At 32.5% G+C, this 576,716-nt stretch overlaps 50 protein-coding genes and 7 long non-coding RNA genes across 70 annotated transcripts; 25 read left to right on the forward strand and 32 right to left on the reverse strand.

Annotated features, from left to right (window-relative positions):
* Positions 1-5,243: 5,243 nt before the first annotated feature.
* On the forward strand, positions 5,244-86,814 carry LOC130447882 (uncharacterized). The gene is made up of 3 exons (XR_008910284.1): positions 5,244-5,343; positions 52,462-52,487; positions 86,791-86,814. It is a non-coding gene; the product is annotated as an uncharacterized LOC130447882 (long non-coding RNA).
* A 57,431-nt stretch (positions 86,815-144,245) lies between these two features.
* Positions 144,246-210,688, forward strand: LOC130447816 (uncharacterized). Its single transcript, XM_056784847.1, has 6 exons — positions 144,246-144,576; positions 153,218-153,419; positions 204,341-204,677; positions 205,316-205,706; positions 209,819-210,093; positions 210,158-210,688. Exons 1-6 carry the CDS (start codon positions 144,246-144,248, stop codon positions 210,686-210,688), a joined length of 2,067 nt encoding a protein of 688 aa, XP_056640825.1.
* A 4,156-nt stretch (positions 210,689-214,844) lies between these two features.
* On the forward strand, positions 214,845-225,160 carry LOC130447817 (odorant receptor 46a-like). The gene is made up of 6 exons (XM_056784848.1): positions 214,845-215,192; positions 216,464-216,843; positions 217,598-217,697; positions 217,797-217,901; positions 224,566-224,718; positions 224,864-225,160. The coding sequence occupies exons 1-6, from the start codon at positions 214,875-214,877 to the stop codon at positions 224,921-224,923; spliced, it is 1,116 nt and encodes a 371-aa protein (XP_056640826.1). The 5' UTR covers positions 214,845-214,874; the 3' UTR covers positions 224,924-225,160.
* Positions 220,857-239,175, reverse strand: LOC130448157 (pescadillo homolog). 2 transcript variants are annotated; one of them, XM_056785397.1, is made up of 6 exons: positions 239,095-239,175; positions 224,112-224,287; positions 223,593-224,056; positions 222,854-223,537; positions 221,518-221,815; positions 220,885-221,461 (listed from the first exon to the last, which is right to left on the reverse strand). In XM_056785397.1, exons 2-6 carry the CDS (start codon positions 224,133-224,135, stop codon positions 221,171-221,173), a joined length of 1,761 nt encoding a protein of 586 aa, XP_056641375.1. In that variant the 5' UTR covers positions 224,136-224,287; positions 239,095-239,175; the 3' UTR covers positions 220,885-221,170. The 2 variants fall into 2 exon arrangements, with proteins under 2 accessions (XP_056641373.1, XP_056641375.1); XM_056785395.1 differs by lacking the exon at positions 239,095-239,175 and having other exon boundaries at positions 220,857-221,461; positions 224,112-224,266.
* LOC130448159 (protein TSSC4) lies at positions 225,185-226,201 on the reverse strand. The gene has a single exon (XM_056785399.1). The coding sequence runs from the start codon at positions 226,146-226,148 to the stop codon at positions 225,492-225,494; it is 657 nt and encodes a 218-aa protein (XP_056641377.1). The 5' UTR covers positions 226,149-226,201; the 3' UTR covers positions 225,185-225,491.
* On the forward strand, positions 226,927-235,247 carry LOC130448156 (RNA exonuclease 5). Its single transcript, XM_056785394.1, has 6 exons — positions 226,927-227,155; positions 227,394-227,612; positions 228,930-229,408; positions 229,462-229,809; positions 232,284-232,554; positions 234,483-235,247. Exons 2-6 carry the CDS (start codon positions 227,419-227,421, stop codon positions 235,108-235,110), a joined length of 1,920 nt encoding a protein of 639 aa, XP_056641372.1. The 5' UTR covers positions 226,927-227,155; positions 227,394-227,418; the 3' UTR covers positions 235,111-235,247.
* Positions 238,278-251,677, forward strand: LOC130448158 (synaptotagmin-11). Its single transcript, XM_056785398.1, has 8 exons — positions 238,278-238,477; positions 239,895-240,145; positions 240,234-240,475; positions 241,582-241,781; positions 243,020-243,192; positions 243,256-243,412; positions 244,264-244,424; positions 247,125-251,677. Exons 1-8 carry the CDS (start codon positions 238,438-238,440, stop codon positions 247,242-247,244), a joined length of 1,344 nt encoding a protein of 447 aa, XP_056641376.1. The 5' UTR covers positions 238,278-238,437; the 3' UTR covers positions 247,245-251,677.
* A 635-nt stretch (positions 251,678-252,312) lies between these two features.
* On the forward strand, positions 252,313-255,188 carry LOC130447335 (gastrula zinc finger protein XlCGF57.1-like). Its single transcript, XM_056784100.1, has 2 exons — positions 252,313-253,163; positions 253,380-255,188. Exons 1-2 carry the CDS (start codon positions 252,896-252,898, stop codon positions 255,077-255,079), a joined length of 1,968 nt encoding a protein of 655 aa, XP_056640078.1. The 5' UTR covers positions 252,313-252,895; the 3' UTR covers positions 255,080-255,188.
* Positions 255,189-256,112: 924 nt separating this feature from the next.
* Positions 256,113-259,134, forward strand: LOC130447515 (zinc finger protein ZFP2-like). The gene is made up of 2 exons (XM_056784381.1): positions 256,113-256,600; positions 257,359-259,134. Exons 1-2 carry the CDS (start codon positions 256,306-256,308, stop codon positions 259,011-259,013), a joined length of 1,950 nt encoding a protein of 649 aa, XP_056640359.1. The 5' UTR covers positions 256,113-256,305; the 3' UTR covers positions 259,014-259,134.
* A 1,368-nt stretch (positions 259,135-260,502) lies between these two features.
* Positions 260,503-261,481, reverse strand: LOC130447818 (zinc finger protein-like). Its single transcript, XM_056784849.1, has 2 exons — positions 260,778-261,481; positions 260,503-260,533 (listed from the first exon to the last, which is right to left on the reverse strand). The coding sequence occupies exons 1-2, from the start codon at positions 261,479-261,481 to the stop codon at positions 260,503-260,505; spliced, it is 735 nt and encodes a 244-aa protein (XP_056640827.1).
* Positions 261,482-261,753: 272 nt separating this feature from the next.
* Positions 261,754-264,531, forward strand: LOC130447517 (zinc finger protein OZF-like). The gene is made up of 2 exons (XM_056784383.1): positions 261,754-262,050; positions 262,688-264,531. The coding sequence occupies exons 1-2, from the start codon at positions 261,888-261,890 to the stop codon at positions 264,127-264,129; spliced, it is 1,605 nt and encodes a 534-aa protein (XP_056640361.1). The 5' UTR covers positions 261,754-261,887; the 3' UTR covers positions 264,130-264,531.
* A 1,138-nt stretch (positions 264,532-265,669) lies between these two features.
* Positions 265,670-270,188, reverse strand: LOC130447819 (zinc finger protein 665-like). The gene is made up of 5 exons (XM_056784851.1): positions 269,824-270,188; positions 268,473-269,513; positions 267,671-267,684; positions 267,030-267,288; positions 265,670-266,655 (listed from the first exon to the last, which is right to left on the reverse strand). The coding sequence occupies exons 1-5, from the start codon at positions 270,083-270,085 to the stop codon at positions 265,670-265,672; spliced, it is 2,562 nt and encodes an 853-aa protein (XP_056640829.1). The 5' UTR covers positions 270,086-270,188.
* Positions 270,189-270,481: 293 nt separating this feature from the next.
* Positions 270,482-272,642, forward strand: LOC130447520 (zinc finger protein 664-like). The gene is made up of 2 exons (XM_056784385.1): positions 270,482-270,894; positions 271,240-272,642. Exons 1-2 carry the CDS (start codon positions 270,636-270,638, stop codon positions 272,259-272,261), a joined length of 1,281 nt encoding a protein of 426 aa, XP_056640363.1. The 5' UTR covers positions 270,482-270,635; the 3' UTR covers positions 272,262-272,642.
* A 1,036-nt stretch (positions 272,643-273,678) lies between these two features.
* Positions 273,679-275,567, forward strand: LOC130447519 (zinc finger protein OZF-like). Its single transcript, XM_056784384.1, has 2 exons — positions 273,679-274,037; positions 274,150-275,567. The coding sequence occupies exons 1-2, from the start codon at positions 273,761-273,763 to the stop codon at positions 275,448-275,450; spliced, it is 1,578 nt and encodes a 525-aa protein (XP_056640362.1). The 5' UTR covers positions 273,679-273,760; the 3' UTR covers positions 275,451-275,567.
* Positions 275,568-276,472: 905 nt separating this feature from the next.
* LOC130447516 (zinc finger protein OZF-like) lies at positions 276,473-281,311 on the forward strand. The gene is made up of 2 exons (XM_056784382.1): positions 276,473-276,830; positions 277,006-281,311. Exons 1-2 carry the CDS (start codon positions 276,548-276,550, stop codon positions 278,343-278,345), a joined length of 1,623 nt encoding a protein of 540 aa, XP_056640360.1. The 5' UTR covers positions 276,473-276,547; the 3' UTR covers positions 278,346-281,311.
* Positions 281,312-282,024: 713 nt separating this feature from the next.
* Positions 282,025-284,877, forward strand: LOC130447521 (gastrula zinc finger protein XlCGF57.1-like). Its single transcript, XM_056784386.1, has one exon. It carries the CDS (start codon positions 282,202-282,204, stop codon positions 284,017-284,019), a length of 1,818 nt encoding a protein of 605 aa, XP_056640364.1. The 5' UTR covers positions 282,025-282,201; the 3' UTR covers positions 284,020-284,877.
* A 783-nt stretch (positions 284,878-285,660) lies between these two features.
* On the forward strand, positions 285,661-287,475 carry LOC130447522 (zinc finger protein OZF-like). The gene has a single exon (XM_056784388.1). The coding sequence runs from the start codon at positions 285,744-285,746 to the stop codon at positions 287,409-287,411; it is 1,668 nt and encodes a 555-aa protein (XP_056640366.1). The 5' UTR covers positions 285,661-285,743; the 3' UTR covers positions 287,412-287,475.
* A 925-nt stretch (positions 287,476-288,400) lies between these two features.
* On the forward strand, positions 288,401-300,137 carry LOC130447820 (zinc finger protein 808-like). Its single transcript, XM_056784852.1, has 5 exons — positions 288,401-288,743; positions 288,828-290,285; positions 295,903-296,090; positions 297,480-297,780; positions 298,435-300,137. Exons 1-5 carry the CDS (start codon positions 288,482-288,484, stop codon positions 300,135-300,137), a joined length of 3,912 nt encoding a protein of 1,303 aa, XP_056640830.1. The 5' UTR covers positions 288,401-288,481.
* On the reverse strand, positions 290,330-294,618 carry LOC130447540 (zinc finger protein OZF-like). Of its 2 annotated transcripts, XR_008910258.1 has the most exons (3): positions 294,189-294,581; positions 291,721-293,184; positions 290,330-290,781 (listed from the first exon to the last, which is right to left on the reverse strand). XR_008910258.1 is itself a non-coding variant. In XM_056784414.1 (2 exons), exons 1-2 carry the CDS (start codon positions 294,475-294,477, stop codon positions 292,058-292,060), a joined length of 1,416 nt encoding a protein of 471 aa, XP_056640392.1. In that variant the 5' UTR covers positions 294,478-294,618; the 3' UTR covers positions 290,330-292,057. The 2 variants fall into 2 exon arrangements, 1 of the variants encoding a protein (XP_056640392.1); XM_056784414.1 differs by having other exon boundaries at positions 290,330-293,184; positions 294,189-294,618.
* Positions 300,138-300,975: 838 nt separating the features above from the next.
* On the forward strand, positions 300,976-302,987 carry LOC130447546 (zinc finger protein 239-like). The gene is made up of 2 exons (XM_056784422.1): positions 300,976-301,390; positions 301,807-302,987. The coding sequence occupies exons 1-2, from the start codon at positions 301,105-301,107 to the stop codon at positions 302,685-302,687; spliced, it is 1,167 nt and encodes a 388-aa protein (XP_056640400.1). The 5' UTR covers positions 300,976-301,104; the 3' UTR covers positions 302,688-302,987.
* Positions 302,988-303,648: 661 nt separating this feature from the next.
* On the forward strand, positions 303,649-313,793 carry LOC130447821 (zinc finger protein 62 homolog). The gene is made up of 6 exons (XM_056784853.1): positions 303,649-304,310; positions 304,744-306,206; positions 306,534-306,864; positions 307,774-308,724; positions 310,447-310,815; positions 312,029-313,793. The coding sequence occupies exons 1-6, from the start codon at positions 304,028-304,030 to the stop codon at positions 313,336-313,338; spliced, it is 4,707 nt and encodes a 1,568-aa protein (XP_056640831.1). The 5' UTR covers positions 303,649-304,027; the 3' UTR covers positions 313,339-313,793.
* Positions 313,794-315,399: 1,606 nt separating this feature from the next.
* On the reverse strand, positions 315,400-320,737 carry LOC130447523 (zinc finger protein 271-like). The gene is made up of 2 exons (XM_056784389.1): positions 320,156-320,737; positions 315,400-317,936 (listed from the first exon to the last, which is right to left on the reverse strand). The coding sequence occupies exons 1-2, from the start codon at positions 320,595-320,597 to the stop codon at positions 316,012-316,014; spliced, it is 2,367 nt and encodes a 788-aa protein (XP_056640367.1). The 5' UTR covers positions 320,598-320,737; the 3' UTR covers positions 315,400-316,011.
* A 413-nt stretch (positions 320,738-321,150) lies between these two features.
* On the reverse strand, positions 321,151-329,030 carry LOC130447541 (zinc finger protein 501-like). Of its 2 annotated transcripts, XM_056784415.1 has the most exons (3): positions 326,848-326,921; positions 323,358-323,751; positions 321,151-323,093 (listed from the first exon to the last, which is right to left on the reverse strand). In XM_056784415.1, exons 2-3 carry the CDS (start codon positions 323,710-323,712, stop codon positions 322,033-322,035), a joined length of 1,416 nt encoding a protein of 471 aa, XP_056640393.1. In that variant the 5' UTR covers positions 323,713-323,751; positions 326,848-326,921; the 3' UTR covers positions 321,151-322,032. The 2 variants fall into 2 exon arrangements, with proteins under 2 accessions (XP_056640393.1, XP_056640394.1); XM_056784416.1 differs by lacking the exons at positions 321,151-323,093; positions 323,358-323,751 and adding an exon at positions 324,783-326,354 and having other exon boundaries at positions 326,848-329,030.
* A 366-nt stretch (positions 329,031-329,396) lies between these two features.
* LOC130447822 (zinc finger protein 62-like) lies at positions 329,397-339,494 on the reverse strand. Its single transcript, XM_056784854.1, has 4 exons — positions 338,601-339,494; positions 335,950-338,195; positions 333,765-334,164; positions 329,397-330,937 (listed from the first exon to the last, which is right to left on the reverse strand). Exons 1-4 carry the CDS (start codon positions 339,028-339,030, stop codon positions 329,397-329,399), a joined length of 4,617 nt encoding a protein of 1,538 aa, XP_056640832.1. The 5' UTR covers positions 339,031-339,494.
* Positions 339,495-340,247: 753 nt separating this feature from the next.
* Positions 340,248-347,240, reverse strand: LOC130447823 (zinc finger protein 62 homolog). Its single transcript, XM_056784855.1, has 4 exons — positions 346,546-347,240; positions 344,082-345,485; positions 342,752-343,111; positions 340,248-342,163 (listed from the first exon to the last, which is right to left on the reverse strand). The coding sequence occupies exons 1-4, from the start codon at positions 346,898-346,900 to the stop codon at positions 340,248-340,250; spliced, it is 4,035 nt and encodes a 1,344-aa protein (XP_056640833.1). The 5' UTR covers positions 346,901-347,240.
* A 309-nt stretch (positions 347,241-347,549) lies between these two features.
* On the reverse strand, positions 347,550-350,604 carry LOC130447537 (zinc finger protein OZF-like). The gene is made up of 2 exons (XM_056784409.1): positions 350,246-350,604; positions 347,550-349,755 (listed from the first exon to the last, which is right to left on the reverse strand). Exons 1-2 carry the CDS (start codon positions 350,520-350,522, stop codon positions 348,482-348,484), a joined length of 1,551 nt encoding a protein of 516 aa, XP_056640387.1. The 5' UTR covers positions 350,523-350,604; the 3' UTR covers positions 347,550-348,481.
* Positions 350,598-354,058, reverse strand: LOC130447536 (zinc finger protein OZF-like). The gene is made up of 2 exons (XM_056784407.1): positions 353,425-354,058; positions 350,598-352,849 (listed from the first exon to the last, which is right to left on the reverse strand). The coding sequence occupies exons 1-2, from the start codon at positions 353,759-353,761 to the stop codon at positions 351,627-351,629; spliced, it is 1,560 nt and encodes a 519-aa protein (XP_056640385.1). The 5' UTR covers positions 353,762-354,058; the 3' UTR covers positions 350,598-351,626.
* LOC130447549 (uncharacterized) lies at positions 351,117-356,400 on the forward strand. The gene is made up of 3 exons (XR_008910260.1): positions 351,117-351,389; positions 354,415-354,520; positions 356,164-356,400. It is a non-coding gene; the product is annotated as an uncharacterized LOC130447549 (long non-coding RNA).
* LOC130447531 (gastrula zinc finger protein XlCGF57.1-like) lies at positions 354,314-357,440 on the reverse strand. The gene is made up of 3 exons (XM_056784401.1): positions 357,327-357,440; positions 356,676-357,256; positions 354,314-355,791 (listed from the first exon to the last, which is right to left on the reverse strand). Exons 2-3 carry the CDS (start codon positions 357,016-357,018, stop codon positions 354,419-354,421), a joined length of 1,716 nt encoding a protein of 571 aa, XP_056640379.1. The 5' UTR covers positions 357,019-357,256; positions 357,327-357,440; the 3' UTR covers positions 354,314-354,418.
* Positions 357,285-361,198, reverse strand: LOC130447527 (zinc finger protein OZF-like). Of its 2 annotated transcripts, XM_056784394.1 has the most exons (3): positions 360,615-361,198; positions 360,500-360,546; positions 357,297-359,469 (listed from the first exon to the last, which is right to left on the reverse strand). In XM_056784394.1, exons 1-3 carry the CDS (start codon positions 360,620-360,622, stop codon positions 357,839-357,841), a joined length of 1,686 nt encoding a protein of 561 aa, XP_056640372.1. In that variant the 5' UTR covers positions 360,623-361,198; the 3' UTR covers positions 357,297-357,838. The 2 variants fall into 2 exon arrangements, with proteins under 2 accessions (XP_056640371.1, XP_056640372.1); XM_056784393.1 differs by having other exon boundaries at positions 357,285-359,469; positions 360,500-361,198.
* Positions 361,199-361,494: 296 nt separating this feature from the next.
* Positions 361,495-366,448, forward strand: LOC130447524 (zinc finger protein 271-like). The gene is made up of 2 exons (XM_056784390.1): positions 361,495-362,466; positions 362,685-366,448. The coding sequence occupies exons 1-2, from the start codon at positions 362,163-362,165 to the stop codon at positions 364,583-364,585; spliced, it is 2,205 nt and encodes a 734-aa protein (XP_056640368.1). The 5' UTR covers positions 361,495-362,162; the 3' UTR covers positions 364,586-366,448.
* Positions 366,449-367,669: 1,221 nt separating this feature from the next.
* Positions 367,670-369,214, forward strand: LOC130447550 (uncharacterized). The gene is made up of 2 exons (XR_008910261.1): positions 367,670-367,860; positions 368,894-369,214. It is a non-coding gene; the product is annotated as an uncharacterized LOC130447550 (long non-coding RNA).
* LOC130447535 (zinc finger protein OZF-like) lies at positions 369,072-374,742 on the reverse strand. Of its 2 annotated transcripts, XM_056784405.1 has the most exons (4): positions 374,462-374,742; positions 374,247-374,402; positions 370,609-370,890; positions 369,072-370,202 (listed from the first exon to the last, which is right to left on the reverse strand). In XM_056784405.1, exons 1-4 carry the CDS (start codon positions 374,637-374,639, stop codon positions 369,244-369,246), a joined length of 1,575 nt encoding a protein of 524 aa, XP_056640383.1. In that variant the 5' UTR covers positions 374,640-374,742; the 3' UTR covers positions 369,072-369,243. The 2 variants fall into 2 exon arrangements, with proteins under 2 accessions (XP_056640383.1, XP_056640384.1); XM_056784406.1 differs by lacking the exons at positions 369,072-370,202; positions 370,609-370,890 and adding an exon at positions 371,159-373,595 and having other exon boundaries at positions 374,462-374,721.
* A 538-nt stretch (positions 374,743-375,280) lies between these two features.
* LOC130447526 (zinc finger protein 260-like) lies at positions 375,281-378,080 on the reverse strand. Its single transcript, XM_056784392.1, has 3 exons — positions 377,812-378,080; positions 377,603-377,752; positions 375,281-377,361 (listed from the first exon to the last, which is right to left on the reverse strand). Exons 1-3 carry the CDS (start codon positions 377,987-377,989, stop codon positions 375,650-375,652), a joined length of 2,040 nt encoding a protein of 679 aa, XP_056640370.1. The 5' UTR covers positions 377,990-378,080; the 3' UTR covers positions 375,281-375,649.
* Positions 378,081-378,376: 296 nt separating this feature from the next.
* Positions 378,377-381,130, reverse strand: LOC130447529 (zinc finger protein OZF-like). Of its 2 annotated transcripts, none has more exons than XM_056784398.1 (3): positions 380,798-381,130; positions 380,573-380,728; positions 378,377-380,104 (listed from the first exon to the last, which is right to left on the reverse strand). In XM_056784398.1, the coding sequence occupies exons 1-3, from the start codon at positions 380,973-380,975 to the stop codon at positions 378,579-378,581; spliced, it is 1,860 nt and encodes a 619-aa protein (XP_056640376.1). In that variant the 5' UTR covers positions 380,976-381,130; the 3' UTR covers positions 378,377-378,578. The 2 variants fall into 2 exon arrangements, with proteins under 2 accessions (XP_056640376.1, XP_056640377.1); XM_056784399.1 differs by having other exon boundaries at positions 380,573-380,757; positions 380,798-380,841.
* Positions 381,131-381,810: 680 nt separating this feature from the next.
* LOC130447538 (gastrula zinc finger protein XlCGF28.1-like) lies at positions 381,811-387,605 on the reverse strand. Of its 3 annotated transcripts, XM_056784411.1 has the most exons (4): positions 387,119-387,227; positions 384,539-384,947; positions 384,314-384,469; positions 381,811-383,851 (listed from the first exon to the last, which is right to left on the reverse strand). In XM_056784411.1, the coding sequence occupies exons 2-4, from the start codon at positions 384,714-384,716 to the stop codon at positions 382,815-382,817; spliced, it is 1,371 nt and encodes a 456-aa protein (XP_056640389.1). In that variant the 5' UTR covers positions 384,717-384,947; positions 387,119-387,227; the 3' UTR covers positions 381,811-382,814. The 3 variants fall into 3 exon arrangements, with proteins under 3 accessions (XP_056640389.1, XP_056640390.1, XP_056640388.1); XM_056784412.1 differs by lacking the exons at positions 381,811-383,851; positions 384,314-384,469 and adding an exon at positions 387,339-387,558 and having other exon boundaries at positions 384,722-384,947; positions 387,119-387,271; XM_056784410.1 differs by lacking the exons at positions 381,811-383,851; positions 384,314-384,469; positions 384,539-384,947 and adding exons at positions 385,303-386,785; positions 387,339-387,605 and having other exon boundaries at positions 387,119-387,271.
* Positions 387,606-388,325: 720 nt separating this feature from the next.
* On the reverse strand, positions 388,326-390,700 carry LOC130447543 (gastrula zinc finger protein xLCGF3.1-like). 2 transcript variants are annotated; one of them, XM_056784417.1, is made up of 3 exons: positions 390,404-390,618; positions 390,182-390,334; positions 388,326-389,599 (listed from the first exon to the last, which is right to left on the reverse strand). In XM_056784417.1, the coding sequence occupies exons 1-3, from the start codon at positions 390,546-390,548 to the stop codon at positions 388,566-388,568; spliced, it is 1,332 nt and encodes a 443-aa protein (XP_056640395.1). In that variant the 5' UTR covers positions 390,549-390,618; the 3' UTR covers positions 388,326-388,565. The 2 variants fall into 2 exon arrangements, with proteins under 2 accessions (XP_056640395.1, XP_056640396.1); XM_056784418.1 differs by lacking the exon at positions 390,182-390,334 and having other exon boundaries at positions 390,404-390,700.
* A 671-nt stretch (positions 390,701-391,371) lies between these two features.
* On the reverse strand, positions 391,372-416,517 carry LOC130447824 (uncharacterized). Its single transcript, XM_056784856.1, has 16 exons — positions 416,105-416,517; positions 413,808-415,193; positions 412,475-412,780; positions 410,563-412,146; positions 409,203-409,511; positions 407,468-408,788; positions 406,092-406,276; positions 405,436-405,561; positions 405,035-405,311; positions 397,882-398,060; positions 397,735-397,815; positions 397,563-397,682; positions 397,400-397,477; positions 396,659-396,704; positions 393,396-393,658; positions 391,372-393,056 (listed from the first exon to the last, which is right to left on the reverse strand). The coding sequence occupies exons 1-16, from the start codon at positions 416,400-416,402 to the stop codon at positions 391,372-391,374; spliced, it is 8,244 nt and encodes a 2,747-aa protein (XP_056640834.1). The 5' UTR covers positions 416,403-416,517.
* On the reverse strand, positions 394,192-407,226 carry LOC130447534 (uncharacterized). The gene is made up of 9 exons (XM_056784404.1): positions 406,455-407,226; positions 406,092-406,276; positions 405,939-406,016; positions 405,436-405,561; positions 405,228-405,311; positions 397,563-397,682; positions 397,400-397,477; positions 395,926-396,234; positions 394,192-395,253 (listed from the first exon to the last, which is right to left on the reverse strand). The coding sequence occupies exons 1-9, from the start codon at positions 406,631-406,633 to the stop codon at positions 394,757-394,759; spliced, it is 1,656 nt and encodes a 551-aa protein (XP_056640382.1). The 5' UTR covers positions 406,634-407,226; the 3' UTR covers positions 394,192-394,756.
* Positions 397,801-400,946, reverse strand: LOC130447548 (uncharacterized). The gene is made up of 3 exons (XR_008910259.1): positions 400,530-400,946; positions 398,399-400,346; positions 397,801-397,815 (listed from the first exon to the last, which is right to left on the reverse strand). It is a non-coding gene; the product is annotated as an uncharacterized LOC130447548 (long non-coding RNA).
* On the forward strand, positions 400,355-403,053 carry LOC130447547 (uncharacterized). 2 transcript variants are annotated; one of them, XM_056784423.1, is made up of 3 exons: positions 400,355-401,621; positions 401,796-401,980; positions 402,817-403,053. In XM_056784423.1, the coding sequence occupies exons 1-3, from the start codon at positions 401,443-401,445 to the stop codon at positions 402,873-402,875; spliced, it is 423 nt and encodes a 140-aa protein (XP_056640401.1). In that variant the 5' UTR covers positions 400,355-401,442; the 3' UTR covers positions 402,876-403,053. The 2 variants fall into 2 exon arrangements, with proteins under 2 accessions (XP_056640401.1, XP_056640402.1); XM_056784424.1 differs by having other exon boundaries at positions 401,443-401,621; positions 402,072-403,053.
* Positions 416,518-416,946: 429 nt separating the features above from the next.
* On the reverse strand, positions 416,947-422,380 carry LOC130447528 (zinc finger protein OZF-like). 2 transcript variants are annotated; one of them, XM_056784397.1, is made up of 2 exons: positions 421,790-422,380; positions 416,947-419,057 (listed from the first exon to the last, which is right to left on the reverse strand). In XM_056784397.1, the coding sequence occupies exons 1-2, from the start codon at positions 422,091-422,093 to the stop codon at positions 417,754-417,756; spliced, it is 1,608 nt and encodes a 535-aa protein (XP_056640375.1). In that variant the 5' UTR covers positions 422,094-422,380; the 3' UTR covers positions 416,947-417,753. The 2 variants fall into 2 exon arrangements, with proteins under 2 accessions (XP_056640375.1, XP_056640374.1); XM_056784396.1 differs by having other exon boundaries at positions 417,374-421,038; positions 421,790-422,230.
* Positions 422,381-422,733: 353 nt separating this feature from the next.
* LOC130447551 (uncharacterized) lies at positions 422,734-423,408 on the forward strand. Its single transcript, XR_008910262.1, has 2 exons — positions 422,734-422,787; positions 422,844-423,408. It is a non-coding gene; the product is annotated as an uncharacterized LOC130447551 (long non-coding RNA).
* Positions 423,409-423,568: 160 nt separating this feature from the next.
* On the reverse strand, positions 423,569-427,944 carry LOC130447532 (gastrula zinc finger protein XlCGF57.1-like). Of its 2 annotated transcripts, none has more exons than XM_056784403.1 (3): positions 427,642-427,944; positions 425,897-426,312; positions 423,569-425,417 (listed from the first exon to the last, which is right to left on the reverse strand). In XM_056784403.1, the coding sequence occupies exons 2-3, from the start codon at positions 426,198-426,200 to the stop codon at positions 424,006-424,008; spliced, it is 1,716 nt and encodes a 571-aa protein (XP_056640381.1). In that variant the 5' UTR covers positions 426,201-426,312; positions 427,642-427,944; the 3' UTR covers positions 423,569-424,005. The 2 variants fall into 2 exon arrangements, with proteins under 2 accessions (XP_056640381.1, XP_056640380.1); XM_056784402.1 differs by having other exon boundaries at positions 425,897-426,205; positions 427,642-427,840.
* A 400-nt stretch (positions 427,945-428,344) lies between these two features.
* LOC130447539 (zinc finger protein 112-like) lies at positions 428,345-432,236 on the reverse strand. Its single transcript, XM_056784413.1, has 2 exons — positions 431,435-432,236; positions 428,345-429,733 (listed from the first exon to the last, which is right to left on the reverse strand). Exons 1-2 carry the CDS (start codon positions 431,706-431,708, stop codon positions 428,559-428,561), a joined length of 1,449 nt encoding a protein of 482 aa, XP_056640391.1. The 5' UTR covers positions 431,709-432,236; the 3' UTR covers positions 428,345-428,558.
* LOC130447544 (gastrula zinc finger protein XlCGF52.1-like) lies at positions 432,164-436,515 on the reverse strand. The gene is made up of 2 exons (XM_056784419.1): positions 435,842-436,515; positions 432,164-434,996 (listed from the first exon to the last, which is right to left on the reverse strand). The coding sequence occupies exons 1-2, from the start codon at positions 436,101-436,103 to the stop codon at positions 433,957-433,959; spliced, it is 1,302 nt and encodes a 433-aa protein (XP_056640397.1). The 5' UTR covers positions 436,104-436,515; the 3' UTR covers positions 432,164-433,956.
* Positions 436,516-438,027: 1,512 nt separating this feature from the next.
* LOC130447545 (zinc finger protein 611-like) lies at positions 438,028-439,917 on the reverse strand. The gene is made up of 2 exons (XM_056784421.1): positions 439,399-439,917; positions 438,028-439,135 (listed from the first exon to the last, which is right to left on the reverse strand). The coding sequence occupies exons 1-2, from the start codon at positions 439,706-439,708 to the stop codon at positions 438,165-438,167; spliced, it is 1,281 nt and encodes a 426-aa protein (XP_056640399.1). The 5' UTR covers positions 439,709-439,917; the 3' UTR covers positions 438,028-438,164.
* A 604-nt stretch (positions 439,918-440,521) lies between these two features.
* On the reverse strand, positions 440,522-443,612 carry LOC130447530 (zinc finger protein 883-like). Its single transcript, XM_056784400.1, has 3 exons — positions 443,467-443,612; positions 442,944-443,264; positions 440,522-442,504 (listed from the first exon to the last, which is right to left on the reverse strand). The coding sequence occupies exons 2-3, from the start codon at positions 443,251-443,253 to the stop codon at positions 440,997-440,999; spliced, it is 1,818 nt and encodes a 605-aa protein (XP_056640378.1). The 5' UTR covers positions 443,254-443,264; positions 443,467-443,612; the 3' UTR covers positions 440,522-440,996.
* A 2,556-nt stretch (positions 443,613-446,168) lies between these two features.
* On the reverse strand, positions 446,169-461,007 carry LOC130447825 (uncharacterized). The gene is made up of 7 exons (XM_056784858.1): positions 460,854-461,007; positions 460,070-460,619; positions 458,551-459,762; positions 454,829-455,035; positions 452,898-453,282; positions 449,636-449,919; positions 446,169-448,431 (listed from the first exon to the last, which is right to left on the reverse strand). The coding sequence occupies exons 2-7, from the start codon at positions 460,461-460,463 to the stop codon at positions 446,567-446,569; spliced, it is 4,347 nt and encodes a 1,448-aa protein (XP_056640836.1). The 5' UTR covers positions 460,464-460,619; positions 460,854-461,007; the 3' UTR covers positions 446,169-446,566.
* Positions 450,265-455,674, forward strand: LOC130447525 (zinc finger protein 260-like). The gene is made up of 2 exons (XM_056784391.1): positions 450,265-450,673; positions 451,812-455,674. Exons 1-2 carry the CDS (start codon positions 450,373-450,375, stop codon positions 453,554-453,556), a joined length of 2,046 nt encoding a protein of 681 aa, XP_056640369.1. The 5' UTR covers positions 450,265-450,372; the 3' UTR covers positions 453,557-455,674.
* Positions 461,008-461,725: 718 nt separating the features above from the next.
* Positions 461,726-465,817, reverse strand: LOC130447552 (gastrula zinc finger protein XlCGF57.1-like). The gene is made up of 3 exons (XM_056784427.1): positions 465,636-465,817; positions 464,723-465,196; positions 461,726-463,639 (listed from the first exon to the last, which is right to left on the reverse strand). Exons 2-3 carry the CDS (start codon positions 465,114-465,116, stop codon positions 462,171-462,173), a joined length of 1,863 nt encoding a protein of 620 aa, XP_056640405.1. The 5' UTR covers positions 465,117-465,196; positions 465,636-465,817; the 3' UTR covers positions 461,726-462,170.
* Positions 465,818-466,360: 543 nt separating this feature from the next.
* LOC130447553 (uncharacterized) lies at positions 466,361-469,589 on the forward strand. Of its 2 annotated transcripts, XM_056784429.1 has the most exons (4): positions 466,361-466,983; positions 467,735-468,002; positions 468,164-468,611; positions 469,255-469,589. In XM_056784429.1, the coding sequence occupies exons 2-3, from the start codon at positions 467,736-467,738 to the stop codon at positions 468,605-468,607; spliced, it is 711 nt and encodes a 236-aa protein (XP_056640407.1). In that variant the 5' UTR covers positions 466,361-466,983; position 467,735; the 3' UTR covers positions 468,608-468,611; positions 469,255-469,589. The 2 variants fall into 2 exon arrangements, with proteins under 2 accessions (XP_056640407.1, XP_056640406.1); XM_056784428.1 differs by having other exon boundaries at positions 466,786-466,983; positions 468,164-469,392.
* Positions 469,590-469,813: 224 nt separating this feature from the next.
* On the reverse strand, positions 469,814-474,081 carry LOC130447554 (uncharacterized). Its single transcript, XR_008910263.1, has 3 exons — positions 474,063-474,081; positions 471,816-472,026; positions 469,814-469,850 (listed from the first exon to the last, which is right to left on the reverse strand). It is a non-coding gene; the product is annotated as an uncharacterized LOC130447554 (long non-coding RNA).
* A 2,835-nt stretch (positions 474,082-476,916) lies between these two features.
* Positions 476,917-505,779, reverse strand: LOC130447555 (acyl-CoA Delta-9 desaturase-like). The gene is made up of 5 exons (XM_056784430.1): positions 505,092-505,779; positions 491,690-491,913; positions 485,941-486,071; positions 485,494-485,882; positions 476,917-480,004 (listed from the first exon to the last, which is right to left on the reverse strand). Exons 2-5 carry the CDS (start codon positions 491,901-491,903, stop codon positions 479,686-479,688), a joined length of 1,053 nt encoding a protein of 350 aa, XP_056640408.1. The 5' UTR covers positions 491,904-491,913; positions 505,092-505,779; the 3' UTR covers positions 476,917-479,685.
* A 21,227-nt stretch (positions 505,780-527,006) lies between these two features.
* Positions 527,007-543,193, forward strand: LOC130447556 (stearoyl-CoA desaturase 5-like). Its single transcript, XM_056784431.1, has 6 exons — positions 527,007-527,062; positions 532,261-532,714; positions 537,451-537,581; positions 538,027-538,232; positions 538,871-539,056; positions 542,787-543,193. Exons 2-6 carry the CDS (start codon positions 532,321-532,323, stop codon positions 543,088-543,090), a joined length of 1,221 nt encoding a protein of 406 aa, XP_056640409.1. The 5' UTR covers positions 527,007-527,062; positions 532,261-532,320; the 3' UTR covers positions 543,091-543,193.
* LOC130447557 (uncharacterized) lies at positions 542,772-545,537 on the reverse strand. The gene is made up of 3 exons (XR_008910264.1): positions 545,191-545,537; positions 544,997-545,117; positions 542,772-544,518 (listed from the first exon to the last, which is right to left on the reverse strand). It is a non-coding gene; the product is annotated as an uncharacterized LOC130447557 (long non-coding RNA).
* Positions 545,538-555,731: 10,194 nt separating this feature from the next.
* LOC130447558 (acyl-CoA Delta(11) desaturase-like) lies at positions 555,732-576,670 on the forward strand. Its single transcript, XM_056784432.1, has 5 exons — positions 555,732-555,789; positions 557,707-557,936; positions 559,563-559,899; positions 572,180-572,362; positions 576,169-576,670. Exons 2-5 carry the CDS (start codon positions 557,711-557,713, stop codon positions 576,551-576,553), a joined length of 1,131 nt encoding a protein of 376 aa, XP_056640410.1. The 5' UTR covers positions 555,732-555,789; positions 557,707-557,710; the 3' UTR covers positions 576,554-576,670.
* Positions 576,671-576,716: the final 46 nt, after the last annotated feature.

A 576,716-nucleotide genomic window follows, 5' to 3' on the forward strand; every position in this document is an offset into this window, starting at 1 on the left:
TGGAAGAAACAACAATCATCCACCTCCAAATCCTCCTCTAGAGGTTCATGGTTCAGTTCAATCGTGAAGCACAGATCGATGAAAGAAACAACAATCATCCACCTCCAAATCCTCCTCTAGAGGTTCATGGTTCAGTTCAATCGTGAAGCACAGATCGATGGAAGAAACAACAATCATCCACCTCCAAATCCTCCTCTAGAGGTTCATGGTTCAGTTCAATCGTGAAGCACAGATCGATGAAAGAAACAACAATCATCCACCTCCAAATCCTCCTCTAGAGGTTCATGGTTCAGTTCAATCGTGAAGCACAGGTCGATGAAAGAAGCAACAATCATCCACCTCCAAATCCTCCTCTAGAGGTTCATGGTTCAGTTCAATCGTGAAGCACAGATTGATAAAAGAAGCAACAATCATCCACCTCCAAATCCTCCTCTAGAGGTTCATGGTTCAGTTCAATCGTGAAGCACAGATCGATGGAAGAAACAACAATCATCCACCTCCAAATCCTCCTCTAGAGGTTCATGGTTCAGTTCAATCGTGAAGCACAGATCGATGAAAGAAACAACAATCATCCACCTCCAAATCCTCCTCTAGAGGTTCATGGTTCAGTTCAATCGTGAAGCACAGATCGATGGAAGAAACAACAATCATCCACCTCCAAATCCTCCTCTAGAGGTTCATGGTTCAGTTCAATCGTGAAGCACAGATCGATGAAAGAAACAACAATCATCCACCTCCAAATCCTCCTCTAGAGGTTCATGGTTCAGTTCAATCGTGAAGCACAGATTGATAAAAGAAGCAACAATCATCCACCTCCAAATCCTCCTCTAGAGGTTCATGGTTCAGTTCAATCGTGAAGCACAGATCGATGAAAGAAGCAACAATCATCCACCTCCAAATCCTCCTCTAGAGGTTCATGGTTCAGTTCAATCGTGAAGCACAGATTGATAAAAGAAGCAACAATCATCCACCTCCAAATCCTCCTCTAGAGGTTCATGGTTCAGTTCAATCGTGAAGCACAGATCGATGAAAGAAGCAACAATCATCCACCTCCAAATCCTCCTCCAGAGGTTCATGGTTCAGTTCAATGGTGAAGCACAGATTGATAAAAGAAGCAACAATCATCCACCTCCAAATCCTCCTCCAGAGGTTCATGGTTCAGTTCAATCGTGAAGCACAGATCGATGAAAGAAACAACAATCATCTTGTTCATTATCATTGCTCTTTATCGGTTTTTATGCGAGACACCCTGTATAATTTATTTAACGTCCATTTATTCAAAACCAAGTTCGAATACTGCTAGTTTCGGTTCGAAATGTTTAACAAGAAAAATATTTTCTGTTTATTTATAATTAAAACAGTTGCACAGACGTATGTCGAAAAAAATTAGAAAACGAGTTTTAACATGTTCTCATTTAAATATTTCAACAATTTGGGAAGTGTATTCCATAGGATATGCACAATTAAAGCGGCATTAAATATTCAACTAAATAAAAAAGAGTCTGATTAGTTTACTTCGCCATTAAAATCTTTTTCTAAATCGAACTTTTTTAAACGTTTGACGCGGAAAAAAATTAATTGAAAATTAGTTTTTTTTCCAAGTTTTGTAGCGTATTCCTTATAAATAATATCCGGGGAAGATGGCGGCGTTTGTTGTTAAAACAACAATTATACAGAGCGTCTCGTAAATAATATCCCCCATCGTATTCTGAAGTTTAGTTAAGTGATTGTTAAACGAAAGGTATGGCAACCATGTCCAATCACACTATCCAGTATCTTAACCAATCCGTGTCTCCAAATCGATCACAAAGTCAGGAATCTACTTTGGAAATGGAAAATAGTTATCCAAGTTATGGATAGTCAATTTGGGCTGGTGGTTTGAGTCACTACCAAACGCCGTTGAGGAAAATGGAGTACAAAACACCTCCAAGAAGCAAAAGATGACATGACAATGAGCAAAACATCAAATATTTAGAGATGGGAAGGGATCTGAATAGCTGCAACCAATTAATAATGACGAAAGACCAAAACACAAGTAATATAGATTTGATAGAGTCGAGGAGTTCGAGTACCTGGCAGAGTGACAGACACAAACGAAGGAGGTGACACCAGGGAAGACAGTTCTACCACCAACGGTGGACGAAGACATTTAGATGGAAAGATCCTTGTTGGAAGGAGATGTAACCAAAAGAAAAAGAGGCATCCAGAGAAAAAACAACGGATAGAAGCATGTAGAAACGATTTAGAAAGAATAGGGATAGAGTATTGGAGTGAAGCAGCCATGGATAAAAACCTAGTGCCTACAAGACTCGTTGAGTTGTTTATTATTATTTGGTTGAAGACTAATACTAAAGGTGAATCCATATCTAATGTCCTGACGACTTTTCTGAGGAAAAATCTGTTCTATTCGTTGACAACAGATGGAGCTCCTGTCGTGGTTGACTCAGACACGCGAATTTCCACAGTTTTCAAACTTTAAAATGTCTTGTTGAAGATTATTCAGATTTGCGTTCAATATTTGATGTGTATGGGTGTCAAAATTTTTGGCTACAGGTTGGAATATCCAAAAAACTCCTGGACCGTGGGAAATCGTCAAATTTTGTCGAAAAAAGGTTGAAAGGAGTAAATTTGATATCAAAAAACGGGGAAATTCCTCACAAAAAATGTTATTAATTTTGATTATTTATATAAGGCGGTACATCCTGTATAAATACGTTATAGATTCCGGAATATTGTGAATAAAAGATTAGGATGAAGCAATTTGAAACAATGATGATAATTATCGATGAATTTGTAATATCGTAATAACTGTTATGAAACGTTTTCTCATACATCAAACAGTAAAAACATTCTGTCTTATAAACCTGAATAACATTTTAAAAGAAAAAAAACGAAAGGTGAGAAAACCAGACTCTATTTTGAAATTAGTACCAGTTGTTGTTCAAACTCGTAACGCGACTTGTAACTGTTTCACAATTTATGTCAATCTGTGACACTTTTAATGAAGATTGTACTTGGAGTAGTTGGAACTGTGGAAAACCATAAAAAGGTCATAGGAAAAGAGAAAGTGACGTTTCAATAATTTAGCGAACGATAAAATTAAAATATAAAATCAGAACTAAGAAACGGAATTGAGCAATAGAAAAATAACCAAAGCATAATATGAAATGTTTTATAGAGAATTTGAAAAATTATCAAACAACATCGATTATCTGAATAATTCGCTCAAAAATACGAGTTTCGCTGCTTAAGTTTCGATATACGGCAACACCGTTGCGAATATGTCAAATCTGTCATTACTAAGTTTGACATTTGACATTTGACAGCAGCGTGTCGATAAACTCGCTTCGATTTTCGGTGATGAAGCAACATTTTGAACTACCGCGACTTTCCGAATTCAATCGTCGAAAGGTTGTTGGTATTGAGCTGGAAAACATCGATGCTGTACCTAACCTGATATTGCAAGATCCTCTTTTAATATACCGCGAGACTGAGACTGTTTACCATCACTTCTCGACCTTTTCGAAAAGAGGAATACCATTCATACACTCTAGTTTCGAGGAGACGAAAATTTTGGGTCAATAACATCTCTTTTTGGATCAAGGTTAGATACTTTAAGTCTTGTTCTGAATCTTCAGTCACTTCTCGCGTTTCTCTGAGCTCTGGTTGGACAGAACAGACTAGATCATGTTCAGCGCGCTAGCCTCTTCTCGCTGATTCTTGAATGTTCAGGGCACTAGCCTCTTCTCGTTGATTCTAACATGTTTAGCGCACTAGCCTCTTCTCACTGATTCTAGTCTTTCTAGCCTCTTCTCGCTGATTCTTGAATGTTCAGGGCACTAGCCTCTTCTCGTTGATTCTAACATCTTTAGCGCACTAGCCTCTTCTCACTGATTCTAGTCTTTCTAGCCTCTTCTCGCTGATTCTTGGATGTTCAGGGCACTAGCCTCTTCTCGTTGATTCTAACATCTTTAGCGCACTAGCCTCTTCTCATTGATTTTAGTCTTTTTAGCCTCTTCTCGCTGATTCAAGTCTTTCTAACCTCTTTCCGCTGATTCCAGCATATTTTAACATGTTTAGCGCACTAGCCTCTTCTTACTGATTTTGGTCTTTTTAGCCTCTTTCCACTAATTCCACCATGTTTAGCGCACTAGCCTCATATCACCGATTTTTGTCTTTTTAGCCTCTTCTCGCTGATTCTGGCATATTCAGCACACTAGCCTCATATCACTTATTCTAGCATGTTTAGCGCAATAGCCTCATATCATTGATTCTAACATGTTTAGCGCACTAGCCTCTTCTCACTGATTTTGGTCTTTTTAGCCTCTTTCCACTAATTCCAGCATGTTTAGCGCACTAGCCTCATATCACTGATTTTGGTCTTTTTAGCCTCTTCTCGCTGATTCTAGTCTTTTTAGCCTCTCCTTGCTGATTCTGGCATATTCAGCGCACTACCCTCATATCACTGATTCTAGCATGTTTAGCGCAATAGCCTCATATCATTGATTCTAACATGTTTAGCGCACTAGCCTCTTCTCACCGATTTTGGTCTTTTTAGCCTCTTCTCGCGTTTTTATGAGCTCTTGCTAGACAGAGTAGAGTGACTCGTGATTGCAGGGGTGTCGCCTCAGTCGCTTTTTTGCTAACGATTGTCGAATATTTTGTGATTATTAAGAAAAGGTACAGGTGATGAGTGTCGTGTGAATTGAATACCAAGTACTCCAGATTTAACTCCAACTGATTCTCTTCTGTAAGGAGGCATTTTGAGTATGTAGAAAATGTTTTGCAACTTCAGATATTCTACGGAAAAAGATAAATATTGTGTTGGACGTCATTAAATAAATAAAACTTTCACGTAACGAATCTTCTTGAAAATACTTTTAGTATATAAATATGGGATTTAATCGTTTACCGTGTTAATTTCGTTGATATTATCAAAAATGCGATTTTGATGGATCATTATCACATATATTAAAAAATAACCGTACGAAAATACTGAAAAATCTAACGGGACTTGGATGCGGCGCTAAAAATTTTTGTAAATCAATAAATTTGATCGGTAATCCACCTGCTCTCGAACTCCGGACACTCGGTGGTGGTAAACCCCACTACTACTCGGTACTTCTTGTACGCGGTACTCGCGAAGACGAAAAGAAGCAGTTCGTCGTACCGTCCAGCATTTCTGTTGTGGTCGTGACCGTGAAAGGAAGGCCAAGGACATTCGGGCCCAGTGTCAGTGTCATCTCATCGCCATCTCGCTTCACGATCTTCACAAACTACTTCTCGTAGGTTGTATTATCGCGGAAAAGGTAGTTGTCGATATTGAGCAGCTCTTTCCTGAAGGTAGGTCAGTTCTTATAATATTTTTTTTATTCGGGACCTCGTCCTTTACATCCTTATTTATTTCTCTTATTTGTTTTTAAAGATACGATTTTATTTATTTAATTTTGTCGTTGTTAATCAGTTTTTGATGGAGGATTGGGATTTTTGGCTCTAAACTTATGGAATTATTGTAATATATTTGAATTTATATATGGAGTGGCGTCGAAAAATTTTGATAGTTTATTAAAAACATTCTATTGAGGAATATAAATGATTCAAAATATTGAATAATTGTCTTAGACGTAGAACGAATTTTGGGGGCGAATTGAAAACGTTCAAAAATATTTAAAAAATAAAGTAAATTACTTGAAAACATTTTTTTAAATTTTTTTTAATTTTTATCTCTACTCAAGACCGACAATTTCGAAAATATGGTTTTCGTGAAAAAAATTATTTATAATTATGTTTAATCAATTTTTTGAAACAGAGTTTGAAATATATGGAAAATATTTTAATTATTATGCAGTAGTTATGAAAATTTCAATTTTATCGGAATTAATAGTATATAGAATAGTAAAAATATCTAAAAATGCTGAAAATTATAAAAATCATCAAATCATTTGATATTCGTGACTTATAAGTCATTTTTGAGAATCCTACGGAGAAAAATGTTGATAAAAACGATTTTAAATATTAAATATTCATTTTTTTGTATGTGGAACGAATTGTTGTGTGAAAAAACCCTTTTAAAATATCTGAAAAATACAGAAAATTATTGAAAAACATTTTTTCAACATTTTTTTGAATAGTAACTTCCACTCAAGATTTTATAATTCAGAAGTAATTTTAGGAAAATATTATCTCAATAAAAAATGATTTATAATTATATTTATTCAATTTTTAAAAACAGAGATTGAAATATATAAAAAATAATTAAAATATTTCAATTATTATGCAGTAATTATGAAAATTCCAATTTTACTGAAATTAATATTGTAAAAATATCTAAAAATGCTGAAAATTATAAAAATTATCAAATCTTTTAAGATTCGTGACTTCTAAGTCGTTTTTGAGAATCCTACGAAGAAAAATATTGATAAAAACGATTTTAAATATTAAATATTCATCTTTTTGTATGTATAACGAATTTTCGTGTAGAAAACCCGTTTGAAAATGTCTAAAAAATAAACAAAATTATCGAAAAACATTTTCTTAATATTTTTTCTTTAAAGTAACTTCCACTCAAGATTTTGTAATTCACAATTAATTTTAGGAAAATTAGGTATTAATAAAAAATGATTTATAATTATATTTTTCAAATTTTTGGAAACAGAGTTTGAAATAATAAAAAATAATTAAAATATTTCAATTATTACGCAGTAATTATGAAAATGTCAAGTTTATCGGAATTAATATTGTAAAAATGAAGAAAATTATAAAAATTATCAAATCTTTTAATATTCGTGACTTACAAATTATTTTTGAGAATCCTACGAAGAAAAATTTTGATAAAAATTAATTAAAATATTGAGTATTCAATTTTTTGAACATGAAATGGTTTGAGATGTAAAAAAATGTTCAAAATTATCAAAAAATGAATTGAATTGTTCAAAATCATTTAATTTATTTCTAGTGATAATAAGTTCCATGTAAACCTAGTAATTTAGATGTAATATTTTAAAAATATAGCATATGCAGAGATAATTGTGTATATAGAGTTTTTAGAAATGAACAGAGTTTGAAATATTTGAACAAATTTAAAAAATATCCTAAAATTATCGAAAAATATAAAAAATTGTTAAAAATTATCAAAATAATTGAACCATTCTATCACGTTGACCAATAATTTAGTTTTGAAATTCTGACGTCTGGAAATTTTGAAAAAAATTATTTAAAATCTTTAAAACACAATTGGAACGAATTTAAGCGCGAGATTTTTTTTAAATACCAAAAATATATAAAAAAGAGTTTGAAATATATGGAAAAATTCAAAAAATATCCCAAAATTATCGAAAAATATAAAAAATTGTTAAAAACTATCAAAATAATTGAACCATTCTATCACGTTGACCAATAACTTATTTTTGAAAATCTAACGTCAGGAAATTTTGAAAAAAATGATTTAAAAACCTTAAAAATCAACTTTTTGTACATGGAACGAATTCAAACACTTATTTCATCATTTCTTCACTTCAAATACATCAATTTTTGACAAAATATCAAAAAATTTCGTTGTAATTATATCTATTTATAAACAATGAATGCAACCTTCTAATATCCGATATTAAATAAATACGTAATTAAATTTTTTGTTATAGAAAAAAATATCCGCAAATGTCATTTCTTGTTTTACTTGTTTAGAAATATACCAGTTTCTACATCTTCCAATATTATCCAAGAATCACAAACCAGTTTAATTTCAATCGAATCGCACAAAAATTCCAAAACTTTCTTAAGTATTTTCAAGAAGAATCGTTCCATGAAGGTTGTATATACGAGGACTGGCTATTAAATAACGAGACTGCTCGCCTAGAGGGCGCCATAGACAAGAGACACAAATTCTCTATGTCGTGAGCGTGTTTTTGAGTATTTTAAGCGCTTCAGTAAATGCCGAGAAAGCATTTAAACCGATAACATTCGTCAAAAAAACCATTACAATCATTTAAATGATTTTCTATACTCACTCTAACGTTTTAGTGGTGGGATTGTGGCAAAATTTGACACCAAACTCTACTAATATATTTCCAATATATTCGAATATCTATATATTTATCATTAGACAATTAATTAGATACTAATGTCGAGATTTGAATGTTGTTGTTTCTTTTAAAGAGTCCCCACAAGCTCAACTGTCCTCTTTCAATGAACTATCTTTCACTTTTCTCAAATATTTCATCTCTGTAGCGTGTACTTTACATTTTTGTTGCGTGCTGATTTAGCACCCAATTAAGATTGCTTCCATATCATTTCTATTACAGTTTACCTTAAGTCTCTGAAGACGGTAATTTAGTTATCGAAACGGGCGTCAGGTAATGAAATTGTGAATGTTGAAGTTCGCTAAAAATTTGAAAAATTCCGACTTACTTTTGTCGTGTTTCTATTTCTGAATTGAAATGTAGAATAATTTTTATAAAACACTTTTTCGTAATCAGTCTCGTTATTTAATAACCAGACCTCGTATATAAATTAATTCATGCAACGCCCAATGGAAATGTTTATAGAATGTAATAAATGAATTACATAACCTTAAACTAATCTCTCTTCGGATTAGAAACTACACGCACAAATATCGATTTTATCAAAAAAAAAAATAATTAAAAATAGTTCTGGATCTATTCTTTATTGTATGCATTAAATTTACGGTACACGATCCTAATGGGGACCTACATCATAGATGATTGATTCCGGGTGTTCTTTGAAGACTTGAGTCCCATCAAGGGATCAAATCACGTACTTTATTTGTATCGATGTGATTCTAACGATCTTATAGAAAATTATAACCTTTCATGAGATTTTTCAGTGTTTAAGATTAACATTTAGATGTCTCGATATTCAGGCGTTCGTTTTGATGTTTTAATACAACGAATATGGTCAACCATCATTTATTCACCTTCAATTATAAATAAATGATCAAATCTTTTGATATTAGTGACTTATAAGTTATTTTTGAGAATCCTACAAAGAAAAATTTTGATAAAAATTAATTAAAATATTAAATCTTCAACTTTTTGTATGTATAACGAATTTTCGTGTAGAAAAACCGTTTGAAAATGTCAAAAAAATACAGAAAATTATCGAAAAACATTTTTTTAAATTTTTTTTTTCTTTAAAGTAACTTCCACTCAAGATTTTATAATTCGAAAGTAATTTTAGGAAAATATTGGCTCAATAAAAAATGATTTATAATTATATTTTTCAAAATTTTTGGAACCAGGGTTTGAAATAATAAAAAATAATTAAAATATTTCATTTATTACGCAGTAATTATGAAAATTTCAAGTTTATCGGAATTAATATTGTAAAAATGTGTAAAAATGATGAAAATTATAAAAATTATCAAATCTTTTAAGATTCGTGACTTATAAGTCATTTTTGAGAATCCCACGAAGAAAAATTTTGATAAAAATTAATTACAATATTAAATCTGCAACTTTTAGTATGTATAACGAATTTTCGTTTAGAAAACCCGTTTCAAAATGTCTAAAAAATACACAAAATTATCGAAAAACATTTTTTTTTAATATTTTTTCTTTAAAGTAACTTTCACTCAAGATTTTATAATTCGAAAGTAATTTTAGGAAAATATTGGCTCAATAAAAAATGATTTATAATTATATTTATTCAATTTTTGGAAACAGAGTTTGAAATATGTGAATAATAATAAAAATATTTTAATTATTATGCAGTAATTATAAAAATTCCAATTTTATCGGAATTAATATTGTAAAAATATTTAAAAATGCTGTAAATTATAAAAATTATGAAATTCGTGACTCATAAGTAATTTTTGAGAATCCTACGAAGAAAAATTTTGATAAAAATTAATCAAAATATTAAATATTCAACTTTTTGTATGTATAACGAATTTTCTTGTAGAAAAACCGTTTGAAAATGTCAAAAAAATACAGAAAATTATCGAAAAACATTTTTTTAAATTTTTTTTTCTTTAAAGTAACTTCCACTCAAGATTTTATAATTCGAAAGTAATTTTAGGAAAATATTGGCTCAATAAAAAATGATTTATAATTATATTTATTCAATTTTTGGAAACAGAGTTTGAAATATGTGAATAATAATAAAAATATTTTAATTATTATGCAGTAATTATAAAAATTCCAATTTTATCGAAATTAATATTGTAAAAATATTTAAAAATGCTGTAAATTATATAAATTATGAAATTCGTGACCCATAAGTAATTTTTGAGAATCCTACGAAGAAAAATTTTGATAAAAATTAATCAAAATATTAAATATTCAACTTTTTGTATGTATAACGAATTTTCTTGTAGAAACACCGTTTGAAAATGTCAAAAAAATACAGAAAATTATCGAAAAACATTTTTTAAAATTTTTTTTTTCTTTAAAGTAACTTCCACTCAAGATTTTATAATTCGAAAGTAATTTTAGGAAAATATTGGCTCAATAAAAAATGATTTATAATTATATTTATTCAATTTTTGAAAACAGAGTTTGAAATATGTGAATAATAATAAAAATATTTTAATTATTATGCAGTAATTATAAAAATTCCAATTTTATCGGAATTAATATTGTAAAAATATTTAAAAATGCTGTAAATTATAAAAATTATGAAATTCGTGACCCATAAGTAATTTTTGAGAATCCTACGAAGAAAAATTTTGATAAAAATTAATCAAAATATTAAATATTCAACTTTTTGTATGTATAACGAATTTTCTTGTAGAAACACCGTTTGAAAATGTCAAAAAAATACAGAAAATTATCGAAAAACATTTTTTAAAATTTTTTTTTTCTTTAAAGTAACTTCCACTCAAGATTTTATAATTCGAAAGTAATTTTAGGAAAATATTGGCTCAATAAAAAATGATTTATAATTATATTTATTCAATTTTTGAAAACAGAGTTTGAAATATGTGAATAATAATAAAAATATTTTAATTATTATGCAGTAATTATAAAAATTCCAATTTTATCGGAATTAATATTGTAAAAATATTTAAAAATGCTGTAAATTATAAAAATTATGAAATTCGTGACCCATAAGTAATTTTTGAGAATCCTACGAAGAAAAATTTTGATAAAAATTGATCAAAATATTAAATATTCAACTTTTTGTATGTATAACGAATTTTCGTGTAGAAAAACCGTTTGAAAATGTCTAAAAAATACAGAAAATTATCGAAAAACATTTTTTTTAATTTTTTTTTCTTTAAAGTAACTTCCACTCAAGATTTTGTAATTCACAATCAATTTTAGGAAAATTAGGTATTAATAAAAAATGTTTTATAATTATATTTTTCAAATTTTTAGAAACAGAGTTTGAAATATATAAAAAATAATTAAAATATTTTAATTATTAAGCAGTAATTATGAAAATTTCAATTTTATCGGAATTAATATTGTAAAAATGTGTAAAAATGATGAAAATTATAAAAATTATTAAATCTTTTAATATTCGTGACCTATAAATCATTTTTGAAAATTAATAAAAATAATTTAAAATATTAAATATTAAATTTTTTATATATATAACGAATTTCCGTGTAAAAAAACCGTTTGAAGATATCTAAAAAATACAGAAAATTATCGAAAAACATTTTTCTCAATTTTTTTCAATATTAAAAGTTTTGTCATAATAATTTCCAAGACAGATACAATATCTTGTGTGTAAATTAACTCACCCCCACCCCGATACGAACGTATCTTCTCGGTTCACCAAATTTTTGTTTTAAATTAATATGACTGTGAAGAATCATAACCTTAATTTCATTGTATGCATTAAGATTCACGGTACACGATCCTAATGGCGACTCACATCATAGATTATTGACCCCTTTGGACATTTGAGTCCCATCAAGGGCTTTGTACTTGAGCTGAAGAGTGACAGATAATTGCAAAAAACGAAATAAATGATGTTTCATCTACGTTTTGGTAGAAAATTTGGTTTGTTTTATTTCGCTGACAGATTTGAGTAAAACTGGATGTCTAGAAATGCAATTGATCGATTTGAGAAATGAATTTTTGTGGGGTGAGCTGAAAATCAAGGGAAAATAGATGGAAGTGCCCAAATAGGTTACTTAGAACTTTGTCCTAGCATTAATTTTCGATAATTTGAAAAAATGACGATTGAAATTTTAATCAAATATTATGAGTAACAGTATTGGTCGGCGACGACGAAATTTCGGGAAAAAAAACACCGAAATCAAATTGAAATCTTATGAAGTAAGTTACCGATCGAATTTAACCGAGTGAAACATTTCTAATACCACATTTTTTATAACGGATCCACTTAATTGGTCCTAAAATATTTTACGGCGTTTTATTAAGGAAACGAGCGATACATCGCTGGAAAATTACTATGGTCAACTATATAAATCAAAAAAAACAAAAAAGTTTTCGGTGTCGTTGCCACTAACTGTCATCGTTTGTTTTCATCTTTTTATCAAAGATTTAATCTCTCGCGCTACTTACAAGAGACAAAGTTCACAACAACAATGAGAAATATAGTAAAAATAGATTATAGTCCATTCATCTCAGTATTTAATTCGGTCGTAGTTTTAAAAAATGCTCTAGGTCTCGATAAAGACTGGAAAGAATTAGAAAAATGAGAAATGCTATTGAAAGTTTCATGTTAAAGATAAAAATCTTCATTGTCGACTGGTAAATATACGAGGAAAGTTCAAGAAGTACCTGATACGACGAAGAAAACACTGCACGCTTTTTCCAACGATGTTCAATGAGTTTTCGTTGTTGGAAAATCTTCGACCACAACAGAAAATAATCCTACGGGGTAAATTTGACGAATAGGGTAGCAATTCAAACTTAAATTCATTAATTTTGAGCTGGTGCATTGTCTTGATGTAACGGCACCATCTTCTCAGCCAAAACTGGTAGTTTTTGTTTGATTTTTTCGCTCAAACGTTGTATTAAGTTCATTCCAATATAATCAATGGAGAACGCTTCCTTTTGCACGCGTAGCGTCTGCACGGAGCGATCGGAGGTTGAAAAAAAACCGCCACTCGTAAATTTTAACATAAAACAATTTTTAAACGCGAATAACTCGAAAACTAAGAAGAATTCGTAAAAATCTGCCCGAACAAAAAATGTAGAGCTTAAAATTTTGTACAAAAAAGATCTTAAGTCATTTTTTCGCTGGAGCTACTATTCCTGAGTGAATCTCCCATCAGTTCGCGAATTCCTTGGCCCCCTTCATCATTACGGCCATAATTAAACTTTCGATACCATTCACGTACAATATCGTCCCTCATGAAGTTTTTCCAATACACACGACTTATTTTCCGATGGATTTCTGTAGTACTATGATCTTCAGCTGTAGAAAACATGTTTATGTGGTTGTAGCACAACGCCGACTGACGCCTGAATGTCAATAATGACGGAATGTGTAGTGCGAGAGCTTCGCAGTCTTCTACAACGCATGAACGCTTTCTTTTACATGCGGAGCGTCTGTACGGAGCGATCGGAGGTTGAAAAAAAACCACCTCTCGTAAATTTCAACATAAAAAAATTTTTAAACGCGAATAACTCAAAAACTAAGAAGAATTCGTAAAAATCTGCCCGAACAAAAAATGTAGAGCACAAAATTTTCTACAAAAAATATCCCTAGTCATTTTTTCATTAGAGCTACTATTTCTAAGTAAATCTTCCATCAGCTCGCGAATTCCTTGTCTCCCTTCATCATTACGGCCATATTTAAACTTTCAACGCCTTTCAAGCACAATACAATCACCCATGAAATTCTCCCCATACACACGACAAATTCTCCGCTGGATTTCTGCAGTACTATGATCTTTAGCCTGTAGAAAACATGTTTACGTGGCTGTAGCACAACGCCGTCTGACACCTGAATGTCAATAATGGCGGAATGTGTAGTGCGAGAACTTCGAAATCTTCTATAATGCATGAACGCTTTCTTTTGCATGCGTAGCGTCTGCACGGAGCAATCGGAGGTTGAAAAAAAACCGCCACTAGTAAATTTTAACATAAAACAATTTTTAAACGCGAATAACTCGAAAACTAAGAAGAATTCGAAAAAAATTGTCCTAACAAAAAATGTAGTGCGTAAAATTTTCTACAAAAAATATCTTCAGTCATTTTTTCGTTGGAGCTACTATTCCTGAGTAAATTTTTTCCATTTTTCCATTTAGATTGAGGCACCTCATAAACTTTCGATTTGAACGCATTCTTCAGGTATAGAAACATTAACCACGCATTTTATTCTTCATCTGCGCGAACAAGAAGGAATCGTTGGGTACCAAGCAAGAATTGAAAATCGGATAATGCATCAAATCGATGTTTAAATCGTTTTTGTTCGAATCGATTTGTCACGGCTCGATTTGTCGCGGTGGAGAATGAGTTTTTGGTATCGCTGATTTAGTCGAAAACTTCTGGTAAACATTCATTCAATCGATTGGCAACCATTCGATTCGAAGCGCGAATAACTTTCGTAGGATTCGGCACTAATCGACTCGAGCTTTTTCAAACGATTTTCTCGTTAGGCAAACAAATCTTTTTAGCAGCATGCAATATCGAATGTTGAACTAATGCGTTGGTATACCTCAATCTCATGGTATGTCACATGACGATCTTTTGGGTTGAAAAACGAAGAGAAGTTGCGGTACTAAAACATCTGCTTGTGTAACTAATCGATTATCTCGATTAATTCCTAACGATACACCCTATATACTAAAACGTAAATTACGTAAGCCATCCGAGGTCGTATTAAAACCCTGTTTAATGATTTTAATCTCGGTCACTATCTCTTGGTACTTATACATAAGAGTTTGCGAGTACCGTACAGTACAGACATAGGTCCGTTGGTTTTTACTAAATAATTACATACTGGCCTGTCGTGTCCCGTCCATAGATAAAACGACGATTTATTAACGACCGATTGTCGAACATGAAGATGAATTTTTATCAATTTAACGCCCATTACGTGGGAAAACAATCGCCCCATCGATTGTAATATTAATTCGGCAAATAAATTGATAGATGGTGCTTGAAAAGTTGTTTAACCCTTTGATTATTTGATTATCTAACAAGTTCAACTACACACTTTTTGTACAAAAAAATGAGTTAAAACTCGCATTTTGACACACGGATAATATTCGTATGATAAGTTTTTATAAAACGATCATTTTATTAGCAAAAGATCGAGACATTTGTCATATCTGTGGGCAAGCTTCTCAAATTTAAATTTTAATATGTAACAAACCTTGAAACTTTTTAAAATTCCGTAAACAAAGCAGTAATAGTGAATCTGCGGTTTATTTTAGCACAACGCCGACTGACGCCTGAATCTCACGCACGGAGCGATCGGAGGTTGAAAAAAAAAACGCCAGTCGTAAATTTTAACATAAAACAATTTTTAAACGCGAATAACTCGAAAACTAAGAAGAATTCGAAAAAAAGTGTCTGAACAAAAAATGTAGAGCACAAAATTTTCTACAAAAAAGATCTGCGGTCATTTTTTTATTAGAGCTACTATTTCCGAGAAAATCTCCCATCAGCTCGCGAATTCCTTGTCCCCCTTCATCATTACGGCCATATTTAAACTTTCGATACCATTCACGTACAATATCGTCCTTCATGAAGTTTTCTCCATACACATGACTCATTCTCCGATGGATTTTTGCAGTACTATGACCTTCAGCCTGTAGAAAACATGTTTACGTGGCAGTAGCACAACGCCGACTGACGCCTGAATGTCAATAATGACGGAATGTGTAGTGCGAGAGCTTCGCAGTCTTCTACAATGCATGAACGCTTTCTTTTGCACGCGTAGCGTCTGCACGGAGCGATCGGAGGTTGAAAAAAAACCGCCACTCGTACATTTTAACATAAAACAATTTTTAAACGCGAATAACTCGAAAACTAAGAATAATTCGAAAAAAACTGCTCGAACAAAAAATGTAGAGCGTAAAATTTTCTACAAAAAAGATCTTCAGTCATTTTTTCGTTGGAGTTACTATTCCTGAGTAAATCTCCCATCAGTTCGCGAATTCCTTGGCCCCCTTCATCATTACGGCCCTATTTAAGCTTTCGACGCCTTTCAAGCACAATACAATCACTCATGAAGATTTCCACATAAACACGTCAAATTCTCCAATGGATTTCTGCAGTACTATGACTTTTAGACTGTAGAAAACATGTTTACGTGGCAGTAGCACAACGCCGACTGACGCCTGATTGTCAATAATGACGGAATGTGTAGTGCGAGAGCTTCGCAGTCTTCTACAATGCATGAACGCTTTCTTTTGCCCGCGTAGCGTCTGCACGGAGCGATCGGAGGTTGAAAAAAAAACCGCCACTCGTAAATTTTAACATAATACAATTTTTAAACGCGAATAACTCGAAAACTAAGAAGAATTCGAAAAAAAGTGTCTGAACAAAAAATGTAGAGCGTAAAATTTTCTACAAAAAAGATCTACAGTCATTTTTTCATTAGAGCTACTATTCCTGAGTAAATCTCACATCTGCGAATTGAAGTACACATGGAAACTGCTCTAACTTTTGGAAAACCACTTCGTTTCAAAAAAATCATAATACATCATGATGGTTATGATCTCTATTTTGTACTAGCATAATTTTCGACTCGGGAAATTTCCGAAAATCTCCTAAACGAAGAGGATTTTTGGCCACATAAGCACCTGGAGTCGAATTTAACTTTATGAATGACAATCCAAGGTCGCGAATTATCAGAATCGTCGCAAGATTACATTGCAAAAGACGGTTATGGAGTGACCAGTATACAATCCTGACCTAAATCCGATAGTTCATCCATCTGTCGAGCTAAAAAGAAGAATTTGAACCACCACAAACCACCACTCAAAGTTTACGTGTCTTGGTAGCTGATTTCACAGACTTTGCTTCTCCAACAGAAAGAATCTGGATGAATTGACGTTGAGACACCTCTGCATGTCGAATACGTCTTGTAGATACTGTTCTAAGCGGGATTGCGTCGGATAGCTCAGAAATATCGATACAACAAAATCAGATCATCGATCTTTCTCCTTTGCTTTAAGCCATCGTTGTTTTTGATCAACTATAGATTTGGTCAACTTTAGACCGTCTATAAATTGAATTGGTCTACTTCTACAGTACCGTGGACAACTCAAAATATTCAGAATAGCCCCAGTAGGAGAATTTTCGTTTTATTTTTAATCGGAAGAAGTTAACAGCATCATTGAATGAATCCCGATGATGTTGCCGAATGAAATTGGTAAATCCTTGGATTAGATCCTCGAAAACTGTTGATTAGAAGTAGCTACTGAGTTGCTTCGACTGTTGAGTTGCTTTACTACGAAAATAGATAATTTTCTCCATCAGTTTCGTTGAAAATAAGAATTAACATTTCAATTAGCCGAAGGTTGAAGCACCCAATAAACAAACATACATGCATCAGTCATTGACATCGAGGAACTGTTGTTTTCAAATTAGCATGTGTGCGAACCAAAATCCGTTTGTCGAGAAAAGAATTCTCGCTACATAATTTATGCGGTGAATATTCATTTCATTACGTTTTTAATTATCACGTACAACGATTCAATTTTCTCAATGTTATTAACGATGGCCGACAACTTAGCTTCACACCAACAACGAAACGTCTTGTTTCCATTTCATCTCTAGGTCTTCATTTTCCCTTTTGATCCAACAAATCTCTTTTTTTAGTGACCAGTTGTGGTAAATTCGACCAAACAGCAACGACGTAACCTTTTGGTATCGTAAATTCATCCGGGGAAATCGCTAAAAGACATTTTCGGTCGAATAATGAACGATGTTACGTACACGCCCCTCAATAAATACGAAAAATGACGTACGAGATATTATGATGTTTAAAAAGAGTTATTACCGATTGTTTTCCAGAAATAAGTCGCGTGATTGATCTGTTGAAGCGTAAAATCTAAAGAAATTTCCTACTCAAACTTCGGTAGTTTATAGAATCGCGTTGTGTTTTTATTTGATAATTAGACGTGTTTTAATACCTTCTGTAAGTATTTCCAATGAATAATTTATGATAATTTTCTTCGGAATGTCTCTTTATGGCGAATAGTTTGCAGTTTACACTGCTTGGATCTCGGTTGATGTAAAATTTTGATTAGACTCAAAATACGCAGTCATCATGAATTAATAACGCCCTAGGGACACAAACATTAAAAAGTATGTTCCAAACAAAACCAAGAACAATCTACGAATAGTAAAAGGAGTTTTATCGAGGTACTGTCACCTCATAGGACTCCTGAAGACGCTAGACCTAGCGACGTGCAGGTTTTGTAGCACAGAGGACTAAACAAGCTCCAAGCACAATCTTCCGAAGCGCGAAACACGAAGAAACTACACTTGGGGGCGTATGAAATAGAAGACGAAGATCTATGGCAATTGGAACCACCACACATTCTAGATTTTTTAAGATAACTTGTAAAAACTGGATTCCTAACTATCGCTGCAAAGAATGGAGAGGTTCATCATCAATTCTGTTAACAAACGGTTTGGTTAACAAACAGAACTGTAGATACAAATCCTCACTCAGTATCTTGGTGTTTATTTATTGAAGAAACAGTTGGTGGTGGGGTTTATCCAGCTCCAACAAGAGCTCCATGCCATTTGCACCTACAGTTATCCAAGGTTTTACCCAATATCTGGATTGGAAGATTTGGATCGATGGAATGACCGCCTAGATCTCCAGATTTGACTCCCTTATTTGATTGTTTAAAATCTAAAGCATATATAGATAAACCAGACATCAACCAGAACGAACGCTGATCTGCAGCTCATATACAAAATAATTTTTTCTGATGAAACGTTTAACAAACAGAACTGGAGATATTGGAATAGATAAAATCCTCACTGGATGCTTGAAGCTTAAACTCAATATCTTGGCTCTTATTTGTTGAAGGGACAGTTAATGGTGAGGTTTATCCAGCTCAAACAAGAGCCTCAACCAATTTTGAACCTACAGTTATCCAAGGTTTTACCCAATAGCTGGATTGGAAGATTTGGATCGATGGAATGACCGCCTAGATCTCCAGATTTGACTCCTTTATTCAATTAATTGAAATCTAAAGTATATTTCGATGAACCAGAAAGAATTGGTGATTTAAATTTAGTTGAATTAACTGAAGGAATCAACAAAATAATTCCTGAGGTCAGACAAAATTCCAAAATCGCCTCGGTTATCTAGCACCAAAATCAAAAAACTTTCTATTGCTGAATAGAGGATCAAAATCCCTTTCCAACAAGGTACCACACGATCTTTTTTTATTTATAATTTTCGAGGATAATATTTCGATAGTTTGAATTGTGAATTTGAGTATAAAAACCGATCTGCTTGAGATGTTTTTCACATAACCTCAAAATTGAATTTATTCCATCGTATAAATGAACAATTAGTATTTCTACGAGCATTTTGTGTTTGAAGAGTGTCCATTATTACTAGCAAACTCATTAAATATGATCATCTTGATGAGTTTGTTAAGAAATAAACAAATTTCGTTGAAGTCGATGCCATATCATTAAGAAGCCTCGTAATGATTTTCTGACTATTACTAGGGACGAAATGAGGTAATAAATGACCAGGATGGTTTCTTGTAATTAAAATTTTGAAATTACAATAATTGAGTACATAATTGAAAAAAAAAACGTCAGTTTATAGTTTCGTTATTTGGTTACTACAAATAGTTACAAAATCTTTTTTTTTTCAATTTCTATTATCGGTGGAATGTCGAGGATTATAGGACTACAAATCTTCCTTGCGGAAATCTGTTTTATGTGGATATCGACAAGAAATTATCGATAAAAACAACTTTTTCAAAATTAAAATTACTGAAAACTATCGTTTTCTATTTATGAAATTCAACGGTGCCACCTAGTGGGAATAATTATGTATTCCACGATGTTTTTGACAAATTTCGATTGTTTATATTGATCCTCGGCTACGAGAAAAAATCATTGGGTGCCAAACAAGGACTGTACGCTGGATGAATCATCAATTCCATGTTTTGGCTGTTCAAAAACGTTTTTAATTGAACTGATTTGTGATAGTTCGCATTGTGGTGGTGAAGAATGACTCATCTGGTATTCCATAGAGTTTATTGACATTTTATAACCACACAGAACAATAAAAAGAGGTTTGGTTAGGCCAAAAACCGTGTATCATATGATTTTTTCCAAAAAGTATCTGGTAAATATTCTTTAGAAAAGAATTTCTCGAAAATAGACAAATTTTTGTGGTCTAGATGCTGAGGATAACCCCGAAATAAATCAACACACACCAAAATTCGAGTTATTGACCTTTTATAACCACACAGAACAATAAAAAGAGGTTTGGACAAGCCAAAAACCGTGTATCATATGATTTTTTCCAAAAAGTATCTGATAAATATTCTTTAGAAAAGAATTTCTCGAAAATAGACAAATTTTTGTGGTCTAGATGCTGAGGATCACCCCGAAATAAATCAACACACACCAAAATTCGAGTTATTGACCTTTTATAACCACACAGAACAATAAAAAGAGGTTTGGTTAGGCCAAAAACCGTGTATCATATGATTTTTTCCAAAAAGTATCTGATAAATATTCTTTAGAAAAGAATTTCTCGAAAATAGACAAATTTTTGTGGTCTAGATGATGAGGATCACCCCGAAATAAATCAACACACACCAAAATTCGAGTTATTGACCTTTTATAACCACACAGAACAATAAAAAGAGGTTTGGACAAGCCAAAAACCGTGTATCATATGATTTTTTCCAAAAAGTATCTGGTAAATATTCTTTAGAAAAGAATTTCTCGAAAATAGACAAATTTTTGTGGTCTAGATGCTGAGGATCACCCCGAAATAAATCAACACACACCAAAATTCGAGCTATTGACCTTTTATAACCACACAGAACAATAAAAAGAGGTTTGGACAAGCCAAAAACCGTGTATCATATGATTTTTTCCAAAAAGTATCTGGTAAATATTCTTTAGAAAAGAATTTCTCGAAAATAGACAAATTTTTGTGGTCTAGATGCTGAGGATCACCCCGAAATAAATCAACACACACCAAAATTCGAGTTATTGACCTTTTATAACCACACAGAACAATAAAAAGAGGTTTGGACAAGCCAAAAACCGTGTATCATATGATTTTTTCCAAAAAGTATCTGGTAAATATTCTTTAGAAAAGAATTTCTCGAAAATAGACAAATTTTTGTGGTCTAGATGCTGAGGATCACCCCGAAATAAATCAACACACACCAAAATTCGAGCTATTGACCTTTTATAACCACACAGAACAATAAAAAGAGGTTTGGACAAGCCAAAAACCGTGTATCATATGATTTTTTCTAAAAGTATCTGGTAAATATTCTTTAGAAAAGAATTTCTCGAAAATAGACAAATTTTTGTGGTCTAGATGCTGAGGATCACCCCGAAATAAATCAAAGCACACCAAAATTCGAGCTATTGACCTTTTATAACCACACAGAACAATAAAAAGAGGTTTGGACAAGCCAAAAACCGTGTATCATATGATTTTTTCCAAAAAGTATCTGGTAAATATTCTTTAGAAAAGAATTTCTCGAAAATAGACAAATTTTTGTGGTCTAGATGCTGAGGATCACCCCGAAATAAATCAAAGCACACCAAAATTCGAGCTATTGACCTTTTATAACCACACAGAACAATAAAAAGAGGTTTGGACAAGCCAAAAACCGTGTATCATATGATTTTTTCCAAAAAGTATCTGGTAAATATTCTTTAGAAAAGAATTTCTCGAAAATAGACAAATTTTTGTGGTCTAGATGCTGAGGATAACCCCGAAATAAATCAAAGCACACCAAAATTCGAGCTATTGACCTTTTATAACCACACAGAACAATAAAAAGAGGTTTGGACAAGCCAAAAACCGTGTATCATATGATTTTTTCCAAAAAGTATCTGGTAAATATTCTTTAGAAAAGAATTTCTCGAAAATAGACAAATTTTTGTGGTCTAGATGCTGAGGATCACCCCGAAATAAATCAAAGCAAACCAAAATTCGAGTTATTGACCTTTTATAACCACACAGAACAATAAAAAGAGGTTTGGACAAGCCAAAAACCGTGTATCATATGATTTTTTCCAAAAAGTATCTGATAAATATTCTTTAGAAAAGAATTTCTCGAAAATAGACAAATTTTTGTGGTCTAGATGCTGAGGATCACCCCGAAATAAATCAAAGCACACCAAAATTCGAGCTATTGACCTTTTATAACCACACAGAACAATAAAAAGAGGTTTGGACAAGCCAAAAACCGTGTATCATATGATTTTTTCCAAAAAGTATCTGATAAATATTCTTTAGAAAAGAATTTCTCGAAAATAGACAAATTTTTGTGGTCTAGATGCTGAGGATCACCCCGAAATAAATCAAAGCACACCAAAATTCGAGCTATTGACCTTTTATAACCACACAGAACAATAAAAAGAGGTTTGGACAAGCCAAAAACCGTGTATCATATGATTTTTTCCAAAAAGTATCTGGTAAATATTCTTTAGAAAAGAATTTCTCGAAAATAGACAAATTTTTGTGGTCTAGATGCTGAGGATCACCCCGAAATAAATCAAAGCACACCAAAATTCGAGCTATTGACCTTTTATAACCACACAGAACAATGAAAAGAGGTTTGGACAAGCCAAAAACCGTGTATCATATGATTTTTTCCAAAAAGTATCTGATAAATATTCTTTAGAAAAGAATTTCTCGAAAATAGACAAATTTTTGTGGTCTAGATGCTGAGGATCACCCCGAAATAAATCAAAGCACACCAAAATTCGAGCTATTGACCTTTTATAACCACACAGAACAATAAAAAGAGGTTTGGACAAGCCAAAAACCGTGTATCATATGATTTTTTCCAAAAAGTATCTGGTAAATATTCTTTAGAAAAGAATTTCTCGAAAATAGACAAATTTTTGTGGTCTAGATGCTGAGGATCACCCCGAAATAAATCAACACACACCAAAATTCGAGTTATTGACCTTTTATAACCACACAGAACAATAAAAAGAGGTTTGGACAAGCCAAAAACCGTGTATCATATGATTTTTTCCAAAAAGTATCTGGTAAATATTCTTTAGAAAAGAATTTCTCGAAAATAGACAAATTTTTGTGGTCTAGATGCTGAGGATCACCCCGAAATAAATCAACACACACCAAAATTCGAGTTATTGACCTTTTATAACCACACAGAACAATAAAAAGAGGTTTGGACAAGCCAAAAACCGTGTATCATATGATTTTTTCCAAAAAGTATCTGGTAAATATTCTTTAGAAAAGAATTTCTCGAAAATAGACAAATTTTTGTGGTCTAGATGCTGAGGATCACCCCGAAATAAATCAACACACACCAAAATTCGAGTTATTGACCTTTTATAACCACACAGAACAATAAAAAGAGGTTTGGACAAGCCAAAAACCGTGTATCATATGATTTTTTCCAAAAAGTATCTGATAAATATTCTTTAGAAAAGAATTTCTCGAAAATAGACAAATTTTTGTGGTCTAGATGCTGAGGATCACCCCGAAATAAATCAACACACACCAAAATTCGAGTTATTGACCTTTTATAACCACACAGAACAATAAAAAGAGGTTTGGACAAGCCAAAAACCGTGTATCATATGATTTTTTCCAAAAAGTATCTGGTAAATATTCTTTAGAAAAGAATTTCTCGAAAATAGACAAATTTTTGTGGTCTAGATGCTGAGGATCACCCCGAAATAAATCAACACACACCAAAATTCGAGTTATTGACCTTTTATAACCACACAGAACAATAAAAAGAGGTTTGGACAAGCCAAAAACCGTGTATCATATGATTTTTTCCAAAAAGTATCTGGTAAATATTCTTTAGAAAAGAATTTCTCGAAAATAGACAAATTTTTGTGGTCTAGATGCTGAGGATCACCCCGAAATAAATCAACACACACCAAAATTCGAGCTATTGACCTTTTATAACCACACAGAACAATAAAAAGAGGTTTGGACAAGCCAAAAACCGTGTATCATATGATTTTTTCTAAAAGTATCTGGTAAATATTCTTTAGAAAAGAATTTCTCGAAAATAGACAAATTTTTGTGGTCTAGATGCTGAGGATCACCCCGAAATAAATCAACACACACCAAAATTCGAGTTATTGACCTTTTATAACCACACAGAACAATAAAAAGAGGTTTGGACAAGCCAAAAACCGTGTATCATATGATTTTTTCCAAAAAGTATCTGGTAAATATTCTTTAGAAAAGAATTTCTCGAAAATAGACAAATTTTTGTGGTCTAGATGCTGAGGATCACCCCGAAATAAATCAACACACACCAAAATTCGAGTTATTGACCTTTTATAACCACACAGAACAATAAAAAGAGGTTTGGACAAGCCAAAAACCGTGTATCATATGATTTTTTCCAAAAAGTATCTGGTAAATATTCTTTAGAAAAGAATTTCTCGAAAATAGACAAATTTTTGTGGTCTAGATGCTGAGGATCACCCCGAAATAAATCAACACACACCAAAATTCGAGTTATTGACCTTTTATAACCACACAGAACAATAAAAAGAGGTTTGGACAAGCCAAAAACCGTGTATCATATGATTTTTTCTAAAAGTATCTGGTAAATATTCTTTAGAAAAGAATTTCTCGAAAATAGACAAATTTTTGTGGTCTAGATGCTGAGGATCACCCCGAAATAAATCAAAGCACACCAAAATTCGAGCTATTGACCTTTTATAACCACACAGAACAATAAAAAGAGGTTTGGACAAGCCAAAAACCGTGTATCATATGATTTTTTCCAAAAAGTATCTGGTAAATATTCTTTAGAAAAGAATTTCTCGAAAATAGACAAATTTTTGTGGTCTAGATGCTGAGGATAACCCCGAAATAAATCAAAGCACACCAAAATTCGAGCTATTGACCTTTTATAACCACACAGAACAATAAAAAGAGGTTTGGACAAGCCAAAAACCGTGTATCATATGATTTTTTCCAAAAAGTATCTGGTAAATATTCTTTAGAAAAGAATTTCTCGAAAATAGACAAATTTTTGTGGTCTAGATGCTGAGGATCACCCCGAAATAAATCAAAGCACACCAAAATTCGAGCTATTGACCTTTTATAACCACACAGAACAATAAAAAGAGGTTTGGACAAGCCAAAAACCGTGTATCATATGATTTTTTCCAAAAAGTATCTGGTAAATATTCTTTAGAAAAGAATTTCTCGAAAATAGACAAATTTTTGTGGTCTAGATGCTGAGGATCACCCCGAAATAAATCAAAGCACACCAAAATTCGAGCTATTGACCTTTTATAACCACACAGAACAATAAAAAGAGGTTTGGACAAGCCAAAAACCGTGTATCATATGATTTTTTCCAAAAAGTATCTGGTAAATATTCTTTAGAAAAGAATTTCTCGAAAATAGACAAATTTTTGTGGTCTAGATGCTGAGGATCACCCCGAAATAAATCAAAGCACACCAAAATTCGAGCTATTGACCTTTTATAACCACACAGAACAATAAAAAGAGGTTTGGACAAGCCAAAAACCGTGTATCATATGATTTTTTCCAAAAAGTATCTGATAAATATTCTTTAGAAAAGAATTTCTCGAAAATAGACAAATTTTTGTGGTCTAGATGCTGAGGATCACCCCGAAATAAATCAAAGCACACCAAAATTCGAGCTATTGACCTTTTATAACCACACAGAACAATAAAAAGAGGTTTGGACAAGCCAAAAACCGTGTATCATATGATTTTTTCCAAAAAGTATCTGATAAATATTCTTTAGAAAAGAATTTCTCGAAAATAGACAAATTTTTGTGGTCTAGATGCTGAGGATCACCCCGAAATAAATCAAAGCACACCAAAATTCGAGCTATTGACCTTTTATAACCACACAGAACAATAAAAAGAGGTTTGGACAAGCCAAAAACCGTGTATCATATGATTTTTTCCAAAAAGTATCTGATAAATATTCTTTAGAAAAGAATTTCTCGAAAATAGACAAATTTTTGTGGTCTAGATGCTGAGGATCACCCCGAAATAAATCAAAGCACACCAAAATTCGAGCTATTGACCTTTTATAACCACACAGAACAATAAAAAGAGGTTTGGACAAGCCAAAAACCGTGTATCATATGATTTTTTCCAAAAAGTATCTGATAAATATTCTTTAGAAAAGAATTTCTCGAAAATAGACAAATTTTTGTGGTCTAGATGCTGAGGATCACCCCGAAATAAATCAACACACACCAAAATTCGAGTTATTGACCTTTTATAACCACACAGAACAATAAAAAGAGGTTTGGACAAGCCAAAAACCGTGTATCATATGATTTTTTCCAAAAAGTATCTGGTAAATATTCTTTAGAAAAGAATTTCTCGAAAATAGACAAATTTTTGTGGTCTAGATGCTGAGGATCACCCCGAAATAAATCAACACACACCAAAATTCGAGTTATTGACCTTTTATAACCACACAGAACAATAAAAAGAGGTTTGGACAAGCCAAAAACCGTGTATCATATGATTTTTTCCAAAAAGTATCTGGTAAATATTCTTTAGAAAAGAATTTCTCGAAAATAGACAAATTTTTGTGGTCTAGATGCTGAGGATCACCCCGAAATAAATCAAAGCAAACCAAAATTCGAGCTATTGACCTTTTATAACCACACAGAACAATAAAAAGAGGTTTGGACAAGCCAAAAACCGTGTATCATATGATTTTTTCCAAAAAGTATCTGGTAAATATTCTTTAGAAAAGAATTTCTCGAAAATAGACAAATTTTTGTGGTCTAGATGCTGAGGATCACCCCGAAATAAATCAACACACACCAAAATTCGAGCTATTGACCTTTTATAACCACACAGAACAATAAAAAGAGGTTTGGACAAGCCAAAAACCGTGTATCATATGATTTTTTCTAAAAGTATCTGGTAAATATTCTTTAGAAAAGAATTTCTCGAAAATAGACAAATTTTTGTGGTCTAGATGCTGAGGATCACCCCGAAATAAATCAAAGCACACCAAAATTCGAGCTATTGACCTTTTATAACCACACAGAACAATAAAAAGAGGTTTGGACAAGCCAAAAACCGTGTATCATATGATTTTTTCCAAAAAGTATCTGGTAAATATTCTTTAGAAAAGAATTTCTCGAAAATAGACAAATTTTTGTGGTCTAGATGCTGAGGATAACCCCGAAATAAATCAAAGCACACCAAAATTCGAGCTATTGACCTTTTATAACCACACAGAACAATAAAAAGAGGTTTGGACAAGCCAAAAACCGTGTATCATATGATTTTTTCCAAAAAGTATCTGGTAAATATTCTTTAGAAAAGAATTTCTCGAAAATAGACAAATTTTTGTGGTCTAGATGCTGAGGATCACCCCGAAATAAATCAAAGCAAACCAAAATTCGAGTTATTGACCTTTTATAACCACACAGAACAATAAAAAGAGGTTTGGACAAGCCAAAAACCGTGTATCATATGATTTTTTCCAAAAAGTATCTGATAAATATTCTTTAGAAAAGAATTTCTCGAAAATAGACAAATTTTTGTGGTCTAGATGCTGAGGATCACCCCGAAATAAATCAAAGCACACCAAAATTCGAGCTATTGACCTTTTATAACCACACAGAACAATAAAAAGAGGTTTGGACAAGCCAAAAACCGTGTATCATATGATTTTTTCCAAAAAGTATCTGGTAAATATTCTTTAGAAAAGAATTTCTCGAAAATAGACAAATTTTTGTGGTCTAGATGCTGAGGATCACCCCGAAATAAATCAAAGCACACCAAAATTCGAGCTATTGACCTTTTATAACCACACAGAACAATAAAAAGAGGTTTGGACAAGCCAAAAACCGTGTATCATATGATTTTTTCCAAAAAGTATCTGATAAATATTCTTTAGAAAAGAATTTCTCGAAAATAGACAAATTTTTGTGGTCTAGATGCTGAGGATCACCCCGAAATAAATCAAAGCACACCAAAATTCGAGCTATTGACCTTTTATAACCACACAGAACAATAAAAAGAGGTTTGGACAAGCCAAAAACCGTGTATCATATGATTTTTTCCAAAAAGTATCTGGTAAATATTCTTTAGAAAAGAATTTCTCGAAAATAGACAAATTTTTGTGGTCTAGATGCTGAGGATCACCCCGAAATAAATCAAAGCAAACCAAAATTCGAGTTATTGACCTTTTATAACCACACAGAACAATAAAAAGAGGTTTGGACAAGCCAAAAACCGTGTATCATATGATTTTTTCCAAAAAGTATCTGATAAATATTCTTTAGAAAAGAATTTCTCGAAAATAGACAAATTTTTGTGGTCTAGATGCTGAGGATCACCCCGAAATAAATCAAAGCACACCAAAATTCGAGCTATTGACCTTTTATAACCACACAGAACAATAAAAAGAGGTTTGGACAAGCCAAAAACCGTGTATCATATGATTTTTTCCAAAAAGTATCTGATAAATATTCTTTAGAAAAGAATTTCTCGAAAATAGACAAATTTTTGTGGTCTAGATGCTGAGGATCACCCCGAAATAAATCAACACACACCAAAATTCGAGTTATTGACCTTTTATAACCACACAGAACAATAAAAAGAGGTTTGGACAAGCCAAAAACCGTGTATCATATGATTTTTTCTAAAAAGTATCTGGTAAATATTCTTTAGAAAAGAATTTCTCGAAAATAGACAAATTTTTGTGGTCTAGATGCTGAGGATCACCCCGAAATAAATCAACACACACCAAAATTCGAGTTATTGACCTTTTATAACCACACAGAACAATAAAAAGAGGTTTGGACAAGCCAAAAACCGTGTATCATATGATTTTTTCCAAAAAGTATCTGGTAAATATTCTTTAGAAAAGAATTTCTCGAAAATAGACAAATTTTTGTGGTCTAGATGCTGAGGATCACCCCGAAATAAATCAAAGCACACCAAAATTCGAGCTATTGACCTTTTATAACCACACAGAACAATAAAAAGAGGTTTGGACAAGCCAAAAACCGTGTATCATATGATTTTTTCCAAAAAGTATCTGGTAAATATTCTTTAGAAAAGAATTTCTCGAAAATAGACAAATTTTTGTGGTCTAGATGCTGAGGATCACCCCGAAATAAATCAAAGCAAACCAAAATTCGAGTTATTGACCTTTTATAACCACACAGAATAATAAAAAGAGGTTTGGACAAGCCGAAAACCGTGTATCATATGATTTTTTTCCAAAAAGTATCTGATAAATATTCTTTAGAAAAGAATTTCTCGAAAATAGACAAATTTTTGTGGTCTAGATGCTGAGGATCACCCCGAAATAAATCAAAGCACACCAAAATTCGAGTTATTGACCTTTTATAACCACACAGAACAATAAAAAGAGGTTTGGACAAGCCAAAAACCGTGTATCATATGATTTTTTCCAAAAAGTATCTGGTAAATATTCTTTAGAAAAGAATTTCTCGAAAATAGACAAATTTTTGTGGTCTAGATGCTGAGGATAACCCCGAAATAAATCAAAGCACACCAAAATTCGAGTTATTGACCTTTTATAACCACACAGAACAATAAAAAGAGGTTTGGTTAGGCCAAAAACTGTGTATCATATGATTTTTTCCAAAAAGTATCTGATAAATATTCTTTAGAAAAGAATTTCTCGAAAATAGACAAATTTTTTGTGGTCTAGATGATGAGGATCACCCCGAAATAAATCAACACACACCAAAATTCGAGTTATTGACCTTTTATAACCACACAGAACAATAAAAAGAGGTTTGGACAAGCCAAAAACTGTGTATCATATGATTTTTTCCAAAAAGTATCTGATAAATATTCTTTAGAAAAGAATTTCTCGAAAATAGACAAATTTTTGTGGTCTAGATGCTGAGGATAACCCCGAAATAAATCAAAGCACACCAAAATTCGAGCTATTGACCTTTTATAACCACACAGAACAATAAAAAGAGGTTTGGACAAGCCAAAAACCGTGAATCATATGATTTTTTCCAAAAAGTATCTGGTAAATATTCTTTAGAAAAGAATTTCTCGAAAATAGACAAATTTTTGTGGTCTAGATGATGAGGATCACCCCGAAATAAATCAACACACACCAAAATTCGAGTTATTGACCTTTTATAACCACACAGAACAATAAAAAGAGGTTTGGACAAGCCAAAAACCGTGTATCATATGATTTTTTCCAAAAAGTATCTGATAAATATTCTTTAGAAAAGAATTTCTCGAAAATAGACAAATTTTTGTGGTCTAGATGCTGAGGATAACCCCGAAATAAATCAAAGCACACCAAAATTCGAGCTATTGACCTTTTATAACCACACAGAACAATAAAAAGAGGTTTGGACAAGCCAAAAACCGTGAATCATATGATTTTTTCCAAAAAGTATCTGGTAAATATTCTTTAGAAAAGAATTTCTCGAAAATAGACAAATTTTTGTGGTCTAGATGCTGAGGATAACCCCGAAATAAATCAAAGCACACCAAAATTCGAGCTATTGACCTTTTATAACCACACAGAACAATAAAAAGAGGTTTGGACAAGCCAAAAACCGTGAATCATATGATTTTTTCCAAAAAGTATCTGATAAATATTCTTTAGAAAAGAATTTCTCGAAAATAGACAAATTTTTGTGGTCTAGATGCTGAGGATCACCCCGAAATAAATCAACACACACCAAAATTCGAGTTATTGACCTTTTATAACCACACAGAACAATAAAAAGAGGTTTGGACAAGCCAAAAACCGTGTATCATATGATTTTTTCCAAAAAGTATCTGGTAAATATTCTTTAGAAAAGAATTTCTCGAAAATAGACAAATTTTTGTGGTCTAGATGCTGAGGATCACCCCGAAATAAATCAACACACACCAAAATTCGAGTTATTGACCTTTTATAACCACACAGAACAATAAAAAGAGGTTTGGTTAGGCCAAAAACTGTGTATCATATGATTTTTTCCAAAAAGTATCTGATAAATATTCTTTAGAAAAGAATTTCTCGAAAATAGACAAATTTTTGTGGTCTAGATGATGAGGATAACCCCGAAATAAATCAAAGCACACCAAAATTCGAGCTATTGACCTTTTATAACCACACAGAACAATAAAAAGAGGTTTGGACAAGCCAAAAACTGTGTATCATATGATTTTTTCCAAAAACTATCTGGTAAATATTGTTTAGAAAAGAATTTCTCGAAAATAGACAAATTTTTGTGGTCTAGATGCTGAGGATCACCCCGAAATAAATCAAAGCACACCAAAATTCGAGTTATTGACCTTTTATAACCACACAGAACAATAAAAAGAGGTTTGGACAAGCCAAAAACCGTGTATCATATGATTTTTTCCAAAAAGTATCTGATAAATATTCTTTAGAAAAGAATTTCTCGAAAATAGACAAATTTTTGTGGTCTAGATGATGAGGATCACCCCGAAATAAATCAAAGCACACTAAAATTCGAGCTATTGATCTTTTATAACCACACAGAACAAACAAAAGGTTTGGACAGGCCAAAAACCGTGGATCAAGAAGTGGTATCATGAGATTTATTTATATAACCCCGAAATAAATCAAAGCACACCAAAATAAATAGGTTTCCTTTGGAAAAAGAATTTAAGGTAGTTATTTGCTGATAATACAACCCCAAAAATAAATTCTAGTATTTTTTCCATGCTACAATAGATAACAGTTAAAGTTTCAAAAACCATAGACAAATGAAACGATGATTACGATCCGATCAACTCGATCAGTTTCAGAACAACTTGATGACAGTTTCCGAAAAGACTTTTAGGGCTTAGTGGTAGATAAAAAAAATTTTAAACTGTGAAATAACATCAAATTAAGGAGTCCAAATAAGTAATATACATGATTGAAGTTTTTAACTATTACGTACTAAATATATACGTAGTTTATTTACGTGTCAGTTAGGTAATTTTTTTTTCGGTCAGTAATTACTTTCTTCAAGAATACTAACTAATTAACAAACAAATTATACGGGACGGACTTGAAATTCAGTTTTAAATGAATAATGAATAAGTTTATAACCTCTAAACGGATCAGATCATAGATTAATGATAATTAGACATTTGACAGCTTTAATTGTCGTGCTGGAGAATGATTCGTCTTCTGTGATTGGTGTAACTGGTTTTTTAAACACTCCAGGCAAACGAATGTTGATTTACTATTCAGAATTTGACCGTTCTACGTTGCTCGATGTTTAATTTTGGGTTTATATGTATAGATCTATGATTCTGGTACTTGTCTTTTGTCTAACCATGTTTTGGTAATTTAGATAAACTCTATTCAACGTTTCGATTGTTTATCGATTAATTCGGTCTATAAACATCCTGTTCGCCATATAAAATCCATTGTTTTGACTATTAATTCACGTTCAGAATTAGATAAGGGCTCAATACTTTACAATACAAAAAAATGCACAATCATTTAGCAATCGATATTATCTTTTCCAGCTTTCCGTGATAATTTGAGAGGTTTATTTAATGGGAAGTGTTTTCTACTGTGTAAACGACTTGTTCCAAGTATTTACTACATTTTTGTTAGCGTTTTTCCTCCAGTTATCACAAGATTTTCCTTCCAAACATCCCCAAACTATCACGAAACTTCTTCCCACTGTTTATGTATCAAATTTTTATGTTCTTTAGCCCATAAAAGATTGTGGTGTGGGCAAAATATTTCGAAACAATCTCCAAATAGAATATTCAAATGAAACAGTGTAAAAACAAGGAAATAGTTTTCATTCTAAAGCGTATCAAACACAAACAAACCTCCGAACATTATTTAGTAAAGTGAATAGACAATAAATTAGGTGCACCCTGTAGAGAATCGTGTATTGAGCTACCAGTCTACAATGGGATATAACCTTTGACCCTAATAGAATCTACCATTAACTTATGGAAGTTTACAGGATGGCTTATACACATTTACCAAATATTTAATGCTTAATACTGAAGATTAGATCTAAACTCGCTTTAAGGCTTAGTTTAAACTGTGATTTAACAGTTTTCGAGGGTAAATTCTTCAATTTTGAATGAATTTTCAATTGAACTCCACTTTTTTTGAAATCTGCAACTCAAATGCAGGATTTCAAGCTTATACACCACAAATTGTGTTAATTTACACGTTTAAACAAGCCTCGTGGACGACAAGGCTGCCGGGCAAGTTTCGACGTGTTGTACCGAATATAGAAGAGTTCAACAGTCGATGAAATTATTAAAATATTATCTGTCTATAGTGATGAGAAGTCTAGACAATATTTCAGTTTTTTATTATCGAAACCAATGTTTTCATGCACCACAGCCCAACGTAGACTATCTTCCAGTCTCCCTTGGACTCCTGGTGGACCATATTTTACTTTTTTTGAAATATACAGCTCAATAAACGTTCGTATTGATTTTACTGAATAATCAAACGAATCCATGCAGGATTTTAAGTTTTTACACCACAAATTGTGTTAATTTACACGTTTAAACAAGCCTCGTGGACGACAAGGCTGCCGGGCAAGTTTCGACGTGTTGTACTGAATATGGAAGAGTTCAACAGTCGATGAAATTATTAAAATATTATCTGTCTATATTGAGGAGAAGTCTAGACAATATTTCAGTTATTTATTATCGAAACCAATGTTTTCATGCACCACAGCCCAACGTAGACTATCTTCCAGTCTTCCTTGGACTCCTGGTGGACCATATTTTACTTTTTTTGAAATATACAGCTCAATAAACGTTCGTATTGATTTTACTGAATAATCAAACGAATCCATGCAGGATTTTAAGTTTTTACACCACAAATTGTGTTAATTTACACGTTTAAACAAGCCTCGTGGACGACAAGGCTGCCAGGCAAGTTTCGACGTGTTGTACTGAATATAGAAGAGTTCAACAGTCGATGAAATTATTAAAATATTATCTGTCTATAGTGATGAGAAGTCTAGACAATATTTCAGTTATTTATTATCGAAACTAGAGTTTTCATGTACCATCGCACGACGTAGACCTTCTTCGAGTCTGCCTTGGACTCCTGGTGGACCACACTTTACTTTTTTTGAAATATACAGCTCAATAAACGTTCGTATTGATTTTACTGAATAATCAAACGAATCCATGCAGGATTTTAAGTTTTTACACCACAAATTGTGTTAATTTACACGTTTAAACAAGCCTCGTGGACGACAAGGCTGCCGGGCAAGTTTCGACGTGTTGTACTGAATATGGAAGAGTTCAACAGTCGATGAAATTATTAAAATATTATCTGTCTATAGTGATGAGAAGTCTAGACAATATTTCAGTTATTTATTATCGAAACTAGAGTTTTCATGTACCATCGCACGACGTAGACCTTCTTCGAGTCTGCCTTGGACTCCTGGTGGACCACACTTTACTTTTTTTGAAATATACAGCTCAATAAACGTTCGTATTGATTTTACTGAATAATCAAACGAATCCATGCAGGATTTTAAGTTTTTACACCACAAATTGTGTTAATTTACACGTTTAAACAAGCCTCGTGGACGACAAGGCTGCCGGGCAAGTTTCGACGTGTTGTACTGAATATGGAAGAGTTCAACAGTCGATGAAATTATTAAAATATTATCTGTCTATATTGAGGAGAAGTCTAGACAATATTTCAGTTTTTTATTATCGAAACCAATGTTTTCATGCACCACAGCCCAACGTAGACTATCTTCCAGTCTCCCTTGGACTCCTGGTGGACCATATTTTACTTTTTTTGAAATATACAGCTCAATAAACGTTCGTATTGATTTTACTGAATAATCAAACGAATCCATGCAGGATTTTAAGTTTTTACACCACAAATTGTGGATTAATTGAACAAAGTTCTTCGTGGAGAGTCAATAGAAAGATTTAGTCACTAAACTTTTGGAATTGTGATAAAAATAAGACTGAAGATTGTTATCTGTTACTATCTGTTGCCTTTGGAAGCTGAATTCAAGAAGCTGATGCTGTAATATCATCATCAAATCTTTGTACAGCTGTCATCCAGCTGGGAACCATCCTCTTGATGTCGTCTTCTTCTAAGGGTCTACTTAGGATTCATGGAAAACTCCTGGGTTTCCATTGAAACTGAATTTTGTTTTTGATGTGTTTGTATGGTGTTTTGATTGCTCTAATTGGCTTAGAGATGGTGAATGTTTTTTCCACCACGCTTTTCAGTACTATCTGGATAATGTGGAAGATCTAGAATCGCTTCTAGTACAGCTGCAGCTCGTATTAAGTATCTAATGACGATTTCCGTTATTTTTAAACAAACGAATTTGTTATAACGATTGATTTACACAAATCCTAGTTGAAAACATGTAAAAAAAACGACATTGATATCGGATTCCGATGAAGAAGGCACTTTACGCTCAACCCGTAACCGTTCGACGTGTCTTGTTCTATTTATCCTACGATTCGACACGCACAAAGTGGATTAAATATACAAGGAAAGCGCGGAGCGACTGCGAAGAAATAAAAACCGAGCTGTTATTCGACAAATGCCATGTTTCGGTTGTTTTAGTACGCATCAGTGCTTTAACGTTATTCGATGTGGTTCGTAACCGACTATTAGTCGAACTAGTGAGAGAACCTACTGGAATTTTTAAATCTAATCAAGACAAATTGTTTACAATGATATAAAGATTTCGTATCGCGTTTGAAGTTTGAAAAACTCGTTGTTAAATTTCATTTTGTTCAAATATTATCGAAAACTTAAACAGAGTGTGCCATGGAATACGGATAAAAGCTACTAGAGGAGGAACGAGTAGGTAGAATAGATTTAAATAAAAAGGAACCGAATTACTCGCCATGTATAACTTGAAATAAGTAAAAATATTTTCTCGTAGTAGTAATAATATACTTTGAAGTTATAAGTTGAGTTTACTCTTTAAGAAAAAAGACATTCAATGGATATATTCGGAGAATCACATTTTTAAACTAACAAGAAACTATTCAAGAAGCTCTAATACAATATTAGATTTTGTGGTTATCTTTATAGCAATACTACTTGCTTTTTATCTCTTTATAAGTACTAAACGACCACAGTATATTCCAGATCTTAGTAGCATATATAATTTTCTAGTGGAAAAACCTTGTTTCCAAGCTGGCGACACCCAAAGAATGCTCCAGTTGAACGATCAAAGACATTACACTTGAGATGTCTTTCCATTCTTAGTACTAGCCTCAGTCAGTCCATTTCAATATTATAATTTATCAAAATTGACTAATTTTAATATTTGGTTTGATCTAGTGGAAGAGCCTTGTTTTAAAACCTAAGAAATTCAATAGCTCTAGATTAGAACTAGAGCTGGTACGACCTAAGACGATGCAAAAGCAATTAGTACTGAAAATACCACGTTTATGAATACTGAATGAACTGGAAGAGCCTCGTTTTAAAGCTATCAATGTCTAGTTAAGTCTCCAAGTCTAGGTTAGAGCTAGAGCTAGTACGATCAAAGACAATGCATAGAGAAATTAGGACTAATAATGCCTTGCCTCTAATTTTTGACTATATCTAGTGGAAGAGCCAGGTTTCAAAGCCATCGATGTCTAGTTAAGTCTCCAAGTCTAGGTTAGAGCTAGAGCTAGTACGATCAAAGACAATGCATAGAGAAATTAGGATTAATAATGCCTTGCCTCGAATTTTTGACTATATCTAGTGGAAGAGCCAGGTTTCAAAGCCATCGATGTCTAGTTAAGTCTCCAAGTCTAGGTTAGAGCTAGAGCTAGTACGATCAAAGACAATGCATAGAGAAATTAGGACTAATAATGCCTTGCCTCTAATTTTTGACTAGATCTAGTGGAAGAGCCTGATTTCTAAGCCATCGATGTCTAGTTAAGTCTCCAAATCTAGGTTAGAGCTAGAGCTAGTACGATCAAAGACAATGCATAGAGAAAATAGGATTAATAATGTCTTGCCTCTAATTTTTGACTAGATCTAGTGGAAGAGCCTGATTTCTAAGCCATCGATGTCTAGTTAAGTCTCCAAATCTAGGTTAGAGCTAGAGCTAGTACGATCAAAGACAATGCAAAGGGAAAATAGGATTAATAATGTCTTGCCTCTAATTTTTGACTAGATCTAGTGGAAGAGCCTGATTTCTAAGCCATCGATGTCTAGTTAAGTCTCCAAATCTAGGTTAGAGCTAGAGCTAGTACGATCAAAGACAATGCAAAGGGAAAATAGGATTAATAATGTCTTGCCTCTAATTTTTGACTAGATCTAGTGGAAGAGCCTGATTTCTAAGCCATCGATGTCTAGTTAAGTCTCCAAATCTAGGTTAGAGCTAGAGCTAGTACGATCAAAGACAATGCATAGAGAAAATAGGATTAATAATGTCTTGCCTCTAATTTTTGACTAGATCTAGTGGAAGAGCCTGATTTCTAAGCCATCGATGTCTAGTTAAGTCTCCAAATCTAGGTTAGAGCTAGAGCTAGTACGATCAAAGACAATGCAAAGGGAAAATAGGATTAATAATGTCTTGCCTCTAATTTTTGACTAGATCTAGTGGAAGAGCCTGATTTCTAAGCCATCGATGTCTAGTTAAGTCTCCAAATCTAGGTTAGAGCTAGAGCTAGTACGATCAAAGACGATGCAAAGGGATAATAGGATTAATAATGTCTTGCCTCGAATTTATGACTAGATCTAGTGGAAGAGCCTGGTTTCAAAGCCATCGATGTCTAGTTAAGTCTCCAAGTCTAGCTTAGAGCTAGAGCTAGTACGATCAAAGACGATGCAAAGGGAAAATAGGATTAATAATGTCTTGCCTCTAATTTTTGACTAGATCTAGTGGAAGAGCCTGATTTCTAAGCCATCGATGTCTAGTTAAGTCTCCAAATCTAGGTTAGAGCTAGAGCTAGTACGATCAAAGACGATGCAAAGGGAAAATAGGATTAATAATGTCTTGCCTCGAATTTTTGACTAGATCTAGTGGAAGAGCCTGATTTCTAAGCCATCGATGTCTAGTTAAGTCTCCAAATCTAGGTTAGAGCTAGAGCTAGTACGATCAAAGACGATGCAAAGGGATAATAGGATTAATAATGTCTTGCCTCGAATTTATGACTAGATCTAGTGGAAGAGCCTGGTTTCAAAGCCATCGATGTCTAGTTAAGTCTCCAAGTCTAGCTTAGAGCTAGAGCTAGTACGATCAAAGACGATGCAAAGGGATAATAGGATTAATAATGTCTTGCCTCTAATTTTTGACTAGATCTAGTGGAAGAGCCTGATTTCAAAGCCTTCGATGTCTAGTTAAGTCTCCAAGTCTAGCTTAGAGCTAGAGCTAGTACGATCAAAGACGATGCAAAGGGAAAATAGGATTAATAATGTCTTGCCTCTAATTTTTGACTAGATCTAGTGGAAGAGCCTGATTTCTAAGCCATCGATGTCTAGTTAAGTCTCCAAATCTAGGTTAGAGCTAGAGCTAGTACGATCAAAGACGATGCAAAGGGATAATAGGATTAATAATGTCTTGCCTCGAATTTATGACTAGATCTAGTGGAAGAGCCTGATTTCTAAGCCATCGATGTCTAGTTAAGTCTCCAAATCTAGGTTAGAGCTAGAGCTAGTACGATCAAAGACGATGCAAAGGGAAAATAGGATTAATAATGTCTTGCCTCTAATTTTTGACTAGATCTAGTGGAAGAGCCTGATTTCAAAGCCTTCGATGTCTAGTTAAGTCTCCAAGTCTAGCTTAGAGCTAGAGCTAGTACGATCAAAGACGATGCAAAGGGATAATAGGATTAATAATGTCTTGCCTCTAATTTTTGACTAGATCTAGTGGAAGAGCCTGATTTCTAAGCCATCGATGTCTAGTTAAGTCTCCAAATCTAGGTTAGAGCTAGAGCTAGTACGATCAAAGACGATGCAAAGGGAAAATAGGATTAATAATGTCTTGCCTCGAATTTTTGACTAGATCTAGTGGAAGAGCCTGATTTCTAAGCCATCGATGTCTAGTTAAGTCTCCAAATCTAGGTTAGAGCTAGAGCTAGTACGATCAAAGACGATGCAAAGGGATAATAGGATTAATAACGTCTTGCCTCGAATTTATGACTAGATCTAGTGGAAGAGCCTGGTTTCAAAGCCATCGATGTCTAGTTAAGTCTCCAAGTCTAGCTTAGAGCTAGAGCTAGTACGATCAAAGACGATGCAAAGGGAAAATAGGATTAATAATGTCTTGCCTCTAATTTTTGACTAGATCTAGTGGAAGAGCCTGATTTCTAAGCCATCGATGTCTAGTTAAGTCTCCAAATCTAGGTTAGAGCTAGAGCTAGTACGATCAAAGACGATGCAAAGGGATAATAGGATTAATAATGTCTTGCCTCGAATTTATGACTAGATCTAGTGGAAGAGCCTGATTTCTAAGCCATCGATGTCTAGTTAAGTCTCCAAATCTAGGTTAGAGCTAGAGCTAGTACGATCAAAGACGATGCAAAGGGAAAATAGGATTAATAATGTCTTGCCTCGAATTTTTGACTAGATCTAGTGGAAGAGCCTGATTTCTAAGCCATCGATGTCTAGTTAAGTCTCCAAATCTAGGTTAGAGCTAGAGCTAGTACGATCAAAGACAATGCATAGAGAAATTAGGATTAATAATGCCTTGCCTCGAATTTTTGACTAGATCTAGTGGAAGAGCCTGATTTCTAAGCCATCGATGTCTAGTTAAGTCTCCAAATCTAGGTTAGAGCTAGAGCTAGTACGATCAAAGACAATGCATAGAGAAATTAGGATTAATAATGCCTTGCCTCGAATTTTTGACTAGATCTAGTGGAAGAGCCTGATTTCTAAGCCATCGATGTCTAGTTAAGTCTCCAAATCTAGGTTAGGGCTAGAGCTAGTACGATCAAAGACAATGCATAGAGAAATTAGGATTAATAATGCCTTGCCTCGAATTTTTGACTAGATCTAGTGGAAGAGCCTGATTTCTAAGCCATCGATGTCTAGTTAAGTCTCCAAATCTAGGTTAGAGCTAGAGCTAGTACGATCAAAGACAATGCATAGAGAAATTAGGATTAATAATGCCTTGCCTCTAATTTTTGACTAGATCTAGTGGAAGAGCCTGATTTCTAAGCCATCGATGTCTAGTTAAGTCTCCAAATCTAGGTTAGAGCTAGAGCTAGTACGATCAAAGACAATGCATAGAGAAATTAGGATTAATAATGCCTTGCCTCTAATTTTTGACTAGATCTAGTGGAAGAGCCTGATTTCTAAGCCATCGATGTCTAGTTAAGTCTCCAAATCTAGGTTAGAGCTAGAGCTAGTACGATCAAAGACAATGCATAGAGAAATTAGGATTAATAATGCCTTGCCTCGAATTTTTGACTAGATCTAGTGGAAGAGCCTGATTTCTAAGCCATCGATGTCGACTATGGGAATCAATTTTGAAATATAACTTTTTCTCGATTTTGGGTAACAAATTTCGGGTCTCAAATGGAGTCTTAAGACCTCAAAATCAGATAACAAGGTCTGGATTTTTTCCCAGCTTGGAAACATCTAGGTTTTGCCTAGATTTATTATGATGAACAAAAAGTTATAAATTCAACTTTCAGCTACTCGAATAAAATGCGCTGCCCATCAACATTTTCCTTGATAAATTCTGTTCGCATTGCAGTTCGAATATTTTCCTTTTCATACACATACAACGCCACTTACTCTAAAAGTAATTACAATCGTTTCCGTACGTTCTTCCAGTTTAATTATTCACAGCGGTTTTCTATTGTGTCAAGTTACATTTTATTCATAATTTTTTTGTTGTTTATATCTCATTTGCTGTGGTTAGTTTGAAAAGAAATGAGTATGGGCGTGTCGCAAGGTAGTATGTTGATTTCTACACACAAAAAAACAACATTGGAAAACGAATTGTATCAATAAATGGTTTAAATAAACAACTTTTTCGATATTAGAACTGACAAAACTCTAAATAAATATATCTCGAACGCATTGATTCATTGTCAGATAAATCGGACACTCACTGATGTTCAAATCCTACGAGAGCTCAAAGAAACGCGTGGAATGGCTGTCAGTGACTGGGCGGTCTGAAGAAGGCAAAGAAAACTACCCCAAAGCTTAAAAGGCCGGCTGCTGGCCCCAGGAAGCTACAGATTTCTTCTGGCAGCGACTTGAATCTGGAAGCAAAACACGGAACGAGTAGGTAGAATAGATTTAAATAAAAAGGAACTGCGATCTAGCATAGAAAAAAACCGGATTTATATTTTCTGTGACAATATTATGTCATAGGATCCCTCGTTTTTGAGTGTGTTTGACGAAATGGTTCTACACTCTTATCTGGAGGACAGGGGCGGCTCATATCCAATCGTTAACGATCCGTAACTTTTACAGGGACAATTTGTACAATCGATGAAATTTATAGTTTAAAATTTCCGTTAATTATTCAATAACTGAAACTTTTTCTTTCTGTTGGTTTGAATACTATTAAAAACAACTCTCAGGTATACGATAAACGGTTATATACGAGGGATATCTGCAGTTTATCTCGCGTTAAGTACGTACTAAATCACGTTTTGATTATTTTTTTGAAATTTTATCATATTGTGGATAGAAAATGATTTTCTTCGCTAGTAAATTTGTTTTATTACTCTATTCCCAGATTACTTAGTATTTTTATCGATTTTTCAAAATATTTATAGCGATTATCTCGATTTTTATGATGTACCTGAACGTATTTTCTTTGGAGAATGAGTAGGTGGAAAAGATTTTTCTAAATTGGTGAAACATCCAACAATTTCCGTTAATTTTTCAATAACTGAAACTTTTTCTTTCCGTTGGTTTGAATACTATTAAAAACAACTTCCTGGTATACGATAAAAGGTTATATACGAGGGATATCTGCAGTTTATCTCGCGTTAAGTACGTACTAAATCACGTTTTGATTATTTTTTTGAAATTTTATCATATTGTGGATAGAAAATGATTTTCTTCGCTAGTAAATTTGTTTCATTACTCTATTCCCAGATTACTTAGTATTTTTATCGATTTTTCAAAATATTTATAGCGATTATCTCGATTTTTATGATGTACCTGAACGTATTTTCTTTGGAGAATGAGTAGGTGGAAAAGATTTTTCTAAATTGGTGAAACATCCAACAATTTCCGTTAATTTTTCAATAACTGAAACTTTTTCTTTCCGTTGGTTTGAATACTATTAAAAACAACTTCCTGGTATACGATAAAAGGTTATATACGAGGGATATTTGAAGTTTATCTCGCGTTAAGTACGTACTAAATCACGTTTTGATTATTTTTTGAGATTTTATCATATTGTGGATAGAAAATGATTTTCTTCGCTAGTAAATATGTTTTATTACTGTATTCCCAGGTTTCTTAGTATTTTTATCGATTTTTCAAAATATTTATAGCGATTTTCTCGATTTTTATGATGTACCTGAACGTATTTTCTTTGGAGAATGAGTAGGTGGAAAAGATTTTTCTAAATTGGTGAAACATCCAACAATTTCCGTTAATTTTTCAATAACTGAAACTTTTTCTTTCCGTTGGTTTGAATACTATTAAAAACAACTCTCAGGTATACGATAAACGGTTATATACGAGGGATATCTGCAGTTTATCTCGCGTTAAGTACGTACTAAATCACGTTTTGATTATTTTTTTGAAATTTTATCATATTGTGGATAGAAAATGATTTTCTTCATTAGTAAATTTGTTTTATTACTCTATTCCCAGATTACTTAGTATTTTTATCGATTTTTCAAAATATTTATAGCGATTTTCTCGATTTTTATGATGTACCTGAACGTATTTTCTTTGGAGAATGAGTAGGTGGAAAAGATTTTTCTAAATTGGTGAAACATCCAACAATTTCCGTTAATTTTTCAATAACTGAAACTTTTTCTTTCCGTTGGTTTGAATACTATTAAAAACAACTTCCTGGTATACGATAAAAGGTTATATACGAGGGATATCTGCAGTTTATCTCGCGTTAAGTACGTACTAAATCACGTTTTGATTATTTTTTTGAAATTTTATCATATTGTGGATAGAAAATGATTTTCTTCGCTAGTAAATTTGTTTCATTACTCTATTCCCAGATTACTTAGTATTTTTATCGATTTTTCAAAATATTTATAGCGATTATCTCGATTTTTATGATGTACCTGAACGTATTTTCTTTGGAGAATGAGTAGGTGGAAAAGATTTTTCTAAATTGGTGAAACATCCAACAATTTCCGTTAATTTTTCAATAACTGAAACTTTTTCTTTCCGTTGGTTTGAATACTATTAAAAACAACTTCCTGGTATACGATAAAAGGTTATATACGAGGGATATTTGAAGTTTATCTCGCGTTAAGTACGTACTAAATCACGTTTTGATTATTTTTTGAGATTTTATCATATTGTGGATAGAAAATGATTTTCTTCGCTAGTAAATATGTTTTATTACTGTATTCCCAGGTTTCTTAGTATTTTTATCGATTTTTCAAAATATTTATAGCGATTTTCTCGATTTTTATGATGTACCTGAACGTATTTTCTTTGGAGAATGAGTAGGTGGAAAAGATTTTTCTAAATTGGTGAAACATCCAACAATTTCCGTTAATTTTTCAATAACTGAAACTTTTTCTTTCCGTTGGTTTGAATACTATTAAAAACAACTCTCAGGTATACGATAAACGGTTATATACGAGGGATATCTGCAGTTTATCTCGCGTTAAGTACGTACTAAATCACGTTTTGATTATTTTTTTGAAATTTTATCATATTGTGGATAGAAAATGATTTTCTTCATTAGTAAATTTGTTTTATTACTCTATTCCCAGATTACTTAGTATTTTTATCGATTTTTCAAAATATTTATAGCGATTTTCTCGATTTTTATGATGTACCTGAACGTATTTTCTTTGGAGAATGAGTAGGTGGAAAAGATTTTTCTAAATTGGTGAAACATCCAACAATTTCCGTTAATTTTTCAATAACTGAAACTTTTTCTTTCCGTTGGTTTGAATACTATTAAAAACAACTCTCAGGTATACGATAAACGGTTATATACGAGGGATATCTGCAGTTTATCTCGCGTTAAGTACGTACTAAATCACGTTTTGATTATTTTTTTGAAATTTTATCATATTGTGGATAGAAAATGATTTTCTTCATTAGTAAATTTGTTTTATTACTCTATTCCCAGATTACTTAGTATTTTTATCGATTTTTCAAAATATTTATAGCGATTTTCTCGATTTTTATGATGTACCTGAACGTATTTTCTTTGGAGAATGAGTAGGTGGAAAAGATTTTTCTAAATTGGTGAAACATCCAACAATTTCCGTTAATTTTTCAATAACTGAAACTTTTTCTTTCCGTTGGTTTGAATATTATTAAAAACAACTCTCAGGTATACGATAAACGGTTATATACGAGGGATATCTGCAGTTTATCTCGCGTTAAGTACGTACTAAATCACGTTTTGATTATTTTTTTGAAATTTTATCATATTGTGGATAGAAAATGATTTTCTTCGCTAGTAAATTTGTTTTATTACTCTATTCCCAGATTACTTAGTATTTTTATCGATTTTTCAAAATATTTATAGCGATTTTCTCGATTTTTATGATGTACCTGAACGTATTTTCTTTGGAGAATGAGTAGGTGGAAAAGATTTTTCTAAATTGGTAAAACATCCAACAATTTCCGTTAATTTTTCAATAACTGAAACTTTTTCTTTCCGTTGGTTTGAATACTATTAAAAACAACTTCCTGGTATACGATAAAAGGTTATATACGAGGGATATTTGAAGTTTATCTCGCGTTAAGTACGTACTAAATCACGTTTTGATTATTTTTTGAGATTTTATCATATTGTGGATAGAAAATGATTTTCTTCATTAGTAAATTTGTTTTATTACTCTATTCCCAGATTACTTAGTATTTTTATCGATTTTTCAAAATATTTATAGCGATTTTCTCGATTTTTATGATGTACCTGAACGTATTTTCTTTGGAGAATGAGTAGGTGGAAAAGATTTTTCTAAATTGGTGAAACATCCAACAATTTCCGTTAATTTTTCAATAACTGAAACTTTTTCTTTCCGTTGGTTTGAATATTATTAAAAACAACTCTCAGGTATACGATAAACGGTTATATACGAGGGATATTTGAAGTTTATCTCGCGTTAAGTACGTACTAAATCACGTTTTGATTATTTTTTGAGATTTTATCATATTGTGGATAGAAAATGATTTTCTTCATTAGTAAATTTGTTTTATTACTCTATTCCCAGATTACTTAGTATTTTTATCGATTTTTCAAAATATTTATAGCGATTTTCTCGATTTTTATGATGTACCTGAACGTATTTTCTTTGGAGAATGAGTAGGTGGAAAAGATTTTTCTAAATTGGTGAAACATCCAACAAATTCCGTTAATTTTTCAATAACTGAAACTTTTTCTTTCCGTTGGTTTGAATACTATCAAAAACAACTTCCTGGTATACGATAAAAATTTATATACGAGGGATATTTCAATATTCTATCAATCATAAAAACTAAATAGTCTCAATAATAAGTGATTGAGATTCGATACAGTATTTTGGAGGTTTAACAATACAAGTTATGAACTTAAGATATCGAATTGGTAATCTGGACATCCTGTATTCTTCTTGGAATTTCAATAATCGACGTTTGCATTTATTACTATGCTAAGCGAACAATAAAATCGGAATTCAATATGCACGATTTCGTCGTCTATGGTTTTCAGTCATACCATAACATCTCGTTCCATTTTTCTTACATTCTTTTACGTTAGATAACTTAATAAATTATACGACTACCGATCTACGAGGACGGTTCCAGAAGTACCTCGTCCAACAAAGAAACCATAAAAATTTTGGAAAAAAATTAACCGCCGACATCTGACCACTGAGAAGTTTTATCAAGCCTGGGAACAGAAAATAATCCGAGGGGTTAAATCTGGTGTACGAAGTGGCGATTCGAACTTTATTTCATTAATTTTTCGCCGGATGAATCGACATTTTCTTCTTAGTCAAATGCGGCGGTTTTTGCTTGATTTCTTTGCTCTAACGTTGCAATTAGTTTCTTATAATATTCTCTAGTGATAGTTTTTCTTTTTTAAACATAGTTAATGAGAATTATCCCCCCAAAAACGACTCCAAGACCTTCCCTCCAGATGGAACGATCTTTGGAACCCTTTTCAATCCGTTGTTTTGATTGTTCAGTAACGTTTCGTGGATTTCAAAACAAATAGGATGATAGGATTAGTCCGTAGTTCGTAATCCAAAATTGTTAAGCTCGTAGACCTTCAGATAGATCCATCACACCATACTAGACGTTACTAGATGGCGGTATCCTTCGGGAAGCCCATCAAGCGCTTCTTCTTGAACCCTTTGATGTCATTAACCAAGTTAGAAGGTTTGCCCAGGTGTTTAAACCGCCCTCGATTGAGTTCAGGGTCCTTGAGATAACGTGGTTTGCGATTTCGTCCTTCTCCATGCACCAACGGCACTCTGGATCATCCGCGATGCCCATGGTGTGGAGATGGCGTCTTAGATTGCAGTATCCGGTCACTAACGGGATTTCGCGCTTCTTCAATTCGACCCACGGGGTCCTATCATCTTATCTCATACCAGATGTCTCTATCCGTCTCTACAGAGCCCGCATTGCCAGTAAATCGTTCAGAGACTCGACGGCAACTTTTTTGGTCACACCAAGTATGGATTTTGGACTCATCAGTGGGTTCGTCATTCCCGGTCTGTTTGTCTTTGTTTCCCGAGTGCTGGTACATACCAGGAGGCCAGTAAATCGTTCAGAGACTCGATCGCAACGTTTTTGGTCACACCAAGTATGGATTTTGGACTCATCGGTGGGTTCGTCATTCCCTGTCTGTTTGTCTTTGTTTCCCGAGTGCTGGTACATACCAGGAGGCCAGTAAATCGTTCAGAGACTCGATGGCAACTTTTTTGGTCACACCAAGTATGGATTTTGGACTCATCAGTGGGTTCGTCATTCTCGGTCTGTTTGTCTTTGTTTCCCGAGTGCTGGTACATACCAGGAGGCCAGTAAATCGATCAAAGACTCGATGGCAACGTTTTTGATCACACCAAGTATGGATTTTGGACTCATCAGTGGGTTCGTCATTCTCGGTCTGTTTGTCTTTGTTTCCCGAGTGCTGGTACATACCAGGAGGCCAGTAAATCGATCAAAGACTCGATGGCAACGTTTTTGATCACACCAAGTATGGATTTTGGACTCATCAGTGGGTTCGTCATTCTCGGTCTGTTTGTCTTTGTTTCCCGAGTGCTGGTACATACCAGGAGGCCAGTAAATCGATCAAAGACTCGATGGCAACGTTTTTGATCACACCAAGTATGGATTTTGGACTCATCAGTGGGTTCGTCATTCTCGGTCTGTTTGTCTTTGTTTCCCGAGTGCTGGTACATACCAGGAGGCCAGTAAATCGTTCAGAGACTCGACGGTAACGTTTTTGGTCACACCAAGTATGGATTTTGGACTCATCAGTGGGTTCGTCATTCCCGGTCTGTTTGTCTTTGTTTCCCGAGTGCTGGTACATACCAGGAGGCCAGTAAATCGTTCAGAGACTCGATCGCAACGTTTTTGGTCACACCAAGTATGGATTTTGGACTCATCGGTGGGTTCGTCATTCCCTGTCTGTTTGTCTTTGTTTCCCGAGTGCTGGTACATACCAGGAGGCCAGTAAATCGTTCAGAGACTCGATGGCAACTTTTTTGGTCACACCAAGTATGGATTTTGGACTCATCAGTGGGTTCGTCATTCTCGGTCTGTTTGTCTTTGTTTCCCGAGTGCTGGTACATACCAGGAGGCCAGTAAATCGATCAAAGACTCGATGGCAACGTTTTTGATCACACCAAGTATGGATTTTGGACTCATCAGTGGGTTCGTCATTCTCGGTCTGTTTGTCTTTGTTTCCCGAGTGCTGGTACATACCAGGAGGCCAGTAAATCGTTCAGAGACTCGACGGTAACGTTTTTGGTCACACCAAGTATGGATTTTGGACTCATCAGTGGGTTCGTCATTCCCGGTCTGTTTGTCTTTGTTTCCCGAGTGCTGGTACATACCAGGAGGCCAGTAAATCGTTCAGAGACTCGATCGCAACGTTTTTGGTCACACCAAGTATGGATTTTGGACTCATCGGTGGGTTCGTCATTCCCTGTCTGTTTGTCTTTGTTTCCCGAGTGCTGGTACATACCAGGAGGCCAGTAAATCGTTCAGAGACTCGATGGCAACTTTTTTGGTCACACCAAGTATGGATTTTGGACTCATCAGTGGGTTCGTCATTCTCGGTCTGTTTGTCTTTGTTTCCCGAGTGCTGGTACATACCAGGAGGCCAGTAAATCGATCAAAGACTCGATGGCAACGTTTTTGATCACACCAAGTATGGATTTTGGACTCATCAGTGGGTTCGTCATTCCCGGTCTGTTTGTCTTTGTTTCCCGATTGCTGGTACATACCAGAAGGCCAGTAAATCGTTCAGAGACTCGACGGTAACGTTTTTGGTCACACCAAGTATGGATTTTGGACTCATCAGTGGGTTCGTCATTCTCGGTCTGTTTGTCTTTGTTTCCCGAGTGCTGGTACATACCAGGAGGCCAGTAAATCGTTCAGAGACTCGACGGTAACGTTTTTGGTCACACCAAGTATGGATTTTGGACTCATCGGTGGGTTCGTCATTCCCGGTCTGTTTGTCTTTGTTTCCCGATTGCTGGTACATACCAGAAGGCCAGTAAATCGTTCAGAGACTCGATGGCAACGTTTTTGGTCACACCAAGGATGATTTTTTGGATTAATCGTTGGATTCGCCGATCCCGTAGATACCAGGACAGTTCTATATACTTTAATCTATAGTAGAAAGCATTCAATTTCAATAATGGTATCAATTTGTTTCTTCTAAAGCTCGTTCACACGATAGAGAGCGATTAGTTCAAGTTGTGTCTAACTAAAACGATTGGCAGCGAATTCAACAGCTTGTATTTACTTCTAATCCAAGTACTACAATGTTATAGTTGATGTGAATTCCAATTAAAATGATTCGGTAGTAGAATTGGACGTTAAATATTCATGAAGGTCTAATTAGTAAGCTATACGTTTATTTCGAGTGCAAAATGCATCAAGTCGTTTGTAAATAAATAATAAGAAGTATCTAATTAATTTCTAACCGTGAATCGTTTTGTGTGCAGATTAAAAAATAAATACAAATCCGGATCGTTGATTTCGTCTTCAGGCTTTTCTATCTTTTGTTTGATTTTTTATTGTTTTCGATCGATATCTATAATTTTGAATTGTCATTTTTCATATATTTCCACTTTAACTGGTTTCATCTTCAACTTTTCTCTTTGAGTTTATTTTTTTTTCTATTTTTTTCTATTCCTTCGTTTTTTTTACTTTGTCAATTAATTTGGTGTTCCATAGATTATTCTGTTGTGTTTGTAATTTTGGACAGAAGCTCAAAAATGATGCAAATGACAAACCTGATGTCAATGTATGTTTTTATCCCTGGGGTGAATGCCACCCTTACTCGGGGGTGAGAATTTGAAATTTCGAAATATCGGGAATCGATAGAGAATTGAATTTTATGAAGAAAATGTTGAATGAAGTTTTTTATTTAACGCAATAATTTCTGAGTTATTCGCGATTTAAAATTTGAAAAAAACACGTTTTTCAACAATTTTTCACGAAAAACTCGAAAATTACGCGTTTTCTGGAAAAAATTATTCCTATCAAAATTGAAGCTTATGAAAAAACAAAGAATTTGGTCATTTTAAATCGAATTTTTTAAATAATATTCAGCAATTTATCAGTCAGTGAAAGCCAATTTTTTTGTTTTTCGTAAATTTATGCAGACGTTTAATCTGAAATATCGGAAAAACGATCAATTTTTCAAAAAAAATTGTAATGAACATTCTTAAAGTACTTTTTCAGACCTTTGAAATGAGCTTTTACAAAATTGTCTAGCATGAAAATTAAGTGAGTTATGACGAAAATTAAAAAAAAATGTTTTTCAACAATTTTTCACGAAAAACTCGAAAATTACGCATTTTCTGGAAAAAATTGTTCTTATCAAAATTGAAGCTTATAAAAAAACAAAGAATTTGGTCAATTTAAATCGAATTTTTTAAATAATATTCAGCAATTTATCAGTCAGTGAAAGCCAATTTTTTTGTTTTTCGTAAATTTATGCAGACGTTTAATCTGAAATATCGGAAAAACGATCAATTTTTCAAAAAAAATTGTGATGAACATTCTTAAAGTACTTTTTCAGACCTTTGAAATGAGCTTTTACAAAATTGTCTAGCATGAAAATTAAGTGAGTTATGACGAAAATTAAAAAAAAATGTTTTTCAACAATTTTTCACGGAAAACTCGAAAATTACGCATTTTCTGGAAAAAATTATTTTCATCAAAATTGAAGCTTATGAAAAAACAAAGAATTTGGTCATTTTAAATCGAATTTTTTGAATAATATTCAGCAATTTATCAGTCAATGAAAGCCAATTTTTTTGTTTTTCGTAAATTTATGCAGACGTTTGAGCTCAAATATCAGAAAAACGATCAGCTTTTCATAAAAAATTGTAATGTACATTTTTGAAGTACTTTTCCAGACCTTCAAAATGAGCTTTTAAAAAATCGTCTACCATGAACATTAAGCGAGTTATGACGAAAATAAGTTAAGTAACTATAATTTGAAAAAATAACGTTATTTTTTCAAAATATCTTAAAAACTATTAGATCAACAAAAAAATTTTTTTAACCAAAATTTAGCCTTTATTTTACATTGAACATTTTGCTTTTTTTCAAACTCACGTAACTTAAAAATTAAACGAAATATAAGCGTTTAAAGTATTGATTTCAATGCTAAGTCTTTTTTACCATTTAACATCAAAATTCTCTGAAGAAAAGGGCCTAAAAGGGTTGCAACTACCATGATTTTGTAGCTTATGAAATTCCCTATAAAATGATGTATAGATCAATGCAAAAAACTTGAAGTAAAGTCGAGTTATTATTAAAAAACAAAATACATTTTTGTAGATATTGCTGGAAAATCAGGAAACGCCTAAATTTTGATATTTTTCTAATTATTTTCAATCATATAATCAAAAACACATCCTTTTATTGATAATTCGCCAGGACTAAATGATCCTGTAGAATAACATGTGTCTATTATGTCTCGGCTAGTCAGCATGTAATTTAGCACAGCACATAAATCAAGACCACAGTTAATTATCCTCAATTCCTTTAATGCAATAAATAACTCGATGTTACCCATTTGCTATTAATTCAAAACTTACAAGCAATATTTCAAAAAAAATTATTATTGATAATTAGAGTCGACACAAACTAAAATAAAAATCGCAACTGATTATGTACATATTTGATATTATTTATAAAAATAATGACAATAAATTATAATTCAATTTTCTCCAATTGTTTATCAACAAAATGGACGTACGAGGAAGGTACCAGATCTGATTTAGAGATGGCGGTAGTTCCTACACAGTCTATACATCATAATTTTGAAGTTTGAAGACACCACGTTGTTAAATATTTGTTTGATAGCCCAACCAATATAAAAGCTGAACTAGATTCTACTCTGGGGGAGACTGCTCCATCGTTATCAACAGCGAAATGTTGGGTAGCAAAGTTTAGACGAGACTGGACGATCTGCGATGATCAACAACGCAGTGGTGGATCAAATGAAGTGACGATTCCAGAAATTTTGAAGAAAATCCACTGGATGATCGTGGACTGAAAGTGCGCGAGTTAGCAGACTTACTAGGCATTCCAAAAAGTGCGATACATCGCGTGTTAACTGAAAATTTTGATTTGAAAAGCTGTGCGCAAGATGGGTACTCACAATGGAAAACAGCGTCGTGAAGATGATGCCATCAAGTGATTGGCAATGTTTTCCTAACCATGGATGAAACGTAGGTCCATCCGAGAGAAAATAACAATCAAAACAACGGACTGGAGAGGGAGGACTAGGTCCAAAGAAAACAAAAACCGTTCCAGCTGCAGACAAGATTATGGCGTCGGGTTTTTTGGGTTGCGCATGGGATAATTTCCATTGAATATCTTGAAAAAGGGAAAAACTATCGACGGTTAGTATTATTGCAATGTTTGAGCGAAGAAATCAAGCTGGGAGAAGTATTTGGAGCTGAGAGGAGTTTACGTTGGAAAATAAATTTATTTTTGTGTTTTCTGTATTGGGCGAGGTACTTCTGGTACTATCCTAGTAAACAGAAGAAGAAACCTTCTTTAACTCGTATTAATTTCGATTATTTATTAATAATTTCGTCTTCTTTTTTTTTCAGGAAAAGGTACTACTACATTTTATCCAGTAAGTTATTGATTTTTAATAATTAACTGTAGTGAATTGATAAAAAAATCATTATTAATGACTGTTGATTCTCAATTAAGGCAATTAAGCCTCAAAAACATTTCAGTCTCCGTGGATTTGTAGTCAAAACAAAACTGAGTGTTTGCTGTGAAAACGTTCTTTCAAACCAGCAGCTATGTAGCAGCTTGCCATCGTTTTCGTACTAATTTTTCACCCAAAATAATCCCAGAAATCGAAAGATTAGCTAATTTAAAGTGAAAAATGTCGTATAAAGTTTTTTCGTCAGATCGATAGTTTTTGAGTTATTCGCAATTGATTTTTCGTCAAAAAAATCGCGGTTTTCAATAGTTTTTTTCGTATAACTCTGTAATTATTCGTTTTATCGAAAAAAATGTAATGAACAAAAATGAAGTTTATAAAAAAACGAAGAAATTAAGATATATTTCAAGATCTTAATGTTCTACCTAAAGCAAGTTATAGATACTTGAATAGTTTTTGTTTTACTTAATTGAACATTTAACCTCAAATAACGGAAAAACGGTACATTTTTCAACAAAAAGTCATGAAATACATTTTAAAGAGCTTAAAAAGACCTTTCAAATGATTACTAATAAAAGTTGTTTCGACTGAAATTTCAGTGAGATATGATGTAAAATAGTTAAAACTTAAAAAAAGAAATTACACTAAAACTAATACAATTTCATTGAATATCAAAATTAAACTTATTCCTTGTGCCAAATACTTTTTATGAATGTTATTCACGACATCTGAAAATTTGGCTGATTAGAAATGCCTAATTTTGAAAAAAATCAGCATTAAATAATACTTTTTTGTCGATTATTAAAAAAAATTTTTTTGCTCATTTTTTCTCCATAATTATTAAAGATACAAAAACAAATAAACAGCATCAAATTGAAGCATTTTTTATGACGATTATTTTGCTATTTTTATTTTTTTTGTAACATAAAAATTGCCGGAGTTATAACCAAATTAATCTTGTCACTATAGTGCGAGGTTTGCTTATCCGCAGCCCAAAATCTGAAGGGTCTCAAACCCTTCTAACATACATAGTCTTGTAGCCCTGAAAATTACCTTTAAAATGGTTTTTTGTAGGATGTGATATCTTCAAAATTAACGGAGTTACATAAAAAATAAAAATTTGAAATTTTTTTTTAATTATAGGTTATGAAAAAGTTTCAAATTTTGGCGCCCGAATTTTTTCTGTTGATGCTAAGTTGCCTGTAGATACATTTGAGAGTACCAAGAGATGATTTACTTATAATCTTGGTAAAGGGGTGGTTTTTAAGGGGTATTAGGGTGTAGAGAATGAAAAATCACTTCGTGTTTGGAAAATACACTCGAATACCGAAAAAATTCAAAATCAAAACATTAACAGTCATTAGAAAATTTTTTTTTATTATTTTCTATCAAAGGGGTGATTCTTAAGGGTTGACAGGGTATAGACAATTAAAAATTACTTCAAGTAGAGACAAAAACTAACCAAAAAGAATGCAAAATCTAAAAGTTGGCAGTCATTACATTTATTTTCATTTAATTCTCTGCAAAGGGGTAGTTTTTGAGGGTTGAATAATGAAAATCAATAACCAATTAAATTTTATTGAAAAGCTATGAAATTTTCACAGTAAAAATGAATTTGCAATATTTTAAATCGTTAAAATATTTTTTCCCATATTATTTTCATCAGAAGGGTAGTTTTTAAAGATTTTTAAGGGTTGATACTTCAAAATATATAAATTTTCTATTATACAATATGTTAAGATATTTATGCCGCATAAACGAAAAACATTTGAATTGAAAAAAAGTAGGAAAAACTATAATTTTGATATTTTTCGATAAGGGGCGATTTTCATCCCTCAAAAACAATTTGCACACACTGCGGCCATGCAGATCTTGATATGGGGGTAAGATGAGCTCAATTCTAAATTTTCAGGCAAATCGGAGACAGTTCAAAGGTTTGACGCCATTTTGAACTTGAATCCCTGCACTATTAGTTTAAATTCAATAAAATTTTGAAAATATCGGTGTAGAAACGAACTAAAAATTTGTAGTACCAAAAAAATGAAAGCACGAGTAAAAAGCCCCCCGTTGGTAGAATAATCAATTTTACGAAATTGAAAGACATTGAAAGAAAACGATTTTCCTGCGTTGTTGGCCATTTTTGACGAAACTGATTACCTTATCCACATCTGGGTGGATAAAAGAAGACTTGCATATCCAACTATAGGGGTTAAATAACAAAACCCTCGTCAACAACCTCTCCATTCATCTAAACTAACAGGAAACTTTATAACTCCGAAGAAGGCTGAAGAATGAACGAAACGTTATCAGCAGTTACCTTTTTAGGAAGTTTTATTCAACCTACAAAAATGTAGCGTACATTTTAGTATAAACGTGACACAAACCATCAAAATCCTAAAAAAATATGAGAGATTTTGATTCTCATTTAAAAAAAAATGATACAAATTTAACTAGAAACCGTATAAATACTATTGACTCACCTCGTATTCGTGTTAAATAATAATAAACCGGTATTCTAAACGAAAATATGTAAAACAATGCAATGCGTCGCTTGTTGAACTTGTTCAAGTGACCTGGAAATCTCTAAGTTAGTAAAGTACAGTTTAATTATTTAAAATTCACCACTACGACACCATCTATTGGTATAATTCTTCAAATATCAATTGCGGAAGACATTTATGCGAGGATCAATCGATATTTATACTCCCCGTATAAAATTCGGCGATCGTCAGTCCACGTGGACTCATCATCTTCATTGTTTACCAATTAAAACATCGAATCGTAAATATTTATATTGTCCGAAGCTGTCGGAAGGCGTATGAACATAATTTCTTCGTAATAGTCCTGTACGTGGGTAATTGCTGAGCTAAATCTGTCAGCTTTAAGTATACGAAACTAATATAAATATAAAAATATATTTTATATATGAAATATTCTATCAGAATTGCTCGACCATCCACCGTAACCACCAGATTTGTCACCGAGTAATTTTTCCTGTTTCCTAACCTCAAATTTCCACTTAAACTTAGGTAAAACGCCTAGTTTAGAAGGGTTAAAAAGACTTTTTGTCCTTACTGTTCCTTTGATAGATCAGAAAACTTTCAAAACAACACTCGTATAACACAAGTTGATAAGTTGATAAGTTTCAGCTGTAATTCCACAACAATCCGTCGTTCTATTTCTTTGTCGATCATTTTCACGTCAAAACAAAAAATAACGGGGAAACGGCTATACCGATTTGTCCACAGACACTGGTTGAACAGCTGCGTACTTTTTCAAGGAAACCGCAGACGGTTTGAATGTTAAAAATGACTTTAACATCTGAAATAATTGAAATTAAAAAGCTTGAATAGTATTTTTCGTCGTAGAGTTGAACTTTTTCTCTTCTCATATCAAAAAATATTTCTTTTGTTATCCACTATCCACAGTTATACCGTCGATCCACCCCTTTATCGCTAAATAAATATTTTTATATAGTTTTTTGATAATAAATTATAAAAATAAACTACGACAACGTCATGGGACACCCTGTATGAGTTATATATATTAAATAATCACGTATAATAAAAAAAATTTTGGGAATAACGTCGATCCAATATTATTTGATATTCAAATCATGTAAAGGGTCGTTCGAAATCATTTATCGATGTATTTAAACAATGAAAAATTTGTCTGGGAAACGAGCGAGTCTCAAATTCTAAGAATGAATGTGTAGACATTATAAATCGTAGAGAACTCGAAAATGTCTGATAGTACGGGGGATTATTCATCGAATTTTCGCTGTTGTTTCGTTGATGTGCAAAATCGAAGTAAATAAATTGAATATAACACTGTGAGATGATTTCTAACCTATTGATATCATTTTAAAGCAAGATTTTCGACCAGTAAATCTCGTTTGGTGTACTTGGAAAACAATTTGTGGTCTTTAGAGCTCAATTTGGACTTCTTCAAGACAATTTCTGGTATTGAGAGCTCATTTCGAACGCCTGCACGATAATTTTTGATTTATAGACCTCATTTTGAAGCATTTCGAGACTCTTTTTGGTCTTTAGAGCTCAATTTGAACTTCTTCAAGAGAATTTCTGGTATTGAGAGCTCATTTCGAACGCCTGCACGATAATTTTTGATCTATAGACCTCATTTTGAAGCATTTCGAGACACTTTTTGGTCTTTAGAGCTCAATTTGAACTTCTTCAAGACAATATCTGATATTGAGAGCTCATTTCGAACGCTTTCACGATAATTTTCGATCCCGAGAGCTCATTTTAAGGTTCTATGAAACTTATGACCTATACAACTTATTTTGAAGTATTTTTAGGCAAGTTCTGATTTTTATATCTCATTTTGGACTTAATAAATGTAATTTCCGCCCTTTAAATTTCATATGGTCCAAGTCGAAAACAATTTATGATCATTAGAGCTCATTTCGAACAACTGTAAGATAATTTTCGATCTCCAGAGCTCATATCAAGGTTCTGTAAAACTTATGATCTACAGAGCTTTTTTGAAGGTCATTTAGAGGCTCCGTCAGATGGTTTTTAATATTTAGAGCTCATTTTGAATGCCTGTTAGATGATTTTTGGTCTAAAGAGCTCATTTAGAGGTTCCGTTAGACGATTTTTGATATTTAGAGCTCATTTTGAATGCCTGTTAGATGATTTTTGATCTCAAGAGCTCATTTAGAGGCTCCGTCAGATGGTTTTTAATATTAAAAGCTCGTTTTGAATGCCTGTTAGATGATTTTTGATCTAAGAGCTCATTTAGAGGCTCCGTCAGATGGTTTTTAATATTAAAAGCTCGTTTTGAATGCCCGTTAGATGATTTTTGATCTAAGAGCACATTTAGAGGCTCCGTCAGATGGTTTTTAATATTAAAAGCTCGTTTTGAATGCCTGTTAGATGATTTTTGATCTAAGAGCTCATTTAGAGGCTCCGTCAGATGGTTTTTAATATTAAAAGCTCGTTTTGAATGCCCGTTAGATGATTTTTGATCTAAGAGCTCATTTAGAGGCTCCGTCAGATGGTTTTTAATATTAAAAGCTCGTTTTGAATGCCCGTTAGATGATTTTTGATCTAAGAGCACATTTAGAGGCTCCGTCAGATGGTTTTCAATATTTAGAGCTCATTTTGAATGCCCGTTAGATGATTTTTGATCTCAAGAGCTCATTTAGAGGCTCTGTCAGATGGTTTTTAATAATTAGAGCTCATTTTGAATGCCTGTTAGATGATTTTTGATCCCAATAGCTCATTTAGAGGTTCTGTTAGACAATTTTTGATATTTAGAGCTCATTTTGAACTTTTTAAATTAATTTTATGACCTTTGGAGCGCCTTTGGAGCTTCCGTGATACTATACACACTTTAAAAAAAGCTTTCTCGTGGTTAAATGTTCGTGCACAGTGCGTTCTTATATCTTAACGACCTCTAATAACCACCCCAATTGGACGACCGGAACGTTCAACATCATCCAGAGTCCGGACAACACTTTTAAAGTCACTTAAATGGCTGTCATTGTTTTTTGACTAATCGAAATGTCATCAAATTCCACACATAGTTTCTTGAAAGTTGGTACTTCATAAACGTCATATCGATTTGACATTGACAGCTCTATCTGTGCGTCAATCACTCGACGTATCGAGTGACGTTATACATAACTAACTTGGATCGAAGTTGCGAGCACTGCTAGTCAAGTTTTAAGGTATGGCAACACTGATTTGATCATAGAATTTGACGTTTCTAATAATGAACGTTTATCTATGAAAAAACTACGTGATTGTATATTGAAAATATAGTAATTGATCGGCGCTTTGTTTTAATAATAATGGAAAGTACAAAACTGCGAGGATTTAATTTATTTCGAGAGTTTCTCGTATACTAGCGCTGACCGACGAATCACCTGTTTCCTACACCACTATAGTACGAGCACTAGAATTGTTTGACCTCGTGCGAATGTACGTACAGTTATTATCAATCGGATAACATTCCATTTGTCGTATAAATGGTACTTGTATGTTCGTTACGCCATCGTGAGAACCGAAAAGTAGAGCAATGCTCTGATTCCGGTGATTCACAGACATGAATATTTAAAATCAGAACTTTTGATATACAACATGTCGATCTTTCCGCAAAAATTTCCTCAAAACACGAAAATTTATGATAAAATCGACACAAAACTGATACGGAGCCCAAAATACGATAATCAATTCACCTCTAAACCAAGTACAGGAGTTGTAAGGAAACTGTAGAGCCAATGTTTTCAAAAAATTCAAATTCCTTGATAATCCTTCAATTTAAACATAACAAAAGATGTTAAATATTATGAACTGGCCTATGAGGACGATTATCCAACTCGCGCGCGTGTTTTTGAGTGTTGTAAGCGTTTTAGTGAGTGCTGAAGATGACCAGCGCCCAGATCGCCCAGTGACTGTGTCAACTAAGAAAACAGTGACCAAAATCAATCAAATTGTACGAGCAGATAGTCCATTGAGAATCCAGATGATTGCCGAAGCTGTAAAACACAATAAAGAAACGGTTAGAAAAGTTTTACACGAGGAATTACCCATGACTGAGTCTTTGCGAAGTTGGAGCCAAAAAATCTGACTCGTGGAAGTTATTGCGTCAACGGGTCTGCCCAAATTTCCTTTTGAAAGGTTAGAAAAGGATTTGCTTCGAAAGGAACCCGATTTGAGTTTATGGAAACGGTAAATTAGAACTCCTGAAGGTCCTCACCGAAGAAGACTTCCAGCACTGCTTAGATCGATGGAAAAACCTATAAAAAGTGTGTGTGGTCCAGGTCAAGGTCAAGGGAGGGGATTATATTGAAACGAGTTTCGTTATTTAGTAGCCAGACCTCGTTTCTATCTTCTTCAGCTCGGAATATTTTCACCATAAGCTTGAAGACTTTAGAAAATTGGTAGTAGTAGGCAAAAAACAGTAGCAACAACATTTTATTATTGATACGATGTTTTATACGTCTTCCTAGATCCTTCTGGTACCAACTAAGACAACCGAAATTTGTTGTTGATTCTTCTATATCCATTCGGGTGTTATAGAAAACAATAAGTTCGATTATAAACGGAAAAACTTCCACAACAACTGATTCGGTGGATTATTTTTCTAAAATATTAGCTGAAAACTCAAAATCCACATTTTTTTCAAATACATTCATGATTTTAAGAAGCTACCTCAGATTTTATTAATTTGAGGTTAAAAATTTCGTCATATATGATACTGAATCTGTCAGAGCATTTGTTTTTCCCAACTCTAGCGGAATACTAATTAAGATGTGGTAACACTGACGCGAATACGTCAAATCTGTCATTACTAAGTTTGACATTTGACAGCAGTGTGTCGAATCAACTCGCTACGACTTTTAGTGACGGAACGCCCTCGTTTTTGTTCGTATTGAATCGTGATCGCACTTCGTACAAGATGAATTCCGTTACGATACAAAAGTTAATTGATTTCAAAGGAAAATATTCCGAAAAACAGCATCCAATTACCAAAATTCGTCTTCTCACTTTTCTCATATCTAAACTTAATTCTTTGTACGGTCCGCACTCTAGGCAGACCGCCCAACAGAATTTAACAGGGTTCAAAACCAAATTTTTCGATTTTCAAACTGGGAATACCCAAACATTTCCATTGAACTTGTTGACTACTTGTTTTATATTATTTTCTTAAGAGCTCGTTCATATTAAATGAAAAATCACATCGTTTAAAGCCTAAATGGGAATGGTAATAACATTTCGAATGGAAACTGTGTGTGGTCTTGAAGAGATAACATTATTTCAGTCTTTTCTATGATAGTTAAACACGCACCAAGGACGATTAATGTTATTTGAGATTTTCAAAATACGATCTTAATTGATCTTCACCTTTAAAGCGTAACGATTCATTATAATTAACAAAATAAGAATGTGGTACAATGTTTTGGGTTATCAGACACGGTTTTTTCGATAACAGGAACAGTTTTAATGGTATTTTTAGTGGGGGTATTACGTCATTAAACGCCCCCCCCCCCAGCTCTAACTGAGACGGATTGTGTATAGTCGTAACGCGTTTGTCTGTGTTAGCTCATTTCGAGCCATGTGTTTGCCTTTTGAGATAAAAATGGTGGTTAAAAGTGATAAGATGGTGGATACTACAATTCTCTGGGGTGCTCTACGTCATTGGGGGGTTTTATTTAGACGAATAGACGAAAAAATGTTATAATAGAGTGACTGAGTTTCGAAAATTCCTGCTTTTTTTTGAGTCTTGATTAAAAAGTCAAAAAAATGGCGTCGTTATGAAGATACGTTCGAATTTTACAAATGAAATTTTAAAATATCAACAGAAACAATTTTCCCCGATGATAAACTATCCAATCGTGGTCGAGGTGTTTGTATTACGTCATATACGTACTTACATCGGACGAGCTGTCGGTTGGTACTACCGCAATTTCATGTTGTCCCAAGAATGCCGCTTTAAGCCCTACAGGGGGCCTCACATTGTTAAATGGAACAAAGAAGACCGAGATGTTAGATTAAAAACATTACGTCATTCCTATTTTGAAATAGAGCTGGAGAAATATCCGTATATTGATTTGAAATATTGACTTGGCAATATATAGAGGGTGTCCCATTAAAAATACGATTTATTCGATAAAATTCATCGAACTTTTAATTAGAATTAAGCTTACAATTAAACAAAAACATTTTGAAGATGTTTCCATCGTGTTTTTGGCAATATTTCACGGAAAGAAAACCGAATTTCACGCTGTTTCATAACTATTGATGAAACTTGGGTCTATAACTTTACAACCGAACCGAAAAAACGATCAAAACAACGGACTGGTCAGGGAGGACCAGGTTCAAAGAGGACAAAGACTGTTCCAACTGCTGGGCAAGGTTTTTTGGGAGGCGCGTGGACAGTTATTCAAATTGAGAACAAAATCTAGCAGATTGTTTCACTTTTATAACGAAATTTCACTTTCAGAACCAGAAAAAACCGTAACCAGCAAATTTTAAATTAACTAAATTAATGGTGCACATTGTAGCAGTATTGTACAGCTTGTTTTTTATGTAATTGCATAAAACGTGATATAAAAAATGACTGAATGACCTCCATCGTCAACTGTGCATTGAAACGCATTTTTAACATTCTGTAATGATTGCAGGGATTCGGATTTCGAGAAACGTCACGTACTCTACTTTCATTATCATCAAGATCTTTATTTGATCGAGCAGATATTTGAAATATTCGCTCCTGTATACAACAAAAGAAGAAGTAATTGAAAATGGTATCTGAACAATTACGTCCGCAGGGAATTGAAATTAAGATGTGAAAAATATCATTAAAATCTGCTAGAATGTGTGATACTACAGACTATAAGATTCGGGAAGCAATTAAGGTTCAATTCTGGCCTTCTTTAACTTCTTTAAAACCCCCGGAAGCGAAGAAGATTTATTTTGAAGAGGATTCCAGCTTCTTCGAAAGATATCAAAACAACCGAGTTGGAGGTAGTTTCAGAGCTTCCAGTCGATTGTTTCCAGTATTACTAGGAAACTTTAAAACCCCTGGAATCGAAAAAGATTTATTTTGAAGAGGATTCCCACCTTCTTCGAAAGATATCAGAACAACCAAGTTGGAGGTAGTGTCAGAGCTTCCAGTCGATTGTTTACAGTATTAGTATGAAACTATAAAACCCCCAGAAGCGAAGAAGATTTATTTTGAAGAGGATTTCCACCTTCTTCCAAAGATACCAGAATAACTAAGTTGGAGGTAGTGTCAGAGCTTCCAGTCGATTGTTTCCAGTATTAGTATGAAACTTTAAAACCCCTGGAATCGAAAAAGATTTATTTTGAAGAGGATTCCCACCTTATTCGAAAGATATCAGAACAACCAAGTTGGAGGTAGTGTCAGAGCTTCCAGTCGATTGTTTCCAGTGTTACTAGGAAACTTTAAAACCCCAGGAAGCGAAAAAGATTTATTTTGAAGAGGATTTCCACCTTCTTCCAAAGATATCAGAACAACCGAGTTGGAGGTAGTTTCAGAGCTTCCAGTCGATTGTTTACAGTATTAGTATGAAACTATAAAACCCCCAGAAGCGAAGAAGATTTATTTTGAAGAGGATTTTCACCTTCTTCCAAAGATACCAAAACAACTAAGTTGGAGGTAGTGTCAGAGCTTCCAGTCGATTGTTTCCAGTATTAGTATGAAACTTTAAAACCCCTGGAAGCGAAAAAGATTTATTTTGAAGAGGATTCCCACCTTCTTCGAAAGATATCAGAACAACCAAGTTGGAGGTAGTGTCAGAGCTTCCAGTCGATTGTTTCCAGTATTACTAGGAAACTATAAAACCCCCAGAAGCGAAGAAGATTTATTTTGAAGAGGATTTCCACCTTCTTCCAAAGATACCAGAATAACTAAGTTGGAGGTAGTGTCAGAGCTTCCAGTCGATTGTTTCCAGTATTAGTATGAAACTTTAAAACCCCTGGAATCGAAAAGAATTTATTTTGAAGAGGATTCCCACCTTCTTCGAAAGATATCAGAACAACCAAGTTGGAGGTAGTGTCAGAGCTTCCAGTCGATTGTTTCCAGTGTTACTAGGAAACTTTAAAACCCCTGGAAGCGAAAAAGATTTATTTTGAAGAGGATTTCCACCTTCTTCCAAAGATATCAGAAAAACCGAGTTGGAGGTAGTTTCAGAGCTTCCAGTCGATTGTTTACAGTATTAGTATGAAACTATAAAACCCCCAGAAGCGAAGAAGATTTATTTTGAAGAGGATTTCCACCTTCTTCCAAAGATACCAGAATAACTAAGTTGGAGGTAGTGTCAGAGCTTCCAGTCGATTGTTTCCAGTATTAGTATGAAACTTTAAAACCCCTGGAATCGAAAAGAATTTATTTTGAAGAGGATTCCCACCTTCTTCGAAAGATATCAGAACAACCAAGTTGGAGGTAGTGTCAGAGCTTCCAGTCGATTGTTTCCAGTGTTACTAGGAAACTTTAAAACCCCTGGAAGCGAAAAAGATTTATTTTGAAGAGGATTTCCACCTTCTTCCAAAGATATCAGAAAAACCGAGTTGGAGGTAGTTTCAGAGCTTCCAGTCGATTGTTTACAGTATTAGTATGAAACTATAAAACCCCCAGAAGCGAAGAAGATTTATTTTGAAGAGGATTTCCACCTTCTTCCAAAGATACCAGAACAACTAAGTTGGAGGTAGTGTCAGAGCTTCCAGTCGATTGTTTCCAGTATTAGTATGAAACTTTAAAACCCCTGGAAGCGAAAAAGATTTATTTTGAAGAGGATTCCCACCTTCTTCGAAAGATATCAGAACAACCAAGTTGGAGGTAGTGTCAGAGCTTCCAGTCGATTGTTTCCAGTGTTACTAGGAAACTTTAAAACCCCTGGAAGCGAAAAAGATTTATTTTGAAGAGGATTTCCACCTTCTTCCAAAGATATCAGAACAACCGAGTTGGAGGTAGTTTCAGAGCTTCCAGTCGATTGTTTACAGTATTAGTATGAAACTATAAAACCCCCAGAAGCGAAGAAGATTTATTTTGAAGAGGATTTCCACCTTCTTCCGAGGATACCAGAATAACTAAGTTGGAGGTAGTGTCAGAGCTTCCAGTCGATTGTTTCCAGTATTAGTATGAAACTTTAAAACCCCTGGAATCGAAAAAGATTTATTTTGAAGAGGATTCCCACCTTCTTCGAAAGATATCAGAACAACCAAGTTGGAGGTAGTGTCAGAGCTTCCAGTCGATTGTTTCCAGTGTTACTAGGAAACTTTAAAACCCCTGGAAGCGAAAAAGATTTATTTTGAAGAGGATTTCCACCTTCTTCCAAAGATATCAGAACAACCGAGTTGGAGGTAGTTTCAGAGCTTCCAGTCGATTGTTTACAGTATTAGTATGAAACTATAAAACCCCCAGAAGCGAAGAAGATTTATTTTGAAGAGGATTTCCACCTTCTTCCAAAGATACCAGAATAACTAAGTTGGAGGTAGTGTCAGAGCTTCCAGTCGATTGTTTCCAGTATTAGTATGAAACTTTAAAACCCCTGGAATCGAAAAAGATTTATTTTGAAGAGGATTCCCACCTTCTTCGAAAGATATCAGAACAACCAAGTTGGAGGTAGTGTCAGAGCTTCCAGTCGATTGTTTCCAGTGTTACTAGGAAACTTTAAAACCCCTGGAAGCGAAAAAGATTTATTTTGAAGAGGATTCCCACCTTCTTCGAAAGATATCAGAACAACCGAGTTGGAGGTAGTTTCAGAGCTTCCAGTCGATTGTTTCCAGTGTTACTAGGAAACTTTAAAACCCCTGGAAGCGAAAAAGATTTATTTTGAAGAGGATTTCCACCTTCTTCGAAAGATATCAGAACAACCGAGTTGGAGGTAGTGTCAGAGCTTCCAGTCGATTGTTTCCAGTATTAGTATGAAACTTTAAAACCCCTGGAATCGAAAAAGATTTATTTTGAAGAGGATTCCCACCTTCTTCGAAAGATATCAGAACAACCAAGTTGGAGGTAGTGTCAGAGCTTCCAGTCGATTGTTTCCAGTGTTACTAGGAAACTTTAAAACCCCTGGAAGCGAAAAAGATTTATTTTGAAGAGGATTCCCACCTTCTTCGAAAGATATCAGAACAACCAAGTTGGAGGTAGTGTCAGAGCTTCCAGTCGATTGTTTCCAGTGTTACTAGGAAACTTTAAAACCCCTGGAAGCGAAAAAGATTTATTTTGAAGAGGATTTCCACCTTCTTCCAAAGATATCAGAACAACCGAGTTGGAGGTAGTTTCAGAGCTTCCAGTCGATTGTTTACAGTATTAGTATGAAACTATAAAACCCCCAGAAGCGAAGAAGATTTATTTTGAAGAGGATTTCCACCTTCTTCCAAAGATACCAGAATAACTAAGTTGGAGGTAGTGTCAGAGCTTCCAGTCGATTGTTTCCAGTATTAGTATGAAACTTTAAAACCCCTGGAATCGAAAAAGATTTATTTTGAAGAGGATTCCCACCTTCTTCGAAAGATATCAGAACAACCAAGTTGGAGGTAGTGTCAGAGCTTCCAGTCGATTGTTTCCAGTGTTACTAGGAAACTTTAAAACCCCTGGAAGCGAAAAAGATTTATTTTGAAGAGGATTTCCACCTTCTTCCAAAGATATCAGAACAACCGAGTTGGAGGTAGTTTCAGAGCTTCCAGTCGATTGTTTACAGTATTAGTATGAAACTATAAAACCCCCAGAAGCGAAGAAGATTTATTTTGAAGAGGATTTCCACCTTCTTCCAAAGATACCAGAATAACTAAGTTGGAGGTAGTGTCAGAGCTTCCAGTCGATTGTTTCCAGTATTAGTATGAAACTTTAAAACCCCTGGAATCGAAAAAGATTTATTTTGAAGAGGATTCCCACCTTCTTCGAAAGATATCAGAACAACCAAGTTGGAGGTAGTGTCAGAGCTTCCAGTCGATTGTTTCCAGTGTTACTAGGAAACTTTAAAACCCCTGGAAGCGAAAAAGATTTATTTTGAAGAGGATTTCCACCTTCTTCCAAAGATATCAGAACAACCGAGTTGGAGGTAGTTTCAGAGCTTCCAGTCGATTGTTTACAGTATTAGTATGAAACTTTAAAACCCCTGGAATCGAAAAAGATTTATTTTGAAGAGGATTCCCACCTTCTTCGAAAGATATCAGAACAACCAAGTTGGAGGTAGTGTCAGAGCTTCCAGTCGATTGTTTCCAGTGTTACTAGGAAACTTTAAAACCCCTGGAAGCGAAAAAGATTTATTTTGAAGAGGATTCCCACCTTCTTCGAAAGATATCAGAACAACCAAGTTGGAGGTAGTGTCAGAGCTTCCAGTCGATTGTTTCCAGTGTTACTAGGAAACTTTAAAACCCCTGGAAGCGAAAAAGATTTATTTTGAAGAGGATTCCCACCTTCTTCGAAAGATATCAGAACAACCAAGTTGGAGGTAGTTTCAGAGCTTCCAGTCGATTGTTTACAGTATTAGTATGAAACTATAAAACCCCCAGAAGCGAAGAAGATTTATTTTGAAGAGGATTTCCACCTTCTTCCAAAGATACCAGAATAACTAAGTTGGAGGTAGTGTCAGAGCTTCCAGTCGATTGTTTCCAGTATTAGTATGAAACTTTAAAACCCCTGGAATCGAAAAAGATTTATTTTGAAGAGGATTCCCACCTTCTTCGAAAGATATCAGAACAACCAAGTTGGAGGTAGTGTCAGAGCTTCCAGTCGATTGTTTCCAGTGTTACTAGGAAACTTTAAAACCCCTGGAAGCGAAAAAGATTTATTTTGAAGAGGATTTCCACCTTCTTCCAAAGATATCAGAACAACCGAGTTGGAGGTAGTTTCAGAGCTTCCAGTCGATTGTTTACAGTATTAGTATGAAACTATAAAACCCCCAGAAGCGAAGAAGATTTATTTTGAAGAGGATTTCCACCTTCTTCCAAAGATACCAGAATAACTAAGTTGGAGGTAGTGTCAGAGCTTCCAGTCGATTGTTTCCAGTATTAGTATGAAACTTTAAAACCCCTGGAATCGAAAAAGATTTATTTTGAAGAGGATTCCCACCTTCTTCGAAAGATATCAGAACAACCAAGTTGGAGGTAGTGTCAGAGCTTCCAGTCGATTGTTTCCAGTGTTACTAGGAAACTTTAAAACCCCTGGAAGCGAAAAAGATTTATTTTGAAGAGGATTTCCACCTTCTTCCAAAGATATCAGAACAACCGAGTTGGAGGTAGTTTCAGAGCTTCCAGTCGATTGTTTACAGTATTAGTATGAAACTTTAAAACCCCTGGAATCGAAAAAGATTTATTTTGAAGAGGATTCCCACCTTCTTCGAAAGATATCAGAACAACCAAGTTGGAGGTAGTGTCAGAGCTTCCAGTCGATTGTTTCCAGTGTTACTAGGAAACTTTAAAACCCCTGGAAGCGAAAAAGATTTATTTTGAAGAGGATTCCCACCTTCTTCGAAAGATATCAGAACAACCAAGTTGGAGGTAGTGTCAGAGCTTCCAGTCGATTGTTTCCAGTGTTACTAGGAAACTTTAAAACCCCTGGAAGCGAAAAAGATTTATTTTGAAGAGGATTCCCACCTTCTTCCAAAGATATCAGAACAACCGAGTTGGAGGTAGTTTCAGAGCTTCCAGTCGATTGTTTACAGTATTAGTATGAAACTATAAAACCCCCAGAAGCGAAGAAGATTTATTTTGAAGAGGATTTCCACCTTCTTCCAAAGATACCAGAATAACTAAGTTGGAGGTAGTGTCAGAGCTTCCAGTCGATTGTTTCCAGTATTAGTATGAAACTTTAAAACCCCTGGAATCGAAAAAGATTTATTTTGAAGAGGATTCCCACCTTCTTCCAAAGATACCAGAACAACTAAGCTGGAGGTAGTGTCAGAGCTTCCAGTCGATTGTTTCCAGTATTACTAGGAAACTTTAAAACCCCTGGAATCGAAAAGAATTTATTTTAAAGAGGATTCCCACCTTCTTCGAAAGATATCAGAACAACCAAGTTGGAGGTAGTGTCAGAGCTTCCAGTCGATTGTTTCCAGTGTTACTAGGAAACTTTAAAACCCCTGGAAGCGAAAAAGATTTATTTTGAAGAGGATTTCCACCTTCTTCCAAAGATACCAGAACAACTAAGTTGGAGGTAGTGTCAGAGCTTCCAGTCGATTGTTTCCAGTATTACTATGAAACTTTAAAACCCCTGGAAGCGAAGAAGATTTATTTTGAAGAGGATTCCCACCTTCTTCGAAAGATATCAGAACAACCAAGCTGGAGGTAGTGTCAGAGCTTCCAGTCGATTGTTTCCAGTATTAGTATGAAACTTTAAAACCCCCAGAAGCGAAGAAGATTTATTTTGAAGAGGATTTCCACCTTCTTCCAAAGATATCAGAACAACCAAGTTGGAAGTAGTGTCAGAGCTTCCAGTCGATTGTTTCCAGTATTACTAGGAAACTTTAAAACCCCTGGAATCGAAAAGAATTTATTTTGAAGAGGATTCCCACCTTCTTCCAAAGATATCAGAACAACCGAGTTGGAGGTAGTTTCAGAGCTTCCAGTCGATTGTTTACAGTATTAGTATGAAACTATAAAACCCCCAGAAGCGAAGAAGATTTATTTTGAAGAGGATTTCCACCTTCTTCCAAAGATACCAGAATAACTAAGTTGGAGGTAGTGTCAGAGCTTCCAGTCGATTGTTTCCAGTATTAGTATGAAACTTTAAAACCCCTGGAATCGAAAAAGATTTATTTTGAAGAGGATTCCCACCTTCTTCCAAAGATACCAGAACAACTAAGCTGGAGGTAGTGTCAGAGCTTCCAGTCGATTGTTTCCAGTATTACTAGGAAACTTTAAAACCCCTGGAATCGAAAAGAATTTATTTTAAAGAGGATTCCCACCTTCTTCGAAAGATATCAGAACAACCAAGTTGGAGGTAGTGTCAGAGCTTCCAGTCGATTGTTTCCAGTGTTACTAGGAAACTTTAAAACCCCTGGAAGCGAAAAAGATTTATTTTGAAGAGGATTTCCACCTTCTTCCAAAGATACCAGAACAACTAAGTTGGAGGTAGTGTCAGAGCTTCCAGTCGATTGTTTCCAGTATTACTATGAAACTTTAAAACCCCTGGAAGCGAAGAAGATTTATTTTGAAGAGGATTCCCACCTTCTTCGAAAGATATCAGAACAACCAAGCTGGAGGTAGTGTCAGAGCTTCCAGTCGATTGTTTCCAGTATTAGTATGAAACTTTAAAACCCCCAGAAGCGAAGAAGATTTATTTTGAAGAGGATTTCCACCTTCTTCCAAAGATATCAGAACAACCAAGTTGGAAGTAGTGTCAGAGCTTCCAGTCGATTGTTTCCAGTATTACTAGGAAACTTTAAAACCCCTGGAATCGAAAAGAATTTATTTTGAAGAGGATTCCCACCTTCTTCGAAAGATATCAGAACAACCAAGCTGGAGGTAGTGTCAGAGCTTCCAGTCGATTGTTTCCAGTATTACTAGGAAACTTTAAAACCCCTGGAAGCGAAGAAGATTTATTTTGAAGAGGATTCCCACCTTCTTCGAAAGATATCAGAACAACCAAGTTGGAGGTAGTGTCAGAGCTTCCAGTCGATTGTTTCCAGTGTTACTAGGAAACTTTAAAACCCCTGGAAGCGAAAAAGATTTATTTTGAAGAGGATTTCCACCTTCTTCCAAAGATACCAGAACAACTAAGTTGGAGGTAGTGTCAGAGCTTCCAGTCGATTGTTTCCAGTATTACTATGAAACTTTAAAACCCCTGGAAGCGAAGAAGATTTATTTTGAAGAGGATTCCCACCTTCTTCGAAAGATATCAGAACAACCAAGCTGGAGGTAGTGTCAGAGCTTCCAGTCGATTGTTTCCAGTATTAGTATGAAACTTTAAAACCCCTGGAATCGAAAAGAATTTATTTTAAAGAGGATTCCCACCTTCTTCGAAAGATATCAGAATAACCGAGTTGGAGGTAGTTTCAGAACTTCCAGTCGATTGTTTACAGTATTACTAGGAAACTTTAAAACCCCCAGAAGCGAAGAAGATTTATTTTGAAGAGGATTCCCACCTTCTTCGAAAGATATCAGAACAACCAAGTTGGAGGTAGTGTCAGAGCTTCCAGTCGATTGTTTCCAGTGTTACTAGGAAACTTTAAAACCCCTGGAAGCGAAAAAGATTTATTTTGAAGAGGATTTCCACCTTCTTCCAAAGATATCAGAACAACCAAGTTGGAGGTAGTGTCAGAGCTTCCAGTCGATTGTTTCCAGTATTAGTATGAAACTTTAAAACCCCCAGAAGCGAAGAAGATTTATTTTGAAGAGGATTTCCACCTTCTTCCAAAGATATCAGAACAACCAAGTTGGAAGTAGTGTCAGAGCTTCCAGTCGATTGTTTCCAGTATTACTAGGAAACTTTAAAACCCCTGGAATCGAAAAGAATTTATTTTGAAGAGGATTCCCACCTTCTTCGAAAGATATCAGAACAACCAAGTTGGAGGTAGTGTCAGAGCTTCCAGTCGATTGTTTCCAGTATTACTAGGAAACTTTAAAACCCCTGGAAGCGAAAAGAATTTATTTTAAAGAGGATTTCCACTTTCTTCTTTTTTCAAATACCTTGTCCGCTTTTTTGACAGCCAAATTTTTGCAACATGACGATCTCGCAATATCAGTACAATACAGCATCGATATTTTTTGGCACAACATCCGATTTTCGAGGACCTTCACGAAATTCAATCTGTAGGGAAGTTCAACGACGATCCAATCTAAGAAAACAGCAAAACACGGTGGTTAGAGATGGCGCTTCATCACCAGAAGTCGAAGTTAGTTGATCGGCATCCTGCTGATGGTTTAATCATGTCGAAAGTCAGATTGTTACATTCAAATCAGCGTTGCCACATCTCCAAACTCAAATATCAACCCTCGTATAAGTGTTCCATTGATTAAATAATAATTTGTACGAATTTAGTTATTTCATTCACATCCCACGCTCTTTTGAAATCGATAAATATAAGTAGAAAATTCTACTATCTCATCGAATGATAATGTGAAATATTTAGCGCGTTTTCACGATTATCGAACACAGAAAGTATATTCTCTGTAGATATTACAGTTACCTATACCTATTGGTGATAATTATGCGATTTTGACATTCCCACGCATCCATTCTGAATACTAATATTGAAAAATCCAGCGATTATATAAACGTTCTATGCATAACAAACTGATATCAAAACCAATTTGAATGCTCGTTCTACCAGACGGAATTATCTTCCTTCTTATATATATAATTCTTACTATAAATAATTACGTGAAGATGAACGAGAAGAAAACGAAACGTTGCTGAAACTTATACAATCGAATGATTATCTAGAACTTTCATCAATTATTGAAGAAGATTGAAACAAATTTGATGAATTGTAGCATTTGGTCGTGTAATATAGAATTTCATAACTTTGTTTATTAAATAATTATACGAAAAGACTTTTTTAGACGACGTCATCTGATAGTTGTTCGTTCTGTATTCATTTATATACCGAAAGTTGCGTTTTTAGTGTTCCATGTAATGAAAGTGACGGTTCCGTACTGCAAAACACTTCCGGGACGTTCTGCAGTAGACAAATTTAACTGTCTTAAATGTCACTCCAACTAATTCAATGTTGACAGTTGACAGTTACACTTGAATGATTTTGCGTAACCTTAAAGCTTATGTAGATGACTTAATAACAAACAATATTGAAATTACTAACAGAATACTTTCTTCCATCACAAATACGAATCAATCAGTTGTCAGTTAACTTACATACATTTCCATTAATTGTCCATTATTTACCTTTGATAATTCGACCAATTCAAATGATTTCCATACCATCAGACACACTCACTTACCTTTGTAACGGATTCTGGTTATTTTCCTTTGTCTAATGACTGATTTTCCATATCAGAAGAATCCATTTTTTAAATAACCAAATGTCTAATTCAATGATCTTTTGTTAGATCTGGACTATACGGTGGACAAAGTGTAATTCCTTCAATTCAACCATCGTTGTCTTGGTGAAACAGCCATGGATTTGACGCCATCTGTGGGTCAGTCTATTCAACGTGTCTCGGGGTTAATTCTCGTAGCGTATCCGATTAGTTTTATAGATCTCATCCAATGATCTTGATTGGTATATTCAGAAGGTCCAAGGGAGTCCGATAATTAGCAGATTATGGTCAATATTCCACGCATTTTAATGTAAATAACAATCTGATTCTTCAGTTTCAAATAAGGAATAGTATGCAGAGTGTTTATACTGTCCGGATTCTGTACATCATGTCACATAACTCCAGGATCGACGTTGATGGTGATGACGATGAAAAAAAGTCTGGAAAGTTGTGGTGCTCGAGGGTTTTGTGAAGCTGCTTATATATTGTATCCAACCACAACATCCAACAAGCGATGATGATGATATTCGATGTCCAGATAAGACCAAATCTTGAGCTGCTGCACTAGATTTCTTCATAAAACCAGCAGCCGAGATCTTTGCTATATTAGACTCAATAAGATTGATTCCAGCTCGCTCTAAAATGGTTTTAAGATCTGAATAACAGAGTTGGGTATCTAGATCCTTGTGCTCAAAATATTCTGATAATTCGGAGCTTGACACTTTTGATTTGAAGTTCGACACTCTGTAGAATACGTACGAGTGATTTGCTTAAGAATTTTTGAGCAGTCGTACTGTTAAAACAACCATAAAGTGTACGTCATTTATTTTAATAAATTATAACAACAAAACAATTCAAAAGCTGACTTATTATGAGATAAATAATGACTATAATAACGATAGCCTTAAGGTTCTTTTTGTTATATACAGTTTATCTGTCAATGAAGATATTACAACGAATGTCGTAGCGCCCAAGAGCGATACAACATTTCGAACGGCTTCGTCTAACGATTATGTCAAAACGTACTTCAACATTTCTTCTTCTTTTTTTTTTTTTTTATTAACAGCTGCCCATCAAAATTCGTGTCTGCGTGTGTGTGATCTAGATGCCGTCCAAAGATTAGCGCCCGCTTCGCACTGGGAGACTCGAAATAGTTTGAAAAAAAAAAATTGTCTTAACAGTTAGACGAATTTATGTATATCAACGGTATTGTGAATTGATTATTTAACTTCTTCTTTTTCTCGTGTCGTCTTCTGTGATTCTGTCAGTCCGAGGTATCGTCAGGATGCTTCTACAGAGACACATCTCAAATGTCTCGACTTTTTTTTATCCCGGGAATCACAGATCTTCGGGATCAAAGCTACACGACGTAGCAAGAATTTTTTTTTGAAGCAACACACCTTGTATGCAAGAAATTGTTCGATCAAAACTTGTCAGTACCGGTTGATTTTGTTTATCAACCGCGAATTGTTTCTTTAGTGTCTATGATTGTAGTTTAGTCCAATTTAGTCTTTTAAGACACAGGATTCATACTTTTTGGACCAAGACATATTTTTGTGAAAAAATCGATGGTTTACAAGCCCAGATTGAGCATGACCTTTAAAATACTTGTTGAATTAAAAAATGATTGAAAAAATCTGGTATTTTTGAAAAGGTGGCAGTGAAATACCTCTTTAAAGACCTTAAGTTGGAATTAAAACATAATTTGTTGATTCCGGTAACCGTTTTCTTCGACGACGAACCAGTTGTAAAAAATTTAGGAACTAAATTTGGTATATTCAAGACTGCTTTTCATTTCCTTGCATAGCTATTTCACATATTTTTCTATGTAACCATATTTGATAGTGGAGACTTTTGGTGTTCAAACTTCAGCTCCATACAACAGTCCAGACCAAATATTAACACTTTAATCATTCTTTGGTCTCAGTTTTAACTTTAGACTATCGTTACATAACATTTATTTCATCCTTTATCCCTTTCCCTCTGTTTTTCGCTAGTTCTTCAACCTCTTTCCATCTTCATTCAACGTACAAGAAGTTGCATGGAATTTCGTGCAAGACCAACATATTGCATCGACGAATATTGCACGTTGTTTGATATTAATGCCACTTGACATGAAGCAATACAACGTGCAAGAAGTTGCATGAAATTTCGTGCAAGATCAACATATTGCATCGACGAATATTGCACGTTGTTTGATATTAATGCCACTTGACATGAAGCAATACAACGTGCAAGAAGTTGCATGAAATTTCGTGCAAGATCAACATATTGCATCGACGAATATTGCACGTTGTTTGATATTAATGCCACTTGACATGAAGCAATACAACGTGCAAGAAGTTGCATGAAATTTCGTGCAAGATCAACATAAAGCATCGACGAATATTGCACGTTGTTTGATATTAATGCCACTTGACATGAAGCAATACAACGTGCAAGAAATTGCATGGAATTTCGTGCAAGATCAACATATTGCATCGACGAATATTGCACGTTGTTTGATATTAATGCCACTTGACATGAAGCAATACAACGTGCAAGAAGTTGCATGAAATTTCGTGCAAGATCAACATATTGCATCGACGAATATTGCACGTTGTTTGATATTAATGCCACTTGACATGAAGCAATACAACGTGCAAGAAGTTGCATGAAATTTCGTGCAAGATCAACATATTGCATCGACGAATATTGCACGTTGTTTGATATTAATGCCACTTGACATGAAGCAATACAACGTGCAAGAAGTTGCATGAAATTTCGTGCAAGATCAACATAAAGCATCGACGAATATTGCACGTTGTTTGATATTAATGCCACTTGACATGAAGCAATACAACGTGCAAGAAATTGCATGGAATTTCGTGCAAGACCAACATATTGCATCGACGAATATTGCACGTAGTTTGATATTAATGCCACTTGACATGAAGCAATACAACGTGCAAGAAGTTGCATGGAATTTCGTGCAAGACCAACATATTGCATCGACGAATATTGCACGTTGTTTGATATTAATGCCACTTGACATGAAGCAATACAACGTGCAAGAAGTTGCATGGAATTTAGTGCAAGATCAACATATTGCATCGACGAATATTGCACGTTGTTTGATATTAATGCCACTTGACATGAAGCAATACAACGTGCAAGAAATTGCATGGAATTTCGTGCAAGATCAACATATTGCATCGACGAATATTGCACGTAGTTTGATATTAAGGCCGCTTAACATGAAGCAATACAACGTGCAAGAAATTGCATGGAATTTCGGGCAAGTTAGTGGAAGAGATACTTTCCTATAAACCTCGTTTTTACTTAGTTTATCACATAGATTTTAAAAAAAATCGATGTTTCGGTCAGTAGAGCACTACAAGTAGAGTTCCGCAATTTATTTAACAATTAATATCGTTGATAATGCAACTAACATTCTCATCACACATTCACCATACCGTACGTTTTGCATACGATCTAGATCTTTCATTTTACTACCGACATTCGACTTTTATTGAAATTATTGTTTTCCGTTCGTTGGTTAATCGATTTATAGCTTTTTAATTACATTTATCTATCAATAATAATAATAAAAAAATGGTTCATTTATGTAGGACATGAAACTAGTAAGTCTCAATGCTTCACTAATTTTTTCTTTTTCGTCTTTAATTGCTTTATCTGCTGAGAATGTTGGGTGTAAACAAAATTATTCTTATCTTGTTAACTTCGTTTTTAAACGGATTAACAGATGATGACCACTATATCGTATTTCTGATGCCTGGTAACATTTCGCTTTCACCCTGAGCGAATTACCCACTTTTTTCATTGTTAAACCTCATTAAAAATATAACATCACTCAATAAATCGTGTGACTGACACACAGATAGCGCTGGCATCGTCAAATCCGTACGACGTTCAAGTAGTACCAACTTTCAAATGACAATGTGTCAAATTTCATGACATTTCGATCAGTCATCGGAAAGTGACAGCTATTTAAGTGAAGCTACTTCTGTTATTTTCAAAACAATCAATCGTAGAATATTTTTGGATCGTTTGAATGAAAACATCAAGGAAAAACAGTTTCACCAAGACAAGTCGATGGAAACGAAGATTGAATTGAACGAATTATACTTCTAATTGTTACCTTATCCACCGTATAGTCCAGATTTAGCCACCATCAACTAATAGCACTCCGGAATTTCTTGCATCGAGTCCCGGAACGCCCTATCAGATCTTAAATTTAAACGACATAATTTTATTATTATTTTTTTGTTGTTGTTTGCCGTAATTAATGATTTTGTTGAGTGGAGTGTAAATATTCGTTTTCTAGAGGGAACGCTTTTCTATTTACCGTCTGACCCGATTATCAACCAAGCAGGGTTATAGCAGTACTACAAACGAAGGCCATACCATAAAGACGTTATCGAGATGAATTTAACGTTAGTCGTTTCGAATCAGCGTCGATTTTAATTGGACTTTATCGAAACGAATTGCTAATGCACATATCCTTTTAACTAAAAATACCACGTAGTGGAAAATTTATAATTATATAAGAAAACGCGGAACTATGTTGATATATATTTCATATTATTAAACCGAAAATATATATTTCAACGCAACGGAAGTTATGAATTTTCCGCGTTTAGAGAATGTACATTAAATTATTAGAAAGTGGAATACATTCGAGCAGTAAAGGTCGCTTCACATGAAGCCATACAACGTGCAAGAAATTGCATAGAATTTCGTGCAAGATCAACATATTGCATCGACGAATATTGCACGTTGTTTGATATTAATGCCACTTGACATGAAGCAATACAACGTGCAAGATGTTGCATGGAATTTCGTGCAAGATCAACATATTGCATCGACGAATATTGCACGTTGTTTGATATTAATGCCACTTGACATGAAGCAATACAACGTGCAAGAAGTTGCATGAAATTTCGTGCAAGATCAACATAAAGCATCGACGAATATTGCACGTTGTTTGATATTAATGCCACTTGACATGAAGCCATACAACGTGCAAGAAGTTGCATGGAATTTCGTGCAAGATCAACATATTGCATCGACGAATATTGCACGTTGTTTGATATTAAGGTCGCTTGAAATGAATTAATACAACGTGCAAGAAGTTGCATGGAATTTTGTGCAAGATCAACATATTGCATCGACGAATATTGCACGTTATTTGATATTAATGCCACTTGACATGAAACAATACAACGTGCAAGAAGTTGCATGGAATTTCGTGCAAGATCAACATATTGCATCGACGAATATTGCACGTTGTTTGATACTAAGACCGCTTCAAATGAATTAATACAACGTGCAAGATGTTGCATGGAATTTCGTGCAAGATCAACATATTGCATCGACGAATATTGCACGTTGTTTGATATTAAGGTCGCTTGAAACGAATTAATACAACGTGTAAGAAGTTGCATGGAATTTCGTGTTAGATCAACAATTTGCACCGACGAATATTGCACGTTGTTTGATATTAAGGTCGCTTCAAATAAATTAATACAACGTGCAAGATATTGCATGGAATTTCGTGCAAGATCAACATATTGCATCGACGAATATTGCACGTTGTTTGATATCAATGCCACTTGACATGAAGCAATACAACGTGCAAGAAATTGCATTGAATTTCGTGCAAGATCAACATATTGCATCGACGAATATTGCATGTTGTTTGATATTAATGCCACTTGACATGAAGCAATACAACGTGCAAGAAGTTGCATGGAATTTCGTGCAAGATCAACAAATTGCATCGAAGAATATTGCACGTTGTTTGATATTAAGGCCGCTTCAAATGAATTAATACAACGTGCAAGATATTGCATGAAATTTCGTGCAAGATCAAAATATTGCATCGACGAATATTGCAGGTTGTTTGATATTAATGTTGCTTCAAATGAATTAATACAATGTGCAAGAAGTTGCAAGGAATTAGCCACGAGAAACTAGCGGAAATTATTTTTAGAATTTTACGTACATCACTAGAGGGCGTATATTTGAAAATATAGAATAAGATTTTTCAAAATTCATCTCATTAATTAGTACTTTATATACAATAATCGAATATTTTCGACTTTTCTTTATATTTTGATAAAGACTTAAAGAAAAGTCGAAAACGTCAAATTTTATTTTTCTTCTAAAAATTATTAAAAAAAAACTAATTGCAGAAGATGTGAAGTAGGAACGAGTAGGTAGAATAGATTTGAATAAAAAGAAACTCATGATCTAACATTTATTTATTTACAAAATTTGCTTGAAACAAAAGCAAAATGAATAAAGATAACTGTAATTTTTTTTGAGCACTATAATGAAAATGCAAAGCTGAGAAACTTACCAGCGAATATAAAGAATGAAATCACCACAAATTGTTTTTAATTTACTTCGATTTGGACACTTTTAAAGTTTAGATAGATAGAGGACGTTTTAGCAACGAAATTAGAGTTCTATTGAATTGTTCGAATAGAGTAAAATTAGAAGTGACTGGAAATTAGTAAAGTAGGAACGAGTAGGTAGAACATATTTGAATAAAAAGGAACTTATGATGTAACATAGAAAAAACTGTCAAAAATAATTTAAAAAAAAAACTATTTTTAAAACAGTAGAGACCAAAAATCAAGAAGAATATTTAGAAACATTTATATATAAATATTAATTGTTTCTTTTTTTTTTTCGTGCGAATCAAGTGACCTAAAAGGCGTCTGACCTACAACGATACCTGTCTCGAATCACAGAGGTCTCGTTTACCGTTATATAACACCGAAACGGGTTATCGGTGACGAATTTTAAATATTTCGCCAACAATTATTCATTTGGATACGAATAAATTTATCATTTATCCTGATAAACAAAAACTGCTGTTATGTATATTAATAAATATTGTTTCTTATATTAAATTTGAGTGTAGGCGTTATTTACAGTATGAAATTTCAACTAAATTAATTGTTTTTGGTAGTTTTTAGCTTGTTTATGATTTTTTACGCTAGAATTGAATAACTCGATTCACCAACTTGCTTTTTAAAAACAATTTATATCTGACTGGCGTACTAGACGAATATCAAATTGAATGAGCCCAGAATTAGTTTTAAAGGCTTCTTTATATATTGATTCTTATCTTATACAATAATAATTACAAAATTAGATAAATATATTTTGGATTCATTATAGTCACTTTAATAATAAATAATTGGTTGAGGTTGAAGTTGAATCTATGAAACTGACAGAAAGACTAAACACAGACAATTTATAGTAAAAATAACTTAATGAGGCTAGAGTTCATAATAATAAATAAGTAATTGATTTCTTCTTCTTAACTCTAGTTTACATCGTAATTTGTCCTTGGAAACTGTCTTTTTCAGGAAAACCTACATTTTCCTTTGATAAACTGTCTTTCTAAAAATCAAACTGTCATCATTTATCGTAATTTGTCTTTGGAAACTGTCTTTTACAGAAAAACTTAATTTTCCTTTGGAAAACTGTCTTTCTTCAAATCAAACTGTCATCATTTAACGTAATTTGTCTTTGGAAACTGTCTTTTTCAGAAAAACTTAATTTTCCTTTTGACAAACTATCTTTCTCCAAATCAAACTGTCATCATACATCGTAATTTGTCTTTGGAAACTGTCTTTTCCAGAAAAACCTATATTTTCATTTGAAAAACTGTCTTTCTAAATCAAACTGTCATCAATTATCGTAATTTGTCTTTGGAAACTGTCTTTTTCAGAAAAACTTAATTTTCCTTTGGAAAACTGTCTTTCTCCAAATCAAACTGTCATCATTTATCGTAATTTGTCTTTGGGAACTGTCTTTTCCAGAAAATCCTATATTTTCACTTGAAAAACTGTCTTTCTAAATCAAACTGTCATCAATTATCGTAATTTTTCTTTGGAAACTGTCTTTTTCAGAAAAACTTAATTTTCCTTTGGAAAACTGTCTTTCTCCAAATCAAACTGTCATCATTTATCGTAATTTGTCTTTGGAAACTGTCTTTTTCAGAAAAACTTAATTTTCCTTTTGACAAACTATCTTTCTCCAAATCAAACTGTCATCATACATCGTAATTTGTCTTTGGAAACTGTCTTTTCCACAAAAACCTATATTTTCATTTGAAAAACTGTCTTTCTAAATCAAACTGTCATCAATTATCGTAATTTGTCTTTGGAAACTGTCTTTTCCACAAAAACCTATATTTTCATTTGAAAAACTGTCTTTCTAAATCAAACTGTCATCAATTATCGTAATTTGTCTTTGGAAACTGTCTTTTTCAGAAAAACTTAATTTTCCTTTGGAAAACTGTCTTTCTCCAAATCAAACTGTCATCAATTATCGTTATTTGTCTTTGGGAACTGTCTTTTCCAGAAAAACCTATATTTTCATTTGAAAAACTGTCTTTCTAAATCAAACTGTCATCAATTATCGTAATTTGTCTTTGGAAACTGTCTTTTTCAGAAAAACTTAATTTTCCTTTGGAAAACTGTCTTTCTCCAAATCAAACTGTCATCAATTATCGTTATTTGTCTTTGGGAACTGTCTTTTCCAGAAAAACCTATATTTTCATTTGAAAAACTGTCTTTCTAAATCAAACTGTCATCAATTATCGTAATTTGTCTTTGGAAACTGTCTTTTTCAGAAAAACTTAATTTTCCTTTGGAAAACTGTCTTTCTCCAAATCAAACTGTCATCATTTGTCGTAATTTGTCTTTGGAATTTGTCTTTTTCAGAAAAACTTAATTTTCCTTTTAATAAACTGTCTTTCTCCAAATCAAACTGTCATCTGTCTTCAAAAACTGTCTTCTCTCACATACAAACTGTCATTCATGTTTAGAAATATTATGTTTTCAAAGCAATCCATTATTTTATTTTACGAAACTGTCTTTTCACAAAAGCTTTTGATCAACTTTTTATTATATAAGGCGATTTATTACAGTATTTCTAGAACTTTGTAGAATACTATTTGTGGTATATAAATAAGTTTATGTAGCGCAGTTTATTAGTTCTAAATAAATAGTCGTTGCGAAAAGTACGAATTTGTGGAAGTAATCGAAGTTATTATTTAAATGATATTTATAAGTAAATTAATGTAAGTTAAGTATATTGTGTAGTGTGTGAATAAATTAAACGTAAGAAACAGTTATTATCAATTTTTCCCACGAATAGAAAGAGTGTGAATGTGATTACCCAGTATAAGTTTCACAAGCTTTTTCATATATTAATTCTTATCTTATACAATTATAATCATAAAAATAGATAAATATATTTATAGTTTATTATACTCGCAATAATAATAATTAAATAATAATTAATTGAAGACGATACCTTAATATGGTTGAAGTTGAATCTATAGAATTGACAGAAATACTAAACACACACAATTTATAGTAACGATAACTTAATGAGGTTAGAGTTCATAATAATAAATAAGTGGTTGATGATGATACGCCGTTATGAAAAGGGTTGTTTTGGATTATTTAACTCTAATACGCACAATTAAATTTTAGTACGGTTAATTAAATTAAACGTATATCAACCGGGATTCTACTGATTTATATTACCAACATGTTTTTCTGGCCTTATTGCTGGTTTTAGCAAAATGAGATAATTTTTTTTTGTATCTATTCGTAATTATAAATGAAACCTACATAGTGAATAACATTTCTATTTGGTTGATTCAACAGATCTGACCGCCAGCGACCATTTTATGTTTCCTAACCTTAAAATTTCATTAGCGCAAAATAAACTGGGAATTAATCGACGTCACAGGACTTTCCGCACGTGGGGAATCTTCTAATGATTCTCCTCCCCAGCAAAACAACTTAGATCAAGGAAGAAGCCATTCTAAAATGAAATGGTTTGAGGTAGCGGGTTGAAACTTTGTCTAAAGCTTGTTGAGACTTGTTACTGACGTGTTCATTCATGTAAACACACTTTATTTATTATTTATTTGTGTATGGTATAACTTACTCTGATGAGGCTAATCACTTGAAAACTGGAAATTGTATTCAGGATTTTCCCCAAGATTAATAGAGCTCCACTCTGTATATTTTAAAACGTGTAAAATGATTTATTTCTTCAAGTATTGTTTTAAATAATTTATAAAAGAGTTGAACAGTCAATTTATGTCGATTTACTTTTGATATTAATACAAATACTTACGAGATAATTTTAATTACTGTTATTGAAAACTTGTTTTTGAAACGACTGTTTCTACCGGTAAAAACAACATCGACTTCCAATTTTTTTTTCGTTCGTAGATAGTATGGGAAGTCAAAAGTGGACGCCATAATTTCTGAAAACAATTTCTCTCCAATTCAGTTAACATACAACAAGTTTTCCGTAGTCGGCAACGAATTAGGGAATAATTGGTAACATTTCAAGGAAACGAACGTAGTCAATTATTTCTGTTCGACGAACGCTACAAATCCCAACGGTTTCTATCGATTGATTCGGAATATAAAACGTTCGATATGATTTATTTACTTATTTACACAATAAACGTATAATGGTTCAGAAACACATGCTGTAATTTGAAAAAACATGAAAATTACTGAAGAAGGAATGAGTAGGTAGAATAGATTTGAATAAAAAGGAACTAGCATAGAAAAAAACGGATTTTTAGAATATAACAAAACAGGTTTATTAATTAACGGGCGAATATAGGTAAAAAAATCACCTCAAAGTGTACTAAATCCACTTTAATGGAATACTTTTATAGTGTAAACAGATAGAGGACGATTTAGTATCCAAATTGGAGTTTTATTGACTTATTCGAATGGAGTGGGAGGTCGATAATAAATTGACTCGAATTTTAAAATTAAAATATAAATAACTGGAAATTACTAAAGAAAGAATGAGTAGGTAGAATGGATTTGAATAAAAAGGAACTCGCATAGAAGAAAAAACGGATTTTTAGAATATAACAAAACAGGTTTAGTAATTAACGGGCGAATATAGAGAGAAAAATCATCTAAAAATGTACTAAATCCACTTTGGTGAAACACTTTTACAGTATAAATAGATAGAGGACGATTTAGCAACCAAATTGGAGTTTTATTGACTTTTTCGATTTGAGTGGAAGGTCGATAACAAATTAACTCGAATTTTAAAATTAAAATATAAATAACTGGAAATTATTGAAGAAGGAATGAGTAGGTAGAATGGATTTGAATAAAAAAGAACTCGCATAGAAGAGAAAACGGATTTTTAGAATATAACAAAACAGGTTTAGTAATTAACGGGCGAATATAGAAAGAAAAATCATCTAAAAGTGTACTAAATCCACTTTGGTGAAACACTTTTACAGTATAAATAGATAGAGGACGATTTAGCAACCAAATTGGAGTTTTATTGACTTTTTCGATTTGAGTGGAAGGTCGATAACAAATTAACTCGAATTTCTAAATTAAAATAGAAGTAACTGGAAATTATTGAAGAAGGAATGAGTAGGTAGAATAGATTTGAATAAAAAGGAACTAGCATAGAAGAAAAAACGGATTTTTAGAATATAACAAAACAGGTTTAGTAATTAACGGGCGAATATAGAAAGAAAAATCATCTAAAAGTGTACTAAATCCACTTTGGTGAAACACTTTTACAGTATAAATAGATAGAGGACGATTTAGCAACCAAATTGGAGTTTTATTGACTTTTTCGATTTGAGTGGAAGGTCGATAACAAATTAACTCGAATTTCTAAATTAAAATAGAAGTAACTGGAAATTATTGAAGAAGGAATGAGTAGGTAGAATGGATTTGAATAAAAAAGAACTCGCATAGAAGAGAAAACGGATTTTTAGAATATAACAAAACAGGTTTATTAATTAACGGGCGAATATAGGTAAAAAAATCACCTCAAAGTGTACTAAATCCACTTTAATGGAATACTTTTATAGTGTAAACAGATAGAGGACGATTTAGTATCCAAATTGGAGTTTTATTGACTTATTCGAATGGAGTGGGAGGTCGATAATAAATTGACTCGAATTTTAAAATTAAAATATAAATAACTGGAAATTACTAAAGAAAGAATGAGTAGGTAGAATGGATTTGAATAAAAAGGAACTCGCATAGAAGAAAAAACGGATTTTTAGAATATAACAAAACAGGTTTAGTAATTAACGGGTGAATATAGAGAGAAAAATCATCTAAAAATGTACTAAATCCACTTTGGTGAAACACTTTTACAGTATAAATAGATAGAGGACGATTTAGCAACCAAATTGGAGTTTTATTGACTTTTTCGATTTGAGTGGAAGGTCGATAACAAATTAACTCGAATTTTAAAATTAAAATATAAATAACTGGAAATTATTGAAGAAGGAATGAGTAGGTAGAATGGATTTGAATAAAAAAGAACTCGCATAGAAGAGAAAACGGATTTTTAGAATATAACAAAACAGGTTTAGTAATTAACGGGCGAATATAGAAAGAAAAATCATCTAAAAATGTACTAAATCCACTTTGGTGAAACACTTTTACAGTATAAATAGATAGAGGACGATTTAGCAACCAAATTGGAGTTTTATTGACTTTTTCGATTTGAGTGGAAGGTCGATAACAAATTAACTCGAATTTCTAAATTAAAATAGAAGTAACTGGAAATTATTGAAGAAGGAATGAGTAGGTAGAATAGATTTGAATAAAAAGGAACTAGCATAGAAGAAAAAACGGATTTTTAGAATATAACAAAACAGGTTTAGTAATTAACGGGCGAATATAGAAAGAAAAATCATCTAAAAGTGTACTAAATCCACTTTGGTGAAACACTTTTACAGTATAAATAGATAGAGGACGATTTAGCAACCAAATTGGAGTTTTATTGACTTTTTCGATTTGAGTGGAAGGTCGATAACAAATTAACTCGAATTTCTAAATTAAAATAGAAGTAACTGGAAATTATTGAAGAAGGAATGAGTAGGTAGAATGGATTTGAATAAAAAAGAACTCGCATAGAAGAGAAAACGGATTTTTAGAATATAACAAAACAGGTTTAGTAATTAACGGGCGAATATAGAGAGAAAAATCATCTAAAAGTGTACTAAATCCACTTTGGTGAAACACTTTTACAGTATAAATAGATAGAGGACGATTTAGCAACCAAATTGGAGTTTTATTGACTTTTTCGATTTGAGTGGAAGGTCGATAACAAATTAACTCGAATTTTAAAATTAAAATATAAATAACTGGAAATTATTGAAGAAGGAATGAGTAGGTAGAATGGATTTGACTAAAAAGGAACTCGCATAGAAGAAAAAACAGATTTTTAGAATATAACAAAACAGGTTTATTAATTAACGGGCGAATATAGAGAGAAAAATCATCTAAAAGTGTACTAAATCCATTTTGGTGAAACACTTTTACAGTATAAATAGATAGAGGACGATTTAGCAACCAAATTGGAGTTTTATTGACTTTTTCGATTTGAGTGGAAGGTCGATAACAAATTAACTCGAATTTTAAAATTAAAATATAAATAACTGGAAATTATTGAAGAAGGAATGAGTAGGTAGAATGGATTTGAATAAAAAAGAACTCGCATAGAAGAGAAAACGGATTTTTAGAATATAACAAAACAGGTTTAGTAATTAACGGGCGAATATAGAGAGAAAAATCATCTAAAAGTGTACTAAATCCACTTTGGTGAAACACTTTTACAGTATAAATAGATAGAGGACGATTTAGTATCCAAATTGGAGTTTTATTGACTTATTCGAATGGAGTGGGAGGTCGATAATAAATTGACTCGAATTTTAAAATTAAAATATAAATAACTGGAAATTACTAAAGAAAGAATGAGTAGGTAGAATGGATTTGAATAAAAAGGAACTCGCATAGAAGAAAAAACGGATTTTTAGAATATAACAAAACAGGTTTATTAATTAACGGGCGAATTTAGAGAGAAAAATCCCCACAAAGTGTACTAAATCCACTTTGGTGAAACACTTCTACAGTATAAATAGATAGAGGACGATTTAGCAACCAAATTGGAGTTTTATTGACTTTTTCGATTTGAGTGGAAGGTCGATAACAAATTAACTCGAATTTCTAAATTAAAATAGAAGTAACTGGAAATTATTGAAGAAGGAATGAGTAGGTAGAATAGATTTGAATAAAAAGAAACTCGCATAGAAGAAAAAACGGATTTTTAGAATATAACAAAACAGGTTTAGTAATTAACGGGCGAATATAGAAAGAAAAATCATCTAAAAGTGTACTAAATCCATTTTGGTGAAACACTTTTACAGTATAAATAGATAGAGGACGATTTAGCAACCAAATTGGAGTTTTATTGACTTTTTCGATTTGAGTGGAAGGTCGATAACAAATTAACTCGAATTTCTAAATTAAAATAGAAGTAACTGGAAATTATTGAAGAAGGAATGAGTAGGTAGAATAGATTTGAATAAAAAGAAACTTTGATCTAGCATAGAAAACAACTGAATTTATATTTTTCAAAATATGACTAAGCAGGAATGTTTTGTTGTCTCATAAACGTAACATACGAATTAACACGGAAACTATTATACAAAATTTACTTGAAACAGAAACAAAATTATCAATTTTTGAGAGCATTACAATGAAAAATCAAAGCTGAGAAGCTTACCAGCGAATTCGAATAACAAATTGTTTTCAATTTACTTCGATTTGGACACTTTTGAAGTGTAGATAGATAGAGGACGATTCAGCAACGAAATTAGAGTTTTCTTGAATCATTGGAATATTCAAAATGTTTTAAGAAAAAAAGTAACAAATATCCTAAACAAACATATAATTCTCCAACTAATATCGTGCTTTTTTTTTCAGAATAACGAATCATCTCACCGTACAGACCTATCGGTAAGTACCCACACTAACCACGGTGTTTCTCATCTTTTTTTATTCTTTCAATGAGCTGCGAGCGTTCCTTTACGAATTACCTATATGAAAGACTTTTTCCCAACATCGTAGATACTATGTACTAATACAATAGACTATTCTTCTTCTTCTAGACCATTATCTCGGTAGAAAATGGTTATTTGTTCTAGGCTATGTAATAGTTCATGATTGTTACAGAGGAACACGTTATACCTACACGTAATAATTACATCGGTAAATAATACTGAAGAGGTATTTACTATTTGTACATATATAGGATGATTCATTAATAAAATTTGAAAACGATTCAGTGTAAGAGAAATGAGCATTCGGAAATTTTGTCGCTTTCAATAGTTCAAACAAATACCTACAGTACCTCCTTACCCAAGTGAGGTTAGTTGAGGATTCGTTTCAAATTGAGAAATTCCGCACGTATTCCACTAGATGTACAACCTTTGAAATTTAAAACCTGCTCGTAGTACTTTATGGTACAATATTTTACTTCCCAGAGAGTATAAATAACAAAATAATCACAAATTGTAACAAATTTACTTCGATTTGGACATTTCTAGAGTTTAGATAGATAGAGGACGTTTTAGCAACGAAATTAGAGTTTTATTCAATTCTTTTAATGGAGTAGGATGTTGACAAATTGATTTTTTCAAAAATTAGGATGCTAGAATTGAAATAGAAGTAACTGGAAAGGACTAAAGTAGAAATGAGTAGGTAGAACAGATTTGAATAAAAAGGAACTGGCGTAGAAAAAAACTGGATTCACATTTTTCAATATATGACTAAGCAGGAATGTTTTTTTTGCCTCAAAAAACGTAACATACGAATTTACACGGAAATTTCTATACAATACTTTCTTGAAACTAAAGTAAAATGAATAAAGATAACTTTTTTTGAACATTATAATGTAAAAAGCAAAATTCGAAAAGTTACCAGCGAATATAAATGATAAAATCGCCACAAATTGTTTTTAATTTACTTCGATTTGGACATTTCTAGAGTTTAGATAGATAGAGGACGTTTTAGCAACGAAATTGGAGTTTTATTCAAATCTTTTAATGGAGTAGGATGTTGACAAATTGATTTTTTCAAAAATTAGGAATCTAGAATTGAAATAGAAGTGACTGGAAATGACTAAAGTAGAAATGAGTAGGTAGAACAGATTTGAATAAAAGGGAACTAGCGTAGAAAAAAACTGGATTTACATTTTTCAAAATATGACTAAACAAGAATTTTCTGTTGCAATGCTAACTTACCAGTGAATATAAATAATTAAATCACCACAAATTGTTTTTAATTTACTTCCATTTGGACACTTTTAGAGTTTAGATAGATAGAGGACGTTTTAGCAACGAAATTAGAGTTTTATTCAATTCTTTTAATGGAGTAGGATGTTGACAAATTGATTTTTTCAAAAATTAGGATGCTAGAATTGAAATAGAAGTAACTGGAAAGGACTAAAGTAGAAATGAGTAGGTAGAACAGATTTGAATAAAAAGGAACTAGCTTAGAAAAAAACTGGATTTACATTTTTCAAAATATGACTAAACAAGGATTTTCTGTTGCAATGCTAACTTACCAGTGAATATAAATAATTAAATCACCACAAATTGTTTTTAATTTACTTCCATTTGGACACTTTTAGAGTTTAGATAGATAGAGGACGTTTTAGCAACGAAATTAGAGTTTTATTCAATTCTTTTAATGGAGTAGGATGTTGACAAATTGATTTTTTCAAAAATTAGGAGGCTAGAATTGAAATAGAAGTAACTGGAAAGGACTAAAGTAGAAATGAGTAGGTAGAACAGATTTGAATAAAAAGGAACTAGCGTAGAAAAAAACTGGATTTACATTTTTCAAAATATGACTAAACAAGAATTTTCTGTTGCAATGCTAACTTACCAGTGAATATAAATAATTAAATCACCACAAATTGTTTTTAATTTACTTCCATTTGGACACTTTTAGAGTTTAGATAGATAGAGGACGTTTTAGCAACGAAATTGGAGTTTTATTCAATTCTTTTAATGGAGTAGGATGTTGACAAATTGATTTTTTCAAAAATTAGGATGCTAGAATTGAAATAGAAGTAACTGGAAAGGACTAAAGTAGAAATGAGTAGGTAGAACAGATTTGAATAAAAAGGAACTAGCGTAGAAAAAAACTGGATTTACATTTTTCAAAATATGACTAAACAAGAATTTTCTGTTGCAATGCTAACTTACCAGTGAATATAAATAATTAAATCACCACAAATTGTTTTTAATTTACTTCGATTTGGACACTTTTAGAATTTAGATAGATAGAGGACGTTTTAGCAACGAAATTGGAGTTTTATTCAAATCTTTTAATGGAGTAGGATATTGAAAAATTGATTTTTTCAAAAATTAGGATGCTAGAATTGAAATAGAAGTAACTGGAAATGACTAAAGTAGAAATGAGTAGGTAGAATAGATTTGAATAAAAAGGAACTAGCGTAGAAAAAAACTGGATTTACATTTTTCAAAATATGACTAAACAAGGATTTTCTGTTGCAATGCTAACTTACCAGTGAATATAAATAATTAAATCACCACAAATTGTTTTTAATTTACTTCCATTTGGACACTTTTAGAGTTTAGATAGATAGAGGACGTTTTAGCAACGAAATTGGAGTTTTATTCAATTCTTTTAATGGAGTAGGATGTTGAAAAATTGATTTTTTCAAAAATTAGGATGCTAGAATTGAAATAGAAGTAACTGGAAAGGACTAAAGTAGAAATGAGTAGGTAGAACAGATTTGAATAAAAAGGAACTAGCGTAGAAAAAAACTGGATTTACATTTTTCAAAATATGACTAAACAAGAATTTTCTGTTGCAATGCTAACTTACCAGTGAATATAAATAATTAAATCACCACAAATTGTTTTTAATTTACTTCGATTTGGACACTTTTAGAATTTAGATAGATAGAGGACGTTTTAGCAACGAAATTGGAGTTTTATTCAAATCTTTTAATGGAGTAGGATATTGAAAAATTGATTTTTTCAAAAATTAGGATGCTAGAATTGAAATAGAAGTAACTGGAAATGACTAAAGTAGAAATGAGTAGGTAGAATAGATTTGAATAAAAAGGAACTAGCGTAGAAAAAAACTGGATTTACATTTTTCAAAATATGACTAAACAAGGATTTTCTGTTGCAATGCTAACTTACCAGTGAATATAAATAATTAAATCACCACAAATTGTTTTTAATTTACTTCCATTTGGACACTTTTAGAATTTAGATAGATAGAGGACGTTTTAGCAACGAAATTGGAGTTTTATTCAATTCTTTTAATGGAGTAGGATGTTGACAAATTGATTTTTTCAAAAATTAGGATGCTAGAATTGAAATAGAAGTAACTGGAAAGGACTAAAGTAGAAATGAGTAGGTAGAACAGATTTGAATAAAAAGGAACTAGCGTAGAAAAAAACTGGATTTACATTTTTCAAAATATGACTAAACAAGAATTTTCTGTTGCAATGCTAACTTACCAGTGAATATAAATAATTAAATCACCACAAATTGTTTTTAATTTACTTCGATTTGGACACTTTTAGAATTTAGATAGATAGAGGACGTTTTAGCAACGAAATTGGAGTTTTATTCAAATCTTTTAATGGAGTAGGATATTGAAAAATTGATTTTTTCAAAAATTAGGATGCTAGAATTGAAATAGAAGTAACTGGAAATGACTAAAGTAGAAATGAGTAGGTAGAATAGATTTGAATAAAAAGGAACTAGCGTAGAAAAAAACTGGATTTACATTTTTCAAAATATGACTAAACAAGGATTTTCTGTTGCAATGCTAACTTACCAGTGAATATAAATAATTAAATCACCACAAATTGTTTTTAATTTACTTCCATTTGGACACTTTTAGAATTTAGATAGATAGAGGACGTTTTAGCAACGAAATTGGAGTTTTATTCAATTCTTTTAATGGAGTAGGATGTTGACAAATTGATTTTTTCAAAAATTAGGATGCTAGAATTGAAATAGAAGTAACTGGAAAGGACTAAAGTAGAAATGAGTAGGTAGAACAGATTTGAATAAAAAGGAACTAGCGTAGAAAAAAACTGGATTTACATTTTTCAAAATATGACTAAACAAGAATTTTCTGTTGCAATGCTAACTTACCAGTGAATATAAATAATTAAATCACCACAAATTGTTTTTAATTTACTTCGATTTGGACACTTTTAGAATTTAGATAGATAGAGGACGTTTTAGCAACGAAATTGGAGTTTTATTCAAATCTTTTAATGGAGTAGGATATTGAAAAATTGATTTTTTCAAAAATTAGGATGCTAGAATTGAAATAGAAGTAACTGGAAATGACTAAAGTAGAAATGAGTAGGTAGAATAGATTTGAATAAAAAGGAACTAGCGTAGAAAAAAACTGGATTTACATTTTTCAAAATATGACTAAACAAGGATTTTCTGTTGCAATGCTAACTTACCAGTGAATATAAATAATTAAATCACCACAAATTGTTTTTAATTTACTTCCATTTGGACACTTTTAGAGTTTAGATAGATAGCGGACGTTTTAGCAACGAAATTAGAGTTTTATTCAATTCTTTTAATGGAGTAGGATGTTGACAAATTGATTTTTTCAAAAATTAGGATGCTAGAATTGAAATAGAAGTAACTGGAAAGGACTAAAGTAGAAATGAGTAGGTAGAACAGATTTGAATAAAAAGGAACTAGCGTAGAAAAAAACTGGATTTACATTTTTCAAAATATGACTAAACAAGAATTTTCTGTTGCAATGCTAACTTACCAGTGAATATAAATAATTAAATCACCACAAATTGTTTTTAATTTACTTCGATTTGGACACTTTTAGAATTTAGATAGATAGAGGACGTTTTAGCAACGAAATTGGAGTTTTATTCAAATCTTTTAATGGAGTAGGATATTGAAAAATTGATTTTTTCAAAAATTAGGATGCTAGAATTGAAATAGAAGTAACTGGAAATGACTAAAGTAGAAATGAGTAGGTAGAATAGATTTGAATAAAAAGGAACTAGCGTAGAAAAAAACTGGATTTACATTTTTCAAAATATGACTAAACAAGGATTTTCTGTTGCAATGCTAACTTACCAGTGAATATAAATAATTAAATCACCACAAATTGTTTTTAATTTACTTCCATTTGGACACTTTTAGAGTTTAGATAGATAGCGGACGTTTTAGCAACGAAATTGGAGTTTTATTCAATTCTTTTAATGGAGTAGGATGTTGAAAAATTGATTTTTTCAAAAATTAGGATGCTAGAATTGAAATAGAAGTAACTGGAAAGGACTAAAGTAGAAATGAGTAGGTAGAACAGATTTGAATAAAAAGGAACTAGCGTAGAAAAAAACTGGATTTACATTTTTCAAAATATGACTAAACAAGAATTTTCTGTTGTAATGCTAACTTACCAGTGAATATAAATAATTAAATCACCACAAATTGTTTTTAATTTACTTCCATTTGGACACTTTTAGAGTTTAGATAGATAGAGGACGTTTTAGCAACGAAATTGGAGTTTTATTCAATTCTTTTAATGGAGTAGGATGTTGAAAAATTGATTTTTTCAAAAATTAGGATGCTAGAATTGAAATAGAAGTAACTGGAAAGGACTAAAGTAGAAATGAGTAGGTAGAACAGATTTGAATAAAAAGGAACTAGCGTAGAAAAAAACTGGATTAACATTTTTCAAAATATGACTAAACAAGAATTTTCTGTTGCAATGCTAACTTACCAGTGAATATAAATAATTAAATCACCACAAATTGTTTTTAATTTACTTCCATTTGGACACTTTTAGAGTTTAGATAGATAGAGGACGTTTTAGCAACGAAATTAGAGTTTTATTCAATTCTTTTAATGGAGTAGGATGTTGACAAATTGATTTTTTCAAAAATTAGGATGCTAGAATTGAAATAGAAGTAACTGGAAAGGACTAAAGTAGAAATGAGTAGGTAGAACAGATTTGAATAAAAAGGAACTAGCGTAGAAAAAAACTGGATTTACATTTTTCAAAATATGACTAAACAAGAATTTTCTGTTGCAATGCTAACTTACCAGTGAATATAAATAATTAAATCACCACAAATTGTTTTTAATTTACTTCCATTTGGACACTTTTAGAGTTTAGATAGATAGAGGACGTTTTAGCAACGAAATTAGAGTTTTATTCAATTCTTTTAATGGAGTAGGATGTTGACAAATTGATTTTTTCAAAAATTAGGATGCTAGAATTGAAATAGAAGTAACTGGAAAGGACTAAAGTAGAAATGAGTAGGTAGAACAGATTTAAATAAAAAGGAACTAGCGTAGAAAAAAACTGGATTTACATTTTTCAAAATATGACTAAACAAGAATTTTCTGTTGCAATGCTAACTTACCAGTGAATATAAATAATTAAATCACCACAAATTGTTTTTAATTTACTTCCATTTGGACACTTTTAGAGTTTAGATAGATAGAGGACGTTTTAGCAACGAAATTAGAGTTTTATTCAATTCTTTTAATGGAGTAGGATGTTGACAAATTGATTTTTTCAAAAATTAGGATGCTAGAATTGAAATAGAAGTAACTGGAAAGGACTAAAGTAGAAATGAGTAGGTAGAACAGATTTGAATAAAAAGGAACTAGCGTAGAAAAAAACTGGATTTACATTTTTCAAAATATGACTAAACAAGAATTTTCTGTTGCAATGCTAACTTACCAGTGAATATAAATAATTAAATCACCACAAATTGTTTTTAATTTACTTCCATTTGGACACTTTTAGAGTTTAGATAGATAGAGGACGTTTTAGCAACGAAATTAGAGTTTTATTCAATTCTTTTAATGGAGTAGGATGTTGACAAATTGATTTTTTCAAAAATTAGGATGCTAGAATTGAAATAGAAGTAACTGGAAAGGACTAAAGTAGAAATGAGTAGGTAGAACAGATTTGAATAAAAAGGAACTAGCGTAGAAAAAAACTGGATTTACATTTTTCAAAATATGACTAAACAAGAATTTTCTGTTGCAATGCTAACTTACCAGTGAATATAAATAATTAAATCACCACAAATTGTTTTTAATTTACTTCCATTTGGACACTTTTAGAGTTTAGATAGATAGAGGACGTTTTAGCAACGAAATTAGAGTTTTATTCAATTCTTTTAATGGAGTAGGATGTTGACAAATTGATTTTTTCAAAAATTAGGATGCTAGAATTGAAATAGAAGTAACTGGAAAGGACTAAAGTAGAAATGAGTAGGTAGAACAGATTTGAATAAAAAGGAACTAGCGTAGAAAAAAACTGGATTTACATTTTTCAAAATATGACTAAGCAGGAATGTTTTGTTGCCTCAAAAAACGTAACATACGAATTTACACGGAAGTTTCTATACAATATTTGCTTGAAACTAAAGTAAAATGAATAAAGATAACTTTTTTTGAGCATTATAATGTAAAAAGCAAAATTCGAAAACGTACCAGCGAATATAAATAATTAAATCACCACAAATTGTTTGGATAGATAGATAGAGGACGTTTTAGCAACGAAATTAGGGTTTTATTGAATTTTTATACAGTATAAGTTGTACAACAATTGTTTTGAGATATGGCAACACCGATATAAATATGTAAAATTTTCCATTACCATCATGAAATTTGACATTTTTGTTAGTGAACGTTTTGGGGTTGGAGCATCGTCTCGAACCACCGTGTTTGGCAGTTTTTCCAAATTCAAACGTGGTAGAACTTCGCTACAGGATGAATTCCGTCCAAGTCGTCCAAAATCCGCTGTTAGAAACAGAAAAATCAAGGAAATCCAATCGCAGAAGACGAATCAATCTCCACCACGACAGTGCGAGTCAAAACATCGATTTGATGGGTGATTTTTCTTATTTTGTACCCGACGATCTGTTCTCATTGCCGCAGATCAAAAATAAATTGCGTTTTTCAACATCTGAAGAAGCTTTCAAATGACATGTACATCTTAATCTGATCTAGGGGCTTAAAATATGATTTTCTCGCAATAAATATTCCACCTAAATGATTTACCATACATTGATGTCGTTGAACCGTATAATTTAGATTTCACGGTAGGACGCGATCCATCATTTTTTCAAATTGTTTTTTATTGTACTGTTCACTTTAAATAATGATTATTTGATCGAGATATCAGTCAATAAATTACTGACACTCGTATTCGCTTCATTGAACGTCGTTCTAGCATACGTCAAAATTTCGAATCGGATTTTCTGTATCATACACGTTTAAACGATCATAAAGTGAAATATCTACCACGAAATCTCACCATCAAACTTCCTACACTTCCTTTTGACACCATTTATTCATTTTTTCTTTTTCGGCGGACTCTACTCGACGCGAATATTATTTTCCTAATTACGAGGACGGTTCCAGAAGTACCTGGCCCCGCAACACAAAAATCTTTGACCACCGTGGCTGGGAATAGAAAATAATTCGCGGAGGGTTAAATCTGGCGAATAGGGTGCATGAGGTACCATTAATTGATTAATTTTGGCCATTGCAATAACGGATGTTTAAGCTGGTTAAAAAAACACTTTCTTCTTAACCAAATGCGGTTATTTTTGCTTGATTTCTTCGCTTAAACGTTGTAATAATCCTCGCCGTTGATAATTTTTCCTTTTCCAAGATATTCAATGGAAATTATCCCAAGCGCATCCCAAAAAACCTCGCCTGCAGTTAGAACGGTCTTTACCTTCTTTGAACCTAGTCCTCCCTCCTCAGTCCATCGTTTTGATTATTCTTTTATTTCGAGAGGAAAGTGATGAATCCACGTTTTTGTTCCATCTTGCGTACAGCTACTCTATTACATTTAACACGTGACGAATCGACTCCAGAGCGTGAAAACACCCATAAATCGGATAATGAGGTTGTAGAATCAGTTATTTTTGGATGCGCACGGTATAATCAACAATCGCGTGAACGAAAACGGCCCCAATTGGAAAGGAAGAAAATTCCAGACACGAATCAATGAAAAACGTATGTAGTAGGCTCGGAGTTGTTTCTGCATCCACCGTATCTCCCAGATCTAGCATCCAGCGACTTTTTTCCGTTATTTCGAATATTTTTAGCATTCGGCTTCGACGGATATTCTTCTAGATTGCAACCATCGACTTTCCATAATGGACAATCGCCGTATTGTACTTTGGGACGTTCATAATTTTCTGGAAGCTCTAAATATCATACTTTGATTCAGACAATATTAGATACGACCCTCGTACAATAATTAAACACTTTGTTATTAAATTTTCTGCTATAAATATATCGATCGTTATCAATGAATTTGTAGTTTATAAATCCAATCGATATTCATATGAGAATTGGAACAGTTCTTACAAGGAAGTTACCTACATTATCTACTCGTTATTGCGTGATTAAAATTATATAAAACGTTAATTAGATCGAACGGTATTGGACGGGTTTTGTTCCAACAAGAATCTAGACGCATATTAAAGATATTTACATATTAATTCATGTGTGATAGTTTGGATAATTAATTCGTATGTTCAAAGCTAGAACATACTTTTCCGGACGGTTATCTAGAATCGAGTTCATGCGAAGTAAATTGTTTTCTGGCATTACATAAACCATATTTTGTAATACGAGGTCTGGTTATTAAATAAACAGACCTGATCGAGACAAATCTAATGGTAAACATCGAGAAATTACATGAAGAGAGTTTCTGCGTTGACATATGACATTTGACAAGACCATGGAATAGAGTTTCTGCGTTGACGTCTGACACGTGACAAGAACATGGAATAGAGTTTCTGCGTTGACGTATGACATGTGACAAGAGAATTAACGATTATTTTGAAGCTAAAAACAAATCGAACTACGGAGATGGTGTCGGAAAATTGTATGACAGCAGTCAAAGGCCACTGTTTTGAATATGAAAATCAAATTATTTTTCAAAAGTAAGATATCTCAATCTCGATCTTAAGGCTACGATTCTATGAGTTATTTAAAGAGTACAATACTGCAATTTATGTGTCAGATATAAATTTAGAAGAAGTATTAAACCTTGTAATTAATAACGTTAGCACTCGAAGCCAAAAACGGTTCTTCTTGTTTAGAATATCACAATCTATGAATATATTTCACGCTAATAAATAATTGTTCAGATTTAATTATTGATTGTCGATAAAGGTCAAGTTGATTATTAATTTTTAATCATCGGTTTACGTTTATTTATATTTCAATTACGAACAAAAAATTTAGTAGACTGTTATTCGTATTTTAGTTTATTTACACGCCATGACTTACAAAATACCGTTTGGGAAAGAATTTAAACTGTTTTCAACCTCCGATCTCCGCGTTGGAAATTAAGCACTTCGATAACATTACCAACTACACTTTTACGGCTCGATACAAGTTTCGACGAGATGTAAGTGTATAAGCAGCGATTATATTTATTATAAATAGCTAACGCAATCTGTTTAATAAAGATTGATATGAAATAGATGTAAAATGATTATTTCTCGTTTAACTGAGGGGTTGTTAATGATATTTTACCCCATACTTTCTCTCTTAAGTCACTCTTTTCTATACCAGTGATGTGCTTTGACTCTGCTATCCCAGAAGCGAAGGAAACATGATATTTGGTATCCAAGGAGATTGTTTACCATTTTTAAACCCACACAGATCACCCATTGATGTTCATAGCACAAACTTTGCTTAGAGCCATCAGAAAACTATACTTTGTATGGTAAACAGTAAATTTTTCTCTTTTAGTTTGGAAGGTAGTAGCTTTTGATAATTTTCTGGAGTCGTCACCTCATTTGGTCGACCACTGTGTTGCTGGTCTTCGCAGGTCGTCCAGTCTCGTCTAAACTTTGCTACTCAATATGACAGTAGTCTGATCCAGAGTAGAATCTAGCTCAGCTGGTTGAAATTATTCCTACGGTCACCACTAATGGCTGCTAAACAATTACTAAGCGACGTGGGGTCCTCAACCGCCATCTCTAGGTCATGCCAAGTATAATCCTGGTATAAGGACCTAAAAAAACATCTACTTTAACGAATTTTTTCTTCATATATAATAATATTCCATCTTTAGACAGTTAAACTTGAGATATAGGTCAGCAATGCCGTAGTCGTGTATGTACCAGTGGATAAATCGTGAATACAATATTTTCCGGAAAGGTCGAGTCGTATAAATGGCCGTCGCGCGTCGTTGGTATATACTAGTACCTTACATTACATATTTTACGTTTCACGTTTGTCATTTGACCTCTACGTGATAAATATTAATGAATCCATTGAAATATAACTTTTTGACGCCCTGAGTGATCACGATTCAATTTTTATCCCAATGATTTAATTATAGTAATGTCGAGAGCTCTTCCGTTTCTTTTATACATTTTCAAACTTGAAATTAATACCTCAAGTTTCATTTATACACTGATAAAAAAAAGTAACACCAACTTCATTGTTTATTCGTATCCTACACTGAGAAAAAGGTAGCAAAAACCGTTTGCTGAACCGAGTCTTCGCTTTTTTTACCACCTCCTACTATCTTATCTCATATTTTCCACTGTTATCTTCATCGTTCTTCCTCACTTGGTAACGTGGGTAAACCTTAGAAGATAACTCATTGCAATATTCCTCCGATTTTGACCAATAACGATATTCACGTGCTAATCATGCACTAATCATTGTTTTTGTTCATTATATTTCCCAAATAAATAGACTTTAGTGGCTATTGAAGTATTACTCAAACTTAGGAAACCCTTAGGAGCTTTAGGATGAAATGAAGACCGAAAAGTCAATGGGAAAGTCAAATAATAAATGATGTGAACAAAATGGGAGTCGGTGGATGGTGGAGTAGTACCCAGGACAGAAAAAAATGGAGGAGGAAGCCAAAACATGCAAAGAACTTTAGTTTAACGAAGAAAATGGTTAGAACGTGGATTGAAACATTCAATAAGTCGAATAGCTCTCGATTATTTACGAGAAAATCTGTAAAATATCAAGAATAAGGTTATGTGACGAAGAAATTTGTTGTGTGAGATAAAATCATCCTACTTATAACAAAGAAAGTGCCCGGGATATTCACGTGCTAATCATGCACTAATCATTGTTTTTGTTCACTATATTTCCCAAATAAATAGACTTTAGTGGCCATTGAAGTATTACTCAAACTTCAATACTCATTCTATCGATTAGGGGTAGTTTTCACCCTTAAAAAATCTAAAGCTACATGCCTCAGAGATGGGGAAATATTTATTAGAGGGGGTTGACAAGTTTAAATACTTGGTAGTAGCAGTTAACATAATGAACTAGGAAAGGGAATTGCTGAAAGGATTCGAGCAAGAAAAACTTGACGCTTTCGAAAGAAAAATGATGAAAGATTATATGGGACAAAAAAGTTGAATGTTAAATAAAAGACTATCACATCATCAGACACGCAAATAACAAAATGGAAACCCTTAGGAGCTTTAGGATGAAATGAAGACCGAAAAGTCAATGGGAAAGTCAAATAATAAATGATGTGAACAAAATGGGAGTCGGTGGATGGTGGAGTAGTACCCAGGACAGAAAAAAATGGAGGAGGAAGCCAAAACATGCAAAGAACTTTAGTTTAACGAAGAAAATGGTTAGAACGTGGATTGAAACATTCAATAAGTCGAATAGCTCTCGATTATTTACGAGAAAATCTGTAAAATATCAAGAATAAGGTTATGTGACGAAGAAATTTGTTGTGTGAGATAAAATCATCCTACTTATAACAAAGAAAGTTTTCCAAAAAAAAAAAATCGAGATGTTAATAATGAGAATGGAAATATTATGAAACTTCTGGGCATTTAACTTTTCTCGATGCCGTGAGAAAGATTTAAAACAATGCGGAAAGTGGTTTATTAGAATGCCATTTGACACAAATTTTATGTCACGCGATAATCAAACGGTTTGGTTCAAATATTCACCTATGAGTTTGCCTTAAGAAAGGACCCAATGTGATAGAAATGAAACTGAATAAATGAATTTAAGAGATTAGGATCATAAGGAAACGATTGATACTAATTCAGGGCGATATGATTCAAGATGGCCGGTTAATAAGATTCAAAATCTTACCAATAAGGTAGTTCAACTAGAAAAATCAATATACCCAGCTATAAAGTCGTTTAAATTTATTCATTTGACATCTTACGACTTCTCGCGAAACTCACGTATAATTCGATGTGAGCAGATTTAAAAATCGGGTGCCAGAAGTCAAAAAAATCGATTTTTGCACATTTTTTGCAAATAACTCGCGCGTTCTGTCCTGTATCTCAGAAACTATTGACCGCATGAGAAAATTTTTCAAACGGAAGTTGTAGAAAATTTAATTTTCTACAATATTGATGATGAATACAAATAGCGTAAAACCCATAGGAAACGATTTATTTGCGAAAATGTGCAAAAAATCGTTTTTTTTTTTACATTTGACCTCCGAATTTTGAAGTTACTCACATCGAATTATACGCGAGTTTTGAGAAAAGTTTTAGTATGTCAAATAAACAAATTTGAAGGACTTTATAGCTGGGTATATCAATTTTTCGGCGTATCATCATTATTTATTATTATTATACTCTAGCCTCATTAAGTTATCGTTACTATAAATTGTCTGTGTTTACTATTTTTGTCAGTTTTATACATTCAACTTCAACTATATCAAGGTATCGTCCTCAATTAATTACTATTTAATTATTATTATTGCGAGTGTAATAAACTATAAATATATTTATCTAATTTTATGATTATTATTGTATAAAATAAGAATTAATATACAAAGAAACTTGTAAAACTTATGCTGGGTAACCACATTCACACTCTTTCTATTCATGGGATAAATTAATAAACACTGTCACTTACGTTTAATTTATTCACACACTACACAATACACTTAACTTACAATAATTTACTTATAAATATCATTCAAATAATAACTTCGATTAATTTTACTAATTTGTTCTTTTCGCTACAACTATTTATTTAGAACTAATTAACTGCGCTACATAAGCTTATTTATACACCACAAATAGTATTCTACAAAGTTCTAGAAAAAAAATAGACTTTTCTAAATATTATTTGATAGAAAGTTAATCAAAAGCTTTTGAGAAAAGGCAGTTTCGGAAAATAAAATAATGGATTGCTTTTAAACGAAAATATTTCTAAACATAACTGACAGTTTGTTTGTGAGACAAGACAGTTTTTAAAGACAAATGACAGTTTGATTTGGAGAAAGACAGTTTTCCAAAGGAAAATGTAGATTTTTCTGGAAAAGACAGTTTCCAAAGACAAATTACGATCTATGATGACACTTTGACTTGGAGAAAGACAGTTTTCCAAAGGAAAATGTGGGTTTTTCTGGAAGAGACAGTTTCCAAAGACAAATTACGATGTATGATGACAGTTTGACTTGGAGAATGACAGTTTTCCAAAGGATTTTTCTGGAAAAGACAGTTTCCAAAGATAAATTACGATGTATGATGACAGTTTGATTTGGAGAAAGACAGTTTATCAAAAGGAAAATTAAGTTTTTCTGGAAAAGACAGTTTCCAAAGACAAATTACGATCTATGATGACACTTTGACTTGGAGAAAGACAGTTTTCCAAAGGATTTTTCTGGAAAAGACAGTTTCCAAAGATAAATTACGATGTATGATGACAGTTTGACTTGGAGAAAGACAGTTTTCCAAAGGAAAATGTGGGTTTTTCTGGAAAATACAGTTTCCAAAGACAAATTACGATGTATGATGACAGTTTGACTTGGAGAAAGACAGTTTTCCAAAGGAAAATGTGGGTTTTTCTGGAAGAGACAGTTTCCAAAGACAAATTACGATGTATGATGACAGTTTGACTTGGAGAATGACAGTTTTCCAAAGGATTTTTCTGGAAAAGACAGTTTCCAAAGATAAATTACGATGTATGATGACAGTTTGATTTGGAGAAAGACAGTTTATCAAAAGGAAAATTAAGTTTTTCTGGAAAAGACAGTTTCCAAAGACAAATTACGATCTATGATGACACTTTGACTTGGAGAAAGACAGTTTTCCAAAGGAAAATGTGGGTTTTTCTGGAAGAGGCAGTTTCCAAAGACAAATTACGATGTATGATGACAGTTTGACTTGGAGAAAGACAGTTTTCCAAAGGATTTTTCTGGAAAAGACAGTTTCCAAAGATAAATTACGATGTATGATGACAGTTTGACTTGGAGAAAGACAGTTTTCCAAAGGAAAATGTGGGTTTTTCTGGAAAATACAGTTTCCAAAGACAAATTACGATGTATGATGACAGTTTGACTTGGAGAAAGACAGTTTTCCAAAGGAAAATGTGGGTTTTTCTGGAAGAGACAGTTTCCAAAGACAAATTACGATGTATGATGACAGTTTGACTTGGAGAATGACAGTTTTCCAAAGGATTTTTCTGGAAAAGACAGTTTCCAAAGTCAAATTACGATCTATGATGACAGTTTGACTTGGAGAAAGATAGTTTTCCAAAGGAAAATGTGGGTTTTTCTGGAAGAGACAGTTTCCAAAGACAAATTACGATGTATGATGACAGTTTGACTTGGAGAAAGACAGTTTTCCAAAGGATTTTTCTGGAAAAGACAGTTTCCAAAGATAAATTACGATCTATGATGACACTTTGACTTGGAGAAAGACAGTTTTCCAAAGGAAAATGTGGGTTTTTCTGGAAGAGGCAGTTTCCAAAGACAAATTACGATGTATCATGACAGTTTGACTTGGAGAAAGACAGTTTTCCAAAGGATTTTTCTGGAAAAGACAGTTTCCAAAGATAAATTACCATGTATGATGACAGTTTGACTTGGAGAAAGACAGTTTTCCAAAGGAAAATGTGGGTTTTTCTGGAAAAGACAATTTCCAAAGACAAATTACGATGTATGATGACAGTTTGACTTGGAGAAAGACAGTTTTCCAAAGGATTTTTCTGGAAAAGACAGTTTCCAAAGATAAATTACGATGTATGATGACAGTTTGACTTGGAGAAAGACAGTTTTCCAAAGGCAAATGTGGGTTTTTCTGGAAAAGACAGTTTCCGATGACAAATTACGATGTATGATGACACTTTGACTTGTAAAAAGACAATTTTCCAAAGGAAAATGAAGGTTTGCCTGAAAAAGACAGTTTCCAAGGACAAATTACGAAATAAACTAGAGTTAAGAAGAAGAAATCAATTACTAATTTATTATTATTATGAAATCTAACCTCATTAAGTTATCGTTTCTATAAATTGTCTGTGTTTAGTCTTTCTGTCAGTTTCATAGATTCAACTTCAACCTCAACCAAATATTTATTATTAATGTGACTATAATGAATCCAAAATATATTTATCTAATTTTATAATTATTATTGTATAAGATAAGAATCAATATATAAAGAAGCCTTTAAAACTAATACTGGGTTCATTCAATTCGATATTCATTTAGTACGTGAATTTCTATGTTGTAAACGAGATTTTATAATCTATTTTGTATTCAATCCACTTTTATCTGATTGTTTGATATTTTGTTATTGTTATAACCTCAAAATACTTTATATTGGATTTATTGTCTTAAATGGTAAAGAAAAAGACTAAAGACAGAAGAAATCAATGCAAGGAAGGCAGGAAAAGGAAAAAGGACGAAGAAATAATATAGTAAACTTCTTTTACTACGGCAAGTGATGGGTCGTATAAAATGGCTACTTAATTGGCTTTGGTGACTCAAAAATCGTCACCAAAAATTATAAAACTAAACTTAATTAATTAAAGTACATATTTTCATTTTTTTTTTGTATCAGTTACCTAAAATTCTATTTTAAAAAAATTCGGTGTATATCACCCTGAATAACCGTATCGACTTTCTGATTAGCCATCGTATATAGCGATGTAACTATTCATGGAACATAACTACAAGAATCACCTTCAGCTACAAGTATAATCGCGTCAAAAATATACCGTTGAAGCTGTCATAAATTATAAATTTAAATATTCACGCTTTGAAAAATCGATTTTTTAATTTGGGAATCCGAAAAATATTTTAAAACGATATTCATCAATATTAATAATATTACATCTAATAATATTGATGATAATGCATCTGCATCTGTTTATATATTCAGAAATTCTGATTTATATATCCTCGAGGGGGGATAATACATAATAATTACGAGAACATTAATGTGGAAACTAGTTTTTATTAGAATTCTTGTTATAAGATTTCATTTGATCGTATTTTAGTACTCAAATCGTCATATACACTGTCACGTTTTTCGTGTTCATTCACACTCTTTCTATTCGTGGGATAAATTAATAAACACTACACAATACACTTAACTTGCAATAATTTACTTATTTATATCATTTAAATAATAACTTCGTTCTTTTCGCTACGACTATTTATTCAAAACTGCGTTATACAAATTTATTTATATACCACAAATAGTATTCTACAAAGTTCTAGAAAAAAAAAGAAACACAAGAAATGAATAAATAGATTTTCCTTAAAATTATTCAAAAGAAATACCGTAATAAACCGTCTTATATAGTAAAAAGTGAGTTAATTAAAGGTTGGTGGGCAATTTATACAAAAACAGATTGAAGACGCCGCGCGAATTCGCCTAATTTTAAAATTACATTGTAGCTGGACAGGGCCGGATTAACAATATATTGAATTCAAGCTGGATATGATAAAAATAGAACCCAAAAAACGTTGAAACGTGAAAATGTCACACATGGCGATCCTTTACAAAAACTGAAAGGCAATAATAAGATAATCGAAACGTTGAAATCGATTCGGGTGACATGTCTACAAGTCACTGCCAAAAAAACTAATAGCTATCGCAAGGAAAATATAGGTTTTTCTATAAAAGACAGTTTCCAGAGACAAATTACGATGTATTTTTGAGAAGACACTTTCGAAAAATGAAATGACAGTTTCCTTTGAAACCAGAATATTTCTAAACATAAATGACAGTTTAATTGTGAAAGAAGACAGTTTTTAAAGACAAATGACAGTTTGATTTGGAAAAAGACAGTTTTCCAAAGGAAAATGTAGGTTTTTCTGGAAAAGACAGTTTCCGAAGACAAATTACGATGTATCTTCGAGAAAAGACAGTTTCCGCAAATGAAATGATAGTTTCCTTTGAAACCAGAATATTTCTAAACATAAATGACAGTTTATTTGTGAAAGAAGACAGTTTTTAAAGACAAATGACAGTTTGATTTGGAAAAAGACAGTTTTCCAAAGGAAAATGTAGGTTTTTCTGGAAAAGACAGTTTCCAAAGACAAATTACGATGTATCTTCGAGAAAAGACAGTTTACGAAAATAAAATGATAGTTTCCTTTGAAACTAGAATATTTCTAAACATAAATGACAGTCTGTTTGTGAAAGAAGACAGTTTTTAAAGATAGATGACAGTTTGATTTGGAAAAAGACAGTTTTCCAAAGGAAAATGTAGGTTTTTCAGGAAAAGACAGTTTCCAAAGACAAATTACGATGTATCTTCGAGAAAAGACAGTTTACGAAAATAAAATGATAGTTTCCTTTGAAACTAGAATATTTCTAAACATAAATGACAGTCTGTTTGTGAAAGAAGACAGTTTTTAAAGATAGATGACAGTTTGATTTGGAAAAAGACAGTTTTCCAAAGGAAAATGTAGGTTTTTCAGGAAAAGACAGTTTCCAAAGACAAATTACGATGTATCTTCGAGAAAAGACAGTTTACGAAAATAAAATGATAGTTTCCTTTGAAACTAGAATATTTCTAAACATAAATGACAGTCTGTTTGTGAAAGAAGACAGTTTTTAAAGATAGATGACAGTTTGATTTGGAAAAAGACAGTTTTCCAAAGGAAAATGTAGGTTTTTCAGGAAAAGACAGTTTCCAAAGACAAATTACGATGTATCTTCGAGAAAAGACAGTTTACGAAAATAAAATGATAGTTTCCTTTGAAACTAGAATATTTCTAAACATAAATGACAGTCTGTTTGTGAAAGAAGACAGTTTTTAAAGATAGATGACAGTTTGATTTGGAAAAAGACAGTTTTCCAAAGGAAAATGTAGGTTTTTCAGGAAAAGACAGTTTCCAAAGACAAATTACGATGTATCTTCGAGAAAAGACAGTTTACGAAAATAAAATGATAGTTTCCTTTGAAACTAGGATATTTCTAAACATAAATGACAGTCTGTTTGTGAAAGAAGACAGTTTTTAAAGATAGATGACAGTTTGATTTGGGAAAAGACAGTTTTCCAAAGGAAAATGTAGGTTTTTCAGGAAAAGACAGTTTCCAAAGACAAATTACGATGTATCTTCGAGAAAAGACAGTTTACGAAAATAAAATGATAGTTTCCTTTGAAACTAGAATATTTCTAAACATAAATGACAGTCTGTTTGTGAAAGAAGACAGTTTTTAAAGATAGATGACAGTTTGATTTGGAAAAAGACAGTTTTCCAAAGGAAAATGTAGGTTTTTCAGGAAAAGACAGTTTCCAAAGACAAATTACGATGTATCTTCGAGAGAAGACAGTTTACGAAAATAAAATGGTAGTTTCCTTTGAAACTAGAATATTTCTAAACATAAATGACAGTTTATTTGTGAAAGAAGACAGTTTTTAAAGATAAATGACAGTTTGATTTGAAGAAAGACAGTTTTCTAAGGAAAAATGTAGGTTTTTCTGTAAAAGACAGTTTTCAAAGACAAATTACGATGTATCTTCGAGAAAAGACAGTTTACGAAAATAAAATGATAGTTTCCTTCCTAACAAAAAATCTGTAGCCTCATTTTTTGCCCGATTCCACCAACTCAAAGACATCGGTTTTCCTCGAGCTACGCGGACCTAATTTGCACAAAATTTCTTGGAGTTACAACATAAATAAGTTCATCAATTGCACAGTAATCGCAGCAAGACACTCAACCCCATGATTGGAGAACTAAATCATCCTCGAACCAAATTTATTGATCGATAACTTGATTGACACTGATCGATGATTCTGTCACGATACGTCTTTAATGCGACGACCCACAGTGATGCAAAAAAAACAAAATTACGTGTAATTTGTATCACTATGAACGCTTCTAAAATCTCAAACTTCACACCCCGAGGTATGTTCCCCAAGAAATTAACATGTTAAAAAGGCATTACCATATATATATATATATATATATATATATATATATATATATATATATATATATATATATATATATATATATATCAGTTTAATGGAGGCGTAGGTAGATTTAGTAGAATCAATTAATAATATACAAAATTATTTAGTAGCATCATTCGCAGTAACAACCTGTAATGTTTATAAGAGTAATAAACAAAAGTAATAAGAATTGCCGAAGATTACGTGGATGGATATATAAGAAGATTTACGTATCATTTGACACGAATTAACGTAGGAGGTTACAATTTATGACATATTACATCGAATATAATAGTTGTAATTTACATGATAAGTTCCTTTAAATTTTTAATTCTTAAATGTTTATTTTAATAAATTTAGTTCTTTTATTTGTACCAAAAAAGTCGATTTGTTAACATCAACTTTAGATTTGACATATCTCCACAGAAAAAAGTCCGTAGGACTGCGTGGAGGCCATTTTGTGTCACGAATTCGTCACAGAGATCTAATCGATATGTATGAAGACAATTTTTTAAAACAGATGACAGTTTGATTTGAAAAAAGACAGTTTTCCAGAGGAAAATATAGGTTTTTTGTAAAAGACAGTTTCTAAAGACAAATTAAGATGTTTTTTTGAGAAAAGACAGTATCGAAAAATAAAATAATTGTTTGCTTCGAAACCAGAATATTTCTAAACATAAATGACAGTTTATTTGTGAAAGAAGACAGTTTTTAAAGGCAGATGACAGTTTGATTTGGAGAAAGACAGGTTTCCAAGGAAAAATGTAGGTTTTTCTGTAAAAGACAGTTTCCAAAAACAAGTTAAGATGTTTTTTTGAGAAAAGACAGTTTCGTAAAATAAAATAATAGTTTGCTTCGAAACCAGAATATTTCTAAACATAAATGACAGTTTATTTGTGAAAGAAGACAGTTTTTAAAGGCAGATGACAGTTTGATTTGGAGAAAGACAGGTTTCCAAGGAAAAATGTAGGTTTTTCTGTAAAAGACAGTTTCCAAAAACAAGTTAAGATGTTTTTTTGAGAAAAGACAGTTTCGTAAAATAAAATAATAGTTTGCTTCGAAACCAGAATATTTCTAAACATAAATGACAGTTTATTTGTGAAAGAAGACAGTTTTTAAAGACAGATGACAGTTTGATTTGAAGAAAGACAGTTTTCCAAGGAAAAATGTAGGTTTTTCTGAGAAAGACAGTTTCCAAAAACAAATTAAGATGTTTTTTTGAGAAAAGACAGTTTCGTAAAATAAAATAATAGTTTCCTTCGAAACCAGAATATTTCTAAACATAAATGACAGTTTATTTGTGAAAGAAGACAGTTTTTAAAGGCAGATGACAGTTTGATTTGGAGGAAGACAGTTTTCCAAAGAAAAATGTAGGTTTTTCTGAAAAAGACAATTTCCAAAGACAAATTACAATGTATTTTTGAGAAAAGACAGTTTCGAGAAATAAAATAATAGTTTCCTTTGAAATCAGAATATTTCTAAACATAAATGACAGTCTGTTTGTTGAAGAAGACAGTTTTTAAAGACAGATGACAGTTTGATTTGAAGAAAGACAGTTTTCCAAGGAAAAATGTAGGTTTTTCTGAGAAAGACAGTTTCCAAAAACAAATTAAGATGTTTTTTTGAGAAAAGACAGTTTCATAAAATAAAATAATAGTTTCCTTCGAAACCAGAATATTTCTAAACATAAATGACAGTTTATTTGTGAAAGAAGACAGTTTTTAAAGGCAGATGACAGTTTGATTTGGAGAAAGACAGTTTTCCAAGGAAAAATGTAGGTTTTTCTGAGAAAGACAGTTTCCAAAAACAAATTAAGATGTTTTTTTGAGAAAAGACAGTTTCGTAAAATAAAATAATAGTTTGCTTCGAAACCAGAATATTTCTAAACATAAATGACAGTCTGTTTGTTGAAGAAGACAGTTTTTAAAGACAGATGACAGTTTGATTTGAAGAAAGACAGTTTTCCAAGGAAAAATGTAGGTTTTTCTGAGAAAGACAGTTTCCAAAAACAAATTAAGATGTTTTTTTGAGAAAAGACAGTTTCGTAAAATAAAATAATAGTTTCCTTCGAAACCAGAATATTTCTAAACATAAATGACAGTTTATTTGTGAAAGAAGACAGTTTTTAAAGGCAGATGACAGTTTGATTTGGAGAAAGACAGTTTTCCAAGGAAAAATGTAGGTTTTTCTGAGAAAGACAGTTTCCAAAAACAAATTAAGATGTTTTTTTGAGAAAAGACAGTTTCGTAAAATAAAATAATAGTTTGCTTCGAAACCAGAATATTTCTAAACATAAATGACAGTTTATTTGTGAAAGAAGACAGTTTTTAAAGACAGATGACAGTTTGATTTGAAGAAAGACAGTTTTCCAAGGAAAAATGTAGGTTTTTCTGAGAAAGACAGTTTCCAAAAACAAATTAAGATGTTTTTTTGAGAAAAGACAGTTTCGTAAAATAAAATAATAGTTTGCTTCGAAACCAGAATATTTCTAAACATAAATGACAGTTTATTTGTGAAAGAAGACAGTTTTTAAAGGCAGATGACAGTTTGATTTGGAGAAAGACAGTTTTCCAAGGAAAAATGTAGGTTTTTCTGAGAAAGACAGTTTCCAAAAACAAATTAAGATGTTTTTTTGAGAAAAGACAGTTTCGTAAAATAAAATAATAGTTTCCTTTGAAACCAGAATATTTCTAAACATAAATGACAGTTTATTTGTGAAAGAAGACAGTTTTTAAAGGCAGATGACAGTTTGATTTGGAGAAAGACAGGTTTCCAAGGAAAAATGTAGGTTTTTTGTAAAAGACAGTTTCTAAAGACAAATTAAGATGTTTTTTTGAGAAAAGACAGTTTCGTAAAATAAAATAATAGTTTGCTTCGAAACCAGAATATTTCTAAACATAAATGACAGTTTATTTGTGAAAGAAGACAGTTTTTAAAGACAGATGACAGTTTGATTTGAAGAAAGACAGTTTTCCAAGGAAAAATGTAGGTTTTTCTGAGAAAGACAGTTTCCAAAAACAAATTAAGATGTTTTTTTGAGAAAAGACAGTTTCGTAAAATAAAATAATAGTTTGCTTCGAAACCAGAATATTTCTAAACATAAATGACAGTTTATTTGTGAAAGAAGACAGTTTTTAAAGGCAGATGACAGTTTGATTTGGAGAAAGACAGTTTTCCAAGGAAAAATGTAGGTTTTTCTGAGAAAGACAGTTTCCAAAAACAAATTAAGATGTTTTTTTGAGAAAAGACAGTTTCGTAAAATAAAATAATAGTTTCCTTTGAAACCAGAATATTTCTAAACATAAATGACAGTTTATTTGTGAAAGAAGACAGTTTTTAAAGGCAGATGACAGTTTGATTTGGAGAAAGACAGGTTTCCAAGGAAAAATGTAGGTTTTTCTGTAAAAGACAGTTTCCAAAAACAAGTTAAGATGTTTTTTTGAGAAAAGACAGTTTCGTAAAATAAAATAATAGTTTGCTTCGAAACCAGAATATTTCTAAACATAAATGACAGTTTATTTGTGAAAGAAGACAGTTTTTAAAGGCAGATGACAGTTTGATTTGGAGAAAGACAGGTTTCCAAGGAAAAATGTAGGTTTTTCTGTAAAAGACAGTTTCCAAAAACAAGTTAAGATGTTTTTTTGAGAAAAGACAGTTTCGTAAAATAAAATAATAGTTTGCTTCGAAACCAGAATATTTCTAAACATAAATGACAGTTTATTTGTGAAAGAAGACAGTTTTTAAAGACAGATGACAGTTTGATTTGAAGAAAGACAGTTTTCCAAGGAAAAATGTAGGTTTTTCTGAGAAAGACAGTTTCCAAAAACAAATTAAGATGTTTTTTTGAGAAAAGACAGTTTCGTAAAATAAAATAATAGTTTCCTTCGAAACCAGAATATTTCTAAACATAAATGACAGTTTATTTGTGAAAGAAGACAGTTTTTAAAGGCAGATGACAGTTTGATTTGGAGAAAGACAGTTTTCCAAGGAAAAATGTAGGTTTTTCTGAGAAAGACAGTTTCCAAAAACAAATTAAGATGTTTTTTTGAGAAAAGACAGTTTCGTAAAATAAAATAATAGTTTGCTTCGAAACCAGAATATTTCTAAACATAAATGACAGTTTATTTGTGAAAGAAGACAGTTTTTAAAGGCAGATGACAGTTTGATTTGGAGAAAGACAGTTTTCCAAGGAAAAATGTAGGTTTTTCTGAGAAAGACAGTTTCCAAAAACAAATTAAGATGTTTTTTTGAGAAAAGACAGTTTCGTAAAATAAAATAATAGTTTGCTTCGAAACCAGAATATTTCTAAACATAAATGACAGTCTGTTTGTTGAAGAAGACAGTTTTTAAAGACAGATGACAGTTTGATTTGAAGAAAGACAGTTTTCCAAGGAAAAATGTAGGTTTTTCTGAGAAAGACAGTTTCCAAAAACAAATTAAGATGTTTTTTTGAGAAAAGACAGTTTCGTAAAATAAAATAATAGTTTCCTTCGAAACCAGAATATTTCTAAACATAAATGACAGTTTATTTGTGAAAGAAGACAGTTTTTAAAGGCAGATGACAGTTTGATTTGGAGAAAGACAGTTTTCCAAGGAAAAATGTAGGTTTTTCTGAGAAAGACAGTTTCCAAAAACAAATTAAGATGTTTTTTTGAGAAAAGACAGTTTCGTAAAATAAAATAATAGTTTGCTTCGAAACCAGAATATTTCTAAACATAAATGACAGTTTATTTGTGAAAGAAGACAGTTTTTAAAGACAGATGACAGTTTGATTTGAAGAAAGACAGTTTTCCAAGGAAAAATGTAGGTTTTTCTGAGAAAGACAGTTTCCAAAAACAAATTAAGATGTTTTTTTGAGAAAAGACAGTTTCGTAAAATAAAATAATAGTTTGCTTCGAAACCAGAATATTTCTAAACATAAATGACAGTTTATTTGTGAAAGAAGACAGTTTTTAAAGGCAGATGACAGTTTGATTTGGAGAAAGACAGTTTTCCAAGGAAAAATGTAGGTTTTTCTGAGAAAGACAGTTTCCAAAAACAAATTAAGATGTTTTTTTGAGAAAAGACAGTTTCGTAAAATAAAATAATAGTTTCCTTTGAAACCAGAATATTTCTAAACATAAATGACAGTTTATTTGTGAAAGAAGACAGTTTTTAAAGGCAGATGACAGTTTGATTTGGAGAAAGACAGGTTTCCAAGGAAAAATGTAGGTTTTTTGTAAAAGACAGTTTCTAAAGACAAATTAAGATGTTTTTTTGAGAAAAGACAGTTTCGTAAAATAAAATAATAGTTTGCTTCGAAACCAGAATATTTCTAAACATAAATGACAGTTTATTTGTGAAAGAAGACAGTTTTTAAAGACAGATGACAGTTTGATTTGAAGAAAGACAGTTTTCCAAGGAAAAATGTAGGTTTTTCTGAGAAAGACAGTTTCCAAAAACAAATTAAGATGTTTTTTTGAGAAAAGACAGTTTCGTAAAATAAAATAATAGTTTGCTTCGAAACCAGAATATTTCTAAACATAAATGACAGTTTATTTGTGAAAGAAGACAGTTTTTAAAGGCAGATGACAGTTTGATTTGGAGAAAGACAGTTTTCCAAGGAAAAATGTAGGTTTTTCTGAGAAAGACAGTTTCCAAAAACAAATTAAGATGTTTTTTTGAGAAAAGACAGTTTCGTAAAATAAAATAATAGTTTCCTTTGAAACCAGAATATTTCTAAACATAAATGACAGTTTATTTGTGAAAGAAGACAGTTTTTAAAGGCAGATGACAGTTTGATTTGGAGAAAGACAGGTTTCCAAGGAAAAATGTAGGTTTTTCTGTAAAAGACAGTTTCCAAAAACAAGTTAAGATGTTTTTTTGAGAAAAGACAGTTTCGTAAAATAAAATAATAGTTTGCTTCGAAACCAGAATATTTCTAAACATAAATGACAGTTTATTTGTGAAAGAAGACAGTTTTTAAAGGCAGATGACAGTTTGATTTGGAGAAAGACAGGTTTCCAAGGAAAAATGTAGGTTTTTCTGTAAAAGACAGTTTCCAAAAACAAGTTAAGATGTTTTTTTGAGAAAAGACAGTTTCGTAAAATAAAATAATAGTTTGCTTCGAAACCAGAATATTTCTAAACATAAATGACAGTTTATTTGTGAAAGAAGACAGTTTTTAAAGACAGATGACAGTTTGATTTGAAGAAAGACAGTTTTCCAAGGAAAAATGTAGGTTTTTCTGAGAAAGACAGTTTCCAAAAACAAATTAAGATGTTTTTTTGAGAAAAGACAGTTTCGTAAAATAAAATAATAGTTTCCTTCGAAACCAGAATATTTCTAAACATAAATGACAGTTTATTTGTGAAAGAAGACAGTTTTTAAAGGCAGATGACAGTTTGATTTGGAGAAAGACAGTTTTCCAAGGAAAAATGTAGGTTTTTCTGAGAAAGACAGTTTCCAAAAACAAATTAAGATGTTTTTTTGAGAAAAGACAGTTTCGTAAAATAAAATAATAGTTTGCTTCGAAACCAGAATATTTCTAAACATAAATGACAGTCTGTTTGTTGAAGAAGACAGTTTTTAAAGACAGATGACAGTTTGATTTGAAGAAAGACAGTTTTCCAAGGAAAAATGTAGGTTTTTCTGAGAAAGACAGTTTCCAAAAACAAATTAAGATGTTTTTTTGAGAAAAGACAGTTTCGTAAAATAAAATAATAGTTTCCTTCGAAACCAGAATATTTCTAAACATAAATGACAGTTTATTTGTGAAAGAAGACAGTTTTTAAAGGCAGATGACAGTTTGATTTGGAGAAAGACAGTTTTCCAAGGAAAAATGTAGGTTTTTCTGAGAAAGACAGTTTCCAAAAACAAATTAAGATGTTTTTTTGAGAAAAGACAGTTTCGTAAAATAAAATAATAGTTTGCTTCGAAACCAGAATATTTCTAAACATAAATGACAGTTTATTTGTGAAAGAAGACAGTTTTTAAAGACAGATGACAGTTTGATTTGAAGAAAGACAGTTTTCCAAGGAAAAATGTAGGTTTTTCTGAGAAAGACAGTTTCCAAAAACAAATTAAGATGTTTTTTTGAGAAAAGACAGTTTCGTAAAATAAAATAATAGTTTGCTTCGAAACCAGAATATTTCTAAACATAAATGACAGTTTATTTGTGAAAGAAGACAGTTTTTAAAGGCAGATGACAGTTTGATTTGGAGAAAGACAGTTTTCCAAGGAAAAATGTAGGTTTTTCTGAGAAAGACAGTTTCCAAAAACAAATTAAGATGTTTTTTTGAGAAAAGACAGTTTCGTAAAATAAAATAATAGTTTCCTTTGAAACCAGAATATTTCTAAACATAAATGACAGTTTATTTGTGAAAGAAGACAGTTTTTAAAGGCAGATGACAGTTTGATTTGGAGAAAGACAGTTTTCCAAAGGAAAATGTAGGTTTTTCTGAAAAAGACAATTTCCAAAGACAAATTACAATGTATTTTTGAGAAAAGACAGTTTCGAGAAATAAAATAATAGTTTCCTTTGAAACCAGAATATTTCTAAACATAAATGACAGTCTGTTTGTTGAAGAAGACAGTTTTTAAAGACAGATGACAGTTTGATTTGAAGAAAGACAGTTTTCCAAGGAAAAATGTAGGTTTTTCTGAAAAAGACAATTTCCAAAGACAAATTACAATGTATTTTTGAGAAAAGACAGTTTCGAGAAATAAAATAATAGTTTCCTTTGAAACCAGAATATTTCTAAACATAAATGACAGTCTGTTTGTCGAAGAAGACAGTTTTTAAAGACAGATGACAGTTTGATTTGGAGAAAGACAGGTTTCCAAGGAAAAATATAGGTTTTTTGTAAAAGACAGTTTCTAAAGACAAATTAAGATGTTTTTTTGAGAAAAGACAGTATCGAAAAATAAAATAATTGTTTGCTTCGAAACCAGAATATTTCTAAACATAAATGACAGTTTATTTGTGAAAGAAGACAGTTTTTAAAGGCAGATGACAGTTTGATTTGGAGAAAGACAGGTTTCCAAGGAAAAATATAGGTTTTTTGTAAAAGACAGTTTCTAAAGACAAATTAAGATGTTTTTTTGAGAAAAGACAGTTTCGTAAAATAAAATAATAGTTTCCTTTGAAACCAGAATATTTCTAAACATAAATGACAGTTTATTTGTGAAAGAAGACAGTTTTTAAAGGCAGATGACAGTTTGATTTGGAGAAAGACAGTTTTCCAAAGGAAAATGTAGGTTTTTCTGAAAAAGACAATTTCCAAAGACAAATTACAATGTATTTTTGAGAAAAGACAGTTTCGAGAAATAAAATAATAGTTTCCTTTGAAACCAGAATATTTCTAAACATAAATGACAGTCTGTTTGTTGAAGAAGACAGTTTTTAAAGACAGATGACAGTTTGATTTGGAGAAAGACAGTTTTCCAAAGGAAAATGTAGGTTTTTCTGAAAAAGACAATTTCCAAAGACAAATTACAATGTATTTTTGAGAAAAGACAGTTTCGAGAAATAAAATAATAGTTTCCTTTGAAACCAGAATATTTCTAAACATAAATGACAGTCTGTTTGTTGAAGAAGACAGTTTTTAAAGACAGATGACAGTTTGATTTGAAGAAAGACAGTTTTCCAAGGAAAAATGTAGGTTTTTCTGAGAAAGACAGTTTCCAAAAACAAATTACGATGTTTTTTTGAGAAAAGACAGTATCGAAAAATAAAATAATTGTTTGCTTCGAAACTAGAATATTTCTAAACATAAATGACAGTTTATTTGTGAAAGAAGACAGTTTTTAAAGGCAGATGACAGTTTGATTTGGAGAAAGACAGTTTTCCAAAGGAAAATGTAGGTTTTTCTGAAAAAGACAATTTCCAAAGACAAATTACAATGTATTTTTGAGAAAAGACAGTTTCGAGAAATAAAATAATAGTTTCCTTTGAAACCAGAATATTTCTAAACATAAATGACAGTCTGTTTGTTGAAGAAGACAGTTTTTAAAGACAGATGACAGTTTGATTTGAAGAAAGACAGTTTTCCAAGGAAAAATGTAGGTTTTTCTGAGAAAGACAGTTTCCAAAAACAAATTACGATGTTTTTTTGAGAAAAGACAGTATCGAAAAATAAAATAATTGTTTGCTTCGAAACTAGAATATTTCTAAACATAAATGACAGTTTATTTGTGAAAGAAGACAGTTTTTAAAGGCAGATGACAGTTTGATTTGGAGAAAGACAGTTTTCCAAAGGAAAATGTAGGTTTTTCTGAAAAAGACAATTTCCAAAGACAAATTACAATGTATTTTTGAGAAAAGACAGTTTCGAGAAATAAAATAATAGTTTCCTTTGAAACCAGAATATTTCTAAACATAAATGACAGTCTGTTTGTTGAAGAAGACAGTTTTTAAAGACAGATGACAGTTTGATTTGAAGAAAGACAGTTTTCCAAGGAAAAATGTAGGTTTTTCTGAGAAAGACAGTTTCCAAAAACAAATTACGATGTTTTTTTGAGAAAAGACAGTATCGAAAAATAAAATAATTGTTTGCTTCGAAACTAGAATATTTCTAAACATAAATGACAGTTTATTTGTGAAAGAAGACAGTTTTTAAAGGCAGATGACAGTTTGATTTGGAGAAAGACAGTTTTCCAAAGGAAAATGTAGGTTTTTCTGAAAAAGACAATTTCCAAAGACAAATTACAATCTATTTTTGAGAAAAGACAGTTTCGAGAAATAAAATAATAGTTTCCTTTGAAACCAGAATATTTCTAAACATAAATGACAGTCTGTTTGTTGAAGAAGACAGTTTTTAAAGACAGATGACAGTTTGATTTGGAGAAAGACAGTTTTCCAAAGGAAAATGTAGGTTTTTCTGAAAAAGACAATTTCCAAAGACAAATTACAATGTATTTTTGAGAAAAGACAGTTTCGAGAAATAAAATAATAGTTTCCTTTGAAACCAGAATATTTCTAAACATAAATGACAGTCTGTTTGTTGAAGAAGACAGTTTTTAAAGACAGATGACAGTTTGATTTGAAGAAAGACAGTTTTCCAAGGAAAAATGTAGGTTTTTCTGAGAAAGACAGTTTCCAAAAACAAATTACGATGTTTTTTTGAGAAAAGACAGTATCGAAAAATAAAATAATTGTTTGCTTCGAAACCAGAATATTTCTAAACATAAATGACAGTTTATTTGTGAAAGAAGACAGTTTTTAAAGGCAGATGACAGTTTGATTTGGAGAAAGACAGTTTTCCAAAGGAAAATGTAGGTTTTTCTAAAAAAGACAGTTTCCAAAGACAAATTACAATGTATTTTTGAGAAAAGACAGTTTCGAGAAATAAAATAATAGTTTCCTTTGAAACCAGAATATTTCTAAACATAAATGACAGTCTGTTTGTGAAAGAAATCGATAAAAGCCATCAAACAGTGAAAATACGGATAAAAACTATTTTCTGATCTTCATAAGTCCCTGATATCTTTGAACAGACGTAAATTTTCATCCTGAAACCATATCAGATGTCTTTATCTATGTTTCTCAAACATTTAAATAACGAATTTTTTATGGTCCACTCAGTATAATCAGCTGTAGTAAATTAAGACACGAGAGATGTTTTGTCCGGTCCAGTCGCTCTCGAGCCGACGCGAGTTTGGCGAATCGATACGGGTGCTAGCTAACCACACTCTCGATTTATTCATTAATCACGTCCTTTTTACTGGCATCCCGAAAAATCGACAAAGAAGGGACGGTAAGTTGAGAGGGCGCGCCGTCCACACTCTCGCGCTTGCATTCCCTCGTAGATAGTATGAATAATCGACTTATTATCTTATAAATCGAAACTAAATATCAATCGTTAAATATAATAATTACAAATAGAAAAAATATGAAAATTTGTACGTGATTGTGTTAATAACTGCATTCCTATTCTATTCCAGTTCAAACCGCCATTTTACAACTATTATAAATGTCATAATAAATTGAGATAAACGTAAAACCTCTTAAACAGATTGTTTCTGATATTAAGTGGAATTGAGTCGGAGGTTAACCTCAAATAAAACGTTTTCTTCATACCGTTAACATATTATGCAACGTTACATAAGTTAAATCACCTCTTTAAGTCCCTATTCGACAATGTGTCCAACTTAACGTTCATAACTGATATTTACATTTCTTTCTTGCACTTCAAACTATATTTTTGAATGTACGATGTTTAGAATTCTTTTGGGATATATGACAAGTAGTTTGTGTAGCGCAGTTTAGTCAGTTTATAATAAACAGTCGTAGTTAATAGACCGAAATAGAAAGTAATCGAAGAATTTAAATAAATTATTGAAGTGCTAGTGATAAGTGAATTATATAAATTAGATAAGTGCATTGCAAGGTCAAGTAAGAAGCACGAATTGATTGAAGGGCTCAAAGTAGCACTGGTAAGTGACGAATTTGATCCAAAAACTTGTCTTTTCAAAGACGAGTCCTCCATCTTAATCTCGTCGATTTTTGGAATGAAAAACTTCGACCAAAACGTGGAAAATAGAATGTTATCTCTAGAGAGAAAACACAGGGCTAAATCAGGGCTATATGGTGGGTGTTTGATCTAAACGAAGCCACGTTCGTACGAAAAACGAGTAGCAACGTATTTTCTGAGCATCACTCGTATTTATCGAATTCCACTATACGCCAAAGGTCAATTATGATAATCATATGGGTTCGCACATTGTATAATTAATGATAATTACCGAGAACGATGTCAAAAGGTTAATTTAAATTCAATGAGAATGGATTGTGGTTAACCTAGGTCAAGTAAGTTTATATATGCCCTTTTAGGAAAAGTTTATACAAAATATGGATTAATATCACATATTGTACAATAAGTAAGCGATTTTTCATATTTATACCGGGCGTAGAAGATGTAATAAACAGTTACATTTGAACAATTGTGGAAAATATCTCCTGGTAGGTTCAAATGAACTTCCACAGCATTTTTTTTATATATATGGAGGTTGCAAAGCTTCTATTACATGTTACGATATTTTTTAAGCCTTTTGAGCCATTTAATTATCAGTAATGCAGGATTTTCAACCCCCATAAGGTCCTGGAGCTGAAAGATCTTCTTCTGTGGAGATACCTGTGGATATCGATCTTGAATTTCTGTAGGTTGTAGTGCTCGAGAAAGCTGATTCCACAAGCTTGCACTTCTCCAAAGAAATTGAAGTTCCGGGCGTCTGCTGGTGGAGGTTTTCGTAAAAACTGCTCTGCTAAACAGCTTGAAAGAGCATCTTCTTGAATTTCTGTAGATTGTAATGCTCGAGGAAGCAGATTCCACAAGCTTGCACTTTTCCGAAGAAATTGAAGTTCCGGACGTCTGCAGGTGGAGGTTTTCGCAAAAACTGCTCTGCTAAACAGCTTGAAAGAGCATCTTCTTGAATTTCTGTGAGTTGTAGTGCTTGAGGAAGCTGATTCTTGCAAGCTTGTACTTCTCCAAAGAAATTGAAGTTCCGGGCGTCTGCTGGTGGAGGTTTTCGTAAAAACTGCTCTGCTAAACAGCTTGAAAGAACATCTTCTTGAATTTCTGTAGGTTGTAGTACTCGAGGAAACAGATTCCACAATCTGACACTTCTCCAAAGAAATTGAAGTTTCGGGCGTCTGCTGGTGGAGGTTTTCGTAAAAACTGCTCTGCTAAACAGCTTGAAAGAACATCTTCTTGAATTTCTGTAGGTTGTAGTACTCGAGGAAACAGATTCCACAATCTGACACTTCTCCAAAGAAATTGAAGTTTCGGGCGTCTGCAGGTGGAGGTTTTCGCAAAAACTGCTCTGCTAAACAGCTTGAAAGAGCATCTTCTTGAATTTCTGTGGGTTGTAGTGCTTGAGAAAGCTGATTCTTGCAAGCTTGTACTTCTCCAAAGAAATTGAAGTTCCGGGCGTCTGCTGGTGGAGGTTTTCGCAAAAACTGCTCTGCTAAACAGCTTGAAAGAGCATCTTCTTGAATTTCTGTGGGTTGTAGTGCTTGAGAAAGCTGATTCTTGCAAGCTTGTACTTCTCCAAAGAAATTGAAGTTCCGGGCGTCTGCTGGTGGAGGTTTTCGTAAAAACTGCTCTGCTAAACAGCTTGAAAGAACATCTTCAGAGGTAAAGCAGAGTCATTTCAACAACCATCTTCTATGCTCTAGGTTTCTAGTCAACTTTGGATCGAGTCGTGTATTTTGGAAACCGAGATCCAAATGTAACGAATCTGGAAGTTGTAAAGGATTAAAATCTTTTGTTTTCTTGGTCCAACCAGTTTCTTAAAATGTTTGCCAACGAGCTTTTCCAGTCCGGAATGAAATTTTTCACTTCTTCTATCTACTTTGTCATCTCCTAGCATTGGATAAAGCTTTTCCGTTAAAGCAGGGTTGCCAAAATTACAACGTCGAGTGATTACTATTTCTAGATTGAGTGTTTCGTTAAACAATCGATTAATTCGTGTTATTAAGACTTTGTAAACGAATAATTTATGTTTTTATACTCTGATATACTTAATCTAACAGTATAAATTTTACATGGTAGCCGATTGAGACTTGAAAAAATGATCTAAAGGTACTTTTATGAACGCGAGTCATGGAATACATGACTAAATTTACGACGCGTGACCATTATAATTCCGAAAAAAAAAGAAATGGTGACTTAAGTGAATTGGTTTCGCTTAAATCTATCAAATTATACCGTGAAATTAAAGATCGGATCTTATTCATTGTTAATTTATGAAGAATGTCGAGTTTTTTTTATTCGTTTGAGGTGCATTCCGGAGCGTTCGACGAACACGCGATTCGGAAAATCAAAGAAACGTACCCCAGATTGTCCATTTTAAACAGTTATTCGAATTCGGAAGAAAATATCGATACCGTAGAAAACAGAAATGGAAACTAGCGAAGGAAAAAGGAATTTCAATCTTCATATACACAGTTACTAATAAGGAATTGGAATAATCAAAGCAACTGTTTATTCAAAAGTCGTACATACCGAAAACTGTACGTAATATCTTTCAATGTAGAATCTACGCTATGAAGATGGTTTCCAGATTGTTAAACAAATGTAGTGAATCAAGTAAAACCACAACAGAATTTACACAGAACAGCCTTGGAAACGAAACGTCTTTGTCAGCTTGATTATGAAAGTTTATGTTGTGGGATTGTGGATGACTCGTTTTACTGACCAAAACAATTAGTTCAGAATTCTCTTTGTTTTCCATCTTCCAGAATTAGATGTTTGAATTGTCTACATCGTCTTACAGAACAGCCTTCGAAACGAAAAGTCTTTGTCAGCTTGATTATGAGAGTTTACGTTGTGGGATTGTGGATGACTCGTTTTACTGATCAAAACAATTAGTTCAGAATTTTCTGTGTTTTCCATCTTCCAGAATCAGATGTTTGAATTGTCTACATCGTCTTACAGAACAGCCTTCGAAACGAAAAGTCTTTGTCAGCTTGATTATGAGAGTTTACGTTGTGGGATTGTGGATGACTCGTTTTACTGATCAAAACAATTAGTTCAGGATTTTCTTTGTTTTCCATCTTCCAGAATCAGATGTTTGAATTGTCTACATCGTCTTACAGAACAGCCTTCGAAACGAAACGTCTTTGTCAGCTTGATTATGAGAGTTTATGTTGTGGGATTGTGGATGACTCGTTTTACTGACCAAAACAATTAGTTCAGAATTTTCTTTGTTTTCCATCTTCCAGAATCAGATGTTTGAATTGTCTACATCGTCTTACAGAACAGCCTTCGAAACGAAAAGTCTTTGTCAGCTTGATTATGAGAGTTTATGTTGTGGGATTGTGGATGACTCGTTTTACTGATCAAAACAATTAGTTCAGAATTTTCTTTGTTTTCCATCTTCCAGAATCAGATGTTTGAATTGTCTACATCGTCTTACAGAACAGCCTTCGAAACGAAAAGTCTTTGTCAGCTTGATTATGAGAGTTTATGTTGTGGGATTGTGGATGACTCGTTTTACTGATCAAAACAATTAGTTCAGAATTTTCTTTGTTTTCCATCTTCCAGAATCAGATGTTTGAATTGTCTACATCGTCTTACAGAACAGCCTTCGAAACGAAACGTCTTTGTCAGCTTGATTATGAGAGTTTATGTTGTGGGATTGTGGATGACTCGTTTTACTGACCAAAACAATTAGTTCAGAATTTTCTTTGTTTTCCATCTTCCAGAATCAGATGTTTGAATTGTCTACATCGTCTTACAGAACAGCCTTCGAAACGAAAAGTCTTTGTCAGCTTGATTATGAGAGTTTATGTTGTGGGATTGTGGATGACTCGTTTTACTGATCAAAACAATTAGTTCAGAATTTTCTTTGTTTTCCATCTTCCAGAATCAGATGTTTGAATTGTCTACATCGTCTTACAGAACAGCCTTCGAAACGAAAAGTCTTTGTCAGCTTGATTATGAGAGTTTATGTTGTGGGATTGTGGATGACTCGTTTTACTGACCAAAACAATTAGTTCAGAATTTTCTTTGTTTTCCATCTTCCAGAATTAGATGTGTGAATTGTCTACATCGTCTTACAGAACAGCCTTCGAAACGAAACGTCTTTGTCAGCTTGATTATGAGAGTTTACGTTGTGGGATTGTGGATGACTCGTTTTACTGACCAAAACAATTAGTTCAGAATTTTCTTTGTTTTCCATCTTCCAGAATTAGATGTGTGAATTGTCTACATCGTCTTACAGAACAGCCTTCGAAACGAAACGTCTTTGTCAGCTTGATTATGAGAGTTTACGTTGTGGGATTGTGGATGACTCGTTTTACTGACCAAAACAATTAGTTCAGAATTTTCTTTGTTTTCCATCTTCCAGAATCAGATGTTTGAATTGTCTACATCGTCTTACAGAACAGCCTTCGAAACGAAACGTCTTTGTCAGCTTGATTATGAGAGTTTACGTTGTGGGATTGTGGATGACTCGTTTTACTGACCAAAACAATTAGTTCAGAATTTTCTTTGTTTTCCATCTTCCAGAATCAGATGTTTGAATTGTCTACATCGTCTTACAGAACAGCCTTCGAAACGAAAAGTCTTTGTCAGCTTGATTATGAGAGTTTACGTTGTGGGATTGTGGATGACTCGTTTTACTGACCAAAACAATTAGTTCAGAATTTTCTTTGTTTTCCATCTTCCAGAATCAGATGTTTGAATTGTCTACATCGTCTTACAGAACAGCCTTCGAAACGAAACGTCTTTGTCAGCTTGATTATGAGAGTTTACGTTGTGGGATTGTGGATGACTCGTTTTACTGACCAAAACAATTAGTTCAGAATTTTCTTTGTTTTCCATCTTCCAGAATCAGATGTTTGAATTGTCTACATCGTCTTACAGAACAGCCTTCGAAACGAAAAGTCTTTGTCAGCTTGATTATGAGAGTTTACGTTGTGGGATTGTGGATGACTCGTTTTACTGACCAAAACAATTAGTTCAGAATTTTCTTTGTTTTCCATCTTCCAGAATCAGATGTTTGAATTGTCTACATCGTCTTACAGAACAGCCTTCGAAACGAAACGTCTTTGTCAGCTTGATTATGAGAGTTTACGTTGTGGGATTGTGGATGACTCGTTTTACTGACCAAAACAATTAGTTCAGAATTTTCTTTGTTTTCCATCTTCCAGAATCAGATGTTTGAATTGTCTACATCGTCTTACAGAACAGCCTTCGAAACGAAAAGTCTTTGTCAGCTTGATTATGAGAGTTTACGTTGTGGGATTGTGGATGACTCGTTTTACTGATCAAAACAATTAGTTCAGAATTTTCTTTGTTTTCCATCTTCCAGAATCAGATGTTTGAATTGTCTACATCGTCTTACAGAACAGCCTTCGAAACGAAACGTCTTTGTCAGCTTGATTATGAGAGTTTACGTTGTGGGATTGTGGATGACTCGTTTTACTGACCAAAACAATTAGTTCAGAATTTTCTTTGTTTTCCATCTTCCAGAATCAGATGTTTGAATTGTCTACATCGTCTTACAGAACAGCCTTCGAAACGAAACGTCTTTGTCAGCTTGATTATGAGAGTTTACGTTGTGGGATTGTGGATGACTCGTTTTACTGACCAAAACAATTAGTTCAGAATTTTCTTTGTTTTCCATCTTCCAGAATCAGATGTTTGAATTGTCTACATCGTCTTACAGAACAGCCTTCGAAACGAAACGTCTTTGTCAGCTTGATTATGAGAGTTTACGTTGTGGGATTGTGGATGACTCGTTTTACTGACCAAAACAATTAGTTCAGAATTTTCTTTGTTTTCCATCTTCCAGAATCAGATGTTTGAATTGTCTACATCGTCTTACAGAACAGCCTTCGAAACGAAACGTCTTTGTCAGCTTGATTATGAGAGTTTACGTTGTGGGATTGTGGATGACTCGTTTTACTGACCAAAACAATTAGTTCAGAATTTTCTTTGTTTTCCATCTTCCAGAATCAGATGTTTGAATTGTCTACATCGTCTTACAGAACAGCCTTCGAAACGAAAAGTCTTTGTCAGCTTGATTATGAGAGTTTACGTTGTGGGATTGTGGATGACTCGTTTTACTGACCAAAACAATTAGTTCAGAATTTTCTTTGTTTTCCATCTTCCAGAATCAGATGTTTGAATTGTCTACATCGTCTTACAGAACAGCCTTCGAAACGAAACGTCTTTGTCAGCTTGATTATGAGAGTTTACGTTGTGGGATTGTGGATGACTCGTTTTACTGACCAAAACAATTAGTTCAGAATTTTCTTTGTTTTCCATCTTCCAGAATCAGATGTTTGAATTGTCTACATCGTCTTACAGAACAGCCTTCGAAACGAAAAGTCTTTGTCAGCTTGATTATGAGAGTTTACGTTGTGGGATTGTGGATGACTCGTTTTACTGATCAAAACAATTAGTTCAGAATTTTCTTTGTTTTCCATCTTCCAGAATCAGATGTTTGAATTGTCTACATCGTCTTACAGAACAGCCTTCGAAACGAAACGTCTTTGTCAGCTTGATTATGAGAGTTTACGTTGTGGGATTGTGGATGACTCGTTTTACTGACCAAAACAATTAGTTCAGAATTTTCTTTGTTTTCCATCTTCCAGAATCAGATGTTTGAATTGTCTACATCGTCTTACAGAACAGCCTTCGAAACGAAACGTCTTTGTCAGCTTGATTATGAGAGTTTACGTTGTGGGATTGTGGATGACTCGTTTTACTGACCAAAACAATTAGTTCAGAATTTTCTTTGTTTTCCATCTTCCAGAATCAGATGTTTGAATTGTCTACATCGTCTTACAGAACAGCCTTCGAAACGAAAAGTCTTTGTCAGCTTGATTATGAGAGTTTACGTTGTGGGATTGTGGATGACTCGTTTTACTGATCAAAACAATTAGTTCAGAATTTTCTTTGTTTTCCATCTTCCAGAATCAGATGTTTGAATTGTCTACATCGTCTTACAGAACAGCCTTCGAAACGAAAAGTCTTTGTCAGCTTGATTATGAGAGTTTACGTTGTGGGATTGTGGATGACTCGTTTTACTGACCAAAACAATTAGTTCAGAATTTTCTTTGTTTTCCATCTTCCAGAATCAGATGTTTGAATTGTCTACATCGTCTTACAGAACAGCCTTCGAAACGAAAAGTCTTTGTCAGCTTGATTATGAGAGTTTACGTTGTGGGATTGTGGATGACTCGTTTTACTGACCAAAACAATTAGTTCAGAATTTTCTTTGTTTTCCATCTTCCAGAATCAGATGTTTGAATTGTCTACATCGTCTTACAGAACAGCCTTCGAAACGAAACGTCTTTGTCAGCTTGATTATGAGAGTTTACGTTGTGGGATTGTGGATGACTCGTTTTACTGACCAAAACAATTAGTTCAGAATTTTCTTTGTTTTCCATCTTCCAGAATCAGATGTTTGAATTGTCTACATCGTCTTACAGAACAGCCTTCGAAACGAAACGTCTTTGTCAGCTTGATTATGAGAGTTTACGTTGTGGGATTGTGGATGACTCGTTTTACTGATCAAAACAATTAGTTCAAAATTTTCTTTGTTTTCCATCTTTGTCTACATCGTCTTTAAGTGCAACCAACATCGCAATGGTCGACCAAATGAGGTGACGACTCCAGAAATGTTGAAGAAACTCCACTGGATGATCGTTGTGTGCAAATTAGTAGCTTTCAATACCAAGAAATTATGTTGGAACAAACAGAATGGAGAAGGCGTTAAGCAGGACGCTCGTAAACAAATAAGAAACAAAAATTTAAGTGTACGAACCATTTTAGAGGCCAAGTGTCACATATTGGAGCAGCAAAGATGAAATATCTTCGAAAGGAATAGTTAAATAATGATAATAACACCCCTATAGGGTTGATAGAAAGGTTCATTGAGTTTTTCGTAGTTTTGATTGGACATTAATCAAGTGAGGGAAAGGATTGGTGAGGTTAGGTTTGGCCCTGATATAGGACGTATTCCTCTGCACGGTTGCTTCTATTTTTACAAGTTGTTATAATTGTACGTTTCCAAATTAACATTCTGTATATATTACACGACAAATTTTAGATAAAATACAGTTTGTAACTCTCCAGGGAATATTTTTTTATTTCATTTAGAAACCTTGAATATTGTTTAGTTGATTGCTTCGGTTGTAAACAAATAATTGATTGCGTTTTATATTAAACGCTGTTATTTATCAATTTTGTAATTATTTTATATCTTGCGCTTGTTACACGACATCTTCATTCAATGTAGTCACTTTTAATTAATTTCGATACCTGCTGGTTATGAATGGAAAGTCGTATCATGGGAGACGTAAAAATCGCGGCTTCTAGTCTAGATATTTAAATTACGAAAAGACATTTCAACATAACATCTTTTTTTTTCAAAAATAATTACATTTTATTTCATAGTAGTAGATTTTTCACATTTCTTGTGATAAAAATGGAGTTGAGAAAGGTATGATCTGAGTATAATCCAGATAATGGAATTTAAGACGTGCAAATACAACTTTTGAAATACAAATTTGGACATGAGAAAACTGTGCGCAAGATGGGTGGTGCGTTTGCTCAAAATGGAACAAAAACAATATTTTTGCACCGTTTTATAACCATGGATGGAACGTGGATCCATCTGTTTACAACTGACGCCAAAGTACAATCGAAAGAATGTGCTGATGAGGGCCAACCGGCTCTAAAGAAGGCAAAGACCGTTTTAGTTGCAAAAGTCGATTTTTTGGGATGCGCGTGAGATGATTTCGATGGAATATCTTGAAAAAGGAAAAACTATCAACGACGAATATTATCGCAGCATTTGAGCGAAGAAAAAAGTGTTGTTTCATCAAGATAATCCACCAGCTGACGTATCCGTTATTACATTGACCAAAATTAATGATAATTAATGATTTTGCACCGTTTTATAACCATGGATCCATCTGTTCACAACTGACGCCAAAGTACAATCAAAACAATGTGCTGAAGAGAGCCAACCGGCTCTAAAGAAGGCAAAGACCGTCCCAGCTGCTGGTAAGGTCATGGATTCGGTTTTTTGGAATGCGCGTGGGATAATTTCCATTAAATATCTTGGAAACTGGAAAAATATCGACAGGTAGTATTATGCGAACTTATTACTACACATGAGTGAAGAAAAATGTGTTGTTTCTTCAAGATTTTCCACCAGCTGACGTATCCCTTATTACGTTGACCAAAATTAATGATAATTAATGATTTTGCACCGTTTTATAACCATGGATCCATCTGTTTACAACTGACGCCAAAGTACAATCAAAACAATGTGCTGAAGAGAGCCAACCGGCTCTAAAGAAGGCAAAGACCGTTCCAGCTGCAAAAGTCGATTTTTTGGGATGCGCGTGGGATAATTTCTATTGAATATCTTGAAAAAGGACAAAACTATCAACGACGAATATTATCGCAGTATTTGAGCGAAGAAAAAAGTGTTGTTTCATCAAGATAATCCACCAGCTGACGTATCCCTTATTACGTTGACCAAAATTAACGAATTGAAGCTTGAATTGCTACCTAATGCACCATATTGGCCAGATTTAGCCCCCTTAGAGTATTTTCTGTTCTTAGACTTGAAGAAATGAATTAATGGTTAAAGATTTTTCAACAATGAAAAGGTGATTTCAATAGTTAATGGGTATTTCGAGGAGTTTGACGATTCTTATTAGGAAAACGATTTTAAAACTCGATGAACGTCGCTGGGAAAAATTTATGGATCGAAAAGGCGATTTCGTTGAAAAATCATTTTCGTGATTACTTTGTTGTGCCGGGTACTACTGGGATCATTATCTTGGATATCTACCAAATTTCCAATGGTAAATTGATCTCCAGGTGTAGTGATGTAAATTGACCTCCACGCAGTCCCGATTTAACACCTATAGACTTTTTTTTGTTTGCGCCGATAAATCGTCGTTCCTGGTACAATTAGAAGAAAATATCCGTCACGAAATGACGGATATTAAGGAGAAAACTCGCCGAATCGTCGTGGATTATTTTAGTTATCGATTTAATCAATATTTTTAAAGCAATTTGGACATTTGGACTGTTATTTCCCAAAAATCACTTCACTAGAAACGTATTTTGATACGTAATGATTATTTCCTGAAAAAACTGTTTATTTTTGTTTTTTTTTTTCAATTGTATTTTCTTCGGTAGCTGGGATTACTTTGTCTATGGTTTGTGAGGTATTCCGAAATTTATGTAGGCCGGTAATTCGTCAAAAATTCCGTAGCTTAGCGCATTTTAAAATGCAGTTTTTTTTTCAAATTAGTCAATTATTCTCTAGTGCTAATTTCAAAGCTAATTTCCGCAAATTATTCCTAAAAAAAAAACCGCGCATCGTAGCTTTTTCCCAAATTCGATACGCAATATTTCAATTTCATCTTGATTTAATTTTACGGTCATTAATATCCGAAGTGATGATTTTTTTATTTCGGTTAATCAATTTACTCAAACGAGATTCGTGATAAAAACACATAATGTTACAGATAATAAATTTTGAATAAACGCCAAGAAGAAGAAGAAAAAATAAATAATAAAACACCGTATCGAAGACCTACCACTGTTTGTATCAAATTTGATTTCACTTACATCTCCACGGATGGATTCGAAATCAGCGGGTTTATTGACAATTAACAGATTATTGCGAAGAATCCGATTAGAGAATTATTCAGATTGTAGTGTAGTAGACAAAATCGTAACTGTAAACGTAATTTTTCGAAAATAACATCGTCCAAATGTACAAATTTCTCTCAAAATATTCATTAAATCGATAACTAAAATAATCTACGGCGATTCGGCGAGTTTTCTCCTTAATATCCATCATTTCGTGACGGATTTTATCTTCTAATTGTACCAGGAAAGACGATTTATCAACGTAAACAAAAAAAAGTCTATAGGTGTTAAATCGGGACTGCGTGGAGGCCAATTTACATCACTACACCTGGAGATCAATTTACCATTGGAAATTTCGTAGATATTCAAGATAATGATCCCAGAAGTACCCGGCACAACAAAGTAAACACGAAAATTATTTTATTTTTCAACGAAATCGCCTTTTCGATCTATACATTTTTCCCAGCGACGTTCATCGTGTTTTGAAACCGTTTTCCTAATAAGAATCGTCAAACTCCTCGAAATAGCCATTAACTATTGAAATCACCTTTTCATTGTTGAAGAATCTTTAACCACTAATTCATTTCTTCAAGTTTAGGAACAGAAAATACTCTAAGGGGGCTAAATCTGGCGAATATGGTGCATTAGGTAGCAATTCAAGCTTCAATTCGTTAATTTTGATCAATGTAATAACGGATACGTCAGCTGGTGGATTATCTTGATGAAACAACACTTTTTTATTCGCTCAAATGCTACAATAATATTCGTCGTTGATAGTTTTGTCCTTTTTCAAGATATTCAATAGAAATTATCCCACGCGCATCCCTAAAAATCGACTTTTGCAGCTGAAACGGTCTTTGCCTTCTTTAGAGCCGGTTGGCCCCCTTCAGCACATTGTTTTGATTGTACTTTGGCGTCAGTTGTAAACAGATGGATCCATGGTTATAAAACGGTGCAAAATCATTAATTATCATTAATTTTGGTCAACGTAATAAGGGATACGTCAGCTGATGGAAAATCTTGAAGAAACAACACATTTTTCTTCGCTCAAATGTAGTAATAAGTTCGCATAATACTCCCTGTCGATATTTTTCCAGTTTCCAAGATATTTAATGGAAATTATCCCACGCGCATTCCAAAAAACCGAATCCATGACCTTACCAGCAGCTGGGACGGTCTTTGCCTTCTTTAGAGCCGGTTGGCCCTCTTCAGCACATTGTTTTGATTGTACTTTGGCGTCAGTTGTAAACAGATGGATCCATGGTTATAAAACGGTGCAAAATCATTAATTATCATTAATTTTGGTCAACGTAATAAGGGATACGTCAGCTGGTGGATAATCTTGATGAAACAACACATTTTTCTTCGCTCAAATGTAGTAATAAGTTCGCATAATACTCCCTGTCGATATTTTTCCAGTTTCCAAGATATTTAATGGAAATTATCCCACGCGCATTCCAAAAAACCGAATCCATGACCTTACCAGCAGCTGGGACGGTCTTTACCTTCTTACAAGCTTATAATTTCTCACGCTGACATCGCAGCTCATACAGTCACTTTAGGCGAATATTACTAGTGTCTAATTTGCTTGTTGACGTGTCCATTTAGAGCTTCATTCGAAAATAAGATGATAGTAAACTTAAGAAATCATCATCAATCATCTGGTTTACGTAGTCAAATTTCTGACCATCATCCCGAGGTTTTAACAAATCAGGCTCGTCGCGAACAGACCGTTCGTGGACGCTAGGATTTAGGTGTGTCCGATCTGTTCAAACTTCTGGATCCATTTTCCAATCACACGAGCCTCTGGCGCAGAATCCATCATCCATTTTGATAAACGCAGTTTCTGTATGACAAAAAAAGTTGATTTGAATCCAAACCCTTTCGACGGTTGCGTTCCGTTTGACTGTTCCACGCCGTATATAAACATCGATACCGTTCTTTGCACAAGCTTCGCGATGTATAATTTTATTTTGATTCCGAACCGTAATATCACGTATTCTAATTTTGCGTACAGTTTAAATAGATCGAACAAATTGGCAGATAAAGTACGTATCGGTGTGTTTTAAGAACAAAGGAATACGGATAATAATTCCGCAATTTCCTTAAGGAACGTTCATTAACGTTATTGAAGGGTGTTTCTTTTCGGTTTTTTCGTTTACACAACTATCGAATAATATGGGAAAGAAGAAGAGAGAAACAATCTACGTTCTTTTGATATTGATTAAGTCACGAACTGCGAATTTTAAATTCTCTCTTTATGTAGCTACTTCAATTTGCTACCAAATAATACAAATTGAACGCATAATGGACATTAGATACTTTTTTTGTTTTTTTTTTTGGAATTTATCGTAGTTAAAATGTCGATGAATTGAGTGGAAACGTTCCATCTTAATGTGAATGTGAAGATTCATTATAGGAAAATAAACCTTTTAGAGATATGAGGCGACATCTTTGTTATCGCAATCACCGGTAAAGAAATTGTAACTGATCTTCATAAGATGTTATCTATCGTCAACTGATACACATCTTTGTTACCAAAAGACAGGTAACTATCATCGAGGATGCCGTTCCGAATGAAAAAATTGCTTCATTGTCAGCACATAGTTAAGAAATTGAATCCTCACTGGTGTTTAAGTTCAACAGAAGCTCAAAGAAACGCGAGGAATGATTGTGACTGGCTGGAGAATTAGGAAAAGACCAGACCAAGTTCAGCAAATAGAGAAGCCACGAATCCAGAGGAGATCTGAAGAAAAATTCACGTAGTGTTGCATAAAAGAAAACGTGGGGCTTAGAGGAAGTTCCAGGACGATTTGGGCAATCATTTCAATGTAAACGAGCGTGGAGATCCACATTGAAGTTCAGAGAAGCGCGAGAAAAGGCTGTGAGTGGTTGGAGAGTTAGGAAAAGACCAGACCAAGCTCAGCAAATAGAGGAGCCACGAATCCAGAGGAGATCTGAAGAAAAATTCACGTAGTGTTGCATAAAAGAAAACGTGGGGCTTAGAGGAAGTTCCAGGACGATTTGGGCAATCATTTCAATGTAAACGAGCGTGGAGATCCACATTGAAGTTCAGAGAAGCGCGAGGAAAGGCTGTGAGTGGTAGGAGAGTTAGGAAAAGACCAGACCAAGCTCAGCAAATAGAAGAGCCACGAATCCAGAGGAGATCTGAAGAAAAATTCACGTAGTGTTGCATAAAAGAAAACGTGGGGCTTAGAGGAAGTTCCAGGACGATTTGGGCAATCATTTCAAAGGAAACCAACGTGGAGATCCACATTGAAGTTCAGAGAAGCGCGAGGAAAGGCTGTGAGTGGTTGGAGAGTTAGGAAAAGACCAGACCAAGCTCAGCAAATAGAAGAGCCACGAATCCAGAGGAGATCTGAAGAAAAATCCACGTAGTGTTGCATAAAAGAAAACGTGGGGCTTAGAGGAAGTTCCAGGACGATTTGGGCAATCATTTCAATGGAAACGAGCGTGGAGATCCACATTGAAGTTCAGAGAAGCGCGAGGAAAGGCTGTGAGTGGTTGGAGAGTTAGGAAAAGACCAGACCAAGCTCAGCAAATAGAGGAGCCACGAATCCAGAGGAGATCTGAAGAAAAATCCACGTAGTGTTGCATAAAAGAAAACGTGGGGCTTAGAGGAAGTTCCAGGACGATTTGGGCAATCATTTCAATGGAAACGAGCGTGGAGGTTCAATTGAAGCTCAGAGAAGCGCGAGGAAAGGCTATGGGTGGTTGGAGAGTTAGGAAAAGACCAGACCAAGCTCAGCAAATAGAAGAGCCACGAATCCAGAGGAGATCTGAAGAAAAATTCACGTAGTGTTGCATAAAAGAAAACGTGGGGCTTAGAGGAAGTTCCAGGACGATTTGGGCAATCATTTCAATGGAAACGAGCGTGGAGGTTCACATTGAAGCTCAGAGAAGCGCGAGGAAAGACTATGGGTGGTAGGAGAGTTAGGAAAAGACCAGACCAAGCTCAGCAAATAGAGGAGCCACGAATCCAGAGGAGATCTGAAGAAAAATCCACGTAGTGTTGCATAAAAGAAAACGTGGGGCTTAGAGGAAGTTCCAGGACGATTTGGGCAATCATTTCAATGGAAACGAGCGTGGAGGTTCAATTGAAGCTCAGAGAAGCGCGAGGAAAAGCTATGGGTGGTTGGAGAGTTAGGAAAAGACCAGACCAAGCTCAGCAAATAGAAGAGCCACGAATCCAGAGGAGATCTGAAGAAAAATTCACGTAGTGTTGCATAAAAGAAAACGTGGGGCTTAGAGGAAGTTCCAGGACGATTTGGGCAATCATTTCAATGGAAACGAGCGTGGAGGTTCACATTGAAGCTCAGAGAAGCGCGAGGAAAGACTATGGGTGGTAGGAGAGTTAGGAAAAGACCAGACCAAGCTCAGCAAATAGAGGAGCCACGAATCCAGAGGAGATCTGAAGAAAAATCCACGTAGTGTTGCATAAAAGAAAACGTGGGGCTTAGAGGAAGTTCCAGGACGATTTGGGCAATCATTTCAATGGAAACGAGCGTGGAGGTTCAATTGAAGCTCAGAGAAGCGCGAGGAAAGGCTATGGGTGGTTGGAGAGTTAGGAAAAGACCAGACCAAGCTCAGCAAATAGAAGAGCCACGAATCCAGAGGAGATCTGAAGAAAAATTCACGTAGTGTTGCATAAAAGAAAACGTGGGGCTTAGAGGAAGTTCCAGGACGATTTGGGCAATCATTTCAATGGAAACCAACGTGGAGATCCACATTGAAGCTCAGAGAAGCGCAAGGAAAGGCTGCGAGTAGCTAGAAAGTCAAGGACAGCTCTGCTATCTTTGCATTGCGGCAATCGCGTTGTACGCATAGTCTATTAAAAATGGAGTGCTATGAGTCCATGGAGATAGCTAGATAAGTTCCTCGGCCATATATTCCTGCTCCTACTTTTCCATTTCCATGAGTATAAAATACCCACGTGGAACGATTATATCTATGGACACCACACATTTCTCTAGAGCGCTTGGATGTTCAATCAGGTCACCAGCTTCATGTTCTGTTCCTTGTATGAAGGTCTCCAAAGGAAGCCTTTGGGACGGGATCTGGTATCCCCCAATGATAGTATTTGCTCTTGGCTAGTATATGAAAGCTGCATAGCTTTTGACAGGCGCCTCATAATGGATTTGTACATCAAGTTTATTATTTTCGATGTTCCTTCCGCCATTTTATGGCGGTTGTGTAAGGAAAAACGTGCCTTGTAGATGTTGGTATGTAAATCAAGCATGAATGAGGCTGAAGGCCACAAATTTGTAATTTGTATAGTATAATTTCGTAAATAGGATCTTAAAAAAATCACTTTGCATATAATTTCACATCATGTTTATCGTATCATGTACTTGCAACCATTAATCTGTCGATAATTTTTTTCAAATTGGATGTGTTGTTTAACATATGCCCGTTAAATCGAAGTAAAGGGTGTTATTCTATAAATTATAAATTCTATGCTGATTAGACACGCTAGCATGAAAATATGCACATTTTTCTTGATTCAAATACATTTAGATGCACACCACCACAGAAAACCACGACTTAATAGCAAAAAAGATGCACTACTACGGGGATAGTCCCAGAAGTAAACGACGCCATGACCTTGCCTTCTTCGGAGCCGATTCTCCCTTTTCAATCCTCCGTTTTTTATGTTTCGTGAAGTGATGGACCCATACTTATTGAAGGACACAACAATTTCTGTAAAACATTGCCAAACATCAGATGAAAACATCTTCATGTCCAAACTTTCAGTTAATATGCCATGTACAGCATTTTGTTGGCCATCGCAGATCGTCCAGTCTCGTCTAAACTTTGCTACCAAATATTTTACGGTTAATAACGAAGAAGCAGTCTCACTCAGGGTAGAATCTAGCTCAGCTGGTTGACCTAAGACCTACGCTCACTACTGATAGCTGCCAAACAAATACTAAACAAAGTGGGGTCTTCAAACCGCCATCTCTAGGTCAGGCCAGGTACCATCCTCGTACTACCAAATGCTACATAACTACACCTCATAAAACAAAAGGAATTAGTTTGATGTACAAATATACAAGATTCCGAAAGGCATCTGGAGCCAAAAATGTTTAAAGAGGAATCAAAATTGATACATTTGAATCAGCAGTTTTGTATACGTCATAAACATCAGCTATAGTAAAGAAAGATGAGAATAATATTTAAATATAAGACGTACAAGATAATTAATGAAGATATATACCAAGCTGTACGTAATACAGAGTACAAAGAGTCCTGTGCTGAAGGGAACAGAAATCAGAAGAAAAAGCAGCGAAAAGAAATCAAGCCAACAAGGTTTTGAACGTCTTCATTGTGGGATTGTGGCAAAATTGGAGTGTACTACTAACTATAATATATTCTCGTTTGTTTATCTTCTGTCGCACAAGAAAATAAATATTCTGACATATTATTTCCAATAGATTTGTGAGCCTCTCTCTTCTCTCTTCTTCCATTTTCCTTACTTTCCTGCTATTAATCGACACTAAGTTTTCCATACAATCACGTAATTTTCATACTGAACTATCCAATTTCTTGTTAATCCTATCACAACAATTGTTTTTTTTTTGACTGATTCGTAAAGTCAAATAACCTGAATTCATCCTTCGTTTCACCCAAATCCACTTCCGTTTCCTCTAAACTCTTCATCTTTCTCCAATTCATCCAGTTTAGTTTATCGAAGGCATCAGGATCGATGTAGTCGTCTGCAATGTTACGTCCTTAACCAAATTTCAGCTATAATATCATCTGTTTCATCTTCTGGAATATCACCTGTGTGTTTTTGACTAATACACTTTCTGGAATACAAAGGGGATGAACCTCAACATCCCTGAGTTTTGGTATAACTAAGAACACCTAGACGATGAGTGTATAAGTATACGAAAGCTCGTGATATATTAGAGTTAGTACACTTTGGTGTTTAATTTTGCCACAATCCCACTACGAAAACGCTAATAATCTAGTTGATATTTTTCAAAAGATATTTAACGCACTGCAATTCTTAATTTATTAATTCCCAGTCGACGAATGTATAAGTATACGAAAGCTTGTGATATATTAGAATTAGTACACTTTGGTGTTTGATTTTGCCACAATCCCACCACGAAAACGCTAATAATCAATCAAAAATCAAGTTAATGTTTTTCAAAAGATATTTAACGCTCTGCAATTCTTAATTTATTGATTCCCAGTTGACGAATGTATAAGTATACGAAAGCACGTCATATATTAGAATTAGTACACTTTGGTGTTAGATTTTGCCACAATCCCAGTACGAAAACGCTAATAATCAATCAAAAATCAAGTTAATGTTTTTCAAAAGATATTTAACGCTCTGCAATTCTTAATTTATTGATTCCCAGTTGACGAATGTATAAGTATACGAAAGCACGTCATATATTACAGTTAGTACACTTTGGTGTTAGATTTTGCCACAATCCCACTACGAAAACGCTAATAATCAATCAAAAATCAAGTTAATGTTTTTCAAAAGATATTTAACGCTCTGCAATTCTTAATTTATTGATTCCCAGTTGACGAATGTATAAGTATACGAAAGCACGTCATATATTAGAGTTAGTACACTTTGGTGTTAGATTTTGCCACAATCCCACTACGAAAACGCTAATAATCAATCAAAAATCAAGTTAATGTTTTTCAAAAGATATTTAACGCACTGCAATTCTTAATTTATTAATTCCCAGTCGACGAATGTATAAGTATACGAAAGCTTGTGATATATTAGAATTAGTACACTTTGGTGTTTGATTTTGCCACAATCCCACCACGAAAACGCTAATAATCAATCAAAAATCAAGTTAATGTTTTTCAAAAGATATTTAACGCTCTGCAATTCTTAATTTATTGATTCCCAGTTGACGAATGTATAAGTATACGAAAGCACGTCATATATTAGAATTAGTACACTTTGGTGTTAGATTTTGCCACAATCCCACTACGAAAACGCTAATAATCAATCAAAAATCAAGTTAATGTTTTTCAAAAGATATTTAACGCTCTGCAATTCTTAATTTATTGATTCCCAGTTGACGAATGTATAAGTATACGAAAGCACGTCATATATTAGAGTTAGTACACTTTGGTGTTTGATTTTGCCACAATCCCACCACGAAAACGCTAATAATCAATCAAAAATCAAGTTAATGTTTTTCAAAAGATATTTAACGCTCTGCAATTCTTAATTTATTGATTCCCAGTCAACGAATGTATAAGTATACGAAAGCACGTCATATATTAGAGTTAGTACACTTTGGTGTTTGATTTTGCCACAATCCCACCACGAAAACGCTAATAATCAATCAAAAATCAAGTTAATGTTTTTCAAAAGATATTTAACGCTCTGCAATTCTTAATTTATTGATTCCCAGTCAACGAATGTATAAGTATACGAAAGCACGTCATATATTAGAGTTAGTACACTTTGGTGTTTGATTTTGCCACAATCCCACTACGAAAACGCTAATAATCAATCAAAAATCAAGTTAATGTTTTTCAAAAGATATTTAACGCTCTGCAATTCTTAATTTATTAATTCCCAGTCGACGAATGTATAAGTATACGAAAGCACGTCATATATTAGAATTAGTACACTTTGGTGTTAGATTTTGCCACAATCCCAGTACGAAAACGCTAATAATCAATCAAAAATCAAGTTAATGTTTTTCAAAAGATATTTAACGCTCTGCAATTCTTAATTTATTGATTCCCAGTTGACGAATGTATAAGTATACGAAAGCACGTCATATATTACAGTTAGTACACTTTGGTGTTAGATTTTGCCACAATCCCACTACGAAAACGCTAATAATCAATCAAAAATCAAGTTAATGTTTTTCAAAAGATATTTAACGCTCTGCAATTCTTAATTTATTAATTCCCAGTCGACGAATGTATAAGTATACGAAAGCACGTCATATATTAGAGTTAGTACACTTTGGTGTTTGATTTTGCCACAATCCCACCACGAAAACGCTAATAATCAATCAAAAATCAAGTTAATGTTTTTCAAAAGATATTTAACGCTCTGCAATTCTTAATTTATTGATTCCCAGTTGACGAATGTATAAGTATACGAAAGCACGTCATATATTAGAGTTAGTACACTTTGGTGTTTGATTTTGCCACAATCCCACTACGAAAACGCTAATAATCAATCAAAAAACAAGTTAATGTTTTTCAAAAGATATTTAACGCTCTGCAATTCTTAATTTATTAATTCCCAGTCGACGAATGTATAAGTATACGAAAGCACGTCATATATTAGAATTAGTACACTTTGGTGTTAGATTTTGCCACAATCCCAGTACGAAAACGCTAATAATCAATCAAAAATCAAGTTAATGTTTTTCAAAAGATATTTAACGCTCTGCAATTCTTAATTTATTGATTCCCAGTTGACGAATGTATAAGTATACGAAAGCACGTCATATATTACAGTTAGTACACTTTGGTGTTAGATTTTGCCACAATCCCACTACGAAAACGCTAATAATCAATCAAAAATCAAGTTAATGTTTTTCAAAAGATATTTAACGCTCTGCAATTCTTAATTTATTAATTCCCAGTCGACGAATGTATAAGTATACGAAAGCACGTCATATATTAGAGTTAGTACACTTTGGTGTTTGATTTTGCCACAATCCCACCACGAAAACGCTAATAATCAATCAAAAATCAAGTTAATGTTTTTCAAAAGATATTTAACGCTCTGCAATTCTTAATTTATTGATTCCCAGTTGACGAATGTATAAGTATACGAAAGCACGTCATATATTAGAGTTAGTACACTTTGGTGTTTGATTTTGCCACAATCCCACTACGAAAACGCTAATAATCAATCAAAAAACAAGTTAATGTTTTTCAAAAGATATTTAACGCTCTGCAATTCTTAATTTATTAATTCCCAGTCGACGAATGTATAAGTATACGAAAGCACGTCATATATTAGAGTTAGTACACTTTGGTGTTTGATTTTGTCACAATCCCACCACGAAAACGCTAATAATCTAGCTAGAAAAGACTTCATGCCAATTAAAATTTATATATATATAGGATGGTATATTAAATTTGAGGATTATGTTGATTTATAAGAAAAATCGTGACTAAAGATTGATTATAACATAACCTAAACCAGTTCTGTTATTATCGATTAATTCAAACACAATTTTGTGCGATAATTATAAAGATAAGATTTCCAATCTACGTCGAAGCGTGTTGTTTCTGTGATTTTTCAATTTCTTTATTAGACGGTTGGGTTAAAGTGGTACTATTATTAACATATCGTTATTAACTTACCGTCAAATGAGCGGCTTAGTTCAAAGAACCGAAATTACCACTGGTCAACTACTAAATAAAAACATTACCCATAACTTGTTTGTAAATTTATTAGGAATTGATTCTATTTCAAAAATACAAATCGAATCAAACAATTGGAGGTTCAAATTTAAATAATCGACGATATCCTCGCCCAAAACTGTCCAAAGTACATAATACATTCAATTTTTGATACTTCAACCTGAAGAACTACCCCAATAGTACAATATTCCCGCGCCATCCCCAAGGAATTCCATTTAGTCTTCTAATGGGAATTTCTATCAAATAACAAGCGATTGACTGATTAATTAAATCCTTTCCGATATATCTGGTGGCACGTTTTAGTAAAAACCAACATACCTACATTCATTTACATTCTATACATCAAAAATACCTGGTTACAAGAACCCAAGGGGGACGTTTTCGATTAGAGTATTTATCGTCCACTACGTTGTTGCTAGAGGTTAGTCACGCGCGGATTTTACTTAATCGAGGTTGTATTTTCGGTATTCTTCAAATCCGACCCACCAGTGACACCGAAACTCAAAAGAACGCATGCTGGACAAAAAAATTTTGCACTTATGTCCAAATTTAATTTTATATTTTCTATCTGACTTTTTGGCCAAAAGATTCGTCCTTTTTTCGACGATCATTCCATTCCACAATAATTTGGACGATCTGTAATACGAACCCAATTACCTGGATGGTTCTAGTAGTACCTGGCCCAAAAAAAAGTTTAATTTTTCAACGTACGTTCAATGCTCAATAATTTTATAATGAAAATCGTCGAGATCTTCAAAATATCTTCCAACGTCACTTTTCATTGTTGAAAATCTTTGATCACCAAGCTTGGGAACAGGAAAAAATCCGAGGGAGCTAAATCCAGCGAATAGGATGCGTGTAATTCGTTGATTTTGGTCATTGCAATATCAGCTATGTCAATTGGTGGATTATCAACACTTTCTTCTCAACCAAAAGCGGTTTTTTTTGCTTGATTTCTTCGCTTAAACGTCGCAATAATATTCGTCGTTGATAGTTTTTCCTTTTTCAAGATATTCAATCGAAATTATCCCACGCGCATTCCAAAAAAAACGACGTTTGCAACTAGAACGGTCTTTGCCTTCTTTAGAGCCGGTTGGCCCTCTTCAGCACATTGTTTTGATTGTACTTTGGCGTCAGTTGTAAACAGACGGATCCACATTCATTCCATGGTTATAAAACGGTGCAAAATCATTAATTATCATTAATTTTGGTCAACGTAATAAGGGATACGTCAGCTGGTGGATTATCTTGATGAAACAACACTTTTTTCTTCGCTCAAATGCTGCGATAATATTCGTCGTTGATAGTTTTGTCCTTTTTCAAGATATTCAATAGAAATTATCCGACGCGCATTCCAAAAAAAAAACGACTCCATGGCCTTGCTTGCACATGGAACAGTCTTCGCCTTTTTTGGAGTCGATTCTTCCTTTTCAGTCCGTTCTTTTGTTCTGGGGTGTATCTGTGAAACATCCCCAAACACTCGATGCAAAACATCTTCACGATTTAACCTCAAAACACCCTGATAAACCTTGGAACAAATAATTGATGTTTCAGATATAAAGTGATGGAACCACGTTTCATCTATGATTACAAAACGTCCAAAATCAGTTAATAACGCGCTTATTGGTTTGTCCAGTGGAATCGTCACCTCATTTGGTCTTTTTTACTGTTGATCTATTGAACAACCTCTTCCAGGTGAGAAACTAGCTCAATTTTTCAACTGGTGGGGCTAAGGCCTGTGACAGCTGTCAAACAACGTCATCTCTAGATCGGACCAGGTACTTATGGAACCACCCTCGTATATCTACATCGAGTTCCAGTATAAAACGTTGACGAGAAGTTGAAAGCAGTAGGAACTTTTGTTATTTTTGTCTTCGACGGTATTTTTTGCTTCTTCAATCACTACGCGTTTGTTAAATCCGCGACAGCTTCAATTACAAGAAACATCTTGTTTAAACAACACTGTATAACAATTTTCAACATATTATACAAATATATTATTACTGCAAACGTCGAACGGCTTTAACACGTTTTCTATTGTACATACCGAGCAGTAGCTAAACAGATACAACTTAAACTTTGGTCCGCGAAGCTTGTTCATTCAATAACAAAGAATACATGTTAATTTACGATGTTCTCGGTTGGCATGAGGTGTTTTAAAGACTGTGCAAGTCATTATTTTCTATCACGTACTTCGTTTCAAAAAGAAATAAGACGGTGGGTTTGTTCGAACAACAACAAAAAAATGAAAGAAAGATCATAAACCGGCTCTCCATCCGACGTTGATTGTTTGAAGAAAAATATTAGAAAACTAAATATAATTGGTTGTAAAAACTGAATTAATTTGAATTGGTTATCTAGTTGTGGAGTTGGGAATTGATAAATTGCACCGATCGAAGTGCATCAATTACTACGAGTGTCATTTGAAAAGTTTCCGATTTCTACCAGGGAGGTGTCGCTACTTAATCAGAATGTTTCGATACAGAAAATTCGGGGATTTTCTCGTTTTTGAGTTATAAGTCGACAACCGGTCACATAAAATGTAATTACATATAATTCTATGAATAATTATAACAATTTTTATTTCTAAATTGTTTGCATTACTCCCGGAACAGTCTGTATGTCAGAAAATATATTAACGAGTGCTTTAAAATATTTTAACTAAAATTCCAGTCATTTTGAACGCTTGATTTTCATTTGACATTCGACACTCGACATTCGACAATCGACATTTGACATTCGACATTCGACATTCGACATTCGACATTCGACATTCGACATTCGACAATCGACAATCGACAATCGACATTTGACATTCGACATTCGACATTCGACATTCGACAATCGACATTCGACAATCGACATTCGACATTCGACATTCGACATTCGACATTCGACATTCGACATTCGACATTTGACATTCGACAATCGACATTCGACATTCGACATTCGACAATCGACAATCGACAATCGACAATCGACAATCGACAATCGACAATCGACAATCGACATTCGACATTCGACATTCGACATTCGACATTCGACATTCGACATTCGACATTCGACATTCGACATTCGACATTCGACATTCGACATTCGACATTCGACATTCGACATTCGACATTCGACATTCGACATTCGACATTCGACATTCGACATTCGACATTCGACATTCGACATTCGACATTCGACATTCGACATTCGACATTCGACATTCGACATTCGACATTCGACATTCGACATTCGACAATCGACATTCGACATTCGACATTCGACATTCGACATTCGACATTCGACATTCGACATTCGACATTCGACATTCGACAATCGACATTCGACATTCGACATTCGACTTTAGACATTCGACATTCGACATTCGACATTCGACATTCGACATTCGACATTCGACATTAGACATTCGACATTCGACATTCGACATTAGACATTCGACATTCGACATTCGACATTCGACATTCGACATTCGACATTCGACATTCGACATTCGACATTCGACATTCGACATTCGACATTCGACATTCGACATTCGACATTAGACATTCGACATTCGACATTCGACATTCGACAATCGACATTCGACATTCGACATTCGACTTTAGACATTCGACATTCGACATTCGACATTCGACATTCGACATTCGACATTCGACATTAGACATTCGACATTCGACATTCGACATTCGACATTCGACATTCGACTTTAGACATTCGACTTTAGACATTCGACTTTAGACATTCGACTTTAGACATTCGACTTTAGACATTCGACTTTAGACATTCGACTTTAGACATTCGACATTCGACATTCGACATTCGACATTAGACATTCGACTTTAGACATTCGACTTTAGACATTCGACATTCGACATTCGACATGCGACATTCGACATTCGACATTAGACATTCGACTTTAGACATTCGACTTTAGACATTCGACTTTAGACATTCGACTTTAGACATTCGACTTTAGACATTCGACATTTGACACTGAGCAAGCATTATACGAGGGGTGGTTCAAATATAAACGTGAATATTTGGATAAAGGCGCGAAATATTTAGTGTCGTGGATACTGAATCTTAGACTGGTCTGATACGAAGCGTAGACAACAGCTGGGACCACGTAACCCCACTTTTTAGTGTCCTTTCAGCGATGGCCGATAAGGACGTATAGGTGTCTGTTGCGTGACATCTCCAGAACAGATAAGAGCGTCAGTGTTGTAAAAAAACTTATTTGGAAGACCAAGACGCGATAAGGCTGAAGAATTGGATATCGGGGTTGATATTATTGACTATAAAATTAATAAACGGCCCGGTTAACATAAGATTTCAGCCATATGGGTGTCAAGGCTTCTGCATTCTCTTGTAGATGTGTGAAAATGCCGTGGATACTTTGGAAAACTGCTGGAAACCGGATAAACAAGACCCAGAAAGAGATGGTATGCGGAGCCAGATCTAATGGAAAGCGGAGCTCCGGTCAGGAGGGCAAAGATAAGAAGAAAAAAGCTCTTGTAGATATAAGGGAGAATGGGGATTTTTTTACAAAGGAATGTTGATATTTCAAGTTGAATTCAACTTTTAGGTCTGTTCTGATTGGTAATACGACAATTTATTAACAAATTTTCTTGTTGTTTCAGAATATTCTAGTCTAAAATGTGGTGGATCCTTCAGGCGTGTCTATTTCTCTCGATCTACGGCTGTTTGAGTCAAACCGTCGACTCCGAAACCGATATCGTTAATTCGCCGGAAAATGCGGCGCCGCCTCCACCGTCTCCGCTCGACGATTGTGATCCGGAAATGATCGGATTCGAATTAATAACCGGTAACGTGTTTTCGGCACCCGGATACGTTTTGGATTCCATACCGGGAACGTTGATGTTGACCGATTGTTTAGAAACCTGTCAAGGAAACGAAAGCTGTCAAAGCATCAATTACGAAACGGGATTATGCGTGCTATTCAGTTCGACAGCTGACGCCTTACCCGGTAAGTTCATTTAGATCGTACATATATCAATATTAACGTCAATTGGAAACAGAAAATTATCCCAAGCGCATACCAAAAAACCTCGCCTGCAGTTAGAACCTTCTTTGAACCTAGTCCTCCCTCTTCAGTCCATTGTTTTGATTGTTATTTTGATTTTTGATGTGAAGTGATGGACCCCACGTTCGGCTTTCTAAATTTTCGGTTAATATGCGATCTACCGCACATTTTGAAATGCCTACTATTCAATCGACGATTATCCAGAACCACTTCGTCGATTTTCTTCAACATTTCTGGAGTCGTCGTCATATTTAATCGACCACTGCGCTGTTGGTCTTCGTATATCGTCCAGTCTCGTCTAAACTGTACTACCCAAAATTTTACTGTTGATAACTTAGGAGCAGTATCACCCAGAGTAGAATTTAGTTCAACTTTTACATAAGTTAAGTTGAAATTCGTTGAAAACGTTCACTATTGAAGGCTGCTAAATAAATACTTAATAACGTGGCTTCTTCAAATGTGTAATTTCTGATATAGTGGTAACTACCACCATCTTTAGGTCAAGCCAAGTACTTCTGGAACCATCCTCGTAGCATTCAAGCATCCGTGTTATCAGATCCGAGATCTGGTATAGGCCACTGATAAACTGCTTGATTGTAATCCACGGAGAAATCAAAATTTCACATAAACCCGATGCGAATTTATGAAATTATTGTTTAGTGAGTGGATTATTACAAACTTTTTACATCGTTTCGAATTCCGTGTTGTGTCACTTAAGCATTTGTTAATTTCGACGGTTTCGACGGTTTCGACTGTTTTATGTGAAAAGTAGTACTTGAATCTTCTTCTCCAATTAACCTTATGTCGGATATTTCAAGTATAAGAACAGTTTTGTTTTTCAATTGAACAACTCTCGATAATTGTAAGTAAATATTGATTTCGCATCTACGTTTTTCCATTGTACAGTTAAATTGATTTCTTCGCAATAACGAATACAATTTTTTTTTTTTCATTATAAATTGAACGCGCTCCTTTATGAGTACTATTAATGTCAATAGTTTCGTTTTTATACAAAATATGGTTGAACGTTTTTGTTTCGATTGACGAGATGCAAAAAAAAATCACTGGCGTAGTCGGCGTTTTCATCAAGGTACTATATTTAAACAATCGATCGGATATTCAAGACAGAAAATGATATTTCCGGGCGGTTTTTCTTCTGTAGTGATTAGCTCCAAAAACAACCGGCAAAATCTTGTCGTAAGGAGGTGGATAGCGACGAAACTCCAACAGAAGAAGACACTTTGATCTTGTAAAAAGGAAAGCAACCCACACCAGAAACAGATGTAGATAAACCACTTCTGTTGTCATTAGTTTCGGAATTAGGGAATTTGGCGGGAAAGCTGGCAACGCCGACGACGTGGCTAGTGTCGCGGCCTAGCACGTACTCGTGTAAAATTCCTCAGAAATGTACAACAATCGAAGGAGAGTTATTTTCCATTAAGACAACGCGCATTCCATAATTCGATATACCGCCGCTGTAATTTACGAATTGCATTTGAAAATGGTTCACCATCCACCGTATTCGCCAGATCTGGTCCCCCGAGAGAACTTAACCACATATAGAAACTCCTATTTGGAGGAGAAATGCATTTGGAGAGTGATGACTTCAATGGGGAGTGTCTTGATTAGATTCCGTTCGAGAAATTTAATCGAAATTGATTCGAATTCTTTTTTTACTTATTTATAATTCGAATCGAAGTGATTTTTAGCAGATTTGTGGTGATTTTTTTCAATATTCGCCGTTCTACAGCCGCCAGTTTCAATCACGAACTACCAGATTCTAATAACTGGGAAACCAGTTGAGGGCTGCAACTATTCCGCATAAAATGATATCGATGTTCGAGTCGACGCCTCTGGTTTTGTCTTTAAGTAAACGTTTGGAGTCTGCTCTTACAGTTGACGTCAAATCAGGGTTATTTTACGAGTACTTCATTTACTTATTCAAGATCGGAAGCCGCAACGGACTTGCCTAGATAGTCATCTTCTTTCTGATATACTTTTCTTACTTTCTGTTTCTACATATTATAGAGAAATCGTCGTGGGAACGAAAAGCTTAGTTTCTATATTTAATTGGTACGAATATCGAAGATGTACAAGACAACGAGTGATGATTAACTGCACAAAGAAAGTGTCAAAAACGTGACGAAACTTATTGTAGACTTGAGCAGTTTGGTGCAGGGGTTTCAAAAGTTATTTCGTCTACCAGCCACTTCGAGAATAGACTATTTTTTGTTTAAAAACATATTTTTGCAACTAATACCTGTACGGTATCTTCTTAATATACAGGGTGTCCCACTACCAGTCAAAACTATCTGTATATGGCAAAATACTTTCGGTTCCACCGGAAATCGACTGTAACTTTGTTATTTTATATAGAACACACTGTATATTAATACATTTTTGAAATCTGCGTAAAATTTCAGTGTACTTTTGTATAAAAACTTTTTTGGAAAAATGCATACTTTTTGAGTTATTAATTTTTTTATAAAAAATTTGAACCTTGCAGACCCTTATAAATTATTTTCTTACAAAGATACCCTTGAGAATTTTAGAATGGTTTCTATTCAGTTGCCTTGAGCAAGGTCAAACGTGTTTGAATCTATGTTGAAACATTTTTTATTTTATACAGGATGTCCCACGACCAGTCAAAACTATCTGTATATGGCAAAATACTTTCGGTTCCACCGGAAATCGACTGTAATTTTGTTATTTTATATAGAACACACTGTATATTAATACATTTTTGAAATCTGCGTAAAATTTCAGTGTACTTTTGTATAAAAACTTTTTTGGAAAAATGCATACTTTTTGAGTTATTAATTTTTTTATAAAAAATTTGAGCCTTGCAGACCCTTATAAATTATTTTCTTACAAAGATACCCTTGAGAATTTTAGAATGGTTTCTATTCAGTTGCCTTGAGCAAGGTCAAACGTGTTTGAATCTATGTTGAAACATTTTTTATTTTATACAGGATGTCCCACGACCAGTCAAAACTATCTGTATATGTCAAAATACTTTCGGTTCCACCGGAAATCGACTGTAATTTTGTTATTTTATATAGAACACACTGTATATTAATACATTTTTGAAATCTGCGTAAAATTTCAGTGTACTTTTGTATAAAAACTTTTTTGGAAAAATGCATACTTTTTGAGTTATTAATTTTTTTATAAAAAATTTGACCCTTGCAGACCCTTATAAATTATTTTTTTACAAAGATACCCTTAAGAATTTTAGAATGGTTACTATTTGGTTGCCTTAAGCAAGGTCAGACGTGTTTGAATCTATGTTGAAACATTTTTTATTTTATACAGGGTGTCCCACGACCAGTCAAAACTATCTGTATATGGCAAAATACTTTTGGTTCCACCGGAAATCGACTGTAACTTTGTTATTTTATATAGAACACACTGTATATTAATACATTTTTGAAATCTGCGTAAAATTTCAGTGTACTTATGTCTAAAAACTTTTTTCGAAAAATTTATACTTTTTGAGTTATTAATTTTTTTATAAAAAATTTGACCCTTGCAGACCCTTATAAATTATTTTCTTACAAAGATACCCTTAAGAATTTTAGAATGGTTACTATTTGGTTGCCTTAAGCAAGGTCAGACGTGTTTGAATCTATGTTGAAACATTTTTTATTTTATACAGGGTGTCCCACGACCAGTCAAAACTATCTGTATATGGCAAAATACTTTCGGTTCCACCGGAAATCGACTGTAATTTTGTTATTTTATATAGAACACACTGTATATTAATACATTTTTGAAATCTGCGTAAAATTTCAGTGTACTTTTGTATAAAAACTTTTTTGGAAAAATGCATACTTTTTGAGTTATTAATTTTTTTATAAAAAATTTGACCCTTACAGACCCTTTTAAATTATTTTTTTACCCTTGAGAATTTTAGAATGGTTTCTATTCGGTTGCTTTTAGCAAGGTCAGATGTATTTGAATTTATGTTAAAAAAATTTTCATTTCATACAGGGTGTGTATAAAAATTAAATATTTTCGTAACCACACTTGTATATCTAAAAATTTACAGAAACATTTAATATCTGGATAACGGTGAGGTTTAGGTATAGAAAAGTATACATGAATTTGCCTTATTTTTCACCCCTGGATGCGTTAAAATAGAAAAAACCGGGTGGTTCTATTAAAAAAAATAAGGAAATTTGATATTTATGAAGTTAAACTTTGAACACTTTTTATACACACTCTGTATAAAATGAAAAAATTTTTAACATAAATTCAAATACATCTGACCTTGCTAAAAGCAACCGAATAGAAACCATTCTAAAATTCTCAAGGGTATTATTGTAAAAAAATAATTTATAAGGGTCTGCAACGGTCAAATTTTTTACAAAAATATTAATAACTCAAGAAATATGCATTTTTCCAAAAAAGTTTTCAGATAAAAGTATACTCAAATTTTACGTAGATTTCAAAAATGTATTAATATACAGGGTGTTACGTTAAAAATAACAAAGTTACAGTCGACTTCCGGTACAAACGGAAATCGGCCATCTTTGAAAATATATTAATTGAAAAGATCGTATCCGAAAACCAAAACGTAGAAATTTTCATGATTCTACTATAAGTATTTTACCATATACAGATAGTTTTAACTCTTCGTGGGACACCCTGTATATTTGAATTACAGAAATCGCTTTCTACACCTACCTCTTCACCTTTACTTTATTCTGGGCTCCTAATCAGGATTCCGATGCTTACAAGGGGCGTTATCTTCGGGCTTTGAACGCATTGTTGATTTACGTTGTATTCTTATCGATCGGACAAACTGTATATAACAAGAATCAACGTCATAGCACGTTAACGTATTATTAACGCTTGTTAATTAAGAAGGAATCTCTTCGAATTGCAGAAATGAACTGTGAAAAATGATAACTTCAATTATACGCTTTAAATTGTCATTCATTACTTGATATCCGACTGTATACCACGTGTAATTAACACGTGTGAACAATTTTCCGCTTCGAGAGCGTTAAAATTGAAGAAAGATCAAAATTAAAACTCCCGCGGATGGAATCTATCTAATCGTCTTTATTCATCAATCAATACGGTGGATATTTCAGTTTTCAAATATGACAATACTGATGTCAATATGTCAAATCTGTCATTGTCAACTTTGACGTTTTTAATGTTGAACGTACTCAGAACGTATTGTCGTACGAATGCTAGTTGGAACACACTTTTTCTATGACTTTTGACGTGGATTGACAGTTCTTATCGGTTTGTTTTTTTTTTTTGAAACTCAAAATTTAAGTAGCAACCCTCGTAACGTTGAACTGCCCTCGTAAATAACTTAATCGGAGAAAAGGGAAATTGAAGAAATTTTACATTCTCATTAAAATTAATTGTCTGTGAAAACTGAATTTTTTTCTTCTTTTAATTTAGCACATACATTAAAATATACAGTGGTAATTGTAAAAATTGAGCTGATTTACAGATACCAACATGTATTTCCATTAAATTTAATGCATGTAAATCGATAATAGAGGTTTATAAATAATTAATTGTCGTAATTTTAAGATTGAGAGCTTTTTATTACAACCAATTACGTTTTTAATAGATTTCTAGCGATTAGTTTTTCAATTAGTTTCGTTTTGTTCATTTTCATCATTATCGCCATTTGTTGTATTTTCGACAAGGTAATAGTGACACGTCGAGGTTTAAAAGTCGCGCCTTTTTCGGAGGTGGCCATTAATAAACGCGAACTAACCTCAAAAATCGATAAACGACTCAATTCAATGCGAGAAACGCACTTAACTTTCGAAATATGGCAACACCGATGCGAATATGTCAAATTTGACGTTACCATCATGAGTTTTTTACAGATACTTGAATCTTGATCGAAATTAAGTTGAATCGCGAAAATATTCGTGCCAGGAGTTTCTGTGACTTATGTGACAGCGCGGCGATCAATTTTCTTCGACTTTTGGTGATGGAGCGTCATATCCAGCCACCGCTAGTTTAGTGGAAGCAAATAATCGCCCTTTTAGAGCCATTAGAGCAACGTGGGCTATCGAGAAGACGTAGTCCTCCAAATAGACCCTTCGTGCCCCATTTGACGTTACCCAAAGTCCGATGTCACCTTTTAGAAGGTGATCAGACGCTTTGGTTTGAATCCTTTGATGTCGTTAGGCAAGTTGTGAGTACAGGACAACACACACCACAACGTGGTGTGCAGTTTCGTTCTCCTCCATACACCAACGGCACTCCGTGATGCCCAAAGTGTGAAGTGGTGGCAGTAACCGATTAGAAGACTGATTTCGCGTCTATTTAGCTATTTAGCAACTGTTTGGTGAAGGGTCCATCTAGAAGGATGCGTCTCCATCCATCTCTATCGAGCCCAACCGAGAAAACTGGGTTTTGGTCCCATTGGTGGGTCCGTTTCGTCGTTGCCTTTATTACCCGAGTGACCGGGCACCCAAACGAGCTGGATATCACTCGCCAGATTCTGAAAAACTTTCTTAAACTCAAGCACTAACCTAGAGCTTACTTTTTCAACAGTTATAGCTTGTATGGCAGCTCTGATGTCCGAGCAGATCTAAATTACGGTGTTTCCGTGTGTATTGCACGTCAGCATTCCATCACAGCGAATACCTCGGCTTTGAAGACGATAGCGAGTTCCCCAAGCGGTGTATTTTGGGGTGTTCCCTCAAAGAAACCTGCTATTCCTCCTAGAACCTTCTGCGTACCAAAATTCGATGTAGCCGGCTTGGAATCACCATTCCATTGATCACGATCAGTGATGTGTGTCTTCAGACCTTTATTATCAACAGTCGAAGGCGTCTTTAGGTTGCTGCCCATCGAAATGATTGGGCATTCACCTGTTTTTGACAATTGATCCAGTCCACAGTTCTTTGTGGGGCGGAAGGTCTAGTAAGACCTCAAGAAAGGCCTTACGCATGGATTCTGTGATACTGAGACCACCAAACGATGGCCTCGGATACAGTGGAGGGTGAAAGACATGGGATACAGCCCCTTCTGTATGCCCAGAGAGCGCTGGTGGTCTTTTTTTTATATTATTTTCCACGTGTTGGTGCCGGGTGAGATTTGTATCCAGTTATATCATATAGCCGAAACTCAGAAATTAAAACTGACGAAAATATCATTAATTGTAGTTGTAAAAATGTGATGGAACTTTTTAGTTTTCTCTTGTATGAACCAAAATTGAAAAAAAAAAATGATAACATCGAGAAAATCTAACTGAAGCGGTTAATGTCGAGGCACGTACTAAATACTGTTTGTGGCATCTCTGGAATTCAGTCCGCCGATTGAGCAACTTCATTCGTTTTAGTGGTTTTTATGGGTATATTCGGTACAGTGGATAAGTGATTGTTACTAAAGTTCAATAGACAATCGTGCGTGGAAAAAAAATGGAAAGAAAAAACTCGCAGTTATTTTATTTAATAAAATATTCGAAAAAAAAACGATAAACAATCTTTTCTTAACGGGATTTTAATTTTTTATGGTCATATATATTAGAAAAAATTCCAGATGAGCGATTTAGTTTCTTATTTATTACGAGGGTGACTGAAAAAGTTCGGGATATTTAATAAAAAGAATTTATTTACATTAAAATTGTGAAAATTAGTTTTTAGTTCAACATACTAGATGTTTCCGGACTTGATGCTAAACATTCCGGGTTTACGAACGATAAATAGTCCGACGGAGCCGAATCAGGACTATATTGTGGGTGTTCGATCACTATGGAACTACCTTTTTGTGATTTTTTCGATTTTAGACGCTTACATCACTTAGAACATTGAATCGAAGAATTTGCGCTCGTTTGGTGCAATTTTGGAGGAGATTTTTCGAAATATATTATGACAGTTGATGAAACATGGATTCTGTATGACCGAAACGATAATCACAACGATGGATATCCACGAATTCTCCAACGAAACCCACAATAATCAAACGAACCCTCGAAACAGACGTAAAATCATAGCAGAGTGTTTTTTGGGACCAAAAAAGCACGTTGACTAGCGATTTTTGTTTTTTTTTGACGAAAACTCTTTCCAGAATTATGCCGGATCGTAGTAAAAGCCCATAGTTTCAACCCCACACTAATTTTTGCTACAGTTTAGACGCTGATCACTTAGAACATTGTATCGAAAAATTTTCGCTCGTTTGGTGCAATTTTGGAGGAGATTTTTCGAAATATACTATGACAGTTGATGAAACATGGATTCTGTATGACCGAAACGATAATCACAACGATGGATATCCACGAATTCTCCAACGAAACCCACAATATTCAAACGAACCCTCGAAACAGACGTAAAATCATATCCGAGTGTTTTTGGGTGTTTTATTCCATATCATCCAAACGAATTTGAAGTTTTGAACAATTACCCTACAGTCCAGACCTAGCACCGAGTGACTTTCATCTATTTTCTGAACGCAAGCAGCGACTTGAACCACCACGCGCCAATTATTAGTCGCTACAAGTTATGAAGAGCTTACTGCAAAGATATGACAAAATCTGCTAGAATTGACAACTTATCTTGTAAATTTTTGATGTAAACATATTTTTATTTTGTTACAGGTGCATTGACTCGTTCCCAATTTCCGGTATTTACCATTTACGCCCAAAAAAGCTGTCTTGGAGTGAAACCTTGCGAAAGAGCTTGGTGCATAGATCGCGTCCAAAACCATCGATTAATCGGTTATGTTAATAGTCAGCACGCAGTTGGATCCCGCCAAGAATGTCTCGAATTGTGTTTAGGAGAAAACGAATTTTCTTGCAGGTGAGTCACGCAATATTTATATCAATTTTTCCTCCATATACTTTTTCTATATTCAGTCTGCATTGTTTTCTATGGTTGTATCTTTTATCAATAGACTTGAATCAACATCGACTTCGACGACAAGATCTGACAACAGCGCACGCCCTTATTTCATCTTTTTCGCTTTATTCATAGTCTCTAATCTCCTATAAATATTGGCATGACGAGAAAAATTTTCATTTCTTCACTAGAACCCTCCACTACAAGTTTTCATTCTCCTTACACGTTTTTCTTTCTAATCCTCAACTCCTTCCATCATCTGTAGTGTTTTCTTCTTTCCCGTACTACTCCAAATCATCTTGTATCTTCCTTTTTTTGTTTTACTTCCATATTTTAACTCGAATCGAGTTTTATACTTTTACTTTTGTGTCTTCGTCTATTTTTTTGTCATAATCAATTGATCAGATTATTTGGTTGTAATACTGACGAAAATATTAATGAAATCATAGAAAATTATGAAGAAAAATCATCATCAAAATCAAAAGGAAAGTGTAGAAATGACGAAAATGGTAAATTTATGGAATGAAAATGCCCCTGAAGGGCTGGTTTCTGTAATAAATCGAATTGAATACAACCCTCGAATATATTCATCAAGATTTGTTAAGTTGGTTTGAAGATGTGTACTGGAAATCATCTGTCTATTTCTTGGGCTGTTTAATATTTATTTTATCAACAAATATTCTCTGTATTCGAGAAATATTCGAATACTATGTGCACTTGAACGTGAAATTATACAGAATGTTGTCGGAAATAGTTTAGATTATAATATTGAATCAATTTATAATGGTCGGGAATTGTAAAATTAACTGTATGTTTAATGATCACACTATAGTATGCAAATTATGTTGATGTGGTTTTAAGTAGTTTCTATGAGGAATGTTGATAGTAATTATATTGGAATTATTGTTTCTTTTCACCTTTTTACTACACTTTATTCAACTTATTCTTATAAACTTGGTAAATAATATTTTCGTCAAAACTACATGATATTTCGCGTGAATTATGGTGTTTATAACTTTTAAACTGTGAACCTTTAACTCACATATAATAAATTTTCTGTTCAAAAAGACATTTCTCGTATAAAATATCTCAACTGGCGCAGTCAGTAGGATATTTTGGAGACATTTCAAACTAAAGAAGATGAAAAAAATCAATAAACAATTGAAAAAAACAACCCATTTGACGGTGTCGTTTTAACTTAAGTAGGGAGGATTTAGATCGAGTTATTTTGCTCACACTATATAAAAATATCTGTGTCGGCATTTAACGATAAGATTCTCAGATTCATTCTGTTTGTAATTTTGAAATTTTCAACTCACATTAAACGAATTTTGTGTTTAAAAAGACATTTCTCGTAGAAAATATCTCAACTGGCGCAGTCAGTAGGATATTTTGGAGACATTTCAAACTTAAGAAGAGTCGTGGGACGCCAAATGTCAACGATTGTCAGCCATTTAGTCTATACTCTCGAACGCACTGCCTACAATGTCTATATACAAATCAGTGTAGCCGTAGCCTTCGTTTTTATACAAGATGTTTTTGTTATACACCCTAAAAATGATCCACGTATAAAAATATCGAAAATTTTAACACCCGAAAAGTTTATGTACAAAACAAAATGAAGAAGCTCTAAGTTGGAGGTTCTTAGAACCGTTTTTGGTATTCGTACTAAAAGGAACAAGCTTTGAGTCTGTTGGTTGAAAGTCACGTGGTCGAATTAGCTAAAACAGCTTCACAAAAACATCTAAATCTGTACAATCGTCCATGTTCGGAGTATCGCTCGCACATTTGAAGCTCGTTTCTCAAACATACTCTGAAGATGCTCGACTCGATTCAGAAGACACTCATAGGCGATTCGTGAAGACGTGTTCGCCTGCAGACGATGGGTACGTCAATTAATCGAGACTCCTTTCTTAGGAGAAGTTCAAGGTCAATATCTACAGGCATCTGGACACCACTCGAAACTTATTGACCAGAAAGACATTTGGTAAATACAATACGAGACAATTTGTTAATATGCTAATTGAAAATAATCGAAAACTTCTTGAAATAAAAGTCTTACTGTATATTTTCAATTTACTTAGCATCTGTTAATTTTTTTTGTTTATGAACAATTAACTTAACGGTAGTTTTATGTATCATATGCTCGATAGAGTTCATTCACTAGTTACGGCAACACCGCGTGTTTTGTCAAAACAATTTCTAGTTCTGTGATTGTTCGATGAATTCATTTTTTCCTTACGGGCATCAAATTTTCACTTAAAGACATTTTTTGACTCTAAAAAATATATGTTAACGTGTTAAGTCGAATTAAATAATCTACAAAACGTAGTGGATTATAATTATCAACCACGTGATGTCTTAAGCCCCTTTCACATGCTCGTCGAACAGTGGCGAACAGCAAACAGCGAACACGTACGTGTGGATGGGTGTTCGTCGATGTTCGCCCGTTTGTGTTTGTGTTCGGCGTAAGTGTCTATTTTTCTTGTTGGGTGATTGTGGTTGGTGTTTGGAACTTCGTTTATTTATCACCAGCGATGTTCGTGACAAATACCCAACGTGTGAATGGGACTTTAAAGGCACTAAACAAACTGCGAAGAAATATTCGTCTGTACGAATTGTGAGATCACATCACATCTCCACTTAAAATGGTCCAATTGACAGCTGTGTATTCCTGAAACGAAAATATCTTAACTGGCGCAGTCAGTAGGATATTTTGGAGACATTTCAAACTGAGGAAGATGGAAAAAGCCAATCAACAACCCCGACAAAACAACCCCTGTGACTTGCTCGTCGGGTATACGCGTTTTCAGTATGAATAACCGCGCTTCAAGTGTACGAACGCGCGTCACGAAACTATATTTACTAAATTTCAACAACAATTTCCTAATTCGCAGCTACCAACTCGTTCAACCGTGCGAAAGACCTACCGGAAATTCTTAAAAACGGGCTCTGTTGTCGACGCGCCAAAGTTATCTGGAACGGTCCAACACTCGTGAGCATCCGTCACGTTTATGCAGTGACAGTTACCCTTTTGTTATTTTTCTATGGAAACCCCTTAAGAACAAAAGTTATAACGCTCGTATCTCGAAATTGGATTCAGGCACGTTATTTTCGTCGAGCCCGGTTGAATAAATTGTATCGAAAAGGCGAACGAACTCGCATAAAGCATCCAAATGACCGACACTCGACGTTAACTAAGTACTTGTAATAAACTATATGAAGTTCATGGTTTCCGCGATACAGAAACATCTTCTCGCTCATTCTCTTTCCACTCATATATGTTATTATTACGATGTTGTGAACGTTCTCTCTCAATATCGAAAAAAAAAAACAAAAAACAAAAACTCATACCCGGGCAATATATTTTTCTAATCGACTTTAGTTTCCTATATCTAGAGGGCGAAATTGCAGTATCGTTAATCATTTAAAATGTTTTCTTCTAGATTCGATACGATAAATATATGGTTTCTGTGTGTAAATTGAACGTTACATCCTATATAAACAACGCGTTCGATTTTGCTGATTTTCAGATATTCATCTACACGTCCACGTTGCCGTATATCTATTCGTTTCACTAGAAATAAGGCTAATTGATGATTAATTGGTTTATAATGAGAATTGAAATGTCCCTGGGGCCTTATAGAAACATATTTTAGTTGAAGTACTGATATTTCAGTACTTTGTGTGACATCCATTGTCTTGAAATGCCTGCCCCTGTACCAAAATTCCTGTACCAAAATCCCTGTATCAAAATTCCTGTACCAAAATCCCTGTACCAGAAATTCCTGTATCAAAATCCCTGTTCCAAAATCCCCGTACCAAACCCCTGTACCAAAAATTCCTGTACCAAAATCCCTGTACCAAAATCCCTGTACCAAAATCCCTGTACCAGAAATTCCTGTACCAAAATCCCTGTTCCAAAATCCCCGTACCAAAATCCCTGTACCAGAAATTCGTGTACCAAAATCACTGTACCAAAATTCCTGTACCAATATCCTTGTATCATCATCCCTGTACCAAACCCCTGTACCAAAAATTCCTGTACCAAAATCCCTGTACCAAAATCCCTGTACGAAAATCCCTGTACCAGAAATTCCTGTACCAAAATCCCTGTTCCAAAATCCCCGTACCAAAATCCCTGTACCAGAAATTCGTGTACCAAAATCCCTGTACCAAAATTCCTGTACCAAAATCCTTGTATCATCATCCCTGTACCAAACCCCTGTACCAAAAATTCCTTTACCAAAATCCCTGTACCAAAATCCCTGTACCAAAATCCCTGTACCAGAAATTCCTGTACCAAAATCCCTGTTCCAAAATCCCCGTACCAAAATCCCTGTACCAGAAATTCGTGTACCAAAATCCCTGTACCAAAATTCCTGTACCAAAATCCTTGTATCATCATCCCTGTACCAAACCCCTGTACCAAAAATTTCTGTACCAAAATCCCTGTACCAAAATCCCTGTACCAAAATCCCTGTACCAAAATCCCTGTACCAAAATCCCTGTACCAGAAATTCCTGTACCAAAATCCCTGTTCCAAAATCCCCTTCCCAAATCCCTGTACCAGAAATTCCTGTACCAAAATCCCTGTACCAAAATCCCTGTACCAAAATCCCTGTACCAGAAATTCCTGTACCAAAATCCCTGGTCCAAAATCCCCGTACCAAAATCCCTGTGCCAGAAATTCCTGTACCAAAATCCCTGTACCAAAATCCCTGTATCAGAAATTCCTGTACCAAAATCCCTGTTCCAAAATCCCCGTACCAAAATCCCTGTACCAGAAATTCCTGTACCAAAATCCCTGTTCCAAAATTCCCTTCCCAAATCCCTGTACCAGAAATTCCTGTACCAAAATCCCTGTACCAAAATCCCTGTACCAAAATCCCTGTACCAAAATCCCTGTATCAGAAATTCCTGTACCAAAATCCCTGTTCCAAAATCCCCGTACCAAAATCCCCGTACCAGAAATTCCTGTACCAAAATCCCTGTTCCAAAATCCCCTTCCCAAATCCCTGTACCAGAAATTCCTGTACCAAAATCCCTGTACCAAAATCCCTGTACCAAAATCCCTGTACCAAAATCCCTGTACTAGAAATTCCTGTACCAAAATCCCTGGTCCAAAATCCCCGTACCAAAATCCCTGTGCCAGAAATTCCTGTACCAAAATCCCTGTATCAGAAATTCCTGTACCAAAATCCCTGTTCCAAAATCCCCGTACCAAAATCCCTGTACCAGAAATTCGTGTACCAAAATCCCTGTACCAAAATTCCTGTACCAAAATCCTTGTATCATCATCCCTGTACCAAACCCCTGTACCAAAAATTCCTTTACCAAAATCCCTGTACCAAAATCCCTGTACCAAAATCCCTGTACCAAAATCCCTGTACCAAAATCCCTGTACCAGAAATTCCTGTACCAAAATCCCTGTTCCAAAATCCCCGTACCAAAATCCCTGTACCAGAAATTCGTGTACCAAAATCCCTGTACCAAAATTCCTGTACCAAAATGCTTGTATCATCATCCCTGTACCAAACCCCTGTACCAAAAATTTCTGTACCAAAATCCCTGTACCAAAATCCCTGTACCAAAATCCCTGTACCAAAATCCCTGTACCAAAATCCCTGTACGAGAAATTCCTGTACCAAAATCCCTGTTCCAAAATCCCCTTCCCAAATCCCTGTACCAGAAATTCCTGTACCAAAATCCCTGTACCAAAATCCCTGTACCAAAATCCCTGTACCAAAATCCCTGTACCAAAATCCCTGTACCAGAAATTCCTGTACCAAAATCCCTGGTCCAAAATCCCCGTACCAAAATCCCTGTGCCAGAAATTCCTGTACCAAAATCCCTGTACCAAAATCCCTGTATCAGAAATTCCTGTACCAAAATCCCTGTTCCAAAATTCCCTTCCCAAATCCCTGTACCAGAAATTCCTGTACCAAAATCCCTGGTCCAAAATCCCCGTACCAAAATCCCTGTGCCAGAAATTCCTGTACCAAAATCCCTGTATCAGAAATTCCTGTACCAAAATCCCTGTTCCAAAATCCCCGTACCAAAATCCCTGTACCAGAAATTCCTGTACCAAAATCCCTGTTCCAAAATTCCCTTCCCAAATCCCTGTACCAGAAATTCCTGTACCAAAATCCCTGTACCAAAATTCCTGTACCAAAATCCCTGTATCAGAAATTCCTGTACCAAAATCCCTGTTCCAAAATCCCCGTACCAAAATCCCCGTACCAGAAATTCCTGTACCAAAATCCCTGTTCCAAAATCCCCGTACCAAAATCCCTGTACCAGAAATTCCTGTACCAAAATCCCTGTACCAAAATCCCTGTACCAAAATCCCTGTACCAAAATCCCTAAACCAAAAATTAGTTATAAGTTATAGCAACAGTTAAATACTGAGGTTAGAAACTCTTCCAGAGCTTTGGACTTCAGTATGCCCCTTTGGAAACGCAGTTTTTACCATTAGCTTCTTTTTGCAAGGAAATACGCCTAATTAATTGGCAAATTAATATACGCAGGAATTTACGGATTCAAAATTTTGAGCAGCCGAATTCAAATGTGGCTGACTAAAGTAGAGCGCTTGGAGAATGACGTAGCAGCGATTTATTCGAAAATGGTGCTGAAATACCATCGAATTGAGGTTAGAAAAGTATATAGGAAGAAGAAATAAAGACAAGGATTGTCCCGGAATCACCTGAACCAACAAACGTTTCATTTTTCAACGTAATCACCTTTCAGCTCCATACACTTTTCCCGGCGATAAGTTCAATAAGTTGGAAACAGTTTTCATAATAATTTCCTCAAAATATCCACTAACCGCTGACATAATCTCTTCATTTTTGGAAAAATTTGGACCACTGAGTCATTTTTTTAAGTCCGGGTACAAAAGGTAATCCGAGAAGTACTTTTTTGCAAATGGAACGATCTTTGTCTTCTTTGGAGCACTTTTCTTCAAAATTTCTGTAGTCGTAACCTCATTTGGTCGACCACTGCGCTGCTGGTAATCCCAGAACGTAGTTGCAGCTAATTTTTGACCCGCTAAGTAAAAACCGAACGCTCTATATCAATTATTAATATTGATATGTATAAATAGGTGAAGTAGCTTCTTTAGAATACTACGGTCAACTCAACGAACTGTTTTTTTTTTTTTGGATTCAAAGTAAAGGAGGAGATAGAACCCATTCGAATCTCCAGGTACGAATACCAGTGACAAATTACATTAAACAAATTAATCTCCGAGTTCAAATGGGCATAACGATATCAATTACAGGTTGTAGTAAATAGGCATTTAGTAATTTCAACTACAGACTTCAACATAATCTGTCTCGATTCTTTAACTAATAAAAGTTGTTTGTCCGATTTATTGTAGCACAACCGGATGGATTCTTTCAGGTAAATTGCGTTTTATTGCGAATTGTACGAGAAACAAAAAAAAAGATGTTTTAAAAATCCTGAAATTACTCAATTTAGTAATAAAGTTTTATCGTTATTATCTTTATTATCTACTAAATAAACTCGTGGATGAAATCGAGGCACCGCACACTCTAATTCATCTAGAATAATTAGCACCGAAAAATTAGTCGAATATAATCTCAACATAACCTCAAAATTCGTTATTTTTTCGTTTGTTATATATATAGTTCTACAGGATTCATATCCGGACTGTTAGGTGGCCAGGGATATTAACCCAAACCTTTTTCCGCGTCCATCTGGAACAGAACTCGTTTCTGATCAATCATGATCCGATTCCGTTGTAGTCTTGCAAAATTTAATCTCCACACTTCGCGTTCTCTGGTAAGCAAGGTTTTTTTGACTGGTTTTCTGTTGCTAACCATGCTTCTTGTTTCTCAGAGCTCCTTATCTCAAAAAACCATCATCAATTTGATTAGAGCATGGAATGACGTCTTCCTAACAAACCAGCGACATCTCGCTCGAAGTAATTTTCCAGTTGTACCTCAGGGTTCAGTTCTGGGTCCAGTTTTTTTTTGGTATTCGTTAACGATGTCACAGACTTTCGATTAATGGTAAATGGTCGGAAGATTTCTGTTTAAACACTGAGGAAACTCTGGTTTTAGCCTATGAAGGAGCTTCGCCAGCTCTGAAACTCAACGGTGACTCGTCCTCTGCTTGTTTTGCGATTAGATCTTGATCTTGGGAGTCTTGTAGTTTACACTTCTTCGAATCTATCTTCAATTCCACACAAAAATCTAACGCTCATCGCTGTTTTCGTTTTAGAATCTGTTTGTTTGGTTCACGATTCAACCGAGAGACTTATTCGAGCCTAACCTACTAGAAGAAGAATTTGGACTTTTACTTAACTATTATTCAAATAAAATTTTGGATATTTATGCACTATACAGAAACTTTTCGCGCCCACACCCTATATACTGAATAATATCGATTCGACTGAATTTTCTTGGAAACTGAATCGGAACAAATCGTTTCGGGTATTGAAAAAAATTAATGGAAAGATACGTGCGTATCAAAATTAATAACAATATTCCAGCTCTGCTTCTTTTTTTTTAATTATATAAATAAAACCGCAGATCCTGCAAATACTGTTTTTATGCGCGTCTGGACATTTTATTGACCTCGACATCCGAATAAATTCGATTTACACCGCAAGACCTATAATTTTAGGAAAAAAATACCCTCTTTATAATTAGAAGCCGAATTTGAAAAAACGAAACGAGTTTCTTTTAAATATTTCATCGATTCGTTATTTTCGCATGCCGAATCAGAATTTCCCGATGTGTGGGTCGTAAAAAAATTCATTGGGAGAGAGTTTAACGAAAACAAAATAAATTAGACCGAAAGAAACTATTGAAATCGAACTTAATAAAGCAGAAAGATTCATTTGGAACCGGTTCTACCTATTCAATCGATTGTTTTGATCCACCACTGCGTTGTTGGTCATCGCAAGTCGTCCAGTCTCGTCTAAACTTTGCTACCCAATATTTTACTCTCGATACCGGAAGAGCAGTCTCATCCAAAGTAGAATCTAGCTCAGTTGGTTGAACTAAAGCTTAGTTCCACTACTAATAGCCGTCAAACAACTAAATCTCCTGGTTTATTTAGATTTATTCGGAATTACATACTAGAATTCGAAAAAAAAGTCTAGAAATTACGACGTTATGACTTTGCTTGCAGATGGAATGGTTATTGTCTTCTTTGGAACCGGTTCTATATATTCAATCGATTGTTTTGATCCACCACTGCGTTGTTGGTCATCGCAAGTCGTCAAGTCTCGTCTAAACTTTGCTACCCAATATTTTACTCTCGATACCGGAAGAGCAGTCTCATCCAAGGTAGAATCTAGCTCAGTTGGTTGAACTAAAGCTTAGTTCCACTACTAATAGCCGCCAAACAACTAAATCTCCTGGTTTATTTAGAGTTATTCGAAATTACATACTAGAATTCGAAAAAAAAGTCTAGAAATAACGACGTCATGACTTTGCTTGCAGATGGAACGGTGATTGTCTTCTTTGGAACCGGTTCTATATATTCAATCGATTGTTTTGATCCACCACTGCGTTGTTGGTCATCGCAAGTCGTCCAGTCTCGTCTAAACTTTGCTACCCAATATTTTACTCTCGATACCGGAAGAGCAGTCTCATCCAAAGTAGAATCTAGCTCAGTTGGTTGAACTAAAGCTTAGTTCCACTACTAATAGCCGCCAAACAACTAAATCTCCTGGTTTAGTTAGAGTTATTCGAAATTACATACTAGAATTCGAAAAAAAAGTTTTAAAATAACGACGTTATGACTTTGCTTGCAGATGGAACGGTGATTGTCTTCTTTGGAACCGGTTCTACTTATTCAATCGATTGTTTTGATCCACCACTGCGTTGTTGGTCATCGCAAGTCGTCCAGTCTCGTCTAAACTTTGCTACCCAATATTTTACTCTCGATACCGGAAGAGCAGTCTCATCCAAGGTAGAATCTAGCTCAGTTGGTTGAACTAAAGCTTAGTTCCACTACTAATAGCCGCCAAACAACTAAATCTCCTGGTTTATTTAGAGTTATTCGAAATTACATACTAGAATTCGAAAAAAAAGTCTAGAAATAACGACGTCATGACTTTGCTTGCAGATGGAACGGTGATTGTCTTCTTTGGAACCGGTTCTATATATTCAATCTATTGTTTTGATCCACCACTGCGTTGTTGGTCATCGCAAGTCGTCCAGTCTCGTCTAAACTTTGCTACCCAATATTTTACTCTCGATACCGGAAGAGCAGTCTCATCCAAAGTAGAATCTAGCTCAGTTGGTTGAACTAAAGCTTAGTTCCACTACTAATAGCCGCCAAACAACTAAATCTCCTGGTTTAGTTAGAGTTATTCGAAATTACATACTAGAATTCGAAAAAAAAGTTTTAAAATAACGACGTTATGACTTTGCTTGCAGATGGAACGGTGATTGTCTTCTTTGGAACCGGTTCTACTTATTCAATCGATTGTTTTGATCCACCACTGCGTTGTTGGTCATCGCAAGTCGTCCAGTCTCGTCTAAACTTTGCTACCCAATATTTTACTCTCGATACCGGAAGAGCAGTCTCATCCAAGGTAGAATCTAGCTCAGTTGGTTGAACTAAAGCTTAGTTCCACTACTAATAGCCGCCAAACAACTAAATCTCCTGGTTTATTTAGAGTTATTCGAAATTACATACTAGAATTCGAAAAAAAAGTCTAGAAATAACGACGTCATGACTTTGCTTGCAGATGGAACGGTGATTGTCTTCTTTGGAACCGGTTCTATATATTCAATCGATTGTTTTGATCCACCACTGCGTTGTTGGTCATCGCAAGTCGTCCAGTCTCGTCTAAACTTTGCTACCCAATATTTTACTCTCGATACCGGAAGAGCAGTCTCATCCAAAGTAGAATCTAGCTCAGTTGGTTGAACTAAAGCTTAGTTCCACTACTAATAGCCGCCAAACAACTAAATCTCCTGGTTTAGTTAGAGTTATTCGAAATTACATACTAGAATTCGAAAAAAAAGTTTTAAAATAACGACGTTATGACTTTGCTTGCAGATGGAACGGTGATTGTCTTCTTTGGAACCGGTTCTACTTATTCAATCGATTGTTTTGATCCACCACTGCGTTGTTGGTCATCGCAAGTCGTCCAGTCTCGTCTAAACTTTGCTACCCAATATTTTACTCTCGATACCGGAAGAGCAGTCTCATCCAAGGTAGAATCTAGCTCAATTGGTTGAACTAAAGCTTAGTTCCACTACTAATAGCCGCCAAACAACTAAATCTCCTGGTTTATTTGGAGTTATTTGAAATTACATACTAGAATTCGAAAAAAAAGTCTAGAAATTACGACGTTATGACTTTGCTTGCAGATTGAACGGTGATTGTCTTCTTTGGAACCGGTTCTACATATTCAATCGATTGTTTTGATCCCCCACTGCGTTGTTGGTCATCGCAAGTCGTCCAGTCTCGTCTAAACTTTGCTACCCAATATTTTACTCTCGATACCAGAAGAACAGTCTCATCCAAAGTAGAATCTAGCTCAGTTGGTTGAACTAAAGCTTAGTTCCACTACTAATAGCCGCCAAACAACTAAATCTCCTGGTTTAGTTAGAGTTATTTGAAATTACATACTAGAATTCGAAAAAAAAGTCTAGAAATAACGACTTCATGACTTTGCTTGCAGATGGAACGGTGATTGTCTTCTTTGAAACCGGTTCTACATATTCAATCGATTGTTTTGATCCCCCACTGCGTTGTTGGTCATCGCAAGTCGTCCAGTCTCGTCTAAACTTTGCTACCCAATATTTTACTCTCGATACCGGAAGAGAAGTCTCATCCAAAGTAGAATCTAGCTCAATTGGTTGAACTAAAGCTTAGTTCCACTACTAATAGCCGCCAAACAACTAAATCTCCTGGTTTATTTGGAGTTATTTGAAATTACATACTAGAATTCGAAAAAAAAGTCTAGAAATTACGACGTTATGACTTTGCTTGCAGATTGAACGGTGATTGTCTTCTTTGGAACCGGTTCTACATATTCAATCGATTGTTTTGATCCCCCACTGCGTTGTTGGTCATCGCAAGTCGTCCAGTCTCGTCTAAACTTTGCTACCCAATATTTTACTCTCGATACCAGAAGAACAGTCTCATCCAAAGTAGAATCTAGCTCAGTTGGTTGAACTAAAGCTTAGTTCCACTACTAATAGCCGCCAAACAACTAAATCTCCTGGTTTAGTTAGAGTTATTCGAAATTACATACTAGAATTCGAAAAAAAAGTTTAAAAATAACGACGTTATGACTTTGCTTGCAGATGGAACGGTGATTGTCTTCTTTGGAACCGGTTCTACCTATTCAATCGATTGTTTTGATCCACCACTGCGTTGTTGGTCATCGCAAGTCGTCCAGTCTCGTCTAAACTTTGCTACCCAATATTTTACTCTCGATACCGGAAGAGCAGTCTCATCCAAAGTAGAATCTAGCTCAGTTGGTTGAACTAAAGCTTAGTTCCACTACTAATAGCCGCCAAACAACTAAATCTCCTGGTTTATTTAGAGTTATTCGAAATTACATACTAGAATTCGAAAAAAAAGTCTAGAAATAACGACATCATGACTTTGCTTGCAGATGGAACGGTGATTGTCTTCTTTGGAACCGGTTCTACATATTCAATCGATTGTTTTGATCCACCACTGCGTTGTTGGTCATCGCAAGTCGTCCAGTCTCGTCTAAACTTTGCTACCCAATATTTTACTCTCGATACCGGAAGAACAGTCTCATCCAAAGTAGAATCTAGCTCAGTTGGTTGAACTAAAGCTTAGTTCCACTACTAATAGCCGCCAAACAACTAAATCTCCTGGTTTAGTTAGAGTTATTCGAAATTACATACTAGAATTCGAAAAAAAAGTTTAAAAATAACGACGTTATGACTTTGCTTGCAGATGGAACGGTGATTGTCTTCTTTGGAACCGGTTCTACCTATTCAATCGATTGTTTTGATCCACCACTGCGTTGTTGGTCATCGCAAGTCGTCCAGTCTCGTCTAAACTTTGCTATCCAACATTTCACTGTTAAGAACGAAGGATCAGTTTCCCTCAGAGTAGAATCTAGTTTAGCTTCCGTATTGGTTGAGCTAAAGCCTTTCAAATAAAAGTATTGTACAAATACATCGCTGCCAAACAAATACTAAACAACGTGGCGTCTTCAAACTCTAAACATGTTATATAGATTGTATAATTGCTAATACATGATAAGACAAAACCCTCATCCCCCCATCTACAACTTTGAAGATCGCAAAGCACAAAATTTCTTTCGTATCCCGCAAAATTCAATCCGTATGCTGATATGTACTTAACACAGCTTTGTTATTTGTTTGGCGTATATTTAGAACGAAACCGTGTAAATTTTTAAAATACCTAGTGGAAAAATAAAATATTTGAAGTGTCTACGTCTGTAAATATCGATATTTTATTATTTTGATACTTTTTGATTCATAAAAATTGAAGTTAGATAATTTTTTGACATTTTTTAATGTCACGTTTTCGAATGTTTACACTTACAATGAAAATCAAGTATAACGAAAAAATTAATTATATTCGCAATTGAATCATCTACGCCCGATTTAATCAATCATCTATGAAAAAATCGAGTTTTTCATCGAAATACGAAAACCTACTTTCGTTAATCAAATTTTCTATGAACCATTGCTGATTGGTATCACTATAATCACAAGCAATCAGTACAAGTTCACCGCCGTCAACCCCCATGCACTTGTCACTTTTAATATGGATGAAAAAACTTGTGGCAGGATCGTAATCCCATTGTTGGTTATTAAATAACTCGTCGCAAGGATACAACGAGATGTAATCGTTAATTTCAGGATTGTATTCCAAACAAACGTCGTCCTTTCTAATTTGTTTATCTTTCGTATAGTACCAGAATTGACTGCCGCCTAAATGATCGTCGAGACATTTTTTCACTAGTACGGACGTATATAAATCCCCCCAACTATCTAAACAAAACTTTTTATTACTAGTACCGATTAACCCGTAACCGTACAAATTTTCCGGTACGAACTTTTCCGGATAAACTGTATCCAAATACCAACGAAAAGATTTACAATTCATCAATTTCCTCGTAGTTTTTTTCTCTATCGAATCGTCGCGAATATTATACCCAATTCTTTGGTAATAAAAAGTTTTGTATCCGTCCAACCATTCTTCGGCGACGCGCCGCAAATTCCTCACACTCACCGGAAGTTGAGTTTTCTTATCGAAAACGCTATAAGGAAACTTCCGTCTATAAATATGCCCCACGCGCGAACAGGGAATCGTCTCCAACGTACCCCCGCACATCCATATTTTGAAAGAAACTTCCAGATTCTCCCCGCCCCATATTTCCAATCCGTCGTCGTATTTGCCGATTTCCTCGAAAAATTTCCTACCGATAGCGAATAATCCGGACGTTGCCGGCGTTAGAACCGGCTCGGCTTCGTCGTACCTTCTCTCAATTTCCCTTTGGGGGATTCGGTGCCAGGTGTAAAGCAAATTCCAATCGAATCCTCCAACGAAAACCTCCTCCAAAGGGGTATATTCGAACGTTTCGGGATCGATCTTATCGATAACTGGACAAGCGACGTTGGTACGATTCAGACGGATTTGCTCCAGCAGAGGCTCCAACCAGCCTTGAGTCACTTCCACGTGGGAATCCAAGAAAACGAGGACTTCGCCTTGGGCCGAATCGCTTCCTATCAATTTCGATCTGATCAAACCTTCTCGTTTGGTGTTGCGTATTATTTTCGCTTTTGTTTCGTTTTCTAGATGATCTTCTAATTGTTTTTTCAAGTGTGGCATATCGGAAAAATCGTCCACGAGAATGATTTCTTTCAATAGACGAGGCGGTGTCCTGTCCAGAATTGAATAGACGGTTCTGAGTAGCACCGACCAAGCTTCGTTATAAAATGGTATTATTACCGAAGTTGTCGGTAGTTTCACTTCGAATCTGAATGGTAATCTACATAATTCGTTTCTATAATCCGGTAAAGATCTGTGGAGACTGATCATGTCACTTACGTGGACGTTGAATTGATAATCCTTCCAACTTTGTTCGATTTTTGACGAAATTTCTGCTGGCAAATCGTTCGGGAGTAAAACTGCTTCGCCCATTTCGCCGTTAAGTCGTTTTTTGATGTCGTTTTTTGCGATTTTTTCGCTGTATAATATGAAGTAACCCCATAAACAAACATTTACAACGAATACGATGTATAAAAAACACGTTTTCTTTCTAATAAACAGTGTCATCTCAAATTTACTGATAATACTAAATCAAACTGTGTATTTTATGCTGATAAAATCTTATCTAAATTGAATTCAAGTAGATAATATTGTGATTTAAATTCTTATATCTAATCGTTGTACTGTTTTATAGAATTTGACTTTTTGTGTACCGTCGAAACGTGTCTTCGAATACAAAAATTATAATTTCTTCAATTCCGAGATATTCCTTCGATGTTTATGATTGTAGTTTGGTCCCAGCTGGGACTATAAGACTTTTTTTGGTGGACTAGTACCTCTCGACTCGCCGGCCAATAGATACCAGCTCAGATCAATGAATCTAAGGATTTGTTTGAGCGCGGATCAAAGAAAGAATAACCACGTGTTATGGCGACTATGGTGATGGCTTAGAAACGTTTTGGAGGGAAAGCGACTGGAAGAAAGCTATAAAATATTGTAGTGCGTTCCGGCCGGCACCTCATCGGTAGAAAAAAAGTGATGATTTAGCCGTCGCAGTAGCCCGACTTTAAACCTATTGAATTGTTGTTGGATAACTTGGACAGGAAAGTCAGTAAGCAATCTTACATCCGCTTCACTCCTTTGGAATATCCTGAAAACTGAAAGGAAACAAATAGACGACGAACATCAGTTGAAATGGTTACTGAGAATGCCAAAATTAAAGAACTAAAACACTCGAAAAGTTCACAAAACCATTCGAAAAAACTCCTCGACAAAATACTATTAGCCTAACTTAATAAAAATGCTAAATAAAAAAAAATCAATCAATTCAAGTTAACCAGAAGAAACAGAATAATCATTGTGGAAGACAACAACAAAATTTCGACCGTTACAAGTTAGAAATCCAGAATTTTGAACTAATTTTGATCACAAAGCACTTACAAAATGTTTTTCAAACTAACTCCTCAGAAATTGATAGACCGTAGTGCGTTAAAATTCAAACCATGTGCTGATATGAACTTAAAACGGTTTTTTAATTTGTTTGGCGTATATTGAGAACCAAAAATTTCGAATTTTGAATAAATGGAATCGATGGGAATTTAGGGGTCATTAATAAATAAGATGACGTGAATTTTATAATTTTTTGCCTCTCCCCCGTCTTTGTCACAGCTGGTCACATCTTTGGGGCTTTTGAAAATCACATTTAGAAATTATTGAATGAAAACAGCGGTTCGGAAATCAGTTTTATTGCCATTTAAATTATTTTTTATTAAAATTAACATCAAATCAAAATATTAACAAGACAAAAAACGATTTTTTATATATTTACATATAAAATTGATAATCTACATAGGACAGACATCTCAGTATTTATAAAATCGACTACAGGATCATCGATACGATAAAAAATAATGAAACTGCATTAATGAACGAGGAGATTTCAAAAAAACATAAATTCAATTATAAAAATTCAAAAATTCTGTCTATAATTTAATAATCGAGGAAGAGAATTTCTAAAAAAAAAGCTACAAATAATGCAATCGATGACTGTTACATATTTTCGAGATGAAAAACTGAGAAAAAATATATTTTCATTTCGATTTTATAATTATAGTGATTAAACAAATAAAATTAATAATCTACATAGGACAGACATCTCAATATTTATAAAATCGACTACTGGATCATCGATACGATAAAAAATAATGAAATTGCATTAATGAACGAGGAGATTTCAAAAAAACATAAATTCAATTATAAAAATTCAAAAATTCTGTCTATAATTTAATAATCGAGGAAGAGAATTTCTAAAAAAAAAGCTACAAATAATGTAATCGATGACTGTTACATATTTTCGAGATGAAAAACTGAGAAAAAATATATTTTCATTTCGATTTTATAATTATAGTGATTAAACAAATAAAATTAATAATCTACATAGGACAGACATCTCAATATTTATAAAATCGACTACTGGATCATCGATACGATAAAAAATAATGAAATTGCATTAATGAACGAGGAGATTTCAAAAAAACATAAATTCAATTATAAAAATTCAAAAATTCTGTCTATAATTTAATAATCGAGGAAGAGAATTTCTAAAAAAAAAGCTACAAATAATGCAATCGATGACTGTTACATATTTTCGAGATGAAAAACTGAGAAAAAATATATTTTCATTTCGATTTTATAATTATAGTGATTAAACAAATAAAATTAATAATCTACATAGGACAGACATCTCAATATTTATAAAATCGACTACTGGATCATCGATACGATAAAAAATAATGAAATTGCATTAATGAACGAGGAGATTTCAAAAAAACATAAATTCAATTATAAAATTTCAAAAATTCTGTCTATAATTTAATAATCGAGGAAGAGAATTTCTAAAAAAAAAGCTACAAATAATGCAATCGATGACTGTTACATATTTTCGAGATGAAAAACTGAGAAAAAATATATTTTCATTTCGATTTTATAATTATAGTGATTAAACAAATAAAATTAATAATCTACATAGGACAGACATCTCAATATTTATAAAATCGACTACTGGATCATCGATACGATAAAAAATAATGAAATTGCATTAATGAACGAGGAGATTTCAAAAAAACATAAATTCAATTATAAAATTTCAAAAATTCTGTCTATAATTTAATAATCGAGGAAGAGAATTTCTAAAAAAAAAGCTACAAATAATGCAATCGATGACTGTTACATATTTTCGAGATGAAAAACTGAGAAAAAATATATTTTCATTTCGATTTTATAATTATAGTGATTAAACAAATAAAATTAATAATCTACATAGGACAGACATCTCAATATTTATAAAATCGACTACTGGATCATCGATACGATAAAAAATAATGAAATTGCATTAATGAACGAGGAGATTTCAAAAAAACATAAATTCAATTATAAAAATTCAAAAATTCTGTCTATAATTTAATAATCGAGGAAGAGAATTTCTAAAAAAAAAGCTACAAATAATGCAATCGATGACTGTTACATATTTTCGAGATGAAAAACTGAGAAAAAATATATTTTCATTTCGATTTTATAATTATAGTGATTAAACAAATAAAATTAATAATCTACATAGGACAGACATCTCAATATTTATAAAATCGACTACAGGATCATCGATACGATAAAAAATAATGAAACTGCATTAATGAACGAGGAGATTTCAAATAAACATAAATTCAATTATAAAATTTCAAAAATTCTGTCTATAATTTAATAATCGAGGAAGAGAATTTCTAAAAAAAAAGCTACAAATAATGCAATCGATGACTGTTACATATTTTCGAGATGAAAAACTGAGAAAAAATATATTTTCATTTCGATTTTATAATTATAGTGATTAAACAAATAAAATTAATAATCTACATAGGACAGACATCTCAATATTTATAAAATCGACTACTGGATCATCGATACGATAAAAAATAATGAAACTGCATTAATGAACGAGGAGATTTCAAATAAACATAAATTCAATTATAAAAATTCAAAAATTCTGTCTATAATTTAATAATCGAGGAAGAGAATTTCTAAAAAAAAAGCTACAAATAATGCAATCGATGACTGTTATATATTTTCGAGATGAAAAACTGAGAAAAAATATATTTTCATTTCGATTTTATAATTATAGTGATTAAACAAATAAAATTAATAATCTACATAGGACAGACATCTCAATATTTATAAAATCGACTACAGGATCATCGATACGATAAAAAATAATGAAATTGCATTAATGAACGAGGAGATTTCAAAAAAACATAAATTCAATTATAAAAATTCAAAAATTCTGTCTATAATTTAATAATCGAGGAAGAGAATTTCTAAAAAAAAAGCTACAAATAATGCAATCGATGACTGTTATATATTTTCGAGATGAAAAACTGAGAAAAAATATATTTTCATTTCGATTTTATAATTATAGTGATTAAACAAATAAAATTAATAATCTACATAGGACAGACATCTCAATATTTATAAAATCGACTAAAAGTTCATCAACACGACGATTTTGATTCTATATTAATTTCGATATTCATAATGTAGTCGATCTATTCATTAATATAAATAAGTTTTATGTATATTTCAAAAATTATTAAAAAAAACACGAATTTTTCAACAGAAAACGCCTAAAATCGAAATGATTTGACAACATAAACATATATAACAGACTTAAGAAATAAAAAATTAAAGAAACTTAATAATCTTGAGTCCACGGACTTTGACTCCACTCCTTTAAGTAATTTTTGACTAAACCACGCGATTAGTGATTAGTGATTAGTGACGCAAAATATAGTGTACTGTAAAAATTATCGAAATTTAACCCTTCCACTCCCTTAATGTGTGCCATGGATGTCGATAACCGAATCGTCAAGGATTATTTGCGCCAGATAAAGTTCTAATAGACGAAAGGACTAAATTCACGTCCGGTATCCTGTTTAAACCAAACGCCCTTACAGACAGGTACGTTGTACTCGTCTTTTTACGTTTTATAATTTAATATCCAGTCAATTATTATTTCGAGTAAATCTTCATTAATAAGAGGAAATAAAGGAATCTCCGAAGGTTGTTTTATACGCCGATCGGAATCCGTTTCTTCGTACGCGGTTGCGTGAAACTCGTAGATTTACGGCGTCGCAATCGGGTGCGTAAATCTCGCGTACACTGGTTGTCGAGAATCGCGCCTTTAGAACGGACCCACCATTGTGTATGCATCGCAAAAAGCCCGCAATTTAACTAGAAAGATCTCAACCATTGAAATGCCATTTTAAATTGGACTGATTGTGCGATATGAATTAAGTGCGACACCGCAACTGACTGCGTTCCTCATTCCTTCTCACTTTATTGTATCGCCTTTATTCTTCGTATCCTTTCCTCATACACTGAGAAAAAATCTTCTTTCGATGATTATAAGATCGATGACTTTGGTTTGAATTTCCTTCGCTTCGGCTCAGTAAAAATTTCACTTTGTAAGGCAAAAATCCTACCGGCAACTGAAGAATTGGTTAAGTGGTTACAAAAGATGAAGCGGATCCGCTGGACCGCCATGTTCGCTTCAAATTCAGCTTTTGATTCACGGGAAAAAATAGCACCGAGCCTCCACCATACCAAAAATAAAATTTCGACTCCCAGATGTAGCAAAACTTGTCAAAGACTTGGACATAAAGAAAGCCACGGCTCCGATGAAGATATTGAAGAAATGCGTGGTTAAACTTACTATCATATGGAAGAGATTTCCGATTAATCTAGTCCCAGACATTACCAAGGTCTTGGATCAATCTCGCCGGACAAATCTATAGCTTTTGATAGGATTTGACGTGACAATCTTCTGAATAAATTAATCTCGTCCTCACTCATCGATTGGCTCGGTAGCTTTGTCAAAAACCGATCCATCTAGGTCGCTGTCGATGGACGCACCTCCGAGAGGTTTGAGGTCAACGCTGGTGCACCCCAGGAATGCATCTCATCACTTAATACAACATAGATCCAAGGAATTGTTTTTTTTTACGAAGAAAGCTCGTACTGCAGCTCAAGATGCGGTCTTTGGAAGCAATACGTCCTAAGGCTGAATTAGGCCACAAAACAGCTTCTAATCTTCTACTTCCTGGCGCATTTGGAGCTCGGACAACTCGGGACACTATACAGAAGTCACGTAGACCAGTAGCTGCAAGACCTAATCTACTATTTTCGAAATTTATCACGCGTAACTTCGCACAAGGCACCGGATGAGATTAGTTTCAAAATTAGTACGAAAACGACGCTGAGCTGTCAATCAATCTTACAATTAGACAGTTCTGTGGTTTGGCTATGATTTGATTTATTCTGTGAAAAATGAACGACAAGTGACAATTGACATTTTGACTTTTCGAAACGGTTTTTGTTAATTCTGATTTAAAACATTGTTAATTAAAATTAAACTTAAAAAAAAACAAGTATTTCATACTTTGATGGTCCTTCCAACATTTATATACTTAAAGGCTCTAAATCAAAGTTTATTATAAAGCCAGAAATAATTTTATTCTTCTTTTTGTTCGTCATTGTCATCGTTAGTGGTTTCTTCGGTTTCATTAGCCCAACTGGTACATAATACAACATCTCCAATTCCCGGTTTAGATTTCTGAGCTGCAAGTACCTCCATTTGACGTTTATAGTTTCGAATTGAACAATAACGAAGTTTTTTTTGGTCCCGTTGGACTTTATCCTATTCTTAAACTTCAAGAGGACGTCGAACGGATATTTTGCACCGATGAAGAGGTTATCGTCGATACTGGACGTTAAGGACTATTTGTATAACTCTATACTCCTTGTAGCGCCCTCCAAGGCAACTAAATTGGATAATAAAAACCAAATTTCATTAACAACGTCCCTACAACTGCGAATGATATATTGATAATCATAATTCGTATTTTTGTATGTTTAAATAATTCTTTTGAAAGATGTGATGATACGACGATGAAATACACCCTGTATATTAAAAAATAGACGCAATTAAAACCGAATAAATATTTATCTTTCAATGTATTATCATTTCGTTTAGAATTGTACTTAAATACGTCGTGTAGAAACGGTGATGGTCGGTCGAAAGCAGTTATTGTTCAATCGGGGAACGTGACCCTCAGTTAGTTGGATTCTGTGTGGTTCTTCATATAGTCGAGCTTTGACAGTAAATACCAGATACACTCTCGTATTTCCGAATGATTACAACACTCTTTGTAATAATTTGCTTAATGAGGTAGGCGGTTTGGATGTGGAAGCGAATTATGAATATAAATTGATTTGGGAAAGAACTTTTCCGTTGATGCATCTATTCTGATCGATAATTTTGATTTACCTGGTATACAAAACCAACTTATTCCACTAAATCTAAAAATCTAAAAGTCCCAAATCAAAAGAACCGACATTATACGTGAATTACTTGATTGTGGAGCTGTTTATATAGGACATACATCATAATATTTTGAAAGTAGAATGAATATTCATCAATATGATAAAAAAAATGAAAAATTACGTCTCGTGCTTATATAATTATTATAATCACTTCTTCGGTCAATATTTGATCTCCTCTAATTAGATAATGAATCACAACTTCTTTAAGCTTCGAGGACGATTGAAATTTATCGATACAAACCACTAGGTGGGTATCGGTTTTATAGAGTTGATATTGAAGATGGATAGAGCGAAATATCGAGGCTTGTTGCTTCTAAATTGTTGGTTGGAGAAATGCAGACTCTTCATCGATACCTCAAAGGCTCCGTTGCTTCATAACGGAAATAATTGTCCATCACTACCCTTAGTTTACGAAGCTCGTCCAAAACGTGGCGGTTCGAAGTTTTTCCGGAGGTATTGTCATAAAATTCGTTTATAAACACCTCCACTGAAAGGGTTTACACCTCTAGGTCTTCTGGTCACGTTCGGGTTGTCTAGAGCTGGATTACCTCGACAAATATCACTAAATCTAAAAATCTCAAGCTCCCAAATCAAAAGAACCGACATTATACGTGAATTACTTGATTGTGGAGCTGTTTATGTAGGACATACATCATAGTATTTTGAAAGTAGAATGAATATTCATCAATATGATAAAAAAAATGAAAAATACTTGAAATTGAATCAAATATAAGATAAGGAGAATTTTTAGAAATGGTTCACGTATACGAGGGTTGCTACTTAAATTTTGAAATATGGCTACAGTACATCAAATCTGATATTGTGATCGTGAAACGTACTCTAAATGCGTTGTGATACCAGTGCTCTTTGAGTTGTTTAAAGATACTTGAAACGTTTATCAAAATTTACATTTACATTAATTAATTGAGCTAAGCCGCGCGTGTCTGATCTCTAGGAGCAGCGTAGCTTCATTAAATGCGTTCGAGATCTACTCGTTGTGATGTCCTTAGGAAAATTGTCTTCAAACTTCGATCCAAAACGTTCCGCCTGGGTTCTTATAGATATAAAATAAGAGGGGACGTTATAAAATAGTGTAAAAGGTAGAGAGATGTAGGTTTGTTTATTTTTCCTAAAACGTACATCTGAAAAGATCGATTTAATAGAGTTTATAAAAGAAATGTGATTTGGAATACCAGAAAGAATGTAATTTTGATGATAAATTGGCTACTGGCAAATTTAGTTGTGATTTGGTTAACAGTATCCATCTGATGATCCTTATGGATGTCAGCGTTTCGGCAGTACCAGGATACATCGATGATGTTTCTCAGTATCTTATTATGGAATCGTTGAATGCCATAACTCTAAATAAATCTCAAGATTCGCTTATTTAGAAGAAGTTTGTTGTACGTGGATAACTTTGAATTTCGTCCTAATATCTAATACATCTTTTCATATTTAACATCAAGTTCTTCACGTTTATTTTTGATATGGACTTTGCAGCGAAGTCTCACGTCGAAAATCATACGAAATCTCTTGATTCAATTGCTAATTTGGTTAATGGATACTTGTAATTTTACAACAGCTTCTTCGTGGGTATCTCCCACGACCATTACTGCTGTTTCATCAGCGAAAGTAACAATTCAGTAATGGCACTATTGTACAACAGATGCAGCACCGGACCCTGGGGTACACCCACTTCAATTTCTTTTAAATCAGAATACGATTCGTTTTGATACATTCTGAAATATCTATCTGACATGTAAGACTTTAGAATTTGGAGAATTATCGTCTTGGTAGAGCCGTTTTCGATTTGTGCCACATCTAAGGCCACAGACAGGATCATGATCCTGATTTATTGTCGAGTGATCGATAGACTGGAATCAGTTTTTCTTCTTCAGTGTCTTGAGGAGCTCTGTTCCATAAACCTTCGAGATGACAGGCAGAAACATATTTTTGACGAAAATTGTTAAAAGGATACTTCAGTTGGATCAAACGATGAAGTGGTTTATGAACGTACCTTTTGGATTTCTGATCCTTTATCCTTAGATTCGTATTTTGATCATTCGATTCGTTTTAATCCTCGGGATTTAGGAGGCGATTAGAGACAAAAATTTAGAGTATTTAACATAGTTTCTGTTAATTTCTTTCGTATTTCTACAAAATCGAACAACTAAACCCACTTATTATAAATAAATACGCTGTCATGGTTGCTTGGTGTTCTCTAAACGTAATTGACGGTAGCGATAATATCACTACAAATACCCATGTTGTTTCATGACACTTATTATATAATAAATTAGAGAAAGTCATTCAACCGAGCGTCATTCATGTTTTTGATAAATATTTTACACAGGATAGGACTCGGTAATATTACAATTATTCTGGGTGTTCAAGAACTTGATGCTGTGAATACCAGATGCGACTCATGTCTATGATTAACAATAACTTTTAAAGGGACAACCTGTACAATCTAAAAATAGAAAAAATGACTTTTGAATCGATTTTTTAACAAAAAAGTACTCTTTGCTTAACTCGATAAAATTTATGCTTTAGGAGATACGTAGAGTTTTAGATCGTCGTACATACCAACAAAATTTACCTTTGGTGAATATTTCTACATGCATTTGATGTATGATTTGGCTTCTGGTAACGCTTTTCGGGTAGAATTTAGAACCATTGTGGCCAAGGAGAAGAGACAGGTCGAGAAACGAAACAGAAGAAGGCATAATAACACTTAAAAAGTGGAGGGTAAAATGCAGGAACCGAAAGGAATGAAAAATAGTAATAAAAGCAGCCAAGTCAAACGATAAACTATAAAAAAAGCAAAAATAGAAAACGAGGAGTAATCCACCTCAAAAAAATAATTTTAATGGGCTATAATCGATAGAAATAATCCAAAGGATTGAAAAAATTGATGATGATGATGATGATGATAAAAGTTTAGTTGCTGACGGAAACCAGTTTTTTCTACATAAATTTAGTAAACTAGATCCCACAACTAGTGTACGCAAAATTTTTCTCATGCCACATCATTTTCAAGGTATCTACTCCCGAATTTTTTCCATCAAGTCTCGGAACACCCTGTAAACAACGACATTCACGTGTTAATGTTTCAGGGGAACACCTTTCGCATGGTTTAATTCATACTTTACCAACAGATGTCAGCCTGTTAAGGTTTGATACAAACGATGTCTTCTTGCAAACCGATAGAATGTGGAGTGCCTCAAGGTTCAGTACTAGACCCCAGGCATCTCCGATATACCTTGTTAGAAATTTACTCAGACTAAACAGTAAGGTCACTGTTGGGATTTCTTCTTTTTCTTCCTAGTTTATCTTTAAATATATTTGCTTAATTAATAGTTATCCACTTAGGAACGCGGAGCTCTATTCCACGATAAGAATTAGTTAAAGGCTCGATACTGTACAAGGCGACAAAATGTACAATCATTTGCCTATTGAAACCAAATCGTTTACCGCGTTTCGCGATAATTTATTGAAATAGAGAATGAATTGTTTCGAAATAATGATAATTCGATAAGATTACAAGCGCGTATTAATTTAAACACCCAGTATGTATTAGCGAATCGAATTTACTCTGCATATTCCGAGTTGAATCAAGGCAGTGGCATGCGAAGTGTCAGCTGGTGTCAGATATAGAATATAAATAACCGAGAAGGTATATTTGAGTATTTGAAAGCATTTATACACTATACAGTTGTCTTGGTTGTGAGACCGATTAAGGAAAGACCAGCGGGTATAAGTTGGTTGTATAGCTTAGATGGAACGAGACACCGAAAGGCGAACCGTGCATTGGACAATGAGACATAGAGATGGGTTCCCATATATTTATTCTAGTCGAGTTATCCTAATGAAAGCACATTTACAAGTTTGGTTTCGTTATACATTGATTAAACATTGGTATTTCTTCTATGTAAAGTAAGTGACGAACTATTTAATTCTTTAACTCGAAGATTTTATCAAGTTTAAATGAAACAAACGTCTCCGAATGTATTTTTTTTGTATTCTCTATCTAATTTTCAACGTTTTTGATTACACATTTTTCTAACTTACAATTTATCATTAATATTTCACCCTTTTGTAGAAATACGAAAGAAATTAACAGAAACTATGTTACATACTCTAAATTTTTGTCTCTAATCGTCTCCTAAATCCCGAGGATTAAAACGAATCGAATGATCAAAATACGAATCTAAGGATAAAGGATCAGAAATCCAAAAGGTACGTTCATAAACCACTTCATCGTTTGATCCAACTGAAGTATCCTTTTAACAATTTTCGTCAAAAATATGTTTCTGCCTGTCATCTCGAAGGTTTATGGAACAGAGCTCCTCAAGACACTGAAGAAGAAAAACTGATTCCAGTCTATCGATCACTCGACAATAAATCAGGATCATGATCCTGTCTGTGGCCTTAGATGTGGCACAAATCGAAAACGGCTCTACCAAGACGATAATTCTCCAAATTCTAAAGTCTTACATGTCAGATAGATATTTCAGAATGTATCAAAACGAATCGTATTCTGATTTAAAAGAAATTGAAGTGGGTGTACCCCAGGGTCCGGTGCTGCATCTGTTGTACAATAGTGCCATTACTGAATTGTTACTTTCGCTGATGAAACAGCAGTAATGGTCGTGGGAGATACCCACGAAGAAGCTGTTGTAAAATTACAAGTATCCATTAACCAAATTAGCAATTGAATCAAGAGATTTCGTATGATTTTCGACGTGAGACTTCGCTGCAAAGTCCATATCAAAAATAAACGTGAAGAACTTGATGTTAAATATGAAAAGATGTATTAGATATTAGGACGAAATTCAAAGTTATCCACGTACAACAAACTTCTTCTAAATAAGCGAATCTTGAGATTTATTTAGAGTTATGGCATTCAACGATTCCATAATAAGATACTGAGAAACATCATCGATGTATCCTGGTACTGCCGAAACGCTGACATCCATAAGGATCATCAGATGGATACTGTTAACCAAATCACAACTAAATTTGCCAGTAGCCAATTTATCATCAAAATTACATTCTTTCTGGTATTCCAAATCACATTTCTTTTATAAACTCTATTAAATCGATCTTTTCAGATGTACGTTTTAGGAAAAATAAACAAACCTACATCTCTCTACCTTTTACACTATTTTATAACGTCCCCTCTTATTTTATATCTATAAGAACCCAGGCGAACGTTTTGGATCGAAGTTTGAAGACAATTTTCCTAAGGACATCACAACGAGTAGATCTCGAACGCATTTAATGAAGCTACGCTGCTCCTAGAGATCAGACACGCGCGGCTCAGCTCAATTAATTAATGTAAATGTAAATTTTGATAAACGTTTCAAGTATCTTTAAACAACTCAAAGAGCACTGGTATCACAACGCATTTAGAGTACGTTTCACGATCACAATATCAGATTTGATGTACTGTAGCCATATTTCAAAATTTAAGTAGCAACCCTCGTATACGTGAACCATTTCTAAAAATTCTCCTTATCTTATATTTGATTCAATTTCAAGTATTTTTCATTTTTTTTATCATATTGATGAATATTCATTCTACTTTCAAAATACTATGATGTATGTCCTACATAAACAGCTCCACAATCAAGTAATTCACGTATAATGTCGGTTTTTTTGATTTGGGAGCTTGAGATTTTTAGATTTAGTGATATTTTTCGAGGTAATCCAGCTCTAGACAACCCGAACGTGACCAGAAGACCTAGAGGTGTAAACCCTTTCAGTGGAGGTGTTTATAAACGAATTTTATGACAATACCTCCGGAAAAACTTCGAACCGCCACGTTTTGGACGAGCTTCGTAAACTAAGGGTAGTGATGGACAATTATTTCCGTTATGAAGCAACGGAGCCTTTGAGGTATCGATGAAGAGTCTGCATTTCTCCAACCAACAATTTAGAAGCAACAAGCCTCGATATTTCGCTCTATCCATCTTCAATATCAACTCTATAAAACCGATACCCACCTAGTGGTTTGTATCGATAAATTTCAATCGTCCTCGAAGCTTAAAGAAGTTGTGATTCATTATCTAATTAGAGGAGATCAAATATTGACCGAAGAAGTGATTATAATAATTATATAAGCACGAGACGTAATTTTTTTTCGACGTTCAATTAACACGCTATTATAAACTTGATTTTTACGTTTCTCACTTTCAGACGTTCGAAGAATGTGGCTCCCATAATTATAAGGCTATAATCTCTTTAATAATAATCATCAAAAGGCTATAAAGGTCATATGATACGAGGGTTAATTAAGTGCCGGACTTAATGGATTAACAAGACATGATTCTTTTCATTTTACAACGATATTTTTTTTAATTGCAAACTTATTCTGTTCTACCTTCAGTGATCCGATTCATTTAAAGTTTGCTTAACACGCTGCAAGATAAAGTGCAAGAAATTATAGGCAGATCAACATATTGCATCGACGAATATTGCACGTTGTTTGATATTAACGCCGCTTCACATGAAGCAATACAACGTGCAAGAAGTTGCATGGAATTTAGTGCAAGATCAACATATTGCATCGACGAATATTGCACGTTGTTTGATATTAATGCCACTTGACATGAAGCAATACAACGTGCAAGAAGTTGCATGGAATTTAGTGCAAGATCAACATATTGCATCGACGAATATTGCACGTTGTTTGATATTAGCGCCGCTTCACATGAAGCAATACAACGTGCAAGAAGTTGCATGGAATTTCGTGCAAGATCAACATATTGCATCGACGAATATTGCACGTTGTTTGATATTAATACCACTTGACATGAAGCAATACAACGTGCAAGAAGTTGCATGGAATTTCGTGCAAGATCAACATATTGCATCGACGAATATTGCACGTTGTTTGGTATTAAGGCCGCTTAACATGAAGCAATACAACGTGCAAGAAGTTGCATGGAATTTCGTGCAAGATCAACATATTGCATGGACGAATATTGCACGTTGTTTGGTATTAATGCCACTTGACATGAAGCAATACAACGTGCAAGAAGTTGCATGGAATTTCGTGCAAGATCAACATATTGCATCGACGAATATTGCACGTTGTTTGGTATTAATGCCACTTGACATGAAGCAATACAACGTGCAAGAAGTTGCATGGAATTTAGTGCAAGATCAACATATTGCATTGACGAATATTGCACGTTGTTTGGTATTAATGCCGCTTAACATGAAGCACTACAACGTGCAAGAAGTTGCATGGAATTTCGTGCAAGATCAACATATTGCATCGACGAATATTGCACATTGTTTGGTATTAAGGCCGCTTAACATGAAGCAATACAACGTGCAAGAAGTTGCATGGAATTTCGTGCAAGATCAACATATTGCATGGACGAATATTGCACGTTGTTTGGTATTAATGCCGCTTAACATGAAGCAATACAACGTGCAAGAAGTTGCATGGAATTTCGTGCAAGATCAACATATTGCATTGACGAATATTGCACGTTGTTTGGTATTAATGCCGCTTAACATGAAGCACTACAACGTGCAAGAAGTTGCATGGAATTTCGTGCAAGATCAACATATTGCATCGACGAATATTGCACATTGTTTGGTATTAAGGCCGCTTAACATGAAGCAATACAACGTGCAAGAAGTTGCATGGAATTTCGTGCAAGATCAACATATTGCATGGACGAATATTGCACGTTGTTTGGTATTAATGCCGCTTGACATGAAGCAATACAATTTGCAAGAAGTTGCATGGAATTTCGTGCAAGATCAACATATTGCATCGACGAATATTGCACGTTGTTTGGTATTAAGGCCGCTTGACATGAAGCAATACAATTTGCAAGAAGTTGCATGGAATTTCGTGCAAGATCAACATATTGCATCGACGAATATTGCACGTTGTTTGGTATTAATGCCGCTTGACATGAAGCAATACAATTTGCAAGAAGTTGCATGGAATTTCGTGCAAGATCAACATATTGCATCGACGAATATTGCACGTTGTTTGGTATTAATGCCGCTTGACATGAAGCAATACAATTTGCAAGAAGTTGCATGGAATTTCGTGCAAGATCAACATATTGCATGGACGAATATTGCACGTTGTTTGGTATTAATGCCGCTTGACATGAAGCAATACAATTTGCAAGAAGTTGCATGGAATTTCGTGCAAGATCAACATATTGCATCGACGAATATTGCACGTTGTTTGGTATTAAGGCCGCTTGACATGAAGCAATACAATTTGCAAGAAGTTGCATGGAATTTCGTGCAAGATCAACATATTGCATCGACGAATATTGCACGTTGTTTGATATTAATACCACTTGACATGAAGCAATACAACGTGCAAGAAGTTGCATGGAATTTCGTGCAAGATCAACATATTGCATCGACGAATATTGCACGTTGTTTGGTATTAAGGCCGCTTGACATGAAGCAATACAATTTGCAAGAAGTTGCATGGAATTTCGTGCAAGATCAACATATTGCATCGACGAATATTGCACGTTGTTTGATATTAATACCACTTGACATGAAGCAATACAACGTGCAAGAAGTTGCATGGAATTTCGTGCAAGATCAACATATTGCATCGACGAATATTGCACGTTGTTTGGTATTAAGGCCGCTTGACATGAAGCAATACAATTTGCAAGAAGTTGCATGGAATTTCGTGCAAGATCAACATATTGCATCGACGAATATTGCACGTTGTTTGATATTAATACCACTTGACATGAAGCAATACAACGTGCAAGAAGTTGCATGGAATTTCGTGCAAGATCAACATATTGCATCGACGAATATTGCACGTAGTTTGATATTAATGCCACTTGACATGAAGCAATACAATTTGCAAGAAGTTGCATGGAATTTCGTGCAAGATCAATATATTGCATTAGACGTTGCTTGATATTAAGGCCGTTTGACATGAAGCAAGACAACGAGTAATGCAATGCGAGGCGCAATATTTTTTCATTAAAAACACGTGCATACGAATTTCAGCAGGATCTTGCAACATTATCAGATTGGTACAATCGCGAACTAGCTGCAATTCTAGGTTTAGATCTTTTGGTTTGGCAACCAACCTGTCGATCAGGCTCTAAAAACAAAACAGCAAGAAATATGATTATCACAAGTGATCCGTGACTAATTTGTCGCAGAATATTGAATGAAATTAAAGGTTAGGAATTTGGTCAATTTAACTAATGAAATTGTTGTTGGTGGCGGCCATGATGCAATGACAAGAGACTCGCATAATGTCAAGTAAATATTTTCATCTTGCAAGAAATTGCATGCGATTTATCTTGCACTTCGTCTAGCGTCTTGCCATCGCATCATGGTTGCCAATAAACAAAGATAGAAAGATTAAAAAGTGGACATTGCTGTCTTGCTTTTGCAGCTTGATGTACAGAAAAGTTCGCCCCGGCGATGGTGAACCGGGTCCTCGCTAGATAGATAATATGAATTTCTATGAGAAAAATTAACTGAAAATGAGGAAAATTCACGTTAGAAACTTTAGAGATTCAATAAAACAACTTGATAGTTTCGATATTTAATTTTTACTCAATTTAACTTCATTTTCAGCCCATTTTTTATTTAATATAATCACACTTAATCTAGTTATGATTTTACATACACATCAAGAAAACGCCATTCATAAATTCAACAATATTTAGAAAATGAAAGTTCAAAGTGTGCGTCATTGCACGTGAACGTTATTTCCGATAAAATGATTGCCTCATTAAATGACTTCGCATAATCATTATATAGCGACAGGCTGCATTTCTTTATGACGTTTAACATAATGTTTTTGCATACTAACATTAGTAGAAACACCCAATAAATAGATGTTGTTGTATAACGATAAACCGTTCTTATAATTTATATGAATAGTTGCCGTTTAAATAAAAAGCTTCCATGCGGAATTTATTTTCAATAAAATCAATGATAGGTTTCGACGAGAAGGGGCAAAACGGTGATAAAACAAACAACTAGATAGATCGAAGAGATAAAATAAAAAATAATGAAATGACAAACAAAACAAAAAACAATTACGAATAGTATGAAGAAGAAAGTGAAAAACTTGGTATTGAAAACACCAAACAGAAGAAATAGGACGACGTACTAGGATTTGATAGTAGAATAAACGAAAATTTCTTCTATGGGGGTTGAAATAGCACCAAAAACTGGATGAAATACTGGAGATGATATTTTGAAACACTACTATGCAAAAAATTGTATAGAGGTCAAAGAAGCTAAGAAAAATCCTCAGAAAGCAACCAACGGAGATGTAGAGGAACTACCTGGAATCTATCTATTCAAAGGTTCAAATACCAACGTTGGAAACCTAATTTAAAACCTTATAAATCCTGTTGGAGGTTGAAAAGGCACCTTCGATCTTCCCTTCTATTATCCGGCTCATGTCCTTGGTACTGCGGCTTTCTCTTCTTGATTTTCTTTCTTCTCCGTGATCCAACTTTCCGTACAGAAGATGCAACAGCGAATCATTCTGATCAGGAGTTCCAGGCTGAGGTTGCGATTTGTTAGAAGTGTCCTCATGTTGTCCGAAGAGTTTTGAGTCGGATTGCTGGTCGACGAGCGCGCCCAGGTATCTTCTGGTTCAATGACCTCTCAATGGAGTCTTTGAGTGGGGTTTCTTTGTATTCTTGTAGTTGTATTCTCCAGGTCTTCGCTAAATACCGCCCCCAGAGTAGAGGTTGATTTCGACTGTTGCTGTTTGGTATCAGTAAAGTCAGGTTATGATCTTTGGATCTTACGCGTCTATCTCGGTTGATATTAAGATGTGACACACAGTCGAAAGCTTTTTTATAGTCAATAAAGCATACAAATACATCAGCATTCATGTCTCTACATGTATGAGTCAGAAAATCCGATTAGAAAAAAGCCTGTATACAATATGATAATTATAAGCTATTCAAGTTTTGAAAAACGTTTTTGTCGACGCTGTAACTGTGCGAAATATTTACAATAACCCATTATTATCCCATCTGTATACTAACGTGTAATTATTTTGACGAAAATTTGAGGTTAGTGACTTTCCGCTAACAAGTCGAAATTTTCGAAACCATCAAGTCGTTTGCTAATTAAAAACTTTTGTCATAAAAAACATTTTAAAGTCTCTCTAATTGCACAAAAAACAATTTTTTTCCGCATAATCCAACGTATCAGTCACGCAAGATAAACCCTACTATAAAAAAAATAATCGTCCGGTAATAAATAATATACAGAATGTCCTACATGGCGTATATTAGTGTAAATAAGTTTCATCTCAACTATAATTCAAAAACGAAAGTTGAAATATCGATTGCTGCGCATCATGATACCCGAGAGGCGAATCCGAATGTAAGTTTCGACGTTATTACGTCTTATCAGGGTGGTTTAGTAGCATCGAAACTTTACAGTAGTTACAGAACTATCCTCGGAATTGCGAGACACATCAGATGCGATGTAATTCAATATTCGTCGAGGCATTAGCCAGGAAAGTAGTTGTTTTCTCTTTTCATGAACGACAGAATATATTTTCGAAATTATTTCAGAGGTGAATAGTAGGAATCGTGCGTCTGAGACGAAATCTGATCTAAAAAAGGCGTTAACTGGTGGTGGTCAGATGGAATGAACTATATTTGTAGAAGTGAAGGGTTGAAAGTCCAATTTATATCACAATAAAACTAAAATTTAATAAAATACAGATTTCTTGCTAAAGACTTTTGATTGCATTTTGAATGGTGGCCAAGTTACTATCAGAGCAACTCACATTTAGCTAACCTAACCTAACCTAATCTAACCTAACCTAACGTTAACCTAACCTAACCTAACCTAACCTAACCTAACCTAACGTTAACCTAACCTAACCTAACCTAACCTAACCTAACCTAACCTAACCTAACCTAACCTAACCTAACATAACCTAACCTAACTTTAACCTGACCTAAACCAACCTAACTTTAACCTAACCTAACTTCAACCTAACCTAACTTCAACCTAACCTAACCTAACCTAACCTAACCTAACCTAACTTTAACTTAACCTAATCTAGCCTAAACTAACCTAACCCAACTTTAACCTGACCTAAACCAACCTAACTTAACCTAACCTAACTTCAACCTAACCTAACCTAACCTAACGTTAACCTAACCTAAACTAACCTAACCTAACTTTAACCTAACCTAACCTGTATATCAAGAATGATCCAGGAAAGTAAGGAAACGAAAAGGAAAAACTTTTAAGTAAGAATGAAATTTCTATGGAATATATTGAGGAAAAGCGATTCTTATCGTATAGTCACTTTAGAAAATACCGACGGGAGTCCCATGGGTGGAAAGAAACGAGGAAAAGGAACGAAGCAAGAAGACAACAGGAAAGACAGAGATAGTTGGGAAACATGGTTTAGAAAAGGAAGACAGAGGTTCTGGAATCGTCTTCAAAAAACGATTCTACATATATTGGGTTCCGCCTATTAAATTACGTAATTTGTATTTAAAAATAACGAAAGCGCTGAATAACGCCATGGTGAATGACGTCACGGCACGCAAAAAAAAAACTGTCACACGTCAAGTGTCAAATGTCAACTTTTACCAAAAATGAATCAATCGTTTTACACGTCCTATATAGTGCCTCAGGATGAAAAAAACAACCATAAAAACGCTATAAAAATTATTCATAACAATCTACCTACACGGGAAACGTGGTTAACATTCGCTAGTAGATGTCACGTGACTTAATGCATATTTTTATAAATTAATCATTAATTTTTATGATAAATAGACTGCTTTTTCGTCAAGTGTCAAGTGTCAAGTGTCGAGTGACAAGCGTCAAGCGTCAAGTGTCAAGTGTCGAATCACAAGCGTCAAACGTCAAGTGTCAAGTGTCGAGTGACAAGCGTCAAGCGTCAAGTGTCAAGTGTCGAGTCACAAGCGTCAAACGTCAAGTGTCAAGTGTCGAGTGACAAGCGTCAAGCGTCCAAAAATAAATCTTTGGTTTTATATGTCCTATATGGTGCAGAATTGGTAGAGAAAAATAACTATTTATCTGAAAACAATAAATAATCGTAATGTGTTTCTCCTAATTTGGTATATAACATCATTAACTGCTATAAATGTGATTATAAAATATTATTTTCTTTAACATTGTATCGAGTATCATCCTAAATTGCAATCCGATGAAACTATCTAGAACTGTGGTTTTGCAATACCTTATTCAGAGTAATTGTTAACGGTCGCAATAAACAATTTTTGTAATTGGACGCAATACAAGGTGACTCAAAACAAAGTTCACATCGATAAAAAATATAACAATTCCAAGAAAATTAAATAATTTATCGAAAATGTGTTTAATACATTAAATAAAACCGTTTCAATCACGGTATTTATTTAATCGATCACTAAATTTGATATAATTATATAGGAAAAAGTCCATAGGTGTTAAAACGGGACTGCGTGGAGGCCAACTCACACCACCTTTTCTGGAGATCAATTTACAAAGAAAAAATTCACGAACTAGTAAAAAATTTCCATTGAACGAGTTTTGGCGTGCGTGTTGTCCATTTGGAACCATGTTTTCTGGTTATAACCATTAAAGTTTAGTAGTTCAGGTACGAAGAAGTCATCCAGTTTCTGAAATTTTGAGTTTCCAGTCCAAACTTCTTTTGGAGCTGGTTCCTTGAAGACGCTCGATCAATACTGGAAAGAACAATGCGATTTCCAGAGAGTTTGGATAGCTTAGAGCTTAGAAGATGCTTCCACGAATTGTCCAGCATAATCCCAGCCAGAGCAGTTTTTACAAGACTTGATTAATGAGTACAGAGTCTGCAAAAGCCCAGTACTTTCTTTGAAGCAGTGCAAACCTTGTGGAATCAGCTATGAACACTGCAACAAGATCAATATCCACAAGCACCTCCACGTGACATCCACCACTCGATCTACTTGAGTCTAGTTGAGTTACCAGTGAACCTACAGGTTTGGTTAGCAACCAATTGCCCTGTCGGTGGTTTCTCATTCAAATACGAAAAGTTTTTACTCGTCGCAAACTGTTTAGTAGCTTGAGTTTCTTTTGAATCGATCTCACTTACGATATGAACAATCCTTGCGTTGTTAACTCATTTTCTCAATTTTTTTTATGATAAAAATTAATAACGAACCAGTTTTCTGTACCTTTGAGCGAATATAATGCAGGAAGGCGGACTATAATTTGTGGCAACTGTTTCATTATCTACGGCGCATTATAATTTCATCTGCTCGGTATCTAACTGTAAAAAAATTCTTTCCGAATGGTTTATAACAATTCTAATAGCCTATGAGATACGTTTAAGTCAGAATTTGTTTAAAATACCAGTATCTCACTTTCAATTTATTCATTCACATAAATCCACGGCCCGAGGGCCAATTAAAATAAAAGAGACGGAGGAACATAGATAAAAGTTAACAATTCAAGTTTTTTATACAGTATTTCTTGGTAATTTCCCTGGCAAGACATCTCTCTCCCAAAACACGACGATTTTTGCCCCGTTTTTCATCCCCCGTTGCCCGGAGAGCTTGGAAACCCCAAAAGTCCACCAGGAAACTGCCGCAGTCATTCTGGAAAAACCACAAACTCGGTACAATACCAATTGATATCCTGGTAACTACAATAATGAATGATGATGATGAAAAAATCCCCCGTTCTTGAATCCTGGAGGATCGTCACCGTCTCCGAAACAACCTACCACCACGTCCTCACCAAGGACATCGATTTGCACGTGCTTTCGCATTACTACCAAGCCTCTAATTCTGCATACGTGGCTCTCCAACCAGCCATTGTCCGAAGAGTTTGGAAACCCCAAAAGTCCACCAGGAAACTGCCGCAGTCATTCTGGAAAAACCACAAATTCGGTACAATACCAATTGATATCCTGGTAACTACAATAATGAATGATGATGATGAAAAAATCCCCCGTTCTTGAATCCTGGAGAATCGTCACCGTCTCCGAAACAACCTACCACCACGTCCTCACCAAGGACATCGATTTGCACGTGCTTTCGCATTACTACCAAGCCTCTAATTCTGCATACGTGGCTCTCCAACCAGCCATTGTCCGAAGAGCTTGGAAACCCCAAAAGTCCACCAGGAAACTGCCGCAGTCATTCTGGAAAAACCACAAACTCGGTACAATACCAATTGATATCCTGGTAACTACAATAATGAATGATGATGATGAAAAAATCCCCCGTTCTTGAATCCTGGAGGATCGTCACCGTCTCCGAAACAACCTACCACCACGTCCTCACCAAGGACATCGATTTGCACGTGCTTTCGCATTACTACCAAGCCTCTAATTCTGCATACGTGGCTCTCCAACCAGCCATTGTCCGAAGAGTTTGGAAACCCCAAAAGTCCACCAGGAAACTGCCGCAGTCATTCTGGAAAAACCACAAATTCGGTACAATACCAATTGATATCCTGGTAACTACAATAATGAATGATGATGATGAAAAAATCCCCCGTTCTTGAATCCTGGAGAATCGTCACCGTCTCCGAAACAACCTACCACCACGTCCTCACCAAGGACATCGATTTGCACGTGCTTTCGCATTACTACCAAGCCTCTAATTCTGCATACGTGGCTCTCCAACCAGCCATTGTCCGAAGCGTTTGGAAACCCCAAAAGTCCACCAGGAAACTGCCGCAGTCATTCTGGAAAAACCACAAACTCGGTACAATACCAATTGATATCCTGGTAACTACAATAATGAATGATGATGATGAAAAAATCCCCCGTTCTTGAATCCTGGAGGATCGTCACCGTCTCCGAAACAACCTACCACCACGTCCTCACCAAGGACATCGATTTGCACGTGCTTTCGCATTACTACCAAGCCTCTAATTCTGCATACGTGGCTCTCCAACCAGCCATTGTCCGAAGAGTTTGGAAACCCCAAAAGTCCACCAGGAAACTGCCGCAGTCATTCTGGAAAAACCACAAATTCGGTACAATACCAATTGATATCCTGGTAACTACAATAATGAATGATGATGATGAAAAAATCCCCCGTTCTTGAATCCTGGAGAATCGTCACCGTTTCCGAAACAACCTACCACCACGTCCTCACCAAGGACATCGATTTGCACGTGCTTTCGCATTACTACCAAGCCTCTAATTCTGCATACGTGGCTCTCCAACCAGCCATTGTCCGAAGCGTTTGGAAACCCCAAAAGTCCACCAGGAAACTGCCGCAGTCATTCTGGAAAAACCACAAATTCGGTACAATACCAATTGATATCCTGGTAACTACAATAATGAATGATGATGATGAAAAAATCCCCCGTTCTTGAATCCTGGAGGATCGTCACCGTTTCCGAAACAACCTACCACCACGTCCTCACCAAGGACATCGATTTGCACGTGCTTTCGCATTACTACCAAGCCTCTAATTCTGCATACGTGGCTCTCCAACCAGCCATTGTCCGAAGAGTTTGGAAACCCCAAAAGTCCACCAGGAAACTGCCGCGGTCATTCTGGAAAAACCACAAACTCGGTACAATACCAATTGATATCCTGGTAACTACAATAATGAATGATGATGATGAAAAAATCCCCCGTTCTTGAATCCTGGAGGATCGTCACCGTCTCCGAAACAACCTACCACCACGTCCTCACCAAGGACATCGATTTGCACGTGCTTTCGCATTACTACCAAGCCTCTAATTCTGCATACGTGGCTCTCCAACCAGCCATTGTCCGAAGCGTTTGGAAACCCCAAAAGTCCACCAGGAAACTGCCGCAGTCATTCTGGAAAAACCACAAATTCGGTACAATACCAATTGATATCCTGGTAACTACAATAATGAATGATGATGATGAAAAAATCCCCCGTTCTTGAATCCTGGAGAATCGTCACCGTCTCCGAAACAACCTACCACCACGTCCTCACCAAGGACATCGATTTGCACGTGCTTTCGCATTACTACCAAGCCTCTAATTCTGCATTCGTGGCTCTCCAACCAGCCATTGTCCGAAGAGCTTGGAAATCCCAAAAGTCCACCAGGAAACTGCCACAGTCATCGTGGAAAAACCACAAACTGGTCCTGGCAACTACAATCATGGAAGCCATCCCCATGTCTCGCGTGGTGGTAGCCTAGCGGCGTGGGTAACAGCATCCATATCTCTTTTAGCCAAAGACCAAGTTCCTTCCACTGAAGTACAACTCCTGAGCTTGGAAATAGTGCAGTCTTGAAGCTCGAGGAATTCGTAGCGCGTCTTTGAGCGACGAAGAGATGTTGGAGAGTTCGGACAGTGATTGAGTTCGTCATCCACCGATTTTGGAGTCACCGCGGGGTTTGGAAGTAGAGGTGATGATTCACCTTTTGGTCAGGTGTGGTAGAGGCACCAAGCAGACGTGTTTTCGAGTTGAAGCTGCTACGAGAAGACAGATGATTGAAGATAACGTTGATGGACGGTCTTCGAGCGACGAAGAGGCAATATATTGTGGAATAGAGATACTACGAGCTTCCTGGGTTGGATTAAATGTTATCAATCGCATAATAAGAACGAATCCGCTACGCTTGTCCGTTTATTTTTTTTTTTTTTTTGCTTCATTGTATTCTTAACTAGCGTACTTATTTAGCTGGGTCGTTAAAATTTAACGCCGCTTTTTCTTCTTAATTTTTATCTTACATCGGTCGTCACTTGGGTGTTGTTGTTGTTGTTGTTGTTGTTGTTGGTAGTCGTTGAACGCGAGATAAAAAAGCGGCAGTTATAATATGATGTAACGAACAAGTTCAAATATTTAATGAAGCAGTTACACGTTTTATCAGATCTTAACTTGGGAGCTTGTTGGCAACAATTAATTACTCGAGAGATGATGGACATTTTTTTTTCTTTTCGGTGTACTAAAAATATTGTCGAGTCACTTAAGGTATTCCCAGAGGCGGTGTTACTTAACGAGTCTACCAGAATTTCCTTTTGCATTGCGTTAATAATGAATAAAATTTAACGTCGCGCTGTATTTTCAACATCTAACCACCGATTTTCCATAATTTGAATGATAACTCTCATAGATCTTATTACTAAGTCGTCTACTGACATACACCGTGAAGCTGATCCTGTTGTTATAGTTCGGATACTTCTAGAACGTATTTACATCATGTTAAGCTTGTTTTTATCGAGAAAAGTCCTAAAAAACCCATAAAATTCGATTACGACAAATTAAAGATTTAAAATATACTGAAAAGTGCTTATAATGTATATAAACAGCCGTAATAGTCGGTATATAATATGTTGTCTTAGTGAAACACATCGAAATGGTAAATATTTAAATAAATTAGTGCGTTAAGAATCGGATAAGTGCTTAGTAATAAATCTGTCTGAGTCTCTGCCATATACGGATGGTCATGAATGAATTTCCAGATGATTTAAGGGTAAACTCGTTTCTCGAAGGGCAATCTGATATTTGAAGCTCTTCAGATCGATTGCAAATTAGTTCAGCCGCTCAATTAACGCCTAATTAGTTAGTTGTTGCAGATACCGGTCGACCAGAACGCGGCGCGTCGGTAACAGAGCCCGTTTTCATGATTTTCTGGTACATCGTTGAACCATTTAGTAGCGCAGCTTTAGTAATGATGAAAAAAATATTTTATTTGACTGTTCCACGCCGTAAAAATAATCGTCGACGTTTCTGTTCGAATGAAATTGAATGAATTCGTGCTTTATGTAACAAGATTCGGTAAAATTACTTGTTTCATCACGAGTCAATAATCAAATTATCGGTTTGGTAAATAAAAAATCGACTCGGAGATAAAAACCACGGTTATAAACTCCCAATCGTCTCCATTGGTTTCGTTATAATTTGCCTTTTGCGATTTATGATACTGATTTTGTAGCTTTGAACAAATATTTGAAGTGATTTCCCTGCAGCACGATCATTTGACCCAGAAATAAATATTTAATTGAATAATTAAGACCACCATGGTCAAAATCATGTTTTGTACAATTGTCATAAAAGATATTTTTGGTTCTAGTCGAAAATTATAACAAGAGTTATCGAAATATAGTATCTACTAGTTTCGTCGCCAGATATTCCTCATCAGGAGCTTCGTTTATGAAATTTCGATTCTATCCCTTGTCCAAAAGAAAATATTTATGATTTAATATCAAGAATACGAAAAGAATTTTCGAAAATTACTTCAAGAACATCGAGAAGGTCAGTTTCCTTCAAGTTTGTACGTGAAGGACTGAATCGACTTATCTTTCAAACATTTTAGAGTATTTTCCGCGACTGGTACTTGTAGTACGAGGTATAGGTGTCGAAAAGTCCGAACTAGTTTTGCGCAAGTAATTTTGGCGGTTCTTTGAAGACCTAGAAGCACTCCTCTTCATATTCTCTGCAAGATAGATCCAGGAAGCGAATGGTTCTTCAAGAAACTCCTTCTCTCGTCAGCAATTCGTTGTTCCATCAAGTGTTGCAATTCTGGGTACCTCCCAACGAGATCTTTGACTTGCGTCGCCGTAGAAACACCAAGAGCCGGTGGAGGAGAATCTGTAGCTCATTTTTCGAACACTACCTAAATCCTTCTGCCAGGGAACAGAGAAAATGTGACGATTGAAGAAGCGCCTGGGCATTTTAGAGGATTAGAAGCTGTTGCAGTTTTGCAGTTGCAGTTTAAAAAGTATTTGTGAAGCTGTCGTGATTATGCCAGTACATATTGCTCCAAACCTCAACACCCAAGTTTTGCGCAAGTAATTTTGGCGGTTCTTTGAAGACCTAGAAGCACTCCTCTTCATATTCGCTGCAAGATAGATCCAGGAAGCGAATGGTTCTTCAAGAAACTCCTTCTCTCGTCAGCAATTCGTTGTTCCATCAAGTGTTGCAATTCTGGGTACCTCCCAACGAGATCTTTGACTTGCGTCGCCGTAGAAACACCAAGAGCCGGTGGAGGAGAATCTGTAGCTCATTTTTCGAACACTACCTAAATCCTTCTGCCAGGGAACAGAGAAAATGTGACGATTGAAGAAGCGCCTGGGCATTTTAGAGGATTAGAAGCTGTTGCAGTGTTGCAGTTGCAGTTTAAAAAGTATTTGTGAAGCTGTCGTGATTATGCCAGTACATATTGCTCCAAACCTCAACACCCAAGTTTTGCGCAAGTAATTTTGGCGATTCTTCGAAGACCTAGAAGCTCTCCTCTTCATATTCGCTGCAAGATAGATCCATGAAGCGAATGGTTCTTCAAGAAACCCCTTCTCTCGTCAGCAATTCGTTGTTCCATCAAGTGTTGCAATTCTGGGTACCTCCCAACGAGATCATTGACTTGCGTCGACGTAGAAACACCAAGAGCCGGTGGAGGAGAATCTGTAGCTCATTTTTCGAACACTACCTAAATCCTTCTGCCAGGGAACAGAGAAAATGTGACGATTGAAGAATCGCCTGGGCATTTTAGAGGATTAGAAGCTGTTGCAGTGTTGCAGTTGCAGTTTAAAAAGTATTTGTGAAGCTGTCGTGATTATGCCAGTACATATTGCTCCAAACCTCAACACCCAAGTTTTGCGCAAGTAATTTTGGCGGTTCTTTGAAGACCTAGAAGCACTCCTCTTCATATTCGCTGCAAGATAGATCCAGGAAGCGAATGGTTCTTCACGAAACTCCTTCTCTCGTCAGCAATTCGTTGTTCCATCAAGTGTTGCAATTCTGGGTACCTCCCAACGAGATCATTGACTTGCGTTGACGTAGAAACACCAAGAGCCGGTGGAGGAGAATCTGTAGCTCATTTTTCGAACACTACCTAAATCCTTCTGCCAGGGAACAGAGAAAATGTGACGATTGAAGAAGCGCCTGGGCATTTTAGAGGATTAGAAGCTGTTGCAGTGTTGCAGTTGCAGTTTAAAAAGTATTTGTGAAGCTGTCGTGATTATGCCAGTACATATTGCTCCAAACCTCAACACCCAAGTTTTGCGCAAGTAATTTTGGCGGTTCTTTGAAGACCTAGAAGCACTCCTCTTCATATTCGCTGCAAGACAGATCCAGGAAGCGAATGGTTCTTCACGAAACTCCTTCTCTCGTCAGCAATTCGTTGTTCCATCAAGTGTTGCAATTCTGGGTACCTCCCAACGAGATCTTTGACTTGCGTCGCCGTAGAAACACCAAGAGCCGGTGGAGGAGAATCTGTAGCTCATTTTTCGAACACTACCTAAATCCTTCTGCCAGGGAACAGAGAAAATGTGACGATTGAAGAAGCGCCTGGGCATTTTAGAGGATTAGAAGCTGTTGCAGTGTTGCAGTTGCAGTTTAAAAAGTATTTGTGAAGCTGTCGTGATTATGCCAGTACATATTGCTCCAAACCTCAACACCCAAGTTTTGCGCAAGTAATTTTGGCGGTTCTTTGAAGACCTAGAAGCACTCCTCTTCATATTCGCTGCAAGATAGATCCAGGAAGCGAATGGTTCTTCACGAAACTCCTTCTCTCGTCAGCAATTCGTTGTTCCATCAAGTGTTGCAATTCTGGGTACCTCCCAACGAGATCTTTGACTTGCGTCGCCGTAGAAACACCAAGAGCCGGTGGAGGAGAATCTGTAGCTCATTTTTCGGACACTACCTAAATCCTTCTGCCAGGGAACAGAGAAAATGTGACGATTGAAGAAGCGCCTGGGCATTTTAGAGGATTAGAAGCTGTTGCAGTGTTGCAGTTGCAGTTTAAAAAGTATTTGTGAAGCTGTCGTGATTATGCCAGTACATATTGCTCCAAACCTCAACACCCAAGTTTTGCGCAAGTAATTTTGGCGGTTCTTTGAAGACCTAGAAGCACTCCTCTTCATATTCGCTGCAAGATAGATCCAGGAAGCGAATGGTTCTTCACGAAACTCCTTCTCTCGTCAGCAATTCGTTGTTCCATCAAGTGTTGCAATTCTGGGTACCTCCCAACGAGATCATTGACTTGCGTTGACGTAGAAACACCAAGAGCCGGTGGAGGAGAATCTGTAGCTCATTTTTCGAACACTACCTAAATCCTTCTGCCAGGGAACAGAGAAAATGTGACGATTGAAGAAGCGCCTGGGCATTTTAGAGGATTAGAAGCTGTTGCAGTGTTGCAGTTGCAGTTTAAAAAGTATTTGTGAAGCTGTCGTGATTATGCCAGTACATATTGCTCCAAACCTCAACACCCAAGTTTTGCGCAAGTAATTTTGGCGGTTCTTTGAAGACCTAGAAGCACTCCTCTTCATATTCGCTGCAAGATAGATCCATGAAGCGAATGGTTCTTCAAGAAACCCCTTCTCTCGTCAGCAATTCGTTGTTCCATCAAGTGTTGCAATTCTGGGTACCTCCCAACGAGATCATTGACTTGCGTCGACGTAGAAACACCAAGAGCCGGTGGAGGAGAATCTGTAGCTCATTTTTCGGACACTACCTAAATCCTTCTGCCAGGGAACAGAGAAAATGTGACGATTGAAGAAGCGCCTGGGCATTTTAGAGGATTAGAAGCTGTTGCAGTGTTGCAGTTGCAGTTTAAAAAGTATTTGTGAAGCTGTCGTGATTATGCCAGTACATATTGCTCCAAACCTCAACACCCAAGTTTTGCGCAAGTAATTTTGGCGGTTCTTTGAAGACCTAGAAGCACTCCTCTTCATATTCGCTGCAAGATAGATCCATGAAGCGAATGGTTCTTCAAGAAACCCCTTCTCTCGTCAGCAATTCGTTGTTCCATCAAGTGTTGCAATTCTGGGTACCTCCCAACGAGATCATTGACTTGCGTCGACGTAGAAACACCAAGAGCCGGTGGAGGAGAATCTGTAGCTCATTTTTCGGACACTACCTAAATCCTTCTGCCAGGGAACAGAGAAAATGTGACGATTGAAGAAGCGCCTGGGCATTTTAGAGGATTAGAAGCTGTTGCAGTGTTGCAGTTGCAGTTTAAAAAGTATTTGTGAAGCTGTCGTGATTATGCCAGTACATATTGCTCCAAACCTCAACACCCAAGTTTTGCGCAAGTAATTTTGGCGGTTCTTTGAAGACCTAGAAGCACTCCTCTTCATATTCGCTGCAAGATAGATCCAGGAAGCGAATGGTTCTTCACGAAACTCCTTCTCTCGTCAGCAATTCGTTGTTCCATCAAGTGTTGCAATTCTGGGTACCTCCCAACGAGATCATTGACTTGCGTCGACGTAGAAACACCAAGAGCCGGTGGAGGAGAATCTGTAGCTCATTTTTCGAACACTACCTAAATCCTTCTGCCAGGGAACAGAGAAAATGTGACGATTGAAGAAGCGCCTGGGCATTTTAGAGGATTAGAAGCTGTTGCAGTGTTGCAGTTGCAGTTTAAAAAGTATTTGTGAAGCTGTCGTGATTATGCCAGTACATATTGCTCCAAACCTCAACACCCAAGTTTTGCGCAAGTAATTTTGGCGGTTCTTTGAAGACCTAGAAGCACTCCTCTTCATATTCGCTGCAAGATAGATCCAGGAAGCGAATGGTTCTTCACGAAACTCCTTCTCTCGTCAGCAATTCGTTGTTCCATCAAGTGTTGCAATTCTGGGTACCTCCCAACGAGATCATTGACTTGCGTTGACGTAGAAACACCAAGAGCCGGTGGAGGAGAATCTGTAGCTCATTTTTCGAACACTACCTAAATCCTTCTGCCAGGGAACAGAGAAAATGTGACGATTGAAGAAGCGCCTGGGCATTTTAGAGGATTAGAAGCTGTTGCAGTGTTGCAGTTGCAGTTTAAAAAGTATTTGTGAGGCATTCTTAGCTAATTCGACCAAGTGCTCCAAACCTCAACACCCAACAAACGGTAATGATGATATTTTATGTCCAAACTTATCTCAACACCCGGTATGATTCCATACAATTCGCAAAATATCTATTTGAAGTGCGTAATTAGATGTCTGAAGGAACAGATGTCTAACAGAGTTAACTACAAAACCATTTATCAACACGTGAGTTATACAATAAACTTTTTTTTCCATCCAATCCGACTGTACACAATAAAATATTAATTTTCTATATTCGCCATCTGTCTGGACGTTTATTGATTAGTTTAGAAGAGATCGAATCCGTAGTTACTCATAGTTGTATCTAAAACTTTGTTCAATCGACGATTATTATTCATTCGTTTATTCATTCGACTTGAATCTGTCAGTTGTTGTGAGTCTAAAAAGGAAATTTTCACTTTCTCGTAAGGTCGAGACAGGAAAGGCTCGAAGACACGTATCTTTATTAGCTCCTAGGTAATACAAGACAAGTTTAATTTCAACCAAATTTTTATATTAAACGACTCCTATCGTTATCTATCTATCGTGAGCGAAAAAACGAATTGTAAATACACGATTTGATGATGGAAAAAATATTTGCATCAACAATTAGATTGTTTCTTAGTGAGATACAGATATTACTCTTCGGTTTGAGCCACCACCACCAAAAGAACACATTCCGAGGTGTTAAGAAACTGAAAATTTCACTATAGCGTCCCGTCAAGGTCACAATAGGTAGTTTGATACTAATTTCCACTGGAAACATCTGGATATAACATATTTTCATCTCAATAATGATACTAGATCAAAACTAAACCAATGTGAGTTTGCGAGAGGTTAAAAGACGTAGGTTTGAGACCAAAAATCTTGCTAAGACATCTTCCTTATTTGGTGACGACAAGATCCATGTCAAAATAACGAATATACTGAGATAGATCCTGCGAATTCAGACGTTCTCCATGTCTAGTTCCTACCAAGGCAGACAGCAACCCAACAGCCTCTCCTTCTGATTCCATTATCCTTCAAATGGTGAAGTGACACAGTTTTTTCCATGTTTGCTCATCCTTTGCAATCTTTTCGACACGATGCGGTCTCCTTTTTAAGTTGGAGCCTTGGGCGTTTATTCTGGTTAGCAACCTTGTACGTGGACCAATTTCTTGTTCTTGGTTCTGTCCATGATACTCGAAAGCCTCTATTCGATTTTTATCTGCTCTGTTTAAAGGTAAGGATATATCGGAGACGCGACTCAATAACTAAATAGAGCCTAGTGCTGAACCTTGTAGCACTCCACATTCTATTGGCTCGCAAGAAGACATCGTTGGATCAATCTTAACAGGCTGACTTCCGTTGGTGATCCACTGAAACCGTGGTACTTGTTCATGATGATTAATACAATCGAAAGCCTTAGAAAGATCACAAAAAGATGTTGCAGTTGTTAAGGTTAGGTCTTTGTCTGGAACTTCCTAAATCGGTGCTGATATAGTAGTTAATGAATGAGTGTCTTCTTCAAGAGTCACAATTTCTCTCTCTGGTTTTTCCGACCTGTTTTGTAAGGTTGATTCCCGCACCTTGAGCCTTTGGACCCAGTAACTTGTCTTAAGTCAAGTAATTTTATTTTTTGCGCAATTTCTTTTCCGTTTTTTACTTTGGAATTCGTTTTTCGAGTTTGTTCGAATCCGGTTCTGCGTTTATGTATCGAAATGTATTTAATACAAACGACACGAGACGGACAACGTTTTGGCCGCCGATGTCACTCTTCAATAGATGCGCTCTCTTAACTTACGGATCTCACAATCGGCTTGTCTCATTGTTACAGTTGGCAGCTCTGCTTTCCATGCAAGACAACTGCATAAAATCGCAATTATTTTTATATTAAAGTAATTTCTCAACGTCTATCTAAAATACCGAGTAATTCATCCACTTTATCAAGAGATCGACAACAGCGACAAAAACCCATCGGCGTTTTTTTTTTTTAATTTCCATTATAATTTCTACGTATACAGAGTGTTCAAAGACGAAAAATTCGGGAGTAGATAGTTGACGTGAAAACAAAGCTGTAGTATAGGATAAATTTCCTCATATGGCCCCTCGTTTCTAGGTTTTTCTTCTTCTTTAGATGTCCTCTTTTAACTATTACCCCCAGCAGCGTCATTTCTGTCTCTGGTCCTTCTTATTAGCGTCCAAACCGATCCACTCGCAAATATACTTCAACCATGAAGCCTGTCGTCTGCCAGGACCACGTTTTCCTTCGATTTTCTTCTTTTTTGGGTGTCCTCTTCTAACGATTACCCCAGCAGAGTCATTTCTGTCTCTGGTCCTTCTTATTAGCGTCCAAACCGATCCACTCACGAATATACTTCAACCATGAAGCCTGTCGTCTGCCAGGACCACGTTTTCCCTCGATTTTCTTCTTTTTTTGGGTGTCCTCTTCTAACTATTCCCCCAGCAGAGTCATTTCTGTCTCTGGTCCTTCTTATTAGCGTCCAAACCGATCCACTCGCGAATATACTTCAACCATGAAGCCTGTCGTCTGCCAGGACCACATTTTCCTTCGATTTTCTCCTTTTTTGGGTGTCCTCTTCTAACAATTACCCCCAGCAGCGTCATTTCTGTCTCTGGTCCTTCTTATTAGCGTCCAAACCGATCCACTCGCGAATATACTTCAACCATGAAGCCTGTCGTCTGCCAGGACCACGTTTTCCCTCGATTTTCTTCTTTTTTTGGGTGTCCTCTTCTAACTATTCCCCCAGCAGAGTCATTTCTGTCTCTGGTCCTTCTTATTAGCGTCCAAACCGATCCACTCGCGAATATACTTCAACCATGAAGCCTGTCGTCTGCCAGGACCACGTTTTCCTTCGATTTTCTTCTTTTTTGGGTGTCATCTTCTAACGATTACCCCAGCAGCGTCATTTCTGTCTCTGGTCCTTCTTATTAGCGTCCAAACCGATCCACTCGCGAATATACTTCAACCATGAAGCCTGTCGTCTGCCAGGACCACATTTTCCTTCGATTTTCTCCTTTTTTGGGTGTCCTCTTCTAACAATTACCCCCAGCAGCGTCATTTCTGTCTCTGGTCCTTCTTATTAGCGTCCAAACCGATCCACTCGCGAATATACTTCAACCATGAAGCCTGTCGTCTGCCAGGACCACATTTTCCTTCGATTTTCTTCTTTTTTTGGGTGTCCTCTTCTAACTATTCCCCCAGCAGAGTCATTTCTGTCTCTGGTCCTTCTTATTAGCGTCCAAACCGATCCACTCGCGAATATACTTCAACCATGAAGCCTGTCGTCTGCCAGGACCACGTTTTCCTCCGATTTTCTTCTTTTTTGGGTGTCCTCTTCTAACGATTACCCCAGCAGCGTCATTTCTGTCTCTGGTCCTTCTTATTAGCGTCCAAACCGATCCACTCGCGAATATACTTCAACCATGAAGCCTGTCGTCTGCCAGGACCACATTTTCCTTCGATTTTCTCCTTTTTTGGGTGTCCTCTTCTAACAATTACCCCCAGCAGCGTCATTTCTGTCTCTGGTCCTTCTTATTAGCGTCCAAACCGATCCACTCGCAAATATACTTCAACCATGAAGCCTGTCGTCTGCCAGGACCACATTTTCCTTCGATTTTCTTCTTTTTTTGGGTGTCCTCTTCTAACTATTCCCCCAGCAGAGTCATTTCTGTCTCTGGTCCTTCTTATTAGCGTCCAAACCAATCCACTCGCGAATATACTTCAACCATGAAGCCTGTCGTCTGCCAGGACCACGTTTTCCCTCGATTTTCTTCTTTTTTTGGGTGTCCTCTTCTAACAATTACCCCCAGCAGAGTCATTTCTGTCTCTGGTCCTTCTTATTAGCGTCCAAACCGATCCACTCGCGAATATACTTCAACCATGAAGTATGTCATCTGCCAGGACCACGTTTTCCTTCGATTTTCCCTCCGATAAGAAGTTGCAAAAGTTTGTCTTTGTCCCTATGAATTCTCAATTTAATTCTTTAATCACAAGACCTCCAGTACGTAGATCATTTTCTAATGAAGTCCAAAACAGAGCAATCTACCAATTAAAATGTAGAGGTGGCGGTTTCAAGGTTCTTACTTTAGAGTTTACCAGAATTTACTGGTTAAAACACATTTGATTTTATTGGAATCTCCTTCAAGAGCAATACAATCTTTCCAATGCACTTCTAACTTCTAAATGCCGCGCCTGTTGAAAGATTTATCTTTCGCCTCAAAATAGACTCCAGTTTCAACTATTTATTCTAACTTTTGAGCTGAATTTCTCATCAGCGAACATTGTTTGAGTTTGGCGAATAGCCACTAGGATAGTCACTAGGACCAGATCTGGACCAGACATTGGATGAGGAGTCAATTTGAAGTTGCCTTGTGAATCGATTCATTGTCTTGGTGAAAACATGGTTTTTCCTTCGACATATCAGGACGTTTTTCGCAGTCAAACTATCCAACAACTCTATATCTGCCTCTTCAATTGAACTGGGGACTAGATCTTGACTATACGATGGATGATGAAGCAATTTGAAGTGTAATTCCTCCAATTCAATCACCGTTACTATCGGTGCATTGTCTTGGTGAAAAAATGGTTTTTCCTTCGACATATTAGTCGGTTTTTCCTTGATTTTAGCATTCAAACCATCCAAAAACTCTATGTAATATTCGCTATTGATGGTTTCTCCCAATATACCATGCGCATCCCAAAATACTGAAGCCATAACCTTCCCAGCTAATTGTTGTGTCTTTGGACGCTTCGAACCCGGTTCATCGGCTGCAGTCCGCTCAGATGATGTCCAAACACCGCTCTAAATCATCGACTGTGAGTAAAAGCTTTCTCATGGTCAAATGTTGAAGCACTGCGTCTTCTAAACTCTTTACAACCTCATCCATCTGACGCCATTTGAATTTACGATTAGATATAACCAATTCGTGGACTTTATTGATGTTTTCATCAATTCATGTCATGTTCTTGTTTCAGATCGGCCAATTACAACAACGTTTCCGGAATATGCGAACTATCGAAAATGGACCGTATGACGGTAGCTGGTAGTACTGCGTTCCAACCATCGGACGATTACGAATACATGGAGAACAATTGCATAGACGAACCCACCAAATTATGCGAATTCAAAAAATTATCCGGTCGCATTTTGAAAACCGTTGATTCCGTTTACCAAGACGTCGGATCGGCGGACGAATGCAGGGAATTGTGTTTGAACAGTCCCTACAGATGTCATTCGTACGATTACGGCGATACCGGCGAAATGGTATGCAGATTGAGCCATCATTCCAGAGCAACTCTATCCGATATCCAGGTAACGAACTCCGGAAATATAAATCAAATTGTAATTTTGCGTAGACGACTCCAGCTAGAAATCACCAAGTATAAACCTGTCGAAGCATTTTGAATTGATTTTAATGCTTGCTAGGTATTCCACAAATGAAATTCCAAAGGTTTTTATCATCTTTTATCATTTTTGATCCAATCAGTAAGTTGTTAACATCAGAATATATTTTAGAGGATTTATCACAGTACCTGTAGCTTCGTCGTAAACCAAACCGCACATAATTGTACTCGTCCTCGTTACAACTCAATTTTTTTTATAATCGCAGTCTGTGTAGCCTCTTCCAGTGATCATTTTCTTACGGTAAAAGCTTCTATCATCAAAACCAAGTCCAACCTGGTGGTTATGGTGTTGATATTGGTAAAATTGAAGATTTGGTCAGTTTTGCAGCCTACAAAATACAATAGTTGCTCAGTTTCCTGTGTATATTCAATCTTGGTACTGTCTTCAATCAGATTATCCCTTAAATAACCTAACTGAGAAGTCATGACCTCTCCCAGTATCCTAATAATCAAAGAAGACTGAAAAAGTAAGCAGTAGCCATTGTTTCCGATCGGATCGGAGCGCTTATCCAACAACCAATGATTTAAACCAAATTTCTTTTATAGGAACCTTACTTAGAAGTACCGGAAGCAGCTACATACGAATTAAGCTCCTGCTACAACGTCAGCATCGATTGCAGATCCGGAGACATGATAGCGCGTATCCAAACCAGTAAACTCTTCGACGGTAAAATCTACGCTAAGGGCAGCCCGAATTCGTGCGTCAGAGACGTTAACAACAGTCTGGAATTCGAACTCAACATGCCCTACGACAATTTAGAATGTAACGTTAGGAAAAACGGTTTGGGAAGATACATCAACGACGTCGTCATTCAACATCACGATAAAATCGTAACCAGTAGCGATTTGGGATTGGCAGTTACCTGCCAATATGATTTGACCAATAAAAGCGTTACCAACGAAGTGGATTTGGGAGTCGTCGGTGATATTACTCCGGGTAAGTTTTTACAGTCTACACCCCGACGATTTAGTCGACGTCCTACTGGACGAGAAGTACCCCTTAAACTCTTTCTTCGAAGTTTTTTTCAATTTTCCCTCACAGTACTGATTCGCTATCGATCTCGTGTTCATATTGAACTTTAGAATCAATTAGAGCTGCTATTACAAGCAACCAGATTCCAAGGAGCTGCGGTTGTAGTTCAAAAAGGACTTGGATTCCCTAAAACTACTTTTCCCGATGGCTATTACCCACCATGGGGTTCGAAGCTTTGTTCTCCAGCAGATACCAAAGCAATCTTTGTTAAATTCTTTCCATCAGCTTCGGGTCCAAGGAAGTTTGATAATCGTCGGTCGCTGGTGGTACCTGGGTTCGTTTTCTACTGATTCTATTGTAACCAAAGTACCTGTTTTCAATTTTCCCTCGCAGTACTGATTCGCTATCGATCTCGTGTTCATATTGAACTTTAGAATCAATTAGAGCTGCTATTACAAGCAACCAGATTCCAAGGAGCTGCGGTTGTAGTCCAAACAGGACTTGGATTCCCTAAAACTACTTTTCCCGATGGCTATTACCCACCATGGGGTTCGAAGCTTTGTTCTCCAGCAGATACCAAAGCAATCTTTGTTAAATTCTTTCCATCAGCTTCGGGTCCAAGGAAGTTTGATAATCGTCGGTCGCTGGTGGTACCTGGGTTCGTTTTCTACTGATTCTATTGTAACCAAAGTACCAGCGAAGATGGAAATCGTGCAGTTGATTGTCCAAAGTGGACGTTAAGAAGATACCTGGCGTTGATCTGTTTAGTAATCGAGGTGATGAAACATCCACGATACAATACTGATTCAACACTTGGCGTCGTACAATGTTTGATAACTTGGAAATATTGTTTCGGCCTGTGAAATTCAAACAAAATCGGATAGAACAAGATGTAGACAACACTTTTAAATGATGCTACGTTTCGAATCAATAGATCAACGTTGGATCGATCGATCTATAGTTTAATCGGAGAAAGAAACGTGGAAAATGACGAGGAATAGGAAAACTATGGAAATATACGTCGATAAGGCCGCTCCAGGAATTCTACAACGCACTGTATAATAAAACCATTTTAATAGCAAGTTCGACATTTCGCAATCACATTGAATTATCGTTTATTACGAGAAATATTTATGATGGTTCACGGTATTTCCGTAGACATAAATATCGTGGGGTTAACTCGACGTTGACAATTCTGGTTTTTCGTTCGGAAAATTTGAACCGTGTTAAAAGCAGGGGAATTTATTTGTAGACGCGTTACGGGTTTGAGACGACGTATACTAAACTATTTTGATTTACTATCCACGTAACCACCCGTCGTGATGTCACAACACGGATACGTCCTGTTCCGCGGTTACTTTAATATCGAATAGAATTGACGTTTAATTTTAGGCCAGGTATTGAAGCATTTCGCCTACGAATTAGTTAATGCGGCGTTTATTGGAAATTTTGACGGAAATCGAAAGATTAGCTTATTTAAAGTGAAAAATGTCGTATAAAGTTTTTTCGACAGATCGATAGTTTTTGAGTTATTCGCAATTGATTTTTCGTCAAAAAAATCGCGTTTTTCAATAGTTTTTTTCGTATAACTCTGTAATTATTCGTTTTATCGAAAAAAGTGTAATGAACAAAAATGATGTTTATAAAAAAACGAAGAAATTAAGTTATATTTCAAGATCTTAATGTTCTACCTAAAGCAAGTTATAGATACTTGAATAGTTTTTGTTTTACGTAATTGAGCGTTTAACCTCAAATAATGGGAAAACGGTTCATTTTTCAACAAAAAGTCACAAAATACTTTTTAAAGAGCTTAAAAAGACCTTTCCAATGGTTACTAATAAAAGTTATTTCGACTGAAATTTCAGTGAGATATGATGTAAAATAGTTAAAACTTAAAAAAAGAAATTGCACTAAAACTAATACAATTTCATTGAATAACAAAATTAAACTTATTCCTTGTAACAAATACTTTTTTTGAATATTATTTACGATATCTAGAAGTTTGGCTGATTAGAAATGCCTAATTTTGAAAAAAATCAGCATTAAATAATACTTTTTTGTCGATTTTTAAAAAAAATTTTTTTGCTCATTTTTTTTCCATAATTATGAAAGATACAAAAACAAATAAATAGCATCAAATTGAAGCATTTTTTATGACGATTATTTTGCTATTTTTATTTTTTTTGTAACATAAAAATAGGCGGAGTTATAACCAAATTAATCTTGTCACTATAGTGCGAGGTTTGCTTATCCGCAGCCAAAATCTGAAGGGTCTCAAACCCTTCTAACATACATAATCTTGTAGCCCTGAAAATTACCTTTAAAATGGTTTTTTGTAGGATGTGATATCTTCAAAATTAACGGAGTTACATAAAAAATAAAAATTTGAAATTTAATTATAGGTTATGAAAAAGTTTCAAATTTTGGCGCCCAAATTTTTTCTGTTGATTCTAAGTTGCCTGTAGGTACATTTGAGAGTACCAAGAGATGATTTACTTATAATCTTGGTAAAAGGGTGGTTTTTAAGGGGTATTAGGGTGTAGAGAATGAAAAATTACTTCGTGTTTGGAAAATACACTCGAATACCGAAAAAATTCAAAATCAAAACATTAACAGTCATTAGAAAATTTTTTTTTTAATTTTTTATCAAAGGGGTGATTCTTAAGGGTTGACAGGGTATAGACAATTAAAAATTACTTCAAGTAGAGACAAAAACTAACGAAAAAGAATGCAAAATCTAAAAGTTGGCAGTCATTACATTTATTTTCATTTAATTCTCTGCAAAGGGGTAGTTTTTGAGGGTTGAATAATGAAAATCAATAACCAATTAAATTTTATTGAAATGATATGAAATTTTCACAGTAAAAATGAATTTGCAATATTTTAAATCGTTAAAATATTTTTTCCCATATTATTTTCATCAGAAGGGTAGTTTTTAAAGATTTTTAAGGGTTGATACTTCGAAATATATAAATTTTCTATTATACAACACGTTAAGATATTTATTCCGCATAAACGAAAAAAAAATGGAATTGAAAAAAAGTAAGAAAAACTATAATTTTGATATTTTTCGATAAGGGTTGATTTTCATCCCTTAAAAACAATTTGCACACCTTGCGATCATGTAGATCTTGATATAGAGGGTAAAATGAGCTCAATTCTAAATTTTCAGGAAAATTGGAGACAGTTCAGAGGTTTGACGCCATTTTGAACTTGAATTACTTCTAGTACCCACATTTTTTTTTTAATAAAAAAAAACTGATAAATCAAGTATTTTCATAATAAATATAAGACTAATACGAAGTTTAAAGATTATAAATCTTTTTTTATTAAATAATTGTAAACTAAGGAAGCCTCCATATGTTCTGTGGTCTATTAAATACACGGGGTTCGTTGTTTTAGACACAATAATATGTCACTTGTCAAGCTTTCTATAATTAGAAGCTGTTCCGACTAAAGAACGATTTCTCTAGCCTCCGAGGTTCCAGCTTTGTTCTGCGCATTCTCAAGCATGCGCAGTATAGAAAAAGTGTCTCGAAAGAAAAAGAAAAATGATATTGTCACAATTTTTCATTCATTATGAACACTATCTTTGTCACACGAACTTTTATTTATAGATGGCGTTAGCTACGCCGTTTGTATTAACACTTGAGTCAACACCACTTGAGTCTCTTATTTTTAAGCAAACATCAGTAACATATCGTAATTTTTTTCAAACTTTCTTCCCTTTTTCGTTCGTAAAATGCAAACCAACTAAATCAATAATCAAACGTTACGACAGGCGCGGGCCAAATCATTTTTACACCACGCTTAGCTGCTTATATAACCTCCATCTCGTCGAAACTTATATTTATCGAGCTATAGTCGTATATGACCTCCCAAAAGGCGGGAAACATAAAATTTTAACCAAGTGCGAAAAGAAAATGAGAAGAAAGAGTCGAGGTGTCCGCGTGTGAATCCCATACAGCGGGAAATAATAAAAAAAAGTTGAAAGCGTTGTTTATCATACAATTTACGGGGTTGTGTATTTCCTATTATGAAGTATTTGTTCAAATTTTTGCGTGTTTTGTTTGCAGCGCTTTCCGAAGAGGTAACCGTCGATTCCCCGAACGTGGCGATGAAAATAACCAACCGAAACGGGGAAGATATCATGCAATCGGCCGAAGTGGGAGATCCTTTGGCGCTAAAATTCGAAATCATGGACAAAAACAGTCCGTACGAAATTTTCGTTAGAGAATTGGTTGCCATGGACGGCGTAGATTCGAGCGAAATTATTTTAATCGACGCCGACGGTTGCCCCACCGATCATTTCATCATGGGACCCATCTACAAGTCCGCATCTACGGGAAAAGTAAGTAAAAACCATACCCCGTCATCTTATCGTCGGGATAAACATATTTATTTCACATTTCCAGATTTTGCTTTCTCATTTCGACGCATTCAAATTCCCTTCGTCGGAAGTGGTACAATTCAGAGCTTTAGTGACTCCTTGCATGCCGACCTGCGAGCCCGTTCAATGCGACGAAGAAGAGCCGAACGGCGAACTACGTTCCGTCATTTCGTACGGTAAACGCCGGAGACGTCGTTCGACAACTTCGGCCCAAGAAGATTTATTATTGGTGCAATCCATACAGATCACGGATAAATTCGGTTTCGATAAAAACGCCAACAAAACGTCCGACAGCGAAGCCGTTTATATTCAAAACGAAGGAGGTTTCTGTATAAACTTGGCTGGACTTATCGTGGCGGCGACCGTTTTCTTATCGACGCAATTAGCCGTCATCGCCGCTTGGACCTTCATCTGGCAACGTAGGAAGCTGGTTAACAAATTAGACGACAATTTATCGGTTAGTGTGAGTTTACCGTCTCATTTTGGTAGCAACCGCACCGATAGTCTTTGCAAGTTGTATGATACCAACGCTTATAATCATTCTCGCAGATTCTAGACCATCGAAATTTGAATATGTCGTTAGATCGATTCCTTTATTACGATTTTCTCAAATTCTAGCCTAAGATCTCGCGCCTTTTTCCTGACCTATGGAATTCGCAGTGAGACCTCTTCAGAAATCTCAGAAAACCCCAGTTCTGCTACTCATATTCAGCGCCTTGAGCTAGCACTTCTCCAAGCTGATGGTACGGCCGTACTTCAGTACCAGGATATCCCTAAATTGGCCTGCAGATAGTCTTGGGATTATAGTCAACAGCTGCAGTGCTAAAGACTTTTCCTCTTTCTCTAGTCGCCGTCTTCTTCATTTAGCTTCCTGACCTCTTCCTCTACGTCGTGGTTAACTGTGTGCCTTCAGGATTATCACTTCATTCCTCTTGTGGTGCCTGATTCTTAACGAATATTGCCATCAAGGTCAAGTATTAAGGTTCTCAAGCCAGGACGTTAGCCTTCTAAGTGTTTTTCCAAATATTTTGGCTGATCTACTGTAGTCTGATCACTTGATACCCGATCCGTCCAGGAAATCTTGAGTATTCGTCTATAAAACCACTCATATCTTTGTCTGGACTGAATTCCATGAAACTGGACAGAGAAAACGTCCGATTTCATTGAATTTCCAATAGAGTTTTGCCTTTTTGACGTTGATATTCTTTGATTTGGCGATTCTAAAGCTTGCGAATTGGTTCCAGTAGAGGTTTCCAATTATTTCTTGGGTCCTTTAGTATTAATTCAGGTATATCCATCATTTTTTCCATATTTTATTACATTTGGTGCTTTTCGTAGTAGAATTCCTTGCATCCACACTCCCTTTGTCGTCCATTTTTGACTTTGTCGCGAATTAGTCCTAGTTTCTTAACGATTTAGTTCAACTTTTCTTTAGGAACACTTTTTAACTGAAGAATTAACTATTTTCAATAACGTATCTCAGTTTAAATCCCACGTGGCGCCTTTCAAAAACAAGTTGAATAATTATGGATTAGTCTGGGGAGAAAATGGTACACAAGCGCCTTCACTATATCGTAATAACATTTTTTATTCGAATTTTCAATGTCTATTGTAATATTTTTTGGCGCGAAAAAATCTGTAGCCGGTTTATATTGAAAATAATTCACCGCGCATTGTTTTTACCGCGAAATCAACTACGCTAATGACATATTCAAAAATACGATAATAAAGTTCCATTAATGATAATGAAAGGATGAAATTCTTTTACCTGTACTTATACTTACAAGACGAAACTATTTTAGTTTTTCAAAAAGGTCGTCACGTGCAATAATAAATCAATAATTTTTCGTTATATTTTTTTTTTAAGTGACGGATCTCTTTGATTAACTTTTTTTCTCAAATTTTATGCATTAACTATTTTATGCTATATTTTAAGCTCAAACAATTTTATAAACGATTAAATTAAGCTATGTTTTAATATATATATAGTGACGTTATCTTTCTTGATCTCTTTGGTATATTGCAAAAATTCGCTTTTTATGGATAATTTGGTTCGGGTATTCTATTTATGTCAGATAACGTCACTAAATTTTCTTTGACTTGTCTAAAATTATAAATTCCTCATTAAAAAGAAGTTATTTCGTTCGGAATAGTAATTTTAGTCAAATCATATGATATCTTTTGCCCGTATTTTACGAAATAATCATAGGATGTATTCATATTTGATATTTAAATCATCGATCACCTAATTGCCCTCATTTCCCCTAATTTTTCTAATGAATATTGGTTTCAATGAAAATTTACTCCTATTACCCCCAAATATTATTTTCAAATATCATATTTTCCGCTCAGTTCTATAAAATATTCTAAAATGATATTCAAATTAATTCTGATTGTCTTGATCACTTCAATTTATGCAAGTTAACCAAAAAATACGTTTTTACATTTCGACAATAAATGAAATTTCTAAATATAAAATGAACTTTAATTTTTATTGAAAGTTAAGTTTCGAAATTTGCCCCTATTTCCCCTAAACATCTTCAATTGAATGGTTAACTAGTTCATTTAACTTACACTTTATATTCTACCTTTTTATAAGAATGATAAAGTTGACAGCCGCCATAGATAAACGTTCATATATACGAGACATATCATCAACGGAAAACAAAATTATGTTAATTGAAAACAATGCTAAAAAATGCCTAATGACAAGTGACGTTTCCAATAAGTATATATAAACAAACTTTCAAATGTTTCGTTAATTATTGAAATTTTTGTTTAATAACAAGGCAAGTTCATTTAAAAACGCGAAATTTATTGTTTCGTAGTGTTGAAAATAATTTAATACGTTGGGCAAACGAGGGCAATAATTTTATAAAATACGGGCAACAAAAAGTTTTATATAATGGTGCTAGACATTGTTAAGGATTTAAGGACGATCCAGCGCGTATGTGACAATTATATTAATAAATATGTGAGAAAATGTTGGTTGAGTGTGTATTTAAATGCTTGTCCTGGAATCCTAGTGTCAGTTGGTAATTTTGCTTTCAAATAATTATATTCAGGTTATTTTAATATATAATAAATATCCTGAACTTTTGCGTGATTGCCAACACTGAAGCATCTACGCTTGTCTCTAAAATACCATTTTATTAGACAATCTAGTATGATATTGCAATATTTTTGTAGGTTATTTAACGCTAAACGCTATTAAAAATATAAGTTCAAGTGGCCAGAAATACTCGTTTTATTTATTACCCAACAGGAATATCATTTTTTAGACACGTGTTACAAAAATTTTTAAAAAACCGGTAAATAAACCGAATTTAGTAAGTTTTACATTCTGTTAACGGTGATAATTCAAAAAAAAAAGTAATAAAGACGACACGTTGAAAAGCACCACACAATACTAAAGATTCTAACTCTGATCTTTATAGTTTTATAGCTAGTTATTTTGAAATATAAACAACTGGAGTCGAAAGTGTTAAAAAGTTTATATATTTTACATAGCAACAACTCTGTTGCCAATTCGTAAAGAATAATTTCAAATATGATAAATGCATTAACGTATAATAATCGTGAAATTAATCAAGATTAGACAAAACTCGAAATAATTGTAAGATCTTTTGATTTATAATTCATAGCAGAAATATGCTTGATATCAAAAGTTAATAATAAGATATATGTTGAAGTAAATACCGTAATTTGATACGTTCGAGCTAAAACTATTATATTTGTACATATATATACCATGAATTAAAAATCTAACCATACAGTTTACAGTTGCTGATGGTATATCATTTTCGAAACTATTTGAAATTTCCATTAGTAAAAATATGAATATATTTGAAAAGTAAGTACAATTCTTAATCAAGGGGACACGTACAAAACAACTGCTCAATAAAATCAAATGCAATCCATAGAGACGTGTTGATAATTAAACTTACCTCTGCATTATAATATAAACTGTTTTTTATCGTATTTGTAGTCACACAGAAAACACCGACGAATTGACGTCATTTTTCACATATATCACTTATGAAACACAATCAAAAACACGAAATTAAACGTACAACTAAACATAACCTTTTCAGTTTTTAAAAACACAAAGCATTGTTGCCACTTACCCGATACAAGGTATAAATTTGATGATGAAAATATGTTTCAATGAAATGTTATAGAATAGAAAATTTCATTTAAACAACATATTAATTAGAACTATCAATAATATACCAGAAATAAATTTGTTATATTTCTGATTAAAATTCTCATGAATTGGGATATTTTTTATAATTTGGCAACGACGTTTTATTTAAATAAAAGTTTATAAATAAGTGAATATCTGCTCGCGCAAGCGTATCACTCTACTAGGTTTTTGGGAGTATTTATAATTCGTTAAATAAACATTGTATTAAGAACCATAAAAGAAAAAGATTTTTACCACTTTTTATATATACTTCTTTTTTACAATTGAAAAGTTTTCGACTGCTAAGGGCTTTTTTAAATATAATTTATTGTAGAAATGTATCAATTGACATAAGTTTTTTTACGTGGCTAAAAAGCCGAAGAGCGTGTATTTAACTGTTTCTATGAAAGTTATCAACCATTTCATAACGAGTTTTGTTTACGTAACTGAAAATTTCTGATTTAACCTTAAAATATATGAAATTTCTTCTTTTTTAATTTTGTTTTTTAGAAAAAAACCGCATAAACTACCCGATTACTTCGCAATTTTTAATAAAATGTTCAACATTTTCGGAATTTGGATGGACGATAAATGTATAGCTAACTCGATGGTTTTGACAATGATCTACGGGGTGTCCGTAATTGTACTTTTTATAATTACACCTCAATTTTGTCATTTTATTTACATGTATAAAGCAAGAGATAATGTAATCGCTTTCGCTGACGAATTTTATGTGTCGATGTCATCGTTGATGATTGTTTGCAAAGATTTTTGCTTAATAAAACACAAAAAGAAGATTAAGGGGTTGATGAAATCTATGGATTCGGAGATTTTTCGTCCTGAAAGTCCAGAGCAATATAAAAGGATATTTGAAGTAGTTAGTAGTCAAAACTTTCTATTTCAGATTATAAGCAAATAATATATGTCACAAGTGAATCTATTTGTACAATAGTTGCCTGAGGATTTTCACTGTTTACTATGGTCAGAGGTTAGGTAACGTTAATTTCAAAGATTTCTCGTAAGGTTGATAATTATCTGGTCAATTTTGAAGATTTCTGGTGAGTTTAAGAAACTTTTGAATCGTGCTGGTGGATTTTAGAGACTTTTCGAGAGTTTGCTAACTTTCTGGTAACTTTTAAGGATTTCCGTTAAATTTCACATAGTTTTGATTCTTTCTGATAGCTTTTAGAAATTTTGGGTAGATTTGAGAATCTTTCTGGTGAATTTTCGAGACTTTTCGATAATTTGCTAACTTTCTGATAAATTTTATAGATTTCTGGTAAGTTTGAGAGCGTTTTGAATATTTTCTGAAGAATTTCAGAAGCTTCTCAAAAGTTTGGTAATTTTGTTGGCATTTGAGGTAAATTTTGAAGATTTCTAGTAAATATCAAATAGTTTTGACTCTTTCTAGCAAATTTTAGAGATTTCTGATAAGTTTCAAATAGTTCTGACTCTTTCCGATAGCTCTTAGGGATTTTTGTAACTTTTTAGTCAATTTTCGAGACATTTTGAAAGTTTTGAATCTTTTCTGGTGAACTTCAGAAGCTTCTCAAAAATTTTAGAGATTTCTGGTAAGTTTCACATAGTTTTTACACTTTCTATTGAATTTTAGAGATTTTTGGTAAGTTTGACAACGGTTTGTATCCATATTTTTGACAATTGTAATAAATTTGACAATATTCCGGATCTCTCTAGTAAATTTTAGAGGCTTCCTGAATGTTTAGTAAGTTCCTGTTACATTTTAAAGATTTCTTAACAGTTTCGCAACGTTTTAGAGCTTCCAGAGGTTTCTCTAAAGTTTTTCAACGTTCTAGATGGTTCTGAAAACTTTTAGAGATTTCTGGAAGGTTGGACAACTTTCTAGATCCCTCTGGTGAATTACAGAGACTTGTCAAAGGGCTCTAGATTTTTCTGGCAAATTTTAAAGATTTTTCCAAATGTTAGTAACGTAAACATTCGAAATTTGAAGATTTCTGGTAAGTTGGACAATGATCTGGATGTTTTCGATAAATTTTAGAGAAATCTCCAAGTTTCTGTGTCTTTTTTGTTGGTTAGGCAACATTGTAGTGTTTTTTTGGAAAATTTCGGAAAAGTTGGTAGTTTTCTGGGCCAAGCAAACGTCAACAACCATTTTTCTATTTCGAGGTTATGGGTAAATACAAAAAACTCTTCTGGTTAATATCATTCGTCAACGTGAGTTTCTGCGTCTGCGTCATCATCAACCCGTTATTCGATACGAACAAAACCGATACGAAATACGTTTTACCATTGGTAGATTGCTACCCGTTCGCGGTTAACGAATCTCCGGTTTACCAAATAATGTACGTCTATCAAATATTCGTCTGCTTCTATCTAATGATGCACAATTATCCTTTTGACGTTTTCATCGTCGATTTGCTCGGTTTTTGCATAGCGGAATGCGACGTTTTGTGCGAACAAATAGACAACTTAAAATTAGAAAAATCCCCGTCATCCTACGACAGGAAATTGACGACGTGCATCAAACATCACAAAGCAATCAGTAGGTAAGTCTCGAGAAAGAGAGAAAGGGAAAGAGAAAACCAATAATGCAGAAAAAGATACATACAAATAGAGAGAGGTAGAGGAACCAGTATTGTTGAGAGATGAACAGAGACAGAGAGTCAGCAATGTAGAGAAAACTTGATAGAAATAGAAAGAAAGAACCACTACTGCAGGGGAATATACTCAGAAATAAGAGAGAGTGAAATAGAGAGAGTCAGTAGTGTAGAAAAAGATACATAGAAACAGAGAGTCAGAAAGATGCAGAGAGAGAGACACACAGTGCGGTAGAAAGAGAGTGAGAGAGAGACACAGCGAGGTAGAAAGACACAGAGAGATAGAAAGAGATAGTGAGACACAGTAAGGTAGAAAGAGTGAGAGAGAGACACAGAGAGATAGAAAGAGATAGTGAGACACAGTAAGGTAGAAAGAGAATGAGAGACACAGCGAGATAGAAAGAGATAGTGAGAGACAGTAAGGTAGGAAGAGAGTGAGAGAGAGACACAGCGAGGTAGAAAGACACACAGAGATAGAAAGAGAATGAGAGACACAGCGAGATAGAAAGAGATCGTGAGACACAGAGAGATAGAAAGAGATAGTGAGACACAGTAAGGTAGAAGGAGAGTGAGAGAGACAGTGAGGTAGAAAGAGAGACAGTAATTAATGGAGGTAGGGAGTAGAAGGGGCGGAATATAAGGGAGAGAAATCTTGACAAAGTGGTCGAAAAAACGAAGAAAATCGTATATGAATTTTTCGTAGGTTTTTCCAAGATGTCGAACGAATATTTTCTTTTCCTATTTTGCAACAATACTTCTGCAATTTGATATCAAGTTGTACCACCATGTTCAGGTTATCAATTGTAAGTACTATTTGAGTTGATGGATAATTTATTGTACTTGAACGTGAACCGTTCATTTTCTTTTCGATAAATCTGGTGATTTTTTTTTTAATGTTTAAGGCTGAGCCTATGAGCGTGGATTTTTATAAAACTCTGAGCTACCAAAGCTGTTTGCTCCTACAAATGTTCTTGTATTGTTGGACTGCATCATCGCTAACGGAAAAGGTATTACTTAAAAATTAAGGATGTATTCCAGTTATCCTTGACGTTTTTTTTTTTAAATCCTTGTTTGAATTCTGTAATTTACAACCGGTAAGTTGGAATGGTCGGAAAAATCCAGTACTTTGGGGCCTATTTAAGAAAAAAATGAAATTGTGACTTGGTTTGGAATGTTTGAATCAATTGAATGAATTGAAAAAAATTATTATGGGAAGCGTTACAACACCTAGTTGATAATTTAAAAAGGAAATAGATAAAATTATTTATATGCTAGTAAAAATACTTTTCATTTTTTTTAGAAAGTAAATGAACAAAATGAGGTCATAAATTGATGGACCAACTCATTTCCTACATAATTATGAAAGAAAAAGAAAAATCCTAAAATTTTTTGAATAAAATTATTCACCTACAAGTAGAGAAACTCTTGATTGGACTAAATTAGCAACTAGAAAGTTTTACAGAAAGTGAATGTACAAAATGAGGTGATAAATTGATGGACCAACTCATTTCCTACATAATTATGAAAGAAAAAGAAAAATCCTAAAATTTTTTGAATAAAATTATTCACCTACAAGTAGAGAAACTCTTGATTGGACTAAATTAGCAACTAGAAAGTTTTACAGAAAGTGAATGTACAAAATGAGGTGATAAATTGATGGACCAACTCATTTCCTACATAATTATGAAAGAAAAAGAAAAATCCTAAAATTTTTTGAATAAAATTATTCACCTACAAGTAGAGAAACTCTTGATTGGACTAAATTAGCAACTAGAAAGTTTTACAGAAAGTGAATGTACAAAATGAGGTGATAAATTGATGGACCAACTCATTTCCTACATAATTATGAAAGAAAAAGAAAAATCCTAAAATTTTTTGAATAAAATTATTCACCTACAAGTAGAGAAACTCTTGATTGGACTAAATTAGCAACTAGAAAGTTTTACAGAAAGTGAATGTACAAAATGAGGTGATAAATTGATGGACCAACTCATTTCCTACATAATTATGAAAGAAAAAGAAAAATCCTAAAATTTTTTGAATAAAATTATTCACCTACAAGTAGAGAAACTCTTGATTGGACTAAATTAGCAACTAGAAAGTTTTACAGAAAGTGAATGTACAAAATGAGGTGATAAATTGATGGACCAACTCATTTCCTACATAATTATGAAAGAAAAAGAAAAATTCTAAAATTTTTTGAATAAAATTATTCACCTACAAGTAGAGAAACTCTTGATTGGACTAAATTAGCAACTAGAAAGTTTTTTAGAAAGTAAATGAACAAAATGAGGTCATAAATTGATGGACCAACTCATTTCCTACATAATTATGAAAGAAAAAGAAAAATCCTAAAATTTTTTGAATAAAATTATTCACCTACAAGTAGAGAAACTCTTGATTGGACTAAATTAGCAACTAGAAAGTTTTACAGAAAGTGAATGTACAAAATGAGGTGATAAATTGATGGACCAACTCATTTCCTACATAATTATGGAAGAAAAAGAAAAATCCTAAAATTTTTTGAATAAAATTATTCACCTACAAGTAGAGAAACTCTTGATTGGACTAAATTAGCAACTAGAAAGTTTTTTAGAAAGTAAGTGAACAAAATGAGGTCATAAATTGATGGACCAACTCATTTCCTTCATAATTATGGAAGAAAAAGGAAAATCCTAAAATTTTTTGAATAAAGTTATTCACCTACAAGTAGAGAAACTCTTGATTGGACTAAATTAGCAACTAGAAAGTTTTACAGAAAGTGAATGTACGAAATGAGGTGATAAATTGATGGACCAACTCATTTCCTACATAATTATAAAAGAAAAAGGAAAATCCTAAAATTTTTTGAATAAAGTTATTCACCTACAAGTAGAGAAACTCTTGATTGGACTAAATTAGCAACTAGAAAGTTTTTTAGAAAGTAAATGAACAAAATGAGGTCATAAATTGATGGACCAACTCATTTCCTTCATAATTATGGAAGAAAAAGGAAAATCCTAAAATTTTTTGAATAAAGTTATTCACCTACAAGTAGAGAAACTCTTGATTGGACTAAATTAGCAACTAGAAAGTTTTACAGAAAGTGAATGTACGAAATGAGGTGATAAATTGATGGACCAACTCATTTCCTACATAATTATAAAAGAAAAAGGAAAATCCTAAAATTTTTTGAATAAAGTTATTCACCTACAAGTAGAGAAACTCTTGATTGGACTAAATTAGCAACTAGAAAGTTTTTTAGAAAGTAAATGAACAAAATGAGGTCATAAATTGATGGACCAACTCATTTCCTTCATAATTATGGAAGAAAAAGGAAAATCCTAAAATTTTTTGAATAAAGTTATTCACCTACAAGTAGAGAAACTCTTGATTGGACTAAATTAGCAACTAGAAAGTTTTACAGAAAGTGAATGTACGAAATGAGGTGATAAATTGATGGACCAACTCATTTCCTACATAATTATAAAAGAAAAAGGAAAATCCTAAAATTTTTTGAATAAAGTTATTCACCTACAAGTAGAGAAACTCTTGATTGGACTAAATTAGCAACTAGAAAGTTTTTTAGAAAGTAAATGAACAAAATGAGGTCATAAATTGATGGACCAACTCATTTCCTTCATAATTATGGAAGAAAAAGGAAAATCCTAAAATTTTTTGAATAAAGTTATTCACCTACAAGTAGAGAAACTCTTGATTGGACTAAATTAGCAACTAGAAAGTTTTACAGAAAGTGAATGTACGAAATGAGGTGATAAATTGATGGACCAACTCATTTCCTACATAATTATAAAAGAAAAAGGAAAATCCTAAAATTTTTTGAATAAAATTATTCACTTACAAGTAGAAAAACTCTTAATTAACCTATATTAACAATGAGAAAGCGTTTCGTAAAGCAAAGCATAAAGAATTAGGTTATAACTTGATGGAAGAAAACGTTTTTTCATATAATTCTGTACCCAAAAGAAAAATCCTAAACCAGGCATTTTTTTATAAATAAATTTACTTCGCTAAAAGTAAGGCAACCATTAATTTAACCACATTAACAATAAGAGAATCTTACGAAAACCAAACTTAGAGAATAAGATCAAAAACTTAATTCTGAACCCAATAAAACAACAAATGCAATATTTTGATAAAATTATTCATCCGAAACACATCAACAAAGAAAAACTCTCATGGTAGATGTCCCAGAGAAAAGGGTAATGAAGCGAAGAAACCAATACTGATTAAACAAAAGTTTTTTTCTTGATTAAAAACATATCAAATCACAAAATCATGTTGTTTTAACTTTACTTTTCCTAACAATCGGTTTATTCTTATCTTTCTGTTGTACTTTGTTAGCATCTTTCTTTTTCCCTTTTTCATTCTCGTCGTGCAAACGACGTTTCTTTCTCAACAACCATATTTCCTTTGCACGATCTCTCCTTCCCTCCATCATACTCTTATATAATTTACGATGTTTGTTCTTCACCATTTTTTCCCTCAAACGAAATTCTTGACGTTCCTGGCGGGCTTTCTCCCACGGTACCTCTTTATATACCTCCCCAGTACTAACCGACAATTTCTGAAAAAAAATTCGTATTTTATCGTGTTTTATAATACCATAAATGGTGATTTTACCTTAGTATTGACGGTTTTTACTTCTTTACTGCTAATTTCCTCATCGTTGTCGGCGTCACTTTCAATTTCGTCACCATCATCATCTTGTTTATCGGTGGCATCCATCTTATGTTGCTCTTCTAATTCATTTTCATTATATAAAGCCCTCGCTTCTGGTGGAATGTACTGCTGATCCCTTTCCTTGTCTATAAATGGAGATAAGTGAGGAGGCAGTACTTCCCCCATGAAATATTTTTCTACGGGTAGCAGATCAGCTGCATTTACGGAATCAAAAATCCATTGCGGTTGAACATAATACCTATAACCATTGGAGGAGTAAGCAAAAAAACTACCATGAAGGTATATTTAAACACAGTTGCTAGACTTAGAAGACAATAAAGGCAATGGGGATTTGTAGAACGTTGAGGTTATGTTGGTTCGGTGTATAAAACAAGTGTTTTTGGTAAATACCTTTTTCCTGATTCAAATTATGTGTAAAACTTTAATCCAAACAGAATAAAGTCGAACTTATAATGGAAAATTCTATAGAAGCAACAGTTGAGGCATTTAACAACCAGTTTAAGAAGATATGTGGCACCCATAATCACAAAAAGAAGATAGCGAGGAGAACCAAGATAGTTACAAACATTCTAGTTAAAACTACAAAGGTTCCAAACAAAAAATAATGAAAAAAGCGTGTATATGAAGTAAAAAGATAACCCTGACCTCCATAGGATAAACCAGGGTCAATAATTGATGCTGTTTAGTAAATATTAATGGAAAATAGGTCTGGTAGTGAATGTTGAACAAATAGAAACAATTTTTGAGTAAATTAGAATGAAAAAAATTAAATTTTTGATATTTTGAGTAAAAACTTTTTTCCAAGAAGTAAAATTAATAGTAGTGGGAAGAGAAATTATTCACATACATGTCAGAAGTATTTTGATTAACCCACGTTACCAATAAGAAAGCCTTATGGAGGGTGAAGATGTATAATTAATTTCCTACATAATTATAGAAAAGAAAAGGAAAATCCTGGAACTTTTTGAATAAAATTATTCACCTACAAGTAGGGAAACTCTTGATTGGACTAAATTAGCAACTATAAAGTTTTTTAGAAAGTAAATGAATAAAATGAGGTCATAAATTGATGGAACAATTCATTTTCTACATAATTATGGAACAAAAATACCCCACAAACATTCTTAATAAACTTTTTGAAAGATTAAGATGATCAATTTGTCAGTATAGAAGCAGAGATTGGCTTCAATAAAATAATTTAAAAAAAAAACAATTTAATAATTTCTCCATTCAAAAAATATGAAATTTTGAAGTAAGTAATGATTAAATTACTAACCTCGATATAAACTGCTTTTCCATTGATGGCCTATCGACTATTTGATGAGTGATTGTCTCGTCATCTTCACTAAAAGTTGATCCAACAAAAAGCGTCTTATCCCAAGAAACTTCCCCACCAAAACATCTTATAACAAACACCAACGGTTCCCTGGGAACCTCCCTATTTAAAAATATTTTCAATCCTTTAAATAAAGTTTTCAGTTTTCTAATTTTTTCAGATTCCTTGCGTATTTCTTCCAGTTTTTCCTCACTTGCCTCACTTCCGTCTGCATTAAAACTATCAATTTCCAAGTCTTCCTCTATTAGCTCATGCGAAGTTTTAGATAATGTGCAATTCAAAGCTGCCACCCTTTCAGAAACAAATATATCTTCATCAACTAATAGTTTTTCATTGCTGCTTTGTTGGATGGCCGTGAATTTTGGGGGGTAGTATAAATTTAAACTGTGATAAAGTCTGAAATTGACAAAGCCCAGCATCACAGTATAAAATTCGACAAAAGTGGACATGACTTTGAAATCCACTTCTGCTTTAGATTGTGGAGTGAAGGAAAAATGATGAGGTGTTATCCATGTAATTGTTTGTCCTTTAAATTCTGCTTGGAAATAGAAACCTTTGATTGAAATGAATACTTTTCTTAAAGCTTTAGCTTCAATAACAGCATGCAGGAATTCTAAAGTTAACCTGAGAAAAATAAATGAAAATTTTTGTTTTTCTAATAAATTGAGTATATTTTTACCTCCTGCATAAAGCCGATTGATCCCTAGGCACATGTGCTAAAGAAGGAAATGTACTGAATAGAAAACACAGTGTCAAACAATCATCTAAATCCTTAAGGGCATCTATAAAAGTGGGATAACGTTCCTTAACGATATGGTCTAATTTAAGTGTTGGATGATTATTTAAGTATTTATTCAATTTCTCAAAGTCTTTAACAGCTCTAGCACGTCCTACTTTTTTATTAAATATTTTATAATCTCTCAAACGCCATATTACTGGTTCATGTAAAAGAAATTGTATATCTTTTACATGGTATAATGTTTTTATTCCTGCTTTTCCTTTCTGGGCTCTTTTGCGATTTCTTGGTTCTCTAGGATAAATTCCTTTCAAAATACATAATTTTCGAAAGTCGTTGAGGGATAATTGTAATTTTTTCAAAGCAGCTTTTCTTGTCATGAATTGTGATCCCTCTCCGGACGAATACTGAAAAAACAATTAATTCAATATTCTAGTTATGATGTCGCTATATGTATTTTACCTTTTCTTTTCGTTTGGAAACCATTACGCTATAAAATATAAATTTCCGACAATAATTAATACAACTTTCACGTGTATTTAAAATTAAAGGTTATATTCATTAAATGTCAATGTCACCTAACAGAAAATTGATTTCTGTGGTGTCTCTTCTTTTCTACTTTCAATGGCCTGCATCTGCTAATACAACAAATTATTAGAATGAGTACCACAAAACTATACCCTTTTTTAAACTATATTACATTCTACTACACTATTCTGCCTTACACTACACTATACTTTTTTTTAGTATAGATCAATTTCTATTTAAACTGTTACAGAATATGTCAAAAAGTGTGTAACTAGAGTAAAAATCACAAATCACCTACAGGTAGTTTGTGGTAAAAATATTTAAGACTTCAAACGCATTAACAGTTAAAACAATACAATAATAATTATTAATTATTCCTCATTTTCAGAGCCAAAAGATACCCGTATTAGCTTACGATAGTTACAGACTCGATGTGAAAAAATCAACGCAATCTAATTTGAAATTATTCATAGCAAAATCTCAACACCCTTTACTATTGAAGACGTTACTTTTTTCTTTATCTATGGAACAATATTTACAAGTGAGATGTTTATATTTACATGCAATTACACTCGAAATATTAACTTTTTTTGTTTATAAATATTTTTTCAATTTCTTTCTATTGAAACACGAATTTTTTTGATATACTATGATACATTTTTTCATTTATCAATATTTTGTTCCAGCTTATAAGAAATTCGTTTTCCTATTATACAGTTCTAACATCACTAAATGAAGATTCATAACTTTAAGTAGTATCAATTAATAATACATTCACTACAATAAATTTCAAGCATTAGCAAGTGTTTTATTTATATCAATATCAATAAATTTTTATTCCCGCACAAAAAAATCTGGCAACAGCGCGTTTCAATTAAGTTCACATGAAAATGTCTAATGTTCCAAAGTGCGTCGTTGAATATAGTAACTGAAAATTCAAAATATATTTTTCCCTAAACCTGGTATTTAGGATTCAGCTTTCTCTTTCTTCTTCTCACACAAACCCAGCTAGTTTTTCGTTTTTTTGTTCTTTTCAGTCTGAAGCAGTGATTTCTCTTTCTCTCGTTTAATTAACTCGTAACATTTCGATTTTAAGAAGGTAGGATTTTGATTTTCTTTTTCAAAAATTGAAACTGAAATATTATTTATGTTGCATTAGATTGTATTTTATTTACATAAATTACAAAGAAGAAATAGTAAATACGATAATAATTTTAATGAAGACTTATCAACAAATATCGAAAGATATTTTAAAACAATTTTGGTGTATCCCTTATTCTATAAATATCATTTTTAATAGACCTGTAAATTGATTTATACATCATCTATTCCATCTTCTTCAAGTAAATGATCCAGTTTCAACTCTTTCCCTTTCACTACATTCTTTCTCTTTTTTTCTTTTTTAACTTTTTGCCCAATAACATATTCGGGCATAATGACTTTTGAACTTCGAAAACTTGCCTTTACATTACTATCATCATCAGACTGCGAATTACTCACTTTAGAAATGTGTTTCTTAAACACAACTTTTTGAGTTAAATCTGCTTTAGCATTAACAGATAAAGGATCGGAGTCTTTCCTTTCTTTCAATTCTTCTAAGAAAGATAAAGCTGTTTTAGTGTTACTTTTATCTGACATATCTTCATCTGCGACATCGTCTAAGGTATATTTCGTCCATTTGTGCGGGTTCTTTTTAAAATCTGGCATTTTTTTTATATAATTTTTAGGAACCGGATTTTGGGGTCTCTTGAATATACTCTCTTTGCCTCTTAATCTTTTGGTAATGGCTCTTTGTAACTTGGGATTAGATTTATGTGTATCATCGACATCTGTATCTACCTCCATTTGTGTATCATTTTGTAATTTAGTTTTATTATTTTCAAGCACTGTTAATTGTTCGAAAATATTTTTTTGCCGCAAACTAAATTCGTCATTGTCAGATTTAAGAGTAAATGGAATATTTCCCGACATTTTAAATATAATATATATATATATTATATATTTATCAACATTTATGACATATATTAGACATTTATTCTTCTTCTTTTCTTCAACTTCACTAATCTCTTCTTAACGTATTCATAGAAAAATATATATACACAATACACAATTTGTATCGAAGTGTACTCCACACACAAACTACTTTTAATTAACAATTTATCCTTTTAGAAGGAATACACATAACAAACCAATACAAAATCATGATTTCTGATTTTCCTTACAAATTCTGAAATGAGTAATAGATATGAATTATCTTAAGCCACAAATATAAAACTTTGATCCATTCAATCGAGTCTCCCTGGGTGCATTCTACTAAAGTCCGAAACGATCTAACACCCTGGATATTGTTCCACCTATGATCGTTGTGAAAATTCGTTTACGTCCTAAATGATGTCACTATTCTCGACTGCTTCATACTATTAATAGAACTCTGTAAAAACGCGTTCTACTTATAACTTTTCCCTATTACGCCTACGGTCATTTTTCTACATTAACGTAACGGAAAAAACAGCGATAGTGGATGTTTATTATGGGTCTTCTCTCGTTTTCTCTATAATATACAGCTTTCATAAAATATCTCTATAAGGGTGCATTCCACTAAGCGTGATTGCCGTGAGTGCTTAGTGAAATGTACCCTAAGTGATACACTTTCGAATAGGTTGATTAGGTGCGTTTTTTTGTATATAATTACATGACTGGACAAGTCTGTGGTTATTACCATATATTGCCGAACATATACACTCGAGACATTGACAGTTGACAGAAATTCACCAGACACTGGGAACATGTGCATATAAAAATGCCATTGGTTGAAAATAGAAGATGAATAGACGTTGATTGTGGATATTGTTAATTAAATTTGTTGCTTATAATTTAACTTAAAGTACAGAATAAGTTTTCCAGTAATCGAATTATAATAGACAGTTCAAATAACACTTGAATATATTATAAGTTGATGTCATTTTATAATGTATCAGGTAAATAGATTTAAATTTCAAAATTTGGCTTTTGTCTCGTGTTTTGTAACCTAATCTTTTTCTGTCACTCCAGCCTAAGTTCCAAAATATATGGAATGCTACGAGACTATATAAAAATTGTAATAAATGTTTCTATCACTTTTTTAACGAAATATTTAAAATTCATAACTCTAAGGTAACATCCTCTAACAAAATGAACGCATTGTCTTTGTACGGTTTGACACTTGTGTATTTTTAGTTACTGGTTATTTTATGGAAAAACTATGACCGGCTCTACCAAAAGGAAATTACGTTTGGAAAATAAAAAGAAAAAAATGGCTGCGTTAATGGATATAGTAAAATTAAATGAATATGATCGAAGTTTGAAAAGCAAAGAAACAAAACTTGATGACAATGTTAGTATGCACCCACTGAAGGAGCCAAACCCAAAAAGATTAAAAACAGAAAATAGTGAAACGTAAGTACCTATAATCTTTTAATTAATAAATTGAATATAAAATGAATTAGTTTCTAAATATTTGTTCAATTCAATATTTTTATAAATAGATTCTATATAAAACAGCTTATTTGTATATATAATTTGTTGATTGATAGAAAGAATAGATTATCTACTATAATATCATGTGCTTTTAGAACTAGTTTTTTTGAGCTTCATTGTATAATAATCAATTTAAAAACTTTTAACATCATGTTAAAGTGACTAAATCTGATGGTCTAAATTAGATTTGCTGAAAATATTTTGTTTTTGAGCCAGTTAATTTCATAATCTTGTACAGTAAAACATCATTGCAATATTTTATTTTTGAATATTAACTTTTGCTTGGAAAACAATGGAGAAAAGTGGAAAATAAATGGGTTTATTTTCAGTAGTTTTGAGTTTATCGTTTAATCAGATGTGATGAATTATTAATACAATTATTGTCATATTTCAATCAGTTTGGACAAACCTTGAAAAACATTAGATTATATTATATAAGCCGTGATTTACCTTGCTAACACTTTGACATATTAATCGATTGGGTACCCTGGTATGTTTACTAGTCAAATAGGAACATTTAGGGGCTTTGGGGCTCACCACTTCCAGCTTTGAGAAGCATGAATATAAGTACATAGCTTTTGTCTATGGATAGAGGAGGTGTTTGGCTTGCAGAGACAACATGAGCAACTTGGAGTGTCTCCAATGTTCTTCAGATGGTAATCCACTGAAGAGTGTGTAGTGAACCTACGGGTTAACTCTTCTTATCTCATTTTTGCTTAAAAAAAAGACTTTTTGGGACCAGAAATCTCTTTTATTGTTTCAGGCCTAGATCTTTATGAATATTTCTGATTTTTTGTGTTTTCCACATGATTTAATGTCTTTTTAGGAAACCTATAAAAGGTTGTGGTCCTAGTCTACCCCAGACTGTTTACCAGTCAAGTAGGCTTGGGGCTTACTTTAATGTTCTTTAGATGGTAATACACTGTTCTTCTTCGTTAGTATTCTTCCGTAATATATTCTTGTTAAATGGTTGTGGATCTATCAAAAGAGTTGTCCCAGTGTTCATTTCTGGACACTCCGGTATGGCCTGGTCCCCATATTAGAGTAACATTGCTGTTCATTCCCAGTGAGATCAATTGCGTTTGAAGATCTGCTCTGATATCTGAATATTTTAGGTTAGGTTGGATGGAGTTGTATGATCCCATTGGGTTATACATTTCCTCATCTATTGTTGAAAAGTATATGGAAATCAATTGAGTAGATGTTGAGTTTAATATGTAGTGATGTTTCTTGTAGAGAACTTGATGCACAAGCACTACCGCCCCCACTGATAGGAGAAGTAGGTCCGTCCGGTAAACCAAAACTGGAGGGAGAAGAATTTTTGGAATTGAAAAAAATGTTACGTGAGAAAACACAAAAATTGCGTAACAGTCCTCAAATAAGATTACGAGAATTAGGTTTAAACGCTAGTCTATCAGTGGAACTAGACGATCGCATTCCTCTATTTTTTTCTGATCTTCAACATTTGATAATGTATTCGCAACTAGGACCGCACGCTCCTTATTCCCCGGCTAGATGGTTAGCATTGGACAAATATAATAGGTTACAAAATACAAATTTGTTGATAGTGGAAAATGTCTCTTTGTATCATTTTTCGGCTCACGAAAGTATGTTTCCGTTTTTGAGTTCGCAGTTTGAGAATAAAGTTGAAATGATAACGCCGAGTTCTTACAGCAGCGATATAGTCAAGGATTTATCGATGGTACCTCTAACCGGTAACTAACAAATTTTTTTAGTAGAATTTTTCGTTTCTAATTGACGTTTTTAGGTACGCAGATGAAAAAATTCGTTAATAATTTCGGTACATTGGACGCTGCAGTTTTAAAAAGTGACGAAGTTTTCGATACAGTTAAAAATTCCTTTCCTATATTGGATTCCGATACTGAAGATACTGGTGTACAGTTGAAAGGTATTCGTCCGAATACAGATAAATTTTCCAGGACGGATTTGTTGTTATCCGGATGGCAGATGGTGGAGGAAAATTTTCCTATGCCTATTAAAGGTTTGGCAGAAAGGAAATTCTCCGGATATACATTGAGTAAGGAACGGTATAAGAAAGTTACGCCGTTCAGTCCTATGTACGCCCTAGATTGCGAAATGTGTAGGACATCTACAGGTTAGTGAATTCTTATCGGTTTTTTTGGAAATTTTTTGAAAAAATATTTAAAATATTGATAAAAACTGATTTATAATGAAAAATAATATTTAAATTCGTGATAAAATTGAAATTATTTACTTGTAAAATCATCAAAAAATATTATTTATAAATAAGTCGGATTGTTTACTATACAATGACGTCATCGTTCTTCGATTTAGGACTGTTTTTAACGTGCAAAAACATAAATTGGTACCACGAGTCGATATTTTTATAAATAAATAGATAAAAATGTCAATATGGAAGGAGAATAATTCAAATTTTGAATTATCATTTCCAAAAAGGAAAGAAGAATCATTTTTCTATAAATTTCAAATATTCCTTCGTTTATTACACGTTTAATTAGATAAACAATATGAAATATCGACGTTTTTATAAAAAACAATTGATTTCGACTGATAATTAGCTTATTTCCCATACAATGACGTCATATCGCTTTAATAGGCGGTGATAATCACGTGATAATAGATAGCGAATAAAGTAATTTAATCCAAAACGAAAAATTATGTTCTTAAAATGATATTTTAGATCTTATTAGCAAGAATTTTGATTAGGAAACAAAAAAATTGTGTTCATATCGGTGGGATAAATTTGAACACCCGGTATATTTTATTACATCTAATTTATTGATCAAATCTTATACACGACTCTTTTTTTTTATAATTTGAATGCACTCTTCACTAATTTATGTCGTTACAACTCTCTAGGCGTCCGTATTTATACGGTAAAGTTTTTTCTGGAACATTCGGTTTTTGGAATTTATATGCGCATCCGCCAAAATCTCAACTTTTCATGTTTTATTAAACAGGGACGGCTTCGATAATTGTTTAATTTTATTCTATCGTGTTCATCTCGTTGTATTTTGTCCAATAAAATCGAAAAATCATCCGATTTGGTTGGAACAAAGATTTTAAATGAAAATTGATTCAAATTCTGATGATTTTTCGATGTACCAGAGCCAGAAAAAACGAAATAACCGCGATCGCTTCAAAAACTCCACTCGACGGTATTTATACTGTAAAGTTTCTTCTGGAACATTCGGTTTTTGGAATTTATATGCGCATCCGCCAAAATCTCAACTTTTCATGTTTTATTAAACAGGGACGGCTTCGATAATTGTTTAATTTTATTCTATCGTGTTCCTCTCGTTGTATTTTGTCCTAAAAAATCGAAAAATCATCCGATTTGGTTGGAACAAAGATTTTAAATGAAAATTGATTCAAATTCTGATGATTTTTCGATGTACCAGAGCCAGAAAAAACGAAATAACCGCGATCGCTTCAAAAACTCCACTCGACGGTATTTATACTGTAAAGTTTCTTCTGGAACATTCGGTTTTTGGAATTTATATGCGCATCCGCCAAAATCTCAACTTTTCATGTTTTATTAAACAGGGACGGCTTCGATAATTGTTTAATTTTATTCTATCGTGTTCATCTCGTTGTATTTTGTCCTAAAAAATCGAAAAATCATCCGATTTGGTTGGAACAAAGATTTTAAATGAAAATTGATTCAAATTCTGATGATTTTTCGATGTACCAGAACTAGAAAAAACGAAATAACCGCGATCGCTTCAAAAACTCCAGTCGTCCGTATTTATACGGTAAAGTTTTTTCTGGAACATTCGGTTTTTGGAATTTATATGCGCATCCCCCAAAATCTCAACTTTTCATGTTTTATTAAACAGGAACGGCTTCGATAATTGTTTAATTTTATTCTATCGTGTTCCTCTCGTTGTATTTTGTCCTAAAAAATCGAAAAATCATCCGATTTGGTTGGAACAAAGATTTTAAATGAAAATTGATTCAAATTCTGATGATTTTTCGATGTACCAGAACTAGAAAAAACGAAATAACCGCGATCGCTTCAAAAACTCCAGTCGTCCGTATTTATACGGTAAAGTTTTTTCTGGAACATTCGGTTTTTGGAATTTATATGCGCATCCGCCAAAATCTCAACTTTTCATGTTTTATTAAACAGGAACGGCTTCGATAATTGTTTAATTTTATTCTATCGTGTTCCTCTCGTTGTATTTTGTCCTAAAAAATCGAAAAATCATCCGATTTGGTTGGAACAAAGATTTTAAATGAAAATTCATTCAAATTCTGATGATTTTTCGATATACCAGAGCCAGAAAAAACAAAATAACCGCGATCGCTTCAAAAACTCCAGTCGTCCGTATTTATACGGTAAAGTTTTTTCTGGAACATTCGGTTTTTGGAATTTATATGCGCATCCGCCAAAATCTCAACTTTTCATGTTTTATTAAACAGGAACGGCTTCGATAATTGTTTAATTTTATTTTATCGTTGTATTTTGTCCTAAAAAATCGAAAATTCACCCGATTTGGATGGAACAAAATGATTTTTAGATCTAGAAGAGCCTAAAAACAAAGAGGTAACCGCTTAATTCATTTTTTTTTCAATTATTCTTAGGTGAACTGGAATTGACTCGAATTTCTTGCGTCAACGAAAAACTAGAAGTTTTTTACGACACCCTCGTAAAACCCGACAACCCCATCATTGATTATTTGACGAAATGGTCAGGTATCAATAAGCACATGATGAAAAACGTATCGAAAAAATTGAAAGACGTCCAAGAGGATTTGAAAAAGTTATTGCCACCCGACGCCATCTTGATAGGACAATCTTTGGCCAACGATTTACACGCCTTGAAAATGATGCATCCCTATATTATCGATACCAGGTATTGTAACGATTTTTCACAACACACTGTATCGTAGAACCAAAAAAATCAACGTTTTCGTCGATTTATGTATCGATTGTCAATCGATTCTAACCGTTCAAATCGATTGTGACTCTTCCAATTCCTATTAAACTGTCCTACTATTTTTTTTAGTTGAAAATAGAAGCTTGATGGATTAATTTTCTCATAATAGTTCAGAATAGTCGATAACTGGATAATTATAGAGGCATAGGACAGGTTATAGGGAAAAAAAGAAGAATGATGGCGCCAAAATATCATGACAGATCCTCTTCTCGGAACTCTAACATTATGACGTCAATCTTCTTGTCAATCGTTAATCGATTATCACTCTTCTAGTTATTTGTGTTGTCTAGTTGTCGAACTATTTAGATTTAGGATGAGTTACAGGAAAAAGAAGAAGATTTATCGCCCTCTTGGAACTCCAACAATATGACGAACGATTTCGTCGATCTTCGTGTCGATTATAAATCGATTCTAGCCGTTAAAATCGATTGTGACTCTTCTAATGTAGAAACAATCGTACTGATCTTCTTTTTTATCGAAAAAAAAAATCCTCAAAGCATCAATTTTCTATAAAATTATCGCATGTTCTTGTAATATACCCATAATAGTTTAGAATATTCGATAACTGGATAATTATAGAGGCATAGGAAAAGTTATAGGAAAAAAGAAGAATAATTGCGCCAAAGTATCATAATAAATGCACTTTTTGGAACTTTAACATTATGACGTTAATCGATTATCACTCTTATAGTTGTAGAACTCTTTAAAAATAGGACAAGTTATAAGAAAAAAGAAGAATAATGCCGTCAAAATATCATAATACACCCACCTCTTGGAATTTTAACATTATGACTCAATCGTTAATCGATTATGGCCGTTAAAATCGATTATCACTCTTATAGTTGTAGAACTATTTAGATATAGGACAAGTTATAGGGAAAAAGAAGAATAATTGCGCCAAAATATCATGACAGATCCTCTCTCGGAACTTTAATTTTATGATTTCAATCTTCTTGTCAATCGTTAATCGATTATGGCTGTTAAAATCGATTATCACTCTTATAGTTGTAGAACTATTCAGATATAGGACAAGTTATAGGGAAAAAGAAGAATAATTGCGCCAAAATATCATGACAGATCCTATCTCGAAACTTTAATTTTATGATTTCAATCTTCTTGTCAATCGTTAATCGATTATGGCCGTTAAAATCGATTATCACTCTTATAGTTTTAGAACTATTTAGATATAAGACAAGTTATAGGGAAAAAGAAGAATAATGGCGCCAAAATATCATGACAGATCCTCTCTCGAAACTTTAATTTTATGATTTCAACCTTCTTGTTAATCGTTAATCGATTATGGCCGTTAAAATCGATTATCACTCTTATAGTTGTAGAACTATTCAGATATAGGACAAGTTATAGGGAAAAAGAAGAATAATGGCGCCAAAATATCATGACAGATCCTCTCTCTGAACTTTAATTTTATGATTTCAATCTTCTTGTCAATCGTTAATCGACTATGGCCGTTAAAATCGATTATCGCTCTTATAGTTGTAGAACTATTCAGATATAGGACAAGTTATAGGGAAAAAGAAGAATAATTGCGCCAAAATATCATGACAGATCCTCTCTCGAAACTTTAATTTTATGATTTCAATCTTCTTGTGAATCGTTAATCGATTATGGCCGTTAAAATCGATTATCACTCTTCTAGTTGTTTGATTGTAAACAAATAATTGTCTCTGTTGTTGTTTGAGGATAATTCGGTAGTTGTAGGGCTATTTAGATATAGGACGAATTATTAGTGAAAGAAGAATAACCTAACCTATTATTTTTATGTTTGAACTTTGAAATATCATTCAATTGTTGCATTTTAATGATTTAATGTTTTTTTTTTGTAGCGTAATCTACAACATAACCGGAGATAGAACGAGAAAAACGAAACTTCAGACTTTGGCTAGGGAATTTTTGAAGGAAAAAATCCAAGTCGGTCAACACGGTCATTGTTCGACGGAAGACAGTTTGGCCTGTATGAAATTGGTGAAATTACGTCTCCGCAAACACCTTTACTACGGCGACGCCGTCATGGGAGGCGTAAACAACGACATAAGGACCTACCCCGAGATGGGTACTGCTCAGTACGCCACCAGCATGTTGCGGCAGTGCGTGAAAATCGACAAAAAAGCGAACGTCGTCGGCGTAGACGAAATCGGGTCGAAATACAAATTCTACGTCGACAAAGGCGACGAAAAGAACGTTTCGAACGTGACCTGCAGCTCGGGCAAATCTAATCGGGAAGTGATTGTAACGTATTTGGATACCCTGAAGGATAATTCTTTGAACGTGGCGCATCTGCGCGTTTCCAATAACCAACTGGACGGTAACAATTGCAAGATATTCAAGAACATAGATAAATGGATAAAGGAAATTTACGAACGTAGCGTCAGTCCGAGTTTGATTTTGGTATTGTTCGGTGGACACAAACAGGCGAACGGCGTTTGTTTTATGCAGATCAAAAAGGACGTTTAGAGTTTTGTACAGTTCGTCTAGAAGATACCCGTGTATATATTTTCTATGATTCGTTATTTTTTTCTTTCCTCGGAAATTTGAGAAAACTTGTTCGTATCATTTTTTTTTTTACAATAAATCAACATTTTTTCACGGTTGTTGTTGTTTTTTCTTTTGTTATTTTTTATCCTCCTCGTATACAAGAGCGTAATTTGATCGATTACATAGTTTTCAATGGGATAATTCATAAAAAAAATATTTTATACAAAAAAATATCGACGAAATCGACGTTGCTATTTATTATTCGAATAATTATTGACTCGCCCTGGTACTAATACTACTAATTTCGGATATTACCATAAATTTGTCTATTTTGCTTCGGTTTTTACACCCCTGTCGATTTTCTAGAATATTTTTTATATTCGGTACTTGTGGAATCATATAGATTGAAAAAAAAAAGAAAAAATCTATTCATCACGCCATAATTTTTCCTCTAAATAAGAATTATATCATATATTTTATAGATAGACCCCATAAAAACATTAAAATAATAATTTTATGACAAAATATCTTATTTTTCCATAAAAAAACTATGTAGATACAAATAATTTTTCAAAATTCCCGCTAAAACGCTCAGAACTGTTCCGTTAGTATGATTTACGTCATTAAACCATAGATAAATGTAGAATCCCCTTCAGAGTTATCTAATTTTAACTAAAAATACTTCTATTTTATAACTAGTCCCTATATAAACATCAAAATGATAGTTTTATGACAAAATGTCATATTTTTCCTTGAAAAAACTATGTAGATGCAAATAATTTTTCAAAATTCCCGCTAAAACGCTCAGAACTGTTCCGTTAGTATGATTTACGTCATTAAACCATAGATAAATGTAGAATCCCCTTCAGAGTTATCTAATTTTAATTAAAATTGCTTCTATTTTATAACTAGTCCCTATATAAACATCAAAATGATAGTTTTATGACAAAATGTCATATTTTTCCTTGAAAAAACTATGTAGATGCAAATAATTTTTCAAAATTCCCGCTAAAACGCTCAGAACTGTTCCGTTAGTATGATTTACGTCATTAAACCATAGATAAATGTAGAATCCCCTTCAGAGTTATCTAATTTTAATTAAAATTGCTTCTATTTTATAACTAGTCCCTATATAAACATCAAAATGATAGTTTTATGACAAAATGTCATATTTTTCCTTGAAAAAACTATGTAGATGCAAATAATTTTTCAAAATTCCCGCTAAAACGCTCAGAACTGTTCCGTTAGTATGATTTACGTCATTAAACCATAGATAAATGTAGAATCCCCTTCAGAGTTATCTAATTTTAATTAAAATTGCTTCTATTTTATAACTAGTCCCTATATAAACATCAAAATGATAGTTTTATGACAAAATATCATATTTTTCCTTGAAAAAACTATGTAGATGCAAATAATTTTTCCAAATTCCCGCTAAAACGCTCAGAACTGTTCCGTTAGTATGATTTACGTCATTAAACCATAGATAAATGTAGAATCCCCTTCAGAGTTATCTAATTTTAATTAAAATTGCTTCTATTTTATAACTAGTCCCTATATAAACACCAAAATGATAATTTTATGACAAAATATATTTTTCCGTAAAAAAACTATGTATATGCAAATATTTTTCAAAATTCCCGCTAAAACGCTCTGAACTGTTCCGTTAGTATAATTTATGTCACTGAACCTTAGATAAATGTAGAATCCCCTCCAGAGTTATCTAATTTTGATTAAAATCGCTTTCATTTTATAGATGACCCTGTATAAACATTAAATTGATTATTTTAAGATATTATATGACAGATTTCTATGAAGAAACTTGGTAAATGAAAATATTTTTCAAAATTCCCGCTAAAACCTTAGATTTCTCCTATGACTATAATGAAAATCACTAAGACATTGATAAATATCGGACTCTTTCGAAGTTAACCTAATTATAATCAAATGTCATATGTCGAATAATAAATTATTCAATAAAACCATTGATTTGTTTTTGGAATCGCTTTTATTTTATGCATAGACTCTATATAACAATTAAAATAATAATGATTTTATCCAATACGACATATTTCAAAATAAAAACAACATGAATGAAAATATTTTTAAAATATTCTTCTTTTTTACGTAAATACTAACCACACTCTTATTTCATTCCCATTTTAGAAACTTCTCCATGACATGAAAAGCATCATAGAAATACCTTAAAATATAAAGTAGTACTCTATGGTCTAAGGAAATACCTAACAATTGTTTACTTATTGTAAATAAGAAATTATTCTACTGAGTTATGTTTATAACAATAAATCATTAATTATTCAACAGTACATCACTCAACCATTGACAAATATCTATATATACATTTAAATAATAATTTTGTATAAAGTTATGACATATGATCTACGTCATATAACCATAGACAAATGCAAATTCTGTCAAAGTCACTTTTCAATGAATTAAAATGAAAATTATTCAAGAAAATAATAATACTATGGAAAAATATGACAAATTTCGATAGAAATATATTAAGATACAAATATTTTTGAACATTTCCGTTTAAACAATCCGAATTGTTTAGTGACCATACTCTACGTCACCGAATTTTCAGATAGACCCTATATTAACTTGAAAATAATAATTCTATGAAGAAATATGACAATTTTCGATAATAAAAAATATTTTTCACGAAATCTTCAAGTTTTTCACTATTTACAATAATTGAAATGATAAAACATAAATAGTTTTATTAAAAAACTTTTTTGTGACATGTTCCTGTACAAACTTTCGAGTGACACTGTATAATAAAGCTTTTTTTAAACGCTAACATCTCCTGTAGTCAGTTTGAATCTATACACTATAATAAACAATTGAAAACATCACTGATTAGAGCCTCCCAAATCACTAAATCTAAATCATTCAGATTTTTTGAAATTATGAGTTTTACTTCAAATCTTAAATTTCGTTCTTATGCTACCGTGACTTTCTATAAAGGGTTCAATGTTGAATACTACAAATATTACTTCTACGACAATTAATTTTATTTCCATTGAACTTTGTTTACATAAATCCCACCCTCTGCTTGAGATTAAATTAGACAACCCCGCACATTCTAACTCCCCCTTTTATTTGACATTTCTCCATTGCGCAAACGTCAACACATAGTATTGATCATCCCTTACGTCTATGACTAAGTGGAAATTCTTACCGGAGGTTTCCTCGGTGGAAAAATCGTTGACATAAACGCGATAACATTTTGTTTCTCTGGTGCTCTTATTAATAATCGGGATAAGTGCTACCATTTCGATTATGGCCGAAGAGGGCCCCAAAATGAAACACGTCCAGGGCGGTAAGTTATTTATATTCTATCAATGCGAATTATTTATTGTTAAAAGTATATGCAATTATTAGTTTTTTCTTTAAATTATACATTGAAATTCCATTTTTATCTCTTAATTTGTAGATATTTTCATTGTTTGTTCTTGAACGCATTAATATCGATTAGTTTTTTTACGTCTTACGATTGTTGAATACATAAACTCGAAAATGAATTTATCAATCAATAGTAATTATATTCGATAAGTTATTACCAATATAATCGATCTTTTATTAATCGAATCAATGAATTAAACCAAATTTTCGAATAGTTAATTTATTATAATATAGAGGCGTTTGTATTTCAGTGTAAAATGTAATATTTTTTTATAAAAGTGAACTATAAAATCATCAGCTGTTAAAACAATTTCTTGCACATTACCTTGTTTTATTTAGGGGCATTTACGTCGTTACTTACTAACTAAATAACCTGTGTTACCTTCATTTTACTCCAAACAATGAGATCTATGTTTTTTCTTATTGTTTATTCTATGTCAATAAAACATCGTCAAAGTAATTTATAAACAAGTACCAATAAATCAATATTTTTTTTGTTTCTGAGAAATAGCACAAATTATTTCTAGTACTTACCTTTTTAAGTAAATCTTGTACCCACCTATGATCTCGATATCTTTAAAATAAGTCTATGAAATTCATCTTAACACTACAGTAACAATAAACTTTAGTAAACACATATTATGTCAATAATACTAAAAACATACACTTTCAACTATAAAATACTGTGTTTTTATACCTTATTATTTCATTATAATGTTTATAATTCTAATATTTTCATCTTATTTCACAGTAATAAACTTATTTAGAACTATTAACAGCATTTCTGGATTAACGTTAAGATTTATTATATCTAATATAACGTGTACCGGGAATATTATGTCGTAAGCAACTCCGACAACATCTTACTTTGTTTTATAGCGTATTCGGACAAATCGGTAGATCAATAAAATTTTAATTTTTTTGCAAATTAACTGTAAATAAGAAATAATTCTTAGTAATTGAAACTTAAATAGTGAAAATATTTACGTACACAACAAAGTAACATTAGCCATTTTGATTTATTTTCTATGTTTATTGGATATGACGTTGGAGTAAAGATTTAATGATCTCAATCGAATAGGATTTTATTCTGTTTTAAAATAATTATTGATTATTATCGAACCAGTGATCTTGTCAGTCTGCCATGTTGCTTGGCGGGTAAACGTTAGATTGTGTCGGGATATTTTAAATTTTTGCTTAGAATTAATGAAGTATTAAAGGAATAATTGTATCTAAGTGCATAAATACTTAACGTTAAATGTTCTAGTGTAAAACTTTTGTTAGATAACATCAACAAACTAAAACAAATGATGAAATGATTTTTGATATTCCAGTCGGCTATACAACAATTATCGGACTATGTCTTGGCGGTCTCGTTTTTGGTTTGCTGATGCTGGCAGTAACTTGGTATTGCTACAAGAGAAAAGTTCTGAACTCTCATAAACGACATGGACCTGATCAACCGTTAGCTTTCCACACCCACAAACGACCGACAGCAGTTAAGAGTCCCGCGGGTTCTACGGGTGGAACTCATTATCTGAAGAAGAGCCCCAGTCCGACTGGTCCTTCTAAAACACCACCAGGGGTAGGTTTTAGAAGACAAATATCAATTTATGATTATTTTCGTGCTTATATATCATATTGAATATGATTTTGGTGTGTCTTTGTGATAGATGTCTACACCTCATACTCCAAGTCCTACTGGAAGCGTAGTTGGACCTTTGGAGAGTGGAGTAATTAATAATCAGATCGATACGAAACCCGTACATGAACCCATTGCTAAAGCCGAAGTCTCGGCGATTTACAATACGGAAAACGAGAAAAATACGTTACCTACTAAGGAAGAAATCGAGGTTAACGAAAAGAACTTACAACAGAACGCTTCTTATTTAGGACAACTTGTTTTCAAACTCAGGTACGCTTTTTTTTGGAATAAATATTTTTTAACAACACTGTATAACTTTTTTTTTCGGTATAAGTTGAATTATTTCCATTATTTTTTAATGATTATACAATTTAAACTATTTATAGTGCCAATGGAGTTCTTAATAAATAATTAGCATTTGTAGGTTATGTTCGTGGTTTACATTTAGTTTCTAAACAGTTTTCAATAAAAGTTTTCAAAAAAAAATGTATTAATTATCGAATTTTTCGTAATTTTACCCATTTTCACGTCAAACAACATAACCTCAAATTTTAAAAAAGGAAGTCATAGATACGTCACCGTATCATATATATCCGTTTTGGCGCGAAAATTAAAAAGTATTATTCTCAAAACCTCATTTATCGACAATTTGATATATACTACAGGGTTAGTTCAAAGTATGTAAACATTTAAATATCTCACGAACCGATAAATGGTATTGCGCTGTTGTCAAATGACCATTTTTTCCCCTAAATACTCCGTATATTATCAGTTTATGAATTTTTCGAAATTCTATATAAAAAATTTTCATTTTCGCGATTTGTGGTCATGCTTTTAACGAAATCACGGAACTACCTTGTTTCAAGACCACCCTGTAGATGTTTTTAACGCTAAAATATGCTTATTATCTAACATCTGTTATTAAATGTTCTTCTTCTGGCTTTAAGAGGCTGGGAATGTAAGTTATTTTGTCTACGGATATACATAGAGGAATTCTTCGACTACTTCAATTGATTTAAAGAGTTGTTAGATGATTCGAGCATAGCAGTAACCCCAATACGCACGGACGTCCAAAAAAATACAAAATTAAATCGGATTCAGTCAAAAAAATTTCCACTATTCACTATGCACTATGCGCGCGTTCGCCCAAAAAACACTTTCACTATTTTCGTTTACTGACAGTCTGGGGTCGCGGATCGCCTCCGCTAGATGTCGCTAAACGAACTCCCCTCGCAGTCGCGGGACTCCTGGCCGTTCGCGAAGGATCCTTGTGCTGATTGCGTTCACCGGTGTATATATTTGTTCTTTTTGTGAGATATATTTTTGACTAATCGTGTTTGTAGTATATAGTGCAACGTTTTCTTTTTCTTTCTTAGATATAAAAACGACAAGAACGCCTTGATAGTCTCGGTAGTAAGATGTCGAGATTTGCCGGCTAAAGATAGCAGTTTGGGATCGAGCGACCCATACGTAAAATTACAACTTCTGCCCGATAAGCAACATAAAGTGAAAACTCGCGTACTGAGAAACACCAGAAATCCCGTTTACGACGAAGATTTCACTTTTTACGGCATAGGTACGTGCCCTTTTGTCCTTTTTATTTCTCTTAAGGAAAATTACCTCGACGTTATGGGAAAATTCGTGATTTTTCTTCACCGACTTGTGTATGAATATTTGAAAAACAAAAATTTTAAATTCCTCACATCGAGGAAATTAATATACGAGGCGGAATCTAAAAATACTTTTTGCGTATCTATTTACACGAGTCGTTCGCACTATTGAACCAGTTCCGGCTTGTCTATCTGCTAATATATAAACGGTTTAGTGTTTACAGTGTTGTGAAAAGTCGAAAAAAGTGCCGAAAAAGCTAACGAAATGTTTTTTTTTTCTTCTTGGGACTTTTACCGACTAAAACTCCCCCGAAACGTTTTTCTTTCTGCTTCCTGCAGAAGGGGAAATTCTCATGGACTTTCCATGGTTCAACGTTCACCATATTCAATAGATTTAGCACTTAGGTTTGTGCTGAATCGTTCCTGCCATTAGGAAAGTCACTATGGGATAGATGGGAGCCATTTTGAAGGAAATAAAGTGACAGAATTTCCTGTTGTTGTACAGCCACATTTGGCGGTTCTGGCTCTTCCAAAATCACTCCCGACAATGGGAAAACCACGATGGGATGGATGAAAACCATTTTGGGCCTTTGCAAAACATTTCTGATATTGGAAAAGGATGAAAGACATTCCAGAAGTGGTAATTATCCTCGGTACTTATCAGATTCGGTATTTTGGAGTCGTCCAGAATCATTCTTGATATTGAGAAACCCAAAACAAGCCAAGTTAGAGCCGTTTCGAGAGAAGCCTTTCAGATATGAACGCATCCACCGTATTTACCAGATTTAGCGCTATCCTGATGTCGGAAAACCCATGAAAGGATAGCCAAGAGCCATTTTAGAAGATAGAAAGTTTCAAAGGCAAGTTTTTGGGTGCACGTGTACGGAAAAAACAGAAATCCAAGTGGAAAGTTTTCTGTGTACGAAGTCCAAAACAATTTCGGTGGAAATCGCCTGGAAAATGATGAAAAATTGAGAGAAATATTATATATCCTCCAAAAATTTTTCTTAGTTTCCTTCTCTGCCATATTTCCAATTTCTGTTCAGTTTTATTGGTCGTCATCCATGTTTGACAGGTTTATATCGGCGTGAGGTCTTCTTCTATTCTTCTAAGGTTGCCTGCACAAGCGATTGAATGATTATAATAATTTCATAAATAGACACCGTTATCCATATAGGGGATTAAATTTGAATTTTATTTTCAGCTTTCAATCAACTTCAAAATATAACTTTGCATTTCGTCATCCTCAGTTTCGACAGGTACAGTCGGGATGACATAATAGGTGAAGTTTTTTGCGCTTTAAATTCCGTCGATACAGCACAAATCGAAACCCAACAGATGGCGGTATGTCGGGAAATTCAACCGAGAAGTTTGAAGGTTTAGAAATTTTCTAAATACAAATTTGGTTATTTTATTTATCGTTTTTTTCGTTTCTCGTAGATTCGATCGCAAGGTAGGGGGGATATTTTGGTATCTTTATGTTGGCAACCGGCTGCGAACAGATTGACAGTTGTCGTACTGAAGGCGCGTAATTTACCCAAAATGGACGTCACCGGACTCGCGGATCCGTACGTGAAAATTTATCTTCTTTTTAATGGTGAGTTATTATACTTATTTAATTTGGCGTTTGACGTTCAATTTTAGGTTAACAGTTGACAGCTGTCATCCAATTATTCGATATTTTTCACGTTTTTTTTTTTAATCTTTGGTCCACTGTAGTTCTAAAGTTTGACGTTCAATTTTAGGTTGACAGTTGACAGCTGTCATACAATTATTCGATATTTTTCACGTTTGTCTTTTTTTTTTAATATTCGGTCCACTGTAGTTTTGAAGTTTGACGTTTATTTTTAGGTTGACAGTTGACAGCTGTCATACAATTATTCGATATTTTTCACGTTTGTCTTTTTTTTTAATATTCGGTCCACTGTAGTTTTGAAGTTTGACGTTCAATTTTAGGTTAACAGTTGACAGCTGTCATCCAATTATTCGATATTTTTCACGTTTTTTTTTTTAATCTTTGGTCCACTGTAGTTCTAAAGTTTGACGTTCAATTTTAGGTTGACAGTTGACAGCTGTCATACAATTATTCGATATTTTTCACGTTTGTCTTTTTTTAATATTCGGTCCACTGTAGTTTTGAAGTTTGACGTTCAATTTTAGGTTGACAGTTGACAGCTGTCATACAATTATTCGATATTTTTCACGTTTGTCTTTTTTTAATATTCGGCCCACTGTAGTTTTGAAGTTTGACGTTCAATTTTAGGTTAACAGTTGACAGCTGTCATCCAATTATTCGATATTTTTCACGTTTTTTTTTTTTAATCTTTGGTCCACTGTAATTCTAAAGTTTTACGTTCAATTTTAGGTTGACAGTTGACAGATGTCATACAATTATTCTATATTTTTCAAGTTTTTCGTTTTATTTTTAAATATTTTAAATTTTTATAGGTCAACGCATTGCCAAAAAGAAGACCCACGTCAAAAAAAGAACTCTTAGTCCGGTATTCAATGAAAGTTTCGTATTCGATATACCCCAAGCTGGAGAAGGTTTAGAAGGGGTTAATTTAGAATTCTTACTGTTAGATTGGGATCGAGTTACTAAAAATGAGGTACGAACATTTCCAAAATTTCTCGTTTTTCATTATTTCCAATAATATTTACACTAGCAAAAATTCAAGTGACATAGATGACAGATGACACGAATTATAAGATTAATGACACAGAATAGAAGACGAACGACAGAATCATTGACATTTTAGACAGTGACGGATTGAATTGTAGGACACCCGATAGATGACAGATGACACGGAATATGAAATTTAGTACATATAATACAAGATGGACAACACGGAACACATAATAGTTGACAGATGACACGAATTAAAATAAATGACACGGAATACAGGATAATTGACGGAACACTTGAAATATGGGATGATAGGAGGCTACAGGCAGTGACAGATTGGATCATAGGACATTTGATAGATGACAGATGACACGTAATATGAAATTTAGTACATATAATACAAGATGGACAACTCGGAACATATAATAGTTGACAGATGACACGAATTAAAATAAATGACACGGAATACAGGATAATTGACGGAACACTTGAAATATGGGATGATAGGAGGCTACAGGCAGTGACAGATTGGATCATAGGACATTTGATGGATGACAGATGACACGGAATATGAAATTTAGTACATATAATACAAGATGGACAACTCGGAACACATAATAGTTGACAGATGACACGAATTAAAATAAATGACACGGAATATAGGATAATTGACGGAACACTTGAAATATGGGATGATAGGAGGCTACAGGCAGTGACAGATTGGATCATAGGACATTTGATGGATGACAGATGACACGGAATATGAAATTTAGTACATATAATACAAGATGGACAACTCGGAACATATGATAGTTGACAGATGACACGAATTAAAATAAATGACACGGAATACAGGATAATTGACGGAACACTTGAAATATGGGATGATAGGAGGCTACAGGCAGTGACAGATTGGATCATAGGACATTTGATGGATGACAGATGACACGGAATATGAAATTTAGTACATATAATACAAGATGGACAACTCGGAACATATAATAGTTGACAGATGACACGAATTAAAATAAATGACACGGAATACAGGATAATTGACGGAACACTTGAAATATGGGATGATAGGAGGCTACAGGCAGTGACAGATTGGATCATAGGACATTTGATGGATGACAGATGACACGGAATATGAAATTTAGTACATATAATACAAGATGGACAACTCGGAACACATAATAGTTGACAGATGACACGAATTAAAATAAATGACACGGAATATAGGATAATTGACGGAACACTTGAAATATGGGATGATAGGAGGCTACAGGCAGTGACAGATTGGATCATAGGACATTTGATGGATGACAGATGACACGGAATATGAAATTTAGTACATATAATACAAGATGGACAACTCGGAACATATGATAGTTGACAGATGACACGAATTAAAATAAATGACACGGAATACAGGATAATTGACGGAACACTTGAAATATGGGATGATAGGAGGCTACAGGCAGTGACAGATTGGATCATAGGACATTTGATGGATGACAGATGACACGGAATATGAAATTTAGTACATATAATACAAGATGGACAACTCGGAACATATAATAGTTGACAGATGACACGAATTAAAATAAATGACACGGAATACAGGATAATTGACGGAACACTTGAAATATGGGATGATAGGAGGCTACAGGCAGTGACAGATTGGATCATAGGACATTTGATGGATGACAGATGACACGGAATATGAAATTTAGTACATATAATACAAGATGGACAACTCGGAACACATAATAGTTGACAGATGACACGAATTAAAATAAATGACACGGAATATAGGATAATTGACGGAACACTTGAAATATGGGATGATAGGAGGCTACAGGCAGTGACAGATTGGATCATAGGACATTTGATGGATGACAGATGACACGGAATATGAAATTTAGTACATATAATACAAGATGGACAACTCGGAACACATAATAGTTGACAGATGACACGAATTAAAATAAATGACACGGAATATAGGATAATTGACGGAACACTTAAAATATGGGATGATAGGAGGCTACAGGCAGTGACAGATTGGATCATAGGACATTTGATGGATGACAGATGACACGGAATATGAAATTTAGTACATATAATACAAGATGGACAACTCGGAACACATAATAGTTGACAGATGACACGAATTAAAATAAATGACACGGAATATAGGATAATTGACGGAACACTTAAAATATGGGATGATAGGAGGCTACAGGCAGTGACAGATTGGATCATAGGACATTTGATGGATGACAGATGACACGGAGTATGAAATTTAGTAAGGATAATACAACATCGACGACACGGAACACATGATGAATGACAGAAACACGTGAAATATAAAATTATAGAACACAAAATGAAGTGGCATGTGATGAATGACAGATGACATATGAGATGAATGGTATCGAATACATTAAAGATGAGATCCACGTTGGATGTAGCATGACGTGACTACCGCGCGTAATGACGTCGCTTCCGTCCCGAAAACGTCTTTCTTTGTCAGCTATCAAATTAGATAAAAAAGAAGAAGAATCACAACCCCCAAATACATTATTGTGCTATAGTGTGAAAATTATTCTACACAGAGAAAACGAATTTTTTGGTAAAATAGAAATTTCACGTATTCTTTGAAATGACAGTTGTGTTTTAGGTTATAGGAAGGTTGGATTTGGGCGGTCCGAAATGTACAGGGTCGGCTTTACATCATTGGAACGAAGTCTGTAATTCCCCAAGACGCCAAATAGCCGAATGGCATAAACTAAGAGAGTAAAACCATCACCGTTTATATATTTAATATTGTATGTTTAAATATTTATCTACAATTTCGTTCGAATCAACTTTGTAAATGAACGGATTCATTTATTAAATATTTAGATCTAATTTCCCGATCGCCATGTTTAATTTTAGCCGGAAATGTCACTTTTCATCATTATTCCAGAGTTACGCCGTTGCCAAACGTAAATTTTTGGTAGTTTTCAAACCTTGAAGTCGAAATATTTTGTCCCTAGTTTCGAGGAAAAATATTCGACTTGGCAACAATGTAAGAAATATCCGGATCATAAGATATGGATTGAGGCGAAGTAAACGATTTGACAACACCGCGATGCATGTTTAGACGTTTAAGCACTAAATCTCGAGAAAAATAAAACAATATGGCAACAACGCAACAAATATTTGATTCGGTATCATTTATTAATAGAAAAGAAGAATTTTTAAAGCGTATAAATCGCTAAAACTAAAATATCTCTAGTTTAAAGGAAAAATATTCGACTCGGCAACAATGTTGAAAGTATCATAACGCTTCGGTTGAAATGTCTTTGATACAAGATTTATTGAGAAATAGAAATTGTATTGGCAACAACGCGAGACGTATTTCGATCGCTAAATGTCGAGAAAATATTCCAAAATGGCAACAGCGCAATTTTTCTCCGGATCTTAGGTTATGGTATTGATAGAAGTAAACGAATCGTAAGATCTCGAGAAAAAATTTGAAAATGGCAACAACGCAAAAAATAATCACGAAAACTACAACTTACCGAGTTGAAGGATGAAGATTTGACTTGGCAACAACGCGAGACGTATTTTAAATATGAATCATAAGATATTCAGGAAAAAATCGAATTGGCAACACCGTAGAAAATATCTTGAATTTCAATCGGCAACTATGTACAATATATTTTTCCTGGGATCTAGGGAAAAACGTTAAATCGACAACAATGTAATGAGCGATTGTTCGTTATAGGAACAGGAACAATCCTCTAGCGTGTAAATTATTTCAACGACCAGAATACACTGATAAAACTGTTTTATTACAACAAAATATTTTTTCCAGTGTAAGAATTTCGGTACTTTCCATAGCAATTTGTCGTTTTCTTTATGCGATTTTATCATGAATTCAGCAATTTTTCAACGAAATAGGAATTGATAGTTTGTTTAATTACGAGGGTTGATTCGAATGTCAGCAAAATATTAATCATAGCAGCATTTACATTTTCCAAAAAGGCGTTTTTGAAACGAAAAAAAACCAACCGCCTTCTCACACATCGTTTCTTTTTCCAGTATTACCACATTATTTTTTTTTTGTTTCTGTTTTTCGTAACGCTATTAATCAAGTATTTTTTGCACAATATTGCAACATCGGAATACATCTGTTCAAATATACGAAATTTAATTTTGAAAAGAAGCGAAAACTTGATTTTTTAAAATTTTCGTTTCCATTAAGGTCAGCGTTACTAAAAACATGAAACAAAAAAATTTTTTTTTCTTATAAAGCTCTTGTAGATTAGGCACACTGACACTCTTAAATGTACATTGATATTAGTTAGGGTTAAGCGTACAGATAGAGCGAGAATTAGAGCCTGGCGGACATTCATTTTGAGAGGTTAGAAAAATTTTCTATGCATTCTTACTACACTTCAAACAATTTGTCTATGGTTGTCGCAAAATATTCAAACAACACAAAATAAATAATCTGACACATCTAATTACGAGGTACAGTCAAAAAATATTCGATTTCATTATTTTAAAAGTACTACCCTTATCCTAGTGGCAATCTCTTTTTGTTTTTAACCAAATTTTCCATTACCCCTTTGTAAAATTCATATTTTCTAAATTTTCGATCAAACCTTGTATTTCTCACCCCCCCCCTCCCCATCCCACAACCATTCCCCAAACATATCACAGTGAATCCAATCCTCTTAAGTATCTTCGTTTCAATATGACCATAAATCAACATCTAGTTCAACTTTCTTCGTTCTTTTTGGAGGTAGAATTTTTCTCCTGACATTAAGGGGCAATCTACAGGGGCTAGATTCAACAGAGGGTCCAGATTCTATTGTGAAGAGGAAGAAACCTTTATTCACATTTTCTCTAAGTGAGACACTACGGAACTCGAAAGCACTACACCTGGGGGGCGTGAAATAGAAGATGAATATCTCTGGCAGCTAGAGCCAATAATAGGGGAGCTGTAAACACTGGGTTCCCCAGTATTGCAGTATGAATGGGGGACAGTAGATCTTTGGGTAACGGTGTACGTGGTATCCTAATATGCATATCGGTTGGATATGGATGATAACCTTGGTAGTAACAATGAATCTATTTATTGTAGACCCTTATCACTTAGATAAGTTGTTGTTAAGCCCAACCCCCCCCCCCCCCCGAGTATTTTAAACTACTGTAGTAAGAATGGAACAAAAATGTGTAACTTTGGCGTATGTCTGGCAGGCACTGGTTCTTAGTCTAAGCTAAGCCATCAAGAGTGATAGCTATGAATGTAAATAAAATTAATTATATTTCAAAATTCAGCTGAAAATGAAAATATTTTTAGTATATATATTTGAAAATACAGAAGTTCGATCCCCAAAACTATGCAATTGAGTGAAATGACTTTTTATTTGATTCGAAGACTATCTGACACCGGCTCGTTATAATTCCAATAATATTAAGTCACTAACCACTGAATTTTGAAAAGAAATGTTAATATCGAGACCGAAAGTACACCCCGTAGCAAATAGACTAAATTTTAACTGTATTCCTAAAAAAAAAGTAACTGCACTACTGGCTATTTGCCACAACAAACATTGAAATAAATCTATCGACAAAATGTATAGCGTTTCATAATTTTCCGCAGAGTTTCGGGGTAATTTCTGTATTAATTATAAATACATTTGAAATTGATATTTATTTATTTCCTATAGGAAAAGTTTCAATTTATTTTTCTATTTTCAATTATAAAAAAAATAGTTTTTCCTCGTACAATGGTGATTGGGCACTTCTATAATTTGTTTTGACATAAATAAATTTTTGACACTGACTACCATCGAAATGGACGTTCCAAAAAGAGCGCGAGATTTGAATTGCGCGCCATATTTGGCTGTCAATAATGTCACATGATTATTACGTGACAGATCGAAAGTTGACAGTTGAGTTAGTGACCATTTATAGCTGGCGTTGGTCCGGAGGAATAATTTCACCTTTTTCTTCAAAATAGAAGAAGATAATCCAGCAAAGAGTCACTGATCAGTCTCTAGTCGACCATCAGTCCAATGCAGATCATGAAGAAATGGGCTAATGGATAGTGCACAATGATCCTATCGTGAATGAAGACCTCCTACTCACTTAAGAATGAAAAAAAAAAACGAAAGTAACCTGAGATGAATGTTTTACGTCAAAAGTTTAGTTTTCGATTCTTTAAAACCTTTGTTCCGGAGGATTTCAGTTAAAAAACATATCAGGATAAAGTAAGCATCAAACCATTGTACGAAGGCCGTTTTTATTTCAACCTCCGATCGGTCCGTGCAGACACTACGCGGGCATGCGTTGTAGACGACACACTCCGCCATTCGGACGTCAGTCGGCGTTGTGCTATGATATGTCCGCCATTATTGATGCTGCAGAAATTCATCGGAGAATTTGTCGTGTGTATGGGAAAAACTTCATGAGTGATGGTGTTGTGCGTGAATGGCGTCGGAAGTTTAAAGATGCCTGTAATGATGAAGGGGGCCAAGAACGCAAATCTGTCATTTCAGACGACCTGGTTGTCTTTTATTTATAACCTATCAGAAGGTTGAAGTAAAAAACGGCCCTCGGTTTAACGTTTTTCTTTTTTTATTATGGTTATCGATGGAAAAACATTAAGGGAAATTGAAGAATCTATTTTTAACAAAAACATGGTAGTTTAAGCTTTTTTGTGATTTAGAAATTACGAATCGAACTACATACGTTTGTAATTTTCTTTTTTGTACGGATTATTTTTTTTTAATGAAAACAATATTTTACTAATATACAGAAGAAATGAAGAAGCGTCACATGTAAAAGGAACTACAAGATCACTACAGAGAAAATAAAATCACTTTATAGTGAAATATTCACAGATATGGAATATAATGAAGGAGAAGAAATTACACCGAATTGAGATGAAGCTCTATCTAAACTCAGTTTTCTATTGATTACCGCCCGATCAGTAGTGTTGAAGGACCACTCCTCTATGCTTTAGAATTAATCGATGTTCCTTCTTCTTTTTTATATATTTCAAAACAGAGAAATTGTGACATTTCTTAGTTTCGTTAAAATTTTAGGTAAACTACAAGATTTTTTGATATTAAAGCTACGAAAAGTTTCTTTTTGATCTAAATGTGCGATTGTTGTTTATAAAAATTGATTTTAAATCCGATATTATGGTATGTAAATAAAGTTTAGTAAGTACCGTTGAATTTCATTTATTTTTCTTCGCATTGATACTCATAATACCGGAAAAGGATGACGACGCAACGGTGCAGACATACATACATCTGTCTCAGTCATTTAGACTTGAAATGCGCATGTCCGAAAATGGAGCTTACCTCACAGACGCCACGGTTACATCCGGGGGATGTAACTTCTCCTTACAACAGTCACAACGCTTGCGCACAATGGATCGAGTCTGAATAAGTGAGATAGAAGATTTTAGTTGCTGTCAAAATGAGTTGATACCCATTTAAAAATGACCGCCGTGGGGTAAGCAAATGCTTTTGCTGTAAACTTTTGTGCGCAGATTTATTTGTTTCGTGAAGTTATTTGTTACCTTTTCTTTTCAATTTTTTTGCGAAATAGTTTTTTTAAAGAAGCGCGAATCGAATTAATCCCCCTTACTATAAAAAAAATCCTCATCCCACACAAAATATACCAAACAAATTTCTCTTTTCTTGTTAAGTATAAAATATTATGAAAAGCAAACTACTGTCATCAAATATGTTATTCAATATAATTCATCTTCTGAAAAAAAATATATAATTCTAGTTAGGTTATTGTGTATATATTGAATGAATTTAACTACAATTTCAATATAAAACTTTATTCGGTTTTTTTGGTTGTTTTCCCAAACTACAATTGTACACTAACATTTAATGGATTCAAATACTACTTTGTTTTTTTTTATTTCTCGCACATTTTTCAAATCTTCAAAAATTAATTTTGGGTTTTTGTTGTTTCCATTTGAGTTTTCGCGCGTTTTCCTTATTGGCTAATATTCCATTATGGCCGCTTCGTGGTTTTTCCCATTGGTCGTACACGGTAATACAATCTTTGTCACTCTCTTTTTTATTTGTTATCATGGTCTTACATACTTGTAGCTATAAAACCATTTAGAATGCATAGCAGACCTAAATTTACCTCTTAACAACAACCGAAGCTTCCTATACAAAGAAATTTTAAAAATTAAAGGTTAATTCATAACAGTGAGTTATACACTTTTCAAATTGAATAATTTTATGTACATAAACCAGACATTTAGATAATATACATCCGTGGTTGTAATTGTATTAGGGTTGGGCGTTGTTATTCTGCGATTAGTCCATTTATCTCATTGTATGGAAAAGAAGAAGTTATATACTTTTATAGCTCAAATAACATTTAGAACTATTGATTTAATATAATCCCGAAAGAATGGATTTGGAGCAAAAAGTTATTAAAGAAGAAATTGATGTTCACGATGTTTTCGTTTGGAATATGGATGTTAAACAAGAATTGATTGATGAAGTACATAAGGAAAATTGTGGCATTAAACAAGAAATTACTGATTCAAATATAGTAGTTGGAGAATCTATTGTTGCACCTAAAGTAGAAAGTGGCGATTCCTATGAAGTTTATATACATAATAAAAACAAATTTGTAAATTCAAGAAGAAAAATTGGAAAGCGGATTAAATCAAAAGGTGAGTTGTACTTGTAACATTGTTATTCAGTTTTTTTTTTTGTTAATTATTAAGATTGAGAAAATAATGATTTAACAACAATGTATTAAATTTGCATGATAAATATCTGTATGTAATTCACAAACGAGACATAACTCTAATGTACAATTTGTAATAGAATTTTTTTTTTCAATTCTTTATACAAATTTCAAATGTTAGAAAGTTTTCTGTTTGCAGGAAAACTCTCCAACTTGAATAATGTTGCTGGGATTATAATATGTGAGTTTTGTGGAAATTTATATACAAAACAAATAGAATTCCTCTATCATTTTTCAACTAATCATTGTATAAATCAAAATAAATTACTTTATGAAAAGGAATTTAATCAGAAAATTATAACTAGGAGGAAAATTCAAAATTTTAAGTCGAAAGTTGAAGATGTAAAACATGAAATTGAAGTAGCCGAACATGATTTGAAAGACAAAATTCAAGATATTGTAGATGAAAATGAGAAATCGAAGAGATTTTTGCAGGTTAACAAAGTAGAAAAGTCGTTCAAATGTGAAATTTGTTCAAAAACTTTTTCAAAAAACGCTAATTTATATTTACATTTTCGTATTCACACAGGAGAGAAGCCTTACAAATGTGACATTTGTTTGAAAAGTTTTTCAGTGAAGTGTAATTTAAATAAACATTTGGGTACTCACATGGAATGTAAACCATTTAAATGTGATGTTTGTTCGAAAAGTTTTTCAAAAAACAGTAATTTAAATACACATTTTCGTATTCACACAGGAGAAAAGCCATACAAATGCAATGTTTGTCACAAAAGTTTTTCAGTAAAAAGTAACTTGAACAAACATTTGAGTATTCACAAAGAAGAAAAGAAGAAAATAGAGAAACCGTTTAAGTGCGATATTTGTCGGAAAAGTTTTCCACAAAAAGATAATTTGAATAAACATTTGCGGATTCATACAGGAGAAAAGCCGTTTCAGTGTGATATTTGTTTGAAAAATTTTTTAAAGAAAAGTAATTTGAAAACGCACCTTCGTATTCACACAGGAGAAAGGCCATTCAAATGCGATGTTTGTATGAGAACTTTCGCACAGAAAAGTAATTTAAATTTACATTCGTGTAGTAAAACAAGAGAAAACACATTTAAATGTGACATTTGTTTAAAAAGTTTTCCACGTAAATTTGATCTAAATAAACATCTGCTCAGTCACACAGATGAAAAGCTATTTCAATGTGATATTTGTACGAAATCTTTTTCACTTAAACAAACTTTAAATATACATTTTCTTACCCATAGAGGTGAAAAACCATTCAAGTGTGATACTTGTAATAAACAGTTTTCAATGAAATTTAATTTGAATAAACATCTGCTTATTCACACGGGAGAAAAACCATTCAAATGTGACATTTGTGCAAAAACTTTTTTACATAAAAAAAGTTTACTAAGACATCTTCGTGTTCACACAGGAGAGAAGCCATTTAAATGTGAAATTTGTTTTAAAACTTTTGCACAGAAATTTAATTTAAATATACATCCGTGTAATTACAAGGGAGAAAAACCATTCAAATGTGATATTTGTCCGAAATCGTTTTTATGGAAAAGTAAAATAGAAAGACATTTGCTCACCCATACAGGAGAAAAACCATTCGAATGCCATTTATGCGGGAAATCTTTTACACAAAATGGCAATTTTAACAAGCATCTACGTAGTCATACAGGAGAGAAGCCATTTAAATGTGAAATTTGCTCGAAAACTTTTTCGATTAAAAATAGTTTGAACAACCATTCACGTATTCATATTGGAGGAAAGCCGTTCAAATGTGACTTTTGTAACAAAACTTTTTTATATAAAAGGAGTTTAAATAAACATTCTTGTTGTCACAAAGGAGGAAACTCTATAAAAAGTGACACAAAAAAATAGTTTTGGTAACATAATTATATATATAGTCCGAAAACTGGAAATAATAAAAACCCTTGTGTTGGAGAATTAAATAATTCAATAAAGCATACTACCAAGTCGATTGAGAAAATTTAATGGTTTCATTTTCCTTTTGCCAGTTTAAAAAATATTTATAGGCCATAATATGAAATTTTCTTGACTTTTCCGGCAATATAATGAGGCAACCTCAACAGCTCCTCCCGGTTGGGTTAAAGGAAAGTCACTTTCATTTATATATATCTAACATCAAAACACACAAACCTTCGATCGTCGTATTGGAAATTAAGCACTTTGACAACCTTACCAATTACACCGTTCAGACTCGATGTAAGTTTCGACGAGGTGTAGGTATATAAGCAGCAAATCCATAATTCGAGGGTGGTATGAATTGAAAAAGTGAAAAATAAATATAGTTTAAATAAACTAAAAAACACTCTTTTAAAGCATATCAAATTAAAAAAGTATTTCATAAACTATATCAAATTGTTTATGGTAAACATGGTACGTTAATAAACAGATTACAACTTGCATATTCCAAGTCGATTATGGCTCAATGTAGATGCTCCGTGCCTTCCAACTGCGGGTCTCGGGTTCGAATTTTATATGGTTCTATTTTTACCCAGTTTTCAATTTCTTATAAGAATCGAAAGGTTGTAGATTTATAAATATGTTTCTTGTTGTAAATATGAAATTGTTTTTTTCATGTTGAAATACTTCTTTTATAAAGTTATGATTGTCTTATGTTATAAAAGCTAAACTGTGGTAAAATAGAGACAAAAATTAAATGTTTATTATATGAAGCTATCTTTGTTGATTTATTTAGAATGAGATTATAGTTTTGACATTGACAATCCTTCTTCTTTTAAGAGATCGTGATGGACTCGCATACATACATACATTATTATATAAAAAATTTATTACTTAGTAATATAATATATGGTGTAACATAGAAAAATTATTCATAAAATATAGTTTACAACTACTTATACTAATATAAATGAGATATTATCTTTGGTTTCAAATATTTACATTAACGTTAAATAATGACCTAACAATGTTTTCAATCTGAATTGCTTAACCTAGTTTTTTAGATCATAATACTAAAAAAGAAGAAAATGTACTTGTTCATTTATCTATTATCCCACGCTAAGGCAAGGTTATATTTTTTTATAAACATACAAATAATTTCGAATTGGATATAATCCATAATGGAAACCGAGCAAAAGATTGTTAAAGAAGAAATTGATACTCACAATGATTTGGATCGGAATATATATATTAAACAAGAATTGAGTTACGAAGAACCTATAACAACTATTCAAAATATAAATCCTATTAAACAAGAAATTAACGAGGATTTCGATACAATTCCCACGTTTGAAGAGTGTATGCTTACAGTTAAAACAGAAAGGGACATATTTGATAATATTGATACATGTACAAATAATATAAACTTATTCAAATACTCAAAAGTAAAATGTGAAAGGAAAAAGAAATCTAAAGGTGAGTTATCTCATTAATATTTGTCTGTATTACATAAATATTGCTTTTATTATATTTAGAGTGTTTTATTCACGAAAACTTGATGATTTTTTTTGAATTCATTGCTCCATTAATGCAAAGTTAGATTGCTCAATGATTACCTACTTATCTTGGTTTAAATTAAACTCTCATTGCTATTAGTGACTGGAATTGTCTTTTCTCGACTAATTGCCTCAAACAGTACATAATTATTTTATAATGAACAAAACCATTAGTCTTAGCTTTAGAATAAGCTCCGTTGCACTTGGTTTTGGCTTCCATAAAGATGACCTCCTCCAAAAGCCACTTGTTTTTCTATGCAACACTGCGCAAATCTTTCTTCGGGACTTCTGTAGACTCGTCCTCATCTATTGCTACTATGCAGATACAATCTACTTTCATCTTAGAACAAAATGAATTCCCATTAACATATTCTCTGACAAAACGTTAATGGGCTGAGGTTAATTTAAGGCCAGTAACTGGCCGTTTTGGTTCAAGGTTAGCTATCTTAAGTTTTCTTCCGACTGTCCAGCCATTCACAGCCTCTCTTCACATTTCTTTGGGCTCTTGTTGGACATGAATACTGTGTTGTCAATTAGTCAACTCTCAATGATACACACCTTTTTCTTCTCGAATCCGACTTATGTTAAGCACACTGACAACTTTCAAAAGTATAAGTTCAAAAATTTCTGATTCTATAGAGAAATTTAGAATTTTTAGAAATTTTATTTTTTTTGTAGATAAATTAAAAAGTGAAAAACATGTGAAATTTTATACTTTTGCTGGAATTATAACTTGTGAATTTTGTGGAAATTTATACACCAAACGTAAAGAATTCCTTTCTCACTTTACTACAAATCATTTTATGAAACAGAAGAAATTTCAACGAAAAAAAATAAATTGCATAAAAAGTGAAAAAAATTATCATATCATTCCTAGAAATCAAGATGGAGATGTGAAAAATGAAATTGATATACTTGAACATGATTTGAAACCGGAATTGAAAAATGAAAGTCGGAAAATTCAATATTTCCATAAACGAAAAAGAGAAAAAAAATTCAAATGCAACATTTGTTTGAAAAAGTTTCGTCAAAAAATAAGTTTAAACATACACATGCGTATCCACACAGGAGAAAAGCCATACAAATGTGATTTTTGTTCAAAAACGTTTGCTCAGAAAAATAATTTGAATACACATCTGTTGAATCACACCGGCGAAAAACCATTCAAATGCAAAATTTGTTCAAAGACTTTTCCATTGAAAATGAGTTTCAACATACATATGCGTATACATACTGGAGAAAAGCCGTTCAAATGTGATATTTGTTCGAAAACATTTGCTCAGAAAAATAATTTAAACACACATTTAAATAGTCATATAGGGGAAAAACCATTCAAATGTTGTATTTGTAAGAAATCTTTCAAACAGAAAAGTTGTTTAAGAAAACATTTGCATATTCACACAGGTGAAAAGCCATTCAAATGCGACGTTTGTTTGAAAGATTTTTCAAGGAAAATCAGTTTAAACAGACATATGCGTATCCACACTGGGGAAAAACCATTCAAATGTGATGTATGTATGAAACGTTTTTCACAGAAATGCGATTTGAATAAGCATTTTTATGTACACACAGGAGAAAAACCATACAAATGTCACATTTGCTTGAAAGCTTTCTCACAAAAAAATACTTTAACATTACATTCGCAAATTCATACAGAAGGAAATAGACACAAATGCGACATTTGTTTGAAAACTTTTCCTCTGAAAATGAGTTTGAACAGACATATTCGTATCCATACAGGTGAAAAACCATTCGAATGTGACATTTGTTTAAAATGTTTTTCACAAAAATGCGATTTAAATAAACATCTTCTCATTCACACTGGAGAAAAACCATACAAATGTGAAATTTGTGAGAAAACTTTTTCTCAAAAAAGCAATTTGAATATACACACGCAAATTCATACAGATGAAAAGCGATATAAATGCGACATTTGTTTCAAAACTTTCCCCCTGAAATCAACTTTTGATACACATTTGCGCATTCACACTGGAGATATGCCATTCAAATGCGAAATCTGTTTAAAAAGTTTTTTACAGAAAGAAAGTTTGAATATACATACATTCAGTCACACTGGGGAGAAACCATTCAAATGTGATGTTTGTTTGAAAACATTCACACAGAAAAGATCATTAACAAAACATTCATATATACACACAGGTGATAAGCCGTTCAAATGCGACATTTGTTTAAAAACTTATTCGTGGAAGAGAAGTTTAAATAGACATATGAGAAATCATACAGGTGAAAATCCATTTCAATGTGACACTTTTTCACAGAAAAACAATTCAAATGCACATTTGGGTTATTTTGATAAATTTAACACAAATTAACATCCGTTTATACAAGAACATTCAATTAATACCTCATAATATTAGATTTATTATTTATTTCTTATGTTATGTAACTTACAGCTGCTATAACATTATCAAAAATAAATCTTTATGGATCTTTTTTTACAATTTTTCTTCAATCACTTTGGTTCAGTGTTTACCAATACCTATGAGTTTAACCCTTTTGCTCTGAGCTGTTGAAATGAAATGCTAGATTGAATTGAATTTGAAAAAAAAGGTAATTTCTTGAATAATATCAACTGGGTTTTCGGCGTCATCAAATTTGATGTGATTTTCATGTTCTGATTTAAACAAATCTTTTTAGTTTAGTTTTCAATTACTTGACAAAATAAATTCCAATTAATCAAACTCAGGCTGACATAATTTACGGTTTTGTAGTGTTTGGTTAAATTGGAACATGGAAATCACAACAAAATTAACCTCCTTACGGCAGACTATTTTATAAAAACAATAGTTGTTTTCCATTTATCACAAAATTCCGATTATTCTCACCTGTGATGTCGTAATTCAATTCAATGCATGTTCCTTTTTAGTATTAGAACTAAGACCTTACTGAGTTTTTACCCACAAGCTTGTGGACCGTGTGCTTTAGTGAATTTTGTGAACTCCGATTGAAATTGGGGTTGAGAACGTCACATTGTCAGATTTTTTCATCAAAATAAGCAAATAAGTGGACAATACAAAATTATTGGAAACAGTGATTGATGTAAATAATCTGTATCAACTGACTTGTATTCACTTAGCAGTATTAGAATGTAAGATACTCACATAAGTGAGTGTCTTAGTTCATTTTAATGTAAATGGAAAGTTAATAAAGGATGTTTGGAAAAAATTTAACAAACATATAAATCAAAATTCTTCTTCTATTTTTTCGCCTAGATTGAATCGTTTGAACTACCAGTTGTAGATTTTAGCTCATAGACAAATTAATACCAAGAAGTGTATTAATTTTATTAAGATTGTCTATTCTACAAAAATTAAATTATAAAACTTTTAAATTTGAATTAGTTTTACTTAAAAAAGTCTCTATACATTTGGTACAACGAAATTCTAATTTGAAAACAAAAGAAATTTCAATAGAAAAAATGAAGAACATAACTCTTTGAACATTTCGTATATATTTATGAATTCAACTTTTGGTAATAATATACGAGGGCTTTTTCGAAACTATTTATAAGGAGCATTAAATACCTTCAAAAAAAAAATAAACCTTAATGTTAAAATCCACTAAATGATATCATTTTGTGTTACATCATTCAAAATAATAGAGTTAATATTAAAGATACAGAGAACAACATGAAAGTGGTATTGTAATATTGGAAGAAAAAGAAAGCATTCGTTTATCATTCTTTATTTCTATATACTCACTTCTTATTGGTGTTTTATGCATAGAATTAATATTCAAAATCCAATCAATCAAAGGAGAGTAGAGTGAATGGTATACAGATTTTCCTGATTTGGCTTCACTTTAACAAACTTCCAAACAATGATCTCTGTACCTGTAATATTAACTCTATGTTTTAAATAAAAGAATATGTAACAAATTTTATACTATATTGTTCTAATTTTTAAATATTCACTCCTATTCTTCAATAAAAAATTTTAAAATTCATAGTTTTTCTTTTATTTGGTACAAATTTGAATTTCATTTATATTATGGGTTTCTCTCTTGGATGATTACGTAAATGTTTGGTTAAATAAGTTTTATCTCCAAATGATTTAAAACAAATTTCACATTTATACGGTTTTTCTCCTGTGTGACTACGTGAATGCGTTAAGAGTTGGCATTTCCTCAGAAAAGATTTCAAACAAATATCACACTGAAAAGGCTTTTCTCTCACTTCTCTGTGACTGAATGAATGATCCTTTAAATATCTTTTTTCGGAAAATGTTTTCAAACAAATATCACATCGGAATGGCTTCTCTCCCGTGTGTCCATGTAAATGTCTCTTGAAGTCCCCTTTCTGACTAAGCGATTTCCCACATAAGTGGCATTTAAATAGTTTTTCTCGTCCGTGAATGAGTAAATGTCTTTTTAATTCACTCATCCATAAAAACGATACGGAACAAATATCACATTTGATTGGTTTTTTTCCAGTATGAGTGAGTGAATGTCTTCTGAAACCACTCCTACTCGAAAACGATTTCAAACAAATATCACATTTGAACGATTTTTCTCCTGTGCGTAAATGTTCGTTTTCGATGTTATCGTGCTCTATTTTAACCTCATGAAAGGTGTCTTCCTTTGTTACATCTGCAATCATAGGTTCTTCTAATACTTGAACTGGATTCAGGTCATAATTTATTTCCCGTTTAATGTGATGTTTACTACCATCAACTACATTTTGAAAAGTAGGCACTTCGTCTACTAATTCTTGTTTAACGTTTATATTACAAACAAAATCATCGTGGATATCGATTTCTTCCTTAACTACGTTTTGCTCCATATTTGTTTCATTTACATTATAAGAAAATTCTTTCACTTAAAAAGTCATATTCTTCTTCTTCTTCAACTTGTCGTATGTTCACTTCTAATGGATTATATGACATATTTGTATGTATTTAAATTGATGACTATTAATATCGAAATAATTCTTAACAAAATATAACGCTATATGGTTTTTAAAATATCAATTTATTAGATTAAATCATAATTTTTATTTTTCTATGTACTGAAATTTTATTTATGTGACTTGTTTAACTAGCTAATAGAGTTCACAATAAAGAAACGGAAGAAGAATAAATTATTAGTTTTGGGGATTAATTTATTATTTTCCTACAATTTTTTTGTTCACGCGTAATTGAAAATGAATTTGATAGGGTAGAAATATCCACGATAATTTTATATTTAATATGAATAATACAAAAAAAATGACCGATGACTCAAATAAGGTTAGAAATATTAATTCTGTTAATGTAGTTGAAACGAAAAGAAACATTTTCTATCAACACAATGTTATTAGAAACAAACTCAAACATTCAAAAGTTAATTGTGGGAATGAAACAAAATCACCAGGTGAGTTGAATTGATAAATAGCTACATATGTTTGCATTTTTTTTAACTATGAATTGGTAAAATTGTAAATTTCTTATTTATAGTATCTCCCTTGCAGCAATATATGCTATGTGTTAAATTCCCAAATTATACAGTAGAGGGTAAAAAACTTCTCATGACAGATTTGTATTTTGATCTACAGATTACAATCATGTTAATTAAATACTGAGAAACAAATTGAATTTTTGGGAGAAGTTACAAAAAAAATGATCTAACAACATTAGTCGAGCATTTTATTATACAGCCCTTAACAAGCCTATAATTCTTCACCTATGATAATGTTTTGCTGAAAACTCGATTTTTCCCTGTCGTCCAACAATGGAAAAAAAATTGTTTATATCATTGAACAACAGAGCATTTAATTATGGAAGCATTCTACTCCAATTATATATCGATTTTGCACATATTGAGCATTTTTCTAAAGTTAGCAGAACAGCCAATTTCTCAAAAACTATCACAGCTGAAAATTTTGTAATATGGCACTTAATTTTTCACGTTTTTTGTCTCCGCTAACTTTAGTGACATAATCATAAGTTTGTATCATGTAGTAGGTAGCACAATTTCGAAAAATTAATTCCAATTGTCTTGAAACTTACAGGACTACTTCGAAATGGAAAATTTATTGAACCCAATTCTAAAGGGTTAATGATATGTGTATATTGTGGGAATTTATACATGAAACAAGTAGAATTTCTATATCACGTTTCTAAAAATCATTGCATAAAAAGAAATAAGATTAAACTTCACCATAAAAGTGAAAATGATACTTGTATAATGGAAAACATTGATGTGAAAGATGAAATTGAAATAGTCGAACATGAATTGAAAGTAGAGTTGCAAGAAACCACGAATCAGATCAATTCAACTGATAATTTAAGCTCAAATGTACACGAGGAAGGAAGTAGTTCAAATATGTGTTCGGAAACTGATGTGGAATTAAAAAGACAATCATTCAAATGTGTTATTTGTATGAAATATTTTCTGTATAAAATTAGTTTGAACAAGCATTTGGTTATGCCTTTCAAATGCGACGGTTGTTCAAAAACTTTATCGCAAAATGGTGGATTAACTACACGTATTCACACTGGAGAGAAGCCGTTTAAATGCGAGATTTGTTTGAAATCGTTTTCTTACAAATGTAATTTTAATGTGCATATGCGTAGTCACACAGACGAACAGCCTTTCAAATGCGACCTTTGTTTGAAAACATTTTCCCATAAAAGTAAATTGAATATGCATGCGCGTAGTCACACAGGAGAAAAGCCTTTCAAATGTGATATTTGTTTGGCAACTTTTTCCCAAAAAGGTAATTTAAATATGCATATATTCACACATACAGGAGAAAAGCCATTCGAATGTGTTATTTGTATGAAATCATTTCCTTATAAAATTAGTTTGAAGGATCATATGCGGAGTCATACAGGAGAAAAGCCGTTCAAATGTGACTTTTGCTTGCAAACTTTTCCTTTGAAAATAACTTTGATCAGACATGTTCGTACGCATACAGGTGAAAGACCTTATAAATGTGACGTTTGTTCAAAATGTTTCGCGCAAAAAAGTGATTTAAATAAACATGTTCTAATTCACACAGGAGAAAAACCATTCAAATGTGAAATTTGTGAGAAAACTTTTTCTCAAAAAAGCAATTTGAATATACACACGCAAATTCATAAGGATGAAAAGCGATATAAATGTGAAAAATGTTTAAAAACTTTTCTGGTGAAATCAACTTTTGATACACATTTGCGCATTCATACAGGAGATATGCCATTCAAATGTCAAATCTGTTTAAAACGTTTTTCACGTAAAGAAAGTTTGAATCTACATACATTCAGTCACACAGGGGACAAACCATTCAAGTGTGATGTTTGTTTAAAAACTTTCACACAGAAAAGATCATTAACAAAACATTCGTATATACACACAGGTGATAAGCCGTTCAAATGCGACATTTGTTTAAAAACTTATTCGTGGAAAAGAAGTTTAAATAGACATATGCGAAATCATACAGATGAAAAATGTGACACTTTTTCGCAATAAAACAATACGAATGCACATTCATAATGAGTTATTAGGGTAGGTTGAACCCCAAATATAAACACGATATTTGACCTATACTGTACAGAAATATGATAGGGGATGGTATTTTTGTACAGTATTTGAAATCGAAATGACTTTATATAGTATTTGTTATGATTAAAAACTATACACAGAACAATATCGAAAACTACATATCACACGGCCTTAAGATTTCTTGGTTAACAACACTCACATCAATTACAAATTATAATACAACAATATTTTCATTAAAAATATGTAGAAAAACTACAATGTTAATACGAAAGATTGGTTATTTAAATCATTTTTTATTCAGGTATGAAAAATGTAATTCGTAATACTTTGTAACTTTTTATTTTACAAAATATACTCATTTCAAAGTAATTCGAAATTTTAATTGTGTAAATTATATCACAACAACCTGTATGATAAAAATCTTACTACAAAAAACAAGTTTTCATTGTTGTTTATCCATATAAATCGACAATCATCTCCTAGGGGTTACACTTGCATATTGAAATTGACAGATGTCCGATTCTCAATGTAACCAACACAACATTCGGAAAAGTAAAATTATCTTCAAACATAGATAAAATTTGAAAAAGGAACGTACACTTCATAAATCATATATGCTGATTATGCATCACATTCGGACAATCACGATCACTAGATTAAAAACTGAACAAATTGATAGGGACATAGTCTTATCCATGTTTATAAATAAACGAGGGTTATATGATAAGTATTAACAATTCAGTGATTTCTTTTAATTTTAAAGATGAAATGTCTTCATGTATGGTTATCTATGACGATTGTTCAAACCTTCTGGAAATCTGAAGCACTATAGGAAGGCGAATGCAGGCGTTTTTGTTTATAAATCACACTTCTTTATCTGTTTAATTTGTTTAACGCGAACGAGGGCGCCAACGTGAGCGCGAGCATAAAAGTTTATAAATTGACCCCAACAGTTGAAAGGTATTACAAGGTATATAAAAAAATTATATTGTAGGTGATAGTATATTACATAACTTGACATTTTAATCCAAAATAAATTAGGAAGAAAACTGTTTTTACAAACATTGAACGAGTAGTAGCTCGATCGCCTACATACCCCCATAAATAAAATGTAAAACGTGAAAAATATTATATATTAACTTGGTTCACGGTTAAATCGAGATCACTTTTAGAAATAACGGAAATTACAAACATAAAGACAATCCTACCAAAATCACTAAGAACATATAAAAAAACTAAACAGCATAAAATACCCTAACATAGAAGCCAAATTCAGCGCCATCTAGTGACACTTGATTTTCGCTAGTTCTGGAATGATCCATAATTATTGACAGATATGAGTGAGGTTATGTTAAGTGTATATTGTTGTTGTTTGTTTTTTCGGTGATTTAGATTGAATATAAGTGGAAAAAACGAATATTTTGAAAATAAATATTCATAATATGTCTTAGTTTGAATAATTTTCCACACATGTACGGAAATACTTGTGATTATAGGAAAATATTTGTTACTGTATGTTTTCAACTGTGTGAATATGCAAATGGGAATTTAACCGATATTTTCTTGTAAACGTTTTTGTACAAATATTACATTTGAACGGCTTTTCTCTTGTATGAATATTTGAATGTAAATTTAAATGACTTTTCCGCGAAAAAGTTTTCGAACAAACATCACATTTGTAGGGCTTGTCACCTGTGTGGATACGCAAATGTGTACTTAAATGATATTTCCTTGAAAACATTTTCAAGCAAATGTCACATTTGAATGGCTTTTCACCGGAGTGACTATAAGAATGTGATTTTAAATGACTGCCCCGAGAAAAAGTTTTCAGACAAATATCACATTCGAACGGCTTGTCTCCTGTGTGACTGCGCATGTGTATATTCAAAGAATATCTGTGTGAAAAAGTTTTTGAACAAATGTCACATTTGAATGGTTTTTCTTTCGTGTGACTACGCATATGTACATTCAGAACACTTTTCCGCCTGAAAGTTTTAGAACAAATATTACATTTGGCGGGCTTTTCTCCAGTGTGAATGCGTGAATGGAATTTCATATAACATTTCTGCGAAAACGTCTTCAAACAAACGTCACATTTGAACGGCTTTTCGCCTGTGTGAATACGATAATGTAAATTCAAAGCATATTTTCGTGAAAAAGTTTTTGAACAATTATCACATTCAAATGGCTTTTCTTTTCGATCGAGGACATCATCAGTGGGTGCGTTATCTTCTAATTCAGCTTTTAAATTATGTTCAACTATTTCAATTTCATTTTTCACATCATATTGAAGATTTCTGATAAAAATGTTTTTAATTACTTTACCTTTAGTGCGATTTTTTTTTCGGTAGAATTTGGATTTCTTCAATTTCATGAAATGATTTATAGAAACGTGGTAAAGGTATTCTTTTCGTTTTGTGAATAAATTTCCACAAAACTCACAAATCATAATCCCACCAATGGTATTCAAGTGTTTACCATCTTTAAAAAGTTCTAAAAAAACATTCGACACTAACTTTCGATAGAAATTCATATGAAGAAAGACAAACAAAACATCATATGAATGAAATATGGAAAGTAGCCAAAATTAGAATGTATCGAACAATGTACAGGATCTACATGTCACCCATTCTAGCTGTGATACTGGGGAACACAGAACTCCCAGGTGCAGTGCTCTGAAGTTCAGTAGTGCTTCACATCAATTTCAAATCGACCATTAAATATTTTTGTACGAATAAAATATAAAATTAACTGTTAACAACTCTTGACTATTATGGTAATGAAAAAAAAACTCAAGATACTACACATATAAAGATTCTGACACAAAATACGAGCTTCTAAATAGACATTAAATGTGTTTTACTTACTTTTCAATTTAGGTGATATTCCATATTTAAATTGTTTTCTAACATTATGTATATTAATCTTAAGGGAACTACCCCTTTCTGTTTTAACTGCAGTCGTATAATCTTCAAATACAGGTATTATATTTATATCGTCATCAATTTCTTGTTTTATAAGATGCGTACTCTCATTAATAACATTTTGAAAAGTTGATGGAAGCATTACGTCTTTCTTTTCTTGTTTAATGTCAATATTACAAACAAACCCATGTTGTGTATCCATTTTTTAACGATTTTTTACTTTATATTAATTATATCAAAATAATAATACTGAATACTTGAAGAAAACGTGGAAATAGATACTTCTTTCTTCTTCTAATATATTTATATAATAGCCTACATGGTCTGGATAATCAAGCTACTATTTGGAGCTGTTGAATTTAAAATCAGAGAAATCGTTTTCAAATTCACAATTTTTCCACATATAGTGGCAGATCCATCCATAACTCAAATTTGAATACATTAAACTTGTCTCAAGTCAATTAATTTCTTTTTATAAGATGTGGTTGAAGATTTAATTATTATCTCATATGAAAATATTGATCAGAAGAAGAAAATAGCAGTTGACATTTGAAGAATTTATATTAACAATTAATTAAGTTTACTTCATTTCTTAAGTCTAAAGAAAATTAAGATCTTTAATAATAGTTTCATATATTCTATAGTTGATCCTTTTACCAGGAAGATTTCAAATAATATCCACGTAAAATGGAAAATCTTTAAAAGATTGTTTTCTCCATTTCAATTACATCAAATTATGATTAAAATGAATATAATTAAAACGAAATACATTAACCGTGAATGAGATAAAAAATAACAAATGAATTGTGTCCTAAAAATACTTCATTCTAATTTTTTATTTGTATGTAATAGACCACATGATCTGGACAAACGAGTCACAATTGTCTTTCTTTTTTAAAGATGTGGTTTGTATATAAATCAAATATTAAATTCTCAAGAATATTCAGTTTATTAGTAATAGTTATATGATATTTTAACATTACCTACGTAAAATATCGTTAAGTAATAGATAAATGAATTTGTTTGAAACATGGATGTTGAACTACGCATACTTTTCAAAATACATTAATTCTGCTTCTTTTTATAGAGTCTAGATTGTTCGTTTAAATCATATATGTATTAGTATTACATAAATGTTTTAAGTAGACTACCATCATACCACATAGATAAATTATTAGTCTTATGAAGATAGATACAAAAACTATCAATTGTCAACACAAGTCAAATTAGAAGGCGGGTAATTTGAATTAATATACACATAAATATTTTTTAAATAAGTTTGAACTGTATATACACAGTTATTTTTCAATTAAAACCACCGATAATGTAAATTACATTTGGTTGTTATATGAGGCGTGCCTTTATTACATTATAATTATTTTGAACAAATATCTTTTTGGATGGTTTCTTCAGCGTGTGTACGGATATGTGTATTTAAACTATTCTTATGTAAAAAAGTTTTTGAACAAACGCCGCATTTAAATGGCTTTTCCCCTGTGTGACTATAAAAATGTGAATTTAAACAATATTTTTGTGAAAAAGTTTTTGAACAAATTTCACATTTGAACGGCTTCTCTCCTGTGTGTATACGTAAATGAAAATTCAAATTAGACTTCTGTGAAAATGTTTTCGAACAAATGTCACATTCGAACGGCTTTTCTCCCGTGTGACTGTAAACATGTAAATTCAATTTACTTTTAAGGGAAAATGTTTTCAAACAAACGTCACATTTGAATGGCTTTTCTCCTGTGTGACTATAAACATGTGAACTTAACTGACTTTTATGGGAAAAAGCTTTTAAGCAAACATCACATTTAAATGGTTTTTCTCCAGTGTGTATACGGATGTGGGAATTTAAACTACTCTTACGGGAAAATGTGTTGAAACAAATGTCACATGTGAATGGCTTTTCTCCGGTATGACTACGTATATGCGAATTTAAATCATATCTTCGAGAAAAAGTTTTTAAACAAATGTTACATTTAAATGGTTTTTCTCCAGTGTGTATACGCACGTGGGAATTTAAACTACTCTTACGGGAAAATGTGTTGAAACAAATGTCGCATGTAAATAGCTTTTCTCCATTATGACTACGTATATGCGAATTTAAATCATATCTTCGAGAAAAAGTTTTTAAACAAATGTTACATTTGAATGGTTTTCCACTTGTATGAGCATGGATATTATCGTTCAACTTTAAATCATGTTCAACTATTTCATTTTTCAAACTGAGATTAGTTAATACAATATTTGTGCTATTAATATTTTGAGAGTGAAATTTCTTCTTATTTTGTAATTTAATAAAATGATTTGTAAAGAAATGGCAAATGAATTGTGTTCGTTTTGTGTATAAATTTCCACAAAACTCACATATTCTAATCCCACCGATAGTATTTGAGCTTATGTGTTTCCCAGTTTTCAGTAGTTCTGAAAAAAATTAATTCAAACTAATTTTAAATCGAAAGTTTCTATAAAAAATAAAAAATTTTAACATTCTTCCAATTTATACACATTTTAAATAATACGAGTATATGACAAATTTTGAAAAACCGGTTTAAACGATACGAGGTATATCCACTAAGTTACATTTGGTTATATACAAAAAACTTAAAATAAATATAGAAAAAAATTTGAAGTATCTCTATAGCGATAAAATATCAAAATTCATTTTTCATTTGTCAACAATTCTATAATTTTGCTTAGCTGAAAATACTAGAAATATAAAATTCTAACATACCTTTCGAAATAATTCGTCTTCGATGTTTTAAATATTTTAATTTATTTCCAAAATTTTTTTCATTCGCTTTATGACACTTGTTCTCTTCTGTTTTGCCTACAATCGTAGTTTCTTCGATTGCTTGGTGTGTATTTGAATCATCAATAATTTCTTGTTTTATGTTATGTATACTATCAATAAATACATTTTGGAATGTTGCCGTAGGTACTTCGTTTTTAATTTCTTGTTTAATGTCCATATTGCAAACTAAATCAACGTGCATATAGACTTTTTTTTGAGGACTTTTTGTTCCATATCAGATTTCCAAATAATTGAAACCAATGTTATTTGAAATATAGAATTAAGCAAACAATAAATAAACGTAGTTATCGAAACTTATTTCTTCTTCTATCTCTATACTTTAGTTTATAGTCACAGCCTGGAAAAGCTAGTCACAGTTGCTTGCAAGCCATAGATAAAGTCAAATATGTTTTATCATAAACTAAAATGTTTCATTTATAAAATAATAGAAAATTTTTAATTTGGTTCTAAAAACATTCGGAATTTAATCAGCGAACAGAGGTAATGAAGTTTTAATATGTTTTTTACGTAGCTGCATAATGTTGTGAAAGGGCTATTCGGAAACTAACATCCTGAATCAGAATATCACCTATCAATTGATTACGAATATTAATCTAGAAGAAGAAATAACTCCTTAAAGTATCAGATTAATCATATAAATAATCAAATTGCATTTTTCACATTAAGTTGATTTTTCAAACAGTAATTTAATCAAGAAAACTAAAATATAACAAAAAGTTAATAAGAAAGAAATGGATATCGAAAATATTAAAAAAGAAATTGATGTCTACGATGATTTCCTATCAAATATCGATGTAAAACAAAAATTTATTGGCGAAGTGTTTACGCTAAAAAATCAAAATATGAATAGAAAAATTGATCAACCAGTCTTACATGGGGTAACTGCTAACTTATTGTTAGATACGGTTAAAATATTTGATAATGTGGATGCAGCTAATAAAACAAAAAAGAGTATTAGTAAAAGCCATAAAAAGCGAACCAAATCAAAAGGTAAATTGAACTTTTTTTAATATCTTGAGTTAAAATTAAAAATATTATGAGCAGGATGTAATTATTCAATAATGAGCAAAAGGTATCAATTTCTTTCCCTTACTTACACCAAACTTAGGGGTATTTTGTTTTCTTTTACCAGTTCATTTAGTGTTTCAAGAATAACTTTGACTGCATTTTATGTGAGTTGATCATTTTGATATTTGAGTAGTACATTCTTGCATTACAACCCAAATTAATAATCCTATTTTTGTATGAAAATGCTACTCTTGTTAGCGATTATAAAATTGAAATATATAAATTTTTTATACAAATTTTCCAAAAAAATATCTTCAACAATTACAGGATTGCTAGGAAACAGAAAATATACTAAATCAAATACCATTGCTGGGATTATGATATGTGTATATTGTGGGAATTTATACACGAATCGAGTGGAATTTTTATGTCACATTTCAACAAATCATTGTATAAAACAAAATAAAACTAAATTTCACCATAAAAATGAAAGTGATAATAGTATTTTTGATATAAAAGATGAAATTGGAATAGTTGAGGATGAATTGAAAGTGGAAGAAACCACGGATGTTACAGATAATTTAAACTCACGTGTACATGAGGTTTCCAAATCATTTGAAGAAGAAATTAATACAAATAAACATTCGCATATTAACACAGGAGAGAAGCAATTTAAATGTGATATTTGTTTGAAATCATTTTTTCATAAAAGTAGATTAAATGTACATATTCGTTATCACACAGGAGAAAAACCATTCAAATGTGATATTTGTTTACAAACATTTTCACAAAAATATTATTTAAAATCGCATTCTCGTAGACACACAGGGGAAAAGCCTTTCAAATGTAATGTTTGTTTAAAAGCATTTTCACAGAAAAGCGGTTTAATTGCACATTCACGCATTCACACAGGGGAAAAACCATTCAAATGTGGCTTTTGTATAAAATCATTTCAGTACAAAAACAATTTAAACAATCATTTGTCTGTGCACACTGGAGAAAAGCCTTTCAAATGCGACATTTGTTTGAAAACTTTTTTACAGAAAAGTAGTTTGAAGAAACATTTACGTATTCACACAGGAGAAAAGCCGTTCAAATGTGACATTTGCTTCAACACCTTCACGCGGAAAACCAGTTTAATTGCACATTCACGTATTCACACAGGGGAAAAACCATACAAATGTGACATTTGTATGAAATCTTTTACGCAAAAAGGTCATTTAAATTCACATTCACTAAGTCACACAAGAGAAAAATTATTCAAATGTAATATTTGCTTGAAATCGTTTGTATATAAATGTAGTTTGAATAAACATTTGCTTAAAACTCACAAAATAAAAACTATGTGATTGAACTTGTTGAAAGAGAAAGTATATTAAAACAAACATCCATGTGGGCAGTTATCATTGATTGTCCGGTCGTAAATGTTTAGTTTTTATTTAGGAACTGAATACCATCTTCAAGTAACGTTTTCAAAATATCGAATGTATAAATTTAAAAGACTTTATAGGCGTGAAATCATATGACGGAGAGATATGTAATTGCAATAAAAGTGTACCAGAATAAGAATTGCAAAATACTTCAGAGGGGCTCAAAAACACTTCTCAATGATTCAGATTAATAGTAAATATTTAACATAAGGAAAATAACACACTGCAATGCAATTAGCTCGTTTTATTGAAGTTGAATTTTTACTTTATAATGTAATAAATGATTATTTGACAAAAAAATTGAGTTTTATTTCTATTCCTGTTATTTTTATTTTGGGTTTGCAGCCTTGCAGTGAATATTTATTTGAACGTTATTATTTTCAAATAAATAATTATTACATAGGACTTGTTAAACAATCTTCTTCTTTTTTACAAGTTAAATAATAACTACGATCTTGGATCAGATAGATCACTTATCAAATGATTGCGAATCAATTTAAGAAAAGAAAGAAACAATCCCTTAAGCTATGTTTATACGTGGAAAGTAATTTTGGCTACTAAACTTGTCAATGTTAGAAGTTGACGGATTTGTTGGTTTGCAGTTTATTTTTCGTACTTTCCCGAGTAAATGAGTCGTGACAAGTTAATTTGTTTTGAAATGAGTAATTTGAAGGAAAATTAAAAAATTTCATTTTCAAATTTAAACTAAAAATCAAAAAATTTATTTTATCAAGAAAACTAAAATATAACAAGAGGGTATTGAGAAAAAATATGGATAACGAAAATATTAAGAAAGAAATTGATGTCTACAATGCTGTTCTATCGATTTTTTGTTTGATAATGAAGTGCAAGATTTTTTTGAACTTTTTTTAGTTGTTTTTCATAGTTACAGAAAAGCTAAGAAAAGGGAAACATATTCAACCAAATGTTCGGAGGTTAATTATTTATGTATATCTTTTATTTTAATATATGTATTCTCAATTAAACATTAATCTATTTCAACGACATACATGCGACATATTGTCTTGTCAAACTTTCGTCTTCTTTTTTACAACTTGACTAAATGTTCGGAAAATCATGAGGATCGCGAAATCTATTAATTTCCATCACATTGTTGTCTATGATTAGTCCTTATGAACAAGTGGAACTTGTGGTTTTTATACTTTTCTACATTTTAACGTATAAATAGTTTATTAGTATCAAAATTTAGTGTGAAAATCGTGGATACCAATTACTAAACATTTAGAATATTTTGTACTGTGATAAAAATCTCGTTCCGGGCACGGTTCTAAACTGATTCCGAACCACATACGCGAACACAGCTATAGCATCTGATTGTAATACTTTCTATTGGTCAGATCAGATCTTGATTACATAGTTTACTTTTGTTATTGTTATGAAAGGTTATTGAGAAAGAAATGGATATCCAAAATGTTAAAGAAGAAATTGATAACAGCGATGATTTCCTATCGAATATTGATGTGAAACAAGAATTAGTTGACGAATTATCTGTGTTTAACATTCGAAATGTAAATGTACATTCAATCAAACAAGAAATAAATGATAACTTGAAAACAGTTGGAATATTTAATCATCATGTAAATGCAGCTTCAAACATTTTTAGTACACAAACTACCATTAAAAACAAATTGAAGTATACAAAAATTTATCGTGGAAAGCGAACTAAATCAAAAGGTGAGTTTGATTGGGTTTTGTAATTCGTTAGTAGGTACATTCATATTGCGATTTAATTTTTTATTTGATAATTGGGTGCAAGATTTTTTTAACCTATAGTTTTCTTTAACAGTTACAGGACTGCTAAGGAGGGGAAAATATATTCAACCAAATGCTTTGGGGTTAATGATATGTGTGTTTTGTGGGAATTTATATTCGAAGCGAGTTGAATTTTTATGTCATATTTCAATAAATCATTTTATAAAACGAAAAAAGATTAAATTACACTATAAAAACGATAAATGTATTCCTGGAAATTTTGTAAATGTAAAAGATGAATTAGAATTAGTTGAACATAAAGTGAAAGTGGAAGCCACGAATCAGTTTAATGTCACTGATAACTTGAGCTCACATGTACATGAGGGTGTGAAATCATTTGTAGAGGGTGGTAGTTCAAATATACATTTGGATAGTAGTATAGAATCAGAGCCGTTACATTGTGTTATTTGTTTGAGATCTTTTACTTGTAAAAGGAATTTGAACAGTCATTTGCGTATTCACACTGGAGAAAAGTCATTCAAATGTGACTTTTGTGAAAAAACTTTTTTGAGAAAGAACAATTTGAATAGGCATTTGTATAATCACACTGGTGAAAAGCCATTCAAATGTTATGTTTGTATGAAAGTATTTGTACGTAAATCTAGTTTGAACAAACATTTTCTTAATCACACTGGGGAAAAGCCTTTCAAATGTGATGTTTGTTTGAAACCGTTTTCCTATAAACACAACTTAATTCTACATAAACGCAGACACACAGGAGAAAAGCTATTCAAGTGTGATATTTGTTCGAAATATTTTGTTTGTAAAAATAGTTTGAACAAACATTTTCGTTGTCACACAGGGACTAAACCATTCAAATGTGACATTTGTTCGAAATCATTTTCCTATAGAAATGGTTTAATGACACATCTACGTATTCACACAGGGGAAAAGCCATTCAAATGCGACATTTGTTTGAAAACTTTTACACAGAAAAATAATTTGAATACCCATATGCGTAGACACACTGGAGAAAAGCCGTTCAAGTGTGACGTTTGTTTGAAAACTTTTTCACAGAACGCTAGTTTAATTTCACATTCACGTATACACACAGGAGAGAAGCCTTTTAAATGTGACATATGCTCAGAAACGTTCTTACATAAAATTCAAATGACCACACATTTACAAACCCATTTTGGGGAAAAACCATTTAAATGCGATATCTGTGAAAAAACTTTTTCGCAAAAAAATAATTTAAATAGACATTTATATAGTCACACCGGAGAAAAGCGATTCAAATGTGACGTTTGTCAAAAAAGTTTTTCAAGGAAGAACAGTTTGAATAAACATTCGTTTAGTCACATAGGGGAAGAGCAGTTCAAATGTGACGTTTGAAAACTTTCAGACAGAAAATACAATTGACCACACATTCACACACTCATGTTATAGAAAACCCATATTAATGAAATTGTTTTCATAAAAAATATACATCCATAGAAAAAAAAACTCAAATTTTATTTTATTCATTTTCCTATAAGATCCTAACCTACAATTATTTTAAAAAATCATCACTGTTTCAATAACAAAGTTACCATTTTCAGAGGTAATGTAAATATTGATAACGTAAATAATTCGCTATGAATTACATTGTTTGTTGAAATAATTTCAATACCAATTTCAAAATGAAAAGTACATCCAGAAAATATATTACAGCAAAGTGTTATATTTCAACCGTATTTATATTTCCTTCATTTTCTAATTAAACTGTACCAGATCGCGATCTAGAGTCCGGTTTTCTAGGACCCGATCTAGATTTTCTGCAGCACGACCGTGATCTCGATATTCTCGAACCCCAATGGTATCTAGATTTTATAGAACATGAACGTTATCTACACTTCCTCGATCCTGTACCTAAACGAGGTCTGCATCTTGAAGCCAGTTTGGCAGATTCAGAGCGTAATCTAGACCTTGATTTATCTTTTGGGGATCCAGAACACCAGAGCCGATTTTTTGCCAAAATTCCGGGAGTTATTGTGACCCTTTAATTCAGTGTCTTGCGCAGCCCACTGTTAGCATGAACATGAATGCAACTACATTCTTTAGAGTCTCGCTGCGTTTGTTGTTGCATTTAGAGGTGGTTAGATTAGAAAAATAACAAAATTCTGCAATTATATGACCACTAGAACTCCATAAGCAGTTCGGTTCGACAATTTTTTTTAAAATCTTTATAATATACTTAAAATACCGCGTTAGAACAAACATCGTAACTTCAGGAATTTTGCTAAAATATTAAGATGTCTAAGGTTATGATTTCAAAATCTTCTTTTTATACCTCAGAGACGGTCTTATCACAAATAATTATCATAATCCATAGATAAAAACATAAAGAAACGATGTCTAACTTACCCTGGTAATTTAGTGCACGATAAAGAAATAGAGGAAGAAAGTTATTATAAATACTCCATTATCAAGTTTTATACAACTGATACGAAATGGAGCAAAGGGTTGTAAAAAAAGAGATATTTATTAACGATTATTATATGTGGAATAAAGATATTAAACAAGAATTACTCGAGGAAGATACTTACGTAAATGAGAAATGGAACAGTACCAATGAAATTAAACAAGAAATAATTGGCGATTCAAATACATCCAAAACATTTGAGGATCGTATGGTTGCAATTAAAAGAAAAAAAGAAATTATTAGTAAACACCAAAGTAGAAAGAAATTCAAGTATTTAAAAGTGATTTGTGAAAGAAGAATTAAGTTAAAAGGTAAGTTGTTTATTGTCTTTCTTGTTATACTTTTCTATGGAGAAATAGATTAATGGGAGTTTTCTTAATCTGTATATTAAACTAATATTGTTTACAAGTATATATAGTTAGCTTACTTCGTAGATTTTTTAATTCAAATTTGTGAAAAAGTCAGCATTGTTATTAATTATTACAGGGCTGCTAAGAAATGGGACATATACAAAACCAAATGTTTTGGGGTTAATGATATGCTTATATTGTGGAAATTTATACACAAAAAGAGACGAATTTCTTTGTCACTATGTAACAAATCATTGTATTCAGAGAAAAAAAATAAATATGAATAAATTTCACTTCAAAACTAGTTACAATAAGAAGGTGAAAGATGAAGTTTTAGAAACTGAATTTAAACCAGAGTTGCAGGAGTTCAGCTTTACCAATAATTTCAATCCATACGTTGATGAAGATGTAAAATCGTTTTCAAAAGAGAGCAATTTAATTAGAAAATTGAAAGGTGAAAAGTCATTTAAATGCGACATTTGTTCAAAAACGTTTCCACGTAAAAGTAGTTTAAACAGACATTTGTTAAATCACACTGGGGAAAAGCCATACAAATGTGAAATTTGTTTAAAAACGTTTTCACAAAAAAGTTATATAAATCTACATATGTTTAGTCACACAGGGGAAAAACCATTTAAATGTGACATTTGTTTAAGAACGTTTTCCCAGAAAAGTAACTTGAATTCACATATGCTTAGCCACACAGGAGAAAAACCATTCAAGTGTGACATTTGCTTGAGGACATTTTCACAGAAAAGTAATTTGAATTCGCATATTCATAGTCACACAGGAGAAAAGCCATTTAAATGTGATATTTGTTCGCAAACGTTTTCACAAAAAAGTAACTTGAATTCGCATATGTTAAGCCACACTGGAAAAAAGCCATTTAAATGTGACATTTGTTTACAGAGTTTTTCAAGGAAAAGTAATTTGAATAAGCATTTGCTTCTTCACACAGGAGAAAAGCCTTTCAAATGTGACATATGTGTGAAAACATTTTCCCAAAAAATTCATTTGAATTTACATATGCTCAGTCACTCAGAGGACAAACCATTCAAATGTGACATTTGTTTACAGAGTTTCCCAAGGAAAAGTAATTTGAATATGCATTTGCTTCTTCACACAGGAGAAAAGCCTTTCAAATGTGATATTTGTTCGAAAACATTTTCACAAAAAAGACATTTGAATTTACATATGCTCAGTCACTCAGAGGACAAACCATTCAAATGTGATATTTGTACGAAATCTTTTCCGCATAAAAGTAGTTTGAAGAGACATTCGCGCATTCACACGGCAGATAAACCTTTCAAGTGTGACGTTTGCGTTAAAACATTTTTACATAACAGTAGTTTAAATTCACACATGCTTAGTCACATAGGGGAAAAGCCATTCAAGTGTGACATTTGTTCAAAAACTTTTTCACGGAAAAAGAATTTGAATAAACATGTGCATAGTCACCCAGTAGATGGCTCTTGAGTTGAGATTGTTATGCTTTACAATTTAATTTATATTATCTGCCAATAATATTATAAAATTACGGAATTGTTTAGAAAACTGTTTTTTTTTTAATCCTTAACCACAAACCTCCCTTAGTCAGGATACCACCACAGACATCTGGTGATTTTTACCGGTTTTTCTAAAATCACAACAAATCTAAAAAAATACTCCAGAGTATTAAAATTTGATTAAAAAGGAGCTAAAAAAACTGAATTTATATATATTTTTTAAATATAACCCAACAGGAACTTTTCTGTTCCACAAATAAATAGAAAATACGAATTTATAACTATAATAGAAAATTTGCTTATAACAAAAGGAAATATATAAAGATAAATGAAATTTTTGTTTGTATAATAATAAAAAAAGCAAAGAAAAACACTGGCGAATATAAACAATAAAATCACCACAAATTTATGAACAACAACATAGGTCCTCAAGCCGGTCCTGTCTGACTATAATGGAATTCTAAACTTTATACTATTCATACACTAGTATTCTCAATCACTTCGTTCAGTTACTGTATGACAGCGATTACTTTCTGAACGTTCACATAAATATCGTGTAAAACCTATCTTAGTTTTATTATAACCCTCCATATGATTATTATTTACACATAAAGAAATGGAGCAAAAATGTGTGAAGAAAGAAATAGATATTAACGATGAATATGTTTATAACAATGATGTTAAACAAGAATTTATTGATGAAGATCCAGCGCTAGCTATAAATATGAATGATATTAAACGAGAAATAATTGATGAGTCAAAGAATAAGTTCCAAATAGATGAAAAATGTATGGTTGAAGTTAAAGCAGAAAAAGACAGTTTCAATAATCAATATTATAAAAATGAAACCAAATATTTGAATGTTATATGCAAAAGAAATAGATTGAAAGAAAATCGGAAATATATTAGACTAAATACTATTGCTGGGATTGTTATGTGCGTATATTGTGGAAATTTTTACACAAAACGTGTTGAATTTTTGTGCCACTTTACAACAAATCATATAATACAAAAAAAATTTTATGGGATTAAATTTCACCATAAAAATAAAAGTTATCACCAAAGAAGACTTGTTGGTAATAGTATTTTGGGGAATATTATTGTAGAAGATGGAAAAAAATTAAAAACAGAGAAAGGTTTAGATGGGGGCATGGAAGTGTTTTCAGGGGTAAGTAATTCAAATGAACAAGAGCAGTTTGACAAGGGTAAAAAGCAATTCTTATGTTATATTTGTTCAAAATCATTTTCACAAAAAAGTCATTTAAATTCACATATTCTAATTCATACAGGAGAAAAGCCTTTTAAATGTGACATTTGTTCTAAAACTTTTGCTCGCAAAAGTTCATTAAATTTACATTTGCATATTCACACAGGAAAAAAACCATTCAAATGTGATATTTGTTCAAAAAAATTCTCACAAAAAAGTTACTTAAATTCACATATGCTCAGTCATACAGGAGAAAAACCTTTCAAATGCGAAATTTGTATGAAAATGTTTTCGCAGAAAAGTAATTTAAATTCACATATGATCAGTCACACAGGGAGAAAACCTTTCACATGTGTCATTTGTTTAAAAACATTTTCACATAAAGCTAGTTTAAATTTACATTCACTTCTTCATAAAATGGAAAATTCATTCAAATGCGACGTTTGCTCGAAAACTTTTTCACGAAAAAGTAGTTTGAACAGGCATTCAATGTGTCATGCCGAAGAAAAACCGTTTAAATGTGACATTTGTTCAAAGACGTTTTTGCAGAAAAGTAGTTTGAAGTCACATTTGCTTTTCCATACAGGAGAAAAGTCATTCAAATGTGACACTTGTTTGAAAAGTTTTTCACTAAAAAGTAGTTTAAATAGACATTTGCTTATTCACTTAGAGGACAAACCATTCAAATGTGACATTTGTTTAAAAACATTTCCACAGAAAACTAATTTAAACTCACATTCCCGAATTCACACAGGAGAAAACTCATTCAAATGTGATGTTTGTTCAAAAATATTTTCACAAAAAAGTCATTTGAATTCTCATATGCTCAGCCACACCGGGGAAAAGCCTTTTAAGTGTGATATTTGTTTGAAAAGTTTTTCACACAAACGAAATCTCAACAGACATTTACTTAGTCACACAGGGGAAAAGCCATTTAAATGTGACATTTGTTCACAAACTTTTTTGAGGAAGAGTAGTTTGAATACACATTTACGTAATCATTCAGGAGAAAAACCTTTCCAATGTAACATTTGTTTCAAATCATTTTTACAAAAATGTCATTTAAACTCGCATGTACTCAGTCACTTAGAGGAAAAGCCATTCAAATGTGACATTTGTACGAAGACTTTTCCTCAAAAAAGTACTTTGAATAAACATTTGCGAATACATTCAGGAGAGAAATCTTTCAAATGCGATATTTGTTTAAAAACGTTTTTACACAAAAGCTCTTTAAATTTACATATGGTCAGTCACTTGAAGGAAAAGCCATTCAAATGCGAAATTTGTATGAAAACTTTCTCGCAAAAATGTAGCTTAAATATGCATTCTCTACTTCATATAGTTGAAAAACCTTTTAAATGTGAAGTTTGCTTCAAAACATTTGCACAGAAAGGTAATTTAAATATACATTCGCTTTGCCACACAGGAGAAAAACCATTCAAATGTGATATTTGTATGAAATATTTCTCTCAGAAAAGGAATTTGAAAAAGCATATGAAAATTCACACTAGAATTGGATCTTAAATTATTATGGTTTTGAATCATAAAAAAATGGTCCCACAAACATAGAACAATAATTCAACACCACAAACTGTAATAAATATTGTTTTCCCCTTATAATTTTTGAATCAATACAAAAAAAATTCTAAATGCTTATTTCCAACAGTGTTTTATAGCTTCATAAGTTTTTGTAATCTTTCATTTAAATTAAATATAAACAGTTATGTTAATTGAGTTTTATTTATGTATCTTTTTAGCCATCACATTGTATATTTATACTTCAAAATTTCTTTAACCTAATAAATGGTGTTTTACCGACTTAGACCATTGAGATCTTCAGATGTTAACACAATTGAATGAATTGAATTGTACACAACAAACTTAAGTTACATATTTAAAAATCTATATTTTCAATACATTAAAGTCTTACATGGGCTTTTTTCGAACTTGTGATAGACAAATTCAGAAAAGTATCTAGTTGAAGTACTATAAATGATAAACATAATCTCAACTAATAAAAATTATAGCGAATATGATTATGCTCAGAACGCCTGAATAATCAGATGTAAGATTAATAAACATTTATGCTCAGTTCAAATAATTATGACATATAACCGAATCTTCTTTTTTATTCCATCAGAATCCACTTTGCAATATAACAGCTAAGAATTTGCGTCACCAAAATCATAGACGTAACTGAATCGCTGATTTAAATTTATATGCGAAAAATGTGGTAGATCTAGGACACATATTTAAACAAATAGGATTAATTAATACTTTCAGAAAAAATTAAATAATAATTAATACCGCGGGTAATGATCAGAAGGCATCCTCTCTACGTGTCCCAGTTACCATTCTAAGTAGTTCAAGTTTTTTTGTTCGGCAATTACCACGATCAATCTGTACATCAAGTGAAACAAATCCCTCGTTCTGTTTCACGAACAAAATTACCGAACGCAACTGTTGAGTTTAGTGATTTGCATATCTTAGGGTGTGATCTGAGGTGATGTTGAATGAAAGTGATTCGGATTACATGGAAATCATGATCATATTAACCCGATTTTAATTGACCAAACTTCATTATTATTATTATAATAAATAAAACTCTATACGTGAAGAAATGGAACAAAGGGTTGTTAAGAAAGAAATAGTTATTAACGATGATTGTCTTTGGAATGGAATTGTGAAACAAGAATTTATTGAAGATATAGATGAAAAATGGAATATGACACATCCAAGTAAACAAGACTGGGATAGATGTCAAATAAATAAAAAATACATGATTCCAGTTAAAACAGAAAATGATAATAAACACAATAAAAGAAATAAATCTAAATGTTTGAATGTTATATGGAAAAAAATTACAGAATTGTTAAGAAATGGGAAATGTATTAAAAAAATTACTGTTTCTGGGATTATAATATGTGTTTATTGTGGAAATTTATACACAAAACGAGTCGAATTTTTATGTCATTTTTCAAGTAATCATTGTATAAAAAGAAATGTATTATATAAAACTGAATTTATTGATAAAAATCCTACTAAAGATGAAACTATTGATATTAGTATATTGGAAAATAATGTAAAAAATGAAATTGAAGTAGTGGAAAACGAATTAGAAACAGAGCTTCAAAAAGACGATTTTGAGACACATACAGATAGGGGTTTGGAATTGTTTTCAAAGGTAAGTGATTCAAACAAACAAGTGCATTCTCATAAAGATAAAAAGCTATTCATATGTTATATTTGTTCAAAAGCATTTTCACGAAAAAGTCATTTAATTTCACATATAATTAGTCATAAAGGTGAAAGGCAATTCAAGTGTAACATTTGTTGTAAATCTTTTATACGTAAAGGTTGTTTGAATACACATTTGCGAACTCACACAGGAAAAAAGCATTTCAAATGTGATATTTGTTCAAATAGTTTTTCTCGTAGAAGTAGTTTAAATAAACATTTATTTAAACACACAGGGGAAAGGCTTTTCCAGTGTGACATTTGTTTAAGAACGTTTTCACATAAAAGTTATTTAAATTCACATATGGTAATTCACACTGGAGAAAAACCTTTTAAATGCGATATTTGTTCGAAGACATTTTCACGAAAAAATAGTTTGAACAGGCATTCGTTTAGTCACACAGAGGAAAAGCCTTTCAAATGTGATATTTGTATGAAAACTTTTTCACAAAGAAATATTTTAAACAGGCATTTGCTTAGTCACACAGAGGTAAGGCCTTTCCAATGTGATATTTGTTCAAAAACATTTTCACAGAGGAGTTATTTAAATTCGCATATTTTAATTCACACTGGAGAAAAGCCTTTTAAATGTGACATTTGCTCGAAGAAGTTTTCACAGAAAAATATTTTAAACAGACATTTGCTTAGTCACACAGAAGTAAAGCCTTTCCAATGTGATATTTGTTTGAAAACATTTTCACAAAAAAGTTATTTGAATTCACACAAACTTATTCACACCGGCGAAGAGCCTTTTAAATGTGACCTTTGTTCAAAAACTTTTCCAATAAAAAGTAGATTGAACAGACATTTGGTGAGTCACAAAGATAAAAAGCCTTTCAAATGTGACGTTTGTTTCATAACATTTCCACATAAAAATAGTTTAAACAAACATTTATTTAGTCACGAAGAGGAGAAGCCTTTCAAATGTCACATTTGTTTGAGATCGTTTTCACAAAAAAATACTTTCAACAGACATTTGTTTAGTCACACAGCGGAAAAACCTTTCCAGTGTGACATTTGCTACAAAAAATTTTCAAAAAATAGTTATTTACATTCACATATGACAATTCACACAGGGGAAAAGTCTTTTAAATGTGGCAATTGTTCCAAAACTTATTCACTAAAAACTAGTTTGAATAGACATTTACTGAGTCACCAAGACCAAAAGCCTGTTAAACATTTGGAAACCTTGGGGCAATAAGGGGTCTAAGTCACAAAATATATTCTAACAAACTAAAAAAGTTTCTGGTTCGTTAGTAAACATAACCTTGAAAGTGCATGTATATAGACATTTGGTTTACTGTATAAAATATATACAGAAATATATTCAGACAAATTTTTAAACATAGAAGAATGAATCGAGGTTTATATGATCAATTTTGGAACTAAGTATCATTTTGAATCGATTTTTTTTATTTTATTTTCGGACTAGATCAAACCGTTGTTCTGGGAAATATGTTTCATGTATTTTTTTTTTCTGTTTTCAATAAACGGAAAATCTCGATATTCTGATGGTAATAAGGAAGGAAAAATCGATGTTATTGTTGATAAATTATCTCGATTTTAAATCTCTTTTAATTAAAAATTCGTTTAAAAGCATAAATTCATAACGTTTTAACCTACTTCAAAATATGACTTTTCATAAAAACCGAAATAGGTCGAAACGTCAAGATTTAGTGCTTTTTTCAAACGAAATTTCAATCCAAAGAGATTTAAAATAAATATAATTTATCAGCAAAATGATATAAAAGAGGTCTAAGAAGTAAAACGATAAGCCGTTCATTTATTTGCGAAAATTCACACAGGAAAATGATTCAAATTAACATTCAAACAGTCACACAACAGAAAAGCCAATGAAATGTGATATTTGTACATAAACTTATACCTAGCAAAGTCTTTGAATTATCATGGTTTTGCACAACAAAATATTATAGCTCTATGTAATTTTATTATTGAATCTAGAATTACAAAAAATTCTTCAATCATTCCTTCTAACATAATTCTGTAACTTTATATGTATAAGTAGTTTTTTATTTACAATAAATTAAAAAAAAACAAATAAGTGTTTCATTAATGTATCTACCTCTTTCTAACTATTACATTGTACTTACATGAATTGAATAATTGTATGAAACATTTTTTCATCCATTAAGTATAATTCTTAATATTTAATAATCTGACCAGGGCTTTTTGCAAACAGAATGTAAAAAATAAAAAAGCAAATTTTTTAGAAGGAACTTTTTAATGATTAGGTTATTTTTTCAAGAAATGTTAGGCGCGTTCACAAAACTTTTATTGTATTTACATTACTTCAAATAAAGGCCATGAATTGTCAAAATTATGTTTTGCATAGAAGGGTGGACTAACAACTATCTTGAATGATGAATGAAAATTGAAGTAAAGTGACATTTATGACAATTACAAATATATCTTCTTTTTCTGTTTAATCAAAAGCTATTTCATTGCAAGATAACAGCCACGAGATTGTTCACTTCAGTTTTATATATAACCCTGGATGAGATAGGTCATCGATTGCCGATTGATTGGAGTTTTTGAATAGTGCATTCTATTTTATGTCGTGATTTTTCACTTGATATATTTATGGTTTTTCTGTAATAAAGAACTTAACTAAGAAGTATCAATATTAACAATAGATTTTTATTATGCAGAAAATTTAAAAAGCATAATAACCCAAGTTTAAAAAAATGGAAATTTAATTGGATCGTTATTAAGAATTAATTTATTTTCATTGATAAATTTTGACATATGAAACTGATCTACATTGAGATTCAAGTCACTTCGTTCAATTTCGTAAGTGAAAGTGATCCGGATTACTTACCGAACATTCAGATTATAGTCGTATTAACCAGATTTTAGTTTCCGAAATGCCATTATTATTATGAATACAAGTCTAGACGTAAAGAAATGGAACAAAGGATTGTAAAGAAAGAAATAGTTATTAACAATGATTGTCTTTGGAATGGAGTTGTAAAACAAGAATTTATTGAAGATGTAGATGTAAAATGGAATATAACACATCCATGTAAACAAGTTTCTGATAGATTTCGAATAAATAAAAAATTCATGATTCCAGTTAAAACAAAAAATGACGTTTTTAATAAACAAAATAAATTTAAATGTTTGAATGTTATATGGAAAAAAATTACAGAATTGTTAAGAAATGGGAAATGTATTGAAGAAAATACTATTGAAGGGATTATAATATGTGTTTATTGTGGAAATTTATACACAAAGCGAGTCGAATTTTTATGTCATTTTTCAAGGAATCATTATATAAAAAGAAAGACTGAATTTATTCATAAAAGTGATTCTGGAAATGATATTGATGTTGTGGAAAGTGACTTAAAAGATGAAATTGAAGTTGTTAAACATGAATTAGCAACAGAGCTACAAGAAGACGATTTTAGGACATGTATAGATGAAGAATTGATTTCAAAAATAAGTGATACAAATCGGCAATCAATGGAGTCTTATATAAGTGAAAAATCATTTAAATGTTATCTTTGTTCAAAATCATTTTCACGAAAAAATCATTTAAGATCTCATATACTTAGTCACTTAGGACAAAGGCCGTTCAAGTGTAACATTTGTTCTAAAACTTTCACACGTAAATGTAGTTTGAATATACATTTACAAATTCATACAGGAAAACAGTCTTTTAAATGTGATATTTGCTCAAAAATTTTTTCACGTAAAAGTAGTTTAAACATGCATTCGCATGTTCATAAAGAAGAAAAACCTTTCAAATGTGACATTTGTTTGAAAACTTTTCCACACAAGAGTTACTTAAATTCACATACGCTCATTCACACAGGAGAAAAGCCTTTCAAATGTGATATTTGTTTGAAAATGTTTTCCCAAAAAAATGTTTTAAACAGACATAAAATCAGTCACGCAACAGAAAAGCCTTTTAAATGTAATATTTGTATGAAACCGTTTTCCCAAAAAACAACCTTGAAACTGCATTATCTCATTCATACAGGTGAAAAATCGTTCAAATGTGACATTTGCTCAAAAACATTTTCACAGAAAAATAGTTTAAACAGACATTTGCTCGGCCACACAGAGGAAAAGCCCTTCCAATGTGATATTTGTTTAAAAACATTTTCCCAAAAGAGTTATTTAAATTCACATATGGTAATTCACACAGGGGAAAGGCTTTTCAAATGTGAGCTTTGTTCAAAAACTTTTTCGCTAAAAAGTAGTTTGAACAGACATTCATTAAGTCACAGAGACGAGAAGCCTTTTAAATGTGAAATCTGTTCAAAAACATTTGCACAGAAAGTTAATTTAAAGTCACATTTAAACAGTCACACTGGAGAAAAACCATTCAAATGTGACATTTGTACAAAAAGTTTTCCACAAAAAAGTAGTTTAAGTAAACATTTGCGCAGTCACACTATAGAGAAACCTTTAAAATGTGACATTTGTTTTAAAACATTTTCACATAAAAGTTCTCTAAATTCTCATATGCTCATTCATCAAGGGGAGAAAAAATTCAAATGTGATTTTTGTATGGAAACTTTTTTACAGAAAAGTAGTTTAAATACACATTCGCTTAAACACACTTGAAGAACTCATTTCAATTTAAATAAAAAAATGTCAAACAGAAAACTAAATAAACATTTTCAAAATATATAATTCTTCTTATTTTTGAAATATTTCTTTTTAACCATCATACTGTATGTTATTTATATCAACAGTTAACACACTGTAACTTTATAACTGAATTTTCGACAGCTACTTTTCAACACATTGACTGCAGAAGCCACTTTCACAATTTCATTTATCATTAAAATGTTAATTTAACTACATAGTTGTCACTGAAAGGTATACAAAATGCAGGCTTTTAAAAACTATATTTTTTTGTTCAATTATGTAAAAAAAATTCGTCAGTAAATCATTTCATAGTTGGCAGTCAACGTGTTTATGCATTCGTTTTTCCAAAACTGGAATATGCCTCTCTTATATGGGATCCAAGCTACCAACAAAATAATTAACATTCACAGTTAAACCTATTTTGGATCAAGTTTTTCGGAAATTATACAAGTTTGAATTCCGGTTATTTAAAACAGAAAGCGATAGTTTTGACAAAGTTAAGGGTATCTTTTTTTTGCATTCATCAGAAGCCATTTCTTAGCAATATAATAGCCGTAAAATAGTTTAAGTAAATCTCAAATTATTCTCTTAGTTTCAAGAATCTAACTGATATCTTGTTCCTCTTCTTTTTCAGAATATATTGAGTCTTTTATGTTGAGTTATTCAAAATTTGTTTATTGCTTTATTTTACGAAAAATTCAGCATTAATATATTTGATCAAAACATTGATTTAAACTGATATTGGAAAAATTCCAAAGTTATTATCGAGTTCGATGACTGAACCAATAGGTTGAAAGTAGTCTTGATATTGATAAAAAATAATTACACCAATTTGTTTGGAAATAGAGAATTATGCCTTATATTTCAATATTTGCTCCAAGGTGACTTTACAATACACAATAATAAAAAAGAAGAAGAACTGTTTTGACTTTTAATATATCATTAAGTTAAAATACTATCAACGTAAGTTCAGAAAGTTTGATACTCAAATTTGGAATATTTTTTTTGCTTATGAAATTAATACAATCATATACTAATTGAAAATGGCGCAAAAAGTTGTTAAGGACGAAATAATTGTTAGTGATAATTTTGTTTGCAATATAGAGCAAAACTCGATTGAAGAAGTACTGAAACTAATGCCAAATAAAAAAATAAAAAGTGAAGATTCAATTAAACAAGAAATAAATGATGAATCAAATACAGCTGAACTACAAAAAATAGTTAAGGATATTATCAAAACTCCAAACATGAGAGACATGCAAAAAAATTTGAAAGTTAACCATAAAAGACAAATTAAATTTAAAGGTGAGTAAAACTTAATTGATATATCACGTATTACATCTGTAGCATGCATACATTCACCAAATTGACTCCAATATTCTTTGACAGTTACAGAACTGCTAAGAAATGGAAAACATGTCAAACCAAATGCTATGGGGTTGATGATATGTCTATATTGTGGAAATGTATATACTAAACAACTAGAATTTTTATATCATTTTCCTACAAACCATTGTATAAAACGAAATGAATTATATAGCATTAAATTTTATGACAAAAACAGGAGTTATATCAAAAGGGGAATTACGAGTATTCCAAAAAATCTTGATGAATGTGAAGTCTCCAGAAGGGAATTGACAGAAGAGTTTAAAGATAGTTGGAATACTTATGGAAATGAGGATTTCAGGCTCTTGGTAAAGGAGAGTGATTTAAATAGTTCTGTAAAAAGTGAAAAGTTGTTCAAATGTTGGATATGTCCGAAAACTTTTTCACATAAAAGCAGTTTAAATAGACATTTGCGTAGTCACTCCGGAAAAAAGCCGTTCAAATGTGACATTTGTTTGAAAATATTTTCACAAAAATGCCATTTAAATTCTCATATGTTTGGTCACACAGGGGAAAAGCCTTTTAAATGTAATATTTGCTTTAAACAGTTTTCACAAAAAAATAATTTGAATTCACACATGCTTAGTCACACAGGTGAAAAGCCTTTCAAATGTGATGTTTGTTTGAAAGCTTTTTCACATAAAAGCAATTTAAATTCACATATGTTCAATCACACTGCGAAAAAGCCTTTTGAATGCCACATTTGTTTGAATTCGTTTTCACAAAAAATAAGTTTGAAATCACACATGCTCAGTCACACAGGGGAAAAGCCGTTCAAATGTGACATTTGTTTGAAAACGTTTTTTCACAAAAGTCATTTGAACACACATGTTCTTAGTCACACAGGAGAAAAACCTTTTAAATGTGACACATGTTCGAGGCAGTTTTCTCAGAAAAGTAATTTAAATTCACACACACGTTGTCATACGGGTGAAAAACCATTCAAATGTGACGTTTGTTCAAAGTCATTTTCACAAAAAGGTCATTTAAATTCACATTTGGTAAGTCACACAAGGCAAAAGCCTTTCAAATGTAAAATCGATACTACTGACAATGTCGACACAGGAATAAATGAGGATTCGAAGAAAGCAAATGGATCAACACTCAAATGTAACATTTGTTTGAAAACATTTTCACATAAAAGTAATTTAAACAGACATTTTTTGAGTCATACAGGAAAGAAGCCATTCAAATGCGACATTTGTTTGCAAAGTTTTTCAAGGAAAACTGTTTTAAATACGCATGCGCTTCTCCATACAGGAGAAAAGCCTTTCAAGTGCGACCTTTGTTTGAAAGCTTTCACACAGAAAAGCAATTTAAATTCACACATGATTAATCACACAGGAGAGAAGCCTCACAAATGCGATATTTGTTTGAAAAAGTTCACGCAAAAAAGTCATTTAAACACACATATGACGAGTCATACAAGAGAAAAGCCTTTCAATACAAATTTTCACAAAAAATTAATTTGAACTCACAAATTGGTTTTTGAAAATATATTTGCATCGTCACAAAATTTTTCTGTGCCGCTGTCTGACAATCTCATCACCACAATGGCCCCACACACCTAAATTGCAATTGAAAAGAAACAATACACTTTGACTTTTTATTATTTACTCAAACAAATGATAACAAAAAAATTATTGAGCAATGTTACGTTACTATTCCTGGTAACTGTGACATTGAAAAACATCTGTCTGTATCTAAATAGTACTGGTTATCTGGTTTTGATTGCCTCCATTGAGATGCTTGTCCACGTTTTCTATTATGCAACACTGCGCAAATCTTCCTCCAGTTCTTCTGTAAACTCGTCCTCGTCTATCGCTATTATGCAGCCACGTCTTCGACTCATTGTTTGTCAGTCCATTTAGTCTAATCTCGTGTCATATTGTAGACGGGCTGGGGTTAATTTGGGGCTAGTAGCTGACTATCTAGACACACCTCGCGTTTATCGTTTCTTGTTAACAAAGATGTGTATCAGTTAACGTTTGATGGTCAACTGGTAGTAATGGGTCAGGTCAATAACGTTTTATACACTTACAATTATCAATAAAGCAACCTTTATAACGAATATTTGGTATGTAAAATCGATTTTGTTTTGTAAAGGTCGTAGTAGATAAAGATTTAGTAAAAGTGCCGCCTTTGTGTTTAATTTTCCTATATCCTATCATGAGATAACTAATTGAATACATTAAAATAAAAATAACAAGTTTTGTTTGAATGAAATGCCAAGTTTCAATTCATTGGAAGGATGATTTCGTATTTACTCACAGTCGATCAAAAACAACAACGAATTGATTATTCAGAGCAGTGTTTGGCCCGTTGGGCCCACTTTCTCATGAGATTTAGAGGGCTAAATAAATTTTAGTAACCAGACAGATTGGTTTATTGGTTTACCATTAAAAAGAAACCACTTTTGAATAAACTGAAACCAAAAACAGCTAAACTCACAATAATTGGCTCTAATTTCATAATAATTGACACTATTTGAAAAAATTATATATTAGCGTAGCCATACATGATAGTTTCAACTCATTGCACTACATTTTTGAAATCAATCGAGTAGATAACCAGTTTTTATACAAAATAAATATATGTTAGATCATTCAAATTATACTATTTATTGAACTAACAAAAACTTTTCTGAATAAATCACTGATATAACATCTAAATACAATAATTGGTTAATAAATAACGACATGACTTTCTAGATTATAACTATTTGTAATCATAGCCAGAAATAGTAGTTTCAGTTACAGAAAATTGTTGAAAAAACAGTATTCAATTCAAAAATGCTGCTATTAATGGAGTTGTTTATTTTGAATACCATTTTCAAATGTATGAGAAGAAAGAATTTTCAGTTACATATTTAATATGAAACAAATAATGTACATACCATTACTTTAAAAGCAATATTATTTTCAAAACAATGCATTGCACGAAGTGTAGCTTGCTTTAACTAAAACCGAAAATTGATAATTTTTTTAATATTCTATGTATTCTTATACACTCTTTTTGAATTTATTTTTGTAGTATTTTCTTTAATTAAAAATATTTCAATATAAACATTCTACTGTCATCTATAAACGTCAACTGTCAATACATTCGTCTTCTTTTTCTGATTCAATTCGATCTTTTAAGTTCGAATTACTGACAATTTTCATCAAAAATTAGATAAACTGATAATTTGAGTATATGAGAATTTATGCAAATAATTGCCATCAAATGACATATTAAATAGTTTTATTTGTGTGATAACGTAAATGTTTATAAAGATATCCTTTTTGTGAAAAAGATTTCGAACAAAATTCACATTCAAATGGTTTTTCTTCGGTGTGAATATACGAATGTTTATTTAAATGACTTTTCTGATGGAACGACTTCAAGCAAATATCACATTTGAATGTTTTCTCTCCTGTATGACGACGCAGATGGATATTCAAATGGCCTTTATGTGAAAACGATTTAAAACATATGTCACATTCGAATGGTTTTTCACTTGTGTGACAACGTAAATGTGCGTTTAAATGCCCTTTTTGGGAAAAAGATTTCGAACATTCATCACATTTGAATGGTTTGTATCCAGTGTGACAACGTAAATGTCTATTTAAGTAGCATTTATAGGAGAATAGCTTTGAGCAAACGTCACATTGGAATGGTGTTTCTACAGTGTGACGGCGTAAATGTATATTCAAATGACCTTTGTGTAAAAATGTTTTCAAGCAAATGTCACATTTGAATTTTTCTTCTCTTGTATGACAACGCAAGTGTACATTCAAATGCCCCTTTTGAGAAAAAGTTTTCATACAAACATCACATTTGAACGGCTTTTCTCCAGTGTGACTATACAAATGTCTATTCAAATTTTCTTTTCGTGAGAATGACTTCAGGCAAATGTTACATTCGAAAGGCTTTTCTTCGGTGTGACAACGTAAATGGGCATTTAAATGCCCCCTCTGAGAAAACGTTTTCGAGCATATATCACATTTGAATGGTTTATATCCAGCGTGACCGCGTAAATGTCTATTTAAATGGCATTTATGTGAAAATGACTTTGGACAGATGTCGCATTTGAAAGGTTTGTTTACTGTGTGACAAACCGAATGTCTATTGAAGACTACTTCGTCTGGGAATTGTTCCGAACAAATGTCACATTTGAATGGTTTTTGCCTCGTGTGATGAAGCGATTTTTTCAACTTTTTCGCTTTCATAACACGTAACTTCTTCTGTATTACGAGATGTTTTGTTGACAAATGATGAAAAAAGTCTGTTTGCTTTGTATACATATTACCACAAACATCACAAATTGCAATTCCATTGTACACGTTGTGTTTTAATTTTGTCCTTTTTATTAACGAACCTATAATTAAAAAATTGATGTCATTTTTCAAAATTCAAATCATTCTAGAAGATGAAATAAACATCTTTCAAAAAAGTCCTTAGTATGAAATTTTGAATGGTACCCAAAATAAAACTGTCTAAGAGTTTTTTCAAAATGCCAATAATTACTAATGCTTGTCGAATATATTTCATCACGACTTTATCCTGTACAACGAACGAACCTCATATTAGTGTCTTTGTACCGGTTTTCCCACTACAATCCGACCTATAATAATAGACATAAGTGCTAATTCCTTTTTGACTATACCCTGTATAATGTACAAATGACACGTGAGTGTCGGTAAGACTTCCGGATCATGTCAATAACGGAAATGGATGACATTTGATATATAGGTTAGGTTGGAGGTGAGGAGTCAAAAGGTGCCACCATTCATTATGCAAATAAAAAAGAAGAGGAATTATGAAAAATTGAATCTACAACTGTAATTGAACAAAAAAGGTATTGAATCGAAAAAACGCATAAATTTTGAAAAGAAAATGCTTGAAATAACTCACGACAGTTTGAAACTACACCTAGAACAAACTTAAGCTAACCTAAAAAATGTTTTTTTTTTTATTTGAACCCAAAACCTCAGAGGACACGCAGCCAAGTACCTTTATCGACTTTTGCGTACCCAAATCACTATTTAAAATACATAATTCTGCTTACAGGTTTGATAACCCAGGGTACATTCATATTTAGAGTCTCCACCCCCACTCCATCTTACATACCAAACCCTACAGCCATACGTCTAGCCCATAAGTTAATTTATTTTATTAAAATTTGACCAATAACAGATAATTGCTAAAACCTTTTTAACAAGGAATATCTTTTCCCACTACAATCCGATCAATAATAGTATGAGATACTTGAAAATCCCTTTTTGACAACAAACACGACTATACCCTGTATAATGTACGAACATCACGTAAGTCATTTTATCTATTAAAATCTAAACAATAATAACGAATTTATTAACTAACCTTTTATTTTGATTCTATCTGAGTTCAATTTTGAATATCTAGACTTCTTTTCATTGAAACATAAGTTAGAGTTATTGGGAATATCACTTTCAGTTTTTACTGAAACTTCATATTTTTCAAATATTTGATCATCATTTAAATCGTCAATTGAATCTTGTTTGATTAGATTAAGGCCACTATGAGCTACATTATAAAATTCTTGTTTTATTTTGGTATTCCAAAGAGAATTTTCAAAAATGTCTATTGTTTCATCCTTAATAACTCTTTCCATGGGTTGGTATGTTTCCATTGTAATATGTAGATGATTACAAATACTTTTAAATATTATTTCTTTTATTTAACCATGAAATTTTATAAATAAACTCATCAACATAAGTTTACAACCTACTTCAACATAAAACCTTTAAGAAACCACCATAGCGCTAAAGTCAGATGCCAAATGTCATTTGCACTACGACGTTGTCGCACTTAACGAATATTTGGATAAAAATAATACCAGTAAATTCTCATCTGTATTAACGTTTTCTTAAACCTACTCTTAAAGGTTTTCTTAACGAAATAAAACAATAAAATCAATGATATAAATACAGATGACGATTTTGTATTTTTATCATTCTACAATGTTACACTGGCTATAATATATATATATATATATATATATATATATATATATATATATATATATATATATATATATATATATATATATCTTCCTGTCTTATGACGAGGCCATACAGATTGAATAAAAAAAAGAAGAAGCATTTATTACGGTTGTCATTTATTTTATGTAATAAATATCATTCAAAGGAAAGCAATATAGAGCAACAAGTCATTAAGGAAGAAATTTATATTTACGATGATTTTATTTATGTACGTAAAAAATATTGAGGAATTTCTGAAAGTGTATTAAGTAATAATATGAATCACAATAAACTAAAAATCAAAGACGTCCTAATCACAGTCAACATATTTGAGAATTAAATGCTCCAAATATTATAATTTTGTTTCTTTTTAAAAACTTTATGAAAATTTTTGGCTTCAGTAGAAATCCGATGAAATCAATTCATTTGAAGTCATTTGATTGAAGATAAATCAGTTAAGCATTATACTGAAAACAGATCCTATGGGCTGTTTTCACTTCATCTCGTTCTTTTGGTAATTATTTTAATAATTTTGTTAAAATAGAAGACAACTTTAGTTCCATGTGAATTTATGTAAATAAAATTATTTATATACATATTATTGTCAGTAAGATTTTAAAATAAAATAATTTTCTATCCTCAAACATATAGTACCATAAATCAGTGTTAAAACGATTTTAGGCTCACTAAGTATGAAAATTTTGGTACAGATAACTAATTAATAATATTTTCAAAACTTTCCCTCCATAGAATTGTTTGAATGAAAAAACTAATGTTTTTATTTGTTTTATTTATTTTTGATTAAGAAGTACAATTAAGTAAATATTACAAAAGTTTTTCAAAATCTTCCAACAGCAACTCGTAGATTTCTGTAACATCTTCTGAAGCCATTTTTTGCAGTATATTTGGTTTCACCGTTTTAAATCGTATATAAATCCACAGATTCTTTAAATTTTTTATTCTCGTTGGGATACGAAACACACAAATAGAATTCTTTGACATGTTACCACCAATCAATATTTGGAAAATAATAAATTACTATATTAAATTTCCATAAAACATTTTAAATCCAGAACAAGTTGTAAAACTCAGTATTCTCAGGAAATATGCAAAAAGGGTAATCGAAATAGCTGAACATGACTTGAAAGTGGAGTTGAAACATATCGAAATTGATAATAGTATATCAGAGCACAAGGTCCAAATTCTTAGCTCAAATAAACATTTACAAAGTCATACAGGAGAAAAGCTAATCAGATGTAAGGTTTGTTGGAGTACATTTTCGAAAACCAAGTGATTGTAATAGAAAATCACTCAATAACTGAGGTGGAAAGTATCTGATATCACTTTTTTCACTTCACTATAACTTTCTCACAGTAACAATCACTAACACACATTTGTTTAATGTTTTCTTCGCAGAAAAATGATTTCTGTACCCATGTTAATAGTCATAATTTGATTGAATACACATATGCTTAGTCACACAGGGAAAAAGCCATTCAAATTGTACAAATTGCGGATTTAGCAATGATACAACGTTGTTAACCTCATATAAAGTTACTAAATAATATTTAAAGATATATGAGGTAGGATCAAACATTTTTACTTGCGCTTTCAATTTTATCCGATATTATATAACTCAGCTTGCTTGTTTTTACTGTCTCTTTTTCTTAAAAAAGTAAACTGAAACACCCTAGTAATATCTAGGATGTTATTATTTCAGATAAAAACACCAGGAAACACCAAATTATGGTTCTTGAGTGGTAAAAATTAATCAACTTTTTTAATCAAACATGAAGCGTCATGATTGTAGTTGGTTAAAGAAATACTAATTTCTCCTTCTTTTTTATCATCAAAGGTTGGTAATTCGAGTATATTAAATCTTTAAATGAAGCGTTACCAAGAGAGATCAAAAAAATGATGAGCAAATGCTTGAAATAATTAAAGGAAAATATATTTAAGAAGTTTTAAAGTCGTTTTGTTTTAAAAATTAACAATGTAATTAATCTATTAATATTTTTTTATTAGGTATAAATTGAATGGCTGAACTAGACAAACTATTATATTAAAAGTTTACTTGAAATTCAATTATCAACATATAGATGCAATTCAAGATGAAGATTATTTATGCCTTTTAAAATCTAGGTATTTATTAGCGAATTCGTGTGTATGTAAAAAAGATTATACATTTTTCTTTTTTTTTTCGGTTATAAACATTTTTGATTACTCTGAGTGAAATCTTTCTATTCTAAATCTTAAAGAGAACTCTCAAATTTGTGTTGACTTTTGACGTTTCGTTTGACATTTCAACGCTTATCAATTAGTAATTTTATTAGACAGTTGTTTATACTTGTGTGTTGTTTTCATATATATAAAATAAATACTCCCAATGCATAAGAACTGACTCAGTTTAATATTTAAGTTCGGCAATTATCATGATAAATCTGTGCAACCTAAGATCACTGAATATAAATCGCCAACAGCATTACTGAACGCAACTATATTAATCGACTCTTCTTTTTTTTAAAAACTCAATTGTCAAAAAAAATTTTGTTTAAAAACTAAGTATAAAACCACTAACCTAACGCTATTAAGTATAAGAAAACTAACTATTAAGAATAGGTGATTGTAATAATTGTAAAAATTAAAATAAAACAGGCTTTCTGTAAAATTACCTAACGGTTTAGTGGATATGGAACAGAAAGTTTTTAAGGCAGAAATCGATATACAGGAAAATTTTCTTTCGGTAGTTAAACAAGAGCCGATTGACAAAGTTTCTACGATTAAAATTCAAAATGAAAAAAATAGTATACATCCAATGAAACAAGAAAAAAATGATTCAAATACATTCGGAGTAGTTGAAAAGTTAATATATGCTGCTAAATCAAGAAGGAATCTTAGAAACAAACTAAAATATTTAAAATTTATTCATGGTTGGTTATTCAAATTAAAAAGTGAGTTGAACAAATTTTTATTTTCTTAGATGTTATTCATATTAATATTTGCAAATCATACTAAGCATAACAGGAGATATAATGAAAATCTTCACTTTTTTCAATAACTTATTGTATTTGTTTTCCTCCACTATTGTTTCTATTGAAAACACTGTTTGTGAAACCCCAAAAAACTCCCGATCCTGTCATAACTACCCCTGAAGTGCCCAAAGGTACCCTGAAAGAAAGAGAATTAGTTAGAAATTCAAAGCAAGCTGATTAAAAGTCTCAATGGGCACAAAACCCCCCAAAATTACCTCTAAAAAGTTCAAGGGTACCATAAGAGGAGGGGTTTTGGTCAGTTTTTCTGAAACATGGCTCAATGATGGGAACGAGGCCCCAAAAACCCCCTAACCCCTTCAAAACTATCCCTGAAGAGTCCAAGGATATCGTAAGAATTTTCGGCCATTTTTCTGAAACTCCTCCACTTCATCTTCTTTCTGAGTACCCTAGGACACTTCATTGGGGGTGGGAGAGACTTTTAATCATCTTGCTTTAAACTATCAAATTTCATAAAAATTGGCCCAAATACCAATTTTCATAAAGGTTTTTTTGTATTTTTTTTTTATATAAATTCTATTAATTAATTAAACTGATTAAAGTTTTCTTTAACAGTTACAGGACAGCTTAGAAATGACAAATATATTAAACCAATTGCAGGAGTCGTAATATGTGGATCTTGTGGAAATTTATATATAAATAGAGTCGAATTTTTATGCCACTTTTATACAACTCATTGTATAAAATGGAATAAATTATATAAGATTAAATCTCACAATAAAAAACGAAATAAAATCGAAAGAAAAATCTTCCATACAGACTTTTGTAGAAATCTTAAAGATGAAATTGAAGTTATTGATGATGAATTGAAATTAGAGTTCCAGGAAACTAAATGTCAATCCAACTTTAATGATAATTCGAATTTTCCAAATAAAAATGATTCTAATGAACATTCGAATACTCGCAGAAGAGAAAAACCATTCAAATGTGACATTTGTTCAAAATCTTTCACTAAGAAAAAAAATTTAAACACACATTTGCATAGCCACGAAAAGTTATTCAAATGTGACATTTGTTCAAAATATTTCTCACAGACAAAATCTCTGAACATACATTTACGTATTTATCATAATAAAAATCCATTTAAATGTCACATTTGTTTGAAATATTTCTCACAGAAAAGTGTATTGGAAAACCATTCGCATATTTACCACAATAAAAATCAATTCAAATGTCACATTTGTTCAAAATATTTTTCACAAAAAACTAATTTGAATAGACATTTGCGTATTCACAGAGGAGAAAAGCAATTTAAATGTGACGTTTGTCCAAAAACTTTTTCTCAAGAGAGCAATTTGGAAATGCATTTGTGTAGTAAAGCAGAAGAGCCTTTCAAATGTGATGTATGCTTGGATACTTTTTCAAAAGGTATTCAATTGATTACACATTTGCGTAGTCACACAGAAGTGAAGCTATTCAAATGTAACATTTGTTCGAAAACTTTTCCACAGAAAAATAAATTAAATCAACATTCTCATATTCACACGGGAGAAAAGCCATTCAAGTGTGATGTTTGCTCAAAAACTTTCTCAAATAAAAATAAATTGAATGAACATTTTCGTATTCATACTGGGGAGCGGCCATTCAAATGTGAAATATGCTTCAAAACTTTTTCGAAAGGAATCCAATTGATTAGACATTTGCATAATCACACAGGTGTGAAGCTTTTCAGATGTGATATTTGCTTGAAATCCTTTTCACAAAAACATAATTTGAAGGTACATTTGCGTAGTCACACAGAGGAAAAACCTTTCAAATGTGATATATGTCTGAAAACTTTCTTATATAAAAGTCAGTTGAACACACATTATCGTTTTCACACTGGAGAAAAACCATACAAATGCGACATTTGTTGGAAAACTTTTCCAATTAAAGGTCATTTGAAAGTTCATATGTACATTCACACAGGAAAAAATCCATTCAAATGTGACATTTGTTCAAAAGATTTTCCAAGGAAAATCAGTTTAACCAGACATATGCGTACCCACACTGGAGAAAAACCATTTAAATGTGATGTTTGTTCAAAAACTTTCTCGCAGAACATTCATTTGAAAACACATTCTCGTATTCACACTGGGGAAAAGCCATTCCAATGTGACATTTGCTCAAAAACTTTTGCACGGAAAGGTAAATTAAGTGCTCATTATCATAATCACACTGGTAAAGAGACATTTCAATGTGATGTTTGTTTAAAAACTTTCTTACAAAAAAAAAGTTTGAATAAACATTTTAACAGTCACAACATTAAACTGACATAAGGGTAATTCTAGTTCACCTTAAATTAATAACTTGAAATAAATGAAAACAAATTGATTTTTTTAATAATGTTATTGCATCATGTATAATGCATTTTCTCGTTGTAGTAGTGTTTTTAATTACGAGCACACTCTTTTGCATTTGATCTTTCAAAATCTTGTTGAAAATTAGTAACAATCAGCGATATTTATCTTCTTTTATTTTACATTTCAAATCAAATATACTTTAGAAATAATAAAATATCTCTTATGTAATCAAATAATATTTAATATATTTTTGTAATTAACAATTTGTTTTATTTATTATTTGAACTAATAATTTTTATTAGTGATAAATATACAAAAAATTACCTTGTATGTCACAAATTACTTTTATTTCCAAGCAGCTTGCATTCAACAATAAATTATGATATGTCTTTTCCTGGAAAACTTCCATTTCATTTTAAAAATAACTTCGAATTGTTTATATTATCTAAACAAATGCCCATTGAAAAAAATATACGACCTCTTCAAACAATTTTACAAATTAACTGTCGTTCCATTTGAATTTCGTTTTGACATTTGACGTATAACGTCTTCTTTTCAAAAACCCATAGACAAAGTAACACTAGACTGTGTTTTCAATAAAATTCGTGTTCCAATATTAAAATGAGATATAAAGTTACGGTAGAGCTATCTCCGTCAAGTGATTAATTTATTGTATCATATAGTTATATTAATCTACTTCCTTATATAGTTTCACCAATCCCCTTGTTTAATTTTATGCTTTTGAATAGTTATATTTAATTGTTAGATTATTATTATTTCATATAGGTCAAATAACACTCTTCTTCTTTTTTTCACACTGTATTGTCAATTACAATAACCTCACAATATTTTAGTACATAACATATATATGTAGTAAATCTCATTTTTAAAAAATTATTACAACCAAAGTCTTCCTAGAAGATTAATCAGTGTTTTATTGGACATGGATCAAAAAGTTATTAAGGAAGAAACCGATATTCACGATGATTTTATATGGAATATGAATGTTAAACAAGAGCCGTTTGACGAGGAGCTGAAAGCTCAGAATGACAAAAATAGCATGTGGATACATATCAAACAAGAAATAAATAATGATTCCAATACACTTGGAACAGTTGAGAAGTTTATTTTTGATGTCAAATCAGAAAGGAAAATTTTCAAAATACGGGATATTAAAAACAAATTCAAATATTTGAAAGTTATTCATGGAAAGCTTGGCAGATCAAAAAGTGAGTTAAATAAATTTATAGCTGCTTAAATATTATTTTAATCTTCACCAATATTTGCATATTATACTAGAGGTGGTGAGAATTATTAACTAATTCAGTAATTTGTTGTTTTTTACGCCAAACCAAAAAAAAAAACAGAAACTAAACATATGAACGCTACATCTATACTGGTTTGTCTACAGATACGGTAGACATCGTATCTAAGAGAGTAGGCTTCAGGCTAAACAGCTGGCAGTCATTAACTCATTAACTTTTTTTGTAGCAGTGCTAGTCTCATTACTTAAAAGTCACACCTCGTAAATATCATTAACAGTTATAAAAAATCTAATTTAGTTACTAGTAATGTTTACATTAACCATTTGTATACTTTTCTCTATACAAATTTCTGGAAAACTGATTGCAGTTTTCTTCGACAGTTACAGGACTGCTAAGAAGTGAAAAATATATTAAATCAATTGCAGGAATAATATTATGTGGATCTTGTGGAAATTTATATATAAAAAGAGTCGAATTTTTATGCCACTTTTATACAAATCATCGTATAAAAGGAAATAAATTATTCAAGATTAAATCTCATAATAACAAAAAACTAAAGAATGATATTGAAGCTGTTGAAAATGAATTGAAATCAAAGTTGCAGGAAACTAAGTGTCAGTTAAATATTACTGATAATTTGAATTCTAATGAATATTTGCATAATTACTCAGGAGAAAATCAATTCAAATGTGACGTTTGTTCAAAAACTTTTTCACGGAAAAATAATTTGAATAGACATTTGCGTAATCACACTGGAGAAAAGCCATTCCAATGTGATATTTGTTTGAAAACTTTTGCATATAAAAGTGAATTGAATACACATTCTCGTTTCCACACAGGTGAAAAGCCATTTCAATGTGATATTTGTTCTAAATCTTTTTCACTGAAAAATAAATTAAATCAACATTCTCGTATCCACACAGGAGAAAAGCCATTCAAATGTGATATTTGTTCAAAACTTTTTTCGAGGAAAAATAATTTGAAACGACATTTGCGTAGTCATACTGGCGAAAAACCATTTCAGTGTGATATTTGTTCAAAAACTTTTTCTTATAAAAGTGAATTTGATACGCATTTTCGTGTCCACACGGGAGAAAAGCCGTTTGGTTGTGACATCTGTTCAAAATCGTTTTCACAGAAAGATAAATTAAATACACATTATCGTATTCACACTGGGGAAAAACCGTTTAAATGTGACATTTGTTCAAAAACTTTTTCACATAAATGTAATTTGAACACACATTTCAGAACCCATACATAAGAAAAACCATTCAAATTATATAAATTTGTTGATTCTAAACTCACTTAAAAGAATTAACATTCAATAGTAAACTTAACAAACGAATTAATGACCATTTTGTATCATTTTAATAAGGAACTCTTCAAAAGTAGACCAAAACCCGTCTCAACGTTATTTTAAATCAAATATCACATTTTAAAGGAATAATTTATTTCTTGTATTTTACATAACTTTGTAATGAATTTCTTTTCAACAGTGTTTTATCAAATAAATATTTATAAATAACGATATGTACATAAATAAATATTTCTATTCAATTTATTTATCACCATATCTTTCCTTATCCAATACTCATCTACTAAAAATTATTAGTTTGAAACAATAATAATTATTCATAATTACCAAATTCTCAATTTAAATAATCAGATTTATTTAAAGTTTATTGATAAACAATTTGAAAATTAACATATTTTTTCCAAATTATGAACTTCCTCTTCTTCTCAATCGGCCTTTTATCTAATAACCTACAGCCATCCAAATAATTGACAGTAGAAAGCAATTTTTTCTTCTCACCTAAATTGACTAGTTATACGTTTAGAATTATAAACATATAGAACCATATATAAAATTTTCGAAATCTACTGCTTGGAATATTCATTAATTACATTAATCGACATCAAAGACCAACAGAATTCCTTTCAGTAATAATTAGCGAGCCTAACGAGCTGTTAAAATAAGCTGACGTCTATTTAAGTATGGCCGCCGTGTGGTAAGTTTTAACTATTAAAATTCAAAAAACCATAGACAAATGAAACAATCCTTCATCTGTTGCATTTACCCACCGGCCTTACAGGGTAGAAACATCGAACTCTATAAATAAATTTATCAATGGATAGAAAGGTTCATAACCATAGACATAGTACATTCATATCACTATGTCTATGATCATACCATTTGACTACGACACTTTAAACTCGATCAGTGTCCTAACAATAATGAACGTGATTCGGTTTAGTTTCCGAACATTTAGATCATCACCGAGAAGTCCTAATTTCATATTAGTCTATTCTTGTTTTTTGTCCAGTCAATAGTCAGAAACATTTTAAAAACACTACGTCAGTAAAAGGCCTCTGTTCAAATACTATTTTAGCACGTTGAATTAAAAGTACTTTAAATTCAATGTTTTAGCATGTAACTACTATTTGGAAACAGGCTATTATTATAAGAAGAAAAACTTGACATATTTTATTTAACCTAACACTATTTTGTTTTTACATTTATTGATATTTGATTTATTACTATGTTCATCCAACAAAAGATCTTCAGAATTATTATTTACAGCTCTTAGTATTTAATTGAATATGGAGCGAAATAGTAAGGATGAAATCGATATCTACGATGATGTTGTAAGGAATGTTAAACAAGAGCTGATTGAAGAAGCGCCAGCGATGAAAATTCGAGATGAAAACATCAATATTATACATTCAATCAAACAAGAAATAAAAGATGATTCAAATACATTCAGAACAGTTGAAAAATTCATGTTTTCTACTAAACCAGAAAGGAACATTTTAAAAACACAGAATATTGGAAGCAAACTAAAATATTTAAAAGTTATTCACGGAAGGCGTAGCAGATCAAAAAGTGAGTTTATAACAAATTAATATCTGTTTACATGGTTACACTATATAGTATTTAGAAACTAACAAAGAGAAATAACACCACACTCTAAAGTCGTAGGTCAAAATAATGTGACAAACGGAAAGTCGAGATTGTGAAACGCCCTTTAGTGTCCTAATTATCCAATTTATGTTATTTATAGTTGTCGTTTCAAGACAAGAAAATGGTTTCTCTGTGTATAATATGGCTGGATGTACCAGCTTAGGTTATTTTGAAGCTTGAAGAGCCCATTTTAATAATTATTATTCCATAAGTGTCTGTATTTTTTCATTTCCGTAATGGTTAGATAAATTCCACTAATATTATTTGAATATATTCATAATTTATTGAATTTGGTATTTTTATGTAAATTTCGAATTTTTGAAAAATTGATTTCATTTTTCTTTGATATTTACAGGTCTGTTGAGGCAAGAAAAAAATATTAAATCTATTGCAGGAATAATATTATGTGGATTTTGTGGAAATTTAGTTATAAAAAAATTAGAATTTTTATGTCACTTATATAGAAACCATTTTGTGAAACCAAACAAATCACCCCTTAAAAAAATTAGAAAAATTGAAAGAAATGTTGTTGATTCAGATATTTGGAAAAATATAAAAGATGAAATCGAAGTTGTTGATAATGAATTGAAACGTGAAATTATTGATACAGAAGAAAAGACATTCAAATGTGAGCTTTGTTCAAAAACTTTTCCATACAAAAGTATTTTAAATGTACATTTGCGTAGTCACACGGGAGAAAAACCGTTCAAATGTGACATTTGTACAAAAACTTTTTCACAAAAAAGTAATTTGAACACGCATTTTCGTAGTCACACAGGAGAGAAGCCATTCGAATGTAATGTATGTTCTAAAACATTTTCACAGAAAAGTAATTTGAATACACATTTGCGTTGTCATAAAGAAGAGAAACTGATCATGTGTGACGTTTGCTTGAGACCATTTCTATGTGAAGAAGACTTGAAAAGGCATTTTTTGTGCCATTCCGGAGAAAAACAATTTCAATGTGATATTTGCTTAAAATCTTTTTTGAAAAAATATTACCTAACCAAACATTTGCGTTGTCATACGGGAGAAAAACCATTCAAATGTGAAATTTGTTCGAAAACTTTTACACAGAAAAGTAATTTGAAAATGCATTTGCGGGGTCACCAAGGAGAGAAACCATTCGAATGTGAATTTTGCTCAAAAAGATTTTCACATAAAAGTAATATGAAAATACATTTACGTGTACACACTGAGGAAAAACCATTCAAATGTGATATTTGTACTGAAAGTTTTTCACAACACGAACAATTAAAAGAACATTTAGATAGTCACATAGGAGACAAACCGTTCATTTGTAACATTTGCTCGAAACCATTTCCGTGTGAAGAAGATATGGAACGACATTCATTATCTCATTCTGGAGATAAACCATTTCAATGTGATATTTGCTCAAAATCTTTTACGAAAAAATATTATTTAACAAAACATTTGCATTGTCATACAGGAGAAAAACCTTTTAAATGTTACGTTTGTTCAAAAAGTTTTTTACAACGTTCCAATCTTGATGATCATTTGCGAAGTCACACTGGAGAAAAGCCGTTTAAATGTGACATATGTTCGAAATCGTTTTCGCAACAAGGACATTTAAACGAACATTCTCGTATTCATACGGGAGAAAAACCATTCAAATGTTACATTTGCTTCAAATCCTATTCGCGACGTTCTCACCTTAACGAGCATCTGCGCCAGATTCACAAAGAAAACGTATTCAAATGTGAAATCTGTTTGAAATCGTTTTCTCACAAAACTAATTTAAATAAACATTTTCTCCAAGATTGTACGCTAAAAAAATCTTCAAAGAATATTAAAAAATAATATTATATGTATATATATGAGGATAAAGAAACACTATTATGAATACAGTATAAGAATAACATTTCACTCAACACCCTGTATCACAATTTATCATAAAGTAATTTTTGAATATTTTATTGTTTTATTTGTCTACTTCTTTTACCCAACTGATCTTTTATAAAGTATCATAAACAGCCGAGTAAGTATGGGAGTAAAATTCATCACCAAGTTGAAAATGTGAAACCTCTATATTATTAATTGTCTATGAAATACTGTTCGTAATTGACATTTTTAAGAATAATAATAAAAAAGAAGACGAAAATGATTATTTATTGGAATAATTAGTGCGTCAAGAATTTTTATATTTATTTATTTATAAAAATGGAAAGTGTTGTTGTTAAGGATGAAACCAATATCCACGAGCATTATTATATGAATACTGACATTAAACAAGAATTGAATGACCTAGTGCCTATACAAAACATTAAAAATTTTGGAAAACTGGATAACATACGTTTAATTAAACAAGACGTAGATGATTCAAATATAGTTCATACGTTCGAGAAATATATTGTACCATATAAAACAGAAAGAAATATTACTAAAAAATCTAACACACACATTAGAAACAAATTGGAATTATCAAATCTGAAACGCAGAAGACGCTCTGGCTCAGGTAAGATTGATATATCTTTATTAAACATATATAATAAGTATAATGTATTTTATTGTTGATTTCAAGTTTCTTCTGATTGAAACTTAGTTTTTAAACAGGTAAAACATTCATGTTTCAATCACAAGAGACTTTAAATCAACACAATTTAGTAACAAAAACATAAAAAAGAATCCAAGAGTTATGTAACTAAATTATTATTAATTAGTATTCTTAAAATCACTTGTACATAAAATGAGCACCTATTTAGTCTACTGTACTTCACTTTGTCACCCTTCAAAAAGTTACCATCACACTTTGAAGTCATAAAAGTTTTGAAAGTTATTCTAGGTTTGTCTCCATTCCAAAACTGTATAGGGCATATTTTTTTAATTTAATTCTCGATGTGTATCGTTCTGTTTATTTTATTTGGTTTTCTTTTCGCTTTAGGCACCAAAGTATCTTCATTTTCTTTTTGGAACTCTCCTAATATTTACATTTCTTTATTTTGTTTTAAAATTAAATGATAATTTTTCTCAAAGTTATATTGTTGTGTTTCGAAATCTAGAAGTGTTTTGATCTCAAATATCAATACAAAACCGAAATTTTGCAAAAAAAATCAAGAAAAGCTAAGACTGGTACATAAGAAAAAGTCGATTGATTACCCCCACGGCCGTCATTTTGACGTAGATCAGCTGTTTACTTGAAATATCTAAAGTTGCAATTTCATTTCCCTGACTTAGAACGTCAAATGAGTTCATGTGGTATAATTTTAACTACAGCGCCATCTTAAATAAATTATTAACCTCCAAAACGAAATAAAAATTGTACCACGTGTCCTCATTTGTAAATAATTAAAACATTGCACCTTAAGTAGAAAACTTTGTTGATTATTTTACCAATCAGTATAAACGGAAATAATTTATCTTATAGGACTTTTAAAAAATGGGATCGATGTCAGACGAAATGCTGGAATTATGACGTGTGAATTTTGCGGAAACGTGTATGTGAAAGAAGCAGAACTATGTTGGCATTTTTCTTTACATCATTGTTTAGGTAAAATAAATAAATTTCACATCGGAAATAAAAGAAAAAATCGTGTTAGACTCTTCAAAAATATTCGTGAAGTCGTGAAAAGTGAAAATGAACCAGCCGAAGTTAAATTGAAACACACAAATTTTTTTCAATTAAATGTAAATTCGGTGAATAAGAAACAATTCAAATGTGACATGTGTACGAGATATTTTGGAAGAAAGGCTTGTTTGAGGAATCATTTACTGAGTCATACGGGGGGAAAACCATTTAAATGCGACAAATGTTGGAAATCTTATACACAAAAAGGTGATTTGAACCGACATTTGCGGAGTCATACTGGAGAAAAACCATTCAAATGCGATATCTGCACTAAATCATTCACAGAGAAAGGATATCTGAATGTACATATGCGATATCACACCGGGGAGAAACAATTTAGATGCGACATTTGTTTAAAATCTTTTCTAAGGAAATCCTATTTGAACGCGCACGCGCGTTGTCACACCGGGGAAAAACCGTTCAAATGCAACGTTTGTTCGACGTCTTTTTCACAGATAAGTAACTTAAATCGACATTTGCGGAGTCATTTTAGAGAGAATCCGTTTAAATGTGACATTTGTTTAGAACTCTTTCAGGATATTTATGATTTTAATGCACATTTAGGTATCCATCCAAGGGGAAATCTGTTTAAATGTAAAGATTGTTCGGAATCGTTTCCAGATCAACGTGTTTATAACAATCATTTGATTTACCATACGAGCGATTCTCCACATAAATGTGATATTTGTTTTAAAACTTTCACAGCTAAGAGTAATTTACATAGACACTTTAAAAGGTCACACGATACTTGAAACTCATAATTCATTAGGAACTGAAAAATTGAATTAAAAACAGATGATGTTTCGTTAAAAATTTTCACTCTGTAGAATGTATCTATAGAAATTTAAACGAGTCTTCCAAGTGATATAAGCAACATAAGTTTTTTTGTAAAAAAAAAAGAAAATACTATTTTTTTCAAAACTTGAATTAGTTTCCAAAGAAAGATCTTTTATTTCAAAATGAATTACGATCTTTATTTATCTCTGGATTTTTCTTTTATGATTTGACTTTAAGATGATTACGATATACATTCCATAATGGAAATCAATTTTCTAGATGTATTATTTGATAATAATTCTCAAATAAAGCATTTCCTTGTAAACCAACGTCATATAACATAATTCAATCAAAATTTAGTGATATTTCAAGCACGTAAAACATTCCACACTCAATTCTCAGTATATTCTCCTTTAAAACAGTTAATCTGCCTCTTCTAGAAGTACAAATTACCAGAAATCCTCAAGTAAAACATTTCCTTGTAAACTCATGTCATATTATCATAATTCAATCAAAATTTAGTGATATTTCAAGCACAGAAAACATTCCACGCTCAATTCTCAGCATATTCTCCTTCAAAACAGTTAATCGGCCTCTTTTAGAAGCAAAAATCCCACACCAATTCTTCAATCTAGTTATTCGTTTAACGACGTTAGAAGGAACATTCAAAACCAATCCAATTTAACTAGAAACCAAAATCACATAAAAACGTTTTTCACTCACATCATAATCATCATAGCAGCTAAGATAAAATTTGGTTTTCTTGCTTTGGCTCCGACGTCTCGTATCAACATTAATGTTCAGTCAGAATACAAATAAAATCATTGTCTTTTAGAAAATGAAAACTATCGCTATTATCCATTTACAAGCCTACCAGTTTATCATAAAAGTAAACAAAACAGGAATTTCTTAATGAAAAGTAATAGATAACATGCAAGAAATTAAATACCATAATAATAAACTAATTATTTTAAGTACTTACCGAAGTTGGATTTGTTCACAATGTGTAGATACTTTGATATCACGTTATCTCTTTCATGGCTTCAGGTCTATATTTTTGGCAAACTTTTTCAGTAAATAAGATGTTTAAGTGTAATTATTTTTATTTCAGTAATAAAGTTTTACTTTACAGTATAATGTTTTCTCAATTATTCCATGTATTTCAATAAATATACGTATACCGGCTTTGTATTTACTACTTGGTTTTGTTAACCTCATAATTCTTCCAAGTATTACAGCACTGCATTAATTTTAAAAAAGTTGGTTTTAAGAACAGTTCGAGATTGAATGAAGTGCGTTCTCACAAACTTGATTGATAATAAATGACATAAGCGAACGCACAAAAAACCACAAACTTTACTTTTCAAAAAAAGACAAATCAGCTCAAAGTTTGTGTTTTTTTGTGCGTTCGCTTATGTCATTTATTATCAATTGCATCAGTGTTTTAATTTCTACGCTAACAACAAACAAATTATTAATCTTAATAATTGAAGAAATTATATAAACCACAAATATGCATTTCAAATATCGGATTACTGGTAAAAACGAACATAAAGACATCTAACAATGAATGTAACTAAGCAGTTTAGTGGGAATAGGCCATCAGAATCGTATATAAGAAGAATGTTTATTGATATTTATCGTTTGTTTTTCTTTTTGGTTAAAATAAGTTTTCCTAATAATAAATTTTATAAGACATAATAAAAATGGATATAAAAACTGTTAAAGTAGAAATAGATACCAAAAATGATTTTTTTCCTAATATAAATATTATACAAAAATTAAGTGGTGAATTGGATAAAGTACAAATGCAAAATATACCTATTAAAGTAGAAATAAGGGATGACTTCGAGATCGTTAAAAAAGTCCCCGTAACGAATATCCAAAATATAAATAATACACATTCTATTAAACAAGAAATAAATGAGGACTTGAGTACATTTCTTCCGATAGAAGAATGTACGATTCCAGTTAAAACAGAAAAAAGCATTTCTGATGTTAAGATCGACGTTAGAAACGAATCAGATTATTTAAAATTGAAGCATAAGCGGAATAAATTAAAAAGTGAGTAAATCGACTATTTAAGTATTCTTGATATGAACATTTGATAGTGTATGTATGTAGTATGTTCACCAAGTATTGTACAGTGAATAGTTTATGTATAGAAATTGAAAATTTAGCTAATTAATAATCAAAAAGTCTAAGAACTGATACCAAAAACCTATACTAATTTTGAAAGTTGGTGTCAAAATAATTAGTACATAGGCTGTAATAATAACAACACAAGATCATTTTTCTGTAAAATATGCACATGCAATACTACAGTACTGCTAAATTTGAATCCAGTACTTTTTCATTAACTGGTAGGGATTTTTTTATGTAAAAACAAGCATAACCAATAAATTGACGTTCTGGGCATCTGTAGGCGAACTTGGTGTTCATAAGCCACGTCTGCCTGTCGAGTAGATCCTGCAAATACTATTCTATTATGTTAGACAGCTCAGAAGAGCATCTGCTGTGGTAGTAATCAGTAAAACGGAGACAGGTCATAGACCTTTCTTCATGCTCTAAGCTGTCCAAGTTTCTGGTAAACTTTGGGTCGCCTATAAGTCAAATTACCCCCTTCTGTATTAAGTCAAGCATCCTAAGGGTATACTTAAGAGTCGAGCTCGAGTAATATTCCAAATATGGACGAATCTGGTCCTTATAAAGGATAAGAAGCCATTGCTCTCCAAGTTTTAGTGAAGCTGACTTAGCTAATTCGGCCACGTGGCTGCCAGGACATATTGCTCCCAACCACAACACCTAACAAGCGAATATGCGGTGATGGTGATTCTTTATATCCAGACGGAACCAAATTCCAAGCTGCAGATTTAGCTTTCTTTGTAAAACAGCAACCTGGGTCTTTGCACACGAACAAGTTTCCAATCTGCAGAGAAGACACCATTCACCTTTTATACGATTGAGAAGAGTTGGCATAGAGGACTTGTCAGTTTCGATTGGTGGTATTCCATCAGGGCTAGTGAATTTAGTGACGTCCAAGCATTTGAGAAGTTTTGCCATATCTTGATGTTGATATTTTATTTTTGGCATCGATGAATCAACTTTGCGAAAGCTGATTCAATAAACTTTTCTAATGACATGCAATGAAATATTGTCATTTAAAATTTTTGTATTTCGATTATTATTTAATAAGATTTTACAAAGGGATTGGAAATTTTTTTTTCCATTTATTTTTATAAAACTTTGAAAATTCAGTCTGATTTTCTCTTTACAGAATTATTTAAAAAAGGAAAAAGTACCTTTGGTGGTATGATGATATGTAGATGTTGTGGATGTTTATATACAAAAAGAATAGAATTTTTTTGGCATATTTTGTTGAATCATTGTTTGTATGAGTTTAAGAAGAATTTGAGCAATAGAAAAAGGCATTTTATTGAGACTACAATTTTTAAAAGATTAAAAAAACCCAAGATAATTGTAAAGGATGAAATTAATATAAAAAAATATGAATCAAAAGAAGAATTACAAGAAATCAGTGTGGATAACATTAAAAAATTCACATGTGATATTTGTTCAAAATCATTTTCACAGAAAAAGCATTTAAACAGACATTTACTAACACACACAGGAAAAAGACAATTCAAATGTGATATATGTTCGAAAACGTACATCCATAAACCAGATTTAAACACACATTTACGTATCCACTCAGAAGAAAAGCCGTTCAAATGTGATATATGCTCAAAACAGTTTATACGCAGAGGAGATTTAAATTCACATTATCGCAATCACACAGGAGAAAAACCATTCAAGTGTGACGTATGTCTGAAAGCGTTCAAGCACAAAGGAGATTTAAACAGACACGTACGTACTCATACAAGAGAAAAACCGTTTAAATGTGACATTTGTTTGAAATCATACATCCACAGGGGGAATTTGAAGGTACATTTACAAGGTCATTCGGGAGATAAACCATTCAAATGTGATATGTGCCCGAAAACGTTTACACTGAAAGATTATTTAAAGAAACATTTTTATTATCACATAGGAGAAAAACCATACCAATGTGATTTATGTCCAAAATCATTTTCGCAGAAAGAACATTTGCGCAGGCACTTATACTACCATACGGGTGAGAAGCCGTTCAAATGTCACATTTGTAGGAAATCGTTTTCACAAAAGGAGCATCTAAATGGGCACTTGCGTTGTCACACTGGTGAGAAGCCGTTCAAATGTGATATTTGTTCCAAATCGTATACGCATAGAGGAGGTTTGAATAGACATTCCCGTAGTCACACCGGTGAAAAGCTTTTCAAATGTGACATTTGTTTGAAATTGTTTATACAGAAGGGAGATTTGAACAGACATTTTCGTAGCCACACAGGGGAAAAACCGTTCAAATGTGATGTTTGTTCGAAATGTTATATACATAAGGGGGATTTGAATAGGCATATGCGTAGTCACACGGGGGGACAGTTGTTTAAATGTGGCTTTTGTTCGAAATTATTCATAAATAAAGGAGATTTAGACAGACATACGAATAGTCATACTACAGCAGAACAAATAATTGATTGTAAACTTTAAAGAAGATAAAAATTGATCAAATACAACTGAAAATTGTATAAAACTGTCAATAATCTACATGTTTTGGTCGTATGAGGTAGAAAGTCGGTTTTTATAGTGAAATATATACTCATCTTTAAGAATCGATGAAAACCTTAATGGATTTTGTCAGTAAAAATGATTGAAGAAGAATTAAATTTGACAATTGAATTGGGAATGATATAAATCTGCAAAAATCCAGGTTTTCAAGGCAAAGAAAATTTGCCTTTACCTTCACCGCTTCCCTATTCGCCTCACTTGAATCCTTGTGATTTCTTCCTCTTTTGGAATTGAAAAATACATCTAGTATACGATTTAAGGAAGTGCTTCGATGATTAGATATATAATGTGAATGTGGCTTTTTAAATAAGTGTTTTGTAAAGAGGAGAACAATGAACTGTAATTTTATTCGAATAAAAACATTAAACATTGAAAAATATACTAATTACTTAACGTATACCCCTCGTAAAATATATAATCTTATCCCTAGCAACATTCCAGGAATTACCGTAAGATGTAGTGATCCGAAATCGTTTCAATAAAACGCTATTTAAAGAAATATTCGATTGAATTTTTTTTCAAAAAAATGGACAGTTTGATGAGAAAGTAATTTTTCAATATAAAAAAAATGTACTTAAATAAATCAGATGTTTGAAAAATTTTGATCCTAGTCTTCTCTTTTACTACCAGAAAAAATTTACAACAACTCACAAAATTCACCCTAATCGACAAATTTAAAAAACATTCATGCTTTTCTCACTTGAATGGTGTAACAATTAAATCAAGTTAATTTTTTGTTGCTTACCTTATCTTCACTTCCAAACAAATACATTAGCCACTGTTAGAATTCGAGACACTAGTTCAGCACTAATATTACATACAAACCAAATCACTACATTGTTAACTTTTAACGATATAGCAACCTTTAGAAACAATCCCAGAACTTGATTAATTTGTTATTCATTACTTCAAATGGGTTGTTGGTAAAATAGTACTTTTCTCATCTTTCTTAATAAAAAACTTTTAGTATGATTAATTAAAATTAGATAACGAAGTTTCCATATACACGTGACATATTTTCTGAACTAACTTCAGACTTAATAATACAATAGACCACATTGTCAAATTTCCAAATAGTATAAGTTTATCGAGAAAAAATATAATAGAATAGGAACAATTTGATACCATTTGCTATTAACTTATAGAAAATAGTGTTTTAATTTATTTTTATGCCAATTTGGTTGATATTAAAAGTAAAATGTTCACTATAAAATAATTTTATTTTATGAATTATTCATATGAGATTTCTATACTAAAATAAAATGAAACATGACAACACCGTTTACAATTTTACGCTCAGCAGTGGCTGGATACGCAATAACGAATGAATTTATTTCTTGCGACGATGCCTTGCAGAAACTAATTATTTGGATATTTTGATATATATCTGTGATTTTTCATGAAAAAAATTCAATTATGGTTCGTCCTTGTGTAGTTTGTGTAAAAGTGTATCATTTATTTCCAGATTTAAATTCACAGGTAAGTGTGGTTATGTTTTATATCGGGAAACAAATTGGTTTATCGCCAGTGGCGGGCCAATTTTTTTTGTTGCTATTATTGAAATATTATGTTGCCTCACATTTCTGTGTAACGTCACGCGAAACATTAGAATAAAAACCATGATTTGATTAATGAATTATCGAAAAAATAGGAGAGAACAAATTCTTTTGACTTTGGTTAATTATTTTATACAGAATGTTCAAAAAAAATTGATTCTATCATCAAAACTTGAATTTATGGAAATGACATGTCATGTCTATTAAATTATCTAATTTTTAAAATTGTGGTTGGCAGATCTGAATTTTTATTTATAGTTTTGTGGTCGAGAATCACTTATTTTCGATTCGGGATTAGTGTTATAACTATACGGATGCTCATGCGCAATAGGAAAAGTGCGTGAAAATTTATGGAGATTTTCTTCTCTTTCTATTTGACGTGCAAGAAAACGTTGTTAATGAAGGTTAAGTTACATTAAAACTCATATCACAAAATATCAATCGACTTTATTGTTTTTTGAAAATAAAAAGATAATTATGTACCATAAATATAATTTACATCATTTGAAATGGATGAAAATTCAAAATTTCAACAAACAATTAGTCATACAATTAAAAATCTATCAAATTTATAACAAAATTGAAGGTACACTGAGAAAAAATGATTCGAATTCTGATTGTTATAAAAGTGAGTAGGTTCATATACAAGGAAGGGTCTGAAAATTTAATATTTCGTCAGCATGGGACGCCCCAACACGACAGCTGTTCCGCCTGCAACTTCACTTATAACATATTATACAGGGGGTATATGTAATATATGATACAGACTTTATCGAAAAAACTATATACGTCAGAAACAGGTGGTTAGCATGGAAATTTTTGCGGTGATTGGATTCGAGTGGGATAAACGGCACACACCTCACATATTATACGGGGTGATGAAGATGTTCGGCGTTGTCTAACAAAATCGTTCGAAGGAGACCATGATATATAGGAAGGAGTGAAAAGATCTCGCCCTCGATGAATTTATGAGGAAAATATATCGATTTAGTTCGAAATATAAAAAGATTTTCGCGGGGACGCATATTTCTTGAGCACCTTACAACTTGAAGGTCTCGAATCTATATGACGTCACGCTAAAACAATCGAACAAATTTCCCCTCGCATGGAGACGCATATGGGAAGTTAAATTACCTTTATGGGAAAAAGATACTGAACATATATGGCATTCGAAAGGTTTTTCATCGGTATGGAGACAAGAATGTGAGGTTAGATCGCTTTTTTGTCGGAACGATTTCGAACAAATTTCACATTTGAAATGTTTTCCTATTATGTTCGGATACAAGTGGTGATTGGAAAGTTTCTTCTTGGTGTGGACGCGAGTGTGTAAGTTTAAATTGCTTTTTCGTTGGAAAGATTTCGCACAAATTTCACATTCGAACGGTTTTTCGCCGGTGTGGATCCGCGAATGGGAGTTGAGGGACGATTTTAACTTGAACGTTTTCGAACAAACGTCACATTCGAACGGTCTTTCGTCCGTGTGACACGTCTTATGTTTTTGTAAAGTGCTTTTCGAAGGGAAGGCTTTCGAACAAATGTTACATTTAAACGGTTTTTCCCCCGTATGTGTTCGTAAATGATACATCAACGAATCTTTGTGTGCGTAGGATTTTAAGCAGATTTCGCATTTGAACAAACCCACCCCCGTATGGACACACATATGCGATTTCAGCTTGCTTTTGCAAAAATACGATTTCGAACAAATTTCGCATTCGAAGGGTTTTTCTTCGGCGTGGATACGAGAGTGCGCCGACGAATCGCCATTTCTTCGGTACGAGGGACAATCGAAAAGTTTATTTCGTGTATGGACGCGAGTATGTAGAGTTAAATGGCTTATTCGTTGGAAAGATTTCGAACAAATATCACATTCGAAAGGTTTTTCTTTTACGTGTCGATAGAGGGGGTAATTTGGTTTTTTTCGTGTATGGACGTGGGCGTGTGAGGTTAAATTGCATTTTCGTTGGAAAGATTTCGAACAAATTTCGCATCTGAACGGTTTGTCGCCGGTGTGGATCAGCGAATGTGCGTCCAAGCAAGATTTTGTTTTGAATTTTTTCGAACAAACGTCACATTCGAACGGTCTTTCGTCCGTGTGACATTTCTTATGTTTTTGTAAGGTGCTATTGGAAGGGAAGGATTTCGAACAGATGTCGCATTTAAACGGTCTCTCCCCCGTGTGTTTACGTACATGGTAGATCAAAGAAACTTTATGTGCGTAGGATTTCGAACAAATTTCACATTTGAACAAACCTTTTCCCGTATGAATGCGAGTGTGCCACTTCAATTCGCTTTTACAGACGAACGGTTTCAAACAAATGTCGCATTTTAACGGTTTTTCTCCCGTATGGCGAAGCAAATGAATGTCCAAGCAATATTTTGTTTTGAAAGCTTTCGAACAAACGTCGCATTTATGTGGTCTTTCGTCCGTGTGACATTTTTGGTGTTTTTGTAAAGTGTTATTGGAAGGGAAGGATTTTGTACATTTATCGCATTTAAATGGTTTTTCCCCCGTATGTTGACGCAAATGATAAGTCAATAAATATTTATAGGCGAATAATTTCGAACAGACATCGCATTTATACGGTTTATCAATTGTGTGACTGCGTTTATGCTTTTTCAGATTAGATTTAGTTGGGAAATATTTAGAACAAATTTCACATTTAAAAGAATTTTTCTCAGTGTGTTGACGCAAGTGTATACTCAAATTATTTGGTTGTTCGAAAGTTTTAGAGCAAATATTACATTTGAATGGGGTATTATCAAAATCGATTTCTTTTTTAATCGAAACAGTCGATATTAATTGCGTTTTATCAACGTTTTTCTTTTTTTGTTTAAAAAAATGTTCTGTTGAAGTATGTAGAAGATATTCTTTCATTTTCACACACATTTTTCCACATACTTGACAGATGAATATACCATTAAACTGATTATGTTTATTTATATATTTTCCATCGAATAATTTTCCTGAAATATGAAAATACATAAGAAAATTTCTTTTCTGTTGGCAATAATCATACTGAAGTCGATACTATTTTCATTTTCAACCACCCTGTATTATGTAAATTGAGTTTTATCGAATAAATCATCGGAAAATGGGAGGAAATAAGTTCCGTCGACTTTTGTGACATTTTCTTTTACAGGATGTCCTTAAAAAACTTATACATTCACTAACATTTGTTTCATCCATATATATTTTCATTTTCAACCACCCTGTATTATGTAAATTGAGTTTTATCGAATAAATCATCGGAAAATGGGAGGAAATAAGTTCCGTCGACTTTTGTGACATTTTCTTTTACAGGATGTCCTTAAAAAACTTATACATTCACTAACATTTGTTTCATCCATATATATTTTCATTTTCAACCACCCTGTATTATGTAAACTGAGTTTTATCGAATAAATCATCGGAAAATGGGAGGAAATAAGTTCCGTCGACTTTTGTGACATTTTCTTTTACAGGATGTCCTTAAAAAACTTATACATTCACTAACATTTGTTTCATCCATATATATTTTCATTTTCAACCACCCTGTATTATGTAAACAGAGTTTTATCGAATAAATCATCGGAAAATGGGAGAAAATAAGTTCCGTCGACTTTTGTGACATTTTCTTTTACAGGTTGTCCTTAAAAAACTTATACATTCACTAACATTTGTTTCATCCATATATATTTTCATTTTCAACCACCCTGTATTATGTAAACTGAGTTTTATCGAATAAATCATCGGAAAATGGGAGGAAATAAGTTCCGTCGACTTTTGTGACATTTTCTTTTACAGGATGTCCTTAAAAAACTTATACATTCACTAACATTTGTTTCATCCATATATATTTTCATTTTCAACCACCCTGTATTATGTAAACTGAGTTTTATCGAATAAATCATCGGAAAATGGGAGGAAATAAGTTCCGTCGACTTTTGTGACATTTTCTTTTACAGGATGTCCTTAAAAAACTTATACATTCACTAACATTTGTTTCATCCATATATATTTTCATTTTCAACCACCCTGTATTATGTAAACAGAGTTTTATCGAATAAATCATCGGAAAATGGGAGAAAATAAGTTCCGTCGACTTTTGTGACATTTTCTTTTACAGGTTGTCCTTAAAAAACTTATACATTCACTAACATTTGTTTCATCCATATATATTTTCATTTTCAACCACCCTGTATTATGTAAACTGAGTTTTATCGAATAAATCATCGGAAAATGGGAGGAAATAAGTTCCGTCGACTTTTGTGACATTTTCTTTTACAGGATGTCCTTAAAAAACTTATACATTCACTAACATTTGTTTCATCCATATATATTTTCATTTTCAACCACCCCGTAGTATGAAAACTAAAGTTTATCGATTGAATTATTGAAAAAATGGGGGAAAACATGTTCCTTTAACTATTATGACATTTTTTTTTATAAGGGATATTCCAAAAAACTGATTAATATACCAAAACTTTTTTCATTCATAGATGTTTTTATTTTTAACCGCCCTGTATTATGTAAACTGAAGTTTATCGAATAAATCATCAGAAAATGAGAGGACATAAGTTCCTTTAACTTTTATGACATTTTTTTTTATAAGGGATGTTCCAAAAAACTGATTAATATACCAAAATTTCTTTCATTCATAGATATTTTCATTTTCAACCGCCCCGTAGTATGAAAACTAAAGTTTATCGATTGAATTATTGAAAAAATGGGAGGAAAACATGTTTCTATAACTTTTATGACATTTTTTTTATACGGGATGTTCCAAAAAACTGATTAACACACCAAAATTTCTTTCATTCATAGATATTTTCATTTTCAACCACCCTGTAGTATGAAAACTAAAGTTTATCCATTGGATGAGAGGAAATAAGTTCCTTCGACTTTTGTGACATTTTTTTTACAGGATGTTACAAAAAACTGATTCTTTAGCAAAATTTGTTTCAACCATAGATATTTTTAATTTCAACCACCCCGTAGTATGAAAACTAAAGTTTACCGATAAAATTATCGAAAAAATGAGGGGAAACGAGTTCTCTTAACTTTTGTGTTATTTTTTAAAGAGGGCGTTCTAAAAAACTGAAAAATATGGTTTACACAATGAATTTTCCAAAAAATAGTGTCCATTTGACTTTGCAAACATGTATTTATTCAATTGAAAGTATATATTATAAATGTCACTCACCTCTCAATTTAATTGCCCTCCTATATTTACCCGAAGGATATTTCCATTTGTTTTCATTCCTTTCATACTGTTTATCTGAGTAATTACAATCTGTTTTGTCCTGAACATTATAATCAATCATAAAATCACTATTTAAATAATCATTTTCCTCTTGTATAATATTATGTTTATTATCGATTAAAGCACTTATATGTGGGAATGGTTTTTCATCCAAATCTTTCTTCAAACTATCCATATTTTCATTTGAAGCACTTGATAGATGTGGTATTGTTTTCTCATCAAAATCTTGTTCCATATTTTCGTTAAAAATACTGATTTCTTCCTTAAAACTAATTTGATCCATTTCCAATTCAAGATAATCACTGTTCTCCTGTTTTATATAAACCAATTCATTTTCCGTTGAATTCACTATTTGGTCAATGTCTTCCATATTATTTTCCATTTCTTATATTCAAAGGCAACTATTTAGCACTTAACACTCATTTTTGGTTTGCAATTTTATTAATTTTCTCTGAATGTGGAACAAACAAAAATGTTACTAGGAATTACTTGATTATGAAGTTAACCTGTCATTTTATGTCTGCATAGAACACAAATACAAGACTGCAGCACGGAATTTTATTTTGTATTCATATTTCTTATGGATCAATCAGGTGATGTGAAATGGACGTGCTTCACGTGTCACCCACGGAACATGCCCTTAGAATCCACAGAACTTACGGAATGTTCTACGGTATCACCGTTCAGTTTGTTTGAATTTTGATCTTCAGTTTATAATTTGTGTATTAAATAGTGAGTTTTAATAATATAAAAATACATTGTTTTAAACCTAAAAAATAGCTGTAGAGAATACATCCTTGAAGGTGAGTAATTCAAACACACTTTATAAGGAAGTTGGGTTATTTTTAAATATAATTACTCACGAAAGTAAAAAAGCCGACATAACCTCTAAATTTGTTTTATCAATAATAGAACGAAATCGTTCAAAGCATTAAGAGTTCCAGAAAAAAGAAGAATATGGATTGTCGAACATTATTAAACTGAAATGCTATTAACAAATATTGGGTCCCTTAAATGTGACCAAAGATTTGATTGAAATACTATATCATGCAACTAGTTCACAAGGATCTGAAACTTAAGCAATAAAATTTGCTTTCACATCACCACTTTGAAAAAAAGGAGAAAAATTACATTTGGTTAGTTGGAAACATTTTATTAATTTTTGAAAAACAGATAAAAATTGACGTTTCGACAACTTTTAGTCTATCAAATTTTCATCCGACTTCAAAAAATTATAAAAGAAACTAATCTTAATTCAAAAGAGATTCTTTCTTAATGTGTGTTCTAAATGGGAAAAATTTTGTAAAATTCAATGCTCAACAAGTTATCACATTATCTGGAAAGTTATGTTACTTTTGGCAAAGAAAAATCAGGGTTTTTAACTGTAGCTTGAACTAGTAAGAACAATTTTAACACCTAGGGAAATGAGAAAGTATCAAGTTCATCAAAATACAATTCGGGGCCTTAGTATGAAACAAACAACAGTTTAAGTCCCATGATCATCAAATTGTTTGTTTCATATTAAGGCTTTGAATAGCTCAATGCCCATACTTATTTAACTTTGAAAAACAAGATCTAATACTGATTAGACTGGATTCTTGTGAAATGGAAGCCCTCAGTCCCAATTTTTTTAAATGTATGTTTTTTATCGAAGGGGTCTCATTTACATGACAAAAAATTGTCAATTAACATAATGCTTACTATTTAATAATAATAATTAATAACTTTATACTTATATATACAATAATAAAACCATCACATAATTTCGTGAAATTAGTATTTGACAACTTTTTCACTAAAAATATCACTTGCACGAATTATTTCGAGTCACATTTAATGGGTTTTTGACAGATATGAAAGCGCAAATAGCTACTCGGGGATCGTTTCTGAGAAAAATCTTGCAAGCAAATTTTACATTTAAAGGGGTTGTTTTCATTATGCGAAAACAAATGACTGTTTAGCTTAGACATTGTTTTGAAAGATTCCGGACAAATTTCACATTTATATGCGTGACATTGCATATGTTGTTTTAAACTATGTTTAATTAGAAACGATTTGGCACAAATGTCGCATTTGAAAGGTCTGTCCCCATGTGTACGTAAATGATACATGAACGAATCTTTATGTGTGTAGGATTTTGAACAAATTTCACATTTGAAAGGTCTTTCCCCCGAGTGTGTACGTAAGTGATTTATGAACGGTTCTTTATATGCATATGATTTTAAACAAATCTCACATTCAAAAGGTCTTTCCACAGAGTGTGTTCGTAAGTGACAAATGTAACACTGTTTTTGATTAAAAAATTTTGAACAAATTTCACATTTGAAAGGTCTTTCACTTCTGTGTGTACCTACATGATATATTAATGATACTTTATGTACATAGGATTTTGAACAAATATCGCATTTAAACGGTTTCTCGCCAGTGTGACGCAGTGAATGTGCATTTAGGGAATATTTTAATTTGAAGGCTTTCAAACAAATTTCACATTTATACGGTTTATCACTTGTGTTACTACGTTTTTGATTTTTTAAATTATATTTACTTGGAAAATATTTAGAACAAATGTCTGGTTTGGAAGATTTTTCTCGAGTGTGTTGACACAAATTATTTGGTAATGATGAAGAATTATAACAAAAATTACATTTAATTGGAGTATTATCAAAATCGGAGACCGTTTTGATTTCTTTTTTCATCAAAACAGTCGATATTAATTGCGTTTTAACAACGTCTTTCTTTTTCTGTTTAAGAAAATGTTTTGTTGAAATATGTAGATGATATTCCTCCATTTTCACATACATATTTCCACATAATTGACAGATAATAATTCCACTAAACTGATCATGGTTTCTCCAATATTTTCTTTGGAAAAATTTTCCTGAAATTTGAAAATACTCAAATTTGGTTATAAAGATTCTCAAATCCAAAGTCAAAAGATTGTATAATGACAAAAACAAAATAAAATAAAGCCAAAACTGATGAAAACTGACTATGTAACTAAATACATTATTCAACAAATAGTTTATAATTTTCAATCTAATGCCATTCTAAACCAACTCTACACACGACTATCAATGTTCAGAGAAACTTCAGCGTGTTTCTACAGAGCGTATAAATTCAATATATTATAAATGATACTCACCTCTCACTTTAATCGGCCTCCTGTATTTACTAGATAAATATTTCCATTTGTTTTCATCCCTTTGGTATTTTTCATCTAAATAATTACACTCTCCTTTGTCCTGGACATTATATTCATACATAAAATCACTATTTAAATCATTTTCTTGTTTTATAGTATGTATATTTTCGATCAACGCACTTGATATATGTGGAACTGGTTTTTCATCAAAATCTTCCACATTCTCATTGAAAATATTGATATTTTCTTTAAAACTGGTATGATCTATCTCCAATTCAAGATAATTACTTTTCTCCTGTTCTATACAAACTAATTCATTTTTCGTCGAACTCAATATTTCCTCATTGACTTCCATATTATTATTTATTCAAAGGTAACTATTTAGCACTTAGCACTACAAAATTTGTTGTATGGATTTCTGTGGTACGAGACGATACCACTACGTATTTAGTTTTATCTATGCGTTTAGTTCATTGACTTTGTCGGGATTGTGACAAAAGCTGAATTGGTTCAGAACTTTTTGTTGTATGAATCTTCAATTTTTTAATAAATCTGAATTCGTTACTTCTAATTATTATAGACGTAGTAAATTCAATATTTTTATATCTATGGTTCTAAGGCTTGTTTTCAAATGAAAGTTGGCCATACTGTTGTTCTATCAAAACTTTCATTTGTCACATTTTCCTTTTGACATTTGATTGAAAATTCTTATTTAATTATATGTGAATTTTATTGTATTCCAATTATTATTAGAAATATAATTTTAATACGGCTAATATTTCATCTCTTAGTAATGGGAGTATGAGGGAATATAAATTGTCAAGACTACCTTTTATGAAATATTATAACGAATTGTTGATTACAATTTATAAGTTATTCAGGTATAAAATTGGATCCATTTAATACGAACAAAGATTTTATTTCCTACAAATTGGAAATATTCGGATAGTTAATCGTGCAACTAGAGTGGAAATTGAGAAATTTTCAACCAGTATTAAAATTTCAACTTTCTATCATAGTTCGTAATGCCAATTTCGAGTGTTTCGCGAGGAAGTGATAACACATCAATTTAATAATATATAGCAATAAAAACAAGTCCAAAAGCTTTTTGTGGAAAATAGAAACAGTAAACTGCGTTTCATTATAAAATATAGTTATAAACTGATTTAAATTTTGTACATTATTCCTAATACATTTACTCGAGTGACTAATGGATTTAATTAGTTTTCCAATATATGCAGAATAATTTTTACTTATTGAAAATTATTATCGAGTTCAATTGTATTCATATCCACTCTTGTTTACTATCATTGATGACTAAAGTTTCTATAAAATCTTTGTAAGGACTATATGGTAAATAAAAATGCCATTCAAGTGAATATTTCATTTTCTAGTGAAGGATTGTTAGGAAAAGAATTAAAGGATGTTGTAATTAACATTTTATTTTTCAACATTGGATTAAAAAGAATAAAATAATAATTATATTTTAGTATAAATTGATAAAAATACTATAAAGTGAAGTCTTTTTAATAATCATAAAAAGAATAAACGGCACAAATTTAGTGAAACTATTAATTTTTTAACAGATAAAGAAACTTGAATAATAATTTGAACATATTGTGTTAACGTAAAAAGATTTCTCCTATTCACGTATGAAATAGTTTCGAAATTCAATATTTCAAAAATATATTCTGCCGTTCCTCGAAGGAGAAAACAATTACTTCCCTGGCTAATGCCTTGACTAATTTTGAATTACAACTCCTCTGAAGAGCGTGATGTCAATCGATCTTTTTGTCGATATAAACATCCCAATGGTTCGCAATTGAAAGGAGAGGTTATAACTACTGAATGTTTCGACGTTATTACATCTCATCGTTCGGATTTGAGTCCTTCAACTGTTTCTCAGAACATTTTCCTCTGTAAAACAATAATCCTTCGACCCCTGACTGTCCTATGCTTGACCCAATTCTTAATGCCCTAACAGTATACAATTAACTCCTCCTCGATATACCTGGTGACACGTCCACATTTAATAAGTTTTTCCACAGATGTGAAAGCGCAAATAGCTACTCGGGGAACGTTTCTTTGAAAAATCTTGCAAGCAAATGTCGCATTTAAAGTTCTTGTTTTCGCTATGCGAAACCAAATGACTGTTTAGGTTAGACATCGTTCTAAAAGATTCCGGACAAATTTCACATTTGAAGGGTCTCTTCTCATGTGTACGTAAATGATATAATAATGATCCTCTGTATGGATACGATTTTGAACAAATTTCACATTTGAAAGGTCTTTCCCCTGTGTGTGTACGTAAGTGATGAATGAAACACTGTCTTTGGGTATAAGATTTTGAACAAATTTCACATTTGAAAGGTCTCTCCCCTGTGTGTGTTCTTAAGTGATGAATGAAACACTGTTTTTGAGTAAAAGATTTTGAACAAATTTCACATTTGAAAGGTCTTTCGCTTCTGTGTGTACCTACATGATATATTAATGATACTTTATGTACATAGGATTTTGAACAGATATCGCATTTAAACGGTTTCTCGCCAGTGTGACGCAGCGAATGTGCGTTTAGGGAATATTTTAATTTGAAGGCTTTCAAACAAATATCACATTTATACGGTTTATCACTAATGTTACTTCGTTTATGCTTTTTTAAATTATTTTTAATCGGAAAATATTTAGAACAAATGTCTGGTTTGAAAGAATTTTTCTCAGTGTGTTGACACAAATTATTTGATAATGATGAAGATTTAGAACAAATATTACATTTAATTGGGTCATTATCAAAATCTGAGACCGTTTTGATTTCATTTTTAATCAAAACAGTCGATATTAATTGTGTTTTATCAACGTTTTTCATTTTCAAAAAATGTTTTGTTGAAATATGTAAACGATATTCTTTCATTTTCACATACATATTTCCACATAATTGACAGATAATAATCCCACTAGATTGATCATTGTTTCTCCAATATTTTCTATGGAAAAATTTTCCTGAAATTTGAAAATACTCAAGTTTGGTTATAAAGATTCTCAAATTTAAAGTCAAAAAATTATTTTTAATATGTTCCATTGCCTAATGACATAATAAAAATCAGTGAGAAAACACTTTTACTAAAATCAAAACCAAATACATCAAACTGACCATGTAACCAAATAAATTATAACTTTCATAGAGACAATTTAATGCCATTCTGAACCAACTCTATACACGACTATCAAAGTTCAGAGAAACTTCAGTGTGTTTCTACAGAGCCTAATTTCAAACATAAGGAACTTGACAACTGAGACAAAAATAAAGTGTAAATAATAAAAAAGTTTTAGAAATTTAATTTTTTCTATGTAATAAGCAATCATATTTAGTGAAATTATGTTTAATTTCCTTAAAAGGTTTATAGTTTTCATGAAACACTCCCAATATAAAATATTTAAAATGTTTTTGAATTTTTTCAACTTTATAATAATTCAGCTTATAAATGCTACTCACCTCTCACTTTAATCCATTTGTTTTTATTCCTTTGGTATTTTTCATCTAAGTAATTACACTCTGCTTTAACCTGGGCATTATATTCATACATACAATCACTATTTAAATCATCGTTTTTTTCTTGTTTTAAATTATGTATATTTTCGATCAAAGCACTTGATATACGTGGAACTGGTTTTTCATCAAAGTCTTCCACATTCTCATTGAAAATATTAATATCTTCTTTAAAACTGGTATGATTTATTTCCGATTCAAGATAATCCCTTTTTTCTTGTTTTATACAAACTAATTCATTCTCTGTCGAACTCAATATTTCCTCATTGATATCCATAATATTTTTTATTTCTTATATTCAAATAATTAACACCCATTCAATTTTGATCAAATGTGAAGTAATTTTTGAGGTCAATCATAATATATAACAATACATTACATTCCTTAATAAACAAGAACACAGGACAACTAATCATGAAGTTAACCATTCAAGTCACAGTATGTTCTGTGATTCAAGTTATGTCACCAAAGAACATTAATACAAGACCACCGGGCATACTCTTATGATTGACCATGTTCTGTGTACAAGACTATGGCATTATTTAATTTTTTACCCGTTTATTTCAATGATTTTGTCGGTATTGTGACAAAAGCTGAATTGTTTTATGAATTTTTAGTACTTGCAAATACTCATGTAAAAATCTTTCTCCAGTCTCGAATTGGTTCAGAACTTTTTGTGTACGAATCTTCAATTTTTTAATAAATTCACTAATATTTTTATATCTATGGTTCTAAAGGCTTGTTTTCAAATGAAAGTTGGCAATACTGTTGTTCTATCAAAACTTTCATTTGTCACAGTTTTCCTTATGACATTTGATTAAAAATTCAATTTAAATGTATGTGAATTTTATTGTTTTCCCATTATTATTATTAGAAATATAATTTTAATACGGTTAATATTTCATCTCTTAGTAATGGGAATGAGGGAATATAAATTGTCAAGACTACCTTTTATTAAATATTATAACGAATTGTTGATTGCAATTTATAAGGTTATTCAGGCATAAAATTGGGTCCATTTAATACGAACAAAGATTTTATTTTCTACAAATTGGAAATATTCGGATAGTTAATCGTGCAATGGTGTAGAAATTGAGTATTTTCAACCAGTGAGACAAGTTCACAAATTAATATATCCAACTTAAAGAATGTTTCGCGAGGAAGTGATAACACATCAGTTTAATAATATATAGCTATAAAAAAAGAGTCCAAGAGCTATTTGTGATGAATAGAAACAGTAAACTACATTTCATTATAAAATATTTATACTAGAGTGACTAATGGGTTTAATTACTTTTCCAATATATACGGAATAATTTTTACTCGGGAATAATTTTTACTCGTTGAAAAGTACTATCAAGTTCAATTGTATTCATATCAACTCTAGTTTACTACCATTGATGACTAAATTTTCTATAAAATGTTTGTGGTAAGTAAAAATGCCATTTCATTTTTTATTGAAGGATTGTTAGGAAAAAAAATCAAAGGATGTAGTGATTTACATTTTAATAGTCTACATTGGATTAAAAAGAATAAAATAATTATTATATTTTAATACAAACTACTCTTAGACTTTTATTATTTTGATAAAGACTAAAATACCCGGGTGTAACTTTTGTGAGAAGAGTGAAAAAAGAGGGAACACTTAGTAGAAACAAGCAAGAGAACAGCAATTACGGCTCTACATCGACTTATGCCGAATCTAGGAGGTCCTCCATCAACTCCAACAGGTCTCCTAAAATAACAAGGTACAGGCGACTAGCTCCCCAGTAAGCTCAATACCAGCAGTGAGTGTGTTAGTGTCAAAAGTGTTCTTGATGGTAAGCATATTATTTTTGTTTCGAATGAGGTGATGAAAGGGGTGATTCGTTTTGTGGAGTAGGCAGATTAAGACTACGGAATCAGATTTGTCAAAACCTAACCTGTCTAATAATTAAACGGCAGAGGATACGAGGAAAAACAAGCATTTTGTTTACATTTAAGAAAGAACAATAACCTAACTACGTTCTTCTACTTTTTTTATGACACCTCCTCCTTTTTCTATGTACACGAACCCTAGCCAGACGTTTTGCAACGAAATGTCAAGGTCATTCGGAACGAGCAGATCTCGAACGCCTCTTCTAACGGAGCTACGCTGCTCCTAGAGATTAGGCGCGCGCGACTAATGTTTAGTTTTGTGCATATGCTTTGATGGTATGTGTGTATATGTGTAAGCAGTTATCGAAAAGTTTTTATTGGGTTACCTCTTCGCCATTCTCGATCTTAACACCAGCGCCCATATTTGAATGGGTTGGAAAAGTATAATGGAATAAGGTAATACAAGTTGTAGGTGTAAAAAGCCTAGTTAAGCTCGATATAAACACGCCAATGCAAGGAGAGGGTGTAACAACTGACTAGTTTCGACGTTATTACGTCTCATCGAGCGGTTTAACAACCCTCGTTCGGATTTGAGTCCTTCGACTGTTTCCCGGAACTTAATATACCTGGTGACACGTTTAATAAGTTTTTCCACAGATGTGGAAGCGCAAATAGCTACTCGGGGAGCGTTTCTTTGAAAAATCTTGCAGGCAAACGTCGCATTTAAATGTTTTGTTTTCGCTATGCGAAACCAAATGACTGTTTAGGTTAGACATCGTTCTAAAAGATTCCGGGCAAATTTGACATTTGAAAGGTCTGTTCTCGTGTGTGCGTAAATGATATATCAAGGATTCCTTGTACGCATACGATTTTGAACAAATATCGCATTCGTACAAATTTTCCCGTGTATGGAGACGCGTATGCGATTTCAAATGGCTTTTGCATAAAAACGACTTTGGACATTCGTCACATTTGAACGGTTTTTCTGCCGCATGGACACCGACGTGCGCTTTCAAATTTTTTTTGTCGTTAAATGATTCGGAACAAATTTTACAATCGAAAGTTTGTTCGCCGGTGTGGAGCTGCGAATGGGAGTTGAGGGACGATTTTAACTTGAACGTTTTCGAACAAACGTCACATTTGAACGATTTTTCGTCCGTGTGACAAGTCTTGTGTTTCTGTAAAGTTTTGTTGGAAGGAAAGGCTTTCGAACAGATGTCACATTTGAAAGGTCTCTCTCCCGTGTGTGTACGTAAATGGTATACCAACGATTCCTTGTATGCGAAGGATTTCGAACAAATTTCGCAATTAAACGGTTTTTTACCAGTGTGAATGTGCGAATGCTTATTCAGGGACGATTTAAATTTGAATGTTGTCGAACAAACGTCACATTCGAACGGTCTTTCGTCCGTGTGACATTTCTTATGTTTTTGTAAAGTGTTATTAGAAGGGAAGGATTTCGAACAGATGTCGCATTTAAACGGTTTTTCCCCCGTGTGGGAAAGTAAATGATTTACCAAGGACACTTTTTGCGCAAAGGATTTTGAACAGTAATCACATTTGAAAGATTTTATCCTTGTATGCCTGCGCAAGTGGCCATTGAATAATTGCTTGTGGGCGAATGATTTCGAACAAATGTCGCATTTAAACGGTTTTAATCCGGTGTGGATCTGCGAATGTTTGTTTAGGGAATATTTCGCTTTGAAGGTTACCGAACAAACGTCACATTTGAACGGTCTTTCGTCCGTGTGACATTTTTGGTGTTTTCGTAAAGTGCTGTTGGCGGGAAACGATTTCGAACAGATGTCGCATTTAAACGGTCTCTCCCCCGTGTGTGTACGTAAATGATAGATCAACGATCCTCTGTATGGATAAGATTTTGAACAAATGTCACATTCGAAAGGTGTTTCGATCATGTGTGTACTCAAGTTACGGATGAAACTCTGTTTTTGTGTGGAAGGTTTCGAGGAAATATTCGATTCGATTGGGTCATTATCAAAATCGATTTCTTTTTTAATCGATTTTAATTGCGTTTTATCGACGTTTCTATTTTTATTTTTCAAAAAATGTTCCGTTGAAGTATGTAGAAGATATTCTTCTTTTTTCACGCACATTTTTCCACATAATTGACACACGAAAATCCCATGTTCGCCCGAATATTTACCATCGAATAATTTCCCTGAAATTCGAAAATACTCAAATTTGGATATGAACATTCACAAATCCAAAGTTAACACCCTTCAAAGCTCCTAACTCTTAAATTTGTTATAACGACATCTATCGGATAATCTTTAAACCTCTTGAATCAAAAGCTGCATTTTGCATTCGGTCGTCATTCTTCAAAATATGCTCAATAGTCCAAGAGCCGGGTTTTTTTTTTAATAAAAAACGTTCAGAAGTGTCCCTTAAATGTAAATCCAAGTGTACGTCATTTCAGCCGCCATCTTGAAAAACACGTTTTATTGAATATCTCGCGAACCCCGCATCGTACGACAAAAATTGTTCTGATCATTATTGTAGATAATAATATTTCCCATCTTTTTTATTTGAAACTTTTTTTTATATAACGCATAGGTTTTTAATTATAGCGCTCCAAACTTTTTCCAATATGGTTTTTGCTATAAATGCTACGGGTACAAGTTTCCAATGAAATTTATAGAAAATTTTATGCTCTACAATTCAGTTACCACCATTTTTAAATTATCATTGACCATTAGATACTAAATATTCAACATATTTAACAAAAACATTATTGAAATAAGTTTGGAGCGCTATAATTATAAACCTATGCGTTATATAAAAAAAAGTTTCAAATAAAAAAGATGGGAAATGTTATTATCTACAATAATGATCTTTACAATTTTTGTCGTACGATGCGCGGTTCGCGAGATATTTAATAAAACGTGTTTTTCAAGATGGCGGCTGAAGTGAAGCCCCCCCCCCCTCATGACGCACACTTGGATTTACATTTAAGGATCACCCCTGAACATATTAAAAAAAAATTTGTTCCCGTACGTTTTTTTTTTCAAAACGTACTTTTTTGGTTGCAGCCCTTGGACTATATGATGATGATTTTTAACTAAATACTGCGTGGAATACGAGAAATATTTAAAAAAGTGACTGTGTAACTGTTCTATTAAAACATAAGGTGACGAAGCCATAATTAATTGCAAATGTACACCAGTGGTACCCAAACTGTTTTGTCCGGGGACCCACATTAATTTTGAAAATTTGACCCACATATCACTACAATAACTAATATTTCTAATTATTACCGCGAAATTTCTCTTCTGAAGACAAAACAGAGTACGAAAAAACACTTTTAATTCAAAATCTTGAAATTAAACTAATAAATAATAAAAAAAAATTAAAAAAGACTTATGGAGCTGGTGTTTACGATTTACAATAAACTCTATGAAAGTTTAAAGCTTTTTCTATAAATATTTTTTAAATATACCAAAGTAGACGATGCTCTCTCACACAAATAGTGGTTGAAAACCCCATCAGATCTTTCAAAGCTATGTTTGAAGGAACTATATACTCCCCCCTGGCCTTTATCCAAAATAGAACAAGTTTGAGACATCAAAAGCATTTTTTTCCATTTTGTCGACCCATCTTTCAAGTTTTTTAATGCTTCGATCTTATCTTACACATAGAACGTGTGGACGTCCTTTCCTTGAAGTGTGAAATTGAAAATGTTGAAGGTACTGGAAACGTCACTTTAATATGCAAGCTGTATTAGCCAGTTTTCATCATGTAGCATTTCCAAAAATTTTTCCCCATCGTCATTTTCCATCAAAAATAATCTTAATCCATCACGAAGCTCTTGAGAGCCCCCGTACTTCACTACGAAGCAAGTCTTTCTTTCAGGCTTCCATTCAAACCTTTGACAGCAAGAGCGTCTCGATGCAGGCTAGTTAACAGAAGGAGTGACCGCCCTCACTCTGGCAATCAAACCTAAGTAGACCCCACACTTAACACGAGCAACATCAGTCCAACACATTTTGTCTATTTTCTTTCATTATCTGTAATAAACTCATCGAAACATTCAAAAATCTCTTCCCCTGTTATTTTTGACTCATTTTGTTTCAAAACTGTGACCACTGACTGTTTTACTGCATCTGACTTTTGATCTATTTTTGTTTTTACAGTTTTATTAGAAAGAAGAATTCGGCTGATTTTTTTGTTACCTTTTCAGTAAATAAATCTTCAGATATTAATTTTTTCAAAGAAGTATTTTTGATTTCGTAGTTAGAAGTTAAAAATAAGTGTTTTTAATCATTTGTTTCCGTGACCCACCCAAATTTCTCCTGCAACCCATAGTTTGGGAACCACTGATGTAAACTATTAGCTTTTTTGCCTGATTTGACTCATTTGTTGGAAAACGACTTAGGAGGTTTTGATTTACTTTGTCTTATAACAAAATATTGCTGAAGAATAGACTTCTGTGGCTTTGATTAAAATCTAATTTGCGATATGATTTTTTTTAATTTAATAGTACATTTTTTGTTCTCAACATGTACGGAGGCATGAGAAGGAATGAATTTATAATATCGCTAGTTCCAAATTCAAAAGGAACTAATTGTAGGTCATATTCCTACAGAATAGATAGTACCTAAAATTCAGCATTATCAGAAATGAATAAACTATTTACTAATAATTATGCTCTAGAAAAAAATAAAATCAATAGAAATGAAAGACAAAATTAGTTTCTAACCAAAAATAAAACAAAGTAGACACCCATATTGACAATTGGATCAAAGATATAAAAACTCACACATAAAAAAAGCAAATACAAAAAACAGAAGTGAGATTCAAAAGAAAAACAGAGAATAATAAATAAACCACCCCCACAAGCCTTACACCTGAAAAGGTAGGAAGGCATCATAATTAAATAGCAAAACAATTGTTCTAGTTGGGAACTATGTTACAAGCTCTTAACAAATCAAATGATTCCAAATAAATTTCAGTTAAATACATAATCGTATATTATAAATGTTGCTCACCTCTAAATTTAATAGGCCTCCTATATTTCCATTTGTTTTCATTTCTCCCATACTGTTGATCAAAGTAATTGCAATCTGTTTTATATTGAACATTATATTCATCCATGAAATCGGTAATTAAATCATCATTTTCCTCTTGTTTAAAACTATGCGTATTTTCTATTAAAACACCCAATACAGGTAAGATTGTTTTTTTATCCAAATCTTCTTTGATATTTTGTTTATTTTCGATTAAAACACATGATGTATGTGGAATTGGTTTTTCATCAGAATCTTTCTCCACCTTCTCGTTGAAAATATCGATTTCTTCCTTGAAGCTGTTCTCCTGTTTTATACATAATTCATTTTCCGTCGAATTCACGATTTGGTCATTGTCTTCCATATTATTATCCATTTCATATATTCAAAAGTAACTATTCAGTTACCAAACATTCTTTCCGTAAACTAGACAATTATAATTAATTATGAACTTAACTTGTCACTAAAGACCACAAAAACATAAGAGCATATATCACTGATTATTATTTTCTAGTTTTTTGTATAGTTCTTTGAAATTATACGAATTACGATTAAAAATCTGGTTAGATTGGTAAATAGTATTTTGTCATCGCTTCAAATTTAGTAACTTTTCTAGTTATTATATATATAAATATATAAAAACAGAGTATAATGTTCGCAAATGCTCATTTTGAATAGTTTATACAGTCTTTGATTAATCCAGGTTTATTTGTTGTAACGAACCTTTCTAGTTATAATCATAAACATAATAATATCACTATAGGTTTGCTCTTGGTAGCTGCACCGGAACTCTACTGAACTGGACCAGTGCGGACTAGTTCATGAGTGTATAGAATTAGTTCGATCGGATACAAAGAACGATATAGTGCAGAGAGCAATGAGGCATTTGTTGATTTTGTATTTGATGTGATTCAGACCTTGTAGTTTTACTTTTTGATATTTTACATTCGTCTGATGATGAAGGTATAGTGCCACCGTTTCCAGATTACACTTATTGCACTGCACTGGCTGAACTGACTAGACCCAGTGCAAACAGTACAGTGACTGGGTGAGCTAGTTCTCTTGCACTGCTATTAAGAACAGAGACACTAGCACTGGTTCTGCTACAAAGAACGCTTTACTGTACACTTCTTGATTTAGTTCTGCGAGTGTAGCTACCAAGAACCAACCTTATATCTATGATTCTAATAGTCCTTGTTTTGCACTAAAAAAAGTTATTAGGTGGCTATATTGTTTACTCATGATTGTTCTATCCACGATATTAAGGTAGGTTATGTGATATATAATGTCGGCCGAGCACAAAAATTTTAGTTTCAGACTTATTGATTAATTAATATTTATAGGCATGTGAATCTGTGAAGACATAGCTTTATGTATGTTCTAAACAACTGTCACTTGTCAAACTTACTAGTGGAAGGGAAGTTTAAATCTAACAGTATAACTTATGAGTTACGCGTATTAAGATGTTTAGTGAAAAAAATTAATATTGTTATCATATATCATATCATGGGTGTAATAGAGGTAAGATTCAAAATAACGTGTAGTGAATAATATTTTATTTCTACTCAGGATCAAGAAGTACAAGAACTAAAACTTAATAACTAGAAAGAGTTATAATATGGAACACATTCCATAAAATATTTATAGAATAACACACAATTAAATTACCTATAAAGTGAAGAATTTGATTAAATGGATATAAATTTATATCAGAATTAATAATTATACGGTGTTTCTAAAATAGTATGAAATATTTGTGTTGGTTCTATCTTTTTTTTTTGTTTTTTTAGAAAAAACCGTAAGTACAATTTATTTAACACGTTGACTGCCAAGGCAATTTTATTTATAACAAAAATCTTTTTAATGAAGTTGGCTGCTCCTAGAGATTAAGCGCGCGCGAAAGTTTAATTTTACGTTTTGTGCATATGTTTTGATGGTATATGTGTACATATGTTTGTTTATTGTGTTACCTCTTGGCCATTCACGACCATAACACTAGCGCCCATAGTTGGATGGGTTGGTAAAGGATAAGGGAAGCTAGGGAGGGGCGAGGAATTTGAAATTATGGGAATGGATAGGGTTAGTAAACAAGTTGCCCTGGAAAGGGCTTAGTGAGACCACTCTTCTGGTTTTCGATACTAAATTTCATTACTTGTTCGAGTTATTTAGAGTCGGATTGATCTTCACATTTAATAGGTTTTTCACAAATGTGGAAGCGCAAATAGCTACTCGGGGATCGTTTCTGAGAAAAATCTTGCAAGCAAATGTCGCATTTAAAGGGGTTGTTTTCATTATGCGAAAGCAAATGACTGTTTAGGTTAGACATAGTTTTAAAAGATTCCGAACAAATTTCACATTTATGTGCGTGACATTGCATATGTTGTTTTAAACTATTTTTAAGCAGAAACGATTTCGAACAAATTTCACATCGATACTGTCTTTCCTCCGTGTGTGTATTTAAATGGTGTACCAACGATTCTTTATACGCATAGGTTTTTGAACAAATGTCACATTTGAAAGGATTTTCCTCCTTGTGTGTGAGTAAATGATTTATCAACGATTTTTTATGTGCGTACGATTTAGAACAAATATCACATTTGAAAGGTTTTTCTCCCGTGTGCCTATGTAAGTGAAATACGAATAAACGTTTTCGGGTAAAAGATTTTGAACAAACTTCACATTTAAACGGTTTTTCCCCTACATGGATAAGCATATGTGATGTAAGACTGTTTTTATGTGGGAAAGATTTTGAACAAATTTCGCAATTAAACAGTTTCTGATTAGAGTGAATCTGGGAATGTTTGCTTAGGGAATATTTCGCTTTGAAGGTTACCAAACAAACATCACATTTATACGGACTTTCATCTGTGTGACATTTTTCATGTTTCTGTGTAGTGCTTTTACCAGGGAGGGATTTTGAAAAAATTTCATATCTGAATGGTGTTTCTTCTGTATGTGTACGTGAATGATATATTAACGATTCTTTATGTGTATAGGATTTCGAACAAATGTCACATTTATATGGTCTTTCCCCCGTGTGTGTATTTAAATGATACTTTAATGATTCTTTATGTGCATAGGTTTTTGAACATATGTCACATTTGAAAGGTTTTTCTTTTCTGTGTGTACGTAAGTGATATATTAATGATTCTTTATGTGCATAAGATTTTAAACAATTATCACATTTGAAAGGTTTTTCCCCAGTGTGCCCACGCAAGTGACGAATGTACAACTGTTTTTGGGTATAAGATTTCGAACAAATTTCACATTTGAAAGGTTTTTCCCCTCTGTGTGTACGTAAATGATATATTAAGGATTCCTTATATGCATACGATTTTGAACAAATATCACATTCGTACAAATTTTCCCTTGTATGGAAACGCGTATGCGATTTCAAATGGCTTTTACATAAAAACGATTTTGGACATTTGTCACATTTAAACGGTTTTTCTCCTATGTGGATACCAATATGCGCCTTTAAATTTTTTTTGTCGCCAAAAGCTTTCGAACAAATTTTACAATCGAAAGGTTTTTCTCCGGTGTGAATCTGCAAATGAACGTTTAAGGACGATTTTAATTTGAATGTTTTCGAACAAACGTCACATTTGAACGGTCTTTCGTCCGTGTGACACGTCTTATGTTTCTGTAAAGTGCTCTTAGCAGGAAAGGCTTTCGAACAGATATCACATTTGAAAGGTTTCTCTCCTGTGTGTGTACGTAAATGATATACCAACGATTCCTTGTATGCGAAGGATTTTGAACAAATTTCACAATTAAACGGTTTTTTACCAGTGTGAATGTGTGAATGGGTATTTAAAGAAAATTTTGTTTTGAATGTTTGTGAACAAATGTCACATTTATAAGGTCTTTCGCCCGTGTGTGTACGTGAATGGTATACCAACGATTCTTTGTGTGCATAGGATTTTGTACATTTATCACATTTGTAAGGTTTTTCCCCCGTGTGCTGACGTAAATGATGTGTCAATAGAAATTTATAGATGAATAATTTTGAACAGACATCACATTCATACGGTTTATCAATTGTGTGCCATCGTTTATGCCTTTTCAAATTATATTTACTTGGAAAATATTTAGAACAAATTTCACATTTGAAAGAATTTTTCTCAGTGTGTTGACGCAAGTGTATACTCAAATTATTTGGTTGCTCGAAAGTTTTAGAGCAAATATTACATTTGAATGGAGTATTATCAAAATCGATTTCTTTTTTAATCGAAACAGTCGATATTAATTGCGTTTTATCAACAGCTTTCTTTTTAGTTTTCACAAAATGTTTTGTTGAAATATGTAGATGATATTCGTCCATTTTCACATACATATTTCCACATTCTTGACACTCAAAAATCCCATTAAACTTATCATGTTTACTCAAATATTTTCCATCGAATAATTTTCCTAAAATTTGGAAATATGTAAGAAGTTTTTCTAATAATTACATATGCTTAGTCCATATCTTAGCCTAACATGAAAAGGCAATCTAAAAAGTTAATTGAAATGACAGAAAATCCTAGAATAGAGTTATAGAAGAAAAACTAATAAACAGAATAGGAGCTTTATGTAAAGAAGTTAAAATTAAAAGAATCAAAAATAGAGTTTTAAATACATCGAAACAGAAATGAGATTTATAAGAAAAACACAGTATAAATAAATAAATAACCCCCACAAGCCTTACACCTGAGAAGGTAGGAAGGCATCAGAATTAACTAGCATGACTGTACTAGTTGGGAACTACAAGCTCTCAACAAATCAAATGATTCCAAACACATTTTAATTGAGGATATAATCATGTATGTTGCTTACCTCTAAATTTAATTGGCCTGCTATATTTCCTTTTGTTTTCATTTCTTCGATACTGTTCATCAAAGTAATTGCAATCTGATTTATATTGAACATTATATTCATTCACGAAATCGGTAATTAAATCATCATTTTCCTCTTGTTTAATACTATGCGTATTTTCTATTAAAGCACCCGATACAGGCAAAATTGTTTTTTTATCCAAATCTTCCTTGATATTTTGAATATTTTCGATTAAAACACTTGAAGTATGTGGAATTGGTTTTGCATCAAAATCTTTCTCCACATTCTCTTTAAAAATATTGATTTCTTCTTTGAAGCTAGTTTGTTCTATTCCCAATTCAAGATCGTCACTATTCTCCTGTTTTACACAAACTAATTCATTTTCCGTCGAACTCACTATTAGGTCATTGTCTTCCATATTATTTTCCATTTCATATATTCAAAAGCAACTATTTAACACTTGACACACATTTGTAGTTTCTATTTTTTAATAATTTTCTTTATATGTGAAATAATTTATGAAGTGAATCTTAATACAGCATAAACATTACAGTTGTTACCAAACATTCTTCCCGTAAACAATTTACAACTACAATTAATTATGAAGTTAACCTGTCACTAAAGACCACAAACATAAGAACATCTAACAGATTATTTTCTTTATACGCCTATCGTATAGTTCTATATAACTGTCGAATCGGGAATATATCCCAACAAGAACTTTGTAAGTTGAATAGTATTTTGTCATTGCTTCCGATTTAGTAACTTTTCTAATGATTTATAGTAGTGTGATTCAAGTTTCCTAAAATTGTCCTAGTTTAAAAACATAGTATTCGCAAATGCTAAATTTTGAATGATTTATATAGTTTTGAATTAATCCAGGTTTATTTGATGTTTGATGACATTATATTTTTCAATTAAATTGATTTGTTCCAATTATAGACATATTAATATTACTATTTCTATGATTCTTAGGCATAATTCAATAGGTTGAACGACATAATGTTGATATCTATGGTTTTAATATTTCAAATATTAATTTTTCTATGATATTTAAAGGCATTTGATATCCGTAGCTTTATGTACGTTCAAATCAACTGTCATTTGTCAAATTTTCTATTGGAAGGGATGTTCAAATTTGATAGTATTACTTGTTAGTTTTAAGTATTTAGACGTTAAGTGAATAAAATTGATATTGTTATCATATATGGATGTAATAGAGGTAGAATTAAAAATAACGTGTAGTGAATAATATTTTATTTCTACTCAGGATAAAGAAGTACAAGAACTAAAACTTAATAACTAGAAAACATTTCATAAAATATTAATAGAGTAACAAACACACAATTAAATTACCTATCAAGTGAATAATTTGATTAAATATATATAAATTTATATCAAAATTTATAATTATACAGTGTTTCTGAAATAGTATGGAATATTTGTGTTGGTTCCATCTTTTTTTTTTTGGAAAAAACCGTAAGTAAAATTAATTTAACAAGTTGACTGCCAAGGCAATTTTATAACATTTCAATGAAGTTAATTATTCTGTAGTTAGCAGTTAAATTTTATTTTTGTAACCTGTTGGGTTTTTAAAATTACATCACACTGGATTATTTTCTCCAAAAATCTACCTTCAAAATATAGTTACTCGTGATTACTTTCGCTTTTGAGGGCGTTTTCACCATTATGTAAAAACAAATGTCTGTTTAGGTTAGACTTTGTTGTAAAAGAGCGTGAACAAATGCCGCATTTGTATGTAGTGTCGTTTAAGTGACACTGCATATGTTTTTTTAAATTATGTTCAGCTGGAAACGATTTGGAACAAACGTTACATTTAAAAAATCTTTCTCCCGTGTGTTTATGTGAATGATATATTAACGATTCTTTATATGCATAGGATTTTGTACAAATGTCACATTTAAAAGGTTTTTCACCCGTGTGTTTCCGTAAGTGGTCAGCCAACGAATGCTTATTGGCATAAACTTTTGAACAAAATTGACATTTCACCAAATTTTCTCCAGTGTGAAGTCGCATGTGTGAATTTAAATTACTTTTGTGGAAAAAAGATTTGGAACAAATGTCACATTTGAAGGGTTTCTCTCCCGTGTGCTGCCTCATGTGGTTGGTCAATAAATATTTATAAGGGAATGATTTTGAACAAATTTCACATTTGAACGAATTTTCCCCTGTATGAAAACGCATATGTGAATTTAATTGCCCTTTAAATTGGAACGATTTCGAACAAATTTCACATTTAAACGGTTCTTCTCCATTGTGCCAAAGCAAATGGCTGTTCAAAGTAGATATTCTTGCGAAAGATTTTGAACAAATTTCACATTTATGTCGGGTTCTAGCCCCGTGACTTTGCTCATGTTTACTTAAATTTTCCTTAGCTGGAAAACATTTCGAACAAAGGTCACATTTAAATGGGTTTTCACCGGTGTGTTTCCGTATATGATTTATCAACAAATATTTATGAGCATAGGACTTCAAACAAGTTTCACATTGATACAAATTCTTCCCAGTATGAATTTTCATGTGGGAATTCAAATTACCTTTGTGAAAAAAAGATTTTGAACAAATTTCACATTTGAACGGTTTTTCTCCAGTGTGCTGTAATAAATGCTTGTTCAAAGACGATACAGTTTGGAAATATCTTGAACAAATATCACATTTATGTAGGTTTTCAATACTTAGTGAATTATCTTCAACTGGAAGAGATTTAGGACAAGTATTTATTACGGGGGATCTTGATCTCGATTTTTCTTCATTTGGAGAAGATTTTGAACAAACTTCACATTTAAATGGATAATTTCCAGTATGATAACTTGAGTCATTGTCAAACAAATACTCCTGGGAGAAGAATTTTGAACAAATTTGACATTTTAACAGTTTTTCTTCTGTATGTAAACTCATATGCAATTTCAATTCTCTTTTAAATACAAAATTTTTTAAGCAAACTTCACACCGATGCTTTTCACCTGTATGATATTGTTTAATATGCTTTTGTAAATTCTCTTTAGCTGGAAAACCTTTCGAACAAATGTCACATTTGAATGGTTTTTCCCCAGTGTGCTGTCGCAAGTGGTTGATCAACAGATATTTATGAGCGTATATTTTCAAACAAGTTTGGCATTTAAATAAATTTTTTCCAGTATGAAATTTCATGTGTGAAGTCAAATTCGATTTGTGTAAAAAAGATTTTGAACAAATTTCACATTTGAATCGTTTTATTCCTATGTGTTGAGACAAATGTACATTTGAATTTTTCCTCATACAAACGTTACCTTCAATTGATATATCATCGATACCTTGTGTACTATTTTCAATATCTGGTATTTCCTTCTTTAACTCTTCTTTAATTGAATCAGATTTTGTAATTATTTGCCTTCTTTCAACTTTTTTCTTCTTAACTTCATTTTCATAACATTTCTTCTTTTTTAAATAAAGCTTTGTAGACACATGTAAAAGAAATTCTTCTTTTTTCACGTACATATTTCCACATAATTGACAGATAATAACCCCTTTAATTTCCGCATATTTTCCATTGTACAACGTTCCTGAATTATTGAAAAGATATAAGAAAAGTTGTGACGAAATTGTTTTAAATTTCACGCTGAAAAAATCATTCAAAAAACACTAATGTATAAATTATTGAATTCAAATTTTTTGTAAAACCTGGTAAAGTAACACATGCTGCAAACTCGGATAATATATGAGTTAACCTGTACACAAAATTAAATCCGTACACCTTGGTAATTAAATTTTTAATTCAAAGTTTATCAGTGTGTTTTCAATTAAAATAATAAGTCAAAATCAATTGAATCATTATTCCAATAAATTATTTTAAATCAATTTATTTGATAATTAATTATTACGTTCAACAAATGCAATAATAAAATTTTAAATTAATTTACTCATATAACTAATGATCACTAGGTGAAAATTTTTTAATAATCGGATAACTAATTTGTTATTCATAAGTTTAGTCGACGACTAGACACTTGAAAAAAAAATGATTCCAAGAGTATCAGGATTATTTGACAACTTCTATTTTCTATATGGGGAAATATATGTTCTGATAGTCTTATTGAAGCTAATTAAAAAATTTAATTCAAGTTATCATCATATATTACAAATAAACTTACCTTCTAATCTAACTCGTCTCATATATGAATCTTTTAATTTGTTTTCATTGCATTCATATCGATAATCAGAAATATTATATTCTCTTTCAATTTCTTCATTGCTTTTATCTATTAAATCAGTATTTTCATCGATAGTTTCTTGTTTAACGTTACTTATAAATAGATCATTTTGAACAATTAAAATTGGTTTTTCGTCAACATCTTCCTTCACATTCTCGTTACAAATATTCTCTTCCTTAAAAATAGTTTGTCCATTCAAATCCAGCTCTTGATAAGCACAGTTTTCCTGTTTTATAAAAACTAATCCATTTTCCGTAGAGCTCTCGATTTGTTTACCAATTTTCTTATTATTTTCCATTTCTTACACTCCTTAAGTAGTTATTAAAATCATAAATTTGTTTACCTTCGCTTCAATTTTTCTATTTTTGTCAAAATTCAACCTTTCATTATTATTTAAATATAAAGTTGTTTAGCACGAGTTAACAACAACAACTTAACAATAAATCTAACTAAAAAAACAAGCACTAATGATGTCGACGTCAAGTTATGCGTTTCACTTGTCATTTTACGTTACCATAGAATACAATATTACAGAACTACTTTTCAGAATGTTGATTAATCCAATGTTCAGGAAGTAATTCGAATCGAAGTGAACGGATCATGGGCACGAAACCCATTAGATCGACGCTTATGAGCTTGGCACACAAACTTCGGTAAATTTTGTGTCAAGGTCAAACTTGAAATCATGTCACTAATTATTTGTTGTAGTGTCCGAAATACAAGTTACTTTATTAACTGATTATAAAATACGAATACACGTCTTTGAAACTATACATCTCACTATCTTAGTCTTATTAGTAAACACAAGAATTTGAAATGAATGTTCTCATAACGTCAATTCTACAATTTGTGTCTACAACAAAATTTTAAAGCTCGTGGAGCACCCATGTTTTCGAAAATAACACATAAGAGTTACTTTATATGTACTTTGTGGAACGCATAAGATACCAAAAGTACACATAACCTTAAAACTTAAAACGTTTTGAACACGATCCAAAAAAGTTGGTAATTTAGAGGCAGTAGGGGCTTTGAACTTTGCTTTGAAATGGGCTGAAAATAACGAATTTGATAGCCACGAAGTCGTTTTTCCGTCGATTTAGAGACGTGGCTTTTAATATGAAGTGCGAATGTAAAAAATTGATTAAAAAAACGAAAGTTAAATATGTGTTTTACGATCTTGTTTTTTCCCTCCGGATTACCGAGGCCCTAGTGTATAACATCTTAAATGTATTAATGGTAAGCGACACTGTATATGTTTTTTATATATATTTAAGAGGTTCCCCTGTATGAAAACGCATATGTGAATTTAATTCGTCTTCAAATTGAAACGATGTCGAACAAAGATCACAATTAAGCGGTTCATCTACTTCATGAGAAATCAAATGACAGTTCAGAGTAGATACACTTGAGAAACACTTTGAACAAATATCACATTTATATCGGTTTTTAGCCCAGTGACTTTGCTCGTGTTTACTTAAATTTACCTTAGCAGGGAAGGACTTCAAACAAATGTCACATTTAAATGGTTTTTCCCCAGTGTGTTTCCGTACATGATTTATCAACAAATATTTATGAACATAGGATTTGGAACAAGTTTCACATTGATACAAATTCTTCCCAGTATGAATTTTCATGTGGGAATTTAAATTACCTTTGTGAAAAAAAGATTTTGAACACATTTCACATTTAAACGGTTTTTCTCCAGTGTGCTGTAATAAATGCTTGTTCAGGGATGATAGAGTTTGGAAATATCTTGAACAAACATCACATTTATGTAGGTTTTCAAAACTTTGTGAATTATCTTCAACCGGAAGAGATTTAGAACAAGTATTTATTACAGGGGATCTTGATCTCGTCTTTTCTTCATTTGGAGAAGATTTTGAACAAATTTCACATTTAAATGGTTTTTCTTCAGTGTGATCATTGGGAAACAAATAATCCTGGGAAAATAATTTTGAACAAATTTGACATTTCAACAGGTTCTCATCTTTATGTAAACTCATATGCGTTTTCAATTCTCTTTTAAATACAAATTTTTTTAAGCAAACTTCACATTGATGTTTATGCTTTTCACCTGTATGACAATATTTAATATGCTTTTGTAAATTCTCTTTAGCTGGAAAACCTTTTGAACAAAAGTCACACTTAAATGGTTTTTCCCCAGTATGTTTCCGTATATGATTTATCAACAAATATTTATGAGCATAGGACTTCGAACAATTTTCACATTGATATAAATTCTTCCCAGTATGAAATTTCATGTGAGAAGTTAAATTTGATTTGTATAAGAAAGATTTTGAACAAATTTCACATTTAAATGGTTTTTTTCCTATGTGTTGAGACAAATGTACATTTGAATAATTTCTCCTTATACAAACGTTACCTTCAATTGATATATCATTGATACCTTGTGTACTATTTTCAATATCTGGTTTTTCCTTCTTTAATTCATCTTTGGATATTATTTCTTCTTTAATGGAATCAGATCTTGTAATTATTTGCCTTCTTTCAACTTTTTTCTTCTTAACTTCATTTTTATAACATTTCTTCTTTTTTAAATGAAGTTTTGTTGACACGTGTAAAAGAAATTCTTCTTTTTTCACGTACATATTTCCACATAATTGACAGATAATAACCCCTTTAATTTCCGCATATTTTTCATTGTACAACGTTCCTGAATTATTGAAAATATATAAGAAAAGTTTTGACGAAATCTTGGAAATTGTTTTGAATTAGAAGAACGCCGGAGGAGATATAGAGATACTATGGATAATTTTTGGTTGGGATTAGGGAAGTTTAAGGTCCTGGAAAAACAAAAACCTTTTGTTCTTTATAGAGAGTAACCATAAAAGAAGGGCTTCCTTCTCTATAATTGGGAAGAAAGTAGCTTCAAAACTGTCTCTACCAAAGAGCCCAACAAAAAAACATTTTCAATCATACGGGGATGATTTTTCATAGCTCCCGTCAAGAAATTAAATACATTTTTTTTTTCAATTCCTTTTCAAAAATGCATTCAGAAATAAAAATTATTTTCATAAATATGTAAAAATTGTAAAACTTTTAAAAAGCTAATTTTTTTGGAACGAAGCTCTTCAGAACAATTTAGAACTATTAAAACAAAAAATGATTTTCCGCAAAATTCGTGAAAAATAATTTTTTCAACGGCATAGAACAAACCCAGCACAATCCAGAACAACTCTATAAATCGCGATACCTTAAAAGTACGGTGCCAGCTCATAACAAACATAAGTTGCTGATTTATAATTCAACAAATATTTCACAGAACTAATCTTTGCAGAATTATATATATTTAGTTGGTTGCTATTGTAATTTTAGTTGTTAATATTGTCTTTTCACTGTTCTAATAAAGTATCTTTTTAAAAAGTGACCTTTGAGGTAGTAACTATTAATTCACATATAAGAACTTCATAAATTTTATGTATGACATCAGAAACTTGCTTTAACCTTGTATAAATCTAAATAATGATTTGATCGAAATTGAAATATTATATAGTTTATGTCCAACAAAAATGAAAACAGTCACATTAGCAATATCCAGATTTGACCAACTAAATAAATCAACAAAGAAAACAAGAAACTGATTTCAACAACATCATGGTTATTTAACATCTTCTATTCTCTACTTGGGGCAATAGATGTTAGATAGACTTATTTAAAATAATAAAAAAATTTCAATTTAGATTATCATCATCACATATTACAAATAAACTTACCTTTTAATCTAATTCGTCTCCTATATGAATCTTTTAGTTTGTTTTCATTGCATTCATATTGATAATCAGAAATATTATATTCTCTTTCAATTTCTTCATTGCTATTATCTATTAAATCAGTATTTTCATCGATAGTTTCTTGTTTAAAGTTATTTAAATTTAGAATTAGATCATTTTGTTCAATTAAAATTGTTTTTTCATCCAAATCTTCCCTCACATTCTCGTTACAAATATTCTCTTCCTTATTAATAATGTCTTCATTCAAATCCAGCTCATGGTAAGCGCAATTTTCCTGTTTTATAAAAGCCAATCCATTTTCCTCTATTTGGTGTTCAATTTTCAAATTATTTTCCATTTCTTACATTATGAGAGTACAATCCTTAGTTATTAAAACTATAAATTTGCTACCTTAGCTCTTGTTTTTATTTTTGTATTTACATTTAATTGTTTAAATGTTTGAAGTGAAAAGAATTTTGAAATTGCTTAACACGAAACAACAACAACGCCTTTCCAACAATAAAAGTTAATTGTGAAAACAAACATTAATAACGTCAACATCAAATTATGTCATTTCATGTTACCATAGAACAACAACAGTATCATGGAACAACTTTTCAGGTTGATTGATCAATCATTTCAATAATTTGTTCGCGAGTTTGATTCAGAATCAGTTTATAAACCGATCGAATCGCACTAGAAGTCTTCAACCCGCGAAGAGAGTTTATGTTCAGAAAGTAATTCGAATCAAAGTGAACGGATCATAGTCATATGATACAATCCTTGTATATCAATTGACAAATTCGATTAACTGATGTTTTTTTTGACCTTTTTGTAATTTAATTACATAATATATATATATTAATATATTCCTCTAATAATATGATAAGGAAACTATGAAAACGTCACTAATATTCACTCATATCGATATCACAAAGAACATCATATGTCATATGTCAAGCCCATGATTATTATTATCATCAACGACGTGCCAAGAGACAAGAATAACTTAAATAAAATAAACGTAGTAAAGTGTTTTTATTATATATACACTCTTTATGAACAACAAATAACAACGTTGTCAACCCATTCTTGAAAATGGCGAACTAGATGATAAATTGATCAATGTTTATACTTAACTTTCTTGATATAGGTTTCAATTAAGAAACTTTAACACAAATTTGAGAGAGAAAAAGATTGGAATATTTCAGGTAAAATAAATTAGATATTAGTGGTAAATACGGACAGAAATTTGGGCAAATTCGGCCAGATGTTAGGGTGCTATTTTCAAAGAAAAAAAACTGAATTAGATATTAAAATATTTTAATTAGGTCGGTTCAGATCCCGCAGTCGATGTAAATTTGGTTAGAAGGAATAACATTCTCATGATCTTGATTTTTTTTATTTTAATAATTTAGTCACATCATACATGGCATTATATCGTATCGCCGTTGAAATAGTGTCATAAGTCAAAAAAAACTATGGAGTAAAAACCGGTGGAAATTAATTCTAATTTTATTCATCACTTTTCGGATGATAGCTCAAAAACTGACAAAGTTCTGCAATGGCAACTATTTATATGAAATTATTTGAGATGAGATTTTTTAGTTTTCTAGCACCAATAGTACAATAAAAGAGATTTTCTGAGTTATGACAGTATTTAGGCGAAGAAAATCACTTAGTCTATATTTAATATCGACCAAAATGGGTATTTGTATACCAGAGCAATTCATTTTTCTTAGAACGTGTACTTGTACCTGTTTATGCATACTACCAAAATTATATAAAATTTTTTCAGTGCGATTTTTTTTATAAATTCGTTGTAAAAATAAAGATTTTAGAAAAAAATTGATTGAAACCAATAAATTGTGGATCATTTAAATTTTATTTAACTATATAAATCAAAGCACATGATTTTTCCAAGTCAAAAGTCATATTTTTAAGGCTTTTGCCCCAAATGTTTCAACAAATGTCTTTGGAAATAATCGTTTCTTACAAACGATTTAAAACAAACATCACATTTAAACGGTTTCTCACCATGATGACAAATTGTATGTCTTTTTAAATCCTGATTCCGTAAAAACGATTTTGAACATATAAAGCATTCGAATGGCTTTTCACCTGAATGCTTCGACAAATGTGTCTCTAAATAATCGTTTCTTACAAATGTTTTCAAGCAAATGTCACATCGGAATGGTTTTTCACCTTCGTGACTGAGTAAATGCCTCTTTAAATCCTGACTCCAAGAAAATGATTTCAAACAAATATCACACCGGAATTTTTTCTCTTCCGTGTGATTCAACAAGTGTCTCTTCATATATGCTTTTTGTGAAAACGATTTCAAACAAATATCACATTTGAAATGTTTTTCTCCTCTGTGAATAAGCAAGTGTTTATTTAAATATCCCTTAAGTGAAAACGATTTCATACAAATATCACATCGGAATGGTTTTTCTTCATTGTGGGTCTGTAGGTGGATGTAGAAATCTCCCCTCTTGGTAAACTGTTTCATGCAAATGTTACATTTGAATGGTTTTTCTCCTGTATGAAGAAACAGATGTCTCATTAAACTTCCTTTACATATAAATAATTTCGAACATAAATTGCATTTGAATGTTTTTTCATCTACTTGTTTGCACTCATGTCTGTTTAAATCTTCTTTGTTAATAAAATATTCCATACAAACATCACATTTCAATGGCTTTTCTACTTTATGAGTAAAAAGAAAATGTCGGTTCAAATTACTTTTCCGTGAAAACGGTTTCAAACAAACGTAACATTCAAATGGCTTTTCTCCTGTATGAGTAAGCGAATGTCTTTTTAAATCAAATAATCTTTGAAAGGCTTTCGAACAAATCTCACATTGGAATCGTTTTTCTGATTTGCATAAATTCAAATCGGAGTTTTTGTTAATAGAATTAACACTAATATTGAGTTCAAATATGCTGCTTCCTCGAAATTCTTCCTTTAAATCATATTCAGTTACTTCAATTTCATCTTTAACATCTCTATCAAAATTTCTAGATATATTAAGATCAGTAATGGATTTTTGTGTGTTATTTTTCTTGTTAAATTTAATATGATATGTTTTCTTTATTTTTATATGGTGATTAATTGAGATATGGCTAGTAAATTCTTCTTTTTTTGTATATAAATTTCCACAAAATCTACATATCATTATCCCACTACCCACTTTTCCATTTCTCGATGCTCCTGTAAGTAAATAAAAACTGCTTTTTCAAAATGTATTTTCTACATAGAAAAACGTAGCAGCAAAATCAATAATTTTTCAATTATAAAAATATACTGCTCAATATTTTTATTATTTCGTTTATCTATGTTGTCCTAGTGTTCAATCTTTTCTTTGTTTACTTTTTTTCCCCAATAACCCTAATTCCACGGAAGAATATTCACAAAAGGGTTTTTAGATAACAAGTAATGTGCAAACCTTTCAATAGCTGTACACTCCAAAAGTGGAGTGTATAAATGTAAGAAAATATTTAGAACATTAACTATTTATTTAGATGAATTTTAAAAGAAATACTCTAGATATTATAGTAGATGATACCTGTAGAATTTCCTTCATAAATAGCACATTCAAAAACATAATATTTGTAGGTTATGAGCCAAATAAACATATCACAAATAGAAAATATGTAAATACTAAATACATAAGTTAGAATCAAATAATCGTTTTACTCACTTCTCATTTTACTTCGTTTTCGTATCTCTTTAAAATATTCATTTCTAAGATGTGTATTAACATCAGAAATATCCTGTTCTGATTTAACATCAACCAATATTTGAATAGTATTAAAGTCCTCACTTTTTTCTTGGTTAATAGTATGCATACTAATCATATTATCATTTATATTTTGAATATTTTCTACAAGATTTTTATCAAATACAGTATTCATATCACAGAGAAATTCCTCTTGAATCTCTACTTCATCCTTTAAAACCATTTTATCTTTCTCCATTATGTGTGGATTATCACATTAACAATTAAAAAGTTATTTTAACGAAATCACGACATAAATAAACATTAACATGAGTCTATTCGTCATTTATTAAAATGGCCTAGTTTACATAGCTAAGCTAGCCACTAACTCTATAAGTTGTCTGAGACAGTGGTGTGGTGACGCCATCTTTTATTTGAATGGATAATTAATGATTACCGCTCACAATACACTGTCTTACGCGTTTCGATAACCAAGTTATCGTCTTCAGATGTTAACTGTTTGGTTTCTAAAAGAGATGTTAAATGTATCTATGATGTCCTCTCAACACCATGAAACAACTCACTCTACCGAAAAAACCAAGAAAAACAAGATAAAATCAAATATATACTCCACTGCCGTTAGTTTGACATAAAACAGCTGTTTTCTTAGATTGCCTAACTGTAGAAAACCTAATAACAATCGTCTAGCCACCATGGTAAAATCGATAAATTGATTATCAAAATGCAAATTAAGCATTATAACTGTTGTAGTGGTAATTAAATTCGGAATCAATATCAAACGCTTCCAAAAATTCTTAATTTGTATTTAAACAAACTATCCACAAAACTACTTCATACTGTTTGGCTGTATAGCCTATTATATTTTAGTTATAACCTTAGCGTTAAAGAACAGAAAGCGCACGTGGTTGAATATATCAGTTTTATATTATAAATTTGTAAACTAATATGACGTGAAACGATTATCTACATAAAAATGATAGGAATGGTAAATTAATTGAATTTTGATAATTTGTATTAATCTATAATATATATAAAAATTTATTTACTAGAAGAAATTACAATAAAAAATCTGTACAATGATGGTGTAGGAACAGTTGATTGATCAGTAAGAACATTTTATTTTTTTTTTATTTACTGGTTAGTTTAGGTTGGAATATGGAATGGAAATCTTGTTTTTTATTTTTAATTAGAAGAGTTAAAAACGGTTTTATACATAAGTATGTATTTTTTTCACAATGTGCTTTTGATAGTGTGAACTAATATCAGTTAAATGTCATTGAACCTTTTGAACGAAAAATATCAATTAAATGGTTTTTTGTTTGTCTGAAGAATATGTGGATTTTTATAACGTTCCACTTTTACATTGGAATAATTTCTCCTGCTTATGACAAGACATATGTCTATTCAATGAGAAATTATGTTTGAAAGATTTTGAGCAAACTTCACATTTAAATGGTTTTTCATCAGAGTGAGATCGTTTATGAGTTACTAAATTACTTTTATCGCTAAAAAGTTTGAAACAAACTTCACATTCGAATGGTTTTTCGTTTGTATGACTTCTAGTGTGTAACACTAAATTCTTTTTGGCACTAAACGTTTTCGAACAGATCTCGCATTTAAACGGTTTTTCGCCAGTATGAATTCGCATGTGTCGCACTAAATTGCTATTAATTTTGAACGATTTCGAACAAATTTGACAACTAAATGGTGTTTCTCTAGTGTGAACACGTGTGTGTGCAGTAAAATGACTTTTAACCACAAATGATTTCGAACAAATTTCACATTTAAAAGGTTTTTCGTTTGTATGATATCGAATGTGTGAAACTAAATATTCCTTAACTGGAAATGATTTTGAACAATTTTCGCACTTGAATGGTTTTTCGCCAGTATGAATCCGTATGTGTTGGACCAACTTAGTTTTAAATTTGAAGGTTTTCAAACAAAGTTCACAACTGAACGGTTTTTCGCATGTGTGAACACGTGCATGTTCAGTTAAATGACTTTTAACAACAAACGATTTTGAACAAATTTCACATTTATATGGTTTTTCCCCCGTATGTGTGCGTGAATGATATACCAACGATTCTTTGTATGCATAGGATTTTGAACAAATTTCACAACTAAATGGTTTTTCACCAGTGTGAATCAGCATGTGTTGAGTTAAACTAATACTATGTTTAAACAATTTCGAGCAAAGATTACATTTGAATGGTTTTCCTCCCTCATGTACACGCACGTGTTCATTCAAACTGTTTTTCTTTCTAAAAGATTTTGAACAACTTGTATGCTTGAATGATTTTTCAATATCATTAGATGGATTTTGTAATTCATTTTTCAATAATATTGAAATTGTATTCGTTGGTTCAAGTACCCTATACTCCAAATTATCATTTGTACTCTGTTTCATGTCATAACTTCGCTTTAAACACAATTTTTTGACAAGATGTTTTGACAGATGATAGAAGAAATCAAATTTCTTAGTGTAGAAATTTCCACATAATTTACAAATGATTATACCGTTGGGCAAAACGCTGTGCTTCATAAAGTTGTGACTTTTAGAAGTTCCTGTAAATAATCAATTTTATAATACAAGATTATCTTGAAAAAAGTCACGAAAAAATTAATATATTACAAAAATTTATGCAATATGATTAAGAAATAAGCTAATACCTATAAAAGGACCAAAAAAGTTGACGGCTACAATATTTTAGAACTGTGAGGGTATCTTTTGATTGACTTTTAACTGTGAATGCGTCAGTCCACACTGGTATAAATCCCATAAGAAAGTTTATTGCATAGAAATATAAAACAATATTTAGATAAGGTGTTTTACTAAAATAATGCATTATAAAGAAAATATTGTGCATTATTTACCATTATACTAATAATTTCACTGTGTAAAACATATATGAGAAACTATTAAATGTAAAAAAGTACAAATGAATATTTTTCTTTGAAATAAAGCAAAATTACCACGAATTTTTAATGGACTTGTCAATATAATTGATTCACAAAAGTGTTAATTAAACTAGTAACAAATCTTTGATTTTTTTCAATTTAAATAAAATCTAATACGTTTTTACTTGAAATTGGTAATAGTTCTTTACTTGTATTATATATGTAACAATAAATTTACATACCTCTACTAAACTTATGAAAACCTCGCCCATTTTTGTACATAAAATGAAACTTCTTGTCAAATTCTCTTTTAGGGTTTGTAGGTAGTTGCAAATACCCAACTGGCATGTCATTATTCACATTTTTCAATAAAATTGAATCATTTTTTACTATTACATCACTCTTTTGGTATTCTTCATGATTGATCAACAAATTCTCAACACTATTCTCTTGTTTTATCATAATTAATCCCTCACTTGTTTGATTGATAACCACATTTTCATTCTGCTTAAGATAATCCTGTGCATTATATTTTAGCTCTTCAAATAAGGGGTTGTAACTTTCTGGTTTCAATTCCATTGTACAGATTATAAAAATTCACTTTTAAGATAAGATTATTCATATCAAAACTAAACCTTAACTATATCGAAATTGTTCTTGTAAATTTCGATAGAATGTTTTTGATAAAATAAGTTCTCACGCATTCTACAATTTTAGTCGATCATGTTAGGTTATGATGAAAAATGTTTGTTTTGCTACACACGAAACTTCACTTTTAAAACGCACAATATTTTCCAAAAAAAAAAATAAATATCAAAATATATTAGATTCAAGACAAATAATTATAAGGGTAGTTTCATCCATTGTTTTTGGAAATATGTGTCGATAGTTGGAAAAACAGGCAGCCTTAGTTGACGCCATAGACAAAATAGTGATTGAATAGCTTTGTTCGAGGATCCAATTCAGAAACAATTTAGGAGCGATCGTATGCGTACTTTCAAGTCGATGACTTCACTCCATCGGGAACGTCAATTTTGAAAGTTCGTTTAAGATCGGTCCTAAAGTAATTCGGAATTTGGCCCTAATAGCTAATAATTCACAATTACTTAAGGGATTAATAATTATGGGAAATTTGATTTAATGATATTTATTTATATAAAAACATTGAATTACACAAAATAATTATAACAACAAATAATGGAGTAGTAGGAATATTTTCTTTTCAATTTAAGGTGATTATCCATGTAATAATGTATGTCTATTTAATTGACTGACATTCCTGAACGTTTTTGGACACATTTTACAAGTAAATGGTTTTTCGCCAGTGTGACTACGCATGTGAGTATCTAAATGACTTTTACGTGTGAAAATTTTTAAACAAATTTCACATTTGAATAGTTTTTCTCCGGTATGCACACGCATATGATGATTTAAATTACTTCGATTTTTGTACAAATTGGAACAAATTTCACACTTGAAGCGCTTTTCTGCACAATGAGAATACATATGTTTTCTTAATAAGTATTTTTGTTTGAAAGTTTTTAAACAAATTTCACATTTAAATTGTTTTTCGCCTGTATGGGAGAGCATGTGAGTAACTAAATTTCTTTCACGTATAAACATTTTTTGACAAGTTTCACATTTGAATGATTTTTCTTTGGTGTGAGAAAGCACATGTCTATCTAAATTACTTTGATTCCTGTACAATTTGGAACAAATTTCACATTTGAATAGCTTTTCTGGTTCGTGACAATACATGTGTCTATTCAATGAATATTTTTGCCTAAACGGTTTCAGACAAATTTCACATTGAAATGGTTTTTCATCGGTGTGACATCGTTTATGAGATATCAAATTACTTTTATCTCTAAAACTTTTGAAGCAAATTTCACACTCAAATGGTTTTTCATCTGTGTGACAACGAATATGTAAAACTAAATGATTCTTTACCGTAAATGATTTGGAGCAGATTTCACATTTGAACGGTTTTTCTCCGGTATGAATTCGCATGTGCTGGACTAAATTGGTTTTAATTTTGAATGATTTTGAACAAACTTGACAAGCAAATGGTTTTTCACCAGTGTGGACACGTATATGCTCAATCAAATAACCTTTAAACGCAAAAGCTTTTGAACATATCTCACATTTGAATGGTTTCACACCGGTGTGTATAAACATGTGTCGGGTTAAACTAACACTATGTTTAAACAATTTCGAGCAAAGTTCACATTTGAATGGCTTTTCTCCGGTGTGTATGCGCATGTGTTCATCCAAACCATTTTTATTTCTAAACGATTTCAAACAAATTGTACATTTGAATGGTTTTTCAATATTATCAGTGTTATTGTGGGATGAATCTTTCAATTTATGATTTATTCGACTATTTATTAAGGTAACATTTGCTGGTTCAATTACTCTATACTCCAAATTATCATTCATACCTTGTTTCATACCGTAGTATCGCTTTAAACGTGATTTTTTGACAAGATGTCTTGAAATATGAGACAAGAATTCAAATTTCTTAGTGTAGAAATTTCCACATAATTCACAAATTATTATACCATTGGGCAAAATACTATGCTTCATAGAGTCGCTCTTTTCAAAAGTTTCTGTAAATAATAGATCTTATTATTCGAGATTATCTCGAAAAGTTCTATGATGAAAATATAACCAAATATTAAATTCCTTAATATCTTCTTCTATTAGCAAGGAAACTTTATAGATAACAGAATAATGTAATAAATCTACCAAAAACCAACGACAGCATCCATTTGTAAGATATAGATATCAAAATAAAGATTATATCAGAATATAACCTCGAAATTTTGTTTATTTTTGTTCCTAAAAAATATTAGAAATGGTGAAGGTCGGCCACCACGTGACTAATAAGTCACCAACAACATTCATACGAATCAAATCATGACTAATATTCCAATGGACGGCCTATTACGAATTGGTCATTTAAGAACTCTCACTTTTAGTTCGAACAAAAAAGTTATCAACATTCAAAACATCGAATCCCTACAGTCCCTGTTTGTTACCCAATGATCAAAAAGAAATTGCGAGATCAAGGTTTTTCTATAGAAGTGGTTGGCACGTTCAAATCACATGTTTTCGAGGGAAAAATGCTTGGATAATTAGTTCAATCGCATGCAAATGTGTATTGATATTAATGGAGGAATATTTTGAAAAACAATAAAGAAATATCCAATTATAAATATTAGTTATTATTTGTCTACCTTAAAACCTTTAATAGCAACCCTCAAATTTAGATTCTCTTCTATTAAATTAATGTATTAACTATGTATATGAGGAGTTAAATAACTAGGAAAAAATTCTTTTCTCCCATCTCATAAGAATTTTTCTTATAATTTTATACACAAAAATTTCAGTTAAAATAATAACAAACTATTTAAATGTTCAATTTTTATGAATAACTGTTAAATACTTCATACTTTAATACTTGTATTAAATATATAATAAATTTACATACCTTTGCTAAGTTTCTTGAACCCTTTTCCTTGATATTTATTGTTATTTGACGCATAAAACTTTTGATTGGATTCACTTTTAAAGTTTGCAGGTGGTTGCATAAAGCCAACTGGTGAGTTAACATCATTTTCCTGTTTTATTAACTCTAACTCTTTTTTTATGTCATTACTTATTTGGTAGTCTTCAGGATTCGTCCGCAAGTCTTCAACATTATTTTCCTGTTTGATTATAGTTAGTTTCTCATTTATTTGGTTTTGTTTATTGATCAACACATTTTCATTCAGCACAATGTATTCCTGTGTTTTATGTTTTAGTTCATCAGAAAAGGTATCGTAAGGTTCCATTGTATAGATCACGAAAATTTACTTTTTAAATCCAATTATTTATCACCATAACAAACTAATATTAAAAATCAAACAGATTTGAGAGAATCTCCATTAATATAGAATAAATTTGAATAATTCTCTAATATTTTCTTCGAAGTTGAATAAAGTCTGAGATTGCACTATTTATGTCAACAATAAATCAACAACTTGTTTTTATAGACAAATCATAATACGAGCACCTTGAAATACAGGCAGCCTAGACGATACCATAGAGAAAGTAAAAGTAAATTATAACCTTGATTTAATATTTTTTTATTGATACTTACATAATCTGATGAACGGTAAATTACTACATTATTTTGAATTAGATACTATGATTTTACATTGGTTTAGTTGTAACAATTTTTTGCAGTATAAATATAATCAAAGGGTTCCAGACCATTTTCTTCTTCTTTTTATAATGACATATTTGTAAATATAGTTGATTGCAGAAATGTTAACTTAGCTGGGTGGATACTGCTCTAAGGATTTAGCCCATAATCACAAAGAAAAATAAATTCACTATTAAAAGTTCGTATTTTTGATAATTACAATTGGAATTTTATCATTGTTTCCATAGTGCAATATATATTGAAAATTTGAAAAACTGAGTTGACAATGCGTTTTCAAGTTAAAATTTATTTTGTTTTTTCTATTTACATATAATATGTATAAATATTACTACACACGATAATGTAAATATGTATTTACAAATTGGTGGTAAGTGAATAAGTTTTGTTTTATTAAAAAGTGTGATAACTTCTTCTAAATAGTATTTGTACATTTCCTTCATTTTTTATCAGTGTAACAACAATGTATGTCTATTCAATTTACTGACATCTCTGAACGCTTTCAAGCAAAATTCACATTTAAATGGTTTTTCGCCAGTGTGACTACGCATGTGAGTATCTAAATGACTTTTACGTGTGAAAATTTTCAAACAAATTTCACATTTGAATAGTTTCTCTCCAGTATGCACACGCATATGATGATTTAGATTACTTCGATTTTTGTACAAATTGGAACAAATTTCACACTTGAAGCGCTTTTCTGTTCCATGAGAATACATATGTTTTTTTAATAACGATTTTTGTTTGAAAGTTTTTAAACAAATTTCACATTTAAATTGTTTCTCGTTTGTGTGGGACAGCATGTGAGTGACTAAATTTCTTAGCCTTATGAAAACTTTTAAACAAATTTCGCATTTATATGGTTTTTCTTCTGTGTGCAAACTCATGTGTCGGTCTAAATTATTTTGATTTTTGAATAACTTAGAACAAATTTCACATTTGAATCGTTTTTCTGTTACATGAGACAACAAATGTTTTTTTAATAACGATTTTTGTTTAAAAGATTTCAAACAAATTTCACATTCAAATTGTTTCTCGAATGTATGGGAGAGCATGTGAGTGACTAGATTTCTTTCAAGTATAAAATTTTTTTGACAAATCTCACATTTTATTGGTTCTTCTTCAGTGTGAGAACGCACGTGTCGATCTAAATTACTTTTATTCCTGTACAGTTTGGAACAAATTTCACATTTGAATCGTTTGTCTGGTTCATGACAATACATATGTTTATTCAATGAATATTTTTGTCTAAACGATTTCAGACAAATTTCACATTTAAATCGTTTTTCATCAGTGTGACATCGTCTATGAGATATCAAATTACTTTTATCTCTAAAACTTTTGAAGCAAATTTCACACTGAAATGGTTTTTCATCTGTGTGACAACGAATATGTGAAACCAAATGATTCTTCACTGTAAACGATTTCGCACAAATTTCACACTTAAATGGTTTTTCTCCGGTATGAATTCGCATGTGCTGGACTAAATTGGTTTTAATTTTGAATGATTTTGAACAAACTTGGCAAGTGAATGGTTTTTCACCAGTGTGGACACGTGTGTGTTCAATCAAATAACGTTTAACTGCAAACACTTTCGAACATATTTCACATTTAAATGGTTTCACACCGGTGTGTATAAACATGTGTCGGGTTAAACTAACACTATGTTTAAACAATTTTGAGCAAAGTTCACATTTGAATGGCTTTTCTCCCGTGTGTATGCGCACGTGTTCGTTCAAACGGTTTTTCTTTCTAAAAGATTTCAAACAAATTGTACACTTGAATGGTTTTTCTATCTTTATAGTATTATCAGTGTTATCGTAGGATGATTCTTTTAATTTATCATTTATTCGACTATTTATTGACATAACATTTGCTGGTTCAATTACTCTATACTCCAAATTATCACTAATACTTTGTTTCATACCGTAGCTTCGTTTTAAGAGTGATTTTTTCACAAGATGTCTTGAAAAATGATAAAATTCAAATTTCTTAGTGTAGAAATTTCCACATAATTTACAAATAATTATACCATTGGGCAAAATGCTGTGTTTAATGGAGTTGTGGTTTTTAGAAATTCCTGTAAATCATAAACCTCAATATACAAGGTTGTCTCAAAACAATTGAGAATAAAATATTAAATAAGCAATAGAATTCAAATCTACCCAAAGCTATAGATATTAGTAGGAATTGAGATATTGACAGAATGTATATATTTTCATCAAAAGATCAAATATTTCATTTCCTATTTTCACTCCAAAAACTCTTCTTATACAGGGTGGTCCAGGACTTCCCATTCACATATAAAGCCGGGCACCCACAGTGGTTGTTTGACATTCATACGCTCTGGTTTGACCTACGATAGAGATCAAACTTCCGGAAATAGATATTCTCTTTTCATTATAAGGTACAACGTCCCTCGCCGATAGGATCCCCGAATGGGGACGTCGATTCCAGAGAAGCCTGCCCCACACCAACAGTTTTATTAATTCCCATTTAATTGTGACGCTATGAGGCAGAACCTTGGAATTCTCTTTCAATTTCAAATAAATATTCTCCATAGACTCTGGAAGTGTGTAGTAGTGTAAAACGCCCACTTTTATTATAGTTGTATATTCATTTTTGCTATATTTAGATTGTACAGGTTATCCCTGTAAAAGTTACAAATTCTTTAGCTTTAAAGGCTTATAACTCAGAAACGAGGGGTCGTATGAGAATTTTATTATGTCACAGTATTATTTTCAAGTCACCTACTCACTCCCAATTTTTTGCATTAAGTACCAGAACACCCTGTATACCAGATTGTTGAGTTTTATTTTATTATGTTATGTTTAATATACAAATATGATTAATTTACATTTTTCTTAATGAGTTTTAACCCTGACCAATAGTGGATTTGGCAGGCTGATTAGACTGTAGCCCAGGGCAGCAAATTAAGTTCAAAAATCTTTTAGTCGGATTTACAATATCAGAAAAGATAATTATGATGCACATAAAGATGACAAGTTTTGAAATTTTTACCAAAATTAAAGTAATTTAAGAAAAATTGCATATATGATACATATTTCTACTACATTGTTCACAATTTATGATTTAATATACATACATACCTTTACTGAACTTGGTCATATTTTTTCGAAAAGTTTTATTATTAGTTCTGTAAATATGAAACTTCTCGTTAGATTCATTTTTATAGTTATGTGGTTCCGAATAATCAACTCTTACATGATCATTTTCTTGTTTTGTTGAAAGCAGTTCCTCTTTTATGGTTGAATTACTTATTTGGTAATCATCCTGATTCATCCACAGGTCTTCAATATTATTCTCCTCTTTTATCGTTATCAATTCCTTATTTTTTTCTTCGTTTTGTTGATTTATCAACCCGTTTTTAACAATTTCATTCTGCATAAGATATTCCTGTGTCTCATATTTTAGCTCAGCAATTAAAGGATCGTAAGCCTCTTGTTTTACTTCCATTGTACAGATAAATTCACTTTTAATTAAAAATAGAATACCACATCGAAAAATGTTTACTATGTGGATATTGGTTTTATAAATTATAATAGGATGCCGTTATACATAAGTTTGAATATGATTTTCTATTATAATTATAGAATTTTTTCTACTGTTGTACATAAATGTTTGCTTAATACATTTTGCTACACTTATTACAATTTACTTTTAGTGTGGACTTCGGTCTTTATATAAAAGCGTCTAGTTTTGCCATAGATAAAGTAAAACTATTACATGTTTTATCTGCAGGCACTTCGTGTAGTATACGCCGTCGAAAACTTTATCTGGGCGACTGTAAAACTATTATAAATAGATGGCGCGCTATGGTTTCATCTTCTTTCACGTTTGGTCCCTTATTGCTATATAACATAAACTCTATTTGTTTTAATGTCAATATAGGTGAATAATTTAAATTCTTTTCTTGATAAATCGCCTTGATTTTAGGTATCTTGTGATAAAAATTGGTTTCAAAAAACAAGTAAAAATTGATTGGACATATTTCGCACGAAAATATTACTTGACATTGACAATTTGCAAGTTGTCAATGTCAGTATTACATATATAGTAAAACGTTAGTATTATGATGTTATACATCAATATCTTCTTCGTAGTATTTCTTGTTTGTGTTCAGTGATACGATGTCATTAGATAACAAGTGGTGCTTTTTTTGTAACAAAATATTATAGGTATTTACAATTATGTTTAGCTTTAATATAAAAATTTATTTTCCCTTTAGTAAAAGCAGTTTCCTAAATCTTCTTTTTTTGTACCTGTTTGAGCTAGATAATTTAGCCACAATATAAATATATAATTTATCTATGGTTTTATTACATCAATGTATATCAATTACCATTATACGGCAATATATGATGTTCCAAATATATTTTTTGATATTAATTACTTGCAGAATTCTATAAATTATAGAAATAAAATGAAATTCTGTAATGGAAAATTTCCATACTTTCGAAATATTTTGATGAAATCAAATTAAGTTGTCTGTGAATTATTGAAGTAATAATCTTATCCAGCAACTTGAGATATTTTTATTTTCAAAAAATAATCTTTCTTCTATAAGACATATGGTTTCTAATATTTAAATAGACATTTATACTCACATAACATACTTAAGGTATGTTCTGTGTTTATACTATGAAACAGAAATAGAAGAAGAATTGACTGTTCAATGTATACTACGATTTGCTTACATGTTTTGTTTAAATAACTTCCAATTAATTAATAATTGGATATAACGCCGAAAGAATGGATACGGAGCAAAACACCGTTAAGGAAGTAGATATTTTCCAAAATGATTTTTTTTGGAATATTAATGTTAAACAAGAATTGAGTGAGGAAGTGTCTATCCATGATTTTTCTAATGTAAATACAATTAATATGCGTCCTATTAAACAAGAAGTAAATGATGAATTAAGCACAGTTCAAATATTTGGAGAATCTACGGTTGTTACTAAAACAGAAAAGGACAGTTCTCGTAAGGTTATACCTAAAATTCGAAATAAATTTAAAGGTAAAAAACGGAATCTTAGAAGACCAACTAAATCAAGAGGTGAGTTGAAATTATTGTTGGTTATATTTTTACATTTTAATATCTCAACGTTTTTATGTAAGCAAAATATAAAAAATTGTAAATAATATCTACACATTTTTAACAATTTATAAGAATTGTAATTTTTACAGTGTTATATAGAAATATACTGAAATTTCATTTTATTTTGTGATTTGTACAACTATGGATTGGTGAACAATCTTTAATTTCCGTTACAGGACTGCTTAAAAGTGGGAAACATCTAAAACCAAATACTATTTCTGGGATTGTGATCTGTATGTTTTGTGGAAATTTATATTTACATCAAATTGAATTCTTTTGCCATTTTTCTGCAAATCATTGTATGAAACAAAAGAAATTACTATATAAAAAGAAATTTCACCAGAAAAAAATAAGTTATAATGAAAAGCAAGGAACTGACCTTTCCATATTCAAAAATCTTGATGAAAATGTGAAAATTGAAATAGATGATATAAAACCAGAATTACAAGATATCAGATTTACTGATAATTTAAAGTTGAGTTTAGATGACATTCAGAAGTTGAAAAGGTGTGATTTGAATAGACATTTGCGTATCCGACGAGAAGAAAAGACTTTTAGATGTGTAGTTTGTTCTAAAAGTTTTTCGAGGAGAAGTAATCTGAATGCACATTTGCGTATACATGCTGGAGAAAAACCATTCAAATGTGACATTTGTTTGAAAACTTTTTCGTTGAAAGGTAATTTGAACGTACATTTTCGTAGCCACGCGGGTGAAAAACCATACAAATGTGACGTTTGTCTGAAAACTTTTACTCAAAAAACTAATTTAAATGCACATTCACGTAGTCATACAGGAGATAAACCATTCAAATGTGACATTTGTTTGAGATCTTTTTCCCAAAAAACTAATTTGAATGCACATTTGGGTAAACTAACAGAAGGAAAACTGATTAAATGTGACATTTGTTTGAAAATTTTTCCAAACAAATGTAATTTGAATACACATTTGCTTGTCCACGCCAAGGAAAAGCTGTTTAAATGTGATGTTTGCTTAAAAAGTTTTTCACAAAAAAGTAATTTACATGCACACTTACGTACCCACCAAAGACAAAGTTCTTTCAAATGTGATTTTTGTCTGAAAACTTTTCCACTGAAACGTGATTTGAATGCGCACTTACGTAGTCACACAGGAGAAAAACCGTTCAAATGTGATGTTTGTTTGAAACATTTTTCACGGAAAAGCAATTTGAATGCACATTTTCGTACCCACGCAGGAGAGAAGCCGTTCAAATGTGACATTTGCTTCAAAACATTTTCACTTAAAATTCATTTGAAAGTACATATGCGCATTCACACAGGAGAAAAGCCATTCAAGTGTGACATTTGTTTGGAATATTTCACATGGAAAACCAGTTTGATGACACATATGCAAAGTCACACGAACGAAAAGCCATACAAATGCGACGTTTGTTTGAAAACTTTTTCACAGAAAAGTAATTTGAATACACATTTCCGTAGTCACACAGGAGAGAAGCCGTTCAAATGTGACATTTGCTCGAAAACTTTTTCAAGGAAAAGTAATTTGGATGCACATTTGCGTAGCCATGCAGGGGAAAAACCATTCCAGTGTGACATTTGTTTTAAAACGTTTTCGTTGGTAGGTAATTTGAATGTACATTTACGTAGCCACGCTGGAGAAAAACCATTTAAATGTGACATTTGCTCTAAAACTTTTTCACAAAAAAATAATTTAAACGCACATTATCGTATCCATTCGGGTGAAAAGCCATTCAAATGCGACGTTTGTTTGAAAACTTTTTCGCAGAAAAATAATTTGAATTCACATTCGCGCATTCACACGGGAGAAAAGCCGTTCAAGTGTGACATTTGTTTAAATACTTTTTCGCTTAAAATTCACCTGAAAGTGCATATGCGTATTCACACAGGGGAAAAGCCGTTCAAATGCGACATTTGCTTGGAAGACTTTACATGGAAAGCTAGTTTAATGACACATCTGCGTAGCCACACAAAAGAAAAGCCATTCAAATGTGACATTTGTCCGAAAACTTTTTCCCAGAAAAGTAATTTGAATACTCATATACGCAGTCACACCGAAGAAAATACCATTCATGTGTGACATTTGTTTGGAAACGTTTTAATGTGAAATGTAATGGAAAATTTTTTCATTGAAAAGTAGTTTTTCAAACTTGATAGGATAAAATTCATTAAGATTAAATCATAAACTTAAAACCTTTTACATAACCATAAACTGAGGTGGAAGGACGTGGATGTAGAAGGGTTGTTTGTCAGTTTTTTTACAAAAAAATGATAAAAAAAACTTGGAGTCATTTAATAAAACTGCGTATTTTCATTTTGTTAAAAAAACATAACCTCCAAACTGTTAACTGAATCAACCAGGTGTGTAAAAAGTAGTTTTCCAAACCTGGCAGGATAAAATTGATTCAAGTTGAACTATCTGCTTAAAAACTTTCACAAAACAACACACATTTATGTACCATAACTGAGGTGGAAGGACGTGGATGTAGAAGAGGTTATTTGTCAGTATTTCTACAAGGAAATGATAAAAAGCTTGGAGAGTCATTTAGTAAAGCTGCGTATTATCATTTTTTTAAAAAAACCTAACCTCCAAACTCTTACTTCGAGTTTTTGTTAAACTGCTTCACTTAATTCGGTCACGTGACTATACCTGGACGTATTGCTCCCAACAAGCTAATTTGCGGTGATAGCTGTATTTTGTTAAAATAAAACAAATCTGTTAATGTAACACCACGTATATTTATTAGAACCTGTCAACAAAAGCCGCGTATTGGAATCGTCTTTTCTCAAGTCCAAAACACTGGCCTCAACCCCCCATACCTGTTGAGCCAATTAATTGGAACTTTTAATTGACTCGTACAAAGGTGGCGGGATAGCTATGAAATAAATATATAATTGATAACCTATATAATACAATGGCGATCTCTTATGTCCACACAGGACCGAATCCTGACCTTGTTTGTAAAAACAGCAGCCCGGGTATTTGTTGCATTAAACTCTGAATCATATTGACTCACCTCACTCCGGAATATTTTCAAAATCGGTATTGGTGGCGGTGATATGTTGCTGCCAACGAGTTTGGGCGCAGAAGAAAGAGAGTAGGTGACAAGATGGGTTGCGCCTTTCCTCGAAACGATTGGTGGTATTCCATAATAAAGTGAAATAAACATAATTATTGATCCTTTCGGGTAATTTCACTTCAATTCAAATCGTACTGTCACTAAACCAGCGCCATTTTGTATGCGCTTCATTTTATGCTATATATTAGAATCATCTTTACCTTTGCTCTACATAAACAAGGGGTTTTATTAAAGTACGTGGTTAATAAAACAAATCATTTTTAATAAAAAAGGCTTTATTGCTTGTTAATAATAATAATAAAAGAAAAATCCGTACAATAAAACATTTTACATAGAACTACTGGGGTCTGTCAAGGCACGCGTCGTGCGCAAGAGCACATCCACACATCATGCGCTCTCCGCACGATAATACACATGCGCACAAATATAAAGGTTTCGATAACCAATTTGATGAATGTAGTTGTGTTTGGTTAGTCATTTATCATTTTGGATTTAAGATTGTCTACATTTTTTTTGTTACATAATTAAATAAGATTTAAATGGCTAAATTGTACTTAGGAAACGTTCTGTGCCAAATTTTATGGTATAAGATGCTTTTTTGGATAAGTTATTTCAAATTACAATTTTGAAATTTCCATTTCAAAAAACAAAAACTGATATTTGATATCTATTTATGGGTTTAATATTTTGTTTCGATATTACCATCATTTATTGACAGGCAGCAAGACAATTTCTCTACCAGATAAGAAAGTTTAAGCATTTCACTTTATTTTTTGGTGCATCTACTATTCGATTTTATTTTGTAGTAATATGTGTTTAGCATTGTCTCGAATAATTTTAATATATTCAAACATTATTACTTTTATCGTAATTTTTATTTCAACCTTATCTATCCCGTATCTATTAATTCTCACGTGGAAATTATACTGCTTATTCGAATAAATAACCGTGGCTAAAACGAATTTTCTTTAATAAAAATTGTATATCATAAACAAAAAAACCATCCAATTCGAGTGTTTTAAATTTGTAGTGTTTGGTAACCTCAGAATTCAAATCAAATTTTGTGTCACGAGATTGCGAATTCACTCACAAATAAAAACGAAGCAAACTGAAGAAAATAGTGTAAATATACAATTAAAAACAAAAGTGATATTAACATAACAAATATGGTGAAACTGATACTATTTTTATGACATACGTCAATAAGATAAGTTCGTTCGTTTGTTTTGATCCGCATTGACTTTTCCTAATGATTAAACATCCACTTAAAGTAAAGTTCAATATTATTAGACGAAAGTATTTATATGTATTTTGTTATTATTTTACAAAATCAGTTTCAATTCGGCGATAAATACTATAAAAGAGATCAACAAACCCGACAAGTAAACAAAAAACGTTGTCTTCAAAGTATGTAAACTCAAATCATTGTATTTAACATTTCTTTCGAGTTGAATTAAAGCCATAGCTTTCTCGTAGTTTCCTTCAATTTTACGGTAAAAATAGTTGACGAATCCATTTTCTTTTAAAATCATAATCTTTCTGTTGAATCGTTCGAACAATGGGTGACCTTTTTGAAAACACATACCGAAATATAAGGTCATAGAAATTTCAGTTCCTATTATATTCAACAACGATTTACCTTTATTATCGAGAAAAACTTTCGGTATAAGATATCGTATACCCCTTCTATATCTACGAATAGTTATATCTTTTCGAAAAGCCGTTCTGTTGGAACACGACGCGTAGCCACCACAAATAACGATCATATTTTTTTCAAACAATAACTTTGGAATCGATTCATCGTTTTGTAACGTATCAACTAGTAATTCTTCAGAGGGAAATCCTAATTTGAAATTATATTTCAAAATATCCTGCGGTTCTTTTAATAATTGAGAAGAACCATCACTACGTATCAAATCGAACATTTTAGTTTTATAACTAGTCGTAATGAGCAAACCGAATATTGTTAAATGGAATAGCAGCACTGTGAACGATACACTTTTCACAGTGACTTGAGCTAAACCCTCGAACATCACTCCGAACATAACTGTTAGAACGCAAATATTTTTATCGGGCGCCATTAGACGTACTATAAACTTAAATAACGTCCAAGTTAACAACATTGATCCGATAAAATAACACCAAACAATGTTCTCGAACTCCAAATAAAATACTTTCCATTCTTTGGTTTTCATTATATTCGGAACGGCGTAAATTAAGTTGTCTTCGATGAAACGTGTGGTTATATCGAATTTCCTCGAAGCTATAACGACAGGTAAAGCGTATAAATCACCTTTATTTATCAAAAATTCCGGATGAACTGAATTCGAATTAGGAATTTGTTCTATTTTGATATATTTGATTAACAAATTCATATTAGATGCAATTATTTTGATAATATCCATGTGAATACCTTCGTTGGAATTGATTATAAATGGTATTTGTTCTCCCCACACGACTTTTAGTGTCGTGATTTTTTTCATACTTCTTATTTCGTGTAGTTTTTTATATTCTTCATTTATAATAATCACTTTATGAATAAAATATTCACTCAAAATATTTTTATCTAAACTGTTGGTAATAAAAATAAATGAAGCTTTATTATTTAATAAGGAATTTTTGAAAAGTTCGTCCATAACTTGTGTAACATTTCCTGAAATTATATATGTACTGGGATAATCACTATTAATAACTGTTAGATTATACAGTGTGTCGTAGTAAATAACTGGTTGTTTTACAATTATATTTGTATTTATTAAATACAAGGTATCTTTGTTTGAAATAGTTTTTGATAAAATTTCATCTAAACGTTGTTGTTTGTCGTTTGGGTTTATCGGAACTTTAATTGAACTTTTTGTAATTGATATGTTCACTAACAATACCCCAATACTCATAATTAACTTATTCATTTTCTTTTCAATGTTATTTTCTCAATAAAACTACGAATTTATGACATCAGAAAGGGTAAATAATGGCTGTTAATAATTTATTAGATTAAGTAACGAGTTTATTTTTGATTATAGTAAATGCAATGTACAATGGAATCAATTTTGATTGTCTAGTTGGTTTTCTAGATAACATTAGGAAAATGTTTGCAACGACAAACTATTTTTAAATATCTGGTAATTTTTTAGGCTTTTCATCTAAATGAAGATCTAATCTTTAAACGTATAGAGTGTCCCCAATTCTCTCTTTAAACAGTTTACAATAGAAAACTGTTTGCAGTAGTCAACTATTTTCAATATTTGATCATTTTCTAAACTTGTCATGTAGAGATGCATGTGGATGTTGATCATGAATTTCTGTAGGTTGTTGTGCTGATTCTACAGGCCTTGCATGCAATTAGAAGCTGTTGTGGAAACTACCTTAGCTAAATTAACCATGTAACTATGACAGGACATATTATTCACGATGATGGTGGTATTTTATTTTCAGACAGGACCTGCTGCAGTGCTATCCTTATTTGCTAGATGATTTGAGAGGAGTTATTAGAAAAAGAATTTGATATTTCTTTCAAAAACGACTTTATTATTGTGAAAATTCAGATGGGGATCACTTTTTTTTATTCGGGGTGATATTCTTTAATGACTGGGTGCAGAGGCACTTTAACCAAATTAAAAATACAAAAATAGAGCATACACTAAGAAAAATACTGCATTCAAATAGTTTTCTTGCCAATATGGATTTTCTTATGGTTAACCATATTTTTTTTTTCTTTGAACGGTTTAGAACAGATATCGCATTTGAAGGGTTTTTCTCCAGTGTGACTGCGCATGTGTACAGTCAAATTCCATTGCTGTGTGTAAGATTTTGTACAAATACTACATTTGTACGGCTTCTCCCCTTTGTGACTGCGTAGATGCGCAACTAAATTATTTTTCCACAAGAAAGATTTCGAACAAGCATTACATTTGAATGGTTTTTTCCCAGTGTGAATACCCATGTGTCTAACTAAACTATCTTTGACTAAAAACTTGGAACATATATCACATTGAACAATATTTTCTCGAGTGTGAATACGCTTATGAACAACCATGCGTTCCTTGAATGCGAACGATTTTGAACAAACATCACATCCAAAAGGCTTTTCTCCTGTATGACTCAGTTTGTGTCTATCCAAATGATATTTTCGCGAAAAATTTTTTAAACAAACGTCACACTTAAATGGCTTGACTCCCATATGACAGAGCAAATGTCTACTCAAGGAATGTTTCTGCGAGAAAGTTGTTGAGCACATGTCACATTTAAATGTTATCGGATAAATGCGTCTTTCACGCTTTTTTTGAGGTAAGTCAGAAAACGGCAAGTGAATAAGAGGTTTTCTAATTGAACTACTTTCACTTCTTGATTTTGCCGCATGTGATTTGATTTGATTAAACGAATCTTGCAGTTTATTTTTAATCGCAGCCTTCATCTGAAGAATATTTATTGTTTGACATGATTTGTTTACTAAATTTCTTTTTTGAATTGCGTTTCGACGAGGTTTTTTAACAAAATGTGTGAATTTATGATGGCGGAGTTGATAATCTCTAACATACAAGTTTCCACATAACTTGCAGATGAAAATACTTCCTGGCAATTTACTGTGTTTGAAATAGTTCCGATGAAAGGATCTTCCTGCAAATAAAAATTGTGTGAACACATTATTTCGTTCTTAAAATCAAAAGGCAAATAAACTGTTAAGAAGGTGGTTAAGTTCAGTTATTTGGAAACTGATCTCAGCACCAAACAGGAGGAACTTAATTTTTTAGGTAAGGTGACAATATGTACCCCAATTTCAAGGAATTGTCGACGACAAGCCTTGAAGGCTGCTATTTATTTTTATATGATGAAACTTTAATCTTAAAAACGTTGAGACAAAGATTAGAATCACACCATGATTTAAGGGTGATTACGTCACTAGATATGGTCCTATGAAGTGCCGTGAGATCAGGGTTGCTCCAAAAGAAACTAGTGTTGTCTGCAATTAGACATGTTACCACTTTTTATTTGAAATTGTTTTTTTAAATAAATATTTACATACCTAAACTCAATTTCTTGGAATCATTTATTTTAATCAAGTGGCGTTTTACATCTTCGTCATCAATCATCTCGTTTATTTCATCTTTAATATTATCACATATTTGTCTTGAATAATAAGAGTCGTTTTCTTGCTTGATTGTATCTACTGGCTCAGTTTTTATGTTACATACTTGAATATTGTTTGGATCAATAATTAGATTCGAATTACTAGAATCGTCGAAATCAAATTTTTGTTTATTAATAAAAGAATCTTCTGGCTCTTGTTTTACTTCCATTGTAGATACTATAATTACAATTTTACATTATTATCAATCTTAAGTTGTACCTTCTATTCAAACAATGACATTTCGTGATCTTCTTTTTTATTTTTGTGTTGAATATATTTAAACCGACTATTTACCCAAAAATTCACGCCATAGATTTAAAAAACATTGTAATCATAAATTTGAGAAGAGATAGTTTTATTTTAAAAACAAATTTCAGTACTAATGAGTAAACACTAACTTCAAATTGTATAGCCATCGCATTGACTTTAACGTTTGTATCGAGATATATCAGAAAATAATCGATGTATAGTAGCGAATTTAATTTAAGAATATCGAGATTTTACATTGCTAACTTCATGTCTATTTAAAATTGTTTATTCACGAAATAGATTCTGCAAAATAATTAGAAGGTAGGTACTAAATAAGACTAATTTTAAATTGAAATACGTATTTATAAAATATTTCTAGAATAGTGGCATTTGAAATAAATCTCATATAGTAGCCACATTGCAATTATTATCAAGTATGTCGTGTTGAATAGTGTATAATGTAAAATCGACCTGAAGTTCCAATTCAGGGGGGGATCCGTTGCGACATAAATAAAATAACTGAAGTACTTTGATTAATTAATTTGAATTAAGATACCTGGCGGAATGAATGAAAATAATAGATAAGACTTCTTATTTGCTATGTTAACTAGACAAATTGTTGAAGGTAGGTTACGTGCACCAATTAAAAGCAATTTATTAATTCATTTTATCATTTATTATTACAAAATATAAACTTAATTTACAGCAAATAATTGAATTCTAAAAGAAAATAATATATTGGAAACTGTGTATAGAATGTTGTGGATATGGTGCTTCAAACAATATGGAAAAAGTTTTAAAGTTAATTAGGTCAAAAATTGGTTTTTCTAAGTTCAATTGGTCCAAAATGGTGTTTTATGGGTTTAATATAATCAAAAATTGGACGTTCTTGGTCAAAATTGGATTCTATAAATTTATTTTGACTTTCTTGATCCATTTAGGAGATTGAGAAGTTTGCTTTTCACTCTCTCATTGTATGCATCTATGGTCTGCTTGTATGTATTTCTGGATACTAGAATTTGTGCTTCCTTTATGATAAGCAGCAATTTCGCTTTTGATTGACTCTCGAATGAGTAATTACTCTTAAAATCTCGTTTGCTCACAGTAAGGGGCCATTGGAATTAAAGCAAACATTCCAAGGAAATCCTTTAGATGCTTCTATTTAACCTATAATGACAAACTTTACATAGTCTAGGTGGATCCTAAGTTTGGATTTTCAGTACACGTTGCTGTAATTTACTAGTGATTTGATGTTCCAATTGGTGTATATACAGTCGCATTGTGCAGATCAGGGTCTATTGTTAGAAATAGGTCTAAGAAGCTAGCAAAGTCACTTGATTGGGAATTTTGGTTGGTTTGTTGATAAGTTGTTGTCAGTTCTGTTGGAAACATATGTTTGCCAAGATCTTGGCTTGTTTTCTAGAATTTAATCTCTCGGTTATCACAAACGAATCTAACAAATTCATGAAACAGAATACTGCATCATGTTAACTTTAGGAACAATGTTTGTAAGCTCTCCACAAACTGGGATATCTTTGTCCCTCAACTGAAATTTAGATGCAAACATCAAACATCACATTTGAATGGCTTTTCTCTAGTGTGACTTGGAAAATGTATTTTCAATTTATGTTTTTCTGAGAAAGTTTTTGAACAAATGTCACATTTGAATGGCTTTTCTTCGGTGTGACTTAACAGATGTCTGTTTAAAGAAAATTTCTGTGGGAAAGTTTTGGAACAAACATCGCATTTGAATGGTTTTTCTTTAGTGTGACTTAGAAAATGTATTTTCAATTTATGTTTTTCTGAAAAAGTTTTGAAACAAACTTCACATTTGAATGGCTTTTCTTCGGTGTGACTTAACAAATGTCTGTTTAAAGAAAATTTCTGCGAGAAAGTTTTTAAACAAACATCGCATTTAAATGGCTTTTCTTTAGTGTGACTTAGAAAATGTATTTTTAATTTATGTTTTTCTGAAAATGTTTTCAAACAAATGTCACATTTGAATGGTTTTTCTCCAGTGTGACTTAACAAATGTCTATTTAAAGAAAATTTCTGCGAGAATGTTTTTAAACAAATATCACATTTAAATGGCTTTTCTTTAGTGTGACTTAGAAAATGTGTTTTCAATTTATGTTTTTCTGAAAAAGTTTTGAAACAAACATCACATTTAAATGGTTTTTCTTCAGTGTGACTCAACATATGTCTATTTAAGGGAAATTTCTGTGAGAAAGTTTTTAAGCAAACATCACATTTGAATGGTTTTTTATTAATGTTTTCAACTAAACTTGTAGACGCAGTAAGAGATTTTGGAGAAATATCAGAATTCAGTGGTTTTTCAACAGTGTGTTTTTGGACATTGTCATTACTAATATCTCCAATTGAAATAGAAAAAAACTTAGGATAAATGCTTCTGTTTCGTAAATGTTGAACTAAACTAGTAGTTTTAGAAAACGGCATTAAACTAAAATTACATTTTAACCGTCTTTGTTTCTTAATTACGTTTCGACGAGATTTCTTAACAAAATGTCTGAAATTATGATGGAGGATGTCAAATTTCTTAGCATATAAGTTTCCACAAAACTTACAAATGAAAATACCTTCGAGCTTTATATAGATCTGACGAGATAAAGTTCCTGTAAGTAATAATCATTATATAGTGTGAATCTACCTTAAAAATTCCATATGAACATATACAGTGTGGAACAGTCAAGTTATTGATAATACTTCACATTAGAACTATAAAGAGTGATTTTTTGCTGGTATCTCTTTGGCAACATTGTTTTTGATAGATCACGCGTGAATCGTGTCTTGTATTATTGTCAAACTTGTTCAGTTTGGTCTATAATTTAATCATGAATGCCCAAAATGGAAGTATTGGATGTGTCCAACATGTGGTTTCAACAAGACAATATCACACGAAACAATGGCTAAATTGAGAGACAAATATTTAGAAATACTTTGTAATGTGAGTAATTTCATTTCGAAAACCTATTGTGATAATCAAGACAGTATATGTATACTGTTGTAAATAGGTTAGTTTTTATACTCATCAAAACATCTTTAAAATTAATATGAAAACTTTTGTGTTTCTTAACGTTTTTTTTTTTAGGAATTATTATATAGCTATTAAAACTTTATTAAAAACAATTTTATTGTTAATAACAGATATATTATCCTTATTCACATATATATCACCATGTTGAGCCCAAAGATTTTTCACAATTAGATTCAATATCAACAGTATCCATACAAATATACATATAAGTTTATAAATATCAACTTACCTTCCTTTAAACAGTTAATTTGATCATAGGTGAATAACTTTAGATTCTTTTGTAGTCTCCTTTTAAATAATAATCTCGACTGATCATTGACTGACTCTATACTCGAGCTGGCATTAAAATTATCACCATAGTTTGTAACATCCAAGAGCATCCCATCTATTTCATATATTGAATGGTTATAGTAAGTTCGTTATAAAATAGTGACTTTTAAGTACCTGTTTCCAATTTACACTCTAGGTCATCATCATAAATCATCTCTTTAATTTTAATTTTAACATCATCACATGTTTGTTGTAAATAGTATGCGTCGTTTTCCTGTTTGATATTATGTTCTTCAATATTAAATTTTTGCTCTTCAATAAAAATATCTTCCAATTCTTGTTTCACTTCCATAATTAAAACTGTAATTATTTTTACAGTTTTATATTATGAAAATATATATGTTTGGTTGTCTTACGTTTAAACTATGACATTTATAGATCTTCTTTTTTATTTCGATGTTGATTGTAATTGGAACTACTGGTAACCGCACTATAGGCGCCATAGAATTCACGTAATAATTTTGTTGACAAAGCAGTCATTATTAATAATGATTATTAATTAGCACTTAATGTAGGGATTCTGCGAACGCCAAAAGACTAGTACCCATGCGTTGGACAATTTCTGACATCTTTATGAACAAAGCTATTATAACGTTAATTCTATGGTACAGTGAATAGTAGTTCCAGATGCAATCAACATTAAAATAAAAAAGAAGATTTATAAATGTCTTAATTTAAACTTGTTTATATTAACATATATATTTATCGTTGTGTGCTTATGGCATAGATTCTCCAAAATATGAATGTAGGTACTAAATAAAACTAAGTCCAAATTAAAAAGAGTACTGAGAAATATTTGTAGGTTAGAGGTATATGATTAATTGATTTGAATTAAGATATCTGGGCGGAATGAATCAAAATAATAAGCAAGACTTCTCATTTGTTATATTAACTAGACAGATTGTTGAATGTACGTGTGCAAAAATTAAAAGCAATGTATTTTGTCATTTTATCATTTATTATTACAAAATATAAATTTAATGTACAGCAAACTATATTATATAATTAAATTCTAATAGAAAATAACAATCTACTGGAAACCCTGTACCAAAATGTTGTGGATATGTCTCTCCAAACTGAAGAGCCTTAGAGCTGACCAGTGTCTTGGGTCTTTAGATTGTGACAGCATGGTTCCGTAGTAAGCCAAAATTATGGGAAATTCAAATGTGGGTTGGGCATAGGGGTACAACAAATTATGTCTAAATCCTTTAAAAAATCATTTTAATTTGAAAATGTGTTTAACCTAACCAAACGATATTTAGATGCAAACAAATCTGAACAAACATCACATTTGATATGTTCTTATACAGTGTGACTCGGTAAATGTCTATTCAAATGATATTTTTTTGAGAATGTTTTCAAACAAATGTCACATTTGAATGGCTTTTCTCCAGTGTGACTTAACAAATGTTCTTTAAGATAAGATTTTAGTGAGAAAGTTTTTGAACAAATTTCGCATTTGAATGGTTTTTCTCCCGTGTGACATAGCAAGTGTACATTCAAATTAGATTTTTGTGAGAAAGTTTTTGAACAAATTTCGCATTTAAAAAGGTTTTTCCCAGTATGACTTTGCAAATGTACATTCAAACTAGATTTCCGCGATAGAGTTTTTAAACAAATGTCGCATTTGAAAGGTTTTTCCCCTGTGTGACTACGTATATGAGTATTCAAACTAGATTTATATGAGAAAGTTTTTAAACAAATGTCACATTTGAATGGTTTTTCTGTAGTGTGACTTAGCAAATGTTTTTTGAAATTATCTTTCCTTGAGAAAGATTTTGAACAAATGTCGCATTTGAATGGTTTTTCTCCGGTGTGACTTAGCAAATGTACTTTCAGGTAATGTGTTTGTGAGAAAGTTTTTGAACAATTGTCGCATTTGAATGGCTTTTCCTCAGTGTGACTTAGCAAATGTATTTTGAAATTATTTTTCCGTGAGAAAGTTTTCAAACAAATGTCGCACTTGAATGGTTTTTCTCCGGTGTGACTTAGCAAATGGACATTTAAATGAGATTTTTGTGAGAAAGTTTTCAAACAAATGTCGCATTTGAATGGTTTTTCCCCAGTGTGGGTACGAACATGTTTTGTTAAACATACTTTTTCTGGAAACTGTTTTAAACAAATGTCACATTTAAATGGCTTCTCCCCTGTATGATATCGCTTATGTGTTGTTAAATTATTTTTTTGTGAAAAAGTTTTTGAGCAAATGTCGCATTTGTATGGTTTTACTCCAGTGTGACTCAACAAATGTACATTCAAACTAGATTTCCGTGAGAAAATTTTTAAACAAATGTCGCATTTGTATGGTTTTTCCCCAGTGTGACAACGAACATGTCTTGTTAAACTTACTTTTTCTGAAAACTGTTTTAGGCATATGTTACATTCAAATGGCTTTTCCCCTGTATGATAACGTAAATGTGTGGTTAAACTATTTTTATGTGAAAAAGTTCTTGGACAAATATCACATTTGAATGGTTTTTCCCCCGTGTGACTACGTAAATGAGTATTCAAAGTACTTTTAAATGTAAAAGTTCTCAAACAAATGTCACATTTGAATGGCTTTTTTCCTGTGTGAATTAGCAAATGTCTACTCAAATAAGATTTCTGCAAGAAACTTTTTGAACAAATATTACATTCAAATGTTTTTCTGCCAATGCAAATATTCTTGTATTCAACTAAACTGGAAGATGTAGAAGATTTTGGAGGAATATCACTTCTGGATTTTGTTGCACATGATTTAATTTGATTATACAAAACCTGCAACCGATCCACACGAAATTTATTTTTATTTGCATGTTTCATCTTTAATATACTCATTGTTTGAACAGATTCTTTTACTACATTTTGTTTTAATCTGAACTTTTGTTTCTGAATTATGTTACGAAGAGGTTTCTTGACAAGATGTTGAGTAAAATGGTGATGGTAGAGGTAAAATTTTCTTACATACAAGTTTCCACATAATTTACAAATGGAAATACCTTCAAACTTGTTATGCTTCCGACGAGATACAGTTGCTGTAAGTGATAATCATTATATAGTGTGATTTTACCATAAAAATTTTGCAGGAACATATACAGTATGAAGTTCAATATGTAGACTCGTTTGCGTATTAAATTCTTTTTTTTGTTTAATAACGGATACTCATCCTTATCAACATATATTTTATCATGTTGTCTTCAAACATTTTTCACAAATAGATTCAATATCAACTGCATCTATATAAATATAGATATAAGTTTGTAAATATCAACTTACCTTCCTTTAAACAGTCAATTTGATTTTCAGTAAATAACGTTCGATTCATTTTAAATAATAATCTTGCCTGATCATTAACTGGACCTATACTCGAACCAGCATTAAAATGATTACCAAAGTTAGTTTCATCCGAGTGCATCCCATTCTCATCTATTTCATACATTCAATAGTTATAGTAAGTTCGTTATAAAATAGTGATTTTTAAGTACCTGTTTCCAATTTACACTTTAGGTCTTCGTCATAAATCATCTCATTCATTTTAATTTTAACATTATCACATGTTTGTTGTAAATAGTATGCGTCGTTTTCCTGTTTGATTTCATGTTCTTTGAAATCAAAAGTTTCCTCTTTAATTAAAACATCTTCTAGTTCTTGCTTCACATCCATTATAAACACTGTGATTATTAGCGTTTTATATAATTTGAGGATAAACGTGTTTATTTATCTTCAGCTGGAACTATGACATTTAGAAATCTTCTTTTTTATTTTTATGTTGTTTGTATCTAGAACTACTGTAGTTGCCATAGAATTGTTATAATTTTACAGAACGCAAATATGAAAATTTTGTATTTTGAGTGAAAAACAAATTTCAGTAGGGCAAGCAATTAGCACAGAATAGTACTACATCCATCTATTTAAAAGTAAAGGAAGAAGCAATAAACACAGAATGGTTCTAGCATATGGCGGACGGCATTACCATAGGCGTGCTATATTATTTTGTAGGGAATTAAGGAAAAAATTCTATTCGTGGGGTAAATTAATAAATAATGTCTCTTATGTTCTTAATTTATTCAAAAACCTTTCACTACACTCAACTAATTTATATAATTCACTCAACAATATGTTCACCAGTGTGAAAACATTTATGAACAATCAAACTATATCTAGATACAAACATCATATTTGAAAGGCTTTTCTCTAGTGAGACTTGGCAAATGACATTTTTTTGAGAATGTTTTTAAACAAATGTCGCATTTTAATGGGTTTTTTCAGTGTGAATTAACGAATGTACACTTAAACTAGATTTATGTGAGAAAGTTTTTAAACAAATGTCACATTTAAATGGCTTCTCCCCTGTATGATATCGCTTATGTGTTGTTAAATTATTTTTTTGTGAGAAAGATTTTGAACAAATGTCGCATTTAAATGGTTTTTCCCCAGTGTGAGTTAGTAAATGTACATTCAATTTAGATTTGCATGAGAAAGTTTTTAAACAAATGTCGCATTCGAATGGGTTTTTTCCAGTGTGATTATGAACATGCCTTGTTAAACATACTTTTTCTGAAAACTGTTTTGAACAAATGTGACATTTAAATGGCTTTTCCCCTGTATGATAACGCAAATGGGTAGTTAAACTTTTTTTTTGTGAAAAAGTTTTTGAACAAATATCACAGTTGAATGATTTTTCTCCAGTGTGACTTAGCGAATGTCTTTTCAAATTATATTTCTTTGAGAAAGTTTTTGGACAAATATCACATTTGAAAGGTTTTTCCCCACTGTGACTACGAATATGTATTGTTAAAGATACTTTTCCTGAGAATTGTGTTGAACAAATGTCACATTTAAATGGTTTTTCCCCTGTATGGTAACGCAAATGTGTGGTTAAACTATTTTTTTGTGAAAAAGTTTTTGGACAAACATCACATTTGAATGGTTTTTCTCCAGTGTGACTCGGCAAATGTCTATTCAAATTAGATTTGTGTGAGAAAGTTTTCAAACAAAATTCACATTTGAAAGGTTTTTCCCCAGTGTGACTACGCAAATGTACTTTTAAAGATACTTTTTCTGAAAATTGTTTTAAGCAAATGTCACATTTAAATGGTTTCTCCCCTGTATGATAACGCAAATGTGTGGTTAAACTATTTTTATATAAAAAAGTTTTTGGACAAATGTCGCATTTGAATGGTTTTACTCCAGTGTGACTTAGCAAATGTATATTCAAACTAGATTTATGTGAGAAACTTTTCAAACATATGTCGCATTTGAATGGTTTTTCCCCAGTGTGAATTAGTAAATGTATATCCAATTTAGATTTGCATGAGAAAGTTTTTAAACAAATGTCGCATTTGAATGGGTTTTTTCCAGTATGACTTTGCAAATGTACATTCAAACTAGATTTGTGTGAGAAAGTTTTTAAACAAATGTCACATTTGATGTTTTCTCCGTTATGAATACGAGACTTTCTAATTGAACTACTTTCACTAGTGGATTTTGTTGCACGTGATTTAATTTGATTAAACGACTCTTGCAACCGATCCACACATAATTTACTTTTATTGGCAGCCTTCATCTTTAATATATCTATTGTTTGAACAGATTCGTTTACTGCATTTTGTTTTAATCTGAACTTTTGTTTCTGAATTATGTTACGAAGAGGTTTCTTGACAAGATGTTGTGTAAAATGGTGATGGTAGAGGTGAAATTTTCTAGCATACAAGTTTCCACATAACTTACAAATGGAAATACCTTCAAGCTTCATATGCTTCTGTTGAGATAAAGTTCCTGTAAGTGATAATCATTATATAGTGAGAATCTACCTAAAAAATTCTATAGGAACATATACAGTATGGAACAGCCAAAAAAACATCAAGCATCATCATGTTATATACCGAATTTTTTTGAAATGCTTCAAAAAACTAAACAAAGGACTGTATTGGTTTTTCAAGACGAGCAAAATTCTACAAAAGTTGTTCTTGCACGATGCTTTTTGAAGCAAAAAATAGGGAAACCAATCGCAGAAATTGATTCATTCTACTCATCAATTCACACAGAAACGAAATTTTTTTTACAAGAATTATGATTTAGCTACTAAAATTATATGATATTCACTTCTATGTTTAATAACGGGTTCTCTATTATCCTTATATTAATATATATTTTACCATGTTGTGTCCAAACATATTCACAATTGTATTCAATATCAACTATATCCATAAGAATATGCATATAAGTTTATAAATATCAACTTACCTTTCTTTGAACAGTCAATTTGAGCATCAGTGAAAGTTGTTTCATTCTTTTTCAATATTAATCTTGCCTGATCATTAACTGGACATATATTCGAACCAACATTAAAATTATCACCAGAGTAAGTTTCATCTGAATGCATCTCATATATTTTTTGGCCTGAAACAATTAGTAAAATACTGAAATAGCTACAGCAAAATTCATTATGAAATAGTTATTTTCAAGTACCTGTTTCTAATTTACATTCTAGTCCATCGTCATAAATCATCTCATTCATTTTAATTTTAACACCATCACATGCTAGTTTTAAATAATATACATCGTTTTCCTGTTTGATATCATGTTCTTCGATATCAAATTTTTCCTCTTTAATGGAAGTATCTTCTAGCTCTTGTTTTACATTCATTACAAAGAATGTAAATACGGTTTTAGTGTATTTTGAGATAAATGTGTTTACTAATCCCTAGTTTAAACTACGACAATTCGAAATCTTCTTTTTTATTTCTACGTTGAATGTATTTGGAACTACTGCTTACCCCAATACAGACGCTATAGAACACAAACAAACGGGATATATATTTACATGTATTCAATTTGGCATATGGCGGACGGCGACATCCGTTTTACCATAGGCGTACTAAAAAAAATTAAAAAAAAAGAACAGAAATTTAATTTTCTTTTTAGTTCATTTGTAATTATTAAATAAATGTAAATAAACCTTTACCAATATAGAAAAAACAATTTTGATATGATTATGACTCAATTTGTGTCTATCCAAATGATATTTTCGCGAAAAATTTTTTAAACAAACGTCACACTTAAATGGCTTGACTCCCATATGACAGAGCAAATGTCTACTCAAGGAATGTTTCTGCGAGAAAGTTGTTGAGCACATGTCACATTTAAATGTTATCGGGTAAATGCGTCTTTCACGCTTTTTTTGAGCTAAATCAGAAAAGGGCAAGTGAATAAGAGGTTTTCTAATTGAACTACTTTCACTTCTTGATTTCGCCGCATGTGATTTGATTAAAGGAATCTTGCAGTTTATTTTTAATTGCACCCTACATCTGAATAATATCTATTGTTTGACCTGATTCGTTTACTAAACTGAAGTACTTTGATTAATTAATTTGAATTAAGATACCTGGCGGAATGAATGAAAATAATAGATAAGACTTCTTATTTATTATATTAACTAGACAGATTGTTGAAGGTAGGTTAGGTGCAACAATTAAAAGCAATTTATTAATTCATTTTATCATTTATTATTACAAAATATAAACTTAATTTACAGCAAACAATTAAATTCTAAAAGAAAATAACAATAAATTGGAAACTGTGTATAGAATGTTGTGGATATGGTGCTTCAAACAATATGGAAAAAGTTTTAAAGTTAATTAGGTCAAAAATTGGTTTTTCCAAGTTCAATTGGTGCAAAATGGTGTTTTATGGGTTTAATATAATCAAAAATTGGACGTTCTTGGTCAAAATTGGATTCTATAAATTTATTTCGACTTTCTTGAATCATTTAGGAGATTGAGAAGTTTGCTTTTCACTCTCTCATTGTATGCATCTATGGTCTGCTTGTATGTATTTCTGGATACTAGAATTTGTGCTCCCTTTATGATAAGCAGCAATTTCGCTTTTGATTGACTCTCGAATGAGTGATTACTCTTAAAATCCCATTCGCTCACAGTAAGGGACCATTGGAATTAAAGCAAACATTCCAAGGAAATCCTTTAGATGCTTCTATTTAACCTATAATGACAAACTTTACATAGTCTAGGTGGATCCTAAGTTTGGATTTTCAGTACACGTTGCTGTAATTTACTAGTGATTTGATGTTCCAATTGGTGTATATACAGTCGCATTGTGCAGATCAGGGTCTATTGTTAGAAATAGGTCTAAGAAGCTAGCAAAGTCACTTGATTGGGAATTTTGGTTGGTTTGTTGATAAGTTGTTGTCAGTTCTGTTGGAAACATATGTTTGCCAAGATCTTGGCTTGTTTTCTGGAATTTAATCTCTCGGTTATCACAAACAAATCTAACCAATTCATGAAACAGAATACTGCATCATGTTAACTTTAGGAACAATGTTTGTAAGCTCTCCACAAAATGAGATATCTTTGTCCCTCAAAACCGTCAACTGAAGGCGGTGTAATTTTCCTGGGGTTTTCTCAGTTGTTTCTTGTTGTACAAACTCCGCTTTTCTGGAAATTTAGATGCAAAAGATTTTGAACAAACATCAAACATCACATTTTAATGGCTTTTCTTTGGTGTGACTTAACAAATGTCTATTTAAAGAAAATTTCTGCGAGAAAGTTTTTAAACAAACATCGCATTTAAATGGCTTTTCTTTAGTGTGACTTAGAAAATGTATTTTCAATTTATGTTTTTCTGAAAATGTTTTCAAACAAATGTCACATTTGAATGGTTTTTGTCCAGTGTGACTCGGCAAATGTCTATTTAAAGAAAATTTCTGCGAGAATGTTTTTAAACAAATATCACATTTGAATGGCTTTTCTTTAGTGTGACTTAGCAAATGTACATTCAAATTAGATTTATGTAAGAAAGTTTTTAAGCAAATGTCGCACTTGAATGGTTTTTCTCCGGTGTGACTTAGCAAATGTATTTTCAGGTATGATTTTAGTAAGAAAGTTTTTGAACAAATATCACATTTGAATGGTTTTTCTCCAGTGTGATTTAGCAAATGTACATTCAAATTAGATTTATACAAGAAAGTTTTTAAGCAAATGTCACATTTGAATCGTTTTTCTCCAGTGTGAATTAGCAAATGTACATTTAAATGAGATTTCTGTGAAAAAGTTTTTAAACATATGTCGCATTTGAATGGTTTTTCCCCAGTGTGAATTAGCAAATGTATATCCAATTTAGATTTGTGTGAGAAAGTTTTTAAACAAATGTCACATTTGATGTTTTCTCCGTTATGAATACAAGACTTTTTAATTGAACTACTTTCACTAGTGGATTTTGTTGCACGTGATTTAATTTGATTAAATGACTCTTGCAACTGATCCACACATAATTTACTTTTATTGGCACCCTTCATCTTTAAAATACTCATTGTTTGAACAGATTCATTTACTGCATTTTGTTTTAATCTGACCTTATGTTTCTGAATTATGTTACGAAGAGGTTTCTTGACAAGATGTTGTGTAAAATGGTGATGGTAGAAGTGAAATTTTCTAACATACAAGTTTCCACATAACTTACAAATGGAAATACCTTCAAGCTTCATATGCTTCTGTTGAGATAAAGTTCCTGTAAGTGATAATCATTATATAGTAAGAATCTACCTTAAAAATTCCATAGGAACATATACAGTATGGAACAGCCAAAAAAACATCAAGCATCATCAAGTTATATACCGAATTTTTTTGAAATGCTTCAAAAAACTAAACAACAAAGGACTGTATTGATTTTTCAAGACGAGCAAAATCCTACAAAAGTTGTTCTTGCCTTTGAAGCAAAAAACAGGGAAACCAATCACAGAAATTGAATCATTCTACCCATCAATTCACACAGAAACGAAATTTTTTTTACAAGAATTATGATTTAGCTACTAAAACTATATGATATTCGCTTCTATGTTTAATAACGGGTTCTCAATTATCCTTATATTAATATATATTTTACCATGTTGTGTCTAAACATGTTCACAATTGTATTCAATATCAACTATATCCATACGAATATGCATATAGTTTATAAATGTCAACTTACCTTTCTTTGAACAGTCAATTTGAGCATCAGTGAAAGTTGTTTGATTCTTTTTCAATATTAATCTTGCCTGATCATTAACTGGACATATATTCGAACCAACATTAAAATTATCACCAGAGTAAGTTTCATCTGAATGCATCTCATATATTTTTTGGCCTGAAACAATTAGTAAAATACTGAAATAGCTACAGCAAAGTTCATTATGAAATAGTTATTTTCAAGTACCTGTTTCTAATTTACATTCTAGGCCATCGTCATAAATCATCTCATTCATTTTAATTTTAACATCATCACATGCTAGTTTTAAATAATATACATCGTTTTCCTGTTTGATATCATGTTCTTCGATATCAAATTTTTCCTCTTTAATGGAAGCATCTTCTAGCTCTTGTTTTACATTCATTACAAAGAATGTAAATACGGTTTTAGTGTATTTTGAGATAAATGTGTTTACTAATCCCTAGTTTAAACTACGACAATTCGAAATCTTCTTTTTTATTTCTACGTTGATTGTATTTGGAACTACTGTTTACCCCAATACAGACGAAATGGAACACAAACAAACGCGATATATATTTACATGAATTAAATCTTGCATATGGCGGACGACGATATTCGTTTTATCATAGGCGTACTAAAAAAAATTAAAAAAAAGAACAGAAATTTAATTTTCTTTTTAGTTCATTTGTAATTATTAAATAAATGTAAATAAACCGTTACCAATATAGAAAAAACAATTTTGATATGATTATGATTAATGCAGTTTCTTAGAAAACAGTGGTTTTTTCTTCGTGTCATCCAAAATTGTTTATGTTATGAAAGCCAAGTTATGAATCGACATTAATTTCAAGTTTAAATATTAACTAATAAAATATTTGACGTGAGGTTAAATAGTATATAATGTAAAATCAGGGGGTGTCCGTTTGTACTTTGATTAATCAGTTTCAATTAAGGTAGCTGGCGGAATTAAGGGAAGTAATACATATCAATTTTTTTCATTTTATCATTTATTATTACAAAATATCAACTTAATTTACATCAAACTATATTATATAATCATGTAATAAAAGAAAATAATATAATATTGGAAACTGTAAGTCAAAATGTTGTAGATTTGTCTCTCCAAATAATATCGAAGAGGATCAGGAATGAACACTGTCTTGGGTCATCAGATTGTGACTCCACAGTTTCATAATTTATTGGTATGAGGTTATTTTTGGGTGAAGAAATTGCATGCAATTCCTTGCACAACAAACAGCACATTTGAAAAGCTTTTCTCCCGTGTGAGAACGCAAATGTTCCTTTAAATGATATTTTATTGAGAATGTTTTTAAATAAATGTCGCATTTTCTCTAGTGTGACTTAGCAAATGTCTATTCAAATTACATTTGTGTGTGAAAGTTTTTGAGCAAATGTCGCATTTGAATGGCTTTTCTCCTGTGTGAATTATCAAATGTCTATTGAAATGATATTTTTTTGAGAATGCTTTCAAACAAATGTTGCACTTGAATGGTTTTTCTCCAGTGTGAATTAGCAAATGTTCCTTCAAATGATGTTTATGTGAGTAACTTTTGAAACAAATATTACATTTGAATGGTTTCACTTCTTTATGGTTTTGTAAATGTACATTCAAATTATATTTTCTTGTGAATGTTTTTAAACAAATGCTGCATTTGAATAGTTTTTCTCCGGTATGACTCAGAAAATGTTTATTCAAATCATATTTTCTTGAGAATGTTTTTAAACAAATGTCGCATTTGATTGGTTTTTCTTCGGTGTGAGTTAGCAAATGTATTTTCAGGTATGATTTTAGTAAGAAAGTTTTTGAACAAATATCACATTTGAATGGTTTTTCTCCAGTGTGAATTAGCAAATGTACATTCAAATTAGATTTATGTGAGAAAGTTTTTAAGCAAATGTCACATTTGAATCGTTTTTCTCCAGTGTGAATTAGCAAATGTACATTTAAATGAGATTTCTGTGAAAAAGTTTTTAAACATATGTCGCATTTGAATGGTTTTTCCCCGGTGTGACTTAGGAAATGTCTACTCAAATAAGATTTCTGTGAAAAACTTTTTAAACAAACATTACATTCAAATAGTTTTCTGCCAATGCAAATAGTCTTGTATTCATCTAAACTTGAAGATGTAGAAGATTTTGTAAGAATATCACTTCTGGATTTTGTTGCACATGATTTAATTTGATTAATCAAATCCTGCAACTGATCCACACGAAATTCATTTTTATTTGCATGTTTCATCTTTAATATACTCATTGTTTGAACAGATTTGTTTACTACATTTTGTTTTAATCTGAACTTTTGTTTCTTAATTATGTTACGAAGAGGTTTCTTGACAAGATGTTGAGTAAAATGGTGATGGTAGAGGTAAAATTTTCTTACATACAAGTTTCCACATAACTTACAAATGAAAATACCTCCAAGCTTTATATGCTTCCAACAAGATACAGTTCCTGTAAGTGATAATCATTATAAAGTGTGAATTTACCTTAAAAATTTTGCAGGAACATATAAAGTATGGAGCTCAATAAGTATTGTTTACTGAATGAAATCAATATGTAGACTCATTTGTGTATTAATATTCTAGACGTTGCACTTTCTTTTACAGGAATTATGATTTAGCTACTAAAACTTAAATATATTAATTTCTATGTTTAATGACGGATACTCTATTATCCTTATTAATATATATTTTACCATGTTGTCTTCAAACATTTTTCACAATTAGATTCAATATCAACTGTATCCATACGAATATACATATAGGTTTGTAAATATCAACTTACCTTCCTTTAAATAGTCAATTTGGTCTTCAGTAAACAACGTTCGATTTGTTTTAAATAATAATCTTGCCTGATCATTAACTGGACCTATACTCGAACCAGCATTAAAATTACCAGAGTTAGTTTCATCAAAGTGCATCCCATCTACTTCTATGTCTAAAACAATTAGTAAAATACTTAATAGTTATAGCAAATTCATTATAAAATAGTTATTTTTAGGTACCTGTTTCCAATTTACACTCTAGGTCTTCGTCATAAATCATCTCATTCATTTTAACATCATCACATGTTTGTTGTAAATAATTGTCGTTTTCCTGTTTGATATCGTGTTCTTTGATATAAAATTTTTCCTCTTTAATGAAAGCATCTTCTAGCTCTTGTTTCATATCCATTATTTAGACTTATACTGTTTTATATTAATTTGAGAATAAATTTGTTTATTTATCCACAATTTGAACTATGACATTTAGAAATCTTCTTTTTTATTACTATGTTGATTGTATCTGGAACTACTGATTACCGCTCTACGGATGCCATAGAATTTTTATAATTACCCGGAACAAACGCAATTTTTTAAATTTTGTATACTGATTGCAAAACAAATTTTAATAGGGCAAGCAACTAGCCTTATATAGTACAACATCTATTTATTTAAAAGTAGAAGGAGGAGCAATAAATAAGTTTTATGCGAAAGATGGTTCTAGCATATGGCAGAAGGCAATATCCGCTTTACCATAGGCGTGCTATATAAAAATTAGTGTATAGGGATACTAAAAAAATTTAAATTTAGAAAAACGTGTTACAATGTTAATATAATAAATGTAATGTTTTCTTCAGTTAATTTGTAATTATTAAATACATGTGAATCAACATTAACCAATATAGAAAATTTTGAAATGATTTTAAAAAATTAACAAATGTTATAAGAAATCTTGTAGAAAAAATAAGGTGACTGCAATCTAACTTTGAGCTTTAGGGTTCGATAAAAACATACATTAATGAAATGTTGAGAACATGAAACACTTATTCTTGTAGATAAATGGCAGAAGATGCAGGATAGTTTTTTTAAAGAAACTGTTTGGAACTATTGGAAAATTAATTTGAATTAAGATACTTGGAAGAAAAAATAAAAATAGTAGTTAAAACTTCTTGTTTTTTATTTTAACCAGGCAGAGATTATTGAAGGTACGTGTGCAAAAATGAAAATCAATTCCTTTTCTCACATAATCGTTTATTATTACAAAACATAACTTTAATTTACAGCAAATTATATACAAAAAGAAAATCACAATATATAAGAAACTTTTAGTTGAAATGTTGTATATCTGCCTCTCCATGTGTCATTTAAGACCAAAAAGTATTTTTCGCAGATATTAATTAGCCATTAAAGCAGATTATGCAAGATTCTGACGATACTCTCTCTGACTAACCACTTCGAACTGATGATACATTAAACAATATGTTCACTAGTGTGAAAACGTTTATGAACAACCAAACGATATTTAGATACAAACGATTCTGAACAAACATCACATTTGAAAGGCTTTTCTCCAGTGTGATTTAGCAAATGTTCATTCAAATAATCTTTCCGGGTGTAAGTTTTTGAACAAATGTCACATTTGAATGGTTTCTCTCCGGTGTGACTTAACAAATGTCTATTCAAAGGAAACTTCTGTGAGAAAATTTTTAAACAAATGTCACATTTGAATGCTGTTTCTCTAGTGTGGCTTAGCAAATGTCTATTTAAATAAGATTTCTGCGTGAAACTTTTCAAACAAACTTCACATTTGAATGGCTTTTCTCCAGTGTGACTTAGCGAATGTATTTTCAAATGATGTTTCTGTGAGAAAGATTTTAAACAAATGTCACATTTGAATGGCTTTTCTCCTGTGTGACTTAGCAAATGCACTTTCAAATTAGGTTTTTGCGCGAAAGTTTTCAAACACATATCACATTTAAATGGTTTTTCTATGGTGTGACTTAGATAATGTCTATTCATGTGATGTTTCCATGAGAAAGTCTTCAAACAAACATCACATTTGAAGGGCTTTTCTGTAGTGTGACTTAACAAATGTTTATTCAAATTAGATTTCTTTGAAAAAGTTTTCAAACAAATGTCACATTTAAATGTTTTTCTGTCTATGCTAATATCTTTGTGTTCAACTAAACTTGAAGACGTAGATTTCGGAGAAATATTACAAAAAACTGGTTTTTTGGAAGTTGCACTACGTTTATGTACACTTAAACTGCCACGATCTTTTTGGGCAAGTTTTTTTCGAATTAAACTAGTACTTTTAGAAAACGGCATTAAACTAAAATCACATTTCAACAGTCTTTGTTTCTGACTTATGTTTCGACTAGGTTTCTTAACAAAATGTGTGAAATTATGATGGAGGATGTCAAATTTCTTAGTGCATAAGTTTCCACAAATCTTACAAATGAAAATACCTTCAAACTTCATATAGTTCCGACGAGATAAATTTCCTGTAAGTAATAATCATTATATAGTATGAGTCTACCTTAAAAATTTCGTGTGGATACATATTTTGGCAGTTATAAAAATTATACGAGAGAAGTGAAGGTCTTATGAATAACTGAAGGATTTGTATATATACCCATCAATAATAAGATCCTTAAAGGCTTAAAAAGATGCCTGGGAATCACAACTTGTGGAAAAGAATCGTGAAATCAGTTGAAGACTGATAGAAAAAGAGAAATAAGTCAACATATTACTTCATCATTAGAATCAATCAAAAGCAAAATTAGAAAAAAAGAAATCATTTATCAATGATAAAATTATATAAATATACTACTAAGTTGTTAAACTTTGACTGGGGGTGGTCACTTATGAAAAATTTATTTCTATAAGTACTATGCTCTAAAATTATAGATAGTATACAAAATCTAGTTACTAAATCTTTTCTGACATGTAAATTGTGTGTTGGTAGTATGTGGTTCAGAATAAGAATTAGCTATCAAAACTTTATTATATCCAAATTATATTTACTCTATTAACTTAACATATATTTTACCATGTTATATCCAAGTTTGTAAATATCAACTAACCTTCCTTTAATAAGTCAATTTGGTAATCTGTGAACGACGTTCGATTTCTTTGTAGTTTTCTTTTTAATATTCTTGTCTGATAATTAACCACACCTTTATTCAAACCATCATTAAAATTATCATTAGAGTAAGTTTTATCTGAATGGATCTCATCTATTTTTAAACCCGAAACAATTAGTAAAATACTGAATAGTTCATTAAAAAATAGTGATTTTTAGTTACCTGTGTCCAATTTAAACTTTAATTCTTCTTCATAAATTATCTCATCAGATGTTAGTTTGTCGTTTTCTTGTTTGATATTATGTTCTTTGATATCAAATTTTTCCTCTTCAATGAAAGCATCTTCTAGCTCTTGTTTCACATCCATTATATAGACTAATACTGTTTTATATTAAGAATAAATTTGTTTATTTTTCCAAAATTTGAACTATGACATTCAGAAATCTTCTTTTTTATTTCTATGTTGATGGAATCTGGAACTACTGTTGACACCATAGAAAAATTACACATTACAAATGCAATGTACATGAATGAAATTTTCTTATTTTGTAGTTCTGATTGAAAAACATATTTCAGTAGAACTAGTGATTAGTACTACATCCAGTTATTTAAGAATGAAAGAAGGTGCAAAGAATAAGTTTTATGCCAAAGATATGATGATAAGAAATTGAAAAATGATGTAGAAAGAATATGTGACGACGTCTTGCTTTTACTTTTGGGGTTCGATGCCGAGCATTCCATTTTTCAACTACATACTTTCTTTTTTTGCTCTTTGTATTCTATTGCACTTAACCCTCTTCTACTAAGGTAAATCCATCACAACTCCGATACAGAGTTTAGAAAAAAACAACATTTTCGCTTGTGATATAATTTAATGTTTTCCAACATTTAGTTGTAATAATTGAATACACGTAATAAATCAACATTAACAAATATAGAATAAATAATTTTGGTATCATTATAAAAAGTCAACAAATAATACAAGTACTGTAGGAAGAGCATGTGACTATAAAAAAATATATTTAATATTTCATTAGTATCTACTTAATATTTTGAGTGAAAAATAAAATGAAAATTAGTTCAACTAATAAAAACAATAGGTGGAATGTACAGAGTTGTTTAGGAAAAAAATACCTGCAGTGGTCTTCTAAATATGAAAAAGTTTCTTATACTCTAATATTTGTCTCATTTTAGTTTCTATGACAAATCAAATGTCTTTCCAAACTTTGTTTTGTTAAAAAAGATTTGGTGCAAATGTCACATTTGAATGGCTTTTCTCCTGTATGAGTTCGTAGATGTGTATTTAAATTACATCTCTGTGAAAAAGGTTTAAGACAAATATCACATTGGAATGGTTCTCCTCCTATGTGACTGTGCAAATGCATATTAAGACTATGTTTCAGAGGAAAACTTTTCGAACAGATGTCACATTTGAATGGTTTCTCTCCGGTGTGATTTCGGAAATGAGTATTCAAACTACCTTTTAATTTGAAAGTTTTCAAACAAATGTCACATTTGAATGGTTTTTCTCCTGTATGACCACGCAAATGTGTATTCAAATTACATTTTTGTGAAAATGATTTAAAGCAGATGTCACATTTGAATGGTTCTTCTCCAGTGTGACTACGAAAATGGATTTTCAATCTACTTTTCAGTGGGAAAGTTTTCGAGCAAATGTCACATTTGAATGGTTTTTCTCCTGTGTGACTACGCAAATGTGTACTCAAACTATTTTTCAGTGGAAAAGTTTTCGAACATATGTCACATTTGTATGGCTTTTCTCCAGTATGACTATGAGAATGTCCAATTAAACTAGTTTTCCACGAAAAAGTTTTCAAGCAAATGTCGCAATTATATGGTTTTTCTCCTGTGTGACTACGCAAATGTGTGATTAAACTAGTTTTCCATGAAAAACATTTTGAGCAAATATCACATTTAAATGGTTTCTCTCCTGTGTGTCTACGCAAATGTCTTGTTAAACATACTTTTTCTGAAAATACTTTTGAGCATATGTCACATCTGTAAGGTTTCTCTCCTGTATGATAACACAAATGTGTCATTAAACTAGTTTTATGTAAAAAAGTTTTCAAGCAAATCTCACATTCAAATGGTTTCACACCAGTGTGACTAAATAAATGTTTATTTAATTCCCTTTTCACTGTAAAAGTTTTTGAACAAATGTCACATTTGAAGGGCTTGTCTCCAGTATGACTGATTGAATGTGTTTTCAAATTACATTTCTTTGAAAAGGATTTTGAACAAATTAAACATTTAAATGGTTTTCCGCCTGTGTGACAAAACAAATGTCTCTCTAGTAATTGTTTTGTCATAAACGATTTGAGACAAATATCACATTTGAATGGTTTTATTCCTGTATGACCACGTAAATGTGCGTTTAAATTAGATTTCAGTGAAAAGGTTTTCAAACAAATGTCACATTTGAAAGGCCTTTCTCCAGTATGACAAAGTAAATGTGTTGTTAAATTATATTTCTTTGAGAAGGATTTCAAACAAATGTCACATGTGAATGGCTTTTCACCAGTGTTAATATACAAATATCTATTTGAGTTAATTGTCATATTGAATAAACTTCCAATTCCCTGCATCCTTGAATTCAATGCATTTTCTGCCATATTAATATCATTTTTAATATCTTCACCAAGATTTCTAAGAATTTTAGTTCGGTTTTTAGTATAACTTCTATTTTTGTGGTTAAATTTAGTCTTATAATATAATTTATTTTCTTTTATAAAATGATTTGTTGAAAAATGGCAATGAAATTTTACTTGTTTCGTATATAAATTTCCACAAAACCCACAGATCATAACTGTAGCAACACTATTTGGATTTAGCCGTTTTCCATTTTTTAATAACCCTGCAAGGAAATTTAAGCCGATCTTTAGTCCCACAAATTTGTATAAAAAGGATAAAAAATGTATAATTCGAAATGGAATGATACCAATATTAGAAATAGAAAATATTTTGATTAGATAACAGACGTAAGTTAATGACAGGACATAAATATTAGTTTTTATAATACGGAATGGAAAGTAATATCTAATGAAAAAGAATAAGTAACTTTAATACTTCTGAGTTACTACAAAAACGGCTTTATTCGATATAAAGTGTGATTATTATACCTATAATGACTGATTGTGTTTTCTTTAAGTAAACTAGTAAAACCAAAAACAGTATAAAATAATGACTTACATACCCAATCTCAATTTTTTATCATTTATTTTAACCAAGTCGAACTTTGGTTTTTTGCCATCAATAATCTCGTTCTGTTCTAAATTACACGTGTCGTTTTCCTGCTTTATTGAAACCGACTCGATTTTAATATTACATTGTTGGATAATATTACTTTTATCAACAATTAAATTCGGAAAACTACTTTTTTTGATATCAATCTTCTCTTCTGTGGAACAATTTTCTGGTTCTTGTTTTACTTCCATTGTAAAATTTATTATTACAGTTCTATTTTATTATTTCTACTATAATACAAGATTAATTTTGTTGTTGTACATTATTCAAGCTGCCATCTTGAAGTCTTCTTATTTTTTCACTAATAAGACTATTTACCCAAATTAAAATCCTTCATAGACAAATTAAATACTAAACTAACAACCCATTAGTTGAAAAAAATGTTTTAAATAAACTTGAAAAGCAACATTGCTATTATTTAAACAGTTTCTTCTTATTTTGGTTCCAACAGTATAATTTTCGGATATCACTTATCGAATATCGAAATTTTTTTTAATTACGGCTTCGTCTATCAATTCTTGTATAATATTCATTTTCCAAAGAAAACCATGCTCATTGTCTATTTGTTCAACATTTTGGACTTCCATTTCTTTCTTAATTTCCATTGTGTAGAAGGAATAAATGAAATTAATTTTTGTTTGTAACCTATGAGAAATGAATTCTTCTTCTCTTTAATTATTCGTTAAACGTCACTTGTCATATATTGCGGTTCCATAGATGAATCGTTGAAATAAAAATGCAAGTTGAAGTTATAAAAAGTGATACTTTATTTAAAATAATAAAATTAAATTGTCTTTTTTTCAATTAATCTTTTATAGGTTCATTGAGGCACTGCATTGTTGATGAAATCACCTCATTTCCTCCTGTCGCATAGTGCAAATTCAACGGCGCCGGCGCAAAAGACGAGTGTTAGTAGGAAAGGAACAAAAGAAGATCAAGTGGTAAGTCAAAAAATTAATGTTTATATAAAATAAACAATCATATTCAGTCATCTTATTTAAATCAACCAAAATTGGGCATGAGCATCGTCCGTTAAAAATTCATAATGTTCGAATTTATAATTTTGAAAATTAGTTTTGATTTCGCAACATTAAATGTCTATAACTCAGAAACGAGGGGTCGTTTTGAGAATTTTTTTGTCACAGCATTATTTTTACGTTATCTACTCATTCCCGAATTTGTTGCATTAAGAAACACCTTGTAGATTATAGGAAAGTGTCGTATAATCAGTATCATATTATTTGCTGTGGAGAAGTTTTTAAGCAAACACCACATTTGAATGGTTTTTTTCACACGTGCCTAAATGTGTCTTCAAGTAACCTTTTTGTGAAAAAGTTTTTGAACAAACGTCACATTTTTTCCAGTGTGAGTACGAACGTGTGAATTTCTCTTCTCTTCAGTGTGACTACGCAAATGCGTTTTCAGACGACTTTTGGGCGAAAAATTTTTTAAGCAAATGTCACATTTGAGGAAGTTTTTCGTTGCGTTTGCATCATTTCTCTTCAAGTTCTGACATTCATATATACTTGACGTGAAGTTAGCAGCAAATCTAATATCTTCTTTTTTCCAATCATCTTCAACTGTTTCATTTTTAACATCCACATCGACATTTCTGTTAACAGCAGTGTCTGTTTTTTCCTTTTTTTTAGAACATTTATTTGTCTGGTAAAATTTCTTCTTCATATAATGACTTGTAGAAAAGTGCCGAATGAATTCTATTCGTTTCGTGTATAAATTTCCACACGACTCACAGATTATAATCCCATTGATACTATTCAGAATCAGATGTTTTAAACATTTTTGCAACCCTACAAAAAAATAAAACTAATTGGTATGAATTTGAAATTTGTGTACCTAAAACTTTCACTCTTTTTAAATAACGCATTAAACAAAAATTTTCGATACAAAATTTTGTAGAGAAATTTTAAGAAAACAAAACAATTCATTGACATAAAAACAAATATTTATAATTGGAGATTTTTCAAATTAATTATGAATCAATTACGGAAGTATTTTTTCCATTCCGCTCCAGATACGGCAAAACTTTGACCACAACATTTATTTTAGAACTGTGGTAATAAGAAGAAATCATCCAGTGCCAAACAAAGAGTGTGTGACCCATCAAATCGACAAACAACAACAACAAACATTAAAAAACTATTAAACTTAATTAGACTTAAAGATAATTTGGTTATCGAAACTAGAGTTAGAGAATTTAATGTAATGTGAGTGTTGGTGTACATAATTGAAGATGGAGAAGGCCTAGAATAGGCAAATGGGCTTTTTAAAGTTGAAGAATAACTGAAAGACTATATTTTATTTCAATATTTAGTTTAAATAAATATCATTCATATTTACTAAGGTCCTTTTGATTATTTCTAAGTAAAAAGTGTTTAAAATGGCCTAAGTACTAAGGAAAATGAAAGTCTACAAGAAATTCTAAGTAAAACATTAATAGCACATCAATGAGTGTGACTTACCTTGTGATTTAGTTTCCTTTCCAGATTTTATTCTGGAATATTCAAAGTTGTTTGGAATTTTGGGTTTATCAACCATATTAGTACATTCCTCTGTTTTTATGGTGACCATAGATTGTTCAAATAGTTGAATTGTGTTTAGATCGTCACTTATTTCTTGTTTAATAGGACGCGTACTAATTGTATTTACATTTTGAAATGCGACACTATAAATTTCATCACTCAATTCTTGTTTGACTTTCGTATTGCAAATAAAATCATCGTGAATCTCGATTTCGTCCTTAATTACTGTTTGCTTCATATCCTCTCGGTCTGGATTGTATAAAATGAAGAATAAAATAAAACTTATTTCAACAAAAATTGTGCGATCATGCAGTACCGTGACGTGAGTAAACATTCTTCTTCTATTTCTATAATTAAATCTAAGTATGCAGTTAAGCAAGTCACAATCTAATAACCATAGAAAAATATATGTCAGAATAGCGGCTGTGGGGTATGTCGGTTCAAGTTAAATTTAAGTGAGAAAGTTTTGAAGCAAATTTCACATTTCCAATTAAAATCATCGTGAATCTCGATTTCGTCCTTAATTACTTTTAGTTCCATATTCATTCTGTCTAGATTAGATGAAATAAAAGTCTTCTTCTTTTTTTTAATATAGTACAAGCTACCTCCGATTTCCATAAACCTGCATCGAAATTTTGACACAGCCTCTAGGTAGGTAAAAAACAAAATCTACCCTACGCCGATGAGCGTTTTTACCCTAGGGGTGAGTTCCACCCCGACTATAATGAAAATAACCGCGAAAATTAAGAGAATCAAATTTTAAACACTACATGGACATACATAACCATCCATTAAAAATTAATAATGTTCTAAAGTATAATTTAGAAAATATACTTAAAAATAAATTCTGATTTGCAACTTTAAAGGACTGTAACTCAGAAACGAGGGGTCGTATACGAAAATTTTTTGCTTACAGTGCCGGAGTACTCTGTATAAATAGATAAAAATGTTTTTATGTGGCCCAATTTCTAGTAGAGAGCAAATTTTTATACAAGATTGTGCAAAACTAAACATGCCGAAATTTTTTTATCTGTTAATATAGGTGAAGATATTTTCAACAAATCGATGAGAAGATAAGGTGACTAAGTACTTTTCTTTCACTAGAAAAAAGTGATGAAAATAAATGTGCTTACGGGGAAGTCATCTACAAAATACTCAACAAGTCCCGGAACACCCTGTATATCTATTATAACATTATTTGCTTTTCAATTGTATTATTATTGCAAAGAAGAAATTTATACTAGTTACTTTTCAATTATTCTAAAACTATATGAAAAATACGGAAAGTAATTCCATTATTCTAATCGCTATTTGGATAAAAACAAATTTTTTTTTCTTAATAGATGGTTTATCCAAAAAAAAACATATATAAGGGTCTAAAAAGTGAAAATATTTCTGTATAACGGATATTTACCTTTTGATGGTGCTACTGGAGGGTCTAGTACGTCATCGACAGCTTGAGAAGTTGACGGTTGAAGCATAAATGAAGTTTCTGTAAAACAAAAAAAGAAAAATGCAGTATGCTCCTTACGCAAAATTCACATGTGTAAAAATTAAAAGGTTTACCTTAAACTTACCAGAGTCTATGAAGGGCTGACTTCTTCGTCCATATACTCTAATAGGGATTTGAACTTTCAACTCAGTGGAGGTAGATGGGGTCAAAGATGTCTGGCCTAATGGAAAACTCGCAAGTATATCTACAAATATTATTAAACACACTTATTACGAACATCTTGTAAGTACACCCACCTTTAATTTTTTCTGGTATGTGAACGTTTTGTTGTGGCGGAAACCAGAAATTATCTGTGGAGTTTCCAACAACAGAGTAGCCTATAAATAGTGTTTATGCGTTTTTGAACATTAATAATAAATGAAAAATAAAATACTTTACTTTACCAGGTAAATGAAGGGATGGCACTGCACCTTTCACTAACCCCAAACCTTTGCCGTCTTGTTTCAAACATAAAGGATTGAAATGCTTTGGACATACTTTCAAATTTCCTGTTATGTTGCCCTTAAAACCTGCCCTGGTTAACCAAACAGTTTTCAACTGGGCATCAGTAGGAAGAGCAAAACTAAAATAAGTCCAACTTCAACATAACCTCTACTACCTTTTATATATCGTCAACTGGAGTGGTTAATTTCCATAGCACCAAATGTAATGAAGAAAAAATAGTGGCGAGATGTAGAATTTTGGAAACATATTGAAAAAAAATCAATTCAAGTAAATTGACACTGAGTGCGGTGTGCCCAGAATTGGGGTTAGGAATGCGGAATTTTTATCTGTCAGATGCGTTCGGAAATTATCTACCTAATGATATCAGAATACTCATATTGGAGAAAAAACAGAGTTATGTGATTTACGAAGATATATAATATAGAAATATAGATTAGTAAATATTTACATCCTTACGTTTTAGTTGCTTGGCCACAAATTGACACTAAACACTTTTGCATACCCATTTCAGGTATCCAAATAACTGTATCATTAAATAAACAAAAATGCTTCTTTACAACTTAACACTTGTAACGAAAGACATAGATAACCTTTATATGAACCAGAGATCAACCACCACCTTTAGATTGTCAACTCGAGTTTCCGTTTCAGCGCCATCTCTTGGTGGATGAGCAATACTAAACATATATGAAACAACAGTTTCCTTTAAGCTTTTGACGGCATACTATATGCCGCCAAAAAAGCATGAAAGGAACTATTATTTCCATATACGATTAGTACAGCTAAAAAATACAGAGATGGCGCGGAAACGGGAACTTCAGTTGGCTGTCTAAATGTCATGTCATATAATGTCAATGTTGTTCTGTGATTGACATTCTTAACAAATTCTACACCCCATTCAAAAATTTAACGATGCTAACCTAAAAATTTTGTCATTCTTTTTGACGTGTGAACTGCTTTTTGTTTTCGTGATGTTTTTGTTCGTAAATCGGTATTTAACGACGATATTATAGAAACTAACAAAGATTTTTTTTATTCTATCGGATCCATAATAAAAAACACAAAACACAACAAAAGAAAATAATCATTTAAGATATAAACGCATGTGCCATGGTTTATTTTTTTATCATAAGGGTATGGGGATAAGGATCTTAAAACATTGCGTTACATAATACGTGAACGCTCCCTTAAGGGTGAAATATCATTCTTCATTTATTGTTATACGAGGGTATTTCAAATTTAAACCGGAATTTCGCTTTAAAAAATTTTATTTACAAGTTACAGAGCTGATATTTTTCACAGCTTTTCTAAACAGTACCCTTTACACTCTTTGTTACCTCTTTCGGTTGCATTTTTGTCAGATTTGACATTTCACATTAGTGTTCACACCATATCTTAAAACTTAAGTAGCGACCCTCGTATGAACTATTTTATTTGCAAAATTGTTTTCAATCATCAACTTTTGAAGGGTTTCAAAATGAAGTCGAAGACATTAACAGAATAAATTAATATAGATTTGATAATTTAATAAATAGAATTTTATTGTCAAAGATAATTACAAATATTTAACTTGAACAGTATGTACTGACTGACTGCTTTTTCAAAATCACTATTTTGGCGTTATGATTTCATTAGAAAGTGATTAGAAACAGAAAGGATGTTCAAATGACTATTATCTAAAATATTTCTCAGAAAGCGATAAAAAAAAGAAAAGAAAAAATAAATTAAAATACTTTAGGTATAAATTCGATTTGTAAATAAAACTTTCTGAAATAAAATAATAAATAAGAAACACTTTACAAACAATTAACATCTTTTAAACACAAATCTAACTTTAATGAGTTTCTTTCATGAAATAGTTTCATTTTAATGGTTTTCCACTATGTATCCACACATTTTTTCAAAGAATATTTACTTTTGATAGATTTCCACCAAATTTTATGTTTGAATTATTTTCTCCTGCATGACTATGCAAATGTCTCTTCAAATTACTCCTATCTGAAAAAGTGTTTGAGCAGTTTTCGCATTTGAATAGCTTTTCTCCTGTGTGAGTACGCATATGTCTATCAGCTTACAAATTCACAATTAAATAAATTTTTTCTAGATTTTGAATCATATCTTTTCAACTTTTGACTTTCATCCAAAGTCAAGTTGAAATTATCAGCAGATCTAATATATTCTTCCTTTTTCCAACCATCTTCAATTATTTCATCTTTCACATCCTGGTCTACAGCAATGTCTGTTGTTTCCCCTTTTCTATAATATTTATTCGTCTGGGAAAATTTCTTTTTCATATAATGAATTGTAGAAAAGTGCTAAATGAATTCTATTTGCTTTGTGTCTAAATTTCCACAACTCACAGATTATAATCTCACCAATTCTATTGAGATATTTTTTAACAACACTGTAAAAAAATTAAAACTAATTCTTACAAATTTGAAATTTGTGGTCCAATAGTAACAATTACTTTAGTGAACATCTTTAATTATTGCCAAATAAACAGTATTTAAATTGTCCTGAGTATTGAAGAAAATAAAAAATATGAAATAAAAATTGCTACATCTAAATAGCAATCAATGTTACTCACCTCGTGATTTAGTTCCCTTTTCAGTTTTTATGCTGCACTATTTAAATTTGTTTAGAATATTGGGGCTTTCAACCCTATTGGGGCATTCCTCTGTTTTTACGGCCACGATAAAGTCTTCAAATACTTGAGCTGTGTTTAGATCGTCACTTATTTCTTGTTTAATAGGATGCATACTAATTGTATTTACATTTTGAAATGCGACACTAGAAATTCCATTACTCAATTCTTGTTAAATATTCGTATTCCAAATAAAATCATCGTGAATCTCGATTTCGTTTCTTAATTACTGTTTGCTCCATATCCATTCTGCATGGATTATATCAAAAATAAAGTATTAAGCAACAGTCATTTGTAGAAAAAAATATGATAAGCAATGAACGTGATTATAAATTCTTCTTCTATTCCTTTAATAAGGTCTACTTCTCTGGTTAAGCAAGTCACCATTTAGAAACAATAGGTTTGTTCCAACCTGTTAAATCGGAGAGTTTTTAAAATGGTTTAAATGATATCTATTCAACAATACTTGTTATCGAAAGGACCCTCCTGACAACGGTTCACAAACGATGCCTAACGGCTCATTCACTACTATCGCGGAACGCAGCGAGCCAATCATCACCTTTTCGCATGCGTCACTGAATTCCGCATCAAATTCGTTCGTTATGAAAGTGACAAACGTCAAATAGTTCACTTTGTATTTTGATGTTCGTGTAACATATGTGTATTGAATAATGAGTGCTAATATTTAAAAGTACCAATTACAGTCAGAGCTGATGTAGAATTAATTCTCAAGCAGTCTGTGCACTGGAATAGGAGAGAAAAGCTTACATTTTGGTGTTTTATTTTTAAATGTTTGTCAATCTGGATTCTGAAACTAAGTTGCAATCATGCATCGAGAAACGACCAAGATTATTGGATGAACAACGTCCATCTTGCAAAGGTGTTTGATATTGTTTGTTTATTAGCTATTTGCATTTTTGTGCATTTAAAAGTTATTAATTGTTGCGAATTGTGCTGTCGTATTTACTTACTCAATATGAGTAAACGAGTAAAGGCCTGTTGTGTACCAGGATGCACGAATAAGCAAGCGAAAAGGTGAGAGTAATATTTACTATTTATCAACATGAAAATATTTAAATTGAAATCAAGTTCATATCTAAACGAGAATAACTCTTTTCTTCCTAACTTCATTAATTTGTATTTAGGAAATCATTTTGTTGAATGGTTAAATGTGTTGATGATTTTATCCTTATTTTACTTTTTTTATAGACATTCCATTCCTACCAATGAAGATGTTTGCAGAATTTGGTTGCAAAGAATAAATAACCCCAAGTTAATGCTTGCAGATACAGTATTATCATCACATAGAATATGTGATATTCATTTTGAACCAATTTGTAGAAACCCCAATGGCAGGTTAAAAAAAGTTTCCCTGCCATCTCTACATTTACCTGGTAAGTACTTATATTTACTGTGACAATAAACCTCTTATGAATCATAGTGAAAAGTTATGCAAAGGAAAAGAAATGCTATTTTTGTTTGTAGGTTACAAAAAGGGTGAAAATGATATTTTTTGCCTGTTAATTCTTCTAGTCATGTAGTGAAGATGCTAAATTGTTTGAATTATTGTACATTTTGGGTATAGGCATGACTCAACTGTTTAACTCTAAAAGTTTTTCTGATAAAATCTTCGAAAGATTGCCCATATTTCGTTTGGAGGATTTGACAGATATTTCCTCAATATTTTGTTCAGATCATAAGGATTATGTAAATATATTAGTTTTAACATATGCATCTTTCATTACATAGGTATAATTAATAAAATTTTGAAGGGCAAAGATCAACAATATAAAGATGATGATGCTATGATGAATTTCTTATTATACTTTGCCTTGCAGCCGGTGGAACGTTTTCAAAACATTTTAAGCGTTTGCACTTATAGTCTTCTCCGGTTTCGTGTGATTGTAGCCTTTCCTTCCCTTGCCCTTTCGAACACATTGTAATATTTGTGCTCATTTTCATCACTTTCTCCACTTCTTTAGTGAAAAGTTTCCATTTTACTCAACGGGAACGAACACAAATGAGTGAACATGCAGGTCACGTTACCCCAACCAACATTGTTGGGACATCTCCCCTTTTTGCTCTGTGTAGCAGAAATTTAAGTTGGTATATTTCGCGACTCTTCGCTTTCTTGCTGTTGAAACCTTGCCAGAATATAGAGCACGAAATATACTACAAGATGGCGTTCATGCCGCAAAATGTTATAATATTGGACATTTCCCTTTTTTAGCTTCTTCAAATATAAGGAAAGCTGCAAGAAAGACAACGGTAAGCATTAATTATCCATAGTTACAAAATCAGTTTTTTATATACCATTGTATGGACCATGTATAAAATAAAAACATTTTTTAAACACGCCAATATCTCACTGTTGACAGTCCTAAGCCTGCTAAAGTGTGAAGGAAAATTTTTTGTTTGTGGATATAGTTATAAAATGTCAAAAACAAAATAAAAATTATAATAATCATCCTGTGTTTCAATATTCCATCTACCTATATCTTATATAAACCATTTAATTGTGAAATTTAGATGGTCAGACCTGGTTGTCACATAAATTATGAATGAAACCAAAATATTTCACAAAATACTTCATTTAAACAGCATTTTAATTTCAGGTATTTATATTTTCTTGCAAATAACAATATTTGAATTTGAATTGTTATCAAAATGAAAGTATTTTGCATAATACTTTTGTTCCATTCACAATTTGATGAGACAGCATTTAAAATTACTCGAGTTATTTTCAAATTTCCCGCGAAGTTAGCATGGATATGAACCTTAGATCAAATCTTTGATTATAGAAATCTTTTTTTCTTGTCAAATCAATAATTGGTACGGAGCCAGTTCGAGAGATGTCGCTAGGATCGTACTTTGTCATACAGAGTGGCAGATCTATCCGTGTATATAGTCTTTGATTAACTGGGGCAATCTTTAGAAAATTTTATCAGAAAAACTTATAAAATATCACAGAATTTTGCTGAAGGCACACATAAAACATTAATTCATTTGAGAATATTGTATTTTTACAAAAGTGGTATTTGAGACTTTTAAATAATTTCTTGACTACTGAACCTGCCACACAAGGGGTGACAAGATCTGATCCTGTATATTTTGAGCTTCTATTGAATGGTTTATAAATTGACCACTGACTATTGTAGTTATTTGTTCAATGAGGAAATTTTTAAAAGTATCCAATGTCCCTGTTGAAAAGTCGTCTACACAATTAAATCCTGGCGAATGTTTAGACATGAAATTATTTACAACTAAAGACTTTGTGGACGAAACAAATGCAGCACATGAAGGATTCGTATTCCTAATGACATGACTTATTACCATGCCAAAGAATTTTCAATAGCATCTTGATTTAAGTTTCTGACACTCAAATATTTGAATCCTTCTTGCCCCAACTTTTGTCAAATGTACACAAATCCTTTAATGGTGAATGGTTGTTTCTTAATTGATGGTGTTATACACCTGCCACTATTTTTTGATGGATCTATAAAATGAAATGAATTTAAAACTGGCAGTGCATTGAGCCAAGTATCTAGATGTTTGTATGCGGCAGTGATAATTCCACTCAATTCTTTCCCTAAAGGAGGATTTAACAGATATCCATTAAGACTGTCGAACAACATCGTCCAAAAACAATAATAAATCTGCAGTTTCAGTTGCTTTGGGATTCTGGCTGCAACTCATTGCTGATCTCTGCACGAGTTTTCATTGTCATTGCTACTGTCCAACTTAATTTTGTCTTTAAAAATATGTTGATCCGTTAATTTGGGGAAGCTACTGAAAAATCCCAATGGTTTATCCATACTATATAATTTTATAATGTGTTCCCAAGAAGCTACTTTTGAATCCCCATTCTGAAAAAATTGCAGATTTTTATTTAATAATTCATTCCTCAAACATTTAAATAAATGAGGATAATCAAATAAATGGACTATTTCTTCCCCATCTATTAAATACCTCTGAAATTTATTGTCTATATTGTTCCTGATCCAGTACGCTTTTGTATCATCCTAAATCATAAACAGACGCAACTATTTTCAAACCAGTACTACGTACTACTCTCACAACTTCCTTAATAATTCTTAATAAATCCAGTTTTTGTGTAGTGCTCACAAAAATAAAATGCTATCAGTTGTTTCCAGCTTCTACATACACCTATAACTATAAAAAGTAGAGCATGATCAGCAAAGTCAGCTCTCCTTTCCCCTTTTCCAAAATTAAAACCTTTCAAAACAATCTACCACCTGATTATATGTGAGCCCAGTTTTTGATGACATTTCATCAAATATTAATAAGCGATATTTATCAAGACTGACCATTTTATCTACAACCCTTTTAAGTGATTAAAAATACTCAGTAAAGAAAGTATTTTAGAAAGAAACCTGAAACCTTTTCCACTATTCTTGTAACAGGATAGTGAAAATGGTTAAATTTACATTTTTAAGCCATTTTGAATGTTCCAGAAGTATTTTATTATTGTTTTTGGACGATATTTTTGCGCTTTCTTAGCAGCTGACTTCCACTGACTGACTTTATGTGGCAAAATATTAATGTTCTCAGGATAGGGGCTACGTCTTTTATTAAGTTTCCTAGATTGATTTTGATCTGAAAGGATATGACTATACTCACCTGTCACAGTCGAGTGTCCTCCAAGTTTATTTGTTTCCATATTAGTCGATATTGATGGTTCATACAGGATACTCGAGGAGCTACCTACAAATTATATAAATTCATGACTTCAGGTTCAATTCAAATTTATTATATGGACAGTGTGAATAGTTGTGACTACAACTATTACAATTATATATAAAAATAGCCATTTTGAATTCATACTTACAAGGTTCTTCAACAAGAGCTTGAAATAATCGCTTCCTTGTGTACACCTTAACAGGTTTTTTTGTTCCCTCTATTGGGCTATTGCCAGAAAAGATGTTGATAGAGGAACTAGTCCTTACAATCAATTCTAAAATTAATTATGTCTTAATTAATCTCAAAAGAGAAAGGAAATCAGTAAGCAAAAATAAACAATTGGACAACTATATTATAGAAAATTTACAATAACATTTATATTTCACCTAAATTATTATTGAATATTACTGAATAATCCTTTTGGTTAATAATATGAAATAAAAACATGAAGCCTGTTCCCCAGATGTTAAACAAATCAATCCATTTTTCTTTGTTTTTAAATAACTACCTGCTTATAACTGCCATAAATGTTTGAGTCATGCCTATACCCAAAATGTACAATGATTCATACAATTCAGCATCTTGATTACATGACTAGAAGAATTAACAGGCAGATTTTTGTGGAAATAATATATTACAATTCATACCTACCTATCAGCTTTTTTGGAGTTGAAAATGAAGATGGTTGCTCCTGTATCCAAAAAATATCATTTTCACCTTTTTTGTAACCTACAAACAAAAATAGCATAACTTTTCACTATGATTCATAAGAGGTTTATTGTCACAGTAAATATAAGTACTTACCAGGTAAAAGTAGAGTTGGCAGGGAAACTTTTTTTAACCTGCCATTGGGGTTTCTACAAATTGGTTCAAAATGAATATCACATATTCTATGTGATGATAATACTGTATCTGCAAGCATTAACTTGGGGTTATTTATTCTTTGCAACCAAATTCTGCAAACGTCTTCATTGGTAGGAATGGAATGTCTATAAAAAAAGTAAAATAAGAATAAAATCATCAACACATTTAACCATTCAACAAAATGATTTCCTAAATACAAATTAATGAAGTTAGGAAGAAAAGAGTTATTTTTGTATAGATATGAACTTGATTTCGATTTAAATATTTTTATGTTGATAACTAGTAGTAAATTATTACTCTCACCTTTTCGCTTGCTTATTCGTGCATCCTGGTACACAACAGGCCTTTACTCGTTTACTCATATTGAGTAAGTAAACGCGACACCACAATTCGCAACAAATAATAAGTTTTAAATGCACAAAAATGCAAATAGCTAATAAACAAACAATATCAAACACCTTTGCAAGATGGACGTTGTTCATCCAATAATCTTGGTCGTTTCTCGATGCATGATTGCAACTTAGTTTCAGAATCCAGATTGACAAACATTTAAAAATAAAACACCAAAAAGTAAGCTTTTAGATGTAAACCGATAACATAGATGGCGTTGAAAATCGTCCTGAACTTCTACTATTCCAGTGCACAGGCCCTGATCATTTAGAACAAACCGTTCAGTTTCAAGTTTATGCGCATCTATGATTCGTCGACTGTCACGATCTTATAGAAGTCTTTTGAAGCACTGCTATTGATGGTTTTCAGCATTTCTTTGCACATTGTTGTTGGTTTAATCCACGTCGAAAGTCGTTAAAAATCATGGAAGAAATTGAATAAATTAATATAGAGTTGATAATTTAATAAATAGAATTTTATTATTAAAGCTAATTACGAATATTTAACTTTAACGGTATGTTGTGACTGACTGATTACTTTTTCAAAGTCACTATTATGGCGTTATGATTTCTTTAGAAAGTGATTTAAAAAGGCAAGGAAGTTCGAATGACTATTATCTAAAATATTTATCAGAAAGGGACAAAAAGGAGGCTGAGAGGATTAAGTCATAAATTTAAACTGAATAGTCCTTTAATTAACGTTCAAGTTTTACAATTTTTATAAATGTGCTTTACAAATGTTGACAACTACACGGTATGAAAAAATGTTTAATTGAAATACTTTAGGTATGAAGGTATTATGACTCGATTTGTTAATAAAACTTTCTGAAATAAAATAATAAATACGAAACACTTTACAAACAATTAACATTTTTAAACACAAATTAAACTTCGATGAGTTTCTTTCATGAAATAGTTTCATTTGAATGGTTTTCCTCTGTGTATCTACATAAATGTTTTTCCAAAGAATATCTACTTTTAAACGATTTCCAGCAAACTTCACACTTGAATTGTTTTCCTTTAGTATGACCGTGTAAATGTACATTTAAAGTATATTTCTGTGAAAATTTTTTGGAGCAAATTTCACACTCGAATGGTTTGTCTCCAATGTGACTGCGCAAATGTACATTTAAAATATATTTCTGTGTGAAACTTTTCAAACAAACTTCACATTCGAATGGTTTTTCTCCTGTGTGAGTAAGCACATGCTCTTTCAGTTTATATTTCTTCACAAAACTTTTTAAACATATTTCACATTTGAATGGCTTTTCTTCATTGTGACTTAGCAAATGCCTGACTAAAGTATTCTTATATGAAAAAGTACTAAAGCAAATGTCACATTTGAATGGTTTTTCTCCAGTGTGACTGAAGGAATGCTCTTTCAGCTCAGATTTCTGCACAAAACCCTTCGAACAAATTTCACATTTGAAAGGCTTTTCTTCTTTGTGATTGAGCGAATGTCTGAGTAAAGTGTTCTTATAAGAAAAAGTTTTTAAACAAATATCACATTTGAATGGCTTTTCTCCAGTGTGACTGAACATATGTGATTTTAGCTTATTTTCCTGCCAAAAAGTTTTTGGGCAAATTTCACATTTTAAGAGGTTTTCTCCGGTATGACTACGAAAATGTAAAGTTAAATGACTTTTCTGCGAGAAATTTTTTGCACAAACGTCACATGTAAAAGGTTTTTCTCCGGTGTGACTACGCATATGTATAATCAATTTATTTTTATAAGGGAAAGGTTTAAAACAAATGTCACATTTGAATTGCATTTTTTCTTTGTGTGGCTTTTCTTCACTGTGACTGTGCAAATGTTTATTTAAAGTATATTTCTGTGAAAAAACTTGTGAACAAATTTCACATTTAAAAGGCTTTTCTCCTGTATGAATAAATAAATGTTTGTTTAAATTACTTTTTCGTGAAAAAGTTTTTAAACAAATGTCACATTTGAATAAGTTTTTTCTAGAGTTTAAATCGTTTCTTTTCAATATAATTGAATTGGAATTATCAGCAAATTTAATATCTTCTTCCTTTTTCAAACCTTCTTCAACTATTTCAGAGTCTGTTTTTTGCATTTTTATACAGCATTTATTTTTCTGATAAAATTCCTGTTTCATACAATGATTTGTAGAAAAATGACAAAGGAATTCTCTTTGTTTCGTATACAAATTTCCACACAACTCACATATTATAATCCCACCAATTGTATTCAGATGTTTTCCATTTTTTAACAAGCCTGTAAAGAAAACTACAACTAGTTTTTATAAATTAGAAATTTGTATATCTTCTGAACATTTTTACTCTTTTTAAAATAATTAGAGGCACTGTAAGATTTCATATAAAATATTGATTATAGTTCATACAATATCAATTGCAGAAGACAGTTATGCGAGGAAAAATCAATATTTGACAAATATGCACGCACTAATACCACAATAAGAAATGAAAAGTAATGTTTACTCAGCAAACCGCCAAAAGCTCTGGAAAAACTATGTTATTAAAGAAGAAAATTAGTATATGGTATCAACGTCTTCACAACCCTTCATAATTCAATCAAATTAAAACTCTAGTTAATACGATTCTAATTACCATTATTACTGATATTGATGAAAATAAAAGTACATAAAAATATGAATATAAATAGCATATCAATGTAACTCACCTCGCGATTTAGTTACATTTTCAGTTTTTATTCTCAAAGATTTAAATTTGTTTTGATTTTTGGGTTTATTAACAATATCCTCTGTTTTTGCGGCCACCATAAAGTTTTCAAATACTTGAACTGTGTTTGGATCGTCAATTATTTCTTGTTTTATAGGATGCATACTAATTATATTTACATTTTGAAAAGCGACATTACAAATTTCATCACTAAATTCTTGTTTAACATTCATTTTCCAATTAACATCATTTTGAATCTCGATTTCGTTCTTAGTTACCTTTTGCTCCACATCCATTCTGTCTGGATTATATCAAATCAAGGATTAAATAATATTTATTTGATCACAAAATGTAATATACACTGAACGTTAGTATAAATTCTTCTTCTTTTCTATAATATGGTCTACGTATCTAGTTAAGCAACCACCATTTAGGAACAATAGGTTTGTTCCAACCTGTATTTGTAAAGGTAACGGAATGCATATATGATGAAGGACCATTATAGGAAAAAGAAAGGACATGTCACGTTAAAAGATTGTGTTAGGTTAGGTTGTTAGAATCCACTTACCCGAATTTGAAAAAAAATACCGACGACTCTTTGAGCTCTACCTACTGTAGAATTAGGCTCTTTATATATCAGGGTTCCCAACTTAGGGGTTTGCCCTCAAATTTAGAAGAAAAATTGTAGGATGGGATGTTTTTAGGGGTGTTTATAACTTCAAATATTCATTTTTTTAGTGTAGTAAAGGCACTGGGAAATTATTTAATGTCCTTATGTATGATTTTAAAAAATCCGAATCCGAGGAAAATGATTTGTTACTTGATAATTTATGAAAAATTAAGAAAAATTGTTGCCAAATAAAATTATTTATTATTGTTTGAAATTTATAATTTATTTAATATTTCCATGTATTATTCATTTTATAAAAAATAAATGTTTTTTTATTTCTATAGTTATGTAGTATATAGACGAGGATAGAGTCTTCAAAAAAGGTAAATGTTGAAAAAATTTTCAGATGAGTTTTTTGTCCTTTACCATGGTGATGGTTACCAAGTACAGCAGAAAGAAAGGGGGACGCAATAGAGATCCTTTGAGTGTATATGATATCCCAAATCTACTTACATACATAGAGTGCTTTTTCGATATTTATTAATAGGTCAAAATAAAGTTGAAATATGAATACTTCAAATCATACAAATTACATTATATTTGGGACACAAAAAGGTAAGTTCTCACCAAATTTCGAGGAAAAAATGTTTTTTGTAAAAGATAAAAATAAAAAACCAAGAAATTCAGTTAAATTGGAATTTCTGGAACCGTTGGTGATATTCAATTGCCCACAACTATGACATTTTCCATTATTTCTGAATTCTCTTCATTTCAGGGTGAATGCTAAAGTGTCTATTGAAGCTACATTTGTTTGTGAAAGTTGCCGAACAATTGTCACATTTTAATGAGTTTCTTTCTTTGCGACTACCCAAATGTACATTTAATTGAGATTTTTGTGCAAAGGTTTTTGCACAGATGTCACATTTGTACGGCTTTTCTCCTGTGTGACCACGCATATGTATAATCAAATTATTTTTCACCAAAAAGGCTTTCAAACAAATGTCACATTTGAATGGTTTTTCTCCCGAATGCCGTTGCAAATGTGTATTTAAAATAGATTTCTGTGTGAAAGTTTTTGCACAGATGTCACATTTGTAAGGCTTTTCTCCTGTGTGACTACGCATGTGTCTAATCAAATGATTTTTATAAGGAAATGGTTTAAAACAAATGTCACATTTGAATGACTTCTCTGTGTGAGTAATCAGATGTACTTTCAAACTATTTTTCACCAAAAAGGTTTTATAACAAATGTCACATTTGAATGATTTTTCTCCTGAATGCCGTTGCAAATGTGTTTTTAAATTAGATTTCTGCGTGAAAGTTTTTGAACAAATGTCACATTTGTAAGGCTTTTCTCCTGTGTGACTACGCATATGCATAATCAAAGGATTTTTATAAGAAAATTGTTTACAACAAATGTCACACTTGAATGACTTTTCTGTGTGACTGAGAAAATGCATTTGTAAACTTTTTTTCAGTGAAAAGGTTTTTAGACAAATTTCACATTTGAATACTTCTCCTTTTGAATGCCCTTGCACATGTGCTTTCAAATTACTTTTCTGTGAAAAAGCTTTCAAACAAATATCACATTTAAATTTTGAATTTTCTCCTTTCTCTCCTAAGTGCCTTTGCAAATGTGCATTTAAATTACTTTTCCATAAAAATGATTTTGAACAAACGTCACATTTAAATGGTTCTCCAGTGTGAATTTTAATATGTGACTTTAATTGAGTTTTTAGTAAAAAAGTTTTTGAGCAAATTTTACATTTGAATGGCTTTTCTCCAATATGACCACGAAAATGTAATTCAAAACTACTTCTATATGAGAAACTTTTTGCACAATAAATACATTTAAACGGCTTTTCTCCTGTGTGTCTACGAAAATGAAACTTTAAACTAATTTTTCGTAAAAAAGTTTTTGAACAAATGTCACATTTAAAAGGCTTTTCCCCAGTATGAATACGTGAATGCGTGTTTAAACTATCTTTTCTTGTAAAAGTTTTCAAGCAAATGTCACATTTGAAGTTTTCTCTCGCAGTTGAATAATTTCTCTTTAATTTATGAACAGCATATATACTTGACTTGATATTATCAGACCCTTTGATATCTTTCTTTTTTTGCCACTCATCTTCAACTATTTCAATTTCATTTTTCACATTCTCATCAAGGTTTGTTTGCCTTTTATTACTCTTGTAAAATTCCTGTTTTGTATAATGATTTGTAGAAAAGTGGAAAAGAAATTCTCTTCGTTTCGTGTATAAATTTCCACACAATTCACAGATTACAATCCTACCAATCATATTCAGATTAAGATGTTTTCCATTTTTTAGCAACACTGTAAAGAAAATTAAAACTAGTTTTTATCAATTTAAAATTTGTTAACATTTTACTCTTTTTAAATAGCTACACACCAGAAATACAAGGTTCTTAATAACAAAGCAGCTGTTGAAATGTGAAAGAGATCACAACTACTATAGAATTATGTCTTCTCTGAATAACATGATGAAAGTCAACCCTGTATGATATGATATTAACATGTTCAATGATTCTACTTGTGCATTGCTAAGAAAATTTCAACTTTTATGTCCATATAATACTCCAAAAATGCTTTTTAAAATCATTATAAACTGAAGAAAAACAGCACATCAATAAATGTAACTCACCCAGTGATTTAATTCGCTTTCCAGTTTTTATTCTAAAATATTGCAATTTGTTTGGAATTTTGTGTTTATCAACCATATTAGTACATTCCTCTATTTTTGCGGCGACCATAGATTCTTCAAATACTTGATCTGTGTTTAGATCGTCACTTATTTCTTGTTTAATAGGATGCGTACTAATTGTATTTACATTTTTAGAAGCGGCATAGGGCATTTCATCACTGAATTCTTGTTTAATATTCATATTGTTAATAACATCATGGTGAATCTCGATTTCTTCCTTCACCGTTTGCTCCATATCCATTATGTCTGGATTATATCAAATTAATAATTAAATAAAAGTTGTTTGAACAAAAATTGTAATATTGTTCAACGTGGACAAACATTCTTCTTCTATTTTCACAATATAGTCTAAGATATTCACCTATGGTCTAAGGTATCTAGTTAAGCAAGTCACCATTTGAAAATCATTGATGTATAAATGTTCATAGAATAATTGAAATAGAAATCATACCACAGCATTATATTATCTGACAATCTAATTAATTTTTTCAATTCAAATTTTGATAAGATGATAGACGTATTTTAACTACAACTTAACTTTTATTAAAAATTGTATTTGCCTTTTTAGTTACTCAATTTTGGTAATGTCGATAAAAAAGAAGATGATGGTGCGATTTGGAATAAGTATAAAGAGACAACAAGTTTTCTTTGGTTTTAGTGCAAATCCCGTCTCACGCCGAGAAAACATACGGGAGGAGAGATGAAATGGCAAAAAATCAAATAGCAGAAAAGTAAAAATAACCCTGGTGCAACAGCGGAACAAGAAGATCGGAAATGAGTAACATGCCTCTAAAAAGACGAGAAAACCAAGGGGAAAGAAAATATCAAATAATATTTTGGTTTCAGATTGTGACTTGAGGTTTGCTCTTTGTAGCTGCACTGGAGCTGGACCAATGCAGGCCAGTTTATGAGTATATAGAATTAATTATATCAGATACAAAGATGTAGTGTAGTATACCGAAACGCATTTGTTGATTGTTGTATTTGATGTGATTCATGATTCACCCCTTGTAATATTAACAATAATGGAAAAGGATTTAGTACTTTTTGATATTTTAGATTTGTCCTATGACGGAGATATAGTGCCACCGTTTCCAGATTACAAAAATTAATAAATGTTATAAGAAAGATCCATATATGTGATGGCCGTCATTTAATTTTAATTCATACCAATAAATACATAAAGAAAAATAAGTATAATGTAATTTTTTTAACTAAAGTAGTTATATGGTCATTCAAATGTACATTTTTCTGTGAGAGGGTTTTCAAGAAAATTTCAGATTGGATCGTTTGTGATGAAGCAAATGTCCAATTAAACTATTTTTATATAAGAAAGTTTTTAAACAAATGTCACATTTGAATGGTTTGTCTCCTGTGTGACTAAGCGAATGTGTTTTCAACCTATATTTTTGAGAAAAACTTTTAAAGCAAAGTTCACATTTGTAGGGCTTTTCTTCAGTGTGATTAATTAAATGTACATTTAAACTTTTTTTCTGTGTGAATGTTTTTAAACAAATATCACATTTAAATGGCTTTTCTCCTGTGTGACTACGCAGATGTCTATTTAAATGATGTTTGTGTAAAAAAGTTTTCGAGCAGATTTCACATTTAAACAGCTTTTCTTTTGTATAACTTAGCAAATGTGTATTCAAATGAATTTTTTGTGAGAAACTTTTCAAACAAATTTCACATTTGAAAGGCTTTTCGTTTTTGTGAGTAATCGAATGTGTTTTTAAAGAAGATTTCTGTGAAAATGTTTTCAAACAAATTTCACATTTGAATGGCTTTTCTTTTTTATGAGTAATTGAATGTGTTTTCAAAGAAGATTTTCGTGGAAAACTTTTAAAACAAATTTCACATTTGAATGGTTTTTCTTCAGTGTGATTGAGTAAATGTACATTCAAACTATTTTCCTTTGTGAAAGTTTTTAAACATATATCACATCTAAAAGGCTTTTCTTCAGAGTGATTACTGAAATGTCTATATAAATTATGTTTATTTAAAAAACTTTTCGAGCAGGTTTCACATTTAAACGGCTTTTCTCCTGTGTGACTGTATAAATGTTCCTTCAAACTAACATTTTGCGAAAATTTTTTAAAACAAATATCACATTCGAATGGCTTTTCTCCAGTGTGACTGCGCAAATGTGTCTTCAGACCACTTATCTGAGAAAAATTTTTTAAACAAATTTCACACCTAAATTTTTTTTCTCCCGTATGTACACACAAATGTTGAATCAAATGAAATTTCCGTAGGAACGATTTCGAACAAATGTCACATTTAAAAGGCTTCTCCCCTGTATGAATACGTGAATGTTTATTTAAACTATATTTTCGTGCAAAAGTTTTTGAGCAAATGTCACATTTGAATAAGTTTAAATCATTTCTTTCAAGACCAACATATATATTTGACTTGGAATTTTCGTTTTTCCAACCATCATCAAATGTTTCAATTTCATTTTTTACACTACTGTTAACAGCACTGCTCGTTGTTCGCTTTTTTCTAAAACATTTATTCTTCTGGTAAAATTTCTTCTTCATATAATGACTTGTAGAAAAGTGTCGAATGAATTCTATTCGTTTCATGTATAAATTTCCACATAACTCACAGATTATAATACCACCAATCCTATTAAGATGTTTTCCATTTTTTAACAACCCTATAAGAAGAATTAAAACTAGTTTTTTTATAAATTAGAAATTTTTGTACCTAAACACATATAGTAAATGAAAACTCTTGAATCAAATTTGTGAAAAGTACAGTAGAAGCACTTTATTCGAAACCAATTGGTAGTACTATTTAAAAAGCTGGATTTATTTTGAAAAAATAAGATACAGAAAAACTACAGTACATATTTAGATAGAATAGAATATTTGACAGTAGTATAAAATAAAAAATTCAATCCAAAAATTCATTAAATTCATTCTAATGCGATTGACAGACAAATTCATGAATTGATACCTAAATTAAGTTTGGTTCTTCTGTGAGATTTTTTTCAATTAAAAACATTTACAATTAAAAAAACTGATAATTCCAACTGCTAATGCTAGATGTAATAACGTGACAAATTTAGAATTACATCTAGGAATATCATTTTGTTTACTGTCTAGTAATTAAAAAAATTATGTAATTCAAGATGAGGAAAGATTAAGAGCTAAAATAGGCGACAACTAAACAAAATAATAATGTATAAATCAAGTATATGTATTAGCAAGAAAATACCACATTTTCTGTTAATGAAAATTCAAGTATTGCTATTTGAAGTTATTCTTAACTGACAGAAAAAGAATAGGAACAGTCTTTTCAGTGAATTCTCACTAATACACAAAAAATGAATTAAAATATAAAATCTTATGTATTTATTTATTTAGAATGCTACAAGGACCATGAGAACTAAAAAATTTGACACTATTTCAGTATTGGTATCTACCTATTGGAATCAATAAACAAAAAATAACTGAAAGAACAGTATTTAAAATCTCCAAAGTATTGAAGAAAATCAATATATAAAAAAATATTGACATAAAATTGTTACATCTAAATAGTATAACCATGAGTGGTATAACTCACCTTGTGATTCAGTTTCTTTTACAGTTTTTATTCTCTCCGATTTATATTTGCTTTCAATATTGGGCTTCTCAACCCTATTAGAGCATTCCTCTATTTTTGCTGCGACCATAGATTCTTCAAATACTTGAACTATGTTTAGATCGTCATTTATTTCTTGTTTAATAGGATGTATACTAATTATATTTACATTTTGAAAAGCGACACAAGGCTTTTCATCACTTAATTCTTGTTTAACGTTCATATTCCAAATAAAATCATCGTGAACCTCGATTTCATCCTTGATTACTTTTTGCTCCATATCAATTCTGTCCGGATTAAATCAAATTAAGAATTAAACTTATTTGAATAATTTATTGTGCCATGGACCCCCGAATCGAGTATATAATCTTTGCCACTGAACATACATGTAAGACCGCGACATAGGCAAACATTCTTCTATTTCTATAAAATGGTCTAAGTGTCTAGTTAAACAAGTCACATTCTGAAAACTATAGAGAGGGTTAGGTATCAGCTGATTTACGTCAGAATAGCGGCCGTGGGGTAAGCAACGATTTTCTGGTATATGATTTAGCTGTGTCTGAGGTTGTTTATAGACGTTTCACACAGATAGTTCAAGGTTTAATCATTTTTGTAATTCAAATTCAGAGCCCTAGATAGATCAGCTAGCATAATTATATATTAAGTTGGCGAACTTGTGACAAAATTTGATAATTTAATGTTGGTAAACACTGTGCAATTTATCATGACTCATTACTGTTGTGTTATGCTCGTGTTTTTATGTCCTTTCGTTCTTACTGTAGTTAATTTTACAAAATTGCTTTCAATGAATGTTGTGTATCACATTGATAATCTTCATAAAAAGTTAAAATGACTTAAATAGATGGCTGTGATCTATAAACAATACTTAATTAACTGCATGGGATGTATTATGAAGTTGAAGTGATGAAATTTATCAAAATTATATCTACACTTAAGGTGTAACATTTTAATTAGTTATTTTTGTATAATATATTTTGTTTAAAAAGATATATATTTTCTCCAAGTTTAATTTTGAACTTATTAATAAATACACGAGGGTTATGTTTAGATTATTAATATAATTAAAGGATTATCAAAGAAATTTTTGTCTTCATGTTTCTTCAGTATAACTTAATAATTTTCTCTTAATGAGATTACAACTAATAAATTTCCAAATTTTTTTCATAATAGTCTCCAAAATTTCATCTTTGGTGATCGTGCTAGAATGAGATTAACAAGTTGTTGTGGGTAGGCATCCGCCCCAGAGAGTTTCCGAGCCTTGGATTGTGCATTAACAAGTTGTTGTTGGTAAGCATTCACCTCGATTTTCTGAAGTCAACCCATATAATGACTGGACTTTATGTAAATCACGTTTTTGTCTTCTAAAACTCTATTTTTAAAAAAGCAAATTTATTTAATAGTGAAAAATTACAAATTTCGAGCTTCTATAACAGATTCATTACTAGACTTCCAATTTCTTACAATACTTCTTCATATTTATAGATAAAAACTCAACTTGCACAATTACAATTAACAATAATTTTATTGAAATTCCTGGTGAAATGGTTTTTCTCAAATGTAATTTTGAACTATTTTTATATAAAAAAGTTTTTAAACAAAAGTCACAATTGTTAGTCTCCACCGTGACTAAGTAAATGTTTTTTCAACTTATATTTCTGGGAAAAACATTTTAAACAAATGTCACATTTGAAAGGCCTTTTTTCTGTGTGATTAATTAAATGTCTATCCAAATTATTTTTTTGTGTAAAAGTTTTTGAACAAATGTCACATTTAAACGGCCTTTCTCCTGTGTGACTACGCATATGTCTATTTAAATGATGTTTATGTAAAAAACTTTTCAAACAAATTTCACATTTGAATGGTTTTACTCCTGCGTGAATAAGCAAATGTGTATTCAAATTGATTTTCTGGGAAAAAGTCTTTGAACAAATGTGACATTTGTGTGAATTATCTGCAGTATGTCCAAGCAAATGTATTTTCAAACTATAATTCTGTGAAAAAGTTTTCGAACAGATGTCACACTTAAATGGCTTTTCCCTTGTGTGAACGCGCAAATGTCTATTTAATTGATGTTTATGTGAAAATTTTCTTAAACAGATTTCACATTTAAATGATTTTTCTTTTTTATGGCCTTTCAAATGTATGTTAAAATTAAATTTATGGAAAAAACTTTTCAAACAAATGTCACATTTGAATGTCTTTTCTTCTTTGTGAGTTATCAAATGTTTTTTCAAACAAGGTTTCCGTAAAAAGCTTCTCAAACAAATGTCACATTTGAATGGTTTTTCTCCTGTGTGTGTACGCAAATGTTCCATCAAACTACCTTTCTGTGTGAAAGTTTTTGCACAAATATCACATTCGAATGGCTTTTCTCCTGTGTGAAGCAGCAAATGTGTCTTCAAACCACCTTTCTGAGAAAAATTTTTCATACAAATATCACACTTGAATTTTTTTTCTCCCGTATGTACACACAAATGTTGAATCAGATTGAATTTCCATAAGAAAGATTTCGAACACATGTCACATTTAAAAGGCTTCTCCCCTGTATGAATACGTGAATGTTTATTTAAACTGTATTTTCGTGAAAAAGTTTTGGAACAAATGTCACATTCGAATAAGTTTAAATCATTTATCTTTTGACCACCACATATACTTGACTTGGAATTATCACATTTTCTATTATATTTTTCGATTTTCCAACCATCCTCAACAGTTTCAATTTCAGTTTTCGCATTATTGTTAACAGCACTGTCTGTCGTTCCTTTTTTTCTACAAGATTCATTCTTCATACAATAACATGTGGAAAAGTGCCAAAGGAATTCGATTTGTTTCGCATATAATAATCCACACAATTCACAGATTATAATCCCATTAATAATATTCAGATTAAGATGTTTTCCATTTTTTAGCAACACTGTAAAAAAAATATTAAAGTAGTTTTTATACATTCGAAATTTGTGTGTACTGAAAACTCTATTTTTTTCCAAGTTTAACGTGCACCAAATAAAGGACTGGTACAAGAACTATTACAAAATTAAAATAATTATATTTTCTTATACAGCTTGATGAAGTTTTTTTAACAAATCTTATTGTTTGTGCTCAATACATTTTTATTTATTACGTTAAGAATTTATATTTACTTGTAAAGGCGGCAACGTCGCCTGGTTGCGTGTTGGTCGCTAGACCGGCAAGGTGTAAAAAAGAAGCAGAGTTGAATAAATATTAGAAGTCACTTGTTTGTATTCATTATTCGCAAATTTAATTTTGATTTAAGTTATTTAATAGTGTAAGTATAAGCTCTCAACACTCATATTTGAATGGATTTTCTCCTGTGTGACTAAGCAAATGTCTATTTAAATGATGTTTGTGTAAAAAACTTTTCAAGCAGATTTCGCATTTGAATAGCTTTTCTTTTGTATGACTTATAAAATGTGTATTCAAATGAATTTTTTGTGAGAAACTTTTAAAACAAATGTCACATTGGTAAGGCTTTTCTTCTTTGTGAGTAACTGAATGTGTTTTCAAAGAAGATTTTCGGTAAAAACTTTTCGAACAAATTTCACATTTGAATGGTTTTTCTCCTGTGTGACTTAGCAAATGTGTATTCAAATTGATTTTCTGGGAAAAAGTCTTTGAACAAATGTGACATTTGTGTGAATTATCTGCAGTGTGTCCAAGCAAATGTCTTTTCATACTAGAATTTTGTGAAAAAATTTTTGAACAGATGTCACATTTAAATGGCTTTTCCTTTGTGTGAATGCGCAAATGTCTATTTAAATGATGCTTATGCAAAAAAATTTTCAAGCAGATTTCACATTCGAATAGCTTTTCTTTTGTATGACTTTGCAAATGCGTATTAAAAGTAAATTTATGTGAAAAACTTTTCAAACAAATTTCACATTTGAACGGTTTTTCTGTTTCGTGAGAAATTGAATGTATTTTCAGAGAAGATTTCTGTGTGAACTTTCTCAAACAAATATCACATTCAAACGGCTTTTCTCCTGTGTGACTACGTAAATGTCTGTTTAAATGATGTTTATGTAAAAATGTTTTTGAACAGATTTCACATTTGAATAGTTTTTCTATTGAATGGCTTTTCAAATGTATATTAAAATTAAATTTATGGAAAAAACTTTTTAAACAAATGTCGCATTTGAATGTCTTTTCTTCTTTGTGAGTTATCAAATGTTTTTTCAAACACGATTTTCGTGAAAAACTTATCAAACACATTTCACATTTAAACGGCTTTTCTCCTGTGTGATTACGTAAATGTTCCATCAAACTACCTTTCTGTGTAAAAGTTTTTGCACAAATATCACATTCGAATGGCTTTTCTCCAGTGTGACTACGCAAATGTGTCTTCAAACCACCTTTCTGAGCAAAATTTTTTAAACAAATATCACACTTAAATTTTTTGGTTCCTGTGTGTGTACACAAATGTTCAATCAAATGAAATTTCCGTAGGAATGATTTCAAACAAATGTCACATTTAAAAGGCTTTTCCCCTGTATGAATACGTGAATGTTTGTTTAAACTATATTTTCGTGGAAAACTTTTCAAGCAAATGTCACAATTGAATGAGTTTTTGCTTGCATTTAAATCATTTTTCTTCTGACCATCACATATACTTGACTTGGAATTATCAGATTTTTCGTTTTTCCAACCATCCTTAACAGTTTCAATGTCATTTTTCACATTACTGTTAACAGCAGATTCTATTGTTCGATTTTTTCTACAACATTCATTTTTCTGGTAAAATTCCTGTTTCATACAATGACTTGTGGAAAAGTGCCAAAAGATTTCGATTCGTTTTGTGTATAAATTTCCACATAACTCACAGATTATAATCCCATTAATAGTATTCAGATTAAGATGTTTTCCATTTTTTAACAACACTGTAAAGAAAATTAAAACTAGTTTTTATCAATTTAAAATTTGTGAACATTTTTATGAATTCAAAATTTATGTACCTAAAACTTCTCTGAATTTTTGTTTCTTTTTAAATACAATCGAAATAGAAAATTATTAATTGAAAAGCAGCAGTTTAAATACACTTTCCTAAAATGTTTACTATGTTCATTAAAACGTATATTACTGAAACTTTGTCGCTTGAAATATGGGGAATTATGTGTCAAATTCGGTAGTTTTAATGAATAACTTAAGCTTTTGACCTGGAGAGCTGACCACAACTTTGTCAAACATCGAAAAAGCAGCAAAGAAATCACAATTTTTCAAAATTGTGGTGATTATAACTTTAAAGAACTAGTTTTTGAAACCCTGATGTTCTGATTTCTTGCAGGTTTGTTTATAATGTTGGCCCAATGAATAATCTAAGTTTGTGACCTCGAGAGCTGACTGAAACTTTGACAATATACAAAAAAACCGCTATTTTTATCAAATTTTGCCGATTATAACCCTAAAGAACTAGTTTTCCAAATCCGGTAATTCTTATTTCTGTGGAAATGTACAAACATTCATGACACATACTGATTTTTAATAATATATGGAAAAAAATAACAGATAAGCATAAACAAACTATTTAAAGCTGAACAAATTTTTCATTTCAGTTAAAATAAATATTGATTATATAAAAATATTGACAAAAAATTTTTACATCTTAATATTATAACAATGAGTGTAACATACCTCGTGATTTAGTTCCCTTTTCAGTTTTTATTCTCAAAGATTTAAATTTCTTTTGATTATTGGGTTTATCAACTATATTAAAGTTTTCCTCTTTTTTTACGGCCACGATAAAATCTTCAAATACTTGAACTGTGTTTAAATCGTCACTTATTTCTTGTTTAATAGGATGCATATTAATTATATCTACATTTTGAAAAGCGACAAAATGTTTTTCATCACTTAATTCTTGTTTAACATTCGTATTCCAAATAGAATCATCGCGAATATCGATTTCATCCTTAATAACTTTCTGATTCTTATCCATTCTGTCCGTATTATATCAAATTAGAATTAATTAAAAGTTATTTCAACAAAAATTGTAAGATATAGTTAACATGGACTGTGGTCTTACACACAAGTTACATGCGAGACAATGAAGTTAGGCAAACATTCTTCTTCTATTTCTATAATATGATCTAAGTGTCTAGTTAATCAAAGATTTGCTCTTGGTAGCTACCAAAGATTATAATCTTGCTGCACTGGTAAAACTATTTCATGAAGCCTTCTTTGTAGCAGAACCAGTGCTAGTGTCGCTGTTCTTAGTAGTAATGCAAGAGAACCAGTTCACTGTGCTGCTTGCACTGGGTCTAGAGTCAGTGTAATCTGGAAACGGTAGCACTACAACTCCGTCATCGGACAAATGTAAAATATTAAAAAGTACTAAATCGTTCTCCATTATTGTTAATACTACAAAGCCTGAATCAATCAAATTCAACAAAAGCTCCTTTGTTCTCTGCACAATATCGTTCTTTGTATCCGACCGAATTAATTCTATACACTCATGAAATGGCCTGCACTGGTTCAGTTCGTTACAGATCCAGTGTAACTACCAAGAACAAATCTCAAGTCACAATCTGAAACCATAGAAAAATTTAGAAAACAGCTGTCTTACATCAGAATAGCGGCCGTGTGGTAATTAATCGACTTTCTCGTATTTACCGTGTACTATTTTTTGGGTAGTAAGAGTTGTTTTTTTGATTTATGGTGTTAATAAGACCCTAAAGATACTTTTTAGATCTATTCCAGTGAAACTAATACAGCTGAAGATGAATATTGTCTAGTCTATCTGCAAGTAAGCTTTCAAGCAGTATACAAAATTTTGAACACTTGTGTCAGTTTTGTATTTAACTTTGAAATCGATTAGTGCCGATCATGAAATAAATATTAATAATGTAAAATTGTAGAAAAATGTATCCGATATTATTGGATGTATTTGGAAGCATTGAACTTGTTAAATGTAAGGACAGATTAAATAGGGACATAGGGCCAATTCCTTACAGCTTTATTAGTTGAGGATTAAAAGATTCCCGCTGAAATTAAATTCGCGGGGGAAGGTTCAGTGTGACTTTGTTATTTAGTTGATATTATTGTGGAAGATGAAAGAAAAATGAAAAACCTGATATGGTATGAATGTAGAAGTTGTAAATGAATTAGAGTATGCAGATTTAAAAAATATAACCCTCAAGATATATTTTCACAAAACTTTTATTTAGAGTGATTTTATTACGTATTTTTTCATTAATAATATTGGGCAATTCCATTAAAATTTATCATGATGTTAATATATTTATTTAAGCATTTTAACGGTCTCTTTATACACAAATTATTCTCCTTCTTCTTACCCTCCATACTTGAAAACCAATAGAACTAAACTTGTTAAGAGAACTACTAAAAATCTGTACACTGTTGACAAAGATTTCGGACAAGATGAAAATTTATTAAAAGTAAAACAAATCAAGTTGAAACAAGTTTTATTTTAAGAATATTGAAAGATAACACTTTTTGATTGATGGACATATTTTGTCTCTTTCATTTTATTTAGCTGCACTCTATGGAATTAATTTTTCAACTACACGTGACATTCTTCTTATAAGTTTTTTAACAATATTATATATGTATATTATTCCAAGGCGTTTGAAGGGCCTTCCAAAGATCATCCAAAGAAGTGGGATTCAATTTTCTAACTTTCTGATCCAGTTCATCCCACAATAATTCTATTGGGATTAGATCCGGGGGGGTCATTTCATTATTTCTAGCTTACCACTATCTTCTTTATTATTTAAATAGTAGTTTTTAATAAGTAACGTTAACCATTTCCTCACACCATCATAGAGCCACCGTACATTTGAAATATTTTTATATAAAAATGTTTTTAAACAAATGTCACTTTTGAATTGTTAGTCTCCAGTGTGTCTAAGCAAATGTGTTTTCAAATTATATTTCAGGGAAAAACTTTTTAAACAAATGTCACATTTAAAAGGCCTTTTTTCTGTGTGATTACGTAAATGTGCATTTAAACTATTTTTTTGTGTGAAAGTTTTCAAGCAAATATCACATTTAAATGGTTTTTCTCCCGTGTGAGTAAGTAAATGTCTATTTAATTGATATTTATATAAGAATGTTTTTGAACAGATTTGACATTTGAACAGCTTTTCTTTTGTATGACTTAGCAAATGTGGTTTCAAAGAAGATTTCTGTGAAAAACTTTTCAAACAAATTTCACATTTGAATGTCTTTTCCTCTGTGTGATTAAGCAAATGTACACTTAAACTTCTTTTCTGTTTGAATGTTTTTAAACAAATATCACATTTAAACGGCTTTTCTCCTGTGTGACTACGCAAATGTCTATTTAAATGATGTTTATGTAAAAAAGTTTTCATGCAGATTTCACACTTGAATGGCTTTTCTTCAGTGTGACTTCGCAAATGTGTATTAAAATTAAATTTATGCGAAAAACTTTTCGAACAAATATCACATTTGAATGTCTTCTCTTCTTTGTGAGTAATCAAATGCTTTCTTAAATAAGATGTTCGTGAAAAACTTCTCAAGCATATTTCACATTTAAACGGCTTTTTTCCTGTGTGACTATATAAATGTTCCTTCAATCTACCGTTCTGTAAAAATGTTTTCAAACAAATATCACATTTGAATGGCTTTTCTCCTGTGTGATTGCGCAAATGTAAATTCAAACTACTTTTCAGTGAGAAAGTTTTTGCACACATATCACATTTAAACGGCTTTTCTCCAGTATGACTACGCAAATGTGTCTTCAAACCATTTATCTGAGAAAATTTTTTCAAACAAATGTCACATTCAAATTTTTTTTCTCCTGTATGTACACACAAATGTTGAATCAAATGAAATTTCCGTAAGAACGATTTCGAACAAATGTCGCATTTAAATGGTTTTTCTCCTGTATGCCTACACAAATGTCTCTTGAAATCACTTGTCTGTGCAAAAGTTTTCAAGCAAATGTTACATTCAAACAAGTTTTTGCTTGTGTTTAAATCATTTATCTTTTGACCACCACATATACTTGATTTGGTATTATCAGATTTGCTGTTATATTTTTCGTTCCTCCAACCATCCTCAACTATTTCAATTTCAGTTTTCACATTATCGTCGAGATTTCTATTAACAGAAATGTCTGTTGTTCCTTCTTTTCTACATCTATTTTTTTTCATATAATGACTTGTAAAAAAGTGCCAAAGGAATTCTCTTAGTTTTGTGTATACATTTCCACACAATTCACAGATTATAATCCCACCCATTCTATTCAGATTCAAATATTTTCCATTTTTTAGCATTCCTATAAAAAAAAAACTGAAACTAATTTTAATAAATTCGAAATTTGTGTACCTAAAGCTTCTCTGAATATTTTATCTTTATTTAAATAATTAAACACAACCAAATTTGGAAAAACTAAAATTCATATGTAATTGTATACCAGACAGGCTTCAAAGATGATGTAATTCAATATTCGTCAAAGTATTAGCCAGGAAAGCAGTTGTTTTCTCCATTGAAGAATGGCAGAATACATTTTCGAAATATCAAATTTTGAAATTATTTCAGAGGTGAATAGTAGAAATATAATAGTATTTACATTTTGGAATCCATAAACAACATTAAAGTTGAAGAAATAACTGAAAAACTTTTCTTATGGTTCTTCTGATTATTTCCAAATAAACATTATTCAAAATATCTAAAGTATTGAGGAAAATCAAAATATATAAAAATATTAACATAAAATTGTTACGTAAAAAGAGTATACCGTTAAGTATAACTCACCTTGTGATTTAGTTTCCTCTTCAGTTTTTATACTCCACGATTTAAATTTGTTCGGAATATTGAGTTTATCAACCCTATTAGAACATTCCTCTGTTTTTACGACGACAATAGATTCTTTAAATACTTGAGCTATGTTAAAATCATTACTTATTTCTTGTTTAATAGGATGCTTACTAATTGTATTTACATTTTGAAATGCGACATTATAAATTTCATCACTCAATTCTTGTTTAATATTCGTATAACAAATAAAATCATCGTGAATCTCGATTTCGTCCTTAATTACTGTTTGCTCCATATCCATTCAGTCTGGATTGTACCAAATTAAGAATTAAATGAACTTTATTTAAACCAAAATTGTTGGATAATGGTGTTACAAATATGCAATGCCGTGAGTAAACATTCTTCTTCTATTTCTATAATTAAATCTAAGTATGCAGTTAAGCAAGTCACAATCTAATAACCATGGAAAAATATATGTTATAATAACAGCCGTGGGGTTTGCCGGTTCAAGTTAAATTTAAGTGAGAAAGTTTTAAAGTAAATTTCACATTTGAATAACTTTTTTCTTCATGAACACGCACATTTTTTCTGTTAATTTTTTGATCTTCATTTATATATGACTTTAAATTCTCAATGAATCTCATATCTTGCAACTTGGTTTTCAAATTATGTTTATTTTTAATACCTTCATTGAGATTTCTATAAGTGGGTAGATCAATTATTTGCCTTTCTCTACAATTTTCATTTTTCTGGCTAAGCTTCATTTTATAGTGAAATTTTTTTTGATTCATAAAATGGTTTGTATAAAAGTGTTTAGTATTTCTATTGGTTTTGTGTACAAATTTCCACAATATACACAGATTTTAATCCCGAAAATATTCTTTGAGTTGAAGCATTTTCCAGAAATTATCAGTAAGGAAAATAAGAACCTTTCTTTCCCAAAACTTTTGAATAGATGGCAGCATTATTAGTATTTTCAAGAATATATGTACTAGCAAAATCTGTGATTACAAGGTAGTACTTGAAATACCTTCATGTTCCAAATATTTTGGTTTCCGGACCACAATGCGACTGGAACGGCAGTGAAAGGCCCCACTCAATCTTTATGGAAATTGAGTTTTAGCCCTTTTTTCTGAAATTTGGTACAATTATTGTTTGAAGTGTCACTGGGTCATCAATGGGGTAAGTTGCTTTAGAAACATCATAAACATTCATCAATCAATTAAGGTAAGATGAAATAGTCCTGGTCATTAGAGACAAGAAAGTGCAGTGGTGGTTTTGGGGTTATCGTCAGATTTTTAATCAGCTTGCTTCAAATTATCATTGCGTCAGGTTTTGGAAAAATTGAAAAAAACCCAGAAAATGAAATTGAAAAAGTTTCATAAAAGCTGCAAAAGTAATATAGGTACATCTGATATTAACAGAGTGAAATTTGCAGATTCTTCTAGCAGCTACTAAATACTTGAACAAAAAATAATTATTTAAACAGATTAAATACCTGAAAGCAATCATGTAACTTTTACGGTTTAAAAATTATAATTGTATCATTTATCAAGAATATCATTAGTAAGTCAATTACGGTTCAAATAATATTCATAATTACTATTTACTATTATAAATCAAGCTAAAAAAATGAATTATTTTAGAGATTACTCGCATTTTTTATGTCAAAAACTTAAAATTCTTAGAATATGACAACAATGATGTGAAATATGTTAAACCAAAATTAGAATGGTATTCACCTTTTGATTCTCTGATTTAGTTGCAAACATAGATTCTCTAAAGATTTGAATTGTGTTAAAGTCATTTATTTCATGTTTAATACGAGGCATACTACTAGTATTTTCATTTCGAGGAACTGTCTAGGCGCTTCGTCACTCAATTCTCGTTCAACATCCATATAACCATCAAAATAATCTTTAATTTTTTGCACCAAATCTTGATTTTATCAAATTGAGTTTTTTTCAATATAAAGCAAATTATAATAAATGCCAGCATAAATTCTTCTTCTATTTTTGAAGCAAAATGGAAATCTTTAATTAAACAAGCCAACGTTGTGAACCTCGTACCTTATTATAATCAGTTATTAGTTGCTGTATGTTGTATAGAAAAAGGCAAAGGATAAACTATAGAAATCACAAAACTTAGCGATAGTGTAATAAAAATGTGTCATTACTGTCAATGTCAATATATTAAAATTCTTTTAAAACAGAAGAATGTAATGTATTGCTGAATTGTTGATTATGATTTTTTCTTTCAAGTACAGAATTTGTGAGAAAAAAAAAACGTTTAAAAAGCAACTTAATACACAAAAATAGATATTTGATTACTTACTTTAATCGCACTTAAATAAATAAATAAAACAAAAGTTTTGGTGTCTCGTATACACTGAGACTCGAAAGAATCTAACCAAAGATACACGAGTCCATTTGAGAGCCTGTTACGAGGGAGGTTCATATTGTTTCGATTGATACGTGGTTGGTTCAATAAAAACTCCCGTCTTTTTCCGGTTGTCAAGGCGGGTTGTAATAAAAGTCTCGTTTAGAATGAATATTTAATCTCTGCTAATGTAGCTCACAATAATTAATTTCGCTTGAAGTGGTACAGTGGTTTTTAGGTAGGTAAAAAGACTGGGGGAAGGGGTTGAAAAATAATTTGTTTAAATGGTTGTTATTTCTGTGTGACTTTGTAAATGTTTATTCAAATTTCTTTTATATGAGAAAGGTTTCGAGCAAACATCGCATTTAAATGGTTTTTCTTTCGTGTGAATTCGAAAATGTTTATTGAAACAAAATTTTTGCAGAAAAGTCTTGGAACAAACTTCGCATTTATACGACTCCTCCCCCGCGTGACTAAGAACGTGTCTTTTCAAATTATAATTCTGCGTATAGGATTTGAAACAAACGTCGCACTTGAACGGTTTCTCCCCCGTGTGGCTGCGCATGTGTATGTTGAAATAACATCGAGTTGAATAATCTTTCGAACAAATTTCACACTTGAACGGTTTCTCTTCGTTGTGATTGATCAAATGTTTCTTCAAACTAGATTTGTCCGTAAAATGCTTCGAGCAAATCTCGCACTGAAATGGTTTTTCTTTTGTGTGAACTCGAGAATGTCTATTCAAACAAAATTTTTGCGGAAAAGTCTTGAAACAAATGTCGCACTTGTAAGGATTCTCCCCCGTGTGGCTGAGCAAATGTCTTTGCACGCCGCATCTCTGCGAATAAGTTTTCAAGCAGATGTCGCACTTGAACGGCTTCTCTTTCGTATGGCTGCGCATGTGCACGTTTAAACCGGTTTTCAGAAGGAAACTTTTCAAACAAACATCGCATTTGAACGGTTTTTCTCCCGAGTGTTTAAGTATGTGTATCTTCAAATTGCCCTTCTGCGTAAACATTTTGAAGCAAATGTCGCATTTGAATGGCTTCTCTCCTGTGTGGACACGCGAATGTTTGCCTAAATCAGTTTTCTTTGAAAAGGCTTTCAGGCAAATGTGACACTCGAACGATTTTCTTCCTTTTCTATTCAAATTTCCACCGTTTTTTATATCCAACTCTGAGTTATCGACGAATCTAATATCTTGCGACTCCGTTTTCAAATTATGTTCGACTATTTCAATTTCGTTCTTGACGTTTTCATCAAATTTTCTGGCGGGATCAATTAATTGTCTTTTTTTAAAACTTTCATTTTTCGTTTTACATCGCTTCGCAAAATGATTCGTACAAATGTGCCTAAGCAATTCCATCTGTTTCGTGTATAAATTTCCACACAATCCACAGATCTTAATCCCCGCAATAATATTTACATTCAAATATTTTCCATTTTTTAGCAATCCTGTAAGAGAAATTAGAACTGTCCTTTCACAAAATCAAAATATTCAAATTTTCTTTGTACCTGATATATATGAGGACCGTTTTTTCTTCAACCTCCGATAGGCTATATATAAAACAACAATTTTATCACCAAAAGATTGGTACAATCGTTGAACCAGATCATCCGAAACGACAGATTCGCGTCCTTTGCCCCCTACGGCCATCTTTAAACTTCCGACGCCATTCACGCACAACACCATCACTCATGAAGTTTTCCCCATACACACGATGAATTTCTGCAGCTCTACGGCCTGTAGAAAACGAATCACACTTGGCGGGAGCATCAATAATGGCGAAAATGTCGTAGCACAACGCCGACTGACGTCCGAATGGCGGAGTGTGTAGTCTACAGCGCATGCCCGCGTAGCGATCGGAGATTTAAAAAAAAAACGGCCCTCGTAAAATAATATGATTGGATGATTTAAGCTAACTCTTCAACATTCTTGTTCTCGGAGCGAAATAGGAGTGAAGACAGTAATTTTGGCTAGGATACGAAGAAAAAAGTAAAATAAAGAAGACAGTTCAATACATAAATTCGAAAAATCGTGTGCAGTATGTACAAAAGACTAGCCCTTCATGGGACCCGAATCCTTCTGTGGTATCAGCTACCAAGCATCGGAAAAAACACTGGAAAAGAAGGTACATCTAACCTAACCTAACCAATTATTAGGACAACCTACAGGGGCTGAGACAGACCAAGACTCTTCTGAGAAACTATAACCTGAGAAGATCTGCTGAATGTATCAACCTAAGTAAGAAAAATCTACGAATACTAACAGGAGTCCTATCGGGGTACTGTCAGCTCAACAAACACCTGAAGATGCTAGACTTGGCAACCTCTATCTATATTGTCTCGAAGTGTGAGAAACTAAGGAACTCCTGAGCACTACACCTGGGAGCCTATGAAAAAGGAGACAAAGATCTCTGGCGATAAAAGCTGTCCCACATTCTAGAGTTTTTGAAAAGAGTGAGATTGATAGATCACACTGGGTTCTCCAGTATCGCAGCAAGAAAGGAGGGACACAATAGATTCTTTGGGTTGCAGTGTATACTAGACCCCAAACATATATCTACACAAAACACAACTGTTATTATCCAACCAATGGACCAATGAATGAATTAGCTTTGTTTATCAACTTTAGTAATTTTTCTTTAACAACAAATAAATGAACGATAGATTATGTTACATTAAATATGTCATATCATATTCTATTTGAAAATGCTCTCTAATCCACAATCCACTATCACATGATTGACTTAAATATGATATGAAAATTATAGGAATTTCTTCTGACCCTCTTCACTACTGTTGCAATTTATTCAAAACCCTCCATAAAGTGATCATTCCTAAACATATACGCCCCCTTAGGCTAGTCATTGTCTCCCAGATTGAAAAAGAATAAAATAATGGATTTAAGCAAACAAAAAAATAATTCATTAAATGTATTATGTAACTAAATAAATATCAGTTTAGGTTTAAATAATATTCTTAAATCGTAATACTATAAATCAAACAAAAAATTCAAGCTACTTATATAAATATGCAATTATTAGGCTAGTGAATAACCCTACACATTTAGAGATTATTCATTACTTTTGATTTTGTCAAGAACTCATAACTATTAGCATATAAAAATAATTCCAAAATAATGATGCCACTTACCTTTTGATTTAATTCGTTTTCCAGGATAGTTGAATTTGTTTTGAATATTTGGTATATGAACTTCATGAAAACTGTCTTTTTCTGATTTAGTTGCAATAAAAGATTCTCCTAACATATCAACTGTATTATCATTTATTTCTTGTTTAATACTATGAGTATTCATATTTTGAAAAACCATCTTCGGCGCTTCGTCATTCATTTCTCGTTCGACATGTATATTCCAATCATTCTGAATATCGATTTCATTCTTGAAGATTCTTTGCATCGTATCCATTGTCTTGATTTTATCAAACTGATTAACAAGTGTTATTTAAACAAAACATTCGTAACCAACGTAGAGATAATTCTTCTTCTATTTCTATTAATCAAGACATTGTTTCGCATATATGTAATACATATATGCCAAATTCCCAGTAAGTATATCAAGGATCATAGAAAAATAAAAAATCCGTTAATTCTACTCGCATATTTTTGAAATTAATTTGGATTCTGGTTAATAATCTCAATACTCTAATATTGGCAATGTAATTAATGTCTTTAAAATAATTTGGTTTCCAAAATTTCAAGTGCTTGTATGAACTAAAAATCTTAATCAAAGAAAAAGTATTGCTTTTGACTTGCTTTGTTTTAGAATTGTCAAACAAAAAGAAGATGAAAAGAAACTTAAAAACACCTATCATATAAAGCAAGGATACTATACACAACTTCGAAAAAAATAAAAGTTAAAAAACAGAACATATATTTATATTATATATGCAAGAAAGGCAATGACATATTGGAATTGTTTATTTTTGTAACATACATGGTATTTATAATGCAATTTATACTACAAGTAGATTTTTTTGTTATATAATTACATTTTTCTAATCGAATATTTTAGTAGTTACAAACATATAATTTTTACTTTGCTTGTGCATTCGAACTTTTTGTGGAAAAAATATAAAATATATATTTAAATATCTCTCGAATGCCTATTTAAATTAGTTTCCAGTGTGAAAACAAATGTTACATTTAAATGATTTTTGTCCTACATAACTACACAAATGAGTATTCAAATTATTTTCCAGTAAGAAAGTTTTTGAACAAATGTCACATTTGAATGGTTTTTCTCTTGTGTGACTAATCAACTCAAATGGCACATTTAAACGAATTTTCTCCCTTATTATCAAGTAAATGCTTATTTAAAACAATTTTTTTCCATTTCTGACCTTCATTTATATTTGATTTAAAACTATCAATGAATTTCATATCTGACAATTCTGATTCTTTAACTATTTCAAAATCATTTTTCACGTTTACATTGAGATTTTTGGAAATGGGAAAGTTAATTATTTGCTTTTTTCTACAATTTCTATTTTTTGGACACAATTTGATTTTGTATGGTAATTTCTGCTGATTCATACAAGGACTTACAGAAAATGATTAAGGAATTCTATTTGTTTTGTGTATAAGTTTCCACAAAAACCACACATCATAATACCAGCAATAGTATTTGAGTTTAGGTTTTTTCCGTTTTTTATCAGTCCTACAAGGAAAATTAGAACCATTTCTTCAGTTGAATAATACTGTTCCTGGAGCAAAATGGGGTAGAGAAAATGGTCAGAATGTTAGATGCATTTATCAAATTTTAGTTGAGGAAGTTATCAGGTGAAGGTTGAAGGACTATAATGCACGAATAGGTAAAAAGAAACTATACTAGCAAAAGAATATATCATGCAAGTAGATCTGGTGCAAAACAAAATTAAATATTTCCAGTCCGCCTACCCCAAAACAATAAAAAAAATCACAAGAACAATTCACTTAAGAAAATCTCGTTAGGGAGAAGAACTGATAGTTGACATACATCTGAAGAAAGCTAGAATTTGTTGACAACTGATGATAGTTTAACAGTCAAAGATTAACTAATCAAACTACCACTTAATAACAATTTTGATCAAAAATTGTTTGGATATAGACTTCTTCCTTAACAACTTTTTGCTTCACATTCATTTCGTCTTTATTAGATTTTATAATGTTATTTGAGTGAAGAATATAAGTAAATAAATAATGAATTGTGAAACTATTTCTTCTTTTATTTCTAAATTCAGTATTAAGTTAATGAGAACTTAAACGCGAAAAAAGTTATATGGTTTAAAAGTAGTTCTAATAAAAACAAAAAAAGAAGAAGACATATAACCATAATATTAAAAATTGATAATTTATGGAAAAAATATCACAAAAATTACAATCAAAATAAAATTAGAAAATCAATACAAATTTAATGAAGAAATATAGTCTGAATGGTGTGTATGTAAAAAATGTCAGATAATTTGAACTCTGTCAATTTTACTCAAATCAGATAAAATGAGATATTCACCTCCCCTCTTACTGATGCAGCAAACTTTTGTTTTATGGAAATACCTTATATCAGTTATTTGACGAATTATTGAGAAGTTTGAGAATATAATTACTTGTTTTTTGATTTCATAATTAAGATTTTTGAATCACTTTTTTATGCGTGACAGCGCAAATGTATATTGAAATTATTTTTTAGTGCAAACGTCATATATAAATGGCTTTATTCTTGTATGACTGCGCACATGTGTAATTAAATTATGTTTTAGTGAAAAAGTTTTGAAGCAAATGTCGCATTTGAATGGCTTCTCTCCCGTGTGATTACGTAAATGTGTATTCAAATTATTTTTCAGTGAAAAGGTTTTAGAACAGATTTCACATTTAAATGACTTTTCACCTGTGTGACTTCGTGAATGTGTATTCAAACTACTTTTATGCGAAAACGTTTTTGAACAGATTTTGCATTTGAATGGTTTTTCTCCTGTATGATTACGCTCATGAGTTATCAAATTATTTTTCAATGAAAAAGTTTTCAAGCAAAATTCACATTTGTATGGCTTTTCTCCTGTGTGAATACGCAAATGTATATTCACACTACTTTTTTGAGAAAAGGTTTTAGTGCAAATTTCGCAATTAAACGGTTTTTCTCCTGTGTGACTACGCAAATGTCTATTCAAATTATTTTTCAGTGAAAAAGTTTTCAAACAAATGTCACATTTGAACGGCTTTTCTCCAGTGTGACTACGCAAATGATCATTCAAATGAATTTTCTGTGAAAAATATTTTGAACAAATGCCACATTTGAATGGTTTTTCTCCTGTGTGAATACGAGAATGTATCTTCAAACTACCTTTATGTGAAAACCTTTTTAAACAAATTTCACAGTTGAATTGTTTCTCTCTAAAGCGTTTACGTAAATGTCTGTTAAAGACACTTTTTATTTCTAACCCTGAATTTTTAGTGGAACTCTTTTCTTGCAATTCCATTTTCAAATTGTGTTCATCTATTTCTATTTCATTTTTCACATCTTCATCAAGTTTTCTATGAATGGCAAGATTCTTTTGCCTTTTGTTTTTCTGGTAAAATTTCTTTTCATACAGGAATTTCTTGTGTTCCATACAATGATTTGTAATAAAGTGGTAACGCAATTCTATTCGTTTTGTATATAAATTACCACAAAACCCACAGATCTCAATCCCAATAACAGAATTTGAGTTTAGGTGTAGTCCTGAAAGGAAAAATAAAACTGGTGTTTGAAGACCAGAAAATCGAAAAAAAAAAATAATTTTTAAATACACACAACACAATTGTACTACCAGAAAATCTGCAGACTGAACCTGATATATCAGTTTTCATCTGTAAATGTGTAGTGCCTACAATGGTTTACATTGATAAGGGTTGATATAGGAGTTTTGAGATAGACAAACAGAATCTTATAAATGGATATGACTTTATTGTTTTTCAAAATATTCTCTATTCAGATCAATTGCTAAAGCATTTGTTCCGTGTCCAAAACATGTGATTTGAACACATCAACCTTCTTCTTCAGGTGTACAAATATGAGTGAGTGCTCGCATTATCATGATGGAGAATGATTTGTGCGGGAACAGCTTTTGTTGAATTTGGCTTGTTTTCAAAGACCTATACAGTCAATTGTTGTTTATTTTGGGGCCGTCGCCTAACGCGACATTATAAACGAAGTATGTCATAAATATCCATTTATTTGCTCCATCCCACAGCCCCAGGGACAATTGAAAGGTGAAAAAAATATGAAAAAAGTAAATTCCACGTTGTCTTTACTAAATACTAATAATATAAAAATTATGAAACTGTAAAAACTTTTGGTTTTTATGTATCAATATCATAGGAGAAATAAAAATTTTGTGATATTATTTCGTGGGTTGTTTATCTAGGTCATCAAACTAAACAAGGAGAGCACTTTTGCAAATTTGGAACACTATTGTTATTATCAGCATAGCATGAATTTTCAATAAGGTTATGTTAAAATAATCAGAAGATTAAAATAATATAAAGTATGTGACTTTGAAATAACTATTATTTATTGGAACTCACCATTAAATTTGATACGCCTTCCATATTTCAATTTGTTTTGAACATATGGTACATTAACATAATGAAAGCTGTCCATATCAGTTTTGACTGTGTTTAGATCTCCATTAATTTCTTGCTTAATATTATACGTACTATAAGTATTCACATTATGAGAATCAGTCATAGGTACTCCATCACTCAATTCTTGTTTGACATTCATATTCCAAATAAAATCCTTTTGGATGTCAATTTCTTTCTTTACAGCTTTTTGCTCTAAATCCATGTCTCGATTATATCAAATTAATAATAAATATTTGAAGAGAAACTTATAAATAAGTTCTGTTTACATATTATTGCCTAAACATCTGGAATTTAGCAAGTCCCATTAAGTTATGTTATGGTTCGTAAAAAAACAAGCTCAATATTCACTTCCTTAGCAATACTTTGTTTGAAATAAATTTTATCTAAATTATGTTGAATTAATCATAATTGAACTATTTTCAATCAAAGAACAACCCAAGGAAATATATAAACAACTTGTAAATAAATTCTTCTTGTCTTTTTACATAGTAGCCTGAACGCCTGGTTTAGCAAGTCACAGTTGAAAACTGGCTAGTAAAAAAAGCTGGGCTATGTAATATTCATTTTCTTTATTGAAAACGAGAAAAACCCACAATTTATTTAAAAAATCATTTGGAAACCATATTCACTAATCAGCTGATTACGGAGCCCAGAACCATAGACATAGTAATATTAGACGACGCAAATCATGCAATGTCTATTTTGAAGGAGAGGCTCGTTGGGTTTTTTTGTGATTGGATTGAAGATATAATTCATGTGAAGGAAGGGATTTATTATGTGTGTGTCTGATATAGGAATTTCCTCTACATAATTCTATATTGAAATTTTCCAAATTCATAAAGAAACAGCCATTGTTCTGTTGTGCGGTGATTGGTGTAACAAGAGCAGTGCGGTGGAAATACGATACAAGAAATTTAGGGGATTAAAGAAACATCTTATGAAGTGTAAAGGTACTTCTATCCTCCATACCGTAACTTCTTTTAATATTGAAACACGTCTAATATTACTAAATCTATACCCAGAATATGGAGTGCACCTCATAGCTCAGAACAATTTACAGTCACTCGGCATAGAAGATTATCTATGGTCTCTTTGTCAAACTTCTGTTCAATATGACGTTCTAGATGTTATTTAAGTGCAGAATCCCATGGGCTCGACGCTCATGAACGATGAATGAAATATCAATTGGAACAAACTTCGGTAAGTTTTGTGTCAAGTGTCAAATTTGAAAACATGTCATACACTAATTTTTCATTTGTTGTCGTGTTCCAAATACAAGATGTTTGATTAATTGAATATAAAATACGAATACACTTCTTTGAAACTATATTTTTAACTATAAATATATACCTTCCTTAACCCTTTTATGGCCTTCTTCACTAAGTAATAATGCATATACCCAATTTGTCTCTGAATCCAATCATATAAGAAAATTTGGTTGTAAGCAAACACAAATGTAAAACTAAACAGATCTAAATGAGTTTGAGTACAAATCTTAAAAACGACAATTTGAAACATGGGTTTGAAGCATTGTGCACCCATGTGATTGATTGGGTGCTCAAACTGTATAATTTGGAAGGAACTTTTATTAACTGTGTTAGTATTTATTGAACATCAATTGTAGTTATCAAATTGTACAATTTACGAACCCAATAAAGCACAAGCATGTTCCGAATTGTCGTTTTTGAGATTTGTGGGTCAAACTTGGTGAGCTACCAACACAAACTGTAGAATTGAGATTATGTAGAAGAAGGTAACCATAGTAAAAAATATAGTTACAAAGAAGTGCTTTCCATCATATTGGTATTTTGTATTCATTTAATCAAGTTTCTTATATTTTGGACATGGTAATAAATAATTTGCTGTATGTTTTAAAATTTAACTTGACCGAAGTTTGTTTTAATCGATTCATGCGTGCCAAGTTTATAAGCATCTAGCTCGAGAGATTCGTGAACAAAGTGCTTAATAAATTCGAAAGCAAGTGATACGATTTTGTGTTTACAAAAAATAACATGACAGTATTTTTTTTATATTTTATGTTATCACAAACGAGCCCCCCTAGGTTAGGTTTTCATTTGAATTACCTAGGAACTGGTATTTTATACCCTAAAAAAAAACGACAAGTATATATAATAAATAATTATATTTTGTTAACAAAAATGTATTTAATCATTTCTCTTTCCTTTTTATTAAAGAAGTTTCCAAACAAATATGACACTGAATTTTTGCTTTGGCTTCACTGAAAATTGATATTCAAACTATTTTATGTGAAAACGTTTCCAAACAAATCACATTTTAATTGTTTATTTCCCCGATGACTGTGATAATGTCTGTTTAAATTACCTTTCTGGGAGAAAGTTTTTAAACAAACGTCACATTTGAACGGCTTTTCTCCAGTGTGACTACGTAAATGGGTTTTCAAATTATTTTTCGACGCAAAAGACTTGGAACAAATGTCACATTTGAATGGCTTTTCTCCTGTGTAACTACGCATATGACTATCCAAAGAATCCTTCAGAGAGAAAGTTTTTAAACAAATATCACATTTGAATGGTTTTAGTCCTGTGTGACTACGAGAATGTCTATTCAAATGAATTTTCTGTGAAAAACTTTTCAAACAAATATAACATTTGAATGGTTTTTCTCCAGTGTGACTCAAAGTATCTTTACGTGAAAAAGGTTTAGAACAGATGTCACATTTGAATGGCTTCTGTCCTATGTGACTGAGCAAATGATTATTCAGTTGATTTTTCTGCGAAAAAGTTTTTGAACAAACGCCGCATTTGATTGACTTTCCTCCTATGTGAATAGAAAAATGTTTATCCAAACTATTTTTATGCAAAATGGTTTTTGAACAAATTTCACATTTTAATGATTTTTCTTCGGTGTAATTGCACCAATTTCCGTTACTTTTCCTCAATTCCTGACGTTCTACATTGAAATAATTATTTAAGCTGACATCTTGTTTTAGATCATCTTCAACTATTTCAATTTTTACATTGTCCTTTAAATTTCTGAACACAGAAAGGTCAATTACTTGTTCCTCCTTTTTGCAACTCACATTTTTTTGGTTGAATTTCTTTTTATTTAGCAATTTCTTCTGTTTTACACAATGGTTTGTGAAAAAGTGGTGTAGTAATTCTATACGTTTTGTATATAAACATCCACATAACCCACATATCATAATCCCAGTAATAGTATTTACTTTCCAGGGTTTCCAATTTTTTAGAAGTCCTGTAAAGAAGATTCAAGCTGGTTTTTAAAGAGTTCAAATTTTTTATACAAAATTAATCAAAAAATTAGATGATTATAACGTTTTAATGAGGGGGATGACAATAATAAGGCGAAATACATGGAACTTAACTTAAACCGTCAATGCATTAAATTGGAACTACTACTTTGTTCTTAATTCTCATTAACGATTTGTCATACTAATTAATAGCGCTCAAGAATGTAATACAAACATACATAACTTAATAAGATTAATTGTAACTTACTTTTAAATTTTCTTTTGATGTTATGCATGTCAAATCTATAAGACCCATATCCCTTCATTCCATTTGCAAATTTAGACTCTTCCAATATTTGCACCGTGTTTATATCTTCATCAATTTCTTGTTTAATTTTCACATTTTGAAAAATTACGGTATCCACCTCGTCACACAATTCTTGTTTTATGTCTGTGTTATTCATTTCATTTTGAAAGAAGGTCTTAGGTGCTTCCTCATTTAATTCTTGTTTAATGTCTATATTCCACAATAAATCATTTTGGATGTCGATTTCTTCCTTAACGAGTATTTGCTCCATATCTATTCTGTCTGAATGATATGAATGAATTAAATAATGTTATTATTTGGATAAAAACTAACAGAACTTTAAAATTGTATCAATAAAATCTACTTCTTTTTTAATATCAGTTTGTCGCCTAAACAAGCAAGTCAATAATTCGTTTTGAAAAGGTCTTTTCCTTAACAATAATTAAAAACCAATAATGCTAAATTAAATACTTAAGAATTATGCCGTACTTGTTTTTTTCTATTCGGATTAGTCACTACTGAATTATAAAAGATAGAATTCTAAAATTTTGTATTGGGTAGTTCTTCGCTATAATTATTTTGGCTGAAAATGCCATCGAACATTTTTGACATGGATTTGTTTAGTTATCTTCTCTTCAATAGTTTTTGAGGAATCTGTTAACACAGTCGCAAATTATCTTGTGTTTTTTAGTTAGTAAGTTTTAGTATAGTTAAGAAAGCGAAGAAGATTGGACATATGTCAAAGAATGACAGTTTGAAAACTAACAACATTATTAAATACAATAACAATACATCCAATCAAATGTAAATTAAAACATCTCAAAAAAAAAATAACAGAACGCGGACTTATGGTAGATTTTTCATTTAGTATTTTCGTGATTTTCTAAATTTCTTATAACCACAGTAAAAGATATCCTTCTAAAAACCATTTTGTGACAGAAAAATCAGTGATGACAATATAATTAAAAGTGTAGACGAATTTAAAAAGGTTATTATATGATGTAGGGGTTATAAGATTAAATAACAATAAACTAAAATCTCCATACAAGTATGGGAAGAATTATCTGGATAAAATGTATGCAAAAAATGTTTCATCTGTATATGGTATGGTATAAATAATTTGTTTTTTCCAAACTTTCAATTTTATATTTAAATTTTCGCTTCATTTATTTTACAATGGAATATATTACACATGTAATGTAATTATAAATACAAGAGAAAGAAAATAAACATCAATTTATGTAATAAGATTATTTTACTATCGTGAAGCCGGATTTTTTATTTATTGTAATTCTAGAACCGAATTATTGAGAAAATCGTTTTGTATAAATAATCGCTTGTTAATCTGCGACCAAGTTTGTCTGAATAATTTGATGTCATATCGAAATAGTAAAAAGTAAACAATGAATTTAAGTAAATTATATAAGTTAGTGAATACTAAGTCTTACTGGATAAATAGAGAGTAGTTTAGTCCATAGTTTATTGTTACTAGTGTTTCAGATGCACCTCGAAATACCCATTATCAGTTGAATGAAAATCTACAGTTTACAGTACATCTTCTAACAAGTATTGCATTTAAATCGTTGTCCGCCAATGTGACTACGTTTGTGAATCGTCAAATAACTCGATCTTGTAAAAGTTTTCGAACAAATATCACATTTGAAGGGTTTTTCGCCTGTGTGTACCCGCACGTGTCTTATTAAATCGCTCCTATAATTGAACATTTTTGAACAAACTTCGCACTTAAATCGTTGTTCGCTGGTGTGACTACGTTTGTGTTTCATCAAATAACTCGATTTTGTGAAAGTTTTCGAACAACTGTCACATTTGAACGGTCTTTCGTCAGGTTTTTCTTCTGTGTCATTACGCACGCTATGTGTGTAAATGTGTTTTAGTAAGTTACTTTTTCTATAATACAATTTAGAGCATATTTCACACTTGAATCGTTTTTCTCCTGTATGTACGAACATATGTTGTACCAAACTACTTTTAGCTGTGTAACTTTTGTAACAAACTTCACAGTGATAATAAGGTTTTTCACCAGTGTGATTGCGAATGTGTTTAACCAAACTTCTTTTGAGTGTGAAAGATTTCAAACAAGTTTCACATTTAAATGGTTTTGCCCTAGTGTGAAAACTCATATGTTTAACTAAACTACTTTGGACTGGGAACAGTTTGAAACAAATTTCGCATTCAAACGATTTTTCATTTGTGTGAATCTTTTTATGATTGAATAAATAATTTGATTCTGTGAAAGATTTTGAACAAATTTCACATTTGAAAGGCTTTTCAGTACTATGAATTCTCTTTGTGTGGCTTATTAAATTTATTTTTCTAGTGAAAAATTTAGTGCAACTGTCACATTTGAATGGCTTCTCCCCAGTGTGACAAAGCATATGTTGAACTAAGCTGCTTCGAACTGAGAACAATTTGGAACAAATTTCACATTGATATGGTTTTTCGCCGGTGTGAATGCGCATGTGATGAACTAAATTTCGTTTGCAACTGAGCAATTTAGAACAAACTTTACAAGTAAATGTTTTTTTGCCAGTGTGACTGCTCATGTGTCTGGCTAAACTAGTTTCAAGTGTAAACCGTTTGAAACAAGTTTCACATTTGAATGGTTTTTCATTTGCATGAATTTTGTTGTGTTTAACTAAATCACTTAATTTTGCTAATAATTTAGAACGAATTTCACATTTTAATGATTTTTCTTCTGTGTAATTGCACCAATTTCCGTCACTTTTCCTCAATTCCTGATGTTCTACATTGAAATAATTATTTAAGCTGACATCTTGTTTTAGATCATGTTCAACTATTTCAATTTTTACATTGTCCTTTAAATTTCTGAACACAGAAAGGTCAATTACTTGTTCCTCCTTTTTGCAACTCACATTTTTTTGGTTGAATTTCTTTTTATTTAGCAATTTCTTCTGTTTTACACAATGATTTGTGAAAAAGTGGTGTAGTAATTCTATACGTTTCGTATATAAATGTCCACATAACCCACATATCATAATCCCAGTAATAGTATTTACTTTCCAGGGTTTCCAATTTTTTAGAAGTCCTGTAAGGAAGATTCAAGCTGGTTTTTAAAGAGTTCAAATTTTTTATACAAAATTAATCAAAAAATTAGATGATTATAACGTTTTAATGAGGGGGATGACAATAATAAAGCGAAATACATGGAACTTAACTTAAACCGTTATTGCATTAAATTGGAACCACTACTTTGTTCTTAATTCTCAAGAATTACAACTGGAATAATAATCTATATATTCTGATATTAAAAGTTATAATGAATTTGTACCAAAAATTATTACATGGAGTTAGAATATAAAATTTGAATCAAAATCTATGTAAGGGTTCATTTTAATAGCATTTGGGCTTCCAATCTCATATCTGATTTTATTCGATCTTAGCATTAACGATTTGTCATACTAATTAATAGTGCTAAAGAATGTGATACATATATACATAACTTAATAAGATTAATTGTAACTTACTTTTAAATTTTCTTCTGATGTTAGGCATGTCAAATCTATAAGACCCATATCCCTTCATTCCATTTGCGAGCTTAGATTCTTCCAATATTTGCACCATGTTTATATCCTCATCAATTTCTTGTTTAATTTTCACATTTTGAAAAATTACAGTATCCACTTCGTCACACAATTCTTGTTTTATATCCGTGTTATTAATTTCATTTTTAAAGAAGGTCTTAGGTGCTTCCTCATTTAATTCTTGTTTAATGTCTATATTCCACAATAAATCATTTTGGATATCGATTTCTTCCTTAACGAGTATTTGCTCCATATCTATTCTGTCTGAATGATATGAATGAATTAAATAATGTTATTATTTGGATAAAAACTAACAGAACTTTAAAATTGTATCAATAACTTCTTTTTTAATATCAGTTTGTCGCCTAAACAAGCAAGTCAACAATTCGTTTTGAAAATTTCATTTCCTTAACATTCATTAAAAACCAATAATGGCTAAATTAACTACTTAAGAATTAAACCGTACTTGTTTTCTTCTGTTCGGATTAGTCACTACTGAATTATAAAAGATAGAATTCTAAAATTTTGTATTGGGTAGTTCTTCGCTATAATTATTTTGGCTGAAAATGCCATCGAACCAGAAATTATACGCATATTAAAATAAACATAGAGCCAAACATAAAAATGAAAACACATTTGGACGTGATCTTGAAGACTATGCATCCATGTTTCTAACCTTTTCAATTTTACTAGTCTTTTTATCGGGCAGCATATAATCCCACGGTTTTTCAGCTTTAAACATTTTTGACATGGATTTGTTTAGTTATCTTCTCTTTAATATTTTTTGAGGAATCTGTTAACACAGTCGCAAATTATCTTGTGCTTTTTAGTTAGTAAGTTTTGGTATAGTTAAGAAACCGAAGAAGATTGGACATATGTCAAAGAATGACAGTTTGAAAACTAACATTAGTAAATACAGTAACAATACATCCAATCAAATGTAAATTAAAACATAATCTCAAAAAAAATAACAGAACGCGGACTTATGGTAGATTTTTCATTTAGTATTTTCGTGATTTTCTAAATTTCTTATAACCACAGTAAAAGATATCCTTCTAAAAACCATTTTGTGACAGAAAAAACAGTGATGACAATATAATTAAAACTGTAGACGAATTTAAAAAGGTTATTCTATGATGTAGGGGTTATAAGATTAAATAACAATAAACTAAAATCTCCATACAAGTATGGGAAGAATTATCTGGATAAAATGTATGCAAAAAATGTTTCATCTGTATATGGTAACATAGCACGTTCTAAATTCTAATTAATGTTTATTCATTTAATATTACGAAAAACATTTTACTGTACTACAGTTTAAATATTTTTTTAATAAGTAAATAAATTTTAACTTTCAAATAATTTGAAATCTTTTGGGTAATCGTACGATATTTATCAATATATTTTTTCATTTCTTCATCTCTCAACTGAAGCAAACTCTAAAACTTGTAACCTTACTTCTTCTATTTTTATTATTATTAAAAAAACGTCAACTATCACAGATCTGCCTAGATTTATAAGAATTTTGGCGTAACAAAATGGAGGTACATCATTTAATGACACTCAAATTGAGGTTAGATGGATTTGGTACAAGTACCATCAAATAAAGGACGTCACGCTGGGTAATTGAAAGGTAAATTAAATGCTTAATAGAACAAATAATAAAAGAGTGTGCAAATGTAGTTAAATTAGTGAGAAAAATAATAACTATTTAGACAAAGGACAAGTATCAGTGATGATGTAATAATTATGGATTGGATGTTTATAAATAATTTGTTTTTTCCAAACTTTCAATTTTATATTTAAATTTTCGCTTCATTTATTTTACAATGGAGTATATTACACATGTAATGTAATTATAAATACAAGAGAAAGAAAATAAACATCAATTTATGCAATAAGATTATTTTACTATTTCCAATTTGCAACTTACCATGAATTTGTGGTAATGAATTAAAACATAGAAATAAGAAAAAACTATAAAGCGCTATACATCATATGAAACTACAATTACGAACTCGTCCACTGACGTAGATCGTAAAGCCGGATTTTTTTATTTATTGTAATTCTAGAACCGAATTATCGAGAAATTCGTTTTGTATAAATAATCGATTGTTAATCTGCGACGAAGTCTGTCTCTATAAGTTAGTGAATATTAAGTCTTACTTGATAAATAGCGAGTAGTTTAGTCCATAGTTTATTGTTACAAGCGTGAGTGCATAAATAAATGAAAACGATCAAAAAATCTGTAAATAAGTTAGGAGTTTGAAGCCGTTCCGTTCTGAGAACGTACCCCGCGCGTCCACCAAATTTTAGATTCTAATAATACAATAGAACAGGACAGACTTCACGATCTACGTCAGTGGACGAGTTCGTAACACTATTTTTTTCTTAAATTGAACCTAATCAGTGTTATAATTGCTTTTAAATAAAATCGCATTATGGTGGTCAATGTCGATTCGAAAATAACAATTAGTAAATAAACATACGAGGTTTGTCGAAAAGTTCGGTGACTGGCATTAGAAAGAAAAAAAAAACAGGATATAAATTATTTTTCCTAGCCACTTTTTGACCGTATATCGGAAGTCGCAAGTCACCGGATGGCCGAAACGTCCGCGAAACGTCTCCCTCCATCTTGTAGGGAAACGAGAAGTTCGCAAATGGCAGGTCAGGGGAATACGGTGGACGATCAACGCCACAACGAGCCAATAATTGGGGTGCGAACAGAAACGTTATCGTGCAGAACGACCCATTCCCAAGTACTGCCGGATACGTCGTTGCAACCGTTTCAAAACTTCCTAGTACAAAGCGACGTTCACGGAAACGAATTCCAGATCGATAAACTCCATCGTTGTATTCACTTTCGAGCCTCGAGGTTTCCTACTAATCGGCGCATCTTTAGTTGTATTTCGATCGTTATGCGGAAGCGCGTGTTGCCGGACCAGTCACCGAAATTTTCAGATGCACCTCGTAATACCCATTATCGGTCGAATGAAAATCTACAGTTTGTAGTGCGGATCGCACTTTAATGATCCTAAACCATAGATATATGCGTAGTGCAGTCCGTGCGTTCTTAGCCTAACATGACAGAAATGCGAATAAAAAAATAATCCGAAGGGACCGGATCAGGGCTATATGGTGGGTGTTCAATTTTCGTGTATAGTCTTAGAAAGCGTATGAGTGTACACAGGAGCATTGATTTCTTAAAGTAAATCAAAAGGATGTCCTCGAACTCCAAAAACATTGTAGCCATCGCATTTTTAGTGCCTTTCGAGACATTCGTTTCGTTCGTTTTTGCGATACCGTTCCATGGAATCTCTTTTGGATTACGGATCATAGAAACTTGCTCGATCTTCGCGGCAAAGCTCTAAAAATCGCTCACATTCTACTCGACGCCGCTTTTTTTGGTCTGTGCTACAATTTTCTGGAGTAATCACCGCACGTGGATCATCTTCGGATGATTCTCGTCCCCAGCGGTGTTACTCGATCGTGATCGTTTGTGTCGAGCATGTCTAGACTTGTCGCACTCATGGTACGTCTAAGAGGCGCATCGAATGACATAACGTTCAACTCGTATGAATACGCACGTGTTGAATTAAACCGTCTCGTATTGCGAACGATTTTAAGCACGTTTCACATTCGTACGGTTTTTCGTCGGCGTGACGACGCACGTGTCTGATTAAATTACCGCGGTTCGCGAAACATTTCGAACAAATATCACATTCGAACGGTTTTTCTCCGGTGTGAATACGCTCGTGTCGAATTAAATCGCTCCTATAATTGAACATTTTTGAACAAACGTCGCATTTCAATTGTTGTTCGCCGGTGTGGGTACGTTGGTGAATGATCAAATAACTCGATCTTGTAAATAATTTCGAACAAATATCGCATTTGAATTGTTTTTCTCCGGTGTGAATACGCGCGTGTCTATCTAAATCACTTCTAAAATTGAACGCGTTCAAACAAGTGTCGCATTTGAATCGTTGTCCGCCGACGTGACTACGTTTGTGATTCGTCAAATAACTCGATCTTGTGAAAGTTTTCGAACAATTATCGCATTTGAACGGTTTTTCACCTGTGTGTACACGCGCGTGTCTGATTAAACCGTCTTTGATTGCGAACGATTCCAGACACGTTTCACATTCGTACGGTTTTTCGCCCGTGTGAAGACGCACGTGTACCATCAAATTATCACGTTTAGTAAAAGATTTCGAACAATTATCACACTTGAACGGTTTTTCGCCCGTGTGTACACGCACGTGTCTTATTAAATCGCTCCTATAATTGAACATTTTTGAACAAACGTCGCATTTAAATCGTTGTTCACCGGTGTGACTACGTTTATGAATTGTCAAATAACTCGATCTTGTAAATAATTTCGAACAAATATCGCATTTGAAGGGTTTTTCTTCCGTGTGAATACGCGCGTGTCTGATTAAATCGTATTTGATTGCGAACGATTTGAAGCACGTGTCACATTCGTGCGGTTTTTCGCCCGTGTGACGCCGCACGTGTCTGATTAAATCGCTCCTATAATTGAACATTTTTGAACAAACGTCGCACTTCAATTGTTGTTCGCCGGTGTGACTGCGTTTGTGAATCATTAAATAACTCGATCTTGTAAATAATTTCGAACAAATATCGCATTTGAAGGGTTTTTCTTCCGTGTGAATACGCGCGTGTCTGATTAAATCGTATTTGATTGCGAACGATTTGAAACACGTGTCACATTCGTACGGTTTTTCGCCCGTGTGGCGGCGCACGTGTTCCATTAAATTGTCACGTTTAGAAAAAGATTTCGAACAGATATCGCATTTGAAGGGTTTTTCGCCCGTGTGTACACGCACGTGTCGAATTAAATCGCTCCTATAATTGAACATTTTTGAACAAACTTCGCATTTCAGTTGTTGTTCTCCGGTGTGGGTACGTTTGTGAATGACCAAATAACTCGACCTTGTGAACGATTTCGAACAAATTTCACATTCGAACGGTTTTTCTCCGGTGTGAATACGCACGTGTCGAACTAAACTATTTTTAAGCTTGAAGGATTTTACACAAATATCACATTTGAATGGTTTTTCGCTGTTATGGATCGATATATGTTCAACTAAATGTTCTTTAACGGTAAATAATTCAAAACAAGTTTCGCATTTAAAAGTTTTCTCCCCTGTATGAATCCGCAGGTGTTCGATTAAATAATTTCTCTTTCTAAACAATTTGAAACAAGTTTTACATTTATATAGTTTGTTACGGTGAGATTGTATATTTTGTTTTTGTCTGTAATCCCTCGAGTGATTATTAAAACGAGTATTTTTCACAAAATGATTACAAAGAACAAATTTTTTAATGTACAAATTTCCGCATATTTTACAGACAGAAATACCTCCAGGTAAAACCGAATGATTCATAAGTTGCCTTTTCGTTACAATTCCTGTAAATAATAGGAATCAAATCAGATATTACAAGCTATGTCAGTGTCGAAAATTATATAATAAAGAGCTATTGCTAATATTAAACACATTCACTGCCGTGAAATGGATATTCTTTAATAAATGTGCTGGGAACATCGAATTTAGGGAGGGTATAGTGACCCCGAGCACTTAAGGGCCCTGCAAAATTACTAATTCCCATTTTTTTCCAAAAATTGTTTGGAAATTTCAACCCGAATTGATTAATAATACAAATAAAACATGTACATCGTTCTACAATGTTAGATGAGCGATTGTCATCATTAACGTGGCTGTGCATTATAATTTATATTTAATTTGAAATTAATATATTACATTTGAAAGAGTTCGAGCTCATTTTGATTTCCTTAAGTGAATCCCTTGTCTAGCAGATAATGTGGCGTGTAGATTTTGTGTGAAGTGTGAAACATTACAGAACTCCAGAGCACTACACCTGGAGGTGTATGAAATAGGGAGATGAAGATCGCTGGCAATTACAGCCATTCCACATTCTAGATCCTTTGGGTGACAGTGTGATGACACCCCAATATCTACATACATAGATCATCCTTCAATTGTTCCCCAGGCTCACCCTATTGAAAATTATCTACATACATACATACATATCAAGCTAGAATTTGAATTTCCTAAACTTATTACTTATGTACTTAATTTGAACAATTCTTAGAAACTACAGGAAAATCAACTTATTTTACAGAGTTCAATTGATATGAAGTACTATATTGGAGTGAAATAAAACTATTATAAATAATGAGGGCTTTCAATTATTTTAGAAACCTAAATCTTTTATACATAATAATTTCCATGAATTTTATTATTATTAAAGTGCAATTTTTCAGGATCTTTTCTGTGTACTGAGATTTAGTTTTTTGCTACAGTGAAAATTAGTGAATTTTGATAATATATTGCACAGTTAAGCAATTAAATGTTTATATATGGACTTTATTATTCTTATGAAAATTTATCTACTAATAACATCAAATTACCTTGAAATTTTTATTCATAAAGTAGTTGCAGTGGAATTATTTAAAGCAGTTTCAGTAACTTCTAAAATGTTACAATTGTGGAATATAAATCATGAATTTTATATCAAGCCTATTTATTTCTGTTTTATGGCTATTAGGTATATATATGGATAAGTCTTGTAATTAAATAAAATCTACATACCAATTTTTGATGTTTGTATATTATTTTTTAAAACCATATCGCATTTTAGATCTACATCATTCTCTTCGATTTCACTTTTAATATTTTCACATATTTGTTCTAATAATTCTACATTATTCTCATATTTTACAGGCACTGGAAATTCGTTTTTTATAACATTACATATGTTAGGATCATTCGTTTCTTCAATAATTCTATTAAAAGAAAGATTATCCTCAATAGGCACTTTGACAAAAGTATATTCTGGCTCTTTCTTTACTTCCATTATAATTTTTTTATATAAACTGAAAGCAACTAAACATCTGATTTGAATATTTATGACATCATCATCAGTCTTCTTTTTTTCATACTTATATGGATTCCGTATTGTATGACTACTTAAAGATTTATGCTCGATTGTAAGGTTACAATTCTCCAATTGATAAGGATAGAGTTTATGTTTAAATATTCACTTGTTGACACATTTAACTAATTTTGTAGGTCTAAAGCATTTTTTCTATGAATATCTAGATCAAAATTATTTATTATTGATATGTCAAACAAGGCCAACATATATCTGGGTAAACTATCTACCATATCAATTAAAAAATAAGAAGTGCAATTTCGCCATCTCTTAATTTTTCATTGTTACTGTCAATCACTGTCAATATACATGTAAAGAGATTTGTATCCACTGTTTGTTTATTTAGCTAGTAATAGTGAAAGAAAAACTCAATTTATTTATAATTTACCTAATAATGGAGGTGAAACAGGAGCCGGAAAATGTTTTAATTGAAGCGACAACAATTGAAATGAATAAATGTTTTATACCAAATAAAAACGTCGAAGAAATTTATAAGAAAAAACACACTGAAAGTAATATGACGGCAAAGCCAAACGAATTGGTATCAATAAAACAAGAACTTGATATTGATCTATTACCTGATTATTCACAGCAAAAATGTATATATAGTCAAAGTGAAATTAATACCATTGTTGATTGTGTCAAATTGAAAGACAATTTGGTTAAAATAAAGAACGCTAAACATTCAAGAGCAGGTATGTATTGTACTGCAATTTATAATGAATAATAAGGCATATAGTGATGTGAATTGTGGTTAATTTACAAATTGCCTTTGTATGAGGTCTAAACTAACTATAATAATGTTCAAAATGAATCCAGAATTTTTTCAGATAATAAAAAACATTAGTATTCATATTTATTCAGAATTAAAACTTTGTATATTTATTTTTAACTAGTTTTTGATTAGTAATTCTCTATTCTTTGTGTTGAGTAATGTTTTGGTCATTAAAATAGTGAAGGAAGAAAGTTTTTACATTATTTTATGAAAAGTGACTAGGATAAGATTAGTACCAACATCTGATTTAGATGAAACTTTACATGTGAGATGTGTTGGGGATTGGGGTAATGCTATAGAAATTCGTGACTGTGGAAACACTCCCTAGTGGAGAGGAAAATGAATTTCAGTGCCCTGGATGGGTTTTGTAATCGGACAAAAAGGATTTTGGGCTCAGAGCTCGAGGGTATTTGAAAAAAAAGTTGTTAAACTGAAAGTGTAGAGACAAGATTGATACGCAACTAGGAAACTGAGTTAATTTTATCACAAAAGCATGGAAATCACATTTACCTATCATAAATCAACCTAACCTGTTTGTATTGATTCTATCTCAGTGAGAAAAGCTGACAACACTTGACAGGACCACTTTTTAAGTGGTTACCTGTCCTCGTTTCTTTTTGAAGGTCACGGAAGTTGAATAGCTGCTTTACTTGACCATCGAGGCATACTGTGGGCAATATCTGGTTATCCTCGCCTCCATTTCTCCGTGGTTTCTAATTCTCCACGGGAAAAGCTTCTCTGATTACAAATAATGGGTCATTGAAGGTGTCCATATCACTATTTTCGCACCATCGACACCAGAGTTATTTAACCCGGATTCTACTGCAACTTTCAGCGTTATAAGGCTTCCCAGGATAAACCTTTGGGGAGTACGAGACTCCCCTAGATATTTTTACGAAAAAGGCATTTGAAAACTTCTAGAGAAGTAGCAAAAATTCATCTCTGTAACTTGATATATAAAATTTTTTATATCAAAATTACTCTATATTTCTTTTATTGATAAGATTTTTGTCACATTTACTGGTGAGTTGAAAAAATAGTGTTATTATTATTTACAGGAGCTTCAGTTAGAAGAAGTATGAAACTTTGGGTCTTACCTGGTGGTATATTAATTTGTAAGTTGTGCGGAATCTTGTACATTAGAAAAATCGAGTTCTGCCACCACATAACCCAACATATCGTCAATAAAAAACAACTTGGGACACGTAAACATACAAACTACGCCAATGAACAAAATAACAAAGAATCAGAACCCATTGAATTTGCCGTAAAAGATCAATATGAAAATAAATTAACTAAGGAAAGTTTGCAAGATTCCTCCAACGAAACAACCGCTGATACCGGAAAGGGACGTTTCAAGTGCGATTTTTGTTTGCTATGTTTCAAGGTTAAAAGCCATTTTGTGAAACACGTGCGCACTCATACGGGCGAAAAACCTTTCAAATGCGATATTTGTTTGAAACGTTTCAACCAACGTGGCACATTGAACATACACATACGCAGCCACACCGGCGAAAAACCGTTCGAATGCGAAATTTGTTCGAGAAAATTTTCGGTCAAAAGTAGCGTGGTGATACACATGCGCCGCCACACCGGCGAAAAACCGTTCGAATGCGAATTTTGCCCGAAACGGTTCACGGTTAAAAATCATTTAATCAAACACACGCGTACCCACACCGGCGATAAACCGTACCAGTGCGAATTCTGTTCCAAAGTTTTCACAGTCGAAAATCATTTGGTCGAACATAAGCGCAGTCACACCGGCGAGAAACCTTACAAATGCGATATATGTTTGAAAATATTCGCGCGCAGAACGCATCTAGTTCGACACAAGCGTTGCCACACGGGAGAGAAACCGTTCGAATGCGAACTATGCCAGAAATGTTTTTGCGAAAAGGGCGCTTTAAATAAACATTTGCGTCGACACGCCGGCGACAAGCCGCACAAATGCGACATTTGTCTGAAATCGTTTACGGAAAGAGGCACTTTGAATAAACACATGCTGTGGCATACCGGCGAAAAACCGTTCAAATGCGACGTCTGTTTCAAATCGTTCACGTGTAAAAGAAGTTTGGGTAGACACGTCCCAATACACACCGGCGAGAAACCTTTCAAATGCGAATCTTGCCCAAAAGCCTTCATACTTAAAAGCCATTTGATCCAACACCTGAACGGTCACAGAGACAACAAACGATTCCAATGTAAAATTTGTATGAAACATTTCACCCAGCGAGGCACTTTGAATGTCCACACGCGCATCCATACCGGCGAAAAACCATTCAAATGCGACACGTGCCCGAAGATTTTCGCCTGTAGGAGTCATTTGGTGCGACACACGCGTTGCCATACCGGCGAACGACCGTACGAATGTGATATCTGTTCGAAATCTTTCGGCGAACGGGGCTCTTTGAATGGACACAAGCGCGGTCATACCGGCGAGAAACCCTTCAAATGCGACATTTGTTCGAAATATTTCACTCAGAGAAGTAGTTTGAATAAACATATGCGGTATCACACTGGCGAAAAATCCTTCAAATGTGATATTTGTTTCAAAATTTTTATACGTTCAACTCATTTGGATCAACATATGCTTTGTCATACCGGCGAGAAACCCTTCAAATGCGACGTCTGTTCTAAATCGTTCAGGTGCAAGAGTAATTTGACTCAACACTTTCGGTGTCATACCGGCGAAAAACCATTCAAATGCGACATTTGCTCAAAATTCTTCAGGTGCAAAAGTAATTTAGTGCAACACACGCGACGTCATAATGTTGAACGAAATATCGCATTTACACATAAATAAGAAGGCTGCTACTTAAGTTTTGACATTGACATATGTCGTTGTCATATCACAAAAGACGATCGCCCTTCCTCCAAAACGTCCCTAAACCAAAATTGATGATTCTGAGCAGTGTACAATCGTAATAAACCCGATTTTTGGGTCGACGTACGGCAATGGATGAAATATGGCTGTATCTTTTCACAACGGAGTCCAATCGACATTTAAAAGAGTGGATTGCACGTGATAAACCGACTCCAAAACGTGGAAACTCGCAAAAATCGACTGGCAAAGTTATAGCTCCAGTATTTAAGGATGCGCATGGTGGGAGAAATCCACAAACATCGGTTAATACTTGGCGTTGTTGGAACATTTGAATGACGAAATCGTGGAAAACCGGCTCATCAAAAGAATGCATCGCGCCATAAATCACTAGAAACGAATTAATTGAGCGTCAAATTGCTCCCACATTCACCGTATTCTCCATATCTGAGTCCCAGCGATTTTTTCTTGTTCTCAGAACTTAGGGGATGCTCGCCAGACGGACATTTTGCGCCTATGGAGTGGTTATCACCAAAATGGCGATAACCACTCTAATTTGAGGCTGAAAATAAATCGCTCTATCAAAAAATGTCTTTAAAGTAAATCACAGAAAATAGTTTCCATCACTATGCTGTCATTTTGACCTTGAAAAGTGCTCTGTACATTTTAAGCAGACTGCCGCTCTAAAAGGGCTCAATTTCGAGGCTTCCGAATGCGAGAATTATCGTTCTGAAGACTGTGATCAATTCTGGCGTGCTACAGAACCTCCTGACCTGAGTTTTTTGACCAAACAGGAAAATGGAGACGGAAATCAGCAACAAACTGAAAGAGGTAGACCTGCACGAGCATGGAGAGGAACTATCGATAAAGAACTGCAACAGATAAACTCAACATGGACATATGCCAAAGAAATAGCAAAAACAGAAGAAAATGGAGAGCCTTCGTCAACTAAATTGGAAGGAATTTACAAACCACGACCTCTACAATCTGTAGTTGGTATATATTGAAATTTTTGATGCAACGATGAAACCTCTTTTGCTGTTATTAATTCCTTGCATAATTTCGGCACTCTCCAAAGATGTCAAGTGAAAGTAGGACACTGCTGTTTGACTTTCCTGTCAAACTTCCTGTCACAACTCAACTCAAGTACTCTGCGTAGCTTCGGATCGTTGTATCAGTCGCCCTTCCTCCAAAACATCCCCAAACCATCGCCGTGTTTTACAGTTGGGATTACACATGGATTTAACATCCGACCTGCGCACAAACTCTCTTCTTTTAGTCCCAAAAACCTCAAACTATCTCCCAATCGCCTTTCCACTATTGAAGTACTCAAAGGTAGATCCCTAGATTCATCGATCTGAGCTGGGCCTGCGAGTCGTTGATCACTTTTACTGATACGTTTATCTTCAGCGGTTGTGGTCTTTCGAAGTCGCCCTAAACGTTCTCTATCTTTTGCCGAGACTATGAACACAAGTTTTAACCGATAGTTCCTTGGTTTTCCATTTCAAAACTTACAAGTCTGAATTGGCGAGAACGAAAACGAGTATCGCAAATATATGTTATGGGTCAAATGGGACTAAACTACGATCATAAACACAGTTAGAAAATAATAAACAATTCAGCCTGTATTGTACTAACAGAGGCTGTGGAAATGGACTACAGACTAAGCAACTGCTCTGGACGAACTTGTGATAAAGCAGAACAAGTGTCCGAAGAAAGCATTGATGTATCGATCGCTGAGTAGAAGAAGACGAGGAAGACCTTCCAGGAACTGGAAGGAAGGAATTGCACAGACCATGAAAGACAGAGCTATCCAGGAAAGTGTATTTCGAAATTTTTGGCAGGTAGTGTAGACCTAGGATTCTGGACTATTAGATTGTTGAATGTATAATTGGATATCATATCATTTTTGGAGTTTTTGGAAATGGAGATAACAGATAGTAGATAACATTCAGTATTATTCCAATAATATTTAATACTCAAGTATTAGTAAGTAACTCAAGTATTTCGTAGTATTAATTTTAAGCATCCTCAAATGACATGACAAGCTTTTAAAAAATAATTTGTATCGGAAATTCTGGAATAAAAATTTTATATATATTTCAAATCTTTCATTTTCCGGTTAATATCATTTCTTATTATATTAAAATGGTACAGTCTATTCCAATACGTATAAAAGTTGAATAATAACTTCACTCAAAAAGTTTCAAGCGCCGCCATGTTGCACTGTTGCTGTCAGTTCTAGTCGGAGCGCTCTGCGTGTAAATAGGAGTGAGCGGCTGCTTATTAAAAGTTAACCTTTCAACAACCGTTGACATGAAGCCGTCTCTGATTGAGGAACAGCACATAAACACCAAGCTAGGCAAAAATGGTCGAAGGAACGAACCGTGAAGGCCGAGGACGCTCGTCTTCATCGATGAAAATGTTCGGGGTTGTGTTCTTAAAGACCATAGACAATCAGACTGACAGTTGACGTGCTGTCAATCCCCAAAACACGAAAGTCTGACACAATAATTTGAAATAAGGAAATTGTGTGCGAAAATCGTACCGAAGCTTGATTCTAGGTGTATAGTTCATGAGGAAAGAAAGTGAACGGAAATTTTGAGGTGTCTCAGAAGCTCTTGTGTCCCGAGTTCGATCGGATTTGGCACAAGGAGGCAGGTGGATCTCTCATCAAGAAAATGCGCCCAGTCACTCGTTGTTCATGAGACAATCCACCTAATTCACACGATTTAACTCCTTGTGACTCATTCTTGTTACAAAGTGGTTCTTCGAGGGCGGCATTTGGGAGATGTGGAAGTCATCAAGGCAGAAACGTCACAGCAACTGAACAGCATCACAACTGGAGACTTTCAGCCAGTGGAAACGGCCTTAAAAGAGAGTACTTCGAGGATTTCCTTAATAGTTGTAGAAATAAAGTTATTATTCAGCTTTTATACGTATTTTCTGGACAAAACTTTTTCGTGCGATGATTTTCGACGTGGATTAAACCAACATCGGTGCTGTGCATAAACTGTTATTGCAAAATTGACATGTGACATATAGTGAGATTGAGGCATATTTTGGCGTTAGTTCCACTCGCATACAGTCGAGATTGCATGAACAATTGGCTGTCAAAAAGATTTGTTCGCGTTGGATATCGTATAATTTGACAATCGCTCAATAAAGATCTTGTCATTTGGTGCAAAAAATGCTAAAAAACTTTAATCGCCAGGCTTCAAACGACGTGACAGGCGGCGAATCGTGTATCTGAACCCGAAACTAAACAACAATCGACTGTAGAGGTAAAGTTTATAGAAAAACAACATGTATTAAATTAGTGCTTTTATTATAGTGTGACATTGATGTCTAAAAAAAAGAAGAAGATAATTAACCGCCTTTTTTAATTACAAAAATTGTGTGTTGTTTAATTTAGCTGCGAAAATTTGTATCGTAAGGATTTAGCAGTTTTAATCATCACAATGTCATTCTAGATTTAAAGTAACCATTTTGCTCAGACGATTTTGAGTCTCTTCTTCTTTCGAATGATATTCATAAATAATTTGAGATCAAAAATGGATTTAGTAGGTTCACAAGCGATGATATGTGATTTTAAACACTTTTATTTATTAGTAAACATTCTAAAATTCAAATTTCAACAACGTTTTCGTTAGTTTTACAACTAGGAGGACTGATTTGATTACGACTTGGCAATCCTGTAGATTTCTGATAGGTTAGCCAGTTTTACACAACACTTTTGACATATGATTGACAATTGACAACAAATAGTGTCCATTTTGTTCCTTCTTGCGTTCTTGTTATTTTTTATTGAAATATAAAAACAGTTCTTGTCAGGACTTGTGAAAATGGACTCTGATAATAAGTACTAGCAGAAATATTTACCCCCCTCCCCCCCAAAAAAGGAGCTCAGTAATTTTTAAACTAGGAACGCCATTTTAGAGAACCTGAATCACACCACTAGAAAATTTACTAGCAAAATTGTTCGTTAACAACGATTTTGATCCTCAAGTTGGTGTAAAATATAAATTTTTCAAAAAAAAAACAAAATAAAAGCACCCTAAATTACGTGAGTTTGCCCTCTTGATTTAATTTTGTTTCGAGGAAAAATAATCGAGACTCTATAAGGAGGTGTCCACTTATTTTTAGGGGGCGTCAAAACACCCTGGACACGCCCAGTTGTTGCGCTTCTGAATCTATCAGAGACCAGTTGAATGTGATGAAGTTCTTGGTCGTTTATTTATGTAGTAATAATGGGGAAATTGGGGAAAATAGTTTATTCATCTTGGATACAATCATAATTGTATGTACCTATATAGATTTATTAAAAAGTGCACACAAATTAAAAATTACAATGCGATAAAACGACAACTTAGGTTAGGTTACACAGTACAAAAATAAAAATTCAATATATTCAGATTGTAGAAATTGATTTTGATTTATTTTTTGAGAGAAACATTGTTTACTGAACGTGAAGTAGACTTAAAAAAGCGACGATATTGATCATTTCTTTGCATCAAAGAATTCTATAGATTTGAAAATTAATAATTTTATTTTGATCAAAATAATCAAGTGAAGCTTCAAATATGGTCTTTGTTATGAGTTGTCTAGAGATCCTTCTTCTAAAATTGGACAAAAACTCTTATTTTCAAAAAACTAGAAACTGAACTTTTATTGTCAAAGCCGGATTAAGTTGGGGGCTTGGGGGGGCTATAGCCCCGGGCCCCATCATTTGGAAAACATTCTGTAGTACTCAAAACAGCATATAAATGTATAATCGAATGTATATATTGTTACTGAGTTTCTAAAATATAGTTATAATAAATAATTTTGAGATAATATATGTAACAATTATTTGTACAGGAAATATGTAGTATAATTAATTTATTGGAAATGTTTTTCCGGGTTTTCGAATTCCTTAAGGGGGCCCCATCATTATTCCAGCCCCGGACCTTATAAATCTTTTTTTGTACATGCCTAAACAAATTTCTCACATTTCAAACTATGTGTGCGAATGTGTTTAAGTAAGTTACTTTTAATGTTGAACGATTTAGAGCATATTTCACACTTGAATGGTTTTTCTCCTGTATGTACAAACATGTGACGCACCAAACTACTTTTAATTGAGAAATTTTTGTAACAAACTTCACAGTGATAAGGCTTTTCACCAGTGTGATTGCGGATATGTCTAATTAAACTACTTTTGACCGTGAAACATTTCAAACAAGTTTCACATTTAAATGGTTTTTCACCAGTGTGACAACGCATATGTTTAACTAAGCTGCTTTGGACTGTGAACAATTTGGAACAAATTTCACATTTATGTGGTTTTTCTCCGGTGTGACAGCGCATGTGATAAACTAAACTTCCTTTCCATGTGAACAATTTGGAACAAATTTCACATTTATGTGGTTTTTCTCCTGTGTGACTGCGCTTGTGTCTGGATAAATTACTTTTGAGTGTGAACAATTTGAAACAAATTTCACATTTGAATGGTTCTTCCCTTGTATGAGTTCTGTTATGTTTAACTAAATCATTTGATACTGAGAATAATTTAGAACAAATTTCACATTTGAAAGGTTTTTCTTTAATATGAATTCTCTTTGTGTGCCTTACTAAATCTCTTCTTCTAGCGAAAAACTTTGTGCAAATATCACATTTGAATGGCTTTTCCTCGGTATGACAACTCATATGTTCAACCAAACCACTTCGAACTGTGAATAATTTTAAACAAATTTCACATTTGAATGGTTTTTCTCCTGTGTGACGAAGCATATGGTGAATTAAATTTCGTTTGCATGTGAACGATTTGGAACAAATTTTACAAGTAAATGGTTTTTCTCCAGTGTGAATACGTGTGTGTCTAACTAACTTACTTTTACATTTGAACATTTTTAAACAAATGTCGCATTCAAATAATTTTTTATCACCTACATTATACAGTTTGTCTTTTATATGTTTTGATATATCCAGTGATTTACAATCAAATAATTCACGTTTAATATGATGATTCATTGTTTCAATTGATTTTATACTGTTATTAGTTGTATGAAAACGTCTTTTCTTGACAAAATGTCGTGCAACATGATAAATGAGTTGAAATTTCTTAGCGAATAAATTTCCACAGAGCCTACAAATTGATATACCACCGAGGAGGACCCAGTTCTTCATATGGTTTAGTTGGAAAGTTTCTGTGGATAAATATTTTAGATTTAGTTAGCTTTAATTCACTAACAAAAAAATATATAACATTTTTGAATTATGAAAAATATTAACAGAACTTACTTCAACAGGGTTTTGATGTGTTTTAAGGGGGATTTAAAAAGTTTTAACCAATTTTCTATAAACATTGTAACAAGATAAATACCATGTACAATATAAGAGAAATTCAAGAATGAAGATCTGTTGGAGCTGAAGATTAAGTTTATGTACTAATAATTGATATTGTTTTTACTAAATAATTTAAGAAATTTTACTGAATCACTAGTTTTTACATACCTTTTTGTAACCAATTTTTTCTGGTCAATTTGCCATTTTGATTGATGTCCAATTTAAGTGGCCGCTGTGAATGGTTAGTACCTTGATCAACATCCTTCTCTTGTTTAATTCCAACAAAACTTTTTAGATTATTGTCAATTTCATTTGGACAAAATTGCTCTACTGTTTCAGCTTTTTGATGAATCATTGCATTGCCTGGGTTTGTGCTTGATAGCTGTTTATCTTCCTTTTGATCCCTATCAATGTCCAAGTCTTCTTGTTTTATTGAAACTAGCTCATATTTGGTGAAATTAATCATGTGATTATCATCTTTTCCACCAAGAGAGAGTTGTTTGTTTTGTTCATGTTTGTAATTTTCATCAAATATATCATTTGATTCTTGTTTTACATCCATGTTACAGAAAAATGGAATTTATTGCCAATTTTTTTCAGATAAATAACTTTATTTTAAAAAGTAGAAAGAACATCTTGGAATCTTTGGATTATATTAAGATTAAGTAAATCCTCAACTCCTTTGGCACAACTGACAAATTTCAGTGGTAGAAAGTGCCTAAGAAATTACGAAAACATTAATCTTCCCAGATCAATCATACACCACTTATGTTGTATAATTTTTGGTATTACTACTTATTATGAACATGTGTTTATTGAAATAAATATAATTTTTTTGAACTTCAGAAAATCTCGGCCTGGGTTAGGATTCTCAATCTATTTCATCCAAGATTTTAGTTTACAAAATTCCTAACATATCATTTATATGTTGGCTATAGAAGTTTTTACCTACCTAGTGAATATAAATTTTTACCTATTTTATTTCTCCATTTTTCAAAAACGATAATGTCTGTGGTTTTTAATTTAGACCTAAAGTCGTTTAATTATCTTAATATTTAATAAAATTTTTATTCCCAATATTTACAAACAAGCACCTCCACAATTTAGAAACAAAATATTATGTTCGTTTCAACAACTGTCAAAAGTGATCCGAGCAAAAGCACGGAATTGAAAATTCTGTGACAATAGGCACATCCATTTTGAGCGTTCCAAAATGCAATGACTACTCTGTTTCAACGAGCCTTTTAATTAATTTTGGACTATTCTTAAATCGTAAGAAACGTTGGTGGTATTTTCTGGAATTCTTACTCAAAATAAATTTCTATATAGACTTTGTTTCTAATTAGACATTGTTAAATTTGTTCCTCTATATCATACACACGGTACTTTGTCGATGGTCTATCTCTATACATAGATTTACTAAAACTATGATCGGTTCAACCAATCATGATCTAAATGTTCGGAAAGTAATCCCGATCCAGTTCACTGTTTGAAATTTGAACCTAGTAAACATTTTATTGTTTTTTCGTTTAATTCTGAATCTTAAAACTTATCAATACATTAAACTTGCTTATCGGTATAGAAAGTCGTAAAGTGCTTGTGTGATGGTAAAGTTTACAAAGTGACTTGAATGTAGGCTGGACATCGTGTATAAGTCTTGTCAGTTAATTCAAATGACAAGCCTCTTTAATTTGTAAACAATGTATTTTGTCAGAAATAATTGTATAAATTTTGAATATTAAATCGAGATATACGGTTTCAAGAACCAATCTATCCGCAAAAAATAATATAAATTTTTATTACACAGTATCCAGATGTTTTAGGGTAAGTTATCGGGGATTGTAACTAACTCGTAATAATAATGAAATTCAGGAGAATAGTTTATTCATTTTAGATATAATCATAATGTACCTATAAAATAGATTCAATAAAAAGTGAATACAAATTACAATGCAACAAAATGACAAATAACACTGTAAAAAAATAGAAATTTTAATTGGTATAAATTTTTTCTATAATAATTTATAAATATTTGCAGTGCTGCCACATATTTTTTGAGAGTCATTTCTTACTGAACATGAAGTAATCTTGAAAAAGCTACGACACTGATTTAGTTTTTTTGCATAAAGATCACATTTTTCATTCTGAATAAAAATAATCAAGTGAAGCTTCGAGCCTGCTCTTTGTTCAAGTTGTAAAGAGAAACTTTAAAATTGGACAATAGAATTTTTTTCTAAAAAACCAGTCACTGAACTTTTGTTGTACATGCTTAAACCAATTTCTCACATTTCAAACTATGTGTGCAAATGTGTTTTAGTAAGTTACTTTTTCTATAAAACAATTTAGAGCATATTTCACACTTGAATGGTTTTTCTCCTGTATGTACAAACATATGTTGTACCAAACTACTTTTAGCTGAGAAACTTTTGTAACAAACTTCACAGTGATAAGGTTTTTCACCAGTGTGATTGCGGATATGTCTAACCAAGTTACTTTTGAGTGTGAAAGATTTCAAACAAGTTTCACATTTAAATGGTTTTTCCCCAGTGTGACAACCCATATGTTTAACTAAGCTGCTTTGGACTGTGAACAGTTTGGAACAAATTTCGCATTCAAACGATTTTTCATTTGTGTGAATCTTTTTATGATTGAATAAATAACTTGATTCTGTAAAAGATTTTGAACAAATGTCACATTTGAAAGTTTTTTCTCTAATGTGAATTCTCTTTGCGTGTCTTATTAAATCTCTTCTTCTAGCGAAAAATTTAGTGCAACTATCACATTTAAATGGTTTTTCCCCAGTGTGACAACGCATATGTTGAACTAAGCTGCTTCGAACTGAGAACAATTTGGAACAAATTTCACAAGTAAATGGTTTTTCGCCAGTGTGACTGCGCATGTGATGAACTAAATTTCGTTTGCAAGTGAACAATTTAGAACAAAGTTTACAAGTAAATGGTTTTTCGCCAGTGTGACTGCGCATGTGTCTGGCTAAATTAGTTTTAAGTGTAAACCGTTTGCAACAAGTTTCACAGTTGAATGGTTTTTCACTTGCATGAATTTTGTTGTGTTTAACTAAATCACTTGATTCTGCGAATAATTTAGAACAAATTTCACATTTGAAAGGTTTTTCTGTACTATGGATTCTCTTTGTGTGCCTTACTAAATCTCTTTTTCTAGCAAAAAACTTTGTGCAAATATCACATTTGAATGGCTTTTCCTCGGTATGACAACTCATATGTTCAACCAAACCACTTCGAGCTGTGAATAATTTTAAACAAATGTCACATTTGAACGGCTTATCTCCTGTGTGACAAAGCATATGTTGAGTTAAAATTCGTTTGCACGGGAACGATTTGGAACAAATTTTACAAGATAATAATTTTTCTCCAGTGTGAATACGCGTGTGACTAACTAACTTACTTTTACATTTAAACATTTTTAAACAAATGTCACATTGAAATAATTTTTTATCACCTATATTACACAGTTTGTCTTTTATATTTTTTGATATATCCAGTGATTTACAATCAAATAATTCACGTTTAATATGACGATTCATTGTTTCAATTGATTTTATACTGTTCTTAGTTGTATGAAAACGTCTTTTCTTGACAAAATGTCGTGCAACATGATAATTGAGTTGAAATTTCTTAGCGAATAAATTTCCACAGAGCCTACAAATTGATATACCACCCAAGAGGATCCAGCTCTTCATATGGTTTAGTTGGAAAGTTTCTGTGGATAAATATTTTAGATTTAGTTAGAATATGTAGGTTTTCATGTATTTTATGCTCTAATTCAAATATAACATTTTTAAATTTTGAAAACAATTAATAGAACTTACTTCATCAGCATATTGAAGAAAAATTCCTTACATTTACACATTTCTCAAGATATTGACATGCAAATTTGGCTGTTTCAATATTAATTTAGTTTACTTTTGGAAGACCTACTTAAACTTTTATGCTTATATTCAAATTTGTTTATTTCTTTAATATTTATTGAATCAGTGAATAAAAATATCAATATTTATATTCTCAGCTTTATCAAATGAATCATATTTTATGTGAGTATCGAAAATTACTATGGAGCATGAAGAACAGAGACTTCCCATTTGAAATGGTAACAATGACCACTAATCATGGGTTAATGAAGATCTTCAGCAAGTTCGAAATGTATTTCTTAAGTATATAGCTAGCACAAGGTGATGGACTGGGTATTTTTGGATCAAAATGAAGGCTCTCTATACTGTTATGAAAAACACTCACTATTCTACAAGCACAGTTGCGAGCAATAAACCTCGCTAGAATGCACATTTACATTATCGCCAATAACCAAGAGCTATAAAGACCCTAGATACTGTTGAGTGCATGGTATGGAAATATAAACAAACTCTAAAATCACTAACCAAGTACCAGGAATAAAGTAACCCTAATGTGACTACAGAGGTGTACCAGGTAATGAGGAAGCAGACAGCTTGGCCAATAAAGGGACAACTACACAATACTTTGGAACAAGAGCCCTATAAAAATAGCCTCTTTGAGAGGGATCTTTTCTTTTTAGAAAAAACAGTGAAATGCAGAGTGATGCACAAAATATTTCTTTAGGTATAGGTGCAGAGAGTGGGTGGAAAACCAAAATGAATTCCCAATACAATCTAAATCTAACAGACTGAGAAATCTAACACAATGAGATTGTGTATGTAATTGTGAAAAAAAATAATCAACAAATAAAAATATAAAATGGATTTGACTTCATTATATTAGTATTAGATATTAATTATAATTTAATAAATTTTACTGATTAGTTTTTACTTACCTTTTTGTAACCAATTTATTCTGGCCAATTTGCCATTTTGATTGTTGTCCAATTTAAGTGCCCACTGTGAATGGATAGTACCTTGATCAACATCCTTCTCCTGTTTAATTCTAACAAAACTTTGGAGATTATTGTCAATTTCATTTGGACAAAATTGCTCTACTGTTTCAGCTTTTTGATGAATTACTGCATTGTCTAGGTTTGTGCTTGAGAGCTGTGTATCTTCCTTTTGATCCCTATCAATGTCCAAGTCTTCTTGTTTTATTGAAACTAGCTCATATTTGGTGAAATTAATCATGTGATTATCATCTTTTCCACCAAGAAAGAGTTGTTTGTTTTGTTCATGTTTGTAATTTTCATCAAATATATCAATTGGTTCTTGTTTTACATCCATGTTACAGAAAAATGGAATTTATTGCCAATTTTTTCAGATAAATAACTTTATTTTAAAAAGAAAAAACAACATCTTGGAACCTTAGAAATTACAAAAAATAATTAATTTTCGGAGATCAATTGTACACCACTTATGTTGCATAATAATGTGGAATTGCACATCAAATATAAAACTATTTTAATAATGAAATTTGAAAATTAATTACATAATTTTGGTATTACTAGTTAATACGAACATAAGTTTATTGAAGTAAATACACTTTTTTGTATTAAACTTCAGTAAAACTCAGTCTGAGTTAGAATCCACAATCTATTTTATTCAAGATTATAGTTTTGAGAAGCCCTAACGTATCACCTAGTAAACATCTATTTCATCATTTTTCAAACATGTTGATAAAGAATGTGGTTTTTAATTTGATTTTTCATTAAGTATATCTGAATGTTTAGATAGTATAGGATCTAATTTGCTCATATTAGTTTTCAGGATACAATACTAATTTGATTGACAGTTATTACTCACCTAGATTGGTTAATTTATTTTAATATTAAATATTCAATAAAACCTCATAGTATTTTAATTCCCAATTTTAACAGACAACAATACATATACATACCACAGAATATATCTTCGTTGGGTATGTTTTTTTGTTGCACACTTCTGACACAATTAATATGTTCGTTTCAACAACTGTCAAAAATAAAATGAGCAATACGCGTATCCATTTGGAGCGTTCCAAAATGCAATGAATGAACTTTTAGATGATAATCGGGTAAATCCGATTTTAGTTTCCGAGAAATGTTTGTGTGATGCTCAATCGCCGATAATTGCTCAATTTATTAAAGTCTATAAACACGCAAAAGCTATACAGTTAACGCACGAAACTAAAGTAATAAAAATGAGAGATTTTTTCAGTTGTTTAAATTTGAGTTTTCAAATTGAACGTCATGTTCGGAAAGTGATCAAAATCATTTGGTGTTTCCACTAAAGTACTTTGACAATTGATGAAATAAAAAGGATTTCCTTCAAACAGAAAAATGAAATTCGACTTGTCACATGAAATTATAGAATATGCACATGTTTATTTCAAAATCTCAGTCTCAACTTTGTCCTAGATTTCTTATTGGAATGAATATATGGTTTGAAATCCACAAAGTGATTTGAATGTAGGTTGGCAATCGTGTAGATTTCTTGTCAGCTGATTCAAATTAGTGTAGTTAATTTTACTATTTGTAAGCAATGTAAACGTGAATGGAATGTCTTGTGAGTAATTGTATTTACATTTTGAACATTTTTGTATTATGGCTGCAATAAAATTCTCCTTGTCTTCTATATTTATTTGAGATAGAGAATTTGTCCAGTTTACAATATTCACGATTTTAGTCCGTAACTATCCCGATAATTCATTTATCTTAAATTTCTACGAAGATATAGTCCTAATTTATTATCAATTGATTTACATTGTTTGAAATATATATCTAGGAAATATTTTTTTTTTTCGCCGCCCCACTATGAGAGAATTTGTAAATTATCTATGTTCCAGCTATAGCCGATATAAAGAAATTTTGAATTTATTGTATTTTAGGGTATAATCAAGTTGACAAAAAAATGTAAATTTTTAATTGTGTTTGACCCAGACCTCCATTTTGTCTATAACTCAATGATTGGCATTATGCTTTCATCTGTCAAAATTGTGTCACTTGTCATAATTTGCTTAGATTTAAATATAAAATGTATAATCTTTGGTTACACGAAGTAGTCTTGTATATGTTTTATATTTTCTACAATCATTTGATTGAATTGGAATTAAGTGTGGTATTGTCTAATAATTTTTTAGTCAGCGTTATCTAGTACAATTAGCTGTCTCTAGGTAAGTTTTATTTGTAAACTCAATGTATATATTAACCCAAACCATATATGTACTATTACTCGCATTGTATCATACTTTTCAAAGCGTGACATAAACTCTGTTTAGTTCGTTACAAATTATAAAGGTGAATGCTTTCTTTCATTTTTGTTCGTTTAGGATTTGAAAAATCGTGTATGAAATTGTTAATTAAAATGTAATGAACTAGGTATGGTTTAATGAGCAACGGTTGGTTGTAGCAATAACAATAACAAATAAAGCAAAAACTATTAATTTAATATAAGATACTTTAGTTTTTCTACTTCTAAGTATATACGATATTTGCGGGTGCAAATAGTGTTGTCACACATTTTGCGGATGATGATTTTTGTGCCAAAGAAAAAATGTTGCGATTACCAAAGAATAAGTGGAAGTTGAAAATTTATGCTCTACCTTCACTAAATACGGCTTTACCTGTGACAGCTATAAAACCTGAGCAAAAAAATCGTGATGCAACATTAAAGGAAAAAGATTATTATTAATAGTATTTTTGGGGAAATTCCAGTTGAGTATGTTATGAGTTTCTAAGTTCTCAGATAGGGAAATAATCACCAAATGTTCTGATACAATTTTACAATTTGTTTTTCTTGTGAAAATCAATGTGCTTCCAAGATTTTTATAGTTGACTACAAATTCTAACTTTATGGCAGTTATCAGTTACCATAAACTAGTTAGAGTGCGGATATGTCATTAATTGCTTTTATTATTAAATTAGGATGGATGAAGTAACAGGTTCAAGCAACACGAAACCAAGTAGCCGGAAATTTCTGTCAAAAGAAGAGAAACAAATGGTGTATAGGGTGTACAAAGGTTTAAAATGTACACTTCCTACAATAGAAGCTGTGTATCGATGCTCATTTCTGACGGGGGTGTCAGTAGCGACAGTTTTTCGCATTATGAACGAAAAGAAGGTGACTGGAACAGTGCAATCACGTGTTTACGGTAGAAAAAAGAAAAAATTAGATAGCTCTCAAGACGATATGGTAAGCAAAACAAATTTGATCTGTTAAATCATTTTTTGGGTTTTAAATTGCTATTAATTAAACTTTTGAAATATCTGTACTCAAAATTAAGCTAAAACACTAAAACTATTTTAATTATGTTATATTTGCTAAAAAGTAATATAAACTTCTTTACATTTTAGATATTGCATCTTGATGACACTGAACAAGAACCCAACAATGTTTTTACTGAAGAGCTAAAACTTGATATCGAAGAACACCATTTGGATGAAACATGGAAAAATCTACAAGACAACGATCAAAACAGTAACGATACTACTGAATTTGTTTCAGTAAAGGAAGAAATGTTTGAGTTAGCTTCAATTAAACAAGAAAATGATGAACTAGTTTTGACAAAACAAGAAAATAATGCAGTGGACAAACTTGTGAAACAGGAAATTGGATTAATAGACGAACTTGTTCAAAAGAGACAAGAAAATGATATAACTATAGAAATTATTCAAGTGGAACACGAAAATGGAGCCAAAGATCATTCAATTCCATGTATAAACTCCAAAAGAAAAGCTATTGATTATCCAGATGGAAAATCTGATTTTGTTTCTGTGAAAAATTCCAAGCCTACATGAATAGGTGCGTAAATTACTTTGAAATGTACCAGAACATAACTGAAACTGATGGATTATGGAACAATTCGTATTCAGCATGAAGTTGAAGATGACAATATTGTACAACAACAAGAATAATAAAGCAAATAGATACCCGAATGTTTCTTTCGCAAATTTATGTTGGTTACAAGAAATAAATATTTTAAATTGCTAAAATTATTGTAAATTTTGAAACGAAATTTTTATTGTGGGATTTGATGGGACGAACAATATAAAACTGAATAAATCCTCCTACCAATCTCCATTCCAATTGATACCTTTAACGCATTTATTGTTCCCATGCACAAATGAGTTAAATCCTTATTACAGTTCCCTGTTATACTGTAAATACATTATTTAAATGAATGTGAACGAGTAAGACACTATTCAAACGTGCTCTATCCTGCTTCCAATATTAATATTGTAACATACCAGTTTTTACTCTCATGGCCATTATCGTACCCGTACATATTGTACTTAACATTTTTTGCAATTAGTTTTAAATTAAATCTGAAATGTATATGTGCTTGATAAAAGTACGGGTTTTATTATTGCGAAAGTTGAGTCAAATAATAAGCAAACGAAAAACTGTTTTTCACAAATAGTATTTTAATTTTATTTATTTATAGGTTATATATACAATCAGCGATGCCAACAAGACGCAAATGGACTAATTTGAATCGTCGAACAATGAAATCTGGAGTCAAGCAAGATATGAGAGCACAAAGATCAATCGAACAAATCCAATAAAACAATACAGATAGCTACCAAGAATTTTCATTACTTTCATAAAGTTTACTTTGTTAACATTTCCCAGATATAATTAATGTAACAAAACAACTTTTCGGGTCAGCTAACCGCCCTTGTACAGACAACGTTGTCAGACGGCTTGCAGCTATGACAATCTCGATATACATAGCGTCAAATTGAAAATGAAGATAAATAAAAGGATATTTATGTGTTACATTTGCCGTTTATTCACGAAAATAATATTTTCAAGTAATTTATTCATAATGTAATAAGTAATTGTCGGACTTAAGTCAGTTAGACATTTATTTAGTGTAGCAGTATATCAACTATGTAGGTCAAATTTTGACGAATGAAACATTTGATCTATATATTTGATGTCGTTTCTTCTTCCAGCCGTCCAATATTCATAATATTCCGGATGATATCCTACCGGTCTGTCACTTTCTCTTCTAAAGTTATTTTGAATAAAACAGATCTATAAATGATATAAAAGAGTGTTTAACATGGTATTATCAGTAACTTATTATTATCATAAGGTCCCTAATCGAAAACGTATCGACCCACAATCGTTTTCCTAAATTTTCTAATAAATTTCGTTGAAGCTAGCGAGGAATTCAAGTGCCTTTTTCGATAGAAAAATTCGTGCTCTACTCGGTTCTGTCCCATCACCAGAAATTGTCGTCTTTCACCTGCCAAAAGGAATAAAAAAACTGGGCGCACCTGTGCAATCGGAGGTCGAAAAAAAACCTTCGAGAGTTCGTTTTCCCGGACGGTTTTTTAACGATAAAAGATGGAGAAATAAAATATAGTAAAGATTCCTGTCATTAGGAAATTGAAGAACTACAAACACTAGATTTTAGAATGAAAAAAACTTAGGTAACGTTACCTCGTCCGCGTCGACAATTCTTCGCATCTTACCATCTTTCGAAAATATAACTCTCATATCATGATCGTAATATCCTTCCTCACCGACGTCGTAACTACCTGGAGGATATTTTTCGTCAAATTTTCTACCAGTTAGATGTTCCGCGCCTGGAGCTTTGAAACCCTCTTTCAATTCAATCTTATACGCTCTATCGGGCGGAGCGAGATAATTCCAAGGGTGGGTATGTTGCAAACCATCTTTATATTTGTAAAACCAAGTTTTAAGCCTAACAAATCGTTCAGTTTCATCAGTAAAGGACCGTTTTAACCATAACATTAGATTATGTTAATTTTTATCGGTCCGAGGTACCGAAATTTATTATGGGCCGACTTACGAGGTCAGGCGCCTCAATCTCATGCTACAACATTCCGCGAGTGGAATCTGATTGGGTCTTGAGATCACATGACCTTCAATAGTACGTCATCAGAATTTTTGAATTCTCAGAATAATTTATTCTACGGTATATTCCCGAGGTAATTGGGACCGGGATTACTTCGGATACGGAAAAACTCGAATAATACGAAGATTAAGTTAGTTCAGTTATGGTAAAAAAGACGTTAAACCAGTGGTCTCTCTTCGCGACAGAAAGTCAGGATCAGGCCTTATGGAGTCATGGGGCAGACTCAGTTCGCCATTTCCGATCTCAAAGTCCAGCTCGAGAGAATTAACCAAGCAGGACTTCTTCCAGCACAGAAAATAAACATCATTAAGTCCTTTTTGTTTGCCTCTACTACAAGATCAATATCAAAGCGCCATAGAAGACTTCGAAAGCCGCTGATACCGATCATCAGAGTATCCGATAGAAAAATTCTGGGTTTGAACCGATCTTGCGCTGATGCTGAGGTGGCCTGAGGATAAACCGCTTATCTCAACAAGTGCTTCGCCAACAACGGCAGCTGTTCTTCCCCTGATGCGATGGCAGCAGTATCCTCATTGCGCCGCAGATGACCGAGAAGATGGAAGGCGGATATTCCGGAAATGGTCTCCATCAAGGTGACTGCTCCATTGAAAGTGGAAGCTGCGTCAACAACCCTACGCCCTACTGGTCGGGGTCCGATTATAAAAGAGCCGTGCAACTTGGCGGCAATCTCTTTCCTACCAAGGGCATCCCGTCGAATACGTTACACGAGAGAAAATGCAGGATGGGATGTGATCGTAAGGAATCAGTCACCCATGTGCTCCAAAAGCGTTTTGCGGCAAAGAATTAGTAGTCAAGGAATGAATGTGAAGATTCCCGCCAAGGAGTTTTTCCCGCTGGAATTAATTTTCGCGGGAAAATTTGGTATAAAAAAGGTAAATCGAGTCGTCGGATAGGGTAATTGTGAGTGTTGGAGTAGTGGTGGAATAAACAGTGTGTTCATTATGCTTACAAGATTATAATTGTAGTGTCAGATCTAAAAAAGGATTATTGGAGAATATGTCGAAACATAACCTCGAATAGCAAAACTTTTCATTATGTATTACATAACGCACCTGGTTTCATTGACGCAAATAAAAATATTTTCCTTCACTCACTTTCCTTTGCGCCAATTGCCTTCTACTTGTTGTCCATTTGGGTATATCAGCGTCCCGGAACCGTGAAACTCGCCATCGTGGAATTCCCCTTCATAAATAACACCATGGGGAAATTTGTAAATGCCAATTCCCGAAAAACCCAACAAATCGTGTGTTCCCTGATAAGTACTACCAGTTATATGATATTGCAAAGGTCTTTCCACTAGCGAACCTACAAAATACAACGCTGTATATTTGAGCGCGCGCGGCCCTCAAGCATCGCTCATAACGAGTGTCCGGGGGCAGAATTTCGAATTTCTCCGTACCCATGGAGCATAGGGACGGGTAATGGGCAGCATTAGCATCGTGCGGATTATTTAGTCGCAGTGGTCGGATGAACAACGTACGTTTGCCAATTGCAAAGCCAATGATTCGTGTGTAATTGCTCGTCAAAGATTTTGTGACGCTCCAAGTGATTCGATCATGGGTGCGAGGTTCCGAACAACAAATTCAGCAAAAAATAACCTAACCTAACGCGGCAAATTTGCGTGATAATCCGCGTCACTCCGTTCGCAAGAGACCGGCTGTCAATTGGGCAAGAGCTTAAGCCTACTGATCACAATAAGCGTAAAAATTTCTGTGAGACAATCTTGGAACGATTTCGCCCATAGAATACTAACTTTTGGAGTGATGGAAGCGTAAACAACAACAAATTGTCGTTATTGGTCTCCTAAAAGACAAAACCCCTGTGAAAATGACCAAGCGGGACGTCAAGAACGAATGAAAACGCGGCAAATTTGGGTGATAATCCGCGGCAAGTTTGCGTGATAATCCGCGTCAGTCCGTTCGCAAGAGAGCGGCTGCCAATTGGTCAAGAGCTCAATCCTAATGATTACAATGAGCGTAAAAATTTCTGTGAGACAATCTTGGAACGATTTCGCCCATAGAATACTAACTTTTGGAGTGATGGAAGCGTAAACAACAACAAATTGTCGTTATTGGTCTCCTAAAAGACAAAACCCCTGTGAAAATGACCAAGCGGGACGTCAAGAACGAATGAAAACGCGGCAAATTTGAGTGATAATCCGCGGCAAGTTTGCGTGATAATCCGCGTCAGTCCGTTCGCAAGAGAGCGGCTGCCAATTGGTCAAGAGCTCAATCCTAATGATTACAATGAGCGTAAAAATTTCTGTGAGACAATCTTGGAACGATTTCGCCCACAGAATACTAACTTTTGGAGTGATGGAAGCGTAAACAACAACAAATTGTCGTTATTGGTCTCCTAAAAGACAAAACCCCTGTGAAAATGACCAAGCGGGACGTCAAGAACGAATGAAAACGCGGCAAATTTGAGTGATAATCCGCGGCAAGTTTGCGTGATAATCCGCGTCAGTCCGTCCGCAAGAGAGCGGCTGCCAATTGTGCAAGAGCTCAAGCCTAATGATCACAATAAGCGTAAAAATTTCTGGGAGACAATCTTGGAACGATTTCGCCCATAGAACATTAACTTTTGGTGTGATGGAAGCGTAAACAACAACAAAACCCCCGCTTAAAACGTCAACAGCCACTTGACAATCCCAAAGTGACGGTTTGGTGTGCGTTGTCAAGTAGAGAAATAATTGGACTCTATTTTTTGTGAAAATCGTCAAGTTATTTCCGTTGACGGCGTTGCTTATAGGCTTCCAATATTTAGAAAACATCCTGCTTTCACTTCACAAACAAGCTTTCGACAAGATGGCGCCACGCCACACACTGCTAGACAGATCACGGCGCTGCTTCGTGATTTCTTCCCTAGCAAATTGATGAGCCGTTTCGGTGACATCCCTTGGCCACCCAGGTCCCCGGATCTCACCCCAGTGGACTTTTTTCTGTGGGGGTATCTCAAAAGTGAAGTGTAGGAAACAAGCCCGGCGACAATATGTGAACTGAAAGAAAATATCGTTCGCAAAGTTAATGGCGTCTCGTCGGCACTTCTGCAGCGAGTGGCAAGAAATACCGAAGATTATCATGTGACATACCGTGAGATTGAGACATACTTGGACATTGGACACCGCATAATTTGACAATCGCCCAAGGAAAAAGCTCGTGTCGATTGGTTTGAAGAAATACTGAAAAAATTCAATCGCGGTGCTTCAGAAGACGTGTCTAAGATCGTGACAGACGACGAATCATGGTTGTTTTACTGCCTTCATCCAGAGATAAATATCGATTCATCGAACACCTTTCGCATTTCGCAAAATGGAAAATAAAATGAAAATTTGAACCTACCTATAGCAGACGATACAGATCTATATTTTGGTAAAGATTTTGCTAAGATTTTATTGGATATCTCGTTTTCCCAATTCACGTGTAGCCTTTGATGGACATATTGAAAGCTCTCCATAACGCTAATCGATACTTCTTTATTAGGATCTGTTTTGAAACACGGTTTACTATAAGATACTTGGCATACAGTTACGCTACTGTCTTGAACCATTTCCGTTTTTTGTTTATCATTCATTATAATGAATTTTACATATACAAAAAAATAAAAGAATATAAAGAAATGTATTTATAACAAACTAAAATAATAAAAAAAATAATGTTTTGAACGTTTTCAAAAATGTCATAATGTCAAATGATCTTTATCAGTGTTCTCAACTCTCAAAAATTTATTTCCCCAAAGTCCTAAATAAAGTTTATTATTTATAATATAAAAGATTAAATATCTTTTTCTACGCCCATGTCTGTAAACGTCAAAAATCGCATTGTCAACATTCCTTGTAAATGACATTTAACAATAACATGCAGGTAATTAGATCTCACAACATACAAGTGCTTTTTGAGAAGAAAACTTCTTTATTCAATTAAATTACAAATTTTTATTTACGTAAGAATTTTTTTGGTCTATTTATACAAATTTAGTCAATTAAAAAGTATAAAAACGTTTAGCATTAACGAAATACTTTTAGGATTGGAAGAGTGATGCCCCTAAATGTAGGCAGCACATTATACAATTTCTTTAAAAATAAGACACGTTTTCTTAAGTATTAAATCAATAATACATTGAAAATAATAAAGTACCATTATATCGTCTACGTGTGCTAAAATTTTAAGCTTTCTGTGATAGTTTAAACTTTATATCTGTATTTGCATGGAAGGTTGGAAAGTAAAGTTGCTTCAACACCCTTTTTCTGATAACTTTCCTTCATTACTTTGATCTCAGTTCTCTTCAAAGACAGTTTCACCATTCTTACAAGTTTTTTGGTGACACCTAAAAACTTTGAAGCCTCATATAACTTAAGATTGTTTAAAATCTATAAACAGTAGGTGTAGTTCTAGATTTTGGGCTTGATTGTAGCTCTGTATTGTCTTTGAGATAAAAATCTGGTCCATACCCTAAATATTCACAAACTTCTTGGTAATGATTTGGTTCCAGATTGCTTCTTTTTATTCTGGTCAAAACTTTGTTGGTCGCAATCCAGTGGATGCAGCAAGTTTTATCAGATAGGATAGATAAGCAGTTTAAATAACATTAAAACGATTTTAACATAATTATATTTTAGTAAAATACAAATTCAGTTAATTAACATCTTATACAATACTAATTTCGCGATTAATGATGGTGTAATTAAACTCATGGCATAAACTACACCATCGGAAATCTAAAAACAAAATTTTTATCATAATGAAAGGTCTCAAAAGGTGCCGAAAGAATTCGGGCACGTAAAAATTAAACAAATAAATATACGCAATATTCAAATATACAAAATTTTTTAGTAAAATGTAATATTTTGAATTATCGATATATTACGTAACATCTGTTATTAATTCTAAATTCTTACCATTAAAACGGTAGATGAAAACCATTATAAAATGTTTGTCCAAGATCCTTAGTAATATTAGAGACAATTTTACATTTATAGTGACTCAATTTTCCCAAAGAAAAATGATGCGAATGATGTGTGGCCCAAATAAAAAAATTTATGATCAATTATTGAATAAAAAAACATTATAAGGACATTTCAAGTCCCAAAGGATAAGCTTCCATAGATAGGAAAAGAAATGACACAACACTGATCAAAATAACAGAATTGAGACTACAAGTGGAAAGTCCAAAACATATGGAAGACTCTAATAGGAAAAAGGAAACGATATAAGAAACAAAGTTAAAAATGATATGAAGAAATATATAGAAAGGGATTGACCAAAACTAGAACTGTCGATTTTGTAGTGAGGAAAACTACGGAATGGAAACATGGACACCAAAGCATAACAAAATATCTGCAAGACAACAAGGAAAAATATACCTTGATACGAATAATCAGATAGTATGAACACATAATCAAAAAGGAAAGCAGCATAGTAGTGAGAGATATTACAGAATGGAAACCACAACTATAATTAACCAAAAGCAAAGAAGACGAATGGATAACCGGACAGAATGGAGAATAATAATTAATGCATACCAAAAATCTATTAAGACAACAAGGAAAAATGCAGCTGGCATTGAGAACGATAACAGAATGGAAACAACAAGTGCAAAGGTAAATCAAAATATAGAAAATACTAATGAATGGGAATAACTATGAACGGTGTAAAAACCAATAAAAATTTTCTGTGACGATTCATGTGGTTTGATCACCACAGAATTTAAGAAAGAGAAGCGACACACCAGCGAAGGAAATTATTGAAACTGTTAGTGGAATGTCAAATCAAAATCTGATTGGAAAGATCAAGTGGAAGAGTAAATCAAATTGGTGAGAATGAAAGTGGGAAGAATGGAGAATAGTAACCACAAAATGTTTCAGTCAACAGTTGAAGGATTATGATACAAAAAATTGGAGAAAAAAATATAATGAGAATAAAGGAAGCCTAAGAAAAGTATAACCGAAATAGAAAGTTTGCAGAATCGAAACCACAAAGTAGAAAAAATAAAGGAAAGAGAAGATTAGAAGGATGATGATAACAAATTGGAGAAAAAAATATATGATGGAAATAAATTGAAATGTTTCGAGAGAAAGGAAACTTCATGAATTATCTAGAACGAAAGTTATCGTTAAATTTCAGTTTGACACATACTGAAATAATTCCAGTACCAATAATTTCCGACAAAATATCAACGTTATTATTTTTAGAGACGAACTGAAATTATACTACCGTTTTTTTTTTTAAATAAGAATTTATTAAAATAACATCGACGCTTATTGGAATCTATAATCTAAATTAAATTGAATATCACGTTTATGGAATACATTCATAATGAAGATTCACAAGTTCATTTGGTAAATTAACTATAAAACTAATAATAATGCTATTTTTTTAACATTAACAGCAGTTACATTCCATTGAGTTCATAATGGAGCCTAAAATTTCCTCCAGATATTTTGCTGATCGTGGTAACAAGAAAATATCGGTGAAATTAGATCACATAGTCGATATCTAGTCGTTTAAACGAAATTAAAATACCAAAAGTATAATGATCATGAGAATTATCAGGTAGAACGAGAAAATAAAGCGAAAAAAATTGAAGTAGGTGGAGTAAATTCAATATAAAAGGATATACGAGACAAGTGTCTTGAAATCAAATCACGTTTGGCAATAGAAATAAAGAGAGTGAACAAAATAACATATATCTAATATACGAGACGTGTACAGCTGGAGATTTAGAGAACCGGATTAGATCTCAAAAAATAGTAACGGAATATACAACAATCCACCCCTGCAAAATCTATTTCTAAACGTATACTGTTTATAGTAAAATAATAGATGGTACAAAAAAGTTTTATTGAAAAAATTAATTTGAGACTTGAATTGAAAAATCCGGACACATATTAAAATAAATAATTTTTTTCTAATAAAAAGAATTTTTTGTATAAAAAAATATCAATTTTGACGTGCAGGATTTTTGGGCAACACTATATACTCTAAACTTGGCCAACTGGGTTCAAAAAAATTATTAATTCAAAATTAAATTCACTTCAAGAATAATTTTTGTCTCCAGATTTGATAATATTTATGACAAAAACGCTTTGGAGTCGGCCCTGCTCGGATATAATGGAAATCTAAAATTCGGCGAAGGCGTCGCTTTTGAGAAATACCCGGAATTCGTTTGATCTTCGTTTTTATGTCTGTTTATATAGCAAGCGGTTTATTTACATTGTTTCTTTTGAATAACATTTGTTTCGTTTCTTCATTATTCTAGAACTTTTGGGATTTATATATATGAATTGTAAATTATTGATGAAAATAGGATATGGGATCCAAAGATATTAAAAAAGTGAAGAGAATTGAAAAGGGTGATAAATAAATAAGTGAATAGTTCCGACAGAAAATTTGGGGTAAATTAATGCAAATAATAAAAACAAATTGCAAGAAAAATTGGCTGAATTTGATAATAAGAAGATATTTAGATGATGAATAGAAAACAAAAGACGAATATTTCTACAGAATACACTAGTGAAACAAACAAGTTTATTCTTGAAAAATATTAATTGGAAATTTATAGCGAATTGTTTATAAGTTTGAAAAATTTATAGCTAATGTAATTTACAATATATTTAACGGAATTTTTCATTACAATAACAAATGTAGTGATTGATTTTTTCATGATTCATATCAATAAGTCATTAAATTATGAATAGCCCATTAAAATACAGGTTCCATGAGGAGTTGAATGAAAAAATGAAATTTTTCAACGAAATCTGATAACGAAAAAGTTAAGAGAGAATATTTCCAACACCTCTTCAACTTTGAGATAAAATTAATAAACAATTGACGTAACCAAATGAGTAGAAAGTAATAAAAATGCCAGACAAATATTATTCCACCGTAATAACTATCCCAGAATTCCATTTTAACTTCATCCCCGCCATTTTGTTGTGGTTATATAAAATCATTTAACTACCGTGTGACGTCTACAACACGTGACCAACGGAAAGACAGAAATATTGTTTTTGGCGCGCGGTTTCGAAACTTTGACCTTCATTATCGTTTTCTTGAGATGCTGCAGGAGATTTTCCGGAAATTTCAATGTGAAATTGGCGTTTTAGTTTTCAACAGATACGAAGACGTATCTGTGATTGTATGTCTTTTTCAACGAGGACGATGAAATGTATGAGAAGTGACTGATCTTAATCAGGGGCCACTCGGACCCTGAGGGCTTCAACTCGAAAGAGTTTTTTGTACTTTTTGCAACTTTTGAGTAATGCTAAGAAGAGGGGTGCGTCCCAGGAGCTTGTCAAAGACCCCCCAATGGCTAGAACCGGCCCCGATATATTTGGACTACTCTAGACAATACTTTAATAGATATCTGAGGAAAACTGTTACCACAACTATAAAATATCTGTTAAATAATTGGCATTGGCAATTTTTGTTCTTAACGAAATTTGATTTATTCAGAGATTCAAATCAATATTCTGGAAAACAGTCTCTATACAAAAATTATTTAATGTTTATAATACATATGACATTAGTTAAAAATTTACTTTATGACGATCTGTTCGAAATACGACTAGGATAGAATGTTGTGCATTTCGCTTCAAGTATCTCGTACAGGTCGTCGGAAAAATATAGTGTACAACACGCAAACTATTCATATATGTTTGACAATATGATAATTGCATTATTTTCGAAACAAACTATTTTGAATTTGTTGAAAATAAATTGAAATTTGATATAATTTGTGTTTCACACATTCACAGTTAGTAATTCTAACCCTAAAAATAAATATTTATATTTTCTAGTTATCAAACATCAATTAAATCCAATTTTCCTCGAACCAGTTTGTTAATTTGTACCAAATACGAAAATTTCATTGCAGACAATATTTAATTGATTTTTTTCTTTTGGATTATTATGAAATAGTTGGTCGAAAGTACAATCCACGTCCCCTAAAAATTATTTTAATCTTCTATTGTTGTTTCCTGTACATTATTGTGGCGTCTTCGTAATCCTCTTTGCTTTGGTCTTTGTCTCCCCATCCCCAAATTTCGTGAGAACCGTCACCTGTACGTAAAACTCTTTTCTTGATCATTTCCGGAGATACGGTTCTCAAATCGTACGCCCAACCGATTTTGGCGAAGAAATCAATAAACGCGACAGAAAAATTTGAACAGTACTTTCCCAGTTCGGATGCCTTGTAGTCCCAGGGGAACGTGTGATGGTAGTTGTGCCATCCTTCGCCCAAAGCGAGAACGGAAACCGTAGCGTGTTCTGTTGAAGTGATAAATCTGGAAAGAAAAAGCCATAATGTCACAACAATGTACACAACCCGAAAAGCAATGGATAATATTGTTATTTCTTTCTTATTACGTGATTTGTCAGACGAGACGTGTCATTTGTCAGACGCGACGTGTCGTTTGTCAGACGCGATGTGTCATTTGTCAGACGCGACGTGTCATTTGTCAGACGCGACGTGTCGTTTGTCAGACGCGACGTGTCATTTGTCAAACGCGACGTGTCATTTGTCAGACGCGACGTGTCATTTGTCAGAAGCGACGTGTCATTTGTCAGACGCGACGTGTCATTTGTCAGAAGCGACGTGTCGTTTGTCAAACGCGACGTGTCATTTGTCAGAAGCGACGTGTCATTTGTCAGATGCGACGTGTCATTTGTCAGACGCGACGTGTCGTTTGTCAAACGCGACGTGTCGTTTGTCAGGCGCGACGTGTCTTTTGTCAGACGCGACGTGTCATTTGTCAGACGCGACGTGTCGTTTGTCAAACGCGACGTGTCATTTGTCAGAAGCGACGTGTCATTTGTCAGACGCGACGTGTCATTTGTCAAACGCGACGTGTCGTTTGTCAAACGCGACGTGTCGTTTGTCAAACGCGACGTGTCGTTTGTCAGACGCGACGTGTCGTTTGTCAAACGCGACGTGTCGTTTGTCAAACGCGACGTGTCATTTGTCAGAAGCGACGTGTCATTTGTCAGACGCGACGTGTCGTTTGTCAAACGCGACGTGTCTTTTGTCAGACGCGACGTGTCATTTGTCAGACGCGACGTGTCATTTGTCAGACGCGACGTGTCATTTGTCATGAAAATAAAATTTTGAGTATGAAGAATAGAGAGATTGAGGAGTATATCATTTGGGAGAAACGATGAATAAGTATCCAGCTGTGTACGATAAATAACAGATCAAAACCCTTCCGGAATGGCGGTAGAAACCAAAGGATATGGTATAAATGTAGCAATTGTAGATGAATTCAATAACGTAGTTGAAAAATTTATTTTCGTAGTTCATTTTTGAAAATTTTAACCACTTGCGTTGTTCAAAAGTGTCGCCACCCTTATTCAACACATTTCAACGTCATTTGACACGTTCATCTTTATTGCGTCATGTGTCATCTGTTTATGTCATTTGTCATCTGTCTAACATCATTAATGATAATTATTTGGTTGTATAATAGATTCTGCTCAAGCAAATTACTTGTAGACGGCCATTTAAGGAAAACAAATAATTTTTGATGTTCAAAAAACCATAGACTAATGAAAAAACCCACATTCATCCATCGGTTTACCATGATAGAAAGGATCATATCATACGAATACGATTCAAACAACGCAGCCGGTTTCTTATTGTCATCTGTCACTTGTCATGGCAACCGAGCGTCATGGATCTCAAATTGCCCGGGTTTTAAGTGTTTAAAATAGCCATAAAGGAGCTGACAGCATTATTTAACTTGTCAATGTCTTCGGGGTCAGTGGAGTGGAAAACCATCATCACCATCACAATTTATAAGAAAGGAAAAAGAATAGACCCAAATAGTTACCGATCTTAGCACCAAAATGAAACTTCTAACAAGGATATTAGAACAATAAAAAAGTGATACAAGTAGTCAAAGAACAGCACAACCCACAAATGACATTCCCATAACAATAGGAATTAAACGGGGCGGCAGTTTAAGTAAAATGGTTTTCAACCATGCAACCAGTTCAATATGAAGATATCTAGCTCCGAGACAAAGTCTATGGCAAGTGAGGACCCAATAGAAACATCTACGAACAAATTTATGTCCACCTCAGGCAAGATGGGTGTATACAAAACAGTTGTACGTCCCATTTTAACCTATACAGCCGAAATGAAAGCGGATACAAGCAGGACAAAACAATTCGTCCGAACAACGAAGATGAAAACCCCCGAAGTAACTCGCTGGATCAGAAATTGGCAGTTTCGACATTAGACAAGCCTGCGACCAGATAACAGATGTAGTCAGATGGGTAAAGAGGAGAAAATGAGAGTGGAAGGTAGACGCGACGTGTCATTTGTCAGACGCGACGTGTCATTTGTCAGACGCGACGTGTCATTTGTCAGACGCGACGTGTCGTTTGTCAAACGCGACGTGTCATTTGTCAGACGCGACGTGTCATTTGTCAGACGCGACGTGTCATTTGTCAGAAGCGACGTGTCGTTTGTCAAACGCGACGTGTCATTTGTCAGACGCGACGTGTTATTTGTCAGACGCGACGTGTCGTTTGTCAAACGCGACGTGTCATTTGTCAGACGCGACGTGTCATTTGTCAGACGCGACGTGTCGTTTGTCAGACGCGACGTGTCATTTGTCAGACGCGACGTGTCATTTGTCAGACGCGACGTGTCGTTTGTCAAACGCGACGTGTCATTTGTCAGACGCGACGTGTTATTTGTCAGACGCGACGTGTCGTTTGTCAAACGCGACGTGTCATTTGTCAGACGCGACGTGTCATTTGTCAGACGCGACGTGTCGTTTGTCAAACGCGACGTGTCATTTGTCAGACGCGACGTGTCATTTGTCAGACGCGACGTGTTATTTGTCAGACGCGACGTGTCATTTGTCAGACGCGACGTGTTATTTGTCAGACGCGACGTGTCGTTTGTCAAACGCGACGTGTCATTTGTCAGACGCGACGTGTCATTTGTCAGAAGCGACGTGTCGTTTGTCAAACGCGACGTGTCATTTGTCAGACGCGACGTGTTATTTGTCAGACGCGACGTGTCGTTTGTCAAACGCGACGTGTCATTTGTCAGACGCGACGTGTCATTTGTCAGACGCGACGTGTCGTTTGTCAGACGCGACGTGTCATTTGTCAGACGCGACGTGTCATTTGTCAGACGCGACGTGTCGTTTGTCAAACGCGACGTGTCATTTGTCAGACGCGACGTGTTATTTGTCAGACGCGACGTGTCGTTTGTCAAACGCGACGTGTCATTTGTCAGACGCGACGTGTCATTTGTCAGACGCGACGTGTCGTTTGTCAAACGCGACGTGTCATTTGTCAGACGCGACGTGTTATTTGTCAGACGCGACGTGTCGTTTGTCAAACGCGACGTGTCATTTGTCAGACGCGACGTGTCATTTGTCAGACGCGACGTGTCGTTTGTCAAACGCGACGTGTCATTTGTCAGACGCGACGTGTCGTTTGTCAGACGCGACGTGTCATTTGTCAGACGCGACGTGTCGTTTGTCAGACGCGACGTGTCATTTGTCAGACGCGACGTGTCGTTTGTCAAACGCGACGTGTCATTTGTCAGACGCGATGTGTCGTTTGTCAGACGCGACGTGTCATTTGTCAAACGCGACGTGTCATTTGTCAGACGCGATGTGTCGTTTGTCAGACGCGACGTGTCGTTTGTCAAACGCGACGTGTCGTTTGTCAAACGCGACGTGTCATTTGTCAGACGCGACGTGTCATTTGTCAAACGCGACGTGTCATTTGTCAGACGCGACGTGTCGTTTGTCAGACGCGACGTGTCGTTTGTCAGACGCGACGTGTCTTTTGTCAGACGCGACGTGTCGTTTGTCAGACGCGACGTGTCGTTTGTCAGACGCGACGTGTCATTTGTCAGACGCGACGTGTCATTTGTCAGACGCGACGTGTCATTTGTCAGACGCGACGTGTCATTTGTCAAACGCGACGTGTCATTTGTCAGACGCGACGTGTCGTTTGTCAGACGCGACGTGTCGTTTGTCAGACGCGACGTGTCATTTGTCAAACGCGACGTGTCATTTGTCAGACGCGACGTGTCGTTTGTCAGACGCGACGTGTCGTTTGTCAGACGCGACGTGTCGTTTGTCAGACGCGACGTGTCGTTTGTCAGACGCGACGTGTCGTTTGTCAGACGCGACGTGTCATTTGTCAAACGCGACGTGTCATTTGTCAGACGCGACGTGTCGTTTGTCAGACGCGACGTGTCGTTTGTCAGACGCGACGTGTCATTTGTCAAACGCGACGTGTCATTTGTCAGACGCGACGTGTCGTTTGTCAGACGCGACGTGTCGTTTGTCAGACGCGACGTGTCGTTTGTCAGACGCGACGTGTCTTTTGTCAGACGCGACGTGTCATTTGTCAGACGCGACGTGTCGTTTGTCAGACGCGACGTGTCATTTGTCAAACGCGACGTGTCATTTGTCAGACGCGACGTGTCGTTTGTCAGACGCGACGTGTCGTTTGTCAGACGCGACGTGTCATTTGTCAGACGCGACGTGTCGTTTGTCAGACGCGACGTGTCATTTGTCAAACGCGACGTGTCATTTGTCAGACGCGACGTGTCGTTTGTCAGACGCGACGTGTCGTTTGTCAGACGCGACGTGTCGTTTGTCAGACGCGACGTGTCATTTGTCAGACGCGACGTGTCATTTGTCAGACGCGACGTGTCATTTGTCAGACGCGACGTGTCGTTTGTCAGACGCGACGTGTCATTTGTCAGACGCGACGTGTCATTTGTCAAACGCGACGTGTCATTTGTCAGACGCGACGTGTCGTTTGTCAGACGCGACGTGTCGTTTGTCAGACGCGACGTGTCATTTGTCAAACGCGACGTGTCATTTGTCAGACGCGACGTGTCGTTTGTCAGACGCGACGTGTCGTTTGTCAGACGCGACGTGTCGTTTGTCAGACGCGACGTGTCGTTTGTCAGACGCGACGTGTCGTTTGTCAGACGCGACGTGTCCTTTGTCAAACGCGACGTGTCATTTGTCAGACGCGACGTGTCGTTTGTCAGACGCGACGTGTCGTTTGTCAGACGCGACGTGTCATTTGTCAAACGCGACGTGTCATTTGTCAGACGCGACGTGTCGTTTGTCAGACGCGACGTGTCGTTTGTCAGACGCGACGTGTCTTTTGTCAGACGCGACGTGTCATTTGTCAGACGCGACGTGTCGTTTGTCAGACGCGACGTGTCATTTGTCAAACGCGACGTGTCATTTGTCAGACGCGACGTGTCGTTTGTCAGACGCGACGTGTCGTTTGTCAGACGCGACGTGTCATTTGTCAGACGCGACGTGTCGTTTGTCAGACGCGACGTGTCATTTGTCAAACGCGACGTGTCATTTGTCAGACGCGACGTGTCGTTTGTCAGACGCGACGTGTCGTTTGTCAGACGCGACGTGTCGTTTGTCAGACGCGACGTGTCGTTTGTCAGACGCGACGTGTCGTTTGTCAGACGCGACGTGTCATTTGTCAGACGCGACGTGTCATTTGTCAGACGCGACGTGTCATTTGTCAGACGCGACGTGTCATTTGTCAGACGCGACGTGTCATTTGTCAGACGCGACGTGTCATTTGTCAGACGCGATGTGTCATTTGTCACGCACGATTAATACATTTTTTTAATAGTTTTTTTTGGGAATTTGATCATTTTTGAGTTTTCTTTGTATGGATAAAAGTTGAATTGTTAATAGATATTAAAATTGGTCGTTATGCGTCAAAAATGTCGTAATCATAGAAAACTTGTACTTACTTGTCATACGGCTTTTGTCCAAACATATGCGCGGCTGAGTTGACCAACCAAGTGGCGTTTAAAGTGAAAACGAACCGGAAAATATTGACCGAATAGGATGTAACGAAGCTTTCGTCCCAAAAGTACATTGGAATCAATGTGGGTAACAAGAAGCACAACACAGGCATCAAAATCAGATAATATTTATCTTGGAACGCCAAAATCGGATCCGATTCCAAATCCGACATGTCGATTCCTTTGCCCTTGCTCTTAACCTCCGGATGTTTGCGACATAAAAGCCAACCGACGTGAGAGAAGAAGAAACCTCTTTTCACGTTGTGCGGATCTGCGTCGGTTTCACAAAATTTGTGATGTACTCTGTGATCTCGGGCCCATTCGATAACCGAGTTCTGCAAATAGATGATTGGTTAATATCATAATCTAGGATTAAATTTGTTTCTAGCTCACTTGAAAGGCGATAGTGTTGAAGATGGTAAGTATGAGTCTTAGCGGCCATTTGGCTTGGTAAGCGCGATGCGACCATAACCTATGTGCTCCAGCTGTTATCCCAAGACCAGACGCGATGTAAAATAAAACATCTGGAAGCAACAAATATGTTAATCGAAGAAAACATTAGTAATAACAGGAAGTTTTTGTGAATCTATCAAAAACAACACATCGAGAAAAAACATACAACAAAAAATTTCACGTTTTACGATATGCGTGCCGCCATACTTGGCACTTCTGACAGTTTATAATGCCCCGCGTAACAATCCCTGACCAAATTATTACACGTATTCTATTTTTTTTCAAATAATTCTATTTTTCTCGAAAGAGTTTTTATTGTATCTTTGAACTAGAATATTATTTCACTTAGAACATTCGTCGTAGACTACGTATTTGTATTTATTTTTTACTATACGGCAACACTGCGTTGTGTACAAGTACAAACTTGTATCGGAATCGCGTTATATTTCCGTAAATGCGATAAAAAACAACAAATCGAAACATTACGAGATCGAACGTTTCTAAAACTAGTGTACGACGCATAGAAAAGAAAATTAAGACCGAAAAGATTGATAGAAAATGCAATTTTCACTCCCAAATAGATTCGCTGCCACAAAGGTGACAGAAACACAACTCCAACACTTCTTCAACGTATTGTAGGCCTCAGGCGTTTAATATCCAACTTGTCATCCTTGAGATGTTCATGTCCATGAATCCGTCCATCTTTTTGGACCTAAAGATCGTCGCGCGATCTTTCTCTGGTCATCCTGTCCGCGTGTTAGTTCCCAAGTTCTTCTACGTTTACGTCCCCATCTGACTATGTCTTCCACCTCACATTCATACTGGTATTATTCCAGATAATAGCCCGGAATGCGCCTGATCTTCCGGCTGGCTTTGTTTGCTTGCCTGTTCTGGTCTGCGCTGATTTGTGTGCGGGTTTGCACCTCATTGGGCGTCAACGACATAACAAATTGCGCCCGTTGAAAGTGAATATCCTCTCGCTGTATTCTTGACATGATTTATTATTCCGTCCATTATCAGGTGGAACAGTTGCGGGCTTAAGGAGTCTCCCTGTCTAATACCCGTTGTATTTCCTTTAGCGTTACCCCGTCGAATGCTTTGGTGAGATCTATGAAGCAGATATACGCGGACTCGCCGTGTTCTATAGCTTTTTCAGCTACTCGCCTAATTGATGAAGATGGCATCTACGGTCGATCGATTTCTCTTGAATCCTTGTTGTTTTCCCGATGTTGTTTCAATGATTTTTGCAAAAAGGTTCATGGTTGTGTCATACCTCTATAGCTTCGTAAGTTCTACCATTAGTTGTCGTCGTCCGTATTTCAATAACTCATTTGGTATGTTATTTAATTCAGGTGCTCTGTTTTTGATCTTTCTTGCGTGCTCTATCGTTATTTCTTCTAATATCTCGAAGGATTCTAGGTTATGTTCCATGTTCCGACTCCAAGATGCTGGCGGAAATGCTTCTGAGCGCACTCTTCGAAGATAATTGAAAAAATTAGCTTGTCGCTCCGCCAGGAAGCCCGTATTAACAGCTGCAATGAAAGGAAAGCGCCCGAAGTTGGCTAAATTAGTGGAAGTGGACAAATTGAGGCAATATTAGTAGTCTACGGTACGTCAAGGTGTTAACGAACAGCGTAAAATTCCCCGCATGGTCCAGCAAACTGAACATGATCAACACAACCGAAGGCATTAAAGAAATCACAAAATAATCGAAGCTCGTTAAATTTATTATTAAATTTCAGTGAAATTTTTAATATATTCAGAGGTATCCCCTTAACGTAAATTCAAGTAAGCGCCATGGGGAGGGGGGTTTTACTTTAGCCGCCATCTTGAAAAACACGTTTTATCGAATATCTCGCGAACCGCGCATCGTACGACAAAAATTGTAGAAATCATTATGGTAGATAATAACATTTGCCATCTTATTTATTTGAAACTTTTTTTTATATAACGCATAGGTTTTTAATTATAGCGCTCAGAACTTTTTTCCATATAGTTTTTGCTAAATATTTAGTTAATGGTCAATGATAAATTAAAAATGGTGGTAACTGAATTGTGGAGCATGAGATTTTTAACAAAAAAAGCCCCGGCTCTCGGTCCATACCCAAAAATCTATCTACAGATCTAAGGAAGAGGCCGTCAGGAATTCTTAGAAAGAACTTTACGATTTGGAGATATTCGTGCAGGAAATAATTGTCAAGTTCGTTTAGATCGAGATCAATAGTTTTTGGCGAACGCGTTTTGTTCACAAAGTTTCTTTCAATGATTGATGCACGAGTTTCAACCGATCGGTTTCACCCATTCGAAAACTCAAAAATCTGAAGAAAGAAAACAATTCGTATACGAAAAAAGATATCTTCGTACAAACAGTTCCAAGTTCTTGCTAATTGGAACTAAACTACAATCGTGAACACCAAAAAAATAATTGATAGTTGAAGAATAATAAATAAATCAGCCGGTGCTTGCAAGTTTGAAGTTTTAGCTTTTTGGTTTGTAAGGTAAGACTTCCGATTCCCAGTTTCCATCTTTCTCGATCTTCCCAAATTTTCTCTTTCTTCTTCCTCGTGGTGTCCAATTTAAAATTTTTTCGGGTATGCGGTCTTCAGGCATTCTTTGGACACATCCGTACCTGATTCATCCTAATGTCTCCTGTAATCGTTCGCTGCACTTTCACGATCTCCCCGATTCTTTCGTTTCTTATTTTTTCACGTCTTGAGGTTCCTACCGCGCGTCTCCAATAATCCAACAATCCGTACTATTGCTTGTCTTCTTTGGTTATTTCTTAGTGCGATTGCTCCATCTAATCTTCCATCATTCCATTCCATTTTGTTGTTTTCCTCCAATACACACATTTACTCCGTTTTACTCAAATTTACTTCCAGACTCCATTTCCAGTATTCCTCTACTAACTTTCTTGACGTACGTTCCAAGTCTTCGTAGTGTGGAATCAATTAGTGGAATCGCCCATGTTTGGCCTTGTTTTAACCTCTTATTAATCAAAAATCCTTGTGTCGTATTTTTACTCGGGACCTTTTGTTTTCATAAACCTTTTGTACTGCTCTTATTAGGGCCGCATTCAAATTTGTTCTTTCCAAGGCGTCCCATAGTTTTGTTTGTGGTACGCAGTCATAGGCTTTTTTAAGATCGACATACCAGAGGCGGAGTTCTCGATTTTTGACGGCTTTCTTATCAATTCGTTGTGAGATCGTAAATAAACGCGTTTGTAGATGAGAAAAAAGTCTTTCAGCGCCATTTTTAATTAACTCTGGCGCTATTAGACCTTGAGATTTTCGATTTTTTAGTGACCGACAAACGTCTTTCCGAACTTTCTGATCCGAATTTTCTAATCATAAAATTATTATTTATATGGAAAGTTTTATTAGTGAGCTAGGTCAGTCGGCGTGGATACGTGGTGGATGCGTGTAAAAAAAATGATTAACGCGTATGTGTAGTCAACAGGAAAAGATGACGCAACCCCTGATTCATATTTCAATCACGATTTAGTTTATTGAATGATAAACATTCTGTCGTAAAACAATTTATCGCTAAAATATTTTGTACTGTATCATCGGCTACGAAATTCATGGGCGTACGTGTTGGTTTTGCACCTGTGGATATACGAGGGTTGACGGAAATTTATACCGATAAGATTTGATTAGTGGTGGTTCGTAGTGAAAAATTTGAGGGTTCTTGCAACGTTTCCAAAAAAAAATATACTTTGTACGTTACCGTTTTTAACGATTACCACGCTCGAAAAATATGAATCAAGAACCACAACTTACAGGTTAGGAAAAAGCAGATTAATTCGCAAGTTTTCCGCCATTAAGTCGAGCAGAAAAGGTAAAAATAAACAGAAACTCGATTTTAGTCACCACCTTTTAAGGGTAGAGGAAATTTTGTTATAGAAAAGACTCAATTTCACGCGAGCAATCTTGAATTTTGTCGCATACATTTAGAAACACCCTGTAGTTAAGATTAGAATCATATTTGCAAGAAATATATTTTATATGATGGAATAAGGACGATAAAGGATGGATTTAATGAAATGTAAATATTCAATTTTGCGGTTTTATTTTGAAAAAAATTTTCGTACAATTCCAGCAACGAGACGGTTTTAATTTATTTGGATTTAAAGAAAATACGATCTTTCATTTATTTAGAGGTTATCGAAAATTATTATAAAACACTTATCAAAAAAAAAAAAAAAAAAAATTGATAACTGAAACTTTATCTCGTTGAATTTTTTGATTATAATTGTTATCAGCTTTTTCCTCCCCAGCTTCATTAAATCTCTATACGTACATTATATTTTTAGGAACGAAAGATAAAAAAGAAACCTGCATTTTTGACGCTTTGAAAATTGACAATTCCAAGATATATAAGAAAACATTTAAAAGGTAGTTTCATCATTTATTGAAGAAAGAAGATACAAAAATAAATAAAATGCCCACGGGGACAGGATTGTTGGTGACATTTACGTACTTTACACGATTTTTGAACAATTTTCTTTGTTGTCAACTTCCTTTTCAAAAAAGGCAATATAAAGAAAAATCGAAAAAAGAGTGAAGACTGAGTTGAATCGAAGAAAAAATATCTAGAAACATTCTCGAAGAAAACTACTTTTGGTTATTTTTCAACTGACGGAAAATCACTCGTTATACGAGGTCTGGTTATTAAATAACAAGCCTTGTTGCTCAAAAGAGTTTTATAATAAAAATTATTCTAGATTCGAATGCTCCCTTCCTCCCCTCGCCAGGGGAGACTCAAATTGAGTCCCTTTCAAAGCAAATCTAAAGCAGACCCGTTAACGCAAAAGCTTTTGACCAGGAGTCAGATTTTTCGGCACCAACTTCGCACAGACTTTTGTCACTGTCGAATATCTCGCGAACCGCGCATCGTACGACAAAAATTGTAGAGATCATTATTGTAGATAATAACATTTGCCATCTTTTTGATTTGAAACTTTTTTTTATATAACGCATAGGTTTTTAATTATAGCGCTCAGAACTTTTTTCCATATAGTTTTTGACATTCTTTGGACCCGTTAACGCAAAAGCTTTTGACCAGGAGTCAGATTTTTCGGCACCAACTTCGCACAGACTTTTGTCACGTGTCATTCCTCTAACCGTTTCTTTATCCGCGTTTACATCCTTGAGAATCATCCGGATGCTCAATCGACGATCTGGACGCACAATTTGGTTGATTTTGGTCAATGTTTTCGGAGTTGTAACAGTAACAGGACGACCTGGGTGCTGGTCATCTTCGGCGCACTCTCGGCCGTCACTAAAGCGCTTACATCACTCAAAAATACGCGCGAGATAGAGAATTGTCACCATAAGTCTTTTGCAAAAATTTGTAGCATTCAGTAACTTTGCAATAAATAGAATTTAAGAGATAAAACGCAACTAAACTTTAAAAATACGTTTTAGAATGTACCAAAATACACAATCCTTTTTATAAAATGGTGTTTGAATTACTTATTTCTATATGGAAAACTGATTTTAACTATCTAAAACCGCCTCATTACAAATTTCGTGCAGGCCTTTGACCGAAGTACTTGAAATATATTATAATCGTACACCTTAGTTCGCGACCGATTACTTTCTATTCCCAAACTTAAAATAACGCTTCGGCTCGGAGTAATTTCAAACAAGAGTTGTTCGCAAACGCTTAAATTGTTTATACTTACTCGTTATTGTTGTTAGTATCTTAGCAGACGTAAAAATGAGGTAAAGCCCGTAAAGTGCTACCAGATGAAGATATATAAATAGTATGATATTTCTCCAAACCAATTCCACTTTTCTCTCACTCGGTTTAACGATTTCCGGCGGAATCATTCGCGCTTGGACTTCGTCGTCATGTTCGTGGAGAACTCCCGTAGGTAGATTTGTATTTGGTGCCATATCGGATAACCTGGAACCGATAAAACACAATCAAAACATTTCATCTACAATCGATTTATATATATACAGTTCTGTACGAGAATCCTCTCCACCAAATACGTAACTAAGACAAGCGAATAAACATATTTTGTTTCTCAGGAAGATCACAATGATCCAGCTCGTGATTTACGATCTTTTCAATACAAAGGCGCAACTGCTTGGATCTCGTGGTAGAGGCGATCAATGCTGGTCGTATTTGAAAGGAAAATCACTTAATAAACTTGGAAAATATCAGCGGAAAGTTTATTTACCTCCTCTACAAATAAAACTGGACTTACGGGAATTTTTGCTGAAGCCTTAGATAGAGCAGAAAATGCGTCCAAGTGAAGCAATACTTAAAGGAAGAATATTCATTGGAGCTCAAATACGAGAACTTTGTAAGGATCCCAATTTTGAAACTACACTTTCAAGAATGGTAACAAAAGCATGGGTGCCTTCTGGAACCAAAATTTGGGCAACCACAAGCTTCTAAATGAAAAACTTATCCAATATTATAAAGCAATTTGTCATTTATGTGCATTGTACTACATTTTCTTCACTTCCTAATTTGTATTCTTTCCCGATAATTTGGGTACAGTTCCAATTAGTAAATCGCTCAGATGGAGAACCTCTACAAGTAGAAAATGAACCCCTAGATGCTAGCGGACTACTGTTGAACCCTTAAACTTGAAACCGATCCAGGAGAATAAGTAAAAAAATATCGGGAACAAATTTGAACTACGGAATGGAACCAGATGAAGGGAAAAAGACTTAGAGAAGAGACCAAATGTACAGCAGAGCTCTCCAAGAGCGGCCGATACTTACAGACGTACAGGGTGTTTCTAAATGCATGCGACAAAATTGAGGAAGCGATTGCTCGTACGAAATTAAGATGGGTCTCTTCTATAACAAAATTTTCTCACATTTAAAAGGCGATGACTAAAATAGAGTTTCTATTTTTTTTCTCTCTCTAAAATTTCAGTTATTCTAGGAAACTTGATATTCTGTAGCTTATAAAATGTGATGATCGAAACTGTTTAATTCCTACGATTCAAATTTTCGCGGTTAAATCCAGCGTCGCCGCCATTTTGTACTTAGTATTTGTTGCTGCCACTTAGTGCTAGTAATAATTAACAATTTTTGTGTACATTTCGATCAGATTAATATCAGTGCGGTTTCATTTTAGCGACATTTATCGATATTTAAGTAAAAAATGTAATTTTTGAACATCACTGGTAATTAGAACACTTGAACACTTGAATTTGTACATAAGGTGTTTCTCACACACTTAACTTATTTAAATACTTACACTATGCACTAAACACTAAACTGCTAGTATTTATTGCGAATCGTATTATACATTTTTGTTTTCTGCGGCTATTTCTTTCGGGAAAAAAGAAATCAAAATATTTTCAAATAGAATTTCATCCACGTATAATTAAACAGGGAAAAAATTGATAAAACAAATTTAGTCATCACATTTTAAGGGTGACATCTCGAAAACGGGTGGACTGAGGTAATTTTGTTGCGTCAATTTAGAAACACCCTGTATCTTAGTATTTATTTTTATAGTCGTAGAATTGAATTTGCGTGAGTTATAACATACATTATGTCACGTTAAATAATTTATTATAAAACACGAAACTAACGAAAATCAGTTTATAATGTAATTAAAAATAATTGTGAGTATTAAAGTTTATTTCTAGTCGCTAAAAATATGTTATGACTCAATAAAATCATATCATTATGGTTAAGAAAATATTTGTATTAACATGAAAGAAAATTAAAGCAAACAGTATCAATTTTAAAATCTAATTGGTCTAAAAATATTGTAAAGTGTCTAGGAGGTACGTGGAAATATTATTTTTTTTTTAAATTATTTTTTCATTATTTCGAAATTACATGATATTGCAAAACACCGGTTACTTGGGCGAGTTGAATGAACTATGAAAACGAAGCTCGAAAACCTGATTTGGTGCCAATGTATGCTTATACCCCAGGGGTGATTGCCACCCTTACTCGAGATATAATTTGGGTATAACTCCGTCAATTTTTACGCTACAAAAAAATAAAAAAAAGCAGAATAATCGTCATAAAAAATGCTTTGATTTGATTGTTTATTCGTTTTTGTATCTGTCATAGTTATGGAGAAAAAATGGAGAAAAACATTTTTTTGAAAAAATCAAAAAAAAGGTTCATTTAATGCTTATTTTTATTTCAAAATTATGCATTTCTAATCAGCCAAAATACTAGCTTTTACCTACAGTCAACTTAGTATCAACAGAAAAAATCCGTACGATAAAATTTGAAACTTTTTCATATCCTATAATTATAAAAAAATTTCAAATTTTTATTTTTTATGTAACTCCATTAATTTCGGGGCTATCACTTCCTACGAAAAACCATTTTAAAGGTAATTTTCAGGGCTACAAGCTTATGTTTGTTAGAAGGGCTTGACACCCTCCACATTTTATTAATAAATGGTCAAATGGCTATTGATAAGAAATTCTCGCACTATAGTGATTGATTAATTTGGATATAACTCCGTCAATTTTTATGCTACAAAAAAAATAAAAAGAGGAAAATAATCGTCATAAAAAATGCTTCAATTTGACTGTTTATTTGTTTTTGTATCTCTCATAGTTATGGAGAACAAATGGACAAAATCAAAAATCAAAAAAAAGTATTATTTAATGCTAATTTTTTTCAAAATTATGCATTTCTAATTAATCAAACTTTCAGATGTCGTAAATAACGTTCAAATAAAGTATTTGGTACAAGGAAAAAGTTTAATTTTGATTTTTAATGAAATGACATTAGTTTTAGTGTAATTTTTTAAAGTTTTAACTATTTTACATCATATCTTACTGAAATTTCAGTCGAAACAACTTTTATTATAATCATTTGAAAGGTCTTTTTAAGCTCTTTAAAAAGTATTTTATGATTTTTTGTTGAAAAATGTACCGTTTTTTCGTTATTTGAGGTTAAGTTCTTAATTACGTAAAACAAAAACTATTCAAGTGTCTATAACTTTCTTTAGATAAAACATTAAAATATTAAAATATATCTTAATTTCTTTGTTTTTTTATATATTTCATTTTTGGTAATCACACTTTTTTCGATAAAATGCATCATTACAGAGTTATACGTAAAAAACTATTGAAAATCGCGGTTTTTTGACGAAAAATCGTACTTTTCAAGCGAATAACTCAAAAACTATTGATCTGGCTTTTTTTGCTGATATTTCGATTTTTGTGGTTTATTTTGGGCAAAAAATTTTCCATCCCCCGAAAAGGGGTGGTTACACACTTATCATTTGTCAAAATTTCAAATAAATCGGTGATGGATTAACCCTTACTCGAGATATAATTTGGATATAACTCCGTCAATTTTTACGCTACAAAAAATAAAAAAAAACCAAAATAATCGTCATAAAAAATGCTTCAATTTGACTGTTTATTTGTTTTTGTATCTCTCATAGTTATGGAGAAAAAATAGACAAAAACATTTTTTTGCAAAAATCAAAAAAAAAAGGTTCATTTAATGCTAATTTTTTTCAAAATTATGCATTTCTAATCAGCAAAACTTCTAGATATCGTGAATAATATTCAAAAAAAGTATTTGATACAAGCAATAAGTTTAATTTTGATTTTCTTTTCAATGAAATGGCATTAATTTTAGTGAAACCTATTTTTAGCTTCAACTATTTTACACTATATCTCACTGAAATTTCAGTCGAAACAACTTTTATTATAATCATTTGAAAGGTCTTTTTAAGCTCTTTAAAAAGTATTTTATGATTTTTTGTTGAAAAATGTACCGTTTTCCCGTTATTTGAAGTTAAATGTTCAATTAAGTAAAACAAAAACTTTTCAAGTATCTATAACTTGCTTTAGATAAAACATTAAAATGTTAAAATATATCTTAATTTCTTTGTTTTTTTATGAGCTTCATTTTTGTTAATCACACTTTTTTCGATAAAATGCATCATTACAGAGTTATACGTAAAAAACTATTGAAAATCGCGGTTTTTTGACGAAAAATCGTACTTTTCAAGCGAATAACTCAAAAACTATTGATCTGGCTTTTTTTGCTGATATTTCGATTTTTGTGGTTTATTTTGGGCAAAAAATTTTCCATCCCCCGAAAAGGGGTGGTTACACACTTATCATTTGTCAAAATTTCAAATAAATCGGTGATGGATTAACCCTTACTCGAGATATAATTTGGATATAACTCCGTCAATTTTTACGCTACAAAAAAATAAAAAAAACCAAAATAATCTGCATAAAAAATGCTTCAATTTGACTGTTTATTTGTTTTTGTATCTCTCATAGTTATGGAGAAAAAATAGACAAAAACATTTTTTTGCAAAAATCAAAAAAAAAAGGTTCATTTAATGCTAATTTTTTTCAAAATTATGCATTTCTAATCAGCAAAACTTCTAGATATCGTGAATAATATTCAAAAAAAGTATTTGATACAAGCAATAAGTTTAATTTTGATTTTCTTTTCAATGAAATGGCATTAATTTTAGTGAAACCTATTTTTAGCTTCAACTATTTTACACTATATCTCACTGAAATTTCAGTCGAAACAACTTTTATTATAATCATTTGAAAGGTCTTTTTAAGCTCTTTAAAAAGTATTTTATGACTTTTTGTTGTAAAATGTACCGTTTTCCCGTTATTTGAAGTTAAATGTTCAATTAAGTAAAACAAAAACTTTTCAAGTATCTATAACTTGCTTTAGATAAAACATTAAAATGTTAAAATATATCTTAATTTCTTTGTTTTTTTATGAGCTTCATTTTTGTTAATCACACTTTTTTCGATAAAATGCATCATTACAGAGTTATACGTAAAAAACTATTGAAAATCGCGGTTTTTTGACGAAAAATCGTACTTTTCAAGCGAATAACTCAAAAACTATTGATCTGGCTTTTTTTGCTGATATTTCGATTTTTGTGGTTTATTTTGGGCAAAAAATTTTCCATCCCCCGAAAAGGGGTGGTTACACACTTATCATTTGTCAAAATTTCAAATAAATCGGTGATGGATTAACCCTTACTCGAGATATAATTTGGATATAACTCCGTCAATTTTTACGCTACAAAAAATAAAAAAAAACCAAAATAATCGTCATAAAAAATGCTTCAATTTGACTGTTTATTTGTTTTTGTATCTCTCATAGTTATGGAGAAAAAATAGACAAAAACATTTTTTTGCAAAAATAAAAAAAAAAGGTTCATTTAATGCTAATTTTTTTCAAAATTATGCATTTCTAATCAGCAAAACTTCTAGATATCGTGAATAATATTCAAAAAAAGTATTTGATACAAGCAATAAGTTTAATTTTGATTTTCTTTTCAATGAAATGGCATTAATTTTAGTGAAACCTATTTTTAGCTTCAACTATTTTACACTATATCTCACTGAAATTTCAGTCGAAACAACTTTTATTATAATCATTTGAAAGGTCTTTTTAAGCTCTTTAAAAAGTATTTTATGACTTTTTGTTGTAAAATGTACCGTTTTCCCGTTATTTGAAGTTAAATGTTCAATTAAGTAAAACAAAAACTTTTCAAGTATCTATAACTTGCTTTAGATAAAACATTAAAATGTTAAAATATATCTTAATTTCTTTGTTTTTTTATGAGCTTCATTTTTGTTAATCACACTTTTTTCGATAAAATGCATCATTACAGAATTATACGTAAAAAACTATTGAAAAACGCGATTTTTTGACTAAAAATCAATTGCGAATAACTCAAAAACTATTGATCTGGTTTTTTTACTCCAAATTTGCTGATATTTCGATTTTTGTGGTTTATTTTGGGTAAAAAATTTTCCACCCCCGAAAAGGGTGGCAATTTCAAATAAATCCGAGGGGAAATGCTTGAATACCTGGCCTAATACACCACACGGTAAATTGGCTTAATATTAAAAAAAAACTTACCGGCTAATTATTTAAAAAAAGTCGTTCTATTATTTACATTACGCGAAAGTTGCTTTCGATACCTAATTTGTTTAAAACTAGTAAAGTACGTAATACTTTAGAATGAGGTATCAGTCAATCCGGTTTTAATCGAAGGGTTGATGTAATTCATTTCGAAATCAGCCCACAAACTAGCGGCACATTTTCAAATTGACCCTTTATATGTAAAGAGTTGTTGCAGTTTGGTTTAAATCATTCCCGTACAACGACAAATGTCAAAGCTACCTGTTGTTCAAGCCAAACAACACATTTATAACAAAGCAAATCAATCTAAATACATCGAGCCTCTCACCTTCAGTTTAATATCATTTTATCCAAAACTATTCGATAATTTGTTCTTCCACAGTTTGGAGAGAAAAAATTGAGAACGGGGCGACTAAAATATCGATTTACGACGCCAGATTGTCGAGATGTACGTTGATAAAGGTCACGGGGTCACGGAAGGTCTTCCAGAAACGGCGAGGTTTTGTGGCATTACAAACTTTGGTTAATTGGTCACGGCAACGGTTCAAATTATGTCAAAATCATGTTTGTCAATAAATTAAAATCAAAACTTCCCGTATTCGGCGATAAAATGACGTTTACATTCTAAATTCCACATTTCCCTTATTATTTAGTGCTAAAGGAATCAATATCAAATGCAGATTATAAAAACCCTTGCCGACATTTTGTTTGATTTTATAAATTTATTATTATTTGTTTATGAATTAAATTAATCTCACCATGGGACCCCACTGCTTATCGCAGACCGTCTGGTAGGAATATTTCGTGGAGATGATGAGTCCGCGTGGACTGACGGTTTGTTAGATGTTTTTATACGGGGATTGAACATTATTTTTTCAATTTTTGATTTGGTATGAGTGTCGTACGTGTTTATGGAATATTAATTGTTTCTCGTAAACTGTCACAAGACAAAGTTATAGGTAATAAAAAGATCTACAACTTTTGTATTCACACTTTTTTCAGATAACCTTAAAATAAAGGTAAAAAATTCAAAAAACATTTATTTGATTTGAAATATTTATTTTTCCACTTTATCTTGACTCAAAACATTCTAATTTGATGTAAATCATTTTTGGATGAGACTTTTCTTGCCTTTTCTAAGAAAAAATGTTTTTTTTTATGCCATCAAAAAGTACTTTTCAAAAATTTCCGATGTTAAGTCAAAATAAAGTCATTGGGACATAAAAAGGTAAGTTTCTACCAAACTTCGTAAAGAAAAAAATGTTTTTTGTAAAAGAAAAACAGAAACTTAATTTCTAACATAAATTTTGAGGTTATGTGAAAAAGTGTGTATACAAAGATCTTTTTATTACCTAAAAACTTTGCCATTTCATTTCTTTTTCATAGGACTTGTAGTAAATTATTTTTTCTTAAATTTTTATTTCACTTTTTATCATTTTTAAAGACTTCCACACTGGTTTATATTAAGAATTATCTGTTTTTATCAAAAACTATTTATTACTGTCAGTCTAACGTCATATTTTAGCATAACCCTATATATTCAAAAGGTTTTATGACAAACTAGACTGTGACCCGTCCTGCGAACTTGTGTTTTCAACAGTACATAGTTGATCCATTAAGTTCACAATCTAAACTATCTAAAAAATAATCATTCAGAAGTTTTGCACTATACGTGTTTGTCTCTGCTACGTGCATTGTCGTGAATCACGTTTGTTTGTTCACAAATTTAACTTCAAACCGCCTTCGTAATTACCCAACAACAAATCCAAACTGTTTTTAGATTAAAAATTAATCTATTTGTAAGATGTTCGTAAAATTTTGACAGATGACATTAGAAAAATGACAGAATAAGCGAATGTATCAATTGGAAAGTTACCTTTACGTCAAACCGTTATTTTACGAGACTAACATCAACATTTTTTAAACTCGTTTACCTTAAAACGACTTTTTTAGGAACTAGTCTACGCGCTAGTTAACCATTATTTCAAATTATTACGATCTACTATATCAACATCACTCAATAAGTCGTGTAACTGAAACACAGATGACGCTGCCATCGTCAAATCTATATGACGTTTATGAACGATTATTGAGAAAAAAGTGACAGCTACGACTATTTGAAAAGAATCATGATTTCATGATAAATAATTGACGTGACTCTCCAAATCATAAGAAACACGGAAATACGATTCGATCAGTTCTATCGCTTGTATCAATATTTATTTCCTCGATTTCCTATTTAATCCAACGAACGTCGACGTGATTGCGTTCAATGAACTATTTCTCAATTTTTTTTGTCTACTAAACGGATGTAGGTTAAAAGTTAATATGAAACAATAAGCGTTTATTAATTTTGAGCGTATTTGAATGAATTTGTAAACATTTTGCAAAACTCATTACCTTACAATTTATACCTATATAATAGATTATGTTAATCATCAGTATTTTCCAATATTTTATGTAATAAATTTAAATTTTAACCTTTGGGGATAACGGAATATTTTTATCAGCTTCAAAAGATCGAATTTAATCGAAATTTGGCACGCTTATCCATGTACCAATGACAATGACAATAATTTATCGAAGGACGTGCTATTTAATACGAGGATTGTCTCAAAAGTTCACGTTCTAATAAATAAATAATGTCGGCCTTAGCCAAGCAAGATATTTTTGAAGGACCTCTTTTATAAGGATTAAATCTCCTACATTTGCAATAATTTATATAGGACCTTTAATCCCAACAAAAATATCTCGTCTACAGTATTCAAGAATGTATTTTTTCGAACAATAGTACAGGTAAAATGGGATTAAAGCCGGAATAAAATTGGGCGCTTCTGATTTTATAGATTCTCAGAGGTTTTCGGTTACTGATTAAGCCGAGCTACAAAATTACGGGCACGGGTTTTCGAAATTTAGGAACTTGTATATTTTGAATCGCCAATAACTCGAAAACTATGAAGAATTTGAAAAAAACTGAAGTTACAAAAATGTAGAGCACAAAATTCTCTACAAGAAAATATTTAGTATTTATTCCTAACCTCAAAATTTTTACCTTGAAATGGGTTTATACAGTCAAAAATATTTTGAATCGCGAATAACTCGAAAACTGAGGATTTCGAAAAAAACTGTCTAAACAAAAATTGTAGAGTACAAAATTCTCTACAAAAAATTATTCCAGGTATTTGTTCCTAACCTCAAAATTTTCACCTTAAAATGGGTTTATACAGTCAAAAATATTTTGAATCGCGAATAACTCGAAAACTAAGAGGATTTCGAAAAAAATGTTGGAACAAAAAATGTAGAGTACAAAATTCTCTACAAAAAAGTATTCCAGGTATTTGTTCCTAACCTCAAAATTTTCACCTTAAAATGGGTTTATACAGTCAAAAATATTTTGAATCGCGAATAACTCGAAAACTAAGAGGATTTCGAAAAAAACTGTCTAAGGAAAAATTGTAGAGTACAAAATTCTCTACAAAAAAGTATTCTAGGTATTTGTTCCTAACCTCAAAATTTTCACCTTAAAATGGGTTTGTACAGTCAAAAATATTTTGAATCGCGAATAACTCGAAAACTAAGAGGATTTCGAAAAAAACTGTCTAAGGAAAAATTGTAGAGTACAAAATTCTAAACAAAAAAGTATTCCATATATTTTTTCCTAACCTAAAAAATTCGAAAAAAAAAAGTGCCGGAACCAAAACTGTAGACCACAAAATGAGTACTCACAATTTTGTGAAAGAGAAACTATCAAAAAGTCTGTGAATATTGAAATAATAATCAATCGAGAACGAAAATAGTGTTCAGAATCGCGTTTTTTTAAAGTTAGTTCATTTGAAACCAAAAAATAGTTCACGTGTGTCATATACTTGAAAATATTGATAATAACCATGATGCATTTTGATTTTTTCAAAACGAAGAAGTTTTCCAAGAGTTTCCATGTACGCCTGGCACGTAAATTGGCTTGAATTCGCACTGACTTCAACGAAAAAATGGCCTTTCTTGTAGAAAATTTTGTGCTCTACATTTTTTGTTCAGACAGTTTTTTTCGAAATCCTCTCAGTTTTCGAGTTTTTCGCGATTTAAAATATTTTTGACTGTATAAACTCAATTTAAGGTGAAAATTTTGAGGTTAGGAACAAATACCTGAAATACTTTTTTGTAGAGAATTTTGTACTCTACAATTTTTGTTTAGACAGTTTTTTTTCGAAATCCTCATAGTTTTCGAGTTATTCGCGATTCAAAATATTTTTGACTGTATAAACTCAATTTAAGGTGAAAATTTTGAGGTTAGGAACAAATACCTGGGATACTTTTTTGTAGAGAATTTTGTACTCTACTTTTTTTGTTACAGCAATTTTTTTCGAACTCCTCATAGTTTTCGAGTTATCCGCAATTCAAAATGTTTTTGAGCGTTCAAAACTATTTTGTAATGGAAATTTTGAGGTTAGGAACAAATACCTGGAATACTTTTTTATAGAGAATTTTGTACTCTACATTTTTTGTAACTACAGTTTTTTTCAAATTCCTCATAGTTTTCGAGTTATTCGCGTTTCAAAATATTTTTGATTGTATAAACCCATTTTTAAGGTGAAAATTTTGAGGTTAGGAACAAATACCTGGAATACTTTTTTATAGAGAATTTTGTACTCTACATTTTTGTAACTGCAGTTTTTTTCAAATTCCTCATAGTTTTCGAGTTATTCGCGTTTCAAAATATTTTTGATTGTATAAACCCATTTTTAAGGAGAAAATTTTGAGGTTAGGAACAAATACCTGGAATACTTTTTTGTAGAGAATTTTGTAATCTATATTTCTTAATACAGCGGTTTTTTTCGAAATCCTCTCAGTTTTCGAGTTATTCGCGATTCAGAATATTTTTGATTGTATAAACCCATTTTAAGGCGAAAATTTTGATGTTAGGAACAAATACCTGGAATACTTTTTTGTAGAGAATTTTGTAATCTACAATTTTTGTTTAGACAGTTTTTTTCGAAATCCTCTTAGTTTTCGAGTTATTCGCGGTTCAAAATATTTTTGATTGTATAAACCCATTTTGAGGTGAAAATTTTGAGGTTAGGAACAAATACCTGGAATACTTTTTTGTAGAGAATTTTGTACTCTACAATTTTTGTTTAGACAGTTTTTTTCGAAATCCTCTTAATTTTCGAGTTATTCGCGATTCAAAATATTTTTGACTGTATAAACCCATTTTAAGGTGAAAATTTTGAGGTTAGGAAAAATGCTTGATAGGGGGGCAACAGGTGTGTTTGGTAGACAAAGGAGCATCCAGCCAGTCTCACAAATGAACCATGAGTCAAAAATTATATACAATAACTTAGGGCTATTTAGAAATTTAAAAGTTTTACTTATTAGAATAATTAGAATCAATTTCGTTGTTAAATTGCCCCATCCAAGGCAATATTAGCAGCAGAAATTGTAAATATTGTTAAACAATGGCATTTTTTTCCGTAATTACGTTTAAAATGTTTTTTCCTTCTCTAAACACTTTTATAAATTCGTGATAACAGTAGACGAATGAGATAACAAACATTTAGTTTGTATGTATGCAATTTTTAAGTATTTACTTGACTTACTGATAGTACGCTTCGTACGTTTACGCTTCAAGTGTAATTGCTCATTATTTCAAGTACTTCTCCAAAAATTTTAAATTTGAACAAATATTCATACATTTAAATATAGTTATACGAAGAACAATCGATAATTCACAAATACGTAAGAAATGAAAAACGTTCACTCCCCGTATAAAATTCGGTAAACATCAGTCCACGTGGACTCATCATCTCCACCAATGAAAACATCGAATCGTAAACGTAAATTCATTTCCATTGACCGAAGCTGTCGGAAGGCGTATGTACACAATTTCTTCGAAATATCCCTGCCAGAAAGTCTGCGATAAGCAGTGGCGTAGCTTGGTGATTTTAATTTAATTCATAAATTTCTTTAAATAAATAGAAATATGGCGTTCTGGCAATAATCGAATCGTCAAGGATCGTTGGATGACGAGATAAATGACATGGTTTGACAGTTACGATGTAGTGGATTTCGCTTGGATTGACAATAGTAAAAATTGCTGTTTAAACGGGCCATGTCCTAACGGGAAAATGCTTCATTTACAACTGCTTAGAAAATTAAAAACTCTGCTGCTAATTACCAAGAAAATATGACAGCAGAATTGGTTTAATGAACAGCCATCTGGAAACATTCCTGTGAAGAAGTTGGTAGCCCTAGTTCCTGCATTGGTAGGCGTGATTGAAAACTATGTTCACTGTGAACAGTTGGACAACTGTATCAAAATGGCGGCTACAAACTTCAACAAATTACTTGATGGTCAAAAAGAGTTCCATTTAAACTTTTTTATCACACTTCCTATATATTTTGATTAATACTAAAATAATAAACTGGTTTATATTCCATTTTGTGTACTTTCTTTGGCCCCATATTCCTAGGTAGCTAACTAAGGGGTTTATAAATGCTAACTAACTCAAAATTTTGACAACCACTGCTCTAAATTCGAATCTAACAAAAAAAACAACGAAGCAAATTTAAAAAAAAGAAGAATTGGTTCTGGAAGTAAATGTTAATTCTTTTCACACTTGTATACTTTTATGTAAATTAACCTCGATAGTTTTAATTTACTAATTTCTAAATAGAAAAAAAAAAAATACAAAGTATCGATAAATCAGTCAACAATGTTATTTTGCAATTTCACAATTTATGCATTGGTCATCAGACAATTGAAAAAGTGAAATTAGCAAATTATATTTGAAGTGAAATAATGAACTTTCTTCCCTAACTATAATTTTGTAACAAAAATTAATTTAAGTTTCTATTTATAGTAAACTGCTTGAAGAAATAATATAGAACGTCCCTCAATAGGAAAATAATGAATTTCAATATTTAATAATTACATCATAACCTATAATTATATCGATTTTTTTATATCATTTTTTATCAGCCCATAATAATTCTTCTGTGTAATTGGTTACTTTCAAATCATAAAATCCACTATTCACTTAGATACACAACCAAATTATGCACAATAATCGATTGGAAAATAGAAATATTCATTCAATCTACGAGATATTTTAATATTCAAAATACTAATACAAGTTTTCAGTTATATGAGAATTTCTTTTCACATTAGGTAAAAATAAATAAAAAGAAAGGATAATATATAGAAAAACTTACCTATCCGATTGAATTATTCGTTTTCACTACCGAAGTTTAATAGCACAATTAATCGTAAATTCGATTGTTGCTTAACAACCGCTAATACTGGGATAAACACAAATATCAACAATCGACAGATTACTGCCGGTACTCAATTGCTAAAGTAATTTATATATAGGTCAAATTACTACAATGTCACGCCGTCGTCGCGAGTTGGATTTGTATCGGTAAAAATTATTACACATAAACCACGTGGTAGTTGCAAGTTTAGGGTTTAATGAGTTGACCTAGACCGTGTACTGTCTAGAAAATTGCGTGCAATTCCCCTTTGCGCAGCGTAGAGCGTACGGTATTTTCATCACACCATACACGCTAAAACATTGGACCTTGCTATCATTTGCCAAGTTTGTGGCGTGACTATCCCCACTCTCAACACCGGCTTTAGCTCTTCTTAGGAACAGCGAGTTATAACGAACTAACTCTGGTATTAGAATCGAACAGAGGCGTGGATTTAGGGGCTCGGAATTCATTTATGAATAACCAAACGAAATATTTGAACGCAACTAAGATTTTAAGCAATATACATAATTTAGAACACTTTTGTCTGTTTCTCGGTAGTTTTTTGGACAGTAATTTTAACTGTTAACTGTTATATTTTATATGAATGAGTACTTTTTATGGTTTCAAAGTAATAATCCAGTGGAAACTAAAAGGTAAAGAAAAACACCTAAAACATAGCTTTGGGTGGAGTTGATCTACGACTATGATAAAATATGTTTATATAGTGCTATTTTATTAAATGTGATGATTTTATTAGCAAGTATAAATGTATGCAAAAGACAAATAAAAGTTCTATATTTGTATATATGGTAATTTTATACTTTTGTGGTCCCCTCGTTTTTTTTGCTATAGAAAATTGAAAAATCATCCGATTTCGATGATTTTTTTATACAAAATTCATACAAAAATGTTGATTTATTATGTTTTCAAATTAAAAATAATAAAATTTTCTCTTAAAATTGACTTTTTCTCACGTATAATCGTTTGTAGCTTTTTTATTAAACAATCATTGAAGTTATATGAACAAAAACATTCTTAAAATTACGTATTGTATTAAAAGTTTGGAAAATTGGAAATTTTCACCGTTAAAAAAATGGTATCTTCCTAAGGTTGACTGTTAAAGAGAATTGGGAGCGCGAAACCTAACCTAACCTAACCTAACCAATATAAGTTATCATTCAAACGAAGATTTAAGAAAAAATCATTGAAGTCGGATGATTTTTCGGTTTTCTAGAGCCAAAAAACGAGGGGACAGCGAAAGTATAAAATTACGGCATATACATACTATTATTTTACACAATGTGCTATTAGTTGGGAGCAGGTGCGTAACAAATTTTTTTTCATGATTGAAGTTAAGAAAAAAATTATTCACAAAATTTCCAATGAGAAATAGAGATACAAAACATGAAAAATCCGATTAATCTGGAACAATTGGGGGTAGAGATTGATTAGACCAGTTTAGTAGTAATCGTCTTGTCAACCAAGCATAAAAAATTAATTCCATGACGATATTACGCTTAAAGTTATAATATAAATTTGACATTTGACATCACATGGATACATTTTACCAACAACAAAACATTCTTATTTCTGTTTAAGCCCAGCTTAAGTGAAATACTGAATACACTGTTTACACCACTATTACACCACCACTACACCAACACTCACACTGTTTAACGAATTTGGTTATCGAAACGCGCGTTAGACAGTGTAGTTTTCAGTGTTGGTGTAGTGGTGGTGTAAACAGTGTATTTAGTATGAATATCACCAACGGTTCCCGAAATTGCAACTTAGGAGCTCAAGTGAAATTTTCTATGAACAATTAAATCGAAACTCGTTTAGATCTGTGATATATACAGGGTATCGCAAGAAGAGTTAAAATTATGATTATATGGCAAAATACTTATAGTAAAATCATGAAAATTTCTACGTTTGGGTTTTCGGATACGATCTTTTTAACTAAAATATTTTTAAAGATGGCCGACTCCTTTTTCTACCGGAAGTCGACTGTAACTTTGTTATTTTTTATGGAACACCCTATATATTAATACAATTTTGAAATCTACGTATACTTTTGTCTAGAAATTTTCTTTAAAAAATGCATATTTTTTGAGTTATTAATTTTTTTGTAAAAAAATTTGACCGTGGCAGATTCTTATAAATTATTTTTTTACGAAGATACCCTTGAAGATATGGAAATGGTTTCTGTTCGATTGCTTTTAGCAAAATCAGACGTATTTGAATCTATGTTGAAAAATTTTTCATTTTATACAAGGTGTGTATAAAAAGTGTTCAAAGTTTATCTTCATAAATATGAAATTTCTTTATTTTTTAAATATTTCGGAAACGACTAAAAGTTGGAATAGGATTAGTAAATACAATTTGATTTGATTTTTTTTACAAATCTCGACAAGATAAAGAAAAATAATTTTTTATTTCTTAGTGCTTGTTCATCGGGTCTAAAAATTTACAGAAAATATTTAATATCTGGATAACGGTAAAGTTTAGGTATAGGGAAGTATATATGAAATTGCCTTATTTTTTACCTCTGAATGCATTAAAATAGAAAAAACCGGGTGGTTCTGTTTAAAAAAATGAAGAAATTTCATATTTATGAAGTTAAACTTTGAACACTTTTTATACACACCCTGTATAAAATAAAAAATTTTTCAACATATATTCAAATACGCCTGACCTTACTAAAAGTAACCGAACAGAAACCATTTTCAGATCTTCAAGGGTATTCTCGTAAAAAAATTATTTATAAGGTTCTGCATAGTTTTACAAAAAAATTAATAACTCAAAAATTATGTACTTTTCGTAGAAAGTTTTTAGACAAAAGTATACTAAAAATTTACGTAGATTTCAAAAATGTATTAATATACAGGATGTTCTCTCTAAAATAACGAAGTATCCGTCGACTTCCGGTAGAAACGGTCCCACTGGGACAGATCAGAGAAAAAAGCTTTGAAGCCATTTTTTACACCAAATCCAAAACCGCCTACGAAAATCAGTAAGAGTAATTAAAATAACTGCCGAAGTAGACTACATACAGACTAAGCAATCTTACACTGGTGCCTGGGAAACCTACGAAACCGGAAGAAGCTTGGTACCGAACTAATATTGTCCCCAGTGGAACTTCAGGACAAAATTCCAAAGAGACCCACCATCCGGACGCTCCATCCGTGAATGGCACACAAGCTTCATGAGCACCGGATCAGTATTGCATAAAAGTGGAGCTGGACCAAAAAATGTGGATCGAATACGGCAAAAATTCCAGCACAATCCAAAAACTTCAATTCGTCGGGCTTCAAGGCAACTCCAAATGCCCACAACTACAATCCACGGGGTTCTTCATAAACAGTTGCGTCTGTATGCCTATAAAGTACAGTTACTGCAAGCGCTGCTACCAACAGATCGACCAAAACGTGTGGAGTATTGATAATGATGAAGATTTCTCGAAAAGGGTGTGTTTCAGTGTCGAAACCACGTTCCACGTGTCTGGTACGAATTTGGGGCTCTGAAACCCCCCATGCAGTAGTCGAGCTTCAACGAGACAGCCCAAAGGTTAATGTGCGGACCTTTATTCTTCATAGAAACCACAGTTGTTGGCTGCGTGTACCTGGTTATGCTTCAAAACTTTGATCTTCCTCAGTCGGAGGAATTACAGCCGATTGTTTACTTCCAACGGTATGGAGCCACCACCACACAGTTCGGGAACACCTCAACGAAACTTTTCCCAATCGACGGCCACCATGGTCTCCGGACAAAACACCCCTTGACTTCTTGTTGTGGGGTTATATAAAGGACATTGTTTACCGGACATTGATGACTTGAAACGCCGCATTACACAAGGTGACAAGTTACCTTGAAATTGATTACAGACTGGAGGTGCTTAGGGCCACCAAGGGTACCAAAAAAAAACTTTATTAGTTGCAGTAATGTATGCAAAAGACACAATATAAATATCTTGTTTATTTTCGAAGTTATGAAGTTCTGAAGTTGTAAAGATAATTTTTGGAATACCCTGTATATTCAAATATGTAAGTATTGGCAAATTACTACCATCCAAGCTTGCCCAGAAGCAGTACAAATATAATTAGTAAAGAATGTGGATGGTTAGTTGATAATGACGAAAATTTTTCTCCTGATTACTACGATGGAAATCGAAAAGTTTTTGCAAATTTTTGTTGTTCCTGGTCACGGGAAAAATCATGTTCTACCCTTGGGCGAAAGCTGATTTGAAATTTGATTTATGCAGTTGCAGAAATTCGTGTTCTAATAAAACAGATTCAGTAAATGCTGACGAAACAGTTCAAATAAATTGTGTTGTAATGTTTTAATCAACCTTTTATCTTGAACAAAAAAAATGTTTGACTTACAAGGAGCATGGGTAATGAGAAAAAAATTTCGACCTTTCGTATTGGCCGATAAATGTTTCAGAATTTCCATCCATAACGTTGTTATTTTTATTAAAATATAACACTAATTATTTAACAATTTATTGGTTGGTATTTCTGTCCGATAATTAAATTATTTATAACGATTGAAAGAATTTTTTTACTTGAAAAAAAATGTTGATATTCGAAATAATATACAAATATACAAAAAAAAACTTTTTGTTTATCTAACTAGATTAAAAACGCGCCCCCACGCTACACGAAACTTGGTAAACCGATATCTTTTTTTCTAATTGAGATTAAGGGATGAAATTTTCCGAAAAACTCCCTTAAACTATGTACTTTTAGACTGTATATGTAATGATGTATAATTAAAAGTTTCGTCACTTAACTTTTTCATTTCAATGTGCGGAGTCGTAATACCACGAAATAAATTTTCCAAAACTTCCCGCTCGGCCGAAAAATACGTTGGAAATTTCGGACGGCTTTAGATACTTCACAAAATAGTTGAAGAATAGCCTATTAAATTTTCATAGAGAAATATTGATTTTTCGATGATTAATTTTTCGCAAAAATGAAAATGAAAATTTGAAATTTTCCTTCCTCCAGTCCCAACATTAATTATTCACCCAGTATATCGATATTTTTATCAAAAGGTAAACAAAATACAAACAATTGAAAAAGTTGAAATCATTGTTCAATTAAAAATCCGTAAAAAGACCGACCTTTGGAATATTAGTCATAACGATTATGTCAGTTGTCAGACGTTTTGGTGCGTTCCATATGAATATTGGTTAGGTTGGCGTATTAGTCACGTGATGGTAGACATCTTTAGATTATAGAAGCATAAATAAATGAAAAGGTTTCATGGGAAGATTTTTACTTTGCTTTGAATCAATGAAAAACAAATATAAGATTTTCGATTAATGTGAAACTTTTATTACTACTAGTAGACGTTCAACAATTTTAAAAGTTGAAATTATTGTTCAATTAAAAATCCGTAAAAAGACCGACCTTTGGAATATTAGTCATAACGATTATGTCAGTTGTCAGACGTTTTGGTGCGTTCCATATGAATATTGGTTAGGTTGGCGTATTAGTCACGTGATGGTAGACATCTTTAGATTATAGAAGCATAAATAAATGAAAAGGTTTCATGGGAAGATTTTTACTTTGCTTTGAATCAACGAAAAACAAATATAAGATTTTCGATTAATGTGAAACTTTTATTACTACTAGTAGACGTTCAACAATTTTAAAAGTTGAAATCATTGTTCAATTAAAAATCCGTAAAAAGACCGACCTTTGGAATATTAGTCATAACGATTATGTCAGTTGTCAGACGTTTTGGTGCGTTCCATATGAATATTGGTTAGGTTGGCGTATTAGTCACGTGATGGTAGACATCTTTAGATTATAGAAGCATAAATAAATGAAAAGGTTTCATGGGAAGATTTTTACTTTGCTTTGAATCAATGAAAAACAAATATAAGATTTTCGATTAATGTAAAACTTTTATTACTACTAGTAGACGTTCAACAATTTTAAAAGTTGAAATCATTGTTCAATTAAAAATCCGTAAAAAGACCGACCTTTGGAATATTAGTCATAACGATTATGTCAGTTGTCAGACGTTTTGGTGCGTTCCATATGAATATTGGTTAGGTTGGCGTATTAGTCACGTGATGGTAGACATCTTTAGATTATAGAAGCATAAATAAATGAAAAGGTTTCATGGGAAGATTTTTACTTTGCTTTGAATCAACGAAAAACAAATATAAGATTTTCGATTAATGTGAAACTTTTATTACTACTAGTAGACGTTCAACAATTTTAAAAGTTGAAATTATTGTTCAATTAAAAATCCGTAAAAAGACCGACCTTTGGAATATTAGTCATAACGATTATGTCAGTTGTCAGACGTTTTGGTGCGTTCCATATGAATATTGGTTAGGTTGGCGTATTAGTCACGTGATGGTAGACATCTTTAGATTATAGAAGCATAAATAAATGAAAAGGTTTCATGGGAAGATTTTTACTTTGCTTTGAATCAACGAAAAACAAATATAAGATTTTCGATTAATGTGAAACTTTTATTACTACTAGTAGACGTTCAACAATTTTAAAAGTTGAAATCATTGTTCAATTAAAAATCCGTAAAAAGACCGACCTTTGGAATATTAGTCATAACGATTATGTCAGTTGTCAGACGTTTTGGTGCGTTCCATATGAATATTGGTTAGGTTGGCGTATTAGTCACGTGATGGTAGACATCTTTAGATTATAGAAGCATAAATAAATGAAAAGGTTTCATGGGAAGATTTTTACTTTGCTTTGAATCAATGAAAAACAAATATAAGATTTTCGATTAATGTAAAACTTTTACCACAATTTACTACTACTAATAGACGTTCAAAACTAATTCCTGCCATTCACAAATTTCTTAATATATTGACATCTTTTTCTTCTTTGTTGTTTGGGGAAGTCCCGGAACGTTTGGACGATCTGCGTTCATGCCCTGGATCACACAATTTCGATATAACTACAAGATCAATCTAGGCGTCATCTCGAGTCGCTTTTCCCTTGGAATTTGATGATAGATTCGACGAGGTGCAAGCTTCAAGATCCCCAGAAGGGCGATTCGAGCTTGGACACAGATCTAATCGCAAAACAAGTCACTGTTGAGTTTCAAAGCTGGCGAAGCTCCTTCATAAGCTAAAACCAAAGTTTCTCGTCAGTGTTTAAACGGAGATTTTAAAAATTCCATTATAACTGGTCAGGACCGGCTTCACGGCCTATGTTCGTAACAATATATTTTGAGGGAAACTCAAAACCGATCTGACGGGCATTTTTCCAACTTTTCCTCGTATTTGAAGAGATGGACTAAAACTCCGTTCCTGAGGTATGTATTTGTTTTTTTTTTTAGTTTTCCCGATAAGAAATCGAAGTGACATAGTTAAGAATGATCGTTCACATCGAAGCGTGTTGAGAATATTATTAACATCAGTAAAAATTATGGTAATTTCAGGAATTGCAAATTAATATTTAACAATCGTTACAATAAACATTAATATTAATCGTGCAACTAGTTCAAACGTTAATATTAATGATTTGTGATGTAAGGAAGCTTCTCGACACAGAACTAGAATCCGTACCTTCAACATAAATGGTAGAAACCGGAAGAACGTTATTGAATGATGACGTTCCAAAATTAGAGGTTAGGAGTTTGTTTTTCCGCTATGGGGTGATCAATAAAACCCTCTGCTACAGTCGTAAACCTCCATCCGCCATATTTTCTATCTCGTAGCAGTTTGGACAATATCTTCTATCCATAAATTACACATTTCCCCACTCCGACAAGTTCCAAATAATCTGAAAATAGTTACAACCTCAACCTTCAAGTATTTTTCATCTGGTGCCTCCTTTGATGCTTTCAACTTGTTCATGGGTTACTCTTGGTCTTGGTCTTGCATGCTTAGTCTTGTTTTGCACCCTCATAAGGTCTTGGTCTTGTTGCAAGAGTTTTGCAGGTATTGCATCCTGATTTTTGGAATGGTATATCCAAAATACAAATACGATACAAAAAGTCTTGTATCCATCATATTTTGATACGAATTCAATTAAGTTTTCTGCCTCCTAAAGCTCTGTTATTAGCTTTGTTTGTGGTAGATATCCAGAACGTGTTCCAGTCCAACAATTCTTCAATCATCCTCTGTAGCTACAAAATTCTTTATGCAGCTAGATTCTCTTGCAAAAAATGGTGAAGAAGTCGATGTACTTGGCGATATTGAGAATATTGATTTCCAGGTTGAATAACTCGAAACTTACTGAGTTCGAAACACCCACGACAACCATAAGCAAAGAAGAAGAAGAAAGTGATAGATCATTGATAGAAGAAGATGTTGTACAATATGTACAATATTTGTATCAATAGTTATTTAATTGTAAATTTTTTGTTAATATAAATATAATATTCCTCGATTTTTCTAATTCCGAACGTGTTTTGAATACGTTAGATGCATCCTCAGACCTAATTTTTAATCCAGCGCATGTTTTTTCATCATATTCGGAATTTTTGTGACATTTACCACCGAACTAACCTCTAAACCCTTTCGTGACGTTGACAGAAATATTTCTGTCAACGTCATTTTGAATATTGAACTTTGAATTCTACGAATTTAAAATTTTTCGCTAGTTGAAACCACCACAAAACTCAATTAATTATCAGAACAAAGCATGCGCGTTCGACACGTTCAGAATATATTCAGAATACATTCGAAACGAATCCAATTTATCTATGGCGAACAGAGCTATTGAATATTGTCTTGTCGTGATCGGAACCTGGCCAACGATCTACATCCGATACAATTTGTACGTTTATCTATGTTTAGTTAAGAAGACTTAGAAATGTCAATTATGAAACGCGAAAGCTCGATTGAACTGGAAAAAACTGGAAACAGGCAGTTAATCATATGATTAAAGGATAGAAAATGTAGAACGTGGACGTAGTATTGTAGAAACAAGTTTTTATATTAAAATTATTCTTAAATGAATATAATGTTGTCTAAAATCCAGGGTTTGAATCCTTATATATATATGCAAAAGGGTTTTAAACCAGTACGACATAACGTGGAAACATTTTAGAAAAAATTTTACGCAGTTTAATCATATTTACATCCGATATATTAATTCTATTTATAAAAACGTTATTTCATACGAAAATACTCGAGATATAATGATGCGCCTATGGATTAGAAATGCTTCATCATTTTATTATTCTCTCATGATAAAAATAGACTATAGGTTCTGATTATTGGCGTAATGGTTGAGAAATTTATTTTGTTCATATTCAATATTAAAAAATATGAAAATTAAAATTTTAAATTTACGCACCGCTTCGATGTTTTTTGGCACAACTGCCGATTTTGGACGGAAACCATCCTGTAGTGGAGTACGACTGAATTCGGTTAACCAGTGAACCAGCTCGAGATGGTGCGTCATCACCAAAAGTCGAAGCAAATCGATCGGCACGCGTCATACGAAATAATTGAACGAAAAAAACATTTATTTTTTGACGAATTCTTCAAGTATCTATGAGTACCTCAAATAGTACTCGCATGAAATCATATTCTGAGTACGTTCAACATTAGGTTAGGTTAGGTTGACAGGGTGATCTCCATTTTTCAGCCGAGATCCCCTCGAATGGGGATTGTGATGACTTTTCAGTCAACACCATTTCATTCCCCTTCCCTATCTCTTCCGTTGCCAGGTTCTTGCTCCATTTTCCGGTTTGAAATGAAGGGATTCAGGTCCTCAACACCCAGCTCCTACCAATGTTTCACTCCCCATGTATTGTAGTCGTTTCGACTACAATACAATCTGCACCCATGCTCCTGAGTCTAGAGCCTACTGTGCAGTGACCGGTAATCACTGCTACGACCCTTCGGATCGAGGTTTTCCCATAGTCTAGCAGTTCTGTTGTCTACCTCACTGTTTCAACACACATTTGTCTACTGTATCCGCTAAATTCTCTATCTCCCTTAGTATCCTGGCGTGCCCATTGTTGGATTGTTTCCACAGCCCAGTTTCCCTCAGTCTGAGGACACTTTTGGCTCCTAATCCTTTTTATGTACACATCCAGTGGTTTCAGATCCAGCAGCACATCCAGTGCGACCTGGGGTGTGCTTCTTTGTGCTCCCTTTATACCTTTGGCTGCTAGTCTTTGCACCTCGGCGAGTTTTTCCGCATATTTCTTCCTATTCATAGCCTCCCATCGCACTACGGCTCCGTAAGTTATAACGTGTCTTACAACCTCTGTATATAGCCAGCGCTTTGGGTCTAGGAGTCTAGAGGAGTCAGAGTTTGCCCCTTCAATTTTGGTAGCCGAAAATTAGGTATCTTGTACCTCCCAGTGAACGAAATCAGTACGGTCTTTTCGGGGTTGACCCCAAGTCCATTGCATTCTGCCCAATCGACGATTTCCTTGAGATATGCCTCAATCAAATCGCTTAGCGTCTGTGGGTGCTTGCCCGTAACGAGTAGCACGACCTTCAACCAACGTTGTGATTTTCTCTCATTAACTTTATCTTCCACCTCGATTTTCCTGCTTTGAATTTCATTTTCCAACAACATCTTGACCATACACAGAGAATGGATAAAAGAAAGTGATGCAATTGTATTCTCCATAGAATTAGAGATTGGGGCGGATCCTCTTGGTAAAATTGATTGATAGTTTAGAAACTCGCTTGAAGCTTGAAGCAAGCATCGACGGTGATTGATAAAAAGTCTTAGACCACCGTCTTTTTTTCTTTTGGTGGCCAAGAAGCCAGGAGTTTTGGTCAAAAGATTGCAGTACGCTTGAAGCGCCCGTCGATCGGAGCCTCGAGCATTTGATCAAGCCGCTAGATAGTGTAGGACCCCCTTAAGAAATAGGATACTTATTACTGACCGTAGGAATTAATTAATTACTTAATTTTTGTCTTTCTAATTTGCAGTACGGAAGTTTGCGGTACACTAATCAATCACCCTGTATATGCGTGTTTTATTGCTCGTTATGTAATTCGATACAGTTTATTTTTTTAGTTAAAATACTTTGAATTTATAAATTGATGTTGTTATGTGTTTCATGATCGAATTAGGAAACCTTAAATTAATTTCTTCAGGCCGGTCCTGGAATTTTTAACTTCAGATAATAACAATCGAATGCTTGATAGTAGCGTAATACGTCATGAAAAAATTTTAGAAATCAAATGAGCTGTGTAAAAATTATAGCCAATTAAAAGTTATAGTCGATTTCATAAATCACCCTGTAAATAATAAAAGAAGAGGTGTCGACACTCTAAAGTCAGTTACTAATGATCCTCTACTTGTTGTAGCATTATAGACTTCAAATAACTTATATGTTTACGATACACGTTAAATTGACATTTGACATGTGTGTATACTTCGAGCTATCAAATTTATTATTGGCGCAGTCAGTAGGATATGCGGGTTATCGTGTAGATCAATGCGTTTAAGTAACATTTTTTGGAGGTGCCTCAATCTACGACAAAAGGTTCAAACTTATTCAAAAATGTATTGATTTTAATGGAGAACATTTTGAAAAACAATAAAGCCGCGTGCAATTGTAAATATTTGTTTTTATTGGTGTATCTCAGAACTTAAGTAGCAACCCTCGTATTTGGCAAGTCTCCAAAGTTTAAATTGAATGCGATTGCTCAAAATAGGACAAAATGGAGGCCAGAAAGTCGACAACAATCATACAGGTGGAACTAATAAAAGATCGACGAATATTTGATCGTCTGAAATACTCAAGCGTGTCAAATTGAGATAGTGGGGGTTGATTACTATGGAAAAAGTCCCAATCCATCAATATCCATATATAGTTCTTCCAATATCAATTGCAGATTATAAAAACATTTGGTTTGGCTTTAAACTGAAATTTATGAATTTAATGAATCTCACCATGCGACGCCACTGTTTATCTGATAGGAATATTTCGAAGAAATTGTGTACATACGCCTTCCGACAGCTTCGGTCAATAAAAACGCATTTATTGTTACGATTCGATGTTTTCATTGGTGGAGATGATGAGTCCACGTGGACTGATGTTTTCCGAATTTTATACGGGGAGTTAACATTATTTTTCATTTCTTAATTTGGTATGAATGCAGTGCGTATTTATGAAATAATGATTATTTTTAGTATTACTGTCTTCTGCGATTGATATTTTAATTAAAAACAAGGTATAGGTTATTACTCCCAATATTTATTATGAATTGTATCACATTTTTACTTTTTTCCACTCAATTTATTGAATAAATTATGAATAAATGTATTTTTTTCTGCAGCTATTGGTTGTGGGAGAAAATTTAACAATAAAAAAATTTTTTTAAATGAAACAAGTTATAATTTTATTTCATAAAATCTCATCTTGAAAAGCAGTTTCCATTTTGTGAGATAAAATTTTTTATGGGTCTTTTTCGTTATACCACCACCACCACCACAATAATAATAATAATAACGATAATAACGACGAAATACAGTATTTTAGAAGAAAAGCAATTAAAATTAAGGCGGAAAACGCTAAAAAACCTAACCTAACCTAACCTAACTTTAACCTAACCTAACCTAACCTAATTTCAACCTAACCTAACCTAAACTAACTTTAACCTAACCTAACCTAATCTAACTTTAACCTAACCTAACCTAATTTTAACCAAACCTAACCTAACTTTAACCTAACGTAATCTAACTTTAACGTAACCTAACCTAACCTTAACCTAACCTAACCTAACTTCAACCTAACATAACTTTAACCTAACCTAACCTAACTTAGCCATTTTTTATGTAAACTAGTCTTCCACCCCATCCAGATACTTTTATTATTAATAATTGGCAATTTCCGCGGTGGTGGTATGAGGAATAAGTACATTTTGTTTATCTAGAAGCTGTAATATAATCAGTTTCCGAGATATGGCCGTTGTTAGTTGCCCGCCCGGTATATATTACATCGGATCACCCAGTATATAATATATTTATAATAATTGTTTTGAAATGATTCAGAGTAAATGGTCGTTAAAGTATAATTTTATTTTGTTGAACGTCCCTTCCCTATTAATCCTTAATGAACGTGAAATAGATAAGGCAAGGTGACCCGAACGTCCTTCGTTCTAACTTACCTAGCATCACATATGTTTATAGAAAACTAACGCGTTCGCACCGATGAATAAAAATCGATTTATTTACATCATTTAATATCCCGATTGATAAAAATTTTTATTTTATCTATTTACGTTTATCCTTGACTTTGTGTGGTGGCCGGTATGACTACAAAATAAAATTAGATGCATGTTTACATATTGACTTGAGTAATGTTGGTGAAATTATTGGAAAAGATTTTCGAATTATGCGGTAAACAGGATTAATTTGCGGGGGCGAGTTTTAAAGGGCGAAAAATGGTTGATTTCGATGTGAAGATACAAGTTTTATGAAAAAAAAAGGGTAATTATTTAGAATTGGGGCTCCGGGCAAAAATCGTTCTTTTTTCACGCATTTGGGGTTGTTTCTGGGGGTACAAATAGTAAATTTGAGGCGGGAGAGACATAAAATTACATACGATATATCAATGAAATCTAACCTAACTTAATCATTATGGTAATTATTTAGAATTGGTAAGGTTAGGTTAGGTTAGGTTAGGTTGGATTTCATTGATTTATCGTATGTAAGTTATGATCTACAATTTTTGTCTAAAATATTTCCATGATAAAACTCACCGTTTTGCTGATAATTGGATTTTGAAAGAATTTCATTGATTTTCAGTTTGATGGGAATTTATGTAACTTCGAATGTCTAAATCGACCGGACTATTATAATCATTAAATACGACAGTAAATCTAAAACATAAATTTTACAAACTTTTTGAATCGTTATATCTCAGAAACGGTAGCTCGTAGGAGAAAAAGTATCGGCACGTTTTTTGTAGATAATTTTATGATCTACAATTTTTGTCTGAGGTATTTTCATGATAAAACCTACTGCTCTGCTGATAATCGCGAAAAACCATTTTTTTCACCTTAGATCTTAAATAAAATTTTTTCCACACACGGGAATGATGGGGAACATTCAGATTTTATGTTCAATTGTATTTTGAAACAATTTCATTGATTTTCAGTTTGATGGGAATTTATGTAACTTCGAATATCTAAATCGACCGGACTATTATAACCATTAAATACGACAGTAAATCTAAAACATAAATTTTACAACTTTTTGAATCGTTATATCTCAGAAACGGTAGCTCGTAGGAGAAAAAGTATCGGCACGTTTTTTGTAGATAATTTTATGACCTACAATTTTTGTCTGAAGTATTTTCATGATAAAACCTACTGTTCTGCTGATAATCGCGAAAAACCCATTTTTTTGACATTTGACCTTGAATAAAATTTTTTCCACACACGAGAATGATGGTAAACAATCAAATTTTATGTTCAATCGTATTTTGAAACAATTTTCTTGATTTTCAGCTAGATGGGAATTTATGTAACTTCGAATGTCTAAATCGACCGGACTATTATAACCATTAAATACGACAGTAAATCTAAAACATAAATTTTACAACTTTTTGAATCGTTATATCTCAGAAACGGTAGCTCGTAGGAGAAAAAGTATCGGCACGTTTTTTGTAGATAATTTTATGACCTACAATTTTTGTCTGAGGTATTTTCATGATAAAACCTACTGTTCTGCTGATAATCGCGAAAAACCCATTTTTTTGACATTTGACCTTGAATAAAATTTTTTCCACACACGGGAATGATGGGGAACATTCAAATTCCATGTTCAATTGTATTTTGAAACAATTTCACTGATTTTCAGCTTGATGGGAATTTATGTAACTTCGAATGTCTAAATCGACCGGACTATTATAACCATTAAATACGACAGTAAATCTAAAACATAAATTTTACAACTTTTTGAATCGTTATATCTCAGAAACGGTAGCTCGTAGGAGAAAAAGTATCGGCACGTTTTTTGTAGATAATTTTATGACCTACAATTTTTGTCTGAAGTATTTTCATGATAAAACCTACTGTTCTGCTGATAATCGCGAAAAACCCATTTTTTTGACATTTGACCTTGAATAAAATTTTTTCCACACACGGGAATGATGGGGAACATTCAAATTCCATGTTCAATTGTATTTTGAAACAATTTCACTGATTTTCAGCTTGATGGGAATTTATGTAACTTCGAATATCTAAATTGACCGGACTAATAAGTACAAAATTGTTTGTAGATTATTAATTCCTTCTTTTTCCAAATTATCACAGTAAAAAAACATTTTTAGATTGTTAATCTTATAAAATATTGATACTCGTTGTAAAATGAAAACAGTTGATTTCAATTATAGACTGAAAGGTAGAAAAAATTAATTGGAAATTACTACGATTAAATAAAAGTGATTACCCCAGATTTTTTTTTCGATTATTAGATATTATGCGTAATAGAAAATTATTTTTTAAAACAGTTTACTAAGAAACAATATATTAAACAAATTAAATGACAACTATAGCTGGAATATACAGAGAGAGTTTTTAATTTGGAATAAATTCTAATTAATTTAATAATTACTGAACTTTGAACCTCCTGATTTTTTACATACAATATTACAGTTTATTTCCATTTTAAGAAATTATGTTGAGTAATACTGTGTGTTTAATTTGTACATTCATGCCAAATATTGTTAATTTTTAAAAGATAATTGATTGAATATTTGCATTGACATATGTCATATGTCATAATAAATAACTGGAGTATACAGGGAGAGTTTTTAATTTGGAATAAATTCTATTTTAATGAACTTTGAACCTCCTGATTTTTTACATACAATATTACAGTTTATTTCCATTTTAAGAAATTATGTTGAGTAATACTGTGTGTTTAATTTTTACATTCATGCCAAATATTGTTAATGTTTAGTAGATAATTGATTGAATCTTTGCATTGACATATGTCATATGTCATATGTCATAATACTTCATAACTTTAACTAAATGGAGAAGCCAGTGATTGCCATTTAAGCTTAAAATCGATCGAAGCCTCGTAATTTTAAAGACCTTCATCGATCTTGTTGAAAATTTGGAATTAAGTTCACCTTACCCTCCTCTTCAAACTTGACTTGGTCGCAATATGTGCTTTTTATTAATAAGGGGTGAAAATCACCCCTTACTCCAATAAATTGAAAACTAATGAATTAAAACGGTAATGGGCTATAATTATATTCAAATATAACAAATTTTGATTGTTTTGTATCATAATTTTAATATTTTGATATTTTACTGCTCATTTACCCTTAAAAACAACCCCTCAAACAAAGATTATTTAAAAAATGTGGTAAAAAACATGAAATTCTTTTTATTTTGGATAGTATTTGGAAAATTTTCTTTCTTCGAGTATAAGAAATCTTACCCTCAATATTTTTAATAATGCAACCACCAAAAAACCACCCTTCAGTATGGAAAAAATTGCAAATTGCTAAATGGAAGCAGTTATAGGGCTAATTTTGTTCAAGCATGTGAAATTATTTTTGTTTTTTTCACAATTTAAGTAATATTTCTATTTTTTTATATGTAACTACCCTATTTTTTTGCATGTATTTATACATGTAAGAATCCAGATATATAAATAAAAAGGAGACAAGGCATGTATAAAAGAATAAATACTCCAAAAAGACGTTTCGTGATTTTCCAGCATTATCTCTAGGAAAATGCATTCGGTTTTTTAATAATAACTCGGCTTCACTTCAAGTTTTCTGCATCCAACCATACATCATTTTGTAGGGAATTTCGTAAGCTACAAAACCATGATGGTTGCAACCCTTTTCTTCTGAGAATTTTGATGCTAAAGGGTAAAAAAGACTCTCCCTTAGCATTGAAATCAATACTTTAAACACTTATATCTCGCTTAATTTTCAAGCTACGTGAGTTTAAAAAAAAGCAAAAAGTTCAGTAAAATAAAAGCTACATTTTAGTTTTAAAAAATTATTTAGTTGATCCAATAGTTTTTGAGATATTTTGAAAAAATAACGTTTTTTTTAAAAATCGAAAAAAAAATTTCACATTAAACAACTTTTTTCAAAATATACGTGTTCCAAACCATTCAAACTTTTGGAACGTGTTGTTGGGGCTGAAATAAAGATAATTTTATATGGGCTACGATTAATTTTAATTTTGCCGCACGTGGTGTCAAATTAACCGACTTTTTTTTCAAATTTGAGTTATCTAACTTATTTTCGTCATAACTCGCTTAATTTTTATGCTAGAAGGTTTTATAAAAGCTCATTTTAAAGGTGGGAAAAAGTACTTTAAAAATGTTTATTACAATTTTTTATGAAAAGTTAATAGTTTTTCCGTTATTTGAGCTCAAACTTCTGCATAAATTTACGAAAAAGAAAAAATTGGCTTTCAGTGACTTATAAGCTGAATATTCTTTAAAAAATTTAATTTAAACCGACTAATTTCTTCGTTTTTCTATAAACTTCAATTTTGTTAGGAATAATTTTTTTCAAAAAATGCGCAATATTCGAGTTTTTCGTGAAAAAATGCTGAAAAACGTGTTTTTTTAAAAATTTTCAATCGCGAATAACTCAGAAATTATCGAGTTGAATGAAAAACTTCATTCCACATTTTCTTCATAAAATTCAATACTCTATCGATTTCCGGTATTTCGAAATTTCAAATTTCCACCCCCTGGGGTAGAAGCATACATTGGCATCAAATCAGATTTTGTTATTTGCATCATTTTCGAGTTTCTTCAAGTCTTTTTCCATGTATTTACTCTCCTCGTTCTTTGTAAATAAAAGTGTGTTCCACTGAAATAACAAAATTAATATTTTCTCGAATGTTAATGTTGATAAAAGTATTTTTTTTTTCGTTACTTAGATATAATGAAGCGAAATCAACAACCAGACTCAAAAAATGCGTAGTCTAGTGTAATTGAATTTATACATTTCAATATATATACTTTTGATAATTTGTAATAGTGATTTTAGGTACAAAAAAGTCTCAGTTCACGTCTGGTATCCCGTTTAAGCCAAACTCCCTTACAGACTGTTACGTTTTACTCGTCTATTTACGTTTTATGATTTAATATTCAGTTGTAGCAAGTTAACGACGTATAATAATGATTTTTTTCAAGTTTTAAGGACTAAAATCAAATGAATTTGTATAAATAACGTTTTGATAATCTGCATTTGATATCGGAAGAACTATAAACCGGCGCGACTTTCTTTTCTATCGTTATCGGAAATGGACGACGGCCTTCTAATTGGGTGCGTTGGCATATTATATCTCACATACTAAAATTAGAACATCTGATAGCGTTTTTTGTTTCACCCACGAAACCTTTTAAATCGGACGAAAAAACCGAATACGTTCACGAGAAAGGACTCCAATAAAAAGGGATTGAGATCTAGTGATTTGAGCGGCCATTTTACAAACTTTTATGCCAAAAAATAGCATCAGGATTCCCACGAATAAGTTGCATTCAGCTAAAACACAAAATAGCCAATCCCAGCACGAATTCTGCTTTCAAGAAGTGTACATGAAGTCAAACAGATTGAGATCTGGGAATATCCACATATCTAAACATTCAAATGATCATGCCAACGTAAAAATAAATGGCAGTTGTATAGAATATGATGAAAACCACCAGCGTATTCCCTCCTCTTGCATTGAAGACTGTTTGAAGTCGGCGCGGCATGCTTTGAATCACATTCTGGTCGATGTTATCCCATTCCTGCAACAGCAATCTTCTCAGCTCCTAGGCAGTTCTTGGTGCTGGTGTGTGTCTGCGGATCAGTCGTCCCAACTCGTCCCAGACATGTTCCGCCATACCTCCCCCATAGTCACCATGAAAGGCATAACAGGGTCTTCTAGCACCTCCGTAGTGTACCTGTGAGAGGTTAGGGAGCCATTTTCTATGAAAACCAACTCTGAACGAGCTTGTGCAATGATCCCCGCCCAAAAAAAAAGTCGCTCGTCAATGCAAACTTCAGCAGGTCTTCTCCACACTCGTCGACGTCCAATACCCAACTCCAATCATCATCATTCCAACGAACGTGATCTCTGGCAAATGTCAATCTTGCAGTTCGATGCTGGGGGGACCTGGGGCCATTCTTCTGCATGACAGCTCAGCAGCACGAAGTCTTCTTCTATCTGTCCATTCACTACGTTGACATTTCTCACTCCTTCCAACGGATTTCGCAGTGAAACCGCAGTAGCACCAAAAAACGGTCATCTCGTTGAGTGGTAACTCTTTTGCGCCCAGACCAAGGTCTTCTAGTGATCAGGTCAGTCTCCAGAAAGCGCTGGTACACCCTTTGCACACCACAAAGACTAGCATCAACGATTCTTGCAGTTTCACGTTGCCCTCGACCATCTTGTAGCAGCGCAACAATTCTTGCCACAACAATCGGATATAAGGGACTGTTAAATCATTACAATTTGCAATGTTTTACACAAATAATCAACAGTAAACTGGAAAACAGACAAGGGAAAGGCACATTTTTCATCAAAATCGTATTCTAATACGTCGAATGACAGCTAATGACAGCTGTCAAGTCTCGCTTAAACGCCTACTAATTCTTATCAATATTTAAGCTAATTCGCAACTTCTGGAATGTATATAGATTTAAGAATCGATGCCAAATAATTAGCGTAATGCTTTTATTAGTCCTTTACATGAGTTACAACAGTTAAGCAACACTCGCAGAAAGATTTTGTTCCCGCTTCTCGAGATTCTTGACGCAAGCTGCGAGACACTGTAATGATTCAAACAATGCAATGTTTTACACAAAGAATCAACAGAAAACAGGAAAACAAAGAAAATGTGAATGTTCAATTAGCGCAAAGGCACATTTTTCATCAAAATCGTACTCTAATACGTCGAATGACATCGAATGACAGCTGTCAAATCTCGGACTACTACTAATCCTTATCAATATATAAACAACTGTCACTGTCAAACAAGGTCCACGGCCTACTTGTCGTACAGTAATCAATGAATGTCGAGAAAACTACGAATTTTGTCCAGGAGTTTATTGCTGGTTTAACCAGTCACTTTCTGACTCATTTTATTGATAAAATTCGGAAAATTATTGAACATTATCGTTAATGAGCTTCGCTTTTCCCTACTCGTATTGGGAATTCCTTATTAAAGAAAATCAAAACATTCGAAAAGTATAAAGATTGTTGAATAATTATTAATTACCATTCCTAGACGAGTATTTGAGACGAAATAGTAAAGCCCCTACGCGGTATTTGTGAAAAGTGATAAAAACAGTGAAAGTGTTTGTTCATCTATCAAAAATCGGATATTTCGAAAAAGGATTTATGTGTAAAAGTCAACAATTTCCATAGGTAATTATTTGATATTGTTCATAGCTTTTTCGCTCCGCAAAACTACTTTTATTACGAGTTTCTACCAGTTCCGTTTCAACCCCAAAAGACGAGAATATATTTTTCGATTTTGGTACTTTGGATTCTGAAACAACAAACAATCTCGTGGGAAATAAATTATGCCAGAAGTTGTTTTACAGATTGATATAAATTGATTTGTTAAAACAGTAACAAACATCATGACAACCCCTATAAAACGTTGTTGCTTTAGCTGTTCCTAGTAGTCATATCAAGTATTATTTCATTTATAGTATTCAAATATACACTAGTGAGCAAAAAAATCGACTCAAGCGACGCCCATGCGATCACAAGCAACTGTGGACTGAATATGATCCAGTCTGCTGTTTACAGTCGCAGATCTGGTAGAAAAAAAAGCATATTTCAAAGAAATTACTGGTCATTGTCAGCACATTGGTATTCAAGTCCAACAGGAGCTCCAAGAAACACGAGGACTTGCTTTGAGGACAGTCAAAGGAAGACTGCTAGGCTTGAGCCGAAAAGGCCGGCTAGTGACACCAAATTAACCCAATTTGGTGAAAAGCCGTCTACGATTTGCCAGAAAACACGCTAATTGAACTGACGACCAATGGATCTCAGTTTCCTTCTCAGACGACAGCAGAGTGTGCTTGCAAGGTGGCAATAGAAGAGGACGAATCTTACATGAAAGGAAACGTGACTTTTGGAGGAATTTCTTGGATAATTTGGGCGGGAATTTTAAAAGAAGCAAAAGCCTAATATAAATCGTGCCCTCATTGGTATTCAAGTCCAACAGGAGCTCCAAGAAACACGAGGACTTGCTTTGAGGACAGTCAAAGGAAGACTGCTAGGCTTGAGCCGAAAAGGCCGGCTAGTGACACCAAATTAACCCAATTTGGTCGAAAAGCCGTCTACGATTTGCCAGAAAACACGCTAATTGAACTGACGACCAATGGATCTCAGTTTCCTTCTCAGACGACAGCAGAGTGTGCTTGCAAGGTGGCAAAAGAAGAGGACGAATCTTGCATGAAAGGAAACGTGACTTTTGGAGGAAGTTCTTGGATAATTTGGGCGGGAATTTTAAAAGAAGCAAAAACCTAATAGATTTTTACTAAAACTGACGGTTCCATACGGCAGTATTTGGATTGGCCAGCGCGTAGCATCGATTTAAATCCTATCGATCATTTATGAGTTGAACTTGATACTTTCTAGTCAATCACAAAACGGTGTTGTGCTAAAAATGATCAACGAGTCTAATTATCTTCCAAAGTTCGTCCCCAAAGTATTTTTTGTTGTGAAATTGGCGCAGTCAGTAGGATTTTCGGGATTCAACGTGTAGCACGTTAATTTTTCGAATTAACGATTAATCTATAGTATCGTATACCGTTTTGGGGTTCTACTTAGTTGGAAATTAAATTATTTTTCTTTTAAATAAATTCTACACTGAGTTTTGTTTATCAGTATTCATCAGTTTTCGATAAAGTGGAGTTCCGGCTTTCTAATCGATAATTTTTTTCATATCGATAATCAGATGGTTCATTCGCAATCGTATTTTTGACTTAGCCACATTTATTTTGGCCTACTTAGTGTTCTGGTGAGTTATATTTAATAATAATCATAGCAAAGTTTGTAAACTATCGATTTTGACGGCTCGATTTTTTTTAATTTGACAAATTTCTAATTTGTGGTCGTTCGGAAGCTTCATTACAACAGTTTCTTTGGGTGGCTTGGTTTTATCTGTTGATATCCCTTAACAAATGGAAAATCAAATGTAAAATACAGGGCCGGATTAAGATTTATAAGGCCCGGGGCTAAAATAATGACGGGGCCCCCTTAAGGAATTCGGAAACCCGGAAAAATTCACAAAATAGTATCAATACTTTAGATTTGTGGCATCAACACATTAAAAAATACAGAATGATTTCCAAATGATGGGGCCCTCTTGGATCTGGTGCCCGGCGCTATAGCCCCCCCAAGCCCCTAGCTTAATCCGGCCCTGGTAAAATAGCTTCAATAGTTCAATGTGTCTTAAACGGGGCTTCCTTGTTGGTAAATCGAATATCATGGACCTAAATAATAATCACTTTTATTAAAAACAAATTTATTCTAAAACTATTTTTAGTATTATTGAAAAATCGGGTGAAACATTTTTTTAAAACAATCATTTGCTTAAATTGCACTAATAATTGAAATAAGTATCAGGGGGAGAACTAATAACGGGCTTTGCTCCCCGAAACACCAAAAAAAGTTAAACGTAAACCCCCATTATCATTTTTTACGTGGATCGATGTCTGTGTTGAAATTTTGATGTTCGGGGTGACCTAGAAACATTTTTTTTGAATTGGAACCCTATGATATAACGTCGTAAATTGATTCCACACCCCAGCAACTTTCACTTTGGTCATAGAACTTTTCCCCAGGAATATTTTCTTGTCCAAGATTGTGTGAATCAATTATCCATATGTCCGGACATAATTTTTGAAATTTAATGGTGCGTTTTGATAAATTTTTGTTCTTATTGTTATCAATTAATATACTGAATTTGATTTTTTGTCGACTTTCTTCTTTTTTCCAATTTTTGAAGATTAATGACAATACCACGTTCATAAACTATAAACAAACTTTTAAATCCAAGAAATTTCAATTTATAGGGAAAAAATTTGACAACGTTGTGAATTTTTAAAATTTTTTTGTTTTTCTTTGAAAAAAACTCTGAGATTTTAGAAGAATTCAAGTTACATAATCTACAATTATGATAATAAAGTTAAAATATCGTAATAAAGTTGATTTATTAGTTTTGGCTCAGTAACTTTTTATTTTTTGAAAAAAGTCGTTTTCCATGGACGTTCGTTTTAATAAAATATCATAGGTGGGAATTTTTAATTAACAAAAATGTATCTATGAATAAAGATAATAGAAACTAAAAAAAAATAGCTTAAATAAAAAATTATGAAAGAAACAAGTGGAAATTATTTTCAGAATTTGAGATCGACCATTTGAAAATATAAATTGGAAAAAATCAATTTTATATCCGTATTTACCCAATTAAGGGACACTTTTTACACAAAATTATAATTCTTCAACTAATTTAGCGCATTTTTCATATTAGAAACTTTGCTCTATCTCTTAAAATAAGACGTGGGGGAGAGCGGGAACTTGTTATGAAAAAATATTTTTATAAACTTGATTTAAAATCAATTTTTTATCCGTATTTACCCAATTAAGGGACACTTTTTACACGAAAATATAATTCTTCAACTAATTTAGAGCATTTTTCATATTAGAAACTTTGCTCTATCTCTTAAAATAAGACGTGGGGGAGAGCGGGAACTTGTTATGAAAAAATATTTTTATAAACTTGATTTAAAATCAATTTTTTATCCGTATTTACCCAATTAAGGGACACTTTTTACACGAAAATATAATTCTTCAACTAATTTAGCGCATTTTTCATATTACAAACTTTGCTCTATCTCTTAAAATAAGACGTGGGGGAGAGCGGGAACTTGTTATGAAAAAATATTTTTATAAACTTGATTTAAAATCAATTTTTTATCCGTATTTACCCAATTAAGGGACACTTTTTACACGAAAATATAATTCTTCAACTAATTTAGCGCATTTTTCATATTAGAAACTTTGCTCTATCTCTCAAAATAAGACGTGGGGGAGAGCGGGAACTTGTTATGAAAAAATATTTTTATAAACTTGATTTAAAATCAATTTTTTATCCGTATTTACCCAATTAAGGGACACTTTTTACACGAAAATATAATTCTTCAACTAATTTAGAGCATTTTTCATATTAGAAACTTTGCTCTATCTCTTAAAATAAGACGTGGGGGAGAGCGGGAACTTGTTATGAAAAAATATTTTTATAAACTTGATTTAAAATCAATTTTTTATCCGTATTTACCCAATTAAGGGACACTTTTTACACGAAAATATAATTCTTCAACTAATTTAGCGCATTTTTCATATTACAAACTTTGCTCTATCTCTTAAAATAAGACGTGGGGGAGAGCGGGAACTTGTTATGAAAAAATATTTTTATAAACTTGATTTAAAATCAATTTTTTATCCGTATTTACCCAATTAAGGGACACTTTTTACACGAAAATATAATTCTTCAACTAATTTAGCGCATTTTTCATATTAGAAACTTTGCTCTATCTCTCAAAATAAGACGTGGGGGAGAGCGGGAACTTGTTATGAAAAAATATTTTTATAAACTTGATTTAAAATCAATTTTTTATCCGTATTTACCCAATTAAGGGACACTTTTTACACGAAAATATAATTCTTCAACTAATTTAGCGCATTTTTCATATTAGAAACTTTGCTCTATCTCTTAAAATAAGACGTGGGGGAGAGCGGGAACTTGTTATGAAAAAATATTTTTATAAACTTGATTTAAAATCAATTTTTTATCCGTATTTACCCAATTAAGGGACACTTTTTACACGAAAATATAATTCTTCAACTAATTTAGCGCATTTTTCATATTACAAACTTTGCTCTATCTCTTAAAATAAGACGTGGGGGAGAGCGGGAACTTGTTATGAAAAAATATTTTTATAAACTTGATTTAAAATCAATTTTTTATCCGTATTTACCCAATTAAGGGACACTTTTTACACGAAAATATAATTCTTCAACTAATTTAGCGCATTTTTCATATTACAAACTTTGCTCTATCTCTTAAAATAAGACGTGGGGGAGAGCGGGAACTTGTTATGAAAAAATATTTTTATAAACTTGATTTAAAATCAATTTTTTATCCGTATTTACCCAATTAAGGGACACTTTTTATACGAAAATAAAATTATTCAACTAATTTAGCGCATTTTTCATATTAGAAACTTTGCTCTATCTCTTAAAATAAGACGTGGGGGAGAGCGGGAACTTGTTGTGAAAAACGATTTTTATAAACTTGATTTTGTTCGAACAAGCTTTTGTCTATGAAACAAAATATATAAATTCTAAGCTATTTAATTAGCTTAGTGAATACTAGAGGGCGTTGTTTCATATATTTCACATATTTCAATAGGAGCGCAATAGTTTGAGTAGATATTTTAAAAGAAAACCATTTGAAAATATAAATTTGACAAGCTTTTGTTTGAATGAAATTTTAGAGGTCTCACAATATGGTTTTAAAAATGGAGGAAGCTCAAATAACATATTTAAAATTAGATAATTGAGTGAGAAATTATTAATAAAGATAAGGAAGCACATTTATGTTTCATAGTTTGATGATACAGCCTTTGATCAAATAAAAAAAGAAGAGTTGACCCAAACCTTATCCTTAGTATATCCAGCGTTTACCCATGTTTCATCCAGGTACTAAATTTCTCTATTTGCCACACGAAATTTCCTAATTCCCGCCTTGAAACAAGCAAGTCTTTATCTTCGTCAACTACTTTATCCACTGTAGTTAACTGATTTTAAAAGATGTGCACGATTTTTCTGATTACGCTTCTGTCGAAATCGTCAATTTTTCTTTGATGGATGGCCACTGAATGATTAGTTCTGTACTCACCAAGATATTTGTCGTTTTGAAAATAACGTAATCAAATAACGTAATATCCACAATCATTTATTATTAGCTGAAGCTTTTCAATTGGAATATAGCTAATTTCAACAACTTCATTAGCTGTATCCCCCTTAAAAAAATTACAATCTCACTGCATTATGTTAATACGACGCCGTCCCTGCATTACACCTAATCTAGCGACTTCTGTAGCAACGCTGCACTCGCCCTCTTTCATTTGTGGTAAATAATGGCGATGTTCACGTGATGATCATTCACTGATCATTGTTTTGGTGCACTATCATGATGGGGTTAACTGGATCATAATTTCCGACGATCCTGGAATACTTTTACGAATTTTGTGGACAGATGAGGCTACGCATTTTTAACTACGTCCTCTAGTGGATTTTACACGCGTTTCTCGTGGCTACTTTTTCCCCGAATCTGTTATATAATAAGACTGACGGTGGTTCGTAGTTTTTGGTTCTGTTGAAACTATTTTGAGATTTGGGTTGAAATTCTGGACAAATTTGCTCGTCACATTTCCTCCACAAATGTCCAACGCAGATATAAAATAGTAATATTTCGTTAACTATCTCACTAAAATCGATAAAACTTTCTAATAACCACAAATCTGTCACTTGTGGTTCAATTTCTCGAAAAGAAAGCGTTTCTTTTATTGCTACTGATTGAACAACTGGAATATATGTTTATATAGTTTCTTCTTCTTTTTCTTCTTCTTTTTTATCGTACGCCAGGACTTGGACCTGTGTTTCCATCAATGATTGCCCAGCTGCTACTGGGATGATGAAGACCAGTTTTCATACCATCTTGTAGGTGGTCGGGATGTATTCGGTTTTTCTTCCTTTGCAATCTTTGACAACCGATCCTCTGACATTCCGTCCACGTGGTCTTTCCATTCCCTTCGCCGATTTCTCGCCCATTTCACTACATCTTGGATGTCACATATCTCCTTTATTTCATCAATTCTCTTGTGGTCGAATGGTGTTTTCTGCTCTGGTATGTCATTACAAGTCTTGTATATTCCGATTTTGATCTTCTTCTTCTTCCTCTTTCAATAGGACCAGGTCCTGTTCAATCCCGTACGTTTGGCTCTCTTCCTGCTCTTGGTAGTCATATATTTCTTCTTCTTGGGCAAATAAGTCCTCCTCCTCAATCACGAACCTTGAAACTACGACTGTTAATTTTAATTTTGATGAAAAAACGTTAATTCAATCAATAAATATCCAATGTTGTTGCAGATATAGAAATGCTGTAGAAGATATTGTGAAAAAATTAAAACAGAAACTAGTACCGTCAAAATGATAACCATTTCGTCATTCTTACCAACTTATCAACACCTGGATGAAGAATCTTCAAAACAACCTCTATTTTCATCGACTAATATTATTAATTATGACAAAGATACAAATAAAAATTTGATTAATAACAATACGAAGAGTAAAGATTCAAATTCAATTGATAGAATTGGAAAAAACGATGATACTGAAGAAGTAAACGATACAACTATTGACAAGAATGAATATGAAGAAGAAAAACTGATTCGTGTTTATGGGAAATATAAATTCTTGTTATGGGAATTCGAAACTCCAATTATATGGTATAGTGTATTCTTTATAACGATCTGGCATATTTTATCTGTGTATTTTGTGGCGATCTATCCTTTTCCTGAAAAGATGCCTCTAACAATTTATGGTGAGTATGTATTTCTTCCAAATATTAGTTATTCAACATTTTTAAACCAAAAAATCGGTACAAATTTCGTTTTTTGCGTTTAGCGCCGAACCTATGCGAGAATCAAAAAATGTTCAAAATAAGCTTTCATAAATTAAATTTCTGACGATCTCGAAGACTTTTTCCTCATTTTTTCAAAATCGCTTTGCATGGATAAGGCCAGTTTTGATATGGAACGCCTCAATTGACGAATGCTAACAAAAAGGCTTCGAAAATAGCAACTTTGCGTTAAATCTATCTTTCATTTTCTCACCTGTGACTGGGGGTGTTTTCAAAATTCACTTCTTCCTTAAATAAAATTGAAAAAACTATTAGTACGATTGATATTTGTGGAAAATTTGTCCAGGAAGGGTATCGGGTATTTGTAAGTTCAAGTAAACAAAAAATATTTGTAAACAATAAAAAATTTTTATTATTTTTTGATACTATACGAATTGGAAAATTATTTGGAAGATACGGTGTTATCTAAATGAAGACCGTTACGTTGCTGGAAGTCTTCTAAACGGGAACGAAGATTGGCGATAACACGTCGACACAAAGCTGCCATTTCTGACTTGATGTTTTCCTTCAATTGGGTTAAGTTCGTTGGATTATTTAGATAAACCTTATTTTTAAAGTATCCCCATACAAAATAGTCAAGCGGGCTAAGATCCGGGCTTCTGGAAGGCCAGTTGATGTTACCCCTTCGCGAAATGACTTTATTAGGGAATAATTCGTTCAAAACTTCCATCGGGTCATTCGAGGTATGGTAACTGGCTCCATCTTGGTGGAGCCACGTTCTTGAGCTGAAACCTGCAGCTCTGGGACCAAAAACTTTCGCAACACATCGCAGTAACGGTCACTATTCACATTGATTGCTCGGCCTCGTTGATCTTCATGAAAATAATTCCTTTAGCAGACTTAGCGGCCCAAACAACGACCTTTGGGCTTTGTAGGTGTCGTTAATGCTTTCTCGACTGTCCAGTACCGACAATTCTGCTTATTAACATGACGATGATGAACACGATGATTGAAAATGTGATACTTATAATATTGTTGTTTATACTTTGCACCCATTAAAAATATAACAAGGAAAGCAATTGATGGTAATCATTTTTGACATCCATACGTTTTACGTGACTATCAGTTGTTAGTTGATTTCGTTTTAATGTTTCCCATTAAATGTATCATTAAAAGGTTGTTTCGTTATCAAGACAAATTACCCAACATAATCAGGGCGATTTCGACCAAAAAAAATAATGAAAAAAATGCCCGTATCTTGGGGAAATATATCAGTTTGTAGAACACGTAAGATTTTTCAAAAAGAACTACAGAGAAATACAAGCAATGAAAGCAATCCAATAACTAATTACCCAAGATAACGTAGACTTAAGAAAAACAAAAAAAAATGGTAAGAACAACCGTCTGGTGTTGTTGAAAGCTTTTCTTGGACAACCCATTATAGTTCAAATTAATGACCACAATCTCAGGTGTATTCAGCAGAGTAGATTGTACGAAAAAGTGAAAATTGCAGACGTTGCAGCGTGTAAATCCTGCAGACCTCAGTGTTTCTTGAGGACTCTCCTGGAATATTATAATAGCATCTGTTCAAACCAATTCCGTAAACCTTTTTCCATTCTGATATTATGGAAATTAGTCCCAGAGTTGGCTACAAAAACAGGTTTCAGCTTGTAAACCAGCTGTCCCCAGCTTAGTACATCACCAGTTCTTAAGGTCACCACAGGTCCCATATGGAACCTTTGTAACGTGCGGTTTGAGCCTCAGATATGAGCGCAACAAGTTTTTGGGGTCTCAACTAAAAGCCGAAGTTTTGCGGGCCGGAAAACCTCCGAAAAAAGTTGAAGAAAATCGGCGTATATTTGAAACGAAAATTTTTCGTATTTGGCGTAATGGAAAATTATTTTTGATGTCTCCATTCGAAATATCTGCTTGAGCTACCCGAAATTAAAAAAAAAATCACCAGGATACGATGTAAATCCGCTGAAATATTTACTGCGCCAATAATCAATTGGTTTTGATCAATTTTTTTTTAATTTTCTGGGAATAGTTATACTTTTTTGTAACCAGCTCCCCATCTAAATATAGTTTTGAATCTTTTGTTTGACAGTTAGACATTTTAAACTGTTTCCAATCGTAAAGATTTTTTCGATTAATGAAAATTATTTACTGAATAGGATTTCCCTTGTCATTTTATTTCTGTCTTTCCCTATTTTCTCAATGAACTCAAAATGGCTGTCTATAGTAAGATGGCGGGTCTCTATGACTACAATATAAAAGCGGTACGTGTTTGTAGGAAAGCTTAATTGGTACAGTTTTTAATACGTAAACAAATAAATCTGGGCTAGATAACTCGATGTAACTTGTGATTTTTCATGAAAATCATTCCGAAACACAACACACAAACATTTTTTCATCAAGTAAGTTTTTTATATCGAAAATGATTTGTTACTTTTCAGTTTGTTCACTACTGAAAACAGATATTTAATTTTTTTGAATATAAAATTTATTTTTAAATGTCAAACGTCAATACTCGACGTTTTTGACAGTCATAAAATGTGTCAGTTTTATGACAGTTATACAAACATGTTTTTTCTACTACCGTTCGTAAAGTATGATGCTTTTGAGTGAATAAAACTTCACATTACGCACTAGTGTCTAAAAAAACATACTTTGAGCAATAGTGCTTAAAAAAAAACTATTATTGAGGTCTCTATAGTGTAGTAGCTAAAGTACGAGCCCCATATTCATCCCGAAACACAACACACAAACATTTTTTCATCAAGTAAGTTTTTTATATCGAAAATGATTTGTTACTTTTCAGTTTGTTCACTACTGAAAACAGATATTTAATTTTTTTGAATATAAAATTTATTTTTAAATGTCAAACGTCAATACTCGACGTTTTTGACAGTCATAAAATGTGTCAGTTTTATGACAGTTATACAAACATGTTTTTTCTACTACCGTTCGTAAAGTATGACGCTTTTGAGTGAATAAAACTGTACATTACGCACTAGTGTCTAAAAAAAAACATACTTTGAGCAATAGTACTTAAAAAAAAAACTATTATTGAGGTCTCTATAGTGTAGTAGCTAAAGTACGAGCCCCATATTCATCCCGAAACACAACACACAAACATTTTTTCATCAAGTAAGTTTTTTATATCGAAAATGATTTGTTACTTTTCAGTTTGTTCACTACTGAAAACAGATATTTAATTTTTTTGAATATAAAATTTATTTTTAAATGTCAAACGTCAATACTCGACGTTTTTGACAGTCATAAAATGTGTCAGTTTTATGACAGTTATACAAACATGTTTTTTCTACTACCGTTCGTAAAGTATGACGCTTTTGAGTGAATAAAACTGTACATTACGCACTAGTGTCTAAAAAAAAACATACTTTGAGCAATAGTACTTAAAAAAAAAACTATTATTGAGGTCTCTATAGTGTAGTAGCTAAAGTACGAGCCCCATATTCATCCCGAAACACAACACACAAACATTTTTTCATCAAGTAAGTTTTTTATATCGAAAATGATTTGTTACTTTTCAGTTTGTTCACTACTGAAAACAGATATTTAATTTTTTTGAATATAAAATTTATTTTTAAATGTCAAACGTCAATACTCGACGTTTTTGACAGTCATAAAATGTGTCAGTTTTATGACAGTTATACAAACATGTTTTTTCTACTACCGTTCGTAAAGTATGACGCTTTTGAGTGAATAAAACTGTACATTACGCACTAGTGTCTAAAAAAACATACTATGAGCCATAGTGCTTAAAAAAAACTATTATTGAGGTTTCTATAGTGTAGTAGCTAAAGTACGAGCCCCATATTCATCCCGAAACACAACACACAAACATTTTTTCATCAAGTAAGTTTTTTATATCGAAAATGATTTGTTACTTTTCAGTTTGTTCACTACTGAAAACAGATATTTAATTGTTTGGCATATAAAATTTATTTTTAAATGTCAAACGTCAATACTCGACGTTTTTGACAGTCATAAAATGTGTCAGTTTTATGACAGTTATACAAACATGTTTTTTCTACTACCGTTCGTAAAGTATGACGCTTTTGAGTGAATAAAACTGTACATTACGCACTAGTGTCTAAAAAAAACTATTATTGAGGTCTCTATAGTGTAGTACGTGTAGTGTAGTAGCTAGAGTACGAGCCCCATATGCGAAAGGTCCCAGGTTCAAGTCGTACTGATGCCATTTTTTATTTTTCTACGCAGAGAATAATTGACATATAATACCATTCCGTCTGTTGTATTTTGATAAAATTTTCGCTAGTAGAAAAAATATTGTATGCAATTCGTGTGTAAAGGCTTTTTTTGGGCTTATTCGTCGAAAAAAGTCCGAGAAGGTTTGAAGAATTGGGAAGCGCATTAAATCACTTGCAAGACATATTGAGATTCGCGTTTGTGAGCGCTACACTTCACGTGATTAGGTCCTTCTTGATCCAGCAAGCTGTTTCCCTCCTGATTTTGGCAAACGTGCGTTTTCTGAATCACCATCGATAGTAATTCCTCCGTTGTCGAGATAAGAACCAAAATGTTGATGCGGCAGCTGTTTGCTGAGGCGGCCCACGCGTCCCTCAACCAGTTCGATCGAAAAAATTGAAACTGTCCCAAATATAGATAAATTGGGTCTCTAACGAGTTCATTTTTTTTATATATTTCAGCTTTCTGTATTGGTGGATTGTCAGGATTTGGTATAACGGCAGGAGCTCATCGATATTTTACGCATAGATCCTATAAAGCAAAGTTGCCATTGAAACTAATACTTCTAATGTGTTACAGCATCGCCGGACAAGTAAGTCGAATTCTATTATCAGGACAGTTCAATTAGAAAGAGATAATTGTACATGCAATCTTCCTTTCCTTTTCCCATCTTTCCATACCATCTATTCTATTCCCATCTTTCTCATATTTGTCTTCATCTCTTCTATCCATCCGTAGACGTACCCCAGCCTTCTAGCTCTGTGTGTACTTAACCAGATTGAATTTATTCGGAAATTTTTCCACTATTTTCCATTCCTATACTTTTAGTTTATTTCCTACCTGCCATTTTTCATTTTTGAGCCATCAGTTTAGACTATGAGTCTTGTTTGTCCGTTACTTTGGTATATGGTATCCGTGGTGGTCTTTAGAAGTCTTGGACGCCCAACCAAGTCCCCGGGGTTGAACTGTCCTCGTATTTTCGAAACATTATCCATAAATTCCAGGAAATATTGATTCATTAATTAATGTTTTTTCAGAATAGTCTCTACGACTGGGTGCGGGATCATAGAGTACACCATAAATTTAGTGAAACCAACGCAGATCCGCACAATGCGAACAGAGGTTTATTTTTTTCGCATGTGGGATGGTTGATGATGCGCAAGCATCCAGAAGTAATCAGGAAAGGAAGAAAATTGGATTTAACTGATCTCACCGATGATCCATTGATAGCCTTCCATATTAAGTGAGTATTAAGGACTATAGAAAGGATCCGAATCGAGCTGGTAGCACTAGGTCTCGTCTTCCGAAATTATGGATTGCTTAAAACATGAATCCTGATCACACATGATGATAAAATCTCCGGCGACTTTCATCTACGTTGCTTTACGATCTTACAGCACCGATCTTCTTGACGATGGTACCAAACGTGCAATCGCTCCACCATCAAATAGGTCCAGGTCTATAAACGCGTTGCGGAAATGCTTTACGGGTGCCTTGGTAGCTGATACCACAGACACGCACTTCTTCAAATAAAGGAATTTCTATAAATTGACGTTCTGGGTGTACATGAGCCACGTCTGCCTGTTGAGTAGGTCTCGGAATCAGTGCTGTAGGTGGGAGAGGTTTTTAGGAAAGTAACTACAACCAAAATCACGGAAATGCTAGCTCTAGCTTTGGCCGACGATTTATTGCTAGTATTGCTAGAACATTAACTGCCCATAATAGCTAAGAGGCTTCCTAAGTTGCCTCCGAACCGCCACGTGGAAGCGCTTGTACTACTAGGATATCAGAACATTCACAGAGCTTTTTGTGTAGTTGTATTGCTGCCTTATTACAAAATTTATAGCTATAGTTGCAATTTTATTAACGTTTCTGTTTCAGGCACTGGACTTTGATCAAACTATTCTTCTGTTTTATCTTACCGTCTTCCATTCCTCCTTTAGTATGGAAAGAAAGCTGGTTCTATAGCATCGCCGCCATTTGTTTTGTTCGATATATTCTATCTCTGAATTTCACATGGTCGGTGAATAGTTTCGCTCATCTTTATGGACACAGACCATATGACAAGTGAGTTACCAAATCTGCATTTCTTGACATCATCTTTTGAATACTTTCGGCTATATATTCGTTGGAGCAACCATCTTGATGACCATATTAACCAAGATCAACAACCACCATCATATGTTTCAAAGTCCACGCACACCACAAGTTTGCTACCACGTCGTTTAAGGTCAGTTTCCAGTAAAACATCCCTTCGACACTTGGCAACCAGCTGATTAAGGTCCGATTTATTTCGGTGGACAATTTTTTGTTGTTATATCGAATTAACAAACGTCTCAGTCTCCTAATGAATCCTTGCTTCGATTCACTGTTCCACTTGGAGAAGACGAAGATGTGCACCACCAGCTCTTGAGGATACACGAAACTTGTACCATTGAAGGTACAATTATTCAGAAGACTTTCGAAGATTAGTTGACCAATAATTCGAATCATCATAATCGGCCATCATCGAAAAAGATTCTGGAGGGATCGCGTAGAAAGAATGCCAGAAGACAGATGGGTGGTACGAGAGCTGGAGTTCAGCTTCTCAGGAAGATCCGGGAAGAGGGCTAAACGTACAGGATTGAACAGGACCTCTAGAATGCCAGAAGAAAGATGGGTGGTACGAGAGCTGGAGTTCAGCTTCTCAGGAAGATCCAGGAAGAGGGCTAAACGTACAGGATTGAACAGGACCTCTAGAATGCCAGAAGAAAGATGGGTGGTACGAGAGCTGGAGTTCAGCTTCTCAGGAAGATCCAGGAAGAGGGCTAAACGTACAGGATTGAACAGGACCTCTAGAATGCCAGAAGACAGATGAGTGGTACGAGAGCTGGAGTTCAGCTTCTCAGGAAGATCCAGGAAGAGGGCTAAACGTACAGGATTGAACAGGACCTCTAGAATGCCAGAAGAAAGATGGGTGGTACGAGAGCTGGAGTTCAGCTTCTCAGGAAGATCCAGGAAGAGGGCTAAACGTACAGGATTGAACAGGACCTCTAAAATGCCAGAAGAAAGATGGGTGGTACGAGAGCTGGAGTTCAGCTTCTCAGGAAGATCCAGGAAGAGGGCTAAACGTACAGGATTGAACAGGACCTCTAAAATGCCAGAAGAAAGATGGGTGGTACGAGAGCTGGAGTTCAGCTTCTCAGGAAGATCCGGGAAGAGGGCTAAACGTACAGGATTGAACAGGACCTCTAGAATGCCAGAAGACAGATGAGTGGTACGAGAGCTGGAGTTCAGCTTCTCAGGAAGATCCAGGAAGAGGGCTAAACGTACAGGATTGAACAGGACCTCTAGAATGCCAGAAGACAGATGAGTGGTACGAGAGCTGGAGTTCAGCTTCTCAGGAAGATCCAGGAAGAGGGCTAAACGTACAGGATTGAACAGGACCTCTAGAATGCCAGAAGACAGATGAGTGGTACGAGAGCTGGAGTTCAGCTTCTCAGGAAGATCCAGGAAGAGGGCTAAACGTACAGGATTGAACAGGACCTCTAGAATGCCAGAAGACGGATGAGTGGTACGAGAGCTGGAGTTCAGCTTCTCAGGAAGATCCAGGAAGAGGGCTAAACGTACAGGATTGAACAGGACCTCTAGAATGCCAGAAGACGGATGAGTGGTACGAGAGCTGGAGTTCAGCTTCTCAGGAAGATCCAGGAAGAGGGCTAAACGTACAGGATTGAACAGGACCTCTAGAATGCCAGAAGACGGATGAGTGGTACGAGAGCTGGAGTTCAGCTTCTCAGGAAGATCCAGGAAGAGGGCTAAACGTACAGGATTGAACAGGACCTCTAGAATGCCAGAAGACGGATGAGTGGTACGAGAGCTGGAGTTCAGCTTCTCAGGAAGATCCAGGAAGAGGGCTAAACGTACAGGATTGAACAGGACCTCTAGAATGCCAGAAGACAGATGAGTGGTACGAGAGCTGGAGTTCAGCTTCTCAGGAAGATCCAGGAAGAGGGCTAAACGTACAGGATTGAACAGGACCTCTAGAATGCCAGAAGACAGATGAGTGGTACGAGAGCTGGAGTTCAGCTTCTCAGGAAGATCCAGGAAGAGGGCTAAACGTACAGGATTGAACAGGACCTCTAGAATGCCAGAAGACAGATGAGTGGTACGAGAGCTGGAGTTCAGCTTCTCAGGAAGATCCAGGAAGAGGGCTAAACGTACAGGATTGAACAGGACCTCTAGAATGCCAGAAGACAGATGAGTGGTACGAGAGCTGGAGTTCAGCTTCTCAGGAAGATCCAGGAAGAGGGCTAAACGTACAGGATTGAACAGGACCTCTAGAATGCCAGAAGACAGATGAGTGGTACGAGAGCTGGAGTTCAGCTTCTCAGGAAGATCCAGGAAGAGGGCTAAACGTACAGGATTGAACAGGACCTCTAGAATGCCAGAAGACAGATGAGTGGTACGAGAGCTGGAGTTCAGCTTCTCAGGAAGATCCAGGAAGAGGGCTAAACGTACAGGATTGAACAGGACCTCTAGAATGCCAGAAGACAGATGAGTGGTACGAGAGCTGGAGTTCAGCTTCTCAGGAAGATCCAGGAAGAGGGCTAAACGTACAGGATTGAACAGGACCTCTAAAATGCCAGAAGAAAGATGGGTGGTACGAGAGCTGGAGTTCAGCTTCTCAGGAAGATCCGGGAACAAGGCCAAACGTATAGGATCGAACAGGAGCTGGTCATATTGAAAGAGAAAGAAGATAATGATATCTAGTAACCGCAAGTTTCCTCGATGACTGTAGCTGCGACTCAACGTCTAATCATTTTGTTGAACAGTGACCAAATAACCTGATCGTTAACATTAAGGGCTTGGAGGCACCCACAGCTCACAGAGAATAGGAACGGGATGAATGACTTGGCCGGAGGAGGCTTCTGCTGAAGATGCTTTTAAATAAGTGAATATGTCATAGCGACTGAAATTGTTTGTACTGAAGTGCTAAAAAGTCTTACAAGAGTTAGCGAGTAAAGTTAAAAACTTTGTATGAGACAAGCAAGCCTCTCAAATACTTGGTGCATGAAGAAGGAAGAAACTGCAGACCACGTCATTGATGAAAGGTCAGAACTCACCGAAGTTTGACATGGACAAGCCTATTGACGTTGAAAGGTTAATGCCGAAGTTGAAGGACTTCAGGAAACCGTCTATCAATACAACTTTCGCAAGCGTTTCAACCAATCATCGAAGCATCTTTCCCATTCCGATTGACGTACCACCAACGCATCAACAACTACTTCAGGTGTACAAAAACGTTGATATCGCAACTTTTTGTTGATCTGTGCGAGAAAGAAGAAATCATTTGGCTCCAAACAAGAACTGTACGACTCATCAAATCCATGGTTTGACTTTTCAAAAACTTCTTTGTTTGAACTGATGTGTCCTGGTGGATTTGTCTCTTACGATTGGTTTCCCTGATTTTTTTTTAATACTTCTTGCCAACAAATGGTGGTGTAACATTAAGAATTGACTGTTCTACGTTGGTCTAATGTAACGGTGACGATACGTCCAGGTATTTCGAAAAAACAGGCGACAATTTGCGTCGAAGTGCATCGTGCGCGAACAACTTTTGTTGGATTTGGAAAACCAACTCGATATCACCAAAAGTTAGATGTCAGATGTCATATGTCAATGTCAGATTTAATATATTCATATCAGTGTTGCCGTATCTTAAAACTTAGCGGCTCACTTGGCTATTACAGCATCAAAATTCATACGAAAACTTTCTTTTCATTTATTTTTATTATCATCGTTTTCTTTATTTCAGGAAAATCTTCCCAGTTGAAAATGTAACGGTTTCATTTTTCGCCTTGGGAGAGGGATACCATAATTATCATCACACGTTTCCTTGGGATTATAGAGCGGCCGAATTGGGTCAGAAATTGAATATAACGACGGTGTGGTTGGACTTTTTCCAAAAGATTGGATGGGCGTACGATATGAAAGCCCCGTCCAATGAACTTGTAAGGAAAGTGGCTATTAAAAACGGCGATGGGACACATTATAAGTGGGGACACGAAGTTCCCGAAACGGCCGATTGTTCCACAAAAGAAATTCGAAATACGCGATGAGTAACAAAATATTTTTATCGCTTGATTTGAAAGCGTTATTTCCAAAGAATATTTCATCAAAAATGTCGGTATATTTATAAAAAAATAAACATGTTTAAGAAAATCGGAATTTTTATTTACAATGTTTCTTTTCTTTTGTGATGTAAGTATCCTGAGTCATAAGAAGAAGTGTTTGAAATAATACAGAGAAAATCAATACGCAGACACAGGAAAAAATATATGAAAATGACGGAAAATGTAAGTTTTCCCCAAAGGTCACCGTCTGCCATTTGTTTAGCCTGAAGTTGAGTCTCCCGAACGCGACATCCACCTTGTCCCTCGACAAACCAGAGTAGCCGTAACTCAAACTTATATAGTCCAGTCATTCAAGCTCAAAATTGTTTCGAACCTCCGAATTCTTTAATGCGGCTCCGATTTTTACGAAAATTTAAAATTGAGCTCATCTCATCCTCCATATCGAGATTTACATGGTCGCAATGTGTGCAAATTGTTTTTAAGGGGTGAAAAACCACCCCTTATCGAAAAATACCAGAATTATAGTTTTTCCTACTTTTTTTTCAATTCAAATGTTTTTCGTTCATGCTGCATAAATATTTTAACATATTGTATAATAGAAAATTCATATATTTTGAAGTATCAACCCTTAAAAATCGTTAAAAACTACTCTTTTCATAAAAATAATATGGGAATAAATCTTTTAATGATTTAAAACATTGCAATTTCATTTTTACTGTAAAAAATTCATAACATTTTAATAAAATTTCATTTGATCGTTAATTTTTATTATTCAACCCTTATAAACTACCCCTTTGCAGAGAATTAAATAAAAATAAAATCAAATGACTGCCAACTTTTTAATTTTGCATTCTTTTAGGTATTAAAGTTTCTTGTCTCTAATTGAAGTAATTTTTGATTGTTTATGTAGTTTATCAACCCTTTAGAACCACCCCTTTGATAAAAAATAAAATTTTAATGACTGTTAATGTTTTGATTTTGAATTATTTCGGTATTCGAGTGTATTTTCCAAACACGAAGTGATTTTTCAATCTCTACACCCTGACACCCCTTAAAAACCACCCCTCTACCAAGATTAAAAGTATATATCATCTCTTGGTACTCTCAAATGTACCTACAGGCGACTTAGCATCAACAGAAAAAATTCGAGCGCCAAAATTTGAAACTTTTTCATAACCTATAATTCACAAAAAATTTCAAATTCTTATTTTTGACGTAACTCCATTAATTTCGGGGCTATCACTTCCTACGAAAAACCATATTAAAGGTAATTTTCAGGGCTACAAGCTTATGTTTGTTAGAAGGGCTTGAGACCCACCACATTTTATTAATAAATGGTCAAAGGGCTATGGATAAGGAATTCTCCCACTATAGTGACTGGTTAATTTGGTTATAACTCCTTCAATTTTCATGCTACAAAAAAATAAAAAAAAGCAGAATAATCGTCATAAAAAATGCTTCAATTTGACTGTTTATTTGTTTTTGTATCTCTCATAGTTATGAAGAAAAAGTGAACAGAAAATTTTTTTTTTCAAAAATCAAAAAAAGTATTATTTAATGCACATTTTTTTTCAAAATTATACATTTCTAAACAGCCAAAATTTCAGATGTCGTAAATAACATCCAAATAAAGTATTTGGTACAAGGAATAAGTTTAATTTTGATATTCAATGAAATGACAGTAATATTTTTTGAGCTTTAACTATTTTACATCATATCTCACTGAAATTCCAGTCGAAACGACTTTTATCAGTAATGATATGAAAGGTCTTTTTAAGCTCTTTAAAAAGTATTTTATGACTTTTTGTTGAAAAATGTACCGTTTTCCCCTTATTTGAGGTTAAGTTCTTAATTATGTAAAATATAAGCTATTCAAGTATCTATAACTTACTTTAGGTAGAACATTAAGATGTTAAAATATATCTTAATTTCTTTGTTTTTTCATGAGCTTCATTTTTGCTCCTCACACTTTTTTCGATAAAATACGTTATTACAGAGTTATACCTAAAAAACTATTAAAAAATCAATTGCGAATAACTCCAAAACTATTGATGTGACGAAAAAACTTTATATGACATTTTTTACTTTAAATTTGTTGATCTTTCGATTTCTGGGGTTATTTTGGGTGAAAAATTATCCACCACTTCGGCGCCATGTAGATAGATCTCGCTTTTTGAATGATGATTTTATACAATTATTTTTGTCTGTAATTTTTCTCTACCATTTCTACGAGGTTTATATTTTCTTTACATTATAGTTTACCAGATCATTAATGATTGTGTATATTTTCTCTTTCCATCATTTTGGTCTACATTTTTTTGTGTCTTCTTTGTCGACATTTAATACTTATTGTAAACATATTGCCCATTTGTCTAGTTTGTACTTTGCCCTCTACAAGCTCCGTCTCTACCATGATTTTTCTTTCTACTAAATATTTCTTTCTAAGACCTCAATTGCCACATAATATTATATTACTTCGCCACCTGGTTTTAGCTATTGCAAACATTTAAGAAGGGACCTGTAATTATTTTAAAATCTCCTTCCATATTTATTTCTTCTTTTGAATGATAGAGGACGTAACTGTACATATTATTTTATTTACTGTATACTATTTAATAGTAATATGTTTTTTGAAGTAAATATCGTGTTGAATTGAAAGCCAAGTCTAGTAATTTACTTTTTATCATATATACCTCCGATGTTAAGATATTTGCCATATCTTCCAATTATTAAATTTCATCGTTCATCGAGAGAAAGAGGTAGAAGTTCGGTGTTCGATATTATTGTTTTTTTAATGATAAAGTAGAATTTTTAGGCAGATTTTTTCGTTTCTGAGATGGCTTCGAAATAGGAAAAATTTTCCTTTGCAAGGCTAAGGTTAGGTTGAATATTTCTACGTTTGAATGGATTAGTTCGAAATTTTGACAGAACTTCAAAAATTATGCAAATAACAAATCTGATTTGGTGCCAATGTATGCTTCTACCCCAGGGGTGAATGTCACCCTTACTCGGGGGTGGAAATTTGAAATTTCGAAATAACACCGGAAATCGATAGAGAATTGAATTTTATGAAGAAAATGTGGAATGAAGTTTTTTATTTAACTCGATAATTTCTGAGTTATTCGCGATTGAAAATTTAAAAAAAACACGTTTTTCAACATTTTTTCACGAAAAACTCGAAAATTACGCATTTTTTGAAAAAAATTATTCTTATCAAAACTGAAGCTTATAAAAAAATAAAGAAATTAGTCAGGTTAAATCAAATTTTTTTAAATAATATTCAGTAACTTATGAGTCTGAAAGCCAATTTTTTCTTTTTCTTAAATTTATACAGAAGTTTGAGCTCAAATAACAGAAAAACGATTAACTTTTCATAAAAAATTGTAATAAACATTTCTAAAGTACTTTTTCACACCTTTAAAATGAGCTTTTATATAACCGTCTAGCATGAAAATTAAGCGAGTTATGACGAAAATAAGTTAAGTAACTCGAATTTGAAAAAAAAGTCGGTTAATTTGACACCACGTGCGGCAAAATTAAAATTAATCGTAGTCCATGTAAAATTATCTTTATTTGCCCCAACAACACGTTCCAAAATTTTGAATGGTTTAGAACACCTAAGTTACTAAGTAATAATGCCGAATAAGAAAATTTTCGTTGAGGATATTTATTATGTAAAAATATGGCTGAATATTTAGTGCCAAAACTATTATGACATATGACATATGTCAATGCAAAGATTCAATAAATTATCTTTTAAAAATTAACAATATTTGGCATTAATGTACAAATTAAACACACAGTATTACAAAACATAATTTCTTAAAATGGAAATAAACTGTAATATTGTATGTAAAAAATCAGGAGGTTCAAGGTTCATTAAAATAGAATTTATTCCAATTTAAAAACTCTCCCTGTATACTCCAGTTACTTATTATGACATATGACATATGTCAATGCAAAGATTCAATCAATTATCTTTTAATAATTAACAATATTTGGCGTGAATGTACAAATTAAACACACAGTATTACTCAACATAATTTCTTAAAATGGAAATAAACTGTAATATTGTATGTTAAAAATCATGAGTTCAAGGTTCATTAAAATAGAATTTATTCCAATTTAAAAACTCTCCCTGTATACTCCAGTTATTTATTATGACATATGACACATGTCAATGCAAAGATGCAATCAATTATCTTTTAAAAATTAACAATATTTGGCATGAATGTACAAATTAAACACACAGTATTACTCAACATAATTTCTTAAAATGGAAATAAACTGTAATATTGTAAGTTAAAAATCAGGGGGTTCAATGTTCATTAAAATAGAATTTATTCCAATTTTAAAAACTCTCCCTGTATACTCCAGTTACTTATTATGACATATGACATATGTCAATGCAAAGATTCAATCAATTATCTTTTAATAATTAACAATATTTGGCGTGAATGTACAAATTAAACACACAGTATTACTCAACATAATTTCTTAAAATGGAAATAAACTGTAATATTGTATGTAAAAAATCAGGAGGTTCAAGGTTCATTAAAATAGAATTTATTCCAATTTAAAAACTCTCCCTGTATACTCCAGTTACTTATTATGACATATGACATATGTCAATGCAAAGATTCAATCAATTATCTTTTAATAATTAACAATATTTGGCGTGAATGTACAAATTAAACACACAGTATTACTCAACATAATTTCTTAAAATGGAAATAAACTGTAATATTGTATGTTAAAAATCATGAGTTCAAGGTTCATTAAAATAGAATTTATTCCAATTTAAAAACTCTCCCTGTATACTCCAGTTATTTATTATGACATATGACACATGTCAATGCAAAGATGCAATCAATTATCTTTTAAAAATTAACAATATTTGGCATGAATGTACAAATTAAACACACAGTATTACTCAACATAATTTCTTAAAATGGAAATAAACTGTAATATTGTAAGTTAAAAATCAGGGGGTTCAATGTTCATTAAAATAGAATTTATTCCAATTTTAAAAACTCTCCCTGTATACTCCAGTTACTTATTATGACATATGACATATGTCAATGCAAAGATTCAATCAATTATCTTTTAATAATTAACAATATTTGGCGTGAATGTACAAATTAAACACACAGTATTACTCAACATAATTTCTTAAAATGGAAATAAACTGTAATATTGTATGTAAAAAATCAGGAGGTTCAAGGTTCATTAAAATAGAATTTATTCCAATTTAAAAACTCTCCCTGTATACTCCAGTTACTTATTATGACATATGACATATGTCAATGCAAAGATTCAATCAATTATCTTTTAATAATTAACAATATTTGGCGTGAATGTACAAATTAAACACACAGTATTACTCAACATAATTTCTTAAAATGGAAATAAACTGTAATATTGTATGTTAAAAATCATGAGTTCAAGGTTCATTAAAATAGAATTTATTCCAATTTAAAAACTCTCCCTGTATACTCTAGTTAGTTATTATGACATATGACATATGTCAATGCAAAGATTCAATCAATTATCTTTTAAAAATTAACAATATTTGGCATGAATGTACAAATTAAACACACAGTATTACTCAACATAATTTCTTAAAATGGAAATAAACTGTAATATTGTATGTAAAAAATCAGGGGGTTCAAAGTTCATTAAAATAGAATTTATTCCAATTTAAAAACTCTCCCTGTATACTCTAGTTAGTTATTATGACATATGACATATGTCAATGCAAAGATTCAATCAATTATCTTTTAAAAATTAACAATATTTGGCATGAATGTACAAATTAAACACACAGTATTACTCAACATAATTTCTTAAAATGGAAATAAACTGTAATATTGTATGTAAAAAATCAGGGGGTTCAAAGTTCATTAAAATAGAATTTATTCCAATTTAAAAACTCTCCCTGTATACTCTAGTTAGTTATTATGACATATGACATATGTCAATGCAAAGATTCAATCAATTATCTTTTAAAAATTAACAATATTTGGCATGAATGTACAAATTAAACACACAGTATTACTCAACATAATTTCTTAAAATGGAAATAAACTGTAATATTGTATGTTAAAAATCATGAGTTCAAGGTTCATTAAAATAGAATTTATTCCAATTTAAAAACTCTCCCTGTATACTCCAGTTACTTATTATGACATATGACACATGTCAATGCAAAGATTCAATCAATTATCTTTTAAAAATTAACAATATTTGGCATGAATGTACAAATTAAACACACAGTATTACTCAACATAATTTCTTAAAATGGAAATAAACTGTAATATTGTATGTTAAAAATCATGGGTTCAATGTTCATTAAAATAGAATTTATTCCAAATTAAAAACTCTCCCTGTATATTCCAGCTATAGTTGTTAGTCAATTCAATTAATTAAAATCCTTTCTTCCTGTTTCTACAACTTGTTTTTGTTCAAAGTTTATAGGAAATTATGTTGAAAAATCAAAGTTATTATGGTACAAACGTTTTTATTTTGTTACATCGTACAACCCTCGTATTTAATTTTCCGATAATTACGAATTAGTCTAAATAAAAAAAAAGTATATCGACCTCATTTTTAAAATTTCTTAAATATAAAAATAATCACATCCTTTAACTTCAGTAATTGTGTTAATATCCGGGGTCACATCTTAAAAGTATGTACCTACGTAAAGCCGGTTTAAATATCGAGAAATTGCTCATTACCGAAATTAAATGCCCTTATTTATAAAGCAGTACATATACTTTCACTGTATTTGTCAAGTTCAATGGCATTGATACTCATTCGGATACGTGAATCGAGTTCCGTTAATTCTTTTTGTTTATTTTGTAGCCAACAGGCGCGGCTGCGCGGATTTGGTGTCAGAAGGTCATATGCGGCGATAATACAAAGATACAGGGAAAAATACGTTGTGCCTTAAACTTTAATCGCTAAGTTTTTCAAAAAAAATTATTATTTATAAATCTACATGGTTCAAGACGTGAAATTCAATGCTAAACTGAATACTAAATAATATTGGTTAATAATAAATAAGAAGAAGAGAGCAAAAGACAAAATGGAGGACTAGTTTCCTGTAGGAAACAAATAAAGAGATATGTTGAATATTCAACAACATGAAGAGGATACAGCGCGGGACGGTTGAGACAAAAAAGTTAATAAAAGATAAGAAAGAAAATTTTATAAAGTACTAACCGAAGCAAAATAAATAAAAGAAAAATTCTGAGTAAATTTCGGACACAAAATGACAGAACACTATGGGGAAGATACAAAATGGTTCTATGGAACACAAAAAGAATCAAGAAGGAAAAAACGATGACAGTATGATGAATGTAAATGACAAAAAATGTTATATCATCAAGGAGGAAGAAGGAGTAATGAAAAGGGGGGATATCTTCAGAGTGAAACTAAAGATTTTAAGAAATAAATGAAGAAGTAGTAGTACTGATAAAGTAAAATTTATCAAGAAAAAATACAGGAAATTTTGTAAATAGGAATTACACTAGCTATACAGGGTGTCCCACGACGAACTATCTGTATATGGCAAAATATTTGAAGTGAAATAATAAAAATTTAAAGAAAAGTCGAAACGTCAAATTTTAAAACAGAAGTGACCTAAAATCAAGGTCATTTAGATGCATTGATATATCAAAAGGTCTAAGAAATAAGAAATTGAAGAAATATACACAGGGTGTCTCACGACGAGTTAAAACTATCTGTATATGGGAAAATACTTATAGTAAAATCATGAAAATTTCTGCGTTTGGGTTTTCGAGTACGATCTTTTCAACTAATATATTTCCTAAGATGGTGGACTTCCGGTTCTACCGGAAGTCGACTGTAACTTTGTTATTTTAAATGAAGCACCCTATATATTAATACATTTTTGAAATCTACGTAAAATTTTAGTATACTTTTATCTAAAAACTTTTTTCGAAAAATGCATACTTTTTGAGTTAATAATTTTTTTATAAAAAATTTGACCGTTGCAGGTCATATATAAATAATTTTTTTACAAGGATACTCTCAAAGATATGAAAATGGTTTCTGTTCTATTGCTTTTAACAAGACTAGACGTATTTGAATCTATATTGAAAAATTTTTCATTTTATACAGGGTGTGTATAAAAAGTGTTCAAAGTTTTACGTCATAAATATCAAATTTCTTCATTTTTTCAAATAGAACCACGCGGTTTTTTCTATTTTAATGCATTCAGGGATAAATAAGGCACCACCACTATTACCACAGTCAAATTGGGCTACAAATTGCTGATCCACTACCGTATTTTTCAGACATGGTTCCGTGCAACTTCTTTCTGTTTTCAAGCTTGAAAGTCGTTGGTTCGATGAGGAGATTATCCTTGCCATGGAGGTCTACTTTGCAGATCTTCAGATCTCGAGAAAATGTATTTTTTGAATGGATTAATTGTATTGAACTAAAGTTTTTGTGATTGTTTTCAAAAGTGAATTTACGTGCAAATATAAAATCATATAATTTACATAAAGTACTTAGAGTAAACAATGATCTATAATATTTCGTAAGTAAACTATGTATTGGTATCAAGTCTGTTTTAGCAATGTGTTTGAATATAATGGGTAATTTGAATTTTTCCTTTTTTTGTAGTAATTAATGTGTGTAATTAATTAATTGCATTTCAAGGTCCTGTCGCACTTAACTTGCGCCTTTTTAAACAATCACACAATAATTGGTTCAAATTTGATTTACAAATAACACCTTGCAATGTTTCATTGTTTAAGGGAGACGTATTTTATACGAGGTGTTACTTTTTTATCATCCAGGCAATGATATCCCTCAAAGTATTATATTATATATTAAAAAAATTGATGATTTCCATTCCGAGTCCGTTCTGGCGTTCTACCCAACCGATTTGCTTAATTTTTTTTTTTCAATGAAAGGTATTGATGCACAGATCAGCCATCAACCATCGGATTTCATCTAATTTTCACCATTCTCAAGTTATACTCAAATGCGATTTCCCCCTATGGGAGTTTTTCACATACACACGTTCTATCCTCAATATCTCAGGTTCTATTCAAGATAGAGACTTCATTTTGGTTTAAGAACACTCGCTGAAACATCATCTTTCTTTTGAGTTTTTGAACACTTAAATCGGTTGAGTGGAAGAGGAGCTAGGCGCGGACATTCGATGTGGAGTTATGGATTTTTGTAGATTTTTTGGCAATTTTTCTACATTCAAAGATCTATATCTCAGGTTCTAATATAGCTACAGAGTTCGTTTTGATTTAAGAACACTCGCTGAAACATCTTCTTTCTTTTGAGTTTTTCAACACTTAAATCGATTGAGTTGGAGAGGAGCTAGGCGCGGACATTCGATGTGGAGTTATGGATTTTTGTAGGTGTTTTTGGCAATTTTTCTACATTCAAAGATCTATATCTCAGGTTCTAATATAGCTACAGAGTTCGTTTTGATTTAAGAACACTCGCTGAAACATCTTCTTTCTTTTGAGTTTTTCAACACTTAAATCGATTGAGTTGGAGAGGAACTAGGCGCGGACATTCGATGTGGAGTTATGGATTTTTGTAGGTGTTTTTGGCAATTTTTCTACATTCAAAGATCTATATCTCAGGTTCTAATATAGCTACAGAGTTCGTTTTGATTTAAGAACACTCGCTGAAACATCTTCTTTCTTTTGAGTTTTTCAACACTTAAATCGGTTGAGTGGAAGAGGAGCTAGGCGCGGACATTCGATGTGGAGTTATGGATTTTTGTAGATTTTTTGGCAATTTTTCTACATTCAAAGATCTATATCTCAGGTTCTAATATAGCTACAGAGTTCGTTTTGATTTAAGAACACTCGCTGAAACATCTTCTTTCTTTTGAGTTTTTCAACACTTAAATCGATTGAGTGGGAGAGGAGCTAGGCGCGGACATTCGATGTGGAGTTATGGATTTTTGTAGATTTTTTGGCAATTTTTCTACATTCAAAGATCTATATCTCAGGTTCTAATATAGCTACAGAGTTCGTTTTGATTTAAGAACACTCGCTGAAACATCTTCTTTCTTTTGAGTTTTTCAACACTTAAATCGATTGAGTTGGAGAGGAGCTAGGCGCGGACATTCGATGTGGAGTTATGGATTTTTGTAGATTTTTTGGCAATTTTTCTACATTCAAAGATCTATATCTCAGGTTCTAATATAGCTACAGAGTTCGTTTTGATTTAAGAACACTCGCTGAAACATCTTCTTTCTTTTGAGTTTTTCAACACTTAAATCGATTGAGTGGGAGAGGAGCTAGGCGCGGACATTCGATGTGGAGTTATGGATTTTTGTAGATTTTTTGGCAATTTTTCTACATTCAAAGATCTATATCTCAGGTTCTAATATAGCTACAGAGTTCGTTTTGATTTAAGAACACTCGCTGAAACATCTTCTTTCTTTTGAGTTTTTCAACACTTAAATCGATTGAGTGGGAGAGGAGCTAGGCGCGGACATTCGATGTGGAGTTATGGATTTTTGTAGATTTTTTGGCAATTTTTCTACATTCAAAGATCTATATCTCAGGTTCTAATATAGCTACAGAGTTCGTTTTGATTTAAGAACACTCGCTGAAACATCTTCTTTCTTTTGAGTTTTTCAACACTTAAATCGATTGAGTGGGAGAGGAGCTAGGCGCGGACATTCGATGTGGAGTTATGGATTTTTGTAGATTTTTTGGCAATTTTTCTACATTCAAAGATCTATATCTCAGGTTCTAATATAGCTACAGAGTTCGTTTTGATTTAAGAACACTCGCTGAAACATCTTCTTTCTTTTGAGTTTTTCAACACTTAAATCGATTGAGTTGGAGAGGAGCTAGGCGCGGACATTCGATGTGGAGTTATGGATTTTTGTAGATTTTTTGGCAATTTTTCTACATTCAAAGATCTATATCTCAGGTTCTAATATAGCTACAGAGTTCGTTTTGATTTAAGAACACTCGCTGAAACATCTTCTTTCTTTTGAGTTTTTCAACACTTAAATCGATTGAGTGGGAGAGGAGCTAGGCGCGGACATTCGATGTGGAGTTATGGATTTTTGTAGATTTTTTGGCAATTTTTCTACATTCAAAGATCTATATCTCAGGTTCTAATATAGCTACAGAGTTCGTTTTGATTTAAGAACACTCGCTGAAACATCTTCTTTCTTTTGAGTTTTTGAACACTTAAATCGGTTGAGTGGAAGAGGAGCTAGGCGCGGACATTCGATGTGGAGTTATGGGTTCTTGTAGGTTTTTGGCTATTTTTCTACATTCAAAGATCTATATCTCAGGTTTTAATATAGCTACAAAGCTCGTTTTGGTTTAAGAACACTCACTGAAGCATCTTCTTTCTTTTGAGTTTTTTAACACTTAAATCGGTTGAGTTGAAGAGGAGCTAGGCGCGGACATTCAATGTGGAGTTATGGGTTCTTGTAGGTTTTTGGCTATTTTTCTACATTCAAAGATCTATATCTCAGGTTCTAATATAGCTCCAGAGTTCGTTTTAGTTTAAACTTTGCAAACTATAGGACTAGAAACGATTCTAAGATGAGCTTGGAAGTAACTTGACAACGCTGCTGAATCTGGAAGGCGGTTTACACTGTTTATCGAAACGTCAAACGTCAAAAAGTGTAATTGCGAGTGCTGGTGTAGTGGCAGTGTGGTCAATATGAATACCCCCAACGCTTCCAAACTTCAATCTAAGCGCAAGGAATGGTTTTACCAACGTCTCAAAGATCTTTCTGAACGTTGATTTAAAATCATAGAATATGGGCTATACTTCGAATATAAAAATTTTCTTTTTGTATGATTATTGTTGAGCAAAGTGAATATTGGAAACCGATGATATTTTTTATCCAAATGTGCAAGTACTGAACACGCTATTCACACTACCACTACACTAACACTCTAAATTACACTGAAGCGCGTTATGACAGGTTATCAAAACGTCCAACGTCAAACAGTGTAATTTCGAGTGTTGGTGTAGTGGCAGTGTGGTCAATATGAATACCCCCAACGCTTCCAAACTTCAATCTAAGCGCAAGGAATGGTTTTACCAACGTCTCAAAGATCTTTCTGAACGTTGATTTAAAATCATAGAATATGGGCTATACTTCGAATATAAAAATTTTCTTTTTGTATGATTATTGTTGAGCAAAGTGAATATTGGAAACCGATGATATTTTTTATCCAAATGTGCAAGTACTGAACACGCTATTCACACTACCACTACACTAACACTCTAAATTACACTGAAGCGCGTTATGACAGGTTATTAAAACGTCAAACGTCAAACAGTGTAATTTCGAGTGTTAGTGTAGTGGCGGTGTGGTCAATATGAATATCCCCGACACTTCCAAACTTCAATCCAAGCGCAAGGAATGGTTTTACTTCTAAACTATAGAGAAATAATTAATATTATGTAAATGTGATAAATTAAATGAGATAATTGATTCATTGGCACAATTTGAATGACCGAACTTGACAATAGAAGAACAATAGGTATATATCGTTTTGTTTTGATTTCCATTAAGCACAATTTACGGAAAGTGGGATTTTTGGGTGGTGGAAATGAAGAATAATATTTATTTAACCGTTGCCTGATCTAATTCATAGTCTGTTGTGGTAGTGTTGTTTGTTTCACCAAGGGAATTAAGTATGTTCCAATTTATTTGTATTTTGATTATCAAAAACTGATTACGCTTCACTTTATTTTTTATGAACTAATCAATAATATTTTGGATTATTTCTCAGCAAAAATATTTCTCTACAAGCTCCAGTTTTTTTTTAAATCGGATCAACTGGTTTCTTAATTTGTACCGATTTAAAAAATAGGAAAAAATAATGAAAAAATAAGCTTCTTAGTATTTACAAGCAAATTTTGAGGTTTGGAAAAAATAAAAATCTCTAGTGGTCAAATCTGGTGAATATATAGGTAGTTGAATGAAAATTCTATCTTTCCATCAATGCTGATTTTCTTTTTTAAATCTTCTGGGATTTCCTACCCATTCAACACATTCATTGGAACTCAATGGAAATGTTTCCGGGCCTTGGTGCCTTTCCATTTTTTGACAGTAGTGAAGTTTACCGAATTTTGTCTACTACAACTTCAAATTGTGTTATCTTTCCCGTCAGTAGTTGTTAGTAATGATATTTCCATTCAATTATGTCTATTGAATTGAAAAATATTTTTCAGACGACGCCATTTGAAAGTTGTTCGTTCTGTATTCATTTACATATCGAAAGTTGCGTTTTTAGTATTCCATGTAGTGGAAATGACAGTTCCGTACTGCAAAACACTTCCGGGACGTTCTGGAGTGACTCTAGCCACTTGACAGTTGACAGTTTAACTACGATGATTTTGCATAACCTTGAATTTTTCATTTTTGTCTCAGTACATATAAAATCCTGTCTATATACTGAAGTTTTTCTTTTGTACCAGCTCGTTTATTGTTTTTGTAAACAATTCCGAATGCTAGATCAAAAGCATCAGCAAACGGCAACTGTTCTTCATCTTTATCGAACTCTCCCTGTATAAAATCTGCACCTAAGATTCTGATTTAACGGGAACATCTTTTGTTAAATTGTTTTCCATTTCTGGAAACTCTGATAACTAATTTGCATCATCGTCATCTTCTTCATTTCCGCTTTCTTCGTCAGATAAAACAGCAGAGGCTGGTGACTCTACAGACACATTTTCAGAAGTATTTTCTTCCAGAATCCAATTCGAAATCGTTGTTTCAACGTTTTGATCCATTTTATTCCAGTAAAAAAGCATCAAAATATTATTAATGAATATAAAGACGATATAAATCGATAGGTATGCAGCACAAAACGTAGCAACATATTCATATTCACATTTTCTTAGAGTTCCTCTTCATCAGGATTATCCTGAGTCAAATCCTCATCCTCAATGGATGCTGAATTCGAGCAGGACTGACCATTGCAGTTGAAGCGTATTCTTATAATACTTTTTAGCAGCTGCACTTTCCTGGTACACTCCTTCGTATATTTGAAAGAAACAGTATTAAAAATTCCAATTGGAGCTGGATCCTTAGTGTTTACGATGAGAAGGAAGGTCAAGGTCCATCCTTCGCCGTCTCCAGCTCAGAGAATCCTTTGATCTATCATCTATCAGCTCTGGATTTGGAGGTACATCTTCAGAAAGCTGAAATCAGAGAGTTAGGATCGGAATCTTCATGATGAAAAGCCTTGATAGTTTCTTGTGTTTTTTTTTCAAGAAGCTTAACAAATATCAATATGAATAGTGTCAACTGAATGCCAGTTTTGGCAACAACGAGTGAAATCAGCCAAAAAAATTGTTATATCGGCATACGAAGACATTACCAATGTAGAAGCTGAGTTTTCTCAATGGGAGTATCTGTTTTAAAGTATTTGCAGCTACTATTCGAAAAGAAATGTTTCCAATATCTCATTCCATGCACCATGCGTTCAGAGAAACATTTTTAAGCACCGGTGAGGTGTTCAAAATAGCCTCATATTGGAATTATGTCCTCATTAATATGACTGTATTTTTGAGCTGTTAATTCGAAATTTTGATTGGTATTTTCAGAATTATGGAGCCGCATCTAGTCAGCAGCTCGAATTTATTATTGGCCGAAGTTAATGGTACCAAAAAAAATGACGCGTACACAACAAATACCACAGCTACGAAATACAATGATAATAAACCTAAAATAGTGTGGTTCAACGCGTTTGTGTTTTTAGTTCTGCATTCGATAGCTTTATATGGATTATGGTTAATTTTAACGTTGCAAGTTTCATGGAAAACAACACTTTGGAGTAAGTATATAAGAATACCTTTCAAAATGTGTAGATGTGTCGCAGTTTTGAAATAACCGATTAGTTTGACTCAAGGTTTCGTTATAAAGTTGCGTCGTCGTCGAGGCTTTCCCAAAACTTCCTCAAAGTCCGTTGCAGACATCTGCAGTTAGCCCATTCGACGATTTTCCTACTCGGAACACGACTTTGGATCGGAAGTTTTCGACGACTCCAATTTTGAAGTTTCTGAGTATCATTCTATACGAATTCCATCTGTTAGCAGGATCCTTTCCCTGTTTTCAGGCATTTCTTCGACTCAAACCTCATTAACGTTCTGTAATCCATCGTTGAGGGTCCCATTGTCCACCTCTTGGATTCCTGAATGTTTATTTGTGTCTTTGTACATGAATAATACATTAAAATTTCCGAAAATTATCTGAGGCTATTCCTAGTGGTTGATAATACGTTTCAACGGTTTCAATCTATTCACGACTGGCGCTTGTATTCGAACGCTTTTGTTTGTACCGATTATGTAGCTGATTAATTTCATATTTAGTTTATTAAAGGCCGTTAAGTTTCCTATTTTCATGTCGTGGACAATACGTTCTTAAATTTCTCTTTCCGCAATTAAAAAAGAAGAATAAAACATGTCAACAACAAAAGTAATTTTCTCCAGAATAATTATTATCTTCAGCTGTTGCTATTACTAAAATATTAAATATTTTTATTGCTGTAAGAAAGAAAATACCCATGAAAGTTCTATTTTATCTTTGCCATTAATTTCAATTATTCGTAATAAATGTTATGTATACAGAATGTCTCAAAACGTTGTTGGACTGACATGTAGATGGCGCTACAAGTATAAAATCCATGAAACAAATTTGACAGCTGTTGTACTCTTAGTTTGTTAATTGTATTTTGAGTGAGACAACTATATTTATAGAGCTTTGCTTATTGAAAAAAAAATATGCTTGACTTGATAAATATTTCACCCATTTTGTCCTGGAAAAATAAGTGATTTAAACGAAGCGAAATTAACTTCAAGGACGATGGACGTCACAAAGAGGTTGCGACCGAAGAAAACATCAAAATCCACAAAATAATTTCGGATTTCAGAACGATTTAATGTGACAATAGATGAGATATGATTCCAAACGACAGGACTGCACGTAATGAACCGATTCGAAAGCGTTGAAAGACGCAAAAGTTGGCTGATTAGCTACTGTATCCTTCAGATCTAGCCCTAGATACTTTTTCTTGTCTTAAAGCAAATTACTAATAAAATTGTTAAGAAGAAAGATTATATATATACAGCAGAGGTCTTGCAGCTTGCTTTCTGGTTTTCCTGGTTAGCTCTGTCTTCCATAGTTTGATCAATTCCTCCCTTCCAGTTCCTGGAGGGTCTTCCTCGTCTCCTTCTGTTCTGCTCCATCACGTGTTCGTTCAGAGCAGTTGCTCAGTCTGAATCCTCTTTGAAGTCGTGTATACTCGACCTGTTCTTCGTCGTATCTCTAGAAGAAAGATTACAGTAGCAAATCAACAAGCAGACCTTAGCTGCCTCGGACCTAGATCATAAGCACTTGGTTCGAGATTTGGTAGAAGAAAATGCACGATGTTTTTTTTTTAATTCAAGATTTCCTCTTCCAGGTTACCTTTATCTGTCTTTTGCAAGTGTTGGAGTAACTGGGGGAGCCCATCGTCTCTGGTCGCACAGATCTTACAAAGCCAAACTCCCATTGAGGATATTTCTGATGCTGGGTCAAACGGCATCTCTACAAAATGACATTCACGAATGGGTGAGGGATCACAGGGTTCATCATAAATTTACTGATACGAACGCAGATCCGCACAATTCTTCGAGAGGATTCTTTTTCTGTCACGTGGGTTGGTTGATGATGAAGAAGCACGAGGATGTGAAAATCAAAGGGAAAACTATTGATATGAGCGATGTTGCGGCGGATCCTGTAGTTCAGTGGCAACGAAAGTAAGTGATTATTAAGTAATGTGGCATTTTTGAACTTTGAAACCACTTCTATTTCAATCCATTCATTTAATTTTCTCTTATGCACATTTTCGTTGCTTATTTTTTCTTTTTTCTTGATTGATCCAATCTTGAACTCCGATTGAATCAAGCTTTATACATATTTCACGCATTTCGAGAAATATAAAGAAATATTAAAGTTATGTATAATTTTTTTAAAGTTCTGAAATTTTTTAATTTGTCTTCTACATTTTCCACAGTATCTGATTTAACCGTTTTTTTATATTAAACTTTATCCATGAATGGTATGGTCCACAAACCGAGTTTATCAAGAAATAGTTTTTTTTAACAAATCGTTTTTTGTCTCTGGGAGTTGTTTATGATCAAAAATAATTATATGTGTTTGGAAACTGATTTTTTTCAGAAACATATCATAATTTTTTGGGTTTACAAAGTGTTTTTTTTCAATTGAAAATCACCATTTAATTTTCAAAACTGTTTTCTTTCAAAATCGTTTCAACTTAACCATCATCATCATCTACGTCTTTGGAAGCTGCTTTTTCTCAAAAGTATCGTTTGTATTTGAGCGCAATTCTCAATTACAAACCTTCATTTTATTTAAAAAACATTTTTTGACGTTTTTAATTGGAAACTATCTATTTAAAAATAACCGTCACATATTTTTGGAAAATGTCTTTCTCAAAAACCAGCCAACTATTTCTAGTTTGGAAGCCAACTCCTGGAAACTATTTTCAAAAATAAACATTCAAGTCTTTGGAAGCTGATTTTTCTCAAAAGCATCGTTTGTATTTGAGCGCAATTCTTAATTAAAAACCTTCATTTTATTTAAAAAACATTTTTTGACGTTTTTAATTGGAAACTATCTATTTAAAAATAACCGTCACATATTTTTGGAAAATGTCTTTCTCAAAAACCAGCCAACTATTTCTAGTTTGGAAGCCAACTCCTGGAAACTATTTTCAAAAATAAACATTCAAGTCTTTGGAAGCTGATTTTTCTCAAAAGCATCGTTTGTATTTGAGCGCAATTCTTAATTAAAAACCTTCATTTTATTTAAAAAACATTTTTTGACGTTTTTAATTGGAAACTATCTATTTAAAAATAACCGTCACATATTTTTGGAAAATGTCTTTCTCAAAAACCAGCCAACTATTTCTAGTTTGGAAGCCAACTCCTGGAAACTATTTTCAAAAATAAACATTCAAGTCTTTGGAAGCTGATTTTTCTCAAAAGCATCGTTTGTATTTGAGCGCAATTCTTAATTAAAAACCTTCATTTTATTTAAAAAACATTTTTTGACGTTTTTAATTGGAAACTATCTATTTAAAAATAACCGTCACATATTTTTGGAAAATGTCTTTCTCAAAAACCAGCCAACTATTTCTAGTTTGGAAGCCAACTCCTGGAAACTATTTTCAAAAATAAACGTTCAAGTCTTTGGAAGCTGATTTTTCTCAAAAGCATCGTTTGTATTTGAGCGCAATTCTTAATTAAAAACCTTCATTTTATTTAAAAAACATTTTTTGACGTTTTTAATTGGAAACTATCTATTTAAAAATAACCGTCACATATTTTTGGAAAATGTCTTTCTCAAAAACCAGCCAACTATTTATTTTTTTTTTAACTCAAACATCATTTGGCTTTGGAGAATTTCAAAAAAAAAAACAACAAATGATGTCTGTCTCAAAAAGAAACTATCATATGTCGTTGGGGTCTGTTTTTTTATTATATTATATAATCCTGGAAATTGTTTTAGAAAATAAACGTTCAAGTCTTTGGAAACAATTAAAAACTTTAATTTGTTTGTAAAAACTTTTTTGTCATTTGTCTTGTTTCGTCTATTCGATAAAAAACCATCATATGACTTTGGCAAATGATTTTCTCAAAAGGCAACCATCATATATCAAAAGACCATCAAAAGGAGATTTAGACATGGAATATGGGGACTGATCTATTCCAACCAGAGGATGGTTAACAGCGCATCCCAACTAGGGGTGTTGAACCATTATTATTATTATGTCTTTGAAAAGCTTTCTCAAAAACATTGCATCATATATATTTTCGTTTTTCTCAATTACAAACCTTCATTTGTTTTTGAAAACTGTTTTTCTATTTCCTAACCCAGCCGTCATTGGTTGTTGGAAGGTGTCTTTCAAAAATCCATCGTATATCTTTGGAAACTGCAAACAGAAGCAAATAATCATGTTTTTGGAAACTTGGAAACCAATATAAGTCTTTGAAACTGTTTTTTTTTGCAAAAAACACTTTAATATGTTGTTGGAAGCTGTCTTTTTCATTTATAAACCGACTTTTTCCTAAAAAAACCCGTTATTTGTTTTTGAAAACTGTTTTTCTATTTCTAAACCCAACCGTCATTGGTTTTTGGAAGGTGTCTTTCAAAAATCCATCATATAACTTTGGAAACTGCAAACAGAAGCAAATAATCATGTTTTTGGAAACTTGGAAACCAATATAAGTCTTTGAAACTGTTTTTTTTGCAAAAAACACTTTAATATGTTGTTGGAAGCTGTCTTTTTCATTTATAAACCGATTTTTTCCTAAAAAAACCCGTTATTTGTTTTTGAAAACTATTTTTCTATTTCCTAACCCAACCGTCATTGGTTTTTAGAAGGTGTCTTTCAAAAATCCATCATATAACTTTGGAAACTGCAAACAGAAGCAAATAATCATGTTTTTGGAAACTTGGAAACCAATATAAGTCTTTGAAACTGTTTTTTTTGCAAAAAACACTTTAATATGTTGTTGGGAGCTGTCTTTTTCATTTATAAACCGATTTTTTCCTAAAAAAACCCGTTATTTGTTTTTGAAAACTATTTTTCTATTTCCTAACCCAACCGTCATTGGTTTTTAGAAGGTGTCTTTCAAAAATCCATCATATAACTTTGGAAACTGCAAACAGAAGCAAATAATCATGTTTTTGGAAACTTGGAAACCAATATAAGTCTTTGAAACTGTTTTTTTTGCAAAAAACACTTTAATATGTTGTTGGAAGCTGTCTTTTTCATTTATAAACCGACTTTTTCCTAAAAAAACCCGTTATTTGTTTTTGAAAACTGTTTTTCTATTTCTAAACCCAACCGTCATTGGTTTTTGGAAGGTGTCTTTCAAAAATCCATCATATAACTTTGGAAACTGCAAACAGAAGCAAATAATCATGTTTTTGGAAACTTGGAAACCAATATAAGTCTTTGAAACTGTTTTTTTTGCAAAAAACACTTTAATATGTTGTTGGGAGCTGTCTTTTTCATTTATAAACCGATTTTTTCCTAAAAAAACCCGTTATTTGTTTTTGAAAACTATTTTTCTATTTCCTAACCCAACCGTCATTGGTTTTTAGAAGGTGTCTTTCAAAAATCCATCATATAACTTTGGAAACTGCAAACAGAAGCAAATAATCATGTTTTTGGAAACTTGGAAACCAATATAAGTCTTTGAAACTGTTTTTTTTGCAAAAAACACTTTAATATGTTGTTGGGAGCTGTCTTTTTCATTTATAAACCGATTTTTTCCTAAAAAAACCCGTTATTTGTTTTTGAAAACTATTTTTCTATTTCCTAACCCAACCGTCATTGGTTTTTAGAAGGTGTCTTTCAAAAATCCATCATATAACTTTGGAAACTGCAAACAGAAGCAAATAATCATGTTTTTGGAAACTTGGAAACCAATATAAGTCTTTGAAACTGTTTTTTTTGCAAAAAACACTTTAATATGTTGTTGGGAGCTGTCTTTTTCATTTATAAACCGATTTTTTCCTAAAAAAACCCGTTATTTGTTTTTGAAAACTATTTTTCTATTTCCTAACCCAACCGTCATTGGTTTTTAGAAGGTGTCTTTCAAAAATCCATCATATAACTTTGGAAACTGCAAACAGAAGCAAATAATCATGTTTTTGGAAACTTGGAAACCAATATAAGTCTTTGAAACTGTTTTTTTTGCAAAAAACACTTTAATATGTTGTTGGGAGCTGTCTTTTTCATTTATAAACCGATTTTTTCCTAAAAAAACCCGTTATTTGTTTTTGAAAACTATTTTTCTATTTCCTAACCCAACCGTCATTGGTTTTTAGAAGGTGTCTTTCAAAAATCCATCATATAACTTTGGAAACTGCAAACAGAAGCAAATAATCATGTTTTTGGAAACTTGGAAACCAATATAAGTCTTTGAAACTGTTTTTTTTGCAAAAAACACTTTAATATGTTGTTGGAAGCTGTCTTTTTCATTTATAAACCGACTTTTTCCTAAAAAAACCCGTTATTTGTTTTTGAAAACTGTTTTTCTATTTCTAAACCCAACCGTCATTGGTTTTTGGAAGGTGTCTTTCAAAAATCCATCATATAACTTTGGAAACTGCAAACAGAAGCAAATAATCATGTTTTTGGAAACTTGGAAACCAATATAAGTCTTTGAAACTGTTTTTTTTTTGCAAAAAACACTTTAATATGTTGTTGGAAGCTGTCTTTTTCATTTATAAACCGACTTTTTCCTAAAAAAACCCGTTATTTGTTTTTGAAAACTGTTTTTCTATTTCTAAACCCAACCGTCATTGGTTTTTGGAAGGTGTCTTTCAAAAATCCATCGTATATCTTTGGAAACTGCAAACAAAAGCAAATAATCATGTTTTTGGAAACTTGGAAACCAATATAAGTCTTTGAAACTGTTTTTTTTTTGCAAAAAACACTTTAATATGTTGTTGGAAGCTGTCTTTTTCATTTATAAACCGACTTTTTCCTAAAAAAAACCCGTTATTTGTTTTTGAAAACTGTTTTTCTATTTCTAAACCCAACCGTCATTGGTTTTTGGAAGGTGTCTTTCAAAAATCCATCATATAACTTTGGAAACTGCAAACAGAAGCTAATAATCATGTTTTTGGAAACTTGGAAACCAATATAAGTCTTTGAAACTGTTTTTTTTTGCAAAAAACACTTTAATATGTTGTTGGAAGCTGTCTTTTTCATTTATAAACCGACTTTTTCCTAAAAAAACCCGTTATTTGTTTTTGAAAACTGTTTTTCTATTTCTAAACCCAACCGTCATTGGTTTTTGGAAGGTGTCTTTCAAAAATCCATCGTATATCTTTGGAAACTGCAAACAAAAGCAAATAATCATGTTTTTGGAAACTTGGAAACCAATATAAGTCTTTGAAACTGTTTTTTTTTTGCAAAAAACACTTTAATATGTTGTTGGAAGCTGTCTTTTTCATTTATAAACCGACTTTTTCCTAAAAAAACCCGTTATTTGTTTTTGAAAACTGTTTTTCTATTTCTAAACCCAACCGTCATTGGTTTTTGGAAGGTGTCTTTCAAAAATCCATCATATAACTTTGGAAACTGCAAACAAAAGCAAATAATCATGTTTTTGGAAACTTGGAAACCAATATAAGTCTTTGAAACTGTTTTTTTTTTGCAAAAAACACTTTAATATGTTGTTGGAAGCTGTCTTTTTCATTTATAAACCGACTTTTTCCTAAAAAAACCCGTTATTTGTTTTTGAAAACTGTTTTTCTATTTCTAAACCCAACCGTCATTGGTTTTTGGAAGGTGTCTTTCAAAAATCCATCGTATATCTTTGGAAACTGCAAACAAAAGCAAATAATCATGTTTTTGGAAACTTGGAAACCAATATAAGTCTTTGAAACTGTTTTTTTTTTGCAAAAAACACTTTAATATGTTGTTGGAAGCTGTCTTTTTCATTTATAAACCGACTTTTTCCTAAAAAAACCCGTTATTTGTTTTTGAAAACTGTTTTTCTATTTCTAAACCCAACCGTCATTGGTTTTTGGAAGGTGTCTTTCAAAAATCCATCATATAACTTTGGAAACTGCAAACAGAAGCAAATAATCATGTTTTTGGAAACTTGGAAACCAATATAAGTCTTTGAAACTGTTTTTTTTTTTGCAAAAAACACTTTAATATGTTGTTGGAAGCTGTCTTTTTCATTTATAAACCGACTTTTTCCTAAAAAAACCCGTTATTTGTTTTTGAAAACTGTTTTTCTATTTCTAAACCCAACCGTCATTGGTTTTTGGAAGGTGTCTTTCAAAAATCCATCGTATATCTTTGGAAACTGCAAACAAAAGCAAATAATCATGTTTTTGGAAACTTGGAAACCAATATAAGTCTTTGAAACTGTTTTTTTTTTGCAAAAAACACTTTAATATGTTGTTGGAAGCTGTCTTTTTCATTTATAAACCGACTTTTTCCTAAAAAAACCCGTTATTTGTTTTTGAAAACTGTTTTTCTATTTCTAAACCCAACCGTCATTGGTTTTTGGAAGGTGTCTTTCAAAAATCCATCATATAACTTTGGAAACTGCAAACAGAAGCAAATAATCATGTTTTTGGAAACTTGGAAACCAATATAAGTCTTTGAAACTGTTTTTATTTTCAAAAAACACTTTAATATGTTGTTGGAAGCTGTCTTTATCATTTATAAACCGACTTTTTCCTAAAAAAACCCGTTATTTGTTTTTGAAAACTGTTTTTCTATTTCTAAACCCAACCGTCATTGGTTTTTGGAAGGTGTCTTTCAAAAATCCATCATATAACTTTGGAAACTGCAAACAGAAGCTAATAATCATGTTTTTGGAAACTTGGAAACCAATATAAGTCTTTGAAACTGTTTTTTTTTGCAAAAAACACTTTAATATGTTGTTGGAAGCTGTCTTTTTCATTTATAAACCGACTTTTTCCTAAAAAAACCCGTTATTTGTTTTTGAAAACTGTTTTTCTATTTCTAAACCCAACCGTCATTGGTTTTTGGAAGGTGTCTTTCAAAAATCCATCATATAACTTTGGAAACTGCAAACAGAAGCAAATAATCATGTTTTTGGAAACTTGGAAACCAATATAAGTCTTTGAAACTGTTTTTTTTGCAAAAAACACTTTAATATGTTGTTGGGAGCTGTCTTTTTCATTTATAAACCGATTTTTTCCTAAAAAAACCCGTTATTTGTTTTTGAAAACTATTTTTCTATTTCCTAACCCAACCGTCATTGGTTTTTAGAAGGTGTCTTTCAAAAATCCATCATATAACTTTGGAAACTGCAAACAGAAGCAAATAATCATGTTTTTGGAAACTTGGAAACCAATATAAGTCTTTGAAACTGTTTTTTTTTGCAAAAAACACTTTAATATGTTGTTGGAAGCTGTCTTTTTCATTTATAAACCGACTTTTTCCTAAAAAAACCCGTTATTTGTTTTTGAAAACTGTTTTTCTATTTCTAAACCCAACCGTCATTGGTTTTTGGAAGGTGTCTTTCAAAAATCCATCGTATATCTTTGGAAACTGCAAACAAAAGCAAATAATCATGTTTTTGGAAACTTGGAAACCAATATAAGTCTTTGAAACTGTTTTTTTTTTGCAAAAAACACTTTAATATGTTGTTGGAAGCTGTCTTTTTCATTTATAAACCGACTTTTTCCTAAAAAAACCCGTTATTTGTTTTTGAAAACTGTTTTTCTATTTCTAAACCCAACCGTCATTGGTTTTTGGAAGGTGTCTTTCAAAAATCCATCATATAACTTTGGAAACTGCAAACAAAAGCAAATAATCATGTTTTTGGAAACTTGGAAACCAATATAAGTCTTTGAAACTGTTTTTTTTTGCAAAAAACACTTTAATATGTTGTTGGAAGCTGTCTTTTTCATTTATAAACCGACTTTTTCCTAAAAAAACCCGTTATTTGTTTTTGAAAACTGTTTTTCTATTTCTAAACCCAACCGTCATTGGTTTTTGGAAGGTGTCTTTCAAAAATCCATCATATAACTTTGGAAACTGCAAACAGAAGCTAATAATCATGTTTTTGGAAACTTGGAAACCAATATAAGTCTTTGAAACTGTTTTTTTTTGCAAAAAACACTTTAATATGTTGTTGGAAGCTGTCTTTTTCATTTATAAACCGACTTTTTCCTAAAAAAACCCGTTATTTGTTTTTGAAAACTGTTTTTCTATTTCTAAACCCAACCGTCATTGGTTTTTGGAAGGTGTCTTTCAAAAATCCATCATATAACTTTGGAAACTGCAAACAGAAGCTAATAATCATGTTTTTGGAAACTTGGAAACCAATATAAGTCTTTGAAACTGTTTTTTTTTGCAAAAAACACTTTAATATGTTGTTGGAAGCTGGCTTTTTCATTTATAAACCGACTTTTTCCTAAAAAAACCCGTTATTTGTTTTTGAAAACTGTTTTTCTATTTCTAAACCCAACCGTCATTGGTTTTTGGAAGGTGTCTTTCAAAAATCCATCATATAACTTTGGAAACTGCAAACAAAAGCAAATAATCATGTTTTTGGAAACTTGGAAACCAATATAAGTCTTTGAAACTGTTTTTTTTTGCAAAAAACACTCTAATATGTTGTTGGAAGCTGTCTTTTTCATTTATAAACCGACTTTTTCCTAAAAAAACCCGTTATTTGTTTTTGAAAACTGTTTTTCTATTTCTAAACCCAACCGTCATTGGTTTTTGGAAGGTGTCTTTCAAAAATCCATCGTATATCTTTGGAAACTGCAAACAAAAGCAAATAATCATGTTTTTGGAAACTTGGAAACCAATATAAGTCTTTGAAACTGTTTTTTTTTTGCAAAAAACACTTTAATATGTTGTTGGAAGCTGTCTTTTTCATTTATAAACCGACTTTTTCCTAAAAAAACCCGTTATTTGTTTTTGAAAACTGTTTTTCTATTTCTAAACCCAACCGTCATTGGTTTTTGGAAGGTGTCTTTCAAAAATCCATCATATAACTTTGGAAACTGCAAACAGAAGCTAATAATCATGTTTTTGGAAACTTGGAAACCAATATAAGTCTTTGAAACTGTTTTTTTTTGCAAAAAACACTTTAATATGTTGTTGGAAGCTGTCTTTTTCATTTATAAACCGACTTTTTCCTAAAAAAACCCGTTATTTGTTTTTGAAAACTGTTTTTCTATTTCTAAACCCAACCGTCATTGGTTTTTGGAAGGTGTCTTTCAAAAATCCATCATATAACTTTGGAAACTGCAAACAGAAGCTAATAATCATGTTTTTGGAAACTTGGAAACCAATATAAGTCTTTGAAACTGTTTTTATTTTCAAAAAACACTTTAATATGTTGTTGGAAGCTGTCTTTATCATTTATAAACCGACTTTTTCCTAAAAAAACCCGTTATTTGTTTTTGAAAACTGTTTTTCTATTTCTAAACCCAACCGTCATTGGTTTTTGGAAGGTGTCTTTCAAAAATCCATCATATAACTTTGGAAACTGCAAACAGAAGCTAATAATCATGTTTTTGGAAACTTGGAAACCAATATAAGTCTTTGAAACTGTTTTTTTTTGCAAAAAACACTTTAATATGTTGTTGGAAGCTGTCTTTTTCATTTATAAACCGACTTTTTCCTAAAAAAACCCGTTATTTGTTTTTGAAAACTGTTTTTCTATTTCTAAACCCAACCGTCATTGGTTTTTGGAAGGTGTCTTTCAAAAATCCATCATATAACTTTGGAAACTGCAAACAGAAGCAAATAATCATGTTTTTGGAAACTTGGAAACCAATATAAGTCTTTGAAACTGTTTTTTTTGCAAAAAACACTTTAATATGTTGTTGGGAGCTGTCTTTTTCATTTATAAACCGATTTTTTCCTAAAAAAACCCGTTATTTGTTTTTGAAAACTATTTTTCTATTTCCTAACCCAACCGTCATTGGTTTTTAGAAGGTGTCTTTCAAAAATCCATCATATAACTTTGGAAACTGCAAACAGAAGCAAATAATCATGTTTTTGGAAACTTGGAAACCAATATAAGTCTTTGAAACTGTTTTTTTTGCAAAAAACACTTTAATATGTTGTTGGGAGCTGTCTTTTTCATTTATAAACCGACTTTTTCCTAAAAAAACCCGTTATTTGTTTTTGAAAACTGTTTTTCTATTTCTAAACCCAACCGTCATTGGTTTTTGGAAGGTGTCTTTCAAAAATCCATCATATAACTTTGGAAACTGCAAACAGAAGCAAATAATCATGTTTTTGGAAACTTGGAAACCAATATAAGTCTTTGAAACTGTTTTTTTTGCAAAAAACACTTTAATATGTTGTTGGAAGCTGTCTTTTTCATTTATAAACCGACTTTTTCCTAAAAAAACCCGTTATTTGTTTTTGAAAACTGTTTTTCTATTTCTAAACCCAACCGTCATTGGTTTTTGGAAGGTGTCTTTCAAAAATCCATCATATATCTTTGGAAACTGCAAACAGAAGCAAATAATCATGTTTTTGGAAACTTGGAAACCAATATAAGTCTTTGAAACTGTTTTTTTTTTGCAAAAAACACTTTAATATGTTGTTGGAAGCTGTCTTTTTCATTTATAAACCGACTTTTTCCTAAAAAAACCCATCATTTGTTTTTGAAAACTGTCTTTTTGAAATACAAATTGTTATTTGTTTTTCCAAATTGTCTATTTCAAAAACCAAGCGTCATGTACTTTCGAAAATTGTTTTTTTTTTCCTGAAACAAACCATCGTTTGGCTATGAAATTGTTTCTTTCGAAAACTAAGATTTTTCTAAACTTTTCTAAAACTAACGGGAATATTAAATTCATGGAATGAAGAGCTGTAACAAAAATTCTATGACTGTTTGTATCGGAATCAAACAACGATTGTTCTGTCGAATCGATTTACTCTGTAGGTATTCCGCAAGACTTACCAAGGTGGTTCAAGAACGTAAACTGAAAGCGAATAAATTTTTAATAGATTACAACGACAACAACGTTTGTCCTGTCAGATTATTCGAGAAGTTGATGTCAAAAGGGGCTCAAATATTAAAATTAACAGATTTTACCTAAGAATAATAGTCACTGGAAAACCGAAAATGATTTCCGTTTCGAAAATACATCGTCAGCAGTTATAGAAACTAACTCGTCTGAATCTTCAGAGCCTTTCTTAAGATTGTTGCTTATACGCAACTATTAAAAACTGCCTTTTTGAAATACAAATTTCTGTATGACTTTCGACACTGTCTGTTTCAAAAATTGAGCGTCTTTTACTTTTGAAAGCTGCGTTTTGATTTACAAACTGTATTTTTCCAAAACGGTGTCATTTTTCTTCAGAAAGTATCCTCAAAAAAAACCTTCATATGTGATTGGAAGCTGTCTTTTCCATCATATATATTTGAAAATTGCTTTTAACCTAAAACAATACGTTGTTTGTTTATAAAAATTAGGTGTCCTTTTATTTTGGAAACTTGGTTGCCCTTTTCAAAAAGAAACAAAACCATAAATGTCTTTGGAAACTATCGTTTTCACAAACAAACTTTGTGTCTGAGAACTGCTGAACTGATACAAAAAGTTATTTTCCCAAAAATAATCAATCTGGCCATATTCTCTTCAATATTCTCTTTCTAAGTGGCTGATTGAATAGATTATTCATTAATTTACTAATTTATTATTAGTAAGGGGGCTCTACTCAAAATACGGAGTGTTTTGGACTGGAATAATTGGAGTATCTTCAAATTTGAAGGTTTACTGCAACCCCATAACTCTATTCCATGCGATCGGATTGGTATCGATATAAATTTGAAAATAAGCAATTCATTTTCCATCTAAATGTAACCCTAAGTACTTGACAACTGGTTTTACTGCTATTGAAATAAACTTTCCACTGATGGAGCCAATTTTATAACAAATTTAGATGATTTTGTACTTTTTCCGTAGCTACACTTTGGTCTACATCTGTTATCATGATTGCAGTGTCATCTGCAAAGGTTGCTACCGAATTTGAATGTCTGTTGTTAATATCAGATACAGTAATGGGCCTTGAACGCCACCCTGAGGTACTCCAGATTCTATCGTATGGTAATTCGAGTAGATATCATCAACTTTGTTTTGAAAGTAGATACCAAACTGTGTCGAACGCCTCTTGTATATCGAGAAATACTCCAGCACACACTTTTTTTTCTTCTAGGATTGTTGAATTGTGGAATGTTCGTTTCTGAAACCGAATTGGTGTTGTGGTATGAGTTAGTTCATGGGAACAACCGGATTTAACGTAGAAATAGTCTTCCTAGTACTTTTTAGTTATCGGATGCGTAGCTTCTGTAGTAGTTCCCCCGTTATCAGATCATACCCAGGAGCTTTCTTGAGATTTAACAGTTTCATTTTATATTTTCATCGTTATTATTATCTGTTTAGAATTAGAAACAAATAATATTCAATCGGAATACGGTGTTTTCGAAGTTTTTGTCGACGTTTGTAATAATTAGAGATTTTCTTTTCTTTCAGATACTACATACCGATGGTTATCTTATTAACTTTCGTAATACCGACTTTCATTCCTTGGTATTTTTGGGGAGAAGCTGCCATTAAGTCTTTCTACGTGTGTATTTGTCGATTTGTACTGCAATTGAATGGAACGTGGGCCGTAAATAGCGCTGCTCACTTATGGGGATACAAACCCTATGATCAGTAAGTATTATTATTTTTTTAATCGGCTATTGTTGGAGTTATAGCTGTTCTAGTAAAACAGCTTCGTACCTGAATAAAATCATTTCAATTACGTACCAGGTTTATGCACTTGAAGGAAATTAACTTCGAAGATGTGCTGGTGAAGTTTCTGTCTGGCTTCTAGCTCCATTAATGACCAGTTGGATAGGATCATAGATTTCAATTTTTTATTAATTGCATGGACTGCTGTTTTTCTTATTCTTCTTAGCAAAAAAGGAATGGGAAACACCTACAAGGTGTTTTTCAGAGGTACACAACTAAGTTGACAGAGCTGCTTCATTTGATAACCCATTTACCAGTTTGAAATGACCTCAGAGTCTGGTTCTGTTCGTCAAACTTTTCAAGCTAGTTTAAACAATAACTTTTTTCATGACCACGTTCAATCTTACTCATAATATGCAACCGACGAGAGGCCAAACAGCTGGTGATTACTGAAGAAGCTCCAGCCGCTGGACAGGGAAACTTTGAGGATTATCCAAGGCGATACTATTCGTCAAATTTATCCAGATTGTTTAAATAACAATTTATTTCATGACCAAGTTCAATCTTACTCATAATAAGCAACCGGTGAGAGGCCAAACAGCTGGTGATTACTGAAGAATCTCCAGACGCAGGATAGAGAAACTTTGAGGATTATCCAAGGCGATACTATTCGTCAAATTTATCCAGATTGTTTAAATAACAATTAATTTCATGACCAAGTTCAATCTTACTCATAATAAGCAACCGGTGAGAGGCCAAACAGCTGGTGATTACTGAAGAATCTCCAGACGCAGGATAGAGAAACTTTGAGGATTATCCAAGGCGATACTATTCGTCAAATTTATCCAGATTGTTTAAATAACAATTAATTTCATGACCAAGTTCAATTTTACTTATAATAAGCAACCGGTGAGAGGCCAAACAGCTGGTGATTACTGAAGAATCTCCAGACGCTGGACAGAGAAACTTTGAAGATTATCCAAGGCGATACTATTCGTCAAATTTATCCAGATTGTTTAAATAACAATTAATTTCATGACCAAGTTCAATCTTACTCATAATAAGCAACCGGTGAGAGGCCAAACAGCTGGTGATTACTGAAGAATCTCCAGACGCTGGACAGAGAAACTTTGAAGATTATCCAAGGCGATACTATTCGTCAAATTTATCCAGATTGTTTAAACAACAATTAATTTCATGACCAAGTTCAATCTTACTCATAATATGCGACCGGTGAGAGGCCAAACAGCTGGTGATTACTGAAGAAGCTCCAGACGCAGGATAGAGAAACTTTGAGGATTATCCAAGGCGATACTATTCGTCAAATTTATCCAGATTGTTTAAATAACAATTAATTTCATGACCAAGTTCAATCTTACTCAAAATATGCGACCGGCGAGAGGCCAAACAGCTGGTGATTACTGAAGAAGCTCCAGACGCAGGATAGAGAAACTTTGAGGATTATCCAAGGCGATACTATTCGTCAAATTTATCCAGATTGTTTAAATAACAATTAATTTCATGACCAAGTTCAATCTTACTCAAAATATGCGACCGGCGAGAGGCCAAACAGCTGGTGATTACTGAAGAATCTCCAGACGAAGGATAGAGAAACTTTGAGGATTATCCAAGGCGATACTATTCGTCAAATTTATCCAGATTGTTTAAATAACAATTAATTTCATGACCAAGTTCAATCTTACTCATAATAAGCAACCGGTGAGAGGCCAAACAGCTGGTGATTACTGAAGAATCTCCAGACGAAGGATAGAGAAACTTTGAGGATTATCCAAGGCGATACTATTCGTCAAATTTATCCAGATTGTTTAAATAACAATTAATTTCATGACCAAGTTCAATCTTACTCAAAATATGCGACCGGCGAGAGGCCAAACAGCTGGTGATTACTGAAGAAGCTCCAGACGCAGGATAGAGAAACTTTGAGGATTATCCAAGGCGATACTATTCGTCAAATTTATCCAGATTGTTTAAATAACAATTAATTTCATGACCAAGTTCAATCTTACTCAAAATATGCGACCGGCGAGAGGCCAAACAGCTGGTGATTACTGAAGAATCTCCAGACGCTGGACAGAGAAACTTTGAAGATTATCCAAGGCGATACTATTCGTCAAATTTATCCAGATTGTTTAAACAACAATTAATTTCATGACCAAGTTCAATCTTACTCATAATATGCGACCGGTGAGAGGCCAAACAGCTGGTGATTACTGAAGAAGCTCCAGACGCAGGATAGAGAAACTTTGAGGATTATCCAAGGCGATACTATTCGTCAAATTTATCCAGATTGTTTAAATAACAATTAATTTCATGACCAAGTTCAATCTTACTCAAAATATGCGACCGGCGAGAGGCCAAACAGCTGGTGATTACTGAAGAAGCTCCAGACGCAGGATAGAGAAACTTTGAGGATTATCCAAGGCGATACTATTCGTCAAATTTATCCAGATTGTTTAAATAACAATTAATTTCATGACCAAGTTCAATCTTACTCAAAATATGCGACCGGCGAGAGGCCAAACAGCTGGTGATTACTGAAGAATCTCCAGACGAAGGATAGAGAAACTTTGAGGATTATCCAAGGCGATACTATTCGTCAAATTTATCCAGATTGTTTAAATAACAATTAATTTCATGACCAAGTTCAATCTTACTCATAATAAGCAACCGGTGAGAGGCCAAACAGCTGGTGATTACTGAAGAATCTCCAGACGAAGGATAGAGAAACTTTGAGGATTATCCAAGGCGATACTATTCGTCAAATTTATCCAGATTGTTTAAATAACAATTAATTTCATGACCAAGTTCAATCTTACTCAAAATATGCGACCGGCGAGAGGCCAAACAGCTGGTGATTACTGAAGAAGCTCCAGACGCAGGATAGAGAAACTTTGAGGATTATCCAAGGCGATACTATTCGTCAAATTTATCCAGATTGTTTAAATAACAATTAATTTCATGACCAAGTTCAATCTTACTCAAAATATGCGACCGGCGAGAGGCCAAACAGCTGGTGATTACTGAAGAATCTCCAGACGAAGGATAGAGAAACTTTGAGGATTATCCAAGGCGATACTATTCGTCAAATTTATCCAGATTGTTTAAATAACAATTAATTTCATGACCAAGTTCAATCTTACTCATAATAAGCAACCGGTGAGAGGCCAAACAGCTGGTGATTACTGAAGAATCTCCAGACGAAGGATAGAGAAACTTTGAGGATTATCCAAGGCGATACTATTCGTCAAATTTATCCAGATTGTTTAAATAACAATTAATTTCATGACCAAGTTCAATCTTACTCATAATAAGCAACCGGTGAGAGGCCAAACAGCTGGTGATTACTGAAGAATCTCCAGACGAAGGACAGAGAAACTTTGAAGATTATCCAAGGCGATACTATTCGTCAAATTTATCCAGATTGTTTAAATAACAATTAATTTCATGACCAAGTTCAATCTTACTCATAATATGCGACCGGTGAGAGGCCAAACAGCTGGTGATTACTGAAGAAGCTCCAGACGCTGGACAGAGAAACTTTGAAGATTATCCAAGGCAATACTTTGTATTTTCGGAAAACTTTATATAAGAAGCAGTGTCTTGGTCTCAAGTCATAGTGAAATAACAAATTTTTATACACAAGTGTGAAATCCCATTACGAAATACTCAATTGCACAGCATGTATTTGCTCAAAGCTTACCATTAATTACGATTTAACACTTTCTCTTCCAAATATTTTCTTAGAGAATTACTTGTTGTTGCAGAACAATAAATCCAGTTGAAAATAAATACGTGTCTGTCATTGGTTACGGTGAAGGTTGGCACAACTACCATCACACTTTTCCCTGGGACTACAAAGCAGCCGAACTCGGAAATTATAGTGCGAATTGGACTACTGGTTTATTGGATTTGATGGCTTACTTAGGTCAAGCATATGATTTACGTACTGTCTCCGAGGATTTAATAAGAAAACGCGCGAATAGAACCGGCGACGGATCATGGAAAGACGGACAAATCGATCTCAAGGCTATCGATAAAAAGAAAAATGACACCAAGCGCTCACAAGAGGAGTATGTTTGGGGTTGGGACGATAAAGATATGAAAGATGAGGATAAAAAACATGCTCACGTCTTCAATAAAGAAAATTAACGTAAAAACAGTAAAAATTCCTTTTTTATATTCCAGTTTGTCATCAAATTATATTATTTTAAAAATTTAGAAATATTTAATGTGTTTATTGTTGAAATTAAATAAAAATATACATTATATAATTTTTTTTTAAACCTTTTCACTCACGATTCCACTAAAATAT

This window comes from Diorhabda sublineata, chromosome 8 (genome assembly GCF_026230105.1).
Source record: "Diorhabda sublineata isolate icDioSubl1.1 chromosome 8, icDioSubl1.1, whole genome shotgun sequence".
NCBI classification, from domain to species: Eukaryota; Metazoa; Arthropoda; class Insecta; order Coleoptera; family Chrysomelidae; genus Diorhabda; species Diorhabda sublineata.

Excerpts from the sequence above, each read along its gene's own strand:
- LOC130447816 (XM_056784847.1), top strand. The coding sequence starts at position 144,246 with ATGTGGTGGATCCTTCAGGCGTGTCTATTTCTCTCGATCTACGGCTGT. Across the intron at positions 153,420-204,340 it reads GAAAACGAATTTTCTTGCAG|ATCGGCCAATTACAACAACG; the intron begins GTGAGTCACGCA and ends TTCTTGTTTCAG. Across the intron at positions 205,707-209,818 it reads CGTCGGTGATATTACTCCGG|CGCTTTCCGAAGAGGTAACC; the intron begins GTAAGTTTTTAC and ends TTTTGTTTGCAG.
- LOC130447817 (XM_056784848.1), top strand. The coding sequence starts at position 214,875 with ATGTTCAACATTTTCGGAATTTGGATGGACGATAAATGTATAGCTAAC. Across the intron at positions 216,844-217,597 it reads CATCACAAAGCAATCAGTAG|GTTTTTCCAAGATGTCGAAC; the intron begins GTAAGTCTCGAG and ends AATTTTTCGTAG. Across the intron at positions 224,719-224,863 it reads CTATGGAACAATATTTACAA|CTTATAAGAAATTCGTTTTC; the intron begins GTGAGATGTTTA and ends ATTTTGTTCCAG.
- LOC130448157 (XM_056785395.1), bottom strand. The coding sequence starts at position 224,135 with ATGGTTTCCAAACGAAAAGAAAAG. Across the intron at positions 224,057-224,111 it reads TTTCCAAACGAAAAGAAAAG|TATTCGTCCGGAGAGGGATC; the intron begins GTAAAATACATA and ends TTGTTTTTTCAG. Across the intron at positions 223,538-223,592 it reads CAATCGGCTTTATGCAGGAG|GTTAACTTTAGAATTCCTGC; the intron begins GTAAAAATATAC and ends TATTTTTCTCAG.
- LOC130448159 (XM_056785399.1), bottom strand. The coding sequence starts at position 226,148 with ATGTCGGGAAATATTCCATTTACTCTTAAATCTGACAATGACGAATTT.
- LOC130448156 (XM_056785394.1), top strand. The coding sequence starts at position 227,419 with ATGACCGGCTCTACCAAAAGGAAATTACGTTTGGAAAATAAAAAGAAA. Across the intron at positions 229,810-232,283 it reads AATGTGTAGGACATCTACAG|GTGAACTGGAATTGACTCGA; the intron begins GTTAGTGAATTC and ends AATTATTCTTAG. Across the intron at positions 232,555-234,482 it reads CCCTATATTATCGATACCAG|CGTAATCTACAACATAACCG; the intron begins GTATTGTAACGA and ends TTTTTTTTGTAG.
- LOC130448158 (XM_056785398.1), top strand. The coding sequence starts at position 238,438 with ATGGCCGAAGAGGGCCCCAAAATGAAACACGTCCAGGGCG. Across the intron at positions 240,476-241,581 it reads CAACTTGTTTTCAAACTCAG|ATATAAAAACGACAAGAACG; the intron begins GTACGCTTTTTT and ends TTTCTTTCTTAG. Across the intron at positions 244,425-247,124 it reads ATCGAGTTACTAAAAATGAG|GTTATAGGAAGGTTGGATTT; the intron begins GTACGAACATTT and ends GTTGTGTTTTAG.
- LOC130447335 (XM_056784100.1), top strand. The coding sequence starts at position 252,896 with ATGGATTTGGAGCAAAAAGTTATTAAAGAAGAAATTGATGTTCACGAT. Across the intron at positions 253,164-253,379 it reads AAAGCGGATTAAATCAAAAG|GAAAACTCTCCAACTTGAAT; the intron begins GTGAGTTGTACT and ends TTCTGTTTGCAG.
- LOC130447515 (XM_056784381.1), top strand. The coding sequence starts at position 256,306 with ATGGAAACCGAGCAAAAGATTGTTAAAGAAGAAATTGATACTCACAAT. Across the intron at positions 256,601-257,358 it reads AAGGAAAAAGAAATCTAAAG|ATAAATTAAAAAGTGAAAAA; the intron begins GTGAGTTATCTC and ends TTTTTTTTGTAG.
- LOC130447818 (XM_056784849.1), bottom strand. The coding sequence starts at position 261,481 with ATGGAGCAAAACGTAGTTAAGGAAGAAATCGATATCCACGATGATTTT. Across the intron at positions 260,534-260,777 it reads AGTCACACAGGAGAAAAACC|GTACAGAGATCATTGTTTGG; the intron begins GTATAAATGTGA and ends TTAATATTACAG.
- LOC130447517 (XM_056784383.1), top strand. The coding sequence starts at position 261,888 with ATGAATAATACAAAAAAAATGACCGATGACTCAAATAAGGTTAGAAAT. Across the intron at positions 262,051-262,687 it reads GAATGAAACAAAATCACCAG|GACTACTTCGAAATGGAAAA; the intron begins GTGAGTTGAATT and ends TGAAACTTACAG.
- LOC130447819 (XM_056784851.1), bottom strand. The coding sequence starts at position 270,085 with ATGCACGTTGATTTAGTTTGCAATATGGACATTAAACAAGAAATTAAA. Across the intron at positions 269,514-269,823 it reads AAGACGAATTATTTCGAAAG|AACTACTGAAAACTGGGAAA; the intron begins GTATGTTAGAAT and ends AATTTTTTTCAG. Across the intron at positions 266,656-267,029 it reads AATATCACCTAAATTGAAAA|AACTTTTTAAAGATGGTAAA; the intron begins GTAAGTAAAACA and ends ATGTTTTTTTAG.
- LOC130447520 (XM_056784385.1), top strand. The coding sequence starts at position 270,636 with ATGGATATCGAAAATATTAAAAAAGAAATTGATGTCTACGATGATTTC. Across the intron at positions 270,895-271,239 it reads AAAGCGAACCAAATCAAAAG|GATTGCTAGGAAACAGAAAA; the intron begins GTAAATTGAACT and ends CAACAATTACAG.
- LOC130447519 (XM_056784384.1), top strand. The coding sequence starts at position 273,761 with ATGGATATCCAAAATGTTAAAGAAGAAATTGATAACAGCGATGATTTC. Across the intron at positions 274,038-274,149 it reads AAAGCGAACTAAATCAAAAG|TTACAGGACTGCTAAGGAGG; the intron begins GTGAGTTTGATT and ends TTTCTTTAACAG.
- LOC130447516 (XM_056784382.1), top strand. The coding sequence starts at position 276,548 with ATGGAGCAAAGGGTTGTAAAAAAAGAGATATTTATTAACGATTATTAT. Across the intron at positions 276,831-277,005 it reads AAGAAGAATTAAGTTAAAAG|GGCTGCTAAGAAATGGGACA; the intron begins GTAAGTTGTTTA and ends TAATTATTACAG.
- LOC130447521 (XM_056784386.1), top strand. The coding sequence starts at position 282,202 with ATGGAACAAAGGGTTGTTAAGAAAGAAATAGTTATTAACGATGATTGT.
- LOC130447522 (XM_056784388.1), top strand. The coding sequence starts at position 285,744 with ATGGAACAAAGGATTGTAAAGAAAGAAATAGTTATTAACAATGATTGT.
- LOC130447820 (XM_056784852.1), top strand. The coding sequence starts at position 288,482 with ATGGCGCAAAAAGTTGTTAAGGACGAAATAATTGTTAGTGATAATTTT. Across the intron at positions 296,091-297,479 it reads AAAAGCTAATCAGATGTAAG|AACAGGCTTTCTGTAAAATT; the intron begins GTTTGTTGGAGT and ends AAATTAAAATAA. Across the intron at positions 297,781-298,434 it reads TTGGTTATTCAAATTAAAAA|TTACAGGACAGCTTAGAAAT; the intron begins GTGAGTTGAACA and ends TTTCTTTAACAG.
- LOC130447540 (XM_056784414.1), bottom strand. The coding sequence starts at position 294,477 with ATGGAAACATACCAACCCATGGAAAGAGTTATTAAGGATGAAACAATA. Across the intron at positions 293,185-294,188 it reads AGATAGAATCAAAATAAAAG|GTTCGTTAATAAAAAGGACA; the intron begins GTTAGTTAATAA and ends TTTTAATTATAG.
- LOC130447546 (XM_056784422.1), top strand. The coding sequence starts at position 301,105 with ATGGATCAAAAAGTTATTAAGGAAGAAACCGATATTCACGATGATTTT. Across the intron at positions 301,391-301,806 it reads AAAGCTTGGCAGATCAAAAA|TTACAGGACTGCTAAGAAGT; the intron begins GTGAGTTAAATA and ends TTTCTTCGACAG.
- LOC130447821 (XM_056784853.1), top strand. The coding sequence starts at position 304,028 with ATGGAGCGAAATAGTAAGGATGAAATCGATATCTACGATGATGTTGTA. Across the intron at positions 304,311-304,743 it reads AAGGCGTAGCAGATCAAAAA|GTCTGTTGAGGCAAGAAAAA; the intron begins GTGAGTTTATAA and ends TGATATTTACAG. Across the intron at positions 308,725-310,446 it reads TAAAAGGTCACACGATACTT|ACATAATAAAAATGGATATA; the intron begins GAAACTCATAAT and ends AAATTTTATAAG.
- LOC130447523 (XM_056784389.1), bottom strand. The coding sequence starts at position 320,597 with ATGGAAAATAATATGGAAGACATTGACCAAATAGTGAATTCAACGGAA. Across the intron at positions 317,937-320,155 it reads GAGGGCAATTAAATTGAGAG|GAAAATTATTCGATGGAAAA; the intron begins GTGAGTGACATT and ends TTCATATTTCAG.
- LOC130447541 (XM_056784415.1), bottom strand. The coding sequence starts at position 323,712 with ATGGAAGTCAATGAGGAAATATTGAGTTCGACGAAAAATGAATTAGTT. Across the intron at positions 323,094-323,357 it reads GAGGCCGATTAAAGTGAGAG|GAAAATTTTTCCAAAGAAAA; the intron begins GTGAGTATCATT and ends TTCAAATTTCAG.
- LOC130447822 (XM_056784854.1), bottom strand. The coding sequence starts at position 339,030 with ATGGAAAATAATATGGAAGACAATGACCTAATAGTGAGTTCGACGGAA. Across the intron at positions 334,165-335,949 it reads GTGAAGATCAATCCGACTCT|TATGAAATGGATAATAATAT; the intron begins AAATAACTCGAA and ends TACTTTTGAATA. Across the intron at positions 330,938-333,764 it reads GAGGCCTATTAAATTTAGAG|GGAAATTATTCGATGGTAAA; the intron begins GTGAGCAACATT and ends TTCGAATTTCAG.
- LOC130447823 (XM_056784855.1), bottom strand. The coding sequence starts at position 346,900 with ATGGAAAATAATTTGAAAATTGAACACCAAATAGAGGAAAATGGATTG. Across the intron at positions 345,486-346,545 it reads GAGACGAATTAGATTAAAAG|GAACGTTGTACAATGAAAAA; the intron begins GTAAGTTTATTT and ends TCAATAATTCAG. Across the intron at positions 343,112-344,081 it reads TCATACAGGGGAACCTCTTA|AAATGGAAAATAATAAGAAA; the intron begins AATATATATAAA and ends AAGGAGTGTAAG.
- LOC130447537 (XM_056784409.1), bottom strand. The coding sequence starts at position 350,522 with ATGGAGAAAGATAAAATGGTTTTAAAGGATGAAGTAGAGATTCAAGAG. Across the intron at positions 349,756-350,245 it reads AAAACGAAGTAAAATGAGAA|GAGCATCGAGAAATGGAAAA; the intron begins GTGAGTAAAACG and ends ATTTACTTACAG.
- LOC130447536 (XM_056784407.1), bottom strand. The coding sequence starts at position 353,761 with ATGGAATTGAAACCAGAAAGTTACAACCCCTTATTTGAAGAGCTAAAA. Across the intron at positions 352,850-353,424 it reads TTTTCATAAGTTTAGTAGAG|GAACTTCTAAAAGTCACAAC; the intron begins GTATGTAAATTT and ends GATTATTTACAG.
- LOC130447531 (XM_056784401.1), bottom strand. The coding sequence starts at position 357,018 with ATGGAACCTTACGATACCTTTTCTGATGAACTAAAACATAAAACACAG. Across the intron at positions 355,792-356,675 it reads GTTCAAGAAACTTAGCAAAG|AAACTTTTGAAAAGAGCGAC; the intron begins GTATGTAAATTT and ends TATTATTTACAG.
- LOC130447527 (XM_056784393.1), bottom strand. The coding sequence starts at position 360,866 with ATGGAAGTAAAACAAGAGGCTTACGATCCTTTAATTGCTGAGCTAAAA. Across the intron at positions 359,470-360,499 it reads TATGACCAAGTTCAGTAAAG|GAATTTCTAAAAACCACAAC; the intron begins GTATGTATGTAT and ends TATGATTTACAG.
- LOC130447524 (XM_056784390.1), top strand. The coding sequence starts at position 362,163 with ATGGATACGGAGCAAAACACCGTTAAGGAAGTAGATATTTTCCAAAAT. Across the intron at positions 362,467-362,684 it reads AAGACCAACTAAATCAAGAG|GACTGCTTAAAAGTGGGAAA; the intron begins GTGAGTTGAAAT and ends TTTCCGTTACAG.
- LOC130447535 (XM_056784405.1), bottom strand. The coding sequence starts at position 374,639 with ATGGAAGTGAAACAAGAATTGGAAGATATTTTTATTGAAGAGCAAAAA. Across the intron at positions 374,403-374,461 it reads AGAGTGTAAATTGGAAACAG|ATGGGATGCTCTTGGATGTT; the intron begins GTACTTAAAAGT and ends TATATGAAATAG. Across the intron at positions 370,203-370,608 it reads TTCCAAGAAATTGAGTTTAG|GAAGATCCTTTCATCGGAAC; the intron begins GTATGTAAATAT and ends TTTTATTTGCAG.
- LOC130447526 (XM_056784392.1), bottom strand. The coding sequence starts at position 377,989 with ATGGATGTGAAGCAAGAACTAGAAGATGTTTTAATTAAAGAGGAAACT. Across the intron at positions 377,753-377,811 it reads AAAGTGTAAATTGGAAACAG|ATGAGAATGGGATGCACTCG; the intron begins GTACTTAAAAAT and ends TGTATGAAATAG. Across the intron at positions 377,362-377,602 it reads AATTGACTGTTTAAAGGAAG|CAACTGTATCTCGTCGGAAG; the intron begins GTAAGTTGATAT and ends TATCACTTACAG.
- LOC130447529 (XM_056784398.1), bottom strand. The coding sequence starts at position 380,975 with ATGAATGTAAAACAAGAGCTAGAAGATACTTCCATTAAAGAGGAAAAA. Across the intron at positions 380,729-380,797 it reads AGAATGTAAATTAGAAACAG|GCCAAAAAATATATGAGATG; the intron begins GTACTTGAAAAT and ends TAATTGTTTCAG. Across the intron at positions 380,105-380,572 it reads AATTGACTGTTCAAAGAAAG|GAACTTTATCTCAACAGAAG; the intron begins GTAAGTTGATAT and ends TATCACTTACAG.
- LOC130447538 (XM_056784410.1), bottom strand. The coding sequence starts at position 387,507 with ATGGATATGAAACAAGAGCTAGAAGATGCTTTCATTAAAGAGGAAAAA. Across the intron at positions 387,272-387,338 it reads AGAGTGTAAATTGGAAACAG|ACATAGAAGTAGATGGGATG; the intron begins GTACCTAAAAAT and ends TAATTGTTTTAG. Across the intron at positions 386,786-387,118 it reads AATTGACTATTTAAAGGAAG|GAACTGTATCTTGTTGGAAG; the intron begins GTAAGTTGATAT and ends TATCACTTACAG.
- LOC130447543 (XM_056784417.1), bottom strand. The coding sequence starts at position 390,548 with ATGGATGTGAAACAAGAGCTAGAAGATGCTTTCATTGAAGAGGAAAAA. Across the intron at positions 390,335-390,403 it reads AAAGTTTAAATTGGACACAG|ATGAGATCCATTCAGATAAA; the intron begins GTAACTAAAAAT and ends GTTTAAAAATAG. Across the intron at positions 389,600-390,181 it reads AATTGACTTATTAAAGGAAG|GAAATTTATCTCGTCGGAAC; the intron begins GTTAGTTGATAT and ends TATTACTTACAG.
- LOC130447547 (XM_056784423.1), top strand. The coding sequence starts at position 401,443 with ATGAACAACGTCCATCTTGCAAAGGTGTTTGATATTGTTTGTTTATTA. Across the intron at positions 401,622-401,795 it reads ACGAATAAGCAAGCGAAAAG|ACATTCCATTCCTACCAATG; the intron begins GTGAGAGTAATA and ends CTTTTTTTATAG. Across the intron at positions 401,981-402,816 it reads GCCATCTCTACATTTACCTG|CTTCTTCAAATATAAGGAAA; the intron begins GTAAGTACTTAT and ends TCCCTTTTTTAG.
- LOC130447534 (XM_056784404.1), bottom strand. The coding sequence starts at position 406,633 with ATGAACAACGTCCATCTTGCAAAGGTGTTTGATATTGTTTGTTTATTA. Across the intron at positions 405,562-405,938 it reads AACTCCAAAAAAGCTGATAG|AATTGATTGTAAGGACTAGT; the intron begins GTAGGTATGAAT and ends AATTAATTTTAG. Across the intron at positions 397,683-405,227 it reads AGGACACTCGACTGTGACAG|ATATACTTGCGAGTTTTCCA; the intron begins GTGAGTATAGTC and ends TAATATTTGTAG.
- LOC130447824 (XM_056784856.1), bottom strand. The coding sequence starts at position 416,402 with ATGGAGCAAAAAGTAATCAAGGATGAAATCGAGGTTCACGATGATTTT. Across the intron at positions 397,478-397,562 it reads TCAGCCCTTCATAGACTCTG|AAACTTCATTTATGCTTCAA; the intron begins GTAAGTTTAAGG and ends TTTGTTTTACAG. Across the intron at positions 396,705-397,399 it reads TCCAGTAGCACCATCAAAAG|TCGGGGTGGAACTCACCCCT; the intron begins GTAAATATCCGT and ends TTTTCATTATAG.
- LOC130447528 (XM_056784396.1), bottom strand. The coding sequence starts at position 422,093 with ATGGATAAGAATCAGAAAGTTATTAAGGATGAAATCGATATTCGCGAT. Across the intron at positions 421,039-421,789 it reads AAAGGGAACTAAATCACGAG|TGTTGTTAAAAAATGGAAAA; the intron begins GTATGTTACACT and ends TTTTCTTTACAG.
- LOC130447532 (XM_056784403.1), bottom strand. The coding sequence starts at position 426,200 with ATGGATATGGAGCAAACAGTAATTAAGGACGAAATCGAGATTCACGAT. Across the intron at positions 425,418-425,896 it reads AGAGGAAACTAAATCACAAG|GAATGCTAAAAAATGGAAAA; the intron begins GTGAGTTATACT and ends TTTTTTTTATAG.
- LOC130447539 (XM_056784413.1), bottom strand. The coding sequence starts at position 431,708 with ATGGATACGATGCAAAGAATCTTCAAGAATGAAATCGATATTCAGAAT. Across the intron at positions 429,734-431,434 it reads AAAACGAATTAAATCAAAAG|GATTGCTAAAAAATGGAAAA; the intron begins GTAAGTGGCATC and ends TTTCTCTTACAG.
- LOC130447544 (XM_056784419.1), bottom strand. The coding sequence starts at position 436,103 with ATGGATTTAGAGCAAAAAGCTGTAAAGAAAGAAATTGACATCCAAAAG. Across the intron at positions 434,997-435,841 it reads AAGGCGTATCAAATTTAATG|GACTACACCTAAACTCAAAT; the intron begins GTGAGTTCCAAT and ends TTTTCCTTTCAG.
- LOC130447545 (XM_056784421.1), bottom strand. The coding sequence starts at position 439,708 with ATGGAGCAAATACTCGTTAAGGAAGAAATCGACATCCAAAATGATTTA. Across the intron at positions 439,136-439,398 it reads CATCAAAAGAAAATTTAAAA|GACTTCTAAAAAATTGGAAA; the intron begins GTAAGTTACAAT and ends TCTTCTTTACAG.
- LOC130447530 (XM_056784400.1), bottom strand. The coding sequence starts at position 443,253 with ATGGAGCAAATACTCGTTAAGGAAGAAATCGATATCCAAAATGATTTA. Across the intron at positions 442,505-442,943 it reads CATCAGAAGAAAATTTAAAA|GACTTCTAAAAAATTGGAAA; the intron begins GTAAGTTACAAT and ends TCTTCCTTACAG.
- LOC130447525 (XM_056784391.1), top strand. The coding sequence starts at position 450,373 with ATGGAGGTGAAACAGGAGCCGGAAAATGTTTTAATTGAAGCGACAACA. Across the intron at positions 450,674-451,811 it reads CGCTAAACATTCAAGAGCAG|GAGCTTCAGTTAGAAGAAGT; the intron begins GTATGTATTGTA and ends TATTATTTACAG.
- LOC130447825 (XM_056784858.1), bottom strand. The coding sequence starts at position 460,463 with ATGGATGTAAAACAAGAATCAAATGATATATTTGATGAAAATTACAAA. Across the intron at positions 459,763-460,069 it reads AAAAAATTGGTTACAAAAAG|AAACTTTCCAACTAAACCAT; the intron begins GTATGTAAAAAC and ends ATTTATCCACAG. Across the intron at positions 455,036-458,550 it reads GAAATGTGAGAAATTTGTTT|TCTCGGCAAAAGATAGAGAA; the intron begins AGGCATGTACAA and ends TTGTGTTCATAG.
- LOC130447552 (XM_056784427.1), bottom strand. The coding sequence starts at position 465,116 with ATGGATGTAAAACAAGAACCAATTGATATATTTGATGAAAATTACAAA. Across the intron at positions 463,640-464,722 it reads AATAAATTGGTTACAAAAAG|AAACTTTCCAACTAAACCAT; the intron begins GTAAGTAAAAAC and ends ATTTATCCACAG.
- LOC130447553 (XM_056784429.1), top strand. The coding sequence starts at position 467,736 with ATGGATGAAGTAACAGGTTCAAGCAACACGAAACCAAGTAGCCGGAAA. Across the intron at positions 468,003-468,163 it reads ATAGCTCTCAAGACGATATG|ATATTGCATCTTGATGACAC; the intron begins GTAAGCAAAACA and ends TTTACATTTTAG.
- LOC130447555 (XM_056784430.1), bottom strand. The coding sequence starts at position 491,903 with ATGGCACCAAATACAAATCTACCTACGGGAGTTCTCCACGAACATGAC. Across the intron at positions 485,883-485,940 it reads TCAACACTATCGCCTTTCAA|AACTCGGTTATCGAATGGGC; the intron begins GTGAGCTAGAAA and ends ATCTATTTGCAG. Across the intron at positions 480,005-485,493 it reads GGACAAAAGCCGTATGACAA|ATTTATCACTTCAACAGAAC; the intron begins GTAAGTACAAGT and ends TTTTCTTTCCAG.
- LOC130447556 (XM_056784431.1), top strand. The coding sequence starts at position 532,321 with ATGATAACCATTTCGTCATTCTTACCAACTTATCAACACCTGGATGAA. Across the intron at positions 532,715-537,450 it reads GATGCCTCTAACAATTTATG|CTTTCTGTATTGGTGGATTG; the intron begins GTGAGTATGTAT and ends TATATATTTCAG. Across the intron at positions 538,233-538,870 it reads TTGATAGCCTTCCATATTAA|GCACTGGACTTTGATCAAAC; the intron begins GTGAGTATTAAG and ends TTTCTGTTTCAG.
- LOC130447558 (XM_056784432.1), top strand. The coding sequence starts at position 557,711 with ATGGAGCCGCATCTAGTCAGCAGCTCGAATTTATTATTGGCCGAAGTT. Across the intron at positions 559,900-572,179 it reads GTAGTTCAGTGGCAACGAAA|ATACTACATACCGATGGTTA; the intron begins GTAAGTGATTAT and ends CTTTTCTTTCAG. Across the intron at positions 572,363-576,168 it reads GGATACAAACCCTATGATCA|AACAATAAATCCAGTTGAAA; the intron begins GTAAGTATTATT and ends TTGTTGTTGCAG.